The 487587-nt window shown below is 42.9% G+C and overlaps 1 protein-coding gene and 2 pseudogenes across 2 annotated transcripts; 2 read left to right on the top strand and 1 right to left on the bottom strand.

The window, feature by feature from the left end:
• Positions 1-17325: 17325 nt before the first annotated feature.
• LOC126248379 (gelsolin, cytoplasmic) lies at positions 17326-332508 on the bottom strand. Of its 2 annotated transcripts, XM_049949318.1 has the most exons (19): positions 332406-332508; positions 168464-168538; positions 145471-145536; positions 115437-115560; positions 82156-82268; positions 80958-81135; positions 80721-80842; positions 80509-80607; positions 71342-71479; positions 42996-43113; positions 42660-42919; positions 40591-40729; positions 39362-39456; positions 39163-39285; positions 34003-34251; positions 25252-25362; positions 24797-24922; positions 20046-20082; positions 17326-18627 (listed from the first exon to the last, which is right to left on the bottom strand). In XM_049949318.1, exons 1-18 carry the CDS (start codon positions 332466-332468, stop codon positions 20059-20061), a joined length of 2223 nt encoding a protein of 740 aa, XP_049805275.1. In that variant the 5' UTR covers positions 332469-332508; the 3' UTR covers positions 17326-18627; positions 20046-20058. The 2 variants fall into 2 exon arrangements, with proteins under 2 accessions (XP_049805275.1, XP_049805274.1); XM_049949317.1 differs by lacking the exon at positions 20046-20082.
• A 3349-nt stretch (positions 332509-335857) lies between these two features.
• LOC126250026 (5S ribosomal RNA) lies at positions 335858-335975 on the top strand (annotated as a pseudogene).
• Positions 335976-368775: 32800 nt separating this feature from the next.
• On the top strand, positions 368776-368893 carry LOC126249872 (5S ribosomal RNA; annotated as a pseudogene).
• The last annotated feature ends 118694 nt before the right edge of the window (positions 368894-487587 follow it).

The raw sequence follows: 487587 nt of genomic DNA, 5'->3' as shown, positions 1-487587 counted from the left end.
TGTAGGTTGCAGTAGGTACTGGGAGATGAAGAAGATTGCACATGATAGAGTAGCATGGAGAGCTGCATCAAACCAGTCTCAGGACTGAAGACCACAACAACAACATAAGTTAGCATCCCCCATCATGAACCATGGACCTTGCCATTGTTGGGGAGGCTTGCCTGCCTCAGCGATACAGATATCCATACTAGAGGTGCAAGCACAACGGAGGGGTATCTCTTGATAGGCCAGACAAACATGTGGTTCCTGAATTTTTTTTTTTTTTGGTGGGGTTTAAGGGCGCTCAACTACTGAGGTCATTAGCACCCAGTCACAGTTGTTAGAGCACGTGGAATCTAGTAAAACTCAAGGGGAAGGGGGGACACCAGAATGTCCTGACAAAGATGCAGATAAAATAAGTAAAAAAGTTAGATGTCTTTGGACAAGCCAGTCAAAGTTATAAAACGCAGAACACGAGCAGCTGCTCGAGCGTCATCAGCTAAAATATCCGGTAAAGTAGATGGCAGGGACAGGACAACACGAGATTGACTAAAGCGGGGACACGACAATAAAACATGGCGCACAGTTAATGCTTGACCACAAGGGCACTGCGGGGCTGGGTCACCGGAGAGCAGGTAGCGGTGGCTAAACCGGCAATGCCCAATCCGCAACCTGGTCAGAAGGACCTCTTCTCGCCGAGATGGTCGGGAGGAGGTTGTCCAAGCAGTTGGGAGCGGTTTTACTGCCCGGAGCTTGTTTCCTTGGAGGGATGACCAAGCATCCCACCACATCGACACAAGCCTCGTACATACATCCCCACGAACGTCAGATGACGGGACACAATGGGAGGCTGGCCGAGGCAGGAGGACTGCAGCCTTGGCTGCAGCATCTGCAGCCTCTGCAGCCTCATTCCCAGGCACTCCTACATGTCCGGGAACCCACAGAAAGCTGACAGGAGAACCATTATCAGCGAAAGAATGGAGGGACTGCTGGATCCGTTGCACCAAGGGATGGACCAGATAGGGAGCTCCAAGGCTCTGAAGAGCACTGAGGGAATCAGAGCAGAGTACATACGATGAATGGCGGTGGCGGCGGGCATACTGAACGGCCTGATGGAGAGCAAAGAGCTCGGCCGTAAAGCTCAAACATTGGTCGAGGAGCCGGTATTTAAAGGTGCCGGCCCCGATGACAAAGGCACAGCCGACACCATCGTCAGTTTTGGAGCCATCGGTGTAAATAAAGGTGTGACCGGCAAGTCGAGCACGAAGTTCGACAAACCATGAGCAATACACTGCAGCCGGAGTACCCTCCTTCGGGAGTGAGCTGAGGTCGAGATAAATATGAACCGGAGCCTGGAGCCAAGGTGGTGTTGGGCTCTCACCCTCTCTGAAGGTGGTAGGGAGGGCAAAATCCAATTGTCGAAGCAGGCGACGTAGCGGACTCCAGGGGGCAGCAGGGCAGACACATACAACCCGTACTGACGGTCGAGAGAATCGGCGAAGAAGGACTGATAAGAGGGGTGGTCGGGCATTGAAAACAGCCGGCAGGCATACCGACACAGCAGTACATCGCGCCGGTAGGTCAACGGTAATTCGGCAGCTTCAGCATAAAGACTCTCGACAGGACTAGTGTAGAAGGCTCCAGTCGCAAGACGTAACCCCTGATGGTGGATGGAGTTGAGACGGCGTAAGAGGGATGGCCGAGCAGACGAGTAGACGAAGCTCCCATAATCCAGCTTCGATCGGACTATGGACCGATACAAGCGAAGCAGGACAGTGCGATCCGCTCCCCAAGATGAACCACTAAGAACTCTGAGGACATTAAGGGAACGTGTACAACGGGCCGCCAAATAAGAGACATGCGGAGACCAACACAGTTTCCTGTCCAACGTGAGCCCTAGAAACTTAGTTGTTTCCACGAATGGGAGAACAACGGGACCGAGGTGTAAGGATGGCGGAAGGAACGCTTTACATTGCCAAAAGTTGATACAAACCGTCTTCTCTTCAGAGAACCGGAAGCCATTTGCCACGCTCCATGAGTATAGGCTGTCTAGACAACACTGAAGTCAGTGCTCCAGGAGGCATGTTCTCTGGGCACTGCAGTAGATCGCGAAGTCATCGACAAAGAGAGAGCCTGAGACAATAAAAAGGGGCAGGCGACCGCGTAGGCCCCACCTGTGCATAGTGCGGAGGATACCTCCTCTCTAACAGGTATCATAAGCCTTCTCCAAATCGAAGAACACGGCTACCGTTTGGCGCCTTCGCAAAAAGTTGTTCATGATGAATGTCGACAAGGTCACAAGGTGCTCAACAACAGAGCGGCGGCGACAAAAGCCGCATTGGACATTGGTAAGTAGCCGTCGAGATTCAAGAATCCAGACTAACCGAGAATTAACCATGCGCTCCATCACCTTACAGACACAGCTTGTAAGAGAAATGGGGCGGTAACTAGAAGGAAGGTGTCTATCCTTCCCGGGTTTGGGTATAGGAACAACGACGGCATCACGCCAACGCATGGGGACCTGACCTTCGGTCCAGACGTGATTGTAGGTACGATGAAGGAAGCTTTTGCCCGCCGGAGAAAGGTGTGCCAGCATCTGAATGTGAACGGCATCTGGCCCCGGAGCAGAGGACCGGGACAGTGCAAGCGCACGTTCGAGTTCCCGCATAGTAAAGGGGGCATTATAAGTTTCCAGATTCAGCGAGTGGAAGGAAGGTCGCCGAGCCTCTTCTGCCTCTTTCCTGGGAAGGAAGGCAGGGTGGTAATGGGCGGAGCTTGAAACTTCCGCGAAAAAGCGGCCAAAGGCGTTGGAGACAGCCACAGGATCAACGAGGACCTCATTACCTGAGGTCAGGCCAGGTACCGAGGAGTGGGCCTTAATGCCAGACAGCCGGCGAAGGCCACCCCAAACGACAGAAGAGGGAGTAAAACTGTTAAAGGAGCTGGTAAAAGAGGCCCAACAAGCTTCTTTGCTGTCTTTGATGACTCTACGGCATTGCGCTCGGAGTCGTTTGTATCCAATACAATTCGCCAACATAGGATGGCGGCGAAAGGTGCGTAAAGCACGTCGTCGAGCACGGATAGCGTCTCTACAAGCCTCATTCCACCAGGGGACGAAAACGCGACGTGAAGAGGTAGTATGAGGAATGGAACGTTCGGCAGCATTGACGATAACAGCCGTGAGGTATTCGACCTGACTGTCACAACTGAGAAAATCGTGGTGCGGAAAGGTCGCCAGGGAGGAGTAAAGTCCACAGTCAGCTTTCGTTATGTTCCAGCTCGAAGGACGTGGGGAAGGGGTGTGGTGCAGGAGACGAACGACATGGGGGAAGTGGTCGCTCGAATAGGTGTCAGAAAGGACATACCACTCGAACCGACGGGCAAGAGTGGTAGAACAGATCGAGAGGTCCAAGTGGGAGTAGGTATGAGTAGAGTCCGAGAGGAAAGTCGGGGCGCCAGTATTGAGGCAGACAAGAGTGAGATGGCTGAAGACATCCGCCAAGAGTGAGCCTCTTTGACAGGATGCAGGAGAGCCCCAAATGGGATGATGGGCATTGAAGTCGCCAAACAATAAAAACGGTGGAGGAAGCTGAACAATCAGGTGCATCATGTCAGCCAGCTGCGGCCGCTGTCCCTGGTTGTGTAGGAGGGGCAGCATCATTTGCCGACGAGAGGCCAGCTGAGCGCCTGGCAGCAGAGCGTCCCGGCGAAACTGAGGATGGCCGGGAGCAGCGACTCACGGATGGAGCGTCAGACGAAACGCGCCGGGGTGGAGAGGGGGATAGAGACTTCTTGGAGGCCTTGGAAGTCCTAGGAGGCACAGGGATGGTGGGCTGGACCCGAAGAAGGTCCTCACGCGCGGGGTCCGTTTTGGAACGCCGGACCTTGGAAGCTGGGGTCCGGAACGTTTTCCCGATGGACGCCTGAGAAGAGGATCGCTTCTCAGGCGGCGGGGTGGGGGGGGGGAGGGGGAGGGGGAGGGGGAGGGGGAGGGGGAAGGGTGGCTCCCGGGGCAGAGGGGGCGGGGGCCACGGGGGAGGAGGATTTGGAAGGGAGGGATTTGGGAGGCGGAGGTAGAGCCCCCTGATGGGCGGAGGAGGCGGAGGGGGGACAGGATAGGGCTGAGGATACCGCGGAAGGAGTGGACACAACTGAGGCAAACGAAGTGGTCAACGGCACGGGATGGAGGCGGTGATACTTCTTCCTGGCCTCAGAATAAGAGAGCCGATCCAAAGTTTTGAGTTCTTTTATCTTCTTCTCCTTCTGATATGCGGGGCAGTCTGAGGATCTAGGTGAGTGGATGCCAGGACAATTAACGCACCGAGGTGGTGGGGTGCATGTATGTTCCTCACGAAGAGGACGTCCACAATCGCCACAAAGGGGCTCAGCCTCACACCGTGATGACATGTGCCCAAAGCGCAAACACCGAAAACAGCGCATAGGAGGCGGGACGTAAGGTCACACGTCGCACCGGTAGCACATCACCTTTACCTTCTCCAGGAGAACGTCTCCCTCGAAGGCGAGGATAAAGGCCCCGGTGTCGATGCGACGGTCTTTGGGGCCGCGCTGGACTCGCCGGACGAAATGCACGCCTCGGCGCTCCAGGTTGGCCCTGAGCTCCTCATCAGATTGCAGCAGGAGGTCCCGATGAAAAATAACCCCCTGCGTCCTATTCAGTGCCAGATGCGGGACAATGGACACTGGGATGTCCCCTAGTCGGTCGCACGCCTGGAGCGCCGCCGACTGTGTGGCGGAGGTGGTCTTTATAATATCGGACCCCGAACGCATTTTACTGAGAGCCTCGATTTCCCCGAAGATGTCCTCGATGTGCTGAACAAAGAACATGGGCTTGGAGGTGGCAAACGTCCCCCCATCGGTTCGAGAACAGACCAAATAGCGGGGGAAGTACTTCGCCCCAAGCTGGTGGGCCTGTCCTTCCTCCCAGGGAGTGGCCAATGGGGAAAGGGCAGGAGAACCAGAACCAGAGACAGTACCTTTCCTTTTAAAAGACTCGGCCGCAGAGCGACCTGAAACATATTGACGTTTCATCTGCAAAACGTCCGCCCCGATACCACCCACTCCGACCAGGGGCTCTCCCACGGGCGCCACCCAGCCTCAGCAAGGGCCACCTGGCAGGATGACCATTGCCAGGAGTCCTGATCCCCCAAGGAGACGGGCATCTACCCCTTGGCCGATGTGGGGAGGGTGCAGCTCAGGTATCAGCAGTACGATCCCTATGTTGTCAGGGGGCTACAACCTAGAGGGTACATGACGACCCCACCACAACGGGCTGGCTACCGTGCTGCATTTCGGGTGCCATGGAAAGTCCATCATGATCGTAGGTGCAGATGGGGACGCACTATGGGCGTAACATGTACAACCCATCAGGCGTTTAGGCCCAATTTGAGGAATAGTGGGTATGGTTACAACGCCGTTACAATGCTGAGTGCCAAGGTCTTAGTGCACTGAGGACCAGTGGTACACCACGTAAGGCATCCTTCCCCAAAAGGCTCATACTTCTGTAGAATTTTGAAAAATGGAGGTCAAACCCCAAGGGGGACCATCACATGGAAGGCCGAAACGGTTGAAACTCCTTTTAGTCGCCTCTTACGACAGGCAGGAATACCTCGGGCCTATTTTAATCCCCGGACCCGCAGGGGGAGTGGTTCCTGAAGAAGGGCAGCAGCCTTTTCAGTAGTTGCAGTGGCCACAGTCCGGATGATTGACTGACCTGGCCTTTTAACACTAACCAAAATGGCCTTGCTGTGCTGGTAATGTGAATGGCTGAAAGCTAGGGGAAACTACAGCCGTAATTTTTCCCTAGGGCATGCAGCTTTATTGTATGGTTAAAAGATGATAGCGTTCTCCTGAGTAAAATATTCTGGAGGTAAAATAGTCCCCCACTCAGATCTCCGGGTTGGGACTACTCAGGAGGACGTCATTATCAGGAGAAACGAAACTGGCGTTATACGAATCTTAGCTTGGAATTTCAGCGCCCTTAATCGTGCAGGTAGGTTAGAAAATTTAAAAAGGGAAATGGATTTGTTAATGTTAGATATAGTGGCAATTAGTGAAGTTCAGTGGTGGGAGGAACAAGACTTTTGGTCAGGTGAATACAGGGTTACACATACAGAATCAAATTTGGGTAATGCAGGAGTAGGTTTAACAATGAATAAAAAAATAGGAGTGCGGGTAAGCTACTATGAACAAGATTATTGTAGCCAAGATGGACATGAAGCCCACACCTACCACAGTAGTACAAGTTTATATGCCAACTAGCGAAGACATTGATGAGATAAAAGAAATTATTCAGAAAGTGAAGGGACACGAAAATTTAATTGTCATGGGGGACTGGAATGGAATTTTATAGTAGGAAAAGGAAGAGAAGGAAAAGTAGTAGGTGAACATGGAATGGGGGTAAGGAATGAAAGAGGAAGCTGCCTGGAAGAATTTTGCACAGAGCATAACTTAAGCATAGCTAACACTTGGTTCAAGAATAATGAAAGAAGGTCGTATAAATGGAAGAGGCTGGGAGAAATTGGAAGGTTTCAGATAGATTATACAATGGTAAAATAGAGATTTAAGAACCCGGTTTTAAATTTTAAGATATTTCCAGGGGCAGTTGTGGACTCTGACCACAAACTATTGGTTACGAACTGTAGACTAAAAGTGAAGAAACTGCAAACAGGCGGGAACTTAATAAGATGGGAACTGGATAAACTGAAACAACCAGAGGTTGAGAGTTTCGGAGAGAGCATTAGGGAACGATTGACAAGAACGGGGGAAAGAAATACAGTAGAAGAAGAATGGGTAACTTTGAGAGATGAAATAGTGAAGGCAGCAGAGGATCAAGTAGGTAAAAAGACGAGGGCTAGTATAAATCCTTGGGCAACAATAGATATTGAATTTTTTTGATGAAAGGAGAAAATACAAAAATGCAGTAAAAGAAGTAGGCAAAAAGGAATACAAACGTCTCAAAAATTAGATTGACAGGAAGTGCAAAATGACTAAGCAGTGATGGCTAGAGGACAAATTTAAGGATGTTGAGGTATATATCACTAGCAGTAAGAGATATTGCCTACAGGAAAATTAAAGAGACCTTTGGACAAAAGAGAACCACTTGAATGAATATCAATAGCTAGCAAAGAAGGGAAAGCAGACAGGCAGAAGGAGTATATGGAGGGTTTAGACAAGGGTGATGTACTGGAGGACAATATTATGGAAATGGAAGAGGACATAGATGAAGATGAAATGGGAGACATGATACTGCGTGAAAAGTTTGACAGAGCACTGACAAACACAAGTCAAAACAAGGCCCTGGGAGTTGACATCATTCAATTAGAATACTGATAGCCTTGGGAGAGCTAGTCCTGACAAAACTCTTCCATCTGGTGAGCAAAATGTATGAGACAGGTGAAATACCCTCAGACTTCAAGACGAATATAACAATTCCAATCCAAAAGAAAGCAAATGTTGAAATGTGTGAAAATTACCTTACTATTAGTTTAATAAGTCACGGTTGCAAAATACGAACTCTTTACAGACGAACTCTTTACAGACGAACTCTTTACAGACTAACTCTTTACAGACTAACTCTTTACAGAGGAACTCTTTACAGACGAACTCTTTACAGACGAACTCTTTACAGACGAACTCTTTACAGACGAACTCTTTACAGACGAACTCTTTACAGACGAACTCTTTACGGACGAACTCTTTACGGACGAACTCTTTACGGACGAACTCTTTACAGACGAACTCTTTACAGACGAACTCTTTACAGACGAACTCTTTACAGACGAACTCTTTACAGACGAACTCTTTACAGACGAACTCTTTACAGACGAACTCTTTACAGACGAACTCTTTACAGACGAACTCTTTACAGACGAACTCTTTACAGACGAACAGAAAAACTGGTAGGAGCTGACCTCGGGGAAGATCAGTTTGCATTCCGTAGAAAAGTTGGAACACGTGAGGCAATACTGACCCTACCACTTATCTTAGAATATAGATTAAGGAAAGGAAAACCTATTTTTCTATGATTTGTAGACTTAGAAAAAGCTTCTGACAATGTTGACTGGAATATTCTCTTTCAAATTCTAAAGGTGGCAGGGGTAAAATACAGTGAGTGAAAGGCTGTTTAGAATTTGTACAGCAACCAGATGGCAGTTATGAGAGCTGAGGGGCATGAAAGGGAAGCAGTGGTTGGAAAGGGAGTGAGATAGGGTTGTAGCCTATTCCCAATGTTATTCAATCTGTATACTGAGCAAGCAGTAAAGGAAACAAAAGAAAAATTCAGAGTTGGAATTAATGGAGAAGAAATAAAAACTTTGAGGTTTGCCAATGACATTGTAATTCTGTCAGAGACAGCAAAGGGCCTGGGAGAGCAGTTTAACGGAAAGGACAGTGTCTTGAAAGGAGGATATAAGATAAACATCAACAAAAGCAAAACAATGGTAATGGAATGTAGTCCAATTAAATCGGGTGATGCTGTGGGAATTAGAGTAGGAAATGACACACTTAAAGTAGTAGAGGAGTTTTGCTATTTGAGGAGCAAAGTAACTGACGGTCAAAGTAGAGAGGATATAAAATGTAGACTGGCAATAGCAGGGAAAGCGTTTCTGAAGAAGAGAAATTTTTCAACATCCAGTATAGATTTAAGTATCAGGAAGTCTTTTCTGAAAGTATTTGTACGTAGTGTAGCCATGTATGGAAGTGAAACATGGATGATAAACAGTTGAGAAGCTTTGTAGATCTCTTAACTAATGGGGAGGTACTGAACAGAATTGGGGAGAGGAGGAATTTGTGGCACAATTTGACTAGAAGAAGGGATCTGTTGGTGGGACACACTGAAGCGTCAAGATGTCACCAATTTAGTATTGGAGGGAAGCGTGGAGGGTAAAAATCATAGGGGAGACCAAGAGAAATACACTAAGCAGATTCAGAAGGATGTAGGTTGCAATAGGTACTTCGAGATGAAGCAGCTTGCACAGCGTAGAGTAGCATGGAGAGCTGCATCAAACCAGTCTCTGGACCACCACCACCACCACCACCACCACCACCACCACCACCAACAACAACAACAACAAAACAGGTACAGTGCTACATACAACTTTTTATAGATGCATCTACAATAAAAGAAAGTAATTCATGAATAATTTGCAAAAATACAGGCTGGAAAGATGTGCACAACACACCTGTAGTAAATGAGAAATATAGCGTATTCTTCAACAGTCACAGGGTACTTTGAACCAGTGGAATCAGATTAAATTCTCTTCTATCCTGGATTACAAATGGGATCAGAAAATCACACATAACTAAGAGAGGACTGTACTTTTTGTGAGGTTATCATAGTAAGATATCTGTATGTTTGGAGTTCTTTGGTTAATGTTAGAAGGCAGCCTTGTGGGGTTGAGGCTAATGTGCCTAGTGAAATACGATAGTGGTTTTATGTTATAAAAATTGCTGTGTGCTAAGCAAATGAGAAGAAAAGTGGAAGTGTATATCACTCTCTTTGTATCAGAGTACAGACTTGAGTTGAGGGTAGGGTGCCACTGGAATGATGTGTTTGCCTGAAGTGAAAAGTAGCAAGTGCCTATGTTTGGATTCATCATTTGTGATCAGTGTTCTGTGCAAGAAATGTTTCTAATTTAACTACTGTATTAAAAAAGTTAATGACTCATGAAAGTCAAGGTAATGAATGAATGAATCACTTTCTCATCTACATTGTACCTTACATCGTCATAAAGGGGAGCCAATGACAAGTGTTAAATCTCATAACAAACCGTACTATAAAATTCTATGCAAAGTCATCGGGGAATCAAAATTTATGTACTTTCAACAAAAAAATAAGCTCCTCCAACAACGAGATAAAATTATTTGGAACATAGCAACAAATGAGACTGAAAAACTGAATCAAGAAAATTAAGAAATTTCTTTGAAGATAGATGATTAACTGAACAAAGATAGCCCTAAAATTATACAACCTTCTTGTAACTTTGTCAGTAGCATGTAATTTAGGCTTGAACACTTGCTTATCTAACAGCCTACAGTTCCTAAGAAGAGCATTGCTAAACAAATTTGATGTAATTCCACTTCATCCTATATCTCCAAAAGAAAATTTCAATATTATCAACTCTCTCAAAAATAAATGTTCAGGTGGTTATGAGAAAAGCAATAATAATCAAATATTGTTCAGCTAAACTTTGTAATATACTGAGATACTTGTATAATTAATCTTTGCACAACGACACTTTCGCAGAGATACATGCTGTTACCAAGTCACTAATATAATAATAATAATAATAATAATAATAATAATAATAATAATAATAATATCAAGCTAAAACTAAACAAAGGTCGCTACACTACGCATACATTGATTACCAAAAAGCTTTTGATAGTGTACCCCACTCATGGTTACTACAGATATTGGAAATATACAAAGTAGATCCTAAATTGATACAGTTTCTAAACATAGTAATGAAAAACTGGAAACCACACTTGATATACAAACAAATTCAAATAATATCACATCACAGCCAATACAGATTAAGCGTGGAATATACCAAGGAGACTCATTAAGTCCTTTCTGGTTCTGCCTTGCTCTGAACCCACTATCCAACATGTTAAATAATACAAATTATGGATACAATATTACCGGAACATACCCACACAAAATCACACATTTGCTATACATGGATGATCTAAAACTACTGGCAGCAACCAATCAACTCAACCAATTACTAAAGATAACATAAGTATTCAGTAATGATATAAATATGGCTTTTGGAACAGACAAATGTAAGAAACATAGCATAGTCAAGGGAAAACACACTAAACAAAGAGATTACATATTGGATAACTACAGCGACTGCATAGAAGTGATAGAAAAAACAGATGCCTATAAATATCTAGGATACAGACAAAAAATAGGAATAGATAATACAAATATTAAAGAAGAACTAAAAGAAAAATATAGACAAAGACTAACAAAACTACTGAAAACAGAATTGAGAGCAAGAAACAAGACAAAAGCTATAAATACTTATGCTATACCAATATTGACCTACTCATTTGGTGTAGTGAAATGGAGTAACACAGACCTAGAAGCACTCGATACACTTACATGATCACAATGCCACAAATGTAGAATACATAACATACATTCAGCAACAGAAAGATTCACATTAAGCAGAAAGGAAGGAGGAAGGGGATTCATCGACATAAAAAACCTACATTATGGACAGGTAGACAATTTAAGAAAATTCTTTCTAGAACGCGCAGAAACTAGCAAAATACACAAAGCAATCACTCATATAAATACATCGGCTACACCACTGCAATTTCATAACCACTTCTACAACCCTTTAGACCACATAACATCAACAGATACGAAGAAAGTAAACTGTAAGGGGAAGGCACTACATGGCAAGCACCCGTATCATCTAACACAGCCACACATCAATCAAGATGCATCCAACACATGGCTAAGAAAAGACAATATATACAGTGAGACGGAAGGATTCATGATTGCAATACAGGATCAAACAATAAACACCAGATATTACAGCAAGCATATTATTAAAGATCCCAATACCACAACAGATAAATGCAGACTTTGCAAACAACAAATAGAAACAGTACATCACATCACAAGCGGATGTACAATACTATCAAATACAGAATACCCCAGAAGACATGACAAGGTAGCAAAAATAATACATCAGCAGCTTGCCTTACAACATAAACTTATAAAACAACACGTTCCCACATACAAGTATGCACCACAAAATGTACTGGAGAATGATGAATACAAATTATACTGCAACAGAACCATTATAACAGATAAAACAACACCACATAACAAACCTGACATCATACTCACCAATAAAAAGAAGAAATTAACACAACTAATCGAAATATCCATACCCAATACAACAAATATACAAAAGAAAACAGGAGAAAAAATTGAAAAATACATCCAACTGGCTGAGGAAGTCAAAGACATGTGGCATCAGGATAAAGTTGACATCATACCAATTATACTATCAACTACAGGAGTCATACCACACAATATCCACTAGTACATCAATGCAATACAGCTACATCCAAACTTATACATACAACTACAGAAATCTGTAATTAATTACCCGAAAGTTCCTACATGCAATATAACATATACCGTACAGTAAAAAAGGAAGTGACGCTTGATCAAGGTCCGCGTCACTTTCCATTTTTAACCAGACTTGAACGTCTGAGAAAGGAAAGAAATAATAATAATAATAATAATAATAATACTAATAATTTCTTTCCTTTCTCAGATGTTATGTCTGGTTAAAAATGGAAAGTGACACAGACCTTGATCAAGCGTGACTTTTAACTGTATGGTATATGTTACATTGCATTTAGGAACTTTTGGGTAATTGAACATGTATCAATAATTACAGATTTCTGTAGTTGTATATATATGTTTGGATGTAGCTGTATTGCGTTGATGTACTGGTGGATATTGTGTGGTATGACTCCTGTAGTTGATAGTATAATTGGTATAATGTCAACTTTATCCTGATGCCACATGTCCTTGACTTCCTCAGCCAGTTGGATGTATTTTTCCATTTATGATGTCAGGTTTGTTATGTGGTGTTTTATCTGTTATAATGGTTCTGTTCCAGTATAATTTGTATTCATCATTCTCCAGTACATTTTGTGGTGCATACTTGTATGTGGGACCATGTTGTTTTATTAGTTTATGTTGTATGGCAAGTTGTTGATGTATTATTTTTGCTACATTGTCATGGCTTCTTGTGTATTCTGCATTTCCTATTATTGTACATCCACTTGTGATGTGATCTACTGTTTCTATTTGTTGTTTGCAAAGTCTGCATTTATCTGTTGTGGTATTTGGATCTTTAATAATATTCTTGCTGTAATATTATTTATCTTTATTGTTACATCTTGTATTGAAATCATGAATCCTTCCGTCTCACTGTATATATAACCTTTTCTTAGCCATGTGTTGGATGCATCTTGATTGATGTGTGGTTGTGTTAGATGATACGGGTGCTTGCCATGTAGTGCCTTCCCCTTACACTTTACTTTCTTCGTATCTGTTGATGTTATGTGGTCTAAAGGGTTGTAGAAGAGGTTATGAAATTGCAGTGGTGTAGCCGATGTATTTATATGAGTGATTGCTTTGTGTATTTTGCTAGTTTCTGCGCGTTCTAGAAAGAATTTTCTTAAATTGTCTACCTGTCCATAATGTAGGTTTTTTATGTCGATAAATGCCCTTCCTCCTTCCTTTCTGCTGAATGTGAATCTTTCTGTTGCTGAATGTATGTGATGTATTCTATATTTGTGGCATTGTGATCATGTAAGTGTATCGAGTGCTTCTAGGTCTGTGTTACTCCATTTCACTACACCAAATGAGTAGGTCAATATTGGTATAGCATAAGTATTTATAGCTTTTGTCTTGTTTCTTGCTCTCAATTCTGTTTTCAGTAGTTTTGTTAGTCTTTGTCTATATTTTTCTTTTAGTTCTTCTTTAATATTTGTATTATCTATTCCTATTTTTTGTCTGTATCCTAGATATTTATAGGCATCTGTTTTTTCTATCACTTCTATGCAGTCGCTGTAGTTATCCAATATGTAATCTCTTTGTTTAGTGTGTTTTCCCTTGACTATGCTATGTTTCTTACATTTGTCTGTTCCAAAAGCCATATTTATATCATTACTGAATACTTATGTTATCTTTAGTAATTGGTTGAGTTGATTTGTTGCTGCCAGTAGTTTCAGATCATCCATGTATAGTGGGTATGTTCCAGTAATATTATATCCATAATTTGTATTATTTAGCATGTTGGACAGTGGATTCAGAGCAAGACAGAACCAGAAAGGACTTAATGAGTCTCCTTGGTATATTCCACGCTTAATCTGTATTGGCTGTGATGTGATATTATTTGAATTTGTTTGGATATTAAGTGTGGTTTTCCAATTTTTCATTACTATGTTTAGGAACTGTATCAATTTAGGATCTATTTTGTATATTTCCAATATCTGTAGTAACCATGAGTGGGGTACACTATCAAAAGCTTTTTGGTAATCAATGTATGCGTAGTGTAGCGACCTTTGTTTAGTTTTAGCTTGATATGTCACCTCTGCATCTATTATCAGTTGCTCTTTACATCCTCGTGCTCCTTTGCAACAGCCTTTTTGTTCTTCATTTATAATTTTGTTCTGTGTTGTATGTGTCATTAATTTCTGTTTGATGATTGAAGTTAATATTTTGTATATTGTTGGTAGGCATGTTATGGGGCGATATTTAGCTGGGTTTGATGTGTCTGCTTGATCTTTAGGTTTCAGATAAGTTATTCCATGTGTAAGTGTATCAGGGAATGTGTATGGGTCTGCAATGTAACTGTTAAATAATTTAGTTAGATGTGAATGTGTTGAGGTGAACTTCTTTAACCAGAAATTTGCTATTTTATCATTTCCAGGGGCTTTCCAATTGTGAGTAGAATTAATTGCTTGGGTGACTTCATGTTGCAAAATTATCACTTCAGGCATTTGTGGTATCATCTCGTATGTGTCTGTTTCTGCTTGTATCCATCGTGCATGCCTGTTATGTTGTACCGGGTTTGACCATATGTTGCTCCAGAAGTGTTCCATGTCTGTTATGTTTGGTGGATTGTTTATTTTAATGTGTGTGTGTTATCTATTGTCTGGTAAAATTTCTTTTGGTTTGTGTTGAATGTTTGGTTTTGTTTCCTTCTATTTTCACTTTTTTTTGTATCTTCTGCGTCGTTTGGCTAATGCTTGTAATTTCTGCTTCTTTTCGTCTAATTGCTCTGTCGCTTCTTGTTGTGAGATTTTACCTAACCTTTTTCGTTTTTTTTCCGAGATTTCATTTCTTATAAATTGTGTTAGCTGTCCGATGTCTTTTCTCAGTTTTTCTATTCTGATCTGTAGCCTGTGTTGCCATGCTGGTTTTGTGGGTTTCTTCTGTGTGTTGGTTGGTTCTGATCTCTGTCTAGTGTGTATATTTAGTGTAGTGAGTGCTCCTATATAAACCAGTAGTTGTAACTCTTCCATAGTTGTGTTTTCATTTATTTTGTTGTGTACGATTGTGTTGATAGTTTTTATTGTTGTTTCGACTTGTGGGTTATTTGGTGGTCTATGCAAGAATGGTCTTATGTCTGTATGTGTGTCTTTGTATTCTATATATGTTAGCTGAAATTTTTCTTCTATATCTAGCATCTGTGTCACTTTGTGTTCTATTTGTGCTTGTTCTGGTGGCTGTCTTAAGATTTCGTTTTCCTCTGATTGTTTAATTGGTGCGTGTTGTTCTTTGTTTGTTTGCTCTGGGATGTTTGAGTCCATTACTGTATTTTCTTCTTCTTCTGATTGCACATTATTTTGTTCCAGTATTTGTTGTACTTCTTGTTTGATGTTTTCTAATTCTGACTGGGGTATCCTGTTATTTTTGATTATTACACGGATCTGATCAGCTAGTCGTTGTTCTGTTAAAAATTTTAATTCTGGGTATCTGGTAATAAATGTTGTGTATACTTGTGATCTGTATCCAGTTGTGTTGGTTCCTAGGTTTGTTGCTTGGTAATAACAGAACATGAGGTGTCGATTAACTTCATCTGACCATCTCATCCTCTGTCTTTGTTTTCCTTCTAGGGTGGTTGCAGGAAGCATATCCTGCAAAACACCTCTATTTGGATTTAAATCATTTTCCAGTTGGCTAGCGGTGTCGTTACCATTGTGGGCGGGCATAGGGTTCAAGCGTCGTCCCCGACCATGACGGCGCTTGTCCGAGGCTTCTTTAGTTCTGTCCTGAACCAACTTATCACACTAAAAGGGGGGTTAGCCCTATTAGTGGTTTGTTCTTTTCGTCGCCTTTTACGACTGGCAGAACATACCGAAGGCCTATTCTTTTCCCGGGCCTCCACAGGATTTATTATTATTATTATTATTATTATTATTATTATTATTCCACCATGTTAGTGCCTTAATTTTCAAAATTTTTTGAGAAGATGTACAACAGACTTTATACACACACTGTACAGGAAAACACTCAGTAGTGAACAGTTTGAATTTCAAAAATAACTCAACTAAACAGGCTATATTTCATTTGAGAGGCGATATACTAGAATCAAAGAATCACACATTACTTTAGTTATGAATATATTGTGACTTGGCCAAGACTTTTGATGCAAAGGTTAAAATATAACAGAATAGTAGACAGCAGGTTAATGCTTTTTGTCTTATTCAAAAGACAAGACAGTATGTATCAACTGAATCTACTTGCAGTTTTAGAAGTTGCAAATTTTGTACTTTTTTTTTGCAGATACATGTGCACAGAAGACAGTGCTAGTGCCCGTACTGAAAAGGCAGCCAATGAAATGTTCAAAAATTTCAACAGAGGGTTCAATGCAAATACTCTTCTTCATATTCTGACAAGACATAGTACGTATAGCTTAGAATTTCTCACAGAACTACATAAGTTATAAAAGTAAGTGTTTTTATGATTGCAGATAGATTACAACCTCAATTGGAAAACACATTGCTTGATATTAATTAAATGCCTTTGTCAGCTATGTTTACAGCACACATTACAGCTTTAGACGATTTAAAAATGAAGCACTAATGAATTATGAAATCATTTTCTGGAGAAATTCAAGTTACAGAGATAGTATTTTCAGAATACATTAGTGCATTATAAAATAGATATCTGGTGTTAATCTTTAACTCTTCATAAAACTGGGAATTTTGGCAAGTACTTTACAATACATATATCCTCATTAATGTGCTTTATCACTTCCAATATTTCTCTATTCACAAAAAAATATAAAATGCACGAATGTAACACCATGACCAAAAACACCCACTCTGAAGACTCCAAGCTCAACATTTGTACAGAAAGGAGTCTGACACATGGCTATTCACCTATTCAACAATCTACCACAGGACGTTTAATGTCTTACATGATACAGTGAAGTGAAAGACTGAATGAACCTTCTGTTGGGCAAATCATCCTCCTCAACTGGAAAGTATCATCAAAGAGACAATTACATTTAATGCTTTTCAGGTTAAATTATAATTACAATTAGCATGGTTATATAACAATATTTTTGTCATCTCAGTGCATTGAAATTCAATAGTTTTTTTTTACTTCTTTCTACATCTCTGCTCATCCTCCAGTGAATCTGTCTAGTATGGTTAATGTAATCCACTGCCTCTAAATGATCAAATAAGAAATGAAGCTTAAAACAACTTCTCCTCAGAGAGAGAGAAAACCTGAATTATGTAGTGAAAGTAAGTTTAAAGATAAACTGCTTTCATTGTTTAACCATTTTATTATTTCCACAGTCATTATACACAATTTTCTTGGAGATTACTACAAATATTATATTATCACACAGTTGAAATAGTAACAAATTATTGTAGGTAATCATTCGTATCTAAACATACTGACAGAATAATATATGTGGTGCACTTGCAGACAAGGTGGTGTCTTCATATTGTTGTTCAGCCTTCAAAACTATCAATGATTTTTATTTTGGTTTAGGTAATGTAATAGTGGTACTGTACTATTGGAGAGATAACAGAAAACTCACAGCAAAATCAAAATAAACCAGATTTTAGCTGCATGGAGTCCTATTTGAAAAGCATACAGTTTCATTGAAGAGTTATAGAACAGCAATATCCTTCAGTTAGAGTACTTACATAACAGGAGTATCTCCACTGTAGACAACAGAAACAAAACCATACTGGTTTGCAGAGATTCACACATACTGATATGTACAACACCTTGAAGAGTAGATGCCAGCCCACCACCATTACAATTGATATTTTACTTCCAAATATGTAGGTCATCAATGCACTCTGATGTATTTACTTTTGTCAGGCATTAAGGTTCTTATAAAGATTTCATCTAAGACATGTCCTGCTACAACTAACATATGCCTGACAAGTAGCCTCTTTCAGTTTTCATAAAAAGGAATTACATCTTTACACTGTGAAAAAGACAGTCGCACAAAGATGAGCGCAAAAAAAATCTGGCCCCACAGTCTTAGAGAGACACCTTTTTGAACTACAGACATTTATGTTCATTAAATGAAAACTATTATCTTAAGCAAAAATAAGGTGATTATATGCCTACTATATTTTATATTTTGTTGCTAAATATTGTAGTTTGTCAGTATAATTTATCTATATATTTTTGGTTCTTATGTGAGAAAGGAACTTCATATTTTAGGAAGCCAGCAGTTATAACAATTTTAATTAGAAGAGTTTCCACATCTGAAACCAATTCTGTACTACAGGATGGCAAAAATTTAACAATGACACTGTACTCCATTTCATTCACTTAGAATAAACATGAAACCATGTGAGGTATCACATATTTAATAAAAAGTTCTACAATTATGCATATCAACCTACTTTTGCATACACACGTCAGCAAGTAACTAATATTTAAAACATAAGCCTTCAATGAAAAAATTCTAATGACAAATATTTCTTTACATTTAATAAGCAACATATCTTGAGACAGAAATATTAAGAACTAGTTCAGTCCTCAATTGTTGAATTAAATTCTGCCAGTTGATTCTTGACATCCTCATAGCTGACCAAGGACTGAAAGAAGAAATTTTACATTCACACATTAAAACACAGCATGGTATTACACAACCTGTATCACTGAAACAAGATACAAAAGGCATTGTGTAATATAGAAATACTATGATAAAGTAACATCAGTAGCCATTTACTGACTGCAGGAAGGCAATTGACGAATATAATAAAATTTAAGAACTGTATCCTATAAGAAATAACAAGGAGAATTAAGTGAAAATTCTTTTCTCTGAAGAAACAAATGTCCCATCTGTTTCTCTCATGCTGTTAGTCAAGTTACATGCATATTACCAGTACTAGCATGTTAATTTACTCCCAAGGCAGTTAGTATTACAAGTGCACATCCAAACTAAGTTCATGATTAGTTTCTCTCCACATGGCATGTGCAAAAGATACAGTACAGTATGTCTACAGCAGACAGTGTGTTTTGTGACGCAAGTTACATATTAACAACAGGTATACTGCAAAAATCTCTCAATTGCTCAGCAGTCGATCACAAAAAGAAAAACAGCAAGAACTTAGTTTTAAAGCTGTATGTTGATCCTTAACAACAAATGCACAGCTGGCTTTTTTAGATGATTTTCTTCCCTAATGGAGACGCCTTTCATGACTAGTAGCAAACAACTGCCACACATCAGGTCGATACCATTGTATGAGAACAGTTGAAATCTTGCGTCAACATCCATACAGCTTTGTATTTTCAACTAATAAATCTTACTACAATTAGCTGTTTTCATACACTGTTCCTTCTCTTATTCCTGTGAGACAGCTTCAGTAAGTGTACTTTTGTCATGTGAATTTAAATATTTTTTTGGTTTGGAATTATTCTACTTATGTTTCTTCTTTCTTTCAGTTAACAGTGAGACCACTTCCAAAAATTGCATTAACATTTAGGGAAACCTGCCGTAGATAAATATTCACAAAGAGGAAGAAGAAAGTCCACAGGTTCTGCAGATTCTGAACTACAGATACTGTACTGTATGAGTATGTATCTATACACTGCAGAAACTTCTTTCTGCACCTGTAGTTTAAAGTTTCTTTTTACATGCTCTCCAATTACTATACACTAAAATGTAATATTACAAGAGCAATCCAAGTATGCTAACACTAGTTTCAAATCTACAGTCAGATTTTTATTTACCTATTCCAATCAAATGATTGACCATTTCTTACTTACTTACTTACTTACTGCAAATAGTTATGCAATACAACCTGACAGAGCAAATTTTTTCTGGTTTGCTACTGTGAAGAAAATGAAGTTGCATTGTCTCCTTCAATTGATGAAGAGAATAAATTTTAGGTCTAATTTTTAAACAGAAGTAGTGATTTCTAGCACCACTCCTCTCTCCCTATCAGGATTTCATTTATATCAAAGTAAACTGCATTCTGCTATAACTATGTACAATATTGACAGAACTCACCATTTATGCTGATTTAAATGGCTGTTTCCTTATCTTCCTGAGAAAAAGAATGACAATTTTGAGATTTTTTTGCACTGATTTCCTGAACAAACATCACATTCAAATAATCTGTTCCATAATCAATATACAAAGAAGTATATGTCATATAGCATGTAATGTAGTTCCATAAAAATGGGCCACATGAAGGACATTGCTATTTAGGGATCAAACTTTTTCCTCTACTAGTCACTGAACTTAATTTTTGTTGCAACCTATGCCATTACATACTAAATAATTTGTCATTTCACAACTAAACAACAAAAAAGTATTTTTGTATTGCGAAAATTTAACAATTTAAAATTAATTTGTATTATGTCAATAAAAATACAACATTCTCAGCAGTCCCTGCATCCACAAGCCTTTTCAATAAATCAGTTGTGCCTTTATATAAGTAACATTATCAATGTTTTTGAGTATCTTTAAATTCCTGACTGACTGACCTAAACAGAAATGAAATTCAAACTGTTTGCAGATATTAAGCTGATATATTAATGCATTTCTTCACTTACAGTCTACCTAGAACAAACCTACTGCCCATAATTTTCCTATTAAACCCACTAACATGTTAGAATGCAATCTATAAAGTAAACGAAAGACCTACAAAACAGCTAAATTACACAAGGTGTTAAGCATAAATGATCAGGAAAAAGAAAGAAATTTAATCTCTCCCCCTCTCTCTCAATGCCTTCAATACTAGAACTCTGCAATAAGACATTTGACAAAAAGTAGTGTCGAAAGTTGTCTTCTGTTTCTTACTTCTGAAGGCAAGGCAATAAGACCAGCATTATTGAGTGCAAGTCCTTTCTAGAAATTGGTATGCTATATGCCTTCACATGCACTTTCAGCAATATAATTTGAATATAAATTTTATTTGCGTAAACTACAAGCCTTTCTAAACAATGTGAAGAGACGGACAATAAACTACTAAACTAAGTCTACACATGCACATGAATTACATAGTGTGTACTCCCAATTATTCATGTGTGGGTTATCTGGCTTCCAGATTATTCGTACATAAAAAAATTAAAAAAAGGACCAGCAGCATGGGCTGCCAGCTGCTAGGGGTAGAGAAACACTAAGCCAGACCAGCAGCAAAAGACCACCGCTTCGAGCTGTGCTCAAGCTTACACAGCCATCAGCGGCCAGTGCTGCTGCTACTACCCACCTAGTAATATTATCCCATGTTTTCCTATTATTCTTCATCTTCTCCTCCTCAATACTCTGAATAATCTGGAGTACACTGCACATTTAAAAAAATAATAATTGTAAAAGCTGGCCATTTTATTTCTGCAGCATTAAACAGCCTGCACTGATTCTCACTGTTCAATGCATAGTCTTAGGACAGTCCTCAGACAAGTGTGGTACTTTAAAGTGTTTGTCTTACATTCTACTTAGCAGGAAATTCATGAGTACCAAGTGACAGTGAAGATCAATTTTGCCTAGGTCACTTCAGGTTTAAGTACTACTGCCCAATTGGAAATAATGTGCACTGGAAGAATTTAAACACTGTACCTTTGCAAAGCTTGAGTGTTGTATGGTTAGTTGCAGGAGTTCTGCAGATATAATTGCAGTAAGCTGTTGTTGCAGAGAGGGGAATAAGAATGGTACTGGCACAGCCTACCTCTCTTCAATAGCAACAAAGGTGCTGTATATGTTATGTTCTCATTCAGGGCTTCACTACAGCAGATACTGTGTATATCATTAACCTGGGTTAAATACAAAAACCTTCCCAGTCTGTTTTCTCTACTATTTATTGGACTTAATTCTTATTGCAACCTATGACAAAGTCAGATGAACATAGTAATAAGACCATTCTTCAGAGTGTGTTATGGCTTGAAATTTCACAGTTTACCTATGTTAGCAGTACTTAGTTTTGTGAAGAGAAATTAGGAAAGCAATCACTCTACATTAATTATGGTAACAGCTTAACATTTTTCTCCTATTAAAGTGTAATTTAACAGGTTTTTTCTCATCCAGAATATTCTGAAACATTACCTTTATGCACATGACATGCACAGGATTTTAATAGAGCATCAATGCTATAATTGGTAATACATATGTAACAGTGCATTCAAATTCAGCTGAATTATAACACAAGGTAGAATTGCTCGTTGGCAGTATTGTATCTGCATAACAAACAATCCATCCACAACCATTTATGGGTGCCACTTATAAATGCATTTATATACAGGATATAGAAGACAGTTACACCTGAATCAACCCTTTCAGGTTAATGAAATTTGATTGCAAGCTGCAGAATGTTCTGTAGTGAGCAAACTTTACTAATAACATTGTATGAAAATAAACTGTGAAAACCAAATTAAAATTGTTATTTTTGCGGCATGCTTTCAGAGATATAGCTGTTTCTCCCATAACCCGTGTTGCTGAAACAATGTTAACTGGTACAGTGCAGTTACTCAAAATATATAATCCATGCAATCATGGAGGTAATAAGTTGCAGCAGCCTGAGTAATATCATCTTTATCTGCTTTGTTCAATTACACAGGTTAGATAGGAAAGTCCTTAGTGGTGACAGATCATATTCTGTATCTGATACCTGATAAACAGTAGTTACATGTTTTGTCTTATTCCAGCAAATATTATGTTCATAGTGAAACGTAACACCCATGAACAGTTACAGCATTGATAATTTTCTGTGTTCTCAGCAAACCTAGTTACAAATTGTGTAGTGAATAACACAGCCGAATCTTAACTTTCCTCTAGCACTAATGTTACTACCAAACAAAAAACCAAATACAAATGCCACACAGTATGTCCATGAAAGACAAAAAAGTTAATCAATATAACATCACACCAGGACAACATTTGTTAAAAGCAGGCTGTGAGATTGTATCTAAACTGCATATTTTTTGGAAGATTAAATTTACTCTTTCATGCCACTGAGTATCATTAGATACTCACCTCACCAATCCAGATTTTCTGAGAAATATTTGTTAGCTGATTTCAGGCCATCAGGAGTCTCACTGGAGTATGTATATACTTGACAATATGACAAATTACACAGCTTTGTAAGTGGAAGTTCATGTACCACAATACTTTGACCATGACAGAAAAAAGTTTCTTAGATCAGTGTCTCAATTTTAACATGTTCATTCTGTTGAAGCCAGCTATGTGTTTCAAATAAAATGTGCAGTCTGTAGTAAATCATTTTTCCCCCTTCAAGTACATTATAGCCAATGAATATATGATTATTTCATTTATACACATTTGTTTCTCGAATATGTTTCATTCTGAATGACAACACACAATACTGCACAGTACTTTGAAACTGTACAGCTGCTTTAACATTAATCACCAGTTAATTATTACCCACTTAATGTGTGGACACAGATTGCATGGTGAGTCAAGTGCAGCATGCTACTCTAACACAAACTGAGTGAAGTGAGAATAGCTATTTTACATCTAAGTGCATTGTTGATTGTTAGTTTGCTATATGCACAAGCATCCTTGATCAGCTTTTAAGCAGTACATGGAATAATGACTTCAACTATTCTTAGAATGCTTCAGAAAAAAAGAAGCCATAGATATATTAAATATATTTACATAATTAACAAATGAAACTGAGCAGCATAGGCTAAGGATGTACTACACAATTTACCAACAAAAAGTAAGAATCAAAATAACCACATGATTTTGTAAAAATAAAGATCCTATCAGTGGAGTAGTTTGTTTACAATATCTTCATAAACAATTATCTTCCAGCAAATATCCCAGGTATATGGATTTTCAAGAAGATTATCTTTATAGATGGACAAACTACTCTATGACAGGTGCCAATAAAGAAGCCATTAAATCTCTAAAAATGATCTCGATTTGAAACTTCTCGAAGCCAAAGCTGCTGTTGTCTTGGCACTAACAGCATGACAGAAACACCTCAGATCCATATGTTTATGATTTTAAACTATCTAGACTTGTTAGTATCTTATGGTTCACAAAGAAAGGACAAGGCCCATCACTGGAATATATTGTTTATTTCCTGAGTGATGAAATATAGGAAAGACATTTGTAAATTCTCCATATGCAATTTACAATGTTTGTATATGTCTAACTCCATTCCAGGCATAAAATTAGTTCTTTAAAATAAACTTCGTTAGGAACCACCCATATGCCAAGTAATGCAAAAATAACTGAATAGTGTTATTTTTGTGTGACTGACAGCCCTATTTGATTCCGTATTAAGGTTAGTAACTTAATAAAGACAATGGCTTCCTCATGACAATACTTTCATAAAAAGAAGTAACTAAATAAGATATGGAAAAACTTACAAGCAGTGTGCAGTGAATAAAGAAATTATTCTTTATAGAAATGATGAAAGAAACATAACTGCATACTAATTTTGCAACAATTTAGTAAATATAATCATGCAGTGTTACCCATGTGAATGGGAATACTGACTCCGCATTAACATGCTATCATCTTATACACAATACTATTACAAATTCACATGTATCTGAAATATGTAAACATTTAAACTGCAAGAAATACATTAAAAATGACATTACTGCTACCATACAGTCCCAACTTCCACAGATATTTCTAAAGCACTATACAAATAATGCTATGTAAAAAAAGAATGATATGCAATACATGCCTGTAAATTACAGCACTTATAAAATTAGGGTAGTCAAATAAACATATGGAGCGAAACATTATCATATGAAGAACAGCTGTTTCTGTTACACCTGACGTACCTCCCACATAGTTGGGTCCCAGTCAGGGAACAATGCAGTGAAGCTAACAGGTTCTTCTCCTTGTTTGACTGTGATGATAACACTCCGATCACGGCGCCTATCACTGGGATCCGTCTTCAAGTAGGTCTGAGAATGAAATGAAAGGCTTTTCTCAGGTAACATTTTTTTACTGGCACAATCAGTGTGTTTACAACTTTACTTCATAGTGTTTGACATTTAACAATTAAAGCACATATTATATGGCAATATAAAACATACAACTTTATAAACTATTTTGTGTGTTCCAGAATTACATATAAAAAAATTAGAGGAAAACACAACACCACTTCATTTAACATTTAAATAAAACAAGAAACAACAGAGACCCCCCCCCCCACACACACACACACAAACAAACAAAGAGAGAGAGAGAGAGAGAGAGAGAGAGAGAGAGAGAGAGAGAGAGAGAGAATTACCTCAGCCATTTTGAGGCTCTTTTCCTTTTCTTCTTGTGTTGATCTGCTACCAACCCACACATAAATTTCATCTCCAGAGTCCAGCACCATGATATCATCTTCATCCAAGTCCTGTAAAATGGAACAGTGATGAATACTTCATACATTGCATATGCTTCAGCATTTGGTTGACACAGAGCAGTGGAAACTGTTATTTACTGAGAAATTTTAGGAAGTATTCCAGGTTAAGGTGGAGCAAATGGTAGGGCACAAAACTTTTGCTATTGTGACTATTAGCATATCACACATAGCATAGTGAAATGTGAAATCCCTTTATGCACATTACTTCTATTCAGAGTCTGTCGTTCATCTTTGTACAAGTGTTGGTAATTGTTATATCCTAGCCAGTAATGCCAACCGAGCCCGCTGCCAAAAAGGTTGGCAGCATCAAAGTCCGGACGCCGTCCGCATAAGCAGCGCCAGCGATACAGGAAATCGCCGCATGTCTGCGCGCGCCACCGCTGGCTTCTGCCTTCTTAAGAGCTGGAGTCGCGAGCGCTAGGACGGTTCTGTATTCGCCGCTCAGTTGTAGACTCGCCACCGAATTGTGTACTTGATAGTCAGTTGTGTGTTCATCGCAGCAGATTTATTGTTTGTCGTCAGCCGACGCTGACCTAGCCGCTCCGACTCGAACTAGACAGTTTTCTGTAGACCATGTTCACCACTGTGTTCTGTATCGTCGTTAATAAAGATAAGTACCGACTTTCATTTAATCCGAGTGTTTGGGTTTTCATCTTTCTGTTCACTGTTCCAGCGGACCGGTCGGCCCACTATTAAAAGTGTGGCGGTGACTTCGTAGGCCGTTTCTACAGCGAAGTGTTGTCGCTACGAAGGCCGCCACAAAACTGGCGACGAGGACTTCCGAACTCGTGTGCAGGGCTGGTTTAACTTGTTTCTTGAGATAGAATTTTGGGGGCTGGTTTAATTTGTGTTCACTATGTCTGCCGAATTACAACAGTTGATCTTGTTACAGAGTCAGCAAATACAAAGTCTGGTGGAAGCAATCGCCAAACAAGCGGCTAATCCACCACCACACAATGAACAAGCACAGGCAGCACCGCCTTTTCGTGCTTTTGAGGCATCACGAGAAGAATGGCAAGAATATTTCGCGCAGTTGCAGGCGCACATGTCAGTCTACAAAATCACAGGTAATGAGCAGCAGCTTTATTTAATTTCCACTGCAGGCGTGGAAGTCTATAGACTACTTTGTAAGTTGTTCCCGGAATCCAAGCCAGAAGCTTTAGACTATGACGTTGTTGTTACCAAGCTTGCTGAGTATTTCGAGTCGCGAGTTCATGTGGCAGCGGCCAGATTCAAGTTCTTCAGATTAAAGAAACTGCCACATCAATCTAATAAACAGTGGTTAACAGATTTACGGGGCCTCACCCGTCTGTGCCGATTTAATTGTGTGTGTGGAGCTTCCTACAGTGATGTCATGTTACGCGACGCTATTACTCAAAACATTGCAGATTCTCGTATTCGTGCTGCTATCTTAAAGTTGCCTGACCCGTCATTAGAGACTGTGATGAACATTATTGAAGCCCAAGATACTTTTGACTATGCTGAGTGTGAGTTAGATCAGCCATGTATTTCTCAAATTGCCTGTGCTAAGCAAGTTATGTCACGCCCGCGGCCCCACCGGCAGAGTCAGACTGTAAACACTAGCCGGCCGCGTCATGTTAAACACATTCGTCAGCCGCGTGTGCAAAATGATAGAGTTAAGTCTTGCCCTAAGTGTGTTCTTGCTCATCCTCGTGAACGTTGCCCGTTAAGAAACGCGGTTTGTCACTTTTGTCAAAGGAAAGGACACATCCAGACTGTTTGTTTGCGTAAACGCAAGAACAATTCTAGTGCTGCCCAGCCCATGGATATTCATGTTCTTCAAAGCCAGCCCGCCCAGAAGGTCGCGTTTAAAGACTCTTCCACGGTTCGTGTGGGTAATAAACTTGTTCGCAATAAGCCACCCACCCAGCCCTCTGCTATGCGACCCAAGCGTAATTCAAACGCTGTAAAAAGTAATTTACAGACTGCAAGTGAAGCGGGAGTTGTTGTTCCACCCGCCCAACCCACGAGTTGTCGTAAGCAGTGAACACGCGCTAAACGCGCTGTTTTTGTGTCTTCCACCTCCACTGCACCGATCCAGAGACAGTGTAATAAACTATTTGTGAAGCTACGCATCCAGGATAAGACCTTCAATTTTCAATTAGACACTGGTGCGTCTGTGACTCTCATAAATAGTGCTACGTATGCGGCTATCGGCCGCCCTAAACTTTCAGCGGCAAAACATTCTTTGGCTACTTATAGTGGAGAACACATTCCTGTGTTAGGTGTATGTAGCGTGCCAGCCACATTCCGGGGCAACACAAAAACAGTTTCATTCACAGTGCTCCGCGCTACAGACAGTGTAAACATTTTCGGATTAGACTGTTTTGACTTGTTTGGCCTGTCTATCCAAGACAATGTGTTGCAACTTAATTCTGTTGTTGTTCCTCAAGACAGCATAACCGATTTGTGTAACCGATACAGTGACATATTTAAAGACGAACTCGGTTGTGCTGCGCACTTTTCCGCTCATATTACGTTAAAAGATAATGCTCAGCCTCGATTTTTTCGTGCTCATCCAGTGCCTCACGCCCTCCGGGCACCTGTAGAAGATGAACTTCGTCGTTGGCAAAACAACGGTGTTATTCAACCCGTTTCAGCGAGCCAGTGGGCTTCTCCCTTAGTTATTATAAAGAAACCGTCTGGCAAGTTACGTTTGTGTGCTGATTTTAAGTCGACAGTTAATCCTCAGACTGTCATTGATTCTTTTCCTTTACCTAGACCGGACGAGCTGATGGATAAGTTAGGGGAAGCTCGTTTCTTTTCCAAAATTGATCTCCGTGAAGCATATTTGCAATTGCCCCTCGACGAGCAATCACAACAGTATTTTGTCATAAACACATCGTTGGGGTTGTTCCGTTTTCTGCGTTTGCCTTTTGGTTGTGCGTCAGCTCCAGCTGTTTTTCAGCGTTTTTTGTCCCAACTTTTGGCTAATGTGCCATCGTGTTGCAACTATTTAGACGATATTGTTGTGTCCGGTCGGACGCCTGCTGAACATTTCCGTAATTTGGAGTGTTTGTTTACAGTGTTGTCTCAGGCAGGCCTACGTTGCAACATCGATAAATGTTCATTTTTCCTTACGGAGATGGAGTATCTGGGACATGTTATTAATGCTCAAGGCATTCATCCCTCCCAGTCACATTTAGCAGCTATTCGTGATTTGCCCGCCCCTCTCAATCTGCATGAATTGCAAGCAGTTCTTGGCAAATTGACATATTATATTAGGTTTATACCTAATGCATCACAGATTGCTGCACCGTTGCATCGTCTCCGCCGTAAGAATGTTCCGTTTTTGTGGTCAGCTGATTGCCAATCAGCCTTTCAGCAGCTTAAAGAGGCTTTATTGAATGATTGTTGTCTGGTCCATTACGACCCTAACAAGCCTCTGGTGTTAGCTTGTGATGCCTCTTCTTTCGGCCTCGGTGCTGTGTTGTCTCACCGAGTCGGTAACACCGAACGTCCTATTGTGTTCGCCTCTAAATTGCTAAACAAAGCTCAGTGTAATTATAGCCAATTGGACAAGGAAGCGTTGGCTATTGTGTTCGGTGTCACCAAATTCCATCACTACCTCTATGGTAGACCATTCTATTTAGTCACAGATCACAAGCCCCTGACGTCACTGTTTCATCCGTCTAAACCAGTTCCTCAGCGGACAGCTCAGAGACTACAACGTTGGGCTCTTTTGTTATCACAATACCAGTATGAGATACTGTATCGCCCTACAGCTCAGCATGCAAACGCTGACGCGCTTTCTAGATTGCTGATTGCTGCGGATGAGGTCTTCGATTCCTCTGACGACTCTTGCCATCAGATTGACGCCGATGAGCATCAATCCCTCCGGGATTTTCCGATTGATTATCGTCAGGTGGCACGTGAGACAGCTACGGATCCTCATCTGAGTTTACTATTACGTTTTGTTCAACGTGGTTGGCCGTCCAAGGCGAAGGACATATCGGATCCTGTGGTTCGTCGCTATTATCCGCAACGTCATCTGTTGTCTGTTTCGCACGGAGTTTTGCTGTTACGCACCGAGAATGACCAGCTTCGTGTAGTGGTTCCCCAAGTGCTCCAATCCAAGGTCCTCGACTTGTTGCATCAAGGTCATTGGGGAGTGGTCCGCACCAAGCAGCTAGCCCGCCGTCATTGTACATGGATCGGCATTGATAAGCAGATTACGCAGATGTCTACAGATTGTTCGACGTGTGCCGAACACCAAGCTGCTCCGCCTCAACGCTATTTTGAGTGGGCACGCCCTGCCGGTCCCTGGCAGCGAGTACATATTGATTTCGCTGGCCCATATTGGCATTCTCGTTGGCTCATCGTGATAGATGCATTTAGTAATTTTCCGTTTGTTGTGCCCATGCAGTCTACAACGTCTGCACAAACTATACAGCCGTTGACTTCAATTTTTTGTATTGAGGGTCTTCCAGAAGTTTTAGTGTCCGACAATGGTCCACAATTTACCTCTGCTGAATTTGAAGGTTTTTGTTCTGCCAATGGCATTCGCCATGTTCTTACTCCACCGTTCCACCCTCAATCGAATGGTGCAGCAGAACGTTTTGTACGCACATTCAAGGATCATATGGACCGCCTTCGTGCTACGCACTCTCGTCAGCAGGCCCTCATCACGTTCCTGTCGTCGTACCGGACCACGCCACGCGACGGCCCTTCGCCTGCGGAGCTTCTCCACGGCCGTCGTCATCGCACCCTGCTACGGTTGTTGCACCCCCCGGATCGACCCGCCGCTTCTGAGCATCGCACGCGTTTTCAGCGCAACGACGCCGTTTTTTTCAGAGTTTATCACGGTCGCCGTCGTTGGGAACGTGGTACCGTGATAAGTGTCCAGGGTCGCGGTTTTTATACTGTTCAAGGTGCTACTGGGGTGCACAGGAGGCATCAGAACCAGTTGCGCCGCGCTGGCCGCCCGGATTCTGCCGCTCGTTCTTTGTCCACAGATTTGGTCCGCGGCGGGTTCCAGCCGCGCCTTCCGACTTCGCTGCCGCCCCCAGGGCAGCAGCAGCAGCCGTCGCTGCTACCACGCCGACAGCCCGTCCCGTTGATGCCTCCCACGCAGCTTCATACGGGAGCGCCCCGGGTGGTCGCTCCAGCGCCTGCGGTCCCTCTTCGGTCGCCACCGCCTTCGGAGCTGATGGACGTCGACCCCTCAGCCGGGCCGCCTTCCCAAGCGGTGGCTGTGCAGCCTGTACTGCAGCCGCTTTCCTTGGGCACCCCCAAGGAGTCCGACACCGCAGCGCCTTGTCCGGCGCCCACTCAGCAGCCGTCGATGCAGCGTCAGGAGACGCTGCTTCTCTTCGTGGGTCCCGACGCCCCGTCGCGTCCAGTACCAGAAGCTGCGCCCGTGGTCACAGGCGTGCACCCTGACCTCGGTTTTCAGTCGGTGTTTTCCGAGGCCCCGCGCAGCCAATGCTGGGGTGCAGGCCGGGGACTGCCACCGACAACAGTCTCCTCCCCGGTCTCTTCTGCTACGTCTGCGGCCAGACCCCTCCCCCGCCGTCGACGCTCGCCACGTCATTATTCAACGACGGTGCGGCGATTTGGGGGGGAGGAGTGTTATATCCTAGCCAGTAATGCCAACCGAGCCCACTGCCAAAAAGGTTGGCAGCATCAAAGTCCGGACGCCGTCCGCATAAGCAGCGCCAGCGATACAGGAAATCGCCGCATGTCTGCGCGCGCCACCGCTGGCTTCTGCCTTCTTAAGCGCTGGAGTCGCGAGCGCTAGGACGGTTCTGTATTCGCCGCTCAGTTGTAGACTCGCCACCGAATTGTGTACTTGATAGTCAGTTGTGTGTTCATCGCAGCAGAGTTGTTGTTTGTCGTCAGCCGACGCTGACCTAGCCGCTCCGACTCGAACTAGACAGTTTTCTGTAGACCATGTTCACCACTGTGTTCTGTATCGTCGTTAATAAAGATAAGTACCGACTTTCATTTAATCCGAGTGTTTGGGTTTTCATCTTTCTGTTCACTGTTCCAGCGGACCGGTCGGCCCGCTATTAAAAGTGTGGCGGTGACTTCGTAGGCCGTTTCTACAGCGAAGTGTTGTCGCTACGAAGGCTGCCACAAAAGTAATATCTTAGTCACAATGAATTTGTACCATGTTTCTGCTTTCTGCTAATACCAAATCTATTCCCATACAATTTCAAATTGTCATCAACATTATAAATTGATTCATAAGGATAATCAAAAACACATTTTTCTGAGGTGTGCCTATCCAGGTTTCACCCCTAGACTTAGCCTTCATTGGATGATATACTGTAGAGCCAAAGAAACTGGTGCACATGCCCAATATCGTGTAAGAGCTCGAGGGGGTGGAGATCTCTTCTGAACAGCATGTTGTGAGGCATCCCAGATATGCTTAATAAGGCTCATCTCTGGGTAATTTGGTGGCCGCTGGAACTGTTTAAACTCAGAGGAGTGTCCCTGGAGGCACTCTGTAGCAGTTTTGGATGTGTCGGGTGTCGCATTGTCCCGCTGGAATTGCCCAAGTCTGTTGGAATTCACAATGGACATGAATGGAGACAGGTGACCAGACAAGATGCTTATGTACATGTCACCTGTCAGTCATATCTAGATTTATCAGGGATCCCATATCACTCCAACTGCTCATGCCCCACGCCATTACAGAGCCTCCACCAGCTTGAACAGTCCCCTGTAGACACACAGGGTGCACGGATTCATGAGGTTGTCTCCATACCCATACACATCCATCTGCTCGATACAATTTGAAACGAGACTCGCCTGACTAGGCAACATGTTTCCAGTCATCAACAGTCAAATGTCTGTTTATGGGGCCAGGCTAGGCTTAAAGCTTTGTGTTGTGCAGTCATTCCGGATACCTCTGTGGGCTCCGAAAGCCCATTTTGATGATGATTCATTGAATAGTTCGCACGCCAACACTTTGATGTCCCAACATTTAAATCTGCAGCAATTTGCAAAAGGGTTGCACTTCTGTAATGGTGAACGATTCTCTACAGTTGTCATTGGTCCTGTTCTTGCACAATCTTTTTCCGGCCGCAGCGATGTCAGAGATTGGATGTTTTACCGGATTCCTGATGTTCACGGTTCGCTTGTGTAATGGTCGTCGTATGGGGAAAAATCCCCACTTCATTGCTACCTCGGAGATGCTGTGTTCCATCGCTTGTGCACTGACTATAACACCACATTCAAACTCACTCACATCCTGATCACTTCCCGTTGTAGCAGCAGTAACCTATCCAACAACTGCGCCAGACACTTGTTGCCTTATGTAGGTGCAGCCGATCGCAGCGCCGTATTCTGCCCATTTACATATCTCTGTATTTGAATAGGCATGCTATACCAGTTTCTTTGATGCTTCAGTGTATATTAGCTTTGGTCTGTAAGGAAGCTTAGTTCTATATCTAATCTCAAGTTCCAAAAGAGCTGATAATTTTAATGCCATAGCTGAAGACAGGAAAAAGAAAAACTAGTTCTTTGAGTATCTGCAATTTGTCCCTTTGCAGTTTCTGATGGATACTAGTGTAAACCCAAAGTGGCACTGGCTCCTCTCATCTGGAACCTTGGTCTGAGGATGGTCATAATGACCAAAACCAGTTACTGGCATATATAAAATGAATTTGTCATCTCTACTGCTACTCTCTACTATTATATTGCGTATGTTTGTCACATTCTATCATGATGCCAAAAACTCTTATTTGTCCATTTTCTGTAGCATGTGTCCATCAATGAATACAAATGGTTAAAATCAGATATTTTTGAACACCTTATATGGTTGAATTTTTGGTATAGCCTCTCCACATTTTCATCCCCACAGGTAATGTGTGACCAATTTTCTGAAAATTTCTTGTAAGACAAGCAATTACTTTTCCCTTTCTTTGCAGCAAATGTGTTTAATACTTTAGACTTGGTTGTTGTCAATGAAACTGACAAGGCTGATTCCTGCAGTTATTACTGTGCTGATCTGCAACATTCAGTCAAATCTTTATTTCATCTTAGTTATGTTTCACAGTGGTCCAATGCATACATATTTCATTCACTTGGTGGAGAAGAGAAAGGGTAAATAATAGTTGCAAATGAAAGGTAGTGTGAACTATACCATTTATAAGATGGAACATTATCTTCATTAATAATGCCACTCACAATGATTCAAACATCTGCATAGAGTACAAAACAATGTCTCTTCAGTTTTTTAAGAAAAGGAAAAGTCTCAGAGGAGAGGTCAGAACAGTACGATGAGGATACAAGTTTCGGGGCTTCTCTAATGCATAATTAAAAAGTCACAAAAAGTGTGGCCATAAATTACTATGCAGCAGTCTTCTTTTATTCTGCAGTATTTCAACTTTGAATCAAAAACATTACAATTTTTTCACTGTGGAACTTTCATATTGTTATAGCCTAAACTGATGATTGTGTGTCCCACCTATGATTTTGTTAACTCTTCAAGAATATCACCTGGCAAATGAACTATTAGTGGAACTGTTGCCCTATTAAATACAAATTAATTTCTGCCAGTTATTCAAATTATAAAAAACAATTATTTTTCCCGAAAATGCATCCTGACATTATCAGCAAGAATTTAACATCACAAAAGTATAAGAACAATTTGTCATTTACCTCCTGCTTATAATGAGGGATCTCTTCAACTCTGAATCTACCGGTAATTGTAATCCTGCAATGGAAAAGTCTGGGTCCAAGAAGAGGAATTCCTTGAGCATCAAATTCTGATATATAATCTCCCTTGCCTCCAAGAGCTCCCCAGAATTCATCTGGCTCATCTCCTTCATTTATAGTAGTTACAGTAACATCTGGTGAAACAAGGGCACTTGCATGTGCTCCAAATTCTTTTTCCTCATCATTTGAAAGCTGGAAAAAAAAATTGTTTTTTGTCATTATATTCTGTTGGTTATGACTAATAAAACTTAAAATATACCAGTATGAACAGGAAAATATATATATATATATATATATATATATATATATAGAGAGAGAGAGAGAGAGAGAGAGAGAGAGAGGGAAACATTCCACGTGGGAAAAATATATCTAAAAACAAAGATGATGTGACTTACCGAACGAAAGCGCTGGCAGGTCGATAGACACACAAACAAACACAAACACACACACACACACACACACACACACACACACACACACACAAAAAATTCAAGCTTTCGCAACAAACTGTTGCCTCATCAGGAAAGAGGGAAGGAGAGGGAAAGACGAAAGGATGTGGGTTTTAAGGGAGAGGGTAAGGAGTCATTCCAATCCCGGGAGCGGAAAGACTTACCTTAGGGGGAAAAAAGGACGGGTATACACTCACGCACACACACACACACACACATATCCATCCACACATATACAGACACAAGCAGACATCTCACAAGCAGACTTCAAATATGTCTGCTTGTGAGATGTCTGCTTGTGTCTGTATATGTGTGGATGGATGTGTGTGTGTGTGTGTGTGCGCGCGCGCACGAGTGTATACCCGTCCTTTTTTCCCCCTAAGGTAAGTCTTTCCGCTCCCGGGATTGGAATGACTCCTTACCCTCTCCCTTAAAACCCACATCCTTTCGTCTTTCCCTCTCCTTCCCTCTTTCCTGATGAGGCAACAGTTTGTTGCGAAAGCTTGAATTTTGTGTGTGTGTCTATCGACCTGCCAGCGCTTTCGTTCGGTAAGTCACATCATCTTTGTTTTTTTGTTTTTTTTTTTTTTTTTTTTTTGCTCGTAAGTTGTGTGTGCTGTAGTAAGATAATCTTACATAATATTTTTCATTCATAATGTCTACAATTTTAAAACTCTCAAGACTTTCTAAAGTGATTTCATTTGTGTAATGTTAGTATATATTCCACATTTGGTCATTCTTATCTAAACATACGCAGACTGGGTCATTTGCTGTCCTGTATATATTTTGCAGATTTTTCACCAATTTTGTGGTCATGGTTATGAAATGATGTTTTTTCTTTACTCACAAGGGACTTCGCTTGATAAATCATTTTTATTCCATTATTTAAGTAGATCTTTCATAATGTAACTTTGGTAGCTGTAACACCTTGGTTCAGTTTAGAGTGATAAAAGCTACAGAAAGAAAAATTTAAAATTAAGAATAGAATTTTTAGAGGGGAAAATAGTGTAGAATCAGAGTTCGGTAATTGCAGATCAAAATTATAGTATATCAGCAAGTAGTTTAACGTCTAAGTACAGCAAACCCACGGAAGCTCCGTCATGGAGAAGGCAGAGACGTTAAACTCTTGTGATTAAAAACCTATAAAAAGACCTGATCGTCATTATTGCCGCCTTTTTTTTTTCCCTTGATTGTTTCGTTAAAGGGCGGGGAACCCGTGTCATTCAGTGAGACAATAATTACATTGGACTTTATCATGTTAAGATTCACTATAAACTGTTAGAATATTATGGAGATTAAAAGTTATGTAGTGTATGATCTCTGACTGTTGGTAGCAATGGAGTATTAAGGGGATTTTAGGACTTTGTATGTCCGTAAAGTTCCAATCTAGCACTAGACAGAAACTCAAATTATCTGCCGATACGAGTGAATTCGGAGGTACCAGTATTCAGATATTAATGTGTGGACTTTTGAAAGTGTCATGTGCCATTAGTTGCGAATCTGGACGTAGAGCGTGTGCATTTCGGCATTTGCGGACTATTTAGATTCCTCCAGGCTAGGAACCTTTTAAATAGACCATCATCCATCACCATCTTAATCCTTGAATATAGAGTGAAAGTGAAATACAAGAGTGTTGTACTTATTTCATTTACCTAGTACTAATCAGTGAAGGTTTTACAGAACCAAAGCTATTCAGCAGTAAGTCAGCACCATCTAGCGGAAAGCATAGGCATTAACTAATACGCTAACTGAAGTGAACGTTTTCATGTTTTACGGACAGCTTAATATGAACTTTTTTGACTCTTTGACGTCCCCACTCCCTGCGAAAGGTGGCGCAGGCTGTCTTAATCATAAAAGGGGAGAGTTTTAGCTGGGCAAATTACTAAATAAAGGCGATATTTACAAGACTCGCAGTAATAGCAAAACACAAGGCCCGCACCTCATCGGAGAGTTGTCGCTGTCACGTCAGGAAGTAAAGCCAGCAAACCTACTGATGATACGTATCTACGGGCAGACGTTGACATGGAGTACCTAAAAAGGGAACCACAAGAGAGTTGGGGATGCTTCAAAGTTTGACTCTTAGCCATTGAAATGAAAACTGAGATATCCCAAGTGAAAGGTTCAATGCTACTTACCAGTAGATATTTCTTCTATTTTATGATCTTTTTTCACACTTTGAATGGAAGATTAAATGCGATTTTGAAAGGTTTTAGATTTCTCATGCATTAATCTATACTTTCTGAATTATTTATATACTATTTTTAAACTTTACCAGCTCAAGAGTTGGTGTTGCTGTTCTTCAATATAAGAGTCATAAAGTATTTTGTTCTGTAGCAATAACCGAGTCTTGCCCTAGAGGGACACAGAACTAAGGCAGCTTACTGAAGGGGAGCACACACCCTGGCCACAACCAGTCATTAAAACCAATGTCACATCCTGAGACCAGCACATATTCATTTCGCTCCACTTGATGCTGGACTGTCCTGTAGGACAACCATCCCTACTTGATGTGGACTATGTATGTGAATGTTCTTTGGACTGTGTGTGACCATGCTATTGAAATTTGCTTTGAATTTGTTATAGACTGCCACCTCAGACTTTTATCTGTATTGATATTTCACATGTTGTATTCCTGTACTGACATGTAAGTGTGTGTGTTTAATTCCTGCCCAATGTTGCCATGTCACTGAATTTTTTCTTGTTCACTTTACATCTGTGGGGACACTAAATGTTAGCTCCCTCAAAACACTTAGCATCTGTTAGTCGTGAAGGCTTGGGAAACAACATGTGTAAGCTGTGGCTTCAAAGACTTCTGTGCCTCTTATACTGATTTTAGTTTTGTTGTAATAAACCTGATAAAATGTCATAAAGATGATAATATTTTAAAGACATTTGAATGTATTTCAAACACATCTGATGAACCTAATTGCATCATTATATTAATTTCACAAAAGTAAGTTCACTGTCAACACACTGAGTTTCTTGACACACTCTCAAGTTGAATAGCATGAATAGCAGCTAACTGTAGGTATACGCTATGGTTAATAGAAACCTTTGTCATTATAGATCTCTCAAATCTTTAGCAATATGAAGTTAGGGATGCTGTCCATGACCAGTTACTGGTTTAGAAACGAACTGAGTGGTACAAAACAGTTTGTTTGGGAGGGGGGACCTGCACCCTGCAATCTAATACTCTCAGTACAATGTGTGTGTCACAAAGGGATCATTTTTTTGTCCTATCTTTTTATATTAGTCATAAATGACCTCCCAAAGCTACATTCTTGTGTAGAGATGTTACGAAGGTACCGATAATCAGTGGTAAGGACAACTCAGATATCCAGGAAAATATTTCTTACGATTTTGGTTCAGAGTGAAAAGTTTGCCACAAACAATAATAAAAAAATGAGCTTTTATCTGAGACAAAAAGATACACAATTAGTATAATTTACATGTAGATGGAAATATTAGCACAGGGCAGAACTTCATGCACCATGCTGCACATTAGGGTTACACTAAACAGGAAACTGCATACAGACATTTTGTTGCAAGAGCTTGGAAAAGTTTGTTAGTTATTGTGATCAGCACACGATACAACCCTTGAAACTCGTGTACTATGCATACACTGTGTGTGTTTGAGCTATGGTCTAATTTTATCTCAATATCATGTCCTTTTCAAATTATAGAAGCAAGCAGTGAGAATGTGCTCCTACCAAATTACTGTTTGTGTTGGAGAAAGTAGTCTTAATGGTTGCTAATACGTCAGCCTGATGTAAAAAAAGTTCTGCCTTCATTTTAACTGTGGTTATATGTGATTATGGTATTCAAGATGGATGTAATTGCTCAAAACCAGGTGGTAATGATAATATCCATCAACAAAATTTAAGTAAAAACAGCATAATACTGATATGAATTTCCTATTACTAAATTATGCCCCAGTGTTCTGAAATAAATTCAAAACCTCTGTTGGATGTTACATGCATAGGGAGAAAGACTTATTGACAGTGGCCCATCAAACACTACAAACAGGCTCTGAGGCCATCGTTGTGGACTGTGTGCCAGCATTATGTCTCCTTACCAAACTCATGCTTAGCACAGAGACTGTGGTCTCACTATAACCATCTACACTTCACAGTTGCTGACACATCACACATGCAATGGAATAATGCATCAACAAGCCGTATTTACTAGGATGTATATTAAGGTATCAGTATTAGCCCTCCATACTGTTCACAATGCTTATGAACAAAATTGGGAATTGTTTAATGTGAACATATTATCAGTGTGCAATGAGAAGAAAAAGTCAGTTTTGAAAGTTCAGAGAACAAAGATGCAGAAAGAGCATAACTGGAGCAGGACAAAGAAGAAAGGCAGATACCTCATGTCATGAACAGATAATCTGCTGTGTCATCAAAGATTGCAGAGGAAATGACAGAATGCAGGTTATGGGACTCAAGAAGTAAACTTTCCAACTATAACACTTAATCGGCTTCTTGTTTTAGCCATTGCTGTAGTCCAATTGAATCTATATCTCTGTCAGTAAAGTTAAATTATGTAAGCACTTATGCCACTATTATCATCAGAATGTGTCTGTCACCAATATCTTCTTCTGATGGAAAATGTTTATATGGGATAATGTGGACTTAAAGAGTGTTACCTTTCCAAGCCACACAAAGGTTTTTCCAGGTATTTCCAGCACAAACACATCATCTGACTGTAGAGAAGACGCTACTTCAGGAACTTGTACAGCCCTTACATCATCTGGACAGGTACCACGAACCTAGAAAATTTCAGTGTTAATAATACCTGTTTTATTATTTAAGTGAAAAATGTTCAAAATTTCCTTGGTAACTAACCTGGAAGAGTCTTGTTCCATCAGTATCGTAAGTGTCATGATCACGCAAATTTTTGAAACCACTAGCTTTTCCACCCATGAAGATGATCATTTTACCTAGAAAAAAAGAGAAAAGAAGAAGAATAAGAATAAGAAGAAGAAGAAGAAAAGAAAAAAGAAATCACAGTTATCAGCATTTCAGTTGGTGTATAGTGGAATATTCAATGAAACTGTTGAATACAAAATATTACATTCTCAAATCATTGGACATTTACATTTATTTATTAACTTAAAATTTCCACAATTAGTTTCCCCATAATAAAAGTTGGATGTTCTACAAATTTAAGTAACTGTTGACAGTGTAAAATGTAATTGTAAAATGTGAACTTTCACAGTGGGAAATGTCACAATTAATAAAAGGTTCTCAACTATTCTGTTGTGATTGAATGGATTTCACATTTAAATCTAATGTTTCGCCTCCAACTGTGGAGGAAATTTTGAAGGGGGATCATGGCTTGTTTGAGTGTCTGATTCACACCCTGGCTCATTACTGACTGCAGTAAAATTCCATTTACATGTGCTTCCACACAGTGGTGTGATGTCACATGCTTTGAATACCCGAACGCAATTGGTCATTGCCAATCATCATCGTCCCAATGGTGGAAGACCAGTATGCTAAATCCAAACTTCATTCAATTTCATGCCCTCCTCCTTCCCATTGAAATTTCTGGGGTATTTTACAATCTCTATGGCCCCTCTGTATAGCTTTTCATGGTACCCACTAGTGGCTGCCAGTACTCTAGTTCAATCAAACAACGTGGTCGGTCTCCTGGCTGCAAAGGATATTCTGCAACAGCTGATCTGTCAGTCTCCCCCTTCTACAATTTTAACTGGTGACAATAGCAAGAGTTCCATTTACACGCTTTGTCAAATTACTAAAATGACTCGTTTCATACTTCACGACTATCGAGTACATGTTCAACCGGATGGTGGTGATCACTTGATTGAACACACACTTTATGGTGCTTTTTAAAAAAAGGGGGGGGGGAAGGTCTTCCCTATGAAGATTCTGTTATTGCTTTAAAATTTCTAGGTTGGCATATAAAATACTCAACAGTAACTTCTATTACTGCCCTGCCTTCTCGATCTAACATACCACAGCAGAGCATTGCATCACACTGTGTCATACTAATAGAGTCCTGTATGCAAGAGATGGTGGTTTATCAGAAGGTATGCAAAATAGACCTTTACCTTTAAATATTCTTAAGAAATGCCTTGGTTCATTGCCCTGTGTAACTCTGACTTGAACAGCTTTTCCACCAACTTCATCATCAAGTCTTACAGCATGAATTGCAGAAGCTGCTCTTTCATCTTGAGTGCTATCTTTGCCCTGAAAAGCATGTTAATACATGAAAACTACATTTAACTTCACAGAATTCATACATCATCATCTCAGTGATCTTCATTTAAGATTTAAGTTTCCTCTCCTACAGAACTTTTGTTTTAATGGTGCCGAAACTCTCATTCACTCCAACAATGAATTTAGAAAACAGAATCTGAATCATCAAGAAATGAATTGAAAGTGCCAATATGGCTGACTGGATATTCTAATGAGGCATTTGATCATGTAACTGCCAGATCTCCAGATCTAATAACAACAATGTTACAAAAAGGAGAGATAGCTATTCACCATATAGTGGAGATGATAGAGGCCTGGGGTGGGGGAACCAGAGTTATAAATGTGAGCTTTCAAACAAAAGGCCTTCTTTTAATGTAGGAAAAAGGACAATTTTGTCACAAGCACAACTCACCTTGATGGGAGAAGCAATCTGGGTGGTAGTTGGGAGGGGGAGGGGGAGGGGGGGGGAGGAGAAGATTGTAGCAGGGAGGGTGAGGGACAGCATGATAGGGGTGTGTGAGGCTGTAGCCCTGCTTGTGCGAGAACACACGCATGTGGTGGGGACAGGGCAGGGCTTGAAGGTGCAGTCAAGGGAGTAGGAGGGAGCCGAGAAGTAGAGAAGAGGCAAAAAAATGGAGAGACTAGTTTGTGTGCAAGTGGAAAAGAAGATTGCATATGGCTGGTGTATAAGCAGAGAGAGTGATTGGTGGGGGATGGACAGGGACTAGTGAAGGTTGAGGCCAGGCGGTTATGGGAATGTAGAATATATTGAAGGGAGAGTTACCACCTGTACCATTCATTCATAATGGCTGGTGTTGGTAGGAAGAAAAGTGTGGCATCTGGATCTTCGCTACTGACACCAGACTTTCTGAATTGGACAGGTGTCCCTGCAACACATCCTACATTCCTGTAACCCCTGTCTTCCACCTTCACTAGTCCCTGTACTTCCCTCACCTATCCCCTTCCCTTCTCCTACTCTAGAACTACACAGCCTTATATTCCATTAAGACATCCACCAGTCTCTCTTTTTCCTCTTCTACTATGCTCCTTTTACACTCCCCCACCCCCCTGAAAAACTCCAGATTGCAGTTAAAGCAACCCTACCCTGTCCCGACCATGTCCCCCTCATGCTCTCACAAGAAACACTACACCCTCCCCCCCCCATCCTGCTCTCCCCCCTCCCCACACCAGTCTCCTCCTTCACTCCACTACTCAGACTACTGCTCCCACCAGGTGCAGTTGCTCGCCCTCTGGTCTCCGTGGTTAGATAGATAGAGAGAGAGAGAGAGAGAGAGAGAGAGAGAGAGAGAGAGATATATAACTTCAATTTTAGTTTTACAGACAGAGCATTTAACATGGTAAATAAAAAAATTAAGAGCCAGAAGGAAGACCTTTATTGGCCTCATTTTGCAAAAAATGATATTTTCAGGTGTATACAATTTTGGCTGTGGTATCAACCAACAAATTTTATGTTAAAGGGACTAATGAAGTTTCTTTTCATTTGATCCCTGTTTTCATGCAAACAAACTACTTTTCACTATAACTTACATTGTTGCTTCTCTTTTGCACAATATTAGTTAAACAATAAATTAGATGAACCTTACATAATAAATCAGCAAATCTAATAATAACAATAATAATAATAATAATAACTGATAAACCAGTTTACATTGTATTTTCTTTACATATACTAAATATATTTTACCCACATGAAAAGTAGGTGCAGTTTGATTACCGAGGCAGAATGAATGAGAATACATATAGTATTTTAATGCAAATAGGTATAGCTGAAGATGAGGCTTGTACAGTAGCCACAAAATCTATCTTGCTCCAATAAAAAAACTTAAGATCATTTAATTGCAGTCCAAGGCAAATTCATTCTCCTCTCACTTTTTGTAACTTGTTTATGCAAGTTGCATACCTGCCAGAAGTAGATTATGTAGCTTTGTCGTCTGTCTTTCTCATATGTATACTTTATCACGTAAGAGTCGCCACCAAAGAACATTCCATATGTAGCAGGATCAATTGGCACTAATTCAAAATCTTCAATTCGATATACTTCTGCTTTTCCTGAGCCATCATCAGGCATAAAACCAAAGGCTCTGCCAGCATTCTTAGCTAGAAGTCTTATTTTTTCGGCATGTAGAGAGCTGGGATCAAAATCTGGCTCAGGCATGCTTGCTAGTGACAAAAAATAATTAATTAAACATTATATGTAAACTGGGATGAGTTAAAGATTTTAGTTCTCCCAACTTACCTGCAATTTGCTCCACTGTATAGATCCTTCCTAGACCAATTTGATCACCTGTCTCTCTCCAGCCACTGAAATATTGTTTGAATGTTGATGGTTCTCCACCTTCTACTATTCGTTGAACCTGGAGGGGAAAGAAAGCAATACTGAAATTCTTTCATGTCTTCCATGAAGTACACTGGGCAGAATAGTAGTATTAGTATTAGTATTAGTAGTAGTAGTAGTAGTAGTAGTAGGCTGTACTGACTGCAGATTTTTTTTTTTTTTTTTTTTTTTTTTTTTTTTTTTTTTTGTTTTAGGGCGCAAAACTGCTATGGTCATTAGCGCCCGGTCCGTGACTGAGGAAATAATAAAAACTGAAAATGGAAAACAGCAAAAATGGGAACGAAACTCAAAAAATTGGAGACACTAAAAGCAGAAACAAGGCTTAAAAGTCCACTACAGAGAGGGGTTGATGGTCCCCGATAAAACTTCAAATGACTGACGTCATTTCACTGTCACTAATAAACTGGAGAACGCGGTCGGCTGAGCGCGTGTCATCTGCTAAAATCGACGATAGATCAGGCGATAGCTGTAGACGGGAGCGTAACGGATTAAAATAGGGGCATTCAATTAAAAGGTGTCTTACCGTCCACAGCTGAGAGCAGTGGGGACAGAGTGGGGGAGGATCGCCGCTTAAAAGATGTCGATGGCTAAAAAGACAGTGCCCTATCCGGAGTCTAGCTAAAATTACCTCCTCCCGATGACGCGTTCGGGAGGAAGAGGTCCAAGCGCAAGGAAGGGCTTTCACTTCCCGCAATTTATTTCGGGGAAGTGTTGACCAATGCGCATGCCATAAATGAGCAACTTGGCGACATAAACCGCTCCGTAGATCGGTGAAGGGAAGCGACTGAATAGCTGGCCGAGGAAGAGAAACTGCAGCCTTGGCTGCTATATCAGCCGCCTCATTCCCACAGATACCAGCGTGTCCCGGGAGCCAGAGGAACGCCACCGAGACGCCCCCCAGGTGCAGCAAGCGCAGACAGTCCTGAATCCGGTGGACCAGAGGGTGCACAGGGTAAAGAGCTTGGAGACTGAGGAGAGAGCTGAGAGAATCTGAGCAGATTACGTACTGTATCCGCTGATGGCGGCGGATGTAGTGGACAGCCTGGAGAACAGCGAAAAGCTCCACAGTATAAACCGAACACTGGTCGGGAAGCCGAAAGTGATTTGGGGCGTCGCCAAAAATATAGGCACTCCCTACACCCAACGATGTTTTCGAGCCGTCGGTGTAAATAAAGGTGGCGTCCGTCATTTGTGCACATAGAGCAGCAAATGCCCGACGATAAACAAGTGAAGGTGTACCATCCTTGGGAAATTGACAAAGATCACGGAGCAGACAGATCCGGGGACGGAGCCAAGGCGGTGCTGTACCCCAAGTTGTCAAGAAGGTTTTAGGAAAGCGGAAGGAAAGAGAATGGAGCAGTTGACGGAAGCGGACTCCCGGGGGTAGTAGGGAGGAGGAGCGGCCTGCATACCCTACATCAAAGGAGGCGTCGAAAAAAGGGCCATGGGCTGGATTAGCAGGCATGGAAGACAGATGGCTAGCATAACGACTCAGAAGGACCGCTCGCCGATTGGACAGCGGAGGTTCTGCAGTCTCAGCATAAAGGCTTTCCACAGGGCTAGTGTAAAAAGCTCCAGACGCTAAACGTAATCCACGGTGGTGGATAGAGTCGAGACGCCGAAGAATAGACGGCCGAGCAGAGGAGTAGACTATGCTTCCATAGTCCAATTTCGAGCGCACTAAGGCGCGATAGAGGCGGAGAAGGACCACTCGGTCCGCTCCCCAGGAGGTACCATTCAGGACACGGAGGGTGTTGAGCGTTCGCAGACAGCGAGCCGAAAGATAGGAAACGTGGGAGGACCAGCACAGTTTTCTGTCAAACATAAGACCCAAGAATTTAGTGACGTCTGAAAACGGAAGGTTGACAGGACCTAGATGTAAGGAGGGCGGAAGAAACTCCTTACGTCACCAAAAATTAATACAAACGGTCTTACTGGGAGAAAAACGGAAGCCGGTTTCGAGGCTCCAAGAGTGGAGGCGATCGAGACATCCTTGAAGACGTCGTTCAAGAAGGCTGGTCCGTTGAGAGCTGTAGTAGATCGCAAAATCGTCCACAAAGAGGGAGCCCGAGACATCAGGAAGGAGACAATCCATAATTGGATTTATAGCGATGGCAAACAGTACAACACTCAGCACGGAGCCCTGGGGTACCCCGTTTTCTTGAGAGAAAGTACGGGAGAGAGTAGTGTTCACCCGCACCCTAAATGTCCGCTCTGCCATAAATTCGCGAAGAAAAAGGGGCAGCCGGCCTCGAAAGCCCCAAGAGAACAGTGTGCGGAGGATGCCTGTCCTCCAACAGGTATCGTATGCTCTCTCCAGATCAAAAAATATTGCTACCGTTTGGCGTTTCCGGAGAAAATTGTTCATGATATAAGTGGAGAGAGCAACAAGATGGTCAACTGCAGAGCGATGCTTTCGGAATCCGCATTGGGCAGGTGTTAAAAGACTGCGGGATTCTAGCCACCAAGCTAAACGGTAATTCACCATACGCTCCAAAATCTTACAGACACTACTCGTGAGAGAAATGGGGCGATAGCTAGAGGGGAGATGTTTGTCCTTTCCAGGTTTCGGAATGGGAACGACAATAGCTTCCCGCCATCGTCTGGGAAAAGTACTGTCGGTCGAAATTCGATTATAAAGGCGAAGGAGGTAACGCAGACTATGGGTTGATAAATGCAGCAACATTTGGACATGGATACCATCCGGTCCTGGGGCGGAGGAGCGAGAAGAAGAGAGGGCATGTTGGAGTTCCCGCATGGAGAAAACAGTATTGTAGCTTTCGTGATTTTGAGAGGAGAAAGCAAGATGTCGCACTTCCGCTGCACGTTTCTTCGGGAGAAACGCTGGCGGGTAATTTGAAGAGCTCGAAATCTCAGCAAAGTGCTGACCCAATGAGTTAGAAATTGCGATGGGGTCCACTAAGGTATCATGCGCGACAGTGAGCCCAGAGACCGGGGAGAAACTAGGCGCGCCTGAGAACCGTCGAAGCCGACTCCAAACTTCCGAGGAGGGAGTGAAGGAGTTAAATGAACTAATAAAGAATTTCCAGCTTGCCTTCTTGCTATCGCGGATGACGCGACGGCATCGCGCACGGAGCTGCTTATAGCGGATACAGTTTGCCAAAGTAGGATGGTGACGGAAAATGCGAAGAGCACGTCGCCACTCACGTATTGCGTCACGGCATGCCTCGTTCCACCAAGGAACTGGGGGGCGCCGGGGCGATTCGGAGGTGCGTGGTATTGAACGTTCCGCAGCTGTAAGAATAACGTCGGTAATATGTGTGACCTCATCGTCGACGCTGGGAAAGCGACGGTCATCGAATGTCGCTAGAGACGAAAAAAGTGTCCAATCGGCTTGGGCAAACTTCCAGCGTCGCGGGCGCATATATGGCAGTTGAGGCTGCAGCCTAAGGACACATGGAAAGTGGTCACTCGAGTGTGTATCATCAAGGGCGAACCATTCGAAGCGCCGAGCTAGCGGAACAGTACCGATCGCAAGGTCCAAATGAGATAAATTTGTCGTGGAGGCAGACAAAAACGTGGGGACCCCAGTGTTGAGGCAAACTAGATCCGCTTGGTGGAAGACGTCTAGCAATAGGGAGCCACGTGGACAAGGATGTGGAGATCCCCAAAGCGGGTGGTGGGCATTGAAGTCCCCAACCAGCAAACAGGAGGGTGGAAGCTGACCAAGAAGATGAAGGAGATCAGCTCGTGCCATTGGTGTGGACGATGGAATGTATACAGTACAAAGAGAGAACGTGTATCCAGAAAGGGAAAGACGGATGGCGACAGCTTGGAAGGAACTGTTTAAGGGGATTGGATGATAATGGAGAGTATCATGGATAAGAATCATGAGTCCTCCATGGGCTGGAGTGCCTTCCACAGAGGGGAGGTCATATCGGACGGACTGAAAATGAGGGAAAACAAAGCGGTCATTAGGACGCAGCTTTGTTTCCTGAAGACAGAAGATGACCGGCGAGTAGGATCGTAAGAGGATCGACAATTCATCCCGATTGGCTCGAATGCCGCGGATATTCCAGTGGATAATGGACATAGGGTGAACAGAAAATGGAGGATTGTGACCAAGGGTGCTGTCAACTCAACGACTGCTCAGAGCTTGCGACCGACAGCATGGAATGGCATTCAGCCGAAGGCAGAAGATCCTGATCCATAGGTTGGTCAGGAGCAGCTCCTGCCACCAGCGATCGGCCGGTTGACCGGCCACCAGCAGTGCGCGTCGGCAACACAGAAGACGGCCGAGGGCGATTTCCGCCAGGTGGCGCTGTGGATGGGACACGCCTTGGCAGAGGAGGAGAGGAACTGGGTTTCTTTGTAGCCTTCTTGGAAGTATGAGGTTTAGATGAAGGAGGAACCGATGGTGGTCAAGTTGACGTACGTAAAAACTCTTCACGAGTATGCTCTTTCTTCGAAGACTTGGTGTCTGACTTGTGGGCTCGAGATTTAGCAGAACCTGACGAAGGGTGAGCCATAGAGTGGGCAGGCGAAAGTGGTGAAGTTGAACGGGCGATCTTTGCGCTGGCCGATCGGACGACCGTGGCACTAAAGGTGAGGTCGCAAGTCTGCGTGGCCGCCTCCTTTGTTGGCCGAGGAGAAGCAAGGACAGTGCTGTATTTGCCTGTCTGAGGCACGGTGGGCTGTCGACTGGCGAATAATTTTCGAGCAGCAAAGGTCGACACCTTTTCCTTCACTCTTATTTCCTGGATGAGCTTTTCGTCCTTAAAAACTGGGCAATCTCTAGAGGAAGCAGCGTGATCACCCATACAGTTGATGCAGCGAGGGGATGGAGGTGGACAACCACCCTCATGGGCATCCTTGCCACACGTAACACATTTGGCCGGATTGGAACAGGACTGGCTGGTGTGATTGATCCGCTGACATCGATAGCAACGCGTAGGGTTTGGGACGTAAGGGCGAACGGAAATTATCTCATAGCCTGCTTTGATTTTCGATGGGAGTTGAACTTTGTCGAAAGTCAAGAAGACAGTGCGGGTTGGAATGATGTTCGTGTCAACCCTTTTCATAACTCTATGAACAGCCGTTACGCCCTGGTCAGACAGGTAGTGCTGAATTTCTTCGTCAGACAATCCATCGAGGGAGCGTGTATAAACGACTCCACGCGAGGAATTTAAGGTACGGTGCGGTTCCACCTGGACAGGGAAGGTGTGGAGCAGAGAAGTACGCAGCAATTTTTGTGCCTGGAGGGCACTGTGTGTTTCTAGCAACAGGGTGCCATTCCGTAATCTGGAACAAGACTTTACAGGACCTGCAATTGCGTCGACACCTTTCTGAATAATGAAAGGGTTGACCGTGGAGAAGTCGTGACCTTCATCAGACCGAGAAACAACAAGGAACTGTGGCAACGATGGAAGAACTGTCTGTGGCTGAGACTCAGTGAACTTATGTTTGTGAGCAGACATAGTGGAAGGTGAGGAAACCATTGCGGAAGAATCCCCCATGATTACCGGCGTCTCCGATGGCGCGCTCCTCCCTTGTGGGGGCCCTCACTGAGGGCACACCCGCCTTAGGTGATTGTTCACACCTCAGGTCACACCTCCCGACAAACGGACGGAGGGACCAATCGGCACTTTCGGAAGGTATCAGCTCGGGTAATCACCCCTCCCTGGGCCTGGCCGTTACCAGGGGGTACGTACGTGTCCTACCTGTCTACCCGGGGCGGGGAATTACGCGTTACCCCGTCACCGGCTACGCATGGGAGCGCGTGGGTCGGCCTTCAGACACGCACAGGGAGGAAAAAAGAGAAAGGGAAAGGAAAGAAGAGGGGGTCTCAAACGCCGCAGCGGAGAAAAGGGCAAAGAGAAGAGGGAAGGAAAAGAGAAGGACAGAGGAAGGACGAGGACTGGCAAGTGGAGAAGGCAAGGAATTTGGAACAGTTTCGAGCGTCCGTCTCGTAGGCACAAACTATACTCCCATAGGGGGAGAAAGGGAAGGAGCCAGAGGTGGGGGGGGGGGGGGGGCGAAGATGGGGGAACGGGGAAGGATGCGGAAAAGGAAGGTATGCAGCCCGGAAAGGAAGGAGGGCCACATTAGCTCAGGGTCCCGTGCTCGCTACACACGTGTCCACAAAAGAGTTGTGGACCCCCTGGGGGGTCTGACTGCAGATGAACTCAGTACTTCTCACAGCAGTAACACCTTCGGTTAACATCACCAATTTAAAGAGTATTCTACAGAATATTTCTTTAGTTTAGGAAAGGAGCCACTGAAGTAGAAACAATATGGCTAAGAAAAACCATATTTCAAATGGCAATGAAGGAATTTTTTAGTAACTAGCCAGAACAAACCTTTAATGTCTGTTTTTAAAGGAAGGAGTAAATTTATATGCTGTCCTCATTACACACTAACTCTGCAGGTCACCAGTACGAAAACACATCAGTACACCTCTTACCCTTGTAAGTGCTCTAGATTTCCTTACTCTACTTATCTGTAAACATGTTTCCTTATAGCATGCCATAAACCATGTAGCATTCTTCTTGCTGTGCCCACTCTGACAACATCCATACATTTATTGTCTACTGATGGGTAAAGAAATATAGTGTTTCCTATAACCTAAGAAGTCTGCAAAACATTATTGTAAAACCAGCTTACAAATACGTCCATTAGCATCCTTCCTATATTAACAGGTTCACGCCACGTATCTCCACTTTGAATACTTGACATGTCTACTATTATTTATCCCAGTTTTACACTAGTAAAGCACCTGGTCAACCAGAACAGCGAACTCACATGTCATTCTATGCAAAAATTCTATACTGCCATGCATAATGTTACATTTTCTGTAAGAATGATACCACTCTACAGCTAAATAAAGGTCAAGATTCTCATTGTAATGCTCTAGTCCAAATTTCTGTCCTTACTAGAAACGTTGCTTAAGACGTTTGCAATTCAGAACTGGGTGTTCATTACTGTATGGCTCATACAATCTGATGCAACTGATGTCAATACATATCAACTGCCTAACTTTCACTTCTATCTTCTATGATCATTTGTGTTTTTACTGTCTGCCATTTAAGTAACTCTCTCACGCTATGGTGTAGTCTACACTAATAGTTCAATGATTACCTCATAGATTAAAACTGTGTGTCAGACAAGGACTCAAGCCCAGACCCCTCGCTCTTGCTTTTTGCAGCAGTCTCTGTCTACATCTAGATCTACATCTACATGATACTCTGCAAATCACAATTCTCTATTATTCCAATCTCGTATAGCACGTGGACAGAACGAACACCAATATCTTTCCGTACGAGCTCCAATTTCCTTTATTTTATCATGGTGATTATTTCTCCCCATGTAGGTCGGCATCAATAAAATATTTTTGCATTTGGAGGAAGAAGTTGGTGACTTACATTTCATGAGAAGATTCCTCCACAACGAAAAATGTCTTTGTTTTAATGATGTCCATCCCAAATCCTGTATCATTTCAGTTACACTCTCTCCATTATTTTGCAGTAATACAAAACGTGCTGCCCTTCTTTGAACTTATTCGATGTAGTCTGTCAATTCTATCTGGTAAGGATCCCACACTGCGCAACAGTATTCTAGAAGAGAATGGACAAGCGTAGTGTATACAGTCTCCTTAGTAGATCTGATACATTTTCTAAGTGTCCTGCCAATAAAATACAGTCTTTGGTTCGCCTTCCCCACAACATTTTCTGTGTGTTCCTTCAAATTTAAGTTGTTCATAACTGTATTTAGTTGAATTTATGGCCTTTAAATTTGACTGATTTATTGTGTAACTGAAGTTTAATGGATTCCTTTTAGCACTTTCCGTTATTTAGGGTCCATTGTAAATTTTTGTACCATACATATATCTTTTCTTAATCTTTTTGCAATTTGTTTTGATCATCTGATACCTTTACTAGTCGATAAAAGACATCTGCAAACAATCTAAGACAGCTGCTCAGATAGTCTCCCAAATCATTTATATAGATAAGGAACTGCAAAGGGCCTGTAACACTAACTTTGAGAACGCCAGAAATCACATCTGTTTTTCTTGATGACTTTCTGTCAGTTACTATGAACTGTGACCTCTCCGACAGGAAATCACAAATCCAATCACATAACTGAGACTATATTCCAAAGGCACGCACTTTCACTACAAACAGCTAGTGTGGTATAGTGTCAAAAGCCTTCTGGAAATCTAGAAATACAGAATCAATTTGAAATCCATTGTCAATAGCACTCAACACTTCATGTGAGTAAGGAGTTAGTTGTGTTTCACAAGAATGACGTTTTCTAAATCCGTGTTGACTGTGTGTCAATAGACCGTTTTCTTCGAGGTAATTCATTATGTTCAAACAAAATATGTTATAAAATCCTGCTGAATATCGACATTAATGATATCGGCCTGCAATTTAGTGGCTTACTTCTATCTTTCTTGATTATTGACGTGACCTGTGCAAGTTTCCAATCTTTTGTCGAGTGCATGGTTGTATACGATTGTCCAGTATGGAGCTATTGCATCAGCATACTCTGAAAGAATGTAATTGGTACACAGTCTGGACCAGAAGACTTATCTGTTAAGTGATTTAAGTTGCTTCACTACTCCGAGGATATCTACTTCTACATTACGCATGTTGTCAGCTGTACTTGATTCAAACTCTGGAATATTTACTTCATCCTCTTTTGTGAAGGCATTTTGGAAGGCTGTGTTTAGTAACTCTGCTTTGACAGCACTGTCTTCGATAGTATCTCCATTACTATTGTGCAGAGAAGACACTGATTGTGCCTTGCCACTAGCATACTTCACATACTACCAGAAGCTCTTTGGATTTACTGCCAGGTTTCGAGGCAAAGTTTCGTTGTGGAAACTATTATAAGCATCTCACATTGAAGTCCGTGCTAAATCTAAATTTTCTGTAAGAGATCACCAGTTTTGGAGATTCTGCGTATGTTTAAATTTGGCATGTTTTTTTCATTGTTTCTGCAACAATGATCTGGCCAGTTTTGTGTACCATGGAGGGATCAGCTCCATCATTTGTTAATTTACTAGGTATAAATCTCTCAACTGCTGCCAATACTATTTATCTCTCTGTCCCTCTCTCTCTGTCTCAGTCCCTGTCCCTGTGTTTCGTCCCTGTCCCCATCCCATCCCCCCCCCCCTCTCTCTCTCTCTCCCCCTCCCCCTCACACACACACACACACACACACACACACACACACACACACACACAAAATTTTATCACTACTTGGGACAGATGTCACACTATGTAAAAACAATAATCATTGCTGATAAATTTTATAAGACCTTTCCTTATCCTTGTAAATTCTGCATTATTGCCAACACACTTTGTATTTTACCTGCAGAGCATAACTTGTACATGACAGTCACAATGCGTTACTATAATGTAGGAGTCAGTTGATATACAAGTTCTACATTTTGTAAGTAAAAATACTGCTACATGTTGATAATTACTTGACTGGCTCTTACATTAATGTTTGTCCACATTTTAATTTAGTATGTTATTCTACTAAGATGTGGACTGTGACTACAATTTATCAGTTATCAATTGTAAATTAAAACTAAAGAAATTACAAATATGTAGGAAATTAAGGAGATGGGACCTGGATAGGTTGAAAGAACCAGAAATTGTTGAGAGTTTCAGAGGGAGCATTAGGCAATGATTGACTTGAATAAGAGAAAAGAATACAGTAGAAGATGAATAGATAGCTTTAAGATTGCAAATAGTGTAGGCAGCAGAAGATCAAATATGTGAAACAACACTGTCTAGTAGAAATTCTTGGATAACAAACGAGATATTGAATTTAACTGATGAAAGGAGACAACATAAAAATGCAGCAAATGAAGCAGATGAAAGAATGCAAATGTACAAAAACTGAGTGACAAAAAATTCAAAATGGCTAACCAGAAATGGCTAGAGGACAAAGGTAACGATTTAGAAGCACATTTCACTGGGGAAAAAAATAGAAACTATCAGCCAGAAAATTAGACTTTCAGAGGAAAGAGAAGCAGCTGTATGCACATCATGAGCTCATATGGAAAACCAGTCCTATGCAAAGAAGGGAAAGCTGAAAGGTGGAAGGAGTACATACAGGGTCTATACGAGGGAGATGAACTTGAAGGGAATATCATAGAAATGAGAGAGGATGCAGATGAAGATGAGATGGGAGGTATGATACTGCAAGAAGAATTTGACAGTGCACTGAAAGACCGAAGTCAAAACAAGGCTCTGGGAGTAAATGACATTCCATCAGAACTACTGACAGTCTTGGGAAAGCCTGACATGAAACACCTCTTCCATTTGGTGTACAAGATGTATGGAACAGGTGAAATATTCCCAGACTTCAAGAAGAATATAATAATTCCAATTCTAAAGAAAGCAGGTGCTGGCAGTAGCAAATATTACCTAACTCTCAGTTTAATAAGTCATGGTTGCAAAATACTAAAACTAATTCTTTACAGAAGATTGGAAAAAATGGTAGAAGTTGACTTCAGGGAAGGTCAGTTTGGATTCTGGAGAAATGTATGAACACACAAAACAATACTTATCCTTATCTTGGAAGAAAGGCAAACAAAAGACAAAACTACATTTATAGCATTTGCAGACTTAGAGAAACCTTTTGATAATGCTGACTGGAATACTCTTTGAAACTATGAAGGTAACAGGGATAAAATGCAGAGAGTGGAAGGCTATTTACAACTTTAACGGTAACCAAATGGCAGTTATAAGAGTGAAGGGGCATCAAAGGGAAGCAGTAACAGGGTTGTAGCCTATCACCAATGTTATTCGATCTGTACAGTGAGCAGGCAGTAGAGGAAAATAAGAAAAAACTGGAGAATACAAGATGAACATCAACAGAAGCAAAACAAGGACAATGGAATGCAGTCTAAGCACACCAGGTGATGCTGAGGGAATTATATTAGAAAATGAGACACTTTAAGTAGTAGATGACTTATGTTATTTGCGAAGTAAAATAACTGATGATGGTTGAAGTAGAGAGGATGTAAAATGCAGACTGGCAACAGCTAGTATAGCGTTTCTCAAAAAGAGAAATTTGTTAACATCAAGTATAGATTTAAGTGTTAGGACAACATTTCTGAAAGTATCTGTATGGAGTGTAGCCACGTATGAAGTGAAACATGGACAAAAGTTTAGACAAGAAGTGAATAGAACCTTCTTTAAATATGACACCACAGACGAATGTTGTAAATCAGATGGGTCAATCAGGTAAGTAGTGAGGTGGTCTGGATAGAATAACAAGGAAAGCTGCATCAAACCAGTCTTTGGAATGAAGATCAGAACAGCAACAACAACATTAACAACAACACTACTATAAAGACACCTATTGTGTGAAAGGAGTCTCAATAAAAACAATTTTAAAACTGATTTCATTGCATAATACATCTTCTATTCACATGAAGAGTAGTCAAATATTTCTGCAGATGCATACTTTGTCATCTGCCCAACAGTAGGGCATAATATTCAGGATTATTTTTGTCTGGCTATAATAATAATGTACAAAATATGTGAATATACACCATGCACACCAGGCCACTGGCATGCTACACTTAGAGTATTCCGCCAATGACATATCAGCAGGCTGAGCACCAGAGGTTGCCTGTGGTGGGCCACATGACTTGTGCACACGGTACGACATCTGCAATGCTGTTTACCTGAGCCCACCTCTTTGTAAGCATGGTGCATCAGGCACTCACTCTCATACTGTCTCCATACTTATGAGCAACTATTTGTATCAGTACCTCGATTGCTTCTATTTTTGTGTCTACGTTGTCAAAAGTTGTTCACTTATAGGTGGAAGAAGCATCAACTTTGATTCATTGTAGTCATACTGTTGTTCCTCTCTTACAGTGCAACAAAATAATTGGTGAGCGTCATGTTCAGTTCTACATGCTCTGTCTATTTGTTTGTTCCTTTGGTTCTCCTGTCCATGGAGGCAGTGCTCCAATCTCTCCTTGAGGAGGAGGAGGAGCAGGAGGAGGAGGAGGAGGAGGAGGAGCAGCAGCAGCAGCAGCAGCATCAGCAGCAGGCTATTACAGCTGCTATCATGGACTTGTCTGCCACATTGACTATACAGGCTTCCACACCTTCAGTGTACCAACCGCCCTTTCCTCCTTACGATGATGCGGCCAAAGACGAGGCCTGTGAGAAGCAGCTTTGGCAACCCTTTCTCACTTTTGGTGTCACTGATGCGAACATGTTAAGGTTTAGTTCCTCTCTCTGATTTCTCATCAGATCTACCAATTGTTGGGCCAGTTAGCCCCACTCCAGGAACCTGCATCACTTTGATTCGACAAAACGTGTAAGTTGTTTCCAAATTATCACTGTAAACACACACGTCATTGCAGCGCATGTAGAGTTCTATCATTGTCAAGCAGCTCCACCAGTCCTACAGGGCTTGGGCAGCAGAGCACCATGGCCTCAGTATGGCATTATGCAGAGAATCAGAACAGTATGCTGTTTCCTGATTCTCTGCATAATGTCCTACTGTGATATATGCTGCAGGTCCCACAATAAGGAAACCATGGCCTCAGCTACAAATGTCAGTTTGTTACCAATGCTCATCATGATTCCTATGCTGATTCTACAGTCCATGATGCTGTCACTTGGTTCGCTCCTGACAAGGAGATTCATCAACACCTGCTGCAGTGTGAGAATCAATGTTTGGTTGAAGTGTTAAATATTTCTCAATCTTTAGAGTTATCTTATACTGCTGGGAATCAGAATGAGGCTACATGAAGAAGAGCAAGCTGTGATGAGCACCCTACTTCCATAAGTTTTAAAGCAAACACCTGAAGCACATCCACCAAAAATAGTAAAAGCATCAGACACAATTACAGCAACAACAATATCAAAAGCAGCAGCAGCAGCAGCAGCTCCATCAACAGCAGAGCCAGCTTTGACACCAGCAGCAGCACCAGAATCAGAACCAACTCCTGCAGCAATATCTCCACCAAAAGTAGTAAAAACATCAAGAACAGTTACAACAACAACAAATACAGTAATATCTCTGTCAACTGCAGAGCCAGCTCGAATACCAGCAGCAAAATTGACCGTTAGGGCAACAGAACCATGATTAACAACAGCAGAAACATCCATAACAGCAGCAGAACCAGCACTGTCAGCTAAAATAACTTCAGACAGTAGACTGAAGACTGAAGCCAGTGACGCCATCCTATCAAAATGATTTTTTAGAGGAAACCAGAAAGACAAGTAATACCACAAGATAAACAGAGATATGACCTTATTTAAGTTGGAAAAGCAGAGGCATCTACAACAAGGTATTTACAACTTAAAAAATAATCCATCACAATGTACAGGGCCTGAACAACAAATATGAACATTTAGATGAATTTGTACATGAAACCATGCCAGATGTACTTGCTATTAGTGAACACTGGTTATCTGATGCCGAATCAGAACTTTTTAAGCCTCTAAACATGGTACCAGCTAATAAATTTTGTAGATCTTCCATCAGAGGTAGGGGGGGGGGGTGTACCAATGCATGTAAAAAGCACATTTGATTTTAATTCTGTAAATGAGAGTAAATATTCATTAGAATGGACAACTGAATTATGTGCAGCACATATAAAGATACCAAGTGGTGATACTTATGTTACATGTTTGTGGTACCTCTGGTGTAGAGTGCCCTATCTTTGACTCCGACATCTTTGGACTACCTTTGTTCTATGCTCTCTCAGCGCACAACTTTTGTACTGCCATGTTATTCTCGCTTACTTCAGTGTCTAATAAATGCATTTACGGTATCTAAGGAGTGTTACCATTGACCTACAATATGTGATAACCACAGTGGTGACCCCGACATCATTGTCGGTATATTACTGAGTTATTTTGTGCTTCTCTTCATCATTAACGGACTTTGTGTGCCAGCCCACAATGTCTTCAGAACAATGGATCTGTCAGTGTGTTTCAGTGCTAGTGATACGCATCCTATTAACTGTGCTTGTGACCACGAGTGGTGAAGTATACCTAATGTGCATTTGGTTAAAAGTGAACACTTATCTACTCTCAGCAACACCGCCAGACACTGAACCTTAACCGGCTCAACATGGCCATCGCCGAGTGCAACTACACAGCAACGGCCACTACATGGACAGTGCATTCCACCTAGTGACATCGTGGACAATAACCCAATTAATGACATGTGGTTTACCCCTCAGCTACGCAGTCTCGTATGGTTTGGTTTGGTTTGGTGTGCCGACGAAGTTTCAGAGCTGTGATTTGAACATTGCAATGCAATGGGTTGCACATTCTTATATACCTAGTGTCACAACATCCCCCTATTCGTAACTCGGCTAAGGAACTTCTGCCGGTCGTTTCTGCCATATGGACCATATTTGTCAGCACTTTTCTGACGCATGCTATATTCGCAGCGCAGAGAATGCTGTGGCAGACTACATATCTCACATCTGCGTGCTAACCACACCACTGAACTTTGATGAGCTCGCCCGACCAGACCGAAACCATCGATATACAGCGATTAGTTTTGGACGAGTCATAGCTCTGTGTCCAACCTTATGTCCTGCATGGATCGATGACCCCAGGCCTTTGTGATGTGTCTACGGGCACTCCCCACCCCTTGGTACCCTCCGCTCTTCTACGCGGGGTCTATAATGCTTAGCACAACTTGGCCCACCCTGGAATGTGGGCCACGACGAGGCTGGTTACTGAACGCTTCATCTGGCCCCACGCCATGCCAGCGTAGCAAGGTCGGCAGGCACACTCAACCTCCATTAGGCAAGTTCGATGTTCCAAGACGTCGCCTTCAGCACGTCCACATCGATGTGGTTGGTCCAGTCCCCCCTTCTGAGGGGTACAGAAACATATTATCAATCATCGACCGTGTAACCCGCTGGGTCCCGCTCGTCGACATCATAGCCGAGACCATCGCTTGTTCTTTTGTATCCATGTGGGTTGCGAGGTTCGGCTGTCTTCTTTCCCTCACAACTGATCACGGATTACAGTTTGAATACACACTCTTTGCTCAACTGTGTGAGCCCTGCAGTGTCGCTAAATTCCGTACCATGGTCTACCACCCTCAGGCGAACAGCCTGGTCAAATGGTGACACCAAACTCTCAAGGTTGCACTTATGTGCCACGGTGGGTTATGGTCCAAGTCCCTTCCTTGGGTCTTGCTCAGCATCCACTTGGTCCATAAAAAGGACTTTAACACAACGCTGGCTGAGATTCTCTACGTAGAGCCCCTCCTCCTTCCAGCAGAGTTCGCGGAGGACGTACCATCGGCTGACTATTGATCTTCCGACCATTGTTGAATGGGTTCGTGGGCACATCGCTTGCCTGTGCACCCCCCTGTCAAGCTCTCATTCCACGCTGCCAGTGTTCGTCCACAAGGACCTCGCATAATGTGAATTTGTGATGCTGCATGATGACTCCATGCGAGCGGCCTTGCAAACATCTTATTCGGGCCCCCACCATGTGTTGTGTCATGGCGTGAATACGTTTGTAATTGATCTAAATGGACGACCACAGACCGTGTCCGTTAACCGCTTGAAACCGGCATGGTCCCTCTCCGACCTGCATTCCGACCTGCCAGTCGTCGCTGCCAGTCCGCCTCATGATGCTGTCGACCTGGCTTTGAATGATGTTCTGCCATCTATGCAGCAGTTGGCCGCACGGGACTCTTGCTGCGCGGATTTTGGACGCGCCTACTTCTTGCGCTGGCTGCTGTCATCAAATGCCGCGCTGGCACAACGATGACAAGTTCAAGTGAGGAAGCTTCCCTCCACCATGCTCCCCACTGCTGGGGAGGAGGAGGAGGGGGGGGGGGGAGCCTCTGGCATAGAGTGCCCTATCTTTGACACTGACATCTTTGGACTACCTGTGTTCTATGCTCTCTCGGCGCACAACTTTTGTACTTCCATTTTGTTCTCGCTTACTTCAGTGTCTAATAAATGTATTTATGGTATCTAAAGTGTGTTATTACTGACCTATGACATGTGATAACCACATGTTAATATAGTCCCCCAAGTGGAAACTTTGAAGTTTTTTTTAACAAAGTTTTGTGACATGATAGAGAATTTTTTATGTCACACCTGAATAAGTAAGTAATTATAGGAGATTTCAACACAAATGTACTAGCAGACAAGTTACACACTATAATATTCGTATATTCATGTATACTCTGCCTGAATATAATTTAAGATACCTGAGAAATACTAGAACCAGGGAGACTGGAACATGCCAGTCTGCAATAGATAACAATCACTATATTCATCTTTATGATCTTACATCTTCTGTTGTTGTAAGTGCTTTGTCAAACTATCACAAAGTAGAACTAGGTGTGAACATAAAGGCTCCCACACATAAATGCTATAAATATGTTAGGATGAATACAGACCAAAATTAACTCGTTTGAATGACATGCTAAGCAATGTAGATTGGAACAATATTCTAACAACACATTACAGTTATGGCAAATTCTCAAGTGAACTATACTACATTCTCAACCAAGTCTGCCAATTTGTAAAAAAGAGAATTCAGTCACGTGCTGTAACCTGAAACTGGATACAAAGTTCAGTCAGTGAGGCTAGAGAAAAACTAAGACAGTATGAGTATGCTGTGTTAAATAATTTGAGCAATAAAAAATTAAAAGATGAGTTCAAAAAGTATTGTAAATACTATATAGACCTACTAAATTCTGAAAACTCCAATCTAGTCTGTTTATGTTTGGGTGTTAGAGCAATTTTCTGCAGTTGTTTCTTGAATGTACGATGTTTGTTTCACAAAATTTGCTGTACATGTCTGGCAGTTACTGGTAACCATAAATCACCAACAAGTTGAGAAGAATAAATGTCTGTCACCCTCTATTTTCACAAAAGTAAGGGTTTTGATGTCTCAGATAATTTTCTCCTTTGTCCACATTTTCCATTCTGCCCATATTGTGTGCCCAAAGTAACTGAATTATAAGTCACTGCAATTTAACAGTTCAGTTTCTTGGAGATTTGTTGATTAGAGTGTCATTTGATTCTTCATTACATGAAAACTTTTTTTTGTCAGTCATTGTAACAATTTTGTTTTATGTAAACAACATGCTCTGGCACTAGTGATGCCCATTTCCCATCTTCAGTAAAGGCACGTATGCACAGGGCCAACTGCCTTTATACCGAGCTCCACATTCTACCACCTGAAACTATGTCCTGTTATATACCATACTGCTGACATCATATGTGATACCATATGACTGCATTTGTCAGTATACTCGTTCTCATACTATTCCATATACACTGTTCACAATTATTTTATCAGATAATGTTAATTTTGTTACAGATATCCATGCCTTTATACTGATTTCCACTACTGCACTGATCTCATTAACTTGTTTGAAATAGTGAAACACAACTACTTTGAATTTAATGGGAAAATTTACCAACAAGCTGACAGCCTTACAATGGGCAACCCATTAGCAGCATTCTAGCACACAAAATCATTAATGCACAGCAGGGAAAATTTTTAAAAAATTATTCAGCTGCAAATCTGGGTATTCAATCATATTCTAGGTATGTACATGACATTCTGATTATCTGCAGTGGACCTAATAGCTGAATTTATCATGCATTTAAGATTTTTAATGAACTTTATGAAAAACTTAACTTCACCTGTTAACTACAAAATGAGAATCGTCAGCTTACTTAGTTAGACCTCACTAACTATAAAATTAACATCTCTTTTGTCATTTTTCAAAAGAACCAGGATAGGCTAAAATTTTCCTGTCAGTTCTGCACATCCCCAATCTCATAACAAAGCCTTTCCTAGAAATCTTTCAGTGCCTTTATAACCCAAAAAACTAAGTTGAAATAAATTTAATAAACACTATAACAGTTAACAATGGTTATGAGACTTCCTTTGTTGATAATATTTTCAAAGTAAAAACTAACAGCTGAGTCACTACTTTAAGCAATATTGCTAATACTGACAGTGACAAAAGCAAAAAAATTCTCTCAGCTCCATACTTTGTGACCTTTCCTACTGAATTTGTCATCTGCTAGACTCAAGATGTGGATGCAAAGTTGCCTTTTCCACTAAAAACAGATTGTAGAATAACTTCTTTGCATAATTCAAGGGTTAATAAAAATCACCCGTGACACTTGGTCAATCTATTATGTAGTACACACTGGAAGAGCCATCAGTTATCAGATATAAAGTGCATTTATTATGAAGAAAGAGTAATAATATGCAGAGTTCATACTTTGCAAATAATCTGCTAATAATAGGCCACAAACTGAATTGAGTGTTTAGTTACTATCCTCCATGAAGGAAAGAAAGGCTACAGGCTTGATATTCTTGAACTGGAAATTTTTATGCACATGTCTGACAATGATTGTCTCATTCTCAGTGAAGAGCTACCACTGCGAAATAAATATTTCTTTAATGGCATTAAACCACTATTCACAACTGTGTGTCATTCTTTCGCTGGAGGTCTTTACACACAGTTCTCAAACAATGTTTTCCACCTCCTAATAGTTTTTATTGTATTCCATAGCTTTTATACCTATTATGTTAATTCTGTTCATTTTAAGCACTTTAACACCATCAGCACAGGACAGTGTTCAAGTCTTTCTAGGCAGCATGTCCGAATAAAATCTTCCGTTTTCAAGCTGCGTCAATTCAAATAAAATTCTTGAGCTTTCATTGGTCATCTCTGGCATGTTCATCAGGAGTAAAACCACTTTATGCCAAGGCTGGCAGCGTTTTAACTTATATAGCTGTGACTACGGCCTCTGACACCAATAAGAGGGCCAAAATGACGCGTAGACAGAAGCTGATTGGGCAGCTTATGGTAACTCTGCCCTGCCCCAGGATCAAGTGAAGTCATGTAGCACGAAGGGCTGGCGCCACATTTGGAACTGCCACTCCCACCCCACTACCAGTGTCAGACATTCATCATTACTTCCTTTCAACATCCAAAGCCCGTCCCCATGTCCTTCTAAGTGTGTACCCCTTGCCTCTGTTAAAATTGTTGCTGTTCACTCTGATCTCTGCTGCCTCTTTTATAATGCAATCCCAGTATGTTGATACACGAGCCAAGACTCTGTATTTTGTGTCTGTTTTCCAAGCAATGCTCAGCTATGGCGAACTTGTCACACTTCCTTTGCTCAACCAGTCGCTTGCACTCAGTATAAACCATTTTCTCTGAACACGTACCTCAAATGCTGCAATTCAGACTTTGGGTGGTCATCAGAGAACTTTTGCTCTGTGTATTAACTTGTACATGACCACTTTCTTGTGTACAGGGTGGTTAAAACCTATTGCTGTTCAAGTATCGATCAGTGTGCATTGGTTTCCTGTACAGTGAGTGACTAAGGCGGCCTCCTGCCATCTGCTAAACTAAAAACAGCCAAGAATTGTAGCTTGCCATCCTTCTCCATCTCAATGGTAAATTTAATGTTGAGATGGACACCATTCATGTGATCTATGAACTGCTGCAGTGTATTTTCACCATGAACCCATATCAGGAAGGTGTCATCATTGTATCTCAGGAAGCAAGACAGAAGCAATGCCAGCGAGTTCAGAGCCTGCTCCTCAAACTGCTCCATGAAGAAATTCGCGACTGTGGGACAACATGCGACAAGCTAACTTGTGTGTTACAGTGACATGGACTGAGACCAGTTTTTTTTTTTTTGTGGCGCACAACGTCAACGGTCATTAGCGCCCAGACTACTGTAGGAATGCACCGCGAGTCACAAGTTTAAAACAGCAACGAAACGGAAAACACAATGAAAGACATACTGACAGGCATAGGATTAAAAAAGAAAACAGCATAATCAAATGTCCTTTGAGAGGGTTGTCAAATTGATAAAATGAAGAACGCGAGCAGCTGCTCGTGGGTCATCCGCTAAAATGGCTTCTACAGTACATGGCAGGCCAAGATCGAGACGTAGGGTGTTAAAATCCGGACACGACGTTAAAATCTGGCGGACCGTCAGCAATTACCCACATGGGCAGAACGGCGCCGGCGCACCCGGCAGCAGATGGCGATGGCTGAACCGGCAGTGGCCAATTCGCAACCGGGCCAAAACTACCTCCTCCCGCTGAGAAGGGCGTGAGGAGGACGTCCAAGCCACGGGAAGAGGTTTCAAGGCCCGAAGCTTGTTGTCTGGAAGTGCAGCCCAATCGGCATGCCACAGCGATACAATGCGCCGACAAATTACCCTGCTACAATCTGACGAAGGGACACAACAAGAAGCTGTCCGAGGCTGGAGGACCGCAGCCTTGGCCGCGGCATCTGCAGCTTCGTTCCCAGGGATACCGACATGGCCAGGAACCCACATAAAGCTAACCGGAGAACCGACGTCCACCAGCTGCTGAAGAGAGCGTTGGATCCGGTGCACGAAAGGGTGAACCGGGTACGGATCACTGAGGCTCTGGATAGCGCTCAGGGAATCGGAGCAGATGATATATCCAGAATGTCTGTGGCACAGATGTAAAGAACAGCCTGGTAGAGAGCAAAGAGCTCAGCTGTGAAGACCGAACAATGGCCATGGAGCCGATATTGGAAACTTTGTGCCCAGACAATAAAAGAACACCCGACCCCGTCATTGGTCTTAGAGCCATCTGTATAAATGAAGGTCACATTAATGAACTTCGAACGAAGTTCGACAAAACGGGAGTGGTAGACTGAACCGGGAGTAACCTCCTTCGGGAGCGAGCAGAGGTCAAGGTGGACGCGAACCTGAGCCTGGAGCCAAGGTGGCGTGTGGCTCTCGCCCACTCGAAAGGTGGCAGGGAGTGAAAAATTAAGGTGTTGAAGGAGGCGACGAAAGCGAACTCCAGGGGGTAGCAGGGCGGAGACATACAACCCGTATTGACTGTCGAGAGAGTCATCAAAAAAGGAACGATAAGACGGGTGGTCGGGCATTGCCAGTAGCCGACAGGCATACCGACAAAGCAGTATATCGCGCCGGTAGGTGAGTGGCAACTCACCAGCGTCAGCATGAAGACTCTCGACGGGACTAGTATAAAACGCTCCGATCGCAAGTCGTAAATCCCGATGTTGGATGGAGTTGAGGCGGCGTAAGATGGATGGCCGTGCAGAGGAGAATACGAAGCTCCCATAATCCAGCTTGGAGCGGACGATCGACCAATATAGGCGAAGTAGGACGGTTCGATCCGCTCCCCACGACATACCACTGAGAACACGGAGGACATTGAGAGAACGGGTACAACGGGCAGCCAAATAAGACACATGTGGAGACCAACTAAGTTTCCTGTCAAATGTAAGACCTAAAAATTTTGTTGTCTCCACGAATGGGAGAGCAACGGGACCGAGTCGTAAGGACGGTGGGAGAAACTCTTTGTAGCGCCAGAAGTTAATACAGACCGTCTTCTCGGCAGAAAAACGGAAGCCATTGGCGACACTCCAGGAGTAAAGACGGTCAAGAGAACACTGAAGACAGCGCTCCAGGAAACACGTACGCTGCGCGCTGCAATAGATGGTAAAATCGTCCACGAAAAGGGAGCCTGATACATCAGCTGGGAGGCAATCCATTATTGGATTGATCGCTATGGCGAAGAGAGCGACGCTCAAAACTGAGCCCTGTGGCATCCCATTCTCCTGGCGAAAGGTGTCTGACAGGACAGAACCCACACGTACCCTGAACTGTAGATCCATTAAAAAGGAACGAATAAAAAGAGGGAGGCGACCGCGAAGGCCCCATGTATGCATGGTGCGGAGAATGCCCGCCCTCCAACAGGTGTCGTAAGCCTTCTCCAAATCAAAGAACACAGCCGCGGTCGGGTGCTTCCGCAAGAAGTTATTCATAATGAAGGTCGACAAGGTAACCAGATGGTCAACAGCAGACCAGCGCCTACGAAATCCACATTGCACATTGGTAAGGAGGCGTCGAGACTCGAGCAGCCAAACCAATCGAGAGTTAACCATTCGCTCCATCACTTTACAGACACAGTTGGTAAGCGAGATGGGTCGAAAACTGGAAGGCAAGTGCTTGTCCTTCCCCGGCTTAGGAATCGGGACAACAATAGACTCGCGCCAGCATGCGGGAACATGTCCCTCAATCCAGATGCGATTGTAAGTACGAAGAAGAAAACCTTTACCCACAGGAGAAAGGTTCTTCAGCATCTGAATATGAATAGAATCAGGCCCTGGAGCGGAGGACCGTGATCGGCCAAGTGCGTTTTCGAGTTCCCGCATGGTGAATGGGGCATTATAACTTTCACGATTCGAGGAGCGGAAGTTAGGTGGCCTAGCCTCCTCTGCCTGTTTGCGGGGGAGGAAGGCAGGGTGGTAATGAGCGGAGCTCGAAACCTCTGCGAAAAAGCGGCCGAAGGCATTGGAGACAGCCTCAGGGGCCACAAGGACGTCATTCGCGACCGTCAAGCCAGAAACTGGTGAGTGGACCTTAGTGCCAGATAGCCGGCGCAGGCTACCCCAGACAACAGAAGAAGGAGTAAAACTGTTGAAGGTGCTTGTGAAAGCAGCCCAGCTGGCTTTCTTGCTTTCTTTAATAATACGACGACACTGTGCACGTAATCGTTTATAATTGATACAATTCGCCACTGTAGGGTTGCGTTTAAAGGTGCGTAAAGCACGTCGACGAGCACGTAAAGCGTCTCTACATGCTGCGGTCCACCAGGGGACCGGTACACGACGTGGAGAAGAAGTAGGGTGAGGGATGGAATATTCAGCAGCAGTGAGAATGACTTCCGTGAGGTGTGCGACCTGACTATCGCAGCTTGGGAATGTTTGATCCTGAAAGGTTGCCCTGGAAGAGAAGAGCCCCCAGTCTGCTTTGGAGATGTTCCAACTAGATGAGCACGGAGAGGGGGTATGCTGCAGGAGATGGATAACACACGGGAAGTGGTCGCTCGAATATGTATCAGAAAGTGCATACCACTCGAACTGGCGTGCAAGTTGGGGAGTACATATAGAGAGATCTAAATGGGAATAGGTGTGAGATGTGTCCGAAAGAAAAGTAGGGGCGCCAGTATTGAGGCAGACAAGATTGAGCTGGTTGAAAAGGTCTGCTAACAGGGAGCCCCTCGGGCAGGATGCTGGAGAGCCCCGAAGGGGATGGTGGGCATTGAAGTCTCCAGTTAACAAAAACATTGCAGGTAGCTGAGCAATAAGTTGCATCATGTCTGCCCTGGTAACGGCAGACGACGATGGAGTGTAAACGGTACAAATGTAAAATGTAAAAGTGGGGAGAGTAATGCGGATGGCAACTGCCTGCAGGCCGGTGTGCAACGTGATGGGATCGTAGTAAATATCATCCCGGACCAGCAACATAACCCCTCCATGAGCTGGGATACCTACCACAAGGGGTAGGTCAAAACGCACAGAGGTGTAGTGTGCCAAGGCAATTTGATCGCATGGGCGTAGCTTCGTTTCCTGGAGGGCTACGACGAGCGGACGGTGCAAGCGGAGCAGCAACTTCAAGTCCTCTCGGTTGGAGCAAATGCTGCGAATATTCCAGTGAATAAGTGCCATCGTAAGAAAAAAAAAAAAGGGAAGATGAAAGAAGGGGTCACCTCGAAGGCCGCTGAGGGCCTGGCTTCGAGCGAGCACTGCCGCCGCTATCAGTAGGCGGACAGTCAGCGTCCATTGGGTCTATAGGTTCATCGGCCATCTTGGGAAGATGGCCGGGAGGGGGAGCTTCCTCCGCCGGTGAACGGCCAGATGTTCGGCTACCAGCGGTGCGGCCAGGCGAAACGGATGACGGCCTGGGGCGGCAACCGCTGGGTGGCGCAGGAGAAGAAATGCGCCGTGGCGGAGAAGGAGAACTGTGCTTCCTATTAGCCTTCTTGGAAGGTCGTTTGGTGGAAGTACCGGTCGAAGGCTGGGAGGTCGAGGTACGTAGGAAGTCTGCACGGGACGGTTCCTTCTTGAAGGCCCGTGCATCTGACTTCTGGGTCTTCGTCTTAGCAGAAGCTGATGAAGGGGCTGGTGTCTGTGGGGTGCTGGGAGGAAGAGGAGACGTCGACCGCGCGACCTTAGCACTGGCCGAACGGACGACCGTGGTGCTGAAGGTCAGATCGCATGTCTGGGTTGCTACCTCCCGGGTAGTCCGAGGAGAGGCGAGGACAGTGCTGTATTTCCCCGCTGGGAGCAGCGTGGGCTTCCTACTAGCCAATAGCTTGCGAGCAGCCGAGGTGGACACTTTCTCTTTGACCCGAATTTCTTGGATACAGCGTTCTGCTTTATAGACAGGACAGTCGCGGGAGGATGCGGCATGGTCACCCTGACAGTTCACACAACGAGGAGACGGAGGTGGACAGTCACCCTCATGGGCATCCCTGCCACAAGTGACACATTTAGCCGCATTGGAACAAGACTGGCGAGTGTGATTGAAACGCTGACACTGGTAGCAGCGCGTAGGTGTCGGGACATAGGGGCGAACAGAAATAACCTCGTAGCCCGCCTTGATGCGCGATGGCAGCTGAACACTATCGAAGGTCAAGAAAAGTGTCCGGGTCGGTACAAGGTCATTGTTGACCTTTTTCATGACCCTGTGGACAGCCGTCACGCCCTGCTCAGCGAGGAAAGATTGAATCTCCTCGTCAGTCAAGCCGTCGAGGGATCTAGTATAGACCACACCACGAGACGAGTTCAAAGTTCGGTGAGCCTCCACCCGGACAGGGAATGTGTACACGAGTGTGGCCCGAAGCAGTTTTTGTGCCTGAAAGGCGCTCTCAGTTTCGAGTAATAAGGTACCGTTACGCAACCTGGTACAAGATTTGACAGATCCGGCTATGGCATCGACGCCCTTCTGGATAACGAAAGGGTTGACAGAGGAAAAATCCTTTCCGTCCTCAGATCGAGAAACGACGAGGAACTGTGGGGCAGGCGGTAGTACTTTTGTCACTGGTCACATTTCCGTTTTTGGGCAGAAGTCGAGAGAGATGGATTGAAATCCATTGCGGAGGAATCCCCCATGATTGCCAGCGTCTCCGATGGCGCGCTCCTTCCTTGTGGGGACCCTCTCAGAGGGCACTCCCGCCTTAGGTGAATGTTTACACCTCAGGTCACACCTCCCGAGAAACAGACGGAGGGACCAATCGGCATGGTCAGAAGGTATCAGCTCAGGCAATCACCCCTCCCCGGGCCTGGCCTTTACCAGGGGGTACGCGCGTGCCTTACATGTCTACCCAGGGCGGGGAATTACGCGTTACCCCATCACCGGCTACGCGTGCGAACGCGTGGGTCGGCCTTCAGGCGCGCACAGGGAGGAAGGAAGAAGAGGGAAAAGGAGGGAGAGAGAGAGAGAGAGAGGGGGAGAGAGAGAGAGAGGGGGAGAGAGAGAGAGAGAGAGAGAGAGAGAGAGAGAGAGAGAGAGAGAGAGAGAAAGAGAGGACAGTGTCTCAAACGCCGAGGCGGAGACCAGAGAAGGCAAGGAGAAGGCAATGAGAAGACAAGGAGAAGAAGGCAATGGGAAGGCAAGGAGATTATGCAGGGGAAAGAGTAAGGAAGACAGTGAGGTGGAAAAGAGCAATGAAAGGAACCAACCAAAGGTAGGAAGAAACGAGAAGTGAAAAAGCAAAATGACCGCAAATAGAGGTCGTGGAACCGTCCGTCTCCGGACGCAGGCGCTAACTACCCCCGTGAGGGGGAGGGACTCCTTTTAGTCGCCTCTTACGACAGGCAGGAATACCTCGGGCCTATTCTTACCCTGGACCCGCAGGGGGGACTGAGACCAGTGTTCCAGCTCGCCAACAGGACATGAGATATGCTACACCCTGTGACATGGCTTTGCGTGTGCCCAGTGTGTATGGTATCCCTTGCAAATGCAGTAGCATCTATATAGGTCAAACAATTTGCACAGTTGAATAGTGTTGTACTGAGTATAAGCGACACACTAAACAAGGGAGCTTCAGTAGTCGACCATGGCTGAGTGTTGCTTGGGGGGGGGGAAACAGAAAATACAGTTTGAAAACACGAGTCTTGGTTCATGCATAAATATACTGGGATTCCATTATAAACGAGACAGGGGAGATTAGAATGAACAGCAGCAAGTTTACAGAGGCCAGAGGTACACACTTAGTAGGGCATGAAGGCAGGCTTTGGATGTCGAAAGGAAGCAACAATGAATGCTTGACACTTTTAGTGGGGCAGGAATAGCAGCTTCAAATGTGGTGCCAGCCCCTCACGCCACCTGATGTCACAGTCCCACGGTGGGCCGGAGCTGCCATAAGCTGCCCAATTACCTTCTGTGCAAGAGTCATTTCAGTGGCAGAGGCCACAATCGTGGCTACAGAAGTGGAAAACTGTGCCAGCCCTGGTAGTGAGTGGGTTTACTCCTGACAATGATGGCAGAGATGGCCATTAAAAGCTCGAGAATTTTATTAAAATTTATGCAGTTACAAATAGCAATTACAACTGCTGTTTCATTTTACAGCATTCCCTGTATATTTCAGTTATTACACATCTTTACATTTTTGTTATTAGGCTTGGTCTTAACTATTTTCATTTACAATAATACTGTTTTGTTAATTCGTGCTGCTCTACACTATTCACTTCCCCATAGGTGGCACACACCATGCTGTTTCCACATAGCCGCAAAATCGGTCAACAAACCTGCCAGATGTCAATCCCAGTGGCTTGCTATATTCATGGTTTTAATGTTGGGTTTACAAGGCAACTTTTACTTGTTTGACTGTCATGCTGTAACTCATGTTTTATCTCTCCATGCAATGTGAAACTTTGTAAGTAGTACTTTTTTCTGTTTTTAATACTTATAGTGCTACTTAAGGTTTTTGACATTATTCTCCTATGATGATTTTAAAAAAAAGTATAGGTAACTAACTAATTCTGGCGAAGGTATAGTTGGTACTGAAACCAGGTCAATGTAATAAAATTTGTGCAGCTGCTTGACTTTTTTTATTCCTCATTAAAATTCTTAAACACAGCATTTCTGGTGATAAAATCACACTCTGTGCAAAATTCTATAGGGCACCTTCCTCTTGCATTTCTTTCCCTTGCCTTTTTTTCCTACTTTTTTTCCCTTCTCTTCTTTTTCCTACTATCAAAGTCCAGTCACCCATAACAAATTTTCATCTACCTTAACTACCTGAATGACTTTGTTTATCTCATCATACTTACTCTCATCATCTGTGGAACAAGCCAACACAAACTATTTTTGTGAGCATTGGATTTGTGTCTGTGATGGATATGAGAGTGTGTTCACTATGCTTCCCATAGTAGCTTACTGTGTTATTAGGCCTAATCCTGCATTACCCCTTTGTGGTTGTGTGCTAACAACACATTACTGACCTGACCACAAGTCCTGTTCTTTCTGGCATTACTCTTCACTAATTCTCACTACATTCAACTTTGACCTATCCATTTCTCTTTTTACATTCTCTGATCTACCTATCCGATTTAAGGATCTAACATTCCAAACACTGACCTGTTAAGCACCCATTTTGTTTTTCCTGACATCCCCCTGAATAGTCCCTGCCCAGACTATTTTGTTTACAGAATATTTTACCCAAGAGGACGTCATTATTAAGGCATATAGTACAGCTCCATTCCCTAAGAGAAAAAGTAATGGCTGTAGTTTCCCCTTGATTTCAACTGTTTACAGAAACAGCATAGAAAGACCATGTTGACTAATGTTACAAGACCATGTCAGTCAGTCATCCAGACTGTTGTCCCTGCAACTACTGAGAAGTTGCTGCCCCTCTTCAGGATCCACGGGTTGCCATACACACCCCTCCATTGAGGCTACACCTATGGTATACCCATCTGTACCATCGAGGCACACAAACCACACCATGTGTGCATTTTACCTAGACTTTCACTAACCCTTAGGTCTCAGGAACTATCTAATAATACGTAAACTGTAGCACATCATGATGGCAGCTTGCACCAGATTTGCCAATGACAACCAATAAAATTAACAATTATTCCCAGCAATAGCATTTACTACCTCCCCCCCCCCCCCCCCATCTGTGTCATCTAATGCGCAGTCTCTTTCAACTGCAGAAATAGGGAGGCAATAATTAGTCACTTTGGTGCATGCTGCCTACATTAGCAACTAAAGCATCTGCAGATTTTTCATATCACTGTGTGGTCACATACCCTGAAGCATTTTATTTATTGAAATAGGGTCTAGAGGTAGTACACTGAAAGGTAGCAAACTTTTTTAATACTTATTTTTACAAGAGAAGACATGTTAATTTCTGAAGCAATAATTAACTACAGATTTACCAGCTCATTTTAACTTATGAACATACCTTTGTCCACACAGGATAGTTATTTGTTGTCAAGAATGACTGAGCTCTTTTCATTGCTTCCACTTTTTCATCCTTTGTACAACGTCGGCCAATCCAGACATATATTCCTGATGTCACTGTATCCAAAATAAAGCAGTCCTGGAAAAATATAAACAGTTTTACTCAATGCAATTAGTGATTTTCATTACACAAATCAGTCATCAATGCATTTACTCATTAAAGGTAAGAACTTTCAAAAATTATCAATTCTAGCCTTAAAGAATAATTTTTTTAAATATGAAAACAGTAAATTTTTATATCTCAGATTTGCTCATTCGGATGGTGTAGCAGCTGACAAACAAAATAATTTAAACACTGCATTATTGAAAGTTATTTATTTTGATCACTACTTAATATCAGTAGTGTTCAATTAGTAAGTCTTACCTCTAAAATATATGCACTGTACATTGATAATCAGTATACTGAAGAAAACTTTTTTTTTAATTATTTTTTTATACTTAAGTAGTACAGTTATGTTTACAGTTACATGCATGAATAAGGCAGACCCCAATGCTTTGAGTGCTGTTATTCATAATGAAGTATGCTATTTCCACAAATTCAACATCAATACATGTTATTGGGTTTGCGCAGTTCCATGTGTGTGCCCCCCACCCTCCATCCCGCCCGCCACCACTACCAAATCAACACGTTTACAATGTGAGTGGTGCTGCAAGCTATGAACATGCCTCCTGGCACAACATAGGATCACATGGTGCCTATCAGCTTTTCCAGACTAGGAAAAAAGGTAACAACACAAGTAGCAGAGGACCACTTGAATGTTGTTCCTGATCAATGCTCGGATTTTGTGATCAAGCTGCTATTTATATAATGACTGCTGTGAAAGACTTCATCTTTGCAGGGTTTACTGTGCGTGCTGGATTCTGAACTACAGTTCATAGTCAACTACACATGGACTTAAGTTTCAAGTCTTTTTGCTTGTGTTCTGTGTAACCAGTGTATTGTACTTAATAAACAAGCAATACATCACAACTCAACAAACTGTAAATGGTTAATAACAGGTTTCAATATATCCAGTCAACTGAAACAAAACTAATTCTCTGACTCATTTCCCAGTAAGGAATCTCCTTACACTAGTCTTGGCTAACACACTGTCAACACACCAACCAGTTGCATGGAAACTGCTTTTGAAAGAATATTTTAATCTAATAAAATTACTGGAGAAAACTTTCCTAAAATATTTTAATGTTCAATACTTACTATTTTGTAAAAACTAAATACCTGTTACAAATATGGTGTTACAAAGAAACATTTAGTCTGTTTCCCAGAGAAGAAAAATTTTGTCTTCACCACTTGTTTCAAATTGTTTGGCAATATACCAAAGGGAAATAACTCACATGCAAGAAAGTTAGCTTTCTGTCTGCATAAAAAGTAAAATATGTTTTATTTGGAGGAACAGACTGAAAATTTTGTTTAGGCATTCATGATTAGTTCTCTTAATTGTTCTTTCCCAGAACTTACACATATGTTAGCGGAAAAGCAATTACTTTGGACAGAAAGAAACTTCGCTCTGCTGAGCATTCCAAAATTAGATACATTATATAAATCACAACAGTAGTTGTAAGTGCAAATTATGTTGACACAGAAAACAGCAGAAATGTGTCCAATAATCCACATATTTTATATTACCAGTATGTGTCACAAGAAAGACTACTGAATATCCCTTGCAGTACTTCAAATACGAGTGGTACAAGTTTATTGGAGCAATAAGTATGATTTGGAGAAGTCTTCCTCTTTTCAGAAAAGAAATCAGCCTATAGCCCAACTCAAGTTAGTATCTACCCTTCATGACTTATGAAGCAGAGATTAATTGAAGTGAATTTAGTTTTATTTACAAAAATCCACTTTAAGTTTCCTAAAAATGCTGAAAGCTACAAGAAAATAATTTAGAATCATAAGAACAAAACACACACACACACACACACACACACACACACACACACACACACACACACACACACACACTATTTTTCCATGAAGATTTGTTGTTCTTACAGCATGTAACAGTGTTTTGTGGACGATACATCATATCTTTCTGTCATTACATCCCCACTTCATTTTCCATTCATGAATGGTGAGTGGCAATGACTGTCATCAAGTCTCTGTTTCAGTTCCAGGTTCACCAATTTTCCCATCATGGCTATTTTGTTAGATGTAATCACGTGGGGGAGGAAGTAATATGTTGCTTAACTATCATTGAAACATGTACTTTTCTGAATTGTAACAGCAACACTTTCTGTGGCACACTACGTCCGTCTTACAGTATATGCCACTGGAACTTGTCAAGTATATTCATGATGGTCTCATGCTGATTAAACCAACCCATGATGAAACACACAGCTCTTATTTGCATCTTTTCTATCTACTATATTAATCCTACATCAAAAGGGTCCTAAACTGTTCAGCATTAGTCACAAATTTATGTAACATGGGTTTCATAAGCTAGGTCCTTCATATGAAATTTCTATTTTCCTTCCAACTCTTCCACTGAACTAGACTCTGGCATGTACCTTTCCTCAACTAGTTTTACGTTGGCAATCCATCTTCAGTTATCCTGGACAGTTATCACTTAATGCTTTATTATTATGATTGTTTCCAATATTAATTTAAGTGCTGTAACAAAATAATAAGAATAAACCACATAGGGGAATATCAAATTGATCATGTGGTAACAGCCAGAAAATTCTCTCCAGAAATCATGACAGTGAGGGTATGCAAGGGTTTTATAGAGTTTGATCATCACCTCTCACAGATCAAAATCCATCTGATGCCAAACAAAGAAAGTTCTGACAATTTCTACTCCTACATATAGGCACACAATACATACAAGAGCACAGAACAATTCACAAAATCATTATAGATCAACACACAAACATGCAATTAACTACTTGAAACCAACCAAATGAAACACAGAAGTGGACCTCAGACTGTGACAGAGCCCCATATCTGAGCATGGAAGACTTGTCATAGCCACAAAACTCCAGAGAATTGGTATATTTTTTTTTAGAAATACAAAATCTAAAACAATCAGACATATTAAAAAGGCATACCACTTCAAAAGATTAGACAAAATCAATAATAATTTCAAAAGAAATAACACATGAAATTTTTAGAAGGACATTTAGGGCAGAACTAATGAAGTACAAGCCACCCAGTCTGTTTTAGTCACCCTGAAGGAAAACAGGAGATGAATGAACAGGTCAGCTGTGATACCCTGAAGCAGTACCTCGAGAAACTGTTGAATTGAACCACTTGCAGATAGACCCCAATTTTGCTTAGCTGCACCTAATGAACAATCTATTCAACCTACACAATTGGAAATACAAAACATGATTTAACACCTCAAAAACAACACAGCACAGGGGAAGAATGTATAATGACAGAAATGCTCCAGACTGGAAAAATTCTTTGATCACCAATTACATAAAAAGAGGGATAAGACAGATCCAAAAAACAATTACCAAGATATTACATTTCTATCAATTGCCTACAAAGGTCTCTCAGGTCAACATGAGGCATGCTTCTGACCAGGCCAATCGTGTGCAGAACAAATGTGCAACATCGATATACAAACTGCAAAGTTGTCACTTTCACAGACTTAAAAGGAGCCTACAATTATCAACCACATCACCTTATTTAATATACTTTATGAATATGGTGTGGATAATAAAACCACTATGTTAACTGATTGATTGACTGGTGTAGGGGAGGGAGGGAGGGGGGGGGGGTGTCATGGGACTTACTGGCAATGTCATCAGTTCCACAATTCAAAAGTTACTTGCCAAAGAGAGAGGATCCACAAGTGGACAGATCCAATCAGTGAGGTGAAACTATAAAGTGAGGAAGTTAAAACACACACAGTAGAAGGCATAAAAGAGTAGGCCAAATCTACAGACTGTAAAAACAGAGGGATAAAAGAACAATCTTTGCACAGGGGAGTGATGATGGGTCCCAGGGTAAACACTAACAGAGGCCAAACCACAACCACCCTTCCCCCACTTCACAAGTAAAGCAAAATCTTATATCTGAAAATAAAAACCTCTTTCACGTAGGAAACTGAGGACCAGTTGAACCATCCATGATTCGTCTGCTAATACTAAAGACAAGGAATCTGGAAGGCTATACTTTGTACAAAGGGCCAAAAGAAGGGTGCATTCCACCAATATATGGGACATCATCAGTCTGGCTCCACAGTCACATTGTGGGGGTGCTTGTTATGGAAGAGGAAACAGTATGTGAGCCTGGTGTGACCAATATGTGACAGCATAAGACAGTGGACTTCTTCCAAAGGAGTGGAAGGAAGAGAATCAAACTGCAGTACTGCACCAGGTGTCATTCCACTTTTGGACAAAGAGAGATCTGATATGGATCTGCTGCATATCTGCACCTGGAATCGTGAAAAGGAAAGGGTTAAGTATCTGCCTCTTCAGCTAAATGGTCAGCCAGTTCATTCCCTGGGATACCCACGTGACTTGGGACCCAGAGAAAGACAACTGAGCAGGCAGCACAGCCAAGGGCAGAGGAGTTGGTCATGGACAGCAGTGACCAAAGCGTGATGAGAGTAGCATTAGTCTACCTATACCTGCAAGCTGCTCACCGAGTTGGATCATATTGAAACACTGTGGAGGGAGGCCTGAGTAATAAAATGGAGGGCCCTGTTAAAGGCTGGCAGCTCTGCTGTGAACATACTATATGATCCTGGCAGTAAATGGTGTTCCATGCCAGTAGGAGACATGAAAGAGTATCCTGTCTTATCTATCATTTTAGAACCTACAGTGTAGAAGACGGTAGTCCCCTGAAACTCTTGAAGGATGGAACATAAGACATACCGAAATATCACAGGTGCAACCTGTGCAATCTTAGGACCCTGAAATATGTTGGCCCTAATGCATGGTTGAGGGGTCAGGGCACCATTCCAGAGATGGGGAGGGGGGCAAGAGGGGGGGGGGGCATACACTGAGCACATTACATTGAGTGGAGATGGAGATCCCAACAGGGGTTGGGGGTGGGGGTGGGGGGGGGGGGGTGAAATGCATTCCAAACAGCAATCCCATCTGCGGACGGATATCACGAGGGAGACATCCCTCATTTGCAAAAGGGAAAGAGTACATGGGATGACCAGGAATTCATTGAATGGCGACTGAGTAAGAAACCAGGAGTGGGCTCCATTATCAGGGTGTATACAGGGACAAGGAAAAAAAATTCCCGGATTTCCCGGTTGAAAATACACTTTCTCCCGGGTGAACATACACTTTTCCCGTGTTAAGTGATAGTATACTTCTCCTTGGCACTGTAAAACTTATCAGTCCTTTGAATGTTTATGGTTTTATATGCTGGCGTAGAATTCCCCGTCACTTTAGAAAACAAAACTAAGGGGGGGAAAAAACACGTTTTGGAAAGATCTTTGATATGCAGCAACATGTATGCTGCATATTTTTATGTTATGAAGGTATAAATTAGAATTCCACCATACACCGCATGTCACTTTCCAAAGCATTGAAATCGAGATTGCGACGCACTGTTGTAAGCCAGTCATAGCTCATGTCACATGATCTCGCCAGCTGAAGACAGTATAGGACACGTGATGTAGTCAGCCAATAGCAAGATCACTCTTACGTAGTGCGAAAACACAAATAGGAAAAGTTAATGGTTCAAATGGCTCTGAGCACTATGGGACTCAACTGCTGAGGTCATTAGTCCCCTAGAACTTAGAACTAGTTAAACCTAACTAACCTAAGGACATCACAAACATCCATGCCCGAGGCAGGATTCGAACCTGCGACCGTAGCGGTCTCGCGGTTCCAGACTGCAGCGCCTTTAACCGCACGGCCACTTCGGCCGGCAGGACAAGTTGATGGTTTAAATTAATATACATAGTGTTGCTACAAGAAAAACAAAGCTTTCACATATAATCGTGGTCTCGAAGATTAATAAGCTGCAAGAGACACTAAGCTTCCACATCTAATGTTGATCTTTTTTGCGCGTGTTACACTTTCAGATATATCACACAAATGTGCCAGTAAAATTTTTAATAACGATGTAAATTTCTGATCTTCTGAGCTCTAAAGTCTTCTAGATGGTCATCCTCAAAGAGCTGATTTTTAATTGAGATTCAAATGCTCTGCAATTTAAGAAATTCATCGTACATTCTCACACATTGTTCATCTTGTGTAAAAGTAAATTTACTTTGAAAGTAACACTTTTCAAACAACCATTCGCAATATTTTCCCATGACCTGCTAGAAAATGCTTCGTTTCAGTAGTTGCCAGAGAGCGCCAGATAACAGGCGCCACTGTTCATGTGCACCTACGATGACGCAGGAAGCTCGTATGTTCGTACGTGTAAAACATTAAAAGATCTTGCACTATGTAACAACAGAAGCAAAACATCATCAGAGGTTACTTCAAGAGTATCAGAATTTCGAGAACCATACTTAAATGCATAATTCGGCTTAAAGTGCACATTCGTATGTCCAGATTCGGATGTAAATTTTCTTGAGTACCAGTACTGTCTGTTACGTCATGCTTATCGGAAGCAATTTGTTGTTAGGAAGCATTGCATAGTCTTCCTAAAGCCTTTGACACACTTTGCTGTTGGCAGACGCTTGTATAAGCACTATTTTTTGCTGTTGTATATGGTGCATTTCCTTTGCGACTTAAATTTTATTTTCGTTTTTTTTCCCTCTGGTTCATGTTTTGTAGCTGCAGTATTATTCCGCAGAAGTGAGATACAGTAATATCCTTAGTTGGAGTATTGATTCTTACCAGCCAAAATCACAAAAATTTAACTGAAAACTAAAACAATAATAGACTCCCGGAATTCTAAAAAATTCCCGCGTTTTTCCCGGTTTTCTCGTGGATGAAAAAATTCCCGGGTTTTTCCCGGATCTCCCAGGTCGTAGACACCCTGATTATATTTGTAGAGGGGGAATCCCTGCTCCTAAGAGGATAGCGTCAACGGGACTAGTGCGAAAGGCACCGATAGCTAGGTGCACCCCATAATGATGAACAGGGTTCTAAAATACAGCCCACGAAATGGGACTGCACTACAACATTTAGGTGATAGTTGCCTAAACAAAGTTCTGGATCGTGGTGTACTGTGGGTCATCGGCAAAAATGCATAATCCACGTTTTGGGGGGAGGAAAGTGAAAGCCATGGGAGAGGGACCACACCAACAACCGTTGGATGGTGCCTTGGCGCTGGCATTCGGCAGATGCTACAGAGCGGGAGCTGCAATGGATGCAAAAATCGTCTACATACAATGCCAGGGCAACCAGAGGCCCAACAGAGGTTATGAGACCATTGATGGCCCATTTACAGAAATGTAAAATTGTCCACTTAATAAAAAAAGTATCCACTGACTATGACATCAATGTAGCACAAGTCACAACTCATACAAATACCTAGGTGTACCAACTTGTGGTAGTACGAAATGAAATGATCACGAACAATTTATCACAGGCAAAGCAGGTAGCAGGTAGGAGACACTGGTTCACTGGCAAGATACAAGGAAAATGCAATTCTCCTACAATGGAGACTTAACAAATCACTTGTGCATTCTGTCTTAGAATATAGCTCAAGTGTGAGTAATAAGTATGACAAAGGAATAACAGAGGATATTTAACATGAACGAAGCAGGGCAGCACAAATGGTCACAGGTCTGACTCAAGAATGTCACAGAAATGCTGAAAAAGCTGACTTTGTACACACTTTAAATTAGAAGCCAATTATCCCATGAATGCCTCTTACAAAAGTTCAAGAACCAGTATAACTGAAGAATCTAGAGATATAATTTAGCCTCCTATATTCTGCTACCAAAGGGAGCACAAAAACAAGACTGAACTGGTTACAGTGCACACTTAGGCAGTTAAGCCTTTGTTCTTCTCATACTTCATACACAATTTCATTACGAAGACAACCTACCTTATGTGTGGCGCAGTCCCTTTCATAATGGTTTGAAGAGTATGTATGCATATGTAGAGGTGTTTCATTCTAACGGATAAACTGGAATATTCCTGTGTGATTTTCTTGCATGAAAAAGTGTAGGATCTTGCACAGCTCTCTTATTTTTTTACAGTGCCGCTGCCCAGTGCTGAACAAAAGCAAATTTAACAGCATATAGCTTACCAATGTTCCAACCATTTTAAAAACTGTGTCAGCAATTTTGTGAGCCACTTTGTTACTGTGGTGTTACTGGACATATTGTGAACATCGGTCTGTCCTTTTACACCAGATATATAGTAGTATTCAAAGCAATGGGTAGAAGCTAGTGGCCTGCACCAAGAAAGTCAGTCAATGTACACTGCAAGAAAGATAACCAGTGTTTTCTTTTGATTACCTTGCATAGGGTAAAACAATAGAACAGCATAAAATCTGTATACAAGAGGTCTACACTGCAAATAATCTTCCATAAGGACAATGCATGTGCATACAAATATGTTTTGGCAATGTGAGGAGGGGGGGAAAAAAAACGGAGTTTAAGTAGAAATTAATGGTACTGCCAGTCTCGAAGATTCGGCAACCTCTGGCTTCTATCAGCTCACACATCTAAGGAAATCTGGAGTAGTAAAACACTGTATGTTAAATGTTTAAGTTACATCAGTAGTAGAAGGGTGTTATGCAGACCTTTAGGCTTCACACTTTAATTATATCTATTGATTGGAAAAATGTTTAAGAAAGTGCACTGGCCCAAAAGCCCACTAGAATGTTACAATTAATACATTATACATAGCTGATTTGGACAAGCAGTTTAATATCTCTCATATACTGCATTAGTATATGCCACCTAGAAAAGTTAATTTTTTGAAGTATCTACATGCATACCACAACCAAGCATTACTGTATCAAATGCCCAAAAATTACGGTATTTTGGAATCTCATACCTGGCCTCCAAATTCCTGTGGTAATGGAAAAATAATAAATACCATCAGTTCATGCAAACTCCAGCTCTAAACTAAAAAAATTAACAGTTCATAAATCACTCAAAACTCTACACAAACAAAAATCATGTTATGGAATGAAGTTCTTTTTATATCTGCAATATTCTGCAGCACACTCCACATGTCATTTCAAGCATTAAATAAAAAATAAAAAGCATCATATAAACTTACATTTGATTGCAGCATGTCTTGATGAAGTGGTTTCTCTCCAACTTTTTCAACCACCATCTCACCCCCTGCGTCGCTAACCCTATATAGAGTCACAACTGCCTGCAAACAGATTTTCTCAAGTACTACATATTTTACTGGACTGTTAATTGAAGAGTTACAAACTATAGAAAGTTATGCAAAATTAGCTAAGTTCACAGAAGAAAACTAAGTACCTCCTGGGTTTTCTCAAAGTTTACATCATCCCCACCTTCATCTTCATCTGGTACTTCAGTTGGAGATCCAGAACCCAATTCTTCGAAAAATTTTATCACTTCAACATCATTACTGTACTCATCTGAAAAAAGAAAGGGTCATTCTATCACACAATATTTCAATACATCAACCCACAGAGTCAAAGCTAAATGATAAAATACATGAAATTCTATAACAACAATATGTAGTATACTTACCAATAACAATAACTTTAGCCCTTCCAGCATGATCTTGATCCCTGATTTGGTTTGCTGCACTAATTGCCTTCAGTTTTTCAGTTCTTTTGCTAGTGGCACCCATATAAACATATATGGTTTTCCCTGCATCCAGTATAAAACAGTCACCTTTGTTCATTGAAGAAATGTTGACATCAACCTAGAAAGATTACTTTGTCATTAAAAAAAATAATCCTCAGTATATACTATGACTTTAAAATCTCTTAATTTGTTAAGAATCAAATTGTTGGAAACCATGCAAATACATGGTTCATGCTAGCCTTGCTTCTTAAGTAATCCCAAATAGCACTATTAGAAAATTAATTTCCTTACAACCAATAATCTGAACTGTCATTGTAATTATGGAAAGTATAACAAGTTTTTTCTGAAAGAGAATTAATGTTTGAAATTCAAATATTCATAACTACTGATTATTTGTCCATCTGCCACTTACCACTTCATTTTGATCACAGGGGATATGTTGCCTACATCATTTACGTATCATCCTGAATTTGGTAAGTACTGTGCTAAACATTAATGTCCCCCCTCCCCCAGTCAATTACTTTTAACACAAACACATGCTGAGAATTAAAATAAAGTTCTATTTCTATTGAGCCACAGCTGGTCCATGCCAAAATACATTTTGTTTCTGCTGCAAATGAGAAACTTTTATTCCCAGCCCTACCAAGACTTTACTGACTATGAAGTGTGTGATCACAATTTCTAAGCAACTAGAAAAAAAAAACGGTATTGGAATTTTGTTTTATATGCATTCTTTTATGCTCATCTTCATGTGATGTCTTCCATTTTTTTTTTTTTTCTCAAGGACCTATGTTACTCACGAAGTTAAAAAGAACATATGTTAGTTATTACAACTCCATGAAGAACTCCGTGAAAATACATGTACAAAATAATCCAAAGTAGCATTTTGGCCATGAAAAACGCATTAATAACTGTTTCTGGTGTAAATGTGGATATTCCTTACTTCATCACTGAGTCACAGCAAAACAGAAGAGTGGACTCTGTTCACTTCAATGAGAAAGCAAGTGCTACAGTGGAATTTTGCATTTACCACAATATAACTTACTAATCTCTAAGTAACTACTGCCATAAAAATTATGATGTCTTTTATTTTATCCCACAGAGTAGCTTTTGGTAATCAAAATGCTGAATTAATCACCTGTCTCACTCTGATGTTTCGTTTGCCTTTAACTTGGAAGAGCCTCTTCTCCACAGCATCAGGATCCACATGGTGGAAGCCACTTGCCACCCCTCCAGGGAGATACCTCACACCTTTAAACAACAGTTTACTTTCAGATGTAATGCAGCAGCAGATATCTTACATACACACAAAATTTGTGACCAAATAGGTTTGGGGATAGTGTGCGGTACATGCTAGGAAATTTGATTTGTGTATAGATAACTTCATTCTAATAATTTGGTAGCTGTCACAGCTGTACTGTAAGACATAAAATTACTTGCTGTACACGTTTTACAGAGGATTTTGGTACAATTTTTAATCTGTTCAAAGAAGAAATTGGCTGTAGCATATGAGTTTGGTAGATGTGCTACCAATAATGTAAAGTTTGAGCTATTTCTGGCCAACTACACTGCAGTTTCCCCCAATGTACTAGTTCCAGTTTTGAAGCTGTAACCTACCAAAACACAAAATAATAATTCATCGATATACGTTGAAGGATATCCACAATGAAAGCTGTTTATTATCTCACATTTCTGATGAACCTCAAGGAAAGTTTCTTCACTGACTAAACATATTTAGGTTACTAACCATGACAGGCATATCACCTCAGATAGACAAATAGCTGTAACCACGTATTATGAAGAAAAACAATCATATCATCAGTTGGATATCAACATTAATATGGAGTATTTTAATTTTGAGACTATAATTTGCTAGGTAACTTATGACGTGAACAGAAGGAAAACTAAAATTGTTTTAGTATATGGAACCAAAATTTTTTAGTTTTTATGCTTGCATTGAATAGATAAATGTCAATAAAAGTATCTTTCAGTGGTTGCAGATTTCTTTTGCATGTAATACCTATATTACAAGTGGTACTTATAAAAATGACAGATTCAGAGACTACATAACAGGGCAGAGATCTCTTAATACAAGAATGTTACTAACGGTTGTGAATTATGTGCACAGGAACAATGACATGGAACACTCTCTCACACACACTCATTCATGTTTGTATTCAATCCATTTTCTCTCATTTCTGTGGCATACATTACTGATCTGATGAAAAATGGAAAAATAACTGTACATGAAACTTCTGAATGATCAGCACAATCAGTATACACCGATTTCAAGATTGGGAAACAGCATGAAAGTGCCAGCATTTGTGTCTATTCATATCTCAAAATCAGTTCACATAACTACAAATGCAACATTCTGTTCTATGAATAGGAGAGTTGAACTATCTACTCTGTGTATCATGTATTATGTATTATTCTACAAAATGAATGTTGATGTGGTGCTGATAGAATTTCAAACATAATTCTAGAAAGTTATTCTGACTTAATACATGATGTCCTTTAGTGATATATGTTATGCATCACTGGCATAGGGATTTTTTTCAGACATGTTAAAATATGTGATTGTTAAACCTCTTCATAAGAAAGGCATCAGACTTAACCCTTTGACTACCATGACTACCGATTTTATTCCAGAAATGTTAATGCATGGTTATTTTAATTGATGTCTTAGAAATAACAATATGAAAAGAATGTTTTCTGCCATTTCGTTTCACAAGGAGTTCAGTGGGGAGGGGGGAGTACCTCCAGGGTTTCAGAAAACTGCACAAAAACTATGAGACATATTGAAAACAGACACCTATCGGTGAACAGAGCATCTCTCCAAATTTGCAACTCACACTACAAGTGCTCAATATAGGCTTCATTTGTGATGTGGCAAGCATCAATTTGTGGGTGCAAGTCATTGACACATTGTGTCCAGAAGGGTACAAAGGCAGCCTGCTTCGTGAATCTGGTAACTGGGTTATGTATCTGCAGATGTGAACTAATTCGATATGACAATATGGAGACTAGGGTTAATAATGAAACTTGATAACAGCATAATCTACAGGTACTACCTCTTATTATAAGAATTCTGCTAACCATTAGTAGTCTTCCGTTTACCACTGGGACATGGAAACATAGGAGTAAAATGCAGCAGTTCTCTGATAGCCTATCACAGGACACACATGCTGATGATAGTCAAAGGATTAAACAACTATCATCCAATTTCCTTATTGACATGCTTTTCCAGAATACTTGAGAAAGTAGTGAACTATAGAGCAGTCACACACTTTAGTGGAAACAATCACGTATCATATCACAGTTTGGATTCCAGGGCTGATTATGCTGTTTATGCATTCACTCATCAAATATTACATGCCTTAAATAATAAAATATCACCAGTTGATATTCCTTGTGATCTTTCCAAAGTGTTACTGTAAATCATGTTATTCTCTTAGAAAAACTCAAGTTTTGTGGAATTGATGGCTTTATGCACAGCTGGTCTAAATAGTATTTAATGAACAAAATGCAAAATGTTGTACTGAATAATTCAAACTATATCAGAAGGGTGGAAAATTTTAGTGACTGGGGAGAAATCAGAAAGGGAATCCCATGGGGTTTAATTTTAGATCTACTCTTATTTATTATATATGTGAATTACCTCCCATTTAACAATTAACAAACAGAATTGGTACTTTTTGCAGACAATACTGTGTTAAAAAATCCCATTAGAGAGGAAGCAACAGAAGACATATTTTTCAAAGTACTATAAAATGGTTCTCAGAAACTGATGGACTCTAGCTAAATTTTGAAAAAACCACACTATATTCAATTCTCTACAACAAATAGAGTCTTAACAATCAACCTCCTGCTATATTTTGCCTGCTTCCACTCAATAACATCTCATGGAATAATTTTCTGGGGTAGCTCATCACTTAAAAAAGTACTGGTCGCACAAAAGTGAGCAGTAAAAATAATGGCTGAAATTGGCTAGCAACACGATTACTGCACTTTGACCGCAGATTCAGGACAGCATAGGTACATAGTATTTATTATCAAAGGTGTCATGCTATAACCATGGTAACAAGTAAACAGAAAAAGGAGCAATCCTCAAACTTTTCTCAATACGAGAAATATTTGCTGCTGGAAATGGTGTTGGGCCAGTGTAAAGATATAATTGAGTGAAAAAATAAATTACAGATAAAGTCACTGCAGCCAACAAGGCAAAGGCATGGAGAGAAGTTTGCTCTTAATTTTAATTCTCGTAATGTCGGGACAGAAAGTGAGTGGAAGGGTTTGAAAATGTGCTACGAAAACATTAAGCAAAGAACCAAGAAAGCATTATTTGCACTTTAGAAGGTATAATTTCAAGACCTACTTTCTAATTACTACATTCATTTTTATTTATGTGGTACATAAACCGGAGCAAAGACAGTGTCAGAACTCTTCAAGGTTGAAATGCATAAACTTGGAGGCAGTAATTTTGTATGGTGTACTGTTACAGAAAGTGGACAAAAGCTAATTGCAGCTCTGAAGCCACTATTTTCTCCTATTTCCAACCCCTACGATGACAATGCAGATTTGCATCCGAAAGTTACGTGAAGTGACTTGTAAACATTTTGATGGGACTGCATAAACTTTTTGAAGCAATAAAAAGTCATTTATAATGTTATTTGTTATGTTCTTGTTTGATATACATTCAGATAACACAGATTGCAGTTCACTTACAACATCAGTAAATGAGGGAGAGAATGTTTACACTGAGCTGGTAAGAATGGTACTGCACTAAAATAATATAATTACTTTACTGTGACAGCACATCACCACATATTTTGCACTGAAAAGAACCTCTAATTACAGGTAGATGCACAACACGCCAGCCAGGATTCTGGAACAGTGTCAGAATCTCATCCCAAAAACAAAAGAACAGAAAATGTTCTTAAAAAGGAATACCAGTTTCACAAGATAAGATTAGAATGCCTTGAGCAGGAACATAAAATAAAAGTACAGTGCTCACTTGCAGAATGTGAGATAAGAATGGAAACCCTCAAAATAGATAAAGAAATTAAAGAATTGGAACTTGAAGAAATGAAAAGACAATCACAGACTTAACCTGACACATTGGAAAAATTTACAATCTTAACTTTTTGTATTAATACCTTGTTCATACATTTTGCAGTCACTGCATTGTGACTGCTGTTACCTTTGCTTTCTGTTGGTATGTAGACTACTGGAATTTCTTCATGAACAAATTTTCAGGGCTCCGGAAAGGCTCAAAATCATGAAAAGTTCAATTTTTACTTTTTTGCGTTTTCTGAATTTGCAGACTATTACCTTTTAATAGATATATAATTTATTCAATTCCGAAGACTACAACTATTTTTAATTTTTTTTTGAAATGTGTTCTACATGGGCGTGATCCACTGTGGCGCTGTTAAACTGCTGTCAAATAGTGTTATTATTAACGTCCGTGTTCATCAGGTACATTTTAGTGATGTGAGATAAAGTATGTGTTGTGGCTAACCTGTGATGGTTCAATATATATCGCTGGTGTGATTGTCGATTGTTTCATGTTTATTTACTCTGTCGTCATCTCGAAAATATTCGTAATTAATTCTGTTTCTTGAGTCTCTGTTTTGTTGAAGTATAATAATGAGTAAAAGTAAAGTTATTAGAAATCTTCTGAAGGCTTTTAAGAAAAGGAGAAATGTTGGAAAGCCAAAGGTATTTAGAAATATGGGAATGAAGATAGGTTCTAACATGGTACGAGCGATGCTTGCTTTGGACAAGGAACGCCTTCGGGATGCAGACAGGGCTGTAAAGAGTCTAGAAATACAAGCAAGAGTAAACAGGAGGAGGAACAAGAGGAAGCTGGAGGAAGAGTTTGCAGAGGATGAAGATAATCCACCCTATGGACCTGGAATGCATTAAAAAGTTAATCCAAACTTTGTCGCTCGATTCCCAAAACGTTTATTTTCTCATACTAATTACATGTTTTCTAAGGATCTTCCAAACATATTTGTTTCAAACTTTCAGTAAATGTTACACAGTACCTTCTGCATAATTTAACACAGCCTTTTTCCAAAAAACTGTACATTTTTGAATATATAAATAAAAAATTGCAAAAAAATGTTGTGAATTTTCATTACAATTGAAAAAAAAAATCATCTTTAATAACTGAACTAAAATTTTGTAAAATCCCTGTGTTAAGTTGTAGCCCATATTCCAATAAATAATCTGTAAAAAGTTCAACTTCCTACCTCAAATACTTTGTGAGGAAAGATGTAATTTATAAGCGTTATTTTAACATTGCAAGTATAGGGCGTTCCGGAGCCCCTTAAGGGCGCTCAACTACTGAGGTCATTAGCGCCCAGTCACTGTTGTTAGAGCACATGGAATCTAGTAAAACTCAAGGGGATGGGGGGACACCAGAAAGACCTGACAAAGATGTAGATAAAATAAGTAAAAAAGTTAGATGTCTTTGGACAAGCCAGTCAAAGTTATAAAACGCAGAACACGAGCAGCTGCTTGAGCGTCATCAGCTAAAATATCTGGTAAAGTAGATGGCAGGGACAGGACAACACGAGATTGACTAAAGCAGGGACATGTCAATAAAACATGGCGCACTGTTAATGCCTGACCACAAGGGCACTGCAGGGCTGGGTCACCGGAGAGCAGGTAGCGGTGGCTAAACCGGCAATGCCCAATCCGCAACCTGGTCATAAGGACCTCCTCTCGTCGAGATGGTCGGGAGGAGGTTGTCCAAGCAGTTGGGAGCGGTTTTACTGCCCGGAGCTTGTTTCCTTGGAGGGATGACCAAGCATCCCACCACAATGACACAAGCCTCTTACAAACATCCCCACAAACGTCAGATGACAGGACACAATGGGAGGATGGCCGAGGCAGGAGGACTGCAGCCTTGGCTGCAGCATCCGCAGCCTCATTCCCAGGCACTCCTACATGTCCGGGAACCCACAGAAAGCTGACAGGAGAACCATTATCAGCGAAAGAATGGAGGGACTGCTGGATCCGTTGAATCAAGGGATGGACCGGATAGGGAGCTCGAAGGCTCTGAAGAGCACTGAGTGAGTCAGAGCAGAGTACATACGATGAATGGCGGTGGTGGCGGGCATACTGAACGGCCTGATGGAGAGCAAAGAGCTCGGCCGTAAAGCTCAAACATTGGTCGAGGAGCCGGTATTTAAAGGTGGTGGCCCCGACAACAAAGGCACAGCCGACACCATCGTCAGTTTTGGAGCCATCGGTGTAAATAAAGGTGTGACCGGCAAGTCAAGCACGAAGTTCGACAAACCGTGAGCAATACACTGCAGCCAGAGTACCCTCCTTCGGGAGTGAGCTGAGGTCGAGATAAATATGAACCGGAGCCTGGAGCCAAGGTGGTGTCGGGCTCTCACCCTCTCTGAAGGTGGTGGGGAGGGCAAAATCCAATTGTCGAAGCAGGCGACGGAAGCGGACTCCGGGGGGCAGCAGGGCAGACACATACAACCCATACTGACGGTCGAGAGAATCGGCGAAGAAGGACTGGTAAGAGGGGTGGTCGGGCATAGACAACAGCCAGCAGGCATACCGACACAGCAGTACGTCGCGCCGGTAGGTCAATGGTAATTCGGCAGCTTCAGCATAAAGACTCTCGACAGGACTAGTGTAGAAGGCTCCGGTCGCAAGACGTAACCCCCGATGGTGGATGGAGTTGAGACGGCATAAGAGGGATGGCCGAGCAGACGAGTAGACGAAGCTCCCATAATCCAGCTTCGATCGGACTATGGACCGATACAAGCGAAGTAGGACAGTGCGATCCGCTCCCCAAGGTGAACCACTAAGAACTCTGAGTGTATTAAGGGATCGTGTACAACGGGCCGCCAAATAAGAGACATGCGGAGACCAACACAGTTTCCTGTACAACGTGAGCCCTAGAAACTTAGTTGTTTCCACGAATGGGAGAACAACGGGACCGAGATGTAAGGATGGCGGAAGGAACGCTTTACATCGCCAAAAGTTGATACAAACCGTCTTCTCTTCAGAGAACCGGAAGCCATTTGCCACGCTCCATGAGTATAGGCTGTCTAGACAACACTGAAGTCAGTGCTCCAGGAGGCATGTTCTCTGGGCACTGCAGTAGATCGCGAAGTCATCGACAAAGAGAGAGCCTGAGACATTAGGTGGAATGCAATCCATAATTGGATTGATCGCGATGCGAAAAAGGGCTACGCTCAAGACGGAGCCCTGAGGCACTCCATTCTCCTGAAGGAAGACATCGGACACTACGGAACCCACACGTACCCTAAACTTTCGATCCGTTAAAAAGGAATCGATAAAAAGGGGCAGGCGACCGCGTAGGCCCCACCTGTGCATAGTGCGGAGGGTACCTCCTCTCCAACAGGTATCATAAGCCTTCAAATCGAAGAACACAGCTACTGTTTGGCGCCTTCGCAAAAAGTTGTTCATGATGAATGTCGACAAGGTCACAAGGTGGTCAACAGCGGAGCGGCGGCGACGAAAGCCGCATTGGACATTAGTAAGTAGCCGTCGAGATTCAAGAATCCAAACTAACCGAGCATGAACCACGCGCTCCATCACCTTACAGACACAGCTTGTAAGAGAAATGGGGCGGTAACTAGAAGGAAGGTGTCTATCCTTCCCGGGTTTGGGTATAGGAACAACGACGGCGTCACACCAACGCATGGGGACCTGACCTTCGGTCCAGACGCGATTGTAGGTACGAAGAAGGAACCTTTTGCCCGCCGGAGAAAGGTGTGCCAGCATCTGAACGTGAATGGCATCTGGCCCCGGAGCAGAGGACCGGGACAGTGCAAGCGCACGTTCGAGTTCCCGCATAGTAAAGGGGGCATTATAAGTTTCCAGATTCAGCGTGTGGAAGGAAGGTCGCCGAGCCTCTTCTGCCTCTTTCCTGGGAAGGAAGGCAGGGTGGTAATGGGCGGAGCTTGAAACCTCCGTGAAAAACCGGCCAAAGGCGTTGGAGACAGCCACAGGATCAACGAGGACCGCATTACCTGAGGTCAGGCCAGGTACCGAGGAGTGGGCCTTAATGCCCGACAGCCGGCGCAGGCCACCCCATACGACAGAAGAGGGAGTAAAACTGTTAAAGGAGCTAGTGAAAGAGGCCCAACAAGATTTTTTGCTGTCTTTGATGACTCTACGGCATTGCGCTCAGAGTCGTTTGTATCCAATACAATTCGCCAACGTAGGATGGTGGTGAAAGGTGCGTAAAGCACGTCATCGAGCACGGATAGCGTCCCTACAAGCCTCGTTCCACCAGGGGACGGAAACGCGACGTGAAGAAGAGGTAGTACGAGGAATGGAACGTTCGGCAGCATTGATGATAACAGCCGTGAGGTATTCGACCTGACTGTCACAACTGAGAAAATCGTGGTCCGGAAAGGTCGCCAGGGAGGAGTAAAGTCCACAGTCAGCTTTCGGTATGTTCCAGCTCGAAGGACGTGGGGATGGGGTGAGGTGCAGGAGACGAACGACACAGGGGAAGTGGTCGCTCGAATAGGTGTCAGAAAGGACATACCACTCGAACCGATGGGCAAGAGTGGTAGAACAGATCGAGAGGTCCAAGTGGGAGTAGGTATGAGTAGAGTCCTAGAGGAAAGTCGGGGCGCCAGTATTGAGGCAGACAAGAGTGAGATGGCTGAAGACATCCGCCAAGAGTGAGCCTCTTTGACAGGATGCAGGAGAGCCCCAAAGGGGATGATGGGCATTGAAGTCGCCAAACAATAAAAACGGCGGGGGAAGCTGAGTGATCAGGTGCATCATGTCAGCCCGACTAACAGCAGATGACGATGGAGTGTAGATGGTACAAACTGAAAAAGTAAAAGCAGAAAGAGTAATACGGACAGCTATTGCTTGGAGTGGGGTGGTCAATGGGATGGGATGGTAACAGACATCGTCCAGAATGAGCAACATGACCCCACTATGAGCTGGGATACCGTCCACAGGGGTGAGGTCATACCGCTCCGAGGTATAGTGAGTAAAGGCAATACGGTCAGTCGGGCGCAACTTGGTTTCCTGGAGACCTTAGACGAGTGGACAGTGCAGGTGGAGGAGCAGTTGTAATTCCTCCCGATTAGATTGAATACCTCTTATGTTCCAATGTAACAAGGCCATCGCTAGTCAAAAAGGGGGGGAACGAGACGGGGGAAGAGCTGGTCACCTCGATGGCCGCGGAGGGCCAGGTTGCGAGGGAACAACGCTACAACCGGCGGGAGGTGGATCCGGTTCCATCGAGTCGTCGCCAGCTGCGGCCGCTGTCCCTGGTTGTGTAGGAGGGGCAGCATCATTTGCCGACGAGAGGCCAGCTGAGTGCCTGGCAGCAGAGCGTCCCGGCGAAACTGAGGATGGCCGGGAGCAGCGACTCACGGATGGAGCGTCAGACGAAACGCGCCGGGGTGGAGAGGGGGATAGTGACTTCTTCTTGGAGGCCTTCTTGGAAGGCCGAGGAGGCACAGGAATGGTGGGCTGGACCCGAAGAAGGTTCTCACGCGCGGGGTCCGTTTTGGAACGCCGGACCTCGGAAGCTGGGGTCCGGAACGTTTTCCCGATGGACGCCTGAGAAGAGGATCACTTCTCAGGCGGCGGGGGGGGGGGGGGGGGGAAGGAGGAGGAGGAGGAGGAGGAGGAGGAAGGGTGGCCCCTGGGGCAGAGGGGGCGGGGGCCACGGGGGAGGATGATTTGGAAGGGAGGGATTTGGGAGGCGGAGGCAGAGACCCCGGATGGGGGGAGGAGGCGAAGGGGGGACAGGATAGGGGTGAGGATACCGCGGAAGGAGTGGACACAACTGAGGCAAACGAAGTGGTCAACGGCACGGGATGGAGGTGGTGATACTTCTTCCTGGCCTCAGAATAAGAGAGCCGATCCAAAGTTTTGAGTTCTTGTATCTTCTTCTCCTTCTGATATGCGGGGCAGTCTGAGGATCTAGGCGAGTGGATGCCAGGACAATTAACGCACCGAGGTGGTGGGGTGCATGTATGTTCCTCACGAAGAGGACATCCACAATCGCCACAAAGGGGCTCAGCCTCACACCGTGACGACATGTGCCCAAAGCGCAAACACCGAAAACAGCGCATAGGAGGCGGGACGTAAGGTCGCACGTCGCACCGGTAGCACATCACCTTTACCTTCTCTGGGAGAACGTCCCCCTCGAAGGCGAGGATAAAGGCCCCGGTGTCGATGCGACTGTCTTTGGGGCCGCGCTGGACTCGCCGGACGAAATGCACGCCTTGGCGCTCCAGGTTGGTCCTGAGCTCCTCATCAGATTGCAGCAGGAGGTCCCGATGAAAAATAACCCCCTGCGTCCTATTTAGTGCCAGATGCGGGACAATGGACACTGAGATGTCCCCTAGGCGGTCACACGCCTGGAGCGCCGCCGACTGTGTGGCGGAGGTGGTCTTTGTAAGAACGGACCCCGAACGCATCTTACTGAGAGCCTCTATTTCCCCGAAGATGTCCTCAATGTGCTGAACAAAGAACATGGGCTTGGAGGTGGCGAACGTCCCCCCATCGGTTCGAGAACAGACCAAATAGCGGGGGAAGTACTTCGCCCCAAGCCGGCGGGCCTGTCCCTCCTCCCAGGGAGTGGCCAATGGGGAAAGGGCAGGAGAACCAGAACCAGAGACAGTACCTTTCCTTTTAAAAGACTCGGCCGCAGAGCGACCTGAAACATATTGACGTTTCATCTGCGAAACGTCCGCCTCGATACCACCCACTCCGACCAGAGGCTCTCCCCACGGGTGCCACCCAGCCTCAGCAAGGGCCACCTGGCAGGATGACCGTTGCCGAGAGTCCTGATGCCCCAAGGAGACGGGCATCTACTCCTTGGCTGACGTGGGGAGGGTGCAGCTCAGGTATCGGCAGTACGATCCCTGTGTTGTCAGGGGGCTACAACCTAGAGGGTACATGACGACCCCACCACAACGGGCTGGCTACCGTGCTGGATTTCTGGTGCCATGGAAAGTCCATCATGATCGTAGGTGCAGATGGGGACGCACTATGGGCGTAACTTGTACAACCCATCAGGCGTTTAGGCCCAATTTGAGGAATAGTAGGTATGGTTACAATGCCGGTACAATGCTGAGTGCCAAGGTCTTAGTGCACTGAGGACCAGTGGTACACCACGTAAGGCGTCCTTCCCCAAAAGGCTCGTACTTCTGTAGAATTTTTAAAAATGGAGGTCAAACCCCAAGGGGGACCATCACATGGAAGGCCGAAACGGTTGAAACTCCTTTTAGTCACCTCTTACGACAGGCAGGAATACCTTGGGCCTATTCTTACCCCGGACCCGCAGGGGGTGTTTTATGCAGTGTTTCATATACATTTTAATACTCTCTGATTAATGTTTTGAGATGAATTTACTGCATGAAAGGTAGTTCATAATATTCTGCATGGTATCCTTGTTCTGATATGGAATTCAGTAACCAGGAGACAGAAGTAACTACAACTAAAAGAAAGAAAAGAAAAGGAAAAGTAAATCTAGTTTTCAAACTGACATTCTGTACATTTATTCCAATTTTTTAACTTCTTACGTAAACAGACTGTTAATAAATGCTGCCCTCACTGCATTATGACCCCTGTTGGCTTCATGTTCTGCAGGTACTGGAATTTCTGTTTACACTCTTCTCCCACTGGCATCCAAAATTAAAGCAACAAACCTCCATTTCCTCGTCCTATGTTTAGTTCATGATATGATCATATAAACTGTCAACATATGTCCGTATGATCCTCTTCTGCATGCAAGATGGCATTCTGGTCAATGGACAACCATGCCAATGATGGTATCAGGGCACCTATCAAAGAGGGTAGTCCCACATTCACAATCACTGTGAGAAATAAAGCAGAACAGTCACCAACTGATGTGGCATGATGGCTTTATGTGAACTGTATTGTCTCTTGGATATGGCAACAGTTTGTAGAGACCAAGACTGTATCCCAAAGACCAGGGCAGGGCAGACCGTGCATGACATCAGAAAGAGAGGACCGTTATTTGACTGTACCACCTTGGTACTGTAAGACAACTGACATCTGGCTTGACAGTATCCACTGGACATGTTGTATTGATGCAAACAGTATACAGAACGCTTTGGCAGAGTGGCCTTTATTGTCAGAAACCTGCTGTATATGTACCTCTGATGTGTCTTCACAGAAGGGAACATCTAGAGTGGAGTCTTCAACATGCCACCTGGATGGTTGAATAGTGTGCCAATGTTCTTTTCACAAATAAGTCTCGATTTGGTTTGGAGAGTGATTCATGATGGATTTGCATCTGGAGTGAATGTGTAACATGATTTCAGGACACAAGCACTGTGGAAAGCAACCGATATCAAAGAGGTTCCCTAAAGGTGTGGACAGGGATGACGATGACCACTTGAGCACCTCTTCATGAAATTACATGGGTGAATTGACAAGGTTTAACTGTTATGTATTTCAATGAAGTCTTGGGACCTTATGCGTGGTTGTTGCAAGGTGCTGTCGACCCACATTTTTTACTGATGGACGATAATGCTCAACCTCATAGAACACAGGTGATTGATGTTTTCTTGGCAACTGAAGGTACTGCACACATGGCATGGACTGCTCACTCTCAATTTTAATTCCATGGAGCATGTCTGGGATGCACTAGGCAGACGGGTTGCATAACATCAAAACCTACCAACCACTCGCCAAGACTTGCGAACTGCTCTGCATGAACAATGAGCGTTGTTGCCTCAACGTGAGACTGATGCCACATCATCATCATCATCATCATCAGGCCTCTATTGCTGCCACAGGTGGTCACAGCCCATATTGAGTACATTAACCTGTTGTTGGAATGTGTGTGCAAATCCATTAATTTGGAAAAAATGTAGAATATTTTTGTCTACCATTCTACATGTTGCAGCAGTTAATGTTTGTATTCTTTATACTGTTTCTACTGTACTATCACTTGCTTACGCTGTTTTGTGGCAATATAAATGCAACCTTGCAAAATTTACATTAGTTGATTTAATATTGGACACCAGTGTACATAGTCATCAGTTTCAGGCTGCTCGTCTGACGCATTGACAGATGAATGCTACAGCTATTATAGCTTTTGTAAAATTTACTTTCTAACTGAGTCCTAAACTCAAACAGGAAAATAGCCTTTACTATTCCAAATATTCTTTCAACTGGCGATCTTTATTTCTTGTGGGCATGTTAGAGATTCACTTAGTTGCCATTTCTTCACAAAGTACCAGCATCAACAAATACCTGCAACACTGATAGCCACTGGCTCCCAGAAGCATGGCTTCTGGAATTTCTCCTGTTTCCAACTAAGCACGTACACATGAATTTCCAAAAATACTGCTATCATAGGCAGATCCTGGCCATCTAGCTACGATATTTAAACATCGCAGCTTAGTGTCTGAGATCACTCAACCACCTGAGACAATTTTTAAACATCTCAGCATTCTTGCCACCAGGCAATCTGATGAGGATACGAGCGCAGTGAATACCACCTAAAATGCCAGGAAAATACACTATTTGATTTAAAAAATCATGCTAGGTGTGCCTAAAGTCATTTTCACCTATTGGAATTTTGATAAATTCCTTTTTCAATGAGGCAACACAGGCAGATACCTGATGGACAGTTCTGCAAGCTGTTGCTATGTCTACTTTAAACAGATCACCAACCACTATTTCAAAGGTCCTTGTGGTGTAAAATCTGAAGGTTAAGAGCAACATGCACATTGCAGCCAGTGGGTTGTCTCTTTTAGTTGATTTCATCAGATGGTTTATAAGCTTTAGTTCCAACTGCTCTACAGGACTCTTCTCCAAACAAAACCCCTGCTTAAATATCTGGTTATGTAACTCCAAGTGAGGGTTCACCCTTTCACGGACTGGGGAGGTTGCTAGATTTCATCTCTGTCTTCCTCGGTGGACACATTTGAATACTCTGATACCTATAAAGTAATCTAAAGGAAATAATGTAATTCACATCCATAGAGTTGTTGCACACACAATTTTGCCTATCACTGGTCCAGAATCCTCGGAAAACATTGAGGGTGGTATGGTTTCAGTGGTATGGTATGGAATATCATGGCATGATAATATTGTTATAACTATCTTTATAATCAGTGAAGTGGAAAAGTTAAACAAATGAAAGGGGGAGGGGGATGGGGGGGAATAAAATAAAATCCGAGAATTGATGCGAGTCCAAATGTGAATTTCTCCATTGCTGCCAACAACACAACCTCTCACTCAAGATTGTGGACAGATTATAATGTGGTTAATCTTTTTCCAAATACTTGCTTATGTTGTATTTATTAACGCACATGGAACTGTCCTAGCAGTTTAAGGACATGCTCGGTAGTTAAAAATTTAATAATAATTACATAATTACTGCTACTCAAGCCAAAAGAGATCATATATAAGAGATGTTTGGCTGCTTTCAAAATTCCCATGCTTAACTGTTCACTGCAAATATTTCGAATTTTTGTTTCTTACTCTGTTGCAAAGAGAGTATAAAATGCCTTCGAACTAATCACACAAACTATGAGTCATCTCCCAAGAGCTGTTACAAGATTAATAATTATGTACACATGGTACCTGGCAGTTCCCTTAACCTCACCTTCCAGATTGGAAAAAGTATTCTGAGCATCAGCAGTGTGGTTTGGCACAGTCAAATATTTACTTACCATTTTTTGGTGTTAATAACTTTATTATTATTTCAATTGATATCTGCTAATAACAAAAGTGATGAATCTTAATCCCACTACACTATAAACTGACAATTAGAGATGAACCTGATTTTGAACATCATATTTTTGCCAGTCAAATATGATCCAACTTCACAGCAATATGATCTGGGGTTAACATTTATACAATGCAGATTTCCAGGTTAAGCTTGATCTGAGGTCACTTTCTGCCTTAACTTAAGGTTAAATGCTTTTATACAATCGATCCATAAGACCTAGTGAAATTCATCAAATAATCCGTCACAGTTAAGAGCAACAGTGATGTCTATATTTACAACACCAGAGGGGGAAAAAATGACATTACCTATTACTGAAAGTGCCAGTGGCTCAGAAAGGAGTCCAACATACAGAAACAACAATTTTTGATCATTTGCCCAATAACATAACATTTATGACAGATAGCAAATTAGTTTTTAAAATTGTTTCTCTTGGACAGGTGCTCCTATTCCACTGATGAATTTTTACTTAAAATTTGTTAGCCAGAAAAAAACCTTGTTCTTAAGTGTAGTTGCATGAGTAGGACTAAAAAAGATTGTGTTCATTAATGTGAACACTAATCATGTACACATATCCTATAAACTGACCCATCATTTCAATGGCAGAATTCTTCAAATGATCAGTGGAATACATTAGAACTAAATAAAACCATCTAACTAACCTTAACCAGAACTAACTTCGCCTGTTCAAGTTCACTTGTGAATGAAGTAACAAGCTTCAAAGTATCTGGTGAACTGATAGAGTAGTTGAATTTTTCTCTAACATAAAAGATATATTTTATTTGCAAAGATTTATGCTTCCATTGTGTGGGCTCAGCCAAACAATGTTTTAGCATGCCCTAGTTCCTTAGGGACTCTACATTTGTTTGAAAATAACTTTCACATCCATGTTTTGCACAACATAAACAAAAAATTGTGTATTTGTTTCAGTAATTGAAATGTTAATCTATGTTACATTAAATGGGGTGAAATACATACTGAAATACCACAATACATGAAGCGATGAGTTGGCAAATGAGGAAGTGAATCAGACTTTGATCAAATACAAGGTGGGTTCTAAAATTAATGGCCACTGCATAATTTTGTGTGTTGTTGTTAGTCCGATTTGTCCACTTTTTGTTGTTATTGTGTTTGTAAACAATCTGAGATGTCTGTCCAGTCTTGGCCATATCAGATATTGATTGTCAGCTGTTAAAAGGGTTAAAGGCACTTCGTATCAGCAATTGCTTATTTAGTATACAAATGGATCAGATAATATATTTTAAATTTTCCTAAAAGAATTAATTTAAATGCAGGAAAGTTATGCAGATGTTAAATATTACTCCTGGTGAGTCTGCTGTGAGTAAAGCAGATGTTTACATGAGCTATACACACTTCAAAGGAGGCTATGAAGAAGAAGACGAGTGACCTGAACAGCTCATCGTATCAGTATCATGAAGGAAGTGAAAAATGAATATGAATGACTGCTTAATCAGAATCAGAAGTTGCTGATGATCCTGGCATATCAATTTACTCATACCATGAAATATTTTGGATATGAACTGTGTGACAGCAAAATTTGCTCCTAACTTGAATTCAGAAAAAAAGCAGCAGGAAATGCAAGTTGCTCTTGAGACCCTAGATGTCAACAATGATTCAGAGCTACAGAAATCTACTGTAACAGGTGATGAAACATGGGTTTATGGATATGACTGAAGCTCAATGGTCCCGGTACAGCAAACAATGAATTGCCAGCCTACTCTTGTAGAAAGCAGCTTTTCAGTGACAGCAGCTGCATCTCTGAAGAAAACAATAGTTTACAAACATCTACAACAACTGAAGACATTAAACAGTGAAGGGGACTTCCAAATATCAGCCACAGAATTCCTATCACTCAAAAGAACTGAGATCTGTTTTAACAAAACTCAAACAAATAATTTGTTTCAAAATGCAATTTTCAACAAATTCTGGCACTTTAATCCAATTTTCACATAATGGCTAAAAGAAAATATTACAAAATTTAAATTTGAAGTTTTAAAAATGCACCTCACAAGGCCTGACATCTCCATTTTTCAACATTCCACAAAAGTCTACTCATCCTTCTTTTATACTGCATGGTTGGAACTTTGATCATTAAATTTGAAAGTTAAATTTAATAGCCTTTATTGTTGCATGTGTGTATTGTCAGGCAATCCCACAACACCTTACATTACAAACCAACTGTTTACTAAGCATTTGTTGAACAACGATGCATATTGTCCTGCTCAACTCTCATTTTCAGCCACTGTTTAACTACAAGACTAATAGCTGTTGTACACACTGTTTTAGTATCATTAGTAAGACATTAGAAGCTACAGAATATTCTTAAACAGTTCAGAAGATGGAGCATGCAAGATAAACCAGAGTGAGAAGTGCTCGACTGCACCCTGAAATAAAGATCTCAACATAGACTGTAACCATATTGTAGCAACAAAGGAAACAACATGTGTTTAAACATCTTATTTATTTTAGAGATACCCTGTCTATGAATAAAACAAAAACTGAACACTGATTTCTTACAACGACTAGCGTAGACACATTAGACTTCTGCTCACTAATAAATACGCAAGAGCTGCAAATAGTTTTAATCGACATTGGGCATCCCAAATCAGAGTTAATGAGTCTGCGATGATTTCTGGCTTGTGCTAAACTTTTGAGGGCCAAGAAACCATGTAATTTTTGAACTTTTATCAGTTCTTTGCTTGTAACTCTAAAATGATACATCCTACAAAAAATTTCCAAGACATCAGAATGAAAGAGCATACAATTTCTCATAAAATTACATAATTGGTTCAGCCATTTAGCGATAATTTATACTACAATATAACCAATTTTTATCAATTTGAAATATTTCAAGTTTGTGATCATGATGATATGATGTAAGTTGCTGTAATAATTAATAAATACTGTGAGCCAACACAGAGGTAAATCACCAATGTTCAGCTTTCCCTCCAGTGATGGTGGTTTTATGAGCCCACGCCGGTAGAGCAATAAAGTCGTGTTGGTACAGCTAGTTTGGAATGAAAGTGAGTTATGCTCACATTGCAACACCTGTGACTTGAAAACGGCTACTCCAAATGAAAAGTTTGTGCGGTTGCAGAGCACAAATTTCTGCATAAAAAGAGCTCCTGGATTTTAAAATTCACTCACAAACATACAAATAAAAATGTGGAAGCATTTGTAGTGCTAATGAAGAAACATGCATGAAAACATGGGAATGCCTAGTTTTGTAAAAATGTGTAATTTCTAACTTTTTCCTTGTGAAGGAGATTAGTCAAACTTCAACTATTCCCTTGTCAATCCCTATTTATATGGATGACCAGTATTATATTTTTGTAATTTTTTGAATCAGTGATATTGAGCACAACTAAAAAATACTTCTCTTGTAAAATTCTATGAACGGAATTTGTTGAGGAGGAGGAGGAAGAGGAGATTAGTGTTAACATCCCGTCAACAATTAAGTCATTAGAGATGGAGCACAAGTTTGGATTAGGGAGGAATGAGGAAGGAAATTGGCCATGGACCTTCAAAGGAACCATCCCAACATTTGCCGCAAGTGATTTAGGGAAAGCATGGAAAACTCAGACTAGGACGGTTGGATGTAAGTTTGATCCTGAACTTGTGTGTTGAGTTTTGTTAAAATGTTCCTCAATTGTTTTATGCCTACACACATCTCCTGTTGGAGATAATAAACCTCTCCAACACATGGGAAACAAATTAACTGAAACTGTAAAAATCCTTATCTGTGGTGATTTAAATATAGACCATTGAAAACCCAATAAAGAAAAAAAACAGAGTTAAGAAATCTCTTAGTTTCTTATAACTCAGCAAATGCAATACTTTACTCCACATGACAAACTTGTTACACAAAATCCACACTAGATCATATAACAACTTGAATCAACATTAAAAACGAGAAATAGTAAAGACTAGACTTTGAGACTTTTATGGCTAAAATATTTTTCCATGCAGGAAGTAATAAGACTTACAAACTGAAAATCACATATCAGAGCAGGAACCTGAGATATTTTGAAGTAATCTAAAAACAGACACGAGTGTAAATTTATGGCACTGGAAATATATCTGGGAAATCCAATATCCTTATATAAGAAGTGTTCAAATGGTAAGGTATGAAACATTGTAACAACCAAACTGGTTGAAATTTGTATACACCACCTTAGGATAACATAGTAACAGATGCATGCAATGGAAGCATGTGTTATCACCTCCCCCCAGAAAATTCAAAGCAGCACCCTAAGCAGGCAACTTGATGTTCACCATCTGTTTCAATGTCAAAGGTCTGATACTGAATTTCTTGGGCACAGAAGAACCATAAATGGTAATGTGTGCAGTGAGACACACTGTAAACTATCCAAGCACATCAAGAGCAAACAGCCTGAGCTGCTCATGAAGGGAGTGATTCTGCTTCACAATAACACTCATACACACATCTCCAAGGTCACACAAACTGTAACGGCCAAGTTCAAGTGGGAGCAGCTTGAGTATCCACCCTACAGTGAGGACATATCATCCTGTGGCTTCCATATATTTGGTCCACTAAAGAAGTATCTCAAAGGGAAGTGTTCCAACTCTTATGATAAACTGAAGGACACAGTGGAGAATTGGCTCCTCTCACAGCCACAGGAATTCTGGGAACAGAGAATCCTTCAGCTAAAGGAACAGTGGGATAGTTGTGCTCAGGCCTCCAGTGATTACTTTCAATTACGTACTTCAATTATATCCACACTGTCATTTCCTTTTCTTTTGAACTCCCCCTCATACACACTGTTGGCGCAACTAGGTGTCTGCCGTCTGAATAACTACAATTGTGCATTTGAGATACTTGTCCAGTTGTATGAAATGGAACTCCAGTGTACCATGAACAAACATACATTTATCCACCAATAAACGCAAGGTACTTGATAACACTTGACACTAGTAGTGCTAGAGAAGAGAGTGACAAGAACTGTGTCACTGGCAAGGAACTATTGTCCTATGAAACATTAGCTGACTATTTTGTTCACTACATCAGCCCACTTGAGGGAAGCAGTGTCATTAAAAAAATCCTGCTGGGAAGTGCATTCAAAATCCAGAGTGTGTTCTACATTCATGTAGTGACTACTTTCGATGTATAAGGTTGAGGCTGGTTCTGCGATACGTGTATTGGAGATACTTTCAGCAACAAGCTGGTTTCACTCTGTCAATCAAGACTGTGGTATGATTGTCCAGTTTCTCCCAGCGTATTTCTTGGTCAAACAGTCCACGGGTGTACCGCCGGTCCATAGTGTCCAACAGGCACAGTATTTCAGCGATCAGACATGTTGCCATCTTCAGGTGCACTGACGAACTGAGCTCCTGAGGGCAGGCGGCCGTATTAAATCTCCTCCACTCACGAGGCATTCTCTACGCGGTCCGCACCTGCGTGTCAGCAGTCACTAAGATGCTGGCATTAGCGTCTGTGGTGGCGCGGACTGCAGAGAGAACGCCTTGCGAGGGGAGGGGATTTAATACAGCCACCCACCCTTAGGAGCTCAGTTCGTCAGTGCACATGAGGATGGCGACATGTCTGATCGCCGAAATATTGTGCCCGTTTGACACTACGGACCAGCAGTCGACCCGTGGACTGTTTGAGCAAGAAATATGCCAGGAGAAACCGAAAAATCACATCACATACCTCTACGGGGAGGAGATGTATCGCAGCATGAAGAAATTCGACAAGCTGCGCCACCAAAGGAGCCGTTTGCTGAGTGCTCTTGCTTTTCTGAAGAGATGTTGTGCTGATCAGGTTGTGCCAAACTTTGCTGAGGTCAGAAATCACATCAATTCTGCAGGAGCTAAGAGAATTATGAAGCGTGCTAGCCTCACCTTGGTTCATGAGAGGGTACACTTTACCAGATGCAGTCTAGAGTGCAACTCCCAGGAATTACTTAAACTACATCTACAACTAGCCAATTATTTTAATTCTGGGACCTGGGACTGGATTGATGGTGTTACCTGGGTGACCACCGATTCTGCACATAAGAAGACCTCAGGACGTCAGACATCTAAATTCTCTAGTTTCTCTGACAAACCATAGCTGGAGGCCCCACACGAGACAGTCATCAGTCTCACGGACATTGAGCTGACTGGGGATGCAGTTTCTGTTCTGAAGAAGGGACTTAATTTTGCTCCCACACCTAGGTTCACGCCAGTAGCGGTGCTGCACGACTACCACCTGAAGCAGCTGAAGAAGTACGCCGGGAATCCTGCTGTGCTCTGACGAGAACTAAATCGATCAAGTCTAATATTACCAGCAGGGAGAGGGCAGCCATTCAAGATCTGAGACAGAGCCCTGAGATTGTTGTCTTACCAGCTGTCAAAACAATTCTACGGTTGTCCTTTCCAATAAGGACTACATTGAGAGGATGCAGAGCCTGCTAAATGACGAATCTTACAGGAAGATCAACGTTGACCCCACAAAGAAGGTGGAGAACGAGACTAGAGCTCTTCTCAAGGATGCAGATTTAGCAGAGGGAGTTGCCAAGAAATTGACACCTCAACAACCTGTACTGTCAAGACTTTATGGACTCCCTAAAGTCCACAAAGAAGGGGTGCCATTATGCCCAATTGTCGGTAACATTAGGGCACCTGCATATTTGCTGGCCAAATACCTGGCAGAATTACTAAGCCCTTATGTGGGTAAATGCCCTCATCATGTTTGTAATTCTGTGAATTTCATAAAAAGTCTCGACAGCTTCAAGCTGAAAGACTGATATCCTGATGAGTTTTGACGTCGTTTCATTATTCACCAGGGTGCCTCTTTGAGAGTCAGTTGAGCTTATTGCACAAAAATTTGACAAGACGATGACAGACCTTTTCAAGCACGTTCTGACTGCATGTATTTTCTCTTTAATGGAGTATACTATGAACAAACAGAAAGAGACGCAATGGGGAGCCCACTCTAACCTGTGGTTGCAAATTTCTACATGGAATACTTCAAGGAGGAAGCTTTGGCATTATCCAAATGGAAACCTACTTTTTTTCTATGTTATGTGGATGACACACCTGAACTCCATACATCCGAACACCAAATTCACTATGGACACCAAAGCAGAAATAAGATTACCATTCCTGGACGTCATGGACGAAAGAAGAGTGGATGGCACCATGGGCCATGGGGTATACAGGAAGAAAATGCACACCGACTGTATTCGCATGCAAATAGCTGCCACCACCCTGCGCAGAGGAATGGGATGCTAAAAACACTGGTGCACAGGGTGCGCACCATCTCTGACACAGAGAGTCTGCCCCAAGAGCTGGACACCTCAAAACTGTATTCCACAAAAACGGATGCTCTGAATGGCGGATCAGACACACTCTCCACCCCACCTTTACAGTACAGTTTGTAGAGATAGAGGAAGTCATGGAGAAAGAGGTAGCCACTGCCTATATACCATATATTGGCGCACTAGCGGGGAAAATAGGATGCATATTGAGGAAACACCAAGTAGGAACTGTCTTTTGCCCCACCAAATAAAACACTAGCATTATTGGGAAGTGTCAAAGATGATCTCTGTTTGCGGAAGGCCAGCATACACCAGATTTCGTGTCAATGTGGGAAGACTTATATTGGACAGACAGTGTGCACCATGGAAGATTGTTGCTGAGAACATCAGAGGCACACTCGACTTGGGTACCCCAGCAAGTCAGCAGTCGCAGAGCACTGTTCGTCCGAAAATCCTGAAGTGGACTACCAACATACCAGGGTCTTGGCACAGACATCTAAATACTGGGACAGCATTGATAGAGAGGCGATATAAATTCATACCAGGGACCGACTCATCAACGAAGAGTGCAGCTACAACCTCAGCAGGGCATGGGAACCACATTTGAGTCTAATTAAAAGGATGCTCAGCAAAGGAAACAAATGGGCAACTGGGGTGGACGAGGCAATTACACCAACACCACCACCACAGACGCTGATGCCAGCGTCTCGGCAACCACTAATGCATGGATGCGGACTGCAGAGAGAACGCCTCACGAGGAGAGGGGATTTAAGATGGCCTCCCGCCCTCAGGAGCGCAGTTTGTCAGCACACCTGACGATGGTGACATGTCTGATCGTCAAAATATTGTGCCTGTTGGACACTATGGACTGGCAGTACACCTGTGGACTGTTTGAGCAAGACTGTGGTAGTTTTACCATTCACTAGAACATCCAGAGTTCATGCTCCTCTTTTGATAACACAATGCAGGCTGATGTAAGGCAGTTGTACAGGTGCGTAGCACGATAAATACACATTTGTGAATCATGATGAACATAGGTTGGTCTCGTACCATCTCTAGATGCTTGATGAGGATGAATGCGAGCAATATGTTCCTTCAGGTGGCAAACGAAGTGTTTGGTCATAGTCAGGAAGCTGCTTGGAACTTGAGTCAATGAATTTGTCAGGGAGCCTTAGTGCATTGTCATACATGACCTCTTCTGACAAAGCATCCAAGTGTGATTTATGTGCATTGTAAAAACCAAGCTGGACCAAGGATGAGGCTCTCATCTAACTCCTGCCCTGACACAGAAGTGCAGCTTTCAAAGAACAGTGCCAACATTCAGTCATGCCATTTGCTTACCAAGTGTTAGTTTCTTGTCCTACGATGATTCACACCACAGTGTTTGAAAAGTTGAGTAAATGTTTCCGATATGAATTGCCAGCCACAGTCTGTAATGACAAGCAGCAGACAACCATAGCACAAAATCAAATTTGATGCAGAGGTGAAGGCTAAGGTTTCTGCCAAAATGTTGTTGACTGGTATTGCTTCTGGCCAATGAGTGAACCGAATGATTGCTGTTGACAAGTAGTGCTTACCATTTGATGAAGGTAGCGAACCTGCTATGTTTATGTGCACATGTGCAAATCTTGTCATCATATCTTCAAAATATCCCACTAGTGTGAGCATATGACTCGATACCTTGCTGCACTGACATTGAATGCACGTGCGAGTCTATTCTTGACAATCCTTTTGCATGGCAGGCCATACAAACATTTTAAAACCAGGTGAGTTTTTGATCAAACACCACGGCAACACAAGTCACGATGCCTATAATGAGCACATCTGCAGAATACAGATGGCAGGAAAGTACGAGGTCTTCCACTTCAAGTGTCACAGCACAGCTTCATATCTGTGCCGGAATGTCTACCAGTTTAACTGTAGTGCAGACGATGATCTTTCAGTAGATTCTGGAGTTTCTGGTCAGATTCATGTGGCTGCAAGTTGTGTAAAATCAATAGCATTTGTTACACTGCTAATGCAAGACAGTCTACTACCACACTGCCATTGACTGATGTCAGTGCTGAATTTAGCAATGAAATCAAATTAATCTACTGATGTGGTGATCGTTTATTGTTATTCTGCTTAAAAGCTTATAGAAGCAGCTTCTGATCAGTAAATATTGTAAACTCTGGTTCTCAACTGGGGGCAAAAGTACTTTATCCATTCACAAACACTAAGAAGTTCACTACTGTAAGAGCTTCATGTCTGCTGCAAAGGTGAGAGCTTGTGTGATAAGGAGGCAAGTGGTGGTCCAGCATCATCACCTAGCTGTTATAATGCTCCAACAAAGCAAGAGGTGCTTCCAATGTGGGGTGTGCTAGGAGTGCAGCATCTGATATGCTTTTCTTTGTTCATTCAAAGACATGGCTCATTGCATCTACCCACTGGATCAGAGGTTTTCCCTTAGTTTTAGGTCTGGAAAGTGCTGCAGTCAGTGGTTCCTGTGATCCAGTCACACAAGGATGATGCTGCTAGTAAAAATTTAGCACTCCTAGGAAATGACTTGGTTCCCTGATAATTTCAGGCTGTGAAATCTTCACGATGACTTCAAATTTCTGGAAGCTGTAGTGACTCTGCTGATGGAATCAGATGGCCCAAGAAGGCAATCTGCTGTTGGCCAAATACACACTTGACAGTATTCAACACCACACCATTTTGCTCTAGGCATTTACAGATTTCCAAGTGTTGCTGGTGCTGTTATGCAAAGACAAAGATGTCATCTAGATAAGCAAAACACAATGATAATCATTGCAGCACTGAGTCAATAAACCTTGGCTAATAAATTGCAGCATTGGATAGATCAACTGTCATGAAGACACACTAACAAGCCAAATGGCATTAGAATGACTTTTCAGAATGACCATCTGCCATGGGAGACTGCCTGAAGGAATTTGTGCAATCTAGCACACTGAACATGGTTGCACCATGCAGAGCATAGTTGTAGTCTCTTAAAATGGGTACTGGATATCTATCTGGCACTGTCCTTTCATTAAGTGAACAATAATCACTACACGAGTACCACGTGGCATATTTCTTGGATACTAGGTGATGACCATGAACTGCTAGAAGGGTGAAGTTACTTTATTTGCGCATAGAGTTGAATCCTGCCTTTGCGATAACCCAATGGTTGGGAGCCGATTGTGTGAGTGAGCACAAAACTGGTGGGCTATCAGCTGTTTTAATGTAATTAATGGTATTGTAACACACCTGTGTCTGAGCACCAGGAGATCCTGTTATAGTTGCAAACTGTTCAGGTAGCTTGGTGTATTTACAATCTGCTCCTGGATGAGCTAGCTGTTGTGTATTTTCTACACTGCGTCAGAATCTGTCAGTGGTAAGACTTGTGATGCTGAGGTCAAGTCTTACATTCACCACATTTGACAGCAGATGATAATCCACTACGAAGTCTGCTCTGATTATGGGTTCCAAGACGTCAGCAATGATGAATTCCAAGGGAAGGCAAGGTGCAGTCCCGAGTCCCAACTCAATATGCTGAGTGCTGTAAGTCACTATGAATGAATTGTTTGCTTTGGAGAGGCAGAATGAAGTCTGTGACTGGCAATTTTACACTAAGGTATGTGGATACATACACAAGTCTGAAGCAGTGTCAAAAATAAATTTTCGTCCTTCCTTCCAATCACTGATAAATAAATGCCGAGACTAATTGGCCATCTGATGCACCTATGTCTGACTGCTGCTGGCATTTGGGTATGCACAAGGTGAAGTACACTTCCATCGCTGATCTACAAACTTCCGGTGATAGCAAACAGAAAGCAGATGCTCTGTGCCACTCAGGGCTAATGAGTTTATAGAGGAACAATTATGCAATTTCTTACAATAGGGCGGGGGGGGGGGGGGGGGGGGGGGACTGGAGTCATATGCGCCTAAGTCAAAACTATAAACACAAAGACAGAGAGGAGTTAAAAAACAACTATACGTAAATCCCAACAGACATACTAGAAAACAGCTAAAAACAGGCACATGGAAAAAAACACCATACAGAAACTGAGGTCCAAAACTAAAAATGAAATGGACTTCGCCATATTGCTTAGATGGATAAAAAGTAAAACACAGTTGACAGCTTGGGCGTCATTTGCTAAAACGGCCGATAACTCAGATGGCAAACCCACGTGGGAATGTAAATGGTTAAAAAATGAGCATTCTGTCAGGAAGTGCAGACAGTTAAAACTTGGGTGCAATGTGTACGAAGTGGTGGGGTAGCCCACTTATCAAATGACAATGGCTAAAAAGACAGTGCCCAATATGCAGCTTAGTTAAAATGAGCTCCTCCCGGTGGGAAGGTGAAGAGGTGTTCGTCCAAGCCGCTGGGATAGGCTTAAACAGCTGGAGCTTATTCCCATGAAGGGAGGACCATTAGCAATGCCAAAGGGACACCACCTCCCGACAGAGGACAACACAGAGATCATTGGAGGGAATATAGGAACTCATGGGCTGAGGTACGAGGACTGAAGCCTTGGCAGCAGTGTCAGCAGTGTTGTGGGTTGGTAAGACAGCCAATCCACTATGAGGGGAAGCCGAAGGCACGCGTTTTAGCTCATGCAGGCTGGCGCGAGGTCTGGAACAGGTCACGGAAATGAGACTAGTAAAAAACGTACGTAGCTTCTGGAATACTTAACTTTAATCCATAATTGGTGACCATCGCTCTTGACGGTACATGTTTTACAGCATCAATAGTAACTGGTAATGGTGCCTTGCTAGGTCGTAGCAAATGACGTAGCTGAAGGCTAAGCTAACTATCGCCTCGGCAAATGAGAGCGTAATTTGTCAGTGAACCATCGCTAGCAAAGTCGGCTGTACAACTGGGACGAGTGCTAGGAAGTCTCTCTAGACCTGCCGTGTGGCGGCGCTCAGTCTGCAATCACTGATAGTGGCGACACGCAGGTCTGACATATACTAACGGACCGCGGCCGATTTAAAGGCTACCACCTAGCAAGTGTGGTGTCTGGCGGTGACACCACAAGCAGCCTCGTTTCCTGGGAGACTGACATGACCAGGAACCCACAGAAACATCACACTGGCTCCACCAAGAGTGAGCAAGTGACAGTTTTCCTGGATCCGTTACGCTAAGGGATGGGCAGTGTATGGCGCACATAGACTTTGGAGGGCACTGAGAGTCTGAGCAGAGGACACAATTGAAAACGCTGTGTCGCCGAATGTACTCCGTGGCCTGATACAGGGCAAAGGGCTCGGCTGTAAATATGGAGCAGTGTGCTGGAAGCTGATATCGAAAGACATGGGTGCCAATTACTAAAGACACACCCAACCCCATGGTCATTACGAGAGCCATCAGAATATACAAAGGTACTATCACAAAGTTCCATGCGAAGGTCGTGAAACTGAAGGTGATTGACCAAGGCTGGAGTAGTGTTCTTAGGAAGCAATTTAAAAGGTTAACAGGGGCCACTTCACAAAGCCAAGGTGGTGAAGGGTACACACCCACTGGGAAAGTTGCAGTTAGTGTGAAGTTAAGCCGCCATAGCAACTGCCGAAAGCGGACTCCAGGAGGCAACAGAAAAAAGGGGCATGCCCCATACTGGCGATCAAAGGAATCATCGAAGAAGGAGGCATAGGATGGGTGGCCATGCATGGCAGACAAACAGAATGCATACCTGGTGAGGAGCAAGTCACAGCAGTAGAACATTTGGAGTTCAGCAGCTTCAGCATACAGACTCTCTACTGGGCTAGTGTAAAAGAAGCCCATCGCCGAATAGATGCCACAATGGTACATTGTGTTGAGATGGCGTTAAGAGGGATGGATTTGCAGATGCATAAACGAAACACCCATAGTCAAGTTTCAAATGGACAAGGGACTGGTACAATCAGAGGAGGGTGGTTCAGTCAGCACCCCAGGAAGTACCATTGAAGACTTGTAGGACACTGAGGAACCATGTACAGTGGCCTGCCACGTAAAACACGTGGGAGGACCAAGAGTGTGAGCATGAGCCCCAGGAATTTAGAAGTGTCAACGAATGAAAGGGCAACAGGCCCAAGATGTAAAGATGGTGGGAGAAACCAACTGCATTGCCAGAAATTCATACAGACAGTTTTGTCAGTGTAAAAGTGAAAGCCATTGTTAATGCTCTAGGAGTAAAGATGATCAAGACATTTCTGAAGACAATGCTCAGTAAGACAGGTCCATGGAGAACTGCAATAGGTGGCAAAATAATCAACAAAAAGGGAACTGGAGATGCCTGGCAGGAGACAGGCCATTATAGGGTTAATGGTGATAGCAAAGAGGATGACACTCAGGATGAAACCCTGAGGCACACTGTTTTCCTGGATATAGGTGTCTGACAAGGCAGAACCCACACACACCTTGAAAACCTGGTCTTTTAAAAATGCCTGAAGGAAACAGGGCAGGCGGCTACGGAAGTCCCACATGTAAAGAGCACGGAGGATACCAGTTATCCAGCAGGTGTCTTAGGCCTTCTCCAAATCGAAAAACATAGCCAAAGTCTGGGATTTCCACAGAAAACCATTCATGACAGGGCGGGACAAAGTAACGAGATGGTCAACTGCAGAAAACCACACTCAAAAACCCCACTGTGAATTCGTCAGTGAATTGCAAGACTCTAGCCACCATACCAGCCGGGTATGAATCATACGTTCCATCACCTTGCAAATGCAGCTGGTAAGAGAGATGGGGCAGTAGCTAGAAGGAAGGTTCTTGTCCTTACCGGGCTTAGGTATAGCTATGACAGCATGCCAGCATCCAGGAAATGTGCCCTCTGCCCAGATGTGGTTGTACATGTTAAGCAGAAAGTGCTTGTCCACAAGAGAAAGGTGCTGCAACATCTGGATGTGGATAGAGTCTGGCCATGGGGTGGAGGATCAGGATGAACTGAGAGCACGATCTAGCTCCCTCATAATGAAGGCAGCATTATAGCACTCGCAATTCTGAGAAGAGAATGGTATTGCTCGAGCCTCCTCTGCTCATTTCTGATGGAGGAAGAGCTTGAAATGTCCACAAAATGGTGGCCCAAGATGTTGGAGACAGCAATAGGGTCCACAATGACATTGTCTCCTACTGTCAGGCCAGAAATTGGGGAATGGATCTTGGTCCCAGAGAGCCATCAGAGGTTGGCCTACATGACACAGGAAGGGGTGAAACTGTTAAAAAGAACTAGTGAAGGAAATCCAGCTAGATCTTTTGCTATCCCGAAGAACGCAGCAACACTTTAAATGCACCTGCTTATAATGAATACAGTTTGCCATCGTAGGATGATCATTAAAAACACGGAGAGCATGTCTCCATGTGTGAACTGTACCGTGGTATGTCTCAGTCCACCAAGGAACTGGGACACGACGTGGTAAAAAGGAAGTGCGAGGAATGGAACGTTCTACAGTAGTAAGGATAACATTTGTGAGATATTCAACCTGGTCATCACAACTGGGGAAATCTTTCTTCTAAGGTCATCAGGGAAGAGTAAAGCTGCCAGTCAGTCAGCCTTACAAAGCTGCCATTTGGACATGCACATGGAGGGGTAGGAGTCTGCAAACGGATAGCACACAGGAAATGGTCGCTCGAGAAGGTGTCAGAAAGAACAGGCCAGGGAAGACAATTGGCAAGGTGGGCAGGGCAGAAGGACAGGTCCAAATTGGAATAGATGTGCAAGGAATGTGAAGGAAAGTAGGTGCTCCCAGTGTTAAGGCAGGAGAGGTTAGTTTGGTTAAAAAGATCAGCCAAGAGGGCACCTATCTGACAGGTTCTGGGAAAACCCCAAAGGGGATGATGCACATTAAAGTCACCAAGTAGCAAAAATGGGGGAGGCAGCTGCCTAATAAGCTGGAGGAAGTCTGCCCTGGTGACATCAAATGACAGAGGGACATAAATGGTACAGAAGGAAAAGTTGGCGAGGGGGGGGAGGGGGGGGGGGGAAGGTGAACTGCAACAGCTTGATGCCGACCTTGGGGATGGGGAGTCAAAACAAATCAGTAAGAAATGTGAAAGCTCTAAGCGGTCGTGAGGGCACAACTTCATTTCCTGAAGGCAGAGTACAAGGGGACCCTGTGATGCTAAAAGCAGCCATAAATCCTCTTTGTGGGACTGAAGGCCATGAATGTTCCATTGGAGGAGAGCCATGATGAGGAACAGATGTAGAGGTCTCACCTCGGTGGCTGTCGAGTGACAGCCTGTGAGGAGTCGCTACTACAGAGCACAGAAGCAGGAGGATCTTGCTCCATGGGGGCCCAGAGAAGCATCGGCTTGCTTGTGCAGTCAGTCTGTGGAGTCCAACACATGAAAAACACTTTGTGGTGTGCACCGGTGACACGGAGGCCGGCCGGGTTAAGGTATCACATGGCGACACCGTCAAGCAGGCTCTTCAAGTTGGCAAAGGAGAAGACTGTTTGCCTTTCATGGACTTCTTCAAGCCTTTCTGGTTAGAGGAAGACTCTTGAGTTGTTTGGCTGAAGGGAGGGAAGAAGTCTTCACGGGGGTACTACTTCTGTCCTTTCCAGCCTACTAGTTGTGCAGCTGGTGGCTTTGTCCCTTGAGGCGAGAGTTTGATGGCTTGTTGCACAGCTGGGTGGGGCGATGGCAATGCTACCTTGACACTGGGCGATTTCACAAACTCAAGAGCTGAAGTTGCATGTCTGCGTGGCCATATCCTTCATAGAGTGAGGGTAACAAGAATGGAACTATAGGTGCCAGATGGGAGAAGCATGGTTTGCAAGTAGCCAGTAACTTATAATCGATTGGGTAAGGCAATTTTCCCTTTACCCGGATTTCTTGGACAGCCTGCTCATCAAGACACAGGGGACAATCCCGAGAGTCGGCGGCATGGTCGCCATTGCAGTTGATACAGCAGGGACGAGGTGGACAATCTCCCTCATGCACATCCCTACAACAGGTTGCACATTTGGCTGGATGTTGACAAGATGTTCTAGTGTGGTTGAAACAGTGACACTGGTAACAGTGCATTGGGTTTGGAATGTACAGCTGGACTGTGATAATTTCATAGCCTGCTTTGATCTTGGACAGAAGCACCACACTATCAAAGGTGAGAAGAAGAGCTTGTGTGGGCACTATGGAAGTATCTACCTTTTTCATTACACAATAGACAGCAATGACACCCTGATCAGAGATGTAAGATTGGATTTCACTCACAGTTAGACCGTCGAGCAGCCTGGTGTAAATTACACCACGGGAAGAATACAAAGTTGTATGGGCCTAGACACCAACAGGGTAGCCGTAGAGAAGCGAGGCAGCAAGCAGTTGTTGTGCTTGAGAATCAGAAGTAGTCTCCAAAAGCAAAGCGCCATTCCATAAACCATAGCAACATTTCACAGGGCCGGCAATTGCATCAACACCTGTCTGAATAATAAATGGGTTTACCATGGTGAAGTATTGACTGTCTTCAGTACATGGGACCACGAGGAACCATGGAGCAGCGGGAAGGGCCTTTGAATCATTACCCTCATTACATTTCTGTTTCATAGGTATTGAATGTGAAGATCATTGACTCCTTGCGAGAAAATCCCTATGAGTGCTCCTTCCAACTGGGGGGCCCCTTCACAAGGGGGCACACCCACCTTAGGTGGCTGTTCACACCTCCCGAACACCTGACACGAGGGACCAATCAGCAATTTGGGAGCTCAGGCAAACACCCCTCCCTAGGCCTGGCCTGTACTAGGGAGTACATGCAAACCCTACCTGTCAACCCGGGGCTGGGAATTATGCATTACCCAGTCACCTATTACATGTCAGACGCATGGAATAGCCTTCAGGAGCACACAGGGAGGAAGAAGAAAAAGAGGAGCCCCAAACACCGAAGCAGAGGCATGAGAGGGGGGGGGGGGGGAAGGGGGGGGGCGAGACCGTTCTTACATCAGCGACAGACAATGCAGAACATTCCTAATAACACCCTAGACATATTCCCCAAGGGAAGGGAAGAAGAATAGCAAGAGGACAGACATGCAGCATGGAGCAGAAAAAAATGCTGTAAAGGCTGGGGTCCCGTGGTACTGTGGTAGTCAAGCAAAGAGTGGCGAGCTGCCTGGGTGGCGCGGGTGGCGCGCGGGGGGGAGGGGGGGGGGCAATCCATTCAGTCAAGAGCATTGACCTTATCTGTGAGCCAATCTTTATCTGTTTCTTCTGGTTTTGTGGACTGAAGGTGTACTCTGAGATCATGTCAGGGTACTAATGTTGACACAACTTGGTGTTGACCGTCCAAACAACTACAATTTCACACTTGGTAATCAGCACTAGAGAAGAGTTTGACAAAACTGAATCAATGCCGAGAAACTATTGTTCTATCTAACACCCATGGAACATCACACAGCACACACAGAATAAACCAAAACCCAGCACCTCTGGTGGAAGATACAAGAACTGACATCTCACATAAACACAGCAACCAAAAGTAACTGACGATCTTGTTTGTTTCAATACAGTTATATATCACTATGATGTAGCATTTCTTCTTGAAACTACATCAAAACCCACTCCCACAAGCACCTGGATCACTCCATGCATTAAGTCTCGCAACACCTGAATTCAATAGACGCTTTAAGAACTATAAAACAATACTCAGGAAGGTGGTAAAAACGCCAAAATACTGGAAAATTACATATATAAGAAAAACAGCTAACAAAATCGAAGCTGTTTGGCATGATGTAAAAACAGACACAGGAAGTTACAAATTAATCATCACAAATTATCATTTACTGTGTTGAACTGTTGTTTTGTAAATACCGCAAAAAATCTTATTGATTACAATATAATCCATGAAAATCCCACACCTGACGTACAAAATTCAAGTGGTAAATATTTCTCACACCAACAAATATACAGGAAATACAACAAGGAATCACGTTATTAAATTCTTAAATCTTATTAGGAACAGGTAATATACCACATCTTGTAAGTGTGTGTGCACACAATCTCTGAGTGACTGACTTGGTTTGTAAATCTCTCATACATCTGAACTTTTCAATATTGTTAAAAATTGATAAAGTGAAACCACTGTTTTTTTTCTGATCTCCTATGTAAATCTAAAATATTAATGAAATCACATTGTGGTTTTAGTAGAAAGCACTCAACTGAAACATTGGTCTTTTCTCTTCTATATGAAAAGTCATTAGATAGTCAGGAACATATGAGCTGTGATCATAAATTAACGTGAATTTTTTTTTTCATTTTGCAGACTTTATAATGTCATGTCAACATCAGGGCTCATTCAAATACAAATTTACATTTCACAAATTCAGCCAACGGCTACTTAAACGAGACTAACAATGAATCAAAACTGTAATAATGACTAATGAACCAGTTAACTAACCCTGTGTTAAATTTTTTCTACGTATTTATGATTCACTTACCAGCTCTGAAGTAGGACAAGAAAAGCTGAGATTCATGATCCTGCACTTCACGGTGTTGGACAGGAGACCCTCCAAGATGATCATCTAGTTCTACTGATAGGATAGCAGCTGCACCAGCCTCATCCTAGAAGGGCATATAATTTACTGTCACATATGTAAACACCAGTGAGTGAGGTTATTGGCATTAGGTACTCAAGATGTTTTGACACTAAACAAGCATGTAAGTTGTACCCCCCAGCTTTTTTTTTTTGTGTGTGGTTTTAGGGCACACAACTACAGTGGTCATTAGCGCCCAGACTAAATTATGAATGCACTGCGAGGCATAACGTTAAAACAGCAACTAAAAAGGACAACACTATACAAGGCACATTAACAGGCAAGGGATTAAAAGAAAACAGCATAATCAAATGTCCTTGGACAGGTTCATCAAGTGGATAAAACGAAGAACGCGAGCAGCTGCTCCTGGGTCATCCACTAAAATTTCATCCAGAGTGCATGGCAGGCCAAGATCAATGCGCAGTGTGTTAAAATTCAGACAGGACGTTAAAATGTGGCGTACTGCCAGCAATTAACCACAGGGGCAGAACGGTGCCGGCACAGCCGGCGGCAGATGGCGATGGCTGAACTGGCAGTGTCCAATCCGTAACCGGGCCAAAACAACCTCCTCCCGATGAGAAGGGCGTGAAGAGGTCGCCCAAGCCACGGGCAGAGGTTCCAAGGCCCGAAGCTTGTTTTCAGTAAGTTTAGACCAATCGGCATGCCACAGCGATAAAATGCGCTGACAAATGACCCTGCTAAAATCAGATGAAGGCACACAACAAGAAGCTGTCTGAGGCTGGAGGACCGCAGCCTTGGCCGCAGCATCTGCAGCTTCATTCCCAGGGATACCGACATGGCCAAGAACCCACATAAAGGTAACTGGAGAACCGTCGTCCGCCAGCTGCTGAGGGGAGCGTTGGATCCAGTGCACAAAAGGGTGAACCGGACACAGATCACTGAGACTCTGGATGGCGCTCAGGGAATTAGAGCAGATGACATAAGCAGAATGTCGGTGGCAGCGGATGTAAAGAACAGCCTGATAGACGGCAAATAGCTCAGCTGTGAAGACCGAACAATGGCCATGGAGCCGGTATTTGAAACTGTGTGCCCCGACAATAAAAGACGCCCGACGCCGTCATTGATCTTAGAGCCATCTGTATAAATGAAGATCGTATTAATGAACTTCTAACGGAGTTCGACAAACCGTGAGCGGTATACCGAAGCTGGGGTAACCTCCTTTGGGAGCGAGCTGAGGTCAAGGTGAACGCGAACCTGAGCCTGGAGCCAAGGTGGCATTTGGCTCTCGCCCACTCTAAAGGTTGCAGGGAGTGGAAAATCAAGTTGCTGAAGGAGGCGACGAAAGCGGACTCCAGGGGGTAGCAGGGCAGATACATACAACCCATACTGACGGTCGAGAGAGTCGTCAAAAAAGGAACGATAAGACGGGTGGTCGGGCATTGATAATAGCCGACAGGCATACCGACAAAGCAGTATATTGCACTGGTAGGTTATTGGCAATTCACCGGCTTCAGCATAAAGACTCTCGACGGGACAAGTATAGAACGCTCCGATCGCAAGACATAACCCCCGATGTTGTATAGAGTTGAGGCGGCGTAAGATGGACGGCCGTGCAGAGGAGTATACAAAGCTCCCATAATCCAGCTTTGAGCGGACGATCGACCAATATAGGCAAAGTAGGACGGTTCGATCCGCTCCCCACAACGTACCACTGAGAACGCGGAGGACATTTAGGGAACGGGTACAACAGGCAGCCAAATATGACATGTGGAGACCAGCTAAGTTTCCTGTCAAATGTAAGACCTAAAAATTTTGTTGTCTCCATGAATGGGAGAGCAACGGGATCGAGATGTAAGGACGGTGGGAGAAACTATTTGTAGCGCCAGAAGTTAATACAGACCGTCTTCTCGGCAGAAAAACGGAAGCCATTGGCGACACTCCAGGAGTAAAGACGGTCAAGACAACACTGAAGACAGCGCTCCAGGAAACATGTACGCTGTGCGCTGCAGTAAATGGTGAAATCGTCCATGAAAAGGGAGCCTGATACATCAACTGGGAGGCAATCCATTGCCACACAGCTTGTGATAAGTGTGCCAGACTGGGAACTGGATGTTTCTTATGGTACAACAGGTGCAGTCACCTATCAAACATACATAGCGAATTGAGATGATAAAGTTTGGTTATGTTAACTATTTGATCCTGCCCAACATGTGACTGCCTGTGAGATGCCTAGTATGTGGCACGAGAAGTTTCAGCCTGTGGCAACATGTGAATATGGAAAAGAGTCAATGTTATAAACTATCAGTATGAAAAGTGAGAAGGGTGCAGCAGTGGGCAGAGAAAAAGAAAAGAAAAAATATTATTGAGCACAAATTTTAACTTAAGCTTGTGCACTGCTGCAACAGTATACTTTCCATGAGTGGCATAGTGTGCTCCACAGGAGCCCTGGTTATACTGACCTACCACTAAATTATTATTGCAGTTTTGTCTGTTAACTCATTAAAAACTTTGTAATTAAGAAATATGTTACACGTCATCAATTATTTGGGGTATGGTACAGTTCAGAACATGGAAACGCACACACACTCGCACAACATTGTTGAAACAGTACCTACGATTTTTCTAGCTGCACACAATGTACCTTATCACAGGGTGACTACCTCTCCGAGACAAATCAAAAGACCTTGAAAACTGCTTTTCTTTTAGTTGCCAGTTCCTCTTATCTGTGGTTTTCTGATTTTTTTTTTCCTTTCTTGGTGATGCTTCCCTAGAATTTCACTAATGAGAGTCAAGTGGAACCCACGAAATGGTATGTTTTTTACCATTCAAAAATTATATATAACAAGGGAATTTAGTACACGTTTATTGTGTGATCGAAGAAAGTTTGTTTGCAATATTTCATGGTTTTTTTGAACAGTTACAGTAGGGCTTCATACAAAGACTTGACAACAGGTCTTCAAATGAAGCACTAGTGTTAACACATGACATCCAGAGATTTATGGGTCTACATGACATTTTCATTTATTTGGAGAGATGCATATGGGGTCTGAATGTGGCATAGTGAAATGCTGAAACTGGTAGCCTTCAAAATAAAATAAAATAAAATAACATGTTAAGATACACAGCTGTTGGTGAATTTCATTGACACTGATAAAGACAATTACTCTACTATTAACGGCACATATTGAGGGCTTCATAGAATAGCTAGAACAGACAAGTGTGGGGCCGCAATATTTACATGCAGCTGTGGCCAGAGTACAAAGCCCAAGTGTTGGAGACCAGAGCACCATACTGATACTGAAACTAGATGTGGAATCTGAATCACTGTCCATTACTAAATCATCTGACCAGTAACATCCTTGAAATGTTGTTCCTGTATTGCTCAATTTTCATAAGTAACATTTTTTTTAATTGCTACAAGAGGTAGTCAAATTGTTCATTATCACGTCAAAAAAATTGAGCTGAGATCCTGAAACATTGTTATGTCTTATTCCTCTTCTACATATTCACTTTTGTTGGAAGGGTCTATATTTTGGCTGATACAGAATCATTCCACCTTGAAAATCACCTGTCATTCTGTAAATGCCTGCCATTCAATAGTTTCTTCATTTAAGGAAAGGGGAGGAACACACCGGGTGTTTTGTCAGGAGAAAATGGTGAAAGTAGAGTGAGAGGCAATATCTGACACTTCAAAGAAGCAAGATGTGTCAATGTGTAATGTGCAGGACGAGCTGAGCAGCAGGTGGTGACCATCATTTCTTCAAAATGTCAAGCAAACTGTTGAAAACTTCTTTATGAATGATCTTCATTTTTTCCACTGTCACCTTGATTGTGATACACTGCTCTTTAGGCACCAGGACCTCCATTTCTCTTTTGACTCTCAAGTCTTACAAAAGGAGTTTGTTAGTTTCATGTTCCATGGATCATTCTGCACAATAAATCCAAATGATACAGAATGAATCATTTTACAGTCACATCACAAATTAATTTGTAGATGTTGTGCATTTAGAAGTTTTTTAAATATACAGATGTGAGTAAGTAATTCCTACCCACCACCTTTTACAGATTACTGTAACAATTTCTTCTATGGAATAGCAGGAGTTGTCAAGGAGAAACATTTTCAATTTGTTTTCAAATTTTACTTTGCGATCAGACATTTTACATCACTGGGCAAGCAATCAACAACTTTTGTTGCAGCACTATGCACCCCATTTTGCGCTAAAGACTCCCTTAATGCCGAGTAATTTATGTCATTTTTCCTTCTGGTATTGTAATTATGTACATTGTTGTTCCTTTTGAACTGTACTGGATTATTTACAACAAACTTCATGAGAGAACAAATATACTGTGAAGCAGTAGTCAGAATGACCAACTCCTTAAACATATGCCTACAAGATGATCATGGGTGATCACCACATATTAATCTTACAGTAGGTTTATGAGCAATGAAGGCTTCCTTTCTTAAAAGATGAGTTACCCACACAACATTATTCAATACGACATTTTTGAATGAAAATATGCAAAGTATGGCAAGTTACCCATTCGTCTCACCTCAAGATTTGCAATAATTCCAAGTGCGAATGTGGCTGAACTTAGTTGTTTTAGGAGTTCTAAAATGTGCTTTTTCCAGTTGAAATTCTCGATCAATATGAACACCCAAGAATTATGAAGTGTGCACCCTGCACCCATGAATTTGGAAATTTGCACCCTAGCTATTATTTGCATGCCAAGTGATAGGGGGAGTGCCAAGAGATAAGGGGGCGTGCCAAGAGATGAGTCAGTAGGATCATTGTGCACCGGTTTTACACAGCAGGATCATGTTTTAACAGTTGGTGGAGAAGGAAATAGTACTGATAGGGATCAGAGCTACAATATTGTGTGTGATTTAGTAAAAATAACATCTGCAATTAACCATACAAATGTTGGCTTGGTTCCTGTTTTCATGTGGTACGATCAGCCCCAGTTGAACACCTCTGTCAGGATGAGCAATATGGAGCTAGATCAGCTGCTTTGGGCAGCTATTTTGTGAGGCATATGTTTGGTTCCTGCTGATGCTATTGGTAGGTGGGAATTCACAAGGCATGGCCTGCATCTCAACATGAAAAGGAAGTGTAAATTGGCTGGGACAATAGCAAAATCTCATCTTGAAATGGGGGGGGGGCACTGAAACTCATGGGAGTACCTCTATCCTCTACGTTAAGATCAGTGTCCAATGATTCAACATTGAATGAAATTAAGCTTAATGAGAAGCTCAGACAGGCATGAATTAGAGATGTTAAAATATCACAAGATTCTCACAAAAGTACAGTGATAAATAATGTTAGTATACCGCATCAGTATATCAGGAGGTTAAAAAACAAAGTACATGAGCTTCTTGTTCATTTAAAAACAGAGTGGTATAGATGCACTATGCCTGTCTCAACTTGATAAAGTTACAGGTATGGGGAAGGTAAATTTAAGTGGATATAAGCTTTCAGCACAAATAAGTAGAGAGACTATGGAGAGGAGGAGGAGTTGCCATATATATATTAAAATTTATCGTAGTGTGAAAAATTTATCGTAGTGTGAAAAATTTATCGTAGTGTGAAAAATTTATCGTAGTGTGAAAAATTTATCGTAGTGTGAAAAATTTATCGTAGTGTGAAAAATTTAGAAAATAAAAAGTTTTGTGTAGAGCAACATATAGAAGCACAATGTCACTTTTATAATTTTAGCTGTGCATAGGTCAACTGGAAAATGTTCAGCTAACTCTGAAAAACTTTTATTCTTTGTTGTGCTATGTGTTTGACAGAGGGAGGCAAATTATTTGTGGGGATTTCAATTTATATTTTCTGAGCGAGTATGACAGATAATGTTTTTATAAATTTAATCAAATAAAAGCTTTTCCTGTTAAGAATGGGGTGTCTGATCATGATGCATAGCTAGCTGCAGTGTATGACATAGCTCCATACAGTAATGCAAAACAGTCCTCCCAAATAGTGTGTTCAATTAATGATTTACCAACTGCAAATTTTGAGGAAAGTTTGCAACAGTTAAAATGGGGTGAGATGTTCAGGGAACCTGATGCTAATTTAAAATTTAATCTATTTCATGATGCCTTTGTGAGTATATTTGAAAACAGTTTCCCCTAAGAAGACAGTGAAACGCAATTGTGAGAAACCATCGAAAAAGCTATGACTTATTAAAGGGATAAAAACGTCTTACAAACATAAAATTGGAATGTGATAGAAGGCGTAGTGATCCAGAAACAGTAAAACTTTATAATAACTACTGCACTGTATTAAGAGAAGTTATTAAGAAGTCCAGAAGCATGTGAACTATGTCTGAGATTTACACCTCTGATAATAAAATTTAAACAATTTCAAATATTGTTAAAAGGGAAGTACTAAAGCTTGTTCCCAACAGATAAGTAGGATTCTCAGCCACATTTGTGGCATCTCACTGAAACAGGGCATTTTTGCTGATAGACTGAAATATGCTTCCAGTCAACCATTGCATAAAAAGAGGATAGGTCTGATGCTAACAACTACAGCCCATTCTCACTTCTGACAGCTTTATGCAAAATTCCTAAAAAGGTAATGTATTCAAGAGTAGCTTGATATTTGTAAAAATGAAGTACTAACAAAATGTCAATTTGGTTTTCAGAAAGGTTTTTCAACAGAAAAAGCTATATATGCTTTCACTGATCAACTATTAAATCCTGTGAATAACCAAACGTCACGAACTGGGGTATTTTGTGATCTCTCAAACACTTATGACTGAGTGAATATTTAAATTCTTCCAGATAAGCTTTTACACTGTGGTATGAGTGGGACAGTGCACAAATGGTTTAATACATATTTAACTGGAAGAATGCAGAAGGTTGAAATCAGTAGCAGTGTCTGCAAAAATCAGCAGAATCCTGTAACTGGGAGGTACCGAGAAAAACAGTGTATACACAGTTCTGTACAGTAAATAGCATAACAACGTTGATAGAGATATTACTGGAAGGTGACTACCAACAGCTGTCAAGTAATGTATAAAATGCACATTTGACCATCAGCTGCTTTTATTTTAAACCCAAATATCCTCTGGTTTCAGTCATGCGCCATCTTCAGGGATCTTCTCTTCAGTATTGCTCTGCATACACTTAGTATGTTTCCTTCTGAAGTCCAATGTCATATTGATGTTCATGGCATGCCTTACACATTATTGAAGTAATGACAAATGTAATGTAGTGGCTTTGACCATTTTAAACCTTATCTGTGAAGATGGTCCATGACAAATGATTGGTATTTTGGTTTAAAAAGAAGCAGCTGATGGTCAAACATACATTTTATACAGTAAATACTTTTAACAGAAATCGGTTGCTAAGACAGAATATTCAAAATTTCTGGGTGTGTGCACTGATGAGAAATGGAATTGGAAGAAACACATTGATGATCTGCTGAAACATTTGGCTTGGCTACTCTTCCTATGCCACTTTTCATATGGCATCATATTTTGGGTTAATTCATCATTAAGAGAACAAGTATTCATTGCACAAAAGTGTGTAATCAGAGCAGTAGCTGGAGCCCACCCAACATCACCTTGCAGACATTTATTTACAGAACTTGAGATATTCACAATACCTCTGCAATACATATATTCATCTATGAAATTTGTTTTTAATAATCCATCCCAATTAAAAAAAAAATAGCAAAGTGCATAGCTATAACACTAGAAGAAAGGATGAACTTCACTATACTGGGTTAAAGCTGGCTTTGGCACAGAAAACGGGTGAATTATACTACCATAAAAATCTTTGGTCATTCACCGCATAGCATTAGAAGTCTGCAGATAGCCAACCAGTCCTTAAAAACAAACTTAAAAGAATTTCTGAATGAAAACTCTTACTCAATAGATGAATTTTCAAGTATGTAATAATAACTGTAAAGAAAATTATATCATGTAAAGAAATCTTATGTTCAACTGACACATTCTGCATCATTAGAAAGTGTCTTCTTCATGATCGATGGACCAAGTATTAATGTAATGTAATTACATTATCATCGGTGTAGTACCCTTAGATGTGCAACTGCAGAACTGTACAAAATGTGGTACTAGTGGGTCTGTATGCAAAATAAACGGCACATAGAGTGTGGTAAACAAACCATTACTTTATTGTTGGACAAAATTACATTGTGGTCTACATCAGTCAGAACACACATTAAACTGTCACAAATATTGTTCACTCTACTGCACAGGTCAGCAATGTTTACTTTGTCAGTCAGAGGTGACGTATAGTTGCTGTATCACCCTACAGACACCCTGGCCTCAGATGGTGAGTAGCTCATGGCCAAAGGTTGACCACTTACACTGCCTATCTGAAAGCTTACAAGAGAAAACTTCCAGAGGCTGGGGTGCTTGAGCTACCTCCTGTTTTAACACGGCACCGTAAGAGAGGTCACTCATGTTTGTTGTTATAGTAAGGTGGGCGTCAGGAGATGGATGAGCCAGTGTAGTTGTGAACAGTAAGTCATCCTTGATATTATCAATGGTGGATTGTATAGGAGGTTTCAACTCGAGGCAGCATTTTCCTGCAGTATTCTTCCCACACAGGACTTCAGGTCAGAGGAAGCAGAGTCTCAGCTGCATGTGAGATGTCTCCTCCTGTAGAAATTTATGATGCCTAAAAATCTGCGTAGCTCTTTGTAGGTGGAGGGAGGTGACAAGAGACATATCTGGTCGGTCTTCTCTGATGTTGGGCAGATGCCCGAGGCATCTATGTGGTGGCCGGTGAGTGGCACGTGTGCTTGCCGTAATTGACATTTGTCTTCATTAATGATGACCCCACAGGCAGCTTGACTGTGTATGTCTTGTTGTAAATGAGCCTCATGCTCTCCCACTGACAATGAGAATATGAAGATGTCGTCTATGTAGGCATAACAAAATGGTAGACTGAACAAAACTCTGTCAATAAAATGTTGCCACATTTCTGTGGTGCCTTTCAATACATAAGGCATACACAAAAGCTCAACGAGTCTGAAAGGTGTAGCGATTGCTGTCTTTGGTATGTTCCCTTGCCCCATGGGAACCTGGAGGTACACTGTTTTACGGCCATTAATGCTTAATATTTTGGTGCCAGCTAACATTTGAGCGAGGTCCTGTAAGTTAGCGACTTGGTAGCTGTCTAATAGTTTGATGGCTGAGCCACTGGTAGTCACCACACAGGAACCACTATTTGTCTTTCTTTAAAATGAACCTTATAGGGGATGCTCAGGGACTGTCTGATGGGTGGACAATGCCTGCCTCCATTAGTTTGTCCACAGCAGCCTTCACTGCTCTAAGTTTGTGGGGAGGGAAGTGTCGAGATCTATGTCTGATTGACAGGTTGGGTGTAGTGTTTATATGAAAACAGTACCATTGCGAACAGCACAAACTGCATGTGATCTGATAGTAGGGTGCACATCTGTGGCCGCAAATATGCTGCCTTTTAGAGCAGTGTCACTGGGCAGAGCAGTGGGCACACTGTCAGAATCGCACACTGAAGTTGAATACAGCATGTCACTAACCTGTTCAGATTCACTACAGACAGGCTCTGGAAGTACACTGGCATCCTCCAATGAGGCAGACATGCGGTGTGGCTAGTGCAAACATAGGACAGCAAGTTTGTGCTTGGCAGCATGAAATAACGCTGGAGTGTCAGCAACGCACGGCCAAAGATCCATGTTTTTGTCTCTCATGATGCAATTTGTTGAGTGTAGCAAAGAACAGTTTACCATCTGACAGTGGAGTTCACTGAAGAGCACTGAGCACTTAGGAGGAGGTCCAGTGGTGTATCTGTTAGATTAGATTAGTAGTTGTTCCATAGATCATGAATACGATGCTTAATAATGATGTGGAATGTGTCAGGTTAATAAAAGGTGTCTATACAAAATATTACATTACACAAAATATTACATGACACTTGATATTTTTAATTTTTTTTTTGGGTGGGGGTGGGGAAATTACTCACTTACTATATCCAAAAATTCATCTAATGAGTAGAAGGAGTTGCCATTCAGAAATTCTTTTAATTTCCTTTTAAATGCTATATGGCTATCTGTCAGACTTTTGATGCTATTGGGTAAGTGACCAAAGACTTTTGTAGCAGCATAATTTACCTCCTTCTGAGCCAAAGTTAGATTTAACCTTGATAGTGAAGATCATCCTTTCTCCTAGTGTTGTAGCCATGTACACTGCTATTACTTTTGAATTCAATCGGATTGTTAATAACAAATTTCATAAGTGAATATACACACTCCTGGAAATGGAAAAAAGAACACATTGACACCGGTGTGTCAGACCCACCATACTTGCTCCGGACACTGCGAGAGGGCTGTACAAGCAATGATCACACGCACGGCACAGCGGACACACCAGGAACTGCGGTGTTGGCCGTCTAATGGCGCTAGCTGCGCAGCATTTGTGCACCACCGCCGTCAGTGTCAGCCAGTTTGCCGTGGCATACGGAGCTCCATCGCAGTCTTTAACACTGGTAGCATGCCGCGACAGCGTGGACGTGAACCGTATGTGCAGTTGACGGACTTTGAGTGAGGGCGTATAGTGGGCATGCGGGAGGCCGGGTGGACGTACCGCCGAATTGCTCAACACGTGGGGCGTGAGGTCTCCACAGTACATCGATGTTGTCGCCAGTGGTCGGCAGAAGGTGCACGTGCCCGTCGACCTGTCGACCTGGGACCGGACCGCAGCGACGCACGGATGCACGCCAAGACCGTAGGATCCTACGCAGTGCCGTAGGGGACCGCACCGCCACTTCCCAGCAAATTAGGGACACTGTTGCTCCTGGGGTATCGGCGAGGACCATTCACAACCGTCTCCATGAACCTGGGCTACGGTCCCGCACACCGTTAGGCCGTCTTCCGCTCACGCCCCAACATCGTGCAGCCCGCCTCCAGTGGTGTCGCGACAGGCGTGAATGGAGGGACGAATGGAGACGTGTCGTCTTCAGCGATGAGAGTCGCTTCTGCCTTGGTGCCAATGATGGTCGTATGCGTGTTTGGCGCCGTGCAGGTGAGCGCCACAATCAGGACTGCATACGACCGAGGCACACAGGGCCAACACCCGGCATCATTGTGTGGGGAGCGATCTCCTACACTGGCCGTACACCACTGGTGATCGTCGAGGGGACACTGAATAGTGCACGGTACATCCAAACCGTCATCGAACCCATCGTTCTACCATTCCAAGACCGGCAAGGGAACTTTCTGTTCCAACAGGACAATGCACGTCCGCATGTATCCCGTGCCACCCAACGTGCTCTAGAAGGTGTAAGTCAACTACCCTGGCCAGCAAGATCTCCGGATCTGTCCCCCATTGAGCATGTTTGGGACTGGATGAAGCGTCATCTCACGCGGTCTGCATGTCCAGCACGAACGCTGGTCCAACTGTGGTGCCAGGTGGAAATGGCATGGCAAGCCGTTCCACAGGACTACATCCAGCATCTCTACGATCGTCTCCATGGGAGAATAGCAGCCTGCATTGCTGCGAAAGGTGGATATACACTGTACTAGTGCCGACATTGTGCATGCTCTGTTGCCTGTGTCTATGTGCCTGTGGTTCTGTCAGTGTGATCATGTGATGTATCTGACCCCAGGAATGTGTCAATAAAGTTTCCCCTTCCTGGGACAATGAATTCATGGTGTTCTTATTTCAATTTCCAGGAGTGTATATTGTGAGGCTACAGTGAAGATTCCTAGCTCTTCAAATAAGAGTCTGCAGGATGATATTGTATGAGTTCCAGCAATTATTCTGATTACATGCTTTTTTCCAATGAACACTCTTTTACTCAATGATGAGTTACCCCAGAATACGATGCCATACGAAAGCAGAGAATGAAAATAGGCATGGTAAGCTAATTTACTGAGATGTATATCGCCAAAATTTGCAATGACTCTAATAGCGTAAGTAGCTGAACTCAAACGTTTCAGCAGATCTTCAGTGTGTTTTTTCCAGTTCAACCCCTCATCATCAATGCATACACCTAGAAATTCTCAATATTCTACCTTAGCTACCAATTTCTGATCGAAGTCTATATTTATTAATGGTGTCATTCCATTTACTGTGTGGAACTGTATATACTATTTTTTGTCAAAATTTAATGAGAGCCCATTTGCAGAGAACCACTTAATGATTTTCTGAAAAACATCATTTACAATTTCATCAGTTAATTCTTGTCTGTTGGGTGTGATAGCTATACTTATATCATTGGCAAAAAGTACCAGCTTTGCATCTTCATGAATATAGACTGGCAAGTCATTAATATACATTACGAACAGCAGAGGATCCACGACCGAACCTTGCGGCACCCCATTCTTCATTGTTCTCCAGTTTGAGAAATCACCAGTTTTTTTTTTTCTTCATATTATGCTAACTGCTTATTTGAACTTTCTGCACTCTCCCAGTTAGGTATGATTTAAGCCATTTGAGCACTGTCCCATTCATACGACAGTACTTGAGCTTATCTAAAAGTATTCCATGATTTACACAATCAAAAGCCTTTGAGAGATCACAAAAAATCCCAACAAGTGACTTCCAGTTACTCAGAGCAATTAATATTTCATTAGTGGAAGTATATATATATATATAGCATTTTCCGTTGAAAAACCTTTCTGGAAACCAAACTGACATTTTGTTAAAACTTTATTTTTACAAAGGTGTGAAGCTAGTGTACAATACATTACTTTTTCAAGAATTTTGGATACGGCAGTCAGAAGAGAGATTGGGTGGTAGTTGTTGACATCAGATGTGTCCACTTTTTTATGCAGTGGTTTAACAATGGCATACTTCAGTCTATCTGGGAAAATACCCCGCTTCAGAGAGCTATTACATATGTGGCTAAGAATCCCACTTATCTCTTGGGAACAAGTTTTTATTATCCTGCTGGAAATGCCATCAATTCCATGTGAGCTTTTATTCTTGAGAGAGTTTATTATCTTAGTAATTTCAGAAGGAGAGGTGGGTGGAATTTCAATTGTATCAAATTGTGTGAGTAAGGCCTCTTCCATTAACTACCTTGCTTCTTCTAATGAACATTTAGATCCTATTTTCTCTACAACATTTAAAAAATGATTATTCAACATGATTTCAACTTCCGGCTTGTTGTTTGTCAAGTTTCCATTCACTTTGATGGTAATGCTATCATCCTGTACTCTTGGTTACCCTCTCTCCCTTGTTATAATATTTCAAATTGTTTTGATTTTGTTATCAGAGGTGTTAATCTCAGACATGATGCACATGCTTCTGGACTTTTTAATAACCTTCCTTAATGTAGCACAGTAGTTTTTATAATATATGACTGTTTCTGGGGCATTACTGTTTCTTGTTGTTATATACAGTTCCCTTATGGTTAAAAGATGTTTTTATTTCTTTAGTAAGCCAAGGTTTTTTGCATGGTTTCTTACAATTAGATTTAACTATTTTCTTGGGGAAACAGTTCTAAAATTCTCTTACAGGTGTATCATGAAATAAGTTATATTTTAAATTAGCATTGGGTTCCTTGTAAACCTCATCCCAGTCTAACTGCTGAAGATTTTCTCTGAAATTTCTAATTGTTGAGTCATTAATTGAATGCACAATTTTAGAGGGTAGTTTTGAATTACTGAACGGAGCTATGTCATATACTGTAACTAGCTGAGCACCATGATCAGAAAGCCCATTCTCAACAGGGCAAGAATTTATGTTTTTAAACTTATCTTGGTCTATAAAAGTGTTAACTATCAATGTGCTGCTGTCCTTTACTACCCGAGTAGGAAAATCAATGACAGCTGTCAAATTGAAAGAACCGAGCAAGACTTCCAAGTCATTCTTTCTATTACAATCTTTCAGTGAATCAACATTGAAAGATTGATGAAGAGTTCGGAGGGGACAGGAATGTTCAAGGAGAACTTCACTGGTAACTCCAATGATTGGCTGTCGACTGTCATGGCGTAATAACAAACCACGGGTGAGGTTAGGAAGCAGGTGATAGTGACACGAAGTCTGCTCCAAGGACTGGCTCAAACATATCAATGACTAGGAAGGTCCCCCAGGCTCAAGTTCAAAATGATGAGGCGGTGCCAGCAACCCAACGATGACAGTGCCGTTAACAGCACATAATTTGAATGGTGATGGCGAGACAGTAGTAAGTGCTCGAGGTGGTAGGAGGGTGCTGACATCAGCACCTGTGTTGATGAGGAAGTAGGTTTGCATCAGATGGTCGTAAACAAATAAGCGTGGCATGTCAGAGGGGCGGTGTGAGCTGGTGGTGATGTTTGGTTTGTGGGGTGCTCAACTGTGCCAACATCAGCGCCCGGCGATGTGGGGTGATAGAAGTGTGCAGGTGCAACTTGATTAAGGCATCTTGTGGTTATAGAGCAGCCTGGTGCTTGTTTCCTCCAGTACAATTCTGCTATGGAACCAACAGAATTGCTCGGCTGTCAAAGGGGCAGAGGTGGTGGTGGTGGTGGTGGTGGTGGTGGTGGTGGTGGTGGTGGTGGTGGTGGTGGTGGCCTCTGAAGTTATGTCTGCCTGTAAACAGTACTGGGGGGAGGGGGTGGGGCGGGAGGAAGGGGGCAGCGGGCAGAGGTGGTGAGTGTACTTGCCGTGTTTTTCAGTGATTGATGACCATTGGCACTGTGAAGGTTGTGCGACATGGTGGTGGGAGGGGGGCCCAGGCCGAATCACTGCATGGAGTGGAGGCAATGATGGCAGCCTGTGGTGAATGGGAGAGCTCGGGCCAGCTCTGTGGTAGTTGGTTAGCCTTTGTCACCTCATAGCAGAGTGGGACGATGGCCTTGCTGATGTCAGAGTAGCTGTTGATTAGAATATGACACTATGCCAGGGCGTGAATTAAATATGCAAGGCGAAGTCTGGAATCAAGGGGGTGATTCTCATTCAACAGCATTGTGATTTCGATGTATGTGGGAAGTTTCAATAGCCAGAGCATGCAGCCAGGTGCCAGCATAGGATCGATCTTCATCTGTAGAGGTCACCAGGGTGAGGATGGCGTGTTTTCTCAGAGGGTTTCTTCATGCATAGCTACGTGTGGTTTCTGTTCCAGGGAGCATGAGATGCACTGGAGCAGGGAAGCCTTAGTCTTTTACTTTTGAGTGGATGCTGCCAGGTGTAGGTCACTGATTACATCTGTGTCATTGCCAAGGTGGCTGAGTAAGGTCATAAATCTTGTCGTCATCGACAATCCTGTGGGTGGATATTGTGGTGTCACCGCCAGACACCACACTTGCTAGGTGGTAGCTTAAATCGGCCGCGGTCCATTAGTACATGTCGGACCCGCGTGTCGCCACTGTCAGGATCGCAGACCGAGCGCCACCACACGGCAGGTCTCGAGAGACTGACTAGCACTCGCCCCAGTTGTACGGACGACATTGCTAGCGACTACACGTACGAAGCCTTTCTCTCAATTGCCGAGAGACAGTTAGAATAGCCTTCAGCTAAGTTAATGGCTACGACCTAGCAAGGCGCCATTTGTACCATTGCATGTATCTCAAGATAGTCTCACTTGTATCATCAAGAATGCTGTATACCAAAGGACGATATAAAAGTTAAGTGTTCTAGTAGCTATGTTCTTTTCTTTATCACATTCATTACGAATCCTGTTCCAGACTTCGCGCCAGTCGGCGTGTGTGTACATGTGCCCTTTCGGCTACCCGTCACTGTGGACTGGCTGCCTTGTCAGTCCACTACAGATATCACAGGCACTCACACAGAGCGTGATGCTGACCGATGCAGCCAGCACAGGAGCGATGGCACATGCAGCATGCAGTTGCTTCGTCTCTCTGAAGTGCCTGTATGCCAGAAATGCAGAAGCACGTGATGCAGATGGTGCAATGTTTTGTCATACGGAGCACAGACCTTGGGTGATATACTGTACTGATGAGGCAGTCACCAAAGTGTGGTGTTGGGTGGCTTTAAAACCACAGCAGCAGGCACAGTACATATACTGCTTAGTCAAGCGAATGGATGGGTCCCATCTCTGTGGGCGGTGTCCAAGAGCTCAAACGCACTGGGCGTAGATGTGGCATCAGACAGGGGTTGGCACAGTGTAGATGGAACCTGAAGGGATGAATGCGGCAAAAGTGCAGGCCTGCGGGCATGTTAGCACTGTATGCAGAATACACCTAAGATGATAGGTAAGCAAGGTGCGTGTGGCAGCAGTTAGGTTAAGCAAGTCATGAGGTGCAGGAGACGTAGCTGGAACGAGTGTGATGTCACTATTCAATGCAATGGGATCACTTTTGAGCAGAACAAACACAGTGTGGTAATAGTTGCGACATGAGACACCGGCACTGTGATGGGATTGACCATCATAATTTCCTGTCCATACATCAAAACAGTAAATGAGATAACGGCAAGATTTTTTGACAGAGCGCATTGATGATGCATAGGAAATGTACCATTAGGAGTGTCCATGTAGCATTGTGAGTCGAGAATATCACTCTAAAAGCCACTGGAAAGGTTCAGAAGACCACGGATAGGTGCAGGTGGTGGAACAGAGGGTAAACAATGAGCACACGAGATAACAGTTAAAGGATAAACAGGGCTTCATTGTTCTTTATTCCACTTGGCATTGTTTCTGTCTAAATCACTGCACTGAAGTTCCTCTAGTCCAGGTCAAACAATACTTTGTAAATTGTCACATGGAATGTTCATATCACATTGTGACACTGTTTGAAAAATATCCTCTGTACTGTCGTTGATGCAATGAAGTGAAGCGACGAGCAATGGCAGCACTGTTGAGTACCCAACCAGCGTGGCAGATTTGTTCAAAATCGTGACACGGTGCCATAGATTGACCACCACTGTAGGAAATGCAGTGCCAGTCAGAGTGCATATGTAATAAACAGTATACAGAGTATGGTGCACAAATCCTTATCAGAGGTTAAACACATACTAAACTGTCACAGATCTTATGTTCACTCTACTGCACAGGGCAGCAATGTTTATTTTATCAGTCCCAATTATGTGCTGCAAATGACACTTATCACAGTTGCCAGCACCACCTCAATCACTTTGGACTTTGACACAGGCAGTCACATGCACTGGACCTTCCTCATTGCAAAGACAGTCGAGCCGGTCCTGAGAGCAGACTTTCTGCATCACTATCATGTGCTTCCTGACCTTGCCTGCAGTTTGTTATTATGCCGTGATGGTCAGCAGCCAATCATTGGGGTTATCAGTTAAGTTCTCACCAAACATTCCTGTCCACCTCCCTCTTCATCACATGGAGATACACTACTAGACCATCACCTAAAGAGCTCAGCACTCTTCAGCAAGCTTCACTCTCTGATGGCCAACTATTCTTTGCCATGCACGACAAATGACATTATAAGATGCAAAAACATGGATCTTCGGCAGCATGCTGTTGACACTGCAGCATCACTTCATGCTGCAAAGCACAACCTTGCTGTCGTACAATGTTCACAACAGCCATGCCACATGTCTGCCTCTTCAGAGGATGCCAACGTACTTCCAGAGCCTATCTGCAAGGAATCTGAACAGGTTAGTAAAATGCTGTATATAACTTCAGTGCACAATTCTGACAGCATACCCACTGCTCTGCCCAGTGACCCTGCTCCACAACACAGTGTGTTTCTGGTCACAGATGTGCACCCATTATCAGGCCATGTGCAGTTTTTTGTTTGCAATGGTACTGTTCATTGTATGAACACTACACCTGGCCTGCCTGTCTGAAGTAGGCCATGATGCCTCCCTACCCACAAACTTAGAGTGGCGGATACTGCCATGGACAAACTAATGGAGATAGGCATTGTCTGCCTATTGGACAGTCCCTGGGTGTCCCCAATAAAACTTGTTTTAAAGAAAGACAAATCATGGCACCTGTGTGACAACAACTGGTGGCTCAATCACCAAACTATTGGAGACAATTATCCAGGACTTTGACCAAATGTTAGCTGGCACCAAAATATTCAGCGTTACTGACTTTATAACAGCATACATGCAGATTCCCATGGCAAGAGAGAACATACCACAGACTAATCACTATATCTTTCAGACCTTTCTGTCACTTGTCACCACTCTCTGGCCAGCTCTATTACAACCAGATCAAGACTTACAGAACCTCTTTTGTGACCCTGACACAGTGCTCAAACTTGAGCAACATACCTTCCCTGGCTTCACCAAACCAGTTTGACGTGACACGCCCTGCGACCAGGTCCAACCAGTTGTCCCGAAACCTTTTCATAAACAAATGTTCATCCTCATCCACAATCTCCCTCACCCTGGGGTATCACCCTACGTTTGTTCAGTGACAATGTTTCATACAGTCTCGTGTGGAAAGACTGTGCCACATAGATCGAAGCATGCATCCCCTGCCAAGCTCAGCTCCAGTTGGCAAATTCCAGGACCCCAAGGGGAGGTTCCAACACATGCACATGGAGGTAGTAAGACCACTTCCAGTCTCTTGATAGACTGTGTTACGTTATACCATTGATCGAGAGAGTTATGTAATGTGTCAAGGCTGCATCTTCTGCTGATATATCAGCTGAGGCTGTTGCCGAAGTTTTTATCAACATGTGGATTGCAAGTTTCAGCTGCCCTATGTCACTCACTATGGAGCAGGGCATACAATTTGAGTCTCCTCTATTCAATGAACTGTGTCATCTTTGCAGCTCCCACCATTTCCATACCACCGCCTATCACCCACAGTCTAACAGTTTCATTGAAAGATTGTACTGCACGTTAAAAGTGGTGCTAATGTGCCATCCTGAATCATGGACCAAAGCCCTTCCATTGAGTATTGTTTGGTGTCAACACCACCCATAATGAAGACCTTGATGTAACTTAAGTAGAGATCCTGTACAGCGAGACATTATCCCTTTCTGCCAATTTTGTCGTACAGGCTACAGCCCCCATCGATTGTGATCTGCCAGATCTAGTCACCCACATCAGACGCCACATACAGAACCTGCATATACCAAGCCCATGCCCCCCCCCCCTTTCACACCACGCAATGGCTTGGGTCTTCGACCATAAGGATCTGTCCACCTACTCGTATGTGGTGATGCACACCCTGCACCCACCATGTACAGGCCCTCATCGCAGCATGAACACATTCATCATCAAGATCGGGCAAATGATAGACAGTGTATGTTAAGAGATTGAAGCCAGCTTGGACCACTGCAGAATGGTCTCTGCAGCTGCCATTTAGCCCTGCAACCGACCAACCATCTTCTGCCCCTTTCCACACTGCCGTTCAACCTATCAACTTTCTCCCAGAGGATATATATGTCATGCTCTATGATGAAAACGTGGTCATCTTCATGCAATATGAAGACAGGAAATATGAAGCAAGCATGATTTTGCACCATTACTACCACACCTTGCCTATACCGGCAGATACAGACATGGCAGAATTGATGTACTATCTCACTACTGAGGGCTCCCTCAAAAATCACCCCGGTTTATGGCATGACTGTCCTAGCTTCAGTCGACAACAGAAATACATTGTTGGCTATTTCACCCTTGACACCCACTGCTGAGGCTGCTACCATGGATAGCACACTGGTACTGGCTACTTCCCACTATGGACGTGCCCTCCAGCCTCCTCAGAGACTACGAGATCTCTGGCACCACTGCAGCCGTTGCCCCACCACAGATCACTGCATAGACCTCATCACCTTGCAATGCTTCCCCTTCCCCTGTGCTCCACACTGGGGGACAGGGGAGAGGGGTGGCTCTGGGGTGACTTCTCGACTATACGTCACCTCTGATTGACAAAATACACATCACTGCCCTGTGCAGCAGAGTGATGGTTTAGTATGTGTTGAACCTCCTACTGGTTTAGACCATGACTTAATTTTGTCCATCAAATGAAGTATTTGTCTACCACAGTCCATGTACTGTTTATTATGTATGCATTTCCACTGGTACCATATTTCTTACAAATACTTCAAAGGTGTACCGCATTTCCTACACACAGTTCAAATAAGACTGGGCTTATTGTATGGGGAAAAATCTTTAGTACTCTATTGGAAACACAATCAAAACCACATAAGCTTTCATTTTTGAGAGAACGTATGATTTTATTAATTTCGGAAGGAGAATAGTTGATACATTCATATGAATGAATTTTATGAAAGCTGGTTTTTAAACATAGTGCTGTGATTTTTCTCTAACTTTTTGTTCCTAGGCTTTCTACTACACTTAAGAAATGATTATTAAATATATTTGCTACCTATGACTAATTTATAGCTCGTCCATTCAGTTCAATAGTGATGTTATCTTGTTCTGTGGCTGGTCATGTGTCTAGCTTCACTACATTCCATATAGCCTGAAGTCTTGTTGGAATTACCGAGTTCCAACAATGTCCATGTTACTTGAGTTTTTAATAAATTTTCTTAGTAATTTTGAGTAATTTTTGTAGTGTGTAACTACTGCAGGATCCCTACTTGTTTTTGCCAAAAGATACATTTTCCTTTTCCTATCACTAGATACTTAATGCCTATAGTGATACCTCTTTTTTTGTACATGGTTGTTTGATGTCCTTTTTGATTAGCTTATGCTGAGAGCTACTTTCAAATAAGGATATGAATTTATCGTGGACTAGATTAAATATGTTAGCATTTGGTTCATCACATGAGGCACAGTCAATAAATAACTAAAATTTTTTTCTGAAAGTTGGTTCATTTTATTCAGCATTTCAATACACCATATTATTCTCCACTCATTTGGCTACAAAACCCTCTTTTTCAACATAATCTCCATTCAAAACAATGGCCTTACGCCACCTTCCAGGAGGGCAAAGGGGACGGGGGTGGGGGAAAGCCCGTATACCAGCATTGTACCACTCTATTGGTCGACATCGGAGCCAATGCCTTACTGCAACAATAACCTCATCATCATCTACATAACTGATTCCCACAGAGTGCATGCTTCATTGGACCAAACAGATGGAAGTATGAAGGTGCAGTAGGGTGGGCAAGGCTGTAGGTCCAATGAAGTTTTATGAGCTCCTATCTGGTGCACAGACTTGTGCGAGGCCTTGCATTGTCATGGAGGACAAGTTCGTTTGTATTTTTGTTGCAATGAAATGCTGAAATCGTTTCTTCAATTTCCTGCAGGTAGCACAACACACTTCAGAGTTGATTGTTTTACCATAATGCAGGACATCAAACAGAATAGCCCCTTCACCCAGAAGACCATTGTCATGATCACATAAAATGAGAGTGTGCACATTCCAGCCAGCCGGCTGGCATGCGGGAGATCTGAAAGGTTTGTGCGACCTTGTTGAGATGATTACAGACGCTTCGTCCAACACCCACCATACTTTTGTTCACAGTCAGGTCTCTCTATAGACACGCTGCAAGCACCTATTAATATCTGTGATGCTCTGGTTTTCTGCCAAAAGCAACTCAATGACACCGCTCTGCTTGGAATGCACCTCCATTACAGATGCCAATTTGAAGTGTATGTGTAGCACCTACACTTATCTGAACTTCATGAAACCACAGGGGATGAAGTGGGAATATTCCATGATGACTCAACAAATTCTTCATCTTGAAACTGGCCATGGAAAAATTTATTCAATTACTTACTGACTGCCCCACTAAAATTACATCCCAGGTCATCTCTTGTAAACTTCTTAGAATAATTATGGACTTCAGGACAACTGTTTTTAAGTGATTTCCACTTAGGAGTATCCACACTGTAAGGCACTATGTTATTTATCCTAACTAACTGTGAATCATGATTGAGAGAGCATTTTTTACTGGTCTGCCACTTTTTACTTTGTCGTTCAGTTTCGTCTGACCGCAATGGAAATATGTCTGCACCACCTAACCAATGTGTCATGATGATGCGGTGTTTTCATACATTTCCACCAACTCAGTTTTGATTGTTTCAGTGTTGGTACCCTTCAAATACAGAAAAGTAATTACCACATTTAACTTCTCTTTATCAATGGACTTTGCCATTTTGTTTTGGCTCTCTAGTGGTACTGGGGCATAGGGATTTCAATGTGCACCACAACTGCAAACATGTAACTATTAAAAAATTAATTATGTAATTTAACTTTTTTGAGGTGATAATTAATTAGCCTTTACAACTATCATCCCCATATCAGTTGTTACTTGCCTCTATGTAAACTAAAGATCCAATACATATCTAGTTTTAGTCACACAGAACAAATTATTATATTGCAAAATCGCAACAAATTTTAGCGATTCAAACCCAGGGTTTCATCCATCAATACACACACTTTAAAACTGCAGAAGAGCAATTCTGAACTTTCTTTTTCTTTTTCTTTTTTTACACACTGAACAACCTTTAGTTGAACTGTCTAACCCCTCGAGATGGGATTTCACAAAAGTGTAGCATACTGAGTAGTAACAAATACGCGTCTGTAAATATCAGCAAAAAATTTAATGGAGAATGGAATCTCTTTGCTGGTATTCTCAACAGTTCAGCTCCTGGATTCTAGATATAACTGGGATTATTTTGTCAATTACAGTTGGAGAACACCACAGCTGTTTAGTACACTGCACTGTAGGAACTAGTGCAACCAGCCACAAGTTTTTTTAGGAATGATTTTATTGAACTATTATTAGTTTTGGGCCCAAGTCAACTGTCAGGTGGTAGCATTGATTTCTTGTTATGTTTTACATTTGTCTTCACAACGAACTCTCCTTTATATCTGATGATAGGCTCAGGCCCGAAACCACTGGAAAATTTTCACTAACACAACCTTAAAATATCAATAAAATGATGTAAAAATTATATAAAACTATGTACAGTGAGTTATAAAATGAAATAGAGTAATGGAAAATTTTGTAGGAGGTTGCATAATTAATTTAAAATTGCTTCACAAAATTTCATTCGTTGATGATTTATGAAAATTGTTGGACAACGATTTTAAGGCTCCTGGTAATTATCAAACTTGTTTGTCAAATTCACTGTATGCTATCCACAGGTTGTTAAAGCAGTGTATGTATGTACAACCAAGTTTGCCAGATTTAACCTCACCTTGAAGGAGCTGTCGTGTCGTGCGTTCATTTTGTGATGTACTTTTAAACTAATGGGAACTATCAATGTAGACAAACCTTTTTAAGCATTGACCTTACAAGGGAACCTCCCCATCGCACCTCCCTCAGATTTAGTTATAAGTTGGCACGCTGGATAGGCTTTCAAAAACTGAACACAGATCAATCGAGAAAACAGGAAGAAGTTGTGTGGAACTATGAAAAAAATAAACAAAATATACAAACTGAGTAGTCCATGCGCAAGATAGGCAACAACAAGGACAAGGTGAGCCCAGGAGCACCATGGTCCTGTGGTTAGTGTGAGCAGCTGTGGAACGAGAGGTCCTTCGTTCAAGTCTTCCCTCGAGTGAAAAGTTTAATTTTTTATTTTCAGACAATTATTATCTGTCCGTCCGTCCGTCCAATGCGAGGTAACTGCGCCGTAGTATGTATCCACAAGAAAACCTAAATCGGGCAAGGTAGAAGAATCTTTTTACCCATTCGCCAAGTGTGCAAGTTAGGTGGGTCGACAACGTATTCCTGTCATGTGATGCACACACCATCACCAGTGTTGTATAGAATATATCAGATGTGTTTTCCTGTGGAGGAATAGGTTGACCTATGACCTTGCGATCAAATATTTTCGGTTCCCTTTGGAGAGACACGTCCTTTCGTCTACTAATCGCCCGGTCTTGCAGTGCGGTCGCAAAACACAGACACTAAACTTATTACAGTGAACAGAGACGTCAATGAACTAACGGACAGATCAAAACTTTGCGAAAATAAATAAATTAAAATTTGCACTCGAGGAAAGACTTGAACCAATAACCTTGCGTTTCACAGCTGTTCACGCTACCCACGGGACCACGACGCTACTGAGTTCACGCAGTCCTTGATGTTACCTATCTTGCTCATGGACTACTCAGTTTGTATATTTTGCCTATTTTTTCATAGTTCCACACAACTTCTTCCTGTTTCCTCGATTGATCTGTGTTCAGTTTTTGAAGGCCTATCCACCGTGCCAACTTGTAACTAAATCTGAGGGGGGTGCGATGGGGAGGTTCCCTTGTTAGCACTATGAATAAAGACGAAAAAGAAAACAAGATGTGGTCCAGGAAATGGTTGAAACAGAGATAAATATACCCACAAAAATCTTCTAAAGGAAAAATTAAACACAGAAGCTAATGATTATGTCATCTTTCTCCAAATGGACAGTTTTAATAACTTCTTACAATTACTTTGCACTTTCACTGAAAAAGGAGAGCACAGTTTGGTGGAAATTGTGTTTTCTTCTACTTGGCCCTCTAATAAAAGTTATGAAATACCACACAGTGGGACCATACACAGCACCTGCGAAAGAACAGATCTCCCATTTTTTTCTCATTTTACTGCACTCCCACTTGTTATACTGTGCATGTAACATTTATTTTCTTCTTATCATAATCCTGCACACAATATATGGCTGGGAAAGATGCAACCTCTGTACCATTTTGCTAATTGCTTGTGCTCTCTTGCTTTTATCCCTGTTCGTAAATTTAATAACTATGGAAACTCATGATGCCATCAGTTAAACCACAATTAAAACTACATCTCCCTAAAAATTCAGAGTACATATCAACATTGTTTCCACCAATTTTGTCAGATCTGCCGTCGGTCAAAATTTCACTCAAACACGTCAGACCCTATATATGTTTGATAAACAGGTCAAATAAAGTTGTGCACTTTTACAATAATTTGGCAAACTAAATAAAGTTTGGCAACTTTACTGATTTTTATAGGGATCTATAGAGCTATAGCAGAGTACGACAGTCAGCATGCAGAGATTCTGTGAATCTGTGAGAACATACACTCCTGGAAATGGAAAAAAGAACACATTGACACCGGTGTGTCAGACCCACCATACTTGCTCCGGACACTGCGAGAGGGCTGTACAAGCAATGATCACACGCACGGCACAGCGGACACACCAGGAACCGCGGTGTTGGCCGTCGAATGGCGCTAGCTGCGCAGCATTTGTGCACCGCCGCCGTCAGTGTCAGCCAGTTTGCCGTGGCATACGGAGCTCCATCGCAGTCTTTAACACTGGTAGCATGCCGCGACAGCGTGGACGTGAACCGTATGTGCAGTTGACGGACTTTGAGCGAGGGCGTATAGTGGGCATGCGGGAGGCCGGGTGGACGTACCGCCGAATTGCTCAACACGTGGGGCGTGAGGTCTCCACAGTACATCGATGTTGTCGCCAGTGGTCGGCGGAAGGTGCACATGCCCGTCGACCTGGGACCGGACCGCAGCGACGCACGGATGCACGCCAAGACCGTAGGATCCTACGCAGTGCCGTAGGGGACCGCACCGCCACTTCCCAGCAAATTAGGGACACTGTTGCTCCTGGGGTATCGGCGAGGACCATTCGCAACCGTCTCCATGAACCTGGGCTACGGTCCCGCACACCGTTAGGCCGTCTTCCGCTCACGCCCCAACATCGTGCAGCCCACCTCCAGTGGTGTCGCGACAGGCGTGAATGGAGGGACGAATGGAGACGTGTCGTCTTCAGCGATGAGAGTCGCTTCTGCCTTGGTGCCAATGATGGTCGTATGCGTGTTTGGCGCCGTGCAGGTGAGCGCCACAATCAGGACTGCATACGACCGAGGCACACAGGGCCAACACCCGGCATCATGGTGTGGGGAGCGATCTCCTACACTGGCCGTACACCACTGGTGATCGTCGAGGGGACACTGAATAGTGCACGGTACATCCAAACCGTCATCGAACCCATCGTTCTACCATTCCTAGACCGGCAAGGGAACTTGCTGTTCCAACAGGACAATGCACGTCCGCATGTATCCCGTGCCACCCAACTTGCTCTAGAAGGTGTAAGTCAACTACCCTGGCCAGCAAGATCTCCGGATCTGTCCCCCATTGAGCATGTTTGGGACTGGATGAAGCGTCGTCTCACGCGGTCTGCACGTCCAGCACGAACGCTGGTCCAACTGAGGCGCCAGGTGGAAATGGCATGGCAAGCAGTTCCACAGGACTACATCCAGCATCTCTACGATCGTCTCCATGGGAGAATAGCAGCCTGCATTGCTGCGAAAGGTGGATATACACTGTACTAGTGCCGACATTGTGCATGCTCTGTTGCCTGTGTCTATGTGCCTGTGGTTCTGTCAGTGTGATCATGTGATGTATCTGACCCCAGGAATGTGTCAATAAAGTTTCCCCTTCCTGGGACAGTGAATTCACGGTGTTCTTATTTCAATTTCCAGGAGTGTATGTTGTCGAACAACACAAGGATGTAGTTAGAACATCTTTGCACATTTGGTGAAACAATTGGAGCATACACTGACATTCTTCTTTAGTTTTATAAATGAATCTAAAATACTGATGCATAAATATCAATACTTCACAAATGGAAATTAAGTTTGGTGCAATATCAATACAAATTACTAAAATTTTTGTTTGAATACCCACACCTGCCACAAGTTAACAATAGTAAGTGATGTGACAATGACTAAGCAGTTGAACCATCAATTTATTTGCAATATGTGTAAAAACATTCTAAGCAACACTTTTGCACTTTTCCTCGAGGTGCATGCACTGCTTGTTCTTGCCAACATTAAAAGAATAAATTACTGTATCACAAATAGATGTTAAAAACAAACCTGTAAAAAACTATGTAAAATCCTACAAATGACATTAACCTTTGAAGATTAAACACAGTACAGTACCTAAAACAAAAATGTAAACTTAAATTCACATTTCTACAGCCAGAATATTCGGGGTTTTAGTACTTGTGAACTATGCGTAGTTCATAAGAAAGGAAAGATTACATGTCAACAGGCACAGGGCATGACTAATAAGATATATTAAAATGAAATTGAGCTGTTGATCAACTGAGTGACAAAACTACTACATGTGTACACCATCTCATTTAGAAGAATATCCATGATGAGAGTTCTGGCTCAGAAATGTTTTCTTCCTAGGGAATGAAAGTCCCTCTCCCAGTTCCCACATTACTATATGAGTCTATCTTCATAACCTCAAATGACTATTGGTGTAACGAAACAGTTACATGACAAAAAAACTCACAAGGAAACTTACACATTCGACTTCCAAATAATGGTTAAGAGCTGTCGTGTGCTAATTTAAAATAGCATGTTTTGTTATGTTCCAGTTCATTTGCACTCTTTGGCTGCTAAGCTGTACTTGTTGGTAGAAGCAGGAAGACTGCCATTTGAACTACTAGACAACCTATGCATTATACAAGTGGGTGGTATTCACTGAGTGAAACAGCCTTCATTTAATTAACTTCATAATCAATACTGCAAATAGCACCACATTTTGAGTATGAACATCTCTATAATGCACTATCATGAAACACCGCTGCTCGTTACAGTACGAGTGTGTTGTCAGCATTGAATGAAGTTCACTCAATTTTTCCATAGTCAACAATGAGTTTTAAGTGAGCAGCACTGCACGAATACAGTTTACTTATAATATAGTGCATGATGAGGCGTAAAAGCAATGTGAATAGAGTGAAAAAGAATGACCTCTCTATTCATAAGTTTTTGCACCATATAAACAGATGAAAACCGAAAATGGAAATAAGGGAATCAAAAAATGTACCACCTGTGACAAAATCTCACAAGAAAAGGTTGAGTCGAACTGAAATCTCTATTAGAAGTCCCAATAATTGTACTGATGAAGAAAATTTAGAGCTAGGCAGTGCCTCTGCTGTTATCAACTGCTGCAGTGTAAAAGGTGTTAGTATCTTTGAAAACAGTGACAATGTCTATCCCCCTGAGTTGAAAAAAGGAGAATGACAAAGTGTAAGATTTTACTGAATCCATGACATCCTGACATCGTAATTTCCAGTATGATGTCGATGGCATGAAGGAAACATTTCCATTGGACAGTTTGTCATTATATCCAAGAGTGATTTATTCTGAAGCAGATATTAGGTACGTTTTTTACATTGTGTGTGCTCTTTTGGCCTCATATAACATGAAGTAGTCATCATGGCATTTCATGTGACGACCATTCACGAATTTCTGAAAGTTTCACCTTTCTGCAAAAAATACGTATGAATTCCAATGGAACAAAGATGCAGTTGTAAATCCAAACAATTTTTTTAATGTTTTGAGAGACAAGATGTTTGGAAAGCGTAAAATCTGGGAATGCAGAAACAGGTTTTCCTGTAACTACGCTGTTAGCTTGTTTATGTTTATAGCTTTTACCAGTAACTAAAAGTGCACTGTGGAAACAAATAGGAGAAAATTATGAGTAGAGATAATTTCTAATTCACATATGTGGGGAAAATCTTTTACTGAAATCAAAAGCTGTGGACACCCCTGTTTTCATGTGCTGACGTGACAGTTCACCTGACTGGCAACACTGAACAGTAATTACGATACTTGATAATTTCATATATAATAAGTGAAATTAATTCCATAAAAGTCATTTGGAAAGTTTTGAAGACATTGCACCTATCTGTACATATGTAAGCCACATCCAAATTCAGTGAATCAATGATGTTTATCACATGACACAGCTCCTTTCTCTACCACTGAAAACCATCCACATGCCAAAGGGAAACCAGTGTTACCTCTCAGCTGAAATTCTTGGCCAATATACTTTTTCTCCCCTTATCAATGGCAGAAAATATGGGGTAACTATAATATTAAGCAAGTTCTGTCCCTTTGGCCCCAGATATTCTTACTGATGCTGTAAAAACCTGACAGTTTCACCTGCATCCTCTAAATCACAACAATAAATTCATGCAGATTACTTTGTTATCACTAATGGATTGTGTTTCATGATCTAAGTACCAAATATATTCCACTGAAAAAGGAAAAGCTTACCACTGTTTTCATTACAGGGGCTCTTGCACTGCTTTCAAAGAACATAAAGTAAAAGAGAGAAAAATCCATAATTTTCTCAGTGTTTTTATCCTTTTTGTATAAGATTTGTGGCACCAAGGAGCCAAGATATTGCAGATGGAGCACAATATTTTGATTATCCTGCGGCTGCAGTGGCCATGGTCTCACTGAGGACACAGTTTTGACGGTCACATGAAGTAATTTAGCTGCCAGTCCAGCTAAGCTATGAGACACATGTGGATGTGGTGGTGCGAGTCCAATGCGGTAGGAAAAGTTTAACGTGTATTCGACATGAACGAAGGAAAACAGACACAAATACACTGAGCATATAGTAAAAAACTGAAATCTAAGTTGAATTGAAAACTACTACCATAATTAAAGGAAGACTCAAGTTTCTTCCAATATAGAAAACATATTTATGACTACAAAACAGATCTTCCAGTGCACAAGTGGACAGAAATGTAAGTGCTTGAGTCCTATTGTATTAAAATAGCTCATTTTTCCATTTGTATTTGAACTAATGTATGTTTACTTTGTGACTTTTTAGACAAGACTGCAGTCTGGTGTTTTTACAGACTCTTTTGTCAAATCTTGAAAGGATATGAACTCTAATCTATGCATAACAAATACATTCTGATTTACCATAGATCACACTTTACTCTGTCATGTCTGGATGGGTACATGTACGGATGTTCCAGAACTTAAATTGTGACCTTACAAGCTGATTAAGACTTTCAGTTGTCCTTAATCAAGCAGTTATCATGCAATTTTACATCATATTTAAGGTGTATTTATTGCAGCTTGTGTGCTGATGTCTGGACAGCACTGTTTGTTTGGATAACACATGACAGTTTTACACATAAATGCTTTGTAATATCATTTGTTCATAGCATGACTTACATTTACCACTATGGAGCCACCACTATACACATTGCAGTCTTTCAGAACAGAACAAACAATAAGTATTCTGACTGCACACATACTTCAAGTTTTTTTGGTATTTTAATTCTGATGTATTATTAAATCTGTGTGTAAGCTGGAAGCGAAGTTATTATGCACATTCACAAAATGAACTATGAAATATAATTTTTTATTATTGCTTACCTGTGAAGTTTCTTTTCCAAGCCAGAAATGGATATCCCAGTTGTATGTGCCCTTCCTCTCCACTGTCTGGAAAAATAAAGTAAAAGAATTATTGTAATACATGAATTTTTATTCTCCAAGTGAAAGGCTCTCAATTATTACTCTGTGATGGGCAAATAAGTGTTATGCCTTAATAAACTGCCATGCTAAAATAAATGAGGACAACAAAAGGAATCCAGCAGAAGCTGAAAGCTTCAGGTAATCACTAGGACATTGAGGAACATTAAAATTTTATTGGGGGACTTCGATGCACACACTGGAAAAGAAAGGAAGTTTTCAGGAAACCTGTTTGAGAGTATCCATCACACTGAACAACAAATAAAAATGAGGAAAGACTAAAAACTATGCACAGGCTTTAACCTCAAATTAAGGTCCACAAATTTGAAAGAACTCCCAATGAAACAGAAAAGTTGGAAATCACTTAATACAAACCTATGATAATTTCAGGTCAGTGTGTAGCTATATCTTTTAATAATCAAAAAGAAATCACAGAAAGTTAGAAACGGTGCAAATACAGATATCCATCACTATCTAACAACAATAAAAATGAAATTTATTCCACAAAGAAAGATTCCAGGACAAGGGAACAGGTTTCATAAAACTGATATTTAAACTCTGACAGCAAAGAAACAAGAATTTCAGGAACAAGACTCGAAACACTGGAAGGAGACCAAAACAAAATTAGCCAAAACAGCCTTTGAAATAGCATCACTCACAAGACACAAAAACTACAGATAGTGGGGTGAACAGTGTAAAAAAGCATTACTACTTACAAAACAGACCTGGCACAAATGGTACTCCACCAAAAGAAGTGGAGGATTTATCAGCTTTAAGCAATGAAGGTGTCAAGCATCGAAACCAGTATGGCCATCAGAAGGAACTTTGACAGGAACCAGCTATCACTAATTGAAGATGACCTCCAAAAGAACAATACCAGGAACTTCTACAAAACTTTCAAACAATGCTTCCAAACTTACCAACCACCTAACATGTGCTTCAAAAATGAAGATGAAAAATTAGTCCCAAATAACCAAGAAAACTGGAATATTAGCAAGCTATTTCAAAAAGCTGTTGGATTCTGAGGAACAAGGAGCTAAATTTCTAGGCCAAAATCCAGGATGAACTTGAACAACCCCATCATGTTTGATCAGTTCTCGGGTATCCGACTGAGTAGTGTCGTAATTTCTCCACAATATTTCAAAAGACGTACACACTGCCATCTTCAGGTGGTTCCTGATGAATGCTGTGCTGTTCCTCTCGGCGCCCTATATATACTAGCCGTTACCCCCTCCACCGTTCTTCTCCTAGTGTCTTGCGTACGGCCGGCGCGGCAGCTACTGGAGGTGGTGGGGGAAGCGGTGCCTGGGTCTGAACTGAGGTCTGCAGTCTCCCTGCTGCCACCGTCTGAGGCCATCCTCGATCTCTGGGACTGCATCTTTCTCTCCAGGCTGAGTGCAGGGTTCCAAGCCTGACTAAGTTGATATTCAGACAGACTGCGCCAAGAGAACAAGAAGAAGAAACAGAAGAACACAAGTCATTGGCATGCAGTCTGCTTGTCAGAAACACCTCAAGAAAAATCGGTAGAATCCTGGGGAAACACAGTGTGAAATGTGTATTCCGGCCCCCTGAAAAAACCTTGACTCTACTGGGTTCAGTGAAAGATGACCTAGGCCTTCAAAAACAAGGTGTTTATCAAATTCCCTGTCAGTGTGGAAAATCATACATTGGGGAGACAGTCTTGCACTGTAGAAGAGGTGTGCTGTGAACACAAGCGCCATACCGAATTACGCCAGGCCACTAAATCAGCCGTGGCTGACCATTGTATAAAGACTGGCCATACTATGGACTATGAAAAAACAAAAATACTCTATCAATCCTCCTAGTTCTGGGACTGTGTTACTAAATAGGCCGTCAAAATCTGACTGCAGGACTATCTCATCAATAAAGACAGCGGCCTTCAACTTAGTCAGGCTTGGAACCTTGCACTCAGCCTGGAGAGAAAGATGCGATCCCAGAGATCGAGCATGGCCCCCGACGGTGGCAGCATGGAGATTGCAGACCCCAGTTCAGACCCAGGCACCGCTTCCCCCACCACCTCCAGTAGCTGCCGCGCCGGCCGCACCGAAGACACCAGGAGAGGAACAGTGGAGGGGGTAACGGCTAGTATATATAGGGCGCCAAGAGAAACAGCACATCTTTCGCCAGGAACCACCTGAAGATGGCAGCGTGTATGTCTGCCGAAATATTGTGGAGAAATTACGATGCTACCCGGTCGGATGGCTGATAACTGTTAAAACTAGAAATATGCCAGGAAAACTTCAGATCACAAACCCCATCATAGACGAAATCTAAAATATTGTTAAAGATTTGATGAATAAGAAGGCCCCAGGGAAGATTCAGTAGCTGCTAAAATGTGGAAACTTCCATGTGCTGAAACAGTCAAAAAGCTAAACTAAATCTTTCAGAAAGTTTGGGATACAGAATCCATTCTAGAAGATTGGAACACAGTGTTAATTTATCCAATCCAGAAAAAAAGGAGAATAAACCGACCCCAACAACTATACAGGAGTTTCTCTCCTTTCTATGATTTGCAATACTCTTGAAAGAATTTTGTAGGGCAGGATGGGAAACCAATTAGATCAGCAATTAGAAGTGAACTACAGACTGTTGAGAAAATTATGACCTTGCATAGAACAAATTTTAAATCTAAAATTTATAATCAGGTATTTAAGAATGAGAGATGAAAACTTAGCATTTGTAGACTTCAGAAAGTATACAATTTGACTGACAGGGAAACATGATTCAACACTTTGGAAGAGTTTGGAGCTGACAACATATCAGTGGCAACCATAAAATGACACACAAATACAAAAGCAAAATTAAACTTTTAGGTAAAATCTCAAAGGCTTTCGAGATGAAAGCTGGTGTAATACAGGGAGCTGTAGTGTCCCCCCTGCTGTTCACTTGTGTACTACACTTGCTCCTTAGTGGTGCCTGTTCACAGTGAAAAATCTGTGTCTACTGAACTGTGACTTACACAACTGCAACACAGATTGCAAGAACAAGTTCCATGAAAACTTTACCTCACTTTTTTGGGTTCAGTATGTGGTATGGAGCATACATTGTCAAGTAGATTCATCACATATTAGGTTCAGAATCAGCAATCTCCATAAATTTAAATGAATTTAAAAACACATCATTAGCAATGCTTCCAGCAAATTACATAATTATCTAGATTCAAGGATTGAGTATCCGCTGTGTAACAAGTGGTAGTGTTAAATGTAAACAGGTCTATGTTCATTCAATACACACATCAAAAATACACTCCTGGAAATTGAAATAAGAACACCGTGAATTCATTGTCCCAGGAAGGGGAAACTTTATTGATACATTCCTGGGGTCAGATACATCACATGATCACACTGACAGAACCACAGGCACATAGACACAGGCAACAGAGCATGCACAATGTCGGCACTAGTACAGTGTATATCCACCTTTCGCAGCAATGCAGGCTGCTATTCTCCCATGGAGACGATCGTAGAGATGCTGGATGTAGTCCTGTGGAACGGCTTGCCATGCCATTTCCACCTGGCGCCTCAGTTGGACCAGCGTTCGTGCTGGACGTGCAGACCGCGTGAGACGACGCTTCATCCAGTCCCAAACATGCTCAATGGGGGACAGATCCGGAGATCGTGCTGGCCAGGGTAGTTGACTTACACCTTCTAGAGCACGTTGGGTGGCACGGGATACATGCGGACGTGCATTGTCCTGTTGGAACAGCAAGTTACCTTGCCGGTCTAGGAATGGTAGAACGATGGGTTCGATGACGGTTTGGATGTACCGTGCACTATTCAGTGTCCCCTCGACGATCACCAGTGGTGTACGGCCGGTGTAGGAGATCGCTCCCCACACCATGATGCCGGGTGTTGGCCCTGTGTGCCTCGGTCGTATGCAGTCCTGATTGTGGCGCTCACCTGCACGGCGCCAAACACGCATACGACCATCATTGGCACCAACGCAGAAGCGACTCTCATCGCTGAAGACGACACGTCTCCATTCGTCCCTCCATTCACGCCTGTCGCGACACCACTGGAGGCGGGCTGCACGATGTTGGGGCGTGAGCGGAAGACGGCCTAACGGTGTGTGGGACCGTAGCCCAGCTTCATGGAGACGGTTGCGAATCGTCCTCGCCGATACCCCAGGAGCAACAGAGTCCCTAATTTGCTGGGAAGTGGCGGTGCGGTCCCCTACGGCACTGCGTAGGATCCTACGGTCTTGGCGTGCATCCGTGCGTCGCTGCGGTCCGGTCCCAGGTCGACGGGCACGTGCACCTTCCGCCGACCACTGGCGACAACATCGATGTACTGTGGAGACCTCACGCCCCACGTGTTGAGCAATTCGGCGGTACGTCCACCCGGCCTCCCGCATGCCCACTATACGCCCTCGCTCAAAGTCCGTCAACCGCACATACGGTTCACGTCCACGCTGTCGCGGCATGCTACCAGTGTTAAAGACTGCGATGGAGCTCCGTATGCCACGGCAAACTGGCTGACACTGACGGCGGCGGTGCACAAATGCTGCGCAGCTAGCGCCATTCGACGGCCAACACCGCGGTTCCTGGTGTGTCCGCTGTGCCGTGCGTGTGATCATTGCTTGTACAGCCCTCTCGCAGTGTCCGGAGCAAGTATGGTGGGTCTGACACACCGGTGTCAATGTGTTCTTTTTTCCATTTCCAGGAGTGTAGTTTTGCATCATCCCGGTTCCCAGACCTCCTGAAGATAGACGTTGATTGTGGATATTGTATCACAGACACAGTCCCTTTGACTGTTCAGAGATGTCACTAAACCTGACCGAGATGTTTAATAGTCATGCGTGAGCAGTGCCTATTATACACAGGGGGTCCGACAGCCGATCAGTTCTAGTCATTCCACCATGAAGGAGGCACACGGCTCGTGTCGTCTGCGGCTCTTGTTGTCTGAAGTTCGAACATGCCTAGACAGTCAATACCGCAGTTGGATCGCGTCCGTATTCTTACTTTGTGCCAGGAAGGGCTCTCAACAAGGGAAGTGTCCAGGTGTGTCCGAGTGAACCAAAGCGATGTTGTTCGGAGATGGAGGAAATGCAGAGAGACAGGAACTAGATGACATGCCTCGCTCAGGCCACCCAAGGGCTACTAATGCAGTGGATGTCCTCTATCTACGGATTATGGCTCAGAGGAACCCTGACAGCAATGCCACCATGTTGAATAATGCTTTTCCTGCAGCCACAGGACGTCATGTTACGGCTCAAACTGTGCGCAGTAGGCTGCATGATGCACGACTTCACTCTCAATGTCCATGGCGAGGTCCATCTTTGCAACCATGACACCATGCAGCATGGTACAGATGGGCACAACAACATGGTGAATGGACCATTCAGGATTGGCATCACATTCTCTTCACTGGTGAGTGTTGCATATGCCTTCAACCGGACAATCATCGCAGACATGTCTGGACACAACCCGATCAGGCTGAATGCCTTAGACACACTGTCCAGCGAGTGCAGCAAGGTGGAGGTTCCCTGATGTTTTGGAGTGGCATTATGTGGAGCTGACATACGCCACTGGTGGTCATGGAAGGTGCTGTAATGGCTTTCCGATACGTGAATGCCATCCTCCGACCGATAGCGAAACCATATCGGCAGCATATTGGTGAGGCATTCATCTTCATGGATGACAATTCTCGCCCCCATCATACACATTTTGTGAATGACTTTTCAGGATAATGACATCGCTTGACTGAGTGGCCAGCATGACGTTCAGACATGAACCCTATCGAACATGCCTGGGATAGATTGAAAAGGGCTGTTTATGGACAACATGACCCACCAACCACTCTGAGGGATCTACGCCAAATCGCCGTTGAGGAGTGGGACAATCTGGACTGACAGTGCCTTGATGAACTTGTGGATTGTATGCCACGATGTATACAGGCATGCATCAATGCAAGAGGACATACTACTGGGTATTAGAGGTACCTGTGTGTACAGCAGTCTGGACCACCACCTCTGAAGGTCTCTCTGTATGGTGGTACAAAATACAATGTGTGGTTTTCATGAGCAATAAAAAGGATGGAAATGATGTTTATGTTGATCTCTATTCCAATTTTCTGTATAGGTTCCAGAATGCTCTGAAGTGACGTGATTGAAAACCTTTTTTTGATGTGTGTAGTTAGGTAATTTTTTTGGTAATTGTAAATATCATGATGTTGATTTTTATATTAATTTATTGTGAGCTTGTAGCTATCCAGTGACAGTATTAATATGTAGTTCACAACAGATGCTTCTCTATACCAGTGTATACTCTGAAGGTTCTCATTTGTGATAGGATTTTTAGAAGGCTCTGTCTAGTTGCTCCTTTGTGATATGATCTACACCACACTGAAATTATGAGTGAAAAAGAGGGTATTACATTTTCTCCCTGTGTGGATTGGAGACCAAACAAGCAGAATAGCATAAATGATTGGAGTCTTCTTCAGCTAAGGAGTCCATTAGTGTAAACATTTATTTAGGTCATACACGCTGTTTCTACAGTAGTACTTATGGAACATATCATGGTGTAGAAGTGAGGAATGAAAAACAGGGAAGACTAAGAAAACTGGACTTTAAAGATTCAGCTGCATGTTACAAAATCAAGTGGACAAAAAGTATTTAGAAGAATATATCAGGCAACAAACCACAGGGGATGACATCAAGCATGAAAAGATGCATTTCATCTGCAATAACATTCACTTAGTCCATCTCCATGATGGGGCCTTCTACGACTACCACAGGGCCCCAAGGAAGTGGAGGTGGATGCCTCCCATAGTATAATACTGTCCTCTTTGGCCTGGATTCTTGGTGGTGTACATTTTGAGCACTCAAATGTGATGCATCCAACCAGGAGATACATTTTCACTGATTGATGGTGAAGTCTTGATGCCCCGCCCATTGCCATCTCAACCAATTCGCATTTGGTGGTGTAGTCACAAACTGTGAAGCATTGTTTCTGATGTTCACTACTTGGAAAAAAAATGAATGTAGATATTACTTCCTGCTCTTGTACAGCAAAATATGGCACTATGTATTCAACTTTGTTGTACTGCTGAGTTATTGTAGTGTGCGATTGTTTTCAGGGCTCAAACTGTTAAGTTTGTTTCAGAGAGCAAAATGACTGCACATCATTACAACAAAAGGTAAATATATTGCAAAAATCTTTTATATTTAATAAAATGATGTTTGGATTGTCTCTGATGAACTCTGTTTTGTATATGTCTAAGATGGCATAAGGTTATGCACAATGTTCTGGCTGTAAATGCTGCTAAGTCTGTTGTGCACTAATGCATCACCGGTGGTCACAAGGGTATACACTTTGATGAAATGGCAACTCTACTTTCTAGCTTTAATTTTACTAAGTATAATATTAATAGAGTAATTTTTATGTTTTGTTTTACATCACAACAAGCTTATTATTCTCCCTTCAAAGGAGAAAATGTGGAAGGATCTATGCTCTGCTCCCCCTGAGGTCAGGGATGACACAAACACAGATTAGGATTTTGGTGGCAACATCAATTTAAATTGCCATCAATTGACAACAGAATGTCAAGCAATTTTAAGAAAGGCTAATGAAGATAAAATAATTGGTTTCTGTGATACTGAACCTGAAAATCAAGGAATGAACACCCATAAACTGACTGCAGAAATAGAAGTAACAGTAAGAAATACTAATGAAGATACAACAATTGGTTCTAGTAAAAAAAAGAGCAAGTTAATAAACTTTATTACCTCATTTCACATACGCTAATGACAAAAATGGTTGGCTTCCGAATTTCGTGAACTAAATTAAATGAAAAAGAAAACAGCTAAACTTGTTTACCTTTTTCAGGGACCTAATCATGTTCATGTTCAAAGACTCCTGACTACTGAATATATTTGATTTTTTCTCAGTGAAGATTTTATTGTGTACATTGTGAAACAAAGTATTTTATATGCAGTGCAAAAAGGTACGAAGAACTTAAGTTATCTGTTTAAGAACTGAAAACTTTCTTTTGAGATATTGGTGGCTAGTCGGTATGACGCTTTACATTATAAATGAATGTACTGGGAGGAAAGTGATGATACACAGAACTATGCTAAAACATCAGAGTCAATGAGACGAAACCATTCTGAAGGTATGCGTGATGTGCATGTGACAATGCTAAGCTACATAAGAATGACATACTCTCAAAAATTCAGCTCTGCTTAGACCACCTCAGAAGCTGTTTCCTCGAGTATACTGTGTGGGTGAAAGAAAGCAGTGTAGATGAAGCTATGACACCATACCTTGGATGACATGGCCTCAAGCATTTCACTACTGGCAAACCTATACTTTCGGATACAAAGTACAGTGTCATAACTTCAGACTAGGTTGTCTCATAAATTTTGAGGTTTATCAAGCATCAAAGAGAGCACAAAATAAATACAAAGAGGGTTATGGTTTGGGAGAGGAAATTCTTTCGCATATCACTGAATCTCTGTCTAAGGATGGTCTTTGTTACACTTTGTCCGATTATTTGTTTGCAGACAACAATTTGATGTCCTTTAAAATAGTTAATACATTTACTGAAACTGGTATTGGCATAAGTAGAACCATTAGAAACAACAAAACTGAAAATTTCACATCATAAAGTGTAGCTGCAATGAAGAAGCGAACACAGCCGCTCTTACGAAATGATGGGTGATGAAAATTCGCAGTAACTCGTTTGTGACTGGAATAACAGCTCTGTTATGGCAGTGTCAAATTATGAAGGTTTAAATCCCATTTGCTAAGTGCAACGATGTTGTTCCTCAACCTCCTGTAATCCAGCCTTACAATAAAAATATGGGTGTAACAAATAGAATGGACCAAAGTATGAGCTATTAAAGATCAAATATTAGATCCATTAAATGATGATAGCATATTTTTTTGTGGGCTTTAAATGTAGCAATCCGAAATTTATGGCTACTGTATAGACATTCTGGGAATGAAAAATGGATCACCTCACATTTAGAAGTTATTCCTTTCGTTCTAGAAAATAAGATGTGCAACATTGCATGTGCTTGATGGTTAGTGTGCACCAGGTCATATTTTGTAATGTGCATACAGAAAACAAAAATCACTGGGTCATGCTTTTTTAGCTTATTGCACTTCTCTTAGCTTTATGAATCATTTTCCTCACAAAAAGTTACGAGCACTAATGAGTCATTTGATGACAACATGGAAAAACAGAGGAGCTATCTGTTGCAGAGCCCCATGTTTAACAGTGTTCTCTGAATGTTGTGTTCTGAAACACTTGCGCCTGTACTAGCACTGTAATCTGTCATACAGAGTGGGCACGTCTCTGACCATGTTTCGTGATGAGACATGGACATATAGCACGTTGTCATGTATTCGTGATTTTACTGTCTTTCAGTCACTTTCCATACATGTTCTCAACAGCACCATCCAAAAAGCTGACCAGTTTCACTGTTTCAGAGATGTCTGTTCCAAGGTGCTGGACCATAACCCGCCCTTTGTCTAATATCACTGATTTTTCTGATTTTCATTCTTTATAGTCAGCAGAATGATTCCCCATTTACATATGCTATGTTTACATACTTTCCTTGCATCACATGCCTTCAATGCATTCATTCACATGGAGGGCAGTGCTCATGATGTTTTGGCTCATCAGGGTATGCTCCATGTCTTAAGATAGCTGGAATTACTAAATTAATTTTTATGCTATGAACAGGGAGGATGGAAAGTGGCAAACAGCAGCTGGCAAAACAGTATTGGGTGGAGAACAGATTCCGATTATTTTATTTTGTACATAAATTATAATTTTAGCCAGATGTCAGTGAAGAAAAGCCTATAGCAGTTTTAGAAGTGGGAATATGGTAGCCAACTTCCAGCTTGGTCAGTAAGTGTAAGATAAGATATGACATGTTAAAGAACAGGTTTTTACTGCTACATATCAGTCACAGGTGAGTTGTAGAATGGCAGTTTGCAGGCATTACATACGGAGAAACATGTTGTCTGACTTTTCAATACAAGTGCAAGGCTCAGTCAACTGACAATGTTTTTATGTAAGGGTTTTACTTAAGGCAATTCAGTGATCATAGGGGAAGAGACTTTGAACAATTCTTGTTGGGACGGGACTTTTAGGTGTGACTGACATGTTTGTTGCTCGAGCTCATCTTTAATATTCACTCTGTGCATCTGTTCCAATGTCGCAACTTTCACAGCACAGTAATGCAAGTTGGTGTTTGAATTTATAGGGTCCTGGTGACAGTTAACATGGCACACATTTCAGTGGCGTCAAGTTACACTAGACACAGTCTCCACCAGAATGCAAATGGAGAGGGACGGTTCATAGAGCTTACAAGTGATTACAGAATAGATGGATGTACGATCAATGGAGGCCAAATTCCTGTGATCACTTCTAAAAATTTAATGGGAGAGAAATTATTTGGTGGTTATCCAAACTATATCAATTAATCATGTTTCAAAAATTCTGTTTGAGCAAAAACTTTAGTGTTCTTTTACAAGAACAGTCAAACAGAAATTATTGCCCCAAAAATCCAATGTGGTGTAACACATTATCCTGATATTGTGTAACTGTTGTATTTAAATTAACTTTAAAGGAGGGACACTGTACAATATGAAACTTTATGCTTTCCATAATTTATAACTATTTATGCATTTTTTTCATTTTATGACCATTTGTCCTACAATACTAAGGGTCATTCCACATCAAAGGGACCAATATTAAAAAGTGTCCCCAATTGACCATCTCCAAATCTAATGAAATTTGGTGTGAAGGTTCCACATGGTCTTTGATGGTTATACACCACATTTCAGTTCAGTATCTTCAGTGGTTGAATTCTTAGGGGATTTTAAAGAGAGGCTACTCACCTCTGCATCATGTATGAAGGTGTAAATGTGCCAACTCTGCTAGGCTTTTTTAAAAGTTCTAGCACACATTTGGTGATTTGCTTTAATATACGTAGAGAACGTTTTATGCTGAATCACACCATGGCAAAAATTAGGGATTTAGCCATGCCTAAATATAGACACAAGTCTCAAAGTGGCTAAAAAATTCATCACACGATTCTGAGAGCCATGGTTTGACCAACCACTGCTGCTTTATGTGAGAGCCAATCATGCCAAAACTATTCCTATCTGTGATGTCTATATATCAATCAAATTTAATTAGCACTGGATGCCCAGATGAAAAGATCTGCATCTGCAAAGTTGGTCAAAATTTTCCACTTGCAAATTTTAGGGTATTTTTGGGGGCAATATCTGAACTGTGTCTTCTTCAATCCTCTTTTTTCTTGCCACAGCTGGAAAAAGCATGCTTTAAGCTTTCAAAGAAAGCTTGTTTAATTTCTGGACCTTTCAGTTTGATGAGTAAGAATACATTTCAAAAGTTATTATTTCAGCACTTCAAGAAGATTGAAAAGTCAAATAGTTTGCTCATTAAGTCCCATAACTAATTATTATTATTATTATTATTCTTCAAGTGTATAAGTCAGTTTTAAACATTAATTTAACACATGACATAAAAGCAAGTGTAGTACAAAAAACAGCAAATTAGCAAAACAAAATACTACAGAGTCAGTTCCATTTTTCATTAAGCACTTCTACAATTTTGGATAACTCTGGTGTTGGCTAGTTAGCTAGTTACGTCTTCCATTGATCAATAGAACAGAAAAACCATTATGAGGTGGAACGTGTCAAATGCACAAGAAATGCGCACAAGAAGCAAGGGTTTTTTTTTTTTTTATATTATAGTGTTATACCTAAATATTTCTATTATCTGTCCCATTCCCATAAATGGCACAAAATGCAGATATTATATCTCCAGATTTATTTACTCATATTCAAGAATTCATCTGTGGTATAGAAGGAGTTGTCAAGGAGATATGATTTCAATTTGTTTTTGAAACTATTACTGCTGTCTGCCAGACATTTTATTTCATCTGGTAATTTATCAAAAAGTTTTATAGCAGCATATTTTACCCCTTTCTGTGCCAAAGATAGGTTAAGTAAAGGATAGTGTAGGTCTTTCTTTTTTCTGGTATTGTTGAGAAAAAATTTCATTACTGAGTAAATGTACTGTGAAACAGTAACCTTTTAAGCAGATGGCTACAAGATGTGCGACTATCAACCTAACACATTATTCTAACTACTTTCTTTTGAGCAGTGAATACCTTTTGCCTAAGTGTTGAGTTGCCCCAGAATATTATTCCATATGACATCAGAGAGTGGAAGTATGCAAAGTATGTTAGTTTACTAATTTCTACATCCTCAAAATTGGCAATTATTCTGACTGCAAAAGTTGCTGAACCTAGTCGCTTTAGGAGATCAAAAATATGACTTTTCCAATAAAGATTCTCATCTATATGTACAGCCAAAAACTTGGTATGCTCCACCCTGGCTACTGACTTCTTATGTTTATTGAAGGAATTATACTTTTTGCAGCAGAAAATTGGATGTAATGTGTATTTTCAAAGTTCAGAGCAAGGCCATTCACAGAAAACCAATTAATAACTTTTCCAAAGACCTTCTTTGTATCATTTTCTATCAGACTTTATTTTAACGGATTAATAATTATGCTTGTATCATCAGCAAACAGTGTCAGTTCAGCATCTTGTTTCACATAAGAATGGAGGTCATTCACATATACATAAAGAACAGAAGGGGACCCATGATCGAATCCTGCGGAACACCTAGTGTAATTTCACCCCAGTTAGATGAAGTGGCTATCTCCTTTGAATCACTTTAAGCATATAAGGAGACTTTTTGATTCCTGTTCTGTAGATATGACAAACCACTCACATGCTGTTCCATTTATACCATAGAATTGTAATTTCTCTAACACAATGTCATGGTTCACACAATCAAATGCTTTGGATAAGTCACAGAATATTCCTACTGGTGACATTTTATTATTTAAAGACTATTATGTGGACAGTGAAATTGTATATTGCTGTCTCAGTGGAACAGCATTTCTGAAACCCGAACTGTGATTTACTAAGTATCCCATTACTGTTGAGATGGCTAACCACTCTCGAGTACATTACTTTCTCAAAGATTTTTGAAAATGCTGTAAGCAAGGATACTGGCCAGTAATTAATGACATCTGTGGTTTCCCCCTTTTTGTAGAGAGGCCTGACAATGGCATATTTTAACCTGTCTGGAAAAATACCCTGAGTCAGTGATGAATTACATATGTGACTCAAAACATCAGCTGTAATCGCTCCACATTGTTTTAATAACTTGTTAGAGATGTCATCTACTCCAACAGAACATTTATTTTTCAAAGATTTAATAATTTTTCTTATTTCACAAGAGGTTGTTAAATGAAACTTAATGTGACTAAATTTTTTCAAAACGGACTCTTCCATGTACTGCCTGGCTTTTTCTTTTGAACTATTCTCATCTATTTTTTCTCCTAATTTAAGAAATGATTGTTAAATACATTGGCTACGTGTGTACTGTTGGTTAAGGTGGTCTCATTCTCTTTAATCACAAATGCCTCCAGAAGGGGTTGCATGTATACTTATAAGAAGATCGTTGATGGAAGAAATATGCACCCAGTGGTTACTTCTCCTGTCTCCCTTCTAACAAAATTCCATATTGATTTGATTTTATTGCTGGAGTTGTTAATTTCTTCTCTAACATACATATTTCTTGATTTCCTCACAACTTTTCTCAGTATGTTACAATTATTTTTATAGTGTAAAACAACTTCTGGATCTTTACTAGTTCTTGCTGTCTCATACAGTTTTCTTTTTCTTTCTGAAGACACTAATACCTGTAGTAATCCAAGGTTTCTTTGAAAAGTTTGTGGTGTTACATTTAGCAATTTTCTTTGGAAAACAATGTTCAAAAAGGGATATAAATTTAACAAGAAATATGCTGCATTTATCGTTAGCATTTGGGTCATTATATACATCTTCCCAGTTTACATTTCCTAAACTTTCTCTGAAGTGATCTATAGATGAGCACCCTCTCACTTTTACTTAATGGTTTCTGAAGTGTATGCCCTGCTAGGTTTTGTAAGTTAATCAGTTGTGCATCATGGTCAGATAATCCATTTACCACAGGGTGTCTTCCCGTATGCAGCCACTGAAGATACTTAACTGAAATTTGGTATATAACCATCAAAGACCATGATGAACCTTCACACCAAATTTCATTATATTTGAAGATGGTCAAGTAGGGACCCCTGGTCCCCTTGACGTGGAATGACCCCTTAGTTAATCATAAATACTTGAAGAAATGCATGCTGCACACTGTGCTGTCTTACAACAAATTTATTCACTACTGGTTTTGATCACAGACCATCTTCCCGGTGGAAAAATATCCATTGTGACAACTTCACATGGCTTTCATGCTATTTAACCAGGAAATAACCAGGAAGGTATATGCCATTGCTGACTTGAAAACTTAAGAAAATTTATACTCAAAATGCCATAACACAAGTATTTTTTCACTGTGAAGATGGTCCACGATTGAAATCAGTAGCAAATAAATGTTCACTCCTGGAAATGGAAAAAAGAACACATTGACACCGGTGTGTCAGACCCACCATACTTGCTCCGGACACTGCGAGAGGGCTGTACAAGCAATGATCACACGCACGGCACAGCGGACACACCAGGAACCGTGGTGTTGGCCGTCGAATGGCGCTAGCTGCGCAGCATTTGTGCACCGCCGCCGTCAGTGTCAGCCAGTTTGCCGTGGCATACGGAGCTCCATCGCAGTCTTTAACACTGGTAGCACGCCGCGACAGCGTGGACGTGAACCGTATGTGCACTTGACGGACTTTGAGCGAGGGCGTATAGTGGGCATGCGGGAGGCCGGGTGGACGTACCGCCGAATTGCTCAACACGTGGGGCGTGAGGTCTCCACAGTACATCGATGTTGTCGCCAGTGGTCGGCGGAAGGTGCACATGCCCGTCGACCTGGGACCGGACCGCAGCGACGCACGGATGCACGCCAAGACCGTAGGATCCTACGCAGTGCCGTAGGGGACCGCACCGCCACTTCCCAGCAAATTAGGGACACTGTTGCTCCTGGGGTATCGGCGAGGACCATTCGCAACCGTCTCCATGAACCTGGGCTACGGTCCCGCACACCGTTAGGCCGTCTTCCGCTCACGCCCCAACATCGTGCAGCCCGCCTCCAGTGGTGTCGCGACAGGCGTGAATGGAGGGACGAATGGAGACGTGTCGTCTTCAGCGATGAGAGTCGCTTCTGCCTTGGTGCCAATGATGGTCGTATGCGTGTTTGGCGCCGTGCAGGTGAGCGCCACAATCAGGACTGCATACGACCGAGGCACACAGGGCCAACACCCGGCATCATGGTGTGGGGAGCGATCTCCTACACTGGCCGTACACCACTGGTGATCGTCGAGGGGACACTGAATAGTGCACGGTACATCCAAACCGTCATCGAACCCATCGTTCTACCATTCCTAGACCGGCAAGGGAACTTGCTGTTCCAACAGGACAATGCACGTCCGCATGTATCCCGTGCCACCCAACGTGCTCTAGAAGGTGTAAGTCAACTACCCTGGCCAGCAAGATCTCCGGATCTGTCCCCCATTGAGCATGTTTGGGACTGGACGAAGCGTCGTCTCACGCGGTCTGCACGTCCAGCACGAACGCTGGTCCAACTGAGGCGCCAGGTGGAAATGGCATGGCAAGCCGTTCCACAGGACTACATCCAGCATCTCTACGATCGTCTCCATGGGAGAATAGCAGCCTGTATTGCTGCGATAGGTGGATATACACTGTACTAGTGCCGACATTGTGCATGCTCTGTTGCCTGTGTCTATGTGCCTGTGGTTCTGTCAGTGTGATCATGTGATGTATCTGACCCCAGGAATGTGTCAATAAAGTTTCCCCTTCCTGGGACAATGAATTCACGGTGTTCTTATTTCAATTTCCAGGAGTGTATTTTATGACAGCAGTGTGTATCACACATTTCTCCACATATATTGATGCTGTCGGCAGTTGCCTGAGAAAGAATTTTAATCACAAATGGCTCCAGAAGGGGTTGCATGTATACTTGTAAGAAAATCGGCGATGGAAGAAATATGCACATTTAGCTATATGATTGGCATTGTGGAAAATTGTGTGTACCAGTAACCCCCATACTAGCAACAACTACATCATTATGACAGTAGGCAGTTACATTTTTTTTTTTACTCAGTGGTGCAGACAGACAACATAATCTTACACCCATTTGTGGCTCCATACTCGTCACAACTTAATAGCTAATAAAGCAAAAAATGACAGGTTGACAATACAGTGACATCATGAGCTGCTTTTTATGCATTTGTATTTATCAAAAATTACTATTAGTAGCCATTTGAGATTTGGCTAACACAGACAGCATAATTCTAATTTAAATTTGTAATCTTTGGATCACTGAATTTACATGTCACGTGCAAGAAATATCAAGTAAGTGTCACTTTGCTTATTTGAAACTTTACAAGCAACATTTACATTTAGAGTTAACAGGGAAAAATTGAGAAATTTCAACATATGTAAAAGTTGGACACATCAATAAATAAATAAATAAAAAATAAAAAAAAGCAGTTTTTGTATAGATGAAGTGTGTACTTGTGAACTGTTGCTGCAGAATACTTCTCTTGTAATTTTAAGAGTCTATATAGATCCCCTCTAAGAAACACTCCTATTTATGAGAAATCTAAAGGGATTATAAAGCTACCTGTCAAACAAGAAGAAATAATAGTTTGTCGAGGCTTCAATGTAGGTTCTTAAACAATTCTGACATGAGAAATGAACAGGAACCATTATTTGGCTGCTTCAGTCTGATTTCAATTGTGAATTTTCCAACTTAGGTGCAGCAAGATCGCATGATCCTGACTGGCAACATTTTTGTCGACACTGCTCTGGCTGAAATAATCTCTATCTAACAGTTAATGGACTGTCAGACTGTTATGCACAATGAATGGAAATTAAATATGTAGCACCTTATAGCTCTGAGTTATGTCCACACAAAGCAGTGGGGCTTATGAGTGATGCCATGATACAATTTTTTAAGACTCGGTTAAAAGAAGTGATATAGGGTGAGATATACGAAAAGTGATGCCACTGAGAAATTAAATATATTTCTTAGTAAATTTGTTTCAATACATGAAGTGGTGGCCAGTGATCATTCGCTAACATGCTACAGCATACTGTATAAGTGCACTAAAATTATGCCGGTGCTCTTCGAATGCAGTCTGGCATGCAAAGGAAATGAATGGAAACATATTTTGTAGGGCTCTTTCTGTGGTAACTAGAAACCAGTATCAAGTGCTGACATGACTGTCAGATACACTATGATAAACTATGATAAACTCAGTGATGGGACACAGTTGTCTGTTTTAGACGAAGTATGCTCTGATTTATCGTTTTTCTCTTCCAGGACGTAGGGTGCTACATTGCTCAATGCACTAGGTCAATGTGTTTCTCTGAGTACTGTGGGTCAAGTACAGTGAAAGCATAGTGTATGAGGGATATTAGAGAAGCAATTTTCACAATGGGGCAGTGGCTGTGTGGTCTAGACAACAGACTGGCATTTCATCAGCTGAGGTGCTACCAATTCCCAACTACCCCCCCCCCTCCCAATTCCACTTTATTTTATTTCTCACAATGTTAAATTATAAAACTTTGCCCTTTGACTGCTACAGATGCACTGAGAGTGGCTTTGCTGTCACTGTACTGCTCGCTTAATGCTGCTACCTGCTATGAAATGCCTATTGTCCAATTTTTGCACACCTTAATTTTGGTATCTTTGCTGAATGAAGACAATTTCTTTTCACTATTTATCATAGTCAGTGTGCTGCATCAAATAAAGCGCTGTACAAAATTTTAAAGAGTGCAGCGGTAAAAATGCATTGCATACACTGTGTACGGTTGATTTTAGTGCACTCACTTCTGTATATGAAATTTAGGTGAGATATCAACATTTTATTTAAAATTGGGAGCAGAACAACATCTCATTTCGTTCACAAGTTATTGGTTATTATACCCAGTGGACAGTCGCATTGTGAATCATGTGGTCATAATCATCATTCCATAAAGGGTTCAAGATATTGAAACAAGATTTCTTGCAAAAGATAGCACAAAAAGAGGCACGTGTGTTATATTATATATACTCAGCTTTTTGTTCACTGATATATGGAAGAAAGTCATCCATAGCAGTGAGAGGGTAGGCAGGATGGAACACATGCACACGTCAATAGCACATTACATTCTCTGAAGATTTCTGCATAGAGTACGAGGGATTTTCAAGCAGTTGCCCACATAAGAGACCCACAGACGAGTGGTCAAGTGCACACACTGCCAATTCAATTGCTTGGGTTCAGTTACTGCTGGTATTATTGTCTTTCTTTGTCTTTTGTTTCATTTTATTTTATTCCTCATGATTCTTCACAATAAAGTTTAAATATATTTAAACAGTTTAATTAATGTAAGTAAAATTAATATATTCAGTTTAGTTATGATTACTACTTTTAAGCCTAATAGCTACAGGCCACCATTGTAGTACATTCATAAAAATTTTGCAGGAGCTGCCATTGAACATATGCAAGCTGAAATTAGCCAGAAAGATAATTAAAAAACAAGTACACCATGGATAACTAAAGGCATCCAAATATGCAAGAGGAAAAGCGAATTTCATGTAATGGCCAGCAAAAGCCTACAGCCAATGTTACTTGCATACTACGGAAAAAAAACTCTAATATTTAATTTGAAGCCATTAAACTGTCCAGAAATATGCACATCATGACATATCAATACCACAGAGAAGATTAAAATAGTGTGGGACACGTTGAAATAGGAGACAGGATAACTTGTCAGTGCCCAAGATACACTCCTGGAAATGGAAAAAAGAACACATTGACACCGGTGTGTCAGACCCACCATACTTGCTCCGGACACTGCGAGAGGGCTGTACAAGCAATGATCACACGCACGGCACAGCGGACACACCAGGAACCGCGGTGTTGGCCGTCGAATGGCGCTAGCTCCGCAGCATTTGTGCACCACCACCGTCAGTATCAGCCAGTTTGCCGTGGCATACGGAGCTCCATCGCAGTCTTTAACACTGGTAGCATGCCGCGACAGCGTGGACGTGAACCGTATGTGCACTTGACGGACTTTGAGCGAGGGCGTATAGTAGGCATGCGGGAGGCCGGGTGGACGTACCGCCGAATTGCTCAACACGTGGGGCGTGAGGTCTCCACAGTACATCGATGTTGTCGCCAGTGGTCGGCAGAAGGTGCACGTGCCCGTCGACCTGTCGACCTGGGACCGGACCGCAGCGACGCACGGATGCACGCCAAGACCGTAGGATCCTACGCAGTGCCGTAGGGGACCGCACCGCCACTTCCCAGCAAATTAGGGACACTGTTGCTCCTGGGGTATCGGCGAGGACCATTCGCAACCGTCTCCATGAACCTGGGCTACGGTCCCGCACACCGTTAGGCCGTCTTCCGCTCACGCCCCAACATCGTGCAGCCCGCCTCCAGTGTTGTCGCAACAGGCGTGAATGGAGGGACGAATGGAGACGTGTCGTCTTCAGCGATGAGAGTCGCTTCTGCCTTGGTGCCAATGATGGTCGTATGCGTGTTTGGCGCCGTGCAGGTGAGCGCCACAATCAGGACTGCATACGACCGAGGCACACAGGGCCAACACCCGGCATCATGGTGTGGGGAGCGATCTCCTACACTGGCTGTACACCACTGGTGATCGTCGAGGGGACACTGAATAGTGCATGGTACATCCAAACCGTCATCGAACCCATCGTTCTACCATTCCTAGACCGGCAAGGGAACTTGCTGTTCCAACAGGACAATGCACGTCCGCATGTATCCCGTGCCACCCAACGTGCTCTAGAAGGTGTAAGTCAACTACCCTGGCCAGCAAGATCTCCGGATCTGTCCCCCATTGAGCATGTTTGGGACTGGATGAAGCGTCGTCTCACGCGGTCTGCACGTCCGGCACGAACGCTGGTCCAACTGAGGCGCCAGGTGGAAATGGCATGGCAAGCCGTTCCACAGGACTACATCCAGCATCTCTACGATCGTCTCCATGGGAGAATAGCAGCCTGCATTGCTGCGAAAGGTGGATATACACTGTACTAGTGCAGACATTGTGCATGCTCTGTTGCCTGTGTCTATGTGCCTGTGGTTCTGTCAGTGTGATCATGTGATGTATCTGACCCCAGGAATGTGTCAATAAAGTTTCCCCTTCCTGGGACAATGAATTCACGGTGTTCTTATTTCAATTTCCAGGAGTGTATTATCACAATTAAACTGAATGAAACAGCTGTGACTGACATTGCAGTATTTCCAACAATCACTACATAAATGTAGCAGTAAAAATAGGATTAAATTGTTTAGTTGAGGGAATAAATAACGCATTAAAAATAACGCATTAAAAATAACGCATTAAAAATAACGCATTAAAAATAACGCATTAAAAATAACGCATTAAAAATAACGCATTAAAAATAACGCATTAAAAATGACGCATTAAAAATGACGCATTAAAAATGACGCATTAAAAATGACGCATTAAAAATGACGCATTAAAAATGACGCATTAAAAATGACGCATTAAAAATGACGCATTAAAAATAACACATTAAAAAATGCTGCTTCACAAAATTTTAAGAACTAGAAATGACACCAACCTACTTCATTGAACATAATAGAACTATAGAAGTTCTCAGAAACAAAAGCTCATATGGTGAGATGAAATTTCAAATAGAATTCTGAAGAGTTGGTCTACCTTGATTGCTAATAACTTTCGTGACATATGTAATGCATCACTGGCACAGGGAATTTGAGGTATTAATATATGCCATTGTTACACTTCTTCACAAGAAAGGCAAAGAATTACTGTTCAATTTCCTTACTGATGTTCTCCAAAATATTTGATAAAGTAATGTACTTAAGAGTCATCCCACACTGAAGTACAAACAATTTACTCCGCACATCACAGTTTCAATTACAGATTCTTAACTAAGAATGCTATTTATACATTCACTCACCAAATATTACAAGCCTTAAATAATGTAGTATCACCAGCTGTTATTTCCAGTGAACTTTCCAAAACATTAGATTGTGTGGATCATGTTACTCTCTTACAAAAATTCAAATTTTATCGAACTGATGGCTTTATGCACACCTGTTGTGAACGTACTTAACAAACAGAATGCAAAAAGGCTGTAGTGAATAATTAAAACCATGTCGGAGGGGTACATAATATTAGCGACTGGGGAGAAACCACAAATTGAGTCCCCACTGTGTTCCAATTTTGGGTCCACACTTATTCCTTACATATGTGAGTGACCTTCCACTAACATCTATTGAGCAGAAATGCAATTTTTGTAGACAATAATAGGGTTACAATAAATCCCATCAGAGAGAAAGCAACAGAAGAAATTTTTATGATACATTTCAAAGAATTATTAAGTGGTTCCCTGAAAATAAACTCTTCCACAATTTTAAGGAAAACACTATAGTCGGTTCTGTACAACAAATAGTGTTGCATCAATAACTTATATGACACATGAGCCAGAGTCAGTAAAAAGGGTAGACTGCTCTGAAGGGTTCAAAATTTGAGAACACTGATGTCCATATCTACAACACTATGAAAAATGTGACCTTAACTGCCCATTATTCAAGCTGCCAGTGTCTCAGAAAGGAGTGCCACATGCACCATGAAATATTTTTGATAATTTTACCAATAACATGAAATTTTAGAGGTAGCAAAGCAAGTTTTAAATCCAACCTAAAATCATTTCTTCTGGACAACTACTCCACTGATTAATTTTTATTTTAAAACTAGTAGCCTAAAAAAACTGAACTACTTTAATGCTCAGTTGTAAGAGTAGGACTGAAAAATAACTCACTATATATATATATATCCAGTAAACTGACTCATTCCACAATATTTTATAAAAGAAAAAAAGGAGGGAGAGATCAAGTAACTGTGAAATTGATGTGTCAATGTCAACACTGCAGAAGACAAAATACTGCAAGCCTTCACAAAAACAATTTGTTACTCTTCAATGATATTGATTGGATGCAAGATGGTGCAATACCTTCATGTGTGCACATTGCTGCTTTTGTCTTGCACTGTCATGTTGTTCACATGCAGGTGTTTTCATCCACCTGGCTTACCAGTAACATTTGCTGTCACATACAGATGATTTAGCTTTGCTATAAAGTATATTTATTACATCAACAATACATATAATTGCAAGTCGTGAACTTCAGCTCGAAGGAAACAATGAGATTTTAATGAACATTATATCTTATTAGGGATTGGCCATCCACTGTCTAAAAATGAAGACAAGAAGTACAAAGTTAGCTCCTGTTCAACATCTATTTATTAAATATCAAACAATTCCTATTTCTGGATATGCTATTAAGCCAACAAAGCCCACAGGGTTCACAGAATGTCAGTATGTTTTTAATACTTAATCAAGTTGAAGGTCTTGTATGAATGAGACGTGTTCACGCAGTATTGTTACTGCAAAATAAGCTTCAAATATGGTTTTTCCACGTTATTTTGGAATATCATGTTTGATGATAACATTAATATAGGCTAATGCCTTTTCTTATCAGGTATCTTCAAGCTAATTTCCCTTTTTCACATGTTTAAAATATTTTGAAAATAATGAATTTAATTCATATTCAAATTATATCTTGCATAAAACATTATACTTCTTTCTTCCCAGAGGAAGGAACTAATAGTACTGAAAGGTAGAACATATTTTTGTATTTTTACATATGTTAACATCAGTAATGGAATTTCACCTTCAGAAGAAAAGTGATGGCCAGCCATTGTCTCTCTTTGGAACTTTGTATTCCAAACAAAGGCCAATCTTACTACTTACATTCAGGACTATGTAGGAGTCTCCAGTGTGAAACTTTCCATAGTCTTTCTTAGGATAGGCAACTGGTTCAAAATTCTGAAACAAAGGATTAAGTTTCAGATTAAGAATGTGCAACAATTTTAATGTAAAGTTATTACCTACACAAATTTCAGCACAAATCAGATTTGTAGTTAGCACAGTCAGTGGCTATGCAAATACAATCTGTCTTCAAATATTACAGTGGAGATGCACGAGCCATGAACAGCTCTGTACACGAGCATGGAACCTGAGCGAATTATCATTTACCTCTAAAGATGAAAAATAAGTTTAAAACAGACAACAGTGTTTTATATCATGGAGTAAAACCCTGCAACAGCCTGCCACAGGAAATTAAAGATGTGAATGACACATGACCATGTACACATTGTACATTGTACCATGGGTGAACATATCTGTGACTAACCTTCATCACATAAAAGTACTAAACATTTCAACAGTTGCTCATATCCAAAGGATGATGTGTTCACATACATTTCTTCACTTTTGCCTAGCAAACGCGTCTTCAGCCCAAGACAAAACCAATTTGCTTCTCATCAATAAACACTTCCGGGCTAAGTTGCCGTGGTCGATCTGTAGAACTTCTTCTCCCTGACGTTTCGTTCTCAACTAAGGAGAACATCTTCGGAGGTGAGTCAACGAAGATGTTCTCCGTAGTTGAGAACGAAACGTCAGGGAGAAGAAGTTCTACAGATCGACCACAGCAACTTAGCCCAGAAGTGTTTATTGATGAAGACGCCGGCCGTGAAAGCCTACATGGAACAAATTGCTTTTGTTGACAACACTTATTTCACCATCTAAAACTTTATAATATACTGGGATGGCTCACTTTAAAGAAAGAGAAAAACTGGGTTATTGGTATGTATAGGAAAACTGAATGTATGTCTATTCAATCCAATATCAGTAGCGAAAACAGTGGTTTGCTTTGTGAGGAGGATTTTGTAACAATGCAAATGTCTAGTTGACTATAATCAATGAGCATACATTTTAGAAAAAATAATTTGTCACTATATCCATATTTTGGTCTCTATAGCCAGCAGCATACCAAAAATCTGAGGCAGGGGTTGGAAAACTCATTACAGTAGTTTTGTCGCAGAAGAGCAGTCGAGCAAACAATTTCCTACAAAATAAGACTCAAAACTTAACTGTTCACTAACCATAAAATATACTAATGCTGTCTATTTCTACAGTTGCATACTAAGTATCTTTTTAATGGAAACAAGCACTAATTTTGTGTAGTGTTAGACATACCAGTATATATTTCAGCAAAACATTGATCAGCCATGTATATCATTACTGTGGGGAGGTGTTGGCCAGTCAGTGCCAAGCTGTTCAACCAAGAGAAACAATTCATCAATACAAAAAGTTGTAAATATGCACTCAATTTCGTAGGTCATACACCGAAGAGCCAAAGAAACTGGTATAGGCATGCTTATTTAAATACAGAGACATGTAAACAGGCAGAGTATGGCACTGCAGTCGGCAATGCCTATATAACACAACAAGTGTCTGGCGCAGTTCTTAGATCGGTTACTGCTACTACAATGGCGGGTTATAAAGATCAAGTGAGTTTGAATGTTGTGTTATCACTGGCACACAAGCATCTCTGAGGTAGCAATTAAGTGGGGATTTTTTCCATATGACCATTTCACATGTGTACTGTGAATATAAGAAATCTGGTAAAACATCAAATCTTAGAAATCACTGCCACCAGGAAAAGATCCTGCAAGAATGGGACCAACAATGTCTGGAAGTGCAACCCTTCCACAAACTGCTGCAGATCTCAGTGCCGAGCCAGTCAACGTGCAAACCATTCAACGAAACATGATCAACATGGGCTTTCTGAGCCAAAGGCCCTTGCGCCTCACCTGGGCCCATCAACTCCGACATTGGACTGTCGATGACTGGAAACATGTTGCAGACTGGAAGAATCATGTTTGAAATTGTATCGAGCGGGATGGATGTGTATAGGTATGAAGACATCCTCATGAATCCATGGACCCTGCATGTCAGCAGGGGACTGTTCAAGCTGGTGGAGGCTCTGTAATGGTGTGGGGCATCTGCAGATACGATGTAACAGGTGACAAATACGTAAACAACATATCTGATCACCTGCATCAATTCATGTCTATTGTGCATTCCAACGGACTTGGACAATTCCAGCAGGACAATACGACACCCCACACATCCTGAATTGCTGCAGAGTTGCTCCAGGAAAACAACTCTGACACTTCTGCTGGCCAACAAACTCCCCAGGCATGAACGTTATTGAGCATATCTGGGATGCCTTGCAACGTCCTATTCAAAAAGAGATCTCGACCTCCTCTGTACTCTTACGGCCTTATGGACAACCCTGCAGAATTCATGGTGTCAGTTCCCTCCAGCACTATTTCAGACATTAGTCGAGCCCATGCCATGACATGTTGCAGCACTACTGCATGCTCGTGGGGGAAGTTGTCTTTCTCTAAAAGCATACCAAACACTTCCACAGTCTTAAGACTTGTAGCTGTTGCTTTTAAAATTTCTGCCGACATTTCACTCTAGCTGCATTAAAACTGGTTAAATAGAGATCTGGCCACTCCTTTGCATATCCCAAATATTTCATTAGTGTCCATAACTCACCCTCAGAAGGAATGGTCAATATTCAAGGATATGATGGAACATCATTCGAAGCAAACAAGTCTAGTAAACATGGGCTCTAAAAAGCACATCTTGAAGAGTTATGAGGAATTTTTCATCTTGGCTAATGTGAAACCTCTCTTCCACCGAAGAAGTGCCCATAGCTTTTAAGGTATGTATTATAAGAGTATGTTTAGTGGACTTTTTTGACTTGAATGATCATACCCATCATATCGTTCAGTACTGACCATTGCTCCTGGGACACCCTGTATAAAAATAAAGACTGCCTAGCTTTTGTACAACTTTGCATAGCCCCACATGGCTGACCACCTTTCATCCCTAACTGAGCTCTGTGAATTCAATACTTCAGTCAATGTTTTCTGTATCCTGTCAACATATTTCCAGTAATGTTTGTAAGATTTTACCTTTACAGCTCATTGGTATTAACCACTGAACTTCCTGATTTGGCTCTGACTTGACACCATCTGGTAGCACATCATCTGCATACATGTTATTCTTTTGTGGATCCCAGAATTATATTTGAGATACCTTTCGCAGTTAACAAGAAATGCACAGTGGAGCACAGCAGCTTATAATGTAATAGCCAACAATGATTACTGTAGCTGATGTACAAGTGGGAAATTACTGTTCCAGCATTATTGCCTTTACTTTTAGTCCATTTCCTGGTTACTTTAAAATGTTTTCACTGTGAACATTAACCAGTGTGAGCTTTACCATAACAGAGGCATGGAAAAGCATTAAGCCATTGAAATGTTTTAATTGTAGTTGATCCATTACCAGGGTGTGTCATGCTGTGTGTGGATAGGTCGATACAGGAGGCACAGTGGACAAGGGGTTGAAATCAGGACAGTGCAGGACTCACAATAATTTTACCCTCTTTTTCGCCTTTCCTTCTAACCTTTTAGTTTAGAAAATCTGACATGTACTCAAGAAGACAGTACTCCTGTCTTGGTAATGCCATAACCAATAGTGATAACTACAATTTTGTGCCTTCTTCGATACACAGTTAACATTTGGATTATCATTGGGTATTTCACCAGGAGCAAAGAAAATCTTCATTGGCAAAATAATGCCATCAGGTCCATCTTAAAAATTTCTGATGGTAGGGCTTCTTGCTGAGATCATTTTAAAAAAATGAAAATACTAATCATCTGATAATTATTTATATTCAGTTGTTTATTACACATAAGAGAAAATCAACACAAATGTACCTTACAAAAATCAATTCCACCTACCTAACATGACAGAAAGAAAACGGACACGCCCGAAACTACGCCTCGGAATGGAATTAACAGCTATGAGTATTTAGGAGTTAAGTTTTTTGATTCACTGTCTACACATGCATATGATTTTCCATTATCTGATTTTTAAAATGTTACAGAGAAGTGGTTAAACAAAGCTTTTCCTACACTGGAGTTTTTATACATGCTGTAAAGACGACATTTACTGATACTTATCTGCGAGAATGTTTATGTCCTGTAGTTCTGATTTGCAAATATTTTAACCAACATACTGCAGTCCATAATCTTTGTATAAAATGTCCGTGTTACGAACTGTATTTAATGTATTTCTGTATGATTACATCAACTGTATTGCAAAATGTTTAAAAATGGAATAGAATTTAATTTAATTATAAAGATATTTTGAAATCCGTCATCTTTGGTTGTTCAACGTACCAATGCTTCGTAATGTACCATTAAATGCTTCGTAATGTACCATTAAATGCTATCAACTTATTATCAAACTTGGGTGTTGCTTTCCCACACCCTTTCCCAGCGACCGGCACGTAGTATCCTCAACTGTATTTGTCTTCTGGTTTTGCAGTGCGCCTGCAAGCCTTGTATGAGGAAACAATGTTCCCGTCAGATTGCACAGCTCTCCTGAGACGCTTTCGTCCCTGTATCTCATCTGCGACAGCAGTTTCTTTTCATACCACTATAGTAGAATCAGCGAAAGAATATCCCTGACTGCTGCGGTGGGCTTGGGGCAGCTGCTTCGCACTTCCACATCAGGTAACGCCGTTTCGAGTACGTCTGTCTCACTGGATATAATGCCTATTCTGTGTCCGTATGGCAACTGTTGTCACTTTAAATGGTGTATGGGTTCTGTCTTATCCATGCACTATATTAACAACACTGATGTTTCATTGTTATGAGTACACAGTTTTGGAGGAAGTTTTTTCTGATCAGCAATCCACCTTAGTGCCAACATTGTCCACTGAGTGAGTGAATTAGCTATACTATAGCGACATGGAATTGTTACTATTGCCATTATGTTTACATTTATCACATGTTATAAGTTTTGTGGTGTTTTTTTATGTGACAGTGTTTTTGTTCAGATAGCTCGACTCACGTGACATTCATACATTATTATTATTATTATTATTATTATTATTATTATTATTACTATTATTCGCTGACGACAGATGTTTGCCTGTCCAGTATATTGGATTTGAGAGAAGTCAATGTATTTCTAAGTTTTGCTTTCTTCTAATCTGATATCAGATCATCTTAGTATCTGTGTGAATCTGCCCATGCTATCGAAAATGACGTACAATTATTGGGTTGGTATGCCGGGAAACGAGGTGCCGTGGTAAAAAAACATTTCCCTCCATTCTAAACTACTCAAAAATGCGACCGATTTCGGTACTCGCACAACACCCAGCTTCAAATATCGTTTAAAACCTTTCCCAGCGTCCGAGTTTCAAGTTTCTATGGTTTTAGTAAAGATGCAAAGACATGAAATATCAGGGCAAACCTTTTAGGTATGCTGAATTTACAAAATGCCGATAATGAATATGTCGCGAGAATCAAAAAAATTCAGGTCCCAGTGTCAGAAATTTTCAACTCTCAAGGTACATTCATTAAAAGGAATTACGACGGTTCGCTGCGAGACTGCAGTTTATAGAAACCGCCAAGCGCGTGATGAACTGCAGCAGTCACCTGTTGCTTCAGTGGCTTGAAGCGCCCATTCCAGCAGCGGCAATCTACGGAACTACATATGCAGTGTAGCAACGAGTGCCGACTGTCGCGCGTTGCTCACCATTCGAGACGCTGCTCGTAGCCCCAGCGGCCTGACTGATCGACAGCCAAGAGCATTCTAATAACGTTTGCGAAATACGTTGTCATGGCCGGGAAATAATCCCGCTGATAATTTCGGCAAAGATAAAATACAATCAGTTTCAGATCGTTACTAAGCACAGGTTTAGAACATTCCCCAAGTTAGAGTAGTTGTACTGCTTTCAATAATCGCAAGCTTCAGGTAGATTATGTAGAATAGGTCAGTACTTAAACCCATGTCACAAAGAGGATTTCACTATTTAACCCATTACTTGGTAAATCTATTGTATTTTTTCAACATTTTTCACAGTGTGATACGCTGAATGATATACGAAAGAAAAAGCTGTTCTGAAGAACCTATAGAAGCACAACAACTGTAGATTGTCCCATTTTTGGGACGTTGGTAAAATTAGTTCTCAAAATACGCAATATTAATGTCAATGCAGAAAACTATCAGAAACATTGTGAACAAAATAGAACGTATTATTATTGAGTGTGTATTCAGCATGAAACGAAACAAAACAATTGTTTACACCAACATTGCGCCTATTACACATATGTGTTTTACTTGGCACAATAAAGTGGTTTACTAGATCTCATCACACATCTTTGCTTACCCGTCCTCCCATCAACTTCTTTCCTTGTGGTCCTCTGCATTTTGGTGTTGATCCTGTTTTTTCTTTGAAAAGTACATCACTATTCTCATTCGGACATCCGAAACTGACAGCCTCTATCATATGGGTGAATAAAGGTCACATCACTTCGTTGACCTTTATTCGTCCTATAAAATGATACCTGCTTGTCCAGGAGATCAACGCCTAAACAATCATGTGGAAGCTTATGACATCCACTCAGATATAAGGATTTTAGCTAGTCTTTGGCAAGACGAAAATTTATGTTGTTCTGTTGGCAGGCACCTATTTGACTTTGTTCTGCAATAGTATTCAGTAGTACCTCAAGAAAAAAAACCTCTAACACACACTTTTGCAGGTAAATCGGTATAACATTAGCTTCATCCCTTCGGTTGTAAATTCTAAAGTGCCAACTACTTCAGGTACAATATATTCATTGTTCAGTGCGTTTCTCTCAGTGTCGTCATCTAGTATTTCATCTACATTGCATGGAATGTTAACTCACTCCATAGCTCTCTAGTTCTGCTAGAACTACTGCAATTTCAAGTCCATGTGACATGTTTTTATTCAGCTGGAATATTAAAATGTTAAAGGGAACGTATTCTATTATCTACCCTGGAAACACACACATACAACGTAAAGAACGCAGATCTCAACAACGTAAGCCATTTTTGTATATGCGCACACTTAAGACTCATCTACAAAGGAACGATAATGTAACATACCATCGTCCCATTGTTGGGACACTCAAAAAACTGATCTTGTTCTTACTTCGCGAAATCTGAAACATAATGCATGTTTCGTGGACATCCGTACATTCGTAACGAACATACCCAGACAACTAAGCCACAATTCATTGTTGTACAGAAAATACAATCAGGCATATAGTGCAGCCAAGTGCAAAGATAGATAACAGGCAGATTAATCCCTTTCCTAAAATAAGTTAATTAAAAAAAAATTCCTCTTCAACTTCCAGGCATTACAGCATACAGTCCAGCCATTCGGTAGAATAATTTAAGTTAAAAGTTTCATTGCTTCTGTAGAAATAAAATATTTTCTCTCCCCCCCCCCCCCCAAAAAAAAGGGTAAATGAGTTACAGCGTGTCCTTTAGTATTGGTTGGTTCGGTTCGGCATAGGTAAAGGCAAGTTACTACTATAAATAAAGAAGAACTTAAGGAATGCGCCTAATGTCAACCTGGCTGACACACACACACACACACACACACACACACACACACACACACACAGTTCCGCGCCTCTTCTCAGCAGACACAAACACAGAAGGCTTCTCAGACGGAATGGATTAAGGTCTTCAGAGGTATGGAATGCAAGTTATACCCTAACAGGCAGAGGCAGCCACTGTAGGCAACTTCTGCCAAGTACACCACCAACTACTTGTTACTAGTGCTAAGCCACTCACACTGTCATGGAAATTACTTTTAGTTTACAAGATACGAGGTGTTTGACTACCATAGGTAGAAATTAAAGCTGAGAATAGAGGACAATAAAGCAAGGAAATCATCCGTAAACATACGACACGTTATAACTGAGTACATGAACACTTTATAACAGAGTTCGAGGATCCATATGCCCCTGACGACCTGAGGAGGAAGAATTCTACACGTCTCATCAATGACCGCACACGTTCAAAAATCCCAGACGTGTTCCGAATACGTTGACAGCCACCCATAATGCGTTTCCTTTCACAGGCCTGTACGCTTACGTTCCTGATTTAAGGAACATTCAGATATTTTACGGCCCTTCGACTGGTCCACTACATTGCCCAATGTTAATCCCACAGAAATTACTTTTAACAACTGGTGGTACGTAGCAGTCAAAGTCTCCGCAATGTAGCAGTTGTACAGGATCTGATCACCAATGAGTGGCTTCGGGTAGATACGGCACATCTGAAGAAACCTGCAGACACAATTGCTCACATAATTATAAGGGCTCGAGCCGGTGTTATACATTGACGCGACGGAAGTCATGGGGTAAGTCCTGATATCGTTTCGGACCTCCTTTTGCCCAGAGCAATGCAGCAACTCGACGTGGCATGGACTCAGCGAGTGGTTGGAAGTCCCTTGCATAAATACTTTGCCATGCTGCCACTATTGCCATCCACTCCTGAAGTCTTGCTGATGCAGGATTTTGTGCACGAACTGACCCCTCCATTATGACCCATACATGTTCGATGGAATGCATGTCGGCCGATCTCGGTGGCCAAATCATTCGCTCGAATTGCCCAGAATGTTCGTCAAACCAATCCCGAACAATTGTGGCCCAGTGATATGACGCACTGTCATCCATAAAAATTCCATCGTTGTTTGGGAACAGGAAGTCCATGAATGGCTGCCAGTGGTCTCCAAGTAGCGGAACATAACCAGTCAATGATTCATGTAAACACAGCCCACACCATTATGGAGTCACCACCAGCGTGCACAGTGCCTTGACAACAATTTGGGTCCATGGCTATGTGGGGTATGCGACGCACTAATCCTACAATCAGTTCGTGGCAACTGAGGTCGGGACCCATATGATCAGGCCACAGTTTCCCAGTCTATGGTCAAACCGAGATGGTCAGCAGCCAAGAAAGGCGCTGCAGGCGATATCGTGCTGTTAGCTAAGGTACTCAACGCCGGTCGTCTGCTGCTATAGCTCACTAACGCCAGATTTCGCCGCACTGTCCGAACAAATACGCTCGTCGTACGTCCCACATTGATTTCTGTGGTTATTTCACACATTGGTGCTTGTCTGTTAGCACTAACAACTCTCCCCTAACATCGCTGCCGTCGATTGTTAAGAGAAGGCCATTGGCCACTGTGATGTAAACGGCGGGAGGCAATGCCCGAAATCTGGTATTCTCTGAGCCCTTGCCACTGTGAATTTTGGGATACTGAATTTCTCAACGACTTCCGAAATGTAATGTCCCAAGCCTCGAGCTCCAACTACCATTCCACGTTCGAAGTAAGTATGTTAATCGCCGTCGTGCTGCCATAATCACATCGGAAACTTTAGCACATAAATCACAGGAGTACAAATGACAGATCCGCCAACGCGCTGCCCTTTTGTACCTTGCGTACACGATACTAAAGCTTTCTGTATAAGCGCATATCGCTATCCAGTGGCTTTGGCCACCTCAATGTACACTATTAGCGTAATGCTGCCAATGTTGCCTGAGGATCACTACTTCTTGCCCGTTTCGTAAGACTGTGGGTTCAGCTGTTTGCTGTGAACCAATTCCAAGTGGATCTCCGAGATTACTAATGAGCCCTCAACCATGGACTAGGTACAAAAATAGCTTTCCACTGGAAGTAATCGCACCTGCGCAGGCTGAATCACAACGGCGTCCACAAGAACTGGTTCGCCCGGGACCAGGTTCTGCTAGCTGCAGATGTGCCTCGAGGAATCTGCAGTATTGTCCGGCGCCCAAGCATTGCTGCTATTCCGGATGCACCGTTTTGCTTCGTGAAGCGTTATAATTTCAACTTGAGTTTTTTCAGTACTGCCTTTTCTCGTCAAACTGCTCTTGTCGCATTGGTAATGTTTTTCATGGTGCCACAGAACAATTTCAGGTAGTCAAAAATTATTTGGATTGCACACAGTTTCAGTTGTAAACTAAAATTTGTATCTATTGTTTCGGTTGGCAAGCGCCGATTTTCGAATTTCCTACAACAGGATAAAAAACCTAGGGTTACCGGTGATGAGCATTTTACGAGAAGTCGACTGACATACTAAAACTGGTAAAATGTTTACAGTGAGTGATGACGCCATCACGTAGTGGTAGTAAAATGTTTAGGATTCCACTGTGAATTATTTCTAACATCACTAATACGATTACAGAAGTAAATCTTGTATTATCTTGCTGTAGGAAACTTGAAAATAGGTGCACAACATGCGAAACCCGTCTTTCAATAAAGTTTACTGCGCAATTGAGACTGTACAACAAATTTGTTCCGCTGGTTCATTAAACGTAATTGAACTTACATCATTAAAACAGTTTAGTGTAAACAGTTGTTTAATTTCTTCGCAAACGAGGTTTCTTTTCCTTTACAGCTCTACGTAGAAATGAAATTCTTTCACTTAAGTGCCGGCGAAATTACAAATAATTTTGTTTATGTTTTTGCTTTTGATTTTCACATTTTATGCTTCTTTCACCTATGCAGTGATGAGTGTACGTGAAAATGTCAAACTGCACCGCGGTTCATAGTCGCGTTAAACTGTTGATCCTCTAACTGGTTCGGTAAGCTGTTTCAGTGATCAGAGGGAGACAAGGGCATACCATCTACGAAAGGATCATGCCTAAGGGAAGTACTGTAGTTTTCGAACTAACCTTCGGGTTGTGGACAGCTTTACTTACCATTTATTGCTCGGCTCTCTTCGTGCGTAGGAAAGACAGCTGAACTGACAACAGATGAGTTCTCTTTGAGGTACATACAGGATTTTAAGCAAGAACTGTATGACGCTGTGTTCGCCGTAAGAATCATCACAGTCACTGAAACGTGAAATGTTGTTTACTTTCGCTCTATTGGCTTGCACGTTATTTTGGGGCAACTGCACTCGCAAAAATCTGACGCCAGAAAAGAATCTTTTTTATTTACGAGAGTTTCTCGCTGTAAATCAATGCATTTCATTGTAATGTGTTCCTTGTTTTCAAGTACCATCCCACACTACTACTACCACTATATTATTATTGCTAACTCCGCTTACGCAAGCGCTACAACAATTTTCATCGCATTTTTTTGTCTTTTCTTCCACAACCTCTCGTACATTCACTGCTTATTCCTCTCTTATGTCCACTTCTTTCCTTGTTTCTTCTCTTAGGGCATTTGCTGAAATTTCTGTTTTCTGATTTTTTCTCTGTATTTTTCCCTTCTGTCATGTCCTCTGTGCAGATTTTCAATTTCTTGAGGTCTTCCACGATTTCCTTTACCCAGTTGGTTTCCAGTGTACTAGTTTTAACCATGTTAAAGTTCTTCTTGGTCAATCTGTTTTCGTTCATCCTACGTATGTAGCCTAAGAACTTTACCCTTATTTTTCTGATGTTTGCAATCTTCTCTGCCTGTTGGGATCTGGATAAAAAGACCGACAAAAGAACTGTACCCTCTTTCTGAACCGACATGTACATTTCTCTCTCCTGGATTTTCGTTCTTCTCTTGATTACTGTTTCTCAGGCCTACAGGGTAAGACTACTGTACTATAGTGTGTTAATTTGGCGTTTATGGAAATACTTCTTTTGCTGTAATGGTTCCATGGTACACTCTATAATTCTTGTAGTTTTGCAATCTCTCTATGCTACTTAGAGTTTTGTGATCCTTTCTTCATTGATTCCCAGTTCAGTTGTGTTTTCTGTATAATTTCCCCCAGGTATTTGAAACTTTCCACTTCTGCTATTTTTCTAGACTTGGTTACCAGTGGCGACAGAGCCAGCATTATACTAGAAATAATTATGTAACTTCCAGAAATCATCTGATGAACCTGAAAAGATTCGAAAAACCGGTTCGTGGAATAAAATAGAATTATTCAAAAAGTGATTGGTTGCAGTTTTATGTAACTTAACTTATTTACAGTTACATCCTTTTCTCCCCCCCCCCCCCCCATCTTTACCCCATTGACTCTTGTTCCATGGCCTACTTATTTTCTCAAAAACCGAGCTAAATAGAACGGGTGACTGGGTATCTACGTGTCTCACTTCTGTCTTGATTACAAATGTTTCAGAGATCTCTACCTCAAACTTCACTTTGGATGGTGTATTTGTTAATGTTTCCTGGATTAGCTTTGTGGTCTTGTTACCCACCTTCATTTCTTCCAGTGTTTAGCTATGCAGTCGTACGCCTTCTTTAAGTCTACGAATGTTATTGTGGTGTTCCTGGACATTCTTGTCAGTATTATTCTCAAGCACCAGATCTGTTCACTGCATGACCTTCACTTTCTGAACCCTCCTCCGTATTCTAATTGTGGATCTGAGACTAGTATCCTGAATTCCAATCAAGAAGAACTGCGAAGATGAGAAACATAGAAGTAGATATCCTCGGTGTAACAAAGCAGCTTAAATCACTTAATAAAAGCAAGGCCTCCGGTCCAGATGGTATACAATTCAGGTTCCTCTCAGTGTATGCTGACAAAATAGCTCCATATTTAGCAAAAATATACAACCACTCGCTCACAGGAAGATCCGTACCTAAAGACTGGAAAATTGCTCAAGTCACACCAATACCCAAAAAGGGAAGTAGGAGGAATTACAGGCCTATATCACTAACGTCGATTTGCAGTAGGGTTTTGGAACATATACTGCATTCGAACATTATGAAGTACCTCGGAGAAAACTATTTATTGACAGTCAGCACGGATTCATAAAATATCGTTCTTGTAAAACACAACTAGCTCTTTATACTCATGAAGTAATAAGTGCTAGTGACAGGGGATGTCAAATTGATTCCATATTTTTAGATTTCCAGAAGGCTTTCGACACCATTCCTCACAAGGGTCCTCTAACCAAACTGCGTGCCTACGGAGTATCGCCTCAGTTGTGCGACGGGATTCGTGATTTCCTGACAGAAAGGCCACAGTTCGTAGTAATGGACAGAAAGTCATCGAGTAAAACAGAAGTAATATCCGTCGTTACCCAAGGAAGTGTTGTAGACCCTTTATTGTTCCTGTTCTATATTAACGACATAGGAGACAATCTGAGTAGCCGTCTTAGATTGTTTGCAGATGATGCTGTCATTTACGGTCTTGTAAAGTCATCAGATGATCATAAAGACTTGCCAAATGATTTAGATAATATATCTGTACCGTGCGAAAAGTGGCAATTGACCCTGAATAAAGAAAAGTGTGAAGTTATTCACATGAGTACTAAAAGAAATCAGCTAATTTTCGATTACGCGATAGGTCACACAAATCTGAAGGCTGTAAATTCAGCTAAGTACTTAGGGATTACAATTACAAATAACCTAAATAGGGGCGATCACATAGATAAGATTGTGGGTAGAGCAAACCAAAGACTGCGTGCGATTCATTGCAGAACACTTAGAAGGTGCAACAGGTCTACTAAAGAGAATGCTTACACCACGCTTGTCCGGCCTATTCTGGAGTATTGCTGTGTGGTGTGGTATCCGCATCAGGTGGGACTGTTGGATGACATCGAAAAAGTACAAAGAAGTGCAGCTCGTTTGGTATTATCGCGAAATAGGGGAGATAGTGTCACAGACATGATACGGGAATTGGAGTGGAAATCATTAAAACAAAGGTGTTTTTCGTTGCGACGGGATCTTCTCATGAAATTTCAATCACCAGGTTTCTCCTCCGATTGCGAAAACATTCTGCTGGCACCCACCTACGTAGGGAGAAATGATAATCACGATAAAATAAGAGAAATCAGGGATCGCACAGAAAGATTTAAGTGCTCGTTTTTCCCGCGAGCCGTTCGACAGTGTAACGGGAAGAGACCGGTTGACGGTGGTTCATTGAATCCTATGCCAGGCACTTCATTGTGAATAGCAGAGTAATCACGTAGATGTGGGTTTCTGAAGAGAATTTTATACGTCACAGTCAGTAGTGAAATCCCTCTGTAGTTATTAGGATCTGTTTAGTCTCCTTTTTTGTGAAGGGGGTGCATTTGGGCTGACTTTCATTCTTCTAGCACCTTTACTGTTTTCCAGATGTTTTCAATGATACTGTGTATTTTGATCTAATTTCCAGATTTCCGCAATCCGTCCATCTTCCCAGGTGCTCTTCTTCTTCTTCTTCTTCTTCTTCATTGTTTATATCATTTTCACGATCTCCCCGTGTGTTGACGGTTTGGAATCGCGGTAAGGTTTTGGGTTCTCGAACCGTGGATTTTGCAACGGTCTGTCACGGTTTAGTAGTGAAGTATTGTGCTACTATTTCAGTTCTCTTTCGGGTTTGTCTCCAGTGTTCCATCTTATCTTTTCAAGCATAAGCTCTCCTGTCATTCTCTCTGAATGGTCTGTAAAATTTCCGCGTGTTTTTGTTGAAGCCCTCTTCTGTCTCTCTCAATTTGTGGTTTTCGTAACCTCTTGTCTATGGACTAGATTCAAAGTGTTGTTCTGTATCCTGTTTTATTCTTTCCATTTTTCGGATGTTCTATGAAAATTTTTTTCAGGCTTTTATTCTGTCTTCTATAGCTCTGTCATGTGTCATCTTCCACCATCTTTGTTTCCTTTTTCTCGGTGGTTGCCTCAATTTTATCCGATTTTTTCTTACGGTTCTGCCCAGTCGTCAAGTAGATTTTTTAAAATTTTTTTGTTATTTCTTTTTAAATTTTAGGTACTCTGGATATGTTCTGACAGTTCTGTTGGTTCTCTATTTGTCTGTCTGGTATAAATTTCGCTTTGATTTGGAGTAGGTGATTATCGGATTCAAAAAGTCCTTTCCTTGTTCTTTCATTCACAATTTGTCTGATGTTTTTCGAAGACATGGCTATGTGATGTGTCTAATATTCTCCTACCTCGTAGTTTTTTTGTATGATTTTTGTATGATTTTTGGAATTGCGTTGACCAAATCATATCGTGAGAATAGATTTTTCTGATTTTGAAGTGAAACCTATTACAGAGTCCACTATTTGTGTACTACAAATCCTGTTCCGAAGAAATTGAGATTTCTTCCTGGAATGGTTATGACTGGTTTCTCCTTATACGTTCTGTAGTTTTCAGAGTCAAAGCGGTTCTCATCTGAGAATCATGTTTCCTGTATTACCAGAATTTTTATACTGAACTTATCCTTGGTGTTTGTCAGTTATTTCACTTTATCTGGTTTCAGTAGTGTGTTCGTGTTGTGCGTTCCCAAGTAAAATATTCGCTTAGTCTTCAGAGCTTTTGAGAAGCTCCGAGTCTTCTAATGACGTGCCCGATCCCCTGGAATCGATGATCAGATCATTACCCGGTCTTACTGACTGCGGCCGTGAGTAGTGGATTCTTTCCCATTGTTCTGTCATGATTATTGGTTTGTGTTGAGGTTCCGAGGGTGAAATTGTGTTCGCATGGTGGTTCACTGGATGTCAGACGTTATATCTTTTAATGTTGGCTCTATAGTTTGGCCTGTCTTCAATTTATTGCTTACGTGTGCCAAATCCCTACGGTACGTCATGTACTTTTCTACTCAGATTTGATTTACCCTTCAAATTTTTCAAGAAATTGAAACACTGATGTGTTTCTTATCAGCCTAGTAGTTAGTCTCCTTTGTTATATCCCTGCAAAACAGTCCTCACTAATTTCATTCGTGTTCATGCAACTTTAATACTTACCGTGTAGCTTCTTAATTTATATACTTCTACTGTTGGTGCCTTTTATTGTCAAACGTTTTTCACACGATCTTTTTCCTGGTTCCGTTACTTGCCTTTATCGCGTCTAAAAATAATGTTTATGACCAACAAGTGAATTCTGGGCCAGTAACGTTTGATTTTTACGGTTAGAAAGAGATTGCTTGTAAAAGCATTTTGTTAGGTACAACACGAAGTCCACCTTACGCGATGCTTTCTTTCTTCCCTCCTTTAAGCTGGATTTTTGTTTCTATTAATAGAATGCATTAACATCTCTTGTTTTCCAATAGTTTTGTACCACATACTACGTATCGACTGTTTCATCGTTTCAGTAGCAAATGTACCAGCTGTGTTGAACCACTGGAATATCAAGATATCACTTCTCCTAAAATGCAATCATTGGCGTAAGGCCTTCTTGACTTACGTGACCGAATAACGACACAGCAGAGAACAGTGGGGTTTCTTTCTTTTCTTCTAATTTCACAATTATAGCTATCAACGCTGTACTGAAAGCTAGATTCAGCTACAGGAAATTTTTATTCGCTTCCACAATGTGGCTGTCAATGACGCCATAACCTTAACACTTCATAGGGACCCTTTTGTGAGGAGAAACTAGTAAATTGTTATATAAATGTCACAGGACCAGTAACTGATCACCTGCGGTACATTTAGAAAGTATTCGAATTATGTTAGTCATCTTCAGTAATATCTGGTTATATAACCCACCACCCCCTACTTTTATAAAAATTGGAAGTTGGAAAAGTTTTCACGCTACCACATTCGATCTTTCCCGCCAAATGATGTTGATGAAATTTGTTCCACCGCCAGAATTCGAACCTGGTACTTCGGGGCCAAGCGCTAACGCAACTGCGTTAGCCATCTCACGATCTCCGAAGGCAGGCTCGTAAACTGAGTACGGGTGTTTTAACTTTTGTTTCGTTATTGTGTATGTAAACTGGTTCCGTATTCTTAACTTTCGTTTATATCTATGTCGTAAAATTAATCTGAACAATACAAAATGGTGTGCTTACGTAAATGCTATCTGATTTTTTCGCCAAATCCATTTGAAAGTGTATAACTTTTACCAAATATAATTAGAAAACTTAGAACTGTATCTTAAAGAAATTGTTCTGTGAAATTCTGTATTGCACAGGGCGCATGCCGACTGTTAATCTGGATGGTAAGTTGACTGGAATGTTACTTATTGCGCTGCGCAGAAATCTGAGGTGCTCTGTTCCCTACGATACTTTCTTGTGTGCGTTATCTTGCAAGGGCAATAGGGAATACTTACGTCACAACAAGCGAGAGTGGGAAAGTTTGCGTAAGAAAACTACAGCTATGGTATATACAATGCTTTTGGCCAATAGCGTGTCATAACTTGCTTTTGCTAGGTTCCTGGTCTGCGTGTAAAAATTGTACTCCTTTAGAGTAAACAAACCCTCCCGAAAAAATGTGAAACATTACAATTCATACCACCTGGAACCACTGGACAAAGTCAGCCTTACATGTGGGGAAACAAACCACTGTCTTGGCGACAGCGGTCTGTAAACTTACTCACCCGCTCCACATACTTCGCTCTGCGTTGGTTGGTAAGCATTTTTGGTACACACTCTCACACCACAATTTGCGAGACCCGAGTTTTTGCAGTGACAGGTGCGTAAATAGTGATGAGAACATCAGTTGTCATTCGTCGATCAGATCGCAGTTTTCGATCCACCCGTTGCACTATTTGCTCTGTCTCAACACTGGACCTGTCCTTCCACTCTCCATCGTGACATTTCTGCGGCCAGTATTTGAACCCTGACGCGATTGTTTCGTTATCTCCTTCACTCATTACTGTACGTTCGTAAACTAGGCAACCACAGGTGAACTGAAACAACTATCGGTAGTTCAGCACACAAAAATTGAATTACAGCACGCACTACGCAACTTATGATAATTTTCGAAGCCGCCGTTGCTTTTTATTTATAGGCCTTTGGCGTTAACTACTTAGCCAGAGAAGTGAGTAGTGACAAACTTCGCATACAAAATCGTGTACGCAACATAGTAATATTACATACACGAATACCCGTTAAACTTCATTGTACAATCTGTACACTGAACAGTCCATGTATCACCTTCTCACGCTTGATCCTTTGTGGGTGATTTATAGCTGTGTGTCCGCTTCTTGGAGGAACAGGGCAATATTGACGTAGTCCACTGTTGACACCTGCCGAAACAGGTCTCCCACAGATGGAGGTTGGGAAATTCCTGCTCTGATCAAGACCCTGAGAAACTTGCGTCTATGACAGTCATAACCGTAACACCAAAGGATCACATGGTTCCGCCGTTTCTTGCTGTCACCCACAGTCAAACGACTACTTGTTGCTTCGTAAACAGCTAATACGAGCATAGAACGGCGTTCGTGCAACTTTATTATGACTTATATGTAAACTGAAAGTGGAGGGGGAGAAAGGGAAGGGTATACTGATGTCAACCGGGATTCGAACCCGTGATCTTCAGCTCGCCGCCGCTAATTCCGCGTAATGTCCCGATGCAGCTGACATCAGTAATCTCTTCCGTTACCTTTCTCCCTCCTCCACATTCAGTTTACATATAATGTATTACAGCTGAGGATTCCGAGTGGTGTCTGTTCTTTGGGACCTGTTCGAAACGAAAGAAACCACGCATTCATATAATTTAATATGAGTGCCAACATTTAAACATAAGCCATTAATATTCAAATATGCCTCGCAAGAAAACTGCAGTAGTTACTACACAGCGATCACGAAGCAGGTGTCGTGCACCATATACAGGGTGATCAAAAAGTCAGTATAAATTTGAAAACTTAATGAACCACGAAATAATACAGATGGGTAAAAATTGACACACTTGCTTGGAATGACATGGGGTTTCATTAGGGGAAAAAAAATAAGTTTACAAATGTCCGACAGATGGCGCTGGACAGCAAAACTGCTACCGTGACGGGTGAGAGGTACCCCGATATGTTACAGAATCGCATCATCCCCAGCCTGGCTGATAAACACCTGCTGGAACGTACAATGTTTATGCAGGATGGCGCTCCACCCCATATTGCTAGACGCGCGAAAGATCTCTTGCGCGTCGTTTGGTGATTATCGTGTGCTCAGCTGCCACTTTCGTTATGCTTGGCCTCCCAGGTCCCCAGACCTCAGTCCGTGCGATTATTGGCTTTGGGGTTACCTGAAGTTGCAAGAGTATCGTGATCGACAGACATCTCTAGGGATGCTGAAAGACAACATCCGACGCCAATGCCTCACCATAACTCCGGACATGCTTTACAGTGCTGCTCACAACATTATTCCTCGACTACAGCTATTGTTGAGGAATGATGGTGGACATACTGAGCATTTCCTGTGAAGAACATCATCTTTGCTTTGTCTAACTTTGTTATGCTAATTATTGCTATTCTTATCAGATGAAGCGCTATCTGTCAGACATTTTTTGAACTTTTTTTTTTTTTTTTTTTTTTTTGTTCTAGTAAAACCCCATGTCATTCGAAGCATGTGTGTCAATTTGTACCTATCTATCTACATTATTCCGTGATTTATTCAGTTTTCAAATTTATACTGACTTTTTGATCACCCGGTACTAAAATTAGTAAGAACAAAAATGTCTACATATGGAATAAAATCCTCAACCTCGAGTGATCGAATGAAAACAGCAGCCATTGCATTCACTGGGAGCACTGTGTCACACTTCTGGCTTTACAGCCATCATATCCAGCTACAAGAAGCTGCTCTTACACCAATTGAGAAGGCAGCAGTGGGAAGATGACGAGCATGGTGTGAACTACCGATGACAGATGGTTTATTCGGTATCCTGAGAACGATCACCTACATTGTCGTGCTTCTCCGAGATTGTGTGCTGTGTTCGGAAGGTAGAGCGCCAAAATGATAAACATCTGTTTTTAATACTACAAAAACTAAACTGTGAATTTACTTTAATTTTATATTAAAGCACCTTTCAGTAGCAGGATACCATTCCATTATTTGAAAAGCGGTAATTGCCAGCAGAATAACAAACAATTGCTAAACGAAAACGCGGTCGAAGCACTTCGGAGGTCTGGTCACGTCTAACTTACATGGTGAGCGAGGTGGTTCGGCTGTCAAATCAGAGCTCCATCGGCAGTATCTGAGGACAGACATGTCTGCCGTGGTCGTTGTTGGCTAACAACTTTAAGCAACCTCTATTTCAAATGGCTCTGACCACTATGGGAGTTAACATCTGAGGTCATCAGTCCCCTAGAACTTAGAACTACTTAAACCTAACTGACCGAAGGACATCACACGCAACCATGCCCGAGGCAGGATTCGAACCTGCGGCCGTAGCTGTCACGCGGTTCCAGACTGTAGCGCCTAGAACCGCCCGGCCACACTGGCCGGCCAACCTCTAGTTTTTGGACATTTAACTGAGAACTAGTTTGATAGTAATCACGCAAACATGAAGTTCATTTTGTTTATTCTCTGTGATAGTGTGAAGAATGGAAATTATTTGTAATTCATAAAGTGGACTATAATTGTGCAATTCTCGTATTCTGCTAACAAAAAAAGCGAGTGGCATCCCATTTGTACAAAACTCAGAATTTTACTTGCTAACAGTTTATAACGTCCTCAAGATAACGGCTTCACAACCTACGTACTGAAACTTCCTGGCAGATTAAAACTGTGTGGCGGACCGAGACTCGAACTTGGGACCTTTGCCTTTCGCGGGCAAGTGCAAGCTTGGGTAGCTCAGTTGGTAGAGCACTTGACCGCGAAAGGCAAAGGTCCCAAGTTCGATTCTCGGTCCGCCACACAGTTTCAATCTGCCAGGAAGTTTCATATCGGCGCACACTCCGCTGCAGAGTGAAAATCTCATTCTGGGGACCTACGCGCTGTTTTCTGCGAAGGGGAGAAAAACTATGGAAGACTGCGCGTTGGCAAACATTCAGAACTTATGCATTCCACTCAGGGCGGTGAAAGCAATTAGGCACCTCGCGTGTACTGCAATCTTATTACAAATGAAATCAGTGACGTATTATTTGTGATAACACAGGAGCTATTAGGAAAGGAAACTTTTGAGGGGAGGAATTTATCACATACACATAAATCTCTCTCTCTCTCTCTCTCTCTCTCTCCCTCCCCCCCCCAGCCCCCCCCCCCCTCCCCCGCCGTGACTATTGTTAAAGCCTTGATGAAGATACTCTTGTATGCTGGCGCGTGTGCATGGCTGTGTGGGACCGGTACTGATGGTTGGGGGAGGGGGGTTACCCTCAATTTTAATGGACAACAGATGCCTAAGTTCTGAAGATAAAAAACTGCAAGCCACAGACGAGTCCGTTCCGACTGGCCTACTGATCCCTACAAGGCAGCACGAGGGGCGCTCTATGAACGTGGCACTTGTTATCAGCGTGTAGCGAGTCCCTCCGACCGTTACTGACTGTACGTTAATCCTGACAATGCTGCTGCTTCTTTATTCAAGCAGCTCCTTATCTGTCTTCAGGAGGCTGAGTAAACCCCGTTCCAAGCCCCCCTACCGCAGAAAATTCCCCGCCAGTAATCGAACCCGAGTCCTTCCGCACCGAAGTCAGCGACGCCAACCGTTCGGCTGCAGAGGCGGTCGATTTTAAAATTATGATCTGTTACAGTATTAACTAAATTTCCCGTCACTGCTTGATGTTAAATAGGAAACACTTCTTAATGTTCTGTAAAAACTGTATTTATTGGTCAGGAACCGGGTTTCGGCTTTCTGGGCAATCGTCAGATGACAAGTGGATCTCGCATACACAGATAAAATGTGCGGCTTATACTCAAGATACAAAAATGATGGACCGTAGAATGTTTAAATAAGGAAACACTGCATTTTTCGCTGATCTGTAACTTCCTGGCAGATTAACGCTAGCTGGACGTGGACTCGAACCTGGTATTTTTTATTTCGGGCAGTGCGCGACCCCCGACCCGCCCTCACAGTTCTACCTACCTACATACATACATACATGCCCTATGCAGGTCTCTCTCTCTCTCTCTCTCTCTCTCTCTCACACACACACACACACACACACACCTTTCCGGTTCGCCCCTAACAAACTGTCTGCTGTAATGTAATGCTGTAATTTAAAACTGCAAGCTTGACGAGATTAGCTAACTCGGAGGATGTCTCCCTGAGACTATATTTACAAGCAGCTGGGAGCTGGAGAAATTATGGTAGATAAATGTTGGAATAGCTCCACAAATATCACAACCGGCGGTAGCTTGTCAAAACACTTGGAACGACATGGTACACACACTGCTCTGCTGTCTACAAACTGGAAGGAGACACTGCTTTCAACTTTAGTGTCTGTGTCGCTCCTTGCAGGACCCCCGTTTAAAACTTTGTGAGAGTCCCCTTTGTGTTGACACTGAATCCTGTGGTCCCATGCGGTCGTGGAATGTCTTTTAGATCTGTTTTACAAACGTTTTTCGCCTAGAATGTATTATTTTATTTGAATAGCATATGCCTTTCGAACGTGCGTCATCACGTTTCGTAGTTGCTGATGGCCTCCAAAAGGATTTATGGTCATGTGGAATACAGCTATCTTTTCAGTACATGCTTTAAATAGCATTGCAGTGGCATTTGAACAAGTTTTCACAGTTAAGTTCTGCTTCGTGGTTTACTTTGACCACGTCTGTTCTCAGAATCATTATTGCTATCTGTATGTTGAAGCCACGTAGGAAACTAATTTAGCAGTATATGGAGACTGTTGGGAGTCTTAAGTGTTTGGATTCCACTGACAGTACACAAAGTTTTTAATCTGAGCTCTCGCTGCACTAGCTTCAATAATTAGTAAACCTTCGATACAGCACGACACGGAAACATGACGCCGACAGAATATTCCTTAGTCTGCTCTCTACACTCGCGTTGCGATGATCTCTTGAGTATCTTTCTTTAACGACATGTTACATGAGTATTTTTCACACACACACACACACACACACACACACACACACACACACACACACACACACACACACACACACACACACTTATTCCTTGGAGATCCAAGTGAACCAATCCGTATTACTAGCCTCTAGCAAAGCTTTGGAACTTTCAAATTCTCGGCTGTTCTCGCTGCCCAGCATTTTGCAGTGACTTGCTGGGGGTGTTTTTTTAACGCTGACTGTATTTCTTTCTATGTCTTCTTTCTTCATAGCCACAGGGTGTTGTGGCTACGTGTCACGTCTTTCAGTTGTATTAACGTATCAAATCTTAAGTAAAAAAAGGATTGAGATAGGAAAGAAGAACCACCTCCGTTGCTCCACGTTAGAGTGTCTGTTTATAGACCCCAGTGTTCACTTTTTGTTGTTTACAGATTTCATGTAGCGAAATGCTTGCTGGATATTCAAGACTGGCCACCCCCTGGGAAGTTTCTTTTCGTTATTAGCTGTAGGCGGCTACAAATGACCTGGGCCCGCTACGCTACTCTCTTTAGGGTTATGCCTGGCAGATTAAGGGCTACCGTTAGAAGTGCAGCTCGTGTTGTATACCTTTACTTAGCCTCTTTCAGTGGTGGGGGAAAGAGGGAAGGCAGGGCGCTTTGCCAGCATTCTCAAAAATTTTAGAAAAAGTAATGTACAGGCAGCTTCTCAACCATCTGACCACAAATAACATATTATCAAGAACACAGTTTGGATTTCTGAAGGGTTCTGATATCGAGAAGGCTATTTACACCTACAGTGAAAAATGTACTTAATGCACTAAATAACAAGTTACAAGCAGCAGGTATTTTCTGTGATTTGTCAAAGGCATTCGATTGTGTGAACCACAACATCCTTTTAAATAAATTAGAATTCTATGGTGTCACAGGCAGTGCTGCAAAATGGTTCAAGTCATACCTCGCTAACAGGAAACAAAGGGTGTCAGTGCAAGGGACTAGTGAATTAAGTCATCAGTCATCATCAGAATGGTAAGAAATTACATGTGGTGCCCCACAAGGATTCATCTTAGGGCCGTTGCTTTTTCTTGTGTACGTTAATGATCTCTCATCAGTTAGTTACACTGCCAGAAGCAGAGTTCGTTTTGTTCGCAGATGACACAAGTATTGCAATAAATAGTATGTCGAGTGTAGTTCTAGAAAGATCTGCTAATGATATTTTCATGGATATTAATAAATGGTTTAAAGCCAACTCACCGACATTAAACTTCGGAAAGACTCACTATATGCAATTCAGAACCTGTAAGAGGTTTCCACCCAGCACATGCATAAAGTATGATGAAGAGCAGATAGAAGAGGTTGACAGTCTTAAATTCTTGGGATTACAACTTGATAATAAATTCAGTTGGGAGGAGCACACCACAGAACTGCAGAAACACCTTAACAAATCTGTATTTGCAATTCGAGTGTTAGCAGACATAGGTGACATAAAAATGAAAAAGCTTGCATACTTTGCCTACTTTCAATCCATAATGTCATATGGTATAATATTTTGGGGTAACTCTTCAAGTGAAACAAAAGCTTTCAGAGTCCAAAAGCGTGTAATACGTATTATTTGTGGAGTAAATTCACGGACATCCTGTAGAAACCTCTTCAAAGAACTGGGTATACTAACTACTGCCTCCAAGTATATTTACTCCTTAATGAAATTTGTCCTAAATAATATATCTCTTTTTCCAACAAACAGCTCAATTCATACATACAATACCAGGAACAAAAATGATCTGCACAAGGACTTAAAAGCACTTTAGTTCAAAAAGGGATCCACTGCTCACGAACACTCGTCTTCAATAATTTGTCAGTAAACATAAAAAATTTAGTTACAAATAAATATCAGTTTAAAAGGAGCCAACTCTTACTCCATTGACGAATTTTTTAATAGAAGCAAATGATTTATATATTCATACTATTAGTATTGTTATTTCAGCTTAAAAAAATTGACATGTTCCACATCCAAGAAAATCTCCTCAACACGGATCTATGGAACGAAAAACTAATCTAATCTATATGGCATACTAGGACAACGCTTCTAGTGGTACAAGGAAAATGCAACCTGTGTTTTGAGCATCACATAAACAGTCTACCTGATATGTACGACTAACAAATGAAGCTAATGTTATTTCTCCAATGAGTCTAGAGAGAGAGAGAGAGAGAGAGAGAGAGAGATGGACAATCTTATGTAAGTACTGCAAAACAGCACAACGAAAGCAATTCATTTACCAACAGTGATCCTTAACACAGAGTCATACGGGGTAACTTTCTAGGGCAAACTCGTCCAGCCAAGCTAAAGTTTTCCCGAACCGAAAGCATGAAATAAATTGCAGAGTACTGTTCAAGGGACTGGCCGTACTAACTATTGCTTCCGAATCTATTTCTTCCTTAATGAAATTTGTCACAAATAATAACTTTTTCAAACCAACAGCTCAGGCCAGGGAATCAATAGTAGAAATAGAGAACAATATTCACAAAGATATAAAGTGACTGACTTTCGTCCACAAACGCATCTTATTATTCAGGAACACACGTTGTCGAAAACTTAACAACCATAAAAAGTTTAACTGTTAATAAAGTTTAGTTTAAGAGGTGCCTATAGGATTTATTAATGGCAAACTAATACATTCACGAATTTCTTATAAGAACCCAATGACGTGTACTTATCATTAACACTATCAAATAACTTTAGTGTTACGTATAGTCTGACCTCTGCACATCTTCAGTGCAGCAATATGATCAATGTAAACATACTTATGAGGCAAAACATTATGACCAGCTGTTGATCGCTTGTTTGTCTATCTTCGGAACGCAATACAGCAGCAATTCTGCGAGGCATGGATTTGCTACGTCCTTATTAAGTTTCCGGAGGTATGTGCCATTTAGAGGCCGGTTTCTACATCTGTCGTCTTACGTAATCTGCCTCTCTATTGGACTGGTGCGTAAGCCCGTAGCATTATTTTGTAAGTTTGATAAACAACAGGTACACAAGAGACTTCTAGTCATCAATTACACACACATCAAAAAAAGTTTTGCATCACCCAGGTTCCCTGAACTCGGGAAGACAGATGTTGACTGTGGATATTGTATCACAGACACAGTCCCTTCGACTGTTCATTGATGTCACTAACACCGCCCAAAGATCTTTTACAACCATGCATGAACAGCGCCTATTAGACGGAGGGGGTTCGACAGCCGATCAGTTCTAATCATTCCAACATGAAGGAAGTACACGGCTCGTGTTGTCTGTAGTTGAACCATGCCTAGACGGTCAATAGCGCGGTTCGATCGCGTCCGCATTGTTACTTTGTGCAAGGAAGGGCTCTGAACAAGGCAAGTATCCCTGCCTCTCTGAGTGAACCAAAGCGATGTTGTTCAGACATGCAGGAGATACAGAGAGAGACAGGAACTGTGGTTGACATGCCTCGCTCAGGCCGCCCAAGGGTTACTACTGCAGTGGATGACCTCTACCTAGGAATTATGGCTCAGAGGAAACATGACAGCAACGCCACTATGTTGAATAATGCTTCTCGTGCAGCCACAGGACGTCCTGTTACTACTAAAACTGTGCGCAATAGGCTGCATGATGCTCAACTTCATTCCCGACGTCCATGGCGAGGTCCATCTTTGCAACCACGACACCATGCAGCGCGGTACAATTGGGCCCAACAACATGCAGAATGGACCGCTCAAGATAGGCATCACGTTCTCTTCACCGATAAGTGTCGCATATGCCTTCAACCCAACAATCGTCTGCGACGTGTTTGGAGGCAACCCGGTCAGGCTGAACGCCTTAGACACACCGTCCAGCGAGTGCAGCAAGGTGGCGGTTCCCTGCTGTTTTGGGGTGGCATTATGTGGGGCCGACGTACGCCGCTGGTTGTCATGGAAGACGCCGTAGCGGCTGTACGATACGTGAATGCCATCCTCCGACCCATAGTGCAACCATATCGGCAACATATTGGCGAGGCATTCGTCTTCATGGGCGACAATTCGCACCCCTATCGTGCACATCTTGTGAATAACTTCCTTCAGGAAAACGACATCGCTCGACTAGAGTGGCCAGCATGTTGTCCAGACATGAACCCTATCGAACATTGCTGAGATAGATTAAAAAGGGCTGTTCATGAATGACGTGATGTACAAACCACTCTCAGGGATCTACGCCGAATTGCCGTTGAGGAGTGGTACAATCTGGACCAACAGTGCCTTGATGAACTTGTGGATAGTATGTCACGACGAATACAGGCATGCGTCAATGCAAAGAGGACGTGCTACTGGGTATTAGAGGTACAGGTGTGTACAGCAATCTGGACCACGGCCTCTGAAAGTCTCGCTGTATGGTTGTACAACATGCAATGTGTGATTTTCATGAGCAATAAAAAGGGCGGGAATGATGTTTATGTTTATTTCTATTCCAATTTTCTGTACAGGTTCCAGAACTCTCGGAACCGAGGTGATGTAGAACTTTTTTGATGTGTATATATTCTCCTTCACTATTTACTGTCTGCGACTGTAGAAATCACGTGGTTCTGGGGCGAAAATCTCGTTGAGCCATGTTCGCAGCGCATTTTCATCAGGAAACGAATTTCTTCCAACGCAAGGTGAAAATCTGAGGCCGCAACATCAGGTGAATAAGATTGTTGCGGAATGCCTTCCCAACCTAATTACTGTGTCGCATTTTTTTGTCAATCTATCAGAATGCCGGCAGGCGTCATCGCGCAGTAGCATCAACCATGCACTCTTCCTGGTCGTTTTCTTGCATTGCGTCCGGAAGACGTCTCGGGCGTTGACGATAAGTGTCAGCAGTGATGGTTAGACCTCGAGGAAGCAATTCTTAGTACACCACACCGTCGCTGTTCCACGAGATGCGTAACGTTATCTTTTGTGGATGCACGGAATAGAACAATATATAGGAAATATTCATATTTCTCCATTTGGCAGTCCATTTTTAGCGTCCACAGCTCCAATCGCTATCTCCAAATGACAAAATAACAGTAAGTAAACTCAAATATCAACAGTTTAACAATAAAAAATGAAAATCGAAATATAAACCCATTGCAACCGGAATACCAGCTAGGGAAACAAAAACGTTACGAACTAATGCCCCAACCCAACAAAATCTTTTCCTCGTAACAGTCGAACTGCAAAGTAAAATCACGAAAAAGTCTTGTTACATGATAGAAAAATGTCATCGTCGTATTCATGCTCCGTACATTTACTTCTAAAAATAAGCTGTACCAAGCAGTGATATAAGTTGACTACTACTACTACTACTACTACTACTACTACTACTACAGCTGGGACTTTAAATGTGACGGTCACGGGAAGCTCTATTTTTTATTTGAAGAGGGGTTTGGAGGGAGGCGGAGGAGAGTAATAGTAAAAAAATATAACACTTTCCCAGAACCGAGTCCTGGACACACCTGCACCGATTACCGTTCTTTAGTAAATAAGAAAGGAAGAAATATATGTGGGATGGGGAGGAAATTCCAGCAGGATGGAACTTATCGTAAACACCATAAATAAAAAAGGAAGCAAGAAACTACGTAGCACTTATCGTGGCGTAAGTGTCTAAGAATAATTAGCAGGCTGCACGAGAGGATTTTAAAATCAAGAATGAAGAAGTTTGTAAATGAAGTGGAAGGACAAAGGGGTTTTAGAAAAGGCAGGTGATGTGTAGATATCCTTACCGTAAGACATAACATGGAGGAGAGATTGGAAAGGAATCCAAGCAGTCATTTGGTTTTTAAAGATCTTGAGACCGCACGTGACAGTGCCACTGAGTCTATTGTTCGAGGTGCCGTGGTCAGGGGAAAATGATAAAAAGTTCACGTAATAACCATCAGACTTCCACAAGTCAGCAGAATCTGTAATTGAAGTAGGAATAGAAAGGCCTTAACAATAACTGAAGGACTGAAGCAAGTATGCAGTCTGTCTCCCACACTCTCAGATGTGCAGAAGGCACTGAATTTGTGGTGTATGAAGTGCATGGGGACTGAAGTAGGGAACTGGGGTATGTACACACTTTTCTATGCTGATGAGCAGGTCGTTGCAGCAAGCGATGAAGAGAATATATCATATTAACAGAATCTTCCGTCGGTTCTTGGTAGAACAACATTATAATAATAAATGAAATGCACCAGTTTGCTTTTGTTCTACAATATTATTTTTATTGCTAACCGGTTTTCGGCTTACAAGGCCATCTTCAGACATTTACTGAGTATTATCATCAAAGAAGTTAAATGTTAGCAGACAACATTGGAAGAGAAGTAACACATCTAGAGTGAAGTAGAAACATACAGTGAGTAACATCTTTGCAATGAAATAGTAACAACTGAACAGTACAGAATATATCTTAAATGCCCAGGAATTTGTTGGAAGAGCATAAAAAGTGGAGTTTGAAAATTAATTTTAAGAAGACTGAATATCTATGTTGCGGAGAAGAGGGACGTAACCTGGATATAACGGACATTCTATTGAAGTATGTAAAGTGTTTAACAAATACGTCACGGAAGATGTGACATATCCAACAACAAACCAGTCAGGGAAGGGTGTCTATCCAAAAATTAAACCCTGTACTTCGGTCGTCAAAAGTGAAAAAAATGGCTCTGAGCACTATGGGACTCAACTGCTGTGGTCATAAGTCCCCTAGAACTTAGAACTACTTAAACCTAACTAACCTAAGGACAGCACACAACACCCAGCCATCACGAGGCAGAGAAAATCCCTGACCCCGTCAAAAGTGAGTTTAAAGGTTAAAATGCATTTATACAGGCCCCTCATGGAACCAATAACCTACGGTGCTGAGTGCTGAGTGCTACGAACTCTCATAGAAGTAACAAGAGACTTAGAGCTTTAGAAATGGACCACTTAAGAAGAGGCTGTAGAAGTTCACGACTTGACCACGTAAGAAATGAAATAACAGGAAGGGCACATACTCCTAGTATTATGGATAAAATGAAAGAAAGACAGGTAGGATGGTTTGGGCATGTCAAAAGAACAGATGAAGACAGTTGACGAATAGTAATTTCCTAGCAACCTCCTGGAAGGGTAAGAAGAAGACTAAGGGAGGTGTGGCTAAGCGGTATTCACGAAACGATGGAACGAAAAACAATGGAAGACAGCGAAGAAGAATGGCGACAGATATGCGGTATGCGGCGACAGCTGTAGAATCTCGACAACGAGGAGAGAAAAAAGAAGAAATGATAGTACTCCAAGTAATCCATGGCACACACCACAAGATGAATGGCTTGCGGAGTACAGAAGCACTTGCAATTTTAATTAACACTATCTCTGAACAACTCCGCAACAACACATCTACATGTGCGTTGAGGAAATAATTTTGCTCTGTCTTTTCAATCCTTAAATTTAAATGACCTTTATTGACATCGAATGTGAGTTAAGCACCTGTGGGCGTGAATGACTATCAAGCCGGGTAAATTCACGGGTTGAACGTGGCACACTAACAGAAGCGCAGTATCGTAGAAGCCTGTGGAAGTGACCGCGATAGATGGTGTATAGTCCACTGGCACGTTTACAGAAGACTAAGTCTGTGTGCGCCTTCCCTCCAGAAACGGCCGGCCGGATGGACGCCTAGAGCAGAGGCGGCAAGTTGAGACGCGCGCACGCCCGCAAGGCCACAACTTGCGGACCAGCCTGTGGCGGCGCCAAGGTCGATGTATGCCCGCATAGCCATAAAAGCCGAAAAGCCGCCAGCGCCGCGCTCGAAATCCAGACTCTGGGCGCTCCTTACAAACAGACACGGCCGCTGGCTTGCCGACTGTTGTTGGCTAGATGCCGGGAATGCGCCGTGTGTAATGCCTGTGTGGCGACCAGGGTAATCGATTTTGGGTGCTAAGGAAGTCTAACATCTTTTCATTCTACTGTCCGCCTCCGTAGCTAGACAGCTTGTCTGTCATGCGGAAAACGCGAGTTAGATTCCCAATATTTTTAGGGGTTTTTCCTTTATGGGAGGACTGGAACGGAGTACACTCGTCCTCAGGTTGAGGAGCTACTCGATTGAGAAATAGCGGGTGACAACGTCAAAGAGAGCGGTGTGCTGTGTACTGAACCCAAATGACGTCTTTGTCAGAGGATCATACGGCGATCGGTCGGTACCGGTGGCCAACATGGGCCACAACGCGGAGCTTTCCACTGATACTCATTATATTGGTGACTGAGCGACTCTGCGTAATGGTTAAACCACCCTCACACGGGACGTGAACGTAAGAGGTTTCTACGGTAGTTTGTGAGCGCTCGGAAGCCATCGCACGGGGCGTGGTAATTAACGCGGTCGGTGACCGCAACGCTCTTTAGCTGTAGCGCCTGGGTAGATCTGGCGCGCGTCCTACACATGAGTTTTTCTTTGGAAAACTAATATGCCTGAAACAGCCCCATGAATTCCATTGAAGATTCACATTGATAAAGCTTCCACTTGTAGCTGGTCTCTGTCGGTTCAGATCTTTTTATGACCATTTATTACGCAATTTTACACGATTGCAAATAGTACTCTAATTCCTTGTAGGCGCGTTGGGCAGTCTGCATTGATACACCAATAAATCGGGCAACTTCACCTTTAGCAAAGTGGTGGGACGTCTTAACACGATAGCTGCTTCCTTCCACTCTCTTCAGTCTCTACGTTGTCCCAACTAACTGCACTGATTCCGTACAAGCGACTGGCCCATACACACTACTTCACTGCCATGACTTGCGTCGGCACTGGAGAGCCAAATGACCGCCTTGTAACATCTACAGCGCTTCAAAGTGACTTGCGTACTCTTTCGAGGAGGATGGCTTGCTTTTTCCTTTAACAGAACATTTGCTTCCGGGGCATGCCCATATAATGGCCTCAGCTGTGGAAAATACGACAGTGTGTTTCGACAATTCAGAACATCCCCGGGAACTAACTAGTACGGCCGTTAAGGTAGTGAGGAACTCCCTTGATAAAAAAAAAAATGGTTCAAATGGCTCTGAGCACTATGGGACTCAAGTTCTGAGGTCATTAGTCCCCTAGAACTTAGAACTAGTTAAACCTAACTAACCTAAGGATATCACACACATCCATGCCAGAGACAGGATTCGAACCTGCGACCGTAGCGGTCTTGCGGTTCCAGACTGCAGCGCCTAGAACCGCACGGCCACTTCGGCCGGCTCCCTTGATAAAAATTGAGTTTAACATTCCTGAATAAATACCGTTGAAAACCTAACATATAAAAAAGCTCCAAATAAAAGTTCTATCGTTTCTAATTTACGTTAGAACGGTGCACCCAGATTTGTGGAAAAAGCCACTTTTTTAAAATCCCCTCCCCTCCATTATTTTGGTTTTCGTTTAGACATCTGACTAATAACAAAACGTATAGCATATTTAATACTAAATTCAGTCATATATGACGAATACGATATTACAGTGCCTATGTTATTCTGAATTAAAATGCAAAGTATCGTAATTCAGAACACAGGCACTGCAATATACACAAAGGGCGTTCAAAAAGTTTTGCAGAGTAGTCAATTTTTTTTTCTTTGTAGGAGGAGAATGAATTTTTTGTGAACATACTTTTAACATTTAGCTATAAGTTGGTGTCGAAAAGTATTTTCTGTTGTTTACAGGTAAGCCATAATGGACCATGAAGTAGATGTCAGGTTGCGACAACGGTCGGTGACAGAGTTCCTCATCAAGATCGGTGATGGTTCAAATGGCTCTGAGCACTATGGGACTTTACGTCTGAGGTCATTAGTCCCCTAGAACTTAGAACTACTTAAACCTAACTAACCTAAGGACGTCACACACATCCATGCCCGAGGCAGAATTCGACATCCATGCCCGAGGCAGGATTCGAACGTGCGACCGTAGCTCAAGACCGGTGATGTCTGCCACATTGATTCACAGGAAGTTGCTCCCTGTTTATGGGAAGGACACAGTTGATCGCAGCAGTATTCAGCGGTGGTTGCAGAGGTTTAAAGGTGATTTCTCTCTACTGGACAATCCACGATGCGGTAGACATCGACGGCAGTGAGTGATGTGAATAAGGAGACGCACACGACAGCTTGCTGTAATGACTGGTTTGTCATTAGGTAGTGTGGTATCACTGATACAGTTACTAGGGTACAGAAAAATCTGTGCACGTTGGGTGGCTCGATTATTGACGAGAGAAATGAAAACGATGAGGAAGAATGTGTGCGAGGGTCTCATGAAGACCTATACTGAAGAGTGGAAACAGTGCTTTGACGGCGTCATTACCCAGGATGAAACATGGTTGTTTTTGCCCGAACCTGAGAGCAAAACCCAATCCATGGAGTGGCGTCATCCGGGTTCCTCTCAGAAGAAGAAACTAAGACTTTCAAAAACAGCAGGCCGAAAGGTGATGGCCTCCTCCCTCTGGGATCAGTGTGGTGTCATTTTCATTGACGTTTTGGAACCTGGCTCCACATTTAACCGGGACCGTTACTGTTTGTCATTGGACAAGTTGCGACGGGCCAACAAGACCGACAGACCTCAGCTTCAGGGTCAGCTCATCTGACTACACCATGGCAATGCCAAACCCCATACAGCCCTTATGACGCAGGAGAAAAAAAATCAGGAAAATGGGTTGGAAAATTGTTCTTCATCCTCCCTACAGTCCGGACTTTGCTCCGTCTGATTTTTTTTGGTCGTCTGAAGGTCCACCTGCGCGGTAAAACATTTAATAGTGAGAAAGACCTTATTTCCTGTGTCAGGCGATAGTGTAAATGTCAATCCCCAGAATTTTAACAAAGAGCATTTACATCGTGGAAAGAACGTTGGGCCAGATGAGTCACAGCTGATGGAGGCTACATTGAGTAGGCTCAATGTATAGCTAAATGTTCCAAGTATGTTCACAAAAAATTTCATTCTCCTCCTGCAAAAAATAAAAAAAATTCGAGACAACTGTGCAAAACTTTTTGAACGCACTCTGTAATTTATCCGCCGACACCGGGGAAGTGACTCAAGTAATACGTCTCACCTGTACGGGAATATACATAATGGATGTACAAGTACAGGTTGTACACGCATGGTTGACGACATATTGAAGTTTGGGTCTTGCCCTGAGTCGTGCACGGATAGCCAAATGGCGACCGCTCGAGATAAGCGGGAATATATTCTACGAAATATCTTTTATTTGTGTTTTCTTTTGTATATTTGCCTTCTTTCAAGGTTTAACCTTTCCAGATTTAATGATTTTATATTTGGAATTAATTGTACATGATTGTTGTGACATTACTGTAAATCTGTACAACAGTTAGAAAGTACAGAATTGTTCGGGTCAAAAAATGCTGAATGCACTTCTTTTGCGCGCCAAGCACAAGGGATTTCGAAAAAAAAAAATTCGATAAATCTGGGTGCACCGTTGTAATGTACATTAAAAACTATATCACTTTCACTAAAAGTTTTTTTTTTTCTTCTCTCCTCTCTTACCGTCTCTACGGCATTCATTCAGAAATATTAAACTGAACTCTTTTCAAGTTCATTTTTCACCCTCTTATCCGCCGTATGGGCACGTATAAGAAAATGCGTGGGTTTTATATTGCTCTACAGAACATATTCAGAGCCGATCCAAATCTAAATATATCCCTCGTGTAGGTTTACTTTTACGTTACGTATGCTTAGACTTGCCACTTGTTACCATGCAGGCGATTTTCGTACCAATTACAACGGGACGAAGCTAAGGAGAACACAACACCCTGTCCCAAAGCGGAGAAAAACTCCAACCCTGCCTATAATCGAACCCGGGCCCCTTTGGTTGGTAACTGCCGCGCTGAGCCTGCAGCTACCGAGGCGAATGGGTAATATTTTGACCGGTGAGTGTAGGTACGGCTACCACTAAGTGAATGTATTAGTCAGGTTAGAAAACGTGCCGCATCAATCTCGATTCTTTGGTGTGTCACCCCGTAGGACATTTTTTCACGGAAGCACGAGAACATTTTACTATTAATACTCAAGATTATGTATCAACTGTTGTTATAAGCAACTATATGGTATCTGGTACGTGGATACAAAGCAGTTTGACAAATGCTCAGACAGAACCTAGTTGTTGGCTAGCAGCGTCCCTACCGAGCGCGAGCCGCAACGGAATATTAGTGTGGCGTGCAATTCCACAGATATGGAATGTATGCGGCGCGCACACGCTGAGATGAATTTTTTCATGTCATTAGTCACTAACCTCCCACCCCTCCCTCACACGTCGCTGCACCACACAACTGCCTCGCGATATCCGAAGAGCTGCTTGCAAATTACGCTCAGAGAAAATGAAAAGTATGTGTTTGATGCAATTTAATCGTGATGATCTATTTTTAATTCCAGAATTTCTAGAACTGGCTTGTACGTAGCAATACAGGATGTTTTTCAGATGTAGTTTTGAAAACAAACTATTTATCCATGACATACATAGCTGACTTCGGTGTTTTTTTTTTTTTTTTTAGCGAACTAAAGTCTCTTGCCTTATAGCTAAATAGTTTGAACGAGACCGCCCCTGTTTATGTGGCACCCATGGCATATGAAGTCTATTTCTTGCCAGACTCCCCGCAGCCTGTCAGGCGTAACTTGGGCTACTGCGATAGAGATTCTTGCTCCGAGCTCTTCTGGAGAAGCCGACTAGGATGGTACAAATACGGTACCTTGATGAACCACACAAGTAAGAAATTAAGGGCTGTCTGGTGAACATGTGGGCCATGCAATCGGCGCACCTCGACAAATCCACTTACCTGAAAAGCTGTTACTAAGGACATCCCGGATGTCTATGAGGTGGTGTGGCGGTGCGCCGTATTGCAAGAAGTGTACGCTGCGTTCCTAGCCAGCCTCGTCAATCAGCGGGATTAAAAAGTTTTAGAGCTTATCGACGTACGCTGTTCCGTTAAAGGTTCTCTCTGTTCTTGTTCAATGCACAAAAAATGGTAACTTGAGCTACCACGAACGTGTTCCAAGGCTTGTCGTGTATTTTCACAGCCACAAATGCTACAGCTGTGTTTATTAACATTATCACTTCAGTGAGTAGTCGAGTCCTCACTGAAGATCGTGTTTCCAGTTAAATTTTCGTATTCATCCAAGTGACGTAACATTTCTCCGAAACAGTCCTTACGAGTTATGTAGCGCCATTATTAATGTGAACCGTTTGGGATACTGATGTCTTCTTAGTACACGCCAAGCAGTTACAAGTGGAACGCCTAGTACGAGAGAAACACGCCACGGTGCTTTTGTAGGATTATTTCAGATTTGCCTCACTCTCATTACGTAAGCAACTGCAGGGTATCGGGTAGGGGCTATAAAGCAGTTTGACAGATGATCAGACAGAACCTAGTCGGCTAGCAGCATCCTACCCAGCGCGAGCCACCACGGAATATTGGTGTGGCAAGAAATTCCATATATATTATATGGAATGTAGGCGGCGCACACAGTCAGATGAATTTTTTTTATGTTATTAGTCACCAACATCCCATCCTCACTCGTCGCCGCACCACACGACTGCCTCGCAGCTGAGCTAAGGATTTATGATTTACCAAGCACCCAGATTAAACGAAACATTTATGTCACTTAAATGGTAGAACAAATGGGACGATCTAACTGTAATAGGCACAAAAGCTACGTAACACAATTTCCGCACATCTGTTTCCTCAAACAGAAACTAACAGCGAACACGTTCGTATCTAGTAGCGCTTGCGCTGCTGTGATTCGTACTAGCGTACTACATCAGTCGAAACTTTTTTCCTACAAAACTACGACCTATCCGCCTCCGCCTCCGTGGTCGAGGTCGCTGACGCACGCTACTGCGGTAGCGCTCAACCCGGGAGTAACCTGGTTCGAATCCTGATGGTGGAAAAAATCCCCTGGTTCGCATGCTGGCGGTGGGAAAAATCTTCACTGCCATTATTTGGACGGCAAGGGGAGAAGAGGTGGTGGCGTTAAGTTCCTGATCACCAGACCAGGTGCCAATATCATGGTTTAAACACCAAATGCCTCCACCGTGAGTCAGGAAATGAGGGCATGTGACACTTAATGGCGATCCGTCCGTCGGATGGGGACGTTAAGCATGGTGGCTCCCCGTGGTGCTATGCGTGAGGAGTAGGTTATGTGCATGTACCTGGTTTCATTCTATTCCTTCTTTTATCATCACACTCCAACAACACTACACACACACACACACACACACACACACACACACACACACACACACAATATGTACCTGTAGTATTACAGGTAATTGTAACGGAGTTTGTAAATAAACAACCAAACAAAAAATTACACCAAAACGAGGTCCGAGTCATTCATAAGACTGTATGAGTTTTCGAATTTGTGAAGTCCTTTTAGACATACCCTGTACATACTGGTCTCACCTTTCGTCACTAGTGCTTAGATGACGAGGTATCCTGTCGAATATAATAAAATTGCCGCATTTCTGAACACTGGCTCTGTGTAGAAGAGCACCAATTATAATTCATCTTCAGAGAGAGGTTTGCCCTGGTGGTCAACAGATAAAGCCGTCCTCTCGAAGAAGTCAGAACCTTTCTCTTGCTGCTCTCTCCTCTACATGCAGTTCAATTAGAGAAATAAGGGTGGTTATAACTAACCTCCACCCGTCCATGAACCATGGACCTTGCCGTTGGTAGGGTGGCTTGCGTGCCTCAGCGATACAGATTGCCGCACCGTAGGTGCAACCACAACGGAGGGGTGTCTGTTGAGAGGCCAGACAAACGTGTGGTTCCTGAAGATGGGCAGCAGCCTTTTCAGTAGTTGTAGGAGCAACAGTCTGGATGATTGACTGATCTGGCCTTTTAACACTAACCGAAACGGCCTTGCTGTGCTGGTACTGCGAACGGCTGAAAGCTAGAGGAAACTACAGCCGTAATTTTTCCCAAGGGCACGCAGCTTTATTGTATGGTTAAATGATGGCGTTCCCTTGGGTAAAATATTCCCGAGGTAATATAGTCCCCCTCCCCCCCCCCCCCCCAAATTCGGATCACCGGGAGGGGACTACACAGGACGACGTTATCTGGCGAAAGAAAACTGGCGTTCTACGTATCGGAGCGTGGAATGTCAGATCTCTTAATCGGACAGATAGGTTGGAAAATTTTAAACCCGAAATGGATAGGTTAAAGTTAAATATAGGGGGAATTAGTGAAGTTCGGTGGCAGAAGGAACAAGACTTTTGGTCAGGTTATAAGTACAAAATCAAATAGGTGTAATGCAGGAGTAGGTTTAATAATGAAAAAAAAAGAGCGCGCGTAAGATACTACGAACAGCATAGTGAACGCACTATTGTAGCCAATATAGACACGAAGCCCACCCCTACCACAGTAGTACAAGTATATACGCCAACTAACTCCACGGATGACGATGAGATTGAAGAAATGTATGATGAGATAAAAGAAATTATTCAGATAGTGAAGGGAGGCGAAAATTTAATAGTCATGAGGAACTGGAATTCGATAGTAGGAAAAGGAAGAGAAGGAAAAATAATAGGTGAATACGGAATGGGGGTAAGGAATGGAAGAGGAAGACGCCTGGTAGAATTTTGCAGAGAATAACTCAATCACAGGTAAGTAACACTTGGTTCAAGAATCATGAAAGAAGGTTGTATACATGGAAGAGGCCTGGAGACACTGGAAGGTTTCAGATAGATTATATAATGGTAAAACAGAGATTTAAGAACCCGGCTTTAAATTTTAAGATATTTCCAGACGCAGTTGTGGACTCTGACCACAAACTATTGGTTACGAACTGTAGGCTAAAAGTGAAGAAACTGCAAACAGGCGGGTTGGTTGGTTGGTTGGTTGGTTTGGGGAAGGAGGCCAGACAGCGAGGTCATCGGTCTCATCGGATTAGGGAAGGATGGGGAAGGAAGTCGGCCGTGCCCTTTGAAAGGAACCATCCCGGCATTTGCCTGGAGCGATTTAGGGAAATCACGGAAAACCTAAATCAGGATGGCCGGACGCGGGATTGAACCGTCGTCCTCCCGAATGCGAGTCCAGTGTCTAACCACTGCGCCACCTCGCTCGGTAAACAGGCGGGAACTTAATAAGATGAGAACTGGATAAACTGAAACAACCAGAAGTTGAGTGTTTCGGAGAGAGCATTAGGGAACGATTGACAAGAACGGGGGAAAGAAATACAGTAGAAGAAGAATGGGTAACTTTGAGAGATGAAATAGTGAAGGCAGCAGAGGATCAAGTAGGTAAAAAGACGAGGCCTAGTATAAATCATTGGGTAACAGAATAGATATTGAATTTAATTGATGATAGGGGAAAATACAAAAATGCAGTAAATGAAGCAGGCAAAAAGGAATACAAACGTCTCAAAAATGAGATCGACAGAAAGTGCTAAGCCGGGATGACTAGAGGATAAATGTAAGAATGTGGACGTATATATCACTAGCGGTAAGATAGTGCCTACAGGGAAATCAAAGAGACCTCTTGAGAAAAGATAACCACTCGTATGAATATCAAGAGCTCAGATGGAAAACCAGTACTACGCAAAGAAGGGAAAGCAGAAATGTGGAAGGAGTATATAGTGGGTCTACACACGGGCGATGTTCTTGACAATAGTATGGAAATGGAAGAGGACTTAGATGAAGATGAAATTGGAGATATGATACTGCGTGACGAGTTTGACAGAGCACTGAAAGACCCAAGTCGAAACAAGGCCCCGGGAGTCAACAACATTCCATTAGAATACCGATAGCCTTGGGAGAGCCAGCCCTGACAAAACTCTACCATCTGGTGTGCAACATGTATGAGACAGTCAAAATACTCTCAGACTACAAGAAGAATATAATAATTCCAATCCAAAAGAAAGCAAGTGTTGACAGGTGTGAAAATTACGGAACTGTTAGAGTAATAAGTCACGGCTGCAAAATACTAACTTGGATGCTTTACAGACGATTCGAAAAAGTGGTAGCCGACCACGGGGAAGATCAGTTTGCATTCCGTAGAAATGTTGGAACACGTGAGGCAATACTGAGCCAACGACGTATCTTAGAAGACAGGTTAAGGACAGGCAAACCTACGTTTCTGGCATTTGTACACTTACATCTACATGGATACTCTGCAAATCACATTCAAGTGCCTGGCACAGTGTTCATCGAACCACCTTCACAATTCTCTAATATTCCAATCTCGTATAGCGCGCGGGAAGAATGAACACCTATAGCTTTCCGTAAGAGCTCTGATTTCCCTTATTTTATCGTGATGATCGTTCCTCCCTATGTAGGTCGGTGTCAACAAAATATTGTCGCATTCGGAGAAGGAAGTTGGTGACTGGAATTTCGTGAGAAGATTCCGTCGAAACGAAAAACGCCTTTCTTTTAATGATTTCCAGCCCAAATCCTGTATCATTTCGGTGACACACTCTCCCATATTTCGCGATAATACATAACGTGCTGCCTTTCTTTGAACTTTTTCGGTGTACTCCGTCAGTCATATCTGGTAAGGATCCCACACCGCAAAGCAGTATTCTAAAAGACGGACAATCATAGCGTAGGCAGTCTCCTTAGTAGGTCTGTTACATTTTCAAAGTGTCCTGCTAATAAAATGCAGCCTTTAGTTAGCCTTCCCCACAACATTTTCTGTGTGTTCCTTCCAATTTAAGTTGTTCGTAATTGTAATACCTAGGTATTTAGTTGAATTTACTGCTTTTAGATTAGACTGATTTGTCGTGTAACCGAAGTTTTACGAGTTCCTTTTAGCACTCACGTGGATGACCTCACACTTTTCGTTATTTGGGGTCAACTGCCACTTTTCGCACCATTCCAATATATCTTCTAAATCGTTTTGCAGTCTGTTTTGATCTTCTGATGACTTTATTAGTCGATAAACGACAGCGTCATTTGCAAACAACTGAAGACGGCTGCTCAGATTGTCTCCAAAATCGTTTATACAGATAAGGAACAGCTAAGGGCCAGTAACACTACCTTGGGGAACGCCAGAAATCACTTCTGTCATACTAGGTGACTTTTCGTCAATTACTATGAACTGTGACCCCTCTGACAGGAAATCACAAATCCAGTCACATAACCGAGACGATATTCCGTAACCACGCAATTTCACTACGAGCCGCTTGTGTGGTACAGTGTCAAAAGCCTTCTGGAAATCCAGAAATGCGGAATCGATCTGAAATCCCTTGTCAATAGCACTCAGAACTTCATGTGAATAAAGAGCTAGTTGTGTTTCACAGTAGCGACGTTTTCTAAACCCATGTTGACTGTGTCAATACACCGTTTTCTTCGAGGTAATTCATTATGTTCGAACACAATATATGTTCTAAAATCCTGCTGCATATCGACGTTAACGATATGGGCCTGTAATTTAGTGGCTTACTCATACTACCTTTCTTGAATATTGGTGTGACCTGTGCAACTTTCCAGTCTTTGGGTACGGATCTTTCGTCGAGCGAACGGTTGTATATGATTGTTAAGTATGGAGCTAATGCATCAGCATAAATAGAAAGGAACCTAATTGGTATACAGTCTGGACCAGAAGACTTGCTTTTATTAAGGGATTTTAGTTGCTTCACTACTGCGAGGATATTTACTTCTACGCCGGCCGCGGTGGTCTAGCGGTTCTAGGCGCTCAGTCCGGAACCGCGCGACTGCTACAGTCGCAGGTTCGAATCCTGCCTCGGGCATGGATGTGTGTGATGTCCTTAGGTTAGTTAGGTTTAAGTAGTTCTAAGTTCTAGGGGACTGATGAACACAGATGTTAAGTCCCCTAGTGCTCCGAGCCATTTGAGCCATTTTATTTACTTCTACGTTACTCACGTTGGCAGCTGTTCTCGATTCGATTTCTGGAATATTTACTTCGTCTTCTTTTGTGAAGGCATATCTGAAGGCTGTGTTTAGTAACTCTGCTTTGGCAGCACTGTCTTCTATAGTATCTCCATTGCTATCGCGCAGAGAAGGCATTGATTGTTTCTTGCCGCTAACATACTTCACATACGACCAGAATCTCTTTGGGTATTCTGCCAGGTTTCGAGACAAAATTTCGTTGTGGAAACTGTTCTAGGCACCTCGTATTGAAGTCCGCGCTAAATTTCGAGCTTCTGTAAAAGATCGCCAATCTTGGGGATTTTGCGTCTGTTTAAATTTGGCATGTTTGTTTCGTTGTTTCTGCAACAGTGTTCTAACCCGTTTTGTTTACCAAGAAGGATCAGCTCCTCCTTTTGTTAATTTATTTGGTATAAATCTCTCAACTGGTGCCGATTCGATTTCTTGGAATTTAAGCCACATCTGGTCCACACTTACATTACTAATTTGGAATGAGTGGAGATTGTCTCTTAGGAAGGCGTCAAGTGAATTTTTATCTGCTTTTTTGAATAGGTGTATTTTCCGCTTATTTTTCGAGGATTTGGGGATTACAACATTCCATCTCGCTACGACAACTCTGTGCTCCTTAAACCCTGAATCGGATTTGATGCTCGTTATTAAATAAGGATTATTTGTTGCTAAGAGGTCAAGCGCGTTTTCACAACCGCTTACTATTCGCGTGGGCTCATGAACTAACTGCTCGAAATAATTTTCAGAGAATGCGTTTAGCACAATTTCGGATGATATTTTATGCGTACCTCTGGAATTAAAAATGTTTTTTCGTCAACATATCGAGGGTAAATTAAAGTCACCACCAACTATTTATCGTATGAGTCGGGTACGTGTTTGTAATCAGACTTAAGTTTTCTTTGAACCTTTCAGCAACTGTATCATCTGAATTGGAAGGTCGGTAAAAGGATCCAGTTATTATTTTATTCCGGTTGCCAACAATGATTTCTGGCCATACTAACTTACAGGAAGTGTCTACTTCAATTTCGCGGCAAGATAAACTACTTCTGACAGCAACAAACACGCCATCGCCAACTGTGTTTAGCCTATCCTTTCGGAACACCGTTAGGTTCTTCGCAAAAATTTCGGCTGAGCTTATATCCGGCTTTAGCCAACTTTCAGTGCCTATAACGATTTGAGGATCAGTGCTTTCTATTAGCGCTTGGAGCTCTGGTACTTTCCCAACACACCTACGACAATTTACAACTGTTATACCAATGGTTCCTGTATCTACGTTCTTCCTGTGTTCAGTCTGCACCCTTTGTGACTGAAGCCCTTCTTATGTTTTCCCGAGACCCCGTAACCTAAAAAACCTCCCAATTCACGCCACACTGCCCCGGCTACCCGTGTAGCCGCCTCCTGCGTATAGTGGACTCCTGACCTATTCAGCGGAACCCCAGCCACCCTTTGGCGCAAGTCTAGGAATCTACAGCCTACACTGTCGCAGAACCATCTGAGCCTCTGACTCAGACCCTCCACTCGGCTCTGTACCAGAGGTCCGCAATCGGTCCTGTCGACTATGCTGCCAACGGTCATGGTGCAAATGGTCAGTTCTGCTTTCATCTTGCAAGCAAGACTGGCAGCCTTTACTACTTCTGTCAGCCGCTCGAAACCAGAGAGAATCTCTTCTGATCCAAAGTGACACACATAATTGGTACCGACGTGAGCCACCACCTGCAGTTGGCTGCATCCTGTGCTCTTCATGGCATCCGGGAGGACCCTTTCCACATCTGGAATGACTCCACCCGGTATGCACACGGAGTGCAAATTGGTTTTCTTACCCTTCTTGTGAGCCAAAGTCCCTCAGGGGGCCCATAACGAGCCTAACGTTGGAGCTCCCAACTAACAATGTTGACTGGAATATTCTCTTTCGAATTCTGAAGGTGGTAGGGGTCAAATACAGGGAGCGAAAGGCTATTTACAATTAGTACAGCAACCAGATGGCAGTTATGAGAGACGAGGGGCATGAAAGGGAAGCAGTGGTTGGGAAGGGAGTGAGATAGGGTTGTAGCATTCCCGATGGAATTCAATCTGTATATTGAGCTAGCAGTAAAGGAAACAAAAGAAAAATTCGGCGTAGGAATTACAATCCATGGAGAAGAAATGAAAACTTTGAGGTTCGCCGATGACATTGTAATTCTGTCAGAGACAGCAAAGGACCTGGCAGAGCAGCTGAACGGTATGGACAGTGTCTTGAAAGGAGGATATAAGATGAATATCAACAAAAGCAAAACGAGGATAATGGAATGTAGTTAATTAAATTGCGTGATGCTGAGGGTATTAGATTAGGAAATGAGACACTTAATGTAGTAAATGAATTTTGTAATTTGGGGAGCAAAATAACTGATGATGGTCGAAGTAGAGAGGATATAAAATATAGACTGGCAATGGCAAGGAAAGCGTTTCTGAAGAAGAGAAATTGGTTAACACCGAGTATAGATTTAAGTCGTTTCTGAAAGAATTTGTATGGAGTGTAGCCATGTATGGAAGTGAAACATGGACGATAAATAGTTTAGACAAGAAGAGAATAGAACTTTCGAAATGTGATGCTACAGAAGAATGCTGATGATTAGATAGGTTGATCACGTAACTAATGAGAAAGTACTGAATAGAATTGGGAGAAGAGGAATTTGTGATGCAACTTTACTAGAAGAAGGGATCGGTTGATAGTACATGTTCTGAGGCATCAAGGGATCACCAATTTAGTGTTGGAGGGCAGCGTTCAGAATAAAAATCGTAGAGTGAGACCAAGAGATGAATACACTAAGCAGATTCAGAAGGATGTAGGTTGCAGTAGGTACTTGGAGATGATGAAGCTTCCACGGAATAGAGTAGCATGGAGAGCTGCATCAAACCCAGTCTCTGGACTGAAGATCATAACAACAACATAATTAACCTTTTGCTTCTTAAGAGCCGCCGCCGCCACGTACTATGTACACTTTAACGTTGGCTGTCACCAAATCTGTAAGGATGCCTAGTTAAAAATAGGAGACTGTCCGAATACCATAATCTTGCTACGGAAAATGAATACACAAATGAATAAAAAATCTATGAATCTGTGAGGGTTGCTGTAAGAGAGCGAGGGAGGAGGAGGAGGAGGAGGAGGAGGAGGAGGAGGAGGAGGAGGAGGAGAAGATTCAAAGTGAGAAAAATTAAAGGTATTAAACCAATTATCGGAAAATTGATGGTTGACTTACGAGCATCGATTCCCCCAACATGTTTGAATCGGATCAGCTACATCGTTATGACACAAGGATACCTCCAACCACGAAGACACTCCTAACGCTTTATTCTACCCAACATTTTTAGAGTCACAGTCAACAGGGTGATCATTTTCCTGCATGGTTTACCACATTGTATCTACGCTAAGTTTCTCCTCAAACTTTTTTAAATTTTTATTTATTTATTTATTTATTTAATTTTATTTATTTATTTAATTTTATTTATTTATTTAATTTTATTTATTTATTTTGAGGAGTTAGAGAACTCCTGATTGAGTGGTGCACAGTTCACAATTACGTAGTGACGCATTTCGCAAGAGATGGGGTGGAATGCTCTAAATGTTGAAGTGGAACGGAGGAGGTACATCGCAGTTAAACTTACTGTGTAAAGTGAAGAATGGATAACGTAGTGACCTTGCCTCGTCTCTTATAGGACAACAGAAATCAGATTTATGTTTTTAACCAGGTCATGAGGCCGAGATTTGTTTAGAAGGTAGGAGGAAGAAACAGTTGCCTTGATGAAGGAATTGGCAGAAGTATAGGAATGAAAATTTCTCGCTGCGGTGTACTTGTGTAAAATATTCGCAGTATTTTTTGCCACTGAAGATCTCAATAAAAACACTGGTTTTCGACGACAGCTTTCATCAATAGACTACGTCGTTCTGCCAGACTGTATGTCTGCGTTGTTGGTGGCGTCCGCTTGAATGTAAACTTCTCTGCGAATTTCTCTGCAATTTTCAACATCAAGAGCACGTTTTCAGCCACCACTAAGATTACAGCCGATGTCCCGGTTAAGTGCTTGTTGCACTTTCTGATCTCTGTGGCCTCTTTGATGACAGCCTATGTTTGTGCACGAGTCGACATTCTCGATTCATCATACTTCATTTTATGTCCAGTCGTAACACTGTTTTCGGCACAAACAGATATTTTTATTTACGAATTTTAATGTTGCAGTGTTTTTATCAAGTGTTTTAGGAAAACCACACAAAACAGAGATAAGGGTTTTAACTCCCTGGAAGATTAAAAGTGTGGGTCGGGCAGGAATAAAACCAGAAACCTTGTAAATTGTGGGCAATGCCTTTGTGAACTGCGCTATCTTTCTCCTAAAATAAGAATTTCACGTGTATTATGATAATGAACATGTGATACTTATGTTAATCTCCGGAATAATTTGTTCGAATTTGCTGTAGATGAAAGACATTTGTCGAATTTTTTCTTAAATTTTATACGCAACATAATTGGACATGAAAGGCAATACAGGTAATATTCATCGTTTTCACTTTTAAAAAATGCAAATTTTCATCAAACAGTACTTTGTCTCTGTTCCACACGCTTATGCAGTCTCTGAGCAGCTTGCATTTTGAACTAATTTTTTCGTAACTCTACGTGATTTTCCAACTGACTTGTTCCATCAGGCGATTGTGTTATTGGCTTGAACACATATTCAGTCTTCATTTTCAAATCTTCACCTTCGCCGAGCACCACATGCAGATAATTGTGGACTGACGGTTCGTACCTGACTCCAGGATGAGATGCAAGTCCCGAATGTTACAATGACGAAAAGTCGATAACTTCCCAGCTAGGAACGACTCAACCCTCACTCACTACTCTCTCGTATTACGCTGTAGAATGAAAAATTGTTTTATCGCCTTTTGTTTTGTTCAATTTTTTATTATTATTCCATTATCGGTTTCAAACCGCCTAACAATTTATTATCAGATGGTACATATGTTAATTGTCTGCAGCAGTGTGGGAGACATGTAGCTGTGGCAATTTGTACAAACGAAACATTAAACCAGTGAGTGTGGCGATAATTATTCACATTATGAGATAGATTTTGTTGCTTTACTTACAGTGATTAGTATTCATTGGTCGGATATCAGAAAAGCAACAAAATCTATCTCGGAAAGTGAATAATTCTCGCCACATTCAGAGCTTGTCTGTTTCGTTTATACATCTCGCCACAGCTACATGACTCCCACACTGCTCAGACAATTAATATATGTACCATCTGATGATGAATCGCTAGGCGGTTTGAAAACGACAATGGAATAATAAAAAAATTGAACAACAAAAAGGCGACTGGTTGCAGTAATTTCAAAAAACTTTTATAAAAAATTCTATCTGGAAACTAATCCCTTTCTCCCAGCAGTGCTAGTTGTGGAAAGTATCAGGCAGAATTTCTATGAAGTTTCGAAAGTTAGAGAGAGGGATTGGCAGAAATGAAGCTTCGATTCCCAGTCGAATATCATGTCAATCTGCCACAGTGTTTCAACAAATCGCACATTCCACTGCAAAGTTAAAGATTAATTTTGAAGAACAGGGTTACCGAGCAGGCAGTAATTCCGCTGCTCCCCGAATAGTCCTCTGTCAATGTCTTTCACTTTTTTGGAGAACAGAGGAGTTTTAGTGTTAAAAAGGAAGAACGGGAACTACTACGCTGAATGGGGACTGCTTGACACGGCATACTGGCTGCGTGAAGATGGGCGCCACGAGACACCCGCCACGACGCTGTCAGATTATCAAAACTTGTAGCGAGGCTGTCGCGCTCGCTCTGCTTTTATTAACAACGTCGGAGCGCCGCTGCTACAGGAATAGTCGCACGCCCTTTTTATAGCGCCTTATGTCTCGCCGCACGTGGGTGAGCGATATTTTATGCTTTCACTGGCTGTAGTTTTTTCCGCACCACAACCAGCTGTCCGAAACAGTACTCAGCTGTTCGTTTTGACTGTTTTGTTTACTTCGGCATATACGAATGAGAAGCACTGTAGGGGTGACGTACGCGCTACCGGTTTTTTACTGGATGCACTAAACGACTTACATTTAAAACTAGTAACGCAAGACTAATGCTGACGAAGGACAGCAACTTAAATAGACAGCGATCGGGATCCGGTAAGAAACTGTTGCTTCTCTCTCCAAAATTTCCGGTCGAAGTGATAACGAACTGTTGAGAAAAAAATTTTCCTCTTAGCACATCGTCAGTAGTTTCTCCTGCGGAGCATCTCTGTATTGACGAAAGCAGTAGCTATGAAGCTATTTGTGTCCAGAGGAGATACTGATTGTAATGATGAAAACAATTTTTTGTCGTCAAGGATTGTAAACCTACTCTGAAACGGTCTTTTATGTCTTAAGTGTGTCTTTTTGCGTACTGAAGTAGCGTGCTGGAGACAGAGACGTACCACATGAATCACATGTATTTCTTCATTCAGATTTCTTTTCGTCTCTGATACTGTCTACATCCATTCTAAGCGTTTGTAGCACTTCGGTTTCGCTTGTGCATATTTCCCTTCTCTTCCCTGTCAATTCTTAAAATTTCACCAGGTCTAGATGAAAGAGTAACGGAAAACCTAGATTTGAAGTTTTCCTCTCCAAGCGTTCTTGAACCAATCCTTTTCTTAAGCTGGAGGGAAAGTCTCATATTTTCGTTTCTGAAATAAACAGCATCGCTATTTACCCTAACAGTCCGTAGCTCGTGGTCGTGCGGTAGCGTTCTCGCTTCCCGCGCCCGGGTTCCCGTGTTCGATTCCCGGCGGGGTCAGGGATTTTCTCTGCCTCGTGATGACTGGGTGTTGTGTGATGTCCTTAGGTTAGTTAGGTTTAAGTAGTTCTAAGTTCTAGGGGACTGATGACCATAGATGTTAAGTCCCATAGTGCTCAGAGCCATTTGAACCATTTAACCTAACGCTTCACTTCTTGAATAAAATACAGCCAGTTGTCTTCTCATCTAATATTATAATCGTTTCAGGTTTCATTTTTCTTCCTGTTTCTTCGTCTATCAGTCCATCAAAACGTAAGCTGGAAATAAAAATGACGTTCTTTTTCGCGTACAGCACGTAGAACATGGTTCCTTCTTTAACACTGTATCTTATTTGTCTGATGTTTGCCCCTAGTTTGCTTTAGCAACCCAACAAACTTAAACTTATGATTTTCATAGGGAGTATTTGAAGTAAGTTTAAGGTAAGAATAATTTATGGAGAGCCAAAAGATAAAACATTTAGTCTAGCGCATTTCTCGGATACATAATGGTTCTGGCGGGGCTTAATAAATTTTTAAAATAAAGTGTCAAACTGAAATATCTGGGAAAATAAATGTTAATGGTCAGTTAGAATAAAATTTAATTTATACAGACGTAACGAAACATCCACGGTTTGAGACGCAATTCGGTTTGCACACATGTAATAATATACCGTTCAGAACAGCGGAAACCTTGATAAACGTACTCCCTGTCACAGGAAGATAGACGGGAGAGAGGTACCGAGACTAGTGTTGCTCTCTACATTAAAAAAATAAATAAAATAAATGCGTTACCAACGAAATTTCAAGGCCAAGAAACCTTAAATTTGCAACTAACATAAAACTTCATTTGATAGCAGAAACTAAACAGAAGCACAGACTCGAGAAGAAAATCGGCAGTGTCCGTTTCCAAGGAACCACCCTCGTATTCACCTGAAGAGATTTAGAGAAACCTAACTGTAAATGGCAGGGCGAGGAATTGAACCTCAGTGCTCAGGAATCAGAGTTCCGTGCGCTAACGACTTCGCCATTCGATCCGTCTTAGCACTTGCAGTATCACTCTTCGTATTACGAATGAAACACACAGCTAGTTTTAACTTCGTAAGCCATTTCTTGCGTGGATGAATCATTTCCTGAAGATTCCGACAATGAATCTCAACCTGACGTTTGATTTTCCTGCAGTTTACTTTATGCGGTCATTGTACTTTATATCGCACAGGAAGATTACTCCTAGTAATTTGTCAGTAGTTACTTTTCCCTGCTATTATTACCATTAAATCAGTAGCAGTAGAAACAGTTGCGTGCCCCTCGTCTGAGTTGAACACTGAGTCCGCAAATGCGGTATATTAATTAAAAGTGGGCAGAACGCGGTGCTATTTGCGAGCACAGTGGCCCTAAGTGTTGGTCAGCTTTAATTAGTGCGGCCTGGCAGCGGCTGCTTGGGAACGATTTAGGCCGCTGCACGCCACCACAGCTAACAACCGGTGACGGGCTGTTGCGAGTATCCGCTTCAAATCCCCGCTCGACCATCGTTGGTTTTCGTTTCGTTTCCGGGCAAATACTGAGATGATTCGTATGAAAAGGTAGCGGCCGAGCCCCTACACAAACTTTGATCAATTATGGTAAGTGTACACCAAAGGGTATCTGATTTTGCACATATTTCGCAGGATTGTGGCACGTACTTCGATATGCCTAATGCTGCTTTAGTTCGTTTTGTATTCACGTTATCCTGCGGCCTATACGAAGTCGATGAATGTTTGTGTACGTATGTATAAGGTTGCTTGTTCTGCTGTTTATATTTGTTTTGGACGGACATGTGTATGGCTATATGCCCATATTCGTTGATCGTATAATTTATTATAGGGCCTTCCTAGAATTTCAGTAGATTTTTGGAAATTTTACTTTAATTTTTAAATGGTTTTGATTGCATCCTGCGTGTCCCACGCTAATTGGCAGCGGTTGTCCTGCGAATGGGCTCGACTGGTAATTTACCACTGGAACCAGGGCAAAAACAGGCCGATTTGCAACGCAGCTCACACATCATTTGGTGAGCTGTAGTACTGTTTCCGGTCACATCAGATTTAGGACCGAGGTCTATTTCACTGAGGGACTAACTTCAAACAGCAGATTGCGTTTCATTAAAACTTGCTGCCACGGCTTTGCAGTCCCTTTCAGTGTGCGGGCGGGCCTTTGTTCCGAGCAACATGTATGTTTGTATGAGGATGTAGAAGTTGCATACCACGTGAACAGAAGCCGTAAGTTAGAAACATTATCAACGAAACATCTCCTGGTGTACAGACAACCCCTCATAATACCACTTTGGGAGAGGCAGCCATGACAAATGTTCCACCTTGTGTGCAAGATATAGGAGGCACGCGAAATAACCTCAGACTTTGAGATACTCAACAACTATCAGTTTAATAAATCATGGTTACAAACTACTGACACGAGACGTTTACAGAAGAATAGATTAACCGGCAGTGGCCGAACTTGTGAAGATTAGTTTGGGCTCTGGACAAGCGTAGGGATACACGAGGCAATACCAACACTACGACCTAGGTTTAAGAAAGGCCGACCTTCTCCTACATTTAAAACACTTTTAGATTTTGGGAAAGCTTTCGACAATGTTAACTGGAATACACTCTTTGAAATTCTGGAAGGTAGCAGAGATAAAATACAGTGAATGGAAGGTCATTTACAACGTTTGCGGAAATCAGACGGCAGTCACAGTCGAGTGGCGTTAAAGAGAGACAGTGTTCGAGAAGGGAGTGAGACACGATGGTAGCCTATCCCCCATGTTATGAAGTCAGTACATGGAGCAAACAGTAACGGAAACAAAAGAGAAATTTGGAAAGGTTATGAAAGTTCGGAGAGAAGAAATAAAGGTTTTGAGGTTCGTCGGTGATACAGTAGTTATCGCAATGACGAAAAAGGAAAGAGGTTAAAACGTGAATATAAGCAAATGTAAAGAAAGGGTAACGAAAATCAGTCAAATCAGCCAATGCTGAGGGGATTCGATTAGGAAATAACACACTAAAAGTAGCTGATGAGTTTTTGTTTTTTGACAGGAACACAAATGTGACCGAAGTAGGGGGGATAAACACTGCCGGAAGAAAACGCAACACCGTCATGGACAATGTAATTTTAATGGCAAGTTCGGTGACAGAAGTTCATCCTTGTATGAGTGTATGATAAATTCAGACCACATTAAACACGCCACAGTAAAGGGTGCCGAAACAGCCATCAATACAGAATCTACACACCCCTGGCGGCAACGGAGGCGTGTATTTTCGAATGTGAACGATCATAAAGTTCCGAATGGCAGCCTGCCATAGACAGTTCCTAGCATCTGGTGCCTTTTGTTGCAATTCGGCAACGATTCTTGGACGTACTGGAGGAAGTCAGTTTCGCGCTTCATCACGTCTCGTACTGGAGAGAGACGACCTGGTCTTGCTGGCCAGGACAGTAGTTTTACACTACTAAGATCATGCTGCGTCGCATAAGCCGATGTGGATCTGCACTGTTCTGCTAGAAAAAAGCACATTACCTTCTCGTTGAAGAAACTGAAGTAGACCGGGGTTAACAGCCTGTGCAATGTAGCGGGCACTTGTTACTTTACCCTGTCAGAAACATCAAATGTGGCGGAAGTTGCAACTGATGCCGCCGCCTCACGCCCACCACCAGCAAGAAGTCTGGGATGGGACCTGTTGGCGAATGCATTCTGGAACAAGCAGCTCACCAGGTTTACGCCACACACACGTGCGTATATCACGCTACACACGTGTAGAGTGTATCACTCTCATACAAACAAAACCTACTCTTATCACAGAAGACAAAAAGACTCTCCAGTCAACTATTGCATGACACTCGAGTGGCCATGGAAGACGATATCGTGCTGTCAGTGGTAGCCAAGCCAGAGGCACAAGGGACCTCCATCTTACTGCAAACAGGCGCTTCCTAATAGTCCCTGATGGCAAAAGGTGCAACATGTGCCCGGATTCAGTTCCTAGATTATCCTCTGTCGGCCACCGCTGCTGGAACAACGGTCGATCTTCACGTGTATCTCTACTGTTGAATGCAGCGACACACCACACGTACACTGTGCCCAAGAAGCGCAGCAATCCGTCGATATGTCCACCCAGCTTCCCGCAAGCCCAAAATGCGGCATCGTTCAAAAACCCGAAACTGTTCTACAGGGGTACGCACTCATCTGTGGGGCGAGGTTGTACCAGAATGAATGCTGTTGCACACACTGTTCACTTCTAACTCGACACAGTTACAGCTTGCAGAGTCTGAACAGAACGTGCACATACAGATTACCTGAGAGCCGGCTGTTTGTCGATAATCGTGACAAACTAATCACTAACACTGCAACCCCTCTATATGCACATATTTCACCCCGGTGCGACTAAACACGGTCCTTGAGGATGTTACTTTTTTCTTATTTTTTCGTCAGTGTAATTCAGATTCGCAATAACAAGAAAAAGAACCCTCGAAACAGATTAATTTCATATCATCAAATGTAAATTTAAATGCTAGGAAGCTTTTACTGAAGGTATTTGTCTTGATTGCAGCATTGTACAGAAGTGAACCGTGAACGATGAAAAGTTTCGACAAGAACAGAATAAGAGCTTTTGAAATGTGCTGCTAGAGAAGGATGCTGAAGATCACATTCGCAGATCGAATAAATTAGTAAATACTGCATGGAATTGGCGAAAATAGGACATTTATCGCACAAACTTAGTAAAAGAATGGATCGGTTGATAGACATATTCTGAGACTGAGGAATAGAGAAAAACAGTGGGCGACCAAGGCTTGAATAATGCGGCAAGCATATCAAATGGATGTAGCTTGCAGTGGTTATGAAGAGGCTTGCACGTAACTGACACGTGAGAAGAGCTGGATGAAACCAGTCTTCGAGCCGAAGACCACACATCACCATCATCACCACCGGAATTAAGGTAACCAACGTACACACGATCATCATGTTCTCCTGATAAAAGCGACTACAGTTTTATCCCGAAATCAGAAAATATTTTGACAGCTGTTCAGAGATAGCTCCGAGTATTCCGGTGGCATGTTACCTAATAATAATGCAATTGTGTATTAGTCGCTTTATTCCCCCAGCTAACATTTTCTGTGCAGATACCTTCATAATAAATAAAGTGTAATGCGGGATCACTGAACACAACACTGAACACCGAGAAATAGAGCAACCCTCAGACGAAATACGTACGCTTCTCACAATGTGTTCAATTTTTGTGTGTGTGTGTGTGTGTGTGTGTGTGTGTGTGTGTGTGTGTGTGTTTGTAGGGGGGGGGGGGAGGGGGCCCGCACAACACTGATGGAAAAACAAACCAGACACAAGCCAGACACAAGCCAGCAGAACTGAAAGCAAGCTTGAGGAAGAGTAAAACTGAGCATTACTGTTGCACTACTGTGCAGATATTTCCAGTGCAGTACAGACAAAAGGGTGAATGGGGTTATGAAACCACACGAAATGCAATTGCTCTGTAACGAACCAGCGGAAACCATGGGTCCTTTCAGAAAATATCCCTGAACTACCGTTAAAATTTTGTCGACTGAGTTTGGATCTACCCTGTATAATAACCATCACTTTCTATGCCTGCACTCTACTTTGTCTACGAAACATGGTGATTGCTCTCCGAAGACAATTAACATGGATATGAAATTAAATGCTTCACGATTTATTAAAAACCTTTGCACGTTGCTGTTTGGCATGCGTTGCTCTTCGGAGTGACCATATGCCTCACTGATGCTTAACCGTGAACTTAGTTTCCTAGGTGTTTTATGATTCCAAGTGCAAGTGTGTAAAGTTCATGTGCGTATTTCGGCTTTTTGTTTAATTGGAAGGGGCGAAAACGCCATCTTCAGTTTCAGCCTTGCTTTCGTCCCAGCCTGGTGAAGCAGTTGCTCCTGAGGTAGGTTATATTGTCAGATAAATGGAAGTGACATTAGCTTTAGGGAACAAAGATTTTACCGGAAGTTAAATCTTTTATAGCGCTGCTCTTTGTTTTCACCAAGGGTCACATGAGTGTATTTTGAAAGGATTCTACCTCGATCAAAATAATTTTACTTCTTTTTCTTTACACATAGGTGTTTCTGTGGTTTTTCACCATTTTCAATTGATTGCCATTCCTTTTATGTCAAATAAAATGTTACACGAGAATACTCATTTTTAAGTGCGACCCTTATGTTCCAAATCTTTTAAGAAAGTGTTTGTAGCAAACGCTACCGTTCATGTCACTATCTGTCTTCTGCAGTATAGCTGTAGGTTCGAAACAGTTTGTCATCTGTACTAAAGTTCTCTCTGCAATACATTACATTGAATGAACAATTTAAGCCTAAACTGACACTATTTTGGCTGAAGCAAACACGGATACAGAAAGTGAACACTCAACACCCTACCTAACGCCATGCGATTTTTTCCTTTGGGGCTTCAAGGATCGTGTGTACGTGCCTCTGCTACCAGCAGACCTCCCTGAATTAAGAAACCGGATTGAAGCAGCTGTTGCTACAATCACTGAAGACACACTTATCAACGTTTGGGAAGAACTTGGCTATGAACTTTGTGTGTGCCGTGTGACAAATGGTACTCACATTGAACATTTATAAGGTTCTTGTAAAAATTGAGTTGCTCTTTCATTTGACATATTTATAACTAAGTTTAATACAATAAATATTATAAAGCGTTAAAACCCCGATCTTCATTTATAAACACCCTGTATATCTTCCACCTTCTCTGTGTAAGATGTGGAACCAATTTGTATCAGTTAAAATATTTGTTTTTATTTTCTTCTTTTCATCAGATATTGATAAAATACTGATCTGATAAAATTACTTTTTCCTTGAGACATAGAAGTCTCAACTTTATTTTCGATAATAACAGAAGCTGAAGAAGTGAATTAAAATTTGTGCCACGGCCAGAACTTGAACCCGTGTCTCCTTATTAGGCAGTATGGCTTGAGCAGCAGACCCGGGTTGCAGTCCTGGCCGTAACACAAATTTTAATTCATTTATTCAGTTTTTATCATTATCGTTCACAAAATAGTTTACTCTAAAAATATTAATTCTTTTCGTCGTCTAGTGAACAAACTACGAGGTTGCTGAATATCAGACCAGATTTGTGATTGATTCTAGACTATCAATTCTTCGTAGTTACAAGTCGACACACCACTGACAACGGAAAAAAATCTCATGTAGAAGCAATTTCGGAAGACCCCAAGGGCGTGTTATGTGGTTGCTGCGTTTACAGTTTAATATAAACTAGCGGAGAACACTAGATATTTCGTGGGGTTGCTCGCAAATGATGCCGTTGTGTAAAGGTTGCTTGCAACACCGGAGGACTAATGAAAAGCGGAAAGACCTGCGAAGGATCCACAGCTGGTTCAAGGACTGGCACTTAACCCTGAACGTTGGTAATTGTGACGTATTGCGCATAAATAGATGCCGATATACTCTACTATACGATTTCACGGTTTGAGACAGCTAATTGGAAACCGTAAATACCGTGAAGTACTTAGCAGTACCCATCCATGGCGACCTACAATGGAATGAGCACATTGATGGAACTGAAAGAAAAGCAGACGCCAGGCTGAGCGTCATTGGGAAAACTAAGGAAATTCAGTTCATCCGAAAAGCGGCTGGTAAAATACTTGTTCGACCTACACTGAGGAGACAAAATTCGTGGAACACCTCCTAATATTGTGTCTGACCTTTTGCCAGGAGCAGTGCAGCAGCTCAACGTGGCATGGATTCAATAAGTCGTTGGAAGTCTCCTGCATAAATATTGGGCTATGCTGCCGCTATAGCCGTCCATAAATGCAGAAGTGTTGCCAGCGCAGGATTTTGTGCACTAATTGACCTCTCTATGTCCCATAGTCGTTCGATGGCACTCATTTTGGGCAGTCTGGGTGACCAAATCATACGTTCTAACTGTCCACAATGTTCTTCAAACAATCACGAATAATTGTGGCCCACTGAAATGACCATTGTCATCCATAAAAATTCCATCGTCGTTTGGGAACATTAAGTCCATGGACGATCCAATATACTTTTCCAGTTAATGATCTGTACAGTTGGACCAGAGGACCCAGTCCATTCCATGTAAATACAGCTCACACACTTATGGAGCCGCCACCACCAGCCTGCACAGTGCCTTGTGGACGACCTGGGTCCATGCCTTCGTGGGGTCTTCGCCACAGTCTAATCCTAGCATCAGCCTTTACCAATTTTAATCGGGACTCACCTGACCAGGCCAAGGTTTTCCAATCGCCTAGGGTCCAACCGATATGGCCACGAGCCTGGGAGAGGCGCTGCAGGCGATGTGCTGTCCTATTGCCGTCGCCCATTAACGCCGCATTTTGTCGCACTGTCCTAACGGGTACGTTCATCGTATGTCCCACGTGTATTTCTCTGGTTATTTCACGCAGTGTTGCTTGTCTGTTAGCACTGACAACTCTCCGCAAATGCCACTGCTCTGTCGTTAAGCGAAGGCCATCGACCACTGCATTGTAGGTCGTGAGAGGTAATGCCTGAAATCTGGTATTTTCGGCACACTCCTGACGCTATGGATCTCTGACTATTGAATTTCCTAACATTTTCTGAAATGGAATGTCCTGTGTGTCAAGCTCCTACCACCATTCTGACTGAGTTCAAAGTTGTTAATTCCCGCTGTGCGGCCATAATCACGCCGGAAACCTTTTCATATTAATCATCTGAGCACAAATGACAGCTTCGCCTATGCAATGCCGTTTTATTCCTTGTGTTCGCGATACTACCGCCATCCGTATATATGCATATGGCTATCTCATGGCTTGTCATCTCAGTGAACTCTTGGGTATTGTGCATCATTCTGGGTTGATAACTAGATTGGGTCAACAGAAGATCCTATAGCGCGACACCTTTCTACATCTACATCCATACTCCGCAAGCCACCTGAAAGTGTGTGGCGATGGGTACCTTGAGTACCTCTATCAGTTCTCCCTTCTATTCCAGTCTCGTATTGTTCGTGGAAAGAAGGATTGTCGGTATGCCTCTGTGTGGGCTCTAACCTCTCCGATTTTATCCTCATGGTCTCTTCGCAAGATACGTAGGAGGGAGCAATTTACTGCTTGACTCCTCGGTGAGTGTATGTTCTCGAAACTTCAACAAAAGCCCGTACCGAGTTACTGAGCGTCTCTCCTGCAGAGTCTTCCACTGGAGTTTATCTATCATCTCCGTAACGCTTTCGCGATCACTAAATGATCCTGTAACGAAGCGCGCTGCTCTCCGTTGGATCTTCTCCATCTCTTCTATCAACCCTATCTGGTACGGATCCCACACTGCTGAGCAGTATTCAAGCAGTGGGCAAACAAGCATACTGTAATCTACTTCCTTTGTTTTCGGATTGCATTTCCTTGGGATTCTTCCACTGAATCTCAGTCTGGCATCTGCATTACCGACGATCAACTTTATATGATCATTCAATTTTAAATCACTCCTAAGCCGTACTCCCACATAATTTATGGAATTAACTGCTTCCAGTTGCTGACCTGCTATATTGTAGGTAAATGATATGGGATCTTTCTTTCTATGCATTCGCAGCACATTACACTTGTCTACACTGAGATTCAATTGCCATTCCCTGCACCATGCGTCAATTCGCTGCAGATTCTCCTGCATTTCAGTACAATTTTCCATTGTTACAACCTCTCGATATACCACAGCATCATCCGCAAAAAGCCTCAGTGAACTTCCGATGTCATCCACAAGGTCATTTATGTATATTGTGAATAGCAACGGTCCTACTACACTCCCCTGCGGCACACCTGAAATCACTCTTACTTCGGAAGACTTCTCTCCATTGAGAATGACATGCTGCGTTCTGTTATCTAGGAACTCTTCAATCCAATCACACAATTGGTCACGGGGTCGTTAAGTCGGCGCGCGAGCATTACGGAATGCTCAACAAACTCCCATGGCAGACGCTACAAGAGGTGTTGTGTACCACGGAGAGGTTTACTGTCTAAATTCCGAGAACGTACGTTCCGAAAATAAACGCAGCTCCCACATGCGTATCGGATATGAGCACGAGGAGGGAACCAAAGAAATTAGTGCCCTTATAGAGGATTACGGACATTCGGTCTTCCCACCAACAATTTGTGAATGGAAAAGTGAAAAAGGTGGGGGTACGGGGTGGGGGGAGGGAGATGGCTTTACCAGAAAAATGCTCCGCGACACACCGTCAGTTGAATTCTGGAGTAGAGATGTTAACATTTACATCAACATAACGTGTGCCCGATATTGTTTCTGTCGAAGTGAATCTAATTCCCAAAATGAGTGGCGTTCCGCGGCATTCAAGCATTGACTGTACGAGGAGACAGCACATGTTTAAGGAGAGCTGAGAATCGTCACGAACACTCGCATCGCGAGGGCGCCAGCCCCTCGCTATTTATTGTGTGTGAGTCACCCGCCGCCCTCCAGGCAAGAGGCGAGCAGCAGGCGCCGTATCGCCTTCCAGGTTCACGCCCACGCAGCTAGTTCGCGGCAGGAACTGCACTCTCGTCACGTTGGGCATCCTAGGCGACTGAAAAGAATATTTACACCTCTTAGGATTTCGTTCCACTAGCAATATCTTTGAGGCATACGAGTGGCACATTTTAAACACGGCCGCCAAACTTTCGCGACAATAACTTTAGGCTTATTACGTGTATCAAGTTTGTTTTAAGTGCGAGACGCACAGTTTACGCCGCAGGAGACCTAAGTTAACCTAGTATACCATTTTGTGCCACGCAACATGGTTATTTCATTTTTCGAGGGCATTTCCCCACAATGTGACAAATAACTTATTTTCAACCGTTGCTATTGGATTATTTTGGAAAGTAAAAAATTTACGGGTTTGCTACGATGTAGTGCTTTAATATTTTTCCTTACACCGTTTTCACGTACTGACCACCGAAAGACCGGGAAACGGCTCGTCACAAGCTTCACGCGCATGCCGTCTCAACGATTCTGGCAGAAGTCTGATCGTACCCTTCAGTAAATGGTCAATACGAAGAACGCACCACGAGGAGGAATAGTAGTAGTAGTAGTAGTAGTAGTAGTAGTAGACAGGCTTTTGTTGTAATTTGTTCTTAAGTGGATCGGTGGCTCAGGAACGTCATTTGAAATTATAAAGAAAACAGAAGAAAATGCTAAATATTTTCAGACTACATATATAAAGAAAAAGTACTTAAGATGTCACTATGGATTTTTTCACTTAAAACTAATAAAAATGACATGTTTTGCACTATTTAGAGAACTGGCATTTGAATCTGACTGCAGAAATATTCTCCCTGGGACTAACGTACATTTCGCGGAAGGACAACAAAGATAAAAATAAGAGAAATTAGGGCTCGTACAGAGACGTGTAGACAATCTTTTCAAACTGGCTCTATTTACGAGTGGGACACAAAACAACTAGTAGTGGTACAAGGCTCCCTCCACCATGCACCACATGGTTGTTGCTTTATGGCGCAAAACAGCCGAGGTCATAAGCGACCGTGTCATAACTTTAAATGGTCAATTACCGGATGAAGCTTAAGTCGATAATACTCAGATCCTAATCGACTGGAGCAGAGTGATGGCTAAAAACGTTCACTTCCCCTTTGAGGTGTACGCTCAAACGGTTGAAAAGTACATTTCTTTCGCCATATTACTACAACAAATAGAAAGTAAAATGCGATCAACAGCTCGTGCTGTATCTGCTAAAACATCTGATAATTCAGATGGCAAATATACATGTAAAGGTGAACGGTTATAAAATCGGCATTGGGTCGGAAAATGGCGCGCTATCAATGGCTTTTTGCAGTAAGAAATTCCCGCAATTTGTTCCCATGTAATGAAGCCCAGTGTTCATGCCAGAGGGACACAGTCATCTGAAAGGACAGAATAGCTAAAAGGCTTACGTAGTCTGACTGCAGCGTAGGCAGCAGCCTCGGCAGCTTGGCTTCCCGTCACTCCGACGTGACTAGGGGCCCACATGAAGACCACATTGGCTCCATCAGAGAGCAAGAGGAGGCATTCGCAGATTCGTTGTACTAAGTAGTAGTATATGTATAGTACACACAGGTTCTGGATCGCACTATGTGAATCGGAACAAAATTCACAACTGAGAGCATGTGTTTTAGAGTGTACTTGGTGGCCATTTGCAGGGCGGAAAGCCCTGCAGTAAAAATCGAGCATTGGTCTGGAAGCCGGTATCTAAAATGTTTTTTGCCAATGGCAAAGGCGCTCCCGACACCACTGACGCGCTTCTAGCCATCAGTGTAGACTAGTGTCCTGCCTCCAAGTTGCGTGCGAAGTTCGAGAAACTTACAGAGATAGGTCGTATCTAGAGCAGCGTCCTTGGAAAGCTAACTGAGTCTAGGATGAACGCGGACCTCTGCACGAAGTAAAGGTGGTGAAGGGCTCTCACCCGTCGGGAACGTGGCACGTAACGTCACGTTAAGCTTCCGAAGCCGTATACGAAAGCGAACTCCGAGACACAAATAAGTTGAGCTTACCTTTTCCTGGCGGTCAAGGGAGTTATCAAAAAAGGACGCACAGGATGCATGGTTGGGGATAGCGGACAGACGGCGCGCTTATTTGCTGAGGAGAACAACACACCAGTATGACAGAGGCCGTTCGGCAACGTCTGCATAGAGACCCATAACTGGGCTAATGTAGGAAACTCCATTGGCCAACCGTATGCCTCGATGGTGGACTGTGTTGAGACGGCGTAAAGTACACGGTCGTGCAGATGAATAAAGGAAACACACATTTTTGATCGGACAAGCGATTGATAAGCGGAGGATTTTCCGATCCGCTCCGCGCGAGTGGTGTTTAAAACCCTTAGGATATTTGGAGGTTTGGTACAAAAAATGGCTCTGAGCACTATAGGACTTAACTGCTGAGGTCATCAGTCCCCTAGAACTAAGAACAACTAAAACCTAACTAACGTAAGGACATCAGACACATCCATGCCCGAGGCAGGATCCGAACCTGCGACCGTAGCGGTCCTGTGGTTTCAGATTGAAGCTAGAACCGCTCGGCCACACCGGCCTGCAGTGAACAGGTCCACTGAGAGCTACAGTTGATCGCAAAGTCATCGGATGGGCCATACGGCGGCTTACGGAGTATTTATGTGAATGAATACGGTAGTTCTCTTGCTTATTCTGGTTGTTCAACTCTCTCTGTCCAGCTACTCACGTGTTCGGACCAGCTTTAATCACTATTAACCCAAGTACGTCTGACACTCGACAAAACTGAAGCAAAAATATTGTGCCCAACTCGACTGCGATTTAGGAGTTCAACTCTGCGGACTAAGTCCGAACCATCTACACGTGAAGATAATAAATTCAACCGAACAAGCTGTAACACAAATGTGGTGAAAAAAATGGCAAAGTAAGTGATTATTTTCAAAGTGCTGTGCACTGCAGATTATCAAGTCTATCACCTAAATGGTGGTCTTCAAGGCATATGCAAAGTGCCTACTAGCTACTGCCGAAAACTGGTATGCAGATTTCCACTTCCACACGTTAGACCAGCCAGCACTGAATTTCACCGTTTTGTTTACACGAAGGTAACACGGACGTTATGAAATGAAAGACCGTAACACTATTCTGCCTTTGCGCCCTGTATCTTCACTGATTATCTGGAGGTGTTTTAGCTCACTTGTAGTCTGCAATAAATGTCTCATGGACGCCATTTGCAGATATTGCTGTCCTCATTGGACTCTTCGCAGAAGGTCGCAAGTTCGTTGTTCCTATATTGAATGGTGCAAGGACGAACAGTGGTGGAAAATAAAAATCCAAATTATGATTCAACCCAAATAAAGGAACGGACGCTAGCTTAGGATGCCACAAATGCCTCTCGAAATTTATTCAAGCTTCGTCGTGGACAACCTGAAGAGACACAGAGCCAGTAAAAGTAAATTTTGCAACTTTAAATATTTCCTGAACACCGTGAATAACGGTCTCTTGCACGCAAAATGCTTCTACATTTAGTTTATATATCTCCGGTAATATCACACTAAACATTTTAAGTGTCCTATCATTTACAGTACATGTCTTTACACCTTTCAATCCCTGTCGCGACTACTGCAGACGCTTAACCACCGTTTTCGCTCCTTCCTCCACTTGCTCGCTTATGACTGGCCCATCTCAACATCTAATAAAAGTTCACCTTAACTGATGCATCTAACTTTTCTCATAAACATTATTGAAGTCGTTGAAGTTATTTAATGATTGTTCTCAGTACAAACAAGACCACCAGTATAGTTGGAAATTAAAATTCAGTAGTAATCTGAAATAGCAAATTGTGAGCGATATGCAGCTTGGCGCCTCATCCAAAAGGTTACTCTCCACTGCTCCAGCATAGGAAGTGTCTCTTAACGTCCCGCGTTCCACACAACGTGACCATCTGGCGTCACGTGGTGTGACGTCAGTTACGGACTACCAACTACTGATGCAGCTGCGCTTTACACACTGCGGCCTGTAGTGTAACGAAGGAATGAAGCGGGGCGCAATGTGGTATAAATCCTACACAATGACGAAATTATTTAAGCATTGACTCCTTCCAACCTAAAAAATGACCTAGTCCATGAAATTTGACTGTAAAAACCAAGGTGCAGAGAAAAACAGACCCTGCCTCTGCTAGCGCCCCGTCATAGAACAAAGAAGGCTGTTCCTCTTTTACAAGATCGGTTCCCCTGTCCCTGGAATTTTCGAGAATTTGCGTCATTCAACAGGTTAGAGAAATCACCGAATCTGAATCTTTCGACACAAACGCTAACGTAAAGCCGTAGGTATCAGTAGGAGCGTGCTGGAAAGCTGATTAAAATGATATTACAATAATTATACTTGAAGTAGTTCATTCACAGTCTTAATTAAAATGATTACACGCTTCAAATGAAGACGATATTAACTTTTTTTCACTGTCTCGCATAGTTACAAAAAATATTAAGAGACATCAGTTCCGTAGGAAATCGTCTATTTCCCTTGTTATCCAAATTTATTACGTATATTTAACTGAATTAAAGTTATGGGCGACACTGAAAAGTCGAAGGAAGGAAGATCGTGTTCAACATCTCGTCGACATCGAGGTTATTAGAATCTGAGAACAAGCTCGCATTGTGACGAGGATGGGGAAGGAAATCGGGCCACACCCTTTCAAAGGAACTATCTCGGTATTTGCCTGGAGCGATTCACGGAAATCACAGAAAACCTAAATCTGGGTGGCAGGACGCGGATCAGAGCCATCGTCCTCCCAAATGCATTGAAAAGTTCTGAGTAACTAATTAAAATCAGTCAAACGAACTTACAAATCCAATCGCTTATGAAGTATGTGTACGTTTCCCATCATATGCTTCTATGCTGCTCGTGTAGCTGCCTTAAGTAACGAATTGTGCAGACTTTTTAAATATCTGATTCAATATTCTTGTTGGCTCATTTATACTATTATATAGACAGGATGTTTAGCGTTGTTCCCAAAACTCTCCGAAAGTTCTTGACCGATATCCTTCAGAATTATGCAAGATACTCTAATAAACGTTCTGACCGACAGACAATAAAAACAACAATGTACAGGTTTTCTGTGAATTAGTTTTAGTTTTCTTTCTCGCAGTCAGTTTTATATTTTTTTCTTGTTGTATACCTTTTAAAAATTTATACACAACAATGTAATGTGTTTTTTCTTGCTCATAGTCGGTTTTAACAAAACAGAAAAGTTCAAAAAATGGCTCTGAGCACTATGGGACTCAACTGCTGTGGTTATCAGTCCCCTAGAACTTAGAACTACTTAAACCTAACTAACCTAAGGACATCACACACATCCATGCCCGAGGCAGGATTCGAACCTGCGACCGTAGCAGTCGCTCCAGAAAAGTTGTATTTATAACTTACCAGCTTACGATTAGAATACTATTACAGTCTGGGTAGTGATCATGATATAGCGAATCTGGTTATGAATGCTCATAAATCAGACAAGAAGGCTGGGTCAGTGCTTCTGATAGAATAAACAGATGGGTTAAGGATGGAAACATCCGCCGTGGTTTAACAACGAAATTTAAATAACGCTCGGTTCCAAAAAAAGAACGCATAAATGACGAAAGACAAAGGTTAGTAGAGATTCCTGCGTCTGAAACGATTTATGCACCGTCATACCTTAGGAAAAAATCTGGTCAAGAATATGAGAATTCTGGTCCTATGTAGAATCGCTTAGTAAGTCTACGGCTTCTATCAAGTCACTCGTTGAAAAGTTTATTGTGGCAGTAAAAGACAGCGAAACGATAGCCCAAGCTTTAAACTTGGGGTTTAAGAAATCGCTCACGCAAGAGAATCGTACAAACATACCATCCTTTAACCATCTAACAGAATCCCTATGGACGACACAGTAATAAGCATCCCTGGGGTAGAGAAACAACAAAGAGTTGAAAACAAATAAGTTACCAGGTCCGGATGGAATCCCAATTCGGCTTTACAGAGTACTCTACGGCATTGGCCCCCTGGTTAGGTTGCATTTATCGTCAATCTCTCGCACAGCGCAAAGTCTCACTCGACCGGAAAAAGTTCAAGTGACTCCTGTATATAACAAAGGTAAAATAACGGATCCGCAAAATTATAGACGAATATCCGTCCCATCGCTTTGCGGCTGAATTCACTATATTCTCAGTTCGAATATCAAATTTCCTTGAGACGGGAAAAGTTTCTGCCCACATTTCAGCACGGCTTTAGAAGTACTGCTCGTGTGAAATTCAGCTTGCCCTTTTCTCATATCTTATACTTCTAACTACGGATGAAGGCCAACAGGCGGATTCCATATTTCTAGATTTCCGAAACGCGTTTCATGCGTTGCCCAACAGCACACTGTTAAATAAGGTACGATCATATGGACTAGATTTCCAGACATGTGAGTGGTTCGAAGACTTCTTAAGTAATGGAACGCAGAATGTTCGCCTCGACGGAGACTGTTCATCAGAGAGGGATTTCGTCCGGAGTGCTCCACGTCTGAAGTGTGTTAGAACCGCTATTATTTTCTATATACATAAATGATCTGTCGGACAAAGTGGGCAGGCATTTGCGGTTCTTTGCTGATGAAGCTGTGATGCACGGGAAGGTGTCTAAGTTGGATGACTGTAGGAGGATACAAGTTGACAGACAAAATTTCTACTTGGTGTGCTCAATGGTAGCTAGCTCTAAAGGAAGAAAAATGTAAGTTAATGCAAATGAGAAAGAAAAACAAACCTGTAACTTCCGCATACTATTTTAGTAGTATACTGCTCGACACAGTCGCGTCGTTTAGATATACGGCTGTAAAATTGCAAAGCGAAAGTAAATGGTACGAGCATGTGAGGAGTGTGGTGTGGATGGTGGATGGTGTGGTTCATCTGAAAAAGGAGACCACATACAAGACGCTAGCGCAACACATTGTTGAGTAGTGTTCGACAGTTTGGTATCCGCAACATATCGGGCTGAAGGTAGAAATCGAAGCGTTCCAGAGGCAGGGTGATAGATTTGTTACAGGTATGTTCAAACAACACGCAAGAATTACGGACAAACTTCGGAAACTCAAATAAGAAATACTGGAGGGAAAGCGATGTTCTTTTCGAGGAACAATATTGAGAAAATTTGTGAGCCAGCAATTGGGGTTGAATGCAGAACGATTCTACTGCCACCAGCATACATTTCACGTAAGGACCACGAACATAAAACACCAGAAATGAGGACTTATAAGGAGGCATATAGAGAGTCGTTTATCCCTCGCTCTATTTGCGAGGATAGGAAGTGGCTAGTAGCAGTACAGGGTACGCTCCGCCACGCACCGTAAGGTGATTTGTGGAGTATGTAGATGTAAATGTACTACGGAATCTGAATCGTCCGAAATTTTGTAATCCTACCCGTTCGCTGATTAAAACTATGTGCAGTACTGTCACTGAAGCTACTGCTATCCTCACACTTCCAGCAGCCTAAGTGATCTCTCACACCCCGCATACCAGTGATACCGACTGGTTTACCCATTCGTTTTAAGCGACTTTAATTGCCAATCAAACTTTCATTGGAAACACCAAGAAACAAGTCTTATGGCCAGAGGCAGAGAGAGCGGGAAGGTGACGATGGACTGGGAGGGCAGGGAGGAGACGATTAGGACGTATACAGGGTGTTACAAAAAGGTACTGCCAAACTTTCAGGAAACATTTCTCACACACAAAGAAAGAAAATATGTTATGTGGACATGTGTCCGGAAACGCTTACTTTCCATGTTAGAGCTCATTTAATTACTTCTCTTCAAATCACATTAATCATGGAATGGAAACACACAGCAACAGAACGTACCAGAGTGACTTCAAACACTTTGTTACAGGAAATGTTCAAAATGTCCTCCGTTAGCGAGGTTACATGCATCCACCCTCCGTCACATGGAATCCCTGATGCGCTGATGCAGCCCTGGAGAGTGGCGTATTGTGTCTCAGCCGTCCACAATGCGAGCACGAAGAGTCTCTATATTTGGTACCGGGGTTGCGTAGACAAGAGCTTTCAAATGCCCCCATAAATGAAAGACAAGAGGGTTGAGGTCAGGAGAGCGTGGAGGCCATGGAATTGGTCCGCCTCTACCAATCCATCGGTCACCGAATCTGTTGTTGAGAAGCGTACGAACACTTCGACTGAAATGTGCAGGAGCTCCATCGTGCATGAACCACATGTGTCGTACTTGCAAAGGCACATGTTCTAGCAGCACAGGTAGAGTATCCCGTATGAAATCATGATAACGTGCTCCACTGAGCGTACGTGGAAGAACATGGGGCCCAATCAAGACATCACCAACAATGCCTGCCCAACGTTCACAGAAAATCTGTGTTGATAACGTGATTGCACAATTGCGTGCGGATTCTCGTCAGCCCACACATGTTGACTGTGAAAATTTACAATTTAATCACGTTGGAATGAAGCCTCATCCGTAAAGAGAACTGAAATGAGGATTGACACATTGTTGGATGAACCATTCGCAGAAGTGTACCCGTGGAGGCCAATCAGCTGCTGATAGTGCCTGCACACGCTGTACATGGTACGGAAACAAATGGTTCTCCCGTAGCACTCTCCATACAGTGACGTGGTCAACGTTACCTTGTACAGCAGCAACTTCTCTGACGCTGACATTAGGGTTATCGTCAACTGCACGAAGAATTGCCTCGTCCATTGCAGGTGTCCTCGTCGTTCTAGGTCTTCCCCAGTCGCGAGTCATAGGCTGGAATGTTCCGTGCTCCCTAAGACGCCGATCAATTGCTTCGAACGTCTTCCTGTCGGGTCACCTTCGTTTTGGAAATCTGTCTCGATACAAACGTGCCGCACCACGGCTATTACCCCGTGCTAATCCATACATCAAATTGGCATCTGCCAACTCCGCATTTGTAAACATCGCACTGACTGCAAAACCACGTTCGTGATGAACACTAACCTATTGATGCTACGTACTGATGTGCTTGATGCTAGTACTGTAGAGTAATGAGTCGCATGTCAACAAAAGCACCGAAGTGAACATTACCTTCCTTCAACTGGGCCAACTGGCGCTGAATCGAGGAAGTACAGTACATACTGACGAAACTAACATGGAAATTAAGCGGTTCCGGACACATGTCCACATAACATCTTTTCTTTATTTGTGTGTGAGGAATGTTTCCTGAAAGTTTGGCCGTACCTTTTTGTAACACCCTGTATACAATTACCATACATATTTAGCAATTGCTAAACACTGCCAGGTTCGCTACTTAACTATATTAACAAAGTTTTAAGTAGCTCACTCGTATGGTAGTCCGATCTCTTCTGTAGATTAACCAAAAAATGGTTCAAATGGCTCTGAGCACTATGGGACTCAACTGCTGAGGTCATTAGTCCCCTAGAACTTAGAACTAGTTAAACCCAACTAACCTAAGGACATCACAAACATCCATGCCCGAGGCAGGATTCGAACCTGCGACCGTAGCGGTCTTGCGGTTCCAGACTGCAGCGCCTTTAACCGCACGGCCACTTCGGCCGGCTGTAGATTAACCATGTCTTCAGTGACAATCGTAATAATTGAAGTTCGTTACAGGTATCTTCTTGGCTCAAGGATTAGTTTAAATGTTATTTGCATAGACGGTCTATAGAAATCAACTGAATCGTCTACTTCTGCTCTCTAAGTTGGTGTATTGTACTGTGATTTTATTTTAGTCGTTTACACATCACATGCGAAAACATGTACTAAACTGCGTTTGTGCGAACTGTAAGCATTCGCATGACGTCACGTCCCGTCCTGATTCTTACAAATTTATATGAAACAGAGAATGGAAGCTGAAAATTTGGGCCTGACCCGGACTCTAATCCGGATTTAACGCTTCTCATGAGCGGTTGCCTAGACCGCTTCGGCCATTCGAACACGGTCCATGACCGACTAATATCCAACTTATCGCACGCTCCAATGCAGCGTCCCTTCTCCATTAATCCCCTACTTGCATATCGATTCCCGCAGGAGTTCGGACGATATTAATTCATTCGCGCAGAAACAAACGTCAAGGAGCCGTCGCGCTCCTATAGAGAAGTATTTTTATTTACGATATTGCATACATGTCGGAAGGAACATTGCATCGTCCTTAATACGGGGCACTGCAATATCTTATACGCCGGCACCAAGCACCGACTTTCAATTGGAATATCCTCCCCTGTACAGGAGTTGCATCATGTGTATACGATTACAGGTTGTGACACAGGGACGACGACATACGGAAGTTTGGGTCTAGCCGTGAGTCGTGCACGGGTAGATGAAGTGGTTAAGGCGACCGCTAGTGTAAAGCCGGAATTGCGGGTTCGAGTCCCGATCCGGTACAATTCATTCCATTATACAGCTGATGGTTGTCCGTAATAGCAACTGCGAATATATTCTATGTATGAATATGTGAGTGGTGGCCCGACAGAACAGACACCACTCAAGTACATACTACATTCCTGCAAGTTTGACAGTAGCGCGTGGAACGGAGGATCTACCTGGCCCGGGATCCACACACACATCTCCGACCTCCGTCAAACGTCAACGCAGCTGTGCGTTGGCCGAGCCGCCGCGCTGAGCCACACTGACTGTATAAACCACTTCTGACCTCTTCACTGTTCGTGTAAACCTTTGCGTCTGCATTGTATATCCGCTTCTTTTGGACACCGTGCAATACTTACACAAGCCAATTTCGACAGCTGCTGAAACAGTCCTGTTCCACACGTAGACTGGTCCTTACGTAGATCTAACCCGGAACGTTGGTACAGGCTGTTGAGCCACAATCTCACATGCTTCGATCCATCTAGATCCGCGTGGATGGCCATAGAGTTAGTGTCCCTCGTTTACGTCGACGAGAGAGACAGAACCAGCAACAGGCTGCGATGCAGAGTACCTGCGAGGCCCAGATGGCTTAACTACCCCGCTGCTGATTTGATTAACCCACAGCAAGTAATTGCATACAGCGCGGATGCTGATTCAGTGCAACTGGCGCTCTCATTGGCGATTCCATAGAGGTCGTCACTACACCGCGATCACGCGCTGCCGATTGAATCCGTAGACAGCTGATTTGAATTTTGACTACCGAAATAGGGCCAGCTGGAACAGGGGTTTGGAGAGTGACATGGCCGGTGACAGGAGGATGAGGTGGTGAGGGGCGTGGGGCGATGAGGGAGTTGGGGGAATAAAGTTTGCAAACAGACTTTCTAAGGTCCAGATTGCGTGGATTTAATTAATGTTCTCTCCTCTTTGAACAGGAATGCGCTATTTGACGATAGTGACTAGACTCAAAATGTCCACGAGGGTCATCGTGGATAATGCTGTTATATATAAAGAAGTTGCAACGCAGGAAAATTGTAGCGAAATCCAGGAAGACCTGCAGATGATCGACGCTTGGTGCAGTGATTGACAGTTGGCCCTCGACTTAAATGTAACATACTGGGATAACTAGGCAGAAAGACACACTGTTGTGTGATTGATAGATTGCAGAACAATCACTGGAAGCAGTCAAATGCATTAAGTGTCTCGGAATATGTATAAGAGCCGATTTAAAGTGGAATGAGACCACCTAAGACTAATCGCAGTTAAGACTCATGCCAGATACAGTAATTTGAAGAATCCTTTGGAAGTACCGGTACAGTTCACCCACGAAACAGTTACCTTACAAAAACCACGTTCGAACATTACTTTAATATTGCTTCTCAATTTGGGACCCTTTTCAGATAGGACTGGTAGAGGAAATAGAGACTGTCTAAAGAGCCGCGTATTTCGTCAGGCTCGTTTAGTAAGGATGAAAGTGTCACAGAGACTCTGCAGGAGAACTCACGGTGTGGTTTACTGGTAAGATTTGAAGAGCATACGATCCTCGAAAAGTCAACCAATATACAGGGTGGGGGAAATAAAAGTGGTCCTGAGAACAGAGTTCCAGGGTACAAAGAAACATAGCAAAGAAAAGGAACTTAGTATTAACCTGACTACAGTAGATGTTAAAACTTACCATCATCTCTTGGCAAGTTTCTGAAGGCGGATCTAAGATTGACTACTGGAATTATTGCAGTCTCATCCGAAATGTTTTGCTGCAGTTCTTGAAGACTGAGGGTTGTTACGTATACACCTTAGACTTGAGGGCTCCCCATACAAAGTAATCGCGCACTGACGGATGAGGTGAGTTGGGTGGTCAGCTAGGGCCGCGACAAGATTGACCTTTCCTAACAACGCTGTCAAGTGTGAGGATTGTGTGAGTGTGTTCCAAGGTTGGGCCAGCTGCATGAGCAGTTGCTCCATCCTGTTAGAAGTAACTGCAGGTCTTTTCCTCCTCCGTTAATACTGCCAAAAATGGTTTCAAAATGTTGGCAATATAACGCGCCGATGTCAGCGTCTGATGAAAGAAGATGGGGCCAATAATGCACAAAACCAATCTTCTGATCCTGCAGTGGTGTTTCGTGGAAGTTAGCGGATTCTCCGCTGCCCAGAACCTCTGATCCTGTGAGTTCACGTAACCACTCACGTGAAACCAGGTTTCATCAGACAAAGAAAAGATCCATGTCCAAGCCATTCATCGTTATCTCAGTGAACAACAGCCACACGCGAAACTGGGGGCGCTGAGAAGCATCTGCTGGTTTTAATGCAGGGATGCACGTGCAGGTCCAGGTGGAGTATTCGTCCGCACGATCGACGTGATACGCGTCTCTTGCGACAGATGTTGGGTTGATTCGGTAGAGCTCTAAAGCATTTTCTGGTTAACTGCAGCCACTTTTCTGGTGTGTAGGCACGTTTCGGAATGTTTTTTGACTTGTTCAAAACATATCCTGTTTGACGCCATTTTCGAACAAAGTGTTGCATGGCACTCTTGGCTGGCACTTTGACACTATTAAACTTCTCAGCACACACCTGACCACACCGTTTCCACGACTGTGTTGTCACATAACTGTACAACGAACACCCACTGTTCCACTGTATCCTCGTCCACTTTGCATCACTCCACTCACATTGACACAACCCACACTACGTTCTGAACCGGTGTATATCAATGTGGCGGGTGTACACGTGGTGTGCGCGTCACAGAGAGTGGTTATATGCGTACATTTACGTCCAATCGTATCCACTCCTCTGGGCCCCTTATTTGCCCCACTCTGTATTACTACTACTACTTCCTACGTATATCTCTGAAGGTAGGAGTTTGAGGATTCTAATTCACAAGGAGTCATATCACCAAGCCGGCCGCGGTGGTCTCGCGGTTCTAGGCGCTCAGTCCGGAACCGCGTGACTGCTACGGTCGCAGGTTCGAATCCTGCCTCGGGCATGGATGTGTGTGATGTCCTTAGGTTAGTTAGGTTTAACTAGTTCTAAGTTCTAGGGGACTAATGACCTCAGCAGTTGAGTCCCATAGTGCTCAGAGCCATTTTTTAGCCATATGAACCATATATGAACCATATTACCAATTTCCTTCCCGCGACAGGAACAGGGAAAGGGGAAGGGGAAGTGGAAGTGGCACTGTTACACAAAGTACCCTACAAACACCCCGTAAGGTGATTTGCGGAGTGTAAATGTAGATTTAGATGTACTACACTCCAGCCTCTCCACTACATTCACATTTACTTGTAGTCACCCATATGAGATGGACATCCGATAGCTGTCTACTAGCGCCTCTACAAAGAAGAGGATCTCTCAAGGTAAACTCCTCATCGAATCCCCCTCAGATTTAGCTGTAAGAGGGTGCAGTGGACAGCCCGTCAAAGACTGAACACAGATCAAGCATGAAAACAGGAAGGGGCACTGAACTGTGAAAAAAAAGCAAAATAGAAACATGAACGGTCCAAGAACAAGAAGTGCAATATAGAGCAGTCGACATGACAAAGGGCGTCCTGTTTTAGTGGTTACGGTGTTGGACCGCCAAATGGCCGAGCCGTGTTCAAACCTCTCTCATGCCAACCGCGAACATTTGATGACAAGTCAACCGATTCCTCCACCGGAAAACACGTCTCGTGTCTCAAACACGGCATTAGTGATAGTACGTGTGTCATACGATAGGAATCTCTTATCGACGCACCTAATTTGTAGGACTGGTAAGTGATTGAGATATGCCTCCTTGCCCGATATATGTGTTCGTATGAATGTGAATGTGATTACTCCCAAGGAAATGATGAAAACATAATAGTTTGTCACATATGCTGCAACAAATGAACGCAACAGTTTCCCAATCACAGTTTCTCTGTGATCTGTCGAAACATATGTTTAACGGTTTTGAAGTTGCTTTCCGGTTTGGAAGCCTTGACTAATTCTTTTGTTGTAACATAGTTCACACCCGTTCATTTGTTTTCATTTCTGTGAGACGTCTATGTGTTACCTCACCTGCTCTCTCAATCATCACATTTACTTGCGACGGTAACGTATTCTTACCACACGACCCATCCTATAACCAATGTACAGTATAACAACTGCCAAGACTGCAGAAAGAGAACAAACATTTCAATGACCGGACGGACAGTTCATAATTACGTGAAAAAAAAATGTTGGCACGAGGGAATTTTTGAACATGGCTCGCCCTCGTGCCATTCCAACCAGTCCAAGACCATGACCACTTACCCACGCCGTCTTCGTTGTTTCAACTTTCTCTTTCTTGCGCTTCTCGTTCTTGGACGGTTCACTGTTTCTGTCTTTCTTTGTTTTATAATTCAGTACACCTCCTTACTATTTTCATACTTGATCTGTGTTCAAGTTTTTGACGGGCTATCCACTGGGCCATCTTACCACTAAATCTGACGGGGAGGTGCGATGGGGAGTTTCCCTTGTCAGTGCTGATGTGTGTGATTTTAAACAAAGCATATGACTACCAGAACTGACTTTTCAACACGTTTTGACCTGCGCCTCAATGTATCTTACCAGTGAGTACGTCATTAGAGGAGGGCTGGGCGAACAATACTCGCAGTCTCACGGACCGGAGATTCCGGATACGCAGCTGAGCTCTATACAGTACCACGCGCTGCTCTAACCATAAAGTTACCTGCCACATGGGGCTAGCGCGGTGCGGCTGCAAGCGACACACTAGTAACTGTCTACAACAAGCTACCGCTGTATATTCGTGGAATACTGGAGGAAATTGCATCAAACCTGCCACTGACGGATACAGTACAAACTCTACTACATGTAAACTAACTTGCAGGAAAAGTTTTTAAACAAGTATGAACATACAGAGCGTTTCAAGAGGAAAAGTGGGTATTTTAGGATGTGGTGGTATAGGCTAATTCGAACAGAATATTCCCCATAACGTGTGCCTTTCATTTCTACTAGTTACAGAGAGCTGTTAAGATGTGAGCCAAAGAAATACTGACAGGTGTTAAACAAACGTAAATGTTTAAGGTCAAAATTGATTTTCATAAATTCCACCTCCTCCGACTTCTACGCACCTTCGAATTCTGTCAAAATGCTAAAATGTTGTCCTTTAACCATAGATTGCTGAACTTTCGTGGAGTTTACGATTGCAGTTGGTACCAATTCGTGGTTCCTGTCAATTTGGTACTGGCAGTATGGGGTTTGAAAGAGGACTTTTGTACTTATTTTATATGTGACATACCACTTGAGAACTTATAATTGTAATTAACTAGTGCATAAACCATAAATGACTTCATCTGAATAAAATATCGAGTAGTTAAATTTACGATGATTTAGAAACAATGTAATATCCCCCGTCCCTGCCCTTTGGTGTTCTAGGGTTAAAAACTATTAGTTTACTCTGAACCCATCACAAGATTTTTTATTTGGTTGTAAGAGACTGATTTGCCAAATGGGTTGTAAATGAGTATTTTGATTCCCGCTCATGTAATGCAATAACAGGTAAAAAACTACCAGCTTTTCATCAACTTTGAAACAAGGTAGTACCATTGAATTGAAACACGAAATAAAATTAAGAACAAATTAAATGCCTCTAATCCTATAAGTACGTTATCAACTAGCAAGGAAGGGAAGAAATAATGGTACACTAAGCCGGCCGGTGTGGCCGAGCGGTTCTAGGCGCTACAGTCTGGAACCGCATGACCGCTACGGTCGCAGGTTCGAATCCTGCCTCGGGCAAGGATGTGTGTGATGTCCTTAGGTTAGTTAGGTTTAAGTAGTTCTAAGTTCTAGGGGACTGATGACCTCAGATGTTAAGTCCCATAGCGCTCAGAACCATTTTTGAATGGTACACTAAGTACCCTCCGCCACACACCGTTAGGTGATTTGATGGCAAAGTACTCTGATACAATTAAAATTCAAGCTGAGTTAACGGTTCGAGTCTCTGAAGGGACTAAATGCATGAAGTAATAAATGAAACGAAAATGCGAATGTCTGGACATAAAATACAAGGACTGATTTCTTTTCACAACACAAGAAATGAATAATTGTTTTGCTTCTCTCAGTCCACTCCTAAACGACATTTCTAAACGCCTGGCCTTGCAGTGCTAGTAGATCAAGTTATGAACGTAGGCCAACATTTGTGATTATCTACAGACGTAACGAAACAGTGAACATAGTACAATAGCTGACAATGTCTTGGTAACAGGCGTATTCCATCAGAACCCAAAAGATGGAGAGAGACAATGGAAAAGCTATACTTTACTTAGGATGGGCCTCTCAAGTACGATGTAAATGTTTGCTTCAGTATGAATTACGTTCTTAAACAGTGCTCCGGCGTTTAAGAGAATCATTATGATCTAATATAATATTGTTTCCCAAATGTCAGAACGACGTCCAACGGACTGTGTAAGGAATAAAGCTCTAATATCCAATTAAAATTCAAGCTATGTTAAAAGTTTCAGGTTCTGAAGTGAGACAACAGGAGATGGAAACTTACAGCTGGAAGATTCTACACAAGAATGCTAACATTCGTGGCACTCAATTTGGAAAGAGACGCCTTGGAAATGGGCTGACTGCTGACAGGACATGGCTTACGGCTCGCTGGCGGCCTTGGTGCTTGGCTGCGGATGGTAAGGTGCTGGAGTATCAAGCTCTGGGAACCAACACGAGCCGCATCGTTATGCTTCCACGCTAGAAATAATTGTGACTAAAAGCAAGGCGACACAAGGCGTTTAGTGTAAACCTGCTCTCACATATACATCTGTAGTCTGCAAGTCATCTCACGGTGTGCGGCGGAGGATACTTCTCGTAACACTGTCAATCCCCTTCCCCCGATCTGTTAAGATTCGCGAATGGCGCGTGGAATTTCTCGTTGTGGTCTATTGAACAGGCATACCATACGGAGGAAGTAACATGTTTCCCTTCTCTTCTCACTACAAACTCTCGTAATTTGAGTAGTAAACAAAGAGCACCACGAAAAACGCCCCTTAGTGTTAGCCATTGGGATTAGTTGAGCATCGAAGAAATGCTCTCACGGTGACTAAGCGACCCCGTGATGAAACGCGCCGTTGTTCGTTGTATGTTCTCTAATATCATCTATTAAGTCAACATGTTAAGTCTCCAAGACCGATGATCAATACTCACACTGTCAAACAAGTCTTCTGTAAGCCACTCCTTTCGTGGCTTAATTACATTTCACTGTTTCCAGTGCTTTTTCGCAGTAGGGTAATTTTACTGTACTGGATTTTTTCGCCTATTCAAGCGCGGAACGTTACTGTTATTTGCGTTATGGGCCAACTGCCATTTCCTGCACCAATCATCGACCCTCAGCAGGTCTTCCTGCAAAATGCAGCAGTCTTGTGGCGTTGCAACAATAGCGGCACTGTCACACTTGGGGTACTCCTGACATTACTTTTACATCTGTCGATTTTGTTCAATTAAGATTAACGTGTTGCCACTGAAGCAGAGTTAAAAGGCTCTCAGCATTATGGGACTTAACATCTGAGGTCATCAGCCCCCTAGACATAGAACTACTTAAACCTAACTAACCTAAGGACATCACACACATCCATGCCCGAGGCAGGATTCGAACCTACGACCGTAGCAGCAGCACGGTTCCGGACTGAAGCGCCTAGAACCACTCGGCCACAACGGCCGGCGAAGCAGAGTTACTAAACAGTTTTGCGAAATTTCTTCACCAAAAAAGCCGAAATAAATATTCCACAATTCGATCAAGAACTGCCTACGTGAGTAACTTACAAGTAGACATCCTCGATGTAGCGAAGCAGCTTATACCACTTAATAATGGCAAGGCCTGCGGTCCAGATTGTATTCCAGTCAGGTACCTTTTAGAGCATGCCGATACAACAGCTCCTTACTTAAATAATCTTACGTAGGATTTTTCACAGTTCATCTTAAACACTGCTAGAAGTAGTAGAGGGGAGTTAAGAGATCACGTTTTTCATAGGAACCCATGTGCAGAAACTTCCTGCAACGACGCTACAGAGCGCCAAAGTTATAGACGCCGGCCATTGGAAGCATACGGAAATACCGGATGAATCCCTGATGATGTTACAAACTATCTAAGATGTAAACGATTAATTTTCAAGTAAGAGTCCCTCTACCGGAACGAACGAGAAGGCAGTTGCAGGCGAAAACCATTCCGATATCCGTAACAGTGAAATACATGTACTGGTTCAGTCTTTGCTAAGAATGTAGAGTAGGCAACTTTCAGTGGTTGTACTATAGACCAGAAAGTGAAAAACATGTGCAGTAAACACGTCTAAAATGCATACCTGAGGAGCTATGCGCACTTATTCAATTTCAATAATGTGAAACACGTCTATTCAACAAGGGCTCATAGCTCCTAAGGTACGCGTTTCAGACCCCTTGTTTACCAGACACTTCCTCGTTTTGGCCTATACTACCACCACTGAAAGGTGCCTACCCTACATTCTTAGCAACATCCGTACCAGTACTTTCATTCCATTGTCAGATGCATCAGCGGTTTTCGCTTACAACTTTCGACTCGTTCGTCTCCAGTACAGGGGTCCTTACCTCAAATTGATATGTTTATCCTTCTCCATTGTCCTACAAAGTTTGTATCATCACAGAATCACCCTGTACACACACACACACACACACACACATTTACAAGCGCCTGCGTCCTTGACTTTGACGCTGTGTAGCGTCGTTGCATGACATTTCAGGACATGGGTTCATTCCTCTGTAAAACTTTATCTAAGTCCCCTCTACAACCTCTACCAGTGTGCAACATGAACTGTGAAACACCATGTACAGGCCCTCGTTCGTCGAAAGGTATGTACCCAAAAACAGAAAAGTTGCCGAAGTCACACCAATAATAAAACAAATTATGAGTAATTCGTTGAATTACAGACCCACATCGCTAATGTTGATGCGCAGTAGGATTTTGTAACATATACTGTATTCGAATATTACGAGTTACCTCGAAAAAACTATTTATTGAGAAACAGTGAACACGGATTCAGAAAATATCGTTCTTGTGAAACACAACTTGCTCTTTATTTTCAGGAAGTGAGGACTGCTATCAACAGAGGATGCCAAATTGGTTCCATATTTATATATTTCCAGAAAGCTTTCGACGTCGTTCCTCACGAGCAACTTCCATTTAACTTGCGTGGCTATGGAGTAGTCTCTGTTGTGCGATTAGATTCCTGATTTCCTGTCAGGAAAGTCACAGTTTGTAGTAATTGACGGTGTAATGTGTGTCTTTCTGCAAGGAAGTGTTGCAGGCCGTCTGCTGCTCCTGATCTACACAAACGATTTAGGAACAATCTGAGCAGACCTCTTCGACTGTTTGCAAATGATGCTGTAATTTACCATCTTATGAGGTCATCAGATGATAAAAACAAATTGTGTAAACATTTGGACAAGATATGTCTGGTGCGAGAAGTGGCAAGTGGATAATGAAACGTGTGGAGTCATCCACATTAGTACTAAAAGAAATCCACTAAATTTCGGTTACACGATAAATCAAAAATCTACAAGCTGTAATTTCAACTAAATACTTAAGAATTCCATACAAGAATAACTTGAATGGGAACAATCACATAGATAATGTTGTTGGGGAAAGCGAAACAGACTGCGATTTATTGGCAGAACACTTAGAAAATTTAAGAGGTTTACTAAAGAGACTACTTACGCTACGCTTGTCTACCCTCTTCCGGAGAACTGCAGTGTGGTGTGGTGTGGGATACGCATCAAATAGGACTTACGGATGTGATCGGAAAAGTTAAAAGAAGGGCAGCTCGTTTTGTCTTATCGCTATATAGGTGAGCAGGTGCCACGGATATGATACGCGAATTGCGGTGGCTATCATTAAAGCAATGGCGCTTTTCGCTGCGCCATGACCTTATCGTGAAATTTCAACCACCACCTTTCTCCTCTGAGTGTGGAAATCTGATGACCATAATAAAGTAAGATGAATCAGAGCTCGCACGGAAGGATTCAACTTTTCGTTCTTCCCGCGCGCTTATCGAGAATGGAACGGTAAAGAAATAGCTTGAAGGTGGTTCGATGAACTCTCAGCTAGGTACCTATCTTAGAATTGCACAGTAATCATGTCGATGTAGATTAAGTCATGAATAGATTCACAAATCGGATCTGAAAGTATGTAAGCTCGTATTTTGTGCACTGAACGACGGTGTGGAGCTGTGTCACAACACTTCCAGCAGTCAAGGAAGTCAACATCGGCGCCGAAGTATACAGCGTTGCGGATCCCTTCGACGTGGTTTCTAGCACGGTTTCTAATGTGCTGAGAGTGGAAAATTATCTGTGCGCCCAGCGCTGCACTATACGTGATGAGTCACTCCAACAGATTTTGTTTCCGAAAACTTACAGGCGTACAACACCTGCCTGAAGTTTATTACAAAGTTTCGACGTCAACGACGGCGACTTCTTGATGTTGCCTGTCGTATGGTTACGAAAGTATTTTTGATGTGTTTTCCTCTATACCTGGCACGTTCATCTCAAAACTTTCACTTGCATTTGCATTTGATCAGCGATGAAGCACGCAGAGTAGTTAAGTAAAACTTCTTTGAAAGTTTATATTCCGGATCAAACTTTGTAACTTAGACTATGGTAGCACTTTCAGCTAAGATCATATGAGTTTTTAAGTGTTATAACGAATCGCAGAAAAAACTACGCGTTTGTGATAAATCTGTAATGAATCAATGTATCTTAATAGCAAATCTTCCTAGCACGTTAGTTCTCAGACAAAAACCACCAAATATGATATTTTAGCTTCAGAACGCTGGATTCCATCATGGTGTCATCTCGGTTCGTCCTTTGGCGTAGCAATCTTGAATCGAAATGGCTCACGATTCGTAGTACGTTGCAAAAATCTGAACGTTTTTGATGTCACAATTTGTAGAAACTACTAGGTGGTGTTAATTAGAGTCCAGTGTGGGATCCGCTTAGCCGCTTTATTACTGTAGGCTGTCAGACGCGCTATTAATTGCTGAAATGCTCGTTGCTTTAAGCACTAATGCACTTCGGGATGCGTTGAGTGTATAGACACTACCTTTCTTTTTATTAATTCGCTGGAAAGAAAATCGCAGGATTACGCACCATTTCAGAACGCGCATCTGTTTGATATTGAAACGATGACATGCTGTCAGTTTTCCAAACGCACGCAAGAACTCTAAGGCCACTGGCTACTTGCTACTTCACTCTCACAACAGTAATGCTTCATTTACGGAACTCTACGGAGATGTGCCAAATGTCTGCTTCATATGTGTTGTTATATTCGTTTTGGGAATGTAGCAGTATCAACCGAAAGGATGGTTAAATGAAAATTTGGGAACGGTAAATATCTTTATGGAATTTGACTACTAGCAAGATGTTTTACTCTCAGCTGGATGGAGCTGAGATGTAGCTCAGGTTTTACCCCACTTTGAGGTTTGAACTTACTATTGTCCTTTCCACATGCTGTGATGTGAATTAACAGGGTGAACATAAAGTACGTTCATCAAACTTTGAATCATAGAGGCATTGAAATGTTGGATTTTGAAGTTATGGATATGAGTCTGCCTGCTGATTATGTTTTCCAGATGTTCTGCAGCATGAGTCCCGGCAAATTACAAATGCTGCTGTGAATTCACTGGCTGATATCCGCCCACGACATGTGTATAAACCAGTTGCATAGCGTTGGTACTGGACACAACAGGGAACAGAACTTTGTTTTGTCAGGCATACTTGTAAGTAGGCTGTTTATGTTTTCTTATTGGCAACGTTACGTAGCGCTCTGTATGAAAATCACTGGCTGTGCTGTGTGCAGTCTGTGGCTAGTTTGCATTGTTGTCTGTAATTGTAGTGTTGTGCAGTTGGCTGTTAACAGCGCGTAGCGTTGCGCAGTTGGAGGTGAGCCGCCAGCAGTGGTGAATGTGGGGAGAGAGATGGTGGAGTTTTGAAATTTGTAAGACTGGATGTCATGAACTGCTATATATATTATGACTATTAAGGTAAATACATTGTTTGTTCTCTATTAAAATCTTTCATTTGCTAACTATGCCTATCAGTAGTTAGTGCCTTCCGTAGTTTGAATCTTTTATTTAGCTGGCAGTAGTGGCGCTCGCTGTATTGCAGTAGTTCGAGTAACGAAGATTTTTGTGAGGTAAGTGATTTGTGAAAGGTATAGGTTAATGTTAGTCAGGGCCATTCTTTTGTAGGGATTTTTGAAAGTCAGATTGCGTTGCGCTAAAAATATTGTGTGTCAGTTTAAGCACAGTCATGTATAATTGTTCTAAGGGGACGTTTCATACTGATAAAGCAAAAATGAAGATAAACACGTTTCGCCTTGATAAAAAAGGATTTTACAGTAAACACAGCAGTTTGTTCTCACTATCAACTTACATAAACGATTGTTTATGAACCAGTTGGCCCTCCTTGTAACTGGAGACCCTTAAGTGTGGTGGGGCATAATCCCTACCAAACCGTCCACATCAGCCTGTGGGGTATTGTCCCAATCCTCCACAGCAGCCTCTGCGATGCCCTGTAAGGTCTCTGGTGAGATAGGAAGATAGCAAATTGCTTGTTTTGGCATGGCTACGCGTTCTTAATGCAGTTGAGATCTGGAGAATATGGAGGCCATTCCAACTGACTGATTCTATGCTGCAATAGGAAGGCATTCACAATATTTTGACCATGGGGGCGTTCACTGTCGTCCATCGGCGTGAATCCCGCTCCAATAGGTTCACCAAATGGAGGCACAATGCGTGCAACAATGTCATCCCGATCCTTCATACCCGTCATCCTCCCATGTATTGGCACAAAGGGTGTCTTACGACCATACATGATTCCACGGCAAAACATGACGGAACCGCCTCGATAACGGTGGTGGCCTACGATACAGTTACGGTGTAAACGTTTGCCTCGTTGCCTCCACACACGAATATCAGTATTATCAGGATGGCGACTGATGCTGACTCGTCAGAAAACAGCGTTGTGTCTCACTGCTGCCTAGCACACAAAGTGTGGTTTCGTGCCCATGCGACACGAGTCCCTCTCCGAACACGTTTTAGAGGAGCCTTCAGGTCTTGTGGCACTTCATTCCTCCACATGGGACCTATTTCGTATTGTCTGTGTTGACACCCGCACTCCTGTAGCTGTTAGGAGCTGCCGCCGTAGACGTGTAGCATTTTACTATACGAAGACATCTGTCCTGCACACCTCATGTTTTGTTTTTTCCGCGACCAGTTCCGTGAGTATCTTCAACTGATACTATCGCTAGAAACTTGTTACAGATTCTAGAGACATCACTGACTCACTGCGACATTCGCTGCGACGTCCACTTGTTTCACGCCGGCCGAAGTGGCCGTGCGGTTAAAGGCGCTGCAGTCTGGAACCGCAAGACCGCTACGGTCGCAGGTTCGAATCCTGCCTCGGGCATGGATGTTTGTGATGTCCTTAGGTTAGTTAGGTTTAACTAGTTCTAAGTTCTAGGGGACTAATGACCTCAGCAGTTGAGTCCCATAGTGCTCAGAGCCATTTTGAACCACCTGTTTCATTCCATGCTCCATTAGAGTGACTATACGGGGCCTCGTAGCACACGTCGTTGTCCGAACCATCCTGAAGCAACTCATCTCTCGTAATGACACACATCACAGGTGACACCTTTGACAGACGGCACGTACTCCTGCCCCCCCCCCTCCCTCCCCCAACCTCTCACGCTAGAAATATTTACTTTCTGCTAGAATTACATTACAAACAAACCAATGTACAGTATTGGTATCATAACGTATTTAAGGATCTCAACGTTCACTATTTAACTTTTGGCAGTATGCAGTATTTATTCTGAGCATTGTACTTCATGCAGAACTCAGTGGCGGCTCGTAACCAGATATTCGCAATTATCTCGAAAATGCTCGTTTGCGGGCCCACGTTTACGCGTGCGTTTTTGCCTCTATTATGGTATCGTTTCACCCGTGTCAGTTTAATTACGATAGGCCCTGTATTAATTTAACTAAGCCGTAACTGTAAACACCGCCTGCCTAGAAGGGTTCAGCGTCCACGAAATGCGGTTTACGAGAAGCGCCTAATATAGCAGACGTGCTCCGGATACGAAGCAGGTTGATTTAGCTCGTTTCGCATCGATCGTAAGGCAGGTGAGGCGAAAGACCTCCGTAGCGTCGGCGAGCATGCAGTATTCGATCCCACGACGTTGGCAGCGAGCCACCACACAGCCCAAGGCCGCCTCCTCCACTCCGGCTAAATTACAAGACGTCTTCCCCACTCCAATCTGGGTCAAAACGGCAGTTGCAGATCTAAATTACAGGCCATGGTAGCAGCACTAGCACAAACACCGAACGGAAAATTAGTAACCCTAGGGGCATCACGCTGATACCGTGTAACATCGCCTCTAGCTGTAATATCTCAATTGGGCAACAAAGAGTCCACGAGTTTTTTCAGGTATGCCATATCTAGCTGAGGTCACTCGCATGATTAGATCCCACAGAGCTACCAAACTGCGAGGGGATCTTGATCGCTACTTTTCAACCACTCTTCCAAGTACTCAGACATTTTCTAAGGAATTAAGATCGGGAGCTTTAGCGTGTCAGTCTGAGCGCGGTAAGATGCTCGAATATTCACCAACAGGAATGTATGCGTTCAGCACTATGTACATCGCTGATATCTTGCAAGACATGATTGTTCACAGCTGTGGTCGTGAAAATGCGATCGGAATCAACTATTCGTGCAGCCCTCTTTCTCAGCCGTATTTCATCAAAATATGCATTGTAGTAACTAACATCCTAATCGAGAAACGTCAACTAACGTTAAGAGCTTTTTGACGGCGTAGTTTTCCTACTCGCTAAAAAACAAAATTTCTTACACAGGCAGTAATATTTCAAATGTGGTTAATTCGTGAATTCGGCCGAGACCTAAGTAAAATTAGCCGCTTACCTCAGAGGCAGAGGGAGACTAGCCTGAAGGTCTAGAGGACATTGGGGGTGGGGGGGGGGTGGGGGGGGGGTGGGGGGGGGAGAGGAGAGATGTTTTATCGTTTGTCTGCGCTGACAACTCACTGGCTTGTGTCTCTTACTGATCAGGTGCTATGGTACAAATATCAAGTTGGAGTATCACAGATTCGTGAGTGCACATGATACAGACTCATGTTCAAATGCGGTACATATTTATATCAAGGAATACGAAATTAAATTAAGGCTATTGTAATACTACGCAATGAGTACAAGAAAGACGAATTTTCTAAACATGTGATAAACGTTTGTGATCGTGTCTCATTCTGTATAATGTATTTAAATATAAACAGAGTTACTGTTATTAATCAATTATCCGCTCACACACGTAAAAACAATTCGTCAGGGAATTACAGTATTACAACTTGGGGGTAGCTGAATTTGGCAGCCGTGTGAAACATGAAAGTACACACGTAGTGCTCTGAATGCTACGCACTTTTTAATGATCAATTCTTGCGGGGGGGGGGGGGGGGGGGGGGCAGCGGCCAGCTTATTGCGCCCTTAGTATTGCTCGTGTACTGCAGGCACATAACACATTAATTTATGCAAGTTACCAATAAATAACAACATCGGTAAATACACGACGCGAGGTGCCGCTCTACAATGTCAGTATTAGGGCTCGAGCATAAAAGTTAGACGACCACTAGTTCACAGCGTAGTTAATATATACAAGAAAGGACAACACTTGGTCACAGAGAATGTTTGTTTAAACATCGTGCTTCATTATGTTCATAACGATTACGTTAGGTACGTTATGTGTAAATGAATAAAACCATTTTTATCATGCCATATGGATTGCGCCTGTATTTTAGTGGAAGACACGCTTGTGTTCATGTTTTCTCCATAGTCTGTCAAAATCTGCATCAGCATCGCACAGACACCAGCTGTGTCCATCGAGTTTTCCATCTGAATTACTACTTTAAAAATGCAATATATCCCATGATCTGACAGCTTTAGCGTCAACGGCCATTTACGTGGCCGTGACAATGAAGTTAGCCAGAGCCAACTACACTATAACAAGTGACCTTTATACAGTTATATGGAGGATCCTAGTTCTATTAAATTAGTTCGTGAGTATACTGTGCAAGTCCTTTGTACAATCCAAGCTCCGGATCTGTCTGACCGACGTTCAGTTCCCAACTTTCTCGTATCCCACTTCCATTAGGGTACCTCAATAACAATACGCTGGAAGGGCATGAATGATTAAACGGTAACACTTTTTACTATTTGAAGCCCTACCGCTTATTTTGCATGGACGTTTTGGCAAATCAGGTAATAAAATGAGGACTCTTGTCTGCACCTTGCTTCTGCTATTATCCGATCTGACGACGTCTCGTTCCTCTGTTTTCCTGGGATAAAGCATTTCTAAGACTTTCCAGAAATTTCCTTTTGAACCTATTAATGCCTAAACGCCCTTTCAGCAGTGCTTTTCCAACCATCTCAACCTACAGGCGCATTAGGTTGTGATCGGAGGCATTCCTGTGTTTAAAAAATCGATTGCCACAATTTCGAACTATTTTATTGTAGCAATTTCTGCTATACGCTGCTGCTGATAAATATTGTACCAGAAACAAAGCTATGTTTATTCCAAGGAACACTTTGAGAACGAAAGACCTTCATTTTGATTTGCACTTTGTTTTTTAGTGAGGCTTCCAAAGTAAGCCTACACTACTTATTCACCAGATAGACAATTTTTATAAGTTTGACCACGCTACTGTGCAAAATCAAAAGAATGAGAGAACGATTTGAATCACGACTCTTGCCGTTATTTTTTCCCTTCATTCCCTTTTGACCACTCAGACAGTTTAAACTAGGCTCATCTTTGATGACGTACAGTGTCCGTGTCACAACGAGCCACAACTCGTAATATTTAGTAGACACGGTGCAGATACACGATTCTATGCAATACTGCCAAACCGTCCTCTGTTACTCCTGTCTAGGAAATTCTGATGTTTGTGCTGACTGATTACTACAGAAGCAGAGACAGACATATGGATCATGTTAAGAGAACGCTACATCAAGCAGTTCTGTAATAATCGATTGCTACCTAAGGAGCAGACGTAGCGACATTTTTGCCAACCAGGTTCGAAACGCAACCATCCTTCCTGTTATGCAAGTTATTCGTCTTCTCTTTATATTGCCCCAAGCAAGTTTCTGCTCAAATGGAAGGAATTTTATTTTCTCCTATTAACTAAACAAGCGAGCACACTCCCCGTACTGACAGTTCCATAACCCCTTCCCGTTATTGTCAGTCAAAGCGGGACGAAGACGCAACGCTGTGATAGCGTCAACGGAAACGCTTCCGTTTAATCCTACTATTAACTTCTCAGACGTAGTAAAAAATAAAAATAAAATACTACCAGTACGTAGTCTAGTGCCACAGTGCGGCAGTGCGGCAGTTATGGTGAATCAAGCCGTAAATTTCAGAGGGGTTCAGCTAAAAACTGCATTCGGTTAATGTAGCGATCCTTTTAGTCGTTGTACGCCACATTAGCAAACTTCGTTTACTGAGCTATTAACGAAGATAAGAACACATTGAGTTATCAATTAAAGCAATTAAATTTAAACTAAGGAAACAGCACAAAATTGTTAAGGCTTTCGTGGACACCTGTTCACAAACTGGCTATTGGCTTCTGTCTCGGGTTCTTCGGCCGACAATCATCTGATGATGTTACTGACGTTTCGCCAGCACGAGTGGCTGGCATTGTCAAAGCTTCACCCTTCATTGCCGGTGGTGAATGAACGTCGGCCGAAGAACCCGAGGCAGAAGCCAATAAGGAAATAGTGCTAGTTCAAATGTGTGTGAAATCATATGGAACTTAACTGCTAAGGTCATCAGTCCCTAAGCTTAGCCGCCCGGTGTGGCCGAGCGGTTCTAGGCGCTACAGTCTGGAACAGTGTGACCGCTACGGTCGCAGGATCGAATCCTGCCTCAGGCATGGATGTGTGTGATGTCCTTAGGTTAGTTAGGTTGAAGTAGTTCTAAGTTCTAGGGGACTGATGACCTCAGATGTTAAGTCCCATAGTGCTCAGAGCAATTTGAACCATTTTTGAACTTAACCTAAATTATCCTAAAAACACACACACACACACACACACACACACACACACACACACACACACACACACACATGCCCGAGGGAGGACTCGAACCTCCGCCGGGACCAACCGCACAGTCCATGACTGCAGTGCCTTAGACCACTCTGCTAATCCCGCGCGGCAAATAGTGCTAGTCTCCCTTCTTGATAGTCATTTAACAACAGTCATGTTTCGGTCTTATCCTACCCCCTTGAACGTGTTTCCTTTCAATCTGAAAAATTCGTAAGGGCTAAATTTTTAACACAGATAATTGTGGGAAAGGCAATTTTCTGATGTTGAATGCTATGTTCGCAAGTTTTCGAGTTCTTTAAAATAGTTGTCACGCTACAGTTGGCATAGTTTACTAATTTAGTGGCTCTGGTTAAATATTGCCGGTAGTCTAGTCCTTCACTCCGATATACCTTCTAAAAACGATCTACAGACAGACTGTTGGTAAGGAACGTGCGTTCGCGCGTGTGCGTAAATCGCGAAGTACGTTACTACAGTTCTCACTCTAAGACCAAGGAGCAGATTAGGAAACGTCCAGATGTGCATAAAGTAGGTGATCGCTGAAGTATGACTCTCACCAACTTGGAAGCATGTGACTTAAGTAATTGTGTAGCCCTTGCAGCACGATAGCTACGGTCATATTGGTAATAAGTTCCAGGTTGAAGAGAAAGCTGAAATAGTTGTGTGTGTTCTGATGGATAGACTGGGTAAAGCGGGGAACTGGTGCTTCGATTTCGCAAAGGTTTTCAGTCGTTGAGACTGTGGCTGCATTAAGTTACTGTCACTATTAAAAAACCGGAAGTAGTGAGAGGGGGGAAGTTGAAATTCTACGAAAACGAAGGTATCGGTGAGTGGTAGCGGTTAAGAGACGCGGCGGAACAGGTGGTCGCTCAATACATCAACGGCGAGCCCGGCAAGCTATCTCTGATAACTCGCCCCATTTTCGCCAGCAGACAAGCAATGCCTCGCCCTACACGCACGTTAATTAGCGGGAACACAACGTGAGATTAAAATGTCAACGGGCTCCAAGATACCAAGCATCTCGGCGGGTGCTGCATTCTTCGGTAAGACAGATTAGTGAGTGTTTCACTAAATATTTCTGCACATAATCAAGGAACGAGAACAAGTTCAAATTTACATTCATCAAGGGGGCCAAAAACTTCTGAACAACATTGTCTACCTGAGAATAAAACCGTATAATAAATTTCCCGGCCGGCCGGTGTGGCCGTGCGGTTCTAGGCGCTTCAGTCTGGAACCGCGTGACCGCCACGGTCGCAGGTTCGAATCCTGCCTCGGGCATGGATGTGTGTGAAGTCCTTAGGTTAGTTAGGTTTAAGTAGTTCTAAGTTCTAGGGGACTGATGACCACAGATGTTAAGTCCCATAGTGCTCAGAGCCATTTCAACCATAAATTTCCCAAGGAGATGAAAAATATTACTGAAATACATATATTCGAAAAAGCAGTTAAGACGTACTTCACAAATTCTGCGTATTACCTACCGTTATGAGTAGGGGTTAATAAGGGAAGGGGACAGAACTAACAGCACCCTGTCACAAGACAATACGTGATCACAATGTAATGCTTTACACGAAAACCACGTGCATAGTGATGTCATTCTACTGACTAACTTCTCCCTCTTCATGCGAGAATAGTTTTCCAGACAGACTGAATGGAGTGCAAGGTGTATAGCATCATTTTCGTGGTCCGGAGTCACGGGGGCGTGTTCATAGCGTGTGCACCGATAGTGTGAACAGAGGCGCAGAAACTGTGCAAAATACCCTTTATTTCACTGTTTATGTTGTGTGAACTGTGTACGAGCACAAGAGAATTTTACAACAAGGATCAACCGAATGAAGCTGTACTGATCATTTATTCGGGAGGATAGAGTTTTCTTTGTACGGTCAGTCTAATTTAAGTTTTCCTGAAGAATTTCATTCAGGAAGGCCACAGCTGACCACGTATACTATCATCTTAAGCACATCCTTCTATATTCTTTGTACCTGAGCTATTTATGTCATTGTACTGTGATGCAAATCTCGTATGAGATGATCCCTGGATTAATAATAAAAAATTTTGGACATGGCGTATCTTCCCCGTTTTCCATAGAAACGCCCGTGTCAGCAGCTGACATCTCTTGTCTTACAGTCTGTACAGTATGCAACAGATATAAAAGACCACACATTCCTTACTGAGTATCAATGAGGCGAATGCTCTGCTGCCCACTGTGGGGGTAGCTTCGTGAAAAACCTTATAACTGTCTAGCGTAGGACATCCAAAATTATCTTCCGAAGGACAGTTGTCCTCAACCTACTCAACACAAAGTTGATTTTAACACCGTAACGATTCATTGGGCATGGTCCTGTTTGAGATTTATGTCCTTGTCACAGTCTCAGGTTTCCAGAATGAGATTTTCACTCTGCAGCGGAGTGTGCGCTGATATGAAACTTCCTGGCAGATTAAAACTGTGTGCCCGATCGAGACTCGAACTCGGGACCTTTGCCTTTCGCGGGCAAGTGCTCTACCAACTGAGCTACCGAAGCACGACTCACGCCCGGTACTCACAGCTTCACTTCTGCCAGTATCTCGTCTCCTACCTTCAGTTGGTAGAGCACTTGCCCGCGAAAGGCAAAGGTCCCGAGTTCGAGTTTCGGTCGGGCACACAGTTTTAATCTGCCAGGAAGTTTCAGTCTCAGGTTTGATCTGACTTACTCAGCCAGTTGTATGGGAACCTACTGATTATCGTGGGGTTGGAACTAGAGCTGTAAAAGTATCGACGAAAGTTTTTATCTCATTTATTCACTACTGTCGAGACATATACACGTTTCAAAGTATTTGTTACTGGCTACTGAATGTCATTATATGTGAATGAGTTTTGAATTCATTGTGGACTAGTCTGAGTATCATTGTCGACACTTAATTCTTTTTCAGCTACATGAAGGGAACGATCTATTGATACGTAATCAGCATGGTTTCAGAAAACATCGTTCTTGTGCAACGCAGCTAGCTCTTTATTTGCACGAAGTAATGGCAGCTATCGACAGGGGATCTCAAGTTGATTCCGTATTTCTAGATTTCCGGAAAGCTTTTGACACCGTTCCTCACAAGCGACTTTTAATCAAGCTGCGGGCCTATGGGGTATCGTCTCAGTTGTGGACTGGATTCGTGATTTCCTGTCAGGAAGGTCGCAGTTCGTAGTAATAGACGGCAAATCATCGAGTAAAACTGAAGTGATATCAGGTGTTCCCCAGGGAAGCGTCCTGGGACCGCTGCTGTTCCTGATCTATATAAATGACATGGGTGACAATCTGAGCAGTTCTCTTAGGTTGTTCGCAGATGATGCTGTAATTTACCGTCTAGTAAGGTCATCCGAAGACCAGTATCAGTTGCAAAGCGATTTAGAAAAGATTGCTGTATGGTGTGGCAGGTGGAAGTTGACGCTAAATAACGAAAAGTGTGAGGTGATCCACATGAGTTCCAAAAGAAATTCGTTGGAATTCGATTACTCGATAAATAGTACAATTCTCAAGGCTGTCAATTCAACTAAGTACCTGGGTGTTAAAATTACGAACAACTTCAGTTGGAAAGACCACATTGATAATATTGTGGGGAAGGCGAGCCAAAGGTTGCGTTTCATTGGCAGAACACTTAGAAGATGCAACAAGTCCACTAAAGAGACAGCTTACACTACACTCGCTCGTCCTCTGTGAGAATATCACTGCGCGGTGTGAGATCCGTACCAGGTGGGATTGACGGAGGACATCGAAAGGGATCAAAAAAGGGCAGCTCGTTTTGTATTATCACGTAGTAGGGGAGAGAGTGTGGCAGATATGATACGCGAATTAGGATGGAAGTCATTACAGCGAAGACGTTTTTCGTCGCGGCGAGATCTATTTACGAAATTTCAGTCACCAACTTTCTCTTCCGAATGCGAAAATATTTTGTTGAGCCCAACCTACATAGGTAGGAATGATCATCAAAATAAAATAAGAGAAATCGTAGCTCGAACAGAAAGGTTTAGGTGTTCATTTTTCCCGCGCGCTGTTCGGGAGTGGAATGGTAGAGAGATAGTATGATTGTGGTTCGACGAACCCTCTGCCAAGCACTTAAATGTGAATTGCAGTGTAGTCATGTAGATGTATATGTAGATGTAGATGATAATGTACTACACTATGAGAAAATACGGCCGGCCTCTACAGTGGTAATTCACGGCGACATATGGTCTCCGGAGGCTTGTTGTGTTCAAACCACATACCGTAGCGTGTGAACGTATCAGGGGCCCTGTATCACTAACTGCACATGCCCCACACCATTACAGAACCTCCACCAGCTTGAACAGTCGCATGCTGACATGCAGGGTCCATGGATTCATGAGGTTGTCTCCAGACACGTACACGTCCATCCGCTCCATATAATTTGAAACAAAGCTGTCCGACCAGGGAACATGTTTCTAGTCATCACAGTCCAATGTTGGTATTGACGGGTTCAGGCGAGGCGTGGAGCTTTATGTCGTGCAGTCATCAAGGGAACACGAGTGGACTTCGGTTCCGAAAGCCCATATCGATTATGTTTAGTTGAATGGTCCCCACGCTGACGCTTTCCGATGGCCCAGTATTTAAATCTGCGTCAATTTGCGGAAAGGTTGCGCTTCTGTCATGTTGAACGACTCCCTTCAGTCGTCGTTGGTCCCGTTCTCGCAGGATCTTTTTCCGGCTGCAGCTATGTCGGAGATTTCATGTTTTACCTGATTCCTGATATTCACGGCACACTCGTGAAATGGTCATAGGGGAAAATCCACACTTCATCGCTACCTCGGAGATGCTGTGTCCCATCGCTCGTGCGCCGACTGTAACACCACGTTCAAACTCAGTTAAATCTTGATAAACTGCCATTGTAGAAGTAGTAACTTATCTACCAACTGCGCCAGGCGCTTGTCGTGGATAGTCGTTGCCGACCGCAGCGCCGTACTCTGCCTGTTTACATATCTCTGTATTTGAATACGCATGCCTATACATGTTTATTTGGCGCTTCAGTGCACTACCGAGTTGTTCAGCGTGTCCTCGTGAAAAGTCGCGACAAAAACTCGAAGGGCTCTCACTCCCAGCTGCAATAATATTGTGGTCGATTAATATGTTTCGTGCTCCGTGTCATTTGGCCCAGCGAGGATAATAAATTTAAGGAATGCGAAAACGACTGAGTCGGCTCGAACTGCATACAAGGAAGAAAAGCTAGTAATGCAATCTTTCAGGCAGGAATGGATCGGTACATCGTACCTCATAGCATATTCATACAAAGAAAATACATACGATATAAAATAGTGTTATTTAGGCAGTCCGCACACGGAGCAATCTGAAGCGGCAACTGTTTGTCAATTAGCTGGTAGCTAGGTTCCTTACAAGGCGGCGCAACTCAGAGGAGAAATTGTAGATTCCATGTCCGGGTGTAGAGAGTAAGGAGTAATGTTTGTTGCATTCTAATATCTTTTGGTTATAATGGGCATGTCCAATTCAGAGTCAAGCTCAGGGGAAGAGGGTTTTCTCTATTCTCCTCCTCACCCTACTCTGGGGTACGTTAAACCAATTTTTAATGTTCCGCATCTTTCTATTACCGCATATTGTTCCTTTCTTTCTGATCTTGCTTCCTTTCTTTTTCTTCGATTTGGATTGATTGATTTTCATTTTGGCTTGGAACCTCTCTTTCTCGTATTTTTTTTTTCAGTTATACCTAAGAGCATATTTTCTGAGTTGGAGTCCTCTGTTTCCTTAACCTAATTTGGCTGGATTCTTGTTGCGGTAATAGTCAAAATTTTTGTTAATCTATTTGGTTTCGTACTGAGGATCTATGAATAAAAATCCATTCTTTTCCTCGTTGTGTCACTTTTCTTGGTAGCTAGTTGGTTTGTTGTGGAATCTGGGGCCATGGATTTTTCTTATCTTCCCATCTTCCCTTCTTCCATCTCCAGCCTTTGGGCCGTGGTTGGTGATGTACAATATTTCGGCTGCATACACGGCTTCCGGTTTGATTACTGTCTTGTAATGTTATGTTTGCATTCGAAGAGAGAGACTAATGCCTGCATCTTTGTTGAGTTGGAAGGCCGTTTTAACCTTCCTTCTAGATTTCACTGAATTTTTCTCGAAGGAATTCCAGCTGATTCAGTCAAGACATTTGAATTCAACCATCTCTATTTTTTGTTCTCCCACTTTAAGTTGTTTTGGTGGTTTTTATGTTTGCCATTGCTTTGGTTTTTTCAAAGGAGATTGAAACCCATTTTTTCAGCTTGCTTTTGAAGTTCGAGGCTGTGTTTGGCTTCTTCCCAGGGCTAGGCTAAACAACTGACTTTGATGCCTTGTTTTTTGTTCCTAGTCTGATCCACTATGAATATTCCAGTTCCACCGACTTCTTTTAGAGCGCAGTTAAATAGCAGTAGGGAGAGTATTTCCCTGCCGTACACCAGTTTATATCAAAAGGATCGGAGGGTACTTCCATGAAATTGACCTTCGAGTCCGTGTTCATAAGGATTTCTCTGACTAGATTTGTGGTTCTTGTGTCTAGGTTTCATTCTTTTAGTATCGAGGCACGGGATTCCCTGTCTATCGAGTCTTATGCTCTATGCAAATCAATGAATGTGATAGACTATTATTGCTCTCTATTTTTGATAGGCCATGAGATTTAGGATTCGTTCTGTGCACGATCTTCCTTTCCTGAAACCCGCTTGGTATTCCCCAAGTTAGCGATCTAATTGGGGTTCTGCTCTCTTTAGTAGGTCTTTAGAGAATATCTTGCATCTTACGTTTATGGGAGTGAGATCCCTTCGCAGCTGTTGGGATCTGTTTTGGAAACTTTCTTATGAAGTGGGTGGACGAGAGCAGTCTTCCATTCACCTGGGATTCTTTTATTTATACACATTTCTTAGATGCCGGCCGCGGTGGTCAAGCGGTTCTAGGCGCTCAGTCAGGAACCGCGCGACTGCTACGGTCGCAGGTTCGAATCCTGCCTCGGGCATGGATGTGTGTGATGTCCTTAGGTTAGTTAGGTTTAAGTAGTTTTAAGTTCTAGGGGACTTATGACCACAGATGTTGAGTCCCATAGTGCTCAGAGCCATTTGAACCATTTCTTAGATGTTTTAGAGAAAGTCTATGGAATTTCTGTTGATATTTTTCCAAAATTCAGCGGTGATTTGGTTTTCTCCCGAGGCTTTGTAGTTTTTGAGAATTGATTTTATTTCCTCGGTGGAGTGTGGTTGAAAGTTAGGGTTGGCTATTGTTGAGGCAGTCCATTTTTAAAATGGGTTCTTAACAGTTGAGTAAGTTTCTGATATATTCTATCAATATTTTGCAATTATTCCTGTTGTGGGCAATATTTCCTTTTTTGTCTTGGAGCTGCAAGGTCGGTGGGCTGCATTTGGATTTTTTTTTTGTTTAGAAGTTTATATAAGTTCCTTGTGTTGTTTTTGATGAAGTCTTCGTTAATATGAAGGATGAGTTCGTCTTCTTGAACAAACTCCTTCCAGGTTATCTTTTCCGGATCTTATTTTCTCCTTTTGGGTTTGTTGGTTCCGTTTTTCCTTTTGGGGATGATTTTGAGTCCGTCTTTAGAAATGAAATGATCAGAATCTAGGTTAGGTGTTCTGAGGACTTTGACATTTCATATTTCCTTACAGAATTCAGTTTGATTGCCACGTGATCGAGTTGGAATTCACCTACGTGTGTTGGTGAGACCCCATGCTTCCTATTTTCAAGGTAGCTTTTTAAAGGCTGTTGATTTCAGGAACATCATGCGTGCTTGGCATAATTCTATCGGTGTGGTACCATTTTGGTTTATTCTGTTATATACTGGGTACTTTCCAACAATTTTTTCTATTTCTTCCCCTTCCCTATCTGGATACTGAAGTCCGTCAATACGACTATGGTTTTCTGGAATTTTTTGAAAAATATCATCGATTAGGTCTTAAAAACGCTCCACCTTTACGTGTCCTTTCCATTCTATTCATTTATGAGAGCATGTGCATTCACGATGGCGTATACTTTATTTGATTTGAAGGTAAGTGTGCAGAGTCTTTCAGATTGTGATTCGAAGTTAATAATGGAGTCCCAAATAGTATTGTCTACTATGAATCCACTGCCTAGATACTTTGCGTTTTTCATCATTTTTTGCATACCTTTTTTTTGGTTATTCTGAAACCTCCAGAATCAAAACTGTTTTCGTCCGTGAATCTGGTTCCTTGTAGGGCCGTTATTAGAATTTTGTAGTTCATAAGGTACGATGTTTTAATTTTCCTGGTTTTGAAAGATACTTCCGTTGGAAGTCGCTATGCAACTGTTTTCTATGCTTCATATTGCTAGATCACCACCCACCACCCACGTATGAGAAAGCGAAAATTTGGATTCATCCGTACATCCAAAGAAACAAACTGCAGATTGTATGTAGCATCTAAGGAGCTGTGAGACAAACAGATTCGAAATTCATAGCTTTTTATAGAACGACTGATCAGCGCTACAGTGATTTGGCACAGCTGATTTCATCAGCCATAACGCAGCGTTACTTTTATTTTGGAAACCTAAATGTCTAGACATTTATGTACGCGGAAATGTGGCTGAGTGGTTGTAGTGGTTTGTGTTCGTGGTATCACTTATGTTAAAACCACTTTTTTCGCGTATCGAAGATGTGGCTTTTCTGTCTTTTCTGCCCGTTTCTGCAGTTGCATTCCACTTGACAACGTAGTTTTACAGAAAGGCTCAGGCAGCTAACAACACAAAAGAGTACTTCCGGTATTTTAACAATGCAGATACGTTCCTCTACATACATCTCATAAAATTCTTGTCCCTGCTTTCTCTGTCAAATCAGTTCTGTAGCAGCCAGGGAGCTTGTTGCATAGAACGAGATGTTCCTCGACTTCCCGTACGTAGCTAATATGCACAACCTGCTCATTTATCTTCAAAGTAAACTTACAAAACGCAACTCAGATTGGTTTGCACCTGACGCCGAATCGCTGGCATCGCTTTGCGAGTGATTTACTGTTGAGTCACTCTGCAGTTGCGCCTTCTGTGGCACCTTATATAACTACAAAGGAAGTGATTCGCAACCAACCGGTTACCAACTCTGTCGGTAACGCGTTTCAGTGTGTGGAACGCCTTAGAAACATGGCGCAACTTGGCATTTTTCACACTGACAAATCATTATCAAACGCAGAAGGAACGATTAGTTGCAGAATAAATTCCTAGGACTGACTGGATTGAACACTCAGTCGGCCTTCGAGTTTCTTTCATTTTCCGCTTGTTTCAACTGTGGAAAATATTTGTTAATTCGAAACATGGGAGCTGTATCACGGTTCAGTGTTCATGTTAAAACTGTAAGTCACACTATACTTGGCTGGATAAGATAGTTCAGACGTCTCTGAAACCGGAGATGTAGGAAGGGACGGCAGTGCTTCTATTTGTCCAACCCACGACACCGCTCAGTCTGGAATGACCTCCCTGTCCGTGCACCGTTGAGTTCTAGTTATCTTTTCGGATTTTGTTCCTTAAGAGGTTTGCAAGGCAAGGAGATGAAGATTACCTGAACATTGCTAGGCCACAACCAGTACTTTAGAATAACGTGCGACCTCGTATTTTAGTATACATTTGTGAGAGGACTGGTTTAATAGAAAGAAAACCGTATAGTCAACCTTGACCCGGCCAGCCATCAGCCACCTGACGTACAACGCAGTCTTCAGCGGTGAGTGGCCAAGGTAGCCTGCGAGGACGCTGAGTCAAACCCGGCTCTCGCAACGTTGCCAGCACTGACGTCATCGCTGTATCCGTGGGCGACGGCGCGCCTCGGTGTAGCTTGCATGCACAGCCGTAAACAGCGGCCTGTCCCACCACAGCTTCGATTACTCGTCACGCTAACCAGTGGTCTCTGACCCTATACTAACCAAGTCACACCTACGTTCCTCAGTCGTAGTCGAGCGAATCTGCAGCTCTTTAGGTAGACTCAGGGTTGCGAGGCAGTCTTTTGTCTTTTATGACATACTATCTTTAATGTGATGCCTGAATTTAGTGACACACACTATTAGCTCATTACATACATTCTTGTGTTGTGACGGTTCTGTGAAGTCATCAAATATCATCGCTACCAAGAAGACTGGAAATAATGAAACAGGCTTACTGTTGTCATTTTACCGGGAAGCAATCGAGGAATGTCAGCATTTCTCTTGAAAATGTTAAGTGAAAGAAGCCGACAAACCCCTTGCATTCATTTAGTACGGAAAGGTCTGGCTCCTAACATTCTTCCTATGTGTCATTATGATGAAACGAGAATATCCTCTCCACCTAGTGACTTAAATAATACAGCGAACAGAAACTTTAACGGAAGAGATTTTCATCAACCAAGGAGTACGTCACGGATGTTAATATTTAGGCAGATAATAAAATTTAAGCTCAGAGCAAGCCCAGGAATTAGAAACAAATGACAGACTATACTTAAATACAATTGTGTTTGCAGGTGATCAGGTTGTTATTCAATGAACTGAGAATGACTTTCAGAGAGCTGTCTAGTATCTACAACAGGTATGTTAGGAGTTTAACATGAAATTCTTTGCGCAAACGATCAATACTATGGCTTCTCGAGGCAAATATCCTGCTCTAAGAATAATTATCTAAACTGCTGTAAAAAGACATGTTTAACTTCGTTACCAGAATAGTTTTTGACCGATTTACTTCAGATTTTTACACGATACTCAAACATTCATTCAGATGAACGTAGGCTTAACTTTTTGAAACAACTATGTGGAAATTCTGTTAAAACCTACTGCAAGAAGTAAAATGCTATGCTGTCCTGCGAAAATATGCAACTTCGTTTTCTTTTATATTCAAAGATCCAGTAGATGGAGAGGCCTCTCTCATACCCGAGATACCAATTGATCCCAACCTATTTACCCATTCATTTTAAGCGAATTCAATTCCCAATTGAGGTTTAGTCTGCAACAACAATGAACTACGCTCAAGATTGGAGGGAGGGAGGGTCAATAGGGGACAGACAGGGAGGAGGAAATCTACCGATGGAGGGGGAACGAGGTGGACAGAGAGGGTGGGCGGGAGAGGACGAGGAGACGATAAGGATGTATATCCAATTCCCATGTACCTTTAGCAATTGCGAAGCATTGCCGGGTTCGCTAAACCTAGATAAAGACGTCTTCAACCAGTGTGTCACTCAGTATCTTGGCTGTGATATAACGAACACTGATCTTGATATAGCAAACTGAATAAGTACCAAGCCATACGTAAAACAACCCGAAGAATATTATCGAGGAAAATGATAAATGCAAGAATTAAAATTTGTAGAAGTCATATTTGTGAGTTTTTCTTTGCGGCTCGGAGTTATGAGCAACGAGACCTAAATATTTTGGCTACAAGGATGAGAAGTGAGGCTGACTGCACGAGACCGGATAAATTTTAAAATGATGTGCGGAGAGAAAATTTTTTTGAAACAGAACACAGAACTGACGAAAACAGAGGGCTGTCATCTGAAAAGAATGCAAGGAGGCCGGATATGGAAAGATTTATCATCATGTAGACCGGACGGTAAGAGACATTGGAAGACCATGGAAACTTTGGTAACAACTTCCTCTGACACCGGAAAACGAGAATCGTTACTTCTTTGAGGAGGAGAAGTTTACTTCGTTAGTCTCTGTAAAGCCTTAATACTTTTGTAACTTACGTGACACTTTTCTGAGAAATGTGCTCCTTTCGCAGGGACAGGCTGTGGTACGTTTTGCATTTCTCCTCCACATAGTGTACAACTGCTGCGGCTCCCCCCTCGGGGGCACCCACCGCAGAAGAATGATGGCCCGCCAGCACCATACCTATTTTTGACTCTGTAGTTACGTCCCCCAGGGCGTCAAAAGGATTCCGGAGAGCTCCACCAGGGGAAACACGGGTCGTAAAAGTTCTAGAAAAAGCGCTCACGGAAATGGCTTTCAGCCGGCAAGCCTGGGAGGTTGACCCCCAAATGGGCTAAGATAAAATTAACACACACACACACACACACACACACACACACACACACACACACACACAAAATACTTGTCCAACCGAGTTTGCACGCAATCACTATTAACTGGCGCCAACGTGACATTGCACTAAGCTTCATTCACTTTATTAGTTTCTCCTGCACTGCATCACATCCGGGAGTTTCTACTCCGACAACGGAAGCTGAGAAATTCTGCATAAGCGTATTAGGTTGTTGGTAATAACTGACGCCTTTCGGAAGTCTAGGAAGGTTGTATCTACTTGGGTATCAGCATTTACTGTTTGCAAGTCATCGTGTATGAATAGTGCGAGCAAGGAATAACTTCATATTTATAACAAACAGAATGAAAAATTGAAGCAGCTAAGTTTCATACGTGATCTGTGACAAACAAAACTATTCTGAACCGGACGGTAGGTTTCAAACAGCAGAGTGCATTTACTAGGAACTGTTCTGTTGGATCACTTGCCTCTTCAGACATGAAAATCAGCTCACCCAGGAAGATGTGAATGACGCATTGTGGCTTTTTTTTATGAAGCGTTGTCAACGGTAGGCACGTTGAGTAGACGGTAAAGCATTGCAGAACTGACGGTGGGCTGGTATGACGTACGAGATGCTTTTCATAGAAGGTATTCCGTGACCCAGGAATGGACAGAAATTTATCTTTGAAGACAATACATTTACCAAGGCAAACCATGGGTAACGTGCATAATCCACAGCTTTAATTTGCCATAACTTGCATTGAAGACCATATTTAAGAAAGAAGTGTGCCTATGCAGCTGTTAATATAATTGTTGAAAGTAACTACTGCGGTCACACTGAAATCAAATTCAAGCCTATCAGAGTAACAATCGGACGTGTTAACGAATGAGGTGGTACAGTAGTGAAAATTAGTCTGGTTTTTCCTAAGTAAATAAGCGTACCAAATAAGGCAACCTGAGTATTTGTAATCAACTCACTCTCGATTTCAGGAATCACTTTTGATTAAGAATGAGTTAGTGTACAAGGCAGTTGACACGGAAAAAGAGCGTAACGGAAGAGAATGTGGCGAAGTATAGTTTAACTTAATCTGACATGCTTAAGGTTCACAAGAATGGTTAGACGGCATTACAAGTATTTACATACAATTAAATCCTAAGTGTAGAAGTAGTATATCAGAGAAATGTTTAATTATGTTGTTGATACTTTAATCGTTTCATATCAGAGAGATTTCATGATTAACAGTGAAAAACTGTAGAAGGACTATAACGTTTATTTTGCAAACCCGTTTCTCGGTTTACTAGGGCATCAAACAACTGGCTATCGCTGCCAAGACATTTGATGAGTTACAGAAGTGAAATGTGAGCTGCCAAGTCCGCAGAGTAATAATAATTTTTATTAGTTACTGACGTTTGATTTCACTGGGAAATATAGTATAAAACACAAACACACACACACACACACACAAAATGGTTCAAATGGCTCTGAGCACTATGGGACTCAACTGCTGAGGTCATTAGTCCCCTAGAACTTAGAACTAGTTAAACCTAACTAACCTAAGGACATCACACACATCCATGCCCGAGGCAGGATTCGAACCTGCGACCGTAGCGGTCTCGCGGTTCCAGACTGCAGCGCCAGAACCGCGCGGCCACTTCGGCCGGCACACACACACACACACACACACACACACACACACACACACACACACACACACACACACACACACATTCACTTCTGTGCTTTAAGGCTACCGTATGGAGTGTAGTGCAGTTCCATTTGCCCCTCAACCCATTTCATTCGCGGATGGTACTCAGGATAAGGATTGCCGGTTTCTTTAAAGGGAGTGCAGAGCTGACTGCAGAGTACTTTACTGGGCGTGACGACGTTACTTGCACGTGCTTTACCAGAGTACAGGGCAAGCAAAGCCGGAAGTAAATCCTGTAAGAGTTAAGACAGATTACATGCACTGTAGCAGTATCGCATCCAGGAAATGAAGAGCGAATTACACTGAGCCGTCAAGAATAAAGATCAGACAATTTGGTACAGAACGTAAGCGTATGACTTTTTGACGAAGGAAGTTTATAACGTTAGTGCTAGCACACGGCCGACTCCTCTAATAGGAATGATAGAAAAAGGGTGCTGGCGCTAAATGCTGTTCATTGTGTCTTCAAACCATTATATAACATGGAATTTTCCACACACAAATCGTTGCCAGAGGTGAACGAAGCGGTTAAGTAACAAATCTTTTGACTTTCGGTCCGTGGAGAAGTTATTCTGATAGTTGTAGCGAAATGTAGGAAGGACCGCAGAAGATGGGAGTTTGGTTCAAAGAATGAAGTTGAGGGGCAGCTTAAACGTAAAGCTTCCACATAGACGGAAATAGACACTAATATTGGATTACGTTATTGGTAAAACATCTTTGGAAACAGCAGCAAATGGTTCAAATGGCTCCAAGCACTACGGGACTTAACATCTGAGGTCATCAGTCCCGTAGACGTAGAACTACTTAAACCAAACTATCCTAAGGACATCACACACATCCATGCCCGAGGCAGGGAGCTAAAAGCAACAGCTTGAACTCTTGTGCAGTCAATTCTTGAGTGCTGCTCCTTAGCCTGCAGCCTGGGCTCTTTTCAAGATAGAGGAAATGGAAGAAGTTCCGAGAAATAGCCGTGTGTTTAGGCACGGGTCCTTTCCATAATTGCGAGAGCGTTGGGAATTGCTCATCATGTTCCCGTGGCAAACGCTGTAAGAGGCGTTGTGCACCCCGGAGGTTTTTACTTCTAAAATCCCGAGAGCATACGTTCCAAGATGATTCGAACAATATTACTTCCTAACACACGAATCTGACAAATTTAGAGAAACGGAAATAAAAATAAGATCACATACGGATGTTTACCGACAACTGTTCTTTCATCGCACAGGGAAATGACGAGGAATACCATCCGCCATACATCATACGGTAGCTTACAGAGTACAGGTATACGTGGATCCACATGCTATCTCTACCACTGGATAAAGGAGGAATTTGGTTATGTGTGTTCTTGGAATTCGTAAGGAACCTCGCCACCTGCGTATGTTAGCAGAGTGTACCATTGTGGGCGGCACACAGATGGTTTCGTGCGTGTCACACCAGAGTCCGATAGAGTTCGTGGGAAGTTTGAACTTACAGGGTCCACGAGATTACGAGGTATTCTGGGAATATATTCCGAACGAAGGCGTTATCGCGTGCGGTGTGTCTGAAGCCTGTAAGGTGCAGTAAGCATTTATTGCGGCAGTCTTTGGTCCTACAGCCAGTAGCCTTGCATCACTACATGTTCGTGGCGAACGCCGCAGTAGTGAGTCACAGGAAGACTCGCGGGGCCTTGGGGCGGCGTTGCGAACTCGCCGGAAGACTTCTGAAGGCCGTCTAAGTGGCGTGAACTTCTTACTTCGAATAATAACGCCGAATACGGAAAATTGTCTCAACCAGCTCAATGCTAGCATAGACACGAGAGACTAGTTGTCTGAAGGAATGCGGGAAAAGCAAAACCATCCCCCCCCCTCTCTCTCTCTCTCTCTCTCCCCCCCTCTCTCTCTCTCTCTCTCTCTCTCTCTCTCTCTCTCTCTCTCTCTCTCTCTCTAACTCCTTGCTACATACAACTATTTACCGTGGGAAATAAAACTAACTTCTCGAATTAGAAATTCATCGAACGCTATAAATTCCTTTGAAAAACCCGAGCGAAACAAGACTAACTCGATACGTGCCGGGTCTGTAAACTGTATCATTAATTCCTTACACTGACATTTGAGATGCTTTTGCTTATGGGCTCAATAATATACGCATCGAATACATTAACTTTAGGAACTCCGGACAGACGCGCGTTGAGTGATCGTCGATAGTGAAATCAAACGACATACGTCCTTTCCGTCCGTTTACTAGCATTACAATACAATTATGTCACCCGTCAATACTACTAGCTTTATCCGATCCTTTTCACCTCTGGCCATGTTCGTTACGTTGAAGTACAGGTCTCCCTATAAAGAACTGGGTAAGTCAGCTGAAAGGTCGGAGGAAGTCAGTAAATCACTGCGGCATTCAAACTAACTTCGATTCGGTGATAGCTTGAGCCTTTAGAGTAGGCTACTAATATTTGCACCAGGTGCTAATCGTTTTCATGTCTTAATTTTATAAGAAGTTCCTGACGATGTCACTTCCCTGTACATCTGCGAACAGCCCCATAGGGCTCCAACGTTATCTGGCAAGTTATCTACAAGTATCCTGAACAGCAGTGGTCCCGCTACACCATCCGGAATTACATCCAACGATTTCTTTGTTTCTGACAATGCATTCAAGACCGACGTACTGATTTTGGAATGAAATATTCTAGGCTTCCAGCTTGCCTCTATGGCAGCTTGCAACTCAGCGCAGCGTCGGATCCAGTGATCTCGGGTTAAAGCAGGTTCATCGAACGCGTAGTCAACGGATGCCCTTATATGCCGATGCCGGAAGCACTGGTGAGTCACAGCCAGAAGCTGGAGTAAGTAAGGGCGTAACAGCTGCGCATCAGCAGTCATTCCACTTGACAATGGACAATAAGTGCTTGGTCGAAAGCTCGTTGCATTTTAACCTTTTGACGTGGCCGGTTGCCCGAGAACATTTTATCCTATTTTACCGCCGCAACGCATTGCATTCTTACAACAATACCTAGTTCGGTTTGTTACGAAGCTGGTATCTGTTCGGTTATAGTATATGCACGTATTTTATTTACACAGCGACGGAGCGGACTATACCGAAGGCTTGATGGAAACCAAGAAACAACAACATATGCTTCACTACTGCGTTCTGAATCATGAGCGGACACAGGAACCCCGATTTCACGCCGTGCTGATATTTGCGTAAACCATGCCGATTCCCACAAAGGTGTTCTTCCGTCTCCAGCAGTTTCACAGTTCTACAAGAAATCGACGACACTTATTAGGTCAACAACCAGCGCATCGATTTGGATACCCTTCTTATAGAGTGGGACGAGCTGAAGCTTTTCCGGTAGGGTTCGTCCGTTTTTTGATCTCGCGATCTACGGTAAACTGATGCTAGACTAAAGGATTGGATTCGGTTATTGCAGCGAAAGTAACCAAACTCAGATTATGGGACTGACGTAAAAAAAGAACAAAAAAAAAAAACAGGGCACTCTGGAGCGCTGTTGATGGTGTTGACTAGTGGTTCCCAACCTGGGGGTAATTATCCACTGAGGGATGAATTGAAATTTTCTGAGGGGTAAAAACTGAAGGATACGATTGTGTTAGTCACGAAACTAAATTGTTTTCAACAGATCATTAATATTATCACACTTTTGTGAGACTAACACTGATTACAAAAGTTACCAATAATTATTTGTTTTGTAAACAAAAACCGCCTTTTCTTGCTGCACTGTAAATTACAATGCAGCAAGAAAAGGTGGTTTTCACTTACAAAACAAATATTTCTGAGCTTGCTGCGGAGACTGGCCACGCAAAAAAAACCTTGCTATCAATAATTCGTTTTTCTCAATTAGTAGCATTAATGCAGTGGATGTTACAGGTTCCTCTCACAGTCCGCCCACTACACACAAATTTTGTGATTTGTCCCTTACATTACTGTTGAAAAAGAATCTCACTATCCCGGGCCCCAGTCAATGGACTGGGATCGTCGTGAGCATCGGATTCCGGGGGCTCACGGACATCATGAGAAGAATCGGAGCTTCTCAAACTCCCTCAAGACCAAACGCAAACACTACATCGGCACACTCAACGTGAACACACTGATGAAGACAGGAAAGATGAAACAACTGACAGACACTCTCGAAAAATTTCAAATCAAAATATGTGCACTGCAAGAAACACGATTCACAGACGAAGACCATTTCAACACGGAGAATTTCAGAATATACAAAGGAAAACCATCGAGACAACTGAAAAACCTAAGGCTTTTTGGCACAGGATTTGCAGTACACAGGTCCATCACGGACAGCATAATCGACTTTTCGTCACCAAACGAAAGAATCAGCACCATCACAGTGAAATCAGCCAATAAATCCTACACAATAATCAACGCACATGCACCGACTAATGACTACAACAGGAAAAATCCGGACGAAATTGATGACTTCTGGACGACAATGGAAGAAACTATCAGAAAAATTCCTGCACATAGAGTCAAAATAATACTGGGAGACTTCAACGCCAAACTCGGAAAAGAAAAGATATACAGACATATCACAGGAAAACATACTCCACACAAGGACACCAACAAAAACGGAAAACATCTGATAGACTTCTGCAAAAGCCACGACCTCGCCATTATGTCAACAAAATTCAAGAAACCAACACGAAAACTTACCACATGGAAATTCCCCAGCGGACAGCAAGAACTACAAATCGACCACGTAATAGTGCAGAAAGACTCACAAAAAGAAATTTTGAACATAGACACCCGTAAAGGCTACTTCGACTCAGACCACCACCTACTACAGATCAGGATTCGTCTTTTGCCCAAGAAAAAGCTCCAGAAGAACAAAATTGTTCGACCAGATCCAGAATACGTTACTTTAAACCAGACACAAATATTACACAAAATTAAAATGGAGAAAACGACAGACTGGACACAACTTTCACGAAGAATCCGAGAGGCCATGAAACTAGCACAAGCACCACGAACACGGAAACACCGTTGGTGGAACCACACATGTGACCAAGCTATTGACCAACGAATCAGTGCATGGAAAAAATTTAGTTGCCATAAATCCCAAGAGAATTGGATGAACTTCTTGAAAACACAGAAGCAATCAAGCAAAATCATTCGCAGTGAAAAACGACAGTATGACAAACGGCGACTGACAGAGATCGAATCGGACTTCATGAAGAACAATACAAGAAACTTCTACAGAACGTTCAGAGAAAATATGACTGGATATCAACCACCCAACTTGTGCTTCAGAAGACCGGATGGAACCCTAGAAACCAATACCAAAAACAATTGTGACATTCTGGCAAAGTACTTTGAAAAACTGCTCAACACGGACCCCCCCATGGAAGAAATAATGACAGAAACGAGCACATACAATCCAGATAGTGAACCTCCAACTCTAGAAGAAGTTAAAGAAATAATAAAGTCACTCAAGAATCGTAGAGCACCAGGAGAAGATGGCATCATCGCGGAAATCTGGAAGTTACAAGACCCAGAACTCACCAAAGACATCCACAGGATCTTGGAAGACATCTGGAAGACCATGAAAATTCCTGACGACTGGAAAACTGCCCTGATACACCCACTACACAAAAAAGGTGACAAGACTAACCCGAACAATTACAGAGGAATATCCCTATTACCGGTCACATACAAGATCCTCTCTAAAGCTTTACTGAACAGACTAGAATGCCAAACCGACCACTTGATTGGGGAATACCAAGCAGGCTTCCGTAAAGGGCGGTCTTGTGCGGAACAAATTTGGAACCTGAAAATGATTTTACAACACAAACAGAACCTGATCATTACCTTTGTTGACTTCAAAAAGGCGTACGACTCTATCGACCGGAAAACTCTCTTCAAAATTCTAGCAGAATACAAAGTAGACAACAAAACACGGGCTATCATAGAGCAAACTTTAACCAACACGACCTCCAAAGTAAAGTTCTGTGGGGAACTATCAGAGCCCTTTGAAATTCGCACAGGTGTCCGACAAGGCGATGGCCTCTCACCTCTCCTTTTCAATCTGGTGTTAGATAAGGTCATAAAAGAATGGGAAACATCACAACAGGGGATAACCTTAGGAAACCTACAGATTAAATGCCTGGCTTTTGCAGACGATTTGGCGATTGTCACGAAAGGTATAAAGGAAACAAAAGACGCTATTGAAAAACTGCACGAAATCGCTGCCAAAACTGGACTACAGATCTCTTACGAAAAGACACAGTTTATGAGCACAAAGAAACTCTCATCTCTGAACACAAAGTATGGCACGATTCACAAAACGGCAAACTTCAAATACCTCGGTGAAACACTACAAATGAGTGGACATAACAGAGACTCAAACGAAGAAAGAAAGACTGAACTGGACAAGGCATACAAAGTAGTGTGGAATCATTACAACAAGAAGTCTATCTCACAAAAAGCCAAATTACGCCATTACGACACGGTGGTGCTCCCCGAGGCACTATATGCAGCAGAGACCACACTAATCCTAGGGCATACACGTATCAGACAATTAGAAAAAGTAGAACGGAAAATACTTAGGAAAATATTTGGCGCAACTAACAACAATGGAATATGGATCAAGAAACCTACAAAGGAACTGTACAAACATACGGAGACAATCACAGAAAAGATTAGAAAACGCAGACTACAATTCTATGGACACCTATACAGAATGCCATCACACAGGCTGACCAAACAGATCTTTGACTGGGTAACCACTAGAAACAACAAATGGGTGGCAGAGGTAGAAAACGACCTGAACCAGCTCAACATAACAGCAGACACAATAAACGACAGAATAAAGTTCAGAAACATCATTAAGAAAAGTAAACTACATGAGATACAATGCGACAAACGAACAGGCATAAAATGGACCGAAGAACGCAAGCAAGATCACAGCCAGAAGATGAAAGAAATATGGGCAACCAAAAAGGCAATCAAAATGAAGCCGAAGACACAAAGCCGACAAGAAGCATGGACAGAGGACCGGAAACAGAAACACAGCGAGCGAATGAGGGAAGTTTGGGCAGCAAGGAAGGCAGCAAAAGGAACTGGCCATGTAGTTTAGTCCAAATGCGCTCTTTAAGGGCAAAACACCAATAATAATAATATATATATATATATATATATATATATATGTGTGTGTGTGTGTGTGTGTGTGTGTGTGTGTGTGTGTGTGTGTGTGTGACAAGTGATAGATATCGGAAGAAAATGTCTTTTCCCAAGTTGTAGATAGTACCTGCAGTAGTCCAGAAATTTCTTCTTTACTCGCTTCGAAACAGATAAATGAATTAATTGACAGCACGACACAGGTAATGATGATGATTGGTTTGTGGGGCGCTCAACTGCACGGTTATCAGCGCCCGTACAAATTCCCAATCTTTGCTCAGTCAAATCTCGCCACTTTCATGAATGATGATGAAACGACACAGGTAAGGGCTACTATAGTCTTGTACATAGTGGTTATGGTCAGACACACACCATCAACAGCCTGAAGTCTTCCAATTTCGGCCAGATCAGAAGAAATGAGTTCAGCAATCAAGTAATTTACGAACAGTATGAATAATGCACACATTTTAACTTCGCTGATTTCAAATGGGGTTACAATGTGCAGATGAAGCAAGTGCCACAATGGAGAGAAGTAATTTAGAGGATGTATGTTGTGTAACCTCTCTGTGGGTAGTTAGCTTGCTTATCTGAGGAGGAGGAGTAGTGGATAGCACTTGCGATGCAATACGAATTCCTTCGTCACACACACACACACACACACACACACACACACACACACACACACACACTATCATTCACCTTTCCACTTTTAACATTAAAGTGTCCCAAGAAAATTCTTTAACAGTTTAGGTAGGTGCTGAAGTTTGTGATCATGTGGGGGAGAGAGAGGGGCGGGGGGGGGGGGGGCGGCAACAGACGGCAGGGCGGGTGGGTGCGGGGGAGGGCGGGGGAGGGCGGTGGTATTAGCTAATACCGCGAATGAAATAGCCCGATTTGTTGGTGTATCTACACGAATATTCCAACGTGCCTACAAGGAATGGTGTGTCACTCGCAGCCGTATGACAATGCGGAAGAACAGTGTTCGTACAAAGGTCCAAATGTACAGAGGCCATAGGAGTATATCACGCACTGCCAATGATAAGGTGGTTAGGTAGATACTGTCAAATAATGCAGGTACGTCTGAGTTTCCGACAGAACATTTCGACGAGAACTGCATGTAATTGACATCTGGAATCGAGTGTCTTGCAAATGGACATTGTTCACAGCGGCATAAGGAACTTTTTCAATTGGCCAAGTAACGCAGAAACTTAACAGCAGCCGACTCAAGGGGGTTTAATGTACGCAGAGTCGCGATTTTGCCTCTTTCCAAATGATGAAAGGCTTCGAATGCACTGCCGGTCCGATGAGGAGCTTAAACCGAAGCATGAACAAGACGTTATTTCAATACCCCCGCTGACTGTTTCAATTTCTTGTACATCTTCATGATGATTATGCTGTGGACACTTCCGTCTCCAGTATGACAACTTCCGTGTTCACATGACAAAGCATACGCTCCTGGTTTAAAGAACACGTAACATCCAATGGCACGTCGATTGGCGCGCTAAATCATCCGATATCTCAATCCCGTACAAACTGTGTGGGGATGTTTGGAAAACTTGATCAAACACAGTAATTAACATCCCCGCAATTGTTAGCTCTACGCCACCTAATCACGAGTAAGCGGCTTCAGCTGGACACAGCATACATGAAGAAACTTGTGTACTCTCTCGGCTGTCTAATTGAGATCCTGTTACCACTGAGACGGTGTTACGCATTTTTAACATGATGTATCCTGGGAATAGCTGAGTATTTTGTCCAGTGAGAATGATGAGCCAAATGGATTAATGGGTTCGTCTTGGACAACGAAACAAAAGTGTGAAACAATCGTCCAACAAGAACATTGTATGGTGGAGGAAGTGTGCTGGGCGGGCCGGCCGGTGTGGCCGTGCGGTTCTAGGCGCTTCAGTCTGGAACCGCGTGACCGCTACGGTCACAGGTTCGAATCCTGCCTCGGGCATGGATGTGTGTGATGTCCTTGGGTTAGTTAGGTTTAAGTAGTTCTAAGTTCTAGGGAACTGATGACCACAGATGTTAAATCCCATAGTGCTCAGAGCCATTTTTTTTTTTTTGTGCTGGGCGAAAGCAACTGGAGTCCCTAACCCCCCCGCCCCTCTCCAGAGAGTGATCTAACGATCACCCATAAACTGCTGTGGACTTCACATTGCCCATTTATTTGATGTATTTCTCAGTTGAGTTTGATATAGGTTCAAAGATAAATTAATATTTCGTACTTTTAAAGCTTGGCTTTAATCGCTCTTCGAGGCACTGAAATGAGAGGGATACTGAATCTGTGCTGGCCATTTCAGAAAGGAAATCAGAAGACGTCATTCGTCTTTTGAAATGTAAGTCAGGCACGAAGGGCATGGTGACTCATTTAACGAACCGAGAACTCCCTGTGGGCACTTGCCGTTCCGCTAATTACCTCTAAATACGGTACCCAGTCGTGTTACACTACCGTGCCAACAGTTGCGTGCTGAAAACTGGCACTAGCGCGCACATAGTTTTAACCAGTACTGCTGCTGTTTGTAGTGGTGGTGTTACTGAAAGACTAAAGAAAGATTAATGTCCTGCCGAAGCCTAAATTTCAAATGGAACAGACTGCATACGAATCGGCCACGAAACTGGGCACCGCCTATTAGAAGGGACCATCCTGAAATTCGTCCCAAGTAATTTAAGGAAACCTCTATCAGAAGAGTTGAAAGATGCTCTGAGTCCCACTCCTGTTCAACAGGATCTAGGTGTTATAAGATGGTGGTGGTTACCAGAAGTACGAACGCCATTGCGTTCGTCGGTTTAAACGCGTCTGATTATTCCAGCTACCACAGCGTCTGATTTGCACAGGAGAGGCGCTGATTAAGGGCATTGCAGGCAAGTAAATCTTAAGTCCAATACCTAACGCAACAATCTAGGTTTCTTCACTGAACCGATGAAGAAGGCCTCCTCCGCCACCGCCACCACCACCACCACCACCACCACCACCACCACCACCACCACCACCACCACCACCAGTAGTGGTGGTGGTGGTGGTGGTGGTGGTGGTGGTGGTGCAGGAGACAGCAGTTATGAAAAAAATATCGAAACTACACAGGTTTGGAAAACTACATCTAATAATGTTAACTTTCGGGGATCAGTATGGAGCAATGATCTTTAGATGATTACACTGGATATAGTAAATGCAACTGATCCTGTTCTTAGGTGATACCTAAATTTATTGTTGAAGTAGGAAGGTACACACAATCTGATAAAAAAATTACCGGACGCCTATTACTGTTCTTAATATTGAGTGTCCACCCTTCGCCTTTATGACGACTTGCACACTGCTGGGGACACGTTGAATTAGGTGACAATATCTGGAGGGATGGCTGCCCATTCTTCCTCACTAGATGAAAGCAGAGGAGATAATAATACTGGTCGCTAAAGTCTGGAGTGAAGTCAACATTTTAGCCCATTTCAAAGCTTTTCCATTGGGTTTATGCCGGGGGTATAGGCAAGCCAATCCATTTTAGGAATGTTATCGTCTTAAAAATCCCACAGACGCTGCTGTATAACAGGGTGCACTGTCATACTAATAAGAACGACCATCGCCTCTGAACTGCTGCTCTAACGTGTGTAGCAACACTGCGGTAAAATATGTTCATAATATTCTGCATTTAGCGTTTTCTTAAGCGCAATAACCTAACTACGAAAAAAACACCCCAATACTGTAACACCACCAACTCCCTGCTTCACTGTTGGCACTACACAAGATGACAGTTAACATTCTCCACTCATTCACCAAACCAAAACACTTCCATTTGAATGCCACATTGTATAACGTGACATCCCTAAAAATCACTTGTTTCCAGTCATCCACTCTCCAATGGCGTCATTCTTTACACTACCTCAAGCGTCGCTTACCACAGACAGTCATTGTGTTAGCTGGGCTGCTGATACCACTTTGGGAGTCACGAGTGATTCCTTCTGCTCATTCCATGCTAATTTTTTGCAACCACCCTCTGGAATTGTCGACAGTCCCTGTCTGTCAGTACAAGAGGTCCGCGTAGTTTCTCTTCAGCTGCGGTTGTTCCTTCGGGTTCCCACTTGGCAATCAGATCAATAGTCGACTTTGCCAGCTCCGTAAGGGTAGAAATTCCCCCGACGAATTTTTCATTCACGTGACATCACATGACTAGCCCACATTCGAAGACTGAGCTCTCCTGATCGACCCACTGTGTTGTTACTGCTGCTCTACTTACAACACCATACTTCTCTATCCTTTTGCACTGGCGGGCCCACCTCTTGTGATATGTAGTGGTAAATTCCGCCTTACATAGGGGTGTCCAGATGCTTTTGATCACATATTGTACCTTAAGCACCTTTTGATGAGAAAATTTAACTCATTGGCAGAGGCAGTGACTGAGCATGCACAGGAGATGAAACTAAAATTTTTACTCAGTCACAAACTTAGAGGTCTAATAAAGACGCTGAGTAGAAGAAAGAAAAATGATTTACGTTTTGGAAAAGCACTATTTTTCACGAATATGAAAAAAAGATTATAAAAGTGCACTACGTTTTAGTTTAACCCGAAAATAGAAGAAGATAACATTAAACACGTGTTAATAAATGCTGAACTCATTCCCGACTGTGCTAAGTTATCTTTAGTATCAACAAGTCGAGGTTAATGGTAGGCGGCACAATTGGTTAAAGAATGTCATTTGTACATATTTGTGAGCAGGGAACAAGATAAATCTATAAATGATCTAATTTTGCGCGAGGTTCATAATACGTTTTAAACGAATAACGCTCTGGGTATCATAACCAATGAAGACAATACATTAGTCGTTACGAAGGAACAACCATACGTCGATTGAAAGCATGATTATTTTGACAACAATATAGCACTGTGACATACACTGAAGCTCCAAAGGAACTGGAATAGACATGCGTATTCAAATACATAGATATATAAACAGGCATAATACGGCGCTTGCGGTCGGCAACGCCTATGTAAGACAAGTGTCTCGCGCAGTTGTTAGATCGGTTATTGCTGCTACAATGGTAGTTATCAAGGTTTGAGTGAGTTCGAACGTGGTGTTATAGTCGGCGCACGAGCGATGGAACACAGCATCTCCGAGGTAGCGATGAAGTGGGGATTGTCTCTTAATACCATTTCACGTGTGTACCGTGAATATCAGAAATCCGGTAAAACATAAAATCTCCGATATCGCTGTGGCCGGAAAAATATCCTGCCGGAACGGGGCCATCGACGACTGAAGAGAATCGTTCAACGTGACAGCAGTGCAACCCTTCCGCAAATTACTGCATATTTCAATGCTGGGTCATCGACAAGAGTCAGCGTGCAAACCATTCAACGAAACCATCGATATGGGCTTTCGGAGTCGAAGGTCCACTCGTGTACCCTTGATAACTACACTACACAATGTTTTACACCTCGCCTGGGCCCATCGACACCGACATTGGGCTGTTGACTGGAAACATGTTGCCTGGTAGGGCAGTCTCTTTTCAAATTGTATCGAGCAGATGGACGTGTACGGATATGGGTATGGGTATTAAACCTCATGAATCCATGGACCCTGCATGTCAGCAGGGGACTGTTCAAGCTGGTGGAAGATTTGTAATGGTGTGGGGCCTGTGCAGCGTGTGACCCCTGATACCTCTAGATACGACTGACAAGTGAGAAGTACATAAGCATCCTGTCTGATCACCAGCATCCATTCATGTCCACTGTGCCATCCGACGTATTTTGCCAATTTCAACAGGGCAATCCGACACCCCACACGTCCTGAATTGCTGTAGAGTGGCTCCAGGAACACTCTTCCGAGTTTAAACACTTCAGCTGGCCACCGAACTCCCCATATATGAATATTATTGAGCATATCCGGGATGTCTTGCAATGTGCTGTTCAGGAGAGATCTCCAGCTCTCGTACTCTTACGGATTTATGGAGAGCCCTGCAGGATTCGTGGTGTCAGTTCCCTCCAGCACTATGATCAACTAAGAAATGGCCTTTAGTGGTGGAACTTGCTGAAAACGAACTCTAATGGGTTACTGCCATGAATCCAATGGAGCCCAAAGTTTACCTCAACAGAAATTTCACAGGAACACATCAATTGCACCTATTGTTCCCTACATCAATAACCCAGGGTACCAGTTCAGTTTGTAACTAAATGACGTCAGTAGGGTGATGTGTATACAATAAGTGTTACAGTGACCAAATCATTTTATCTAGTCTAGAAAATAATATCTAGTAATCAAAATGGGCATCTTTCGACATCATTAATTTGTACTAAAATGTTCCTATTAGAAGACCCATGAACTTTTAAGGGAAGTAAGCTATTGAAAAATAATACTTTCGCAGTTTCAGACTTACGTAATTTAATTATATTATAAGTTCGCCTGCATCATATGCACCGTGTGATCGAAAGTATCCGGACACCTGGCTGAAAATGACTTGCAAGTTCGTGGCACCCTCCATTGGTAATACTGTAATTCAATACACCAAGCGAGACGTAACTTTCATAGCATTTGCAGTGGATGCTCATGCAGTTTGGAATTCCTTGATGATGATGTGGATGGATGTCTGCCTATTATGCATTACGACACTCATCAACTGTCGGCGGTCTCTTGTCGATAGACGAGGTCGGCCTGTACGCTTTTGTGCTTTACGTGTCCCTTCACGTTTTCACTTCACTATCACATCGGAAACAGTGGATCTAGGGATGTTTAGAGTGTGGAAATCTCACGTACGTACGTATGACGCAAGTGACATCCAATCACCTAACTACGTTCGAAGTCAGGGAGTTCCGCGAAACGCCCCATTCTGCTCTCTCACGATGTCTAATGACTACTGATGCCACTGATATGGAGTACCTGATAGCACAATGCAACTAATGTGAAAAACGTGTGTTTCTGGGGGTGTCGGGATACTTTTAATCACATAGTGTAACGTCAAATATTTTACACCGGCAGTCAAACACGGTATTGTGCGAGGGAATGGATGGCAGATTTCGCTTTCATATCTTCTGATTTAGTCAGGCCATTAGGAAGAAACGGGCGGTGGTGTTCAAAGACATTGCTGCTTCATAGGCTGTAAATGGGCTTGAAAATTAAACTGACATTTCGAAATCGGTCTGACTAACGAAAATAAGTAATTTAGATTTTACAAGGAAAGTCAATTTTCCATATCAAAGATTTTGCAGCCATGGACCCAGCACAAGACGAATAAAATTACAGGAAACATGTCCTTATATTCCTCAGTTAAATTTCCTACCCTTCACAGGTCGTACCGGAAACAGGACTGTACATGTTTTGATGAACTGATTTCATTTTGAACATCACACGTCAAATATTACAGCTTTTTTAAGGAAGCAGTAATTCGGTTAACTGTATTAAGCGTAATATTATGGTGTTTTGAGATAAAATTGGTGCTGTAAACAAATACCCTAAACTGAACTCAAATTTTCATTCATCTTCACGATCTGGAGCTGAAATGATTAAGGAAATCTTTGAGTGTTGCTTCCAATGCAGAAAGAACCATTTATTCTCACCATTTTTGATCTCAATCTCAAATTTTTGGGGGATCAGTTCTGTCTAATTTTTGGCTGTACGATAATTACCCACGAACAGTTTACTCTTGGACAGAGATAAATGAACAAATTCGCTAAAAATTAAGCATTATTTCTTCACTATTGGCAAAAATTACTTATCTAAATACAGAAGTACCGACTAAATTTTTTTTATAAAAAACAGGTTCGCACAATCGCTACTTTTCGATACAAACAGTTACGTTAATTCCAGTATGTGCGGCGGTATGTTCTCTGTAGTCGTCCTGATCTTGCTGGAAGTCTCAATTCAGAATAAGAAAGGAACAATTTATAGCGCACGAAACTGAGAACTGGGTGCTTCAAATCTAATTTGATCAGCCGTAAGAACGAAGCAAGGAACGCGCGCACTCTTTCTCTGGAGAAAGAGCAGTGATACCCTATAAAATACTGGTAATAGAACGGCGTGATAAAGCGCAGGTGCCGCATTCTACGACAAGGGCTTCAGAGCAAAATAAGTTGGATCACTACAGAACCTGGTGTACCCCAATTCCCATGTAAAACCATGGCACCGAACACATAGTTAAACTCTTACGTACGAGAGGCAGTTAAAAGTTTTAATTATCACTTCGAAAAAATAATGTAACGTAACCTGTCTGCAAACAAGCGCCTGCAGTCCTGGTAGACACATACATTGATGGGAAAAATGTCATGTGATACCTCTTAATATCGTGTCAGACCTTTTGGTACTGGAAGAATGCGTACCTAAAATTTCGGAATGGCCTTCGCGAAGAGGAGAATTGTTCCATTTAACTATCAGATTGAGTTAATGGAAAGTTGAAGTACTGAGAAAGTTAATATTTACGTCTCATGTTCCTTTGAAATATGCTTAACGGTTAAGGTGACTGCTCGCAATAAGCGGGAAATCTGGGACCCAGTACATCTGAACAGTTTGTGTCAGTAATGTTTCATGTCATAATTTTTTTGATTTCACTTCATTTTTTGTGTATTACTGAATTTCTTTCACAAAATAATATCGTCTCTGTTGTAAAGTAGGAGACTTTAGATGAGAATGCGTCCCGTGTCAAAGAAGGCTGCGTGAAGACGAGTGTAGCCAAAGGTACGATGCCTTAGGAAGGGTGTCAGGAAGGGTGTGGGAGGGATGGGGGGGGGGGGGGGGGGGAGAGGGTGGTCGTTTGGTTACAAGAAATTGCTCTGAACAGGACAAACAAACAAATCTGTATTGAAGGCCGTAACTCTTAAAATGGTCACAAGTTGTTGTGGCAGCATCGTTTATTACTATTACTCCTCAAAGAAGAAAGTTTCATACAAGCAAAACATCGACAGTTTTAAACTTCCTGACTGATTAAAACAATGTGCGGGACCGAAACTAGAACTTGGAACCTTTGCCCTTCGCGGGCAACTGCTCTACCAACTGAGCTACCCAAGCACGACTCACAACCTCTCCTCACAGTTCTACTTCCGCCATTATCTGTGAGGATGGGTCGTGAATCGTGCTTGGGTGGTTCAGTTGGTACAGCACGTACCTGCGAAAGACAAAGGTCCCAATTTCGAGTCTCGGTCCGGCACAAAAAAATGGTTCAAATGGCTCTCAGCACTATGGGACTCAACTGCTGAGGTCATTAGTCCCCTAGAACTTAGAACTAGTTAAACCTAACTAACCTAAGGACATCACAAACATCCATGCCCGAGGCAGGATTCGAACCTGCGACCGTAGCGGTCTTGCGGTTCCAGACTGCAGCGCCTTTAACCGCACGGCCACTTCGGCCGGCCATATCCGGCACACAGTTTTAATCTGCCAGGAAGTTTCATACCAGCGCACACTCCGCTGCAGAGTGAAAATTTCATTCTGGCATCGACAGTTAGTTACTTAGCTCTTTAAAATTTGTTTTCTTGTGCAAAAATGTGATCTATAACTTCAGTCTCATTTGTATCCATGAAAATAAGTGGCTTATAATGACTAGTCCGCTTTGATTATCTTATTAGCTTATTCTAGACCAGTGGTCGTCAAACTGCTCCTTGGGAGCCGCATGTCGACCGAAGTAAGTATTCGTGCGGCGCGTTGTTCCCAGTCGTATTTTTTAAAAAATATGCATCTATCAACGAACACCCGAATCCAAAGCCATCATCTACCGTTAAGTGCTTCTTTCTGTTTTCCGATGTGCTGAACTGAAATTGACCTTGGTAAATTCGGGAATAAGTTGGCCGCCTACTTCACGGACAAAGATTTAAGTATTGCGGCCACTGCGGGGTTAGATGTGATAGGGGAATTGTTACCCTTTTGTCCTCCAGCACTGACAAGTTACGGGCGCGCGCGACTCTATCCGATCAGCTGCTGTGGTATATATTTTGACATTGAAACGGTCATCTTTAAAATACGGTACATATCTGTAGCAAGGGTTCTGAAATCAAATTACGGCTGTTGTATTACAACGAAATGAGTACAAGAAAAATTACATTCAAAATTTGTACTAAACATTTGTGATCGTGTCTCATATTGCACAATACATTTAAATGTAAGTACAATTACCGCTATTAATCAAGCATTCGCTCACACAGACAACAGAATATTTCGTCAGGCAATCACCGTTTCGGAACGTTGTGGTCGCTTAGGGTGGCAGCAATCTGAAATACAACAGTCGAGGCCGGCCGAAGTGGCCGTGCGGTTAAAGGCGCTGCAGTCTGGAACCGCAAGACCGCTACGGTCGCAGGTTCGAATCCTGCCTCGGGCATGGATGTTTGTGATGTCCTTAGGTTAGTTAGGTTTAACTAGTTCTAAGTTCTAGGGGACTAATGACCTCAGCAGTTGAGTCCCATAGTGCTCAGAGCCATTTGAACCATTTTACAACAGTCGACACAAATTATTCTGAATGGTGCAGAGTTTTAACAATCACTACTTAGGGGCTGGAGGCGAATTAACAGCGCCCTTACTACAGATGGTCTCATGGCGACTCATAACATACTAAATTACGTAAGTTACCAATTAATAATAAGATCAGTGCATATACAGCCGAAGGCGCTGCTCCACAATGTCAGTATTGGCTCATTAGCAAAAATGCTTGACGACCACTATTCTAAAATCTAGAGCATAGATACTCAATGAGGGTAGCGGAAGATAGTCTCTGTAAACGAAGTTCTGTTCAGGGAACGTTTGTGTGCATGGTCATAACGTAAAACAAAATAACACCAATATTTTGGCTGCTATGATGGCAGTAACTGCTCACACATGCAGAACATTTTTTACAGACTTATTGCGGGTGCAAGAGCCAACAATCGCGAAGTTAGCATAAGCCCAGAATTGAGGGAGTTCACAGGGATCTTAGCTGAATTCAATATTCATAACTGAGGCTCTAACGCTTTAGTAACATGTGGAAATAGGATGTTTTAATTTTCTCCTCGTCGCTCGTAACTGGAGTGTTGCTGTCTAGGACGGGGTTCTTATAACACGTTAACCTGTGAATCAATCAAGCAGAATTTTAGAAGATTGGAAGAGCACAAGCAATTTGAGCTACACACCTTGTGACAACAATGAGAGGCGTCTTCTATGGACTACGCTCGAGTAAGTTTCCAACAGCCCGTAACGACCACCATTACACAGAGCGGACTGTCCGTCGGCCGCCTTCCGTTTTGGAGCAATAACAATAATTCGATGCGTCATTACTGCGGCGATTAGCATTCATGAATAATCTTAAGCGAGTAATTTTAGTGTCTGAAGAAGCGGCCAGCCTCGAAATAGGAGGAAGGAAGATCACGGTTTAATGTCCCGTCGACGACGAGGTCATTAGGGACGGAACACAAGCTCTGATTGGACAGGGAAGAGGAAGGAAATCTACCATGTCCTTTTCAAAGGATCTATCTCGTCATTTGCCTCCAGCGATTTAGGGGAACTGTAGACAAATTAAATCTAGATGGCCAGACGGGATATTAAACCGCGGTCCTCCCATGTGTGTCTTTGAATGCGGCGGGATCTGGGCGTCTTTATAATCATGTAACACTGAACACAAGAAGCAACAAGTGGAATAAGTGGAATAACAGCAGCATTTCTCCATTCCGGCACTAAAGAATTCAGAAAGCGTAAGGGTCATTGATAACGTGAAAATCTGTTTAGATATTTAAGAAATCTGAATGTTTCACACAGGTTATGGCACGAAACCTGCTAACTAATCATGTTTCGTAGCGAAACAGTCATTAATCTTTGCACATCCGGAGGTTTCGTAAATAGTTTGCACGATTTCTCTCTACATGAAATGCAGTTATTCAGATAACACTATGTACACGAGATTTCTGTGTGTAGTTACATGTTCCCAAAGGAGGGGGGAGTAACTGCAAGAGGATAGACAAATGGTTCAAATGGCTCTGAGCACTGTGGGACTCAACTGCTGAGGTCATTAGTCCCCTACAACTTAGAACTAGTTAAACCTAACTAACCTAAGGACATCACAAACATCCATGCCCTAGGCAGGATTCGAACCTGCGACCGTAGCGGTCTTGCGGTTCCAGACTGCAGCGCCTTTAAGCGCACGGCCACTTCGGCCGGCGAGGATAGACAAGCTGCGCGGAATAGAAAGAGGTGCTGCAAGGGCGTGGGCCCCACGGTAGCCAAGCACGAACTCACGAAAGAACGTGAGCCCCCTCGTGGGTAACTGCAGAGTTATCACGTGCATGTAATTCAGTTATGTTATTTATACACCACCACAATGGTAATGTACCGTGCTTGAATACTGAACAATGTTTCCAAAGAAAGCTATCACTGAAGTTGATTTGAAGCATAATCTCGGAACACACGCTGTGTTTTAACATTATGAACTATTTCGAAGAAAACCATCTACTGACACACAACCAGCAGAGATTCAGAAAATATTCTTTTGAAACAACTGTCTCTTTATTCACACAAGCTGATAAGTATTATTATCTGGGGATCTCAGGTTGATTCCACATTTATATAGGGTGAATCATGAAGATTGCAAATACTTACGTACGTTATTCTACAAATAAAACTAAATAAAAAGTTTACATAAACATACGCCCGCAAATGGTTAATTAAGGAGTAACGGCTAATAAAAGATTTTGCCTGAAATTTAGCAACTTCGCTAATACGAAGCCATCGCGAAACTGTACAAGGTTAAAGTAAAGCACTATTTCCATTTCTTTTGTTGTTATTGACATGGTGAATCTAATAAAACATGTCCCAGACGTATCTGTAGTAGTTTTCCAGAACATCCAGAGAAGCAAAGATTATTATAAAAATAAATGTTTACTTTACATTAATAATGCAGAAACGTTTATGTCAATGTTGGCAACCGTTAGTGAGTTGTTTCAGTCCTTTCCTAACCTTGAAACGAGTTAGTTTTCTGTTGTGAAATTGTATGTACACTGTACAACTTCCTGAACACTCAGCTTTGTTTTTTCCGGGTTAACATGAATTCACGTGTGCTAAGGTATTAATAAAAGCAGATTATCTGACATTTATACAGTTTCAGTTAACGTTACCATCATTTTTCCAAAATTAAATTCTCTGAAACTTCTGTTGAAAACTTTGTGCAACTGTCTGGAATTTAAAAAAAAATTGGGCCAAGTAGTTAATAAATTAAAAATTTACGAAATTGCTTCTTTGCTTCTCTGGTGTTCTGGAAAACTACTGCAGATACGTGTCTGGGATATATTTTATTAGATTCACCAGATCTATAACAAAATTAGTGGAAATCTTGCTTTACTTTAACCTCGCGCGGTTTTGTGATGGCTTCATATTAGCGAAGTCGATAAATTTCAGGCAAAATCTTGTTAGCCGTTACTCCGTAACTAAACAACTGCGGACCTATGTATACGTGAACTTTTTTCTTTAGTTTTACTTGTAGAATAACATATTAAAATATTTGCGTGTCTTCTGAATCACCCTGCATATTTTTAGAACGCTTCTGACGTCATTTCTCACAAGCGCCTTGCAATCAGGAGGAGGAGATTGGTGATTAACGTCCCGTCGACAACGAGGTCATTAAAGACGGAGTACAAGCTCGGATTAGCGAAGGATTGAGAAGGAAAGCGGACGTGCCCTTCCGAAGGAACCATCCCGGCATTTCTCTTAAGCAGTTTAGGGAAATCACGGAAAACCTAAATCAGGATGGCCGGACGCGGGTGGCTTGTTATCAAATTGCGTGCCTTGGCGTATCGTCTCAGAAATTCGACTGGGTCCTAGATCTGTTGAAGAAATGCTCACAGTTCGTGGTAAATGACAAAGTCACATAGTGAAGCTAAAGAGATATCTGATGTTCCTAATGAAGTTTTATAGGGCCCTCTGGTGTTTTCTAGCTCTGTGAACGACTTACGACGCAATAAGACCAGACTTCGTAGATTGTTTGCAAATGATGCTGTCGTTTACCGTCAAGTACGGTCATCAAAAGATAACATCTAATTACAAAATAAAGAAGCTATTTGTTTGGTGTCAAAGTGACAATAGACGCCGAGCTATAAAAATTCAGGTGCTTCACACAAGTGCTTAAATTATTTCGGTTACACGATAAATCACAAATTTAAATAGGAAAAACCTAGAGAATACAACTACGAACAACTTAAAATGGAACTATTGCGTAGAAAACTTTCTGGAAAAGGCAGACTGAAGACTTCGTTTTATTAGCAGAATACTTATAAGAGGAAAAATTCTGTTATAGAGACTGCCTTCATTGCACTTGTCCGTCCTCTTCTGGAGTATTTCTGAGCGGTATGGGATCCTTACTAGATAGAACTGATGGGGTTACACCTAGAAAATTCGAAGAAGGGCAACTCATTTTGTATTATGGCGGAATAGGTGAGTGCGTGTCACGGACATGATATGCAGTCGTTAAAACAAAGGAGTTTCTTGTTGCGGTGAGATCTTTCCATGAAATTTCAATCAATTTCTCCTTCTAACGCCAAAATATTTTTGTTGAGTTGCACTTGCGTAGGACTAAACAACCATCATAATAAAATAAGGAAATCAGAATTCCTTTTTTGCACGTACTGTTCCAGAGTGGAACGGACTAGAACTCGTCAGAAGGTGGTTCTATGAACTTCCTGCTTAACAATCCTTGCCGGGAAGTCATGTGGATGTAGCCTTATTTTAATTACTGTACATTGGCCACTCTTGCTGTCGTGTGTTCTACTATACGGTAACAGTCATTGAGTGGGAATATGCTATTTTCCTTTGTTACAAATATGGTTCGGACTGTTGTGATTTTAACATCTAAGTCGCATTTACGGTCAATATTGTCATAAAATATCTCTCTATTCTTATGTTATTAAAGCTTAAAAATCATTAAATACAAAGATTTTGTCATGGGATCGAAAACGCTCATTTACACTGAGAGTTTAATTTCGTCGACTGACGCTATCCTTTGTAACAGCGCCGGCCGCGGTGGTCTAGCGGTTCTAGGCGCTCAGTCCGGAACCGCGCGACTGCTACGGTCGCAGGTTCGAATCCTGCCTCGGGCATGGATGTGTGTGATGTCCTTAGGTTAGGTAGGTTTAAGTAGTTCTAAGTTCTAGGGGACTGATGACCACAGATGTTAAGTCCCATAGTGCTCAGAGCCATTTGAACCCATTTGTAACAGCGAGAAAGCGTATCTCTGAAGTAAATTAATGTTAAATTCAGTGTTTACAACAATTTTAACTAATTCAGGGAATTTGGGCATCGACGTGGTGGCGTTTTGCCGATACAGCGCATTCTCTTCTCATTCCCTGAAACACTCAGGAGTTTTTATGGATGTAATTGTATAGTGTGGTACTACACACCATTTAGAATCAATTTTTCGAAATGTAAATTCCAAAACTCCAACACAAGACGTCACATGACTAATGGGACTTTTTATCCGGGTTTCAAATTATTTGAATTTCATTTCCGATTTTCTAAAAAGAATACTGAAATTCAAGAAGGGAAAAACATGTTATGAGCATAAAATGACATAATTAACCATTTACTACGGTTCCCAGAAATCAGTCAACTAACCTATTACAACGCTCAATACGCTGTGTCAGATACGAGTAAGTCAGTAACTTAACTGGACTGGCCGTTATCTCAGTCCTTAACAGGCATGTTTTTACCTAATTGGTTAAAGGCTAACCTTCCCCTGATTGATAACTGAAGACTTCTACTGGATAGTGAACTGACGGAAACCAGAGGCAGACGATGTAGTTCTACTGAATTCTCCGCTCTTATCGTAAATCAATATTACCTGATCAAATGCTTCGGAAGGAACGCCCTTTGATCGTCACAACAAATTTATGCATAGTAGAAGTTGCTTCCGATCCAACGTGAGGGACACTTCCCGCTCCTACATATAATTTATTTGGATTTTCCATCTCTTTCCGTATTGATTTTTTACTTATATTTACTTTGTCAGTTTCTTTAGTGTGATTCAAGTTTTCGTATTTGTTTTCTCTTTTAGAAACTATCCGCGGCATTATGAACATTTACTGGCTATGACAACTAATTATGCATGATCTTATATGAGAGCAACGCTCAACCTTTTCGATGCTCGTCTTTGAAAAGCGCCCTGAAGTATCACCATCGATGTGCGAAATATCTCGAGAGTATTAATTTGTTTCAACCAACAAAATATGTTTCAACTGATATTAATTAATTGAAAGACTGATACAAACGCATGGATACTTAGCAGATACTTTGCCGTCAATATTTGTAATCCATTTATCACACCTGATACTCCCAGAGATCGTATATACTGTAATTCTGACAAACTTTCTAGCGATTTTCTTTTCAATATGCCCATCCATCGTCCACTCAATTCATTAGACATGACTTTCATGCACATAGAACCAACAGTCTATGAGTTTCCCTAAATTCTATTCAGATACCCTGACTCATATTGAAAAATCAGCCTTCAGTGTCACTGCAAGTTCTACAAATGATCATTTGAATGATAAGACACTTCGCAATGACGTCGTAGGGTAGGCTTGGAAGACAAAGCAAGAATGACGTCGCAATTCACAATAACAAAAGAAGTCGGCTCAGCTGAAGGCGGACAGTTTTAGAGTTTTGGATGAATTAGGCCAGGTACTGACAACAGTAAATTCCACGAGATTCTATTCTAATAGTGTGGTGGCTACGCTAAATACGCCATACTGAGGTGCAGCAACATGCCCGTTTCGGGCTAAATGACAAATATTACAGAACGTTCTTTTTTTTCCCCAACCAACTAAAATGACAAACATACGGTCCTGCACTATCTTGGGCAAACCAACTACCAGAGAATAGTTATATTCTCAGGAGTTGTGGATGACATCTGACGGCTCGCCTTTTATAACAAAATGATAAACGGACAGATTTCTACAAGCGCAATTCCGTCTTATTTAGAATGCACGCGCATAAAAGGAACACGCAGGCCACACTGCCGCAAGTCCTGGTGGAAAATCAGTCATTCTGGGCAGCTGTGCTTCCAGTTTCGAGATTTTCCAAGAAGCCGTTGCCTGCTGGCGCGACGACTCACCGAACACGTAAGCGATCGCTTCGTCAGACATTATTGCGGTGCGATATCTCACGCCGCGTGATTAAAGTCCTGATTGCCTCCCTCTGGGCCACCAGCAATTCAGTCCCACACCGTTCACGAGGAAGCACGTATTGTACAAATGTATTTCGTCTGCGGATTCAATCATCCAAGAGCAGCGTTTTATATCCAGAACGACCTAAACTGAGATGACGATGTAAAACTAATTGTACGAAAAGCAGTTGCCAGACAGATTCACTGAAAGAATATCAAGTAAATTTAATTCATCCACGAAAGAAGTGGCTTACAGAACACTTGTTGGACCAATTAATGTGCATTGCTCATCATCTGGAACCCTTACCAGGTTGGATTAATAATAAAAAAAAATAATAATAAAGAAGCTCCGACGAAGAACGGAGCGTTTCGTCGCGGGATCATTTATTCAGGGATTGTTACAGAGGAGCCTAACGAACTCCAGAGAGGCTACACGAGAGGCTTTGTGTGTCACGACGACATTTACTGTTGTAAATCCGCGAGTACTTTCAGGATTGTGTCGGGGAAATGCAATTGTCGGACGAGAATAAAATAATTTTTGATAAGTTACTTCAGTCAGATACGCAGGGTGTCCCACCTAACTCTGCTACCTCATTTTTAAAACGAAACAAAATGTGAAAAGCTCAATTCGCCGGGAATGCACATATGTCAGGAGCTCACAATGGGTAGGAACGCGTGATCCATAGATATAAATAAACCTCACTTTCAACCGTTTTTTCAAGCGGAATATGTATGTTTTTCTCCGGAAATGAAAACTAGAGGTACAGTTTGTGACTGTAGACTTTTCCCATTGTTCTAAATCTCATACCTGCTGAACTATGTAGACTTTCAAGGTTGGCGACGGTGCCACAGTTTCTGTCGTAATGCGCAGAACAATACAACAGGCTTCATGACACTGTAGGCAACCCACATTACGGCATTACAGCAAAGGGCAGAAATTGTGTCAAAGTTTCCGTTACGTGTCCGGCGCATTGTGTGAGCCCCCGTCAGGCGCATCCCTGGGCAAATGCATTTTTCACATTTTGTTTCATTTCAGGATGTGAGGTGGCAAAGTTAGGTGGGACACCCTGCATTTATAACAGACACTACTAGTACGTACTTTTTACTATTATGCTTTTATTTCTTGTTAACGACATAATACTGCACACGTTTTATATCTCGTTTAGCTAATTGTGAAATATTTCTCGCAGCACTGCTTGTTGCTTCCGATACCGATAGTCCAGTATTTCTTACGAGGCTATTTAAGTACAGAATATGTGGTATCGATACCGATACTTTTTGTTTCTAAGCGAAGTATTGAATCAGTAATATTTGAACGCTCCCAAGTTGGACGTCCCATCGACGAGGTCGTAAGAGACTGAGTTGGAGTTTGGTTACGAGACAGCAAACCCCTCACCTGTTCTAAAGAAAACGTCCCGGAATTCGTCTTGTGAGAAGACAAAATCTAAATCCAATGGCCGCACGGGTTTCTGAACAGACTGCTCCCGAATGTGAGTTCGCTGCGGCAGCACGCTCGCCGGGTGCCCACGAGTTTGTTAACCACCGCGTTGACGGGCCGAGGCGAGGTCATTTCCCTACGCCGAATGAGTTGGCGCTGTGCTATTTCAGCCACATCGCGAAAACGGCGAGCAGACTGGGTGGCAATTTACGAAGCTTGCGATAAGGACGCAGCACCAGGCGAGGACACGTTAGCGCGACGCGTTTTCGTGCTTGCTGCACACCACTTACCCGCAAATTCTGTTATCTTGTGCGGGAATTTGGAGCGCAGGAAATGAATCTTCAACTGCAGATGTGACAGCAAATAAGATTGTACACGGCAGTTAAGTTCTGTTCGCCAACAGACGTTTCTACATCTAATCTAGTTGACCTGTACCACTGACAAATAGAAGTCTTGGAGTTATCAGATTTAAATTATTTGGCTGTTGAAAGTACAGGGCTGGACTGTTCCCGCCACTAATACACCACTGGCCACTTCCGCTGCGCAAAGCATTGCAACTGCCAGTTCTCAAGCAGGCAATGGCTTCGGACGCGAAGAAGTCGCATATCTCAAGAAGAATAACTCCGTCCCTGATTAAAATTGGAAAGTTATTGATATTCTTTGACACACTATACACACTTAACCGCTGTGTGAAGTTCAGAATTTTTATGTGCTTTTTGCAGGAGGCAGACTACAAAGTTAAAACTCTTAACGAGTTAGATATTGGTAGAACAGAAAAATAAATCCATTTTATGGAGCTTAGAACTTTTAAAGATCCGTTGCCGAATGATGTTGACAAGCAACGAAAAAGAAAATATTTGAGAGTTCAATAGTCTGCGGGTTATGACGTAACAAATAAAAAGTGTGAAGCTATTTCCCGGATAGGAAAATTTCACCTGCTTCAAAAAACATTACACTAACTCTGCCCCTACATGAAATTAAGAACAGATCTTTTGACATACTTAGGGACGTATCTTTACCACCAGTGAACTTAATTTTTTTAGTGACACGCAGTATAATTAGCTAAATCCAAGCTGAGACTCGGCGCGGTAGCTGCTAGGATCGACTGTAAACGGGAAATGCCTTTACGGTCGCTCCCAACAACCACCACGCAGAGTCTCAGCTTGCATTGCGCGAAAAGTACTGTTACAACGTTGGACCTTAAACTTCAGTCGCCAACTGATTTAAAGCAGACTATAAAAGTGTTATTTACCGAGTAGTAGTTATGATAGGCACTTCATCTCATTAAATAAGGTCGAAATTCTAAAGTAAATGACTCAAGGTGCGGGTTTTCCTCATTATTACTGGTTTTATTACGATCTGGTCTGTTGTGATCTGTGGCCGGCCGATGTGGCCGTGCGGTACTAGGCGCTACAGTCTGGAACCGCGTGACCGCTACGGTCGCAGGTTCGAATCCTGCCTCGGGCATGGATGTGTGTGATGTCCTTAGGTTAGTTAGGTTTAATTAGTTCTAAGTTCTAGGCGACTGATGACCGCAGAAGTTAAGTCGCATAGTGCTCAGAGCCATTTGAACCATTTTTTTTTTGTTGTGATCTGTGGCCACTGATAAAGAAATAGTCGCCTGCTCTGGTCCCACCGAAGGACTGATATTAGAACTTCTAGTACAGTATTACCACCTTAGTTGGCGGGCTAAATTTTTAAACTGACTTACAACGTTGTGAACAACGAGAATTATTGCTGACTCGTTCCTGATTTCCACTTGTAAGTATCTAGATTTTAAGTGACTCACCCCGATGCCTAAATAAGCAATTCCCAATGGAAGCAGTCACATCAAAAAATCAAAGTAGAGCTGTACTAGTATGGTCGAAAACATTTATTCAGCAAGACAAGCACGAGAAGAGAGACATAAAACGTCACTAAGCCCGGAAAATGGTGAAAGATAACTTAACTGGGGCACATCTCGCAGCAACGGTTCTACAATAAAATTAACTTATTATCCTTGTAGACGTACACACAGCTACGATGGTAAATAATATCCAAAGGATTACAGAACATGTAGACTGGCACTAAGAAATGCTTAGGGTGACTAAGACGTTTTGAGTGAACTGCGAAAGTTAAAGCGACCGGTAACCGCTGATGGAGTTGTGAGAAGCAAGGTATGTTTACGTAGTTACTTGTCCAGCTGAGATGACCTGCATCGCGCCTGACAAAATCTACATCTTGCTCAGTCGCAATGAGTCATGGATACAAAAATCTTATGGTGAAGCAGCGTGAACGTACCACGCACAGTTTGGTCTGGAAGCTTAAGCTCATTTACAACACAACATCTGAAAGGATGAAGATGTACTTTTTTTGTTATATTCTACTTCAATGACCTTATCATTGTCATTTGCACAGCTACCAGCGTTGCTATTTAGGCAGGTTTTTCTGCAAGCTGCCTCACTTTAACAATGTTTTCTGAAACTCCCTGGCAGATTAAAACTGTGTGCCAGACCGAGACTCGAACTCGGGGCCTTGCCTTTCGCGGGCAAGTGCTCTACCGACTGAGCGAACCAGAAGAGCTTCTGTGGAGTTTGGAAGGTAGGAGCCGAGGTACTGGCAGAATTGAAGCTGTGGGGAAGGGTCGTGTGTCGTGCTTGGTAGCTCAGTCGGTAGATCACTTGCCCGCGAAGGGCATAGGTCCCGAGTTCGAGTCTCGGTCCGGCACACCGTTTTAATCTGTCAGGAAGTTTCATATCAGCGTATACTCCGCTGCATTCTCGAATTTTTCTAGTGTTCGGACTCATTTCGGAATTTGTGATCTCACTGGTCTTGCTTAATTATATCTATCGTGTACGTTCATTGCGTAAAGGCAGGTATTGTCTAATCAAGGTCGCTTGGAGTCTGTTATTTCGCTACAGTGTAGTCAAAGAAGTGTGAGCCTATCTATGAGGACAGCGTTTTGTAATACTGTGCTACGGAGCAATGCAGATGGAAATATCTCCGTGTACTTACGTCAAATGGAAAACCATAGTACTAAATACAATCTTTCAGAATAAGCACCCTTTCGTCTCCGAAGAATTGTAAATTATTTGAGAGAAAATGCTATATTGGTAGTAAACTGCGCCTCGAGTAGTTGCAAAATGCACCTCTGTACTTTCAGGCAAACACTTCAACTGGTGACAAGATGTCGAGTCTTTCACGAGGTTTTGAGATTTGAAGTCTTACGCGAGAAGAGGAGTATGCAGAACAGCAGTTATTTCTGAAATGAAGCATCAACCACAAATTTACTGTGGCGGGCTGTCTGCCTCTGACCTTATTACGAAGAGCGTTCAGTAAGTAATGCGACACTTTTTCTAAAAGCGGGTTGGTTTCATTTAGGATTCTGATACACCATATTGTTCCCACTCTTTTGGTTACAAAACCCGTTTTTTCAACATAATCTACATTCAACGCGACGGCCTTACGCCACCTTACTGGGAGGCCTCGTATGCCCACATGGTACCACTACTGGTCGACGTCGGAGCCAACGCCTCGTTGCTTAAATAACCTCCCAATCATCCACGTACTGCTTCCCGTGCTTCATTGGGCCAAACAGATGTAAATTGCAAGGTGGGAGATTCGGGCTATAGGGTGGATGAGGGAGGACGGGTCAATGGAGTTTTGTGAGCTGCTCCCGGATGCGCAGACTTTTGTGAGGCCTTGCGTTGTCACGGAGACGTACTTTTGCATTTCTGCGACGACGAAAAAGCTGAAGTCGTTTCTTAAATTTCCTGAGGGCAACAATACCCTTCCGAGTTGATCGTTGCACCATGAGAGAGGACACTGACCAGAATAACTCCTTGATAGTCCCAGAACACCGTCGCCATAACATAACCGACTGAGAAGTGCTGCTTTGAACTTTTTCTTCGGACGAGAGGTGGTGTGGCGCCACTACACGGATTGCAGTTTTGTTTCCGGTTCAATCTGATGAACCCATGTTTCATCGCCTGTGACAATGTTCAACAAAAGGTTGTCACGGTCAGCCTCGTAACGCGCAAGCAAAATGATTCAAATGGCTCTGAGCACTATGGGACTTAACTTCTGAGGTCATCAGTCCCCTAGAACTTAGAACTACTTAAACCTAACTAACCCAAGGACATCACACACATCCACGCCCGAGGCAGGATTCGAACCGGCGACCGTAGCGGTCGCGCGCTTCCAGACTGTAGAGCCTAGAACCACTCGGCCACCCCGGCCGGCAACGCGCAAGCAATTCCGCTCTTTATGGTCTTCTGTTAGACGAAGAGAAACACAGCGGACACACATCTTCGAGTACCCCAACGGGTGGACGAGTGTGTCAGCACTACTAACAGACGTCAAGTTGAGCAGCGAGGGGTGTGTGTGTGTGTGTGTGTGTGTGTGTGTGTGTGTGTGTGTGGTCCGTCGATCACCTCTAATAAGAGAACACGTTCCAACATGGCAGGATGAAGTTTGCGCGACCTTGTTTCGACGATAACAGACGCATCGCCCAAAGAGGCACCGTGCTTTTGTTCATTGCCAAGTGTCCGTAGACATTCCGCAAGCGTCTATGAGTATCTCCGATGCTCTGGTTTTCCGTCAAACAGACTATGACAGGTCTCTGCTTGGAATGCAGCTCCGGTACAGACGCCATTTTCAAGTTTACGTATGTCGCCACCACCTACCGGTACTTCATGAAACTGTGGGGGCTCAAGCGGGGATATTCCACGATGCACCACAATAAATTCCGCATTTTGTCAACAAATTAGCCGAGAAACAAATGTGTTGTATTACTCACTGAGCGTCCCTCGTATATTTAATTTAAAGGAATTTACTACTATAGGGTGCTACGCGATGACACGAACCAAAACTCTATTCTTTTATTGGAACCACGGACACTACGTGACAATCACTTATTACATCGTCATTACTTCTTAAGTCATAATATTGTTAAATAGCTGGCGGAGGAGTAAATTCCTATTTACGTTACATAAAGGGTTGTTATTTCCAGCGAATAATGGTGTATAAATGCTTCATGGTAATCTGTACGTCCAATTGAGTTTTGAATTATCTCGCTTGAAGGTGGAGGAAAAAGATGGCATCAAATTTAGTTTAAACTATGACAGTATTGCCATTGAGGGAAATAACATCGAAGTCAAGTGAAGTGCAGTTTCAAGTGGAGATGTACCACTACGTCTATACCCCGTGAATTACTGAAGTGGCAGAAGGTACTTTTTATTGTACCATATGCTAACTGCTCAGCTTTCTTCCCGTTCCATTCGCGGACGGATGAGAACGACCGTTTTTTCTCCTCTGTTACTAGTCTTATTTTTACTGCACGACCTATACGAGATGGTTATTTAAGGAGTTGAAAAATACTGTTAGTTTCTAGGGTGAAATAAGGTTATTTACTATTTCTAAGATCGCGAAATGCACCTTTTATTTCTTAGAGTATCTTACAGCACGCAAAAAGCAAAACTTACTGAATGTAGTCGTTCCGCAATGAACTGTTAAACATATTTATTGCGACTGCTATTTTGACATTGTCATTTTTAAGCATGCTGGCATTATAAAGCCCCACTATAACGTTAAGTCGTGACACGCTGATACAGTTACCAGCAGTCTCAATGGAAATAAGTACGAAGATACACTGAGCGCCAAAGAATGAGTATTCAAATAAAGAGAGATGTAGACAGGCAGAATACGGTGCTGCGGTCGGCAACGCTTACAGAAGACAAGTGTCTGGCGCAGTTACCTCGGTTACTATTTCTACAATGGCAGGATTTGAGTGAGTTTGAACGTGGTGTTACAGTCGGAGCACGAGCGATGGGACACAGCATCTCCGAGGTAGCGATGAAGTGGGGATTTTCCCGTACGACTATTTCACGGGTGTACCGTGAATATCAGGAATGCGGCAAAACATCAAATCTCCCACATCGCTGCGGCCGGAAAAAGATCCTGCAGAAACGGGACCGACGACGACTGAAGAGAATCGTTCAGGTGACAAAAGGCAACCCTTCCGCAAATTGCTGCAAATTTCCATTCTGGGCCGTCAACAAGTGTCAGCATGCGAACCATTCAACGAAACATCATCGTTGTGGGCTTTCGGAAACTAAGGTCCACTCGTGTACCCTTGATGACAGCACGACATAAAGCTTTACGCCTCGCCTGGGCCCGTCAGCACCGACATTGGACTGTGATGACTGGAAACATGTTGCCTGGTCGGACGAGTCTCGCTTTAAATTGTGTCTAACGGATGGACATGTGCGGGTATGGAGACAACCTCACGAATCCATGGACCCTGCATGTCAGCAGGGGACTGTTCAAGCTGGTGGAGGCTCTGTAATGGTGTGGGGCGTGTACAGTTGGAGTGATATGGGACCCCTGATATGTGTAGATATGACGGACAGGTGACACGTACGTAAGCATCGTGTCTGATCAGCTGCATCCATTTATGTCCATTGTGCATTCCGACGGAATTGGGCAATTCCAGCTGGACAATGCACACGCCACACGTCCAAAATTGCTACAGAGTTGCTCCAGGAACAGTCTTCTGAGTTTAAACTGATGGCCACCCAACTCCCCAAAGATGAACATTATTGAGCATATCTTGGATGCCTTGCAACGTGCTGTTCAGAAGATACCTCCACTCGTTCGTACTCTGATTTATGGAGAGCCCTGCAGGATTCATGGTGTCATTTCCCTCCAGCACTACTTCAGATGTTAGTCGAGACCATGTCATGTCGTGTTGCGGCACTTCTGCGTGTTCGCGGAGCCCAACACGATATTAGGGAGGTGCAGTTTCTTTGGCTCATCAGTGTGTAAATGTACTTCCATACGCGATGGTGAACACGATTCATATGGTGATCACAAATACAGCCTTCTACGAACACGAACATAAAAATAAAAACGTTGTCCATAATACGCCCAGAAATGATTGCCCGTGTAGCCAATGCTGTGGTTTCATTAGCAACAGCCCAGATACGGCAACCCAACCACATAATTACATTAATTCTGTGAATCCAGTTCCCATCAAAAAGAGTGTACAGCAATTATTAACATGCAACTAATTGCCAGGAAAACCCGATAGATAACCGAGCAATACTGAATGCAGGCTTGAGGGCGAAGAGTAAAGTGGGCTATGCTGTTGGCAACAGCAACTACCGTGAGTGAAAGCAACAGGTGTTTCCACACAAAATGGCACACAACGTCGACATTTGCATTGCTGTGTAGGTATTTTTCAGTGCAATACATATACAAAGATAAATGGGGATAAGAAATCAAACGAAATCTATTTACTCTAATGAGCCACCGGAGATCATGAGCCTTTTATAACAAAATACTACGAAAACATCCTGAAGAACCTTCCAAATTCTCTCTCTGGGTTCGCGTTCACACTGTATACACCGTGTGTCCTGTTAGTTGGGCCTCTGTATACGGCCCATACACATCAGTATTCACGTATGGGCCTTAAAAGTGTTCTCTTTTGCAGCAAACTAGTTTTTTTCAGCATCTTGCCCATGGCACAGTATGCCATTTGTTTTACCTACAATGACGCTATGTAACCGTTCAGAAAAGAAGGAAGCCACGTAAAAAATGACAGGAATTCCGCTTTTCCCATAAATGAATTCAAACACCGTGCAAGTCACCCTAACTGAATGACGTACCCAGAAACATGCTGACGGAATAAACTGTGGTCAGATCTCTCGCACACATTGCAAAAGCGTACGAGTGGCAGTATTTCAAATTAATTTGTGCCGAGCGGAAAGACGAAGGGGAAGCCACTTTTAATCATCAGTTTATTAAGAACTTTTACGTAAACTATCTCGCTGTGCTAGTGTTCTGAGTTACTCACTCAGATAACATGTCGCTGTCATCTCCACAGTCCCAGAAAAATCAGGATAAAGGACTCGTCACAGGGAACAATGGCGCATACGTTACCATCCCATCAGCAACCCGGATGTTCAGCTCAAGGAGCAGCCAGAGAGCAGAACGGCGTCGCGCAAGGCAACTGCGCCTCTTCACATTTGTGTCACGGGCAGACTTCGCCTGCTGGGAGAGCCTCTTCGGAAACTCTACAGCCTCTTGCAACAGCTGCCGATCTGCAGCCGGAAGTCGCTAAGGAATCTTGCCGTACGAGAGGCGAGACGGCAGCTTTGAATATCTTAAGAGAAAATCGGTGACATAAGGGATCCACACGAGCGGTGTATGAAACAGTTTTAACTACTACTTTTCGAACGCCACAGTGTCGAAGATCCGCTATTGAAAATCGGCTTTTATTTAGCAGCAGTGGCAACTGGTCTCCGTATTCTTACTAACACTTGCAAACAAAATGAATGGAATGCTTTTTTTGGAATGTTCTCTTGGGAACTGTAGACTATGTTACAAAGTACATTACATTTTTCACTGTGTTGTGTATATCTTCCCTGTCTGCATTTCGCAAATATATCTGGTCCTCAAATCAACTTATTTGTAGTTTAACTAGAAAGTTTTGAGCAATTATTTTGGTATGTATGTGTGTGTAGAAATGGTATCGTTTTATTTCTATAGTGTCACTGCAGGTTTTCATAGCTTTTGTAAATTCTACAAGGGAGAGATTATACGAAATAACAAGGGATTTAAATATGGTTTTAGAATAGGTATGCCATTCTGTTCAGAGCTAGAAACTTCATTGAATAAGATTAGCTGAAACCAAGTGTATTACGACTATTACTGTGAACTTTCCACGAATTTCTATTTCTACAGTACGAGGTTCAAAATTTGAGTGTCAGTGTTTCTAGATTTGTACTCCTCCTTGACGGAAGTCAACTTCACTGAGTGGTTCGTTTTCCTACAAGAAGTACCGTCTAACGTTGAGTTCTTACTACACGTGGGCTTGCGGAAAGGAAACAAAACTAAACAATCACGCTAATAACTAGACAAACGAATTTCACCCTAGCAGCCATAGTGCCACAAGTGGCAGATACGACGCATGAGATTTATCATTTTGCATGGTAACCACGAGCGATCGATTAATCACTGCTATTCGCCCACTGATACCGGGACTCTGCGACGGACTCTTGTCATCCGTCGCTCGCTTGCGAGGTTCGTTAACCCATATATACCCAGAAATTTTAACACAGAGTTATGATTTTCATATATGGCATTTATAAGTACAACAGACAACAGCTGTGAAAGTAATTTGTAATTGTGAATTCTGGAATGAGGTTTTTTCAGTGGGTCGTCAATGACCCTATGGACATTTAAGGTCTAATGCGGAATAGGATTAACCAAAATGGAATACATCTTACGGTAATCAAATGTTAATTATTTGGAATTTCATAATCTTCATTATTATAAGTTAGGAATTATTAATAATCATGTTAGGTAGCACAACTTTGAAATATAGAAATGTCTTGACTGCACTATTCTTTATTAACGTTATGCCTTTCAGTCATCAGACTGAAGTCGTGGAATAAAGTTAACAAGGAAATTAACGATAACAGATACGCACATGATAACATAAATATGTATCTTAGCAATCCATATACAGCATTTTCAATTATTATCTTTCTTGCGCTTAACGAAGGATTGTGCAATCAATACTTATTTATTTCCAAGTTGGGCCAAATCTGAATGGTCGCCTGTCTCTACTACCGATGTATTTGTCCAAGTAATGGCGTATTAGGTAGGTAAGGAACATAAAAACATAGTATTACGCATTAACTCTGCGAAGCATCTGTTATGCAAAATATACGTTGCATTTGCGGTACATCCTGACAATTTTATTTTTACAAAGCGCACATCATCTAACCTGACAAGTGAGAATAAAACGTTGACACTGTCGGGTCGCAGCTGGGTCGTTATCGATCCTATTGGCATACACTGAAGAACTTTTCTGCTCCTTACGTCTCGTCCAGGACTGCGCTGGACTTCCTCAGAGGCGCTGCTCCGCTGAGTCGTTGCTGGCAACGACTCAGCGGAGCAGCGCCTCTGAGGAAGTCCAGCGCAGTCCTGGACGAAACTTAAGGAGCAGAAAAGTTCTTGGACCGCGACCTCACATCCCGGAAAGTATATCAACAGCCATGTCACCCGGTCGTGAAAGCCTTCATTCTACATACACTGAAGAGCCAAAGAGACAGTTGCACCTGGCTAATATCATGTAAAGCCCCGCGAGCATGCCGCAGTTCCGCAACACGACATGGCATGGACTCTACTAATGTCTGAAGTACTGCTGGAGGGAATTGACACCATGAGCTGTCCATAAATCCGTAAGAGTACGAGTGGGTGGAGATCTTCTGAACGGCACATTGCAAGGCATTCCAGATATGCTCAATAATGTTCACGTCTGGGGAGTATGGTCGCCAGGTGAAGTGCTTAAACTCAGAAGAGTTTTCCTGGAGCCACTCTGTAGCAGTTCTGGATGTGTGCTGTGTCTCACTGTCCTGCTGGAATTGTCCAAGTGCACAATGGACATGAATAGATACAGGTGATCACATAGGATGTACGTGTCACCTGTCACGAGTCACGGGTCGTATCAAGCCGTATCACGCGTTCTATATCACTCCAACTGCACAGGCCCCACACTTTTACAGAGCCTCCACTAGCTTGAAGAGTTCCATACTGACATGCAGGGTCCATGGATTCATGAGTTTGTCTTCATACCCATACTCTTACACGTCTATCCGCTCGATACAATTTGAAACGAGTATGCCCGACTAGGCAACATGTTTCCTGTCAACAGTCCAACGTCGGTGTTGACAGGCCCAAGCGAGGCGTAAAACTTAGTGTCGTGCGGTCATCAAGGGTACACGAGTGGGCCTTCGTTGAATGGTTCGCACGCTGACACTTGTTGGTGGCCCAGCATTGAAATCTGCAGAAATTTGCTGAAGGGTTCCCCTTCTGTCACGTTGAACGATTCTCCTTCAGTCGTCGTCGGTCCCTTTCTTGCAGGATCTTTTCCAGACCGCAGCTATGTCGGAGATTTGCTGTTTTATCGGATTCCTGATATTTGCCGTACACTCGTGAAATGGTCGTACGGGAAAATGCCCACTTCATCGCTACCTCGGAGATGCTGTGTCCCATCGCTGGTGCGCCGACTATAACACCACGTTCAAACTCACTCAAATCTTGATAAACTGCCATTGTAGCAGCAATAACCGATCTAACAACTACACCACTTTCCGTCTTATACAGGCGTTGCCGACCGCAGTAGTGTATGTGGGTTGAAATGGACTTGTCGCACGCGGGCTGATTTGCGCGCGCACCGCGGCTTTTCACGATTCCTTTTTACGTTTTTATGGCAACACCTCCGCAGGTAAAAGCGACTGTCGTTTCCCGCCAGTGTTGGGGCGCATTTTGTTCGTTAGATTTGCGTGTAACAAGAGACGTTATGATTTTTTATTAAAATGCAGTAAGGTAGCATGTAAATGCGTGTTGCGGCAGCAAAGAGTACCCGGCACTTAAGACATTTTACTTTTTCACTACCGAAAATTTCATTTGCAAGCAGGACAAGCCCCTTCACTGTTTTAAATGCAATTATTTTTGTTTTTGCTATAAAATGACAATGCTATAGAATGAAACAAATTTATTGTTGCCAGTTACTGTTTATATCGACAACGCGTTTAAAAGGCTTAAACCTCCACCATCAGGTGGATTTGTGTGTTAATTGTGTGCTGCGACTTTAGAGTAAACTGGGGTAGAGTCTTCGGTGGTCAGAGGCTCCTTTCTCAATCTTAATACATCATATATAAACTGTCTCATACTGTAAACAAAGATGGTGTCTGGTAACTACTAGATGCAAAGAACATATAATCGTTGTTTTAAGGAAAGATTCCTACCGCTGGACAAGGCAGTTGTCTACAGATAAGTCTCTGATTTCCAATCATCGTATATCTCTTAGGGTTCTAGATTAGCTCGCGAAGAGGGGTGTATGGACAATTTTTTCCCCTCTCGCTCCATACGCAAAAGGAATAGGATAAAATCACTAAGACCGGTACTAAGTGCTAACCGTCCACCACTATCTAGTGCCTTGCAGAAAATACGTAGATATCTACGAGAGGTTTCCTTGGTTTCCGCAAATGAGAGGATGGTTTCTTCGAAGGGCACGGCTGATTTTGCCAACCTTTCACGATCTGAGCTAGGTACCCGTCACTAATTGCCTCGTCCTCGAGGGCACAAACATAGCACCTGCCCCTCACCAGAAACAAATGCGCAGTACTTCGCGCAGATAGGAGAAAATAAATTACTGCGTTTGCGCTAATAGTGGCCAACCAGTTTAAATAATGTAACCTGTGACAATGATGTAGACGTGTTCGTTGGGATAGAAGGTGAAACGAACACAAAAAAGTGGACGGATTTCAGAGACGTAGATTCAAATAATCCTAAGGAAGTTCAAAATGGTTCAAATGGCTCTGAGCACTATGCGACTTAACTTCGGAGGTCATCAGTCGCCTAGAACTTAGAACTAATTAAACCTAACTAACCTAAGGACATCACACACATCCATGCCCGAGGCAGGATTCGAACCTGCGACCATAGCGGTCGCTCGGTTCCAGACTGTAGCGCCCAGAACCGCACGGCCACTCCGGCCGGCCCATAAGGAAGTGTTATTGAAACATGAAGGGAAACGTTAAAGTAATCTTGGGCGCTGCTCGTCAGTTTCGACCCTTACTAGGAAGGATTAGTAGAGGACCGAATTTAAAGAAATGCTACCAGACACGTCACGGACGTGATTCAACCCCAGTAGAATAAACCACAAGGAAGGTGGTGTGCATCACAGACATGCTTACTGTTAAAATTTCGTGAAAAATCTAGCATCTTATTTCCTTCGACATAAGTCTTTCGAAGTAACCAAGAGGAACGAAAAGAAAAAATGGAACGTATACAGAAGCTTACCGACCGACCACCTTTCTTTCGGGGCACTATTCGGAGAATGGAACAGGAAGTGAGACAAAATGATTCCGTACCGTCCGCCACACTCCGTAAGGTGGCGTACGGACTGCTGATGTGTGAGGAACTGGAAGGGAAGATTACCTGTGCTCAATCAAGCGTGAGTGAACAAACTGCCTATCGTCACTTTTACGCTGGTTGCGAAGCCCGAGGGAAGGAAGTGTACGACCATTTTACAATATAGAGATTGTAGTGCCACTGTTGCACGGCGGATTACGACGCGAGCGCGTGACGTGGGCTGCTGTAACAGCGGCATCAAGCAGACGTGGTGCTGCCGCCTTTATGGAGCGCAAGAGGTTGTGGCCGGAAACTTTTCCCTGGCGCGATAACGATAAGAGCTCGAAGCTTCGCGCCGTCGGAAATGCGGCTCTTACAACTTGTTACGCCACTTTATATTGCCCCATCTGTTACGAGGTCCAAACTGTTTTATGGCCTACACCTGTGGCCAATGTTCGCAGTTACGCTACTTATTGCTTGTCCTCGATTCCACTTCATGTTTATTCTCTGCGTAAAAAGTAATACAAAAAAATTTTTATTCATCCTCCATTAAAAGCCATCATACGATGTACGCAGACAGTATAACACCTGTTTACGGATCATAGCAGGATGAAAGAGCGTAGGTGAACTTCCATGTAAAATTCAAGTTCTCATTCCACCGCAAAGGTCATTACGTGGAACGTTGGACGTCTGCATCGAAATAACGCAAAAGCAGTCATAATTATATATATTGTCCATAATGACTGCCTCTTAAATCAGTCAGCACACGGGGCGAGGCACCCAACGTTGACATGCGCGCAGACTTAACTATACACAGCGCTGTTGGCACACACGGGACGATGTGGTTTAAGTGACTTCGCCCTCTTAGCGCTCTCCAGCTGCAGCTGTCTGCTATATTTGGCTCGAAAACCGTAAGTTTGTTCAAGAAAATGGACGCGCGTAAAATTTCTACGTTAGCTCTATTAAAAGTACACTTCACCCTTGTCCATATGCTAGTCATGTTCTGTCTGTGGTACGCATAAAGATATTCAATATCTGTTAACATGTAATAAGAAAAAAAAAGGAAAGATGCATCTCCAGTCAGTAAGAACATCAACTTATTGAAGTTCAGCAAATCGAACAAACTCATTCCTGACAGAACTCATATTTACATATCAAGTATTACAAAAATTATTTCTATTAATTTCGTAAGAATGTCCCATACTCTTTTAGAAAACGCAAAGCTGAAAAAAATTGGGTACGTCAAGATTCGAACCCTCTACCGACCTCACCTCTGTTCTGCATCGTGCTGCCCCCATAAATTACACTAGATACAGCTTCATGATGACTGACTTAGTATTTTAACTTACATCCTTCAGAAGACTCTGATCGCCGAAATGTAACTAACTTACATTTAATTATAACTAATCCTAACAAGAACCACACGTTTATTATGCATCTTCAATGCACCGTTGTCTTAAAACGGCTCCCTCTCTTAACACGCGAATTATAATACAACAGCAACTAAATATGAAAATTATTTAACCATCTATATGACGTTTCCCCTTGGTTTTATAACAATAAATAACAATTCTTTCGAGACATTCAATGTGCTGGTCCTTAGATACAGCATAATTATATTCATGTTGTGTAAGGTACAATATAAAACCTACCGAGAATGGGATTCTACTCAACAACAAAAATAATTTGGCGTCTTGCTTTCTGCTGGCCTCAATCTTTCTGCTGGTGACGTTGGGAGCGTTCTTGCTTCCTATTGGTTAAACTTTACGTGACACATCGCCGGAATATCGCAGAACTTCTGTTTCACGTGACGAAATGGCTACTCAACGTGAAACAGCAGGAAGGCATGTCACAGAACTACTAGAGCGCCATGTCAACGTGAGCTAACTCGTCCCATATGCCGACGGCTTCAAGGGCTGCGACTGATTTAGAGGGAAAAATTTAATGCACTGCTTAAGTCATTTTTTATTTTTAACACCACTGTGTGTTTCGACAAGCACGCCATTACCAGCAGGTGAACTGAAATACTTTTACATCATTGAATTTGTTTGTGACAAACACTAATATTTCTGGCATTTCAGCCATCACATTCAGCTTCAAGAAGCTCTTATTAATGCAGTTCAGAAGGCAGTAATGGGAAGGTGACGTAATGTAATGTGAAGTGAAGTACCGGTGACAATGTTTATTCGGTACGTTTATCGTGAGAGAGTACCTTAATTGAGGTCCTCTCCACTATTGGCTGCTGTGTTCGGAAGTAGCGCGTCGAAATAATGAACTTCTCCTATCATTATTAGAAAAACTAAACAGTGACTTTAATTTTATGTAGAAGCATCTCTCAATAGCAGGTTATTATTCAGTTATTTCTAAAGTGTTAATTCCCAGCAGAATAATGAACTGCTAAACGAAAAGACAGACTAAGCTCTTCGAAGATCTTCGGGTCGCACCTGGATGGCGATCGAAGTTATTCGGCTGCCAGAACAGAACTTGATCGGCAGTCCCTGAGAAGATGCATATCTGCCGCGGTCAGTATTTGCTAAGAAATTAATTAGCAGACATGTAATTGACATTAGTTTGATAGTAATTCGCAAACACGCAGTTCATTATTTTGTTTATTTTCTGTTATGCGAAGAATGGAAATTATTTGTGGGACAGAGTGGACTATAATTGTGTAGTTTCTCGTAATCTACTAATAAAAATTGACTGTCATGCCGTTTAAACAAACCACTAATTATTTATACATTCCCAGTTCCTAACAAAGAGCTTATTACAGCTTCAAGATAACGGATTCATGAACAGTGTGGTGTTTTCTGCGCAGGGGACGAGAACCATAGAAGACTGCATGTTGGCGAGCATTATTCAGAATTTGAACATTTCGCTCAGGTTGGTGGAAGCAACTAGGCACCTCGCGTGTACTGCAATCTTAGTACAAATAAGATCAGAGACACGTCATGTGTGGTAACACGGAGGTAGGAAGGTCAGAAATTTTCGAGGGAAGGGATTTATCAAACACACAAATTTCTCTCGTTATCTCTCTCAACTGACTAACACACGTTGCTATTTGGTAGACAGTGTTGTGGCAGGTAGGTTGCGAGTCTTTTTTTACTGATGGAAAATTTTTAAATGTTATTTACAGCACTGAAATAATTTCTGTAATATTTTAGAGGTATGCAGAAGCTGTGCTTACTGCGTATTTTAGCGAATACATTTCCCGTATACTGGCATGGCGAACTCCACGTATTTCTCGCTGCACCCTTTTCCATGTTACAATATTTTGCAAGCGTAGTGACAAACACGTGGCGTTCGCTATGGCAGCTTGCATTAAATAGATTCACCCAGATATGCAATAAGTACAGCTGCCACGTACCTGCTGTATAAATCCTTTCTGTGTTGTAAATAATAGAAACATTTCTCTACGTCGACAACCTCTCTTTCAGAACGCTGTCTGACGAATAGAATGTGTGTGTCACAATTAAGACTACGTTGATTTATCTGAATCCCTAACCGGCATGATCGGAAATTTTAACACTAAATGCGGGTACTAAATTCGTTGTTTACAGGGCTTGTCTTGATAAGAGACTGCAGTGGCCTGAGCACGTTGTGTGTTTCCCCGCCACACGAATGTACTGAAAAGGGCATGCTCCATGAACAACAAATATGAAAATTACTAAACTTCACACTTCCTTGTAGCCCCAGAGACTCTACAACTCTACAACGCCGGTTAAATGTTAATCCACTGACTACGATCTCAGAGGCGCAAAACACTTAGCGGCGTGAAAAAAGTAAAATTTTAATGACTGAGGCAGTGTACCAGTAATTCTACTCGTTGGTAATCTCTTTATTAACAGTATAAGTAAATAATGTACTCCACCCGAAGGTTGGTTTGAACACTGGAAAGTGTTACTGAGTATGACCTTATTGCAGGAGGTATGGTTCAAATGGCTCTGAGCACTATGGGACTTAACATCTGAGGTCATCAGTCCCCTAGAACTTAGAACTACTTAAACCTAACTAACCTAAGGACATCACACACATCCATTCCCAAGGCAGGATTCGAACCTGCGACCGTAGCAGTCCCGCGGTTCCGGATTGAAGCGCCTAGAACCGCACGGCCACCGCGGCCGGCAGGAGGTATGAACTTGCCTTCGAGAGCGAAATGGCAAATCTGTGTGTGAGTAGATGCTCTGATAATCAGGAAATGCATTATATCTTAATTTATAAAATAGTCAACGACAATAGTCGACCGCACGTAGCCGAATCACTACGAAAGGAATGCAATAACTTTCAGCTAAACTCCACGTCGTTGACTGCCAGTTGAGAATGCGCACCAATATTCAGGATTTTCTTCATTTCGCAAATCAGTAAAATTCTCAGCATGTTTTTTAATGCTGTCAACCACTGTTTCCCTTCCATTTATAAGACATTTATTTTGGAGCCATAATACCGATCGACACTATCTTCTACAGGAATATCGCAAGGAAAACTTACACGCAAGTGACTTGAGTCCGCCTAAAATTGATTCGACGAGTTGCAACGAGAGTTAAGTCTTGTTGGACTACCTCAGCAGTGAATACTATATCCAAAGGGTCACCGATATGGCTTATCTTTCGCCGGCTTACAGTTCATATCTACATCTCTATCTAGAAGGATACTCAGCAAATCACATTTTTAAGTGCCTGGCAGAGGGTTCATCGAACCACTTCCACAATAATTCTCTATTCCAATCTCATACAGCGCGCGGAAAGAACGAACCCCTATATCTTTCACTGCGAGCTCCGATTTCCTTTATTTTATTATGGTGATCGTTTCTCCCGATGTAGGTCGACGTATTTTCGTATTCGGAGGACAAAGTTGGTGACTGAAATTTAGTGAGAAGAGTCCGCCGCAACGAAAAACTACTTTGTTTTCATTACGTCCAACCGAAATCCTGTATAATTTTAGCAACACACTCCACTATTTCGCTATAATACAAAACATGCTGCCCTTCTTTGAACTTTCTCGATGTACTCCGTCAATCCTATCAGGTAAAGATCCCATACCGCGCAACGGTTTTCTAAAAGAGGACGGACAAACGTAGCGTACGCAGTCTCTTTAGTAGATCTGTTACATTTTTAAAGTGTCCTAACAATAAAACGCAGTCTTGTTAGCCTTCCAACAACATTTTCAATGTGTTCCTTCCAATTTAAGTTGTTAGTAATTTTAATTCCTAGGTATTTATTGGAATTTATGGCCTTTAGATTTCCTGATTTATCTTGTAATTTAAGTTTCACGGATTCCTTTCGGCACTCATGGGGATGACCTCACACTTTTCGTTATTCAGGGTCAACTGTTAATTTTTGCAACCTACAGATATCTTTTCTAAATCTGTTTCGCAATTTGTTTTGATCTTCTGATGACTTCACTTGTCGATGAACGACTGTGTCATCTGCAAATAATCCAAGACGGCTGCTCAGATTGTCTCCCAGTTCCTTTATATACACAAATCAAAAAAAGTTTTGCATCACCTCGGTTCCGGAACCTGTACAGAAAATTGGAATAGAGATCAAATTAAACATCATTTCCGCCCTTTTTATTGCACACGAAAACCACACATTGAATGTTGTATCACCATACAGCGAGACCTTCAGAAGTGGTGGTCAGGATTGCTGTACACACCTGTATCTATAATACCCAGTAGCACGTTATCTTGCATTGATGCATGCCTGTTTTCGTCGTGACATACTATCCACAAAGTTCATCAAGGCACTGTTGATCCACATTGTCCCACTCCTCAACGGCGATTCGGCGTAGAACCCTGAGAGTGGTTTGTAGATCACGTTATTCATAAACAGCCTTTTTCAATCTATCCCAGGCATGTTCGATTGGGTTCATGTCTGGACAACACGCTGGCCACTTTAGTCAAGCGATGTCGTTATCCTGAAGGAAGCCATTCACAAGATGTTAACGATGGGGGGCGCGAATTTTCGTCCATGATGCCGAATGACTCGCCAATATGTTGTCGATATGGTTGCACTACTGGTCGGAGGATGGCACTCACGTATCTTATAGCCGTTACGGCGCCTTCCATGACCATCAGCGGCGTACCCACCCCAAAACAGCAGGGAACCTCCACGTTGCCACACTCGCTGGACAGTGTGTCTAAGGCGTTCAGCCTGACCGAGTTACCTGCAAACACGTCTCCGACGATTGCCTGGTTGAAGGCATATACGACACTCATCGGTGAAAACGAGATGCCAATCCTGAGCGGTCCATTTGGCATGTTGTTGGACCCAACTGTACCGTGCTGCATGGTGTCGTGGTAGCAAAAAAAGATGGACATCGCCATGGACGTCGAGAATGAAGTTGCGCATCATGAAGCCTATTGCGCATAGTTTGAGTAGTCACAAGACGTCCTGTGGCTGCACGAGAAGCATTATTCAACATGGTGGCGTTGCTTTCAGGGTTCCTCCGAGCCATAATCCCTAGGTAGCGGTCATCCACTGCAGTTGCAACTCTTGGGCGGTGTGAGCGAGGCATGTAATCGACAGTTTCTGTCTCTCTGTATCTCCATGTCTGAACAACAACTCTTTGACTCACTCAGAGACGCGTGGACACTTCCCTTGTTGAGAGCTCTTCCTGGTACAAAGTAACAATGCGGACGCGATCGAACCGCGCTATTGACCGTTGAGGCATGGTTGAACTATAGGACAACACGGGCCGTGTACTTCCTTCCTGGTGAATGACAAAGTGATCGGCTGCCGGACCCCCTCCGTCTTAATACGCACTGCTCATGCATAGTTGTTGACGTCTTTGGGCGGGTTTAGTGACATCTCTGAACAGTCAAAGGGACTCTGTTATACAATATCCGCAGTCAACGTCTATCTTCAGGATTTTTGGGAACCGGGGCGTTAAAAAACTTTTTTGATGTGTGTAGATACGGAACAACAAAGGGCCTATAACACTACCTTGGGGAACGCCAGAAATCACTTCTGTTTTACTCTATGATTTTCCAACAATTACTACGAACTGTGACCTCTGACAAGAAATCACGAATCTAGAAACATAACGGTATTTCGTAAGCACACAATTTCACTGCAAGCCGCTCGTGCGGGGCAGTGTCAAAAGCCTTCTATAAATCTAGAAATACGGAGTGAATTTGGAATCCCTTTTCAATAGCACTCAACACTTCGTGTGAGTGCCGCGCGGGATTAGCCGAGAGGTCACAGGTGCTGCAGTCATGGACTGTGCGGCTGGTCCCGGCGGAGGTTCGAGTCCTCCCTCGGACATGTGTGTGTGTGTGTGTGTGTGTGTGTGTGTTTTTTTTTTTTGTCAAAAAAATGGTTCAAATGGCTCTGAGCACTATGCGACTTAACTTCTGAGGTCATCAGTCGCCTAGAACTTAGAACTAATTAAACCTAATTAACCTAAGGACATCACACACATCCATGCCCGAGGCAGGATTCGAACCTGCGACCATAGCGGTCGCTCGGCTCCAGACTGTAGCGCCTAGAACCGCACGGCCACTCCGGCCGGCCGTGTTTTTGTCCTTAGGATAATTTAGGTTAAGTAGTTTGTAAGCTTAGGGACTGATGACCTTAGCAGTTAAGTCCCATAAGATTTCACACACATTTTTGAACTTCGTTTGAGTAAAGCCCTAGTTGTATTTCACAAGAGCGATGTTTTCGAAATCCGTGTCGACTGTGCGCCAGTAGACAGTTTTCTGCGAGGTAATTCATAATGTTCGAACACAGTAGATGTTCCAAAATCCTACTGCATATCGACGTTAATGATGTGGGCCTCGAATTTAGTGGCTCAATCTTACTAGTTTTTTGAATAATTGTGTGACCTGTGCAACTTTTCAGTCTTTGTGTACACATATTTCGTCGAGCGAGCGGTTGTATATGGGGCTATTGCATCAGCATTTTCTGAAAGGAACCTAACTGGTTTACAGTCTGGACCGGAAGACGTACTTTTGTTAAGTGATTGAAGTTGCTTCACTACTCCGAGGATATCTACGTCTACGTTACTCATGTTGGCAGCTGTTCTTGATTCGAATTCTGGAATATTTACTTCGTCTTCCCTAGCGAAAGAATTTCGGAAGGTTACGTTTAGTAACTCGACTTTGGCAGCCCTCTCGTCGATAGTATTGCCACTGCTATTGCGCAGCAAAGGCATTGATTTAGTCTTCCCGCTAGCGTACTTCACATACGACGTAATATCTTTGCATTTTCTGCCAGGTTTCGAGACAAAGTTTCGTTATGGAAACTATTATAAGCTTTTGCTACGTAAATGTACGGATCGATATATTATAACACAAGACGACACTAGTTTGTGTGTGTCATAAATTGTTTTACTTTATATTATCACACATAATGTAATATACTTTTATGAATTTTACGAGTTGACTACGGAACATTTGTTATTATTTTATAATTAACACTATAATTTTAACTCTTTTTAAATGGAATGGTTCCGTTTTCTGTTATTTACTGCCACTTAAATTTATGTTAAACCAAGGTGACTAGTGAAACTTCCTGGCAGATTAAAACTGTGTGCCCGACCGAGACTCGAACTCGGGACCTTTGCCTTTCGCGGGCAAGTGCTCTACCAACTGAGCTACCGAAGCACGACTCACGCCCGGTACTCACAGCTTTACTTCTGCCAGTACCTCGTCTCCTACCTTCCAAACTTTACAGAAGCTCTCCTGCGAACCTTGCAGAACTAGCACTCCTGAAAGAAAGGATATTGCGGAGACATGGCTTAGCCACAGCCTGGGGGAGAGCTTCTGTAAAGTTTGGAAGGTAGGAGACGAGGTACTGGCAGAAGTAAAGCTGTGAGTACCGGGCGTGAGTCGTGCTTCGGTAGCTCAGTTGGTAGAGCACTTGCCCGCGAAAGGCAAAGGTCCCGAGTTCGAGTCTCGGTCGGGCACACAGTTTTAATCTGCCAGGAAGTTTCATATCAGCGCACACTCCGCTGCAGAGTGAAAATCTCATTCTGGAAGGTGACTAGTAATTACATATAATAAACTGTATTTAATGCCGTTGGTCGCCGCTGGGTGTATTGCCGTCTATTCACGTGATCTCAACACGCTATTTAAATCCATACGAAGGGTTTGTCTCGCATAGTTTCCTGCCGTTATGTAGACAGGAGTGACACCACCAGCAGTCGACCAATGGGTAACATATTTTAAATTTACATAATTTTAGCCGTTGTATAATGGAGTCTTTCTGACGGATATCTATAATTTCACAGTGTAAACGCCCACAAGATGACTCCTACGTCGGGTTGAAACCGGTTGGCGGTATAATGATAATAAATGCGATTAAGACTGTTTTTGAATAATTAATTTATTTATTGTAACCATCTCTCATTGAAGTCCGCGCTAAATTTCGAGCTTCTGTAAGAGATAACGAATCTGTGAGATTTTGCATCCGTTTAAATTTGGCGTGGTTTTTTTTTTACGTTGTTTCTGCAACAGTGTTATGACCAGATATTTACATGAAGTATATGCTGCTCTAGTACGATGCGCTTCCCAAGAGTTTCTGTGAAATCTAAGATTAATTTTTACGAGCAGGTGAATAGCAGACGAGAGCGCCAGCCGCTGAGGAGCGGTGTTAACGCTGCAGGCTGAAAGCGTGGACAGAACGCGGCCTGGCGTTGCAGGTCAGGGGGCTGCGGATGGCGGAGGTGTGCAGGGGCAATGGACAACACAGGCGAGCGTCGTGCAGCAGCGACTGCTGCTGTTGCTGAGGCAGCTGCCACGATGGCCCAATACTTAACAAGCAGTTCGCAGGTGCAGGGCGGTAAGTCAGCTGTGCCATCCGGCACCTGCTGCTTCAGCCGCTTGCGCGTGAACACTGTAGTTAAACGCGACCGCAGGTGCTCACTGCCAAGGGTGACAGATGCGAACCTGTTGTGAGAAAACTCTGCGCCGGTCACTGCGACAGGCCCGTGGACTCCACGTCAAGCCTTGGTCAAGGCCGCGCTGTGACTGACAATGCAATTACGAGCATTTCAGCGACGCGGCCTGGCTGTCGTGGCTCAATGCCACAGGCCGTGTTCTGTCTGGCCAGGCTTTTGAGGCAAAACTGTCCACTATGCGTTCGAGACTGATCTCCACTACACTTTACCTGGATTATACCACTATCATTACGTTAAAGGAAGGGAGATTGGATTTATCGTACAGTCGACACTGAGGTTATTAGAGACGGAGCACAAGCTCTGTGCCAAGGACGGGGAAGGAAATCGACCGTGCCCTTTCAAGCGAACTTCCCCGGCGTTTGCCTGTAGCGATTTTGGGAGATAACGGAAAACCTAAATCTGGACGGCCGAACATGAGTTTGAACCGTCGTCCTCCCGAATATGAGCCCAATGTGTTAACCACTTCATGTGATATTAGGTTGTGCGTTTTCGATTTCTATGTTGGTATTCCGGTTGCTATGAGTTTATTTACCCATTGCCATTTTTTATTTGTAGTTCATTGTTACTGAGCTTACGTATTGTCATTTGGAGATAGTGAGTGGGTCTGAACGCTAGACGAAAAAAAAAAGAGAGAAAAGAAATGAAGGTTCTGAGTACTATGGGACTTAACATCTGAGGTCATCAGTCCCCTAGACTTAGAACTACTTAAACCTAACTAACCTAAGGACATCATACACATCCATGCCCGTGGCAGGATTCGAACCTGCGACCGTAGCAGCAGCGCGGTTCCGGACTGAAGCGTCTACAACCGCTCGACCACCGCTGCCGGCCTACGCTTTAAGTCCAGTCTGCAGGCAGTAACAGTATCAATCTTATTGAAATCAAGATGCTAGAAAAGCTTGTTAGAACAAGGAAGTATACCACTTGAAAATATCTGAAATTACCTAAACTGAATCAGAGAGAGGAAAAAAAAAAGAACTTGACTTGTAAACATACAAGGCCAGTATCTCCCATTCTTAATGACGTTGTAACGTGTGCCTGCTACTACAAAGCATTCCGAGGTATATTTCGCACATTTATAGACAAGAAAACAGGCACTTTGTCTTCTCCATTTTCCTGTCGCTTATTTGACAGTTGTGATGGTCAATTTCTGATATCCATACACATTTCGAACAAAAATTCTATGAAACACTTGTCAAATAGACTTCAAAAACTGTCCTTCGAAACCTAGGCTACAAGAAAGCCATTTCCGATCGCATCTGGCGCTTTGGGGAGCAATGCTGTCAATGTCTCAACTTCAACTAATCTTGTTGACACGGCTATTACGTTACAAGTGTATCATCTGTAGATTCAGTTGGTTTAGTGAGATTAGTGATAGAAAACGTCCGTTTCCATCTGATTTGCACTACAGTTGTTTCATCACGCAAATAATTTACTAACCGAAATAATGACAGAAAAACGCTGGCCAGTTACAGGAAGGCCATGTAACATTCTGGCGTGGGACGCGTTCCCGTAACCTCGCCTTTCATGGCCAATGTTCTTACCAACTTAAGTATCCAAGGCACGACTCATGCTCCGCCCTCACACATTTACAGTTTTTGTCTATCACAGTTTTAATCTGCCAAAGAAGTTTCAAAACAGCACATACGCCGCTGTAGAGTGAAATATTCATTCTCGAAACAATTATCTAGGTTATGCCAGCCATTTCTCCGCGCTCTCTCTATCTCTCTATCTCTATCTCCTTCCGAAAGTTACAGTCCAGCAAGAAAACTTCGGTGAACTTTTGAGGTGGAAGTAAAGCTGTGAGGGCGGATCGTGACTCCTGTCTGGATAGCTCAGCTGGAAAACCATAGCCCGCTAAAGGCAATGTTGTGCATTCTAGTTTCTCAGCAGCATGCAGATTTAATATGCCTGGATATTTGAACTCGAGTTGTTCAAACGGGTATAAGATAACTTCAAGTGAAGATTCCATGCCTGCCTAGAAGCCGGGGAAGTCACATGATCACTGCTCATGCAGTAGTACCTTTTACATGTTGTGTAGATAGCAGAATTAAAACAAAATGCGTACCTTTGTTTTCAATTTTTTCGTCTCTGCTTATCAACAAAGCAAGTTGCACAACGCATTTTACACTTTCCGGTAATATGCAATAAACAGGGAAAGTGGGGAGTGCTGTTAGTTTTATTATTTCCACACAAAATCATTTGCTACAGGTTTTAAAAGTCAATTTTGTAACTCTTTCAGTCCTCAATTACGTAGCATTTATTTGAATAATGTGTACTCCCGCATCCTCACCAACCTGTGACAAATTCAATGACTACAACTCAACGAAACCGCTTGGTTTTTAACTACCAGAAGCCACAGCCCATTGTAGACATGTGTATTTTTCTGAGTTTTAGTGTATATAATAAAAGTCCCCCGACAGACACGCTTTCGTTAATAATATTTCAGTGGTGGAACGGCCTCTTCATATAAGTAATGCGGTATTGCAATATTCATTAAGTTTTTCTTTACACTGAGAAGTGTTTCGGTATAGTGCAGATGCTAAATACAAATATTACTTATTATTCTAAAAATTTAAGAAATATGGGGCCGTTTAGAGATCTGCTTTTAATATGTTATAAAAAGCAAACAATGTGGTTGCTGTGGGTTCAGTCGTACTGAGAGACGTGGCCCAGTGGTTAAGCACTGGCGGCGCGGATTTCAAATCTCCGTCCAAATTTATCTTTCCGCGATTTCCTGTAATCCGTATGGGGCACAGGCTATTCCTGGAGAGATTCATTTGAAATGCACACTTGTGATGACTATCGCCATATCTTATTTATTCGGGTTGTCTTCTCTCTCTAGTGTATCGTTGCCAGGACAAACCAATCTTTCTTCCTTTCCTCATTTTCTTCGTAATGAAGACTCATGGAAACTACCTACATTCAACCTAACGGTCATGTATAAGCTACTCTGTCTTTTTCTAGAGCTCATGCAGCAGGAAAAAGAACAATGTTCTGTCGACCTCTGCGTCGTTTGTGATGTACCGGTTGAGATACGAGTAAATGGCATTTTCGAAGTGAATAATCTGAACTATGATGGTCGTACAGGGCACTGAACTTCACTTCTGGAAACAAGTCCAGCGACTTACTCATTACGATTACGTCAGCTACCCACTATTTTAGCGTGTCCACATTCTGCTCGTTAGCCTGCCGCAATGCGCATCGCCCAGGCCACAATTAGGACTGACTACACACATCTGGCATCGCATTATGCTATCTAAAATTATGCGCGCGCTAGTGTGAGAGGGAGTGTGTGTGTGTGTGTGTGTGTGTGTGTGTGTGTGTGTGTGTGTGTGTGTGTGTGTGTGTCCAAAAAACCTATAAATTTCTAGAATTCACGAAACTGCTTTTCTTTTCGTTTAAATGATTTTATGTCTTCCAAGGCAAGTTCATACAGATATTTCTTAATTCTTCTACCCCACCTCTCTCTCTCTATACACACACACACACACACACACACACACACACAAATAAAGTTAGAATAAACGGACGTCAGCTCCGTGTCGTATTTGGGTGCTCAAAACTAAGCAGAATTAATGGATGAGTCAGTTAAGAGACCGTATAAAAACAATCAGTAGTCCTTTGATGTCTTGGGACTTAGCATATACTAGTAGTCAACCTGTCGTATAAATACGCCTGCGCCTGCCTCAGAAGCGCAAGACGAACAAACTTAGACAGTTTGCAGCGGCTGGTCCCGACGCTTATCCGAGATCTAGTTACGCCGATCCCCGAGCAGGAGAACAAAGCCGGCACGCCTCACCGAAGGTCAGAGCTTCAAATCCCGCCCGCAGGCGGCTGAGTCAGCCGGTTCTCCTTGGGTGACCTCCGCCGCGCCGCTGTGAGCGTCAGCCATAGCAGCCGAAAACCACCAAGTGAGGCCAACATTTCATTTATCCCGTTTCCCACAGTAAAGCCGTTTCAATATGTTCATACACTCTTACATTTGACGCCATAATAAAGGTCTTTGTTTCGATTCCTGCTTTGCCGTTAGATTTCTGCTGGCATGTTAGTGCGGCTTCCACCTTCGATACTTATGTAGTATAAAACGAATCACTTTAGACTTCATACCTTTTATTTCCCCAATGGTTCATGGTATCTAAACTAGGTTTTCGGAAAATAATATGTACAGGCACGTAATACTCCACCTTGGAAATACACGAATGGTAGACTAACCCCTTGCCTACGCATCTGTGCTTACATACACGCACTTGAGTCGTGATACGTTGCATATATGCCGCAGCAACGCCTTCAAACGGAAACTATTTGGTCCCCCTTGTAAGTCTCTGGTTGGTTTAAAAGGAGAAGGAAGAGGGGGTGGGGCAGGGAACAAACTGCGAGGTCATCGGTCCCTTGTTCCCGGTAAAATAATTACACAAGGGAAAGAAGAAAACGAGACATACAGCACAATAACAGGAGAAAGGAAGAACGACAGAAGGACAACCAACACTACCACGAACAAAACAGCAAAAGAAAACCACAGAGAGAAGCAAGAAACAGGTAGAAGAGGTAAAAACAAGAGAGCAGATGACAGTGGCTGGCCGACCACGAGAATAAAAAGAAAAATCCAGCCACACTGCGACACATTAAAACATCCACCCTAAAAGCATTAAAGTGGAGAACACAAAAGGACAAACGACATGTGCTACAACTTATACAGAATGATAAAACCCACCGTCACGTCTAAAACGTAAAACTAAATTAGCTGATGAGGCGTTGTCAGCTAAAATTAATGGCAACGAGTCCGGTAATTGAAGGTTCCGTCGCAGGGCAGCTAAAGGACAGCTCACCTCAACAAGATATGGGCTACTGTCAGCCGGGCGCCGCACCGACATTTGAGGTGGGTCATCACAGTGCAGGAGGTAGCCGTGTGTCACCCAAGGGTGGCCAATGCGAAGCCGGCAGAGAACCAGAGTCCCTGCGAGAGGCCCGCATGGAGGACTGCCACACATTCGTAGTCTCCTTAATGGCACGCAGTTTGTTGTGCGTGATGAGTTTATGCCATTTCGTCCCCCAAAGCCGCAAAACCTTGCGGCGGAGTACTGAATGCAGGTCAGTTGCAGAGAAGCCGATCTCCATAAGCGGTTTCCGTGTAGCCTGTTTGGTAAGTCCGTCGGCAAGTTCATCTCCTGCTATTCCGACGTCACCAGGGGCCAAACAAACACCACTGAACGGTTGGACCGTTCCAGGGCATACATGGACTCCTGGACGGTTGCTACCAAAGGATGACGAGGGTAGCACTGGTCGATAGCATATAGGCTGCTCAAGGAGTCAGTAAACAGAAGAAACAAGTCCCCAGTGCATTAACGGATGTGCTCAAGAGCGCGAGATATAGCCACCAGCTCGGCAGTGCAAACACTGCAGCCATCGGGCAAGGAATGCTGTTCAATATGTCCTCCATGCACATACACCAAGCCGTCATGAGCATCAGCCATCGAGCCGTCGGTGTAAACCACTTCGTGGCCTCGGTACATGTCAAGAATCGAGAGGAAGTGGCAGCGGAGAGCTGCGGGGTTAACTCAGTCCTTAGGGCCATGTGAAAGGTCCAGGCACAGCCGCGGCCTAGGTGTACACCACGGAGGTGTACATGTATGGACCTCAAGTATAGGTGGTAAACGCAAGGAATCCAATTCGGAAAGAAGGGATCGGACACAGAGAGCAATTGGAAGCCCTGACCTGGGCCGCCGATGCGGTAGATGAACCGCCGTGGGTGGGAAAAGCAGACAGTGATTCGGATGCGCAGGAGAACTACGAACGTGTGCAGTATAACTGGTCAGCAGTTGTGCACACCTAACCTGCAATGGAGGGACTCCAGCCTCCACAAGGACGCTGGTCACCGAACTCGTCCTGAAAGCTCCTGTCGCTAGGCGAACGCCACAGTGGTGTACTGGGTCGAGTAAACGCAACGCCGAACCATTAACCAGACTCCCATAGTCAAGGCGGGATTGAACAAGGGCTCTGTAGAGCTGCAGCAGCGTAGAGGGATCTGCACCCCTGTTGCTGTTGCTCAGGCAGCATAAGGCATTGATGTGTTGCCAGCACTCCTGCTTAAGCTGACGAAGGTGAGGAAACCAAGTCAATCAGGCGTCGAAAACCAGTCCTAAGACTCGACGTGTCTCAACTGCAGTGAGCGGATCGTCATTAAGGTAAAGTCCTGGATGAACGGTACGACGCCGACAGAGGAGCGTAACACACGACTTTGCGGCCGAAAACTGGAATCCGTGGGCTAGAGCCCATGACTGCGCCTTGTGGATGGCTCCCTGTAGGCGACGCTCAGCAACACCAGTACTGGTGGAGCAGTGCGAAATGTAGAAGTCGTCTGCATACAGAGAGGGTGAGACGGACGGCCCTACAGCTGCTGGTAGACCGTTAATGGCCACTAAAAATAGAGATACACTCAATACAGAACTCTGTAGCATCCCATTCTCCTGGGTGTGGGGGGGAACTGTGGGAGGCACCAACGGACATGGAAAGTACGAAGCGACAGGAAATTTTGGATAAAAATCAGGAGCGGGCCTCGCAGACCCCACTCGTATAATGTGGCAAGGACATGATGTCACCAGGTCGTGTCATACGCATTTCGTCAATCAAAAAAAAAGACGGCCACCAGGTATTGGCGTCTGGAAAAGGCTGTTCAGATGGCAGCCTCGAGGAACACAAGATTATCAGTGGTAGAGCGACCCTATCGGAAGCTGCCCTGACATGGAGCCAGTAGGCCATCTGACTCCAGGACCCAACCCAACTGCTGACACACCATACGTTCCAGCAGCTTACAAAGAACGTTGGTGAGGATGATGGGCCGATACCTATCCACATCAAGCGGGTTTCTACCGGTTTTAAGCACTGGAATGATGGTGCTGACCCACCATTGCGATGGAAAGACGCCATCACAGCAGATCCGGTTGAAGATGACGAGAAGATGTCGCTTGTAGTCAGATGAGAGCTGTTTAATAATCTGACTGTGGATCCGATTTGGCCCAGGAGCTGTGTCGGGGCAATGTGCAAGGGCACTGAGGAGCTCCCACTCTGTAAATGGGGCGTTATAGGGTTCACTGTGGCGTGCGATTAACTAGAGGACTTTCCATTCCAGTCGCCGTTTCAGAGTGTGAAAGGCTGAGGGGTAATTCTCCGACGCAGCGAAGTGCTCGGCAATCGCGCTTGCGTCGGTAGATAACACGCCATTTATGTTATCACTGGGAACACCTGTTGGGGTCTGGTACCCGAAAACACGTTTGATCTTTGCCCAGACTTGGGAAGGTGACGTATGGCAGCCAAGTGTAAAGCTTAAGTTGCCATAGCTCAGCCAGGCAGTGGAAAAAACCGTCGCAATTCCGCTGGAGGATGACGTCATCGTGAGACTGCGAAGGCATAGAACATCCAATGAGGCAGTTTACGCCTCAGTCACCTGCTGGCCACCGACTTATTGCCTGAGCGGTCTATATCCATTGTGTCTGAGGGTCCGGCGAGATCTAGGTCCTCAGTGGACGCCAGAATCTCCAACTCATCTGCAGATGCATAGCTTGTAGGTAGTTGTGTGGGTGCCACCGCAATTCCCTTGGTCTTGGGGACGTTCTTTTTGGATTTCTTTCGCTGCTCCATGGGTTTCCCTGAATGGGAGGACTTCACTGATTCAGTCTCCAGGACTGAGGATGAGTGTGAAGCCCTACGACCAGCTGCTTTTGGGCTCTTCAGCCACTGGCGGTGTCATCTTTCCCACTCGCAGAAACATGGGGACGGATTGACCCAAGGGACCCCTTCCTAGCGACAAGAGCCAAAGAAGACTTACACTTCTGTGGCTCAGAGGTGGAGGCTGATATCCACGATGGTTGGGGGGGGGGGGGTGTTGCTCCCAAAGTAGGTGGTGCGGAAGCAACACGGAGGGAAGTGTCCCCCACCATCAAAGGGGCCGGTGTAGTCTTCTGGTTCTCAGACAGGAATGCGAGGAACTGATGGGGCGACAACTGTTTTGGTAGTGGCGGTGTAAGAGGAGGTCATAGCCACAGGATGTAGTTGCTCAAATTTCCTCTTAACCTCAGTGTAGGCAAGTCATTCCAGGGTCTTATATTCCATGATTTTCCTCTTTCTGTAAAACCCTGCAGTTTGGCGAGCGAGATGAATGATGCTATCTGCAGTAGATACAGATGGGAGGCGGGCACAATGAGTATTGGGATGAGATGGACGTCCACAATCTCGACATGTGACGCTGGAAGGACAGCAGGAAAACATATGGCCGAACTTCCAGCACTTAAAGCACCACATTGGGGGAGGTATATATGGCTTGACGTCACAGCGGTAGACCATCACCTTGACCTTCTCGGGCAATATCACCTTCGAAGGCCAAGATGAAAGCACCAGTGGCAACCTTATTATCCCACAGACACTGATGGACGCGCCAGACGAAATGAACACTCCGCCGCTCTAAAACGGCGCGCAACTCGTCGTCAGACTGCAAAAGAAGGGCCCTGTGGAATATAATACCCTGGACCATATTTAAGCTCTTATGGGGCATGATGGTAACAGAAACTTCCCCCAACTTGCCACAAGCGAGTAATGCCCGTGACTGGGCAGAGGACATTTTGGACAAGCCCTCCATCTTCCCAACCTTGTCCTCCAAATGCTCCACAAAAAACAGACTTCATGGACATGAAGAGCCCCAGGTTTGTCCTACCTGGCATACAGTTTTGATCTGCCAGGAAGTTTAAATGCAAATGAGCAAAGATGGACTGACTCTGTTCACTTAAATTTTAAATAAGCAAAATGTAGCTTTCCAAAATGAACAATGCTTTTATTTAATAAATGTACTTCCATTGAAATAAATGAAAAGCACCAGTTTGCTTTTGTTCTACAATAAAAGTAATATTGTAGAACAAAAGCAAACTGGTGCTTTTCATTTATTATAATGTTGTTCTACCAAGAACCGACGGAAGATTTTGTTAAGTACTTCCATTGGTTTAAGTATAGGGTTTGATGGCGTTTGGTTTGTGGGACGCTCAACTGCGCGGTCATTAGCGCCCGTACAATGTCCCAATTGTTACACAGTCCACTCTAGCCACTGTCGTAAATGATGGGGATCAACTCTCCTACATACGAGGTACTGGGGCGAATAACCTTCACTGCCATCTTTAGCCTGGCGTTCCTCCCATGGTGTGGCCAGGGAGGGGAATGATTTGTGGCCATATTTCGTAACACTGAAGTTAGTATTTGCCCGCTTAGAGACTGCTAGTGGCAAACCACCAGCAAGAGATGACATATTACGCTTCATGTCGTGTCATCCACCCTGATGCCACCCACTCCGACCAGGGGCACTCCCCACGGGCGCCACCCAGCCGCAGCAAAGGCCATCTGGCAGGATGGCCATTGCCGGGAGTCCCGATGCCCCAGGGTGACGGGCATCTACTCCTTGACATCGTGGGTAGTCAACGGCGCAGGCATCAGCAGAGCGATCCCTGTGTGGTCAGGGGGCTACAACCAACAGGATACATGATGGCCCCACCACAACGGACTGGCTACTGTGCTGGATATGAGATGCTAAGAAGTCCATGGTCATCGTCGGCGCAGAAGGCGACACTGCATAGCGCATAGTGGAAAACGCACCCAGGAAGGTGTCCTCGCCCAAGAGATGGAGAATGTGTGGGACTGCAATGCGACGTCGAGAAAGTGGGCAAAAGATCTCAATGCACGATGGACACGATGCACCATATAAGGCGCCTTTACCCAATTGGCTCACTCTTCGGGAAAATTTAGAGAGATGGAGGTCAAACCCGACAGCGGAGCATCACATAAAGGCCGAAACGTGGAGGCTCCTTTTAGTCGCCTCTTACGACAGACAGGAATACCTTGGGCCTATTCTAACCCCCGGACACGGAGGGGGGTTGTAAGTCTTTCCGCTCCGCGATATCACTGAGGCAAAAGAGACTGCTGATGCAATAGCAGGTAGGGCCTACATACAGTAATAAGGTCAATTTAGTACGGCATTTGAAGAAATGACATATCCGTTGAAATCTCTGAACTACACCAAATTGTCTGACAAAGACAGAGGCTAATCGCAAATATTTAACCTTGTAAAGCAAAGTATCAGAATGTCGTTCGTGGTAGTATTTAAAGTACTGAAAGGCTTATACAAGGTAACTTATTATCGAATTATATGAAGAAAATGTAAATTAGTTACAAACTACGGCGTGCACACACTTTATTCAACATGTAAACGTCACTAGAGATATTCGGGTTTGGGTTACGATATGTTCCATGTGTATGCCATCATTGGTGGTGCGGCGCAGACGAATAGCGAAATTCTTCTGCATGACCCGCTGAAGTGTCAGAACATCGATGAGTTTACCTTCTAAACCGCTGTTTTCAGCTCAGCAATGGTTTTGGGGTTATTGCTGTACATCTTGTCTTTAATATGGCCCCACAAAGAGGAGGCATGTGTTCAGGTCCGGAGAATGTGGCGGCCAATGAGACCCAATGAGAGGCTACTGGATACCCCAGAGCCAGAATGCGGTCCCCAAAGTACTCCTTCAGGACGTCAAACACTACTGCTTCGATGGGGTCGAGCTCCGTCTTGCATGAACAACGTATTGTCGAAATCAGGGTCACTATGGATGATGATGGGGATGAAATCACCTTCCAAAACCTTCACATATCGTTCGGTAGTCACCGTGCCATCAAGGAATATCGCAGCAATTATTCCTTGACTGGACGTTGCACACCACACAATCACCCGTTGAGAGTGACTTCTCCATCGCGAAATGTGGATTCTCAGTCCCCCAAATGCGTCAATTTTGCTTATTGACGAACCCATCCAAATGAAAGTCGGCTTCGTTGCTAAACCAAACCATGCATGCGCATACTAAATTCATCATGCCCCGCAGCTAACCGTGCAGTTCGAACGTCCCAACGCAAAACCGTTCAGAAGTTTTGACGATTTTATCTCATATAGTTCAGTAATTGTCATCCTGTACCTGTCTCCAGCTTATGGTCTAGTGGTTAGCGTTGCTGTCTCTGGATCATGGAGTTCCAGTTTCGATTCCCGGCGGGGTTGGGCATTGGGTGTGTTATTTCATCACCAGCATCAGCATCATCATTTACGATAGTGGCTAGAGAGGACTGAGAAAAAAATTGGACTGTGTAACAACTAGGACTTTGTACGGGCGCAAATGACCGCGCAGTTGAGCGCCCCACAAACCTAATATCATCAAACCCAATACTTACATCAATCGAAGTACATTTATGAAATAAAAGCAGTCTTCATTTTGGAAAGCTACATTTTGCTTATTTGAAATTTAAGTGGACAGAGTCAGTCCATCTTTGCTCTTTATTTTTTCGCGGGCAAATGCTGTATCTCTGAGTTTTGAAGCACTACCTACGAACCAGCCCAAAAGCTTCACATCCGCTAGTACCTCTTCTACCTTCGAAGCTTCACAGAAGCTATCCAGCATGCCTTGTTGAATCAACAATTGTAGAAGAAACGATAGTTCAGATAAATGGTTTATCCACAGCCTATGGGATTAATTATGGACAGAAATCCCTAGGCTATGGTAAGACATTTCTGCGTTATACCAATTCTTCCAGAAGTGTTGGTCCCGAAAAGTGCTTAGGCCAAGTTCTATGAAGTTTGGAAGGTAGGAGATTAGATACTGGCGGAAGTGAAGCTGCGAGGGCGGGTCGTGAGTCATCCTTGATAGCTCGGTCGGTGGAGCACTTGCCTGCGAGAGATGTCACAGGTTCCGCATGCAGTTTTAATCACGCACTTCCAAATCAGCGCACACTGACGATGGTTATTTCAGGCACCACTACTATTTCTTCCCCATACCTACTTATTTTGCTAATAGTGTTGAAAAAAAAAACATCGTTGGCAAGCCTAAATGTAATCTCGATTAATGTCCCTCTATGTTTTCAGTCGCTTCCGAGATGCATGTGAGAGGAAGTGCAATTTTTCTTGACTTTTTTAGCTTTATTTCTCAGATTTCGACAGTAGAACTCTTCCTTGAGGAACATTGCTTTTCGTAGCTTCTGACAACACTGTTCTGCTTCTGTGATGACTAGATAGAACGAACCAGTGACAGTATGATTCTCTTTAGATATTTCGATCTTCGTATCAATCACATTGTCTGGATCCCACAATAACGAGTAATATTCGAGAATCTAAGAACAAGTTTTGTAAGTCACCCCCTCCCCAAGTAAATTTCAGTTACTAAAGATTCTTCCAAAGAATTTCAGTTTGGTATTTGCCTAACCAAAAACTAATTTTGTGTGGTCGTTCACTATCTCTGGATACACACTGATTACGGTTGTGACTGATCGCAGAGTGTGTAATAAAATAACGAGAGACGCTTCCGTTTATCTAACAGCTATTTTAGTCATTTAGTACTAGGGAGTTCTGCAGCGGATGCCATATAATTTTCTTCCCAAAGAAGTTTCTTCCCAGTGTTTAATCTGTCATAGTAGGTACAATAAGCAGACTATGCGGTAGTAGTTGTGCACGAGTGAAAAAATGAACTCTGCAACAATACACTGCAGATGGATGTCATTCGATTACAAAAATATTTTACATATTACGACTAGCAAGAAATATTAATTCTGCCTGTTTTATAAACGCTAAAGCTTTTCTGTAACGTGGTGAGTCAATTTGGTAGGTATACAAAAGAAGCAATGGTATGGCGTACTTTATTTACCAATTATAAAAACATTTCGGCTGCCGAAGCTGTGCCAGCAAGCGTTCTAAATTTTCCATTTAAATTAATTTATACATGCGATAACTCGGAAAATCTAAACACAGGAATCTGTTATGGAGGAAACATGGATTGAAACATCCTAAGACTTACAAGTTAATCAATCTTTCTAGTCTGTTAAAACGTTTACTACTGCGGACTGCCTATAGGATTATTGCGACAAACTCACTTCATGTGCTAAAAAATGTTCATTTCAACAGCTAAATTCTGCTCAGTTTTGCTACGCGAATGCCGTACAGTACCCTATTTTAGTGTAACGCGAAGATATACACGAAAACATTGCAGCGGAAGCCGTTCTTGCACCTGTGGGTTCGCCAAATTAACTAGCTTAAAATGTGCGTGGTGCGCACAGTTGCACAGCAGAGCATTTAGCTGGCTCTCCCCAACCTGTGGCTTACTAACGCGTTGCGTTATATCGTTATATTAGCGTATACATATAGGAAAGGGCCTTACAAGATGTAAACACTTGTGCTGCGGAAACAAACCTATTCTTTGGATGTATATTTATTGTGGGAAAGCATTTACTGACAAGAGGACGATAATATGTCAGGCTGAGTCATACGAAGTAATTTGTCAACAATGCATATCAAGGCAAGTTACACCCACAGGCGTGCTAGTTTACGCTACAGGGACTCAAGTCATCCACAACTCAATGACATTAACAAGAGAGGATACCATTGGGATCGCAGCGCGTCTGAGTTTGTCAGTAACACAAGACTTGCACAAGTGGGTGTTGCCGCGGTTCTTCCGGCAACGATTACATTTATGTTATGAATACAAACTAACAGCGGTAACTAGTAGCACTTCCTTACCTAAATACTACATTAATTCCTTTTTTGTATTGACTGCACGGTGAATCATACAAGTGAGGTGTTGCAATGTAACGCATTTCTCTGAAAGTGGCTATTAAAGTGAAATGATGCGTCAAACCTTAACAATTTAAGTTAGTATATTTGTTATTTATATAATTTTCACAGCCCAGCCCCAGTTTCTGTGATCAGGAACTGAAGGGACTGAGTAGGATTGTCACGAACGACAGATTTATTCCTACAATACGTTTTACATTTTCTGGAAATTTTTCGACGAGAAAACAACGGCAACGTGGCTAAAGCATAATATGAGCAACTTTACTTCATCAATTATAAACGATGTATTTTACCGAAGCCTAGAACTGTCAATTACTTAAACAGTATGTTATTGTAACATTTACGTTTTTCCATTCGTAGTATCACGCGTTTCTGGAAACCATTCCTATTTTTTAGTACTGTGGAAATTCACATTATTGTTGGATGTCATGTCTGCAAGTGTAGTGTTCCGCTTCTCTTGCCCTGTGTCCTCTTTATATGATCTTACGTTACTGTACCGTCTCCACTGGGCAGAAGTCCATAAACACGCAAAACATCATCCACACTGTTTATCACAATATGTTATTATTTAACGTAAAGCAAACAGTGTGGATGACGTTTTGCACATGTGCGATTTTCTGCATACTGAAGAAGTCACAATAACTGGATCACAAAAACAAGACTGCAGGGCGAATGAAGCAGAATAGTGCGCGCACACACACACACACACACATCACAACAAATACTACGGTAAATTCCATAGCACTTGAAAATGGGAATTTCACGACACGCGTCGTGCTACCTATGAAAAAAAAAGCTTATGTAGTGCAGAAATTAAGTATTTACATATTATTATTGGGTATTAAGAAGAGTGCAATATGTTTCCTCTTAGCAATGTGGCATTTCAGTAATTTTTTGAAGTATTCTAATTTTAATTACATATTTGACAACCTCGTGAGTGAAATGATCTTCAATGAAGCAGTGAACACCTGATTTTAGAAAGAAATGTTCCATCTTTTACGTAACTGCTTTGTTATTAAACATCAGTGACATCTCGCTACTCACCTCAATTCTCCATACGGTGATGCCGGCCTGTTTGCCGGCGTCCTCGAATGCTGGTGGCACCATGGCAGCAGCCGCAGCTATGACCTGTCTCGCCGGCTTCGCAGCTAGCAATGACGGCGCCGTCGCGGCGCGCGCCAGCCTTCGCGGCGCTGGTCCTACTGCGCATGCGCGAGAGCAGAGGCGTGGCCGCGCAGCGACTCCTCGCCGCCACCGCCGCAGGACACTCGGGGTTCACAGAGTTGATAGCAGAAAACTAGCGTCTGGCCGTGCTGCAGTCAATAACTCTAAGCATCGTGGCAGGTAATCGAAAAGAGGTTGGATATACTGTTAGGTAATCCCCTCCACGCGACATCGCAGACATCAACGCTGGTTGCTGGACTGCCTTGGCCGAAGACATGTTATACGGGCAATTTGTCGGGCAAGCGAAGCAGTGGTATCAGTAATTCCTTGTTGCCTATAGCTGCTTTCCACTCTAATTACTGTAGATTGAATGTATCGTTCGTCTAATATACCACGAGAGACAAAACCAGTAGATATGGTCCGCGCAGTATATGGAGGCTGATGCGCAGTGGGCAGTTTTCGACTGAAGCGCCGGGCTCCTTTCGGAACGAGAGGCCTTGCTTGTTCGCCTGCTTTCGGCCGGTCCGACACACGCTGCGGTGACAGAATGTAAATGCACGCGAAAACGATTTTACAGAAAATATTCGGTGAAAATATCTAATTTTTGCGGTACTTACAGCTTCGTGTGTCAGCTTTATGAAGACGTGACCGTTGTTTCGTTAATGGTCATAGTTATTGTGATATCTACACTTAAGACACTAAGTGAAATTCGAAAAAGTTTGCAAGGAAAAATAGGGGTCGTTATGATTTTATATTTGGTGCGTACGGTATACCGGGTGATCAAAAAGTCAGTATAAATTTGAAAACTTAATAAACCACGGAATAATGTAGATAGAGAGGTAAAAATTGACAAACATGCTTGGAATGACATGGGGTTTTATCACAACCACCCCATATTGCTAGACGCGTGAAAGATCTCTTGCGCGCTTTGTTTGGTGATGATCGTGTGCTCAGCCGCCACTTCTGTCATGCTTGGCCTCCCAGGTCCCCAGACCTCAGTCCGTGCGATTATTGGCTTTGGGGTTACCTGAAGTCGCGAGTGTATCGTGATCGATAGACATATCTAGGGATGCTGAAAGACAACATCCGACGCCAATGCCTCACCATAACTCCGGACATGCTTTACAGTGCTGTTCACAACATTATTCCTCGACTACAGCTATTGTTGAGGAATGTTGGTGGACATGTTGAGCATTTCCTGTACAGAACATCATCTTTGCTTTGTCTTACTTTGTTACTCTAATTATTGCTATTCTGATAAGATGAAGCGCCATCTGTCGGACATTTTTTGAACTTTTGTATTTTTTTGGTTCTAATAAAACCCCATGTCATTCCAAGCATGTGTGTCAAGTTGTACCTCTCTATCTACATTATTCCGTGATTTATTCGGTTTTCAAATTTATACTGCCTTTTGATCACCCGATATGTTGCTGTCGCGCGCGCCAATGATAAAGCCAGAATGAAATATCCACAACATTCCTCATATTCCATAAACGGTTTGAGATATCGAAATGAGATTTTGGCAAATGACAGTATGCAAAGAGAAAAACATTTTGCCGTATGGGCGTTCCGCTAACTACAGACTTTTTCAACGAAATAATGTAATTTTTAAGGGCCATCGATAGCTGGTGAAACGAGAAATGCTGTGGGTTAAAAAAAAAAAAAACGTAAGTGAAGACGCTACACGTTTTTGTACAAGCTGTCGTTACTTTTCATTAGCTTCTCACTTAACACACTTAATAAACCGCAGTTTCAGTATTCCCTCGCAACTGCGTCTGCACAACATGCTTGTGAGGTGACAGAGTGTAAACTTCGCTGTGTTTCGGCAAAAGAAGCAAATTTTAACATGGTAACAAGAGAAATGTAGGTATTACTCAAAATACGCCACTCATGACGCATCTCTGTAAGTTATAAATGGGTAACAACCGAGACGAAAATAAATCGCTGCGTTTTCAGCGGAATTATTTTTAGACAATAACCAACGTAGGGGTGCCAGGAGATCTTTTTGAGTGGTCACCATGCGGAAGTGGGCGTGGGCACTTACAAAAATCTGAGCAAAGGCTTCAGTATGGAACGGCACTACCCCTCCAGCGGTCGGTATTTTCCCTACAGCAGCTGCCCACGCAACCTCCATCACTATCGTCCTACCCACGCGTGCCCTGTTGGTGGCTCATCTACCGGCCACGTTACTCTGCGTGCCTCTACCGGCGCCCAGTTTGATGCCGTGTTCGTTGATTTACGGAAGGAGTTCGATACCGTTCGCACTGCTACCTAATGAGCAAAACACGAGTGTACGGAATATCAGACCAGCTTTGTGACTGGATTAAACAGTTTCCAGGAAACAGTGTTTCATTCTTAATGGCTAGAAATCTGCAGACGTGCCCCTGGCGAATATTACATGACTATTACTTTTCGCCGGCCGACGTGGCCGTGCGGTTAAAGGCGCTGCAGTCTGGAACCGCAAGACCGCTACGGTCGCAGGTTCGAATCCTGCCTCGGGCATGGTTGTTTGTGATGTCCTTAGGTTAGTTAGGTTTAACTAGTTCTAAGTTCTAGGGGACTAATGACCTCAGCAGTTGAGTCCCATAGTGCTCAGAGCCATTTGAGCCATATTACTTTTCACAATATACAGGCTGGTTATAAACAATCTGAAAAGCTTGTCAGGACGTTGCAGGGTAGGTTGTGCGGACAAATAATTTTTAAGCAAAAAATTACCATTGACGATAGTGAATCAGGCCATTGCGCGCGCAGATTCAAGCGGCCACCGGAGGCAGTGTCGCCAAACTTGGGCGTCGTTTGGTTTCCTATAACCGAACAAGAGAGTGATACAAAAACGAGATGGGACTATAGTAAGAATCAAACCCGAGCCAGTCGTCTCGTGCGCAATCGTCTACACTATGGTAGCAACTGACATTAATTGTACACGGAGGGACGGCCTCATTGCTTAAATTTAACGCTAATTAACTCGGAAACGGAGCAATGTATCGAATTTTTTAATGTAAAGATTACTTTTCAGCGCCGGACTGAGTGGCCGAGCGGTTCTAGGCGCTACAGTCTGGAACCGCACGACCGCTACGGTCGCAGGTTCGAATCCTGCCTCGGGCATGGATATGTGTGATGTCCTTAGGTTAGTTAGGTTTAAGTAGTTCTAAGTTCTAGGGGACTGATGACCTCAGATGTTAAGTCCCATAGTGCTCAGAGCCATTTGAACCTTTTTTTTTTCAGCACAAACAACGCTGCAAAACCCTTACACGTTCTTCCGAATGTTTATGACCATTCTGTGTATAAACAGGGTGTTTGTTTCAATTTGGGACGTCTAAATATATCAAAAAGGCAACGGCCTTGCCGCAGTGGAAACACCGGTTCCCGTCAGATCACCGAAGTTAAGCGCTGTCGGGAGTGGCCAGCACTTGGATGGGTGACCGTCCGGGCCGCCATGGGCTGTTGCCATTTTTCGGGGTGCACTCAGCCTCGTGATGCCAACTGAGGAGCTACTCGACCGAATAGTAGCGGCTTCGGTCAAAGAAAACCATCATAACGACCGGGAGAGCGGTGTGCTGACCACACGCCCCTCCTATCACAATCCACGGCTGAGGATGACTCGGCGGTCGGATGGTCTCGATGGGCCACTTGTGGCCTGAAGACGGAGTGCTGGTAAAGGGGACATATGTCTGTGCTGCAACTGACCACTTCTTAACCACGCTACCTGCGTGGACGGGGTGAACTTCCTACTTTCAAAATGTGAACCGCCCATTTTTATCGTATATTCGGATTCTGTGGCCAAAAATGAGTACGGTTTAATCCATTTGTGGTAGATGGCGCTGTAATCGACAAATAGCAAGTGTGCCAGTTTTTGGAATTAAAAACCTGCACATTTGAGTCAACATGTCATTTACGATGTAAGTGTAAACCTTTGGGTTCTAGCGGTTGATATTGATGTTCATACGTTACTTGAGTGTGGCAAATGTGAATGTAAAGTACAATTAATATGGAGTAGGAGGAGATTAATGTTAAAGTCCCGTGAACAACGAGGGCATTAGAGATGGAGCACGAGCTCGGATTAGGGAAGGATGGGGAAGGAAATCGGCCGTGCCGTTTCAAAGTAACCATCCCGGCATTTTCCTGAAGCGATTTAGGGAAATAACGGGAAACCTAAATCAAGATGGCCGGAGACGGGTTTGAACCGTCGTCCTCCCGAATGCGGGTAATGTGGACGGACATTTTTGGCAAGCAGGCTATTTATATGGTATAGTAGTTTTCTGTTCCCTGTGGGGTTGATAGTGGCTAGTCACCAAACCATCGGAATGCTTGATTTCGGTGGCCGCCCTGCAACCATTATTAATACAGTAACTGATAAGGTACAGTGTCCACGCATACTCGCAGAGATCAAGCACCCTAATGGTGAGACTCAATGGGACTCAAGAAATCAAGCATCCCAATGTGAACAAATGGTTCAAATGGCTCTGAGCACTATGGAAATTAACATCTGAGGTCGTCAGTCCCCTAGACTTAGAACTGCTTAAACCTAACTAACCTAAGGACATCACACACATTCATGCCCGAGGCAGGATTCTAACTTGCGACGGTAGCAGCAGCGCGGTACCAGGTTGAAGCGCCTAGAACCGCACAGTCACAACGGCCGGCCCAATGTCAACAGAAATGTATTACATCCACTAAATTAATGTGTGGTGTTTGTTCTTTCGGACATGTTCGAAATAACATGCACTACACATTCATGTAACTGATGCGCCTCGATGGACAATGAATCCTTAACCTTAAGTACGAATGCACGTTTACGTTTGCCCTCCAGCGAGAAACTAAAATTAGCGAGCATGGAGGATATGGACGGGGACTGCGGATACTAGGCGCAGGGGGAGGGGGGGAAGGGGGGGGGGACGTGAGTCGGTCGGGGAGTGTGCCGAGATAGTTCACGTGTTTGCAATAACACTGTTTCTAGATGCCGCAGTGGTTAATTCAACTGCCTAGTAAGCAGGAGATTCGGGATTCGAGTACTGGACCGCCACACATACTCACTCGTCGCCGCTGATCCTGAATGAAGGGCTGATGCAGCTGATATAATTAGTTCCTTCCCTTTCTTTTCCTTTCTCCCTGCCTCCACCTTCAATTTACATAATATTACATCCACGTCGCTGTTCCTGGATTACGCTAAACGTACTTTCTAACCAGACATTGAAACGGCTAGCCATATTATGCTGTAAAATCAAATTTGGAACACTAAAGTTAATTTTGAACATAAATCTTAACGAAATTTCCTGGCAGATTAAAACTGTGTGCCGGATCGAGACTCGAACTCGGGACCTTTGCCTTTCGCGGGCAAGTGCCTCCACCATCTGAGGGCACAGTTCGAGTCTTGGTCTGGCACACCGTTTTAATTTGCCAGAAAGTTTCATATGAGCGGACACTCCGCTGCAGAGTGAAAATCTCATTCTGGATAAATCTTAACCGTTAGAACACAAATGTTTACATATATTTATGAAGATGGTTACTGCTCTTTCGGACATGTCCGAAAGAACAGATACCATCTTCATAAATATATACACTTAAGGCTCACCGGCATTTTGACCATCTTCTTCTGTGTGGATGCACAAACAGTGCCCGAACTCTTACGAGAATCGGCAAAAAGCCGCGAGTAATTATAATGGGCAGGGGCACTATGAATATAGTGCGGGACAATAAGTTGGGAATGTGGGTCTCACGGGAGGCGTGCCAGTCATAAGTCCCTGTAGTCGCCCTAGCCCCTGCGTCCTCGGTGGCTCAGCTGGATAGAGCATCTGCCATGTAAGCAGGAGATCCCGGGTTCGAGTTCCTGATGGTGCACACATTTTCAACTGTCCCCATTGCCTTATATCAACGCCTGTATGCAGCTAGGGGTATTCATTTCATTGTAACTACAAATGTTTACATTTACATCATAAAAGAAATGTAGAATAAAATGCGTCTGTTCTTATTTGCGCAAAGAGGCACCCTTGCTATTTGTCGATTTCACCGCCTTCACCACGAATGGAAAACAATGGTTTGAGAAAATCGTATGTGCTTAATTGGCGCACAGATTTGCGTAAGGAGGACACAATAGTAAGCATCCCTTGTGTATGGAAACAACTGAAAGAGTTGAAAATAAATCACCAGGTCCAGCTGGAATCCCAGTTTGGTTTTACACAGCACCTGCCCCTTACTTACAAGGGAACCTCCCCATCGCACCCCCCTCAGATTTAGTTATAAGTTGGCACAGTGAATAGGCCTTGAAAAACTGAACACAGATCAATTGAGAAAACAGGAAGAAGTTGTGTCGAACTGTGAAAAAATAAGCAAAATATACAAACTGAGTAGTTCATGGGAAGATATGCAACATCAAGGAGACTGGGAACGCGGGAGCGCTGTTGTCTCGTGGTAACGTGAGCAGCTGCGGAACGAAAGGTCCTTGGTTCAAATCTTCCATCGAGTGAAAAGTTTATTTTTTTATTTTCAGTTTATGTGACAAACTCTTATGTTTTCATCACTTTTTTGGGAGTGATTATCACATCCACAAGAAAACCTAAATCGGGGAAGGTAGAAGAATCTTTTTACCCATTCGCCAAGTGTACAAGTTAGGTGGGTCGACACCATATTCCTGTCATGTGATGCACATGCCGTTACCAGTGTCGTATACAATATATCAGATCTGTTTTCCTGTCGAGGAATCGGTTGACCTATGACTCTGCGATCAAATGTTTTCGCTTCCCATTGGAGAGGCACGTCCTTTCGTCTACTAATCGCACGGTTTTGCGATGCGGTCGCAAAACACAGACACTAAACTTATTACAGTGAACAGAGACGTCAATGAACGAAAGGACAGATAATAACTACGCAAAAACAAAGAAAGTAAAATTTTCACTCTAGGGAAGACTTGAACCAAGGACCTTTCGTTCTGCAGCTGCTCACGCTACCACGGGACCACGGCGCTCCTGAGCCCACGTTGTCCATGATGTTGCCTATGTGGCCCATGGACTACTCAGTTTGTATATTTTGCTTATTTTTTTACAGTTCCACACAACTTCTTCCTGTTTTCTCGATTCATTTGTGTTCAGTTTTTCAAGGCCTATGCACTGTGCCAACTTATAACTAAATCTGAGGGGGGTGCGATGGGGAGGTTCCCTTGTTAGCTTTCATTTATCGCGAATCTCTCACCCAGCACAAAGTCCCAATCGACTGGAAAAAGCGCAAGTAACTCTTGTTTATAAGAAGGGTAAACGAACAGATCCACAAAATTACAGACCAATATCCGTAACATCGGTTTGCTGCAGAATTCAAAATATTCTCAGTTCGAATATTATAAATTTCCTTGAGACGGAAAAGCTTCTGTCCACAAATCAGCACGGTTTTAGAATACATTGCTTGTCTAAAATTCAGCTTGCCCTTCGCTCACATCCTATAATGCTAACTGGCGGATTTGATATTTCTAGATTTGCGAAACGCATTTTATACGATGCCCCACCGCAGACTGTCAACAAAGGTACGAGCATATGGAATAGATACCCAGATATGTGAGTGGTTGGAAGACTTGTTAAGTAATAGAACATAGCGTGTGGTCCTCGACAGCGAGTGTTCAGCAGGTACAAGGGTATCGTCAGGAGTGCCCTATGGAAGTGTGATAAGACCACTATTATTTCCTATATACATAAATGATCTGATGGACAGGATAAGCAGCAATCTGCTTTTCTGTGAGTAGTAGGGCAACAAAGACATCATCCCTCTCTGCATTGTTGCCAAAATTATTCAAGATAGCAAATCAAAGATGGCGGCAGTAGATGTTACAATGCTGAAATGACGTCATGGTGGGAAGTTCAGATTTTGGCGGGAAGAAAGGTCAACTGGGCTCCATCCACTAACCTAACCCCATCTCCTCCCCTCCCCTCTCGCCCCCCCTTCCTCCTCCCAGAAAATGGCGGAAGAAAGGTCACTTGGGCCACCTCCACTAACCTAAAAAAGTAGCGGGAAAAGTTTGGTGGGAAAATAGGTCAATTGAGTTACCTCCACTAACCTAACTCATCCAACCTCTACTTCTTCCTAGTAATTGGCAGGAAAAGGACTAAGTCTGTGTCTAGCTGCTGGAGAGGAAGGAGTGTACATTTTTTTTTTTTCAGTGCGAAGCTGGAACAATTTATTTGGGGATGGATTTCATATAGGTATGAAAAGGGGTTCACTATACTTTCAGATATCTTCTTTTTCAAGGTCATCCCACTACCCATTTTCACATCCGGAATACATACTCATGGATCATTGTATATAGGAAAAATCTTAGGATTTTTGGTAGATCAGCGAATACGACAAACAAATATTCTAGTATCTAATCTTTATTAACTCTTACATATACATTTACATACAGAAAACAACCCTTTCCTTATTTTTGTTAGGTGTAGTTTTCATAATGTCCAATTTAATTTTTAACTTATAACATAATACCGCATCTGAATCATCTATTTATTTCTCCAGCCAGTAATTTGACAAATACAGAGAAGGTTTGTTTTTTAACTCCTGTGTATCTCTAAATTTTTTACTGTAAACTACCTCTTTTATGGCTTTAACAATTAATTCTGTTTCTTCTGGTAGTTCTTCTAGACGAGAGCATTTGGGGATTTAATTTTTCCTCTTATTTGCCGCTTGACACTATTGTTATAACAACACTCCACGTCCTCCTGGGTGTAGGCTGCCAGTTCTTCTGGTAAACATTCTTGCGGATTTTCGGTGTAGAAATTTAAGTTTACAACTTTTGCAAACGAATTGCCATTGAGGGTTGTTTTTCCGTCGGTTTTAAGCTCTGCAAACGGTTGTTCTGTTTCTAAGTGTATGATATTAAGCCCACCACATTTCGATATAATATATCCATCCTTTTTAAGCAGATCCAAGAAGGAATGAAGTTTGATAAACAGATTTTTCGTGTGTCCTTCAACATAGTAAACATGCCCCAGTCTGTCGAGACCTGCACCGAACTCAGGACCTGCGGCAGCAGCAAACTCCAGCGTGTCTGAACCTGTAGCGACCACATGGGATCGTCTAGCACACACAGCCCAATTGCTGGAGAAGGGCACGGAGCTGATGTTGTCTGTCTCACTCATTGATTTGTGTGATGAGGACACATGGTCTGCTCCCAACACATCGAATGCTGCTGGTGGTCCTAAACAACAGCAAGACGGAGGACAGTACTGGTCACCAACATATGACCCATCTCAGCAAAACATCTCCATGCTAGTGCAGGTACAGAGTGCAGATCCTGTGGATAACAAGGCATGAAGTGTACCCATGCTTTTCAGTTACACAAACAATTTAAATGCCAGTGGAACAAAACGTGTAAATGTGGCTATAGAAGCACATCAGGACTGGGGCTTGCATATGAGAATAGAAATTGAAAATGCATCGAAGGGTGCTAAAGTGACTATTTCTGAGTTCGACTGTGGCGAAATATGTCATGCAGAGTGCTACATAAATCAGCAGATGACTACAGAGTATTATCCAACTTGTATCGCCCCGACATTTGCCTTACTGGTGTGACACTATCTATTAGAACAGTGTATGATGACTCTGCACTATGTGTGAAATCAGGTGACAAGTGTGTTTATCTATGAGACACCTCAGTCTTGAACTTATACAATCTGGACACTGCATTTCGCATTGCACTGTAGAGATTGGGTTGTTGGTTTTTGAGCATAGACTCTGCATACAATGATGTAACCTTCTTACATGTGCAAAGTGTACATGTTGATGATTTGGAGCAGAACCTTTTTTGCACACGAATGCATAACCAAAAAAGAAACAGATTAAATGTGCGTGTGAAAAACCTAGTACTGTGAGGCACCCTTTGACTTGAAGGAGATGCGTGCGGAACCTATTGCATATAAAAAAGTTTTGTTTGGGATATACTGTACAGGTGCGAAGAAGAAGATAAAGAAAGAATCTGATGATTCTTTTGAAATAATGAATCCGATGTATGATATTTAAATCAATAATGTATGTATTATATAATGTCAAACTGTGTTTGTGTTTTATTTCATACCTCTCTCGCTACAGTCGATGTATTACACATGTTAATAGCATCATTATAGGTGTAGCCTTGAAAAATAATGATGATATTAATAAGAATAATATTTGGACTATAACTTCCTCTTCTTCTCCTGCTGCTGGCTGACTGAGGAAGGCTGAGATCACAGAGCTGCTGAGCCTGCCCTATGCCCCCACCAATGATGTTACCAGATACCACTATCCTACTCCCTGAAGTCTAACACGTGACTGGATTCAGGGTATCTATTGGTTTCCGCCATTTTTCACGAGGCCGCCATCTTGGATTACGTCACAGAGGGACGACAGCGCCCTCTGATGGCGGCACTGTGTACTAGGGCAGTTGGACTCCAAACCTCATGGTGAACACAGTGGATGGAACTACTGGCTATGACAACTCGAATTGTTTAAATAAACACTGCATGCAAAATAGACTTACGGGCATCCTATCCAGCAGTCCAGCACAGAGTGAGTCCTTTTCCCACCAGTTCCAAGGAAGAGGTTGTGGCTGGATGACTTAGGTTAGTGTAGGTTGCACTATTGATCTATTTTCCCACCAAAATTTTCCCATTTTCTTAGCTTAGTGGGATCTATATCTGAACTTCCCGCGAAAATTTGAACTTCCCACCAAAAATTTCCTCGCCATTTTCTTAGGTTAGTGAATGTAGCCCAATTGACCTATATTCCCGCCAAAATTTGAACTTCCTACCCCGATGTCATTGCAACGTTGCCACATCTATTGCCACCACCTTGTATCCGCTATCTTGAATAAATTTGGTAACAATGCAGAGTGGGGCTGTGCTGCCCTTGCCCTACTAATGCTGTGGTGTATGGTAAGGCGTTGTTGAGTGTCTGTAGTAGGATACAAGATGACTTAGAAAAAATTTATAGATGGTGACATGAATGGCATTTAAATGTAGAAAAATATAAGTTAATGCAGGTGAATAGGAACAACAAACTCATAACATTCGATTACAGCTTCAGAAGTGTGCTACTTGGTGCAGTCACGTCGATTAAATACCTAGACGTAACACTGCAAAGCAATGTGAAATGGAATGAGCTTGTAAATACTGTAGTGGAGAAGGCGAATCGTCAATTTCGGTTTATTGGGAGGATTTTAGGAGAGAGTTGTCAATCTGTAACGGAGACTGCATACAGGACGCTAGTGCGACCTGTTCTTGAGTACTGTCGAGCTTTTGGGATCTGTACCAGGTCTCATTAAAGAAAGACATCGAAGCATTTCAGAGGAAGGCTGCTCCTTTTCTTACCAGTAGGTTTGAACAACACGCAAGTAATATGGAGAGGCTTCGGGAACTCAAATGGGAGTCACTGGAGGGAAGGTGACGTTCTTTTCGAGGAGTACAAGTGAGAAAAAGTAGAGAACTGCCATTTTAGGCTGACTGCAGAACGATTCTACTGCCGTCAACGTACATTTCGTTCACGGATAGCGAATATAAGATCAGATACATTAAGGCTCGTATGGAGACAGACAGTCGTTTCTCCTTCGCTCTGTTTGCGAAGAAGAAGATATGTGTGAATTTCTAAGGGACCCAACTGCTAAGGTCATCAGTCCCTATACTTACACACTACTTAAACTAACTTACGCTAAAGACAGCACACACGCCCATGCCCGAGGGAGGACTGGAACCTCCGGCGGGAGGGGCCGCGCAATTAGTGACATGGCGCCTCTACCCGCGTGGCCACTCCGCGCTGCTCGTTTGCTAGTGGAACAGGAAAGGGAATGACTGGTAGTGGTACAGGCTACCTTCCGCCAAGCACCACACGGTGGCTGGCGGAGTTTGTATGTAGATGTAGATACACGCTGAAGAACCAAAGAAACTTGTACACCTGCCTAATATCGCGTGGGGCCCCCGCGGGAATGCAGATGTGCTGCAACACGACGTGGCACTGACTCGACTAATGTCTGAAGTAGTGCTGGAGGGATTTGACGCTATGAATCCTGCAGGGCTGTCCATAAATCCCTAAGGGAACGAGGGGGTGGACATCTCTTTTGAACAGCACGTTTCAAGGTATTCCAGATATGCTCAATATTGTTCATCTCTGGTGAGTCTGGTGGCCAGCGGAAGTGTTTAAACTCAGACGAGTGTTCCTGGAGCCACTGTGTAGCAATTCTGGACGTGTGGGATGTTGCATTGACCTGCCTGAATTGCCCAAGTTTGTCGGAATGCACAATGGACATGAATGGATGCGGGTTACCAGACAGGATGCTTACGTATGTGTCATCTGTACACACGCCCCACACCATTACAGAGCCTCTACCAGCTTGAACAGTCCCCTGCTAACATACAGGGTTCATGGATTCCTGAGGTTGTCTCCGTACACGTACACCCGCTCGATACATTTTGAAACGAGACTCGTCTGACCAGGCAACATGTTTCCAGGCATTAACAGTCCAATTTTGGTGTTGACGGGCCCAGGCGAAGCGTAAAGCTTTGTGTCGTGCCGTCATCAAGGGTACATAAGTGGGCCTTCGGCTCCGAAAGCCCATATCGATGGTGTTTCGTTGAATGGTTCGCGCGCTGACACTTGTTGATGACCTAGCACTGAAATCTGCAGCAATTTGCGGAAGGGTTGCATTTCTGTCACGTTGAACGATTATCTTCAGTCGTCATTGGTCCCGTTCTTGCAGGATCTTTTTCCGGCCGCAGCGATGTCGGGCATTTGATGTTTTACCGGATTCCTGATATTCTCGGTACACTGGTGAAATGGTCGTACGGGAAAATCCCCACTTCATCACTACCTCGAAGACACTGTGTCCCATCACCGAGCGAGGTGGCGCGGTGGTTAGACACTGGACTCGCATTCGGGAGGACGTCGGTTCAATCCCGCGTCCGGCCATCCTGATTTAGGTTTTCCGTGATTTCCCTAAATCGTTCCAGGCAAATGCCGGGATGGTTCCTTTGAAAGGGCACGGCCGACTTCCTTCCCCATCCTTCCCTAATCCGTTGAGACCGATGACCTCGCTGTCTGGTCTCCTTCCCCAAACAACCCAACCCAACTGTGTCCCATCGCTCTTGCGCGGACTATAGCATCAGGTTCAAACTCACTTAAATCTTGATAACTAGCCATTGTAGCAGCAATAACCGGTCTAACAACTCCACCAGATACTTGGTTGTCTTATATAGGCGTTGCAGATCGCAGCGCCGTATTCCGGCTGCTTACATATCTCTGTATTTGAATACGCATGCCTATACCAGTTTCTTTGGCACTTCAGTGTAGATTGTGCTAAGTGGATTGCTGGTGGCACTTTGGAACCCACGAGTGATTCCTTTCTTTGATATCATGCGATTTTTTAACCACCCTCCACAATCGTCAACGGTACCTATCTGTCAGTACATGAGGTCTAGCGCTACTCAGGTGGCATCCTCGTTGTAATTCACTGTGCTCTCCTGAGAGACTCATTCAGCTATTACTACTTCTCTATTGACAACACATTATTCTACTGCGCTTTTCATTCCCTCCTCTTAGCGTGGACGGCGATTGTTTTGAGGTGTACATTTGTCATTTGCAGTTGGTGATTTTTGTTTCAGAGCCGTGTAATAAGTGCATTTAAATTATTTTGTATTTCTGTTTAGTTTTGATTATACAAAACAAGGGTGTTAATGTGCAGTCCTAACGCACCGACTGCACACTGACCAGCACAGCGCCGCGAAACGGCATCAAGAAGGCGCTGATCCGCACGTCGAACCAGTCGCCCGTCGTTGTTCGTGCCCAGTTCGGTTGCAGACTTCGAGAGCATCGGTACTAGCAATAGGATGCTGATACTTAGCCTGCATTCTGCGAGTGGTAACCGGGAACAGAAACTGCTTGTAGGAGGCACAAATAGCACCTCAAATTATGTTACATTTATATCTTGAAATATTTTGTACAGCTGATTTGGTTTCCTGTCACTGGCCATCGCAACTTCTCTCCTTCCTTGCTTGTGTCGGTTCTAATCTCCCACAGTAGCCGACTCAAAACTTAATATTTCTCATTTACAAAATAATAATGATGTTAACATAAAATTGTTGAATATAAAAAAAACAAATATGAGGAACGGAGATAATGATAACTTACGAAATAAAATAAAATTAAATGTGAGTGAATTTGGATTGTGTGAGTGAACAGGAAGAGGTATAGGAAGCGTAATGGTTGCATGTAACACTTCCCGCCTCCCTGCATACTGGTGGGTCCGTCTCTCGTGGCATCTAGTGGTGAGTTCCGCGGTACATAAGTGATTTCGGATACTTTCGATCAGATAGTGTAAATGAAAATGGATAAACTGTACATAGGGCCCTAAAATGTCACTAACGCAGCCGTTATTCTCTAGATTACGTACAATACGCGAGAGTTGAAAATGAATGTTGAGTGTAATGGTTTCCACAGCAGCCTTGGTGACTGGTAAGATGTGTTGCTCAACAATGCACGCTGCCAGACGACACAATTCAGCTCCCTTGCGGCCAACATTTTAGCATAATTTGAAGCGGAAACACTTTACTGGTTAACGTCGGATTGTTGAGAAAACTCTAAAAAAGTGTAGCTAGACTATAAACAAAACTGTGTACAGAACACTTGCGCGATATATTATTTAGTATTGGTCGAGTGGCTGGAATCCGAACCACTTCGGATCTTTTCATTTCAAGAAACACTATTAAGGAAATTTAGACAACCAGCACTTGTAGATAGCAGAACAACTCTACTGCCAACAACATACATCTCGCGTAAGGACCACGAAGACAAGATAAATCAGGGCTCGTGAAGAAGCATATACTCGGTCGCTTTTCGCCGACTTTATTAGCAAGTAGAAAGGAAAGGAAATGTCTAGCAGTGGTTCAAGATACGCTTCGCCAACCACCGTGTGGTGGGTTTCGGAGTATGTATGTATGTATGAATGTATAGATAGATGTAGCCCGCCAACTGCCTTTATATGCACACATGTTCTTTGTTATTCGTTATTTACAGCTCTCCCGCAGAGGAGGAGGAAGGGCTTGGCAGTGGCCTTGTTTCCGCTGTTTAGCCGTTGATTAATACAATTAAAATATATAAATAATAGATATTGATACGAAAAATTATGATCTCGTCTTGAGGAGGTGATGCGCGGGTTCTTCAAAATCTGTAAGGGTGATGGTGCTGTAATATATTCTATGAGAGAGATTTTGATTCAGATGCAATGGGAGGTTGCGTGACCTTAGAAAGGAGGTGGGACGAGTACTGGGAAGAGTCTAGAGGCGGAATGCAGGTGGTAGGAAGCGTGTAGGATTCTACCTCTGTAGGGAAACGATGGTTTGGAACCTCACTGGAAAAGGAGGTGGAATAAATGATTACTTATTATTTGTTTATGAATTTATTTCATCTGGCAAGATTAGGGCGTTAAGGCACTTTCAAACATCCAGCCAGAAATCCTTACTGAGTCGACAGTAGTTTTCATGATACAAAAGCCATATATAATGATTATAATAACAAAAATAGTAAAAATGATATATACAGAGTGTTTGTATGAACTTGAGACAACTAAATCTCGAAGACGACGAATCGAACGAAAAAAATTTTCTAGCCGAAAAATTAATATTAGTAAAAGGGACCTCTGTCAGTGATACAACTGGCCACCCTGTAACTACCCCTCCTGGGCCCAACTTTGCATTTTCATCAAATGCTCAAGTCTCAAACATCTATGATTGATATGCAGGGTGTAAAATTTAAGTTGACAAAGCAGAATAACTCGAAAAATAAGCTTCACGCGAAAAAATGTGTAGAATCCAAAGTTGATTATTCTCGAGGTGGCATCTGCTGGTGCTGGAGGTGAGGCGGGAGGCTGCTTTAAAGTTTCAAATGGGAACCCCCATTTTTTATTGCAGAATCAGATTTTACATAAAAAACTACGTACATTTTGTCTTAAACATTTGTTTTGATTCTTGGTTATTGGTGCTGTAATTCAAGATATCGATGTTCTCATTTTTGCGTGGAAAATGGTTACAGATAAATCAAAAATACTTATTTACTTCGTAAATTTTGATTCGCTAAAACTAAAACTTTCCCTCTCTCCCCATAGGGTGGAGTTTGAGTGAGAGGAATTAGAGTTTTACAAATGTTGACCCAAATACTGTATTAATTTTTTTCGCAGATTCGGATAAGTTTTGTTCAAATTACCGTCGATAAAATATGGACCGATCAGTTTATCGCCAATTATACCACACCAAACATTAACTGACCAATGTCGCCGATGGTTGACTTTTCGAATTCAGTGTGGGTTCTGTTCACTCCAGTTATGCATGTTATGGCGATTAACTTCGTCGTGGATTGTGAATGTTACCTCATCGGAGAAAAGTACTCTGGCAAAAAGTTTTGGTTTGTTTGTACCTGCTGAACTACCCAGTGACAAATGGCTCTGAGCTCTATGGGACTCAACTTCTGCGGTCATTAGTCCCCTAGAACTTAGAACTAGTTAAACCTAACTAGCCTAAGGACATCACACACATCCATGCCCTAGGCAGGATTCGAACCTGCGACCGTAGCGGTCTCGCGGTTCCAGACTGCAGCGCCCAGAACCGCACGGCCACTTCGTCCGGCTACCCAGTGACAAAACGTTAGACAGTTTTGGAAGTCATCGCCATGTAGTTCCTGATGCATCGATACATGGTATGGATGACATTTGTAGGGCTTCAGGATTTTCCAAACACTCATGTGTGAAATTCCTGATTGCTTGTTCAAATGGCTCTGAGCACTATGCGACTTAACTTCTGAGGTCATCAGTCGCCTAGAACTTAGAACTAATTAAACCTAACTAACCTAAGGACATCACACACATCCATGCCCGAGGCAGGATTCGAACCTGCGACCGTAGCGGTCGCTCGGTTCCAGACTGTAGCGCCTAGAACCGCACGGCCACTCCGGCCGGCTTCCTGATTGCCTTGGTATGTCTCTTGTGCTCGCATGTGGATTATGAGCCACAGCAGTTAGGACTGCCTCTTGGTTTCCTCCACAAACAGTAGCTGCATGGTTTCTTTTCTTTCTTTCTTTCTTTTTTTTTCTGGTTCACACTACATTCCGCAGTAAATTGTTTAATAACTGGAACAAAAGAAGACCGTGATCGTACTTGGCCAGGAAAACGCTGCGCATAAAGCGCGACTGCATCGTCAAAATTTGTCCCACTTTCTCCATAAATGCATACCATCTCAAATTTTTTCTTCCACAGAAAGATAAGTCATAATGACATGTGTCATCCGTTAATCTCAAGAGAGGAAAGACAAGGGGCGTCGAGAAAGGCAGGGTTAGAATTTCTATGAGCGAGATGCAGCCCGCTCGGCGTAATTCCGCCTAGGCCGGCCGCTGGTGGCCGAGCGGTTCTGGCGCTACAGTCTGGAACCGCGCGACCGCTACGGTCGCAGGTTCGAATCCTGCCTCGGGCTTGGATGTGTGTGTTGTCCTTAGGTTAGTTAGGTTTAAGTAGTTCTAAGTTCTAGGGGACTTATGACCTCAGCAGTTGAGTCCCATAGTGCTCAGAGCCATTTGAACCAATTCCGCCTAGCAATACTAACTCCGCGTCAAACGGCACTGGTAGCGAGCAAACGCCGCGAACGCAGTCACACAAGGTAATCAAACATAAGTCGCCCAAAAGACAATCGTTATAAGCTGTCTGAATGCTAAGACGGGTAAAAGATACAGTTCATTTATTACATTAATACTCATAATTTCTAAAGCCCAGTCTTATTACGAGAAAGGGCGAATTTCTCGTCCCTCCGTTACCTATCGGCGGCACTCCGAAACATTATGCCTCTCATCAAGGGATGGTTCAAATGGCTCTGAGCACTATGGGACTCAACATCTTAGGTCATAAGTCCCCTAGAACTAAGAACTACTTAAACCTAACTAACCTAAGGACATCACACACACCCATGCCCGAGGCAGGATTCGAACCTGCGATCGTAGCAGTCGCGCGGTTCCCGACTGCGCGCCTAGAACCGCGAGACCACCGCGACCGGCCATCAAGGGCTGGATAAGGGCATCGATTATCGATCAGTGCTGAGTGGGATTTCGATTATCGTGCATAATTCTAAAAATTTAAACGACGTAACCGCCGCGAAATTCAGAAATAAAATAAAGGTGTGAACAATGTGATTTAAGCCAATAAATTTATGAATGTCGTTTTCTACGTTTTTGCACTAGAAGCCAAAAGACTCAAATTAAGGAAGCACCCCAGTTGTGAGACTTCTCGACAAAAAGAGTGATTACTCCGAATCTAATAAAAAATTAGGTTCGTGAGTCAGTTAGTTTTTTAGATAACGAGTTCACTCGTTAGTAAGTAGAATGTTTGATTAGTTAGTTAGCTAGTCAGATGATCTGTTTGATAATTAAAAGTTTGGTGGCCTCATGACCACGAAACAGACAAAACTTATCCGAATCTGCGGAAAAAAATAATACAGTATTTGGGTCTGCATCTGTAAAACTCTAATTCCTCTCTCTCAAACCCCACCCTATGGGGAGAGAGAGAGAGTTTTAGTTTTAGCGAATCAAAATTTACGAAGTAAATAAGTATTTTTTATTCATCCGTAACCATTTTCCACGCAAAAATGAGAACATGGATTTTCTTGAATTACAGCGCCAACTACCAAGAATCAAAACAAATATTTAAGACAAAATGTACGTAGTTTTTTTATGTAGAATCTGATTCTGCAATAAAAAATGGGTGTTTCCATTTGAAATTTTAAAGTTTCCTCCTGCCCCACCCCCAGGGGGCTGCGGTGGCGGGCTAATTTTAGCACCAGCAGATGTTCCCCTCGAAAATAATCAGTCCGCAGCTCGTGGTCGTGCGGTAGCGTTCTCGCTTCCTACGCCCAAGTTCCCGGGTTCGATTCCCGGCGGGGTCAGGGATTTTCTCTGCTTCGTGATGACTGGGTGTTGTGTGATGTCCTTAGGTTAGTTAGGTTTAAGTAGTTGTAAGTTCTAGTGGACTGATGACCTCAGAAGTTAAGTCCCATATTGCTCCGAGTCATTTTTTAGAAAGCAGGCTAAATAAGACATCTTTATTTGTACAAGCACAAATACAACGTAAAGAGCGCCCTTCAGGTAGAGCAAACATTAGACATTACACTCGAACAACGCGTGCAAAAGACTTTATTAACAAGGTGTAGGGACAATGAAAAAAAGAAAAAAAACTGAAAGTAAGCTAAGAGGTGACGCCATAGACAAAGAAGGAAGGAAGGGTGGGGGCATGGTAAGACTTGCAGGCATCCTACTGCTCAGCAGATGGGCCGTGGCCGTAGAGTGGGGGGGGGGGGGGGGGGGGGTCAACATGCGAGGCCTGGTTCACGGTGTCCTCGGCACCACTACCGGGCAGAAGCGCACGAAAGGACAGCGGAAGCAAAGGAGGGGACAGTAGAGTTGGGGGAGTGACCAGCTTGGTCTGGCATAGTGCATAAAAAAGGGACACGTGTCCATGCCCGTACCCGGCTGTGGCGTACGATAAAGAACTGAAGCGTGGGGAGTCTCAGGCGTCAGCAAGTGTGGGCGGGGGGGTTGCCGTCCACGTGTGGCACCATCCAGATGAGCGGGGGTGACGTAAGGATCGCGCAAAGTTAACTGGCGAAGAAGGTGCGGTAGTGTGGTCGGTGCTAGGCTTCATTGTGGACAGTTTGCAAGTACTGCCAGAAGTCAGGGTGTGATTTATCGCCATCAGTCTACAGGAAAGTGATCGTCCATCTCTTGACCCATAAAATCGCATGAGTTTTGGTGGCGGGGAAGTGAATATGCTCAAGATGTGTAATAGTCCATGGATCAAACGAGTCCGGTGGAACGTGGAGGTACCAGGCAACGAACTGTCGACCCAGTTTCCAGACGTTACTGGCGGCAGCACAAGTCAGGTGGTGGGCATCGCCGTTCACGAGGTGGCAAATTGTACAAAGCGGAGTTTCTGACAATCCGATTGCGCGAAGACGTTGATTCGTGGTGAATTTTCCTCTTACGACATGGTACCGTGTTGACCAGAAGTTGGAGGGAAGGAAAGCCTGGTGGCGGTAAGTTCCTATTGGACCAAACTGCTGAGATCATCGGTCCCTAGGCTTACATACTACTTAATCTAACTTAAACTAAGTCACGCTATGGACAACACACACACCCATGCCCGAGGGAGGACTCGAACCTCCGACGGGGGGGAGCCGCGTGAACCGTGGCAGGGCACCTACGGCCCCGCGGCTACCCCGCGCTGGTAAAGGAAAGCCCGGTGGGCATAACGCCAAATAGATGATTGAGTACGACGTTGTTGTGGGATATGCAACGAAGAAGTGGGTTGTAGAAATCTTTGGTTCGAGGAAGGCGTGTGCTGGGTGAGTGAGTGGGATCGTAACTGAAGTGAATTATGAAAACAGAAATGTGCACCAGATGATGCGTGATGTGCCCTACTGGCACCTGCGAGGATACGGTCGTGAGCATAACAATGTCCAGCAAGCTGTGCGGAACGGAGGCGCCAAGGTTTCACTGCTTGTGCACGGTGGCCATATACAGAGACGCCGCACGGAGTCGCACATTGACAAGGCCGAGGGCCCCGCTCGCTGAGGGAGGGTAAGTCTTTCGTAATGGACCTTAAAGAGCATACCGGCCGTAAGACAGTATCTGAATGCAACTTGGAGTCAGCGTCCCATAGTTATTGGCCGTGAGAGTAACTGAGATGTAGACCATCTTGGTCACCACATGTTGATTGAGGTATTCGACACGTTGTAGAGAATCGAGTCGGCGGAGAAGATTTTGTCGACTGCCATGCGGTTAAGTTGGAGGATACGCCAAAAACTGATAGCATTGGAGCGGTGTACGGTGGAGCCGGAAATGGTACCAGGGTATCAAAGGTTCTGTACGCATGGGAGAGGTGCTAAGTCGTCGTGTGAGAGGCCGCGTCCAGTGCGCATCGCCGGGAATTTAGTCACTTTCATGCTAGTGCCCGTTGCAGTTCTGTACGCTGCCAACAGATCGAGTACCATCTGTGTTTCCTGTGATTCGCTACACGAGCGGACAGAGAGGAGGGAGTCGTCCGCATACGCACGACAGTATAAGGTGTGCCAACGCAAAGTGAGACCAGAAAGGTGGGTCGGTCGGCAACTTTGCTTATGGAGCGACGTATGGTCACTGGTCCTGCCACACAGCCATTGACCTGAATAAGGGATCTGACCTTGCCGTACGGGCGCCGGATGATACCAATAAAGGGTGTGTGTGGAGAACCCATTCGGCCCTTTACGGAGAACAGAAAACGATGCCGTATGCTGTCGAATGCGCTGTCAACCAATCAATGGCAACCACTGCGGCGCGGAGTCCGCACGCCGCTGCCAGCGCGATTAAATCGCGACATTCCCCTGTGACCGTTTGTATATTAACTGAGCCACCCAGAGTTGTCTGTTCTGGGGACAGAATGCAAGGGGGTACTTGCTGCAACTCGTCGCCAGGGGTCGGGGTGGTAATGTGCTGGCGTCGCTCCTGTTGTCGGTTTGTGGATGGGTATAATAAATCCCGTGACAAAGGCTGTGATACGGCGTTGTTCGCTATCAACAGTTGATGAAACAATGTCGTCCACAGCGATGCCATTAGTACAAGGGAGGCGAGATAAAATTCTATCAGCAATCTGTCGATCTTAGGTGACTTATTCAGAGCACCTCTGTTGATTGTTTTGTGCACCTCATCGCACGTAATCGGCTCCATCAGCTCGTTCGCCACGTCCCCGGCGGGGGCGCGTGTGATGTTTGGTAACACAACCTTTTTAGCACAGGTGTTGGTAGGCTCCTCCTAGTAGTCTACAAAGCCATTGACGATTACGGCCTGACAAGTGACGTGCCTGGCGCGATAGGCGCAGATCTCAGTGATGAATCGTTGTCATCGTTGTTTCGAATACTGCCGTGTGTATGAAAGATTATCACTTGAGAACGGTTGACCGATCTGACTATTTTTTTTTCTGTTCATAATTGTCAAAATGGTTCAAATGGCTCTGAGCACTGTTCCAGACTGTAGCGCCAGAACCGCTCGGCCACAAGCGGCCGGCCATAATTGTCAGGACAAGATTTGTGTGAGAGAAAATTTTGGAAAATCCACCGGAAAAATCGGAAATATGGACGGTACTTTTGTACGAAAATCTCAATGAAAGAACTTTGACGGTCGGATTGGATTGATTTGGGGGAAGAGACCAAACAGCGGGGGAAGGATGTGGAAGGAAATTGGCCGTGCCCTGTCAAAGAAACCATCCTGGCATTTGCCTGAAGCGATTTAGGGAAATCACGGAAAACCTAAATAGGGATGGCCGGACGCGGGATACAACCGTCGTTCTCCCGAATGCGAGTCCAATGTGCTAAGCACTGCGCCACCTCGTCCGGTTTGACAATTCTGCTGTCACCATATTTTCATAACAAAGAAAAGAGACGTTCAGTTTGACAGTTCTGCTGTCACATTGTTTTCATAACAACAACAAATTCCGCATTGGATATTGATATTGTGCGAAAAAGAATGCAATTTAAAGCGATATTTCATTGTGTATCGGTGTTGATCATCTCTTTGGTGTGTTGCAAAGATTGAATTGATGTCTGTTCGTGGTAATTTGGTATGTTGCAACCATTCAATTGATTTCAGTTCGTAGTTTATTCTTTTGGAAAAAATGCCACCAGTGAGGCGTCGAAATATCGGACGGCGTACGCGCAACGCGGCCAACTGCGTTATCGCCGAGTCAATGAGACGGACGAAGAGCGTAGACAGCCTTTTGAAGCAAATCGAATATGAAATTCTCAAGCGCGATCCATTGTGCCTCCGGAACAATGGATACAGTCGATTTCGACTCGCTCAGCTGCAGCTTACTCACAAAATAATTTGGAACGTCGATGAAACAGACGGCCAATCATGGCAATTTGGACTGAACAATTATTGTTCAGATAAGATCTAACAGTTGATTACACCGTGTTGTACTGGTCGACTTCGGAACAATGCACAATGTTTGTCATCATTGCAACGCTCTGAGATTTCGACACGAACCGCCAAGATTATGTTGTGGACCGGAGTGCCACAACTGACACGGCGACCAGAGCCACTGACATCATTGTTTTCTGGCAAAGAACCTCGATCGAAGCATTTCTTGGAGAATATACAAAAATACTCAGCTCCTTCCAAATTACATCATTTGGGGCGATTGTTATCGAAGAACAAGGTTTTAACCAAAATTTTAAGGTAATTTTTTTTTTACTGCATTCTACATCACATATGCATACACACACATCACACAAACAAACGTCAACGATTCACAGTGTTTCATCACTGCTCATAAATCAATAATTTGTGTTCATTTTTACAGATTAAAAGACAAATTTACCACCGTGCAGAAGCATTGTTGCCACCAGTGAATGCTGATCACAAATTTCTTTAGATTTATGTCCTCGGAAGTGCAAGTGAGAGAAAGAAAGAGAGAGAGAAAGAGAACAAAAATGCTGTCTCCATATGCATGGAATATGTTTCTTGAGAGGAGGGATAAAAAGTAAAAACTATACAGACACAGACACTGGCACTCACTTAGGAGGGTGGTGGAAGATCGTACTATCCAGGGGTGTCTCCAACTCTACTAGCGGAAAGTAATAATGGTAATTGGAGGGCTGTAGCATGTCTGTTCTATGGCGATCGGCGAACATGGGTAGCGATCAGTTCAGTTCTGGATGGCTGATATTATGGAAATCATATGATAGAGTTCACAACCGTCCTGTGACGTTCGGCTTAGACAGTTGCAACACGGTCCATATGCAACATCACGATGAAACTAGTGTCGAATTGTCACCTTACGTCACACTTCCATGTCGCATGGCGTGACTGCTCAAGTGATCCAGTACGTAACGGCGCGCAGGCTAGCGGGCTCTTCCGTAGGTCATAGATGCGTGTACGCTCTGAAAAATCGTGCGGGGGTGACATGATGTGACAGCAGTCCGTTGTTGCCCAAAATCGTTTGGTAGCCCTCAAAAGCGAGTAGATGTGGTGTGCCATAGTCACCAGAGCAGACCAGAATCATGTCTCTCGTTCATCGTCTTTATCCTGCCTTTTATGACCAGTGGTTTTCTCTCTTCTGACTTGCAGGCATATGTATAACTGTCAGTTTTATCTCTCCCCTCCTACAATTTACAAAAGGGAAGAAAGTAAATAGGCATGTATAATTTAATAACCATGCCTCAAATTACTGACGAACTGCATGGAAAAAATAATGTTTAGGTGTTTAACTACCCACATAATGGTACTGCATAATTCATATAATCATGGACTGATATTTCTGATGCTAGTGTATGAGTTCGGAAAACAGTTACACAGACTTTAAAATTACGTACAATTTACGGGGTGTAACACCTAACACTTGCACCACAGATCTTTCCATAATGGAAGGCGTCATTCATATGCAGTTTCACAGATTGGAATGGTAGGCAGGGGTCCGCCTTTGCAGCCTATACATTGCACTGTGTATTGTGTGTACTAAACCCGGGACCTAGAAACGACAGAGAGGCTTCGTCCAGCCGCAGCCCTCAGTGGCTCACAACCCCACAACAGCCCACAGCAGTCCACCACCCCACCGCTGCCCCACACCGAACCCAGGGTTATTGTGCAGTTCGGCCCCCAGTGGACCCCCCCCCCCCCCCTCCTCCAGGGAACGTCTCATACCAGACGAGTGTAACCCCAAATGTTTGCGTGGTAGAGTAATAATGGTGTAGCCCATACATAGTTTTACGAGTTTCACATGTGTATTTGCTTACGAAAGGTACAAATATTTCAATTGAACAGTGTCAACAGTACCTCAATCGAAGTAGATTAAATTAGAACGCCAGTAGTGTTTGTTGTACGAGTGTAGTGCAAGTAGTTTACGAGATATCGTAGTTTGAACACTGGAAACATCGACAGTTGTTTGTTCCATGTTTTAGCACAAACAAAGGTGAATTTCACATGGGTGCGTATGTGCAGCCTTACACAGACGTTAGTGCGTGTCCGGAAATATCTTGTTGTTAAATGGGACTTTGTCTAGAACAAACGAAAGACCAGCAGAGGTGAGTACAGTACCTCTGTGGTGTCTGACACGTAAAGAAACAATGAACCGTCAAAGCCTGTGCTGAAAATGACCCCCACTAGCGTCAGTATAGGCTTGCAGTGTACCATGTAACGATTGGTGCATATGTTCTAACATTTCAGCGGCAACTACAGCGCAGGCTGCTGTAATACGCAGTTTCGTATCATCTTTCGTTGTTTGAAGAGGTTGACATCTATTGGGATATCTTTCGGCGTACACGATATACGAACGAACGGTATACTTCCTATATTCACCATAAACGACGAGCACGTCCGCTGTTTTCGCATTGGGAAATACCATCTTCCAAAGACGTTCTGTTGCGTCCACAATCAGACATTAAGTGACGGGACAGTCGCAGTGCAATCGCAGCGTACACACAGCGCAATATCAACAAACATTACGTCGTTGTGTAGCAGCTAAGCGATAGATGAAACACAGCCATCGGTGTATACAATGTTCGCAATACGATTACTCGTAAACTGCTTCCCCTACCTTCGTGCAACAAACACCATTGACATTTTCATTTACTCTACTTTTAGGATTTTACTGTCAGTACGCATTGTCTCATTTAAAAGTATCTAACCGTTGTGAAAAAAGAACTGCGGTTTCGTCTACGTTTCAAGTCTCTATATAGGCTGCAACTACGCGCCCTTGCCTAGAATTCAATTCTGTGAATGCCGAATATCGATAGTGTCTTCCATGTACGAAACATTTGCGGTGCAAGTGTTAGGTGATTCAACCTGTACATAGTCGCACTCAGGAAAATATGCATTTAATCGTACCCCTATGACAAAGAGAGTAATTAATATGTGACAAGTGTGTCACAGCACCCATTGCTTTTGCGTGTAAAGAACACAAAATAATGCCTTGTCTTAGCTTATGTCCAAGGACTATCTCTACCCCACACTCTCCTCTAAGTATTCAAACAAAACTACCATTCCAGTGGCTATTCTGAGTGGTCCTTGATATCATAAGCAAATACTTAACTAGCCGCGATGGGCCTTTGAAGTTCTGATGACGAATTGCTTTAAACCATTGTCAAAGCGACGGAGAATGTGTAAATTTCATTGACTTTTCTCATCACAACTTTACTGTGCAACTGAAAGCTGTATATCGACTACCACTCAATTGTTAAAAGCGTACTCGTCGATTTGCTAAGAAAAAGAGACATGAATTTTCAAATTATTCAGGAGAGAACATTATTCCTGTGGACGCGCCGCTCAGTTCAGCAACCTGTAAGACTCTTCAGCATTTACAAAAATATTGTACTATAATACTTTCATGATTCAGTAACTGTACACAAATATTTAACAGACACTTCACTAAGAGAAAGACGAGATTATCATTAATAATTAAGTCTCCTACGAGATTCACAAATTCACTTCCAGTTCATCTTCCCCGTTGATTCCTACAAATTAGAGAGATAAAAACGTTAAGAATTAGTGAACAGTCTGACGAGCAGGATAAAATGGCGGCCACATTACATGATAACAGCAACATCACTCATTGTGAAAGCACACTCTTAGAACATACCTATCACCTCCAAGTCTGCCGGCCGATGTGGCCGAGCGGTTCTAGGCGCTTTCAGTCTGAAACCGCGCGGCCGCTACGGTCGCAGGTTCGAATCCTGCCTCGGGCATGGATTTGTGTGATGTCCTTAGGTTAGTTAGGTTTAACTAGTTCCAAGTTCTAGGGGACTGATGACCTTAGATGTTAAGTCCCATAGTGCTCAGAGCCATTTGAACCATTTTTGAACCTCCAAGTCTGTTTCGCTTGTTATGAAAACAACCTGCAATATTCTTTGGAGCAGTAATACAACACGTGTTCATACTTAAATATACAAAATTCAGAATTATTACATCGCAAAAGAAAAGTATTAGCGTAACTGCCACGATGACAATGCATGTGGCATTTAGCTTCTTACCTTTCTGTGCTGTAGCAAGATACATTAGCTAATACTGAGGCGCATCCTTACCTCGAAGTAATAGTACGGTTTTCAGAGTGCTGCCGTGCAGGCTGTCTGCATCACAGTACGCTGAAACATCATATGCGTAGGTATGTTCATTAATCAGTGCGCTCGGGGAGTATGCTGAAAAAATTTGTGGTTCCACCTTCTGCCACCAGGTGAAAATATAGCGCTGTAAGCAGTCAGAACGTGACATTTTTCTGTTTTGATGTCAGTATGCTGTCTGTCAGTTGACGACTTGGGTTGACTTCTTTTGTGACGCTTTAAGAAGGTTGACATTTTCCATATGGAACCCAAAGGCTACTGAGAAGAAAGGCAGTGCATTGCTGGTAAAGTAATTTTATCAGCGCTGCATTGCGGGAATATCGCCGACAGAAACAGCTGCGAAGAGGCCCCATGTTAATAAATGGGCTAAACAATGTGATCAAAAAATTTGAAGAAACATGTGAATCAGGTGGTGCAACAGGGAGAGGGAGAGGGAGACAGCCCGTTCCCATGGGCCACAGAAATTTTCTCTCCCCTGGTCAACAGTAAAAATGATTCTGCGGTGCATTTTACACTGGTATCCCTATGAGATTCAGAATGTACACCAAATGAAGTCTAAAGATAGACTATAACGCAGTGACTTTTCCCTTCTTTTCTTTGCACGCATGGAAATGGATAAGGCATACTTTACTCTGCACGGTGCCGTGGATGCACAAAACTGTCGCATACGGGGTCCACTCCGCCACATGCCGTGCACCGACCTAAATCTATGTGACTTCTGATTGTGGTGATTGTGGGGATATCTGAAAGATCATTTCTGTTAAGGATTTATCCGAACTCTTCCTGATCTTAAGGATAACATACGACATATCGCTCTGATTACACCGGGGTTGCTGCGAGTAACTGCCGACCATGCCACATTACGAATGCAGCATGTTGTTGAGTAGGGAGACCATGTTGAACACATGTTGTAACTTGTGACCATATCCTAATAAACGAGCCAGAACCACCGTTATCATGTGTTTGATCGTTCCCCCCTTTTTATTGCACTTTCTGACTGCTTACAGCAGCATGTTTTCACCTGGTGGCAGAACGTGAAACTATGTTTACAACCTGTACTGCAGCACTAGGAACACAAAATGGTTCAAATGGTTCTGAGCACTATGGGACTTAACATATGAAGTCATCAGTCCCCCAGAACTTAGAACTACTTAAACCTAAGTAACCTAAGGACATCACACACATCCATGCCCGAGACAGGATTCGAACCTGCGACCGTAGCGGTCGCGCTGTTCCAGACTGAAGCGCCTAGAACCGCTCGGCCACAACGGCCGGCACTAGGAACAGCATTAGATTAATTATGACCATACGGTATTGCATGATTTCTCGCAAGATTACGTCTAGCATATCATCTTCCAAAGCCTGTTGAAAGTCATCCTGCCGCATTACACTAAGTTTTCAAGAAAAGGTCATGGCTATGTATTGTAAACCGTAGTATACAAAAGGAAGAGAAAGATTTATATCACATAGCTAATATTAAATCAAATGTATGGCTTAATATTACACAATTATAGCTGCTTCTACTACATGTAATAGATTTCGAAGAGTGAAATCAGTCAACATAATCACCAGTACAAATTCCAGTGCATGTACTCACGAAAAACATTCACATTTGGAATGTGATGTAGACCTTGCGTCCTTTCGATTCTGATCGTCTTTACATGTGTTTGTACGAGCCGCTGGTCTCACCCGAACTGGCCCAACATAAATAGCAAGTAATTTGTGATTGAATGAGTGTCGTTTACTCGACAATTTGTGTGAACTTACCAATACCTTTTGTCTCACTGTAAATGTCGTCTCCACTCTTGCAACTTTGTCTCTCTTCTTCTGGTTTTGTGTGGCCTGCTGAATATCTGACAATGCCAATTTTATCAAACTGTTATGCCATAGTTTTGCCAAAGAGGGTAAAATTTAGCTCCTGAACTTTATCTGGAGGATACTTATTCTCTGAAAAAGTGCTGATGGCAAAGAAGCAGAACCATAGCTTGTTAAAAATGATTGATGTGTTTCCTAGGACCGATGATGGTAATGACAATAAAGCTGATACCAACTTCTCAGTGTCCTTCATTATATGCTCTGGCTGTTTTGAAGCAGAATGGTATGCTGAAATAAAAAGAAAATAATTTTCTTTCACCGAAAATGTCCCTTTACATATTGCACGAAAAATTGTGGACCATTGTCAGACGTGACATTCTCCATGTAACTAACCAAAAAAAAGTAATTTTTTACAAAAGAATGATACACCCATTTACTAGTGGCTCTCCTCAGAGGCAATGATACAAATTCTAAGCTTTGTTCTATAGCTACAAAAGTGTATGAGAAACCCTTGGTAGTTCTTGGCAGAGGTCTGTAAAGATCACCAGTAACAAGTTCCTGTAACTTCGAAGGAATGATAGGAAACAGTGGAGTCTCGTGAGATGCTGTTGGAGATTTTACCTTGATATGGCTTGCATGTAGCTATAATTCGACGAATCCTCTTTTCCATGTTAATGGAATAACAGGTATCACAAAGCTTGTGATAAAATTTCCTGGGTCAAAAATGCATGTAACCGAGGTGAGTGTACCACTCAATTTGTTGACTCGATAAAATTTATGCACACAGTCCACTGCAAACTATCAGCTTATTATACATCTTAAAATTGTGCGTGTGCCTGGTCAACTCAGTCCACTGAACGTTTTTACCCATCAATACACAGATATGGAGTAGCTATTATGTTGTGATTCATAAGACTCTTATAGACATCGGAAAGACCTGAAAATGAAAGAACTTGCTTTTTGGTTGAGGAATCACAAAATCATTGATTGCTTCAATTTAATAAGGATTGGGTGGGATTTCAACTGTGGTCACAATGTGCCCAAGAAATTTGACCTGCTTTCACTATTATTCTATCTTTTATAAATATAATGTAACTCCAGAAACCTGCCCAACATCTTGTTACAATTTTCATAAATATTCTCTGCTACTAATGCACCATGAATGTATGTCATAATTACCTTTATCACATATATAGGTAAGATGTTATTCAAACCGCAAATCAATGTAACCGAGGTCATATTCAGCTCGAAATTTAGCTTCCGTAATTGGTAGAAACTAACGCAACACAAAGATGCAGTATGTTTCCGACATGAAGGGCGTAGTTCATTGTGCCAGTAACCTACCTGATGTCAATGAATTACAGAACACTGACTCCATGAAATTTCTGTAACAAGTCATGTAATGTTTGAGGCCTGTTGGTTTCTGGTAAGATGTGTTTATTTTCTGAGAAAGAAGAAAAGTCTAACTGAGTTGCCTTTATTGGGCAACACCAACAAGGGATTATTATATGAACTAACTGCAGGTTCAATTACACCCTGCTGCAGACATCTTTTCAGTCTCTCCTTCCACCCGCTCTTCATTTGTAAGTGGTACTGGATGTGGCTTAACAAAAAACTTCCTGTGTTCCTTAATCTTCAACTAGTAAGTGAAGCTTTTAATAGTCCCTGGCATATCAGAAAATGTAGGTGAATGTTGCTGTACAACACTAAATAAAACTTCTTTATTTGATTCATTGGTATCCTCCTCACAGTGAATTTGACCCCTCATCTCTTTTAAAACGTCCACACGACTTTGGTTCTCCTCCATTAATAAGATTAACAGAAGACTGACCTCACTTGTAACAGAATTTGATTCAAGTGACAGTTCAGATCTAGCAAGAAACTAAAGATAATGGGTTGAAACTCCTTCTCTCAAAGCACGGTCATCAAAGCTCATCCTTATAGAAGCCCCTTAACCAAGCCCATTTCACTGCAACCCAACTTCAATACTGATTGATGCGAAGACAAAAAAATTTATCCCGAGTATCACTTCTATTGCCAACGTTGCACAATAAAGAAATAAACAGAAAAAGCGTGCTTCAGACCAGTAAGCAAACAAGAACAAACGTCAAGAAGCCCTCATATGAGTCATAATTCGGAGCCAGTGTGCACATGTGCGTCGTGGATTCTCCTTCTAAATTACTGCAAACAAATTCAATTTTATGGCCAACTGACCAAGTTGGAGGTAACAAAAATTCAAACTGTTCCAACAACACATGAGTGTGGATACCATCTGGAGCACTGGGAAAGATCTGAAACTTCTGCACAGACAAAAAATAATTGAAATCAAAGCCAGGAATTCGTTCTAGATACATGGCTCTTCTGACGTCGTTCGTGATTACTATGAAACCTTCTTCTCTCAATGCTATGGTCATTTTCAAGCTCATTCTTGTGACCAGAATCATCATGCTCATCAGAAATCTGACTCCTATGAGATGGTTATCCTGAACTGGTCTGTTGTCTAATCTCTCCCAGATCCTAGGAAATTGTTCCTGCAGTTCTTGAAATAAGCGTTTGCCTCTGAGTTATCTCCATTTGCCCTTCTTTGGATCACGACCAAACATCCTTGACTCGTACAGGTATTGTGCTACTACAGGCATGAGTTCATCAGTTTTGGCAGCATTTTTCTGAATCTCCTGTTTAGTGTCTGACACTTCTTTTTATGAACTGATCGTAAGTGATTCCATTCGCTGTTCAAGATTCTGTAAGGTAGAAACATGACTGACCACTTGTACTTTGATCTGACTGACTTCTTTCCGAGTAATGGAATCATTTACTTTAGTTCAACATTGTATTTGAATTGTTATTCCCTTAAAACATTCAAGCCATCCTATAACGATTTATTCTGACTTTCCACTATATGCCTCAATTTGGTTCATCTTCAACTGCATAAATCCTATTTTCGACAGTGATAAATCTCCCCTCATACTCGTATTGTGACTCTCCCCTCATATAACCGATTAATTCAATAAAGCGATTTGAAATATCTTCTCCAGTTGTTGTAATTTGTTTTCTATATTAGTGATTTGGTCTTTTAATGCATTTGAGCTCGCCCACTGTTCTTGTGTGCCTTTCTACAGTTAACTTCCACAATCTCTAAGCGTTCCGTCGAGTCATAAGTTCTAGACCTCTGGTGTCTCCCAATATCACTAGCCCACTATTCACTTGAATTAGTCTTCAACTTTTTTATATTTTTTTACAGTTTACCGCTAGCTGCTCTTTCAATGCAATTGATGTTAGCCCTTTGGTTTTCCGAATTTGCCTCTAGTTGCTCGTTTAACTTACTTAGGAGTTAAAAGAACATGATATTCATATCCTGACCGGTCCTAACCCGAGAAGTTATGGCAACGACATACAGCCAACTTAAGCACTTCTGGTGAATTATCTGTCGACAGGAGCTCGTGTTAACTAGCTGCATAAAGTGGGCCAGTGGCTTCAGAATTGCCTGCAGTTGCAGTAACACTGACACGACTTGCCTCTTCAGCTGTGGCACTCTCGCCACTCCCACCAGAGTTCTCCACTTGACTAGCTGATACCCTACCAGAGACAGGAAACATAGAGGTTTCAGCCGGCCGGTGTGGCCGTGCGGTTCTGGCGCTTCAGTCTGGAACCGCGTGACCGTTACGGTCGCAGGTTCGAATCCTGCTTCGGGCATGGATGTGTGTGCTGTCCTTAGGTTAGTTAGGTTTAAGTAGTTCTAAGTTCTAGGGGACTGATGACCATAGATGTTAAGTCCCATAGTGCTCAGAGCCATTTGAACCATAGAGGTTTCACTCCCTTGAGCCACTGAAGGAAACACATGACACTATCAGTTAACTGTGGTTTAGGTGGAGGATCTGCAATTCCTTCAACACTTTTAATTAGTCTGCTGCTCCTAGTCTTTCTCTGATTCGAATTACCTCTCTCCGTTTCACAAATCAAATGACAGCTGCAAATCAGCTATACCACAAGACAATGAGAAATGTTTTTTACCACTGGCTCATTTCATGCCATAAAATAATACCCGTGCCTCAGTTGTAATACGAGTTAATGAGAAAAATTGTGCACAACTGTCTCACAATACTTTATGTCAGCATTAAGGCGATACATTGACCAAATGCATCAGATATTGTTCATCAGATCAGAACAATGCTAGTAAACGCAGAGGAACGCAGCCAACTTCAAAAACTTACAACTCACAAAAACAACTCAAAACTAATCTCCAATATCGCGAAGTTCACGATGACAAGAAGAAACAACCAGAGATTCAATATTCGTGATTTAGAAACACTGTCTATAGCGCCAAGCCACAGACAACTTTCAAAGACCACAGATTCCTCAAATTTTTATTAAATAGGCCTAATGTATTAAACACTACTAATTTCATTGCCTTTCGCATCCAAGAAGTACCGGTATGTGAAAATGATCATCCACTCCATAGCCTGGAAGTACCACGGACTAAGGATAGTAGGGAGGGGGTAGGGGGATGTATTCCCTCTCAGATCCTTGACAGAACCGGCAAGTTTTCTCCGCTGATAATTATACCAATATCACACACATTAAAAAATTCATTGTAACAGTGAAAAAAATTGGGCCTCAAATACCATATCAGAACCCGAAAATATAGTGCAGTAAGTTCTGACCACCTGACATCAGAGTCACAACAGCACCACCAGAAAATTTCAGTCACACAGACACTGGTCCAAGAATTAAAACCAAAATCCAGAGTAAAATACACCTCACAGTAATGTGCACTCTAAGACAAAGAAACGCACCAACAAGGAATTATCCGAATGGTACGGGGCCCTGGCCACGTGGCCATAATGCTCCAAACATTCTCAGTCGGGGCGAGCTCCGTCGACCGTATGGTGGGCGACAGTCAGGATAGTATCCCACCACTATCCAGGGACTCTCCAGACATGTCTTGGCTGATCATCGGACCTCATTTCGAAGCGGGACTCATTACTGAAGACAATTATAGTCCAATCAATGAGATTACTGGCCGAAGATGTGTCTGGAGATGCCCAGACAGCGGTGGGAGACCAACGTGACTGCCGTCCACAATACTGCCCAACAACCATTATGTTCACAGCACGACCCGTTTGATTGGCATCCACGGGGGCCTTACAGAACAACGGTACGTCGACAATATTCCACGCCCTGTTTTGTTGTCCTTCATGGTAAGCCATACTGGGCTCACAATTTAGCAAGATAATGCCCGTCGCAATCAGTGTGAGCTTCTACTGCTTGTCTTTGTGCTTGCCAAACCCTGCCTTGGCCGCCAAGGTCGTCGGATCTCTCCTAAATTGAGAAAGTTTTGAGCTTTATGGACAGGGACCTCCAATCAGCTCGGGATTTTGACGATCTGACGATACCACTAGACACAATTTGGCACGATAACCCTGTGGAGGACTGCCAACAACTCCGACAGTCAATGCCAAGCTGAATAACTGCTTGCATAACGGCTAGAGGTGGACCAATGCGTTATTGACTTTCTCAATTTGTGAAGCTCTTTCTCTTGAATAAACTATCCAATTTTTCTGAAACTGTAGTTGTCTTTCTGTGCGTGTACATCACATCTACCGGTTTCCTCCCCATTCGGATAATTTTTTCCTGGTGCATCTTCTTTTGTCTTAGAGTGTAAATATGTCACACAGTACTGTCAGAGAACTTATACATAAGTAAGCTGCCTACAAAATCCCTGCGACCAACATTAGTAATCATAGACCACTGCAACCATTAAAAAATGAATAAGCTAATCGAACTGTTTAGTTTTCAGTACCACATAACTTCCATAGAATATATCCAGCACTCTCAAAGAAACCCCACCTAAATGAAACGTAGCCTCTACAGTAGCTACATATGAAATTCAGATCTGCACATATCTTATGAAAGAAGAAAATACAAAACTGTTCCCACAAAACTGTAAACACATGTGAAAGTTTTTGCACCCAGATAGGTCAAAGTTAGAAAGCATTATTAACTGGGTGCAATAATTTTCTCGCCGGTCGCTGTGGCCTAGCCATTCTAGGCGTTTCAGTCCGGAACCGCGCTGCTGCTGCGGCCGCAGGTTCGAATCCTGCCTCGGGCATGGATGTGTGTGATGCCTTTAGGTTAGTTAGGTTTAAGCAGTTCTAAGTCTAGGGGACTGATGACCTCAGATGTTAAGTCCCATAGTGCTTAGAGCCATTTGAACCATTTTTTGAATAATTGGCTCAGTTCAGGGTAACTCACTATCAGATACCTCTTGATTTCAGGGAATATAAACATATCCAGTTATCATTCTGCCAGCGCTCAGAATAATGTTTTCCAGCCCAGTTTCTTGTACATGAAGATTAATATCATCCACATGATCAAGAACACTGGGTAAATAGTCGAGATACAATTCAACCGGCTCCTGCCGTCGGAGGTTCGAGTTCAATGTGTGTGTGTTGTCCGTAGCGTAAGTTAGTTTAAGTTAGATTAAGTAGTGTGTAAGCTTAGGGGCCGATGATCTCAGCACTGTGGTCCCATAAGATCTTCCCACAAATTTCCAATTTTACGATTCGACCAATCAAAAAATACAGATTCACTTCCGCATTTGATCTGAACCTCGCATAAGTACGAATTGGACAACAGTCAAACTCCCACTGATAAGTTGCAGATAATCATAGTGATCTTGTGCACAGTGCGTCAGAGTTGTTAAAAGCACGTAATATTCACACTTGTCAGCGAAAAAGAAAATTCATATAAAACTGAGCAACATGGATGTGCACTGCATACTTGCATAATAACCGAATATGCAGCAGTCGCTGTCCTGAGCAGAAGTCGAAGCAAGAGTACTGCTTTGTCCTACAACTAGAGCCCTGCGAGTTCGTGGCCTGCATGTATCTCTATTACTATGCAAATCACTGTAAACATTCAATATCCCCTGTTAGTCATGTTTGGTACGGGCCCCACACACTTGAGCAATATTCTCCTTCGTAGACTGATTGCATTTCCCCAGTATTCAACCACTAAACCGAAGTATAGAGTCCACACAGAAAAACGTGGCCAGAGAATGCGCAATCAGCAGGACACGCGTGTGAAGTGCGGTAATGGTGGAGGTTGCGTGGGCAAGTGCTGCAAAGGAAATGCCGATCACTGGAGGGAAAGTGCCGTTCTAAACTGAAGCCTATGCTCACATTTTTTGTAAGTGGAGCACCTTTAAAAAGTCCTTTTAATTTACTTATTCTTACTTTATCACCTATTTTATATTCAGGTGTAGTATCTTTAAAATTTGCTACATAAGCAGTTTGTAATATTTTTTTGTTATCTTTGTTCAAATTGCCAACGGCCTTACCGCAGTGATAACACCGGTTCCCGTCAGATCACCGAAGTTAAGCGCTGTCGGGCTGGGCTAGAAATTGGATGGGTGACCATCTGGTCTTCCGAGCGCTGTTAGCAAGCGGGGTGCACTCAGCCCTTGTGAGACAAACTGAGGAGCTACTTGACTGAGAAGTAGCGGCTCCGGTCTCGGAAACTGACATACGGTTTGGAGAGCGGTGTGCTGACCGCATGCCCCACCATATCTGCATCCAGTGACGCCTGTGGGCTGAGTATGACACGGCGGCCGGTCGGTACCTTTGGGCGTTCATGGCCTGTTTGGGAGGAGTTTTTTACCTTTGTTTAAATCTTTTGGCTTCATTTTTATTGTTGTGAGTTTTGTATGTTTATATTCATCAAATAATTTAGAAAGTAAATCGATCCATTTGTAATTTCCTTATAAGTGAAATTTTTTCCACCTTTTTTTTCTTTTCATGATCTATTAAATTTTTCAACAACAGATATTTTTAATTCTGTAAGAGTTCAGTAATGATTAACTTCATATTTTTTTGTAAGTTCTTGAAAATTTTTATTCTAAAATTATTTTCCAGCATCTGTTTTTAAATTTCTTGGACATCTTTGATTTAAAATGTTTTCAAAAGAATCAACTACATTCAAAACTGTTTTATCTTTAGCTGGAATAGCTCAATAATATTTTGAAAAACATCAATTATAGCCTTTATTTATTTTCGAAATTCCTTTTGAATTACCTGAATCAATTTCTACGATATATTTTTGTCATAAATCATCTGTCCCAAAAGAAATAACATTTCTTCTTGTAAAATTTTTTATTATCAGTTTATGTAATTCATTAATCATTTCTTCTCAGATATTTGGCTGTAGACCATTACCTACAAATTTTTAAAAAAATTTTCGCTTTTAGTTTTACATACTGAACAAATTCCTTCAATTCTTTCTACCACTTTTTGTTGTTATTCTATTTGGATGATTTGTGGCAGTAAATTTTTTACAATTTAGACACAATATATGATTGTCTGAAAGGTGGTTAATGTTATTCATTTATGTATAGAAAAATTATTTATAATTTTCTAAATAAAATAATTATATTAATTTTTTAAGTAAGACAATTTTTAGTTAAATAATGATTGTACGATAATGCATCTACTTTATTTTCTAAAACATATCTTTTATTATTGTGAGGCCTTGAAAATTTTTTATTGACTTCAACTGAATAAACTCATGCTTCTCACTTTGCATTAAACTTACATTTCTATATTGTTCTTTACTGTAAAATAAACGATCTTTATAATCTTCTATACATATAATTTTTTAACAGCACATAGTTATTCCTTTTGATTGTTTCTCTTCTTTATCATCAACTTTACAAGCATACAGTTTTAGTCTTAAGCTGCATGTTCCTTTATGTTCATCTTTCATTTTTCCTAATACTTTTTCATTAGTCTGAGGAATATATATCTTACAGAAAATAACTAGTACGAAAATAATAAATAACTGATTTAATATCATCACACAAACTTTCAATTTTTATATTATAGATATAAATAACACTATCTTGATAACAAAGTTCAATATTCTCTCCATATTTTGAATTCATAACATTATAGTGAAAATCATACATTATTTCTTTTGATAAATCAAATATAGCCATTCCAATATAAGTAGGTTTATTAAACAAAATTTCAATTTTATTCAGTTAATAACAACTAAATTTTCATTAAATACTTTCATATTTTTAAAATAAGGTTTAGCTGCTGATTTATCACATTCATTCACATTTGAAAAGAATCTTATATCTACTGTGTTTCTTATATTTTGTCATGAATGAAGTGCAGTATGGTACAGGTTAAGCTGTCATGCTACAGAGAGATGTGATATTGGAACATGCTGGTAGAAGTTGCCACTGGCCACTTTCAGGGGTCTGGAAAGGTTCCACACACAGGGTGGTTATACAGTACCATATCGATAGTGTGTAATATCGTCGATTTTTAAGTAATTATAGTAAAATGGCAAAACCATTATATGACCTAATGAAAAAGGGAGCTGCCTATATGTGGGGAACTGAACTAGAAGAGGCGTTAAAACAACTGGAGGAAAAGTTGTTGAACCCTTAAATACTACATTACCTTGATTTTAGTAAACACTTTATAGTCACAACTGATGCAAGCCTGACCTGTTTAGGAGCCGTTTTAAGTCAGAGCAAGCTTGGTAGTGATTGACCTATTGCCTATGAATCATGAACTCTAAATAAACCAGAGAGAAATTATATTACTATAGAGAGGGAAATGTTAGCGATTTGTTGACAGACCAAACATTTCAAAATATGGCTTCAAATGGCTCTGAGCACTATGGGACTTAACATCTATGGTCATCAGTCCCCTAGAACTTAGAACTACTTAAACCTAACTAACTTAAGGACATCACACAACACCCAGTCATCACGAGGCAGAGAAAATCCCTGACCCCGTCGGGAATCGAACCCGGGAACTCGGGCGTGGGAAGCGAGAACGCTACCGCACGACCACGAGCTGCGGACTGGCCAAACATTTGCGACCCTGTTTGTTCAGGGGCAAGTTTAAAATTTGCATTGATGATAAGCCACTAATATGGATCAGCAGCAACTCAGATATGTCATCCCGTTGCCAAAATTCCGGCTCAAATTGGAGGAGTACAATTATCATATTACCTATTAAAGGAATTTGGTCGCAGATGCCCTCTCAAGAATATGGAATCTTAGGGCGACCAAAGATAATGATACAAAAGAGCCCGTATTGAATGTTGATGAGGAAGAATCAAATGAATAACGAAGACACTGTGATAGCTGTTCCCAAAGCCTTACATAAGGATGACATAACACTAATTCAGTAACAGATAAATTCAGTCAGGAGAACAAACTGAACATTCTTAAACAATTTCATGACTCACCAATTGATGGACACCAAGGCATAGAATGGATCAAAAAATAATGTGAATGGGAGGGTATGAAAGCTGACATCAAGCATTATATTCGGAAATGCGAAAGCTGCCAAAGTAATAAGGTAATACACAATAGAATAAAGATGCCTGTAGAAGTAACCACAGCCCCAGAACACACGTTCAAACGTTGTGACGTGGATATTGTAGGCCCACTCACTCAAACAGATCGAGATAATAAATATACACTTACCTTTCAAGTTATCTTAATCAAATTTTTAGTAACAGAACCGATCGAACAGCAAAATGTAGAAACAGTCATTAGAGCACTGGTAGAGAAGATAATAATGAAGTATGGTATACCATCGACATCACTAAATGACATGGGTAGTAATTTTATGAGTGAAACCTGGCATCAGATATGCAGATTACTACATATAGACAAAATTCATACCTCCACTTATGAGCCACAAGCTAATGAAGCATTAGAATGAACCCACTGCTTACTAACTGAGACATTCCAACATTACATCAACAGATATCAACTAAATTGGGACACTTGGATTCCATATGCAATGTTTGTATTCAATACCATACCTCATAATACAACAGGCTATACTCCACACGAATTAATCTCTGGAAAAGTACGCTATATGCCGGAATATTTAAAAAAACAAAAAAACCAGCAGATGTCATCTACAGTTACAATGATCATGTAATTGAGTTGAAGGAATTGTTAAGAACAATACAATCGAATGCAAGAGACTTAGTGGCCCAAAGAAAAATCGAAAACAAAGAATATTATGATGAGCGCAGAATCCAAAAAGTCCCAACGAGGCAATAAGGTTCTTCTGTTTGATAGAAGTGTGCGACATGGTCGATCTAAAAAGTTATAGTCAGTGGCATGGTCCGTATACTGGTATTAAAGCTAAAGGACACTATGTTGCCATTCACTTAAGGTGAAATCAATACCTAAAGGTGCGTGCAAACAGAGTAAAGGAGTTATTTTTGACTCACAGGATCATGGCAATGCATGCAAGGGTAGGACTGGCCATCCTAGATTTTGACATTACATCAGTAGCGAAAAAGCAGGATCCCCAAGTGACAAAATTACAGTTGTCCCTAGGTTTATATTATGATAACAAAGGTACAGCCAATCCATACAGTGTCACCTGACGAACTGTAAGCTATTTTAATCTATTAGAATTAAAGCGGAAATGTGAATCAACGGGAAATTTGGCATCAAGAACTGTAGGTTTTTTCTATAAGATGTTGTTGCAGCTTAATATGAGTACCTTCAATATACTAGTGCAAAACAGGCACTACTTTGTTATGTACGTAAGATACCAAATTCACAAAGCCTAACTGGGCAGTTAGCTCGACATGAACACAAAATTCGAAGGTGCAGAATTCTAAATTTTGTTGGTGAGATAAGTAAGGTATTATTTAGTACTCTGGATGGAAATGTCACTTCCTGTTTTAAGAATAAGATTAACGTTCTGGAAGGGGAATAGATCATTCCAGAAGGGTTGCTGAAACTATATCGACATTTTGCACAACCTGAAAATACCACTGATCGACAGTTGCGGCAGGCTGCTATTTTGTTACTCAAAATGAGTGACTTATACAGTTAACATGTATATTTAATGACAGGATGATTTATTATCATAACAATAGTAAATGCACTGAAGGGTACCTTGGAACCACATTTAAATAATCCCATACAGATAGTTAAATATTTGAAACTAATTGAAGGAGGAGGTTAGTGTTTAACTAAATTAGAAGGAAGGTCAGCATTGGCCATAATTTTGATGATTTATTAAAAGAAAAATCGATTTTCGATTACATAATGATCATCTTCAGTGCTGGAAGTTAAACATTTCATATAGCAATCTGCGAATGGGAAACAAAAGACCACAAATACACCTGAGTATAAACCAACTGCTGGTAAGAACATACAATTAGCGTACAAATTAAAGCTCGTAGGCACTGGTGTTTAGTTATTGGCAGTAACAGAAGCGATGAAACGAACACAATAACTGAAACTGCTGTTTACAATCACCTATACAGCAGACGTCGGTGTGACAGGGGCATGACAGCAAGGCACCATATAATACCGAGGTGGATGTAAGACATTTATTCTTATACAGATTTCCCTTAAATTTTCACAAATATCAGCTAATAAGAAAACATCAGTTTTTCAATATAAATAATGATGGTCACCAAGATTTTTTTTATGTTAAATTTTTTGCCAAATTAAATTAGCATGATGATAATCTTCATCTTTTATTCTGCAGTCTTCCAGTTAATTGCAAAACTCCTTTTTTTGTTGGAACTATTGTTTCTTCAAATTTTTCCCAGCTATCCATGTAATCATAAGGATAAAATACTTTTCGTTATTAAATTTTTAGTTCTTTTACTGGAAAAAATTTCAAAAATGTTTCATTTTTTCTGTTTTCGATTTGAAGAAAGTTTATCAAGGCTTTCAAGCATAAATTTATATGTATCAATAAATCTCATTTGTTTCTGTTTATTTACCAAGACTAATACATCTATCTTCATTATTTGGTATTAAATCAATTTTTATCATAACTGAGTTATTTGCAGATAAATGAGAATACTATGCTGATAACTTTATGTAAATAAATTAGTACAAAGCCAGGATGTGTTAATTCTAAATTACATTTATTAAATAATGGATTTATGTAATTTCTGTTAAATGATCATAATCGATTTATATAATTTCTGTTGAATGATTATGAAGATGAGCCTCTTTTTATTTTCTGTTGTATATTTTACCTAAGGAACATTTTATAAATTTATCACATCTAAACTGTTCTTCAGTTGTTAGTGTTTTGATTTCTTCAGTTTCAGAATAAATTTCGCCCATTTTTCAATTCTTTTTTAATTCATACCATAAATTTTTAACACGATTAGGGTTCATTTTTATGTAACTGGATCGTTATAGTGAACATTGATATATTTAATGTAATAATAGGATCCACCTGGTTCAAGTTTTTGACATTTTCTAGTACATGTTCTTTTTGGATCTGGGTGACAGTTATCAGTTTTCAATAATTATCTTTAAAACTTGGCATAAACGAAGAATGGAACTTTTTGAATGAATTTATTATTTATAGGTTTCATATATTTGACATTTTTTGGGGGTTCAGTTGGTCCTGGGCTATTAATTAAACAATGTTTTATGATGTATTTTTTATTATTAATATATGATAAACACATATGATAAATAAATTTGGTTTTCTTATGTTTTGAGAATTTATGTGAAACAGGTCTACTAAAGTCTTTTATCCAAAAGTGGCGATAATTATTTCCCTTTTAAAAATATAACAAATCTAAATATTTTCTTACATAGGCTATGCTATTTCCAATGGATATACTTGTTGAAACTTCCTGGCAGATTAAAACTGTGTGCCGGACCGAACCTCGAACTCGGGACATTTGCCTCTCACGGGCAAGTGGTCTACCAACTGAGCTACCCAAGCACGACTCCCGCCCCATCCTCACAGCTTTACTTCTGCCAGTATCTCGTCTCCTACCTTCCAAACTTTAACTTTACAGAAGCTCTCCTGCGAATCCTACAGAACTAGCACTCCTGAAAGAAAGGATATTGCGGAGACATGGCTTAGCCACAGCCTGGGGGATGTCCGGCATACAGTTTTAATCTGCCAGGAAGTTTCATATCAACGCACACTCTTCTGCAGAGTGAAAATCTCATTCTGGATATACTTGTTAATTTTCGTTAAGAATAAACTAATAGACCATTAATTTTAGTTGCACTTTCTGGAATGTCGTCAATTTTTATTTGTAATTCAATATCCTTAAAGTTTTTTTAGCAAAATATAGTCTAAATTTTTTTATATTATAACTATTTCTGCATGAGGAAGTTTGGAGCACTGTGGGCAGGGCTCTCCAACTGGCTGGGTATTTTGACGATCTAACGTGTGAACTGAATAGAATTTGACATGTTATGCTTCAGAAAGACATACAACTACTCTATCAATCAACGCCAAGCCGAATACCTCCTTGCATAAGGGCCATAGGTAGACCATCGAGTCACTGACTTGCTCAGTTAGTGAAGTTCTTTCTCTTGAGCATTACATCAAGTTCTTCTGAAACTTCCCAATTGAGAACGTTTGGAGATTTGACGATCTAACCCGCCAATTGGACAGAATTTGTGACGATATGCCTCAGGAGGGCATCCGGCAACTCTGTTAATCAATGCCAAGCCGAATAACTGCTTGCATAAGGGCCAGAGGTGGACCAGCGCGTTATTGACTTGCTCAATTTGTGAAGCTCTTTCTCTTGAACATATCATCCATTTTTTCTGAAATTGTAATGATTTGTTCGTCTGTACATATACACCACGTCTACCGATTTCCGTCCGATTTGGATAATTTCTTCGTGGTGCGTCGTTTTTTTGAGTGTGTTTTCCTTACCGCGTCTTGCCCAGATAGCAATCAGTGTCGCGGTGGACAGTGATCGTAAACTTACGGCTCATCAGTCTACCTCGTCACTTACTACTTCTGCTTTACTAAAAACAAAAATATCAATATCGGATTGTTAATTAGAAATAGTGTGTTCTAACGCAGCTGGATGCAATTAAAACCAGAATACTCGTAGTGGTTCAAAAAACTTTAATTGTGATCTGGACGTAGGTCATGCGCGTAATCATGAGCTGACGCAAAAAGCAATTAAGTAAGACCTCTCAGGTTCAGATTCCTTCAACTGTAAGGGCTACAGCTGGCGACCACAGCATTAACGCACTTCTTGTAGAAGGAGCGTTTGATGCTTTACACTCTCGCATCATCGACTGTAAGATTGTTGTAGGAAAGGGAATATGGTTGAATATGGAATAGTCTATTGTGATGAGGCTTCCTTGCGTTTCGAAGAAAACCCAACGACATAAACACGTCTTCCAGTTATTGATATATCCAGTTCTGTAGTCAAATTGAGGGACAGTTCTGTATGGTAAGCAAAGGTCTTCTCATGCTGGTAGGCCCGCCCTAGATAGCAATGAGTGCCATATTGAAGGTCTCTCCCAGGCAGTTGGAATTACGGAGCGTAGCGAACTGATCAGCGTCACTACATCTACATCTACATGATTACTCCGCAATTCACATTTAAGTGTTTGGCAGAGGGTTCATCGAACCACAATCATACTATCTCTCTACCATTCCACTCCCGAACAGCGCGCGGGAAAAACGAACACCTAAACTTTTCTGTTCGAGCTCTGATTTCTCTTATTTTATTTTGATGATCATTGCTACCTATGTAGGTTGGGCTAAACAAAATATTTTAGCATTCGGAAGAGAAAATTGGTGACTGAAATTTCGTAAATAGATCTCGCCGCGACGAAAAACGTCTTTGCTTTAATGACTTCCATCCCAACTCGCGTACCATATCTGCCACACTCTCTCCCCTATTACGTGATAATACAAAACGAGCTGCCCTTTTTTGCACCCTTTCTACATCTACATCTACATCCATACTCCGCGAGCCACCTGACGGTGTGTGGCGGAGGTGTCCTCCGGCAATCCCACCTGGTAAGGATCCCACACCGTGCAGCAATATTCTAACAGAGGACGAACGAGTGTATTGTAAGCTGTCTCTTTAGTGGACTTGTTGCATCTTCTAAGTGTCCTGCCAATGAAACGCAACCTTTGGCTCGCCTTCCCCACAATATTATCTATGTGGTCTTTCCAACTGAAGTTGTTCGTAATTTTAACACCCAGGTACTTAGTTGAATTGACAGCTTTGAGAATTGTACTATTTATCGAGTAATCGAATTCCAACGGATTTCTTTTGGAATTCATGTGGATCACCTCACATTTTTCGTTATTTAGCGTCAACTGCCACCTGCCACACCATACAGCAATCTTTTCTAAATCGCTTTGCAACTGATACTGGTCTTCGGATGACCTTACTAGACGGTAAATTACAGCATCATCTGCGAACAACCTAAGAGAACTGCTCAGATTGTCACCCAGGTTATTTATATAGATCAGGAACAGCAGAGGTCCCAGGACGCTTCCCTGGGGAACACCTGATATCACTTCAGTTTTACTCGATGATTTGCCGTCTATTACTACGAACTGCGACCTTCCTGACAGGAAATCACGAATCCAGTCGCACAACTGAGACGATACCCCATAGGCCCGCAGCTTGATTAAAAGTCGCTTGTGAGGAACGGTGTCAAAAGCTTTCCGGAAATCTAGAAATACGGATTCAACTTGAGATCCCCTGTCGATAGCGGCCATTACTTCGTGCGAATAAAGAGCTAGCTGCGTTGCACAAGAACGATGTTTTCTGAAACCATGCTGATTACGTATCAGTAGATCGTTCCATTCGAGGTGATTCATAATGTTTGAATACAGTATATGCTCCAAAACCCTACTGCAAACCGACGTCAATGATATAGGTCTGTAGTTCGATGGATTACTCCTACTACCTTTCTTAAACACTGGTGCGACCTGCGCAATTTTCCAATTTGTAGGTACAGATCTATCGGTGAGCGAGCGGTTGTATATGATTTCTAAGTAGGGAACTATTGTATCAGCGTAATCTGAAAGGAACCTAATCGGTATACAATCTGGACCTGAAGATTTGCCCGTATCAAGCGATTTGAGTTGCTTCGTAACCCTTAAGGTATCTACTTCTAAGAAACTCATCCTTGCAACTGTTCGTGTTTCAAATTCTGGAATATTCCATTCGTCTTCCCTGATGAAGGAATTTCGGAAAACTGCGTTCAATAACTGCGCTTTAGCGGCACAGTCGTCGGTAACAGTACCATCGGCACTGCGCAGCGAAGGTATTGACTGCGTCTTGCCGCTTGTGTACTTTACATACGACCAGAATTTCTTCGGATTTTCTACCAAATTTCGAGACAATGTTTCGTTGTAGAACCTATTAAAGGCATCTCGCATTGAAGTCCGTGCCAAATTTCGCGCGCCTGTAAATTTTAGCCAATCTTCGGGATTTCGCGTTCTTCTGAACTTCGCATGCTTTTTCCGTTGCCTCTGCAACAGCGTTCGGACCTGTTTTTGTACCATGGGGGATCAGTTCCATCTCTTACCAATTTATGAGGTATGAAGCTCTCAATTGCTGTTGCTACTATATCTTTGAATTTGAGCCACATCTCGTCTACATTTGCATAGTCAGTTCGGAAGGAATGGAGATTGTCTCTTAGGAAGGCTTCTAGTGACACTTTATCCGCTTTTTTAAATAAAATTATTTTGCGTTTGTTTCTGGTGGATTTGGAAGAAACGGTATTGAGAATAGCTACAACGATCTTGTGATCACTAATCCCTGTATCAGTCATGATGCTCTCTATTAGCTCTGGATTGTTTGTGGCTAAGAGGTCAAGTGTGTTTTCGCAATAATTTACAATTCGCGTGGGTTCGTGGACTAACTGCTCGAAATAATTTTCGGAGAAAGCATTTAGGACAATCTCGAATGATGTTTTCTTCTTACTACCGGTTTTGAACAAGTATTTTTGCCAACATATCGAGGGTAGGTTGAAGTCCCCACCAACTATAACCGTATGAGTGGGGTATTTATTTGTTACGAGACTCAAATTTTCTCTGAACTGTTCAGCAACTATATCATCGGAGTCTGGGGGTCAGTAGAAGGAGCCAATTATTAACTTAGTTCGGCTGTTAAGTATAACCTCCACCCATACAAATTCGCACCGAGTATCTAATTCGAATTCACTACAAGATAAACCACTACTGACAGACACAAACACTCCACCACCAATTCTGCCTAATCTATCTTTCCTGAACACCGTCTGAGACTTCGTAAAAATTTCTGCAGAATTTATTTCAGGCTTTAGCCAGCTTTCTGTACCTATAACGATTTCAGCTTCTGTGCTTTCTATTAGCACTTGAAGCTCAGGGATTTTCCCAGCACAACTAGAACAATTTACAACTACAATTCCGACTGTTCATTGATCCAAGCACGTCCTGTATTTGCCATGCACCCTTTGAGATTGCAGCCCACCCCGTACTTTCCCGAGGCCTTCTAACCTAAAAAAACTGCCCAGTCCACGCCACACAGCCTCCGCTACCCGTGTACCCGCCAGCTGAGTGTAGTGAACTCCTGACCTATTCAGCGGAACCCGAAACCCCACCACCCTATGGCGCAAGTCAAGAAATCTGCAGCCAACACGATCGCAAAACCGTCTGAGCCTCTGATTCAGACCCTCCACCCGGCTCTGCACCAAAGGTCCGCAGTCGGTTCTGTCAACGATGCTGCAGATGGTGAGCTCTGCCTTCATCTCGGAAGCAAGACCGGCAGCCTTCACCAAATCAGATAGCCGCTGGAATCCAGAAAGAATTTCCTCAGATCCAAAGCGACACACGTCATTAGTGCCGACATGTGCCACCACCTGCAGCTGGCTGCACCCTGTGCTCTTCATGGCATCCGGAAGGACCCTTTCCACATCAGGAATGACTCCACCCGGAATGCACACGGAGTGCACACTGGATTTCTTCCCCTCCTTAGGCGCCATATCCCTAAGGGGCCCCATTACGCGCCTAACATTGAAGCTCCCAACTACCAATAAGCCCACCCTCTGCGATTGCCCGGACCTTGAAGGCTGAGAATCATCCTCTGAAACAGGGCCGGCAGCTGCATCTGGCTCAGCCAGAGACAGTACCTGAAACCGGTTTGTCAGACGCACCGGGGAGGCTTTCTGATCAGCCTCCGGGGACGTCTTTCGGTGCCTGCCACGCCTTGGAACGACCTCCCAATCAACCACAGGCGAGGGCCCAGCCCCACTGCGGACAGCAACCGGGGCAACCACAGCGGCAGACCGATCTTGGGACAGACGGGACGAGGTTGACGTCCCCGTGATACCCAAGTCCGGCTCCCCATAGTGGTGCCCATTGGCAACAGCCTCAAGCTGCGCGACCGAAGTCAGTGCCGCCTGCAGCTGTGAGCGAAGGGATGCCAACTTAGCCCTCATCCGAACACAGCAATCAAAGTCCCTGTCCATTCTACTCGATGTTGAACAACAGTTACTGAAACACGAGTCCGTGCCTAGATAACGCAAGGGAAACACGCAAATAATGTATGAACTAACTTGTACAAATGCCTAACGACTGCACTACAGTCTGTCTGAATTTACGATTACAGTAACTAAAACTCGAAATTACACCTCCTATACGAAACTCACACGCAATTTAAGTAAGAATCTACGAAGTAAACATAGAAAAGAAGCTACATACATATCTTTCTGCGCTGTCGATGTGCACCAACTGGGAGCTCAGGCCACACACTCGGAATCTAAAAGACATGAACGTGACGCTAAGCCCACAAGGCTGCTAGAATGTGATTCTCTTTCTCGCACGAGATACAGTTTCCCGAGGGAACAGTACCGTTCCTGTTGGGCAACGTTGCAGAGGATGAATCATACCTGCAGAATTTCACACCAGAAAGGAAGAAAGGTGAGTAGCACAGAAATAAACATTTTTTAATATTTTTAGTGTACGACTCGGTGGTTCAATAGGTAGGTGCTAGACAACAAATGCAAGGATTCGGGGTTCAATCACAAGTCGTTTCCAAAATTTGTTTTCTCACTTCTGACAATGATTTTTAAGTGTAGGTTCCCTTTTCCTGGCTGAGGGCATCTGTTTACAGGCCATAGGAAGGCAAGAGCACACCACGTCTAACACGACCACGCCTTGTAGGCGCTGCGATGTTCAAACCAACTTTCGGATTGGTGATAATTTTACTTCCTATACATTATTCATTATTTCAAGATAATGGTAACAAGATCCGTAAAATCTGACAAGTCTTCGTTTCCGTCCTTGTATGACATGAATTTGAGCTCAGTCTCGTGATCTATCTCTAACGACTTCACCGTCGACGGGGATTTGAACTAAAATATATATTTGTTTCTGCATCCTATAGGCTGGTCGTAGTCTATCTGTGGTGCTGTGATGTGTCACCAAGCATTGTTTTCATCAATGACACAGCCCTCTTGTCTAAGATGGTAACGCAAACATTGATAATGTCAAGTCAGCTCCACAGAGTGTAGCACGATAAACTCTTTACAGTATGGTAGAAAAAATAGCACCTGCCTGGCAAAAGATTCGCAATTACGGACGTAGACGCGAATGCAGATATAAAATAGTAGGTGGAAAGTTTCAGTGTTGTTCGATTACATCATTGGTGTTTGATACTGCAAACAGTAACAACTATAAAATATCTGGGAATAACCGTCCGGAGCGGCCTAAAGTGGAACTACCATATAAGATTAGTCGTAGAAAAAGCAGATGCCGGGCTGAGGATCCTAGGAAATGTAATTCACACATGAAAGAGGCATCTTACGACTTTGAGTATGGCTCGTCACACTAGGACCATTTTCAGGTAGATTAATGAAGGACATTAAGTTCCTAAGAAGAACGAGGAATTTCGTCACAGGTGCGTTTAGTAAGCACGAGAGCATGACGACGATGCTCTTCATACCTCATTGGTAGACGCTACAAAAGAAATGTTGTTCATAAAGAAGAGTTTCGCAGTTAAAATCCGAGAAACTGAGCTCTTCCGGGCTGGTATACACGAGAGTTTTTCTCTTTCTGTCAGTCTGGTATTCTAAGATAGTACTCGCAGAATTGTTTACACTAAGAGCGATTTTTCGCTGACAGTTTCTGTGTGATAATTTCTTGCAAGTCCTTTCTGTAAGTGTCTTAAAGTCTTGCGAAATCAGATGTCGGATGCGTTTACGCACAGCAGAGTGAGAGAGTCTGTGAGAGCTGAGGTATCACTCCCCGCTAAATTTTTCAGTCGTAGTGCTGTGCGAGGTTGTGATGAAAGAGCGTCGGGATGCAACTGCACTTTTCATCTTTTATTGGTAAAGATAAAAAAGGACCTGGTCAGTGTTGGATAAGAGCGTGTTGTAGGTGGTGAGATGATATTGGAACATGCATAAATCTCAGTGTAGAGCTTGTGATGGAAGATGCACAACAACATCGAAATTAAAGAGAACGACAGAGGTGGAAATGGATGATATGTTCCTTATAAATGGCCCCAAAATTTCCAAGCAAGATACTGTTATGCGTAAGTCCATTGGTGTAAGAGACAGACTGCTTGTGACACAAAGATTTCTAACATCAGGTACGTTTATTCCCTTTGATATTTGCCAAAGTAGCAATAACGATGAAATAGCATTACACGATATTTCATATTGATACACATACACGTTCAAAAGCAAAATAGGGTGGATATCTGGTAAATGAAGCATTTATGGACGTTCATATATGTGAACGTTTTTACTTGCATTAACTGAAGGAACCACTCGTAAATTCCTGAAGGTTTAATTATCCAACACTCAGCACAATAATACAATTAATAATTATCACGCCATATCGAATTACAGCTGTCTCACTTGAAATTAAATAGCAATTTTTCGAATTCCAAAACGATTACTTTTCAACATGATTTCACTTGTTTCTCTCCGTTAATTAATCTACGTTTTAAAAGTACGTTGCCCGATTCCAGAAATGGTGGATATTCTGTTAAATTTACTCTGTGGAAGTGTTACAAACTGGAGTCATTCCAGCTAACAAACTTCGCTTCTTATCTCAGTTCCTGCAGTCCATTGACTGTACATTCAATAGCAGTGTACTTTCCACTTACAAAAAAGTGAAATTCGCAACTTCGTCCTGAGTCCACTTCCTGAAAGTTTTCTTCGTCACTTTTTTGCCGACACATATCTGACATTCACTTCACCGTGCGTATCCATTGCGACAGCAGTCTCAACTATACCTACAATGACGGTACACGTTTATTATGGAGTATTTTGCAGTATTTATGTGGTGCAATGCATGCCACGCTAGACTGTCACTAGTATTGACCTAAGATCGACTCTCCTCATTGACATGATTGTTTTTTCGTTTATAAACTCTGTATCATATGTCTACAATGTTTTTGTAAGTTCTTTGCTGCATTGCATTGTTTAAATCTAGCGCTTTAGAAACAGACTAACTAAAAATGGTTCAAATGGCTCTGAGCACTATGGGACTCAACTGCTGAGGTCATTAGTCCCCTAGAACTTAGAACTAGTTAAACCTAACTAACCTAAGGACATCACAAACATCCATGCCCGAGGCAGGATTCGAACCTGCGACCGTAGCGGTCTTGCGGTTCCAGACTGCAGCGCCTTTAACCGCACGGCCACTTCGGCCGGCAAACAGACTAACTGCTCGTGTTGTTCGTGTAGTGGGATAAACGAGCGATTTGTTGGGTCAGAAAGATGCCACGGCCACAAATTACACCTCAAAACACTCACTTTCGTTAGTGATTTCATTTAACGTGTGCACGAATACGGCAAAATACAGGGTGATTCAAAAAGAATACCACAACTTTAGGAATTTAAAACTCTGCAACGACAAAAGGCAGAGCTAAGCACTATCTGTCGGCGAATTAAGGGAGCTATAAAGTTTCATTTAGTTGTACATTTGTTCGCTTGAGGCGCTGTTGACTAGGCGTCAGCGTCAGTTGATGCTAAGATGGCGACCGCTAAACAGAAAGCTTTTTGTGTTATTGAGTACGGCAGAAGTGAATCGACGACAGTTGTTCAGCATATGGGGCACCGAGAATCCGCGGAAAACAACCCAGTATGAACGTGACTCGCCTAAGGTGAACGTTTTCTGTGCCATTTCTGCCAATAAAGTTTTTGGTCCCTTTTTCTTCGAAGGTGCTACTGTAACTGGACTACAGTATCTGGAGATGTTAGATAATTGGCTGTTCCCTCAGCTCGAACAAGAAGCACAACAATTCATATTTCAGCAGGATGGAGCGCCACCACATTGGCACTTATCTGTCCGTAACTACCTGAACGTCAACTACCCGAGGCGATGGATCGGCCGCCAGGCAGCCTGTGACAGAGCACTTCATCACTGGCCTCCAAGGAGCCCTGATCTTACCCCCTGCGATTTTTTATTATGGGGGTATGTTAAGGATATGGTGTTTCGGCCACCTCTCCCAGCCACCATTGATGATTTGAAACGAGAAATAACAGCAGCTATCCAAACTGTTACGCCTGATATGCTACAGAGAGTGTGGAACGAGTTGGAGTATCGGGTTGATATTGCTCGTGTGTCTGGAGGGGGCCATATTGAACATCTCTGAACTTGTTTTTGAGTGAAAAAAAACCTTTTTAAATACTCTTTGTAATGATGTATAACAGAAGGTTATATTATGTTTCTTTCATTAAATACACATTTTTAAAGTTGTGGTATTCTTTTTGAATCACCCTGTATATTACTAAGGTGAGTGTAGCGTAAAAACTGTGAAATACTGCACATTCCTAGGCGCAGTATAGCCGCTCACCACTCACGGAATACTCTCGGCTCAACCCAAATTACTGGCACAATTTTTCTTGTCGGAGAGCTACGGCGAGCAGCTCCCGAGACATGGAGGTTGCCGCCTACACGAGATAGCAAACCTCGTTGAGCGCGACTACCTGATATCTTTCCCCAACGTCGGACACTGCCGCCGAACTGACTCTTAGCGCTGTTTACACGGCAGGTATTACTCGCAAGGGCTCTCTCATAGTGAAAAATTCTCTTGGGTGTACCTAGCTTACGGAAAAATCAGAGAAATTCTAGCTTTTGCAGAGAATTATCGACAGCTGTTCTTCACCTGCAGCATTTGTAAGTGGAACAGGGAAGGTCGTAAACCATAATGGTATCAGACGAAGCGTCCACCTCATCCTTTGAGGTGGTTTGCGGAGCATACAGGGGGAATTCCAACTTCACTGCTAAAAATTTTGGAGGTTTCTCAGGGATATTTTTGAATATTTTATTGTAAGGGAACTGTGGTCTCCAATAGCTTGTTACTGGACAATTGCATTTCGTTTCATTTCTTACCCATTATTTATCCCTGGATTGGTACTGCACTGAAAATATCTGCAAAACAGGGAAATTTTCGGTTGGGTGTGGTGTGTGTCTTGTTTGGAAAGAAACTTGTTCTATCCGCTCTTGGTACTTGCTGTTGACAACAGTAAAGCTCACTTAGTTCTTCGCCGTCAAACTTGCATTCAGTACTGCTCAGGTCTGTCTCGCCTTTGTTTTCCCGGCAGTGTTAGTTATACATTAACAGAGGCATGCAGCACTACGGATAAATTCCTGATAAAGAGTTGGCCGACATGCACCTCGTCTGTGGGTGCAATGAATGCAATGGAAGAGCTCCCCAACGACGCTATGCTTAGCTGTTCTAGCACCGAAGGAAACCACCACATCAAAAAAATGGTTCAAATGGCTCTAAGCACTATGGGACTTAGCATCTGAGTTAATCAGTCCCCTAGACGTAGAACTACTTAAACCGAACTAACCTAAGGACATCACACACATCCGTACCCGAGGCAGGATTCGAACCTGCGACCGTAGCAGCAGCGCGGTTCCAGACTGAAGCGCCTAGAACCACTACATTACGGTGCTTTTGTGTCTGTAGATAGACGTCTACTCTTTATTTTCTGTTGCAGTTTACAAAGCTGCATATTACACGCCTTTTCATTACTGTGGAGGCGGCCGGTGTGGCTGAGCGGTTCTAGGCGCTTCAGTCAGGAACCGCGCGACCGCTACGGTCGCAGGTTCGAATCCTGCCTCGGGCATGGATGTGTGTGATGTCCTTAGGTTAGTTAGGTTTAAGTAGTTCTAAGTTCTAGGGGACTGGTGGCCTCAGATGTTAAGTTCCATAGTGCTCAGAGCCATTTGAACCATTGCTGTGGAAGTATTTTCACAGAAACAAAGGTAACTGCGCTAACAAACCAAATAAAACGTAATTATTTCAGCACTCTGTGACAAGCCACCAATGACCACAGGTATCTTATAACAAAACACTCCGAAAAAATTCTGCACCGACATTTGAAATTTTCTCGGTGGAGTTAAGGTTCATCCTGCACATATAGATGACAAATTCCGCTCACCAAGTGACGACCTGGGCTGATCGCATTGATATGTAGTACCATAGAATGCCAACCGTGTGACTCCGATGCCATTCTTGCGTCGTCTGATTTATCTCCTCGGTGAATTACCCTTCGCTCTATATTGGTAAGAGAATGTATGAGGTATATTTAGACAACCGTAGACTCAGTAACGTGCAGAGAATGGAACAAATTAAAGTTCGCCCAAGAGTGTGTTTCCCTTCACATATGCGCTTCAATGCTGGCATACGTCCAAACACGCGGTGAGCTCTTGCAGGCTTAACAGCCACATGGGAGGAGTTCTACATATAGCTGGGCGTGTGTTATATTTATTCACCAGAAGAAAGACGTGCGTGTTTACAGTACGGTGAAAGTCCCCTGTCAAATGCTTCCCGCGGTTGTGGTCTCAAATTGTTGGTAGAGTATCATTGGACCATTACTTGCCTATTTTTATTGTGATCCGCTGTGGTTTTGTTTCTACGTATTCACAGTATTTTAAAACATAATCCGCATCTTACTAGGTGGCGCACATTGAACTGCAGTTCGGTAGGATTTACGCTAAAATGCACATATATCCCTATCGGAGCACTCTGGTGTAATTATTAGGTTTCCCTAATCAGCCAGGAAGAGTGCCTGTCTGGTTTCTTGAAGAAGGCCACGGCTATCATTAGTGACGGAGCGAACAAGGACGCTGAAGGAAAGCGGGCATGTCCTTTTGAAAGACACTATTTGACTTGAGTGATTTAAGGGAACCGTATCACTACCGACCGGCCACCGTGTCATCCTCTTCAGTGGGGTCATTCGGATGGGGTGTGGAGTGACATAGGGTCAGCTCACCGGTCTCCGGGCCATCGTCAGGTTCCCAGACCTAGGAGCCGCAAGCAGCTTAACTGGAAGCTCGAGGTTGGGTGCACCTCGTTCGTCTTCCCATCAAGGAAAACTCTCTGGTAGTACTGGCAGCATAACTGTCAGACACGCTGACCACATAGCTGCAGAGGAGGACTAGGGAAAACACGGAAAATTGAAATGTAAATGGGTGAGAAGCCTCTCTCCTTCTGAGCGTCTTTACCACTGCGTCACTATATTGTCCTCCTGTAAGTATCATTTCTGTTTCTGTTGTCTCCACATCTGCTCGAGTGCTACACGTCAAGCTATCGATACTGTCATCGTCTGGATAAATAACCTCTCCTAAGTATTAACATGAGCGCAAAACATTTGATTAACTAAATGCCAAAAAGTTCCACGTAGTTTTGGTATCTCTTTAGGAGTTAATCAGTCCTGAGTTCCGCGAACAATTATCCCTATGCTTTTCTCGACGGTATCTAACTACCTGATTAGAAAACTATGAATAACTTGGGTGTAATCTTGAACGAGCACAGTAATCCGGTAGAAATTGCTGTAAACACCTGCAGAAAGACTTAGGCTTGCCGCTACTTCCTCCAGAGGTTTCTGAACATATTTCCACAGGATGTGATATTCTCCACTTTTGCGATGTAATCCAAAACGACACGAGAAGTGGAAACTCTAGACAGTTTGTAGTAAACATGAATACCCTCGTGCCTTACATTTGCAACATTTATCTATTTGACAATGACAGTGCTTCATACGCCCAGTTATGACGGTAGCATCCAGACAAGTTAGTCGTCAGTGTGCAACAGACCCCTGTACTGTGCATATAAAATCAAGCATCTATCACTGCACTATAGTCATTTACCTAGAATTCTAGCTGTGCCCATTCACTAAAAAGTTCAACTCTCTTCAACATTTCTGTTCTGCGTCTCTGAAACAAGCGACATGCACTCTAAGAACGATTGGGTAGCCTGTCGAACTTACGAAAAGCTCAAGAACTCCGCTCCTCAGTCAGTCACGCCATTGCTGCCTCCCTGTCTTCATTACTTGCATTCTGCCACGTTCCCTTTCCCTTCCTCTCCCATCACTTCCCTCATGACTGTTCCTGCCACGTTTGAATACACTGCTTTAGTCCGATATATTGTTATTTTCCATTTAGTTGTTTTTTTCTTTTTTGTCACAGCAAAGAACTTTCCTAGTACAGGTTTTGCACGACAGCCTTCTGTAAAGTAATTGCTCCCAATTTTTTATGTGGAAAATCTTTAAAGTGTTTAAATATAACAAACGTTATTAACATTCCGCATTTTTATTCTTCGTGTCTACACATTTATTCCTCGACATAGTCACCCTGGCGACGAACACAATTCTCCCGATGTGTTGTTGACGCCGTCAGTGTAGAATGTTTGACTTTAATGACGGAGCAACAACCCCACCTCTCCTTAGACCGTTTCATAACTATCAAAATAAACTGATAAAAATCGGATGGTGCCATGTCGGAACTGTATGCAGGACAATCGATGACAGTGGGCCCAAGGCGTCGGATTGTTCCAGATGTCACAGCGCTCGTATGTGGTCTGACAATGTCGTGCTGAAGGAGAGGATGCTCCAGGTGGGGACGAACTCTTCGAATTGGAAACTTGATTACAGCACGCTGTTTCTCACGCACCGACATAGTTCCCTAACACACCGTCATGTTACACGCTACAAACCGGAACCTTCTAGCAACAAACAATTGCAAATATATATATATATATATATATATATATATATATATAGAATGTTAATAACATAAAAATGCGGAGGCATTAATTTTCAGCACGCCCACGTATAAACGTTCCGTAACTACCCCCTATGCATCTTTTCATTTTCTGCTGTTGTGCGTTTACACATTTATTAACGTGTTGCTAAAATAATTCTATGGGCATAAAATTATATATTAACGTAAATTTTAATATTGTAAGGGAACGAGATCACGAGATGCGCTTGGGGCATATATAGTCAGCTGTGGCGCCCGAATGGCGGGAACAATTTCCGCCCGGCACTAGGGCAGCGCATTCCAGAGGCGTTTGTCTCGACAAAGTCGTAGCAGGACGTGCAAGCAATTTCTCCCACCCTCTAGAGAGAAGCGAGGTTTCGAGCGGACAGCATAGCTGTAGGACCGACTCTGGTGCGAAATTACGCGTCCTAAACCTATAAGTAATTAACACAGTCAGGGATTTGATTTTATAAATAAAGATAAAAGGGAAATATAAGGATTCCTATTAAATTTAAATGTATGTCTCGAGTTAGAAATAATATAATATTGTTGTTTTGTAACAATGGAAAGAGGGGTGGCTTGTAGTGGGATAACTGGCGATCGCCCTTAGGTTCAGCTCATAATCGGGTAGATGAGTGCAATGCCAGCCTGCTAAAAACTGTGGGACAGGTCTTCATTCTTGGCTGCCTCTTCATAGACGCCGGCCGCAGTGGTCGAGTGGTTCTAGGCGTTTCAATCCGGAAGCGCGAGGCTGCTGCGGTCGCAGGTTCGAATCCTGTCTCGGGCAAGGATGTGTGTGCTGTCCTTAGGTTAGTTAGGTTTAAGTAGTTCTAAGTCAAGGGGACTGATGACCTCAGATGTTAAATCTCATAGTGCTTAGAGCCATTTGAACCATCTGGACGTGCCCCAGCGGCTGTACAATACTGGCTGAATAATGTGTTCCATGGAAGTGCGGTAGGAGTAACTAGCCTCAGTGATTGTCATGTGAATTATTATGGAATGTTTCGTCAGTATAAATATTTAGATATAGGAATAGCGTGAGAGTAAGTGTGAATGAATTAGGATAATCTTAACAGGAAAATTTCTTTAGTGCTCTGCGGTCTTAAAGCAAGAAAAATGCATTTTGTTCACTGGTAACAAATGTTTTATTGCGCCTCACGGTGCAACCTTCATCATAACACAGTGGTAGATGTGCAGCTTCATTGTTCAAAATCTGACTTGAAGATCAGCGGAACTTTCTTTCATTCTTTTCTAGTTGATACAGCCTAGTAATGGCTGTCTTACTGATTTGCTAATTTATGTTATATTCCTTAATGATCAATTGTCTTGTAGCGGGGCCTTAATTAATCATTAACATGCAGACGTTGTGGGATAGCATGGAAATGAAGGAGATAAAGGAGCTGTCACAATCACCTGGGAAATCGGAGTAATCCTATGCTTGGCGCACCTGCCAGGCTGCGACGTGAGTATCCTCCAGTGGAGGTTGCTGTGTAAGAGCGCAAGCGCACATGAACACCCAAACTTTCGACACATTGCGGATTTATTGCTTATTTTTCTTTGAATGCTGCTGAGCCTAACATAGATACTGCAATCTGAAAGGTACAGCACTTAAATCTACCGCGCTACTGCTCCTCTAGACTCTGTGAAACTTGGCACCAGGGTCGCTAGCATATCTTTAGTTGTGCACATTTTAAGGAGCTTTTGCGCATGCGCAACCCGCGTGACGTGTTTGCAAAATACATACGTATTTGATAAACAACGTGTATGGTTCACGATGTGCACAGTTAGCCCTTGCCACTTAACAGAAGTTTACGTCAGTGCCACAAGGTGATAGCACACTGCGACAGACCTTTACCCCTGTTCGCTCGGCAAAGATCCAGATACGCTAATCCACTCACTGTATACTATAATAAAATTGGATTGGACATCAGTATATGTTAAAGTTGTACTCACAGTAAACCCATTTATGAAGTATGTCATACAGTAATCCATCTGTGGCGTTGACAAGGGAAACTTCCCATTGCATCCCCCTGAGATTTGGTGGTAAGATGATGCATTGGATAGCCCGTCAAAAACTGAACACAGATCAGCATGAAAACAGGAAGAAGGTGCACTGAAGTGTGAAAAAAAGCAAAATAGAAATAACGAACGGTGCAAGCTTAAAAAGTACAATATCGAGCTTATTTGCATAACCACTGCGTCATGGTTGTCATGGTGTTGGACTGAAAAACAGATCAGCAGTGTTCAAAACTCTCTCGCGGCAAATTTTTTTCACAAAATGATCAACTGTCATTGAAATGTCTGTTCTCTTTCTGTAGTCTGGGCAACTGTCATACTATACATTGGTTATAGAATATGAGTCATGTGGTAAGAGTACAGTACTTCGCAAGTAAATGAGATAAATAGTGAGAGCAGGCGAGATACCACAGAGACATCTCACAGAAATGAAAACAACACATAAACGGGTGTCAACAATGTTACAGGACTCAAAACTTCAAAAACGGAAAGCAACTTCAGAAACGTTAAAAACATACGTTTTGATAGATTACAGGGAAAACTGTGTGATTGTGAAACTGTTGAGTTCATTTGTTGCAGCTTATGTGACAAACTATTATATTTTCATCATTTCTTTGGGAGTGATCACATTCATATTCATACGAACACCTAAACCGGGCAAGGAGGCTTATCTCACTCACTCATCAGGCGTACAAGTTAGGTGCGTCGATAAGACATTCATATCATATACCTCACGTACTGTCACTAATGCCATGTATGACACACCACTCGTGTTTTCCAGTGCAGGATTCGGTTGACTTGTCGCTTTGTTATCAAACGTTTGCGTTTCTCATTCGAAAGCCTTTTCCTTTCGGCTGCTAATAGAGTAGTTGTGCAGAATCAAATTTCATTATAGGTCTCTTCCTTACAACTCGCTGTTGCCAACGTTACACCACGACACAGACATAAATTTGAATACAACGAACAGACACGTCAATGATCGGACGGAAAGTTCATAATTTTGTGAAAACAAAAAATGGCACGATGGAGCTTTGTCCACCTGAAGATATGGCTTTAGGTGTCACAAACTGGTAGTGATTCGGTAAAAAGAAGGACTACATACAGCTGAAGCGGTTATTAATACCTAAGATTTGAACGCGGACTCGTCCAATTTGAAGTCCAACTCCGTCACCGCTTAACCACGACGCCATAGCTCTTCGTCTGTGCTCGACGTTGTAGTTCTTGAGCTTAGACCGCTCACTGTTTCTCTTTTGTTTTTTCGTCATGGTTTAGTACTTCTTCCTGTTTTCACGCTTGATCTGTGTTCAGTTTTTGACGGGCTGTCCATTGGGCCCTCTTACCCCCAAATCTGACGGGGGTGCGATGGAGAGTTTCCCTTGTGAGAATCATAAGGGCCTAAAGCACATCACCGCCGATTGTGAGATTGTAGCATTTATTAATGCATCTGAAATCTGTTGATCTTATGGTGAGTCAGGTTTATCTGTGCTTTTGGCCAACAGTATATATATATATGAAAATTCACGAAAAGCTGTATCACTGGTTTCTCTAATATTCACCCGTGGTATCGACGGCGGTGTACTTTGGGTCCTTATGGATCTCAGCGCCTCATTTGTATTCTAGTCAAGTCACCATGCTGGTACTGATGACCTCAGATGTTAAGTCCCATAGTGCTCAGATCCCTTTGAACCATGCTGGTAGACGTTACTACTTGAATTTAATCATTTCCACAAACGGCGTTGTTTGGAGTCGGCTGTTTACTATGCGGTAATCGGCTTTCATGTGCAGTGTAAACATGGACTATTTGAATCTATTTTAAATGCTAACAGAAAAGTAAATCTGTGAGGACAGGTTGTCACCCGTGGCTGGGTAGCTCAGCCGGTAGAGCACTTACCCATAAAAGGCAAAGGTTCCGAGTTCGAGTCTCGGTCTGGCACAAAGCTTTAATCCAACAGAAAGCTTCGTATCAGCGAACACTCCGCTGCAGAGTGAAAATTACATTCTGAGAACAGAAAATTGAATTACCAGGAAATGTTAACGCAAAAGGACTAGGGCCTCCGAGAACAGATACTTTGCTGAGAGAGTGTCGAAATCAAATAGGCGTTACTACAAAGCACTTAACAAGGAAGCGTACAGTTAGCACAAGTTGTTGTCTGGGTGCAGCATAAGAATATCTGATTTTCATCTCCGAAGTGAATTCGTGAACTAGTAGATCTGTTAGGGATCTTTTACATATAACTGAAAAAATGGAAAATCACGAAAACTCCCATTTACAAAAAAAAAAAAAAAAAAAAATGCGAAGTGGAGGGTTGAGAAAGCTTACAGATTATTTCGTTATTGCCCTAAGCTGTACTTAATTATCCACAAAACAACAAAGTTCCACGAAAATAATTATTTCTTTTGTCAGATAAGTTATGGATCTTCTTCTTATTATTATCGTTATTATTATTATTATTATTATTGTTGTTGTTGTTGTTGTTATTAGTATTGGCAGTGTCTGTAGTTGTATAAATTTGTTGATATGCATAACTATTATACAGCAGATGCTATTAGTTCCACGCTCTCAAATTTTTCTGTATCTAAAAATTTATGAACACCCAAAATGTATACTCACGAGCCACAGCTGGTATCCTCTGACGGCAGATGCAACAAGGCAGCGAGGGTGAGAATGGAGGAAGTACAACACAGTAGTCTAGTGGCAAATTATCAAAAAATAAAATAAAATAAAGTAAAATGAAAGCCACGCTACTTAATTTTGGTAATTTTTTTAATGGTCTGCAAAAACGCTGTATGAGACGTAGTGTCCAAATTGCACTAGAAATATCAAATTACCTGAGCCACACTGTTTACTGATTGGAACTGACTTACACATTTCGATAATATCTCATTTTCAAAGGCAAATATAAAAGCCTTCATATGAAAAACACTGCAGATACTGTAGTACCTAGTCATCTGTTGTGAGCAACAGACAAGTGTAAATTTTATTTTGGTAAGGGAGTGCTTTCTGTTATCGATAATAGTGGCCAATGTTTTGTGAGTTTTATATATCTACTGAATGTCGTCACATACTCGATAACGAAAGTGTTTGGTTGATAAACAGGTATTGTTGAATTTTGTTAATTTAAGGATTTTTCTTTGCTTTTAAAAGTACAGGGTGGTTATAATTAAACTTTCGCTAGTTGAACCAATGCAGATGGAAAACTATTCACCATATGGGTACCCAAAAATCATGTTCAGACTGAACGCTGCAGCATTTGCTTTGTTAGTAGTGTTAGTGTGATGACATGCCGTTAGGGGACTAAGGGTTGAAATACAAGCATCAGTGTGCATTACACTTGCAGACAGTTAACATTCTGGACAAGGTGATCCGGGCTCTACTCGTAAAGCAGATTTACCAAAACAACAGCAACAGTGGTGTCGCTCTTTAGGAGTACCGACGCATTAAAGGAATACGAAGAGGTCCTCTTTCCTCGCCGGCGATGGAGAACATGATTTGGAAGTTTGAATTAAGTGGGGATTTGGGAATTGCTCCTGGGAGAGGCACCACAAATTGTTGAAGACGTTACTGTTGCCATGGCTAACAAAGCTGGACGCAATGTGTGATCTTCAAGCAGTGCAAGAGCTGTATCACGACACCTGAACATTCCATGTTCCAATGCTCGAAAGTGCTGCGAACAATAGTACGGTTCCAAGCTGCCGTGGATGCAGATGGTCGTCATATTGAGCAACCTTTGTAACCTGGTACGTAAACGTGGTACGCAATTGATAAATGTTACTTTCTCATTTGGAAATTAAAATGTGTTCCTTTCAATGGTTTATTAGTTATTTCTCTTCCGCATCTCCTGACAAACGTTTACACCAAGTTTTATGCCCTACGATCACTCGGTTTTCATGGAAGCCGTCTCTAGTAGCGATAGTTTAATTATAGCCCCCTATACATTCTCAGTGTCGGTACTTGTCAGGAAAAGAACATGCCTGTAATGAATAACTATAGGGAGTGTATTTTGGATGGGATTTTGACAAGACATAGGCAATGTAGGAGTGTAATTAATACTTCGGGAATAAATTTGTTACGTTCTGTCGTTGCTAAATAGTTAACAAATAAGGACAGTTTTTCGGAAAACTCGGAAGGGCGAGAATTAGTAACAGACAAATCGAACCAAACAGCGGACTTGCGTAACGATTGTCTGCCTGTTGGCTGATTTAAACAGGTTAGATTCGATCCTACAAGTGTTGCACGAATTGAATAAATCGGTAGCAGAAAATAGCTGAGATTAGGCGCATTCACGAAGTCAAAGGCAAAGAACCGGTAGACAGCATTAAAAAGATAGCTGTAAGACAGGAAGGTATGGGCGAAAGACGCGAGGCCTTAAGCAAAGGGATGAGTGCAAAGCAGGAAGCAATTAACAAGTCGCTAGAAGTTCTGACTGAATCGGTTGCCGGATTCCAAAACTTGTAGAGAAGTTACGCACGGTGGAACAGACGCTAACAAAGTCTCTCGAAGCCACTAATAGGAGGCTTGATGAGGTTGTGGAAGAGAACGAGGGCCAGAAGGAGCAAATGAATTGGTTCGCAGAAACGCGGAAGACAAAGTTGCGGGACCTGCCTTGGAACTGCGCCAGTAATTGTGCACTTCCAATGCTGAAACATAGACACCAACAGACAGAGTACAAGAATGGCTAGTTGAACACTTACAACAGCTAGCAGTCGTGACGAAACGAACGGATCCGGTAGAAATCAGTGTAGTTGTCGGAGTTGCTGAGATGGAGCTTTAGCATCTGGGCTAAGAATACAAGAGTTTTGTCATACGTTCGCAGAATTTCAAGCCGTATGTCTAGAAAAATTTTGGGCTAGTGCTGCACAAAGCAACGTAACAAAAGACATATATACCAAAGTACACCATTCGAGCCCGCCCGGTTCGCCGTGCGGTCTAACGCACGGCTTTCCAGACGGGAAGGAGCGCCGGTCCCCAGCACGAATCCGCCCGGCGGATTTGTGTCGAGGTCCGGTGATCCGGTGGTTTTTAGGCGGTTTTCCATCTGCCTCGGCAAATGCGGGCTGGTTCCCCTTATTCCGCCTCAGCTACACTATTTTGGCGATTGCTGCGCAAACAAGTTCTCCACGTACGCGTACACCACCATTACTCTACCACGCAAACATAGGGGTTACACTCGTCTGGTGCGAGACGTTCCCTGGGTGGTCCACCGGGGACCGAACCGCACAATCACCCTGGGTTCGGTGTGGGGCGGCGGAGGGGTGAAGTGGACTGCGGTAGTCGTCGTGGTGTTGTGGACCACTGAGGCTGCCGCGGGGACGGAGCCTTTCCTTCGTTCCTCGGTCCCCGGTTAACATAACATAACATAACACCATTCGAACGAGGCAGTGGAACGATTTTTATGCTGCTTGCACAATAATTACATAGAGTAAAATTCCTATTTATCGGACCCATTTCGTCCAGAGGAACTGGCTACTTTAATCATAATGAAGTTGCCTGAAGGTATGCATGAGGAGTGAAGAGGTGGAAGACATGTCTGGAAAACGTTCCATAAGATATTCACGCGCTTGGGATAGGGAAGAGAGCACCTCTTCGAGATTAGAAGATGGTGCACCGACCTGCAGAGAGGGAGTCGAGAATGTAGGTAGAGGCCAAGACGACCATCCCCTTCCCATCACAGCGACCAGGTGTGGGTAAGGGGCCTAAATGAAATTGATAATGAGAGTGTGTTTGATGTCGAGTTGGATGGATGGGCCGGGCCAAGCGATCAGGCCAGAGAATTAGGAGTAGTACGAGAACCTGAAGCACCGTAGAGAGGGAAAAGGGGTTGGTGTCTGAAAGGGCCTGATCAAGACTGAAAAAGCAAAAAAAAAAAAAAAAAAAAAAGCCATACCCAATTCAAATGTGCTGCTCTAAATCCAGGGAACGATCCGTCAGGTATGTCGGAAGACACTTAAAGATTACTAGTTGAAAAGTGTCCGCTAATGACATTACCGCTATCAGACGTGAGAATCATAGACGTTGTGGGAAAGGGAAGCCAACCTTCAAAAAAGCAAGCCTGCTTGATGTTTACGATGGATAGTTGCATGTTGAGACACAACATAATTATTATTCCGCAGTTATGCAATCCAATTTTACTGTGTTGTGATTGGCTAAGAAGCGCACAAGCAATCTGAGAGGCAAAAAAGGGGCTACTCATGGCTGCATTTGACGGACAACGGATAACGGTGGCACTTAAAGAGTGGGTATTTGGCCGACAGTGCGAAGGATTGTGAAGTGCTTGTATGTGTGTTCAACATATGAGAGACAACGCTTGCTAACTGAGAATGTAAGAGAAGAATCGGCAGCAGAACAGACAGTAATTCATGAGAGTCTCACCAATGAAGCAGACTACGAAATGGAAGTGAAGGTCATGGAACTAGTAGAGATACCAGCCAAGGAGAAAGAACAGTTACAAACATGTGTTTTCACCATATCCAAGTGCAATTACACAGTTTGAATGCGAATTTAAAGTGGAACCTATCTGATCCCGCTCGCGAAGAGAGAGACAGTGGATAAGGAGGTCCAATGCATGCAGGATGGAGGCGTTATAGAGCCAGCAGTAAGCTGTTATATAATTCCAAAAAAGGGTGAACAGTGCAGTTAGCTCTTGACGCTCGCAAGATGAATCAAAATCGGATGGAGGAGACAGATCGGACGGAATTACCAGATGTATTCCTACAAAGATTTCGTGGGGTAAAGACGCTTATTAGCCTTGATCTTACATCTGGGTATTGGCATAGTAAGTTAGCACATCTAGACAAAAATATGAAGCTTCTATGTATGGGTTAAGTTTTATCAATTTACAAAGTCATAGTTTGGGCTTAGTGTCTCTACTGCATCATTTGGAAGGGCTCTGGACGACGTGTTGGGTTGAAGTATAGAATGTAAAGCCACAGTCAACATAGATGACTTACTAACTGCAGCCACACATGTGGGAACACCACTAGTTACTAGGACATGTATTGCAAGCTTTAGGAGATAGATGAGTGTCTGTGAACTTAAGGAAGTCGGTATTTGGGCTAGGAAAAATGAAATGGGATTCTACAGGAAGTTTTTCAGCCACTAAGTCCTCAATGCACCACATCTGTTATCACAAGGATGGCAAAGAATTTTGCATGCATGTGGATCTCTGTCACCTGGCAACACACTCCCCACTCCCCTCCCAACCCATCACGCTATACTGTCTGAGCTACAGTAGGAGGAAACTGTGAATGCTCCACAACAGATGGGAATGCAGTCGTACCAGGAAAATTGAACTCCTTCAATGAGGTTTGGTTTCATATTTGATATTTTTCAACAACATAGATCACAAAAATAGTGCATTATTTATTCTTTTTTGCCCACTTAAGATATAATACACTGCTGGCCATTAAAATTGCTACACAAAGAAGAAATGCAGATGATAAACGGGTATGCATTGGACAAATACATTGTACTAAAAATGACATGTGATTACATTTTCACGCAATTTGGGTGCATAGATCCTGAGAAATCAGTACCCAGAACAACCGCCCCTGGCCGTAATAACGGCCTTGATACGCCTGGGCATTGAGTCAAACAGAGCTTGGATGGCGTGTACAGGTACACCTGCCCATGCAGCTTAAACACGATACCACAGTTCATCAAGAGTAGTGACTGGCGTGTTGTGACGAGCCAGTTGCTGGGCCACCATTGACCAGACGTTTTCAATTGGTGCGAGATATGGAGAATGTGCTGGCCGGGGCAGCAGTCGAACATTTTCTCTATCCAGAAAGGCCCGTACAGGACCTGCAACATGCGGTCGTGCATTGCCCTGCTGAAATGTAGGGTTTCGCAGGGATCGAATGAAGGGTAGAGCCACGGGTCGTAACACATCTGAAATGTAACGTCCACTGTTCAAAGTGCCGTCAATGCGAACAAGAGGTGACCGAGACGTGTAACCAATGGCACCCCATACCATCACGCCGGGTGATACGCAAGTATGTCGATGACGAATACACGCTTCCAATGTGCGTTCACCGCCATGTCGCCAAACACGGATGCGACCATCATGATGCTGTAAACAGAACCTGGATTCATCAGAAAAAATGACGATTTGCCATTCATGCACCCAGGTTCGTCGTTGAGTACACCATCGCAGGCACTCCTGTCTGTCATGCAGCGTGAAGGGTAACCGCAGCCATGGTCTCCGAGCTGATAGTCCATGCTGCTGAAAACGTAGTCGAACTGTTCGTGCAGATGGTTGTTGTCTTGCAAACGTCCCTATCTGTTGACTCAGGGTTCGACACGTGGCTGCACGATCCGTTACAGCCATGCGGATAAGATGCCTGTCATCTCGACTGCTAGTGATACAAGGTCATTGGGATCCAGCACGGCGTTCCGTATTACCCTCCAGAACCCACCGATTCCATATTCTGCTAACAGTGATCGGATTTCGACCAACGCGAGCAGCAATGTCGCGATACGATAAATCGCAATCGCGATAGGCTACAGTCCGACCTTTATCAAAGTCGGAAACGTGATGGTACGCATTTCTCCTCCTTACACGAGGCATCACAACAACGTTTCACCAGGCAACTTCGATCAACTGCTGTTTGTGTATGAGAAATCGGTTGGAAACTTTCCTCATGTCAGTACGTTGTAGGTGTCGCCACCTGCGCCAACCTTGTGTGAAGGCTCTGAAAAGCTAATCATTTGCATATCACAGCATCTTCTTCCTGTCGGTTAAATTTCGCGTCTGTAGCACGTCATCTTCGTGGTGTAGCAATTTTAATGGCCAGTAGTGTAAAATTCATATCTGGCAGAAACTGTCGACATAGGGACAGACACAGACAGTTTCGCAGGTTTCCATCATTCACATTGAACGTAATCATGACTTGCTTAGTTATATAATTACTAACTCCGTCTACAGGCCGCAAGCGACCCATCGGGACCATCCGACCGCCGTATCATCCTCAGGTGAGGATGCGGATAGGAGGGGCATGGGGTCAGCACACCGCTCTCCCGGTCGTTATGACGGTTTTCTTTGACCGGAGCCGCTACTATTCGGTCGAGTAGCTCCTCAATTGGCATCACGAGGCTGAGTGCACCCCGAAAAATGGCAACAGCACGTGGCGGCGGGATGGTGACCCATCCAAGCGCCGGCCACGCCCGACAGCGCTTAACTTCGGTGATCTCACGGGAACCGGTGTATCCACTGTGGCAAGGCCGTTGCCTTGCTTAGTTATATAATAGAAGAAAAAAGCATTTCTTGCACATACGTTGATCGAAACATTCTATGATGTTTGCAGCGTGATTATGGAGACGTTAAAATTTTTACCAAGGAAAACAACGAAGATCTCATTGACAGTTTGAAGGTAAAATAATTTGTCTTTTAAATGGAAATTACATTGCGGATCGATAAGTTCCATCTGCACGTGGACAGGGACGTTTTCAACTGAAACGCTAAACGGTCTTGAAAACAGATCAAAAGCAGATGTAAGATTAGTACTGTCTTCAAACTATTAAGAAATTTTTTCAACGCTAAAATGAGTTTTCCAAAAGTCATATTTTCTTTAATGCCATTGAGCTTATGGATATGGATGTTGATTGTTGCCAGAAATTTAGGATTCCACAATGTGATTTTCATTTTAAATACATTGCGACGAAATAAGAAATATGATGTTTCTCAGCTTGATGCGGTTTACTTTGGACAGTGTGCAGTCAATTCCACTTAAAATGCAAGGTCAGCAATCCATTCCGAATGTTCTGATTTCCGTTGCTGCTTTCCTTTTTCCTTCAGAAATTCAACAACAGCAGGTCTTAAATCGAGAAATCGTTCCAGGCATGCTCCCTAACCTAACCAACGTACTTTTGCCAGTAATAAACAGGGTGATTCCGTGAAGATGTTATCAACTTCTAGGGATGGAGGAGGATAAATGTATGAATTTGAGGTATGGAATTATAGTCCAGAAACGACCGAGTTATGAAGTTATAGGCGAAAACCGTTCTGATACCTCTGACATTGCACCTCATCTACTGCAAACTGTCCGCCCCCGGTGGCTGAGTGGGCCGGCACGGTAGCTCAGCGTGTTCGGTCAGAGGGTTAGCTGCCGCCTGTAATAGAAAAAACAGAGTTAATGGATTAATGATGAAGTTGAATAAGCGCCATGGGACGTCCGCCCCGAACAAACAGAACGAACAAAATGAGATTAAAAAAAGAAAAGAAAGTGATCAGCGCGACAGAATGTCAATCCTAAGGGCCCGGGTTCTATCCCCTTCGACACGCAAGTCGCCGAAGTGGCGTCAAATCGAAAGACTTGCACCCATCAAACATGAAACGGTCTACACGACGGGAGGCCCTAGTCACACGACATTTACATTTTTATCTACTGCAAGTTAAACAAGAAAAAAAACTGACTAGCAAATGTGGGCTCTATAATGCATACGTTTATAGAGCTATGAGCACTTGTTCAATAGAAGAGATATGTTTCACAACAGCAAAGATAAACAAAAGCTCATAACTCTTAAGGTACGTACTTTTAGAGTCCAAATTATGGAAAGCAAAGAGCTTGCAGTAGAAGAGGTTCATTGTCAGAGGTAGTTTCGGTTGCATCCCTCGAATCGGGTGTTTCTGGACCATGGTCCCTCTTCTCAAGGTGATATATTTACCCTTCTCGATCATCCCTGAAAGTTTGTAACATCATCACAGAATCGCCCTGTATAAAGTCTCAGTACCCTTCGTTCTGTTCCATCAAATACTGATGCAACTGATGGTTTAATAATGCGAGAAACGTCACAAAATTTACTATTTATACAACCAATTTCATCACGTGCTCCATGTTTATAAATTTAGCACAGAATGCCTCTTGATGTACACATCAACGAATCGCGTTCAAATCGTCTGTCGATAGCGGTAATTTTTTGTTCTTTCACCGTCCACTAAATCTTTAAACTCTTTCTGCATGGTGTTTTAATGCTGCTTCATAGCATATTTGAAGTATCCGTCGAACTGCATGATAGATGTTAAGAATTCTCATTCTTCTCTACTGTGATTCCCATCCATTTTTAAGGCTTGTGACGATGGAACTTTACACAACGATGGATCTTTACACAACGAACAAACAGCGAAGGATAAAAAAGGCTCAAATCATGATTCTACGAAACTGAAGAAAGTCGTGTCAACCGAATAATGCCGCATTACTAAATGAAATGTTGCGCTGCACCGACTAGTTCCAAGAAAGACCGAGCAAAGCCGAGACATATCGAACAGTGCCGAGACAGGTTGTGCCTCAGACAGAACATGTGCAGCACATTCTGCATACATGCAGTTTTGCACGCTTTGGTCGACTATATTTTAGCCTTTACCAGGAAAACGTATATTGGAAATGGAAGAACCAATGTGAACCAGAGTCCGCATCTCGTGGTCGTGCGGTAGCATTCTCGCTTCCCACGCCCGGGTTCCCGGGTTCGATTCCCGGCGGGGTCAGGGATTTTCTCTGCCTCGTGATGACTGGGTGTTGTGTGCTGTCCTTAGGTTAGTTCGGTTTAAGTAGTTCTAAGTTCTAGGGGACTGATGACCATAGATGTTAAGTCCCATAGTGTTCAGAGCCATTTGAACCAATGTGAACCAGAGTTTCATAGGGTCAAGGAAGAGATCACCAGTTCAAGACTTTTAGCTCATCTTAGTTTTACACAGGTGTTTCCTCTCGCGATCGACAGTTACTGCTGGGGAATTGGCGCAGTGCTCTGTTATGTAGTGGAAGATGAAAAGGGACAGGAACACAGGATGATAGCGCTCGCTGGTCAAGTCCCGAATAAGAGCGGGAGGAATTATTCTGTAACTTAGCTCAAAGCATTAGCTACAATCAGGGCGTTACAGAAATTACAGCTTTTCTTGCTACGTTAGTACACTCTGGTCTGGACAGGCCAAACTCATACATGTGCTCCTAATGCGATGGGTGCTGGCCTTGCAGGAGTTCGAGTTTTTGGTCTGCTATCTGCCAGGCAAAGAAAACGTAATTGTGGATGCCTTGTCACAACTACCGGTTGGAGGAAAAGGGGTACTACCTTTACAGAACTCTGAACATGAAATTATGCTGTTGTATATGAAAGGTAGACCCTCTAATAATTTCTTTCAGCAACTCTTTGATAACCTTGCAGGGCCATAGTGAAAAATTCAACGCCGTGAAGTAAAATCAACCAGTCGAAAAGTAGGGAGAAGAACTGTATAAGGTATTATGACCTGACGAAACCATTATCGTCCAGTAATACACCACTGGCCATTAACATTGCTACACCACGAAGATGACATGCTACAGACGCGAAATTTAACCGACAGGAAGAAGATGCCGTGATATTCAAATGATTAGCTTTTCAGAGCATTCACACAAGGTTGGCGCCGGTGGCGACACGTACAACGTGCTGACATGAGGAAAGTTTCCAACCGATTTCTCATACACAAACAGCAGTTGACCGGCGTTGCCTGGTGAAACGTTGTTGTGATGCCTCGTGTAAGGAGGAGAAATGCGTACCATCACGTTTCTGACATTGATAAAGGTCGGATTGTAGCCTATCGCGATTGCGGTTTATCGTATCGCGACATTGCTGCTCGCGTTGGTCGAGATCCAATGACTGTTAGCAGAATATGGAATCGGTGGGTTCAGGAGGGCAATACGGAACACCGTGCTGAATCCCAAAGGCCTCGTATTACTAGCAGTCGAGATGACAGGCGCCTTATCCGCATGGCTGTAACGGATCGTGCAGTCACGTCTCGATCCCTGAGTCAACAGATGGGGACGTTTGCAAGACAACAACCATCTGCACGAACAGTTCGACTACGTTTTCAGCAGCATGGACTATCAGCTCGGAGACAATGGCTGCGGTTACCCTTGACGCTGCATCACAGACAGGAGCGCCTGCGATGGTGTACACGACGACGAACCTGGGTGCACGAATGGTAAAACGTAATTTTTTCGGATGAATCCAGGTTATATTTACAGCGTCATGATGGTCGCACCCGTGTTTGGCGATATTGCGGTGAACGCACATTGGAAGCGTGTATTCGTCATCGCCATACTGGCGTATCACCCGGCGTGATGGTATGGGGTGCCATTGGTTACACGTCTCGGTCACCTCTTGTTCGCACTGACGGCACTTTGAACAGTGGACGTTACATTTCAGATGTGTTACGACCCGTGGCTCTGCCCTTCATTCGATCCCTGCGAAACCCTACATTGCAGCAGGAAAATGCACTACCGCATGTTGCAGATCTCTCGAAATATAAAGCCCCTTCAGAAGTTAAAGTATGGTAGCGGCCATCCATCACTCAGAATCAATCACTTATATGACTGAATCATGGATGTTGCCTCAGGCGGGTCTGTCTTCTTCAAGAACTCACCTGAAAGCACCTAGAATCGCTCTCCTGAGCTTTCCACTCGAAAAGTCAGTCTCCATTTGACTCCCATAGTGTTCCGCTACTGTCTCCTTTTCCATTGGCTGAAGGCTGTCCCCGTCAAACATACATCGTTCTTGTGTCCTACAAACATGATCTGACTCAGCATGGACTAAACTAATATATTAAAACAATATTAAAATAAAGAAACGGTATGAAGTTTTTGTCACACTCAAAACATTCAGAATAAACATAAATAAAGATTTATCCATCAATAAATAAGTAAATATTCTTGTGCAAGTGCGTTCACGGTAAATGATCTGAGACTTTCGTTAAGTATGATGTAAGCAACTATTTAGGCCTGCTTGTCAGAAGCGTCTTTTGGTTCTCTTTTCAATTGTGGTGTCCGCTAACACAAGTGACTGACCCTCTTTAAATTAGCACCGTTTTAATAGTACTTGTAATCAACATTTGAATAAAGTTAGTGGCAAAAGAGTAAACCGTTCATTAAATAACCACACAAGTACTACGATATGTGAAGTATCCGTGCTGTATTCATTTGCTGTGTATTTGTGGAGAATACAATGTTCTGACAAGCGCTTGCATAATGGAAAGGTATAAAAACGTAATAAATGAAGAAATAAACTAAATACCAATATGTAGCTTTCTGAGATAATAGCTACATTGCAATGCTATCATCTGAGATATTGCATACTGAAATCAAATAAAGCGTTTAAATGTTGTTAATTTAGAGGTTCATTGTGAAAATGCTTATTCACTGTGAAATATTAACTTCTGTAGTTTTAAAAATATTGAAATATTTTTGTGTCACTGGACGTGCCTCTTTCTTCTGAGATCGCAGATGTATTCAAATTTGCTTTAATACTTGACTGTGAATTGTTATAGATTCTTGCAGAGTTGTAAGAAGCCATCTTTCAGCTTGTCTGACACTCCGCCATTTCTTGGAGCATTGTCTGTCCTACACAAAGGCCGTGCGAGCAACTGCTGTCCAAATTCCCAGCTTTAGGATTTACCCATTTCTGGTGATACGCTCCTTGTTTCAGCACCTGAACTCACCGGGGGCGGCCGCGCGAAGTCCTCGTCCAGTCGATTCGCGCCGTGCCAAGGAAGCAAATTCAGCTCTCCTCAGTACCAGCCCTAGGTGGACGAATAACTCACCCAGATACTCGTTACGTTACAACATTGCTAATGTCTGTGGTATCGATGCGCGTTGCCGAATTTGCTATGGACTCATGATCTTTGGACAATAGCCAGTAGGGCATCTCTGTTTGGGGAGGAATGAAGTGCTGTTTACATGCATAGTCAGTTGCAAGTGGACTGGAAAGTGTGCATGACTGATAAAGGGGTAAACAAACATACAGGGATGAAAAAATGAGGAAACACCAAAAGCACAACACATTACCACACCTAATACGGTGTAGGAAAACCATTCGCTTTCAAAACAGCTGCCAGGGAATCTTATACCATTCTTCCTCCAAATTAATGGCAAGTACAGGGAACGATGATGGAGGCGCTAGCGATCACATACACTTCTCTCCAAAGAAGACCACAAAGGCTCCATAATACGGAGATCTGTTGACTGTGGTGGCCAGGGTAAATGTGATACTTCATCCTTCTGCTCACAAAACAAGTCGTGAATGATGCGAACTTTAAGAACAGTAGCCACTTCCTGTTGGAACATAGCATTACTAGTGGGTTACAAACATCGTACCATGGAGTGGGTCTGATCAGCCAAAATGGTCACATAGTCCTTGTCAGTAATGTGACCTTGCAGAGTAACCATGCAGCCATGGAATACCTTGATATGGTTGCCCAAATCATCACCATATCACCGCCATATTTCACTTTTGGTCAGTAGTTGTAAACAATGTGAATCAAGAATCATCTCACAAAACGACATTCTTCCATTTCTCCACAATCCAGGAAAGAAGGAAGGAATTTTGGGTTTAATGTCCCATCGACATCGAGGCCATTAGAAATGGAGCAAAAGATCGGATTGTGTCAGGGATGGGGAAGGAAATCGGCCATGCCCTGCCAAAGGAACCATCCTGGTATTTGACTGGAGTGGGTTAGGGAAATCTCAGAAAACCTAAATCTGGATGGCCAGATTCGGGTATGATCCGCCCGTCCTCCTGAATTCGAGTCCACTGTCCTCCAGGGTTTATGGCCTCAGCACCACATTTTCTTGTTATGTGCATTTGTATCACTGATGAGTAGTTTTGAAACTCCATCTGCAACTTCTGCTTAGGGAGCTCCCTTTGTGTTGTCTTGGTGCTGACTGAGTTGGGCACTGCGACATTCAGTTTTGCAGTGACTTTTGCAGATGTTATCCTTTTTTTCTTCGTCATAATCATCTCCAATGACTATAATTTATGATCACTCAATACATACTTTTGTCTACGTTGTGACTTAGCAGACGATGTTTTTCTGCTTTCCTGTATGTGGTATAAATCATCTATACACTTCCTCTTGAGGCATCAGACACTTTGGTTCCATTGGTTATGGAAGCACCCAATACATGAGCACCAACAATTTTCCCACGTTCGGATTCACTTAGCACCACAGCACTCACAGCTACAAAGACTACTGTTATTACCATGACTGACACTTGCAACATATTGAGGACACTGCAGAGGTCCGTTTTTGATCAAATACAACAGCACAACCTGCAGGCTTGGCTAATATCTATATGAATGTTCAAGAATGCATTTCTCTTGGTGTTTCCATATCCAGTATCTTGGATTTTTATACCATTCAGATACATTTTAGAGACAAAAATGGTTGACACACTTGCAGAGAAACTGCACGTTAAGAATATGATGAGATGAATAAAGGCATGTCAAAATGGTTCAAATGGCTCTGTGCACTATGGGACTTAACGTCTGTTGTCATCAGTCCCCTACAACTTAGAACTACTTAAACCTGATTAACCTAAGGACATCACACACACCCATGCCCGAGGCAGGATTCGAACCTGCGAGCGTAGCAGTCGCGCGGTTCCAGACTGAAGCGCCTAGAACCGCTCGGCCACTCCGGCTGGCCGCATAAATGCAATCTCGATGAATGTCCCTCTGTGTTGTCATTCGCTTCTGAGATATATGTATTATCGGTTTTTAAGGCAATTTTAACATTAAATCTGCGGAAAAAAGCACTCAGTTTAAAAAGAAAGTTCCCATGAAAGGGAAATGAGATGAATTTGAAGCTTTCTAGAGCATCATTACTAAATTTTTTGCCTCTGTTCTGAAGAACCTCGAGTTTAGAAATATATATATCTTATCAACTAAGGAAAAATAAGCGCTATTTTAGGAGATAATATGGCATAATATATTCAGTTCTTTGTTAGTTTCTGTACTATTAAAGTGTAATTTAAGTAATCAGCTTATCGTTGCTTGGAAGAATGCTTCTTTTTGTTATGCTGAGTCGCAATGGTTCAGAGAAATAGTGATATCAATTTTTGTAGGCAGGCGATAAATGCCAAAAGAAAATAACGAATGATGCAAAGACAGGTCCGCAGCTCGTTGTCGTGCGGTAGCGTTCTCGCTTCGTATGCCCGGGTTCCCGGGTTCGATTCCCGGCGGGGTTAGGGATTTTCTCTGCCTCGTGATGGCTGGGTGTTGTGTGATGTCCTTAGATTAGTTAGGTTTAAGTAGTTCTAAGCTCTAGGGGACTGATGACCATAGATGTTACGTCCCAAAGTGCTCAGAGTCATTTGAACCATTTGAATTTGATGCAAAGACAATCGAACATTCCAGTTTTTTGTTTGATAAAACTACTGGGGGCGGACATTCTTGTTATAAAGTGAACTAAAGTAAATCGTTTTATCATGAAATTTACAACCCAGTCTAATTATTTTCCAAAAAATTTAAGCACACTGATGGGAACACATTACATTTTTCGTAAAAAATACTCGGTCAATAATTGCTATGAGGTATCTGAGTCAATTAGACCCACTACCATTCCACAAGGAGCTAGATTTATGTTGTTTGTATTACCAATGTGTGGTTGGTTGATTTGGGGAGGGGACCAAACAGCGAGGTTATCGGTCCCATCGCATTAGGGAAGGATGGGGGAGGAAATCGGTTGTGCTCTTGCAAAGGAGCCGGCCGATTTGGCCGTGCGGTTCTGGGCGCTGCAGTCTGGAACCGCGAGACCGCTACGGTCACAGGTTCGAATCCTGCCTCGGGCATGGATGTGTGTGATGTCCTTAGGTTAGTTAGGTTTAACTAGTTCTACGTTCTAGGGGACTAATGACCTCAGAAGTTGAGTCCCATAGTGCTCAGAGCCATTTGAACCTTGCAAAGGAACCATCTCGGCATTTTCCTGAAGCGATTTAGGCAAATCACGGGAAACTTAAATCAGAGTGGCTGCGTCTGAATCGTCGTCCTCGCAAATGCGAGTCCAGTGTGCTAACCATTGCCCCTACCTCGCTCCGTGTATTACCAATCTTTGCACCTACAGCCCCATGGATGAAAGCAGTCTCCTCACCCACAAAACATTATCACAAAGTGCAGCAGTTTAACTTCATGAATTATTAACGTTAGTACTTCATTATACATACTTTTTATTCCATAATAAAAATTTTAGCAGAATGGGTTCGCCACTGGCTGGTACTATTGCCAATATATTTATGAATCATCTTGACAGCTAGTTTTTCAGTAAACACCTACAAGTGACAAGTTATTACAAAAGATATGTTGCAGACATTCTTTTACATCAAGGAGCTAAGGGCGGCATTGATCTGTTCGCTCATACCCTGAACAGACTTCATCTTATTATTCACTTCGCCGTAGAATATCACTAAAATATTTCCATTCAATTTCAGGATTTATGCATTATTAATACCAATGAAAAACATTCGCTTGGCAGTTATCACAGTCCTGCAACAATTGATGCTATTATTTTTCCGGATACTTGCCACCCAGCACAACAAAAATAAGCCTCATTTCAAGCAGCTTACTCAAATTATGCCTTAATAACACAGAAAATAACAAAGAATGGAATATACTGCGCCATGTAGCCTCTTGAAATGGCAATCATTTTTCCATAATTGTTAAGATATATAATTCTGAACAAGAATTTTTTCAAAACAGAGACAACAAATTTAGTGATGATGCTCCAGAAAGTTTAAAATCCATCTCGTTTCCGTTTTATGGGACTGACACCTTTTATAGGAACAATGCCATTTGTGGTAGAAATAATTATAGGGGGGCTCCTGTTCGTTATACGTGGGCCACAGACTAAAATTTCTCTGCCTGCAGTTTATCTTTATTATTACACTTTTCACATACAAATGCAAGATGGTTATGTTTGTCTGCTTTAGCTATTACTGTTTTCATGATTTGTGTCATAAATATTTCTAAGAACTCGATTCCATACTACAGTGCTGACCATAGGTATGTAACGACCCTTCTGAAACAAAAACAGTGGGATAAACTGAAATTTGAAGTCAAGTATTATGAAATGGGAGCAGGAAAAACCTTAGAGGCTATGTTACTAACAGGCCGGCTTATGCTGCAAGCCGCCACCTCGGGTACAACTCGTAATTTTCAAAGTGACATGAAACAGAGAGTTACACGAGAAAAACAATGGCCTGTTTCATTTGAGCACAGCTTTATTCATTCTCAGCTTACGTCACATTTTATACAGAACCAGGCAAATTCATATGATAAAACGTACATGTTTCAGAATGTGCTTTATGTGTGGCCAGCACCTTGTAAGGTGGTTGTTACCACCGATTCCTCATAGGATTAACCAACACATGTATCAAAATTCTCATTATTGATGACCTCAATATCCTGCAAGATTAGGCGAGCGCTGTGCTCTGGACTCTTACTGAACAATACCAATACATTGGCCGGTCTTGCTTCATCCGTAGCCGTTTTCGATCGTCCAACTTTCAGTTTATCTGCGACAGCGTCAGTTTCTCGGAATTTCGCGAGAAGTTTCACCACCTCACTGTGGGTAATGGATAGTCTGTCCACGTGGCGTTGACTGAATTGTTTGCGATGGCACGGGTGCTCCTCTCTCTTGATATCAAGACTAGTTCAGCGTGTTCGGTTTACGCTAACGCCATCAGCTTTCATCTCACCTGTAAGGAAGAAACATTAGTCACAGCGCGAGAATGAAAAAAGGTATGATGAAGTGGGAGATACCATTGTTCTTCTCGCATCATTCTCTAACTGTTTAATCCGTCAATGTCACTCTTTATATTTGAAAATTACGAGCTGCATCCAAGGTGGCAGTTACAAAATGGAGACCATCTTAGTAACGTATCCTCACAGGTTTTCCTCCTCTCCCATCTCATGCTATTTGTCTTGGATTTCTGCTTTGCTTTAGAAGGGTGGTTCCACACTTATGGATTGTTGTACGGACTGTTGTCCACTAGTGATTATTCTTTGCGGGTGCTGGGAACAAACGAAAGCGCTCCGAGGCAGTATCAGCGTGCAACACGCACGCCCCACGGCAGACCAAAGACCACAAGCATTTCGTTGTTCCGCGGCAGCTGAATTCCGACTGCTCCGGCAGCCTGCCAGCTGAATGCGGTAATTGTGCTGTGACGCTGCGCGGCCGTGATAACGCGTACGCTGCTCTGCTCCGACACTCTCCATTCGGCGGCACTTCAGTTGCTCTCAGCTCGCTAACATCATTTGCTGCGTGTAACAGGGGAACACTGACATGGCATAGTCTGTTACACTAAACAAATAAAGACTCAGAACAGTGTAGCCAGTTTGTCTTCAGATTTTATACATGTGGTGTCTGTTCTTTCAGACATGTCGGAAAGAACAGGCATAATTTTGAACCAGCAGCCACTATGGATTAAGACACAAAGGAGTTACAGACATTGGCTGCGAATGGGTATCGATTTAAATCAATGGGAAAAGTTGAAAAATTCTGGCGGATCGGGATTTGAACATGCGTCTCCTGCCTACTAGGTAGACGATCTGATCGTTGTGCTACCCGGATACATTCGTCACAGCGACTGCACGGAGTACCGTAGCACTCCTGCCGTCCGACTCGAATTCTCAACTTACCCACACACTACTAATGTAGTGCCTGTGACCCATTATCCTCATTACTCGCTTTTACGAAAGAATAAATACCACTTATATACAGGTTGATCCACTGATAGTGACCGGGCCAAATATCTCACGAAATAAGCATCAAACGAAAAAACTACAAAGAACGAAGCTCGTCTAGCTTGAAGGGGGAAACCAGATGGCGCTATGGTTGGTCCGCTAGATGGCGCTGCCATAGGTCAAACGGATATCAACTGCGTTTTTTTTAAATAGGAACCCCAATTTTTATTACATATTCGTGTAGTACGTAAAGAAATATGAATGCTTTAGTTGGACCAGTTTTTTCGCTTTGTGACAGATGGCGCTGTAATAGTCACAAACGTATAAGTATGTGGTATCGCGTAACATTCCGCCAGTACAGGCGGTGTTTGCTTCGTGATACATTACCCGTGTTAAAATGGACCGTTTACCAATTGCGGAAAAGGTCGATATCGTGTTGATGTATGGCTATTGTGATCAAAATGTCCAACGGGCGTGTGCTATGTATGCTACTCGGTATCCTGGACGACATCATCCAAGTGTCCGGACCGTTCGCCGGATAGTTAGCTTATTTAAGGTAACAGGAAGTGTTCAGCCACATGTGAAACGTCAACCACGACCTGCAACAAATGATGATGCACAAGTAGGTGTTTTACCTGCTGTCGCGGCTAATGCGCACATCAGTAGCAGACAAATTGCGCGAGAATCGGGAATCTCAAAAACGTCGGTGTTGAGAATCCTACATCAACATCGATTGCACCCGTACCATATTTGTATGCACCAGGAATTGCATGGAGACGACTTTAAACGTCGTGTACAGTTCTGCCACTGAGCACAAGAGAAATTACGGACGATGACAGATTTTTTGCACGCGTTCTATTTAACGACAAACATGGCAATCTAAATGGTGTAATCTATGCTGATTTCCTACGTAATATTCTACCGATGTTACTACTAGATGTTTCACTGCATGACAGAACGGCGATGTACTTCCAACATGTTGGATGTCCGGCACATAGCTCGCGTGCGGTTGAAGCGGTATTGAATAGCATATTCCATAACAGGTGGATTGGTCGTCGAAGCACCATACCATCGTCCGCACGTTCACCGGATCTGACGTCCCAGGATTTCTTTCTGTGGGGAAAGTTGAAGGATATTTGCTGTCGCGATCCACCGACAACGCCTGACAACATGCGTCAGCGCATTGTCAATGCATGTGCGAACATTACGGAAGGCGAACTACTCGCTGTTGAGAGGAATGTCGTTACACGTATGGCCAAATGCATTGAGGTTGACGCAGATCATTTTGAGCATTTATTGCATTAATGTGGTATTTACAGGTAATCACGCTGTAACAGCATGCGTTCTCAGAAATGATAGATTCACAAAGGTACATTTATCACATTGGAACAACCGAAATAAAATGTTCAAACGTACCTACGACATGTATTTTAATTTAAAAAACCTACCTGTTACCAACTGTTCGTCTGAAATTGTGAGCCATACGTTAGTGACTATTACAGCGCCATCTGTCACAAAGCGAAAAAAGTGGTCCAACTAAAACATTCATATTTCTTTACGTACTACATGAATATGTTATAAAAATGGGGGTTCCTATTTAAAAAAACACAGTTAATATCCGTTTGACCTATGGCAGCGCCATCTAGCGGACCAACCATAGGGCCATCCAGTTTCCCCCTTCAAGCTAGACAAGTTTCGTTCTTTTTAGGTTTTTCGTTTGACGCTTATTTCGTAAGATATATGACCCGGTCACGATCAATGGACCACCCTATATAATTAAGGCGAGGACAGCCAGTGCTCTCTCCAGTACGGATGCGCGCCAGGCACGAACTCGTACGGGAATCGGCGAAATGACGCGACTAATGAGGATAATGGGCAAGAGGGGGGGGGGGGGCTATGTTAGTATTGTGTGGATAAGTTGAGAACTTGGATCTGATAGGAGGCATGCTAGGGTAGTCCGTGCAGTTCCGATGCTCACTGTGTCTGAATGTTGCAGTGGTAAGTGAATCTGCCTAGTATGCAGGAGACCCGGGATCGAATTCCGGTGTGGCACAAATTTTCAATTTTCGGCAGTGATTTAAATCAATGCCCACTCACAGCCAATGTCTACAGTTCCTTTGTGTCTTCAGATTTTGTTCGGTAGCCGTCCGAGTAAGACGAATATACGGACTGCTCCTACCAAATAAGTCCGTTGGACAAAATATATAGGTGTTTAACAACTCACGTTACATACCTCTAGAGATTGTAGAGGAGACTTAGTAGATCAAGTTTTACATAGGTGGCCATATCCGAAAACGTCATCCAACGACGCTACAGAACGTCAAAGTGACAGTTTAAATGTATGTGCACACATCAAAAAAAGTTTTGCAACACCCCGGTTCCCAGGACTCCTGAAGATAGACGTTGACTGTTCAGAGGTGTTGCAAGGTAACTCTGGTGGGACTATGTAAATAATTCAGAATGTAGGCAAAATTTAGTGTACTAAAAACATTTATTTTTTCCAAACCAGACATAAATTACACTAAACAAGTTATAGATTGAATATCCTAAACAATTAACAGGTAATTTAATTCTACACTGGGTGAATCCTGGGTGGAAAAGACAGTTTAACTAGGTGATCAGTGAGTAAAGTACTCTGGCGCTAAAAATGTGGATAACGCAAGCTGAATTGATCTGACGCTGAGCAGACTTTGATTCATCAAATCTACTGAAGTTCCTTTACATAGGTGCAGCTGAGAGCAAGTGGCAATTGAGATCTGTACGCCCTGACAATGCCGGAGCGGCAGTACGTTGCCCTGTTTGCTTCGTGCGGTGACGTGACTTGCAGCTGGCGAGATGTGTGCAGTGGAGGCGGCATCTGTGAATCGATCGCGGCCATGACGGAAATGCAAAAATCTCATGGTCTAGCGATCGGACAGACGAATCGCAATTTGCTCTTTACCAGAGCCCTGAAATCACGGTAGATTTCAGTGTGTGACATACCCGTTCGTTGGTCGTACCAAGGACCAATTTGGCTCACTTATACGACAGAGCGCACAAGGATACCAAACGTCAAGACTGGTAACCCAAAAATGAATAAGTGTGCCCTCGGCAAACGAGTAGTCTGAGACGTTTAAAGTTACACTGTCGGTACAGTAAGAACTTCACCACAGACTCCTCAATCTACACTACGCGCAAGTGAAGTCAGTCTCAGGACAGGCCCAAAGTACCAGTCACACAGGCCAGAGCTTCGACCAGAAATGCTTACCAGACCAATGCCCCACACCCGAGTGCTTCGCACCACTCCAGAAAAAATTCCGTTTTCCCGCAAGTGCGCGAACGACACCGCCTCCACCCTGTCTTGAGCCAATCACAAAGCTCTAGAAGCGCCAAATCTCCCCTCCCACACGACAGCACAAACTCATGTCGAACCAGGGTAAGAGTTAATAAAGCTGCATCTCTGAAGAAAAAGAAACCGCCATTACTGGATTTTTTAAGTTATAACTGAAGGGGAAGAGATGTGTTTTTTTTTTCGGTCAGACTGAACGTTTTGGACACACTGTCCAGCGAGTGCAGCTAGGTGGAGGTTCCCTGCTGTCTTGGGGTAGCATTATGTGGGGCCAACGGCCAACATACGTCGCTGGTGCTCATGGAACACGCCGTAACGGCTGTAAGATACGTGAATGCCATCCTCCGACCGATAGTGCAATCATATTGGCAGCATATTGGCGAGGCATTCGTCTTCATGGACGACAATTCGCACCCCCGTCGTGCACATCTTGTGAATGTCTTCCTACAGGATAATGACATCGCTCGACTAGAGTGGCCTGCATATTCTCCAGACATGAACCCTATCACACATGCCTTGGATAGATTGAAAAGGGCTGTTTATAGATTACGTGACCCAGTAACCACTCTGAGGGATCTACGCCGAATCGCCGTTGAGGAGTGGGACAATCTGGATCAACAGTGCCTTGGTGAACTTGTAGATAGTATGCCATGACGAATACAGGCATGCATCAATGCAACAGCACGTGCTACTGGGTATTAGAGGTACCGGTGTGTACAGCAATCTGGACCAGCACATCTGAAGGTCTCGCTGTATGGGGGTACAACATGCGATGTGTGGTTTTCATGAGCAATAAAAAGGGCGGAAATGATATTTATGTTGATCTCTCTTCCAATTTTCTGTACAGGTTCTGGAACTCTCGGAATCGAGGTGATGCAAAACTTTTCTTGATGTGTTTCTGTGAAAAAGATAACTTTGCCAATCCGGATTGCCCATGGCTAAAACATATCCTAGCTTGACCTCATTTATTCAAGGGGTCATTGACACACATGAACCTGCAAGTCGGCAAGAGTACATGTAAACATTGCTGCGAGTGGTATGAATTACGTTAGACCCAGGAGTCATTGCTACATCACTGACTTCTGTTAAACATTTGATATGTGGTTAAAAGGCCTTGCAGCAGAGAAATGTACCCATTCACAATATATCGTGAGGTGAGAGTTGTCTAATGTCACTAATTATCTACAATGTCCTGGGGTATGAACTGTTCTCTGCTCACTGATTTACCTCTGCTCTATCAACCATTTGGTCTCAATCATCAAACACATACATTCTCAAATTCTCAATGAACAAAGAAATCACATTTCTAATCTGTTTGTCTTATTACCTAAGTTGTGTAAATTTGTGTATTATTTTCTATGACATGAAAACAAATACAGGCACATAATCAGTGTCGAGAGCATTAATAAAGGTGCAGAAAAACCATAGACTTCACAATCAAGACAGTTCAATTGATACATACCGAAACACAAAAGGATATTACATAATGATATTACAGAAAGGTATCCTATCGCTCCCTTCACAAGCGTCCTTGGGAGACAAATGTTACAACTGAAAATGTCACACGAATTGAGAACATGGCACTTATGCACACACACAAACCGTGACTGGTAGGACTGAAGAACAGCAATTTGCGCCAGAGTGGAGTGGCCTCTCATTCAGCGCATGACGTGGCAGAAGTGGCGGCAGACGTCTCTGGCGTCCTCTCTCGTCTCTGGCAGCATCTGGTGTCTTGGCAGCAACCGGCATTTTTGGCAGCTTCCGGACCGCAGCTGCGCAGTTGTACCCTTGGCCTCATCCTGGTCTGGCCGCAGTCAGCCGTCAGGGACTGGCGTGACAGCATTGCATTTGACGTGCAACCCGCCCCCTGGTGTAGAAATCCATTCAGCGAGATGTGGGACAGCCCTTCTCTTCCCGTTCGCCTCTGAGTCTCTTAAGGCCTGGCCAGACAGAATCCGGCCTGCCGCTGAGACGGACGGCGCAGCGGGAGGCCGGGCCAGTCAGCGGCCAGGGACGCCACACAGGCAACGGCCGGCCGCAGCGACTCTTGATGCGTCAGCTGTTAACACTATGGAAAGGGCCGAACCCCATTATTAAGCTTGCGTGCGTAGCGCAATTGTCTTGGCGTTAGACGATTTGGAAGCTTCACGCGGGACACGTTATCTTTGTGCGAGTTATTATTGTTATTTTTTTTAAGTGCAGAAATGAGTAGCTCGCACTAGCCATACGAAATTGCACCAAGAAGAGGAGATGTTGGGTGCACGACATTAATAGCAAGAGAGAAAGCTTAGGAGAAAACTATCATCTGTGTATTGATCTAGAGTCTGACGAAGATAGGTTCTTCAAATATTTTCGTATGTCGCGAGAATGTTTCGGGAACTGCATCGCCTGATAAAAAAGGTAGCACCGGGAAGTGCACAACGAACTGGAGAAAGCCAGTTGATACAGGGCACAGACTAGCCATTTGTTTGCGGTAAGTTTTACCATTTTTTGCCTTTTTGTGCTTCAAACAAAAGTCTTATAATTTATTCCATTTCAGTTTTGCTGTATCATATGAAAGATTCGGCGGATGAAAATGCTATCCCACAACGCAGTTACGAGTGGAGTGATAAATTTATCTGCAGTGTTTACGAATACAGCAAACGATAGTTACATCTATTTCCGTATGTCCCGCTAGAGAGAACTTTCTACTTAATAGATTGTTTTGTTTCATTGTATTCATAACATTGTCATTGAATTTAAACAAACATATCTTTGATCGTTAACTCATCTATTCGTTCTATCGGCATAAGATACTTGACTACAGGCAACAGTCACCAGACCATAGCTTTTTCTTTTCGGTTAGGACGTTCAACAGTCTCAGAAATTGTGAAACAAGTGTGCCAGGCAATATGGACTGTTCTACAACACAAGTATTTACCCACTCCTACAACAGAGATGTGGAAGAAATCTGAAAAGGATTTCTAGAACTTTGGGGGTTTCTGAACTGCCTTGGAAGCATAGACGGAAAGCATATCAGGTTAAAATGCCCGAAGGAGAGTGGATCCCAGTTCTTCTGTTACAAACAATTCTTTTCGCTGGTTCTCCTGGCGATCGTTGATCCATACTACGAGTTTACAGTAGTTGATATTGGAAATTATGGACGTCACAGTGACAACACTATTTATGAGAATTCAGCTTTCTATCAAGAGTATATCGAGGGCAAAATTATTCCACCTCCAAATCAGGATCGCGTGTATCGTTCAAAAAGTTGTATTGTCTCACCTCCTCTATAAGTCTTTCTGTGTCCATGATGCATGCCCAACGAGCTGCAAGACAAAAACCGCCTCACGCCGCTGCTTCCAGTGTGACCACAGAGCGGTTGAGTACGCCAACGGAGGCAAGCAGCCGCTCCGGCTTGCGGCGAATCTGTAATCTGTGACAACCCGGCGGCGGCCGGTGCGGCAGGCCGCGTGCCGGTGCGTCAGAGCCGCACTCTGTGTGACAGCCACCATACAATAACGAGCGATTCAACAGTGCGGCCTGCCCGCTGCGGTTCAAGGCCACAGGCCGGACGGCCAGGCCGCGTTCTGTCTGGCCAGGCCTTTAGTCTCGGCGTGCGCGTCGACTGTGGTGCTACGCGACTCGCTTGTACCTCGATTGGTGGCATGGGGGGTCGTTGGCCGCTAGGGGGTTGTTGCTGGCATTTGGTGGCGTCCCGCTGTCTGCGCTAGCTTGAGACATGCCGCCTCCACAGGGACTGCGTGACGTAGGCGCGTCAGCTGGCAGGGACCGGTTCTGTCACAGCGGCGGTCCCCCACGCCTGGGCCGCTACAGTGACTCATTACGGCTGCCCGCTGCATTCGCCCCTCGCTGGCTGGCGTGGGCCGTGACGTTCAGTCTGCCGTGTTGTTTGCGGAGTCTGCACAATCCTCAAGTGTGGTCAAGTGCCATATTCTCTCACAAATGTCATTACATCGATATAATCACACAAAAAATAATGAAGAGCGAATATTTTTTTCTTAAATTTTTCTCCTTCGCAATATTCAAAAATAAATTAAAGACTGCAGGGCCTTGTATGGACGTAAATTATGTGGTATGAGGTGTCTTTGTTCGTGTGTGTACGTGTTTTGTTAGTTTTCGGTTAGTTCTACTCCTGTCATGCAACCTAATTTTACGCTGGCGCTACCTCTATACCTTCACCAAGCATGCAGACTTCTCCCAATACTAAATACTAACTTAGTGTACTACCGTATGCCTTTGCTAATAATACTGAAGCGAAATTTCATGCATTTTATTCTTGTATATCCTCTTTTATTTTTCGATGTCCGGCGGTGTTGTCTGTTGACGCAGAAGTGGTCAGGAAGTGCGACTATTCACTCAGGTGCTGGTGATGTTCCTGAAATCTTTGTAGTGGCATTTTATGATTGTGTACACGTAATTTTACATAGTACAAGGATGCCTCCTGTCTCTTCTGTCTGTTTTCCTGCAAAGTGCACGAACGTCACCGCCTTCACCCTGTCTTGAGCCAATCACAAGGCTCTAGGGATGCCAAATCTCCCCTCCCACACGACAGCACAAACTCAAGTCGAACCAGTGCAAGAGTTAAGAAACCTGCATCTCTGAAGAAAAAGAAACCGCCAATTACTGGCTTTTTTAAGTTTTCGCAGAGGGGGAAGTGACGTTTTTTTTTTTAAGAACTCGTGTCTCTTCTCACGGCAAAAAGCGAGCAATACAATCTCAAAGATACTTATCTAAATCGCTTGTTAGTCATAGCTATGAAGTGTAATAAAGATTCTATATCTAAACGTTTATCAGACGCCGGAGTTTTCTTATACAACTGTGGCAGCTGATGGAAGTTTTCCACTGGCCTATTTGCACTGTTGGTGAACACGAAAACATGTGAATTTTTATTACATGAAGCTCTGCACACAATGCCTGGTTTATGGCTCCACTGTGTAGGCTTGTTCATTTAGACCATAGCCCCAGCCCAGGCTTCTGCTGGCGCCACGGCAGGTAGTCCGGCATTGTTCTACTGGAGTCCCGTCTTGACGAGGGGCTGCCCTGTCTTTCTGTACGGCTGTGGGCCTGTCCAGCAAGATTTACTAATGGATGGGCTCGCCGCCAATTGCAACTCCCAACAAGCCGTTTCTATGAGCTAACAGTCATAAAAATACCTCGTGCTCTTAGCGCCCTAACAGGCTCCATCAACATCTGCTCAGGCTGTTAACTTTACTAGAGTCTTGCTAAAGGTGCATCAGGTTGTAATGAAATCTTTAATGATTTTCCGTATGCGAAAAATGGGTGAGAGAGTAACTTGTCCTCTCTCAATGTCACTAAACCCGCCCAAAGATGTAAACAACCATGCATAAGCAGCGCGTATTAGACGGAGGAGGTCCGACAGCCGATCAGTTCCAGTCATTCTACCAGGAAGGAGGAACACCGCTCTTGCTGTCTGTAGTTCAACCATGCCTAGTCGGTCAATACCGCGGTTCGATCGCGTCCGCATTGTTACTTTGTGCCAGGAAAGGCTCTCAACAAGGGAAGTGTCCAGGCATCTCGGAGTGAACCAAAGCGATGTAGTTCGGACATGGAGGAAATACAGACAGACAGGAACTGTCGATCACATGCCTTTCTCAGGCGCCCAAGGGCTGCTACTGCAGTGGATGACCGCTACCTGCGAATTATGGCTCGGAGGTACCCTGAAAGCAACGCCACCATGTTGAATAATGCTTTTCGTGCAGCCACATGACGTCGTGCTACGACTCAAACTGTATGCAATAGGCTGCATGATGCGCAACTTGACTCCCGACGGCCATGGCGAGGTCCATCTTTGCAACCACGACACCCTGCAGCGCATTACAGATTGGCCTAACAACATGCCGAATGGACCGCTTGGGATTGGCGTCACGTTCTCTTCACCGATGAGTCTCGCATATGCCATTAAACAGACAATCGTCGGAGACGTGTTTGGAGGCTACCCGATCAGGCAGAACGCCTTAGACACACTGTTCAGCGAGTGCAGCAAGGTGGAGGTTCCCTGCTGTTTTAGGGTGGCATTATGTGGGGCAGATGTACGCCGCTGGTGATCATGGAAGGCGCCGTAAATGCTGTACGATATGTGAATGCCATCCTCCGACCGATAGTGCAACGATATCGACAGCATATTGGCGACGTATTCGTCTTCTTGGACGACAATTCGCACCCCCGTCGTGCACATCTTGTGATTGACTTCCTTCAGGATAACGGCATCGCTCGACTAGAGTGGTCAGCATGTTCTCCGGACATGCCTGGGATAGATTGAAAAGGGCTGTTTATGGACGACGTGTCCCAGCAACCACTCTGAGGGATCCACGTCGAATCGCTGTTGAGGAGTAGGACAATCTGGACCAACAATGCCTTGATGGACTTGTGGATAGTATGCCACGACGAATACAGGCATGCATCAGTGCAAGAGGACGTGCTACTGAGTATTAGAGGTACGGGGCGCACAGCAATCTGGACCACCACCTCTGAAGGTCTCTCTGTGTGGTGGTATGTGTGGTTTTCATGAGCAATAAAAAGGGCGGAACTGATGTTTATGTTGATCTCTATTCCAATTTTCTGTACAGGTTCCGGAACACTCGGAACCGAGGTGATGCAAAACTTTATCTGATGTGTGTATATACAGGGTGATTCCGTGTTGATGTTACAAACTTTCGAGGATGATGGAGACGGATAAATGTATGAATTTGAGGTAAGGGTCCCTGGTTCTGAAACGAACTAGTGGAAAGTTACAAACGAAAATCATTCTGATACCTCTGACAGTGGAATATATGTACAGGTACGTTTGTTGCTAAGAATGTAGGGTATGAAACTTTCACAGGTGGCAGTATGGATCAAGATAAGAGAAAATGTGTAGCAAAATCTAAAATACAACCCTCAGGAGCTAGGTTCTATCTCGGTTTTTTCTATATGGTATTTCTATTTGGTATTTCTATTTGGTATTTCTATTTGGTATTTCTATTTTGGTATTTCTATTTGGTATTTTAGAGCTTGGTTCCCAACACCAACACGATGTAAGAACAATGGTCGTAAGAAGATCCTAACTGATCAAGACCAAAGATAGTGTCAGGCCTTCTCAACGACAGTCGGTTTCAAACCCGACTGCAGTTGCTGCTGTCAGGGACTGCAGGTTCAGGTCAAACAGCTTTCGAGCGAATCTTTCCAAGGTAACTGCCTACAATGGGCATTTCGAGTCGGGAAGCTCACAAAAGACTGTTGTTAGGAGCTTTACACAAAGCTGCTCCTCTTTATTCGACCAAGCAACACAGAAACAGAATAGCTGACCGGAGGCGTGCAGTGCTGTCCGACGAGTCGCCGTTCTGCCTCTATTCAAATGACGCATGTCCACGGTCGGCCCAATGAGACGTTTAATCCGCAGTGTGTCGATGATGTAGTGCAGGCCGGAGGTGGTTCTGTGATGTTTTGGAGATATTCTTCGTTCCATGACTTGAGCTCACCCCTTCTAGTTACCGGGAACATGAACCAGGCTATTTATTTCAACATTCTAACTGACCAAGTGTTGGCCTTTCTTGTATATCTACATCTACATCTACAACTACTTGGATACTCTGCATATAACACTTAACCGTCTGTTATTCCACTCTCGTACAGCGCGCGGAAAAACGAACACCTATAGCTTTCCGTTTTAGTTCTGCTTTTCGTTATTTTGTTATGATAATCGTTTCTCCCTATGCAGGTCGGCGTCAACAAAATACACTCCTGGAAATGGAAAAAAGAACACATTGACACCGGTGTGTCAGACCCACCATACTTGCTCCGGACACTGCGAGAGGGCTGTACAAGCAATGATCACACGCACGGCACAGCGGACACACCAGGAACCGCGGTGTTGGCCGTCGAATGGCGCTAGCTGCGCAGCATTTGTGCACCGCCGCCGTCAGTGTCAGCCAGTTTGCCGTGGCATACGGAGCTCCATCGCAGTCTTTAACACTGGTAGCATGCCGCGACAGCGTGGACGTGAACCGTATGTGCAGTTGACGGACTTTGAGCGAGGGCGTATAGTGGGCATGCGGGAGGCCGGGTGGACGTACCGCCGAATTGCTCAACACGTGGGGCGTGAGGTCTCCACAGTACATCGATGTTGTCGCCAGTGGTCGGCGGAAGGTGCACGTGCCCGTCGACCTGGGACCGGACCGCAGCGACGCACGGATGCACGCCAAGACCGTAGGATCCTACGCAGTGCCGTAGGGGACCGCACCGCCACTTCCCAGCAAATTAGGGACACTGTTGCTCCTGGGGTATCGGCGAGGACCATTCGCAACCGTCTCCATGAAGCTGGGCTACGGTCCCGCACACCGTTAGGCCGTCTTCCGCTCACGCCCCAACATCGTGCAGCCCGCCTCCAGTGGTGTCGCGACAGGCGTGAATGGAGGGACGAATGGAGACGTGTCGTCTTCAGCGATGAGAGTCGCTTCTGCCTTGGTGCCAATGATGGTCGTATGCGTGTTTGGCGCCGTGCAGGTGAGCGCCACAATCAGGACTGCATACGACCGAGGCACACAGGGCCAACACCCGGCATCATGGTGTGGGGAGCGATCTCCTACACTGGCCGTACACCACTGGTGATCGTCGAGGGGACACTGAATAGTGCACGGTACATCCAAACCGTCATCGAACCCATCGTTCTACCATTCCTAGACCGGCAAGGGAACTTGCTGTTCCAACAGGACAATGCACGTCCGCATGTATCCCGTGCCACCCAACGTGCTCTAGAAGGTGTAAGTCAACTACCCTGGCCAGCAAGATCTCCGGATCTGTCCCCCATTGAGCATGTTTGGGACTGGATGAAGCGTCGTCTCACGCGGTCTGCACGTCCAGCACGAACGCTGGTCCAACTGAGGCGCCAGGTGGAAATGGCATGGCAAGCCGTTCCACAGGGCTACATCCAGCATCTCTACGATCGTCTCCATGGGAGAATAGCAGCCTGCATTGCTGCGAAAGGTGGATATACACTGTACTAGTGCCGACATTGTGCATGCTCTGTTGCCTGTGTCTATGTGCCTGTGGTTCTGTCAGTGTCATCATGTGATGTATCTGACCCCAGGAATGTGTCAATAAAGTTTCCCCTTCCTGGGACAATGAATTCACGGTGTTCTTATTTCAATTTCCAGGAGTGTATTTTCGCATTCGTAGGAGAAAGTTGGTGATTGAAATTTCGTGAGAAGATCCTGCCGCAACAGGAAACGCCTTTGTTTTAATGATGTCCACCCCAAATGCCACATCCGTGCCACTGTCTCCCCTCTTTCTCGATAATACAAACCGTGATGCTCTTCTTTGAATTTCCACGATGTTATCCGTTTATCCTATCTAGTAATGATCCCACACCGCGCAGTCTTCCAAAAGATGACGGATAAGCTGATTGTGGTAGATGCCATCATGCCGAGAAAAAAAAAAATTGTGTTTAGGGGTGGACATGGTCCACAAGGATAGATGCTTCGTTGAACGGTCGTTGAGGAGACAGTTTTTGTAGTCCATTGGTTCCTCTGGGAGGTCATTTGCTCAACAGTTGTGCGTGTATTCGCCCGTACACATCTCCGCAGCCGCAATCAAGGGTCCGTGGTGTATCACAATTGCCTACAACACATTAACGTAATTATTGCTGTTCATCTCGTGAATTTTTATGTAACGGGACAGTGAGGCCTATTTTTTTCTATTCTGAGCACTAATTCTCTGATATGAGATCCTATTACGATTTCTTTGGGGGTATCTCCTTTCTACTTGTCTAAGAAAAAAGTATAGTATTTTTCTCCAGTGCACGCAGACAACAGCTAAGCTGCGCGATGTAGCCATCGCACGTGACTCCGATAACTCGCGGCTCGTGGCAGCTAGCGTGGCTGTTTGCAGTATGTTGTGGATTGGCAGGAGACCAACCCACTAAATTGAGAGGAAGCCGAAAGGCACGCGTTTAAGCTCACGCAGGCTGGCGTGAGGTCTGGAACAGGACAAGGAATTTAGACTTTAGAAAAAAGGATGTAGCTTGTGGAATACTTAACTTTAATCCATTAATGTTGAACGTAGCTCTTGTCTGTACATTATTTACAATATCAATAGCAACTGAACATGGCGCCTTGCTAGGTCGTAGCAAATGGCGTAGCTGAAGGCTATGCTAACTATCGTCTCGACAAACGAGAGCGTAATGTGTCAGTGAACCATCGCTAGCAAAGTCGGCTGTACAACTGGGGCGAGTGCTAGGAAGTCTCTCTAGACCTGCCGTGTGGCGGCGCTCGGTCTGCAATCACTGATAGTGGCGACACGCGGGTCCGACGTATACTAACGGACCGCGGCCGATTTAAAGGCTACCACCTAGCAAGTGTGGTGTCTGGCGGTGACACCACATTCCTCCCCCGCAAATCGGCGCACGGTTGTGGCATAAGGCTTCCGCCCGCCGTGGGGAGGACCCCATGTTGACGTATGCGACGAGGTGGGGAGCCTAACAACAGGCGAGGCTGTGCCACCCGCACCCTGCCATTCGGTCCGAGGGGAGCTAGGAAACGCCTGAAAACCTGCTCCAGGGTGCACGCCAACATGCGGTGTATGCGCCCGCAGAGAGACAGGAGGGGCCGAAGGGTCGACCTCCATCGGGCCGGGGCACCCGACGGGCGAAGACGCCATATGGTCCGGAGCGGGCAAGAGGTCCATGTCGGAGGACAACTGGTCACGGGAAGCGATCGGCGGCGCGTGACCCAGGGAGGCGCCCGCCGGTTGCAGCGAAGCGTCCACTGCGGGCGTCGCCGGCGGGAGAACAGGCGGCGGCGGCGGTGGCGGCGGCGCGTCGCCATGGGGCAAAATGGAAGGCAGCGTCGGTAACACCTGGGGCTGAGGCGAACCAGTAGATGGGTCCCCAGGGCGCTGACCGGACGGCACCCTCGCTGAAAGCAGACGGGGAGCGGCAGATCCCATGCGACGACAGAGGCGCAGCTGGTTGAGATGCCGGCGCACCTCACCAGAGGCCCCCAAAACCAGATACATAGCGCGGCCGAGGCAGCGAAGAATGCGCCCTTCGAGCCAACGCCGTGAACCTCGATAGTGACGATAGTAGCCAACGTCGCCTGGAGCAAAAGCAGGCGTCTGCCGCTGCACAGGAACCTGATGCGGCGGATGTAGCAAAGACATCAAGGTTCAATGAGGACGACCGTGGAGCAACTCAGTCGGCGAGCGACCATCTCGGGGCTGAGAGCGATACGAGGACAAAAAGAGCAATAACGCGTCATCCCGAGAATGCGACTCTTTCAACTTCAACATCTGGGACTTGAAAGTCCTGACCAATCGTTCAGCGGCACCGTTTGACTGAGGCGAAAACGGCGCGGATGTCAGATGTTGAATACCATTGGCCTTGCAGAATGACTGAAATTCTGCGGACATGAATTGTGGGCCACTGTCGGAAACAATAGTCTGTGGAAGACCTTCAATGCAAAAGATAGCAGATAACGCTTGGATGGTGGCAGATGACGTCGTGGAAAACATCCGGACAACAAAAGGATAATTACTGAATGAATCGACCACAACCAACCAGCGAGCATTCCAGAATGGACCAGCAAAATCGATGTGTAAGTGTTGCCAAGGGGAAGTGGCTTTTGGCCATGCAAAGAATTTCCGCGGTGGTGCGGATTGTTGTTCGGCACACGCCATGCAAGAAGAGCACATATTCGTAATCGCAGCATCGATTCCGAACCAAGTACAGTGCTGACGAGCAAGTTGTTTCGTTCTCACTATACCCCAATGTCCTTGGTGGAGAACCCGTAAGACAGAGGACTGTAACGAACGTGGGACCACGACTCTGGACTGATCATTATCAGAACGCAACAGCAAAACACCACGTCGAACAAAAAGTCTCTCCTTGTGAGCAAAAAATCGGCGAACCAACGGATCCTCGATCCGTGACTTTGACAAGGGCCATTGCGTAGCAACAAAACGCAAAACGGTAGCAAGGACAGGGTCAGCAGCTGTGACTGTAGCTACACGACGAAAATCAATCGGAAACGATTCGACCACGTCATCGGTTTCCGCATCAATGAACATGCAAGCAAGTTCGGAGGAATCGAATGCTCTATCCTCAGCAACAGGCAAACGGGACAACGCATCGGCGTTTCCGTGCTTAGCAGTGGACCGATACAAGATATCGTAGCGGTACTGCGAGAGGAAAATAGACCAGCGAATGAATTTCTGCACTGTACGTGGAGGTACAGGCTTGTTCGGATGAAAAAGCGATGTCAAAGGTTTGTGGTCTGTGATGATGGTAAAGTGACGACCATACAAGAAATCATGAAACTTAGTAACACCAAATACGAGAGCCAATGCTTCTTTCTCGATGTGTGAATAATTTCTTTGCGCAGATGAGAGCAATTTGGACGCAAAGGCAATAGGGCGATCGTGCGATCCATCTTTGTGCGCAAACACAGCACCGATCCCGAAATCCGATGCATCGACCATCAACAAAAGGGGTTTCTGGGGATCGAATGGCGTAAGGCAAGTATTTGAAAGCAACGCCGATTTCAACTGGCGAAAGGCGCGTTCGCATTCCGTCGTCCAGACGAACGGAACACCTTTACGGCGTAAGCGATGAAGCGGAGTTGAAATGGAAGAGGCGTGGCGCACATAGCGATGATAATAATTGATTTTTCCCAGCACACTCTGTAGCTGCTTCAAATTCCGCGGCGAAGGCAAGTCTTGTATGGCACGGAGGTGCTCGGGACTGGGATGTATGCCTTGGGCATTGAGTACATGTCCCAGGTAGGGTAAGTCACGAGCAAAAAACACACATTTGTCCTTCCGCAAGCGAAGACCATTTTGCCGCAAGACCTGAAATAATGCTCTGAGATTGGCTAAATGTTCTTCTTCCGTCTGTCCGGAGATCACAATATCGTCCAGATAGTTTGCTGCAGTAGGGACCGACGCACAAACAGTTTGCAGATATTGCTGAAACAATGCAGGGGCGGATGCACACCCGAATGGCAGTCGTTTGAATCGATACAAACCAAGATGCGTGTTAACCACCAAAATGCGCTGGGATTCTTCGTCCACCGGTATTTGCAAGTACGCATCTGCTAGGTCCAACTTCGAAAAATATTTACCCGGGTACAGTTTGTCAAAAAGATCTTCCGGGCGGGGTAAAGGAAAAGTTGCAATCACTAGTTGTGGATTCACTGTTGCCTTGAAGTCCACACAAAGTCTCAATTTTCCAGAAGGTTTTGGCAAAATTACTAACGATGATGCCCAGAGAGAAGCCTGCACACGTTCAATCACACCTTGTGATTCCAAATCGTGTAATGTTCGTGCGACCTCATCACGCAATGCGTGGGGAACATTGCGTGCTCTGAAAAATTTCGGTTGCGCGTTTACTTTCAGTTCCAAATGTGCTGTATAGTTCTTGGCGCAACCAAGACCCGGTGCAAAAATGTCTGCAAACTCTTCACATAGACGAGAAACACTGTTTGAAGGCACCGTCTGGTTCACTGATAGGTCCTGATTGACTATAGACAAGTTAAACAACTGAAATAAATCGAAACCAAACAAGTTCACTGCAGAAGAAGAACGAAGGACGTAAAATGACACAGGTTTTGTTTGTCCTTTGTATGTTGCAAGAAGGCTGCACTGTCCTAACACAGGGATCGCTTGTACTGAATAACTACTTAACATTTGTGGCACGCAACGGAGGTGTGCCCAGCTGTTTGTATGTGTCTTGATTGATCAGTGAAGCTGCAGCTCCGGTATCGAGCTGGAATGGTATCACTTTGCCGTTAATGTCCAAGTCTACAAAACGTTTATTGTCCTGTTGACGACAAGAGCGACTGTCTCGTGCAACGTTCAAATGGCTCTGAGCACTATGGGACTCAACTGCTGAGGTCATAAGTCCCCTAGAACTTAGAACTACTTAAACCTAACTAACCTAGGGACAACACACACATCCATGCCCGAGGCAGGATTCGAACCTGCGACCGTAGCGGTCGCACGGTTCCAGACTGTAGCGCCAGAACCGCTTGGCCACCAGCGGCCGGCTCGTGCAACGTGAACTGACACTGGTACAAAATCACTTGCGACGTGACGGGATTTCCGGCGATGTCGACGCACACTATTTGTGGGACGAACACAGTCACTGTGAGAGAGAGTGGCACTGGGTGGAGTGGAATGAACTACATGAATTTCCATGGGTGAAGTTTCACGAGCCGGAGTATTCTTGGTTTGCTTCCGATTCCGGCGCGAAGCAAAGGGCCTGGAATGGTTATGAGTGTCCGATCTGAGCTTTTTCTGGCAAACACTCTGAACATGTCGTTTTTTATTACAGAAAAAGCAAATAGCTTGGCGTGATGGGCAATTCTCACGCGAATGTCTAGTAGCACACCGTGGGCATGATTTTAGCACTGCATTTGCTTGCCTGCGCGGCACACGTGGCTGAGAGCCTGGTGGCAGCTGCGCGGATGGGCGCGAGGGCTGTTTACTGTTCCGTGCAGCTCGCCCGGCGGGCCGGTTAACGTGACACGCGGCTGGTGAAGTTTCAAATGATTCCTGAGCAAAGTCAAGTGTGTCCTGCCGATCCAATATGTCTATCACTTGTTGAAGGGAGGGATTGACTAGTTTCAAAATCTGTTCCCTTATACGAACATTAGAAACGGTCTGTGCAATCACATCACGTACCATAGTATCTGAATAAGGGAGTCCACATGGACACTCAAAAGCACAATCCCTAGTAAGGCCTTGCAAGGTTGCAACCCACTCCCTATTAGTTTGACCTGCCGTACGTTTTGTACGAAAGAAGGTATACCATTTGGCAACTACATTGACGGAGTCTTTGAAATATGCATCTAATGCAGACAAAATTTCGTCGTAGGAAAGAGTTGCTACGTCGCTTCGGGGAAATAAATTCACTATCACGCGGTACGTTTGGACGCCTACGGAGGAAAAGAGAAAAGGCTGCCGCTCATTAACTTGAATTCTGTAGGCGGCGAGATGGAATCCAAATTGGCGTGACCACTCCGTCCAGCTTTCCCGTGCAGCATCAAAAGGACGAAAAGGTGGTGCAACTGCATGTTGTGGCTGCGGTAGCGGTGGAGCGGCGGCTGCCGCATCGTTTTGCATTGCACGTTGACCCTGGACGAGCTGTCCAAGGGCATCCAGTAAGGTCTGCGTCTGCTGATTCTGTAAGCGATAAAATTCGGACAGTACATCTGGAGACTGGCGAAGCCATTACACAAGTAAATCAGGGCAATGTCAATAAGAACGCGGGAAAATGTTGTGGATTGGCAGGAGCCAACCCACGGAGTTTGGAGGAAGCCGAAAGGCACGCGTTTAAGCTCACGCAGGCTGGCGTGAGGTCTGGAACAGGACAAGGAATTTAGACTTTAGAAAAAAGGATGTAGCTTGTGGAATACTTAACTTTAATCCATTAATGTTGAACGTAGCTCTTGTCTGTACATTATTTACAATATCAATAGCAACTGAACATGGCGCCTTGCTAGGTCGTAGCAAATGGCGTAGCTGAAGGCTATGCTAACTATCGTCTCGACAAACGAGAGCGTAATTTGTCAGTGAACTATCGCTAGCAAAGTCGGCTGTACAACTGGGACGAGTGCTAGGAAGTCTCTCTAGACCTGCCGTGTGGCGGCGCTCGGTCTGCAATCACTGATAGTGGCGACACGCGGGTCCGACGTATACTAACGGACCGCGGCCGATTTAAAGGCTACCACCTAGCAAGTGTGGTGTCTGGCGGTGACACCACACAGTATTTAATACCGGTAAAGATATTTCGGACGGGCTGCAATCAGTCTGTTGGAGTAGACAGTTTTTGCGGTTGCAATACAATTATTAGATGATAAACAAAACGCCTGATATGTGCTGCAGTAATGCAGCGCGCGGCTCACATAAAGTTTATATGTTGATGGACGAATATCAAATTTTCGTGAATGGAAATGTTTTCAATTTCAGGACGAATATAGTATGTGCTATCATGCTCAAAAGTTACGAACAACCTGAACTGCTTTCAGCTTCATTTACTTGCAGCCCACATAAAGCTACTTTTTTTGCAGGTTCTGTGACCTCTTTGCATTAGTCGTCTCACTACACGAAACAAATGACCACTAAACAACACTGCTCCGAATGGTAATCAAATTAAACTACGATATTATAAATATCAGGAAACACATTATTAAAGACGAGACAGCCGTTAACGCTTGTAAACTCAAATTTATTATGATAAGTGACATGTCGAAAGTGTTAACACTCTCATTAGTATCTGAGGCAACTAATAGCCTTGACAGTGTCACACAAATTATTCAGAAAATAGCTGTGACAGTATCACACAAATTATTCAGCAGTCCTCAATCAAAACCATGCTTGTGTGACTATGATATTTTGGAATAATGTCTTGACTCCCAAAGTTCTATGACAGTTCGATGTATTGTCGGTCTCTAACACGTTTTCCAGTCCATCGTTTATTTAGCGTGTGGTGTTGGATCAACTGGTTAATGAACTAATCTACATCTGCATCTACATGGCTAGTCTGAAATCACACTTAACTGCCTGGCACAGGGTTCATCGAACCGCCTTCACAATAATTCTCTGTTATTCCACTCTCGACGAGCCCTGATTTCCATTATTTTGTTATGATGATCGTTCCCCCGTGTAGGTTGAAGTCAACAAAATATTTTCGCATCTGGAGGAGAAAGTTGGTGATCGAAATTTCGTGAGAGGATTCTGCCGCAACGAAGAACGCCTTTGTTTTAATTATTTTCACCCCAAATCTTCTATCATATACGTGACACTCTCTCCCCTATTTATCGATAGTACAGAGCGTGCTGCCTTCTTTGAAGTTTCTAAATGTATCCCGTTAATCCTATCTGATAAGGATCCCACACCGCGCAGCAGTACTCCAATAGACGACGGACAAGCGCAGTGTAGGCAGTCAGAAAAACCACGATTAATAGCACCAATGCACTTTGGCAATTTAAACATCAACAGCGTATCATCAGTAAATTCACTGTACTCATGATGAGTCGTGGATCGATGTGCAGTTCGAAAGTCATTTATCGCCCTCGTTATCTAGGACAGAGTAACATTAAATTTCTAAGGTATTCACTAGTAGCTAATTGTTCGAAATTTAAATGACATGCCGGACTGTTTTGTTCTGAATAGGTTTCAATCCCAGCACTTATAGCCAATGCTAACTAAGCAAAGTTATCGTGCCTGAGCGAGATTCGAACACAGCATCGATCCTCATCGCTAGCTAGGCATAAAGAGATGTAAGAGATGTCAGATATCTTATATTTGGTCAGTTTCAGTACGCTAATCTCTACTGGAAATTACATGACGAATATTTCTGTACTGGGAAGAAACCGACACCAATCCAGCGACTACTGTCCCTGCTAACCAACCTCGAAAGATGTCAAGTGTAGTTTCATTCACAAGTAGCAAAGTGCGTTAATGTTTAATGCTTCAAGTGATTTCTCGCTACACTCAGCAACCAGTAGACATGAAGGCAAGAAAGTATGACATTACAGAGTTGCTATGTTGGTAATGATTTCAGTTTTATGCTTCCTGTCGACGTAAGCTTCCAGTTTTTTGTGTCTACATCACTTTACTGATGAAACTGTTAATTATTGGTTTGTTAATTGGGTTTCTTTATGCAGCTATTCCACTGTAACATATCGAATCGTATGAGGTAGTCGTGTAGTGCCTCGTCAGTAAGACACAGCACTACATAGACCATTTAGACGTCAAAAGTGCAAAATATCTTACTGATACTTGACGATTTTGACATACTGATGTCACGGATACCTCGTGTTTCATCTTAAGGTTATCAAAACACTGTAATTAATTTGTACTAGTATAGTGCATATTTCAAGCGTTTATTTCGTTACTTTACTGAAAAAAGCAGTTAAAATAAAAAAGAAATTAATCATCAGCAATATATTCTCTCACGCTGTTTTAAAGAGTCAGACGATGCTAGGGCTAGAGAAATCGTTAATCCTAGTATAAAGTGCATTTTCGATCGCAAAGTGATTTTCTCGGTGGCTGTTTGATAATGAGCAAGGAAGGTAAATATCTGAGGGCGCAAGATTAAAAGAATAAGTGCGGTAGTGACAATTTCTCAACCAAGCTCCTGGAGAGTTTCTTTCGTGATACAGCAACAGTTGACGTAATTTTCTTGGTCGGTTTTCTTATATTGCGAGTGTAAGGCGTATTAGTTGTTAGCAAAAAATGCCAGCAGTGATGGAAACGTCCCTGGGATGGCTTTAGTAACACGAAACATCTTCTTTGCGACAACAGATGCGTAACAGAACAATTAGTGGACTCACAATGGCCTTTGCTTCAGATAGTTTTTGTTAGGGCTCAACCGTTATTTTCTTTTCTGAAAGTAACAAATGGTGGTTCATATTCCCGTCTGGTCCCCTTAAAATGTTTAATCCTAATCATCCTTTCATTCTTTCTTCCACATCATTGAGCATTGAAATTTCTCACAAAGGTTAAACGGTCGTAGTCACTCACATGTTTCAATAACCGTATGTACCTTAGTAATGAAACGTAAAAAACGCCCTTCATCAAAGGGTGTAGGTCCTCTTGAATAGGGTAAATACAATGAAAGGGAAAAAAATCCCAACACCAAGAACGAGTTGTGCGACATGAATGAACGTTGGTAGGCACGTATATTCAAATTTCCAGGCAGTCGCATAAGAGTACTGCTAGTAATACTACTATGAGGATACAACACAGGTTAGCTTTAAATACGCTCTGCAACGGTTGTGAGTGAACGTTATTTAGTTACCTTTATAACTGGATGTAGTCAGCCGATGTTAGTCAAGAATTCCTTTGAGATGACGAAAAAGCCATCATTATCAACTGCTTACTGATTCTGAACGAGGTTGTGTAATAGGACTACGAGATGCCGGATGTTCCTTCCGCGATATTGCAGAAATACTTGACAAGAATATAGCCAATGTACACGACCGTTGGCAGGGGTGTTCACGGATAGGTGCGGTCGCAAGAAGATCGGGCTCCGGACGGCCACGTGGTACTATCGAGAGGGAGACCGTTGCGTTCGGTGCATGAGTGTGGCGCATCGTACTACGTCTGCAGCTGCAGTTCGAGCATCAGTTAACACCACAGTGACACAACGAACTGATACAAATCGGTTACTTCTTGGACCGCTCCGAGCCAGAAGCCCTGTAGCTTGCCTTCCACTCACCACAAAACAGCGCCATTTGCGACTTCAGTGGTGTCAAGCAAGAACTCATTGAAGGGTAAAATGGAGGTCTGTTGTGTTTCTTGGTGCAAGCTGGTTCTGCCTCGGTGCCTGTGAAGGCCGTGTTTTGGCTAGACAGAGGCAACGTGAGCGCCTGCAACCAGCATGTCTGCGTGCTGACACCCTGGGCCTACACCTGGAGTTATTATATGGGGGCGGATTTGGTACTATCGGTGGAGCACTCTCGTTGTTACCAATGCACCCTGACTGCAAATGTGTACGTCAATCTGGTGATTCCACCTGTCGTAGTGCTATTCATGAACATGCTCTATAGTGTGTCGACATGTTGTCTTCTCCTGCTCGATCACCAGATCTGTCTCAACTAGAAAACGCATGAGACATTATCGGACGACAACTTCTGCGTCATCAAAATCAGCATTAACCGTCCCTGTACCAACCGACCAAGTGCAAAAGGCATGAAACTCCACCCCACAAACTGACAACCGGCACCATTGCGACACAATACATACTCGTTTGTATACTTGTATTCAATATTATGGAAGCTAGCTCGGTTATTAATGTACCAGCATTTAACGTTTGCAATTGTTTTTCTCGCACATACCTTAATCTGTGAAGCTGCAAACGTTAATCACTTAAATATGTTACCTAGACAAATGTATTCCGATATTTCATTACTCTACATTAATTACCTATTGTTGTTGGGATTTTTTTCCAACAGTGTAATTCAAGTCGAAACGATCCTACTTGAAACGAGAAAAATATTTTCTGATGTGATTTCTTCGATGCACTTACCCCATACACGACACAAACGTTTCTAGGTACCTCTGCTGTCTCCACTCCTCTATTAAATCCAAAGGGAAGAAAATTTCACAAATTTTAGACATTTTCCGTTTGACACTTCTTTTTCCCATGCTTAAACAACGTTCCTCATAATCTTCAAATACGAAACATTCAATAATTCACTGCAAGATCAATTCTAGAACATCAAATAAGCCGGCCGCTGGTGGCCGAGCGGTTCTGGCGCTACAGTCTGGAACCGCGCGACCGCTACGGTCGCAGGTTCGAATCCTGCCTCGGGCATGGATGTGTGTGTTGTCCTTAGGTTAGTTAGGTTTAAGTAGTTCTAAGTTCTAGGGGACTTATGACCTCAGCAGTTGGGTCCCATAGTGCTCAGAGCCATTTGAACCATTTGAACATCAAATAAGAAATGATGATCGCTAAATGTACTTGTAACAAATTGCGTAACAACACGACTTAGAAAATCTCTGCGAACTTAAGCACCAACCTGCCTTTTCAGATAAGTTTTGCCCTTAATGGTAGATTACATACTTCAGCATTCTTCACGTCATATAATGCATAATAAGTGGTCACAACGCCGTGGCCTGCACTATTACATCAGACGAAATGCGGTTTAAATAAAACAAAGGTAGGAGTGTGCTTGATATCTTGGCTTTGCGTTTATAATGCGCAACGTTTACCACTTGACCACAAACACATAAGAACTAGAATAGTTCAAGTGGGAAGTAACGCTTTCTGTAGAAACATCTACATCCATCATTGCTGCCAGGTTCTGCAGATGGCCTTATGTGATTTCATTGCAGTGTTTACAAAATTCGGTTGAACGTATGCATTGTGTAGACGATACAGCTGGTGAACGACAATGCTGTCGAACAAGGAAGTAAATGTATTGAATAGGCTGTAATCTACCTCCAGAATTCTCACCGAGTGTGGCACTTCCTTCGCTATCATAATATCATTATCTACTCATATTTTGTGTAGTTTGATGGGTTGTTGGATTGATGCTAACTTGGTATCCGTGAGATCTGGGTTCATTTCCCACTTTAGGCAAGAATTTTTAGCATGTGCGAACAAGCCTTTTCACCTCTGATAACACTAATTGAAGTGCAGCATGGGTCCAAATCCACGTTAATCATGATGTCCCTTTGCCACCGACTGGAGGAGAGTCTGTTTAGGTTGGGCTGTAACAGAGGTAGAAGTCGTGACAAACAGAACAGCTCCCTTACTTTCGAAATTATACCAGGGGCGTTCAGAAAGTAATGCAACACTTTTTTCCGAAAGCAGGTTGATTTTGTCCAGGATTCCAGTACGCCATATTATTCCCCATTATTTTAGTTACAAAACTACATTTTTAAACATAATCTCCGTTCAATCAACGGCCTTACGCTACCTTACTGGGAGAGCCCCCCTTCGTACCACTCTACTGCTCGACGACGGAGCCAACACCCTGATGTATCAAAAACCTCCCCATTATCCACGTATTGGTTCCTGCGGGGTGAGAAAAATCAGTCCAATGAAATTTTGTGAGCTCCATTCGCGAGCGCAGACTTCCGTGAGGCCTTGCGTTGTCATGGACAAGGAGAAATTCGTTTGCATTTTTGTGGAGATAAACATGCTGAAGTTGTTTCTTCAAATTCCTGAGGGTAGCACAAGACGCCTCAGAACTGATCGTTCCACAGTGAGGGAGGACATGAAAGAGAATAACCCCCTCAGAGTCCCAGAAGACCACCGCCATGATCACCTCGAGTGGGAGTTTCCGCAAGTTCCAACATTGCAGGACTCACAGAGGTGTGCTGCCGGCCAGCACACAGGAGATCTTGTTGCGATAATGACAGACGCCTCGCCCAACGACTCCCCGTACTTTGTTAATTGCGAGCTCTCGGTAGACATTCTGCAAGCGCCTATGAATATCTGCGATGCTCTGGTTTCCCCCCGAAAGAAACTCAATGTCAGCTCTTTGGTTTGAATATATTTACGTTATAGACGCCATTTTGAAGGCTGTGTGTAGCGCCCCTCACCTATGGAAACTTCATGGACGTATAGGGGCTGAAACGGAAATATTCCATGATGTCGCTTAACAAATTCCGCATTTTTTCAATCGAAACTGACCGAGAAAAAATGTGTTGTATTACTTATTGAACGCACCTCGTATTATATTTCATAATCCAGTCGTCATGCAAGGTCACAAGGTACTTACTGTAATAGAACTTTAGATGTCAAAAATATTAGTGCTGACTCCTATTCAAACTGAGATTTTCTCTTTCACGGGACTCGACCCTTTCAGGATAATGCAGTACTATCATTTCGTTGTTTCCTCAAGATTCCCAATTCATCAAGTTGTCCATCAACGGCGAGTGACAGGGTTTTAATCCTAGCCCAGCACAAAAATGTTCATATTGTCATTTCAAGCTCTAGTATGCGCACACCAATTAGAGAAAAATTATTCCGATTTTCAACATCCTTTTAAGTGTTATCGACAGCATCGATATCTGCCGGTTTCGTCTCCCAATCAGAAGGAAATCCTTTCATCAAGTCATTTCAGGTTTAAACATGCCACTCCTAGCAACTTGTGAAAAAGAATTCGACAATTAACGTCATTTCATGTGCAGTTAACAATGACGATACGTGTGGTATTAGACCTCCAGTGAGCACAGAACTTTTCACTACGTTATTCGTAACTTAAACATGCGGAAATCTAAGTAATGGTGATATTTAGTAGCTATTCGTGACTATAAAACAACAGCGATAGTCGCCACATTCGAATCCCGGTAAAGTAAAACATTTTCGTCTCGTCATATTAGCTTCAGACAGACCCTATTGGTGAAAAACATTCTATAGCTAAGATCTGATTGTCTTTAGTTAACAATCCTAAAAGATGTTGGTTTCGAAACCATGTTCAACACACAACTTTGTCACATCATTTCAAGTATAAACACGCGCTTAATTTATCTGTGAATGAAATCGTATTTAAGAACTTACGTGGTAGGTTTGATGGACTAACAACTGGGATGGAGTGCCAGGTCCCAGTTTAGTGCACAGGTTTTCGTCGCGGAATTTCAGCTTGATGCTTACTTTAAGAAATTCGGATTTGTAAAGGTTAAAGCCCGTCTCATCTCTAATAAAGTGTTTCCTGATATTTTCAGTATCATGGGATTAGTTTATATCTTGACTGATTGCCAAACAGAGCAGTGCTCTCCAGGTGTTTCTTGTGGTAACTATTTTATAGCCAGACGACTGTACTGCAAAGTTTAGAGGACCTGCAAGAAAGGTAATTTATGTGGGCTGCCTACAATTCAGGCGGAACGCAATTCAGATCGTTTTCATACCTTTCAGCATCGTAGTACATATTGCTGTTAAGGGCTTCTATAGTTTAATGAAGGTAAGCAATTTATTTAAAAAATGGATGCTTTCACAGTTACTGTCATACTAATGTATTGCATACATTTGTCTTGTAGTGCACTGGAATATTCATTTGTTACACAATGTAACAAAAAAGCTCCTTGACGTGTTTAGTTGCTGCCTGCAAATTATAATGCAGGGTAAAGCAAACACAGTAGCCCTGCGCAACATGAACTCGTACGCCTACCACGACGTGTTCCATCGCATCCTGCAAACGAGCTAAGTAAGGTACTGCAAGCCGGCCGCGGTGGTCTCGCGGTTCTAGGCGCGCAGTCCGGAACCGCGCGACTGCTACGGTCGCAGGTTCGAATCCTGCCTCGGGCATGGATGTGTGTGATGTCCTTAGGTTAGTTAGGTTTAAGTAGTTCTAAGTTCTAGGGGACTGATAACCACAGCAGTTGAGTCCCATAGTGCTCAGAGCCATTTGAACCATTTTAAGGTACTGCAAACGTATACATTCTATGTAATTTGTTCACCTCCTTAGTGTTTTTGCTGCTTTTGAGTAGTTGTGCTGTACAGCTGTTACTTGTTGTTGCCTTCGCTCATCCCACGACGACGTGGAGGACAAGGTGTTGTATCGAGATACGGAATGAATCCATCTCGTACGCAGCAGAAGGCTCTTCATCTAATAAGAGGAAGCGTCGGCGCGCAGATAACCCGTCGCACGTGGCGAGGCAACCCGACGACTCCATCGATCGGGAACGCACGGTGTGATAAGTGCCGCATCGCCGACGAAAATTGCATATGGGGCGCAGGGCCGGCTAGTCGGCAGTTTCTTGTTACGAACTGCCGAGTGTCACATCAAATACACTACTGGCAGGGCTTATTGGCGACTACCTACGGGACCTAGGAAAAAAAACAAACCACACTGCAATCATTTTTCCTTCCTTGCTTTCGACGACAGAATAAATAATAATCAGCATGATTGGTTGGTGTTTGGGAACCATCAATTAAAATTAAACTTTCCGTCCCATTCCAGCCATTACTCTAGCATTGCTGGAGAAGCCTGTGTTGTGAATGTAATTCGTGATTCTAATTTTACTAATGGAGTAACTTTCCTATTCACCTTTACGGTAATCGTTTTTGCCGGCATTCCTCATGATATTTCATTTAGTCCCATATCCTTATGAGGAATTCTTTATTTTTAAAGAAAGAAAGTTGTTGCTTATGCTTGCTGTTGACAACAAACTGAAACCTACACAGTGTCATAGAGGACCGATCAGCGATGAACGCTATAGAGACATAATAGGCAGGCGAAATACCCTCAGACTTCAACAAGAATATAATAATCCCAATCCCAAAGAAAGCAGGTGTTGACAGATGTGAAAATTACCGAACTATCAGTTTAATAAGTCACGGCTGCAAAATACTAACGCGAATTCTTTACAGACGAATGGAAAAACTAGTAGAAGCCAACCTTGGGGAAGATCAGTTTGGATTCCGTAGAAATACTGGAACACGGGAGGCAATACTGACCCTACGGCTTATCTTAGGAGCTAGATTAAGGAAAGGCAAACCTACGTTTCTAGCATTTGTAGACTTAGAGAAAGCTTTTGACAATGTTGACTGGAATACTCCCTTTCAAATTCTGAAGGTGGCAGGGGTAGAATATAGGGAGGAAAGGCTATTTACAATTTGTATAGAAACCAAATGGCAGTTATAAGAGTTGAGGGGCATAAAAGGGAAGCAGTGGTCGGGAAGGGAGTGAGACAGGGTTGTAGCCTCTCCCCGATGTTATTCAATCTGTATATTGAGCAGGCAGTGAAGGAAACAAATGAAAAATTCGGAGTAGGTATTAAAATCCATGGAGAACAAATAAAAACTTTGAGGTTCGCCGATGACATTGTAATTCTGTCAGAGACGGCAAAGGATTGGGGAGAAGAGAAGTTTGTGGCACAACTTGACTAGAAGAAGGGATCGGTTGGTAGGACATGTTCTGAGGCATCAAGGGATCACCAATTTAGTATTGGAGGGCAGCGTGGAGGGTAAAAATCGTAGAGGGAGACCAAGAGATGAATACACCAAGCAGATTCAGAAGGATGTAGGTTGCAGTAGGTACTGGGAGATGAAGAAGCTTGCACAGGATAAAGTAGCATTGAGAGCTGCATCAAATCAGTCTCAGGACTGAAGACCACAACAACAACAATAGGCAGGCTCATTCAGGTAAGTTGATCACTTCAAATATTTCCAGAACTCTTTAAGTTGTCGTAATTATTTTTCACGCCGATAGTTTCTTTTAATAGATCCATTAATTGCAGAGATATCAGACTCAACTTCGCTTTTCAGGTGGAACTACGGAAATTTCTACTGCTAATACCGTAGTTTTAAATGAGACAAATTCAACAGCATTTCACTTTTCAAACTCTAAGAGAATTTAAAGCATCTCATTTTTGCAACACTTGCATTGATATCGAAGGAATCTCTCCAGTCTGCCCAGAAGTCCTTACACGAGCGACTGCAAAAGTTTATTGCCTTGGACGGTGGAAATTTCGAACGCGTGGCCATAAAAATTGAATTTTAAGGAAAAGATTCTCTTTTTGTTGCTGCTGCTGATGTAATTTTGCAAAGCAAGCGCGTATCTTGACATAAAGCTCATGACGTGAAGTTATTATTTAACAAAGTTGTCTTCCTCAATTCTCTGTTTTAGAAATCCAGTCAATTTTTGATTTGCAGCTTTCTTTCAAAGGCTCTGAAGGAACAAGGGCAGACCTGCTGGCGTAGTTGACTAAAGAATCATCCTTATACGCCACATCCTTTGGCTTCGAGTTGATGCGTTGGTCCAACCACATGATTAGTATCAGTTTTAAATTAATCTTTTCTGCACTATTCCGCTTTTCTAAGTAGACTGTGTTAGCTGCGCGAGGCTGTAGAAGCCCATCACCCTGACACCAAAGCTCAGTATAATATACGTAAGACAGAAGACGGTTTCATGCTCAAAACAGATAAATTCCAAGTTATAACTTGTTATTCAGAAACTGCTAATCGGACTGAGAAGAGTGAAACGTCGTTGAATTCGTACCTTTTAGAGGCACAATACTATCGGCAGAAATTACCACAGTTCCCTTTGAAAAAGCGAAGTTGATACCGATATCTCTGCAATTAATATAGGTATGAAAAGAGAATATACCTCATTTAGTGGGAACTTTTTCAGCATTCATTTAGTTGAAAAATGAATTACGGCATCTTACACGTTACAGGAAATATTTGATTTAAGCATAGCCGAATCACTGATAAGCCCGTCCGCAATGTTAATGCTGTTTTGAGCACACAAATCGTTTAAAGGGAAAAGTCATGACTCTTGTTTTAAACTTTCCCTGTTTTCTAGGCGATGACCCTCTTTCTTTGTCCCGTTTACCATCATTATTCCGCTGCGCAGACCACTCGCCACCAGCTAGGTTATGTCCTTGTCCGGAATTCCAGGGGATAATCTGATCTAGATTTGGTTTTCATAGAACGGGTGAGGCAGCGCGGTGGTGAGACACTGGACTCGTGTTCAGGAGGATGATGCTTCACATCCCCGTCAAATTTAGGTTTCTCGGGGTTTCAATAAATCTTTTGCTTATGCCTTTATCCCGCGGTTGCGCAGTGTCGGCATGGTTAGAGACGGATTTGGCAAGGCTAATGTTACGGGGTGGCCCGATGCCCTTCGTGCCGCCACCTCGTACTCCCGGGACGGAATAAATGTACCCCAGCTGTCTGCATCTAGTGGAATCCATGGAATAGTGTGAACGTGTTCAGATGTCTGCGAGTCGTGTAACTGTGGGGGACGTGGGGACCAGCTCGGTATTCACCTAGTGGGATGTGGAAAATCGCCTAAAAACTACATCTAGGCTGGCCGGCACACTGGCCCTCGTCGTTAATCCGCCGATCTGGGGCCGTCGCGCCTACCCGAGTCCAGGAAGCAGCGCATTAGCTCTCTCGGCTAACCTAGCGAGTCGGGGTTTCAATGAATGACTTTAGGAAATAGTTTCTTCGAAAGGGCAAGGCTGATTTCCTCCCCAATTCTATCTTGTGCTCTGCCTCTGATGTCTTCGTTGTCGACTGGACGCTAAACCCTAACATTCTGACATGTCTTTCCCCTGGGATGCACTACCTGATAGAAAATACAAGTCCTCAGTTTGTTGTACCTCAATTAAATTTTACATTGTCAGACTGGAGCACGCCATCTGTCTTGAAAAAACATTGTATTATTCTCAGTAGTTTTGATCACAATTGATGTACCAATGACAGTTTAGTGGTCTGGATTCTGTGTCACCATCAGAACTAAAAATCCGGAGTAGACAAAAATGCAAAATTGCTACTGAATATAAAAATTATACGAAATTAGAGAGTGAAAGGTAAAGAGAAAGAAATAAAAATATGCCTACTATCTAGTTACGAAAGTTTAAGACAGGCTTGGCCAAGATCTGTGCTTCTGGAGTACGCTCGCGCGGCCAGGTCAGCTCACCGCTACCTAGGTGGTACTATTCTGCTCAGCACTTCGGCTTCACCCACCACTCCGCTATTCCGAGCAGGTGTGTGAGACAACTATATGTCAAAGTCTGCACACGTGGGTATTTTGGATAGACGTATTTGCAGCACAATGCAACTAACTACCTCTAACGAGGAAACATCACCAACCTAACCTTATATTTTAAGGACAAAAAAGCACACATGCAAGACGTCAGACCCAGAAATCGACCCCACTCGAAAATTTTGGCCATAGTTCTGAAATTACGCAGCGCCGACCTTCTGAAAGAACATCTTTTAATGTTTCGCGCACACCGTTTGATTGTCACTCGCTCCGCCCCACCTCAGCCGCCTAATGCTCGAGCGCGAATTAATGTACGAGTACATTGAAATGACAACCAGAGCTATTCACTGGATGTGGAAGGCTATGGAAGTGGAGGGGGAAGATGGACACATGTGCCCAACTTGTTTTGAAATATTATTACAGAAAAGATTTTACGCGAAAATGGTAAATAATGCATTATATTTCGAATTGACAGTCTGCTGCTGTATGTCTATATGGCCCAAGATCAAAATGGATAAACCTAAGCAACTGAAGAATTATCATGAAACTGTGTTAATGATTTTCGGTTTACAATTTAAATATGCTAATACGTTGAAGAATAGAGTATCTCTTGTAAATGTACTTCATTTTTAACTGTGCCAGCTTTAAAATCAAAGGAAGATACCATACAACAGCGATGTTCATAATTAGCGCAACGTTACTTCTTTGGTGAGACACTAATTCATTTCATTCATTTATACTGTATTTGTAAACCGCAACATAAAAACGTTTAAATCAAAGAAATCTGTGGTATCAGTTACAGGCTGGCAACTGCGCATTTGACCAATGAACAATGCATGTTACCAATGTCAAAATACTATTACTCAAACCACTTATTCACTCCACTGTACAGTACTTCGCGCTGGGGCTTTATGAGGTTGCAGAGAAACAAACGGCGGCCGCAAAAGTTTAAACGCTGTACTTTCAGAAAGACATAACTGCGTACTATCAGAATTATGGCCCAAATTTTCGCGCAGGATCGACTGATGGGGCAGATATCTTGCAACTGCGCTTTTTTCTATCCTTAAATATGAGGTCGAGTTGGTAATGTTTTCTTCTAAGAAGCGAATATTGCAGCATAAGGAACAGTTTATCACGTGTGTTTAGTTTCACCCTTTTACTTTTTTTTCGAAAGTAATAAATTTTATTACTTGATTAAAGAAGTACATTAGGTAACACTAATATGGTGAGCAGAGCTACAAAAAGCTGTACATACAGACATTTAGCATTAAGTTGTGATGTATATACATTTGTACACATTTCCATTTTAGAATATGTATTATATCTGGAACTATGGTTCATGATAAAGTAAAACACACGGAGTTACGCAGATTAAAATCCGTTAAACCTGCACGTTGGCGGGACTTTCAGTTTCATAGCAGAAGAAAAATGTTTGCACACTTGTGTTGAATCAAACACTGTTACCAAATGATTCTCCCTTTGCATTAAGACACTTAATGAATTAAAATAATTGGTGATATCGACCATGAAAGACTTTGTCATACTCTATTTGGTCTTCACACAGTTTTCTCCCTAATGGCCGCCTTCAGTTCAGTCAGAATGCACTGGCGTTTGTCAGAAACAAGTGCATCATATAGCCTTTGTGATTGCTGTTGTAATGGTGTTCCAATAAGCGTTTTTCCAGCTCATAGTAGTGCGATAACACATTAAGCGCTTTGCATGGCCTTTAAACAATTCGAAAAGTGAGGTAATTCCCATCTGGAACTAAACGATGTGTCCTCTCTATTTTTTTCTTTTTCGGAAAATGCAGAACGCAAATCTAATCAAAAGCAAATAGTACCGTCAGGAAACTGCCTGGGTGCTGACAAGGTGACTGCTTTGCTTTAGCGACGTCCTGCTGCAGCCTTCATTTTCCTCTTCCTCCTCACTTTTCAGCCGCACCTTCCCGCTCACTCCTTCGCCCCATTCGCCGCAGCACTCAGAGCGCTAGGCAGGAGAGCGGCTGGAGAGCAGTTTGATCAGGCCTGGTTTAATCTGTAATGTAATCATTCTTTTTCCATTTGTTTGAAATATAATCAGCTACATTTTAGAGTATTTAAAGAAAGTAAGATAAACAGGCCCTACTCCTCTGATAAAACGAACATTACATACTGTAAAATTCAAAGGAACCAAACATGTGTAAAACATAGTTGTTAAAGGCACTCAGTAACGATTACTTATAATTTTTGAAACATGCATCTTTTTAAGAAAAAACGTGATACTTCTCTCACATATAGGCCAAGTTCCAAGCGCCCTCTATGAATATAAATGTTCCATTTTATAAGCACGAGGCATGAGTAGGCATGGAAGTAGATTTCAAGTGACAACGATGGACGCTAAATGACTATTTGACGAGTTACTTTCGTAATAACACATTGGGTATACATTTTTCCTAGTTATCTTGCACAGTTATTATAATTTCTATGTTCAGTAGCAGTTTTGCGATTTTGTCTTTTCTGCATTTTTATTTCTAGTGATGACACACAAGAATCGAAATCTGTAAAATGTCATTCAAATGGTTCAAATGGCTCTGAGCACTATGGGACTCAACTGCTGAGGTCATTAGTCCCCTAGAACTTAGAACTAGTTAAACCTAACTAACCTAAGGACATCACAAACATCCATGCCCGAGGCAGGATTCGAACCTGCGACCGTAGCGGTCTTGCGGTTCCAGACTGCAGCGCCTTTAACCGCACGGCCACTTCGGCCGGCTAAAATGTCATTAGTCCACCAACTGCGAACTAGGCTATGGTGAATAATGAAGTATTTCTCATAATTTGCTTGTTTTCTTTAAAAATTAATACCATAGGGACTTTTTTTCGACAGTACTGATACGCATCCTTCAAAGCGACAGTTACGTTCCGTAGCATTCGATGGGTGCTTCTCATATCGAATGCCTAACCTATATTCAACAATCTTCGAATATGAATAAAGGGTAGGAACATGACGGGAAAGGTTTCAGTTAACTATTGAAATAACACCTAGATCAAGCTATAAGTGTCAAAAAATCTCGAAATTACGGGAGAAAGTAGTAACGCAGATGTCGGAAAGGAATAGGGAGGGCGATCTGAGCTACCAGAACGGTATCAAAATTGTGTGATATTATTTTTAAATATTATTTTCAGTAACGGTGCACGCAATCTTTTAACCTTTCCGTGGAATCAGAGCAGAGATACCTAACAGGAAGCAGCAATGACGCCGTGTGTAGATCTGTCGTTACGATGAATATCCCTCTAAAGATAGGTAGGCTTAACTGGCGCGCTGACAGGAGACAGTGCTGAGATGCTGAGAAGGTTGAATCACCGCTGGGCAGGACTTGCACTGTGCGTCATGCCTGTGACGTTAGAAACTTGTCAGCTAGTAACACGTCATGGTCACGTTTCCCTGGGCCGTCGTCATCTGCTGCTGCGCAACGAATTTCCTGACGTAGGCATGTTGCCGGCTATTTCGAAAGCAGAGTAACTGGCGTGTCTGTGTCATAGCAAAGAGGTGCAGTCCATGAGCCGAAAACTACAAGGTCATAACGACTAGAGAGTATCAGTTGCGGATCTAGGATTCGGTTCTGTGGGAAGGAGGTCACAATTTACTGACATCTACCGCTTCCACCAACAAATATAACTTCTCGTAACCCTCAGTTACAAAGAGCCAAGAAGCTTAAGGTTTTAAAAATAAGAGTAATATCATCTTGAGACCGTAGCTCACTCTCGCGTGACTGTATGCTTACGAAACATGTTTAATAATAAAATATATTATTGTTATGTTGTTGTTGTTGTTGTGGTTTTCAGTAGAGAGACTGGTTTGATGCAGCTCTCCATGCTACTCTATCCTGCGCAAGCTTCTTCATCTCCAAGTAACTAATACAACGTACATCCTTCTGAATCTGCTTGGTGTACTCATCTTTTGGTCTCCCTCTACGATTTTTACCCTCCGCGCTGCGCCCCAGTACTAAATTTGTGAACCCTTGATGCCTCAGAACATGTCCTACTAACCGATCCCTTCTTCTAGTCAAGTTGTGCCACAAATTCCTCTTCTCCCCAGTTCTATTCAGTAGGCATCAGTTACGTGATGTTCCCATCTAATCTTCAGCATTCTTCTGTAGCACTACATTTAGAAAGCTTCTATTCTCTTATTGTTTAAACTATATATCGTCCATGTTTCACTGCCATACGTGGCTACAATCCATACAAATACTTTCAGAAAAGGCTTCCTGACACTTAAATCTATACTCGATGTTAACCAACTTCTTTTCTTCTCAACGCTTTCCTTGCCATTGCCAGTCTACATTTTATATCCTCTCTACTTCAACCAACATCAGTTACTTTGCTCCCCAAATAGCAAAACTCATCTACACTTTTAAGTGTCTCATTTCCTAATCTAATTCCCTCAGCATCATCTGATTTCATTAGACTACATTCCATTATCCTCGTTTTGCTTTTGTTGACGTTCATCTTATATTCTCCATTCAAGACACTGTCCATTCCGTTCAACAGCTCTTCCAGGTCCTTTGCTGCCTCTGACAGAACTACCATGTCATGGGTAAACCTCAAAGTTTTTATTTCTTCCCCATGAATTTTAATTTCTACTCAGAATTTTTCTTTTGTTGCCTTTACTACTTGTTCAATATACAGATTGAATAACATCGGGGATAGGCTACAACCCTGTCTCACTCCCTTCCCAACCACTGCTTCCCTTTCATGACCCTCAACTCTTATAACTGCCATCTGGTATCTGTACAAATTGTAAATAGCCTTTTGCTCCCTGTGTTTGACCCCTGTCACCTTCAGAATTTGTAAGAGAGTATCCCAGTCAACATTTCAAACGCTTTCTCTAAGTCTACAAATGGTATAAACGGAGGTTTGCATTCCCCTAAACTATTTTCTAAGACAGGTCGTAGGGCCAGTACTGCCTCGTGTGTTCCTACATTTCTACGGAATCCAAACTGATCTTCCTCGAGGTCGGCTTCTACCAGTTTCTCCATTTGTCTGTAAACAATTCGTATTAGTATTTTGCAACCCTGTCTTATTAAACTAATAGTGCGATCATTTTCACACCTGACAGGAGGAATTGTAATTATTATCTTCTTCCTGACGTCTGAGTGTATTGCGCGTGTCTCATACAACTTGCACACCAAATGGAAGAGTTTAGCCATGGCTCTCTCTGTCAAGGCTGCCAGTAGTTCTAACGGAATGTTGTCTACTCCCGGGACCTTATTTTGACTTAGGTCTTTCTGTCCTGTGTCAAATTCTTCACGCAGTATCAATCTCCCATCTCATCTGCATCTACGTCGTCTTCCATGTCCATAATATTCCCCTCAAGTACATCGTCCTTGTATGGACCCTCTATATACTCCTTCCACCTTCCTGCTTTCCTTCTTTGTTTAGGCCTGGTTTTCCATCTGAGCATTTGATATTCATACAGGTGGTTCTATTTTCTCAAAAGGTTTCTTTGATTTTCCGGTAGGCGGCATGTATCTTACCCCTAGTGATATATGTTTCTACATCCTTACATTTGTCCTATAGTCATTCCCGTTTAGCCATTTTGCACTTCCTGTTGATCTCATTCTGTAGACGTTTGTATTTCTTTGCTCCTGCCTCATTTACTGCATTTTTATAGTTTCTCCTTTCATCAGTTAAATTCGATGTCTCTTGTGTTACCCAAGACTTCTACTAGTCCTTGTGTTTTTATCTACTTGGTCCTCTACTGCTTTCACTATTTCATCTGTCAAAGCTACAAATTCTTCTTCTTCTGTATTCCTTTCCCCTATTCTTGTCAATCGTTCCCTAATGCTCCTTCTGGAACTCTCTACAACCCCTGGTTCTTTCAGTTTATCCAGGTTCCATCTCCTTAAATTCCTACATTTTCGCAGTTTCTTCAGTTTTATTTTATAATCAACAAATTGTGGTTGCAGTCCACATCTGCCCCTGGAAATGTCTTACAATTTAAAACCTGATTCCTAAATCTCTGTGTTACCATTACATAATCTATCTGAAACCTTCCAGTGTCTCCAGGCCTCTTTCACGTATACAACCTTATTACACGATTCTCAAACCAAGTGTTTGCTATGATTAAGTTATGCGCTGCGCAAAATTCTACGAGGCGGCTTCCACTTTCATTCCTTACTCCCATTCCATATTCACCTACTACTTTTCCTTCTCTTCCTTTTCCTACTGTCGAATTCCAGTCCCCCGTGAGTATTAAATTTTCGTCACCCTTCACTATCTGAATAATTTCTTTTATCTCATCGTACATTTCTTCAATCTCTTCGTCATCTGCGGAGCTAGTTGGTGTATAAACTTGTACTGTGGTAGGCGTGAGCTTTGTGTCTATCTTAGCTACAATAATGCGTTCACTATGCTGTTCCTAGTAACTGACTCGCGCTCCTATTTTTTAAATTCATTATTAAACCTACTCCTTCATTACTCCTATTTGGTTTTGTGTCTATAACCCTGTATTCACCTGACCAGAAGTCTTGTTCCTTCTGCCACTGAACTTCACTAATTCCCACAATATCTAATCCAAACTATCCGTTTCCATTTTTAAATTTTCTAACCTACCTGCCCGATTAAGGGGTCTGACATTCCACCCTCCGATCCGTAGAACGAGAGGTTTTCTTTTTCCTGATAACAAAGTCCTCCTGAGTAGTCCCCGCCCGGAGATCCGAATGAGGGACTATTTTACCTCCGGAATATTTTACCCAAGAGGACGCCATCATCATTTAACCATAGAGTAAAGCTGCATGCCCTCGGGAATAATTACGGCTGTAATTTCCCCTTGCTTTCAGCCGATCGCAGCACCAGCACAACAAAGGCCGTTTTGGTTAGTGTTACACATAAAGTTCTGCCTAAGAAACTGAATGCACTGGTGGCCTGTCTAAGATGATGCTGTCGTCTTGATCGGTGACTAAGAACTGAGGCAAGCGTTCCTCTGCTCAGCCGTAACCAGACCATCGATTGCGATGGTCTAAGAGACGTGCATACACCGGTGTTTTTCATTCATCGGTGCGACATAACAGCGACTATCGTTTTCTATGGTTTCGTTGCGAGGTGCCAACCTTGCTTTGGTACCCAGTTCTTCTGGACGACACCATAGCTACCATGTAGTTTCGGCTGTGTAACCAATCTCAGTATTAAACACAACCCATTTAATGTACATAACTGGCTTACAGTCAGCGTAGTTATCTACATCACAGAGTTTCAGAGGCAGAGCTTGGCTGGGCAGACGTTAGAATTATAGGCATAGCGTCAGGTGTGACGCAAACAATAATTACAAGCACAAGACATGATAGGACTATTGGAGTGAATGCAACTGTGACAATACAGGACGGCTGAGGCTCTCTTCATCTGATCATTTAATAAACAAGTGAATTGCTTTACATTACCTACGTAATGGCTGCAGGCCAATTTGATCAGTTACAGAAGCAACTGAAACAAAATTACAAATTGCGATTTTACACTGAAACAAGCATAAAATCAAATGCGTGCCTTAGGTATTATTCTTGGAATAACTGTAATTGCTATAATGTACAAAAACCGTGTTGAAAGTATGCAGAATTTTATTGTGCTTGTTCAGCGCACGTTAAATTAATCACTCTTATGGATAGTTAAAAAGTCACTGATACCTTGTGTTAGTATGAAATGTATTTTACGGATAATTAGACTGCTGGAAAAAATTAACACACCGTTTTAGAAGTTTCCACTTCACTCAAGATTTATTGTAGCAGCAGTACATATGGAGTCCATGAAATGATTACATTTGAAGATCAATAGCACAAGTAGTTGTGAGGTACCAGTACTGTGATCGACCCATGCTGAAACACCCATATTAGTACGTGGTGTAGCATTCATGGGCGGCAATGCAGGTGCTGACTCTGGCATTCAGTCGATTGTACAGATGGCGAATACTGTCCTGGGAACGTTATTCCAAGCTTGCTCGACCTATTCACGTAGTTCTGTAAGAGTTTTTAGTTGACGTGTAGCACGAGTCACTTCCGATCCAATCATATCCCACATGTGCTCGGTTGGAGACAAGTCCAGAGATCGTGCTGGCCAGAAAAGTTGCTGCACATCTTGCAGAGCAAGTTGAATTCCGCGGGCTGTGTGTGGGCCAGCATTATCCTGCTGGAACAACACATCGCCTTCCTGTTGCAAGAACGGAAAAAGCACAGGTTTAACAGAATTCTGCACATACCGAGCATTGGTTAGCGTCCCCTCCAGAAACACCAAAGGTGAACGAGAGCTGTAGCTTATTGCATCCCTAACCATAAGGCTTGGATTGAGGCCAGTGTTTCTTGGACGAATGCACTCTACGGGAGAGCGCTCACCAAGTCTGCGTCGTATGCGCAAATGACCAACACTTGTGTGCGGGCAGAATCTACTTCCACCGCTGGAAACCACGTCGCGCCATTCCATCTTCCAAGTGATCCTCTGACGGCACCAGTCAAGCGATGCACATCGATGCTGTAGCGCGAGTGGAAGACGGGCTAGAGGTGTGTGCGTGCCTGTAGTCCCATGGCTAATGACCGGTTCGCAACAGTTCGTGTTGACACGTCTGGGCTCACAAGCCCTCTTATCTGTGCTGTGGTAGTTGTACGATCTGCCATTGCTCCTCTTACAATACGACGATCCTGGCGGATGTTTGTGCTACGTGGACGTCCAGAACCTCACCTATGCGTGTGAGAATGTCGAATTGGCCACTGATTCCAGCATCGTTGCACAACTGACGTAGCTCGTACAAATTGTGTGACAATTCTTCGAAAGGACCATCCCGCTACTCGGAGGGCCACAATTTTACCCCCTGGATGTAGGAAGCACGAGTGCGTCTCTGTGGCATATTTGCGTGCTTGCTTCACGTGTTTGCACTACAGTGAGCCTTCTGACTGTGAACATCTCCTATTAAAGGGTAGAGAGAGATGGCGCTCTGGTAGCTATGCCACTGCGCTATATGTTGTCGGAAGATGTTGAGACAATTATCATTATACCTCCTATCCCATGGTGGCATATGCCGTCATCTGATCAGAAGTGACGTTGTGTTTCCAGTTGTAAAAATCGCCGGCCGTGGTGGTCTCGCGGTTCTAGGCGCGCAGTCCGGAACCGTGCGACTGCTACGGTCGCAGGTTCGAATCCTGCCTCGGGCATGGATGTTTGTGATGTCCTTAGGTTAGTTAGGTTTAAGTAGTTCTAAGTTCTAGGAGACTAATGACCCCAGCAGTTGAGTCCCATAGTGCTCAGAGCCATTTGAACCAGTTGTAAAAATCTTTTTCGGCAGTGTATTTCCATGGGTAAGCACTGATATCCGATTAACAATTACAGTAAATGATCTACCGTTTAGCCACGATTTTAAAAAAGATTGTTCCTGACGAATAATACGTTATGAAGCCGAACTCCACCTAGAAAATTTCGAAGGTTGTTCAGGAGTATTTCTGAGTATTTTGGTATAAGGGACATGTGGTCTCTGGTGGCTCGCTACAGAATAATTGCATTTCGTTTGATTTCGAACCCCATTTGTCTTGATATAGATACTGAATCAGAAAATGTTTACACAACAACTCAAATATCTACCTTGTATGTCTAGTTTCGAAACAAACATATTTACTGCACTCAGGGTACTTGTTGACAACACTCTACATTTCGCCCCCAAGTTTGCTTTCAGTATTGTGTGGCTCTGTCTCGGGTTTGACTTTCTAGTGTATGTTTACTGATGAAGAGTTGATCAAGATGCACTTCGTGTCTGGGTTAACTGAGAGCAATATAAGAGCGGTACAACCACTCTACACTCAACTGTCCCTCTTTTGACACCAACTGATGTGTCGGCAGCTGGGCCAACACCTTGTAGATAGAGGTGGCTTAAAAGGCACGCTAGACTAACGCAGACGGGCGTGAAGTACTGGAACAGGATACGTAATTAATGCTATGAAGAAAAGTACGTAGCTGGTATAATACTTATCTTTAATCAATCATTGTGGTACATCGCACAAAGGAGACTTTAATTACAATCACTGTAAGGCTAATGGCGCCTTGCTAGTTCGTAGCCATTAACTTAGCTGAAGGCTATTCTGTCTCTCGGCTAATGAGAGAGAAAGGCTTCGTACGTCTAGTCGCTAGCTCTGTCGTCCGTACAACTGGGCTGAGTTCGAGTCAGTCTCTCGAGACCTGCCTTGTGGTGGCGCTAGGTTTGCGATCACACAGTGGCGACACGCGGGTCCGACATGTACTACAGGACCGCGGCCGATTTAAGCTACCACCTAGCACGTGTGGTGTCTGGCTGTGACACCACACCAACCACAGTTATTCTATGTTCGAGTGTTGTTCCCTAACTCTGCGTTTTGTGTCGTACCTTTTTGTGATCGCATCTTACAGGATTTTTACTACTGTGAAGGAATTTCACAGGAAACAAGGGAAGTGAGGTAACATACCAAATAAATCATAGCAAATTTATTATTGTGTGGCGAGCCACCGGAGATCACGGGCCCCTCATACCAAAATAATCAGAAAATATCCCTGAATAACATTCCAAATTTTGCCAGTGGGGTTCGGGTGCACTCCGTCTACCCTCAGTCCAATGGTGTAACTGCGGAAAGCGAAAACTTCATATACGCCAATGGCTTCATAAAATTCAGTCAACATAAGATGCATTCCTGGTTGCTGTAAGTGAGCAAGTTTGCGTTTGACATTACAACATCTTGATATATGGCACTTCTCATCTGAATCCTACGCTGTGTTGTAAAGCACATGAGAATAAATGAGCTGAAATAATCTCATAAAATAAAGAAGCAATCACGTATAATCGAAAATGATTACAAATGAGATGATTTAGCGGTCCAGAGGGGATGCGGTAGGGTGCATAACTGTTCGTCAAACAGGAAGGAAGATTTAGAAGAAAGGACGACTTTTGGTCACAGATAATGTTTAAATCAACATCCTGGTTCATGGTCACAATAACCAGAATCAGTAGGTGCAAGTTACGATGCGAAAACAACCCAAAACATCACCTCCGACCTGAAATACACCTTCAACACATTGCGGACTAAACGCTTCATTTGGACGTCGCTGCACTCGACGCATTGTATAATTTGAAAAGAGGGAAAATCACGTCTCGTTGGACCACACTGCACGCCTCTGATCAGTTACGTCCAATTTTTGCGTTGTGTGACAAGTTCTAAGACATGTAACTTTATCGACCGCTGTGAGAAATGACCTTACGTGGTGTACCTGACTCCAGATGCCAGTTGTATGCAAACCGCTTCGCAATGTTCGCTCGGAAACTGACTGAAATGGATTTGTATTCACTGACAACAGCCGTTCTTGTCGGGTTTGAAATCGACTATTATTGACAACTTAAGACATTCGTGTCTGGTCCACGTCGGCTAGGACCTCTCTACGACCATTGTCCACTGAGGTGACGAAAGTCATGGGATAGCGATATGCAAATATGCAGATGGCGGTAGTATCGCGTACACAAGATGTAAAAGGGGTAGTGCATTGGCGGAGCTGTTGTTTATACTCAGGTAAAAAAAAAATGGAAATGAGCGTATGGCATCGTTGGCCAGGAAGCCCCATCCGGCGAAGCTCGGCCGCCAGGTGCAAGTCCTATTTCATTCGACGCCACATTGGGCGACTTGCGCGCCGGTGATGACGATGAAATGATGATGAGGACAACACAACACCCGGTCCACGAGCGGAGAAAACCTCTAACCCGGCCGAGAATCGAACCCGGGCCCCTTTGCATGGGATGTGACCACGTTACCACCCAGCTAAGCAGGCGGACTTATACTGAGGTGATTCATGTGAAAAGCTTTCCGACGTGTTTATGGCTGCACGGCGGGAATTAACAGACTTTGGACGCGGAATGCTAGTTGGAGTTAGACGTATGGGACATTCCATCTACATCTACATCGATACTCTGCAAATCACATTCAAGTGTCTGGCAGAGAGTTCATCGAACCACCTTCACAATAATTCTCTATTACTCCAATCTCGTACAGCGAGCGGAAAAAACGAACACTTACATTTTTCCGTGCAGGCTCTGATTTCCCTTTTTTGTTGTGGTGATCGTTTCTCCCAATGTAGGTCGGCGCCAACAAAATATTTTCGCATTCAGGGGAGAAAATTGGTGATTGGAATTTCTTGAGAACATTTTGCATTTGTTTTAATGATGTCCACCCCAAATCATGTATCATTTCGGTGACACTTTCTCCCCTATTTAACGATAATATACAACGTGCTGTACTTCTTTGCACTTTCGCAATTTTCTTTGTTAATCCTATCTCGTAAGGATCCCACACCGCGCAGCAGTATTCTAAAATAGGACTGACAAGCGTAGTGTAGGCAGTCTCATTAGTAGATCTATTACGTTTTTTAAGTGTCCTGTCAACAAAACAGGGTCTTTGGTTTGTCTTTCCCACTACATTTTCTATGTATTCCTTCCAGCTTAAGTTGTTCATAATTGTAATTCCTAGGTATTTAGTTGAATTTACGGCCTTCAGATCTGATTGATTTATCGTGCAACCGAAGTTTAAGGGATTCCTTTTACCACTCATGTGAATAACCTCAAACTTTTCGTTATTTAGGGTCAATTGCCAATTTTTGCACCATACAGAGATCTTTTCTAAGCCGTTTTGCAATTTGTTTTGATCTTCTGATGACTTTACTAGTCGATAAACGACAGGATCATCTGCAAACAACTTAAGACGGCTACTCAGATTATCTCCTAAATCCTTTGTATAGATAAGGAACAGCAAAGAGCCTATAACACTACCCTCGGGAACGCCAGAAATCACATCTGTTTTACTTGATGACTTTCTATCAGTTACGACGAAATGTGACCTCTCTCACAGGAAATCACGAATCCAGTCACATAACTGAGACGATATTCCATAATTACGCAATATCACTACAAGCCGCTTGTGTGGTAGAGTGTCAAAAGCCTTCTGGAGAACTAGAAACACTGAATCGATCAGAAATCCCTTGTCAATAGCACTCAACACTTCATGTGAGTAAAGCGCTAGTTATGTTTCACAGGAACGATGTTTTCTAAACCCATGTTGACTGTGTGTCAATAGACCGTTTTCTTCGAGGTAATTCATAATATTTGAACAAAATTTATGTTCCAAAATCCTGCTGCATATCGACGCTAATGATATGGGCCTGTAATTTAGTGGATTACTGCTACTACCTTTCTTGAATATTAATGTGACCTGCGCAACTTTCCAGTCTTTGCGTACGGATGTTTCGTCGAGCGAAAACTTTTATATAATTGTTAAGTGTGGAGATATTATATGAACACACTCTGAAAGGAATCTAACTGGTATACTGTCTGGATCGGAAGACTTGTTTTTATTAAGTGATTTAAGTTGCTTCACTATTCCAAGGATATCTACTTCTACGTTACTCATGTTGGCAGCTGGTCTTGATTCGAATTCTGGAGTATTTACTTCATCTTCTTTGGTGAAGGAATTTCGGAAGGCTGTGTGTAGTAACTCAGCTTTTGCAGCACTGTCGTCAATAGTATTTCCATTGCTATCACGCAGAGAAGGCATTGACTGTGTCTTGCCACTAGCATACTTCACATACGACCAGGATCTATTTGGATTTTCTGCCAGGTTTCGAGACAAAGTTTCGCTGTGGAAACTATTATAAGCATCTCGCATTCACGTCCACACTAAATTTCGAGCTTCTGTAAGAGATCGTTTATCTGTGAGATTTTGCGTCCTTTTAAATTTGGAATTTTTTTTCGTTGTTTCTGCAGTGTTCCGACCCGTTTGTGTGCCAAGGCGGATCAGCTCCGTCGTTTGTTAATTTATTTGGTATAAATCTCTCTATTGCCGCCGATACTATTTCTCTGAATTCAAGCCACATCTGGTCTACACTTACATTGTTAATTTGGAAGGAGTGGAGATAGTCTCTCAGGAAGGCATCATGTGAATTTTTATCTACTTTTTTTGAATCGGTATATTTTTGTTTATTTTTGGAGGATTTGGGGGTTATAATATTCAATCTCGCTACGACAACCCTGTGTTCACTAACCGCTGTATCCGCTGTGATGCTTGTTATTAGCTCAGGATTATTTGTTGCTTAGAGGTCAAGAGTGTTTTCACAACCGTTTACTATTCGTGTATCCTCATGAACTAACTGCTCGAAAAAATGTTCAAAGAAAGCATTTAGCACAATTTCGGATGATGTTTTATGCGTACCTCCGGATTAGACATGTATTTTCGCCAACATGTCGAAGGTAAAAGAAAGTCACCAACAATTATAACCGTATGAGTCGGGTACGTGTTTGAAATTAAACTCAAGTTTTCTTTGAACATTTCAGCAATTGTATCATCTGAATTGGGAGGTCGGTAAAAGGATCCAATTGTTGTAACTCTTCAGGCTTTCCCGGCGATCTAATGACATCTTGGGTTGTCGGATGTTCTGCCGGATATCAGCGTCGTACTTGCACGATATTTCGGTCACGTAGCTCGTAATCTTCATCAGGTGCGACCTGAGACTGCTCCTCGAGTGGACCTGGTCCAGTATTTATAGGCATAAATACTGCACCAGGTCCACTCGAGGAGCAGTCTCAGGTCGCACCTGATGAAGGTTACGAGCTACGTGACCGAAATATCGTGCAAGTACGACGCTGATATCCGGCAGAACACCCGACAACCCAAGATGTGATCCAATTGTTATTTTATTCCAGTTGCCAAGAATGACCTCTGCCCATACTAACTCACAGGAACTATCTAATTCAATCTCGCGACAAGATTAACTACTTCTAACAGCAATAAACACGCCACCGCCAACTGTGCTTACCCTATTTCTTCGGAACACTGTACGATCATTCGCAAAAATATCACCTGAACTTATCTCCGGCTTTAGCCAGCTTTTAGTGCCTGTAGTGATTTGAGCATCAGTGACTTCTATTAGCGCTTGAAGCCCTGATATTTTTCCAACACAGGTACGACAATTTACAATTCTTATACCAATGGTTCCTGTATCTATGTTCTTCCTGTGTTCGGCCTGCACCCTTTGAGCACTCAGCACTCTGTCTTCAGGCGACAAGTGGCCCAGCTGGACCATCCCACCGCCGTGTCATCCACATCTGAGGATGTGGATAGCAGGGGTGTGTGGTCAGCACACCGCTCTCGCGGGCCGGTGTGGCCGAGAGGTTCTAGGCGCATGAGTCTGGAACCGCGCGACCGCTACGATCGCAGGGTCAAATATTGCCTTGGGCATGGATGTGTGTGATGCCCTTAGGTTAGTTAGGTTTAAGTAGTTCTAAGTTCTATGGGGCTGATGACCTCAGATGTTGTCCCATAGTGCTCAGAGCCATTTGAACCATTTGAACACCGCTCTCCCTGTCGTTATGATAGTTTTCTTTGTTGGAGCCGCTACTATTTGGTCGAGAAGGTCCTCAATTGGCATCACGAGGCTGAGTGCACCCCGAACAATGGCAACAGCACTTGGCGGCCCAGATGGTCACCCATCCAAGTGTCGGCCACACCCGGCAGCGCTTAACTTCGGTGATCTGACGGAAACCAGTGTATCCACTGCGGCAAGACCGTTGCCCACACCCTTTGAGACTGAAGCCCTTTTTGTGTTTTCCCGAGACCCTCCAACCTAAAAAACCGCCCAGTTCATGGCACACAACCCCTGATACCTGTGTAGCCACCTCCTGCATGTAGTGGACTCCCAGTCTATTCAGTGGAACCCGAACCCCAACCACCCTATGGCGCAAGTCGAGGAATCTACAGCCTGAATGGTCGCAGAGCCTCCTGGGCCTCTGATTCAGATCTTCCCCTCGGCTCTGTACCAGAGGTCCGCAATCGGTCCTGTCGACTATGCTGCAAATGGTCAGCTCTGCTTTCATCTCGCAAGAAAGACTGCCAGCCTTTACCACTTCTGTTAGCCACCCGAAACCAGAGAGAATCTCTTCCGATGGAAAGCAACACTCATCAATCGTACCAAAGTGAGCACCACCTGCAGCTGGCTGCACCCTGTGCTCTTCATGGCATCTGGAAATACCCATTCCACACCTGGAACGACTCCATCAGATATGCACACAAATAGCACATTGGCTTTCTTCCACTTCCTGGCAGCCATGTCCCTAAGGGGTCCCATAGTGCGCATAACATTGGAGCTCTCAACTATCAATAATCCCAACCTCTGTGACTGCTTGGGTCTTGCAAGGTGAGAGGTTTCCTCTGAAACAGCACAAGCAACTGCACCTGGCTGAGTGACAGTGTCAGCCATCGGCACAGACCAACTGGGGAGACCTTATGTCCGCCCACCTGGGAAGTCTTTCGCCGCCTGCCACGCCCCAAGGCGACCTTCCACGTGATCACCGGTGAGGGGTCAACCTCAGAGCGAGCAGGAACTGGGCTGGCAACTGGTGAGTACCGATAGGAGGACTCGGACGTGCTGGACATCTGTTGGATCCCCACGGCTGGCCCACAACAATGCTGCTCATCCAATGAAGCTTCAAACTGTGTAACAGAAGTCATCACGGCCTGGAGCTGAGAGTGAAGTGTCACAAATTCGGCTTGCATCCGCGCACAACAATCACAGTCCCAGTCCATACTAAAGACCGTGTAAAACTTCACTACATAGAAAAAAGGACGATCGACACATGCTGTGGAGCTCTACCGTACACCCTGACGAAGGTGCAAGAACTGTGTCTAATAAATTAGATAAATATGTAGAGATTCAAAAAATGAACTAAAGAAGCACTCAGGTGAGACTAAATAATTCGCTCTTGATTTGGAACTTGTAATATGTCACAAAATCGGTTTACTTTCCGACGCAAACGAAAACGCAAGAACTGCGTCTATTTGATGTTAAATTAACACGCAGAAACTCAACAGACCAAACTATACATACAATTCGTTCTTCGTTAGGAACTCGTAAAAGTCCATTTCTGAAATCGTTAGGAAATACAAAATCCCGAGATCGACAGTGTCAAGAGTCTGCTGAGAATACCACATGTCAGGCATTACCTCTCACGACGGACAATGCAGTGGTTAACGCCTTCACTTAAAGACCGAGAGCAGTGGCAGATGCGTAGAATTGCCACTGCTAATAGACAAGCAACACTGCGTGAAATAACCACAGAAATCAATGTGGGACATACGACAAACATATCCGTTAGGATAGTGCGGCGAAATTTGGTGTTAATGGGCTATGGCATCAGATGAACGATGGGAGTGCCTTTGCTAACAGCGCAACATCGCCTACAACACCTCTCCTCGGCTTTTGACCCCATCGATTGGACCCTAGACAGCTGGAAAACTGTGGCCTGCTTAGATAAGCTCTGATTGCACTTGGTAAGAGGTGATGGTAAGGTTCAAGTGTGGCGCAGACCCCACGAAGCCATGGACCCAGGTTGTCAGTGAGGCACTGTACAAACTGGTAATGGCTTCGTAATGGTGTGGGCTGTGTTAACATGGAATAGACTGGGTCCTCTGGTCAAACAGTACCGATCATTGACTGTAAATGGTTATGTTTGGCTATTTGGAGACCATTTGCAGCCATTCATGTTCCTAAGCAATGATGTAATTGCATCGGGCTACAGTTGTTTGCATTTGGCTTGAAGAACATTCTGGATAATTCAGTGAATGATTTGGCCACCCAGATCACCTGACATGAGTCCCATTGAACGTTTATGGGACCTAATCAAGAGGTCAGTTTGTACACAAAAACACTTCCATCATCCTGGACGGCTATATAGGCAGCATGGCATAATATTTCTGTGAGGTACTTCCAACGACTTGTTACTTGTATGAATGACAGAACCCTCTGGTGGCAGTACTGTGTACTAGGTCAGCTGGACTCCGGACCCCATGGTGACTACACTGGATGGTGGTAGTGCCACCAATTGTTTAACTGAATAGTGCATGTAAAATAAAGACTTATGTCCAACACAGGTCGATTCCTCTTCCTGCCATTTCCAAGGATGAGGTGGCAGTCGGGTGACTTAGGTTAGTGGAGGTGACGACCCAAGTGCCCTTTCTTTCCCGCCATTTTCTTAGGTTAGTAGAGATAGCCCGATTGACCTATCTTTCCTCCAAAATTCAGACTTCCCACCAATCCCTAGGATGAGGTGATGGTCGGATGACTTAGGTTAGAGGAGGTAGCTCAATTGACCTATTTTCCCGCCATTTTCTTAAGTTAGTAGAGGTAACCATGGTGTGATGCATTATCCTGATGGAATTTGAACTTCCCGCCATTTTCTGGGGGAGGGGGTTAGGATAGTGCAGGTAGCTCAATTGACCTATCTTCCTACCAAAATTCAAGCTTCCCGCCAAAATCAGCCATCTTGGATGACGTCATCAGATGACGTCACGACCGCCATCTTGGATGATGTCATCGCCGCCATCTTGGGTAACGGTATTTTGGCGTAGAAATCGCTTTGTCTCAGTACTCATGGTTACCCTCAAATATGGTAACTTCTTTCTGTCATTTTGTGATGTCTCCAAGTCGCCCCATCTCAACGTGCTGTTCCCACAGAACAGTGGCACATGTACACCACTTTATTACCATGACGTACATCAGCGATGGAGAATCACGTGATCACCTGGTTCCAGTACTATACCATCCGCAGCGCCACCAAGCGACATTCAGTCTCGCAGTGGGCATTGGTAACAGTTTGGCTCGTCAGTTGCGAAACACCGCATGTGTGTATGAGTGAAGTTAACTGAATCAGAAATGATCGTGTTGCATATACAGCCGTAAGACCCACTGTTGGAGGTAATGCACGCAACGGTATGATTAACAGTATGAAAGATCGTGGCCCTAGCAGTGAATCTTAACGTGGAGAATACACATTTTGTCATTGAAAAATATTAAATACGATCAGGGAGGGAACATCTACTGGAATCGAGGACATGATTTAAGTGAACTCCTTATCACAAAAAGGCATGAGAATGAACAATTATCTAATTAAGTAAAGAAAATGTGGAACATTAACTATAACAAGTAGATAAGTGAACTATCGGTTGGCAAAGTTACTTGATGGGTGTTGGAATTAGTTCATAACCTGAACTTGTGATCATTTACAGTGATAGTTTGGCTGACTGGAGGAATGATGAAGCCCATGCATATGAGAATGCGCTGACGAAAATGGAAAAGTGAATTCGAACATGATTCTGAATTTCTAGTTCCCAGTGGATCTAAAATGCCCAAGCTGTAAGCTATACTTACCATAATCGTCAGTCCGATTCCAACATTGGACTCCACTCTGATAACGCAGTCTGCTGATAACAGGGCGAAGCCTGTGGAGTACCGATGCATTCAACGTCGAGTTCTGAGACAATCAGTAAGGAACTGACCGCTCACTTATTCCAGTCAAGATTCACGGCAACCAAAGTTATACCAGTACACCAATGGCGTAACTGTTTTCTTCTAAAACAATCTGCTTCCTGGAGAAGAGAAACATTAAAAACCAATAGTCTCGATATCCTCCCCACTTTTGGTAAAAACTTTGCACTACGTGTTACGTCCTCCTGATGTTACATCAATTTCACCAACTGGTGGCCTCTCAAGCAGCAACTAGCCTCGCGTCACAGGCCCTGGTAAAAACTAAAAAACTGGGATCGTTGCTTTCCATCAACTCTGCCAACTTCTGAATGTATGATATGTCACAGCCGTTTTGCCATGGTTTTTGGACAGCTGGGAGATGTTTAACAGCTGACTGTACTCTTCTTAGTATGGCCCGGATACCTACCTACAACCGGCAGAGTTCTGTGGTCTGGACCAAATGCTTTCAGCTTGGCCGTCCAGAGTGGAACTGCTCAATAGGCTGGGCACCAGTATGGCGATAGCCAAGGCAACTCTCCCCATGACAACGCTTGGGCGGCATCTACCTATCGTATCGATCCCAATGCTAACAAATCTGCAAGTGATGTATTCTCTCGGCCCACAGGGGAGGGGGGGGGGGGGGTGCTCAGCTTCCGTATCCTCAGCGCATGTCACTTCTAAATCTACTCAGTAAAGAAACTGAAAAAGCCAGCACCAAGTTAAGTTAAAGAATGTTAAACAGTGCAGATGAAATAAGAACAAACAACCACTGCAATCGCAGCAAACTGTATCAGGATTTAAATTATCAGACTCTGTCTAGCTCGACTCGTTTATGGTCGAATTATTTATCAAATATGAGTGAAAAGAGACTGGCCCAATGGCTTGCTGCTTTTCGTAATGTATGTTGGGAGTTATGAACACTAAGTTTCAAAACAACGGTTTGGGAACAGTGACAGGAAAAAATTTAGAGAAGTGTCTCTCAAATGAGTTGGGTTGGGTTGTTTGGGGAAGGAGACCAGACAGCGAGGTCATCGGTCTCATCGGATTAGGAAAGGACGAGGAAGGAAGTCGGCCGTGCCCTTTCAAAGGAACCATTCCGGCATTTGCCTGGAGCGAATTAGGGAAATCACGGAAAACCTAAATCAGGATGGACGGACGCGGGATTGAACCGTCGTCCTCCCGAATGCGACTCAAATGAGTATAAATAACAAAATACGTATGACATTTTCAGTAGATCCTAATTACAGTCATCAATCTTGTGATAACGTATATCGATCGATGAGAGTAGCACCACATTCGCCAACTTCCAATAAACTCGCATCATAATGCATCGACGACACGTTAACTTTCTGTCTTAAAACAATGATCCACTATTATTGTTCAATAATGCCCTGGTCACGTCTCTCCTTTCGGATGTGATGTTAAATAGGGTGACAATAGCAGTAGAACACTAAAGTATTATTTTTTAGATTCACAATGAAGTATACTTTAATTTATACATCCACATACATTCTCTGTAATCCACTGTGATGTCCATTTCCACTGTACAATGAATTAGTGTTTCTTGCTACTCAGTTGAGCGCTACATACGACTGTTGAATGAGAGTGTGCAACCGCCTCTACGGGAGCGATACGTAGCGGTCTGTAGTATACTTCTAGACTCACTACATAATACTGATTCTAGGAAGTTTTATATGTGGTGTTACGCAAGCACTCAATGCCTGTCGTCAAGTGTCGACCAGTTTAGGTTCGTCAGTAATTCCGTTAAGCTGCCCCAAGACTCTAACAAACGTGTGACTACTTGTTCTGCCTGCCTTTGTATATGTTCAATATTCCCTGTTAATTACTTTTGGTATGAATCCCATAGACTTCCACAGTAATATAGAACCGACCCGTGAGTGTTTTGTAAGCAATTCCTTTGCAGATTGACTGTATTTTTCCAGTTTCCTATATATGAAGCGAAATGTGCCACTGCTTTACCTACAATCGAACCTATACAATCATTCTCTTCCATATCCTCACAAATTCTACAGCTAGGTATTTTTTTGAGTTGTCTGATTCCAATAGTGACGCGCTGGCATTTTAATGATGGGGTGCTACGTTTTTGCGTTTTGTGGAAAGCGCAGTTTTGCATTCCTGGACATTTAAAGCAGATTGCCAGTTTTTGAGGCACATCGAAATTATATCAAGTTCCGGCAATATTTCCGCAGCTTTCTTCAGATAGTTCATCGTTACAGATGACTGTGTCATTTACAGAATGTCTGAGGTTAGTATTACTATTGCCTACCACGCCATTAAAATACAACATGAACAGCATTGGTCGTATCACAATTTACAGGGGCACGCCTGAAGTTACTTCTACTTCTACTTCCGTTCTTGTGGACGTGTGAGCCGGCCGTGGTGGCCGAGCGGTTCTAGGCGCTTCAGTCCGGAACCGCGCGACTGCTACGTTCGCAGGTTCGAATCCTGCCTCGGGCGTGGATGTGTGTGATGTCCTTAGGTGTGATGTTAGGTTTAAGTAGTTCTACGTTCTAGGGGTCTGATGACCTCCGATGTTACGTCCCATAGTGCTCAGAGCCATTTGGACCTTTTTTTTAGACGTGTGACACGTGCTTCCTTCCAACCACTGGATTCAGTGTTTCGCTGGAGGGATGTACATATGCTGCTAAGAGAGGGGCTAATTCAACTACAAATTCTGTAGGGAATTGGACAGTGATTTCATCGTACCCGGAAGTCTTCGTTAAGTTTAGTGATTTCAATTGTTTCTCAGTGCTGTGGAGAATATCTGTATCTTTGGTTTCTGCATAGATGCAGTTGGCAGCAGTTCTACTGCATATTTATTTCTAAAGGTACATTTTAAATCTGAGTTCAGAATTTCTGTTACCGATAATCGATTCCCGGGTGATCCATGAGTGTTTTGACACTATCTTCGGTGCCGCTAACAGCAGTAAGATATGGCCAATTTTTTTTTGAAGATATTTTGATAAGATTCTGATACGGTAATCGTCGAATACCTCAAATTTTATTTAGCCCCTTTTTATACTTATGATCATGAGCTGTTCTACTGTTTACCTACCAATGTGGTGTTTACTTCCTGTCAACAATTATGAACTGGGCGTCCAACTGGACTTAGAATTCTACTGATAAACTATCAGCAGTGATAGCAGTGCGACCTGGACATTTTCACTTCAAGTGCTGTTATCTGTCAATGAAATAACTGAGACTATAATTCATGAAGTGCATCAGATCAAGAAGATCGTTAACTTGTGTGTTGTCAGTTTACTTACTTTCCGTCACAGTGGACACTGGCTATGAAACATTTCATTTTATGACTGGTGTAGTAAAGGGTCATTTGTTTTATAACTATCTGGGAATCTTGTCTAAGGGTAATGCAGTTTTGGTGAAGAGGATAAAAGGTTTCAAGCTTTAGTCCCTTCATTAATGACGACGAAGTTGAGAGAACCATGGTTTGCATTTCCAGGGTAGTCAGTGCAATCACAGATATTTTTCTCACTTAATTGCCATTTAGAGACACAAATTCCAAGTGTGATAATCATGTTTTCTTGTTCCATTATGGCAACATCGCAAACCTGACTTGACACAGCTACTACAGTTTCAACAAAAATTAGGAGATTATCATGAAAATTTTGTCCCACCTAGACGCTGTTCTACCCCAAGCAAGGACGACGCCTCCGAGGAGATGGAGCCATGGCCAGCCTTCATCAAAAGGTGGGACTAGCATTTCGTGGTGTTCCTGATTCAGGGTGACACTCGCCAACGAGCTTTTTTACTAGCTTGCTGAGGTGTTAAAGCCTATCAAATTCTTCAACTAATCGACGCAAGTGTAGATCCTGGTACCGAACCATATGCGCAGTTAAAGATATCACTAAATACCTACCATGCTCCATGCAGAATGTATCGTGTTCATGGTCACGCTAACCGTTCTGAGAAGTCTCCCGCGATGCTCCAGTACTCATTACCAGACCTTCCTTTTTGTCAAATCCTTGGTGCTCGTATACACCATAAATAATTCATGACGTCTTCCACGACGCTGAGGGGGTCTCTGCCAATCCTTCACACTTGTCAGATTTTCAGTGCTGATCCATACAATAAACAATTCGCGACATCATCAACGACGCTGCAGGACTCTCTGCTTCCAGGACTCCCTGCCTCCAGAACTCCTTGAAAACAAATTCGAAGCCCAGCTCTTCAGCCACGGCGGGACCAACATCCGCTATTCGGTTACACAAATGTGCAAATTCTCACTACTAGATGCTCTCACACTACCTGCTTCAGTTTTTCAACTCCTCTGTGGCGCCACTTCCGTAACCCAGTCCTTTCCAGGACGGATTATCTCATAATCATGATGGTTTAGTTTTGTACCTCTTACAAATTTGATTCCAGTGCTTTCACACGCAAGCACTGTGGATTCCTTCACTACATTCGATAATGGCGTAGCTCCACTATCTACTGACGTCCCTGGTAGCGAGTCGCTCGACAGTGAGCAGGTGCCCATGGGATTTTCGACCATACTAATGATGCCCTTGATACAGCTTTTCCTTCTATCGGCAGAGGACGCTTCGCCACCATCTCCTGTGGGTCTGTTAACATACGTGATGTGGACCAACCAACGTACAAAGGCAAACATGGTCCCTCAGGGATGCTTGTCTTCTTCAGAAGGTGGTGGTTGTTCCATCTTAAGTGTAAGATATACGTCTCATGACATTCCACTGATCTCACGATTCCTAAGCTGGATAGTAATGCGGCCTTGATACATTGTACTGGAACCGTCAATGCGTTTCCAAATCTGTGCAACTTGAAAATGCAAGTTAAAAACGGATCCAAGATCCATATTACTGAACCACTGAAGAAGCATCACAAGTTGCATGATTGACCTCACAAATTGTGAGCTGCTCAGAGTAGACAGCCCTAATGCTAAAAAGCGATACTTACAGAAGACTCAGCAAAGTACGCGAGGCTGTGTTCGAACGTCTCTCTCTGTATATGACCTCACGGCCACGCGTCTCCACACCGTCCCCGCGTCTCCTCAACGTTCCTCGATTTGGTGGGGAGGAATCACAACTTTCACCACAGTGACGAGAAAGAATTTCTCTGAATTCACCAAAACGCAGGGGAAGACTGCCAAAGCGTCTTCACCGTCGCTTACTGGATACCAGTTAACGAACAAGAGGTTGGTGCACAGTATTTGCTGTGTGACTAGTCTTTGGCTCAGATATTCGCGTTACGGCGCCAAAACTGCTGACCCATTTGACTGGCTGACAAGATCCGGAATGTAAAATTTAGAAATCTTCTCTCACTGGAGGCTGCAAAATGGCAGTTTCGCGTTTTTGCATCAGCCTACAGGATGTGCAGATTCGTCACGCCAGAAATACTCAGGGGACCTGGTGTCACTACGCTCTAATTTCAAAAGCCCATGCCAACGTGCGAGCTAGAGAACAAGTACAGCTTTTGGCCGAAAAGTTTTGTGGAATTACAATCCCACAGGGGTCTGTAAACTACCCCGTGTTCAAAGCTCCAACACCACCCAGGTTTACCGAGCGAGGTGGCGCAGTGGTTCGACACTGGACTCGCATTCGGGAGGACGACGGTTCAATCCCGCGTCCGGCCATCCTGATTTAGGTTTTCCGTGATTTCCCTAAATCACTCCAGACAAATGCCGGGATGGTTCCTCTGAAAGGGTACGGCCGACTGCCTTCCCCATCCTTCCTTAATCCGATGAGACCGATGACCACGCTGTCTGGTCTCCTTCCCCAAACAACCAACCACCCAGGTTTCTCGCAATGCATCCTCTCTGGCTGCCTCAGGGAAGAAAAATTTAAGTATATTACTCCAGTGTATGTAAGGATCCAACTCATAGAACAATAGTGAAACCTGAAATCAGCGTGATTGATACGAGCAGGATACGTGGTAAAGATGAGTGATACGAAGTGGGTGAAAGGATATTAGGTGGAAATCCAGGGGGCCAAAGAGGACGGGGTCGATCGAGAACCAGGTTGATAGAGTAATACAGGACCTGCAGAAAGTGGGCTGTAGTGGACGGAAAGCTCGAGATTTGTATTGTGACAAATGGTGGAGAATTATTGAAGAAGCCAATGTTCACAATGAACAGTAGAAGAACAAAAAAAATTTGGATAGCGTTACATACGCGGGCGTGCTGAAAAATAACGCCTCCGAAGTTTTATGTGAAAACTCTTAAAGTTTTTTGAATAGAATTAAAGTTATTAACATTCTACATCTTTATTCTTCGTGGCTAAGTATTTATTTTTCAATATAATTACCCTTGCGACGAACACATTTCTCTCAACGAGGGACCAGTTTCTTGATATCGTCACTGTAGAACGTTTGAATTTGTTGACGGAGCCACAGTCTCACCTCTGCTTATACCGTTTCTTCATTACTATGAAAGTTAAGTGCCCGAAGGTGTTCTTTACATTTTGGAAACAGGTGAAAAAAGGATGGCACCAAGTTGGGACTGTTGGATGATCGATGACAGCGGACGCAAGGAGTCGGATTGTTGCAGATTTCGTAAAGCTCGTATGTGGCCTGGCTTTGACATGCTGAAGGAGAGCGTGCCCCATGTATTGACGAACTCTTCGAAGTCGAAACTCGATTACAGCACGCTGTTTCTCACGCACCGACATAGTTACGTTACACAATACTATGCTACACGCTACAATTCGGAGCCCTCCAGCGGCAGCGGGCTGCAAATATGTAAACGTGAAGAATAAAGATGTAGAATGTTAATAACGTGTGTTCTGTTTAAAAAGCTTTAAGAGAATTCACATACAAAATTCCGAGGCATTACTACTCTGCACGCCCTCAATCATAAAAGACAATTCGGACTAATATGAAATAAAAAATCTTATATGTTAAAAATAGTTTAAAAATAGTTCAGGCATTTTCAAATCGTAGTAATGTTCTAGGACATGGTGTAGAGGGAGCCATATCACGGCTAAAGGGTGCAGGTGTGGTCTTCCGTTACGAAACAGACGGGGAAGCACGTTCTGTTTCCTCTGGCAACCAGCATTGCACTTTATGTATCAACAGAGAAATTATTATGAAATTTGAGTTTACCTTTCTTTTGTAAGTTCTTAGCACGGTCTTCCATAGTCACGAGACAGCACAACTTACAAAGGATAGCAAATAAATAAACAAATAAATATTGTCCAGCACAGTGAGGGGCGTGACAGGTCAAGAAAATTTTGCCAAAATTTTTCAGCTATTTGGGCACCTTTATTGCTTAACCAGTTGGTCTATACGTAAAAACGTGTAAACTACCTGCACTCTGGGGAATGGTACCTTCATATTGCTACCCCATGACGTCCCCTCCCCCACTCTCCACACTGTGTTTAGCGCGGTGCTTAAATCGGTACCTTCCTGGATGTCACCCTCTCTCCCCCTCACCCAGTATTTTAACGTTGATTCAGCCACACATGGCACAGAAGTTAACGAGTTACTCTGTGACCAGGCTGAAAAGCGTATCTAAAATTTCGCAGATTCTGATTTGATCCTTTATAAATGGTTCTGAACAAATTTTTCAGATTGTACAGGAATGATGTCTGAGCACTGTAGTATAAAGGGCAAGTGGTCTGCAGCAGTAATGTAATAATATATTTGGTTTACTACCACAACTAGCTGAATACCCGGCGTTGCCCGAGTATGTATGCATTCCAATGCTATTAGTCCATCTCCTCCTTCCCCCTCTCTCTGTCCATCTGCTTTCCACCCTCTGACCACCTACCCATCCCTCTCTGTTGTACATCTCCTCCTGCACCTCTCTGTCCATCTCTTCCTTCTCTCTGTTCATCTCCTCTTCCCCTCTCTCTCCCTCATGTCGGTCTCCATCTTCCCCCTCTGCTTCTCCATCTCTCCCTGCCAGCTGTCTCTGTCCATGTCATCCTGCACTTCTCTGTGTCTATCTCCTCACCTTTTCTTTCTCTATCCATCTCTTTCTCCCACCTTCTCTCTTCACGTTATCACCCCCATCCCAATAGGATGTTGCTGGTTCTTATTCCTACAGTATTTCTTTCCAAATAGTAAGTAATATATGTACCAAGTTTGATTGAAATGGATCTAGTGGCTTAGAAGGAGCGTTTCACCCTCAGCTTAACGTGTATACGCACATGTCATACACATTTAACATATAAATCGACGGAAAAAATCGCGAAACAAAAAATAATTAATATACAGTAATGGAATTTCGGGAATAGATCTGTCCAGGTAACATATTTAAGCGATTAACGTTGCAAGATCACAGGTTAATGTAAGCACAAGATAAGCCATTAAAAATGTGAAACGCTGGTACGTCAATAACCATTGTAACCACCAGAATGTTGAATGAAAACATGCAAATGTGAGTGCATTGTGTTGTACAGGTTGTGGCGTCGCAACTAGTGCACGATCGCCCATTTGTCTATTAAAAGCTTTACTTCAGAATGTATGTGGGCTGCAATGTAAGCCGGTAGAGTATTATACGGTCAGTAACGGACGAGTTGTGTCCTGCAGACTGACGTCACGACCATCTGTTGCAGCTGCGCGTGTGAAAGCAGTGGAGTAGCGCTGGCAGGCCACTTACATTATACGAAACTAAAAATACTAATAACTAATAAAGAGATAACCTAAGGAACGTCATATTTGATGTACATCCTTCTGTTGCGAAAACAAAAAATATGTCAAAGTCTGAGATCAAAAATAGTTGTATTTTGGAAGTTAGTAAAATTCCATAAAGAAAAAACGTAATTTTCCGACAGTCAAGAATTTAAATAAATACAGTGATGTAATAGTTCACCTTCAGTGACTATGTACGATGATCTGATAACACTTCCAGTGTTCATATATAAATTTGGAAAGTTTTTAGTTTCAGAAAACCTCCGTGACTTTTCTATAATAATAATTTCAAGAATTCTAAGTAAATATGTGTATTGTGTGTTAGGGTTCGTGTGAATGAGAACGCGTGCGTGAGAGTATGTGGGACGTTCGGCATTATTAAAAATCATTCATGTAATTCTCTACAGGAACTGGCAAGTGTTCCAACTCCGTAACGTGGGAACGATTCCACTAGCGGTTCCCCTACTAGTGAATGTCGGATGTCCAAGTATGTATGCTTATGTATAAGACAGCCAGAACATTCGCGACTATGCAATAAATTTCCAGATATAGAGTAAAGCTTATAGTTCATTTTGTTTTGTTTATTTAATTAGAGAGTTTTGTGTTTCTTAATTTGATGAAGTCAATGAGCCTAGAGAAGTGGTTGGTGCTTGCTAGATTTTGGCACGAGCCGCGCCCTAGAAGTGAGTTCTCATTGGTCGTAAGTGCTGACAGCCGATGAGAAGCGACACGGTTGGCCACCTAGAGAGGAGATATAGTTTTGAGTGTGGGAGAGTGAGAGGAGGGTCGCGAGCTAGCTTTGATTGGAGGCGGTTATGCTGGATGTGACTTTTCGCATTAGGTGTAAGATGAAGTCTTGGGATGACTTCCGCGTTATGGTCCAGTGTTAATGGTATCTGGTAGTGACCAGAAACTGTTTATGAAAACTTTATAGAGTGTTGTGATGATTCGTTCCGACGAAAATCGCGAGAGAACTTTGAATTATATAGCGTGGCGGTACTGAGTATATTCTTACTGAGTATTTTATGGCGAGCATAAACTTTAACTAAAGACAACCACTGAATATCGTGTGCAGAAGTAATTGGCCTATCATTGACTGTGTTACAAGTAATTGGTTTCGGAATTTGGGAAGGTAAAAGTTCTGGCTGTTTTAGGTATGGTGATAACTGTGAGCAGAAACGTTAGTAATTTTCGTAAATGTGGGCTGATGATCTTGCTTAACGGCAATAAAGATCTATTGAAGGTTTAAATTTGAACTTCATGTTTAAAGTACGAGTGACATCCCCTTTCCGAATCATTTCTTTAAAGTACATAGACAATTTTCAGCAAATTTTACTTATAGCGGCCTCCGGCGTGTAGCTATGAGGTTACAGTTTCCTCAACACTGCTTTTCTGTGATCTCGTAAGTAGCTGCAGTCAGGAGTTTACGTGCGAAGATCTACCGCTGTAAAGAGGTAGGTGAACAAAAATTATAAAATAAATTGCATTGCAGCAGCAACGTATAATCCGTCGCAATTGGTGCATCGCACGCAGGCACGTAGCAAAATCCGTCGCAAGGTGCCAGATATCAGTTTGTGGTATGGAGAGATGGAGTTCATGCCTGTTGCGCTTGGTCGGTCGATGCAGAGACGTTTAATGCTGTTTGTTGATAACGCTGGAGTTGTGGTCCGATGATGTCCCATATGTGTTCAAATGGAGACACATCTGGTAATGGAGCAGGCCAAAATAACATGTCGGCACTATGTAGAGCATGTTGGCTTACAACAGCGGTATTGGGTGAGCGGTTCCTGTTGGAAAACACTCCTTGGAAGGCTGTTATGAATGGGAGCACAAAAGATCGAATCACCAGACATACAAATTTGCAGTCAGGGTGCGTGGCATAACCACGATAGTGCTCCTGCTGTCGTTCGAAATCGCACCCCAGGCCATAACTGCAGGTGTAGGACCAGTACGTCTAGCACGGAGACAGATGGTTGCAGACCTTCACTGGCCTCTTGCTGACCAACACACAGCCAATACTGACACCGAGTCAGAACCAGATTTCATCAGAAAACATAACAGACCGTCACCCTGCCGTCCAATGAGCTCTTGCTTGATACCACTGGAGCCGCAAATATCGGTGGTTTGGGGTCAGTGGAATGCACGCTACAGGGTGCCTGGCTCGGAGCTGTCTTTGAAGCAGCCATTTTGTAACAGTGCGTTGTGTCACTGTGGTGCCAACTGCTGCTCATATTGCTGCTAAAGATGCCAACGATGCGCCAAAGCCGGCCGGGGTGGCCGAGCGGTTCTAGGCGCTTCAGTCTGGAGCCGCGCGACCGCTACGGTCGCAGGTTCAAATCCTGCCTCGGGCATGGATGTGTGTGATGTCCTTAGGTTAGTTAGGTTTACGTAGTTCTAAGTTCTAGGGGACTGATGACCTCAGAAGTTAAGTCCCATACTGGTCAAAGCCATTTGAACCATTTGATGCGCCAAAGCCATACGCCGAACACGATGGTCTTCCCTCTCGGTAATGCCATGGGGCCACCCGGAGCTCGGTATTCTTGCTACCATACGTACTCGTGACCATCGTTGCCAGAAATCATTTACAGTGGCTGCATTTGTGCAAGGTCTTTCTGCAGTATCTCAGAAGGAACGTCCACCTTCTCGTAGTTCTATTGCAGGATCTCGTTCAAACTCACTGAAGTGTTGATAAAGGCGTCTTTGTCGCCTTAAAGGCATTCTTGACTAACATCAGCTCACTATGTCCAATCACAAGGGTAACTAACGCTCACGACCGTTACAGAGTGTATTTGAAGCAAACCTAATGCGACTGGCGCGGAATTTAAACAGACGTTATCTTGCAGATGTAGAAACACGTCCATAAACTTTCGTTCATGTCACACAACTCCTTCTTGTTGTTACGATTTTTTCGGTCAGTGTGTTTCACACATTTCACACATATTTCTGCACGCATTTCACCTGTGTCTCTAGCGAATTTCGCCGTGTAGTTTCGTATTCACGGAGGTCAATGTTTATGATGTCATATCTCCTGAACTACATGTCATGCAGTGATATATTTTTGCAGGTACGTTCTGTCTGAATAAAGTGTTTCATCATATTGCGGGGTGTGTGAGAGTGAAAAAGTCTCGTAAAGACTTGACATTGTGTGTAACGTTTACTGAAAGTCATTAAGTGCTGTTACTTTCAAATAGTCTACTGAATGAGTGTAGTCTGGCGATTTGCGCGTCGTGAGCTACGATTTTCATTCCCATCCATTTGAGAGGCCGGTGGTTCTTACCCTCACAGTAGTTATTTACAGACACTAAGTGATATGTCTACGAAGTGAAGGTGAAATCTGTGCAGTGGTTTAGCTGGAGATGTGCAACATACTTAAATTACAACTAGGTTTCACAGTACATGTCATACATTTATATAATACCTGTATATAGGGTATTTTCATGGGTTACAATTTTTTAAAATTCTCGTATCTTTATATTTCATTCTTATACCAATTCTTATACAAATTCTTATATTTTATTCTTATGTTAGTTCTTCAGGAAGATTTGGTGCATTCCCTTGGATGTTAATGATAGTAGAAATATATATGGAAATTCCGAAGACTATGAGCATCGCGGCGAATGCTGGTTTGTGATAGTCACAGTTCTTCGCATGAATCTCACTCGGGAAGGAAACCTAGGTAAAAGTGTTGAAGATTTCACACGTTGGCAATAATTTCTCTGTAAACCACGCATAAAGGATTTTATTTTCGAAAACGGGCGATTGCAATAGATTATCTATCAATGCACAGATTTTCATAGCGTAGCGTCTAGTCATGATATCTCTGCGCAATGAGTGCAGAGCATTTCTGGAGTTTTCAGATGAAATGTTTCCTTTGTCGGTAAAACTATACGTCATAGGGTTGAGAGAACAGCGTACACTTCGGTGGAAGAGGAATGACTTTCAACGAACAATTTGGTTGCATTCCATCTTCGTTCACGAATTTCTCTTTGTATAACGAAAGATCGCTGTATCCACCACATAAAACAATAATGAACGAGAACGTCTCCGTTTTAACATATGATTCCATAACTTTATTCAAGAACTGCTCATATGTTTCTTTTGTCAGCTTTACGGATTTTGTGGTGGTTGCGTTCAGTTTGGATGTTGTTCCGTTTGTTGTTTCACATCTTGTTGCACTCGAGGAGCGAACTGTCTACTAACTTCTTGAAGACAGATGAAGAATGTTGGCAGGAGTTTTCCGGATAGTGTTACACTGTATTGGGCGGTATGTGAATGTGACATTGTAATTCTGTCAGAGACAGCAAAGGACTTGGAAGAGCAGTTGAACGGAATGGACAGTGTCTTGAAAGGAGGGTATAAGATGAACATCAACAAAAGCAAAACGAGGATAATGGAATGTAGTCGAATTAAGTCGGGTGATGCTGAGGGCATTAGATTAGGAAATGAGACACTTAAAGTAGTAAAGGAGTTTTGCTATTTGGGGAGCAAAATAACTGGTGATGCTCGAAGTAGAGAGGATATCAAATGTAGACTGGCAATGGCAAGGAAAGCGTTTCAGAAGAAGAGAAATTTGTTAACATCGAGTATAGATTTAAGTGTCAGGAAGTCGTTTCTGAAAGTATTTGTATGGAGCGTAGCCATGTATGGAAGTGAAACATGGACGATAACTAGTTTCGACAAGAAGAAAATAGAAGCTTTCGAAATGTGGTGCTACAGAAGAATGCTGAAGATTAGATGGGTAGATCATATAACTAATGAGGAGGTATTGAATAGGATTGGGGAGAAGAGAAGTTTGTGGCACAACTTGACTAGAAGAAGGGATCGGTTGGTAGGACATGTTCTGAGGCATCAAGGGATCACCAATTTAGTATTGGAGGGCAGCGTGGAGGGTAAAAATCGTAGAGGCAGACCGAGAGATGAATATACTAAACAGATTCAGAAGGATGTAGGTTGCAGTAAGTACTGGGAGATGAAGAAGCTTGCACAGGATAAAGTAGCATGGATAGCTGCATCAAACCAGTCTCAGGACTGAAGACCACAACAACAACAACTTGAATGTGACGTTGTAACTGGCTCTGAGCACTATGGGACTCAACTGCTGAGGTCATAAGTCCCCTAGAACTTAGAACTACTTAAACCTAACTAACCTAAGGACAACACACACATCCATGCCCGAGGCAGGATTCGAACCTGCGACCGTAGCGGTCGCGCGGTTCCAGACTGTAGCGCCAGAACCGCTCGGCCACCAGCGGCCGGCGTTGTAACTGGTTGACAGCAAGTTCTGTGATCTTTTTACCTCGATGCGACCATGTTCGTTTACTGATTATGTGATATTCGAATACGGTTTGATCTCGTATTGATCTCAAAATCAGGATTTAAATGCGGAATTGTAGCAGACGTTAATTCTTCGTACGTTTGTTTTTCCTTTGTGCTAATATGTTTGGTAAGATGTCACTACCGAATCCTAAGCTTTGTTTTCAAGGAATCAAACCACGTTTGCGAAGCCTTAAATTCAAAATCTTCGGACTGGAATGAAGCCACTGCCACCATCGCTTACTGCCGCAAAATTCGAGTTGTAACTAGATGTCCGTCCTTTCTAGCTTCTTCAGAATTATTGTACGCCCTCGAACCGACATTTTTTTTATTTTTCGTGGTTTGTTCCACACTTCTTCACTTGGTTTCTCCATTCCAGCAGCTGTTAATTATGTTTTAGTTTGCGCGTGCTTTATGATGTGTGCGATCTTATATTTGACCTACTGCTATGCTAATGACATTGTGTCTTCACCTAATCTTACGATCAGATACTGCACTCGAATTGATAATTGGTATTTATTAGAATCATTTATATTTATTGTAATTTTAATTAATTTTTCATAGATCTTCTCCCTTAATTGCAATTTTCTGTTCCCATTCCAGACCAGAAGATGGCTCAATATCAAGCAGAAACTAGTAATCACTGAATGTTATACAATTGCAATCTAGACTATTAAAAGATATTGTCTATGAAATTTTTTATCTTCACCAAACTTTTCAGATGGCTAGTCTCATCGCTGACTGTCAGGAAATAACAGATCAATATGTAGTGCTGACTCACGAGCTCCTGGGCATCTGTTTGAGGGATTAGCCATTTTGACTACTGCTTCACAAAATATTTATTCCCTTATGAAGCTGACTGTAACTAGCCCACTAGAGTTCAGAAAGAACAGTGATGTTCATAATTACCAAAAGAAAAAGACCTTCATTTTTCCACATTAGGCTTGGTTTTAGCACAAAAAGGCGAGCATAATGCTGCTACGAACATTTGTAGTCACTTACCCTGTGACATAAAATGTCTTAAATTTTAAAACAAAGTAGAAAAAAATCTATTTGATAATTTCCATCATATAGAATTTCTACACTTAAATGTAAAAGGTGGTGGGTAGGAGTTACTAATTCACATTTGTACATAAAAAGATTGTAAACGGTTAGAATTTAGCCATATTAACATACTAATATGAAATATGAATTTAAAATGACTTGTTCCACCTCACTACAATAAATCGTGTAAATAATACGAGAAACGTAAAATTGCCTGACTAATCTGCGTGAAACAAGAAACAAAATAACAGACATAAATAAAGCAATCATAGTGTTTCATACACAACCAAAAGGCATCAAGCTACATATTCTAGATATGTTATAAATGTAGAGAAACCAAAAGCAACAACCAGATGTAATTCTGAATGTAAATATTAGCTACGGACACACAAAAGTAATATGGAATTGCAGTGAAACATGTCCCTTCAAATCATCTCTTATACCAGTTGATCCTATTTCATTTTATTTATTATGCACCATCTTCTAGTATGTACAGCAGCGTTTATTATTTTTCAAAACAGATAAATTTACAATCCAATTTAGTAGATATAATGGAACTCAAAGTTCATATGAGGAAACATACACTGGCTGCTGAATTTCATAATTTTTGTTGCATTAGTTTACCAGCTATTAACAATTTATCCATGTTTTTGAGGACGCTGCGAACAGTTTCTGTGGAGCTAAATATTTATTAAGAAATGTCGTTTTGATAGATGCACTGCGTGGCAAAAAAGTGAAGTCCGCAGAAGGGGAGGAGGAGACGAAATGAAACTTCACAGATCGAGAGAGTATATGGTGTGGTTTCAGTGATTACACATTAAGTCAAATTTACAAAGAACTTGGCAGTATAAGCCTATGTATCAGTAGGACGTTACACCCCCTTAGACCCGGCTGCATGCACTGTTCCAGATGGGAAGGATGTCATAAAGCCGTTGTATTCTTTCTTGACCCTCAAATCTTGTATCTCGTCCTTGATATCTTTGATACTGGCAATGGATAAGAGTTGATGACTGAGATAGTCCCACACATGTTTTGTGAGGGACAGATCTTGGGATTTTGCCGGCGTGAGACTACCTCAACATCACGCAGACATTACATAGAGACTCCATTGTACCTTTAGAGTTCCCTCAATCACTAACAACCTTGATCTGAAGTCATATCTGATGGTTCCCCACACCACAATGCCAGGAGTAGCACCACTGTATCTTTCCAAAACACTGGAAGAATGTCACATCTCTTCCCAGGTCACCACCACACTCGTCGACGATGGCCATCCCGGGTAGTGCAGAACCGTGATTCATCGCTGAACACAATGAGATGCTGTTCATCAGCAGTCTATGCTTCTGAGTCACGGCACCTCTTCAAACGCAGCCATTCGTTTTGTGGTGTGCAGCCTTCGCATGGGGTGGTACTTCCCTACTCCAGCTACTGCTATGATAATTTTATGTAGAAGGTAGTGGTGCAGGATAGCACAGAATGCTGCAGGCATTACTTGTTCTCGTCTAGGCGCTTCAGTCCGGAACCGCGCGGCTGCTACGGTCGCAGTTTCGAATCCTGCCTCGGGCATGGATGTGTGTGATGTCCTTAGGTTAGTTAGGTTTAAGTAGTTCTAAGTTCTAGGGGACTGATGACCTCAGATGTTAAGTCCCATAGTACTCAGAACCATTTGAAACATTTTGAACTTATTCTCGAATAGCAGGCACAGACGTAAAGGGGCTACAGTTTGCTAGGTGTACAATATGGTGACCTAATCTTGTGGGCATCAGGTATAGTAAACATTAGCGACGAGTACTCCTGCTCTTATGTTCCTACGTGGTCCAGCGTTGGACCACTGTCAATCCGAATGCCCCTCAAATCCGGATATTGGAGATTCTACCAGCCAGCCAAATGGAAATCCACAATGAAACTACTCTCAAACTGTGTCAGGTGCCGATAACACTCACACGTGTATGTGGAAACTAGATGTCCTTCACAGAAATCACTCACGTCTGGCGCTGTTGATACCCCTTATTTACCCTACTAGGCCTGGTATGTGTACTTTGCCTCTGATGATGTTTCCTGGGTGTTTCACTTCACGGTCAGGCAATGGATATTATTATTTCTACACAACTGGATAGCCGCACATTTGGCACGCCGTTTCCGGGATTTGGGCAGGTGTGCTGGCTACAGATCGATTCCGCCCAGCGTATAAACGACGAGGACCTGTTTGCCAGCCAGTTTGGATGTCGTTTTTAGGCGGCTTTCTACACCTAGCTAGGTGAATACCGTGCTGGTACCCACGCTCCGACTCAGTTACACGATTTACAGACATATAGAAACAATTTGCACACTTCCAAATCAATGACACTACACGCAGACAGTTGCGTTACACTAATTCTGTCCCAGGATGGAGTGAGGGAGCAAAAGGGTTGACGACAGGGAGTGCATGCAGCCACTTCTAACATTAACAATGCCGTTTGCGATGATAGCCATACCGAACACATACAGCCAAAAGAAAGAGTGCGTATTACGTGTTTTTAAATTATATATATGGCACTATTGAAAAAGTAAAGTAAATACAGTTCTCATTCATGCAGAAACTGTAGAAAAGAGTAAACAGCATCGTCGATTGATGTATAACTTTTTTATAAACTTTGCAAATCATCAGACGAAATAATATAAAACATTTCTGTAAGTCAGGAGACGCTAAATACTTGTAATATCTATGGTAAACTTTGTAAACTGTAAACTCAAATACAGTGCTCTCGAGAAAAGAACACAACGAAATTGCACATTAACTAAACACGGAAATTTCCTCCTGATGATGGAAAAAAGCCTAACGGAAAGAATCTAGCAAACTTGGGTATGTGTAAACAGTTATATTACTTTTAGCACTTACTCATAGGGAAAAAAAGCCTGTGAGGGTCCCCAATTAATATAAACTCGACTCAGTTTCCATCGAACGCAGCGGCATCTAGGACGAAAATAATATCGTTCCCATGTGATCCCTTCCAATGTCTCCAACATCGTTTTTATGAATCACTTTTGTCGTAGGACGTATATTTCTCGATATGTTGTTGTGGACGAGAGGAAGTGACTTCGCAAAGTGCAGTAGGTCATCTAGTGGCACATGCAACGACCTGCCTTATGTCTTTCTTACAGTGCCAGTGCTGCCGATCCTACAATCTTTCGGGCACACTAGTCCCCATTCCTCCGTGCGACAGACGCCTTTGAGGAACTTCGTCACAAAGGAAGAAAAAATCCCGATCGATACGAAGCTCCGAACTTCCGTCCGTTGGACAACGCGCTCCTTTCATCAGCGGTGTATGCTAACACAAACGCCTCTGTACCGTCTATTTTTCATACAGGCGGTCTTATAACAAGGCTGTTAGCGTACAGCGCCAAAAGATGGCCGAAAGCAGTTAAGGCGCACAATTTTCTGAGAAATCTGAGGCGGAGGTTCAAGTCCTCCCTCGGGCATGTGTGTGTGTGTGTGTGTGTGTGTGTGTGTGTGTGTGTGTGTGTGTGTGCGTGTGCGTGTGTGTGTGTGGGTCCTTAGGATAATTTAGGTTAAATAGTGTGTAAGCTTAAGGATTGATGACCTTAGCAGTTAAGTCCCATAAGATTTCACACACATTTTTTTAAATCTGAGGCATATTTCCTGGGAAAAATACAGACAACACTTCCGACCTTATTTTCTTTCGTCCTTTTTTCTGTGATTTTTAAGTTTAACTATCTGCAGGCATGAGAAGGGCCCATCTCAACTTCAGAGGAAGGAAGGTTGTGTTCCTATAAAGTCCCGAGCTCATTTTAGTGCGACTTCTGGGGCGATTTAGGGTCCAGACCGTCAGTTGTTGCATATTAATTTCGGCGAAGTTAGTAACTGATTTTTTTGTTTACGCCAAAAGCACCTTCAGAAGTAACAATTTCTTCCTTTTGCAAGAAATACAAATTACTCCATGACAATGTGACCACAGGTTTTCTTTAAAATTTATTTTTTAAAATTTCATGAAATGGTTCACAAATGATATGAATACGAATGCTAAAGGCACTCTGGAACATTTTACAAGCAACCTTGGAAAGTGTAAGTGGGCTAGAATCACCACACTCTACTACACATTAGGTCAGAATCCAAGATGATAACAAGCCATATCCCGTTATCTATCACATGACATGCCAAAACCTTCCGCACCCACTTTCCCTCCCCCTTCTCCTCATCCCTTCTCCTCTCCCGCCAATATCAGCACAGTAACGAAATAACACAAGCACACACAAGGTAGTATTTTAGAGGTCATTAAAGTGGAATCACAATGTAGCTTCCACGCATCCATCTTGTCTCTGCTCAAAAGTATCAAAACAATAGGAATTTTTTGTGCTACGTTCCAAAGTATTTCATACAAATTATATAAAGGGTGTAACCTGCAGTATTTCACACACACACACACACACACACACTTAAAAATACGTTGCGTTCCCCTGAATTGCATATACTGGCGCCATGTAAAAAAATAATATTGCCAACTATGTGTTCATACTTCGCCAAAGGAAACTGTTTATCGCAAACACTGTATCGTGTCATTAATAAATATAATCTCAAATCTGTCCGCCCTCGGTTAGATTAGATTAGATTAGATTAGTACTTGTTCCATAGATCATGAATACGACACTTCGTAATGATGTGGAACGTGTCAGGTTAATAAAAGGTGTCTATACAAGATATTACATTACACAAAATATTACATGACACTTAATATTTTTTTTTGTGTGGGGGTTGGGGAAATTACCCACTTACTATATCCAAAAATTCATCTAATGAGTAGAAGGAGTTGCCATTAATAAATTCTTTTAATTTCCTTTCAAATGCTATATGGCTATCTGTCAGACTTTTGATGCTATTAGGTAAGTGACCAAAGACTTTCGTGGCGGCATAATTTACCCCCTTCTGAGCCAAAGTTAGATTTAACCTTGAGTAGCGAAGATCATCCTTTCTCCTAGTGTTGTAGCCATGTACACTGCTATTACTTTTGAATTCGTTCGGATTGTTAATAACAAATTTCATAAGTGAATATATATATTGTGAGGCTACAGTGAAGATCTCTAGCTCTTTAAATAAGTGTCAGCAGGATGATCTTGGATGAGCTCCAGCAATTATTCTGATTACACGCTTTTGTGCAATGAACACGTTTTTACTCAATGATGAGTTACTCCAGAATATGATGCCATACGAAAGCAGAGAATGAAAATAGGCATGGTAAGCTAATTTTATCAGATTTATATCGCCAAAATTTGCAATGACCCTAATAGTATAAGTAGCTGAACTCAAACGTTTCAGCAGATCCTCAGTGTGTTTTCTCCAGTTCAACCCCTCATCAATGCACACACCTAGAAATTTTGAATATTCTACATTAGCTACCGATTTCTGATCGAAGTCTATATTTATTAATGGTGTCATTCCATTTACTGCTGATGGTCAGTGCGACAGAACGTTAATCCTAAGGGCTGCCGGCACGGTAGTTTAGCGTGTTCGGTCAGAGGGTTAGCTGCCCTCTGTAATAAAAAAAAACTGAGTTAATCGATCAACAACGAACTTAAACGGATGTCTTGCGACGTCCGCCCCGAGCAGATGAAACGAACAAAAGCGAACAAAATGAGATTTTAAAAAAAAAGTAAAAAAAAGGGCCCGGGTTCGATTCCCAGGTGTGTCGGAGATTTTCTCCGCTTAGGGACCGGGTGTTGAGTTGTCATAATCATCATCACGTCATCCCCATCGACGCCCAAGTCACCGAAATGGCGTCAAATCGAAAGACTTGAACCCGGCGAACAGTCTACCCGACGGGAGGCCCTAGTCACACGACATTTTTTATCTCAAATCTATAAAGTTAGTTGGAAGTTGTACAGAGCGAGCAATAATATAACTACTAGGACGGGTTCCTGACGGGAAATGGATGAAAACGGGTCCTATGAAAAAGTGTCCGGAAATGCACCGTGGCCACGGTAGATGGCTCTGACAAACGAAAGTTCCTCTGACCACGTGCCGTGTCATTAGCCCACAGATGACGATTATACAGATTGATGATGCCAGTTCTGGTAAAGGTTCCTTCGCCGGTAAAGAGGACTGATGACAGAAATCTCATAATTGTGATGATCTGATGCAAAAACCATCGAAAAAGCCTCCCAGTAGAGGGAAATCCGCTGCTGATAATCATTGCATTCGCTGTAGGTGATAGGGATAGTAGCTGTTGTCAAGCAGGATGCACATAATTCTACTTTGTGTTACACCATGTCGGCGGGCCACTTGCCTGGAGCTTGTACAAGGGTTCGTATCAATATCCTGTAGAACTCGGTCCTCGAGCGGTTCTGGCGCTACAGTCTGGAACCGCGCGACCGCTACGGTCGCAGGTTCGAATCCTGCCTCCGGCATGGATGTGTGTGTTGTCCTTAGGTTAGTTAGGTTTAAGTAGTTCTAAGTTCTAGGGGACTTATGACCTCAGCAGTTGAGTCCCATAGTGCTCAGAGCCATTTGAACCATTATTTTTTTTTTTTTTTTGAACTCGGTCCTCTAAATCTAGTGTACGCACAACTCACCGTCTTCTTGCACGTTTGTCTGTCTGAAAGTACCCATGATCACACTAACGTCCAAAGAGGGCTCGAAATTTTGTGTGATGTGGCTGGTGTATATGAGGGTACTTGTTTCGGTATAGTCGTGCTGCCTCTCGAACGTTTCCATCTGCTTGGCCGTACACAAACACCATCTCGGCTCCTTCCCGACACGAATTCAGGACTATTCTGCTGTTTGAAGTACACTGCGTCAATCACACAGCCTGCAGCATACTAGGAACACACTGCACGTGGTCAGGGGAACTTTCATTTGTGAGCGCCATCTGTCGTGGCAACTACCTATTTCCGGACACATGTCCATAGGACTTTTTTTCCTCCACTTGTAGTCAGGAATCCGTCTCTGCATTTTGTCGGTTTTATTAGTGTTCACCCTGTATAGCATGCGCTATGGAAATTGGAAATTTGTGCCGCGAGGAGTGGCCGCGCGGTTTGAGGCGCCATGTCACGGGTTACGCGGTCCCTCCCGCCGGAGGGAAGCTGCGTGAACCGTGGCAAGGCGCCACAGACCACGCGGTTACCACGCGCGGCCATTCACTATGGAACTTGAGAACGAGTATAAAACGTACTGTTGCGAACCAGGGAGCTGTGGTCGGTTCGTGTACACTGGGCCAAGCACAGAGAGCAGGACAGTGGTCTGGAGAAACGCCCAGAGGCGTTAGAGACATAGCGGTATCTGCCAATCATTTATTCTCCAGGATGAGTGTACAGTGTAATAAAGCTGCCTCACAGCGTCCTTGAGTTGCTGGGTCTCAGCGCGTGCCGTGAGGAAATGCTGTTGCGCATCTTCAGCGAGTCGCGAAGTCGGAGTCGCAGGTCAACGTGCCGCGGCAGGTGTGTTGTGATACAGGCGGAAGCGTGGCGATAGACAAGCACTGCCCGCTCCAGACATTCTGCTGTCCAGTGCGGCCCTACAAATCAGAGCTCTCGTAGACAGCTTGTCGCACACTTGAGGATAGCCGACTGCTTGGTCCAGGCTGTCAACTGTCGTGAAGGCTAGACCCAGACATCCACCATGGGTCAATGAAGACTGCAGCAGATGTTCACGAGCTAGCCAGGGTACTGAGCGAACGCTCGAAGCATGGATAGTGTGGAGATGACAACTTACAGATTATCCAAGAATGACCCTCAGTGCGTGGAAGGCTGGCAGCACACCAGTCTTCTCCTGACGCATGATGTCCCAGTACGCAACGTCAGGCCACAGCTGTGGTTTGCATTAGGTTGGCTGGGTCTCGACGTTAAAGTCAGCAAACAAGTAGCCGGCAGACCATCACCAATCAACTTGTGGTAGTTTCACTAAAACTCAATAGACCTCCATTCTGTCTCGCTCTACAAACATGAATAGAACGGCGGTACTACTGAATGTGCCCTCGAGCTCTAAAAGCCTCATTATTTAAAGTGCCCAGTCTGCTCCTATGACGCGGTGGCTGTAGGTGAATGAGCGAATTTGCCCTCGTTTATTGGCCTCGTTAGCGCTCCTTGCCTCATTGTGGTTAGTTAGTTACATGTTCCTATTCCGGTCCTTCACTTAACCCATTGCATTAGGTAATGTGATTAATCGCAACTACCATGATCTTTATTCATACCAGTAACTTCAAAAAATGGTTCAAATGGCTCTGAGCACTGTGGGACTTAACTTCTGAGGTCATCAGTCCCGTAGAACTTATAACTACTTAAACCTAACCAACCTAAGGACATTACACACATCCATGCCCGAGGCAGGATTCGAACCTGCAACCGTAGCGGTTGAGCGGTTCCAGACTGTAGCGCCTAGAACCGCTCTGCCACTCCGGCCGGCCCAGTAACTTCATAAAAACTTGAATGAAATTTTCACTCTTCAGCGGAGTGTGCGCTGATATGAAACTTCCTGACAGATTAAAACTGTGTGCCGGACCGAGACTCGAACTCAGGACCTTCGCCTTCCGCGGGCAAGTGCTCTACCAACTGAGCTACCCAAGCACGACTCACGCCCCGTCCTCACAGCTTTACTTCTGCCAGTACCTCGTCTCCTACCTTCCAAACTTCACAGAAGCTCTCCTGCGAACCTTGCAGAACTAGCACTCCTGAAAGAAAGGATATTGCGGAGACATGGCTTAGCCACAGCCTGGGGGATGTTTCTAGAATGAGATTTTCACTCTACAGCGGAGTGTGCACTGATATGAAACTTCCTGGCAGATTAAATCTGTGTGCCGGACCGAGACTCGAACTCAGGACCGTCGCCTAGGCGAAGGTCCTGAGTTCGAGTCTCGGTCCGGCACACAGTTTTAATCTGCCAGGAAGTTTCTCATCAAAACTTATTTCCACCTTTTCTTTCCCTGCTGAACACATTATCATCCTCTTAAAATGGTTCAAATGGCTCTGAGCACTATGGGACTCAACTGCTGTGGTCATAAGTCCCCTAGAACTTAGAACTACTTAAACCTAACTAACCTAAGGACAGCACACAACACCCAGCCATCACGAGGCAGAGAAAATCCCTGACCCCGCCGGGAATCGAACCCGGGAATGGTCGTGCGGTAGCGTTCTTGCTTCCCACGCCCGGGTTCCCGGGTTCGATTCCCGGCGGGGTCAGGGATTTTCTCTGCCTCGTGATGGCTGGGTGTTGTGTGCTGTCCTTAGGTTAGTTAGGTTTAAGTAGTTCTAAGTTCTAGGGGACTTATGACCACAGCAGTTGAGTCCCATAGTGCTCAGAGCCATTTGAACCATTTGAACCCGGGAACCCGGGCGTGGGAAGCGAGAACGCTACCGCACGACCACGAGATGCGGGCTATCATCCTCTTACTACAGTTCGGGATTGCTTTGTATCTTAACAACCAAACCACGCCCGCAATTATATCAGTATTCAGGTGAGCTACTGCTACAAAGTCATGTTCAAATGCAACACCTATAATAGAAAACTGTATTAAAACTTGAGCTCTAATAGGTTTAACACAAATATTAGTAGCACCTATTATTACTACAAATACCAGTAGCATCTGTTAACTTCACACCCATAACAGGCATCTCAGCTACATTTGAATCTGTTTTATTGTGTTCGTAAAACAACAGAAACAACAATGTTCTTACTACCACTGTCTGCGAAATCTTGAGTTTCTGTTCCATACATTTCTATAGGAATTGTGATTGATACACACTGTTCTGATTAACTGCCCTTATCTTTCCATAACGAGTCTTTTTCTACTTCTAAACCACTCCATAAAACTCCATCCTGTTCGGAAACTATACCTCGGGGTTTCTTTTGCCTTTTCCTTCTTATATCTTCTGTCTGACACAAGACATGTTTTATTTCTTATTATTTATTTTTTATTTTTGACACAGCAACAGTTCCACCTTCCTCATTACTCACATCTGAACGTAACGTATCTGTCCCGACTCGTATACTTTGCAGTCTTCTGATTCATTTACTAACTTCATATAATTATCAAGAAATGCATACGCTTGGCCAGTATCAATGTTTCTGTCTTTCTGCACAATTCCATCAACTTCGCTACACTCGGTAATGGCATTCATTATACTTTTATTCGTTTGAACTTCACGTGCCCGATCCGCATTTCTCTATTCACTAATTTCATCTACACTGCGCAACACCTGTCTTATGTTGCTCACTCTTTTCTTTTCACACACTTTATAATTATTAACATGTCTGACACCTTGACCACT

This window comes from Schistocerca nitens, chromosome 3 (assembly GCF_023898315.1).
Source record: "Schistocerca nitens isolate TAMUIC-IGC-003100 chromosome 3, iqSchNite1.1, whole genome shotgun sequence".
NCBI lineage: Eukaryota > Metazoa > Arthropoda > Insecta > Orthoptera > Acrididae > Schistocerca > Schistocerca nitens.
Note: the sequence above shows the minus strand (reverse complement) of the source record. Positions and strands in the feature narration are given on the sequence as shown.

Coding starts and splice junctions, on each gene's coding strand:
- LOC126248379 (XM_049949317.1), bottom strand. CDS start 332,468: ATGGTGCCACCAGCATTCGAGGACGCCGGCAAACAGGCCGGCATCACC. Junction 71,480..80,508: donor AAGACATGCTGCAATCAAAT/GTAAGTTTATAT, acceptor ATATTTTTCCAG/GACTGCTTTATTTTGGATAC. Junction 42,920..42,995: donor TACAGTGGAGCAAATTGCAG/GTAAGTTGGGAG, acceptor TTTTGTCACTAG/CAAGCATGCCTGAGCCAGAT.